Raw genomic sequence first — 576,716 nt, forward strand, 5'->3', positions numbered from 1 at the left:
TGAAGCTTGGGGAGGGAACCCCAAGGAACCCAGAGACACTGAAGGTATTTGAAACCACTACAAGAGCTCTGTTGAGAAGGTCTTACGAACAGCCCTTTTTGACTGAACTCATTTTTGTGACATTGACTAAACTACACCTGGTGAGAAGACCACCTCAAGCCAACTTGGTTTCCAATTTTAATTTTCTGTTGAACCATTATTTTCCTTTTTAAAGATTTCCTTACACATTTTTGTAAAGAGTGAGGGCAATCATAGGTTTAGACACAGACAGACATTACACCATCCCAGGAACCTTAGCAAATAAAGGTTTTAAAATGAGCAACTTTGAGTCTGTGTGTCTCTTGATACCATGCCTGTCTCATATATGGTGACAGGAGTAGGATGCGGCTCAACTGATAAAAGTTGGGGATCCCACAAGATTAGAGAACAATGTACCTTAAAAACGAGTCCACTGACAAACTTAGACCCCAAGAAACCAGACAACATCCTCTTCTCTACCAGCAGGTCCTTTTTCTCTGAATCAGAAGAATCCAAAACCCTAAGGTAGTCCAACTTTGGAATGGGGTCCCCTTCAATCTTCTAACCCCATAAACCCTTCCTCCTGTGAGAATAATAGTGGAGGGAAAGATTTATCTCTTTTGTCCCTGGGATTATATGGTGCCAGGAAGAGACAAAGGGCCTCATTACGACCCTGGCGGTACGGAGTGAACAGCGGCGTAAAAGGTGCCGGCGCCGTTCACTCCGTACCGCAGCATTACGAGTTCCCCTCGCGGGACACGGTAAGCACACCTGGGAAAACCAGGCGTGCTTACCGGGTCCCGCGAGGGGAAGAGGGAGCAAACAACGGGCCATCTCGTAATGGCCCGTTGTTTGCTCCCTCTCCCGTTCCTATTCAGCCCTATGGGGGCTGAAATGGGAATGGGGAAGGACCGGGTCCGGGTCCTTGGAGGGCGGAATTACCGGGCCATCCAAACTCGGAATGGCCCGGTAAGTCCTCATTCCGAGGACCCGGACCCCGACGCGATTTTGGCGGCAGCCATGCCGCCAGTAGCGGCATGGTTACCGCCGAACTCGTAATGAGGGCCAAAGGAATTGTCTCCGTAGACTTACAAGTCAACATTCGTATTGACTGGAACATATATGGCATGCCCCATAGGAAAATAAATGTTGAGGTGTTACCCCTGTTGGCCTGTGGAAATAATTTGAAAGGTGTCTTTTGGAATTTCTCTCCCACTCCGAGAGAGATCAATAGGGGTGAGATAGTAGGAAACCTTGTGTATGAGAATTTACAGATTTCCCTTTTCTCATATAACATCAGGAGGTGAAGTGATGCAAGCCCTGATAAACAACCCAATGGACAAGGGGACCCCGAAACATTTTTTTAGGCTAAAAATACTGAGTCAGGTTATACCACCATGTTGACAGGGAATGACATCTTTGAGGAAACCCAACCCAGTCAATATTTTCAGGCTATGAAACCCAAGGAGGGGAACACTCTTATGTCCCACTTCCCCACAGTAGTCTACCTCTTCCATTAAGATACCACTATTCAATCCCAGTAAGAAAGAGAGAGATATAGAATTACTATTATTTTCCCTAGTACCCGAGGCAATCTCCCCTATAGAAAGGTTACCCATGACAGATCCAAATATCCTATATCATAGCAGCACATCTAAGATTCTCTGGGAGAAAAAGGGATCACTCTGTGGGTCCTCTATTATCTGCCTAGAGAAGTCAAAGTCCCCCTACTCAGAGCAAGGCATAGTCTGTAGAGTTTTGGCTGTGACACGATACTTCCCTGGGACTTAGAAGACCCAAATCCCTCATGGCAGAAGTTGAAATACCCTATAGAAAACCATCCTCCTCAGCACAAAGAACACACATCCTCTTCCTTAGAAACATCTTTCAAGGGCTCATCCAAAAGGGATGTCAGGTGTGGGGATATGGAACCAATCCCGAACATTGTGAGGGTTGATAGGAGCAAGAATTCGAAAGTCTGGAAGGTGAAATGTCATGGGAGATAACCACTGGGGAAATTGAGGAAGAAATAGAGTGACAACATCTCAGAAAAAATGTTTTTGCCACCTGAAATAAGAGGGAAGAAAATCACTTTCTGTGTTTTCCACTGCTTTTTCAGATGGGTTAGAATCCTCCCATATGGAATGTTGTAATTTATGTGGGGCTGCTACCATAGCCTAGAGTTCTATCCCATAAATAAGTAAGACGAGCTAATGGAGACAGAAACCAAGAAGGGAGTAAAAATCTCAGCCCTGTGGATTCCTCCATATTAATCTCCCATTCTCGAAACACCATCCGTAGGATCTCCCACTGACACTGAACCCAATTCTTTAAAGGAAGGGTTGAAACCCTCTTTAGAATATTTTGTTCAGAACAAGAGGAGGTTGTTTCCCATGAATATATTCAAGGGAATAAAGGAACATCTACAGAACACCCCCTTTAAACACCACGTGGGATAGGACAGAAGGGGAAGGGGGTTTGAAACAATCTTCTAGTCAGGAAAATTCCTTACAACCACCCCCTGTGAAACCATCATCAGGTGCTTCTTGGGCCGAAGGCCAGATGTATAGGGGACGGTTTTGTGAGAAACCTAGGGACATTCTCCCATTAAGACCAGAGACTCCTCTATTTAGGTGGCCAGGGGAGGGCCATCGCTCTTGGATCCCAACCCTAATTCTATTAGTGGGACAACTTGAGTTCTTTCTATGGTAGGTTTCCCTTATTTTCCCCATGTTATTCCTATGGGTAATATTTACTGCTCTTAATTGCCTCCTACTTATCTCAGTATTCATTGGAAATGTATTTATTTATTTATTCCATTTGTAGAGCGCGCACAAATCCACAGGCATCAGGGCGCTTTTACCAATTACGTGGGGCCACAGTTGGGCGTAGGCATAGGTACAGATACATACTTACAGATGTGAAAACACATCAACAGGCGTTGCAGTAGTGAACTTACAGGCAAACAGAAATAGCGGTCAAGAGAGGTGTGTGGGTAGGAAGTTTGAGTTAGGTGAACGGCCATGTTTTGCAGGCTTTGAGGAAGACCCAGTATGATTCTTCCACTCTAAGGGCAGATGGGCGAGAGTTCCAGTACTGGGAAGATAGATGCTCCTGCTTTGGCTCGGGTTGGATGAACCTGTAGGAGTGTAAGGTTCTGCTGGGCCTACTGCATTGTACTAAGGTGATTTTCTGGACTCGGTAGGGTGGGGCTGCATTGGAGATGCACTTATGGGTGATTGATAATGTCTTAAATAGGATTCTTTCATTAATGGGTAGCCAGTGAGCAGCTCTTTCGGGTGGCCGAAATGTGCTCTGAACGTGGGATATTGAGGGCCACACGTAAGGCATTATTTTGGATGCTCATTTTTTTATGTTCCATTTGGATGTGCCAGCGAATAGGACATTGCAATAGTCCAGCCTGGTGCTGACCATTGCCCATGCAATCGTTAGACAGTTGTCTATGGATAGGAAGGGCCTAGCAGCATTGAGCATTTTCGTTGAGTAGGCTGTTGCGGAGGAGATGCCACTTACTTGCCATGTTAGGGAAAGAGTGGCATTGAGATAGACTCCCGGTGTTTTCACAGAGGAGGAGACAGGGATCACAGATCCATCAATGTTGAAGGTGGAGTATTGGGAGCCAAGGCATTTTAAAGCTGCTGCCGGACCAATAATGAGAAGCTTGTTCTTCTCATCGTTAAGACAGAGCCCGTGGGTCACCATACATTATTGGATCATAGTGTAAGTGGAGCTGAGGGTAGAGGAATCGTTGTGGTAGGACCCTGAGAGCGGTAGGAGAGTCTGTGTATCGTCAGCATAGTTGGTGTAAACTACACCAAGCGAGTCCAGGTGGTCAAAGAGCGGTTTGTGAGATTGTTATAGAGCGTGGGCGTGATTAAGGAACCTTAATGAACCCCGGAACTGATGGGGGATAGTGCGGCGCAGGCATTATTGGCAGAGACTTTTATCACTCTCCCTTCGAGGAAGGAGGCTATCCAAGCAGCAGCTTCCTGGGACAAGGCAGGGAAGGAGGTGAGATAGTGACATAATATGTTATGGTCGACTAATTTGAATGCCGTGGAAAAATTGAGGAGAAGAAGCAAGGCCAACTTTCCTTTGTCTTTAATGGCATCCTGCTATATTTTGAGGTCCAGGAGAGCAGCCTCGATACCAGGGTGGAAGCCTGATCGGCAGATGCCTAGAATTTAGTAGGTTTCTAGATGGCGTTGAATTTGTAGGCAGGCTGCTCTGTTGAGAATTTTAGGGAGGAACAGGACGGTGGTAATAGGCTGATAGTTATTTGCAATAGTGGGGTCGAGTGTAGGTTTCTTTAATAACGGAAGGACCCAGGCTTCTTTGAGGCAAGAGGGTATCATGCCCATATTGAAGTAGGCATTGATAAGGGCCATGATGAAAGGGGTTAGCTCGAGGGTACAGTCTTTGATCAGAGACACTGGGCAGATATTACCTTTGCATCTGGATGGCTTTAAGCTTTGTATGATGTGCAATGTTTCTTGTGTGGTGACCTTATTGAAACTGAATAGTGGGGCATCGGGAGTGTGAGTGGTGGGTGTGTACGTGGGCAAAGCTTGTTGCTCGAGGCAAGCTTTTTTTCCCCGGAATTTGTCTTTTAGTGTGGCAATTTTGCTCAGAAGGGCGTTCTGAAATGCGTTGCACCAGACAGAGTCCTTAAGGATCGTGGAGACTTGGGGGACTGGAGTTTCCAGTTCTTTGCGGATGGTGAATAATTCCTTTGAGTCTGAACTGGCATTGCCAATCCTTATATTAAGGGAAGATGCCTTGGCGTGTAGAATGGCTTTTTTATATTTACTATTTGTGAGGATAGAGAAAGCACGGTTGGATAATTCTGTAGGGGAATTTTCCCAGCTTGATTCTGCTTTTTTCTGCCGTAAGGGTTGCAAGCTCTTGGGTTTATCAGGTGTTAATGTGGATGGCTGGTTTGGATTTTTTGGCAACTAGGGGGGCAATGGTGTTGATGGCATTGGTAAGGGTGGTGGAGCAGTGTTGCACTAGGAACTCTGGGTCTGTGATCTCAAGACTGACAGGATTGAGGGCATTAAGGAACGGGTGAGGTTTTCCTTGGTGAATTTGCGTGAGCTATGAGCAAAGGTGTAAGGGGTAGAGCTAGTGGAGGGTTTGGTCGGCGGGCCTGCTGGGAGTGAAAAGGTGATGATATGATGGTCATACCATGGGCAAGTTGAGTTGATTTTGATGGTAATGCGACATTGGTGTCAGCCAGCCAGTCTAGCGTGCAACCTTTGTTGTGAGTGGGATCCTGGATGCGTCGCTCAAAGCCAAGAGAAGTGAGGGCAGTGGCTAGTGAGGTGGCCAGTATGTCAAGGGGGAGTTGAGGCCCAAGTTGTTATCCCCTAGAAGGATCACTTGTGAAGTGGGCTTGAGGTTGTAACTTAGAAGGAGGACTTTGAATGTCAGGGCAGCACCTTGTGGCGCGACAGACGAGATGAATATTGATCGTGTTGGTGGGGGAGGTGGTCCATTTGAGTGAGAGGATGTCACAATTATTTTTAAGAGCAGAAGGTACTTGTCTGATGATCTGGTGGTCCTTAGCAATGAGAGTCACGCCAATTACTCTTGAGTTTGGTCTGTCAATTCTATAGATGGTATAGCCTGTGGGGAGGGCGAGAGATAGTGATGGTCCTGATGCTGAGTGTAGCCATGTTTCGGTGATGGCAAAGGCATCTAGGTTGTTCCAAATTAAGAGGTTGCGGATGTCTAAGGCATGTGCAGTCAGATAGCGGGCATTGATTAATGCTAAATTAACGTTGTGATTGTGGGTAGAAGGTGGACTTTGTGCGGGAGAAGTGATATTGCTAGGGCGAGCGGGTCACAAGATGCTAGCATATGGCACAGGCGCATTACTGACAATAGGCATGGAAACAGAACTAGCATTTGGCACGGGTGCATTACTGACAATAGGCATGGAAACAGACCTAGCATTTGGCACAGGCGCATTACTGACAATAGGCATGGAAACAAAGCTAGCATTCGGCATGGGCACATTACTGACAATAAGCATGGAAACAGAACTGGCATTTGGCACAGGGGCATAGCTGACAATAGGCATGGAAACAGAGCTATCATTTTGCACGAGCGCATTGCTGACAATAGGCATGGAATCAAAACTAGCATTTGGTAGTGGAGCAGTATGCAAATTGAACAGTGAAGCAGTGCTAGCATTATGAGTGCCAACAGTACTGACAGTAGGTAAAGGAACATTGCTGACATTAGGCAAGTGAGCATTTCTCTGTTTAGATTTGAGGCTGTTGCTCATGCTCAGTATGCAGGCATGCATGGGACTTAGTGAGCAATCAATCCTGTAAGGCTGACCAGGTCTCTTGAGTAAGAATGCTGGGGAGGTAAGCGTTCCTGATAGTAGGCTACCGGTGGGGGGTGGAATCCTTGTCTTGGTGAGGCTCAAAGTAAGCTTGAAGGTGTCAGTGTTCAGGAGTCTACTGGGGATATGGTAGCCACAGGGTATCCAGGGCGGCGCTGTGAGAGGAGCTTTCTGCGGATGGTGGTTCTAGAGCAGATGCAAGTGTTCCTGAGTGTAGTTGAAATTGATTCCGCACAGTGAGGGAGGGAGGGAGAGGGAGGTATGGCACAAAAGATGTGCATTGCGCATACAGTGGTGTGCCGTTGTCGTGTGCAAGGACAAATGTCAATGGGGGCAGGTGCAGAGCTGGGGCCAAATTGTACGGCATTGGGTAGGAAGAGTGAGGGGGGATAGAATGATTGGGTGGTAGTGCGGAGGGTACGGATAGCCGGAAAAAAAATGCAGGGCTTACTACGTACCGTGAAAAACAGAATATTGCCATTACACGGTCAGGATCGGGACAGGACCAGACAGGGTGTTCCTTGGGCCTTGTGTGTGGGTCTTTGGTGGGGTAGGCTAAGCCTGCCAGCCTCCAGGGAGTCCTGCATCATCAAGGGCTGGTGGCCTATCAGGACAATGCAGAGGCGGGCTGAAGGCAGGGCCAGCAGCTCTTCTGGTCGTCAATGCTGCTGCAGCAGCCATCTTTGAATATAATGGTTTTTCGTTTCTGTTAAGCCCAGCACAAAAGTAACAATTTATAAAACATTTATTGAAGTTTCAATGGGGTTAGAGAAACTCCTACTCTGCCCTATAGCTAAGATGGGAGTAGTCTCGACCATCAAATAATAAATAAAGCAGTCCTAGTAATCAAAATGGCCTATACCAACAAAAACCTATTGCCTGCCCTATATCTTGTACAAAAGTGTGAAAAGGAGAATAGGTATGCAAAGAAAAGTCAATGTTCAAATATACAGAACAAATGTGGCTGAGTCAGCTCTCCTCCCCACGTTGGACAGCACCGAGTAAGGCAGTCCCTGTAGGTGAGATGGCACATTCTGGCTCAGGCTCTTAACACAAAGGCAGTTCAAGGCGTGGATCGAGACCCATCGGGCCTTCCACATTAAAGTCTTACTTTCCAATTTCCAAAACACAGTTCATCAAAAGGTTCACATCGGTCCCCCTCTGTCAGGTCAGATCTCTTAAAGCAAAAGTTCACATCAATCTCCTTCAGTTGGGCTCAGACCTTTCACAGCAAATGTTTACGTCAGTCTCCCTCAGTCAGGCCACAAACCTTTTACAGCAAAAATTCACGTCAGTCTCCCTCAGTCGGGCTCGGACCTCTTAAAGCAAAACAAAACACTTGCAGGGGTTCCCTTCCCCAAGCTTAATTCACCTTTTTTAGGGGTTCCCTTCCCCAAACTTATTACACCTTAGGTCTCCCTCAGTCGGGCTCGGACTGTTTCCTGATGTCAAAGACTTTCAAATGTGCGTGGCTTTTTTCTACAGACCTCCACAGGACCACTTTGACTTTCCAGCATTCAACTCACACTCCTTGTTATTTGCCCCAGTGCTTTATGGTCTAGGTAGTTCACTGTATTGTACACCAAAATTTACAATTCACAGTTTACTTTCCCCTTTTCTCAGGGTCAATTTCAATCACTTTGCTTTTACAGTTCATTCACTTTATCGCTACAAACTTTTCACCTTTCATGGAGACTGTTGAGTGGGCTACTTCCTTTCGCTGGACCACTCCGTTACTCAGTATCACTGACTTTACAGCTATCATTATTTCAAGGTTCATTCGAAGGTCTGCCTTTCTTCGCGTCACATCCACACGCGTGCAGCCTTCAATTGTGCAATATGATGTTGCCACTTCAATCTTTCATTAGCACACACCTGTCTCTGCCGTCGCTTGCCAACTCACCGGCTGTGTGTGTTTCTTTCTTGTCTTTACTGTCTTCCAGTTTACGAGTCAAGGTTAGTACCTCAGACTTGGCCTTGCCTCCCCAACTCTGACATTCATCCGGGAGAGTCGCTGACGTCCTTGAAACACAATACAACATTCTTGTTTGAGACTCGGCCTTCTCCACGTATCTTTTGCTGCCTTTTGGAGGCAACAACCGCCTGCCTGGAACTCCTGGGGTTCTCCACCTGTGGCTCTCATCCCTCGATCCATTGCTCTGCTCCAGTAGGTTCGCATTCACCCTGGAAGTTCTGCTCTTACTCGTGTTCCACCTTGCTCAGAGTGTGTCTCTATGTTCCGCCTTTTATCCATGTGATGAGAGCTAATTGGTATCAGATGTATGCAGTTAGAGTCAAGTGCCTGACCCAATTAGCATGACACGTACAATGTTATGTGTAAGAGTTAGCATTATTACTCTCAGTCGCCCTCTTCCTCTGCCCAGTTTTTGTGTGGAAAAGGGGTGGGGAAGATGGGACACCAGAGAATCCTATCAAATAGGAGGGATCATGGGTACGTGAAAGGGAGGAATACTGCATCTCACCACTGGCTGTCTCACCCCCAGTCTCTGAAGACCCCTCACCCAGGTGATCCTCCCGCACTGGTCCACCCGCAGGGACTGGTTTCAAAGGTGATGGCCTTGCCCTGGCCACCTGAGAGAGAGATCCCCAGGGACTAGCAGGTGAGACACCTTTTGGTTTCTCACACATGGCAGAGGGCAATGATGAAGAAGGCAATCCAGTGCTTGGGGTGGACTGCAGTGCAGAGGAGGGGGATTTAACATGTAGTCAGAGTTTGGATTTGTTTGTTAAAATATTATTAGGGAATCGACAGGGGGCATAGGGGAATCGTCTAGCCTTATTTTTATAGAATTGGATGGCTTGCCCTTTTGGTAGAATATTCCACAGCCTTGCTGTTCTGTTATACAAGTATGGATCTTGTTATTCACTGTATTCTAGATTGGTAGAAGATGAATCGATATTACTATCAATGTCCTGTCTCTGTCTTATTTGTTTTTTCTTCCTTCTGCCCCTGGGGTGCCTGTCTCTTTCCTTCCTCCCTCTTGGGGCATGGATGACGGGATTGGAATTAGGAAAAATGAAACCTGGATTTGGGTGACGGGAATCAATGTATGCCATGAAGGTGTCTGGGATTTCCTCCTCCTCCTTTACCGCCCCATCAGAATACTGTGTCTCTCCCAGGGTATTACCACGAGAACAACCCTGGATCCCCTACCCAGTTATCCTCCCTCGCTCATCCACCCCCAGGGATGGAATCCAAGAGGGATGGTCCTCCCCTGGCCACCTGAATAGTAAAAATAGTTACTTTTGCTGTAATAACGTAGTCCCACAAATATTAGAGCGCACTACCGAATGTTTATCCCCAGTCTTCTTAGGACTCTCAAATTACAGAATTGATTAAACTAGTAGTTCATCCACTCCCCTCTTCCCATTTGTGCCAGATCTTAGCAGCTTTTGACAGACATCCCCGAGCAGTGTAAATACGGAGTTCTGTGAACACACATCTATCTACGTCAGAGACCCATTGTGCAAAGCTGGGGCGGTCCACAGCCCCCCATTTTCTTGCAATGCTACGTTTGATCAGGCCTATTGTAGTGGATAGAAAAGGATTCACACGTCGCCCAAAGCTTTCATCCCCTCAGATACCCAACAATAGTAATTTAGGGTCCATTGGTACTTCCGCTCCTAGGACTTCTGATAGCTTGTTACAGCATGACTGCCAGCAGGTATGGACCTAGGGACATTCCCATAGGATATGAATGACTGTACCTCCTCCCTGTCCACAGTGTAGGCAGTTAGGGCTGGTTGCTCTATTCCAGCGAAACAGCGCAACTCTGGGGTAGTATATTCTGTGAAAAATCTTAAACTGTATCAAGCAAAGTCAGGAGGAGATTGCAATTTCATGTGGGTGCGTCAAGGCCAGTATCCAGTCTTCTGGGTCAATGGGCCCCACATCCCCCTCTCATTTCATCTTGAGGCTAGATAACTCTGAAGATACAAAAACTGTGATTGCTTGATAAAGTGTGGATGTGACCATGGCGACAATGGGTTCCAGGAGAACATTACGTTCTAGTGATGAGCATTGTGGGCATCTGCTGGGCATGGAAGGTGTTTGTTTAGGGCCTGGGTGATCTGCAGAAAGTGGTGATGTTCGGTGTTTGGTAGGCCAAATTTGCATCTCAATTCCAGGAAGGGGATAAGGGACCCATTAGTGAGCATATCCCCTATTTTCCCGATGCCTGCTTCCACCCATTCTGACCACATCAGCAATGTATTCACTTCTGGCAGGTTCCTATTCTTCCATAAGGGCTGTGCCAAAGTCAATTTGCTCTCCAAGCCAATATGTCTATGAGCGTCCTTCCATATATGTGTAGTATGGAGTGCCAGTGTAGGCGGGGGGGCTTTCTACCCTTTGGTACAGATTTGTAATTGGGGTCCTGCCTTGCAGCCCCATGATTTCTGCCCGTATGTGGGGCAGATCCTGGTTCCCGTGATGTGCGTCATTAATAACTGCCATCTGGGATGCCCATTAATATGATTTGATAGGTGGCAGTCCGATTCAGTCCTCCCAGATTGATCGCTGCAGTGTAACCAGAGTGATTTGTGGATGTCCACCTCCCCAGAGAAGGTCCCTAAGGATTTTTTGATCCAATGGAATTCAGGGTGTTTTGTAGAACGTAGAGGAAGTGTGGTAGTGCAAGCATTTTAAAGAGGGCAGCCCTGCCTAGTAGGGAGAGCAAGAGTGCCTTCTTGTGCTGGCCATCTAAAGCAAAGTGCTCTGTAATTGGGTGCAGGTTGTAAGTGAGATATCTAGAGAGGTCCACTTCGACTCTAAAGCCCAGTTAGCGAAAGTGCTTGCGTTCTACCCAGTATGGGCAGTCCAGAGGGATTTCTTGTGTCATCCCCTGGATTGGAAAGAATATGGATTTATCCCAGTTCACTCGGAGGCCCTTGAAGATTCTACAGTCCCTCAACATGTAACACTCAACACTTCTACTGTTATAAACTTCATGTACCTTGTTGTTATAATGTAAAGCGCTTTGGATTAAAGCGCTATATAAACACAATAAATACAAATACAAATATTTGTGTAACTATTGGGGAGGAGCGCAGTGGGTTGCCTAAGTATATTAATAGGTCCTCTGCGTACAGGGAGATCTTGTCTTCCCCACACTCTGGCCAGCAGAAGCCTGTCCACGTCACCTCCTGGCAAAGCCACGCTGCAAGGGGCTCCATCGCGTTTGTGAGAGTAATGGGGATAGGGACAGCCCTGTCGTGTCTCTCTGCCCAGTGGAAATGTTCTGGCTGACCAGCCATTTACCCTGAATTCTGCAAGCGGAGCATCGTACAATAGTTGGACCCAGTCCCAGAAGCTCACACCGAATCCCATTTTCTTCATAATTTCCCAGAGGGCCTCCCAAATCACTGAGTCGAATGCCTTCTCAAAGTCTATAGCTAACAGTGCTAGGGGTTCTCTAATAACAGGGGCACATTCAATCGACATATGTAATCTCTGGATGCTCATGTAGGTTGCAGGGCCATCTTAAGCACTTTTGGGGCCCTGGACACGGACATCTTTGGAGCCCCCCTTCACCAAACCAAAGTAATTAAAGGATCAAGAATAATGGTTGTACCCCCCACCCCCACCCGTTGCGCTCACAACCTATAGGTTGATATGCTGTCTCGTAGCATAATAAGCACGTTTACTCCCTTTAAGTACCCTTACTTTCTTCATTCTTGCTCTAATCAGAATGATAAACAAGTAGCATTTGAAGACCAACATTAGCAGTCTACGAATAGGTTACTGCTCTAGTGCATACAGGATAATTGTCATCAATAACATCCAGGAAGGTGTTTAGCCTGTAGTATTAATGCAGGACCATATGTAAAAGGCACATGTCACCCATAATAGGCAGAAAACTCACATTAGCTGCCTCACAGAATGCAAAAGTGTTCATGCATGAACAGAGGAGACTAATCGGAAGGAAGGAGAACGCTACACATACCGAAGCATGGATAGTGGATGCAGATTAGAAGCTACCAGAAAGGTGTCTTTATCCAGACAGATTGAGATTAGAAGTGGGATATGGTTTTCAAAAAGTGTTGCCATTAGATATCAAAGGAACAAATGCCTGTGGTGTGCGATATAAATATGTTCACGATTAAAGTGGAAGCAACCCTATAGCCAGTGAAACCATGAATGTTTTTTATGAAGATCATACCATGAGAAGGAAATCACTCTGAAAGGCTTAGGGACTGGCAATATAAGATTAAATGAGATGACCATGATCACACATTGGTTAAGGGCTGAAGGGGTGAAGCTGGGATTTGTGCCAACACTACAATTTCTGTATTTGAACACTTTCTTTTCCAGTTCTTACCATTAACTAAAACAATCTCATTTTATAAAAACGGACTTGGAATGTACACAAATCACATTACCAAACATGACCAATTTTAACAAAATATTATAGAAGGGTTCTATGCAAAATTGGAATGGTTCTAGCTTCATTCTCTCCATCAGCAAGGGAAGTATATAAGTACCAGAATACCAATCAATGTGATTTAACAAATGTAATCTGGGTTTGTCTTTTGTATGTTAAAGCTTTAAATACGTCCAAAACAATGGCTAGTGACATTTTAATTTATAAATGTGCATAAAAACCTTTGACTTTTACCAAAAAGCTAACCATTTTTTGTGTCAAACAAGCAGACCTTGAAATATGCTTGCCTAAGGCCTGCAACATCTGGTCCACTCTCTTCTATCTACCACCCCTTGCACTCAAATGGTCTACATAAGAAGAAAGATCAAATAATGGGCTAAACGATGCCAGAAGCATGAAATTAGGCAAACCTCACAGAAGACTGCAAAGTAATGTAAGATACATTAGATGATTTGACCAGGATCACTGTATCGTCTGCTGTCCGCTTTCGTTCCATAGTCTTGAATTTGGATACTTATTCATCTCTTGGACTAACAGTTTATGCCATCTTTCAATTTCTAGACCTTCACCATACGGATGACATGTTAGTTTTTATAGCATTCCCTATCTGGCACAGGTACATTGCTGATACCAGCAGATGTTGTTCTGCAAAACCAAATACATATCCTGGCAGTAAACTTCAGACATAGGAAAAGCTCAGCCAGCCTTGCTGGAATATGATATTCTAATGTTGCATATCAACACATGGGTGCTTCACACACTGAGCTAACTTATGAACCATTGTCACACTCAATTTATCAATATGCATTTCTCTGTTGCCTACTGCACATGATCAACATAATTCCTACAGGAAGGAAAGAATTCTACAGAGTTGTGCCGTAAGGAACACACAAACTATGTATACCACAGTGAACACAGAAAGCAATACATGATAAATTGATCAAGGCAGAATGTACTTGTCAAAACAGAAAGGCAATGGGTTTAAGGACTCAGCAGCCCCCCATAAAATATCCTGATGTGTGCTATTTAAGACTGGTTACCAATGTAATCTTACATCTTCAGATCAGGCAGCCTTTTTGGGGGCCCTGGGCAAGTGCCCCTTTTGCCCTCCCATAAAGACGTTTCTGGTGGGTTGACTTGTCCGGCATGAAGCCACATTGACCCGGGTGGATCAGTGATGGGATTACTGGCTGCAGTCTGTTTGCGAGTACTTTGGTGAGTATTTAGGTTTCACTATTGAGTAATGAGATAGGTCTATAGGATTTACACAGGTCTGAGGGTTTACCTGGTTTGGGAATTACTGCTATACTGGCTTTGTGCAGGTCATTGGGGAGAGTGCCCTTTTCCTTACAGTGGTTAAACATTTTGTGTCTAGTGGCTACTACCATTCCTCCCATTTTTTTTCCACGTCTCAAACCCATTGGGGCCTGGTGTTTTACTCAAGTAGAGCTGGGCTATGGCAGTTGCAACTTCATCTTCCATTATATCGGTGTCTTGTTGCGCTTGTTGAGCTTCCAACAGACTGGGGAGTGTGATATTGTCTAGTATTGTGTTCTGTATTAGCGGGGGTGGGCTTTCATATAGTGTGGCGTAAATATTTGTAAAGGCCTCCTCTATTTCGCGGTCTGTTTCACCATTACATTTAGCCTGTTGCTTATTTCCTTGACATATCTGTGTCCCTCGCCTCTCAAGCCAAGCCAGTATTTTGCCTGCCTTATCCCCTGTTTCGTAGTTGCAGGTGCACATTTCCGAGTGGGCCTGTTTGGCATTGTCCATCGAGATATTGCAGAGTTTTTTCTTAGCCGTCAAGAGGGCCTGGTGTTCCTCGGGCGAGCCTCCTTCGTTTATTAGCTTCTTCCTCCGCCTCCGTTAACTTCTGTTGATGGGCCTTTTTTTACAGAGATCCAGGAGAGCATCTCCCCTTGGAGTACCGCCTTGTAAGCCTCCCACAGTGTATCAGGGTTTTGTGTCCTCATTGAGGGTGAAGTAGTCTGTGGTGCAGTTGTGAATGTGGTCTATAAAATCTGGAAAGCCCATGTAATAGCTGTTTAGACGCCACTAGGGGGTCGGTTTGGTCCTATTCGTTCGGATCTCAATTTCTAGTGGTGAGTGATCGGAGACCCCTCTGGTAAGAAGGTTTGCATTAGCTACCCGATATGTGTCTTGTTTGGGAGGAAGAAGTAATTGAGTCTTGATAGGGAGGCATGGGCCCCCAAGTGAAAGGAGTATCCCCGTTCCAGAAGGTGAAGCTCTCGCCAGACATCACTCAGGCTGAGCGCCGAGGGGAAGGCTGCTAGTTTTGTTGTGGCCTTAGGGTTCCTGCCCTGTAAGTGTGTGCAGTCTAGAATCTTGTTACAACAACAAGAACTTGTGCGTCCTCCCTCCCCATAATGCATCCAGTGATCAAGTGGGTCATCTCATTCCATGTCTTCAACTTTAAATCATTTCCAGTGTTAAACAGTGCTGGGCTATTAAAACCTCTTCCCACTCAAAATTTCTGTTGAGTACGGCGGATGGGAGGGCATCGAGTAGCACAGTGTGATGTGAAGAGTCGCACTTGGTTCAGCAATAAATGCGCCCTCGCAGTCCAATATGGCACCCCCATTCCGGTCTACATTTGTGACAGTTGTTTAAGAATGATATATTTGACATGTATTTTTTCAGGTACATGCGACTGACGCTGCAATGTAGATAAAAGCCTTTCTGTTTGACAGTGATGCCAATGCTTCAAGATGACGCATTACCACAGAATCTCAGTGAAAAGCACGAAGGGTGGCGGGCGAAGGGCGGGTTTATCTAAAAGTGGGCATGTGCACACTGCATTGGTGCCAGTGAAAATCCAGTGGAAAAGCATTTGCGTTGGCGCTAATGAAATTGGACTGGTGATCACACCAAATATGAAATGCAAATTGACACTGTTCTTTCTTGTTGGTAGGTAAATGTATGTTTTGTGTTTGAAGAGGGCTACATTTACCTGTAGGCTGTTTTCAGTTATTTAGGTATAGGGATCCCTGAGTGCAGGCCGGGCCGTGTCGCTGGTGGGGCGCAGCGCACATTGGGTTGGAATGGGGAGATGGGAGGTGTTGCTTTCTGGCTAGAGCGCAATTCTGTTTATAATGCGGGCGGGCATTGGGTCCAATGGAAAACGGGAGAGCTTCACTGACAGTTCATATAGAGGGGGACCAGCCGGGTAAAGAGACCAGTGGAGTAAAGCCAAGCACTCAAGTGTGAAATGTCATAGTGTTGTGAGTATATCACTGGCCCAGCCTTTGATGTCGTTAAGGGATTGCAAGAGTTGTCGTATTGTGGCCCCAAAGCCAACTTGCCCACATAAGAGCTTTGTGTGATCCTGGGAAGATCCCATTATTTCTAAATGCCTCAGTACCCTTATCTGCCAAAGATGGTGAGGTCCTAGAAAGAGGCTTGTAGCTGTTTTAAGCACCAAGTAAACTTGGGGCATTCGCACAGGCGCCGGGCCAGCCCCCACCCTACCTGTCGCTGCTGGTTGTATGCAGTCAGGTTGGTGTTGTAAACCCAGCTGTAATTCATGACATTAAAGACGATGATTTCGACTGTGCGGTTATAAGACTTTGAAAATGACTCTGCCCTGGCCTCGTCCGCTGTGAAAACATCCGGCAGGTACATCTCGTCCAGTGCCAGGGCGGCTGGCATCAGCAGCAGCAGGAGCCCCCATGCCATGCACACCATTTTGGCACTCTGTGGTGGGTTTCTGCAAGGATCTCCCTGCATTACCTCGCCAGAGAGATGCTCTGCAGGCTGCCAGGAGCTTTTAACTGCAGGCCTGGGACAGCCCTGCCCACAAGTGCTGCCTCCCCCGGCAGATAAGGTGGCATCCGCTCGGATGGATTCATCACCGATTGACTGAATGGATAACCCAGTCCATCATTGAACCATCCATGTACAAACCTAGAGGAGACAGGACACGTTTAGCGTCTCTGGTTTCCCTTCCTTTAATGGGGAGGGGCTGAGACAATGACCTTGCTGTGTGTGCAATCCTTCCATTTATGTAGAGAAAAGGGCCACGCAGATACATGCAGATGGAAATAAATAATTTTCCTTATTGATAATATACATAAAAATGTTTGGTAAAGGCACTAGGACCATGACTGCTGCCAGGCCTGGACAGCTAGTGATGGCAAGAGTCCTCCTTCTCCACAAGCCCTGACTTAATGCAGCACACTTGGAGGTGGGGGAGGAGGGATTTAAAGCTGTTTCTGAAATTGCATTTACTAAATGTTGCATGACACCATCCATCATACATAAGTCGCATATGTTGGATGTGTTTGAAAGTGCAGGCCTTTTATCGGAATGAGGTGGAAATTGGCGACGACAAAAGTCAGGTCAGCCAGTCATAGTTGCACTAGTCCAATAGGACGTTCTGCTTGTTCTGAAAGCAAGTAGTAAGCAACTGCATGTTGGACCCTGTGCCGAACCTATTGGTTGAACCTAATGTATAAGGAAGACCTAACTCTATTAATACCAAGAAGTGATGCATGAAAAGATTAATCATAGCTACTAGAATCCCTCTAGGTCACTTCAAATACTTCATTATTTAGCTCTTCAATGCCATTACCAAACAGGACCAACCTGAACCATATGTCAAACAGTAGGAGTCCTAATGCTCCCAAGCACGGGAAGCCATGAAATCAGCGAGATGTACTTGTAGTTATTGCAGAAAGCCTCATGCATTCCATTGACACAGGACAACTTATACCGTACACCACCCAAAAGAGATATTTGTATGGTACAATGTTACTCTAACCCTGCCAGGGGAAACAAACATGTGCATGGCACTCCACTATCCCCCATCCCCTTGTGGGTCTGTGGACCCACCACATGGTCTATGAAATTCACTGACAAATTTCACAAATGTGTTTTCCATGGAAATGGTATCGTCCAACCCTCGGGGGGCAATGGCATGCACTTGACATCCCTGGGGTGAAGATCTACACCCTTTTCAAGTTGTATTTTTAGTGCATTATAAAAACCAAAATGGCATCCTGACAAATCACGTTTTAACCAACCTTTTTGTTTAAATACAAAACCGCTTGAATGGGTTGCCACAATAGGATGCAAAGCATGTGGTTGGTGCAAATCCACCCAGAGGTGTTTCTGTTTGCTATCAGACAAAGCAAAAATCTCCCATGTAGTTGAATGGAACAACATAATTTTAAACCTTGCAACAAAATGTGAAGTGGAACCTTTCACACAGTTTCATCAAACCACACTTAGGTTATTAGCCTACCAAAAAGTGTAAGCTTAGCTACATAGTCACCCATCGCCAACTTACTGTTAGTCACTCCTTTCAGCAACCCTTTGCATACTATCACTTTAAAAATCAATCATCGGTATAACGGAAAAAGTGGAACTGTTGGCCACAGGATCTGATGCAGGAGGGGCGGACTGGCATACAGGAAGCTCTAGAGATTTCCCGGTAGGCCTCTGCACCCTGGGCCTCTTTTGTGTGGGAACCTAATGAATTTTCTAATTTTCTCATAGGAAAAAGGTTGAGCCTGCTGAAAATGTGTAATATAGGACCACTTTGAAAATGATTTCCAGGGCTTTTTTTGGTTCCCAGTCCACCCTGACCTGATGCGCTGTTGGGCAGTTCTGGCTGAAGGCTGTGGGTGCCGCTAAAATACTCATTTTAGCATTTAATGTATTAATCGTTGCTGTCGATTATTTGTTGTTATTGCACAAGTCATGTATATGTTTAATCTCACTTGTGAAACGAACCTCCAGTTCATGGTCTAGACTCTGATTGTACCCATTATGTAAACTGTATAATGTTAATGTTAATGTTAATGTTAATGTTAAAGGTCATTTGTACTGCGCACTATCACCACCGGAGTGGTCCCCTGGCGCTCTGGCGGCTCTGAAAGAGGGGGGGGGGGTTAGTGGGTGGAGGCTGGAAAAGTGCAAGATTGCAGTGATGTGCTGTTGGCAGCCTCAGCCCGGTGGTTCCGTCGGCTGGGCCTGGGGTGTATGCGGCCGGTAGTCGTCGTGTGCTGATGTGCGAGTCTATGTGTGTTTTTGTTTTGTTGTTGCAGTGTAGTGAAGTTCGTGCGGTTTGCTGCGCTATAACCTAAACGATATAAAAGACACTATTCACTCGATCCAGCATCCAACACGTTTTAACTCTTTGCAAGTTTTCCTCCTCTGCTTGCGTTCAATAATTGTCATGATTCCTGCCCCTCATGTCCCCAGCCCTCCAAGATGTCAGGCTGGAGCCAGGCCACGATCACCTACATGGCCCTCAAGGGCCTCTCCATCTCTCCAAAGACCCACTTGGAGTCAGACTTGGTGCTTGTGGCACCAGACTCACTCACTCCCATAGGATAACATTGGGGATTGGACTTGTAGTGCATTGATGGGGACAAGATGGATGCCCCCACATATTTCGGTTCCCAGAACTGCATGTGCCGTCTAGTCTTTTGGGTGTGCTTCAGCCCAGAGACACCTGGGATACCCAGAGACTATTTAAGCCACACCCAGGCTGAGAAACATGCTTTGTGTTTTCTGCACCTGCGGCGTGACACTCACCGTGTTCGGATCGGTCTGCAGTAGGCCTGCATCTTTCTTCTGCGCTCAGCTCCTGCAAGAACAAGAACACCATTAGGAACAGCCTTATCTTGCGGCGCTTCTGCCCATCATTCATCGCTGCTTCTTCTGTTCTGCAGGCATCTTCGGCGGTGTCATTCCCATCCCGGCAGGCCTCTTCCTAAGGAAAAGGGAAAAGAACAGAAAAAAGGCATTAGTAAGCATTCTGCAAATCTTTGCTTATTTTTAAATACTGTACAAGCGTCAAACGCTTACCTGAATCCCAGCCGCTCTGGGGGAACTCTGTCTCCAGAACTTCTCATCCATCTGCAAGAGAGAAAAGACACTCCAGGTTAGCGTGGAAACATCTAGAGCGCTGCATACCGCGCTTACCCACCGCATTTGTTGTTCATAACCGGCATCCACGCTGAAAATGTCGTGGCACCTAAAAGACATCTTACTAAATCTGAATCGACAGGCCAACTGAAAAAAATGTTGCTAGCCATTGGTGAGTGGATGATGAGAAATTGGCTTAAGCTCAATGGAGGAAAAACAAAGGTGCTGGTTGTGGGTACGGCTACTTCTTTATTTTGGACCCCGGAATTCTGGCCCGAGAGTCTTGGCTCTTTTCCTCAGCCGGTCTTTTCGGTGAAAGACCTAGGCTTTAAAATCTCGGCCTCTCTTTATATGGCTGACCATATCTCTTGTATGCCAAAAAGCCCATTTCAAGTTACGGACGCTCTGGCAAGTCCTGTCCTGCATTCCTGTTAAGTTCCACGACCCTATTGTTTCCTCCTTGGTCATTAGCAACATTGACTATTGTAACACCCTCTACTTGGCCCTCCCAAAGCATCTGCTGCGGTGTCTCCAGCTGCTGCAAAATTCAGCTGCCAGAGCTTTTCTTCGCCCCCCTGGGGCGTTGACATGACTCTGTTGTTGCAGCATCTCCATTGGCTCCCTGTGGAACAACATATTGGGTTCAAGGCATTGTGCATAGTACACAAGGCCTTCTACGGTTTAGGTGCTGAATTTCTTCAGAAGACATTTGGGTTGTATATACCTTTCATGTCATTACGTACACAGAATCTGAAGAGCATACAGCCCACGGGGGCCGGATGGGTGGGCGTGCTTTCTCGGTGGTGGCTGCAAAGGCCTGGAACCAGCTTCCTTTCTGTCTGCGCAGTACTGAATCTCATCTATTGTTGCATCGAGCCCTTAAGACTTTTCTGTTTTAGCTTTTTTTTCCTGTGGACTGGACTGACGTCCCTTTAGCCTAGCGCCAAGATGCCTTTGGGCTTATGCTGTGCTTTATACATTTCTTTGAGATAAGATAAGATAAGAATATTAGGATCCCCACTAGATCTCATAAAGAAGTCTGCGTGTATTGCTGTCCTTTAATTTATTCTGTGGAAAAAGGTGCATGGTGTGCCCGCTAGGTGTGTTTCAGTAAGAAGTGCAATATCGGGGAGTGCCTATTGAGGAACTGCGTGACAAGTCGTTGTTTAATTCTGGTCCCCAGGACGTTGACATTCCATGTGAGGAATTTAAGGGATTTCAAGGTGCAGCGTGGGGATTGAGCTTATCAGTGGTTCATGATCAGTAGTAGGTCTACGTGTACAGCGATGTGAATAGATATGTATGTGATTACTGGATGGAAATTAACACAAAGGGAAAAAAACTCTGAACTCCCCTTCCCATCAAACATATGTGTCCATGAAAGAAGCATGCAACAATCTATCCGGATTCCTCCAACCCGTAAACAACCGTGCCTACTGGAAACATGGCAACTACAGGAAACATGATAGGGAAAAGAAAAACTCCCATACCCACCCTGTACTTCCCCCCAACTTGATGACCCTGCAGACCAAAAATCTGCCAGAATCAGGCCAACAACGGTTGACCAACTTTCCCTGCATCCCACCCTGTACTCCTCCCCAACTTGAAGAACCTATCGCCCTAAGACCGCACCAAACGAGTGTGAACGAACCAAGTCAACCATCTTTGGGGTGCCCGCTGTTGCTGTTCGTGTGAGCCTCCATTCCTGATCTATAGCCGCTAGAATTATTTACCCCTGAATGTCTTTGCAATAGTGTAAGCTGGTGCTGTTAGGAGCACCAAGTCCTCCTTTACCCTCTGCCCCCAGTGTGGACTCTAAGGGTGCTGTTTGTTCTGTTGCCTGTGGTTCGGACAGGTTTGGGGAGTGACCCCGGGTCTGGCTCTTGTCCGGGTCGCCCCTTCGGTGGCTGATGTCCAGGTGATGAGAGAACGTTTGTGTCAAGCCATAACCATGCCTCCTTCGGGTTGTTCAAAAGGTGCACTGTTCCCGCGTGGTAGACTTTGAGTTGTGCCAGGAAGAAGAGAGCGTGCTTCATGCTGAGTGAATGCATCTTCCTTTTGACCGATTCAAATGATTGGCATGCTATCTGGACCTCCCTGGTATCATTTGGAAAGAATCCGATCCGGTAGCCATTATACGTGATGGGGCCAGTGGCACACACCATTTCCAGCAGAGCGTCCCAGTAATTCAGAAGTTGTGCTATTATAGTGTGGGGGGTGCCCACGGATGGGGCGACCCACCGGCATCCTGTGTGTCCTTTCCACAGAGGAAAATGTGGAGAGCTTCTTCGGGGCGAAGAGCTCCATTAGCCATTGTTCCAAAAAGAACTCCATGCTGCGCCCCTCTTCCTTTTCCGGCACTCTGAGGATGTGAATGTTATTGCGCCTTGCTCTTCCTTCGCTGTCTTCTGCCCTATTTTCCAGGTGTGCGGGCTTCTGGGTGACTACCATCAGTTGTTTCTCCATTCTCTTAATTGCATCCTCCGAGTTGGAGATGCACTGCTCTGCCTTCCCGACCCTCGAAGCCATGTTCTTCATGTCTTGCTGGAGAAAGGACACTTCTGTTGAGAGGCCATCGATTTTCTCCTCCATAGAGGACCTAGATTCCTCTATGGCTCCCATTATGTCACAAAGGGAGATTTGAGAGTCTTGCAGCTCTCCGTCCATGCCTGCTCTCCTGGTTGCACAAGTTATGGGGAGTTGGGAAGAACCCACTGTATACTGGTCCATCTTACACTGTTGCCCCGTCTTCTTAGCTTCATCTTTGATCATGGTCCTGCAAGGTTGGCCTGCCTTCCTCACTAGACAATGTGGATGTCAATGCCTAGTTGCCTTTGTAATCTTTTCTTAGCCAGTGGCGGTCAAGTTCCAGGCTTTGTCGCTTTGGTCTGGATCACTTGTGGGGAGGGTTTACAGGTTTTAATGCTGTCTCCTGCTCCCTCCTGTTGTGCCTGGCAGGGGTGGACACTGTGGCCCTGGCTGGGGAAGGATGCCCTGTCGTTAGTTGCAGCGCAAGGTCTGTCTTCCTGCTCCTGCGCCTTTTGTGCAGGGCCCGGTGGGCTTGATGTCACCTGCCTCCGTACCTCTCACCTGGGTCTGCCGGGCCGTGAGGCAGACGGGGATCGAAATTGAAATGTCTGTGCACTGTTGGTTTATTGTCCTCCCTCAGCTGGTGGCCAGTGAATTCCCAGGCTGTCCCTTGGATTTGGTGGCTGGCTGGGGTGAACAGGACGTAGCTATGGGGGTGGAAGGGTGCCCCGCCGCTTACTGCAGCGCAGGGGGCTATCCTCCTCCTCCTCTTTCTGTTGCAGACCCAGTGGTCCTGATTTCATGTGCCCCAGCAACTCTCACCTGGGTCTGCTGGGTCCCTCTACCGGTCACTGTCCCTCACTCGAGCTCTATCTCAGGCTGACCTTTGAACTGCGACCATGGTTCTTCTGCCTTGAGGGGAAGGGCACATGGTGTTGGGTCTGCCGATGCTCTCCTGCGCGATCTCTGGCACTGCTCCACTATTATGCGGACCTGCAGCCCACCCACATGGTGGGATGGGAGCGCCTGGTGTCCGGTCGCGGTGTTACTTCGCTCGGTCTCCGGAACTGATTATGCTGTCGGGCCAAATCCTAAAAATGGTGCCGGCTGCCCCACTTTCCCGCCATCGGTCATTTCGCTGCGTTTCTTTATGAATTTTCTTTAAAAAATGCAGCGATCTGCGGCCGCGGTGTTCCGTTGTATGGGATGATGGTTCTGTGTGGAGATGTCACGAGATCGCGAGCAGGCGATCTCACAAGATCTTGGGTCTGGGAGAAGCGCGAGTACCCGCACTCCTGGCAGATCGGCGGCGGAGAGCGGAGTGACCAGACCGCCCCAGTGCTGCTCCTGCACAGAAGAGCCCAGTGACTTCAGGTCTCAAGAAACAAGGCCCCAGCTTCCAGGAGCGTAACTCCAAGGCCTCAGGAGGCCACATGGGTGCCCTGGAAGCTTAGAGCGTGCCATCATTGTGCACACCCTGCCCTCAGTGAAGCAACTAAAGGGCACATATACAGAACTGCGAGTACAGCCACTCTCCACCCATGGACAACAGTCTACTTGGTATGTTGTAACTGCCCAATAAATTCAGTTAGAGGCACCACAGTCGTCCTGTCATCTTTTAGACCACCACATTCTGCTATTTATATTTGCCGGGGAAACAGGATTTAATCTGCAGGATGTCTGCATCTGTCTGTCACCGAGGTATGGACGCTCACGTATGCATCGCTCCACTGCGCAACAGCACTCCTTAACTCGCTCTTAACAAAGGTTGTTTTATAAAATAGATATATACATATAGGGCATAGCCAGCATGAAAATGACGTTTTAAAATGGCAGAATATATTGTGGGCAAAGGTATCAGGAAAATGTGATTTATAGATGTAATTACTGTTGGTGGCCTGGCAATTATAGAATTTTATTTATGTGTTAACCTAAAACAGCTTGCACATTGTGTGCTGTTAACATTTTTACAGAAAGCATTTTAACCCCTGGTTTAAAAAATATTCTCAGGGAGAAGACCGCACCCTCACACAAACCCAAATCCAACTTGGATTGTTCGACTCACTCAAGAAAGTCTTTTTTTTTTTTTTTTAATTTATTTATTTGTTTTTGGTTTTACAAGAAAACCTTTACAAAAGCATAGTGCATTTCCTTAGATAAAATTACTAACGGTTCTCGGAAGCCAGGGAGTAGCTAAAAAATCCTGATGGGCCAATGAGTGACCACCAGGCAGCTCATTAGACTGTGTCATCTTTTGATGCTTTGTTAAAATGGTGAGTTCCTCTGATACTTTTACTATCGCGGCAGTGAGCATAATTTCCTGGCCGGAGATCAGTCTGTTCCAGAATGCATCTTGGATTAAGCTCTCTTCTCTGCTGACGAATCTCCTCAGGAAAGTCACTCTTATGGCCCATGTGCCTTCGCATTCCAATAGCAAGTGTTTCAAGGTTTGGAGGTTCGGAGTTTTGCAGATTTCACAGAATTTTATTGCCTTCTCTCCCTGGTTTCTTTGAGCCAGTATTTCTCCTGTGTGGGCTAAATTCAGACGTAGTCTGAGAAAACTGTTTCTTGTTTCACGATCTGGGAATTTTTCCAGATAGCGTGGCATGGTTCCCAGTTTCCTGTCTACAATCAGGAAATAGTTCAGTGGTTTTAAGTTTCTGACTCTTGTGATTGTGTCGATCCAGTCAGCCATTTTTAGGTTTTTTTTTACTTTCAAAGGGTTTTGTAGCAGGGTTTCTGTTGTTAAATCAAGCTTATGCAGAATCTGTCCGATCTTCTTTTCTAGGCTCGATAGCTGTTTTGATTTTGCTTTCTTTAGATGTTGATTTATGTCGAAAAAGAGGGTGGCCTCACTGGCTGTGATTATATTACGGTATAGTGAGAGGAGTTTCCACTCTGCGTAGCAGCTCAGTGAGGTCAAGCCTAATTCGAACCTCAGACTAGCTGACGCTGTACACATTGGAAGCCTGATGGAGGATTTCCAAATAAGGCCCTCAATTTTGTACCAATCATAGTTCCACAGCAGAGGTTTTGCCTCCAATCCGTAGAGGAGGACAGGAACTACTTTGCCTACATAGAATTTCTTGAGTGGTAACAGTGAAAATTTACAAAATTTTCCATTTAGGTTTTTCATTTGCGCAATGATTTTCGAGGTCTTGTTGTGAATGGATGAATTCGCCTTGTTTACAGTTGGATGGGCTAAGACTTCGTATCCCAGGTATGTTAGCTCATCTACTCTGGGAATTTCCTCATTATCCAAAACCCAGATCCTTGATGTTACCTTTTTCCTTGGATGTTTGAAAACCAGGACCTTAGATTTTAGTGGGTTTATTTTAAGGCCATTTAACTTGGCGTATTCATTGAGTTTAGATAAGAGATGTTGCAGTCCTAATGGTGATCCATCCAAGAGAACGAGATCGTCCGCATAGGCCAGCCAGTGAATTCTTCTGCTGTTGATCCTGGGACAGATCAGCGACGCCGAGGCCAAGAAGTCTCCTATGTCTGAGAGGAAAAGATTGAAAAGCAAAGGTGCACCCAAGCAACCTTGTCGTACCCCTTTTAGAACCTGGATTGCTTCTGAGAGGTTGCCGGCGTCATCCAGCCTCACTCTGATCGTAGTGTTTTTATGTAGTTCAACGAGCATAGCCAGCAGGGGAGCTGGAATTCCCCGTTTGCTCATTTTCTGCCATAGGAGTGATCTGTCCACCATGTCAAATGCCCTGGACAGATCTACCCATGCCCCATACAACGGCGAGCCTTCTTTCTCATTCGAGCTTTCGCTTAACAGGTTCAGTGTAAGGCCATTAAGGCTGGTAGAAAGACCCTTCCTGAAACCTGTTTGGTGCGGGGGGAGAATTTCGTTTGATTCTACCCAAAGGGAAAGTTCCCTCATCAATATTCTCATGAATATTTTGCTGTCTATATCCAAGAGAGCTATGGGTCTATAGCATTTTGGACTTAGCCTGTCACCCCCTTTGAAGAATGGGATCATCACTGCATTCTTCCACGATGGAGGAAAAGTTTTTTCCCTCATTATTCCTTGAAAGAGATAGTATAGCAGTTTTGACCAAAGTTTTGGCTGATTTTTTAACACCTGGTATGTGAGGCCATTCGGCCCTGCGGCTTTCGAGGTAGAGGATGATGTAATTAATTCTTCAATGTCTTCTACGGTAAAATCCAGAGACCAGGTGATGTTGCTGATATTAATGTCTCTTGAGCCTGTTGCTCCGAAGTTCTTGGCCAGGTGTTCAACCCACTTGCATTCCGACACTAAGTTGCAAAGAGCACTGTTTTGGCCAGTTTCAAGTTGATTTAGGACTGCCCAAAAATTTCTGCAGTTATTTGTGCTAAGAAGCGAAAGCATTCTCTCCCCATCCTCTTGTATTTTTAAATGTTTGTGATTCTTAGACCAGTTTCTATAGATTTGTTTGGTTTTTTTGAGTTTTTGAATGCAGCCAACGGGATCTTCTGCTCTGGTCTGTCTTATACTTCGCAGTGTTTGTCGCAGGCATCTTTTCCTTTTGAAGGTTTCCTCGTCGAAGTGGTGGAGATGTGTCTGTTTCCCCACTGTTTGTACTTCGCTTGGTCGGCAGGTGGACCATATGAATTTTCCGAATTTTTCTGGATGACACTTTTCGGCCACTATTGAGGGATGAATGGTTGCTAGCTGATCATTCAAGTTTACCCCCCCATGTTTGTACTTGAGTGCTTTCAATTTCCCTTTAAAGCCCTCCAGTTCCTGTCTAAAGCGTGGGTTTGCTGAACTCTGAATTTCAGGAAAGTAGAGTTCCATCCTCGCATGGTCACTTCCCCCTTCCCAATCTAAGTTGAGATGATGTTGGTGCAGGGAAAGTGAAGAAGAGGTGAAGATATAGTCTATTGTTGATTGCAAACTTCCTTGCCGCCATGTAGGTCCGATTTTGTCCTTACTGCTGCCGTCTATAGGTAGCATGTCCAGATCCCATGATTGGAAGAAGTCCCGCCATTGTTTGCCTTTCTGTGTAGTACTGTATTTAGGTGAGCTATTTTTCCTGTTCCCTACACTGATGAGATCTGTGTTTAGGTCTCCTGCTACAATGATCTGTGCTCCTTTGTGGATCATCTTAACCCTAGAGAAGAGCTCATTTAGAGTTCCTATGAAGTCTCGGAGTTTGGAAATGGCTGGGTTCCAGTAGATATTTACCAAAATGAGATTTGCCTGACAGTCATTCTGTCTTATCTCTGCTTTAGTGGCCTGAATGCCCACTGGATTATTGCATAGCGTGACCACGTTTTTAATGGCGGAATTTTTAGTTGCTATTAGCATTCCTCCTGCTGGTCTACCTTTGGCTTTTTGAGAGGCCCTGAGGTTTTGCACTGTGAAGCCCTCTATCTCGATAGGATTAGCTAACCATGTTTCCTGAAATAATAAGATGTCATTACGTTCTAAGAGGTCGTTTTTGAGTTGCTTTTTCTTCAAAAAGCTTGGGCCTCTGGTGTTCCATGAGACTAATCTAAGGCCTCTCTGACTAAAGACTGTTCTGTTCCTCGCCCAGTTTCTGGAGGATTTGCGAGATGATTTCTGGGAGTTTAGTTATCAGGTCTTCTTTTAAACTGCGGCTGCTTGTTACACTGCTTTGGGGCTCTCCATAAGTTCCGGCAGTGCCCTCAGCAGTGGATGCAGGTTCTTCTGCGGTCTGGTTATGCCACCGGTAACTTCCATACATTCCTTCTTCCTCTGATTCATATACCCAAAGCCCTTCTTTAGCCAGGTCGTCTTTATTATTAATGAGCGCCTGTTGTGCCTTTCTTGAGGTGAGGGCTATCTCCACAAAGAATTTATCCTCCCTGAATGGGAAGGCTAAGTATTCAATATCCTCTGAATCAAAAAGATAGAGATTATAGTTCTTTTGGATTTCCGACAGTAGGACGGATCTGCATAGTGATATCCTTGTACTCTGATTCTCTAGTCTAAGCCACAACCTTGGGATTGTAAAGTTCGATGCCGCTAATTCCTCGTTTCTTGCTATGGGGATTTGTTGTTTTTGTTCGTTTCCCTCTCTTTCTCCGTTTTGAGGATACCTTTCCAGGTTTATAAATTTCCCGGACCCGTTCCAGCAAATTCCTTCGTTGAGTAAGGGGCTTGGTGATGTCACTTCTTTGCTGGCTGGCCCGGGAAGTGTGTTTCTTTCTTGTAATGCAGGAGCTTTTTTATCTGACGGCTTCAGAAAAATAGGGGCCATTTTTCTCAATGCTTGCTTGGGCTCCCCACCGGGTTCCTTTCTTGGTTCTTTATTTAAATTTTGTTTTAAAAATATTGGAGCCATCTTGATGTTTGTAGAAGCCAGTATGCTTTTTTGGTTAACGGGAGCTACAGATAATGGAAATATGAGATCCGTTTGCATCCCAGCGTTTGATGTTTGGACCTTGGTTTTGCTAGGACTCTCTCTGCCCGTTGAGCACGTCTTTTTGCCCTGGGTTGTCTCAGGGGCGCTCTTGCTTGCGAGGGCCTCCTGTGTTTTTGATGATTGTAAAAGGTTAGTAGCTGGAGATGCAGTGACAATGGGATCAGTTGTCTTTTCAGCTGTGGGAGTAGAGAGGTTTTTCAGGAATAAATTTACCACTGCTTTCTTTTTTGCCTTATTTTTCTGGTTTTTGGGTTTCTTCCTTGTTTCCCCTGAAGGTTGGGAAGAGGTGGTCTCTCTTTGTTTTCCCCTTTTGTGACATTTCCTCCTTCTCGTTATCTGTGGGGCCTCGATATTTTGATTTGTACTATCGGTTTTCTTTCCTTCCTCCTCTTGGGTTTTATGAGGGCTGTTGTTAAGAACTTCTATATAGTCAATATCCACATTTGCCAACCTTCTAAATTCTTCCAAGATTGAATTTGAGAGTGGTGTATCATCGAAGGGATCTTTTGACCCTTCTTCGTTTAGAGTCTTGTTCTGTATTTGCAGTTTTTGAATTTCCGAGGGGATTGCCTTTATGAGATTATGAGTGGTTAAGTTATTTTTTGCCCCCTCCTTCAGTAAGCTTTGAATTTGGGCGATGTCTAGCCCCTGTTTGATGCCCTCTGTTTGTGTTTCCTTTAGAGTTGGAATCAGGATACTATTCAAGATATTGTTTAAAGCGACCATAGATGATTCATTTTTCGCAATTTCTTGCGACATTTCCAAGAGATGTCCTGCTTGTATTTGCACCTCTGTTTTCAGTAGTTCGAACACTGAGACCAGAGAGTTTAAAACATAGCTCAGGGCTGCCAATGTGTTTTCTGGTGCCAATGGAGGGCCTTCCGGTGAGATGGCCAAAGGCTCTTCTTGTTGGCTGCGGTTTCTCAGTAAGATTGCCCTGGAACCTTGAGTTTTGTTTGTTGGGGTGGTATTTGCTTCTGAGACCTCCATTGGTGTGCTTGTGGCCTGGGTATTGGATTTATGTGATGGTAGATGCCAGGTAGTGTCAGTAAAGCCCTCTAGGTCATTGGTGCTCTTGTTCCTTTTCCTAGGGAAGTGATCATTAATTCTTGTCTGGATTTTTTCAGTTGTCAGAGTGTACTCTAACCCTCTTTTCCATATTTTTTGAATGTTGAGATTTGGGAACCTTTCCGCTGGAGTTTGTTGTGCATCAGTAAGGGTTTGCGTCTCCTGTGTGTCTACTGAGTCTACTTCAGGGACTGTGGATACCCCCCTCCCTGGCGCGCACTCTGCTTCTATATAGGACCCCTCTTGTACTTCCATGTCTTCTTCGAGAGGCGAGCTGCGCAGTCTCATTGCGGTTGTTATACTTGTTGCTTGCTGGTATAGGTGCGCGGGAAGCGCGCTAGTTAAATACCTGTTTGGGTGCACCTCAGACCGCCAAACAGCCGCACAACAGCCAAAGGGCTTGTCTCCTACGGGCTTAACGCCGCGAGGGTGGATGGCTCGGCGTTTTGTAGGCGAAGAGGTCACGTGATACGTCACGTGACTTGCAGAAGCCCGCCTCCTCCAGGAAGCACAGGCACCAGCAAGAGCCTCCTCACGGCTCGCAATGCTGAGTTCTCACGCAAGAAGCGAAAGCGTTTCTCCTGCTGAGCACAACAGAGTACAAGTGCTGCAGTATTCGCCCCTCGGGCGGATGGCTCGGCGTTTTGTAGGCGAAGAGGTCACGTGATACGTCACGTGACTTGCAGAAGCCCGCCTCCTCCAGGAAGCACAGGCACCAGCAAGAGCCTCCTCACGGCTCGCAATGCTGAGTTCTCACGCAAGAAGCGAAAGCGTTTCTCCTGCTGAGCACAACAGAGTACAAGTGCTGCAGTATTCGCCCCTCGGGCGGATGGCTCGGCGTTTTGTAGGCGAAGAGGTCACGTGATACGTCACGTGACTTGCAGAAGCCCGCCTCCTCCAGGAAGCACAGGCACCAGCAAGAGCCTCCTCACGGCTCGCAATGCTGAGTTCTCACGCAAGAAGCGAAAGCGTTTCTCCTGCTGAGCACAACAGAGTACAAGTGCTGCAGTATTCGCCCCTCGGGCGGATGGCTCGGCGTTTTGTAGGCGAAGAGGTCACGTGATACGTCACGTGACTTGCAGAAGCCCGCCTCCTCCAGGAAGCACAGGCACCAGCAAGAGCCTCCTCACGGCTCGCAATGCTGAGTTCTCACGCAAGAAGCGAAAGCGTTTCTCCTGCTGAGCACAACAGAGTACAAGTGCTGCAGTATTCGCCCCTCGGGCGGATGGCTCGGCGTTTTGTAGGCGAAGAGGTCACATGATACGTCACGTGACTTGCAGAAGCCCGCCTCCTCCAGGAAGCACAGGCACCAGCAAGAGCCTCCTCACGGCTCGCAATGCTGAGTTCTCACGCAAGAAGCGAAAGCTGAGCACAACAGAGTACAAGTGCTGCAGTATTCAAGAAAGTCAATGTGTATGCTCTTCAAATGAAGAAAAAGAACCACCTGGTATGAGTGGGTCCAAAACGTCAGGATTTGGACCACCCCACAGGTCTGAGGAGAGAGGCGGGTATTAGAAGCATAACTGCAGGTCACACATGTGCCCCAGGCCCCGTGCCATACAGAGTATGACACGATGGAGGGCCTGGGGGGTTAGGCACAGGGTGGGGGAGACGAACGGCGGGAAACAAAGAGGGAGGGGCAGCCAAAGCGGTGCCCCCGCCCTCGGCGTTGCCAGGGGAACGCACCAAAAGGTGCGAAGGAAACAGCAGGGGGGGCAGGAAGAAGCCCGGCCCCCAGCAACACATCAAAGGGGACAGGGAGGATAAATACCCCTGTAAAACCCAAGGAGACACAAACAGGTCCGGAGCTCACCTCACTCGGGTAAGCTCCCCGGACCTGGGAAAGGGGGATAAGGAAACGTTTTACCACCCAACCCACCCGGCAAAAGAAGAAGGAACAGGATCAAGAACGCCAAGTACTCTTCATCGGTACATGGTAGAAGAAAAAGTCGTAGGCGGCGGCACGTGTCCAGGAAGGGATGCCACAGGGCAACGAAAACTAGCCTAAGGGAAGGCTCGGCATCCATAACCCCTGGACACGAGGTGCCCAAAAGCGATTGATAAGGATGTTTGGCTGTCATGATTATTGTGTGGCATTATTTTCTGTAGAAAATAAAAAGGCCTACGGCCACAATTTTTCCACAAAGCAAAAATATGGTCTGTACTATCATTTCATTATCACAGGTGACAGGTTTCAGGTACAAGAGCAGGGGGGCAGCCCACACTACTCAGCCTAAAACTCTCGTCAGAACCACCTGGTATGAGTGGGTCTAAAACGTCAGGATTTGGACTACACCACAGGTCTGAGGAGAGAGCCTCGTATAAAAAGTATAACTGCAGTTCACAGGTGAAACGATCAGCAAGAATCCGTAGCATTATGGGACTTGTAGTATTTCTCATTTGCGAGCAGCATCAACAGCAAAGTGACAGGGGACCACTTAACACAGTGGAGCGTGTCACTTGCAGACCGAGAATGGCGCTCATATCTAGAGCAATAACCTAATGAAAGAGTAATTCGACAGAAGTGCGCTGCGACTGCAGGCGAAGCAACTGGAGGATGCTCGCGTTTACAGGGCTATAGTGCATCGGGTACGGCTACAGCAATGGAATGGGGAGAGCGTGGGAAAAGAGTGAGGAAAACTCTGAAGTGCTGTCAGGTGGGATGAGAGTAGTGCCAGGGGTGGGGAGCGATTACACAAGTGGGAGGAATGCTTTACTCCCACTAGAGGGAGAAAAGTCCAGTCCTTGGGAGGAGGCGAGTGCTCCGCTGGGAGGGGATTGCTGTTACTGCAGGACAGGTGCCGGAAGAGCCCGTTGTACAGGTGGGACAGGCGAGGAGGGCGGGTTTCGGAAGGCAGTGTGCAGGCGGCTGTTGCTTGGAGGCGGGGCTGCACAGGCTGTCTGGAAGGCTCTGCACTTCGGCTGCTGCCCGCGGAAGCCCTGCCTGACACCCAGCGCGAAGGAAGCAGCCAGGACCCCGCTTACACCGGAGAGGAGATTGACGCCGAGGCGCAGTGGCTGCCACCGGGCCCAGCCGTGGACGGCGACACGTGGATTTGCCTTGTTAAGGAGCCGGCGGCTCGCACTGTGCGACTGTTTACAAGCGCTGGTGCGGCGCCCTGTGAGCCGGGGAATGGCAAGGGGGACGTTGCCCCCCGTCTCTGGATGAAGGTGCCTGGACTGTGTTCCTGTGTTGTGCTTTCTGGGACTCGAAGGTCACGGTCTACACATCTTGCACGACTGTGGGCTGTGTGTGCTGTGCAGCGGCGCTGCGAGGTTCGCTAAGAGGTGAGTGTCCTGTCCCCAGAGCTCGGCTTCTCCGAGTATTCGAGTGTCTCCTTCCGACCTGTGCACCTGTCCGAGCTCTCTCGAACTCGCTTCACAGGGGGAGCGCCTCCTTTTTAGAACGTGTTTAGATTCGGGGCGTAAAAATGACATTCTGCATGGGAGGTCTGACGCTTCACCTGTCAACCAGGCTATTTGAGGGGAGCGCGTGAGCCTACCCATGTGTCACGCAGAGCTGGGGTGTCACAATGACGGATGTAATTTTCGTTTAGTTTCAAAGCTTCCTGCTGACGTCTATTTCAGTATCTAAATATTGTCTTATTTGCAAAGCGTTAAACTGTTAGGTGTGCCCAAGTAGCTCTGGCTGGTCGCTAGTGTATTGCTTCCCTTAGCCGGGCTGCCTGTGGACTAGCCTAGACCTACCACTGCAGTTATAATTACTCCAAACAGCATTACATAAACAGTAATCTGTCTAGTAAGTTTAGCAATAGGATGCAGGCAGGCCCCGTGTGCCCTAGAGGATTCGGGGCAAAACTAGGTGCACAACTAGACCTAATCTTGCGGGCATCGGGCGACCTTACCCTTCATATGGTGCAGTAGAAGCTACAGAGGAGCTTCTGCATGGGCGCGCGAACATTATTTCTGGTAACTTAAGGGGAGTGGTCTCCCCCTAGGAATGGTTGTGGGGAACTTGTGTCAAGTTAGCAAGTCGTGCAATTTAAGCACATCAGATTGCTGGCAGTGTCCTCAAACTTGAGGCAATTTAAAGAACAAATGCACTATTTATTTTTTTATTTTTTATGGTGCATTCTGACTTGGTAACTGTGTGGATGGCTTTGTCAGGTGCTAGTTCATACTGTACGTCCAGCTTTATTTCACCATAGCCGCATTGGGGTCAAGGTGGCGCTATGGCCTGAGTGTAGTTGAGGTGTCTGTGGTCAGTCTGAAGGAAGACCCTGGACAACCGTCTACAAACTGTGACGCCCCCCCCCCCTGAATTTGTGCCATGGCATCGTGTAACCTGATGCAGCATGACTTGGCCTAACATGACATACCCTAGCATAATGGTAAGGTTAGCTGAGGCCCGGGAGAACCAGGAGCCACTAGTATAAAAGGAAGGCTTTGGAGGATACTGGATGGGCCAGCCGCATCAGAAGGTCGGAGTAGGGGAGTATCCCTACCTCTCTACAAGCTCGCCACTCACCAAATGTCGCACCTGAACGTTTCGCCGCTCACACAGCAGTCCACACACAGGGCACTCATCAGCACATGCATTCAAAGCCGCGGTGATGGCAGCAATGGGCAATACCATACAGCACCAAAGCTGGCGGCAGAATGTTTTACGTGGTCTGGCGAACCAGGAGTCGTTGTCGGACTCGAGGAAATCGCTTCTCTGCCTATTGTTAAGGGGGGGTTTCCCTTCCTATCAACTGAACTAAAGGTGCTCCTCTTTAGTCAAAACAAAAAATAGTCCTCAGTCCAGAACCTATTAACTATCTGGCCCTACCACTTTAGAAAAAACATTACAAATAAGCCACAGCAATCTACCACTGCTCGGGCTTCTTTAGACTAGTCTTACCCTGGTTTCTCTCAGTCTGTCACAGTCTCAATCAGGGCCGGGCTGAGAACCAAAAGTGGCCCTGGACATTTTTTTCAAAGTGGCCCCATATTTCGCCAGCGGAGTGAGCACAGTGCACAAGCCCAATCTTCATATGAGGGGATTGGGAGTATCCCACAAGAAAATGTTGAATAAAATGTGTCAAAATTAGTGCACTTGAAGCTGGATTTAAACATACATGGATTAAAAAGTGATGCTTTAAATAAGTTCATGATCTCTCAAAGTAGATCTTCAATGATATAGGAACCAGGGATGTTCCACATTTACAGATTAGAAAAACGAATGCATCCGGTATTAAAGGTGCCCATACCACATGCATCCCTAATCCGTTTCATCCATTGGTGAGGGGGGACAGCTCAGGGGCAGCGTATTTGTTGCAATAAAAAAGAAATTATAATGATAATCCTATTCCCATGTTGGGAAGGGTACACAGATGAAAGGCATTCTTAAATGTGCATTGGCAGTGCCAACAGTTTTGTCTTTTGTGTAGGCATGGAAAAGACATTCATCAGACACTGCCATAGTGGTATTAACTGGACTGTTGCTGCAGCGAGAGTCCCCGGGCAAATAATAGCAGTGCCTGGTGAATGCCTCATATTGATACACTGGTTTAAACTGATGACTTTGCTAATACTTGTTTTGAACAGAACTTCAGTGAAGGACAGGAATAGTGCTTATACATCGAGTGGCTGAAGGCAGACCTGGTTGACATTGCTATTACACCAGTAGCGCGTTTACTGTTCGAATGAAGACATGAACTCTCAGAAGACTGCTGTGAGAAAAGACTGGCAGGCACTTAAGAGAACAAAGTTTGAAGGCAAGGCTAGCAAAGGAGATCCCAGGAGGATGTGTTTTGGGTGGAGAAGGGCAGAAAGCAGGTGGAAATGCTCATAAGGATTAGCATGGCCATGGGCAGTCAATGGGTAGGTAAATAACCAAACGTGTACATGTTTGGTGTCCCACCTCATATATTTCTCCCTTGCTCCACTCTATTGCAATAGTTTCATTTTATAGGTGGCATTTTATCCAAAACTAACATAGTGAGTCCTGCCAAAGCGCCCGCAGTGTCCTGAGAAAGCGACTCAGCGCCTGTACGTTCAATCATAGTTGTACACTTATCAGTGGATTGTTATGGTGAAAGCTGTATTGAGAGTGTGGGGCCTCATTCAGTACCATACATCCAAAATATCAAAACATGGGGTCGGCATGTAGTCTTGGTACAGATTCACAGTCCATCTGTGGGCCGGAAACAATATATCAGAATGCTGTTTTGAGAGGCTCGCCCCCATTTTGTATGTCAGAAAACGAAATTGCATGCATATATGCAATTCAGACCGTCCATTTTGACAGCCCTTGCTTCCCAATTCAAAGAGTACCATTCATTGCAGGAAAAACACACCACCGATTATCATTGACTAAAGGCAATTCAGTGTGCTAATCATAACTATGCACCAATCCTCTACAGGGTGCTGCTGTGTGATGCAAGCAATCGGTGGCAACCGTCTCTGCAGCAGCCACTCAACTCACTGATCCTCTCTTTGTACCACCAACACTGCAGACAGACCCTATATAGGCTGAAAAAAGCCCTTTATTTCGTAACACTCTGCAGTGCAGCTGATGGCGCAGCGACTGAGAGAACTCTGGATGGGAGGGAGTAAGCCCAAGTAACCCTTTCTACAGCTCCACTTAAGAAACTGGGCTTTGGAATAAAACTGCCTAGTACCATCATCATAGTAGTTTAATCATGGGTGGCAGGCTCCTAAGTTAGAGGGAGTGACTATTCCCATTTTAAAGGCCCTAGTGTCCTATTTCTAACAAATATTCAGGGTCATTCCAACAGAGCCAATGTATGAATTGGCCACCCAGTATGTTTACAGTCACAGTGATCCACCCCTCAACTTAAACGGTGTGAAGGCAATACTTCATCCAACAAAACAAATGTGTCAATCCTTGTTGTGAAAGGATGGCCACCTGGCCTGGTTTAAGTACCAGTAGGTAAACAGTTCAGGCCAGGAGATTTTCGCCTTCTTATTCACTTTATTTGGGTGGTTGTATTGGCAGGCTATTGAACGTGAATTAGTCCAATGAACAAATTTACCTCAGTGCCTGAATATTTATGCACCAGATAATCGCGCTGCGCAATGCAACTGCGTCTAGATGTTAAAATGAGATGATCTTCCAGCAGAGCAAACAAATTGCTTGTGTTCTTTTGGAAGAATTATTCTTTAAATGTCGCTATTCTGCACGCTGCTAAGCTAGTGGAAAAGTATGAGTGGGGTTGATGCCAACCCAGTCATAGTGGACCAAGTAATCTAGGGTCCTACAGTTAATGGAACCAATGAGACATCATACTTTTAGTGACGTCTACAGTAGCCATTTTGAAGGAAGGGCTTGGATGCCCCACCTGACACTGTTTATCCAATCCCCTCACTTTGTTACCATATACAGATATAGCACCTATATTAAAGTTACCTTCCTAGAACCAATAGAATTGCATGCCAAAGTTTTAAGCGTTACATGTCAGTGATGATGATTTTTTAGTATAAATGATGTGTTTTTTATGTAATTGGAGCTAAAGCGAGAAGGAAGATCGAGTGACTGCTAATATTCATAACTCCCCGTTTTTTGTACTTTGCATTAAACGGACTCCCCTTGCCAAACTATCGAGTTGTCATTATTGATTTGATGCGAGAGTATTAATCTGCATCCCCATCCTTCTCGAGGGTGCTGCTACGTATCTTGATGTACTGTTGGGCCACCTGCAGCTCTATGGGCCAGCTGGGGTACTGCTGTACAGTAATTTGTGCATTAGATCATTTATTTTCCTACTTCAAATCCAGTCAAGTGACTTGCTAAACACAATTACGTTTTATTGCGCAATCCCTTAGTTAGCATACAATTTTAGAGATCATATAGTTAAAATTTGAACAAAAATACAAACCCATCCTTAAGTATATTAAAAAATGCTATTCTGATCTGAGGAAGTGACCTTCCTTAGATACCTCAATCCAAAGAAAATTTCTATTTTCTTGGTAATCCCAATTTTATTGTAAAACTAATTACTCTTGTCCTATATTCAAAATCAATAAACTCATCCCTGTGTGTGCATTGAGTTTACAACATGCATAAACATCAGGAACTTTAGATTATTGTACCGTCTCGAATTACTTAATGTGCCAACACGTGTTTCACTCGTGAGGTTATACATTTATTCATGACCTGTGGTGAGCTTCATCAGGGCAATGTCTGTGTAGTTGGTTTCCTAATGTACACAATACAATCCTGTTCTATTAATACATGTGAGAAATCCAACCTGTCAAACGCCCATACATATAACAATTGCCCAAGAACCGAATCGAACATATGTAACTAGGGAAAGAAAAACAAAGCTTATTTTATATATGAACGACTATTCTTGAATAGAACTGGGATTGGATTGAGGTATCTAAGGAAGATCAGTTCCAAAGACCATTTTTGAAAAGACTTAAGGATGTGTGTTCCATTGCATTTTTGTTCCAATTTGAAATATATGATCTCTAAAATTGTATGCTATACTAAGAGGTTGTACAATAAAAGATTTAATTCGGTTTACCAAGACGTGACTAAATTTGAACTAGGAAAAGAAATGATCTATAAAATATGGTGCACAGTTTATTTGATCTTTGTAGAGGAATACTGATTTTGCTATAGTGCATAATAGTTCACTGCAAATGTGTAGGTACTTATATACGTTCAATGTGATTTTTGTTTTTTTGATTTAGTAGTTTGTTTTGCAGAAGTAAATGTCATCAAATGTTTTTTTTTTTTTTTTTAAATGTGTGATTTTGCTGATAATGTATGCTGGGTATCGGGCGCAGCCCTCGTCCTTATCAACCTACATTTATCATTAACCTAAACCCGCCCCCCACATTTTCAGCAAAATCTACTTCGAAGAAAAATGCAGCGAAACATCCCATACCCTTTTATATAGATGATATAAACAGTCGGCTCAGACAGGATTCTAGTTCCACTTTTTTCTACTTTCATATAGCTGCAAGTCACAGATAACACATTTCGATGTAGTTGGTTTTAATCTTCTGTGAATATTTGGGTGCACGCTGCTGGTCTTGTTTGTTTCCTGGATGAGCTAGCCAGGCATGTCATCCTTCCGAGTCTGATCAAATGAGATGCATTGGGTTGGCTCATGCCCTCCTGTCTGAGAATTTGATCCTTTCTTGGTCCCTCAGCAGGCACAAGTGAGAGCAGCAGGTGTTACCCACATGTCCTGGGTGGTGGGAGAGGGTGGAGATGAACATAAGCAATGCATGCTAGATGGCAAGCCTCTGGTCTAGGCTGGATGCCTAAGACGACTGTGCTTAATGCCCCCACTCACAAAATGGTTAGTAGGTGGTGACCCTAGCCCAGGGTTTGTGGAGTAAGACATTGTGCCGGCAGATACCTTGCAAAGTCGAGGCCTGTGGCAGCCTAAGCGACAACGTTTGAGAGAGATTTTATTATGTTGTACACGTCACATGATCACTTGTGGTTTTCATTTTCTTGGCCAAATAAAAGAAGACCCTATTATGCCGAATTATGTACACTGGATCGCATATATTGGCCAAGTGGGCAAGGTTGGCACACGTTTTTCTGATTGCACAATTTGCAAATGTATAGGCTTCAGACTGGGTACAGAGAAGATGCTAGACGTATTCATTGGGCGGCCTAAGGTGGACATCTGCGTGAAGTGGGGGCTTCTGCCATGTAGAGTTCCTGCACGGACTGGTGGTATCAAAGATGATAAAAGTGGGCGGCTTTCACCCTTCTTCCTAGCGTTTGGCAACCACCGTGGCATTTCCTCTTTCAGGCCATAAGGATGAGAGTGATTATGCCAGTTCTGAACTGGCAGCGGTAGATTTTCCGCCAGCTCTCGCGCCCCCTTGTAATGAAGTGTTTCCTCTGCTCAGTTCACGGGTGTCGGGAGAGGGCAGAGGTGGGTGAAGGCCTAGGGCTTTGGCCGATGGATGCACTTGCCTCCTGACCTTAATGTCGATATCAGCACCCCCTCTATATACTTTTGAGTGTTTTTTTTTTTTTTTATGTAAGTTAAGCAGTGTGAGTACCCAGAGACTTTGGGTTGGCAAAGTTCCGTCTGCATCGTCAGTGTTGATGCTAGAAGGTTATGTTCTCAGTAGGTGTGGTGACTGAAGAACAGGCGCTCGAGGCATCAAAGCAAGCCGCCCGCACCATGTTGACTAGGCGCATGTCATGCTACCACCATGTACCCACACATGCCACGTTTGTGTTTGAATTCGTGCACTTCAAATCCCCTCGGAGGAAACATTCTGTACAGTGAAATGCATATTATTGACGCTTAGTAAATGCAAGATAGCGAAGTGGTAAATGCGGATCTATCACACCAAAGCACACCTACTGTGTACCCTTATCTAGTTGTAAAGGTGTGTTGGCCGGGTTCCATATGTTTCTGTATGTTTATTCTCTGACCTTCCCATATTGGACACGTAATCGCTCTTCACTTGGGCAGCCTTCTGGTACACTCTGCAAACAGTCCCCACATTCTTAAGAGTAAATCGATTAGCACATGATCAAGGCTATTTAAAAATGTCTTTCGTTGTGGGCAGATCTTTTCTCTGTTTACGCTGGAAGTGACTGCACTGCCTTTTGCACAGAACAGCCTGTTCGTTTACATGAGGGTTCCTTAGATTTTTATTTTTTTTACCTGCTATCTTCAAGACCACACTAGTTTCTTCCTGCCTCTACGGGAGGACTTGCCAGAGGCAGGCATAGGTCCTTGGGGGTTTCAAAGTGAACACTCAAAAAATGAGCTCGCCTTATGAAGGTAACATTTCTCCAAGATTCTGTATACAGCACCCGACACTTAGTTCGTCGTAACTTTAGTAGGCATGTTTCTAACAAAATGTTACATCTCCCTGGTCCTGCGCATGGGGCGTTTGATTGTCTTTTTTTATTTTTATTTATTTATTTATTTTCTAACTCTGGGTCATTCGGGCTTGGAGTGTTTTCCGGATATTAATAATAATAATTAATAATAATAATTATTGTGATACAGATTGAAAGTAAATTCAAACTTTACACATAATACAAATTACATACATTAACATTAACTCATTAAAAGAAACAAATCAGCAGTTGTCATATACAGAAGAAAATATGTGGTAAAGCAAAATTTTTCTTTAGAATATTTACAACCTAAGAGAAAACAAAATACTCGGATAAAAACAATTGTGTGTAGCTTATAGTCTTTGCCTACACATCAGCACAATCTTAGCAAGCAATAAACCTCTCAACAAAAGACACCCTGCCTCGGAGTAATAATAAAGGTACAAAAGGTATGAAACCCCTGCCTGATCAGAATGTCACAAGCAATATTTAACCCACCTTAATGAGATGTTTCAGATCAAGGAGCCCAGGTCTTTTTCAATCAGCTGCCACACATTATACAATGCAATAAACAAATGCATGTTGCAGGTGTTAGTGCAATACAGCCAGAATGAAGTTTCACAAATGGTTAGTGGATCGTGTACAAATTCCCCAAGATATTTAGAGATTGAACACCCCAGAGTCGAACACTCAGTCAACAAGTGCTTGGCTGTCTCCAAACATTCAGGAGATTTGCACAAGCGACAAACTCGCTCACTGGCAGGGATCTTTTCCCTGGCTCCTATGTTATACAGGGTGGGTAATTGCTGCAGACGGAACAAAATAATGAAACGTCTGAGCCTTTTGGTGGGGCAGAGATACAGATATGCTTGTGGTTGCATAAAATTATACAGTCTATATTTTACAAAATGAAGAGTCTTTAGGCTGCTCGGGTGTGAAAAATTCTCTAACCAGTCCCAGAGGTTCACCTTTTTGCTGAGCACTTTTAGAACATCCTTAGAGACAGTCACCCCTCTGTGCGTCCAGCCTATATCCATGAGAAATTTGGTCATGTCTTTCAGGAAGGGAGAAGTGGTGTGTTTTTTGCTCACTTCTTGATGGATCACAGCCAGTAACGGATTGGAAGCGCTGCCCTTCATTTTAAGATAGAATCCTGCCCTCCTTTTGAGTACCAATGCTTTGAGTGAGGGGAGGCCCAATTCAAACCTAATCATGGCCACTGGGACACTCAGAGGTAATCCCAGTATCCGGTGCCAGAATTTACCTTCCATCACTTGCAGCCAGGCAAGATCGAAAGAGAGAAGAGACTCCAAGGCCGTAGGTGATCATGGGTGCAAACACTTGGATGTATAGGTGTCTAGTCCCCCACAAGGTAAAGCCGCCCTGCTTATTTGTGAACGAAGATATTAATGCTATTACTTGCATCGCCCTGGTTATCAGTCCTTGCCGGCACATGGGATAATCGCCCAACGGCTCAATTTCTACTCCAAGATACCGATAGGAAGGAGCGTAAAGTATAAGGTTATTATGCACCCGCAAATTGACTCGGGATGCTCTTTTCCTAGTGAATCTGAGTAGCTTTGGCTTATCTAGGTTCATAGTCAAGCCATTGTTCTTAGCGTAATCCCATAAAGTGACCGCAGAGCACCTAAATCCAGCTATGGTATTGTCAAATACAACCATATCAGCATATGCTAGGACAGTGCAAGGTGCCTCACCAATTTTTGGGGGGCAGTTGTTCGCCTCGGCAAGTGCTGCAGGGATGTCATATACATAAAGATTGTAAATGAGGGGTGCAGTTACGCATCCCTGCTTTACCCCCCTATTCTGGATCACCTGTCTAGTCATACTGCCTTCCTGATTTAATCTGAGGCACGCAGAGGTATTATGATGCAGCTGTCTTAGTATAAAAGACCAGGCAGGCAGCCCATTGTTTCCAGCTTAATCCATAGCCTTGCTCTAGGGATGGTATCAAAGACAGCCTTGAAGTCGAGATATTGGGCATAAAACAGGGGCTGCCCCTTGCTAAGTGCCCGTGTGCGAAGCATATCCATCACACAAAGATTGTGAGAGGTGGAAAAATCTCGCCAGAAACCACATTGGAATCTGCTAAGTATGTTAGTCTGTTCCACCCACTTCTGCAGCTCACTAAGCAGTAATGCGGCAAAGAGTTTGCCAGTGATGTCAAGCATGGAAAGGAGCCTGTAGTTGTTAGCGTCTATGCGGCTAACTTTTTTAAACACAGGGAAGAGAATAGCTGTTTGCCAGGAGCGGGGAATAGTCCCCTGAGCTAAGATCTTTTTGAAAAGAATAGAAAAGAGGTGTGCCCAAAATGCAGAGTAGTTCTTAATTACTGCATTAGCCAGCCCGTTAGGGCGGGGGGCTCTAGAGGCCTTAAGGGTGACTATTTTGTTATGAATGGCCTCCGCTGAAACGTCAAACGGCGGGGGGAAGGGAGCCTTCACTTGAGATATACTAGGAACCTCCGCCTCTCCAGAGTTACGACCTAATAGAAATTTTATCCATACATCTTCACCAATAGGGTTGGCTAATGGTCCATTTACCTTCCCTCTATTCTCGTTTAGGAGTGACCATATACTACGAGAATTTCTGGAGCAGATGGTATGTACGAGCCTTTGATATCTGTTGTTCCTCTCTGACATTTCTATGCTCTTAATGCAGGCTCTATATCTGTTTTTAGCTTTTCTAACTTTCTCATAGTAGGCGGCTCCCGCTAAGTTCATGTTCTTAAAACCCCGAATCTCAGCTCTTTGTCCTCTCTTGGCCTCCCGGATTCCCTTGTTATAGGGGAGATTTCTTCCCCCCAGTTTTAGCATGTGCCTGATATTGCCAGCATGGAGCTCTCCAAGACCTGAATACCAGTGTGCCCAGAATTCTTGAGCATCTCACGTTCCCTGTTTTCCAAGTTCTCATCTCTGAGTCTGGAGTTTGTCCTTTTGGTGGCCTAGCAAGTGCGTGAACACTGAACCAAATGTTAATGTTAAAGGTCATTTGTACCGCGCACTATCACCACCGGAGTGGTCCCCTGGCGCTCTGGCGGCTCTGAAAGAGGGGGGGGATGGTGGGTTAGTGGGTGGAGGCTGGAAAAGTGCAAGATTGCAGTGATGTGCTGTTGGCAGCCTCAGCCCGGTGGTTCCGTCGGCTGGGCCTGGGGTGTATGCGGCCGATAGTCGTCGTGTGCTGATGTGCGAGTCTGTGTTTTTTTGTTTTGTTGCTGCAGTGTAGTGAAGTTCGTGCGGTTTGCTGCGCTAGAGGTTTGTGGTTGTGTTTGGTTTGGAGTTTGAGAGGTGTATGCAGAGAAGGAAATTGTTAATGGTATTCGTTAGTCATCTCTATCCTGGACTGAAACCGGTTGGGCTCGTGTAATCTTACCTGACGGGATGCTTGTACACCCTGAGCCTCAGGAGGTACGTGCCCGATTTTCCATTCGAGGCCGTTTGAGGAGCTAGCTGTCCCCTCCGCTCGCTCCCTTAATAACTTTGCATGCTCCTCCCCCCCCTCCACATGACTAGCGCCGCTGCTATTGTCCATACACCCGGTTGTGTGGTGATTGGTGGTATCTTGTCTGTTCCACAGCCTCGTGTGACCTAGTTGTGGCTGTGAGGGCGGTGGGGGATGGTAAGGGTTGGCTGGAGTAGTTGTATCCGTTGTATGGACGAAAATGTTAAAATAAATAAGGCACACTACCTTTTTACCAAGCAACATTTTTTGCACACAAGACAGGTTGGTGGCAGTGTACTGTTTTTTTTTAAATTTTCTTCTGGGGTACTACTGTTTCAACATTCTTTTTGAGTTAACATTTTGGTGACCCTAGATTCAAAATGGCTAATCCCCATAGAACAACTCTAGTTTTTCATGCCATCTTGCTTTCTGTATTTATACCCTCCGAAGCTGGAACATTCCAAATAAGATAATACTCTGACCAGGAATCCAAAGCTGAACCCCTGTAAGTGCTTTGTGTGCCTGCAAATGAGTACACCAAAGGCAGAGTTCACCGCACCACTGTGTTTACCGAAACAGGCTCACGTGCCTGCTGAACCCTGAGGTATCTTTCTGCCCCCACACCGCTTCCCACTGATTAGCGACGTGTCAAGGTACTTTTTGCATTGAAAATAGAAAAAGGAGAACCAACCTCAACCTCCTTTTCCCAAATGTCTTTTATTTTCCGAAGTGAGCCCACATCTCTTAAATGCCCTTATCTGGAAGACTCATGCACCCCTTTAGAGGTGACCTAAACATATAATTCAGTCTTAACTAAGTGGGAGAAGGCTTTTATGTCACCAAGTGCACCAAAAGATAAACCTGGATTAAAGGGTCCTCACGAAGCCGTGCTATTGTGCGGATAACATGAGTCTTAAAGACCGGTGCATGGCTGCTTTTCGGTCTAGGCTGTCTGGACATCTGTGTACGTTTCATCCTCCCCTTTAGGTTTCCCATGGATTCTTGCCACATGGTTTTAAATGATGGCCATTATTATGTGAAGGCAGACGTTGGGAAGCTGTGGAGAAGACCTGGCATTGAGAAACCTGTGTGGCATGACTCTGCTGTTGGAGAACAAGGACCAAGAAATCCCAGTCATTTTGGATTTTCACATAGCAACTCCTTTGGCAGCTTTAGTCTCCACCTCGAAGAAAAGAGAGAGAGATCGAGAGAGATCGAGAGAGATCGAGGCGAGCATGTGAAGAGCTCAGCCAGTGAAAAGGAGTGCAGTGTCCATGCACCCTCCTGGCCCCACCTGCTCATCAGTCTCGCCTGCCATCCTGATGACTGTCATCGTGCACTGTCTGGTACCTCTCAAAGATCTTTAGCAATGCCCTTTTCACACTTGATTTTTCCATAAATCTCCACCCAGGCGTCTAAACTAATGCTTGTGCTAAAGTGCCACTTAGGCACCGAACTGTTTAGTCTAAGGACAACTTCTGTCTTGTTTTTTCTTTCTCGGGTGCCATACCTCTCCCATAACACTCTATTCCACTCATGCTTTTGAAATGGCTGCTAAAGTGCCATTTTGGGCATGCCTCAGAGTGGGGATTAACAAAGGACTCCGGACAAAAATGGGTGCCCAAACAAGATCTATTATGGGAAATACACTAGCGTTGGAGTATAGGAGAATCCAAAGTTGAATGTGTCTGTGTATCAGAATGCATTTGTGCAAATAGACGATCCTGAGCTTTTTTTTAATTTACGTAACACAAAAGGATGCTAGTGGCCTAATCACGCCACCTTTTCTTAAATAATCCATGCTGAAGTATAGTGCACATTTGGTTCCCTTTGCTGAACCTGGTTTACACTGACAACTCCGCAACTACCATGTAGTTTGGCAAAATTGTAGTGAGAGAGTTGCATGTACACATTACTGACGAACTACTCCACAGCTTCTAAAATATCCACTCATGGACTTCACTTAGCAGTGAGCACCCATGATCCAAATTATATATTGCTGTACATTCGTAAAAGCCGGATGGCAGATTCCATGATGACAGCTAAACACGATGCAAGATCTGGTTTGATCTGGTGGATGCTGAGGAGATGCAGTTATACTTGCCAAAAACTCACCTGATAACATTGTATTGTCAAACTGGTTTCTATGGACTTCTGAAACTGACAGTTTTCTTTATCCCTCTCTCTAGCTTAGTTACACCCAAAGCAAACTGTTGCTTGCCATCCTAGAAGTTCCATTTGCCCTCTCTTGGGAAGGCCTGACCCCTTCCGAGGAGGACAGGATATACTCCCAGTGAAGTCACACCAAGGTAGCCATTACTGAAGTCTCTTTGATGTACGGCAGACGGGGAAAGTTTAGGATAACACAGGAGAGAAGTTACAACTCAGGGAGGGGTTTCACCTTTGGCTTTCCTAGGAGAAAAAAAGGGACGGACACACACCGACTTCCTGCCGACAAGGCACTCTAAGAGCTCTGGGAGCTCACATCAGAAGACAACAATCTTGTTACAACCGCTTGGTTTGGCCCCCTAAAGAAGGCTTGGAATGGATCAATCCGCAGTGGGAAAACATGTTTATAGAGGGGAGGTGGGAGTCAGACCCTCCCGCTCGTTGGAAAGATCTTTGGACACCAGAAAAGAAGGATTTCACAGAACTTTATTGGTTTAAATCTGCCCAAAACCCTCAGCTATGGTGGTGTAACTAAATATTTCCAAGGAGTCGGACCTCCCCTGAACTCCTGAGGAACATTTGAAGTGACCTGCTGCCTGGACACTGGCACCCAGAACACCGCCCAATGCACATGACATCCCTGTAAGTGCTCTATTCTTGGCTGTGCAGGTCAGAAGGACTTGGAGACCCTGGACAGTGTCCAGGGAACAGCTCTGGCTCTGTTTCTTGCTTTGAACGGCATGTGAACCGACACAACCACTTCAGAGTAATTTTACGAGCCACTATAAAAAGTGCCATTGGCAGCAACTGTCTAAATGCGGGCAAGCAACTTGACTGGCTCGAAGCAGACGTCACCATGCTGCCATGACCAATCTTGGAGCAACTGACTCAATGCTGATTCGACCCATTTGAAGTAATCTTCTGTAACTGTTTGGCCACTGTCTCAAACTGCTGGAAAGCTTTTAGAGTCCCTGCTCTGGGCTGTTGAGCTCCACGAACATGACTGAAATATACCTGTAGCGTTTATGCCCCTCTGACCTGGTTTTAAAAGCTCTAGTAAGATGTAAGACCCAACCCCCACCCTCATTTTTTACTTTTTAAGACCTATCCATGAATTTGATAAGGTGGCTCCCACACCTATACCTAAGCAAACCTTTTAAATGTACTACTAGTAGTGTGTCAATATTTGGTGTGCACCAGTTTGTCACATATGGAATGCGCAGACATGCAACACCCAAATGAAATACAGGGTAAGCACTCTTCAGGACTGGGTGTACCCAAGTAATACATCTGCTACTTCTATATCATCATAGTTCCTTTATTCGACTCTAAAAATCTTTAGGTACAAAACGCACAGTGCATAATACTTCAAAATCAAAATAACACGGCTGTCAAGCTCCCTGTATAAAGGCGCACCTACATGTGATCGTTTAAATACATAACCTCTGAAAAAGATTTAGGCCTAGATTACCGCCTTTGGGCGTCTTTTTAACCAAGCTGATGATTGTATTTAACTACAAAAAACACAACATCCATCTCTGAGGTACCTTTACAAAATTGTATTGCTTCCGATAGGGTGCAGTTCTTATATAATAGGAACAAAGGTTTAAAGTACAGGTTTCTTAGAGACTTCGACCCATCACATGTGTACATGAAATGGGTAACCTCTTCTTTGCTCGCCCCACATAATAGACAGTTTGCACCTGTGGAGTGCTTCCAATGGCTAGTGTAATCACTGACCTTTTCAGTTGCCAATTCTATATTCAGTATAGCGTGCGCTTGAGTAGTTTGGGGTTATCATGTCCAAATCATGTCCAAATATGGTTGATCTTTATAACGGCTATGTTCAGAGTATTGCTATGGATTTATTTAAGAGAATTATGCCTTCTGATTCTGTATACCTGGTATCTTTTGATGAATTTATGTTCACTCTCTGATGTAATCTGATGGTCCTTTGGCTCGCCCTGTTATGGAATTGTATGTCTTCATTGCCCATGCAGCTTGAATTTTCGGTAAACTTTTTTTTAATGGTCCTTGAGCCAGTGCATTGATGGAGGGCACAGTATTTGATCTCTAAATTCCTGACCCCTTTAATGTGTTGAGAAATTCTACATTGTATTCTGTTTTATAAATCGGTTGTGAATGCATTCAGTGGGATAGATGACCAAAGCAGTAATGCAATGGATGCATTTTTATAGCTGTTTTAGAAAACGTGTGCGAGAATTATTTTGTATTCTACATGGCCAATGTTCTATGCATTATAGAGAAGAAAATGCCAAAGGTATGTGGCCGCTCAAAATCTAGCAACCCTCCAATACAGCACGTCATTGTTTGTTTTTTATGTCAACTCAGTTAGGTCAACGTTGTCTATTCCATGCTGGATGTCCTCTGTAAACCTCTTCATGTTTAGTGAGAGTCCCACGATCTTAGTCCATCAATACTATATTTTGGGAAGTTAATCCTAGCATATAATCACAATCCAAAGAGAAAACGCATGGATCATTAAACAATACATATATCCACAAATTAGGTTACACAAATAATAAAACCTCCACTAAATAAATACACCAACATTTCCTATCTCCAATACATATCAAATTTAGACTGTAAAAACAGCAATATATTGATAGTGCAGAAACAGGTCTTGAAAATCGATTCTAACGCCAACATAATTGGTCAGGAAATATCCTATTTCCGACCTATGTCGCTAATAGATTTGCAGATGGCACAATTGCCTTATTAATTGACCACGTAAATTTAAGGCTGGATTAATTAAGTGCATAAACGTACGAAGGGGGGTGGGTTATGAAAATCAAAAATAGTAGTGCTGGGTGACATTACTTTGACAAACTGTAGACCTTTTTAGTAACGTCATCGATTTGTATTTTCTAATTTGACTATAGATTGGGCAAGAAAAATAGTAAATTCATCATTGTTTCTTGAACTTGAAGGCAGAAGAGGCAGCCCCTATTGACTAAAACAATTCATCCTCATTGGCGATCCATTTTGCAGTACTCTTATTAAGGGGCAGACAGTCAGGGTGTACTTTAATTTTTATGTCCTTAATTGGCGAGAACAAAGTACGTAAAATGTTTTGTCTGCTCTGAGTTTTGCTTGTGAGTAGTTGTTATGTTTGTAGTATTTTTATATTTCCTTTTGTATTTTGTAAAGGAGGCAAGTGCTTTGTTCAGAAGTACTGTACATAAAGCACATCACAGTCCTATATAAGAGCTTGTTGGTAAATAAAGTGGTAAGCAATGGAGTTGGAAACAGGAAATGCGGGATATGAATGGATGATGATGTGCTATGTATCTTTTGAAGTGCACAATATCGTTGAGCCGGGAAGGATCTACAGAAGGCAAAGACAGAAATGTAAAATTCAAACGGGGTTTCATTGCAGATATTTATAGGGGTGAGCCAAATGAGTAACTGAAAACCATGTTGAACAGCACCGTGCTTCTCCTTGGGTTCAGTAGATTGTGGTTCAATAAGCCTGCATGCATGCCCCCCAGAGAGTTTACTGAATACAGTGTCTCCCACGCTCCTGGTCCCTGGCACTTCTTTCTGGTCTTCTGATTATTATGGCTGTAATCATCTACTTCTCATCCTCTCAATGTTGCTGGAAATCCCTCCCCTCGCCGCCCGAGCACCCTCACTCCCGAGGGCTTCCTAGATTGTTGTGCACCTGCATGCTGGTCCATGCAAAGGGCCGTTGTTGTGGGGTTTCGCGTGGGCTGCCAAACCCCAGAACTACTGCAAGGGTATCTCTATTCTGGCTCTCTGCTGGACCTCCTGTTGCTACCTCAATGTTCCAGAGTCCTAGCTATATTCCCAGATGCACCGACCTAGTCTTCCTCCTTGAAGATACACAGCTGTCTCATTGGGCTTCTCCATCTCCCCCTATCCTTCTCCCTCTTTCTCTGCTCTATCCTTCTCCCTCTATCTGACCCACTTCAGATGCCTCTCTTTAACATCACCATTGTAGTTCACTACCTATTTCCCTTGTAGTACCAGTTGTACTCCTTTTTATCGTCCTCTTTATAATGCACGTCACCTCCTTGGAAATTGAAATTGCTTCCTTCTATAGCTTTTGTATATCTCCTCTCCAATACTCCTCCCACCCTCCTCACAACTCCTTGGCACCTCCTCTTCAATACTTCTTCCACCTTCCCATCTCTCGCTTGCTGCTTTCTTCTGCCCACCTCATAGTATTCTCCTTCTCTTTCTTGCCCCCACCGAGTGTTCTTCCTCCAATCCTTCATGGTTTCCTCCACATCCTTCTCTTTCGCCAACTCCTCGCATCCAAACTAAAGTTGCAGGGGCTGGGGGTTTTATTGAGCCTCTGTCTCCTCTTCCCCCTGGCTGTGCTTTTCCTAGGTTTGTGCACTTGCAGGTGATGAGGGATTGAGAACTGTGATTGGCTTATTGGGTAACTTTGTATCAGCGCACCTGCGATCGATGCTGCTATATGCGTCCGCAGCGAAAAAAAGCTCTGCAAAGGCCTTTCCACCATAATGCATGGGACATGCGCTGTTGGCGTGCTATGGAGCAGACTGCTAACACGCATTGCTCCAGTGTCTTACTGCTTCAGCCTCTCTGCTTGCCCATACCAACACAGGCACTAGCAATCCTGCAACGAAAGTAAGACTTGACCTTCTCGTAGATCCGAAAGGCTGATCCTGAGAAACCAAAGGACTACAACAGACTTTAGGGAAGTGGACCGATTCCCTCTTTTGGACATCCCTTAGAGACTAGCATAGCCTGGGTACATATCCTATGACAGTTCTCTGTCACAGTGCTGGGACTTGGTGGGGTGTAATGCAGCCTTCGGGCTGAACCTCATGCCATTGATGGTTGCACCCCTGTGACTCCCCTATCAAGCAACCCAGGTGTAAAGCAGGGGACTTAGTCACAACAATCATGTGTGCATTTGCAGTGCACTATTCATAACTGTGGGGATTCAAGGGGTGGGGTGATATGCATCCGGACACCGCTCTTTGGATGGTTCTCAATGCTAATTTTGTGACTGAACAGAGTGGTATCTGTTTATACGGACGTGTTTTTGTTTGGACATTGTGTTGGTCTTCTTGTATTACGCACTTATGTCACAAACCTGATTTGAATATTGAATTAGCTCTATGAGCATCTTGGTTGAGCACCCGGTTTCCTAGAACTGATGTCCTGGGATTTACATTATCTGTTTGATCCTCGCCTCTGTAGCTCACCTCTGAGGAATCGGAGTGTGATGTAGACCAAGCGAGCAGCGGTTCTGGCAACACTGGAGAAGGTTGAGTTGAGAAGGGCCTTTTGCCTGCAAGACGCATGCCATAAAGTAGCAGGAAATCAAGGGCCTGCATGGGGTTCATATCCTGTGCGAAGAGACCAATCTACCATTTCTGGATATGGAGCATTTTGTGGTAATTTGATGACTATTCTCTGAGCCGTAAGTTTAAGGCTGTGTTGTTTATGCCATTTTAACGAAAGACAAACCGATCAAATACGGATGAATTTAACTTCCTGGACCGTCCTAACACCTAACCCACCCCTTGCATGCACAGGTAAGTTATCAAATGTCACACCATCCTTTTGACGTTATTTGGTGAATGAAATGGGCTGTTCATCTCGAGTCTAGAAACGTCTTTGGTTATCTCTACACTGCAGAATGAGGTACCATAATGGGTAAGCATTCATTAAAGCCAGAAGCTCTGGCTTTCTAAAGCTAGAAGGCGAGGTGACTGGTATGTGCCTTTGTGGCCTATATGGCAGCTTTTGATAATGGTAAAGTCTTCAACAGCATGAGACTGGTCGCCCCTTTTCAAGATTGCCCCTGGGCGTTTTAATTGGAGCAATGTGCAAAAGCAAAAAAAAGCTGGAGTGGGACAAGTGGTGCAGGCCTTATCAATAAAATGCACAATGCCAGCTCTGAGGAGGCAAGCCAACAACAAATATGTCACATCCGGACAGCAAATGCAGTGGAAGGGAAGGATGAATGCATGATGCAGCGCTTCTGTCGGTGGCACTTTCTACAAGACAAAGCATCTGACTCCAGGATCAAGCTAGATACTCCTCCAATAGCTCTGCTGAGAGCCAAAGCTCACTAGCCAGTCCCAAAGAGGCCTTTTGGTATTGCTTCTTTGTTACAAAACAAAATGGTTAAATGCTTATGAAAGGCGATGCATATTCATGATGACCTATCAGTGGAGTGATCTATTTGCATTCAGAAGGTTCTGCGATGCGAGCTAGGAAAACAATGCTGCATAACATTTTAGCTCCTATGCACTTGTGCCTCCAGGTTTTCCTCCATCAAATCTATTTTAGAAGCAACATATCTTTTGAATTTAGAGCTCACAATTGGTAACAAGAAAGCAATAAAATCCTTGTTTGATTGCATAGACCTGGTTGTGGTAGCGAGGCTCTGTGTTCTGTGCATAGAAGCCATACGTGGAGTGTGGAAGGGCGAGTGACGTTCAGGCATGGATGGTTGGATGAAATGAAATGATATTTTATTTATATCGCGCTCGTACACAAGTGTTTCAGAGCGCGGCCAGGCAAAAAGGGAGGGGAACAAGGGAGAGAAAAAACAGCGATCTTACAAGGCCCAGTGACATTTAAGAAAGCGCAAGTGCATGGGAAAGGAAAATGGGGGAAAAGTGCGAAGCAGAGGAGAGAAAAACAAATAAATATTAAATGGAATAAATAAGGGCTTTAAACCATTGTAGTGCAGCCAGCAAGTGGCAGGTGAAAGTTAGTCAGAAAGGTAAATCTGATAAGTGCAGATGAAACGTGGGAGGAGGACTGTATGGGTACAGATACAGAACCCTAGTGCAGAGGGTGGCCTGGAGGCAGTGCAGGAGGGTGGCAGGGTGAGCAGATACCTAGGCCCGAAAGAACAGAGGGTGGCCAGGCGCACAATGCCATGAGAAGAAACAGATCATCCGGGGAGAAGGGGGGCAAAGGCAGAGGCAAAGAGGAAGGTCTTGAGAAGTTTCCGGAACCGAAGATGTTTTTCCTCAAGTTTCAAGGTGGCCGGGAGGGTGTTCCAAAGGGAGGCACCCGCCGAAGAGTGGGGATCTACCCCCAGCTCGTTTTTTTGCAAAACCACTAACCCAGAGGGAGTTAGAAGTAGAGGAGCGAAGGGCTTGAGAGGGGAGGTATTTACGGAGGGATAGTTTAAGGTATATTGGACCCAGCCCCAGAAAGCCTTGTGGACAATGCAGAGGGTTTTAAATGTAATCCTTGCATCCACTGGGAGCCAATGAAGGGATTTCAAGGATCTGGTGAAGTGGAGGGTGGATGATTCAGCCGCACGCTCCTGAAGAAATGCAAAGAACAAATACTTGCCACGGTCTCCCAAGTTACTCATTTGAGAGTGATGCCGGGTACAGCATTTTGGAGATTTCTGTGACATTTTGAAGATGAGGCGTCTGCGGGAGGGGACCTCCAAGGCTTGAAAGCGAAAAGGCCATGATGGGTATAGTCCCAAAGCGATTGCGCCTGTAAATTCAGAAAAAGTAAGTAGAAGAAAGCAATCTGCCAGGAAGGTAAATCGCCATTATACTGCGCATGTAAAACATACCGAGTCAAAACTCAGTGGGAGGGGCAACGCGAGCAGCACAAACAGATTAGAGGAAAAAAACCTCTAATCATGTGGGACTATCACCGAAATAAATGACTGACTGATTGCCCAGTGTAAGGAAGGCATGGCATCAAAGTAAGAGACACAAGTGATCACAGTTCAAGGGTGTTTATTAAACTGTAAAATGGGTGAGATTAAATGCCTAATCCAAACCTAAATCTAAGCTGGGAGCAAGCTACAACCCTCAACTAATAATAATAATAATAATACAGTCCTAGCGGAGTCTAGTCAAATAAAAAGGGCCTATACTAAAAAGAAAAACTATTGCCAATCCTTGCCGCTATGCAACAAAAGAGTGTGGGATAACGTTCACAAGAAAAGAAAGAAGTGTTGACAAAATGATAAGTCAGGATTTTATGGCCGGTGTCTCCCTTCCCCATGTTTTTAGCACAGAACAAGGCTGGAATCTCTTACAGTTCCTTTTCTCAGTATCCAGGCCTTCTGTGCCCAAGTCTCTTCTCATGCAAAAGTCTCTTGCTTCATAGGGCCTGATATGCCAAAACATCAAAACGAAAGTTCCTTCTGTTAACCTTTACGTCGGGTGATTACCCTTCACCCTTTGATCCCCCTCAGCCAGGCACTGATCCTTCTCTGTCATCTCAGTCAGGCTCAGGCCAACCACTTGCTGTGGACATCACTCAGTCGGGTTCATTCTTGTCATCACAGTGTTGCTCACTTGGCTTTTTCACAGCTTTTCTCTTGACGTCGCTCAGTTGCGTTTACTATCGCCTGACGATCATAGTCTCCTTATTTGTAATATTCAAAAAGTCTTAATGTCTTTTTTTTAAACAACCCCTTCAGTTAAGTGAGGTCATTTAGGCTTAGAGCTTCCAAAGCACTTGCCATTCTTAAACAGAGACTTCCGGAGGGCGATCTCGACTCGCTGAGTCACTCGCTCTGTTAGTCTAAGGCAAGCACGGGCTTCATAAAATCAAAGTTCGCACGGCGTTCCCCACAGCCGGGTGCAAACGCCGGTTTCACAATGTCAAAACATCTGCAATGTGTCAAAGACTTTCGATTGTACAGGGGATTGGGGTTGACCCTTGTATGACCACCTTATACCGTCCTTCCCTATGGCCTCTTGGTACTTGTAGTTTCCTTACTCACAATGTTGAACACAGTCTCATAGTTCAGAAGAGGGGTACCAGTCAGAGACCTTCGACTGAGCACCCACGTGGCGCTGGACCATTCCATTTCTGGTACCAAGTTTGTTGACAAATACCTCTTGTCTGTTTCTATTGCCACTGCAACCTTAAGCCTAACAAGTCTGGTCGAGTATCGGGTTCTTCCGACTGTGCTAAATTCGTCAGCAGTTCGTTTGCCTCTGGAGTCCAGGACGGTACCACGATGGCAACCACGTCTCCCTGCCCTGGCTATCAGTGCGGGAGGGTAGCATGTACCGCTGGCATCCGCTTCACCATTTGCTAGCTGCGATTTCCCCATCTTATGTTTATTTCATCAAAGGCTTTGCAGGTCTGGGTTGAAAAGGGCAATTCCCTCTGTTACGTCCTTTCAGGTCTCGCCGCTTTTCTCCTCCGTTTGAACTGTCATCCTGGAATGGCTGCATCCTCGTGCGTCTGGCCTTGCTCTGAGTGTGCTCTTTTGCTCCGCCTTTTATCTCTATGGGGAAGGGAAAGGGCAGTCTGGTGTGTCTAGTTGTCGGCAGTTGCCTGACTCTGCCTGACCCTTGTGTTGGGACATGTCAGGTAAATGGCTCAGGTAATAGTCTGTTGTTCACGCTGTGAGAAAGTGTTCATGTTGGAAAAGGGGGGGGGAGTAGAGTTGTGTATCCTATTGTATTGGATGGGGAAAAGGTGTCACAAGGAAGGGGATACCACGTTTCAACCCTCCGGTGTCCCACTTAACTCCCCAAAGACCCCTCATCGAGGTGAGCCTCCCGCACTGGTCCACCCCCAGGAACTGGATCCAATAGCGATGGCCATGTCCTGGCCACCTGGATGACAGATCCCTGGGGACTAGTAAGTGAGACACCTTCAGGTTTCTCACACCAGGCAACCACTGAAGCTCTGCTCACGGAGCAGGTATGCACTAAACAATATGCATGGCACGATCAAGAAAAAACAATCTAAAGCTGAAAATAAACTATCATCGTGAAAATAAAAGGACACATCACAAATTCCACATTAAAGTGAACCAACAAACCATGCAGTCTGTTACAGTACATCCTTCAGAAAATGTGCTGCCAAATCATGGTCACCCTTCTATTCTACTGAGGGAATGGAAGGAATACTGGAACATGTATCTGAAAGCACAGCATGACTGTTTGACCTCGGACAAAAAAAAGTAATTTCTGTTTCATGCTTTGGGCCCCAAATGTTAGCGCAAATATTGTAAATGACTAATTTTGACCGAGGCAGAAGATATGGATGACCATGAAAACCTTCAGGCAGTCGGAGAAATATGAACTCTCCAGAAATGAATATAGCAATAAATAAATTAAATGTTTACTGTAGGTTCCAAAGAGTAGAAGAAGGCCTAGAAGAGGATGGATCTGCCCTGAAAATGCTTGGACTGTCCTGCAGGTTTGGAGCAGGTGCAACCGCTGAAGAATTGACGAGGATCATATAATAATACACACCAATACCTCAACTGTACAAGAAAGGTCATGGGTGTGTGGCGAACCATCTGTACAATCTGCAATGCAAGAGGACATTTTGCAGTAGTGTGCAGAAACTATCGTCTCGGTGGTACAGGAAGGAAGCAGCGCGGAGGAAGGGTGGGTGATGATTGTGAAGAGTCATACAGTGGGAAAGGGAAGAATCAAACGGAGTGGAGATGTCCCAGTTGTGAGATAATAGAACATTGGAAACTAAAGGTGATGGTGGACAGTTGTTCCTCATAATGAGCGAGATCAGAGATTGGTTGTGAATTGGAATAAGCCGGACATAAGGAATTGAGATGGGCCCGAGGGGTCCTCTGTTGGAATAATGGGTTAATATAGCTCAACGCTGGTATTCGGTAAATAGCTGTCTGGAATAAGTCTACATGGCAGAGAAAGGAGTGAATGTTTTAGGGTGGAACAAGGCATGTTTCCCGAAGTATTAAAACCGGGACTGTGGTGTTTGAAGAGGTATGCTCACAGGTTTATATTGAACCCTGAGCCAAACAAATTCCATACAAGTGAAGACCAGTCCGCTTGTGCTCAGACAGTGGGCAAAGGAAGAGTTTGAGAGGTTGATACAATGAGTAATAGCAATAATTGCGTTGGCAGAGTGGATTTAGCCCCATTGTAGTAGCAGTAAAAAAAAAGTAACTTTTAAGATTTGTGAGAACGTGCGAGATTTGAATAAAAACATACAAGTGGACAACTACCAATTAACAGAATTTTGGACATGTTGAAATCGTATGCAAGTAGTGGATCCCCTCACAATGTTAGGGTTGTTCGCACAGTACTTTTTTGAAAGAGTGGAGTTTGTGGCGGGACTCGCTCTCCCCTGCGCACCCTTTTATTTGTTTGTTGGTTGAATAAAACCTGCAGCCATAGTCATAGTTTGCCAAGGAACCAACTCCGAGGTTCCTATTGTCTAGAAGGAGTGTGGGGAGTGACAAAATTTTGGACTGGAGAGGCGCTGGTTGGATTTGATAGTCCAATACCTGTTCGTAGGCAGTTTGCACACAAAAAATGAATGATCCGGGTAGTTGGTGTGTCAAAACACGTGGTTTTAAGGTTTTATTCCTTGTTATAATCAGCACAAGTGAAAAACATCATTGTATGTACATATACTATTCATAGCATGATAACATGTTACACAGCCGACGCGCGTTTCAACCTTAGTCTTTCTCAAGGCCAATTGAGTTATTTGGTGAGCTTCAGGGTATGGTGGGCTGGTCCAACCCATGTGTGGGTGCCAGGAGGCTGTGTTGCCGTTCTGTGGCCGGTTCGGCAAGTACAGTGCTCAGAGTTGCACCGTCGACTATGCAACTCTGAGCACTGTACTCCTGGCACCCACACATGGGTTGGACCAGCCCACCATACCCTGAAGCTCACCAAATAACTCAATTGGCCTTGAGAAAGACTAAGGTTGAAACGCGCGTCGGCTGAGTAACATGTTATCATGCTATGAATAGTATATGTACATACAATGATGTTTTTCACTTGTGCTGATTATAACAAGGAATAAAACCTTAAAACCACGTGTTTTGACACACCAACTACCCGGATCATTCATTTTTTGTGTGCAAACTGCCTACGAACAGGTATTGGACTATCAAATCCAACCAGCGCCTCTCCAGTCCAAAATTTTGTCACTCCCCACACTTGTTCGCACAGTATCATCATATTGCATTAACTGAAGATTGCTGAAACCTCTGAGCATCCGTAACACCTTTTTGGTCTATATAGGTATTGCAGAATGCCATTCAGTCTTGTGCTGCAGTGTTTCAGTGGATTATGTCATGCATTTTGAGGGGCAGTGGTATATCAAGAAGGTATTTCAATATATGGGAAAGGGAAGCAATAACAGGACAACAGATTGCATGCAGTTCTGAATAAGCAAGAGAAAGGATGTTGAGGATTGAAGTGAGTAAATGCACGTTCTGCAGATGGATTAACTGGGTCATGGGGTGATTGGGGAAAGGTGCAGACCCAGAAATGATGGCATGGTGGCTATAAAGAAATGCCCCAGCACCAGCTAATCGGGACAAGGTTAGATCGTTCTGAGGTTGTCATGCATCTAGAGCTTTGTCGGACACTGAATCGAAACACTTGGTAATTGGAAAGGGAGCTATTAGCGTGTTTGGAGGGTAGTCTCTTACAATTAACAAAGATCACAAAACGTTACTAGAGTTGTTGAAGGGATGTGCAGGTGACCATTACGGTTAGCCAGATTGAGTTTGAAACTTTGCGATTTCAGTGCGTCTGTACCAGGAGCTAAGAACAAGGTAGCTGATTGTCTATCACAATTGCCGGTATCACAAACTGAAACAAAAAAGGGAGAAGAAAACGTGATGGCCTTTTTATTGGAAGTCTCAAGGAAGAAGCGGGAAGAACTGGTTAAAGACTGTTAAAACAGATAGTCCACGAGAAAAGGAGGGCCAACAAAGCAGAGATATGTCTGGAGATTATGCGTTTTTGGGAGATAAAGGAGGAGTTATCTGTAGAAGGGACGTGTTGGTGAGAAGACAGAAACTAATACCCCAAGTGTATTGAGAAAAGAGGAACATCGGGGGAACCCTGATCTGGGACCAAACAAAACATTAGAGGTAGGTCATGGTGGCAGCGTGTTGATGTTACTGTAAAGAGACTGGTGAGGGATTGCTGGCCATGCCATAATTCGATAAGAGTTGTAAATAAGCAGAACAAGAGGTCAATGATGCCTGAAGGAGCAGGGAAACAAGTGGTGATAGATGTATTATACTTGAAGATCAGGAATGGGATTTGCATTGGTGATGGCAGATTATTTGTGGGTGTAAGTGAAGTTGTGGGGAATACAAGTGTTTTGGAAGTGATAAAATTAATTGATCAAATATTTAGGAGAGCGGTGTTTCCTGAAATAAGTGCTAATGGTGCAGTTTAGAGGGAGGCAGGCAGATGTATGCTATGGGATCAAGTGGATGTTTTCAGCAAATGACCATCCTGAAACTAACTGGTTGATGGGTTAGAGTTCAGCGAAGGCATGACCGAGAGGTGGTTGAATATGAGAGTTGGCATGTGTGTCACCTTTCAGGTTGATGATTGGCAGGGATCGTAACACAAAGCTTAGTCCTGCTTGGGGGAATTCACGGCAAGGATTTAAGGAGGGGTTGTTATTTGGACAGATCAGATGGCGCATCATGCAGTTACAAGGTAGATATGAGAGGGAGAGTTGGTGAAAATGATCCTTGAGACCTAATACCAGGTGCTTGGGTGAGGATTAGGTAGGGGTGTGCCACATGTTAAGGGAGGTCAAAATGCTCTGTGTCTGACTGAATGATGGATCTGTATGCAATTTCAACAGATTGACTAAGTTCGAGACCTTGCATGGACAGACAGATGTTTAAATGTAATTGATGGAATCCCAGGAAGAACATTTTTCTGTATATTGAGTATTTCCCCCAGTTCCTGTCTGTGTAGGGGACCCTTCCCTTGTGCGAGTTGCTCTACATGGTGGTTTCGACTGCTTTAGGGAGTATCACTAGTGAACCCACTCAGTAGGTTTTCTTTTCTTAATTATGTTTTAGTAAATAGACCCTGAAAATCCATGATCCATTGCACCATTCCATCATAGTGGTGTCTCAATTGTTTTACAAGATCGAGCGTTTTACCCATGTTTTGGTCTTTCTATACAAGTTGTTCCACATTTTCCTTTGCATGGTTTGCGCCTTTTTAATGTGTATTGTACTATTGCAGTATTTATCAATTCTAAATGTTTTTTGATGCATCAAAATCATTTGATATAATTGAAAATGTTCATAACTTTTCTGATTTAATTGAAAATTGTGGAATAACAGTAAAAAGATTGTGTGTACGAAAACAATGATGAAATAATAATGATGGTGCTGAGGAGTGCAAATTCATGAACTCACCTTGTTATCATAGATGTATATTCTGGCGTTGACATTTTTTTAAATGTAATTGATTGAATTCCAGCAGGAGAAGTTATGGGAAGAAGAGTGCGAGAATAAGCAGAAGGGGCGTTGGTCATTAGGAATAATTTTTGTGTGGAATATTTATGTGGGGACATGTCAATGTGTGGTGGGGACATGAGGGTGGCTAATTCAGTTGAGCTTGAGGAAACCTCTTGGTGGTCAAGGAATAAGGTGTTGCGAGTTTAGCACTGCTGGGGGAATTGTGCATGATGATTTTTTGGGGTAAAGTGTTCATGCCAATTTTGGTGGCGACATCGTTTTATGTTCAAAAATTGCTATTTTGCAATTTATAATGGTGAGGGATGTGTGGTAGTGAGGCTCTGTGTTCCATGTATGGAACCCCCCCCCCCCATAAAAAAAAAAAATACTAGATCCTTTTTTCCAGTCCTTTTACTGTCGGGGGGGGGGGGGGGGGGGGGGGGAAAGCCATTCGAGCCTTTTGTTTTCGAAACTTTGACCTAGAACACTTTTGGATGCATTCTGTCATTCACACCATTCCACAAACGAGTTTCAGATCTTAAAGCCCAAATGGCACACTTTGGTCTTGGTGCTTCCTCTCTGGGACTGGGGAAAGGCTGCATTTTCTAGGGCAGTCTGGGTTTAGCCTATTCGGGGCAGTTTGATGCTTATGACCAGCAAGAACACTGGTGCTGATTTCTAGGTTCAAGAGATGTGGCAGGTCCTAGTGAGCCCTTTGTGGCAACAGTTTGTTCGGCTTACAACGCAAAAAGGACTAGTTCCCTTTCATTTAATCATTAACTTTGAATTGTTAACTGTGACTTTTGTGCCTGCAGCTGGGGTAACTATTCTTCCAGGAAACCCTGTTCCATAAAACCCATCTAAAGCATACTGTGAAAAATGATGAATTGACTTACACTCTGGTCCACTTCATTCTGCCCAAGAGCTATGTACCTCAGCCATATAGAAAAACGGGTATTACATTTTAGAACATGGGATTATTGACAAAGTAATTTAGAATAAATCGGTCCCTAAATGGTCAATGGATAAGAGACTTGGCATGCTCCTACCAAAATAACTTCTTCGTGGTGTAATCTGAACCTTGTACTGATGCTAGAAGATAATGTGCTTTTCTCAGTTCTGGCAACAGCAAGCGTCATTATGGAAAATCTGGCAGTCTTCAAAGGGTGAACAAATGTAATACATTGGGCATCTGCAGTCTGACGAAAACATTTGGAAACCCAGTGATTAAGAGGGCCAGCTGTTGCATCTTATGTGGTTTCTACATCTTATGTTGTTTCTTAGAGCTCATCCCATGTAATGCTTATAGAATCTGTGACATCACAGGGCTTGTGACATCATAGCTTCCACTGTTCAGCTGTAGGAGAAGACTTGGACACGAAGAGGTGCAGTTGGAATAAAGACTCTAAAATCACTCTTCTACCTGGGGAGGTTTCTACGCCAGCTTCCACTGCATAGTCTGTCTTTATAAGGGATGGGCATTCCATCTGATCTGCCTCGTAAAATGCTTAGGACCTGACTAGATGCAGACCTGCTTTAACCCGGTACACCTTCCAAACATTGCTGTTTGCTTTCTCTCCTGATCCGGGGTCCGCTGAGCTAGCTTGCTACCTGCCATGCTCTTCAGCAGGACCCAACACCATTGACAGTAGATGTGAGCTATTGAGGAATATTGTGCAGGTAGGGGCACCTCAACGTATATTAGATTGAGATGCAGGCAGAAAGTTATGTTGATTTATACCACGCGTTGTTACTGTTTGCATGTTCTCCAGGCGCTCGCTTGGCTCTGTTATAAAGTGGGTAGGGTAGGTTAGTGAGGGATAGGTTAGAGGTTGTGTTCTTCTGTTGGTGCTTGCAAAACCAGAAGAAACTGGCATCTTGGATTGTGTGCACTGGGGTTTTTGTGTCCAGAGTGGTAACGTCCAGTGTCTGGGTTGTTTGCAGCAGTTTGTTATTTTGGCAGATGTGTGTTGTGTGTGGCGTAGCACTGACCCGTAAGGTCATGTGGTGTCTGCTGGCCCATAAGGGGTATGGGAAGAGAAGTGAGGAGCAGGGGTGGTTTGTAATGTGGTTGCTTTATTGTAGTATCATGGATTGTACTCTCCCTTAATTGACTTGGGACTGCAGTGATTGGTGTGGGAGGGGCTCCTTGTCCGTGTAGGGCTTTGACGTTAATGCGGTTTTTCTTTTATTTTTTTGTTTTTTACTGGGAGCCAGCGTAGGCTTTTCAGGGCTGGTATGAAATGATCTCTTCTGTTCAGTTTCAGTCGTATCCTTGCTACAATCTTTGGGTGACATGCCCATATCAGTCGATGCCTTGTGCTTTTGCACCCCACCTTTTTGCACCCCACCACTGTACCTTCAGAGGGACATATGCCAACCCACGGACGGACTGGTGGGCATGTACCGTTATTCATTTGTACTTTCCAATATTTCAATGTGGGCATTCATTTCCTTTGCTTGATCTACAAACTTCAGACTTAATTTTTAAATTAATTGAGCTACTGAGCAGCCAATTGCTTCCTTTTTGAGATGGAGGGCAAATCTAATATATGCACTTTTTTCTTGAATATAGAATAACGGCTGTGTAGTTATGGTTAAGTTGCTAAACTCATAGGAAGAACACTTTTTTGGCACTTGTAACTTCGCTCCCCCGGATGAATCCTTGCCAAACTTTGCAAAAAAAGTATATGGCCCGCTCTTAATTTCTTTACCAAGTTCGGTGAGGAGGTTGCGTGTAGGGGGGCCAACGTTATAGTGGGGGTCCCACATTTGTTTTTCTCCATAGACTGAATGGGGAAAAACTTTGCGCATGGCTACAGCCCGAACGGCTGGACAGATTTTCACCAAATTTGCAGCAGGAGTGGCGGCTTGGTTCAGAAAGCGTGCTTTTGTGTGTTTGGTGGAAATCTGACCAGCACTTTTGTTGCAAAGGACTGAAATGTACGTCCCAAAAAATGAGCGATATCTGGGTCCACTCTGCGGCCTCATTTCCCTGTGCGCTCTGCGGACTGAAGTCTCATTGGCCAGTGGTATGCCGTGCTATCGGCAGACAGTGGACGCGGCCGGTGGTTGGCTGGAGGAAAGCGTAATGTGCGTCAAAGGTTTTGGGAAACACTGCCATGGTGTATCAGAGGATAGTGCCGCACTGGAAGGGGTTGCAAAACATGGTTTGCAGGCTTGGGTGGGTGAAAGAGGGCGAAGCGAAGAAATTGCCCATGTGTTGTGCTGTTGGCTAGGGCTGCCGATGGTTATGTTGACTTTGTGCGCGTGCATTGTTTTATGGCGGTGGGCTTATGGCGAAATGTTCCCATGCTAGGCTGCCTTGCCTTGTAGTGGTTGTGGGTAAGGCGTAGGCTTTTCAGTGCATGGGCAGAGGCGGCAGGCCTCCCCTTGTACCAAAGAGCCTGGCGCTTGTGCACCAATCCTGCAATGCAATGCTTCCATGCACGCAGCTACTCGCAAATACATTAGTTGCGGATAGCTACACATGCGACTATCATATTTTGGTCCGTGCGGGCAGGCTGCAGTGGGGATGGGGAGTGCATTGGATATACTATGAGGATATTGCCAGTCGGTGTACTATGTTGTGTTGTGCCTGCAAAGTCCCTACTGGCTTGTGTGCCTGGTTAGGGGCCTTGCACCTAACAGTGCGGGCAGTGGTTGGAAGTAGGTGTGAGGAAGTTGTCATGTCTGGGTCTGTTAGTGTACGCACTATTGCCTTCTAGTGGATGTGGAAGGACTAGGCTTTCGAGTACATCAGCGTCGGCCGCAGGCCTCCGCATGTACCCAGGAGACTAGGCCTTGGCCGCAACCTTGCTTCAGGGAGGGGAGGCAGGTACTTGAAGTCGACGTATTATGCTGTGTTGTGCTTGTAAAGGCGTACTGGCTTGTGTGCATGGCTAGGGCCATGCACAAAACAGTGTGGCCCTTGTTTGGAAGTAGGTTGGAGAATGCAGCCTATTGTGAGTCAGTTCGTGTACCCATACGTACCGGTAGTCAGGAATGGTACATGGCCACATGGTAGCATGCACGCCTCCACATTTACCCAGGATCCTAGGGCTTGGCCACAGCTGTGGTTCATGGAGGGCAGGCAGACACTGGCACATGGAAGTTTTTTTTTTTTTCCATCACGTTTTTGCAATATGGACTTTTTAAGAAGGTACTTACATACTTCATTGGCGGGCAGCTGTAGAGGCGACTATATATTTTTTTGTGAGTACAGGCAGACTCCATTGAGGATGGGGCATGCATTGCAGACAACGAGGGTATTTCCAGTCGGTGCACTATGTTGTGTTGTGCCTCCAAAAACCCTAGTGGCTTGTGTGCATGGATGGGGCTCTTGGACCTAAGAGGCGAGTGGTCGGAAGTAGGTTTCAGAATGTTGCCCACTTTGGGTCCGTTCTTATACTAATATCTAAATCCAGCGTACACTGTTGGAAATATGTATGTCTCCTGTGGGTGGTCACAGTTGCAGAATGGTTGTGTAGGAAATTTTGCAGTTGGTACTCCAATAGAGGTAGCGTGAAGTGCATGCGCTTCAATATGGCGTGCATCATTGGCCTTGTTGCCATTCAGGGTCTGAGATGCCACCATTTATGTTTTGTATGGTGTGCCTCTCATCATACGCTGTGCTTTGAGAGTGAAGGAAGATATTGCGACATGACACTGGTTAATCAGTATTACACATGTAAAGTATGGATAATGTGCAGACCAACCCACATGCATTTGCAGCCGATGGCATTATCAACGCTGTTACGTACAGCCAAATACAGGACGGCAGGCCATCTGACTGTTAGCTTTGTTTTGCATACTTGTGGAGATGGCCAACGAGCGCAGTTGGCGCTTCTACTGTGTGAAATGGTAATGTGTGCATCGCTTCGATTACCTATATGTTCCATTACCCATATGTGTGTGTGGTATACACCATAGCAGCAGTCACTGGCGTCACTGACTTTACTTGTGGACAGTAGTTCCTCATGGCGTGCACTCCAGGTATTGTCTTTATGTGTGTGCCAAGCCTAGTGCACTCTGTCATGTGAGCACCCAGCTCCGGAAAGGAACAACATAAACAAAAGTAATAGCAGACGTGCGCACACAGAGCATACGGGTCTAGAACATTCCCTTAGTTTACTAACACCACAGTGAATTGTTGGAAGTGCTTTATTTTGCTTCAGAATGTTAACGACAACGTGTAAGTCGGCTGCATTGACCCCTCTTTTATTTCGCAAACAAAGCTCAGTGACTAATGTCGTCTGTGCACTTCTGTACTTGTGTTCTCGTCTAGCAAAGTGGGAAAAGGAGTACCTATTGGTGCTTGGTGCTCCGTGTGGAACAACAGATTTTCTTTGAAAGGTAGGCAAGGTAGCAGCTGGTGTCTCTGGATGCATTCCAGCATAAAGGTGTGCAGGTTGGTTCGTATTGCAGGAACCGCAAATGGACATACCGGCCCATATTGGTCGGCCCAGATAACGACTGAAAACAAATCGCTTATGGTAATCTTCCAGTGCTTGGTCCACCACCTGTCTATTGGAATGTGTAAGGTGTGGCACGCGCAGTGAGGTGCAAGATATCTGAGAAGAAAGAGGAATAAGAGTAGATGTAAGTAGATAGTACTAGTGGCAGCGTACAGTACAAGACTTTGCGGGAATGATGTCCTGATAGCTGGCTGCCTCATGGACCATGTACTGTGTTGGTGAGTAACGTCACATGTTACTCCACTGTCTTGCTGTCTATTTTGTAGGTGATACTGTGATTGTACGGCTCGACACAAGCAAAATACCTCATCATATCTTCCACCTTTTCCAGTCGGGAGGAGTAGAGGAAAGGCTTGTGCTTGCACACTTTTTTCACATATTCTGATTGGCGCTCCTTTGACTTGCCGCATTTGATAGGTTTCTAGTGCATCGTCTATGGTGTCTTTCGAGTGCAGTGGGTGAATTGTGTGGTGGTCTAAAATATTGGAGGCTGCACTAGGATCTAGATGTTCAAATTGGACCGTTGTTGAGGAGTCCTGAATTATTTTGGTTGTTTCTCTCAGGTTTTCTTGAATGTTTGTTTATTTCCTTGTAGTATTCATTGTTTTCTTTAAGGTATTGCAACGCGTCCCAAGTCCACTAGTTGCTGCCAAACTTTTTTGTCTTTTGTAAGTACACCATTTACCAGGATAATCAAAGTTTCTTGTATTGGCCTTTGCACTCGTCGAGTGTCTACATTTTATTTGAGATCTAATGGTAAATAAACGACTTTTCCACGAATGCCTCTCAGTAATTCGGTGCGAGGCAATTTTGCAGTTTTCGGTTGAAGCCATATTATTGCTTGAAATGGGTGAACTGTTTGGATTGTAATGGTCTCCTACAAATTAAGCTGCTGCAGTGCGTTTGGCAGTGGAAATAGTTCCAAATTATTACTAATCGCCCGTGAAGGCCTTTGGTTATTGTCAAGTTGTCAAGTTTTGCAGTGCAGTATGCGCACATTATGGAGGTGTTCGTAATGTCGTATTTGCTTTCAGCTATAAGGTACAGAGCTAATTGAAACCATTGGGATTCCTCACTGCCTTCTATTTTCTGCATTATATCTATAGTTTTGGTGCTCTTTCTATAGAAAGTTCTACGACAGCACACACATACCTGGTTTGCATTTCAGCAGATGTGCTTTTGAACTTTGGTATTTGTTTTCTGGATGTGTGATATAAAAAGTTGATGGCTTAACTGTTTCAGTACAGTTTTCTGAAAATGCTGGACTTTGTAAGCGCTCTTCAGTTCCTCAATATTTCTTTTAGATGTGCCCTATTTCATCAAGCACTTGTTTGGCTGTACCGTGTAGGAGAATATCATTTAAATGTTAGAGTGCTAAAGCTGGACATTTTGCATAGTACAGTTTGCAAACTAGATTTCTGACTGTTGAATGGTGGGTTGCTAACATTTTGATCTGGTGGAAGGTGCTTTTGCCAGCAGGTCCAGAAATGCAGGCTAAGGAATGTCCTCGTATTCCAGTTTAGTTGCGAACTGGACAAAGTTTGTAGTATTCTTCTTTTTCTTTTGTCGTTGCCATACTGATGGAGGAATTGCTGCAAAGATTTGATGAAATATTAGGGAACGTTCCACATTGATGTGTAAGGCCGTTTGTAGGCGAGGCGTGTTTCTTTGGTGGTATGGAGACTGACCTCTAAGTTTGATGGGGATATTTCTGAAAGCAGTGTTTCCTCTTCCATTATGGTATTGTGTATCTTTTCATACCCCCGTCCACTCGGACGTAAGGCAATTTGGTTTGTTTGTTCTTGTTTGTATGCTTTTTCATTGACGTATGGCTCTGTGTTGGTGGTGTGACTCTACTCACCTGTACAGATGTGGCCAAAGGTCACTATCTTGACATTGCAGTTGTTTCGAAGTAGTGCTTGCAATTTACCAATTAATTTTGTTAGTGGTTTCAATCTGTTTAAAATTACTATAAACAATTTCCATTTCACGCTCATTGCACTGTCTACAAGAGCTTCTAGAATGAGTTTTCTGCGGTAGGGTTTGAGGGTTGAGTGTGATTTCTGCCCTCTATTTATAAGATTGAAGGACTCTGTGGTGGAACATTTTTTGTACATTACTTTTTTAGAATGCTTGCTTGTGCTTACATTACCATTTCTACGTGCTCTCTTAGCAGTAGTGTGCGTTGCACTCTACTTGGTGGTTTTCTTTTCATTCTCACATTTTGATAGATCAACTGCACTGTACTGGTAGATTAATCTGTTTTCCTTAATGACTTAATAACCTTCTCCTTCAACTTTCGGTTCACGTTCAGCTTGCAGTGGATGGCTACTTTCTGTGTTTTAGGTTGCGTGGCTCTTTCTGCGTTGCTTTCTACGGAGTTGCAGTTTGGTAGGCATTGTGTAGTAGCTATTGGCGAAGAAAGGGAAATGTGGGTGTGCAAAATTTGAAATGTATATGTGTGCAATGTGCATGAGTGGGTCAATAGGAGGGTAGGCATTTAACTGGAAGTGTGTCACTGTGCAGTGGTGTTGGGGGGCAGTATTTTACTATGTGGGGATTAGTCTAATTGTGGCGACAAATCTCTACAGGTGCTTAGTGTTTGTTGTCATGAGTAACCATGAAGTACATTCTGGTGGATGGCCGCAGATCTATATGTTACAATACAATAGTGTACTCTTCTAGTAAGGCATACTACAGTATGATGGTATTGTACTTACTTTGTTGCTTGTTGAGAGTAGTTTTATTGCAGGCTGTATTTTAAAGTGCACACTCTAGTGGCTTTCCGGAGAGAGGGTACTGCACTTGTATAAGAAGATGGTAACAACATATGTTAGCTAATGGCATAGTGCTTACATTTCTGCAATACATTCTTGAAAACTATAGGGGGATGTCTTGGCAGGAAGAGGAAGTGTGTGTGTATACATGGAAGGATTCCAATTTGAATGCGCACTTGGGAGCACAGGCATGTTTGTTAAGGGTGTATGTGGGTTATTTGGGAGTATATTGTATGACTTGTTATGAAGCACATGTGTTTATTAGTGTAGGCCTATTTACTTTCAAGATGCAGTACTTTGTATTGTGGAAGGATGAGAAAAAGGTGTGGACATATGTACAGAGTGCAAAGCAGAATGTATTTGTGTGTGCATGTGCTTCTCTGCATATGTATGCTTGCTATGTGAGTGCAGGCATTGCTTTTGGGCTTTGCTTTCCTTATGCATATTCATGAATGTTACTGTTGTAAATGCACATATACATTTTTTTTTAATGCTTAACTATTAATGTTATCTATCACGTGCAGCAGGAAACCGTTGTTATGCTTGCAATGTATGCACTTGGCTCAGTTTGGTGGGAAAGGCTGCATGATCATTTTGTGTGCGATTTTTACAAATTTGATAGGTGCGTTAATCGAGGAAAGCCTTGTAAAATTGGCAGAGCAAAAGAACAGAGTAACCCTTTCCACATACCGATGGCTGTTATGGGGAAATGGCAACTTTGCCACCACCTACCACTGTAGGAGCCATTTAATGGTAGGTGATGGGAGAAACAACAGTACAAATTTTGAGTACTTTATGGCGATTCACTGCTAGGTACCCTGTTGGTACGAAGTTATAAGAGTTGCCACTGTACTGTACAAATATATTAATACCTACTAGGCGTGTTTATGGGTAGCTATGCTGATGTATGTGGGTGCAGAACTCGTAGGTCATTTTACTGTACTTTCCTGTGCAGGTGCTTTAATTTACAGGACATTTGACCTCTGCGTGTTTACGATTGGTATGGACTGTTCAATAGATGCAATAGCGTTACATGCACAATTCTTGGATGTAATTGGTGGATATGTATGTAATCGTTTAACAGTAGCCAATCAGGGAGTACTGGTAAAATAGTACTGGAAAGGGAAAAGGGACTGGCCCTGCTTTCCCGGGGCACAGTCCTCGTGGTAGTTGGCCAAACCGCACATGCTACATGCTGCCCTTCTTAATGTGCTTGTCATGGAAATGGGACTACGGATTATCGATTCCGAAGTATGGATGCTTTTGTGTTCCATGCTATATTTTTCTGTGCCCATGAGAACCTTAGTGCTTCTAGTGTGAGGTTTGTCAGTGGCGTTGATATTTTTTTCCCCCTATTGAAATTAACCATCTGTTGCACTATGTACAATGAACGCTGCAGACACTTGTGTAGTAATGTAAGTCGGAAAAGCAGAGAGCAATCTCTAACCAGGAGCACACAAAAAGGTGTGCCTTTACAGGTTGCTTTAGCAAAATGAGAAAAAAACACTTTTCACAACTTCCACCAAGACTCCCATTTTCTATGACACTTAAAATGTGTTTGTGCAGCCCCCCACACAGGGCAATATGTTTGCAAAAGCCGCAACATTTGGCGGTGTGCACGTGCTACATCCTGGTATTTTAAGGGTGGCTGCAATGGAAATGGGACTGGCAGGAGTTGGGATTGGTCAATGTGATTTTCTGGGTGTGGTGTGTAGCAACGGATTGTGCCTGAACGTGTGTTTGCAAATAGGAGCGGAGATGGGTACGGGTATGGTTGTGCCGTTCAGTAGGTTGACTATATGACTTTTGGGCGACTCCTGGATACATTGGGTACAAGTTTACGCAGAACGCTGTGCAGTGGCAGCACACCTTAGGTTCCATAATGTCACTGTACACTGGTACGGAATACGTGGATGAAGTGGCTCCATGTGGTTCCTCTTTGTGCCAGTTTGGTGACGCTCGCTCAGTCGGACATTATTATTGTTCATTGTGGAGGGAACAGTTTAGGGCATGTTAGCGGCATCTCACTGTAGTTTGCAATGAAGGAGACATTTCGGCAACTCATGGAAATATTTCCAAATTCACACATCATTTTTTCTCGCATTGCCCAGAGACAGATGTGGCTGCATGCTTCCTCATGTGGGCCACAAATGGAGAAAGCGCGGCACAATGTCAACAAGACTGTTTGTGCATTTTTGCGCGATGTTGGCATGTTCTCCTTCCACAATGAAAACATTACATTTCATAGTACCAACATTTTTCGTACAGATGGAGTTTATCTGACTGATGCTGGCAATGAGCTGTTTACGCGTAATATCCAAAATGCAGTGCAGCACTTCCTGCAAGTGTAGCAAGCATTTTCCCTGTGGTAGTTCACCCCTTCCAACGTTGCAAACACAAACCGCACAAAAAGGCTCTTTTCAGAGCCACCACTTTGTTTTGCAAATGAGTACAATGCTTTTGCCGGAGTCCCGCTGCCCATTGTTGCCATCTCTGTATGCGGCGGTCATAGGCTGCGCCACCACCTGCATGCTTCCTTTCAACTTCTCTTTTTCAACGGTGCAAGGTGGCTCTGATAAGAGCCTTTTTGTTCCCCCCTACGCCCTATCTGGTTCTGTAGCATTCTTCCTGTTATAAGACACAAAAGGACAGTGAGCTAAAGACTTGGTAGAGTCTCTCCCAGCGGTTATTCACCCAAGAACAGGTCATTGGGCTGTGTTCGTGCTGGTAGAGAGATTCCCAGACCCCCCTTTGTCTGTTATAAGACACGCCACAAAAATCCAGCAGTGGTAGGGAGATTTGGCAAAGGGTACCAATCACAAGGGTAAGAAATAGTACGCGGAGAGTCGAAGATGTGGGATGCACCTCACATGGGTAGGAGGCACTCTTTGTCATGCTCCCGGACTGAAGCCTCAAAAGCACTTAGAAAATGTTCCCCCATAGATAGTAACGCGTTGCAGTATATGCACAATACAGTGACCTTTTGAAAGGTACAGGTCTGCTGCAGTGCGTATGTCCTCCAAGGCTTCTTGTGGGACGCAGTGTCCCTAGTGGTGGTAGGAGCAGATGCGGAGTATGCTGTAGAGGAAAATAACCTACTGCCTGCTTGGAAGGGGACAACCCTCTGAATAGCATTAGGACGCCTATTCCCTTGCTCAGGACCTTCAGCAGGAGGTGTTTGTGGTGTGGGTGTGGGTGCTCCTGAGTCAGAGGTAGTAGCAGAAGCTCTGGTGGCCATTACTTGAAGAGGTACTTTGCAGGCACAAAATTGGTGACAAAGCAATTTCTGCATGAACCAATGTGGACCGCTGCTCTTCTCTGGAAATCGAAACCGGGATTGCAGCGCATTTGTGGGGTGCACCCTTTTGTAGCAATGTTGTGCAGCACATCTCACCTTTAAAGTGTGCCTACGTGTTCACCTACAGTTCCTACATGTAGAAGGAAGAGTGTAGGATCTCTAAGGGTGCACTGTCACTGTAACCCTCCATACATTGCAGAAAATTGTCCTCTTTCGATGTGCACAGATCTGGCTCGTGTCCGCCAAATAAGGAACCACGTGCAGCATTGTTCCATTACCATGGTGACGCCGCCGTTGTTCTCCATTTGGACGCCTGTCAGTGGGACATACATTGGCCATAATACTTTGTGGCCACATGCATAGCTCTCCTATGGATACTCTTGCCATTCCCGGACTACTTAAATGTACAGCACACATGCATTGAATATTTGCACATAAGCTTGGTGGGAGCACAATACAGTAGGTGGAATGTTTACGTGCAAAGGTACTCGCAGGACGTGGGTGCGCACTTCCACCTACTACAACTACATCACACGTTTCTTCGCATAGCATGACCAGGACTGGTGTTACCAGGCGTCGCAGTACGAGATACGCATGTGTGCAGTTGTGCGACTGAGAAACGTACAGTCCTACAACTATTTACAGGCGGTTCTGTGCATGCAAACATGCAGCCTGTACTGGCGTTCTACGGATGCTTTCATTGTGATTGCGCATAGGGCAGCCCGGTGCGGCTGTCGTAAGATTCCTCCATTTTCCTCACTTGCAATCTTGCCCACTAGTGCTGTACCCTTCACACTTACAATGGCCTTCTTAACACAAAGGAAAAGGCACATATACAATTGGTACACATTAAATTATAAATGTTTATTAGCAGACATTCGTAGCCACTATTCGGTTAGGGAAGGGGGACCAGAAACATATACATATACTGGGGATTTTTCCATTTCAACAAGCTGCTGGTCAGGGGAAGATGGGATTGAGGTCTCATCGAAGCGTCTATCATGACATGCATTTTGCAGGGATGGTGGGCTGGGAAATGGGGAAGGCGGGCATGTGCAAGTTGGGCAGTGACATACTATTTTCCACGTAATGTGGATAATAAGAATCTGTTCCACACTCGGATGGATTGATGAGCTAGTTTTCCGCTGCCACAGTCTCGTTCCCTCCTACATCCACTCCCTTGGTTTACATAGATCCAGTTGGTGTAGGGCCTTCCTGGCAATCATCCTTTTTGCAATTTTGGGGGTATGCCCCTTCCGTGCGGCCTCTACCCACTCCAGTGCCTAGGCCGCCTTCTGAGGATGCGTTTTTTTGGAAAGTTTCAGATGCTTTTGCACTCTGATCAAATGAAGGCATACTGTAAGGATCTTTTCAAAGAAATGTATCCTAAGCCACCTAAACCGCAACCTGCTCTGGTTACTCCTCTGCAGGTCCCGCTGGGGCCACCTCCTCCAGTGGATCCTCTGCCTCCACTTTCACTTGTGCTAAAGGCTCCCGTTGCTCAGTCAAGTCTGCCCACGGGGTCTGAGGTGCCATGTGCTGCGGATCAGGCTTCTGTTCCTGCCGCACTGGATGAAGGTCAAGTGGATCAGGATCGCGATGGTCCGCCCCGCTCTAATGGAGCCTTTCACGACCGGGTAGTGGATATGATGGGGTTGCTAGACATTCCAATACCCGTGCCTGCGGCTCCACAAGAAGGTGTACTTTCTGGAGCCTTTACTCTGTCAATACAGATGTTCACCGGCCTTTTCCTTCAAAAGGATGTCCTGGTTGAAGCCTGAAAGGTCTTGGAGAAAATCCTCATTCCGGGCAGCACCTAAACAAGAAATGTGACGGTCGCTACACACGTCTGAAGACACGTCCTTGACTGCATGTCCACTCCTCTCATCGACGGTGGTGGCAGCAGCTACACTCCGTCAAAGCCGTCCTCTACATCCTCCACTGCGAATACCAAGGTCATCCTGGCAGCTGATAATCTCAAGCTGTGGAAGGAGCTTGCCGAGTTTCAGGAATGTATTCCTCCTGACCAGCTCAATGACTTTGCCATCGGATAAGCCGCCCTTAAAGTTCTGGCACCGGACCGGCTGTTGGCCCATCATGTTGACAATTCCGCTCTGGGCTTTATGGTTGGAGTAGACCTCTCCCGGAAAGTGTGGCTGCATGCTACGAAGTTCTCAAAGGAGGTTCACGAAAAAGTACTTGATCTTACCTTTTTGAAGGTAAGCAACGATTCCACTCCTCTACGGATGAGCAACTCACCAAAACCAAGGGAAGCACGCAAACTGCTAAGTCATTGTTGGTCCTTGCCAAAACCCCAGCTAAGGCAGTTTATACTCGGAGGTCTGGGTCTCAAACAAGGTCCTTCTCTGGTTTTAGAGGGTTCCTGGCCCGCAGTGCGCGCAGGCAGATGCTGCCACTAGGAGCCCTTGCAGCAAAGGCAAGGTGGCTGTTTTTTCTCTGTCAACAGCCTCCTCTTCAGCAACTGGTGGTCTCCCCGCCGATAAACCATCTAAATGATGTTTTCCATCAGTTGCACAAGACTACCCCACCATCTCACCCTCCTCGGTCGCCCTCCCTTAGAACCGAGGTACAGAAACTGCTAGACCTCAGCAGCGGGAGCCTGTTTCCTTGCGGCAGCAAGGGGAGGGCTATTACTCCCGCCTGTTTGCAGTGGCCAAACTCTGGCCTGCGCACTATCCTCAACCTCTCCAATTTCAATTGCTTTCTACCGCAAGAGAAATTCAAGATGATAACGCCCAGCCAGATAAAGTCCTCTCTCTCCGGAAGCGTGATTGACTCAGCGTTGTAGACCTTCAGGATGCAGACATGGACATATTGATCTGGAGCCTGCATCGGAAATATCTGCAGTTCTCCATGGGAACGGAACACTTCCAGTATCGAGTGCTACCGTTTGGTCTCGGCTCTGCGCTGCGTGTCTTTACCAAGATGATGGCGGTCATCGCAGCATTCCTCAGACTGCAGGGAGTTCATGTATATCCATACTTGGACGATTGGCTCCTGTGCAGTCCTTGCCCACAAGCCGCAATGGTAAATCTTCAGTCACTCCTCCACCTCCTGTTCCATCTCGGGCTGTCAGTGAACTGGCGGAAATCATTGATGACAGTTGCTTCAAACCTGATGTTTCTAGGTTTCTGTTGGGATACTGTCCGTACCAGTGTTCCTGTCGGAGGACAGGATTGCAGACCTTTCAACCACGTGTCGGCTCTCCTGCAGTCCTCCCACATGTCAGCCTGGTGGGTCCAGAGAATCCTGGGCCTTATGGCCTCTTGTTTGTTAGCTCTACCTCTTGCACGACTAAAGATGAGGCACACTCAGCTTGCACTTCGGAGCTGCTGGTCTCAGGCTTCGGATACGGATGCCAAGATGATTACAGTTCCATCCTCCATGACAGATCTTCAATGGTGGTCATCCACCAGCAACCTTTCAGTGGGGACCTCCTTCCAGGAGCTCTGCCCACAAGTAAGGTACTTAAGACTCCTCCCTTCTAAGGTGGGGAGCGACACTGCATCACCTTGTGGTGGATGCCTCAGGACAGGCGGTCCCATATCCATCACCTAGAGCTCCTGGCAGTTTTTCTGGGGCTCAAGGCTTTTCAACCCTCTGTCACCTACAGTGTGGTTCGAATTTGCACAGAGAATTCCATAGCGATGTTCTACATCAACAAGCAGGGCGGCACCAGGCCTCTTCCTCTGGTGGACCTAGCTATCCAAATTTGTAATAGGGCTTTCTAACGCAATATTTGGCTTCAGGCAGTGCACATTCTGGGTCACGTCAATGTGGCTGCAGACTCCCTCAACCGCCAATCTGCGGCAAGTTACGAGTGGGAGATGAACACTGATGTTCTCACCAAGATCTTCCAGCAATGGGGTCCTCCAGCGGTGGACCTCTTTGCGACCTCAACAAACAGGATACTTCCTCTTTATGCTTCCAGGGATAGTCTCAGAGTGTCTTCCTTGGGGGACGCTCTCAAGATCCCTTGGGACAACATGAAGGCTTATGCCTTCCCTCCTATGCCGCTGACTCATCGGTTGCTGGAAACTCAGGAGTGCTTCCGACTTCACTTTCCTCCTCATAGCTCTTTGGTGGTCAGCCAGGTTTTGGTTTTTGGAACTGCAACACCTGTCGGTTTTCTCCCCAATCGGGTTGCTGCAGATTCCGGACCACCTGCCACTGAGCAATGAACAGTTGTGGCACCCCTACCCACAATCCTTCAGCCTGACGGCCTGGTACCAGAGTTCAGATCATTCGCACACTTCAATGGCATTTTCAATCCTCATGGAGTCCTGGGCCCTCTTCCTCGTACCACACGCATTCTGGATCCTGAAGGTCCATAAAGGGTTTGTCTTTCATGCACATTGGTTTCTTTGTAACTGTTGAATTGGATGTTGTCAGATTTAGGAAATGTTATAGGGTTGTTGTGAAACATTAGGTTTGAAACTTCCACCTGAACGTTAATCCTGGTTATGAAAGGACATCACATTAGTTTTAGGATCTCCCAAAGTGTATAACTTATTCTATCTAAATGACTTTTCACAGAAGACTCTTTGGTTTTCCCTATGAGAGGGGCTTGTACGATAACTGGCCATCAGATATTCGGGGATCATTGAACATTCATCCTCAAAAGACTCAGCAGGAGATAATGATCTCAAGGACAACCCAAAGAAAGTGTTGTGACCCCCAGCTAGCCATTGTGTGTTCTATGAAGGGATGTAGAGTTGTCAGTCAATTCTGAAAACACTATCCTGGTGCCATGTTATTGGTTCAAATTAAAGTCTGGGGGTTTCTAGTAGCTATCTCCAGTGGTAGAATGCCCTCTGGTGAGGGTGGGATAACCTGAGCTTTTATTTTTAGTAATACAATGTATGCTGCCAATTCTGTTTTTAAACGAGAGATCTGCTGTTAAAATCCCACTTTCAAAATGCTCCTTGTCAAGAACCATAATGCCCACATGTACCTTGCTGTAACCATCCCCTGACATCCCTGCCTGAACACAGCAGCTGGAACTCCGAGTTCCATTACAGAAGTGGCTTTTTAAGTTAATGCACCTATTCCCCTAATTATCAGAAGTGTGTACCCCAGCAGCCTGGTAGCCATAAATATACACTGTATCTATTCATGACATGGTGGCTACTACTGAGATTACAAAACTGTACAGCCACAACCATTAGATGTCCTTTTATTGTCTGCTTGGTGAGCAGTGACTCATTTTTGATAAGAGTATTAGATGTCTTGCCTGGGGGTACCCACAACAACCTTGTTGGGTCCAGCCCAGTAAGCCTTTGTGTGATATCTTTCAACCCATTCACCCGCCCCCCTCCACCCTCTCCAGCGTTGACAGAGGAGGGTTGTCCCATTCTTCCAGCGAACAGAAACCCTCCCCAGAAGCTCTCCTGAGATCTAAGGCAGTACTCTCATTAAAATTGTCACTGCATACCAGCATGCTGATTACTGGAGACAGTTTGATGGAGGTAGACCGAGGAAGGGGGGGCAGAGCCCAGGGGAGAACTTCAGTCTGCAGAGGGGTCTCGCCATCTTGGCATTTGATAGGGCTCTCCAAACTCTGTGCCCCCCCACGCAACCCACCATCCCCCACGCTTCCTTCAGACAAGGCAAATTGGCTATCAGATTAGCAGGCAAAGGACACTTGTTACAGCAGCCAAGATTTTACCCTTAACCAGCTAACTGAGGACCATCTGCTGTCGCATTGTGCCCGTATACGGTCCAAGCCTTCCTCTTATTTGATCTTTGGAACACTCTTGAAGGAGCTTTGTTTAAGAGTACGGTCTGCTCCAATGTCCACTACTGTATAGGTGAAGACGGAGAGCTCCAATGAAAGAGGAAAGCTCTTCTCTCTAACCATCTCAAGAGCCTATTTGGAATGACCAAACAACAGAGACTGGTGCCCAGGTCGCTGTAGGCGACCAAACCGTGAAAGTCAAGTGCTCCCTATAGATCTTCCTGGTTGGGATGGGCAGAAGATGACTAGTTTGCCCCCGAGACCCTGAACTTGGTCTCCAGTACCCAAAGAACCAAGTGAACTTTTGTCTCTCCTTGCATCTCTGAACCGCTTCAATGCCGGTTTGGGCAACTACAACACCATCCATGCTGATGCAACTGGCAAAGTATTCTTTGACCTAGAGGCTTACTGCCTCTGCATCTCCAAGTTTCGATTGACGACAAAACTCCACCGTTTCTGCATCTGAGATCGACGCATTCCGAACTCTGGAGTGCCTGAGTGGTTGTCATCTTATTTGAGCTGCATGCAATCACCACTGCAGTACCACTATGCCAGGTGGAGCCTGTCCAGCCACTCACTGCCAAAGGGAAGTCGCTGCTTCTCCATACCGAGGCCGCTGATTCTTCCAGTGCCGCTGATCTGACGCTGACTCGGTTGCCAGTGTCCTTGACCCTCAAGCTATTGCCACTGCCTAGCTGCACTGCATCGTTGGAGCCAGTCACCACAGCTCCCCGACACAGCCCTGAAAGCACTCGGACTCCTGGTTTAACTCTGAAAAGTCTGGGCCTATGCTGTTAAACCCTGAAAGGCAAGAACCGAACTATGGTTATTTGAAGTGACCCTGTCCCCTGGCGTCTAGTGACTTTTAGTACCTTCTCTATCTTTTTGAAAGACCTATTCAAGTAACTTTGACGTTTTGCTCCTGAGATCGTTGCTTGACCCCTGCATACAAGAGTTTCCTTTTATTTTAAAATCTGCTTACTCTGTTTCCCTCACACGGGTGGGCCATTTCTGTTTTTATTTGTTGTGTGGCTTTTTGCTAGTTTATTTAAAGATCCTATTTTCTTTTACAGAGCCTTTGTTAGACATCCTTTAAGTCTGGTTTTCTGGTACTATTTAGAATGCTTCTATTCCAGCTCGCAGCCATCCTGAAGAGTATAGTCTAAAGTAGAATGTTTTAATCGGGTAACTTCTTTTTCAGGGGAATTTTCCACCCACCCAAAAGCAGGTCCGCACAATTTTTATTTAATTAAGTTCTTTTTATGAAGCTGGGATCTCCAATTTAACAATACTGATTTCCTACAGCCTCCCTCCCCTTTCAGGATAATAAACACACAGGGTTGCAACAAAGTTCTATTTATTAATACAAATAGGAATCAGTAAGTTCATTTAATTATACACTATGCAGGCATCCCTTTCCTATACTACGTGTACACGAATGTGGACTTTTGTACCCCCCCGCCCCCTCACATTTTGTTTACACTGAGCGCACATGCACCATGGATTGAAAAATTTATGAGGGCCCAGGGTAAAGCTTTCATTTGTTAAAAAACAAATTAAATCAGAACCTCCCTGTTTAACTCTCTACTTCCCCTGTATTGAAAATGGCTGTTCTCCCCCCCCCCAATCCCCTTACTCAATGGACACTTCAGAATTTCAAAACCGCATTTTCGAAAACTCAATTGAAACCAGTTACTCGGGGTTCAAAATTGAGGGTAGCTGGGAGCCATTTCACTCCTGCTTGTGGCCTGGTTAGCTTGACACCAACAGCTACCAGGAGCTACATTTCGCTCCCCAGTCCCACTGATGCCGAACAAGCACCACTATTAACTCTGTGCATTCGGGACAATCAATAAACATTAAGCCACATCTATAGGTCATTTAATACATAAGGGGTCATAAACAAAATGCAAACATGTTATTTTGTCCATTATGTTAATGTTAAAGGATATTTGTACCGCGCACTATCACCACTGGAGTGGTTCCCTGGCGCTCTTATGTGCAAGTTAGATTTGCGGAATGCTATGAAATAGCTTTTCAATCCCCAGAGGGAGCTCCTGGTCACTGGTTCATGCTGGATTCCCAGGAGCTGCATTTAGCACCAGCTTATTAACCAATCTTAATTTCGATCCCTGGTTAATTACCGTTGCCGCATGTGAATCACTGACAAATTGAAATTATATATTTGCTAAATTCCTTAAATGGTGTTTCTATTGCATTAATGTGAAGGTGTGGATTTCTCTGTTTCAATGGACAACTAAAAGGTGGGAAAATGCGTGGAAGTTAACCATTTTCCCTTATTGAGTGGATCACCACTAGTAACAGGACTCTGGTTGGTGATGTTACCAAAATATTGACATTGCATTATTTTTGTACACAGTGAGATTCCTTTGTGATGTCATCTTTGATGTCCCGGGTGTTAGTCTTAGCAATGCACGTTGGTGGTGCGAGTTATGCTTGCTTAGCTTACAATAACTAGCAAATTTCAGGGGGTTTTCAGTTTTACTTTGAACCATAACGTCCCTTTAACAAAGTTTTTTTACTGAATTTCATAGATTTTTAATAGAGCAACTTAACCATAACCTCCCTTTATGAAGTTTTTTTACTGAATATACATATTCATAGTGTGAATTTGATGCATGTTTACTAGGATTCCCTTACTTTATATACATGTGACATAGACACACTGAACCCCCAGCTAGTGATTTTGATGTCCGCGGACTGTGTGCGTATGTCCGCGGACGGACGCGGACAACATCAACACTACCCAAAAACTCAGGGGGTATCTTAAATTGTTCTATCATGCCATATAAACACTGAACAAGTTCAAAAAGCAGCACATAAACACATTATATGTAATAATAAATAAGAAGTGGAACCTATATATGTAACGCATCAACCGTCCATTTAAATAGCATATGTACTAAAATGGAATATACCAAAACAAAAAAGATATGCCTCCAACATAATTACCTCACAGAAACTGCACAGCAAGAAGCAACAGCAGACCTACACAACAGTAATGACAAAACGTACCAGAAACTAGTAAGTAAACTTCATTTTTCTTATATATTTCTAAACGTTCTGTATTAGATGCACTAGAAGTGATATTTTTTTTTTACACAGAAATGTCCAGTACTTTGGAATGGCTGTGAAGAAAATTTCCCTCATGAGGAAATGATTTAAGACAGCGATACTAATGGTAGACACTTCTCTATATAAGCCAATTAATAATCATTACCTTGTGTTCTTAACATATATATATATATATATATATATATATATATATATATATATATTTTAACAGACCATACAAACATTGAAAATAATATAGCAAAAGGGACATTCCAAAATACTCTGCAGCACATGGAACAAAAAATGGAAATGCTTATGGAAAGTTTCAATTTTTTAAAACATTTTGTGGTGGACCACATGAAAGAAAAAAATAAGTATCATTGTCCCACATGCACCTTTTCCCCCTCTCCATGTCCCAGTCTATCCCCAAACCCTCACCACCAAGAAAAATGTTATGATGATCCTCAATCCCTTCATCCCCTCCCATCCATCCTCTCCAAACCCCTAATTCTCCTGTATTTGTGTCAGTTTCTGCTTCCCCGTCTCTTTCATAAATTGTATATCTGTATATAATTAAAAAAAATACTGTGTGTTTTAATTCAGTCCTTTGTGTCTTATTTTTTTTTAAAAGGCAGTTAGGGTGTCCACGAACAGCGCAGGTGTTTGGGATGTCTGCAATTAACCAAAATGGGGGTGTCCTAAGGACATTATACCTGTCCGTACTTTCCGCAAGCAAGATGGAACTGTCCTTAGAACACACTTGGCATCCTGAATGTCCGCAATTAACAAAAATGGAGGTATCCTAAGGACACTATACCTGTCCGTACTGTCCACAAGCAAGATGGAACTGTTCTTAGAACACAGTCGGTGTCCGGAATGTCTGCAATTAACCAAAATGGAGGTGTCCTAAGGACACTATACCTGTCCGTAGAACATCTACGGACATGCACACCACGCCCATAAGGCCTAGGAACATCACGCCTGTCCGTATCTGTCCGTCTCATGTGTGTTGCACTTTTAATTAGTTTGAGGACCCGAACACTGTCTGTAGAACATCCGCGCGCATGCGCACTACCGTTCCTATGCATTTGGTGTCCTGCGGACACCCGTCCCATTCGCGGAAGTGTTTGCGACCTCATCATGTGGCCGCACCCACGCTGAGCGTGTGTCCTGATTTGCGGACACTGTCCGGGTCCCCGAACATTTTAAAAGTACTTTTTTGGACAATCCAAAGTATTTTACAGTAAAAATTCACCATTGCACATGTCCCAGACAATGACCCTGGCGTTCTACATACTTTTTGGTTTTGGTAACTAGAGGGACAGCCCTGAGACCGTCAGAGCTATGGGCTAAGGATACTAGGTACAGAAAGGGGGTCTGCTCTGACGTCTGAAATTATGGGGACTACTTATTGACTGCAGTAGGCCTAGATTTATTCTATCATGTCATATACATCCAAGATACTTTTTTGAACTTTTTGAGCCTTTTTGGGGTGTTCGATCTGTCCGCGGACAGTGGGGCTGTCCGCGGAGCGCACACCTGCCCCCCTATAAAAGGCCACACCCCAGAGCTCGTACTCATTGTGCTTCTGGCTACCTGACAGAGCATTGTCTTTTTCGGCTTTTGCTGCTCTTGCTGCTTTCCCATCATCAAACCTGATGGCATCTATGGTTGCTGCTGCTCCAGCTGGTGCTACTTCTGCCTCAGCACCACCCCCACCACCACCACCACCACCACCACCACCTCCACCACCACCAAGGGCCTGGAGGGGGGGACAGGTGTGAGGATGTAGAGGAGGAGGATGAAGAGGATGAGGTAGTGGAAGTCCCTACTGCCAGCACTCGCCGTGAGTCTTGGGTGTGGCGGTTGTTTACCATTCATGGTGGAGTGGCAAAAGCATGTGCAAAGAATGTCACCTGCAACCAGTGCAAAATGGTGCTGAGTCGTGGGAGGCCTGGTTCGTACAGCTTTGGTACGACATCCATGAAGCGACTCCTAAGGTCGTTCCACGGTGGGACTATTCGCAAGGTTGTACCTTGTGATAAACGTAGTAGGTTGACATCCTCTACAACATCCTCTGTTTCTGCTCCTGTCACCACAAGAGACACTCTTGTGGGACAGGGCATCCCTCCAGCTGCCTCACAGGCCCTCCATGATGCTGTTGACCCTTACCTTTCGAGGGTCACAATATTGTGTATGTACTGCAACGCAGTACTATGCAGGGGGAGAGTCTTCGGAGTGCTTTCGAGACTGCGGTCTCGGATCATGAGAAGTTCTCCTACCTACCTAAATAAGGCCCACCCTACATCTTCCTCTCTCCACCTGCCCTTTCTTATCTGTGTGGTTGGTGTCCCTTCCTTACCCTCCTTTCCCCTCCTTTCCTTGTGTGTTGTGTTTAAAAAAACCAAAAAAAATATAAAACAAAAAAAAAACCAAAAAAGGCTCTTTTCAGAGCCGCCTTTCACAGTTTAAAAATAGAAGTGGCAAATAAATGGAGCAGGGCCCTGTGCATTTTTTAGAAGTCCGCGAACAGTTTGCGGACATATACAATTTTGGGGAGCTGCCCTATCAAAACCATTGCATTTTTCTCTGGGAGGAAGTGGTGGCTCTGAAAAGAGCCTTTTGGTGGTGTTTTTTTGTGTTTGAAAAACTTCAAATGGTGAACACCTACTGCAAAATGGATTGCTGTAATTCCAAAAAAGGTTGCAATGCATTTTGTACATTTCTCAGAAAAATCTGATTGCCAGCATAAGTAAGATGGACTCCATCTCTGCGAAAAATGTATGCGCAACGAAACATAATATTTTCATTGTGAAAAGAGGACATGGCAACATCTCTTAAAAAGGCACAAACAGCCTTATTGACATTGCGCCTCGCTTTCTCCATTTGTGGACCAAATGAAGAACGCAGCCACGTTTGTCTCTGCGCAATACGAGAAAATATTAGTTGGGAATTCGGAAACATGTCCATGACCTTCCCAAGTCCTTATTTCATTGCAAATTGCAAAGAAATTCCAGACACATGTCCTAAACTGTTCCCTCGACAATGAATTATAATTATGTCTGGATGATGCTGTGTCTCCAAAGTAGCACAGAGAGGTACCAAGTCCAGCCACTTCATTCCACACACTCCATGCCAATGCACTTCCACACGAGGGAATCAAAGATGTGCAGCTACTCCACAGCGTTCTGCATGCAACTCCAACCAATGTATCCATGAGTCTCCCAAAATCCAGATAATCTGTTTTCTGAAACACACAGCCATAGCTATCTGTTCTTCTCTCAGGAAAAAGACTTTCTGACAAACTCTCTACTTACACAACACCCCAGTAAACTTTATTGACCAATCCATTGCTCTACTCATTCTCATTTGCATGCTTCTCCACCCCAAAATCCCAGTATGTAATACGTGGTGTCCGCGGACTACCGCCATGTCCGAGGACATATCGAAAATCTGAGCGTGGTGAATTTAAATTTAGTGTGCCCCATTTCCCCTTTGAGGCTGGCTCTGAAAGGGGCAGTTTTTTTTGTTTTCTTTGCAGATGCTTGACAGACACCAGTTATTTTGTATTTATTTTGTTTTTTTCTTCTTACTTTACTCCAAAAATCTTCACATAACCTTCTCCAAAGCAACCCTTACATTCCAAAAAAGCATGGCAGTTCCCATAAAAGATAAAGAAATGCCATCTTCTTTAAAATAAACAGCATTACTGTAATCAATATTCTCATTATTACAGAAGAACATACCAGCTCTAAGCATGAAAGCACACTTGCCTTGGTTGATTGCACACCTAGCAATGTTTTGCTGAGGACAAAAACAGAACTATTGCCCTAGGTACTAATCCAGAAAAAATAACTTTGGCATTTGGAAGGATGTTCATTACTGCTTGAACCAAGTGTTCCAAATCTGCCAACAAAGTAGGGACACTGATATAGCCCAAATGGAAAGCACCACAGTGCAAAACTACCACATGGGGACTGTTCGTCCTGCCCATATCTTCACACACTTGTACAATTCCCTGTACATTGCAATCAGTCACAGTGCTCCACACCACCTCCACTTCTTTAACATCAAAAGTGTTTGCAACATGCCTGCATTGAGCATACTGCTGTAAACCATGCACAAACATATCTCCAAGCACCGACACCCTGACTTTCTCCACCTCTGCCATCTTCACTACACACAGCCTCTTTCAACACAAATCCACAACCTCAACACCTGATTGGCTAATCCCTACAGTCCCCTTTCCATGCTGGATTTGATGGAAAACCCCGGATGTGGCACGCCCTGTCCGCAGACAGCCGCGGTGTCCGCAGAGCGCGTAACTCTTAGACAGCCCTTTTTCCCTTTCCACTTCACTCTGTGCCATTCCCTCATTGGATACAGCTAAGCAGTCACACAACCATCCACCAATCGCATCCAAGACCACTACATCTAACTACATCATCAGAGTTCAGCACTTCAAATGTACTGTTGATCACTCTGAGTACAAGTCTCATATCATTGGAAAGCACCTACTACAAAAACTACTGTACAAATCTCCAAGATTTATACTTGCAGCTGCATGCATATCCACATGCATGAATACAAACTACAGGTATGCATATTTTATGCAGAGTACATGTGCAACTCTTATAAATGCGTATAAACAGAGTAACTGCCCCTTAACCTGTATAACCTATAAAATAAATGTACTATTATTTTTCCCATCTGCTATAATCAACAGTCACTTCCAAACCTGTCTGCTATCCAAATTCTTTCTTTTACACACACAAGTATCTAAAAATGTATAATATTAAAAGATGGGGAAATAACAGTATAATTGTAGAAAAACACTTATTAGTGTATTATAAAATTACACACAGCCAGGATAAGTTCATGCTTCTTTATACACTCACACAGATGGACACTATCATTGAAAAGCTCCCAGCTGAAATACCACTGCCTGTACATCACATCCTTCTGCTTTATTACCCACACCTTCACAAACGCATACATTCTATGCTTTTCTATACAGTTTCTGCCATTTACCTTATAAAAATTGCAAAACAAGTATATCATGGTTGCCAGACATTTGGTCGAAAAAAAATTGGTCGACCAGACAAATGGTCGAACCAATTTGATCGAAAACCAAATGGTCAAATTTTTTTATTTTTTTATTTTAACCCTTTTTTTTTTTTTTTGGGGGGATCCCCCCCAGCCCCCTTTTTTTCTCTAAAAACCCCTTTTTATACTAAACGAAAACCCGAAAAATAAATATATAAATTAATTCGACCATTTGGTTTTCGACCAAATTGCGTCGACCAAATTGCAGTCGACCAGTTTTTTTTCGACCAGTTGACTGGACACCGTATATCATTATTTCTTCTATCGCCTAACATGCAATAACACAGCCTTAAGGAACCAAGTGAGTTTCATACACTTAGTATTCTACTCATTTGCAAGGCATGTTGAACTAACATATTGGAAGTAAAATCTAAAGGCTGCACATAGTCAAAGGAAACTGCATGCACAAACTATGTTCAGTTATCAAACAACAATACTACTAAAAAAACATAAAAATCAATGTCTAAATTAACATCAGTGCTATAAACACACAAAATTACTAACTACTTTCTTTTACAATTGCAGTGAAGACCACTCTCCCAAAAAGCAGCAGCATCTAAAGTACAAACAACAACTCAGAAGAAACCTGCTCATTCCAAACAAGAAAAGTAAGTACAATACTACCATAATATTCTTACTGTTACTGAAACACACAGTGGGTTTGATTCATGGAATTTGTGCACCGGAAAATGGGGATTTGTGCACCATTCTGCCCACAAATCCCCATTTGTTAAACCGGAAATTTGCAGGCAGATTGGCACACCAATCCCCATTTTTCGGTGCACAAATTCCATAAATCAGCCCCTAGAATGTTAATATTGCAGAATAAAGAACTGTTTTTAATTCTATACCATTAGATTTAGTATTAGCACTTCTCACCACTAGCTTACTTTCTACTGTCATCTGAACCCCAGTATAGTAACACACAAATACAAGAATAGCCTTCCCAATAAGTTGTAGCTGCCCAATCACACACCACCACATACATCCTTACCATCATACTCAGACACTCGTGCATACAGCACACATACATTGCAGAACAGCCCAACCCATACCTTCTTATTTTTCAACAGATCCCAAAGAATGCCTACCAAAAAGCAAGTCCCTAGAAAGCAACGCAGAAGTAGAGCAAATTAAAATAAGTGTCCAAAATAAGCATCCATCTCTAGCAGAATTTGTACAAAAAGTTCAAACAAAAGATTGAATAAAGTCATTAAGCGAAACAAAACAAGCTTTGAATAAAGTCATTAAGCGAAACAAAACAAGCTTCCAGTACAAAAACGTTGCCACATCTTTCAAAATGTAAAACGAAACAGAAAGTGATTAACAAGAATTCAGCTACCACTACTGCTAACACTGCTACTATAAATCTTGATGTAGTGGCAAGTAACCATACCAAAACAAGTATTTTACAAAAAATGCTGCACCACAAAGTCCTTCAGAACAGGAGAGAAATCATGCACAACCCTGAAAACCTACCGTAGAAAATTAATCTTAGAAGCTCTCATAGACACTGCAATCCTTCTCAAAAGTAAGTTATTTATTTTAGTGTTAAACAGAATGAAACCACTAACAAAACTAACTACTAAATTACAAAAAAGACTTCTCAATAAACGGAATGTCAACAAAAATAACTTGTTAAATATCTTTGGAGGTGAATGGAGTCACTCCACGAGCATAGAACCATATTTCAATGAAGAAGCATACAAACAAAAGCAAACAAACACAATTGACATACATAGCAGTGGACGGGGGTATGAAAAACGTAATACCATTATGGAACAAGAAACGCTGCTCACAAAAATATCCCCAGAAAACTCTGATTTGGTTCAGTCTGATGGAGATCACCTCTCCATCAGACTGAACCAAAACATCTAGTGTACAAATGGCCGTGCACGTCAATGTGTGACAAAAAATCTTTCAAATCTTTACGCCAGTTCCTCGATCAATATGTAAAAGGCAAAGACAAATTCAAAATGAAACATCTACAAAATATGGATACCTGTCCAGTGCGCAAACACACAGGACTACAAGGACATTCATTAGCCTGCATTTCAGGACCTAATTGCAAAAGCACCTTCCATCATATCAAAATGATATCGACACATCATTCACCTATAAGAAATCTAGTCCATAAACTGTACTATGCTAAAAGTCCAGCTTTAGCATTAGACAATTTTAACAATCTTCTACATGGTACAGCCAAAGACCTACTCGAAGAAATAGAGCATATCCAGAGAAAATATTTTGGAAGTGAAAGCCACTTACAAAATGCAATAACTTTACAATAGACTAGGGACAATTCTACAAATGGCAACCTTCTACTACACACATACAAAAAAGAAATACAAAAATGTAAAAGTACATCCGCTGAAGTACCAAACCATGTGTATGTGTGTGTGTTGCCGTAGAACTTTTTTTATAAAAGTAGCACAAAAACTGTAGACATAACCTACAAAATGGAAGACAATGAAGATTCCAAATGGTTTGAATTAGCTCTCTAAGTTATAGCAGAAAACAAATATGAAATAAATGACACCTTAATACTTTGCAGTTACTGCACTGCAAAACTTAACAACCAAACTCCTTCACGTGCTATTACAAATAACTTAGAATTATTCCCACTACCAAAACCCTTGCAACAACTCAATTTATATGAGAGCATCATAATTCAAACGGTGCATCCATTTCAAGCAATAATACGCCTTCATCCAAAAACAGCAAAATTACCTCCCTCTGAATTAGTGAAAGGCATTTGTGGCAAAGTAGTTTATTTACTATTAGATCTGAAAGAAAATTTACACACTCTGGGAGTGCAACTTCCAATAGAGCAATCTTCAATTGTCTTAGTAAATGGTGTACCTACAAAAGACAAAAAAAATGGCAAAAACTCGTAGACTTGCATAAAGTTAGACAAGCCTTGCAATATCTAAAAGAGAACAATGAATACTACAAAGAAATGAATATTGAAGAAAACCTGAGGGAAACGACTGAAATAATTCAAGAGTCACCAGAAACTGGCCAATTTGAACTTCTAGATCCTGCTACAGTATCCAATATTTTAGACCATTATACAATTCATCCATTACACTCTAAAGACACCATAGATGATGCACTAGAAACATACCAAATGTGACAAACCTAAGGATCACCAATCAGCATAAGGGAAAAAAGTATAGAAGCACATGCTTTTCCTCTACTCTTTCCTACTGGGAAAGGAGGAAGGTACGATGATAGACCCACCCAGATAACAGCGTCAGAATACCGCTTGTTACAAATGTATTCTGAAGATCCCAGATTTAGACAAAATGTGGAATACATATGTCACCTATCCTTTGAAATTGAACTAGCAACTCTATGCTGCCGAGTTGCACACACATTGAAATCAAGTACCCATTTTCAAAATCTGTCGGCTACGCAATTACTACAAAAAGTGCAAAAAAAGATTTACAATCAAGCATTACAAATATGTTAGCAAACATGCGTGGTACTAAAGAGTACTGGTTCCGACTTCACGGAGATGTACGTTGTATAAGAAACCTTGGCCCACCCACTTGATTTGTTACATTAAGTTGTCCAGAATATGCATGGGAAAATTTACATGATTTCCTATGCATATCAAATAAAACAAACATAGATATACTAACACCTGGAGAACTTTGCTCTATAGATCCTGTTAATGTTTCAAGATATTTCCATCATCGCTTCATTGCTATGCTACACTTTATTTGTAATAAAACTGTTCCTCCCCTCAGAGAAGTGCAACACTTCTTTGGGAGAAAAGAATACCAAGCCGGAGGAGCACCACATATCCACATGCTTTTATGGATTAAAGATGCTCCTAAATTTGGTCAAGACAGTGATGCCACTGTCTTACAGTTTATCGAAAAATATGTCACTTGTGACATTTCATCAGAAGCAACAAATGGTGATCTTCATGCACAAATTTGTACAATTTCAAAGACACAAATGTGGGAAATACTGTCACAAATACAAAAACGAAGGGAAATACTACACCAAATGCCGCTTTGATTTCCCTAGACCAGTTACAGCAACAGGTCAAGTAAACAACTTCATGTCTTCAGTTAGACATAGTATTAAAGGTAAATCACCTAAGAACACATTTTACATAAAAAGAACAGAAGAAGCAAAATATATCAATGATTACAATGCAATCATTGCCCTCTTATGAAATGCAAACATAGATGTGCAGTACATTGCAGACAATTCCACTGCAGTTGCACAATATGTTACAGCCTACTTAACCAAAGCAAAAAAAACAGAGCTTCAAGACCTCTGGGATAACCTATCATCGGACAAAACCCTGTCTCAGAAATTGTACAGCTTAGGCATAAAAATGCTCTCTCATAGAGTATGTGGCTGCTATGAAGCTGCAGATCGTTTAACCGGTAATGCTTTGTATGGAAAATCTGAAAATATAGTATGGCTAAGTCTTGGTCCTGTTAAATCTAGAAAGAGTTCTCAAATCATACGACGACATAGAAACAATAGCCAAAAAAGATCCCAACATCCAAGACATTTTGAAAAACAATTTACTAGACACATACTACCTAAACAGGAGTACCACTTTGGAAACCATGTGTCTATACCACACAGCCCAAAACTTCAAATGCAAAAATAATATAAAACAAGATGAAAATAAAGGTAGATACAGAGTGACAAATTGTGAAGGCAGCTTGGTGAAATTTACCAAATAAAGCTTAATTAATCATATCAAATTGTCATTAAAAACTCCTCAACATAAAGAACTATATTACATGTCCCTGCTACACCTTTGTAAACCATGGAGAAAAGAAGAAGAGTTACTAGATATCTATGACTCCTATGAAGACGCTTTCAAAGCAAATGAAAGCACTATAACTGATGTAAACTTTACACAGTACAAGACAATGTTGCACAATGAACAGCAACACGAAGAACTATTCCAGGCCCAACTAGATAAAGACACTCCCGACAGTAGTCAACCTTCTATAACAGGAAGCCAAGAACCACTGGGACAGCCACTAATAGCAAATGAGGCAGAATTAGCTATGACAGAAATAGAAAACACCATGTGTCACTATGAAGGATACAGAACACTTAACTGTACTGCAATCAAAACTGAAAGGAGCAGCGTAGCATTTTCCAAGAAGTAACAAAAGAAATTGCACATGGTGTACAACATGAAAATAAAGAATGTACCTGCCAAAATTACAAACCTATACTACTATACATCAGTGGTCAAGCTGGTTCAGGCAATACATTCTTAATCAAAATTGTCAGCAGGTTCTTTCACCAATTAACAAACCACAAACTGTCGGCTGTTGTAACTGCCCCCACAGGTTTAGCTGCCTACAACATAGGCGGTGCCACTTTACACCGATTACTACTCCTTCCAGTAGAACACCAAAACAAATTAGAATATTACAAACTTTCTAAGGAATCTGCAATGGAACTACGCAGAGTGTTAAAACAAATGAAAATGCTACTAATAGATGAAGTGAGCATGGTCTCCAACCTAATGTTGGCTTTGATTCACCTCAGATTACAAGAAGTACTCAAAACAGACTACGAAGAGCTCTTTGGAGGAAAACACATTATTGTTTTCAGAGATCTTCTTCAATTGACACCAGTGAAAGGTGAACCTATTTTTAAAACCTTAGGACACAAACTCTGCCGTAAAACTGTTGGCAGCATAGGAAATGTCAACCTTTGGCAACATTTCCAATAGAGAGAATTAACAGAAAACATGTGCCAGTCTGCAGACCTCACATACGCCAACATTTCTAAAAGTAATGGAGTTGGTGTACTAACTCAAGTAGCACAATCAATATTATAAACCCGGCACATCCATGCACTGTAAGGCCATAACTCATGTGCTACTGATGTCATGGAAAAATTAGCACACTCAAATGTCAATTGTATGTCCTTGATGCCAACTCTTGCAAGCTGTTCAAAATTCAATGACACAATGTTGGAAAAAGAAATGCAACCAATATTGAAATTTGCTCCACAGACAAACTGGACGGACATGGTATGACACTACCCATGTGTCAAAAAGCCACAACAAGACTAAATACCTTAGAAAACTCTATCTCGAACACAGCTGGTTATGAGAAAATATTAAAATTATCTTTAAACTGTAGAGTAATGCTTAAACGTAACCTTGACGTGGAGCAAGGACTAGTTAATGGAGCACTTGGTACAGTTGCTGGCTTTCAAACATACCCACGTGACAACATTTAGTTTGTCAATATTCTCTTTGACAAACTATTAGATGTTAAAAGGATAGGACGCTCAACCGCTCGATTCCTTCTTTACTAAGACATGTATGTACGCAGAGAGCAATTTTCTCTAACTCTAGCATATGCATATCATATCAAAGCATATCCACCTCATCTCTCTGATGCGGCCTCCTCCACAGTGAGCCTTCCCGCGCTCCCCTACGCTGCCACAGTCACCAAAGACTGTCCCACCCCGCCTCCACCGCCGCCGGATCGAGGCGGCCTCACACACCCGTGACTGGCAGTCCTGTCTGCTGCTTCCTGAGGATCTTAAGGCATTGCTTCAGCAGACCCGGCGCGGTGCTGCGCTCCCACAAGGCCTCCTCCCTTCACCACCATCTACCGCGTCTCATCTGGAGGCGCCCTGCGAACTGAGGCAGTCGAGCAGTGGGCTCCTGCAACGCTGCTGCTGTGCCAGACTCACCAAGGTACAGTGTCCGGACGATCCCTCCTCCAACTGCCCCCATCCAGCCCGTCTCACCCAGAGCTTCCCTATGGGCCGAGGCAGCTGGCAGCTTGGGTCCACGAAGAGCGGAGAGCTGCTGCAACGCTCCACTCACCATGGCGGTGTGTCTCCCCAGCAGATAGAGGCCTCCTTCTGGGCTGTACCCACCGGACCGGCACCCAAGCTGTGGACCTCCCCACAGGGACTCATCCCGACGACCCTTCCTCCAACCGCCCCCACCTTCCTCCAGCGCAGGTGGGGGCCCCGCAGACTGAGGCAGCAGTGAGCCTCGCTGCTGCGGCAGCACCCACCGGACCGGCACCTAAGCTGTGGGCCTCCCCACAGGGACTCATCCCGACGACCCCTCCTCCAACCGCCCCCATCCAGCCAGTCTCACCTGGTGCTGCACTATAGGCTGAGGCAGCTGGTAGCTCTCGGTCCACGGAGCCGTGTTGAAGTCAGAGAGGCCTCCTCCCACCACCACCTTCTGGCACAGCACGCACAGTGCGGCCCTGCAGGCTGAGGCAGCAGTGCGCATCACCGCCTCGGCTGCACCCGCTGGACCGGCACCCAAGCTGCAGGCCACCTCCACAAGGACCAGTGAAGCACCCGTCTCTTCAAGACCTCCCGGAGCCGCATCCTTCCATCAATCTCTCCCTGAAGAGTGCCGTAACGCTGCACCTTCCACTGGCAGCGAGACATTCCAGCCTACCCCTCCCCTCCAGCCCTTATCTCTGCTCCCTGTTCAGCCTACTCCTGCAGAAACTGCCTCCTCCAGCGCTCAGCCGCCACAGCCCTCAACACCTGGCACCCGCGTTACCCTGCAGAGGCCATATCAACCACTGATCTGCAGCACCAAACTTCTCCCCCACTGTCACTCTCACCAGGCACCCTGTCTTTACAAGGCCTCCAACCACCACCACCACCATCCGGAACTTCACTCTGCAGAGGCCATGCCTGCCGCTGACACTACAGCACTGGACATCTCTACTGTCATCCTCACCGGGCGCCAAGTCTTGACAAGGCCTCCATCCAATACCACCATCCGGCGCCTCATACTTGGCGCGGCCCTCAGGCTGAGGCAGCTCGATAGTCCACAGCCACTGTTGCGCCTACCGGAGCATCATCCTAACTACGGGCTACCCCCATTGGACCCAGTGATTCACCTGCCCCTACCAGCGCCTCCTACCAGTGCCTACTCGCCACCAGTGACTACTCCAGCGCCCAGTAGTCACAGTCCCCAGCCCCTGACATCTGTGGGGCCCCTGCTGAGGCCGTGCCTACTACTGACACTGCAGCCCCCGGCATCTTCCCCCCCCCCTACCGCCCCCTCCCCCGTGCCGTGCCTCCCTCCTACAACTGATTGCCCTGACCCACTTTCCCTGGCACCTCCTCAGCCTCTGACTGTCCCTACTCAGCCTGCTGTACCCCCCTCCCCTGTAGCCGTACTGCCCTCACACCCCTCTAACTGCACCTGCTCCACCAGCGCTTCAATTCACCTCCTCACTTGGACCGCCTACACTGTCGCAAACCATCTAGCGACCCAACCTACCTACTCTACTGGTTACGAGTGACGGTACCCTGCCACGCTCCCCACCCTCTCTACTGCCTCAACCTCCCCGCCCTCTCACCCACCCCCTACCTACCTGCTCCCTACACTTCCTCCAATCGTCTCTAATCTACCGAGTGACCACCAGCTATCACCCTCATCCTACTCTTGTCATGCACACTTTCTGCCCTTCCCTTCATCGACCACCTTCCCTCACCCTCTCCCTCCTTTTCCTCCCACCCATCCTCATGCCCACCCCCTCTTACCTCCCTACATGCCCACCTCTCCCCCCTCGCATCTCGCTCCAACCTCGTCCCTCTCCCCACTGTCCATCCCTCCAGCATCATGAACATTGCCCTATGGAATGCCCGTTCCATCTGCAATAAAGCCACCGCGGCTCTTGACCTTTTCTTCCGACTCAACCTCCACTTCCTCTGCATCACTGAGACCTGGATCCCCCCTTCAACTCCACTGTTCCTGGCGGTGTCGGCCTCCTCTTTCACCCTAAATGCCTCTCCTCATCTCCCACCATTCCTCTTCCCACCTTCTCCTCCTTCGAATTTCTCTATAAATCCTTTACTCTCCCCCACGCTATCTCCTTCTTAATCATCTACAGACCCCCTGGCCCCCTCTCTTCCTTCTATGATGACCTTGACAATCTTCTCTCCCTCATTTCTCCCTCCCCTACTCCTCTCTCTATCCTTGGCGACTTCAACCTCCCTCTCTCTACCTCATCTCATCCCTCCCCTCTCCTCTCCTTACTCGACTCCTACCTCCACTTCCAACCCCCCCCCACTCACTCCTCTGGCTCCACTCTCGATCTCATCTTCCTCTCATCTCACTCTTCCTCCCCTGTTTCGTCCCTCCCCAACTATCTCTCTGATCACGCCCTTCTCTCCTTCTCCCTTACCCCTCCTTCCTCCTCTCTGTCCTCCCCCACTCCCTCATCCCCCTCCTTCTCACGTCGCAATCTTCGCAATTTCAACCCTTCTCTCTTCCTCGACTCCTGCACCTCCTCTCTCCCCCTCCCTCTCTTCTCTTCCCTCTCCGCCGACAACGCCCTTTCCTCCCTGTCCTCCTCTATATCCTCCAGTCTTGACCAACTCTATCCTCACTTCCTTCTCGCCCTCTTGCAAACCTTCCCAACCCTGGCTCTCCTCTCACCTTCAGTCAATGCGTCGCCTCCTCCGTCGCCTTGAAAGACGCTGGCTCAAATCTCGGTCTCTGGCAAATCAATCCTCATACTTCTCTTATCACTCTCTCTACGACTCCTGCCTTACATCCGCCAATCGCTCCTTCTACTCTAACCTCCTCCACTCACAAGCTTCTCACCCCCGCCGTATCTTCCAGACCCTCTCTCGTCTTCTCTCCCCTCCTACTTCTGACCCTTCAACGAACTCCCCCTCTCTCCCTCTGACTTTGCCAACTTCTTCTCTTCCAAAATTCTCTCTTCGCCAGACCATCCTCACCTCTCCTTCTTTTCCCCCTCCCCTCCCTTCCCACCTATTGCTATTATGCCCACTTTCTCTCCTATCACCCCAGCCTGTGTCTCCCATCTCCTGTCCAAAACTCACCCCACTGCTGCCCCCTCTGATCCTATCCCCACCTCCCTCAACCCCAAAGTCTACCTCCTCCTTATACCCTACCTAACCGCCTTCTTTAACATCTGTCTCTCCTCTGCCTCCTTTCCTTCAGCATTCAAACATGCCACCATCATCCCTATCCTGAAAAAGCCCTCTGCTAACCCTCTTCTCACCTCCAACTTCCGTCCAATCTCCCTTCTCCCCTTCATCTCTAAGCTCCTCGAGCGCTTAGCATACTCTCAACTCTCATCTTTCGCCTCCTCCCACTCCCTCCTCCCCCCTCTCATTCTGGATTCCGCCCTAAACACTCCACTGAGACTGCCCTCACTCACGTACTTAATTCCCTCCTCTCTGCTCACTATGCCAAACAATCCTCACTTCTAATCCTCCTTGACCTCTCTGCTGCTTTCGACAATGTCGACCACCCCTTACTTCTCAGCACTCTGTCCTCCTTTGGCTTCAAAGGCACTGTCCTCTCCTTGCTCTCCTCTTACTTCTCCAATCAATCTTTCACGGTCTCCTGGGGTGGCCGTACCTCAGACAGCCTCCCCCTGAGCTACGGAGTCCCTCAGGGTTCCGTACTTGGACCCTTTCTCTTCTCTCTCTATACCTCCCTTCTCGCCCCTGTCATCTCTTCCGTCGGCCTCTCTCACCACTTCTACGCCGATGACGCCCAACTCTTCCTCTCCTTCTCTTCCTTCACTGCTGACCTCCACCACACTCTTTCTTCCTGCCTCACGGCCATAAAAAACTGAATGTCTTCCCACTTTCCCTCAACAATGACAAGACGGAAGTACTTTTCTTCCCTCCTAACACTACCTCCCCATTCCCCCCCTTTCATCTGCTTTCCCCCTTCCAATCTCCCCATCTCGTCCCACGCCCGCAATCTTGGCCTCCACCTGGACTCCTCTCTTTCCTTTTCTAACCATATCTCCCTAACCTCTCGCGCCTGTCGGCACCACCTGTTCAACATCCGCAAGATCCGCTCTTCCCTCACCTTCCACGCTTCTAAACTCCTAATTTCCTCCCTTATTTTCTCCCGCCTCTTCTACTGCTCCTCTCTTCTTTTTGGTCTCCCCGCCTCTCACCTGACTCCCCTAAAATCCATCTACCACTCCTCCATCCGTACTCTGTCTTCTCGGTCCTCGTGACTCTATCTCTGCCTCTCCCTCTCAACTCGGCTGGCTTCCCTTCCTCTCACAACTGAAATTTCAATTCCTCTGTCTGGTCTACAAATCTCTCCATGACCTCGCCCCCCCCTATCTCTCTTCCCTCCTCTCATTTTACCATCCCTCCCGTTCTCTCCGGTCCGCTGATCTCTACCTTCTCACAGTACCCCCTGCCCCTTGCGCCGCCTCGCGCTTCCGCTCCTTCCAACTCCTGGCCCCCCTCCACTGGAATTCTCTACCTCTCTCCATCCGCTCCTCCTCCACCTACTCATCCTTCCGCTCCTCCCTGAAATCCCTTCTTCTCTACTCCCCTCCCTGACCCTCACCTTACCCCCCTCTCCCCTCCCCAAACCCCTACCCCCTCCATTCACCTCCCCCTCCTCCCACTGACCTCACTGGACACTGCCACCTAGAGGGCAAAAGGCCACCTGGGACTCACCCCCCCCACTCTCCTGCTCCCCCCGTCTCCCACCCTGCTAGCATCGACCCTGATTCTCATACCCTCTACCTTCCCCCTCCCCCCCTCTCCCTCCTCCTCCCCTCCCCTTGAGTAAATTGTTCCATATACTGTACTTCTGGTTTGTTTCACGTTTGTAATAAGCTTCTCAAAATGTTGTATCTTGTTGTTAATCTGTAAAGCACTATATAAATTCAATAAACATAAACATATGCATTCACAAATCACAAGGTCTTACCCTAGATAAAGCATTGATAAATATTGGGAACACAGTCTTTAAAGAAGGCATGAGCTACGTAGCACTATCACGTTTACGTACACTTGATGGTCTATTTCTAATCAACTTTGATGCAGTAAAGTAAATGCTGATATTCCTTGCATTTTAGAATACAATAGGCTACGTTCACTGTACACCCCCATCTAAAAACCTATCCTGTTACACAAAAAGCAAAACATTGTAAAAGAAAACTACTTCAAACAGAAATGCAACAGGATCTCACTGCAAATCCTCCAAAGAGAGTAAAAGAAGCTAATACTTCATCAATTACTACAACCAAAGAAGAATCTACTACTCAAAGTAACTCAGGTACTTCTTCAAAGAAGCAATACACACTTCTGAAGAAATGACTTGGACACAGAACTATCTGGTCCATTAAAATTTTCAAATATAACTGGTGTAAATTGCTACGCAAATGTAGCAATAAATATTCTATTCCAATTATTACAACATTTACCTACACAATACAGACCAATTTTGTTTGCAGATGTTTGTCCTTCATAGAAATGCAAGCAACAATCCTGGCAATGCATACAGTGTTCATGGAATAAGACGAGAATTGGACTACTGTGTTTGAATGGTGAAATTCACTATAAACTCACAAGAAGATCCACAAGAATTTCTAATGAACCTACAAGTACTGGAAAACAAAAACATACCTATAAATGAAATCTTTTAGATTTCATACATGTGGAAACATACATGCACTCTCTGCAACAATGTGGCACATAAACAAATCCCTAATGAAAGCTTTGTGTATGTATCCATACCCAACTGTGAATCCATTCCATTTCAGCAACTTGTACAAAATGCAAACCATGGCAGATTAAGTACTACCTGCAATTCAGATAATCGCGCCACCTTACAAATAAAAACACACAGTAAATACGTAATACTAATGCTTTTACGTTACAATGCAGATGGTACCAAAAACAACTGCAAGCTGACTGGATTCACACATGGTCAAGTATCACTTGGTAAGAAAACCTTCACAACAATAGGTATAATCTACCACGCAGGAGCCACAACCAATGCAGGTCACTACACTGCATATATAAAAAAATTGTGGATGGTTCGAATGTAATGATATTACCATTACTCTAAAGCAGAGATTACCTGCAAATCTTATAAACGCTTATTTAATATTCTTAAAACCAAAATTGAATAACTAATCTGTGCATAAACATTAATAAAACTTCAATCAGAAAACTATATACAGTTAGAATATGCCAACAGGTATCTAACTGCCCAAAAATCTGCAACAACCCAACAGATGGATGAGTTACTTGAAAATATAAATAAAAAACTATAACCAGTTAGAATACGCCAACAGATATCTAACTGCCCCAAGTTTCTGCAACAACCAAACAGATAAATTAATACCAGTAAACTATAAGAAGAAATAAACAGTTAGAATACGCCAACGGGTATCTAACAATCTGCAACAAGCCAACAGATAGAACATTAGCCATAAACAACAAACAAACACTGAAAACAAAGAAAGAAATGTACTGTACCATAACAAAAAAAGTTTTTTTTTTTAATCCAGCATGGATTTTTGTTCCCACAGACCCAATGATTTAAGAAACAAACACAGAAACTGAGGAAATTGCACAGTACACTGGTTTGTAAACTACTAAATATGAGGGTCGAAATAATGCAGAAATGTCTATTATGCAATGCAATAATTCTTTATAAACTACCTAAACTAACATGATCTTTTCTTTTATCACAGAAATTGAAAAAGAATATCTGCTCCAGTTACCCAAGTCATGAAAAAAATCTATCCAATCACAAAAATCAAACAGTAAGTATATTATAATTCAACTCACAAATACGGCTCCATAACACAACCATTGAAGCAAACATCTAACCATAAACCACAATCCAAAATGTTTACTTCCATGGATATGTTATACTGCAGTGCTTGTTACCAAACTCTATAATCTTAATTATATGACGTAGCCAAAACTTCACATACAAACTATACAAATCAAACCGTACACAAACTGTAGATTTGCGGATATTTGATAGATGGTTGATTCTATGGTGTGTTATGCTGCAGTGGTTGTGGCCAGGGCCTAGAGTCATGGGTGCATGGCCTACGGCCTTCGGCCATGCACCCAAGACTCTAGGCCCTGGCCACAACCACCGCAGCATATCACACCCATAGAATCAAACCTTTTAACTATGCTATATGGGCTACTGCATTTTTTTATGTCCGCAGACAGCCACAGTGACCGCGGACATGCCAAACACATCAGGGGCGCCTGGCACCTAAACAAATACAGCATTTGACCTATCTCTTACTCCCCCACCCTCCCCAAGCACTCTTACACACCAACAAACTCCCCAAAGTTGTATTTTTTTCCCCGTTCGTCGCCGCGGATGTCCGCAGATCCAAGATGGCGGGTGCATCAAAACAATACGACGCACCTCATGCTTCATTCCAGCCAATCGGCTAATACGTTGTATGTCCGCGGACATGTCACAGGCCGATTAGCCAATCAATGTCCTGTCCACGGAGCGAACAGGGAAATATATCCGCGGAGCAGACATAGATATCACTAATTTTTTTACACCTACTTTTTGGTCGTTTTAAAAATAACTACTAGTGGGTTGCCACCAAATTTACAAAAGCACGCTTTCGGGACCAAGCCGCTGCTCCTGCTGCAAATTTGGTGCAAATCCGTCCAGCGGGTTGAGCTGTAGGCAGTTTTCTTTTCCCCATTCACTCTAGGGGAAAAAAGACATTTTGGGACCCCCCTTACAACTTTGCCCCCCCTGAACCAATCCTTACCAAACTTTGCAAAAAATTCAGAGTGGGCCATTAACATTTTTTGGAAAGTTTGGTGAGAATTCACCCAGGGAGAGCTAAGTTATAAGCCACCCAAAAAGTGTTCTTCCTATGTGATTAGCAACTTAACCATAACTACACGGCCACTACCGTGGGCCGTGTAATATATCCAGTAACACTTAAGCTTCTGAAATATTCCCTCACTTCTCAGGATGTACAGTCAATTTATATACTCCCACCCCTCTGTATTTGCAAATATCAAGAGTTTAATCTATAACCCTTTAGATTATCAGTACTGTCATGGTTATTTCTCCTTAAAAGTAACTTGCATATGAATTTCTTTTGGCTGTCTCGTAGATGGGTGGGCACCCGCTTAAGGAATGGTTTAATTCTCCCACTCGGTAATAGATGGCTATCAGTTAGCAAGATGGGGTCAGCTTCCCTCCACAGCCTGGTCTCCCACTTTCTGTATTGGGCCCGTCTCCTGTCTTCTCCACTGAAGAACGCCTGGGTCTTTTTAACTTCAGGTGGGCCTCACAGTGCTCTGCTAATAATCCAAAATAGTTCCAAAAGAAAGCAATCTATTGTATTTTCCTTTCTGTTATTAATTATCCTTTCTCTCCTTCTTCCCCTCCATCAGTGAGCCAGTCGGTACATGAGGGAGTGTCCAGAATATATGGGTTTGGACTTTTTATAGATTAAAACCCCTCCCTTTAGAGGTGGGCATAATTTCTCTAATTACATTATTTGGTTGTGTGATTGGACAGTGTTCCAAAAGTGACATCACATTAAGCCATCCCCTTTGGAGTCCTTGGGCAAATTAAGGAAGAGGGCAGTCTAATGGGAGTGACTTCTCAACAGTTTCCCTCCCAATTGATATGATGCCATCTTAGAGATTTACACATTAAACAATTGTATTCCTGGAACAGCATGTTCCTTGCATGTGCTCATACTACTAACCAGTTAATCGATAACTCTCAGCTAAACTAATCGAATGTGATTTTTCATCTCAGCATGACATATGGTGGATGTGTTAAAGTTGTAAATTTTTCCTTCCATCACGTTATACAAAACTATTTCCGTCTCACAATAACTGGCTTGATGGCATGAATGCTAAGATATATAAATACATTTGTCAAGGCCCTAAGGGAGAGTATAGACCCCCTCTTCCGAACCACAGAAGGTGAATGGGATCGACCCTCCCACCGTGGTTTGCACATGTCCTAATGTTAAAAGCACAGGGGATCTGCCCTATGTTAACCTCCACACGCTCTAACTTAGCAACATGTTAAACTCTGCACGTTACTCTATGCAGTCCTTAACCAAGGCCTTTCCAAGAAATTTGCCTTTTCATGATTCCTAAGCAAGCAAATGAATGAACATAAAGCACTGGTAGATCACACATATAGTAGTTGCCGCACGTTAATTAATCACAGGGAAAAATGCAAGTTTCAATGTGGCGCAGGTCTGGGAGCCCCATGGGGCCGCACGGTTGAGATTGTATTTCGCCGTACTGCACCAGAGTGTCTCTGTCGCCTCCGCATGGGCCAGATTCTTATTCCCCTCTCGGGTGCTTGCCGATGCCTAGCCTTGGCTGCCTGGAGTGCAGCGTCTGCCCGTGCCGTGATTCTCAATCCACACCTAACATGGGCGGGCATTGGCTAAAATACACCACTAATAATGCGCAGCTGCTGAGTGCTCGCATAGTCCAGCGAAACCTGAGAAACTTAGTTTTCGGCTACTGAAAGCTGTAATTCCATTCGCTTAGGACCCTAATGTGATGCCTGCAGCCTGCCCCCACCAATTTCTTAACAAAATTACTGGCACGTACAATTTTTGGTGCACGGACGACATCCACATTCGCCTAATTTACGTAATGAACATGTAATCGCTCTTTTGCCTGCTCTCACGGCTGCTAGAGGGAGACCTACATCTGGCCTTTTGGTAGCCGTTAAAACTAGCAGGGGACTAAACATTACGGAGTGGGCGTCACCTAATAACTTCATTCAATTGGTGAAAATCACTTTGCTACCCAAACCTTAGCCCTAATCAATTTGTACCGAAACCCGAAACCCTCTGGGAGTGACTGATGACATTTTCTATAAAGATTTGTCAATAGTAATGGAATTGATAACTTGTGGCCAATCCGTTGATGCTATAATGATGGTAGGAGATCTAAATCTAAATTGCATAAGCCCGAAAACCAAGTGTCAAAAGAGTGAGAGTATGAGATGGATCAATTTTGTGAAAGATCATAATTTGCATATGGTGAATGGGAGCCATTGTGGGTGACATCCCTCCTAAAGTAACGTGGGAGAGAGGAAGCTCTAATTCAATCATTGACTATATCTTTGTTTCGAATAGTCTCTTCCAAAGAGCTGTTCATTTAAAAATTCTACCACAATCACTCAGCGATCATCATATGCTGGTTTTTGTGTGGCAAGCAAATTGTGATCCTACTTTACAAAAGCAATTATGGTCAAAGCAAACTTTAAACGTGAACTCTGCTAGGATACGATTCAAGTGGTCGGAAGCCTCATTAAATGCCCTTAATCATGCCACTATGGGCTTACATTTGACGAAGCGAGATTTCTATATAGATATTCTTCCGTCTTTTGGTTCTAGGGATCCTGGGCAATTTTCCAATGTAGTGAATCACAGACACCAGTATGATCCATCTATACAACAAGTAAAACGTACTTATCGAAAAGAATTAAGAGATACTCCCAAGTTCGTCTCTGACGAACGAGAATGTGTTAGTAGGAAAATAAAATGCCAATATCTTAACTGGAGTAGAGTTAGAAGAGCTTCACTTTACCAGCGAGACAGTGAAACTTTCCTATGCTCGGCTACTAACAAGAACTCTGCTCAAATTTGGTCGCTGCTTAACAGTGTATCGAGTAATTCCCAACTCAACCTCTAATTGTGTAGTGTTTCTGAAACACAATGGCTCAATCATTTTTTGAAACTGTATGCAGACCCCAGGTTCGCTGATTTTACTTATTCTCAATTGTCTAACACATTGGAATCTAGAATTCTCTCCCCTAATCATTGAAGCTCTTATTAAAAAATCCTCATCCTCACGCGCAGCTGGGCCAGATGGTTTAAACAACTTTATGTTCAAACAGCACTCATCCAAATAGGCTGTAATATTAAATGATGTATTTCAGCAAATTATCCTTTCCAAGAAAATTCCCACCTTATGGCAGTCATTGTTACTTGTTCCTATTTTCAAGAAGGGTGATAGGGAATCGCCTGCAAGCTACCGTCCGATAGCATTGCTTGATGCTCCAGGGAAGCTATTTGCCCGGTTAGTATTAAGAGACTTTTCTCGCTGGACTGATAGCTATAAGCAGCGCGATCCATGCCAGACTGGTTTTGTTGCTGGCTTGGATACAAACATTAATTTACTGACTCTTAATGCCCTAAAAGCTCAGGCCCAATCCACAAAACAACCATTTTTTTTGCCTTTGTTGATTTACTCACAGCTTTTGATTCTGTTTTTCGAGTTAAACTAATGGAAAAATGGCTTTTGGCTAATTGTCCCCCAACCTTGTGTGACATTATTTATGCTTTCCATTCGTCCACATCCATAATGGTCAGACTGTCCATGCTCGGTCTGTTGATCTGCTGCGATACCCACTTTTAGAGGGCTAAAACAGGACTGTGTCCTGGCCTCAGCCATTTTTAATTCATGACGTGAGTGAATCCTTTGCGCCGGTATCATCTGATTCACCAAAAATGAATGGCATGGTCATCAAAGCTCTTTGGTATGCAGATGACCTGGTATTGGTTTCTAAAACGCCTGTAGGACTTCAGAGGCTATTGTCTGTGTTACATTCATATCTGACTGTTAATGAGTTAGTAATCAACTTAAATAAAACTCAAGTTGTTGTATATGCTCCAAGACCATCTAGAAGAATGCAATTTGATTGGAAAATTGACAACAGGACAGTAGATGTGGTGCCATCATATCTCTATTTAGGGATTTAATTCGATGGCTCTCCTTCCATTGACTCGCACTCAAGGATATTAGACCATAAAACTGCCATTTCTCAAACCAAAATTATTTTATATAAATTTGGTAAATTTACAATCAGACCTGCTATCTCCTATTGGAGACAAAAAGTACTGCCTACACTATTGTATGGTCTTGAGACGAAGAATATTATCTCCTCGACTGTTCTTCACCGACTGGAGGCCAAATACTGGAGAGGTGTTTTACATCTCCCTCAATGTGTACCTGGTCCTTGGTTAAGATACGAACTGGGCCTTACTTCCTTGAGTGCTGAGTATCATTGGAGGCTATGTGCCTTATTCCGTAAATGTCTGACTTTTGTACGAACTGACAACATACTTACCATTCTATCATTTTATATGTTAACCTCTGGACATTTATTTGTTAAAACCTGGGTATCGTTCATTTATAACATCATGGCTAAAGCGGATTTGACCTTGGAAGTTCTCATTGTTAATCTCACTCGAGCAAAAGAAAAAAACTTTAGACACGACTGGATTAATACGAGAACTGAGTGTCTATCCTATAATGTTTATCAAGCACTAGTTTATGAACACAAAAAACTCAATGTTTTGGCCTCTTATCTAAATCAGTCTCCTTCACCTCAATTAAGAACAACTATCTTACGTCTTCGTTTCAATCTTTTCCCTACACGTGACATTTTGGTCAGAAGAAAACTCTTGCCCTTGATTGAAAATTATTGCTCCTTCTGTCAAAATGTGGCTGTTAAGGAAACTCTTAAACATATTATAGCTGAATGTCCAGCAGTAGAGTTCAGAGAAACAAATATTTTGAGTCGCACATGTCCTATATTAGTGCGATACCTGCTGACACTCTATGGTCTGTGTTGCTTTCAACTAGCTCAACCAGCATTCAGATTGCTATTCATAACTTTTTGGCTGTGCTCAAATTGAATGTGAATTTTGTCTCTTGTTTGTGATCAGAAATATAAGAACTTTCCGGGTATATTAACTATTGGATAATCCATCCAGAATCTCAATCTTGAGTGAATTACTCTTTGTCCTTTTCAAGTGAGTGGTAGTTCGATTGTTCTAATAGTTATTGTATGGAATTCTTTCTTATTTGTTTTTTATCCGTTTTGCAATCTCACAGCTTCTTTCCTTTTATTGTTACAATAAGATATTTTATGTTAAAGTAATCTTACTGTTTGTTTATTATGTGTCATGTTTGTAATTTGGAAAATGTTTATGAATTTGTTAAATATTGAAAAAGTTGATTTTTCAACTACATTCAATAAATAATAAAAAAATATATTGTTTTACATGCAGACAGAACCTTTCACCATGAACATTTTAAACAAATTTGAGTCTCTACAACCTTTCGTTGAATAGTTAATAGAGAAAATGTGATTCCCGATGCAAAATTCTCTGCTTGTTTCACCGTTATGATTGGGATCATTGCTGGTTTTGTAGTACTTTGTGGCCGAGAAATAAGCTTCAACCACTTCTCACTGTACTCTTGCAGAGCAGTAGTCATTTCATCAATCTCTCATACCATGAGTGATTTTACGTTCAGTTGGCAATTTATTCTCACTATCCCTGCTCCATGGTCTGGGCTCCTCAGCTGCTGACCTCTTCAGAAGTAGAACTTCTGGGCACTTTGTTAATGTTACAGACGAGTGTCCCACATTTCCCAATGCTACGACACTTTGTCTTGCCTGGTTGGAAGGCAGTTCAAGCATTGGGTAGGGTAATGCTGGCCCTCCTACAGGATTCCACTATTTATTTTAGGTAAAGTAAGCAAATTGTTCTTTTCTAACGCATTTAATACTTGAGATCAGTTTCTAAGCGCGAAATCGGATTCAAACCAGTGTTATAGATTGTCTTGCTTCCAAGACAAACGTGTTGCCCCTGAGCTATCCCCCCGGTAAAGTATGAGTCTTTCATTTAAAGGGAAATCTGTGTTTGGAGAAATGCAAGCTCTGAACTAATTGACCAACATGTAGAGACAAGAAATTGACAGCATGCCCTGTTTTAGTGGACGGTCTTTGTCCATTCCCATCAGTCTTACTTTATACCATTCCAAAGTCCCGCCCTCCAACATCCGGTTATCAAATAGTTCGTTAAATGTGCTTCCAACTAATGTATTTGACTCAGTTCTGATTTCAAAACCTCGCCAACGTTAAAAAAAAAAAAAAAAAAAAAATCCTGCGTGGGTGTGCTGTTTCTATCAGGTGATATTCTGCAAGGAAGGAATGGCTGTGCCACAGGTTAAATTCCAGACAGCCGGAAACATTCCTTTATCGTTTCATAATTGTGTTTGAAATTACTTGGTTAAAGGCGCCAATTGATTTGATTACTGTTTAACAGAGTTTCAAGCTCAAGTTAGTTCTCTTAGGTAAATAAGACGGGCTGTAGTTATGCTCTGGACCCGCATTAGCTCATATCTAGAGCCTCGTGGGGGTTAGGCAGGTGTTGCACAAAGCCAAAAATAATAATTCACCAAGGGCATTATTGGCTTTTGGATTGTTGCCTCTTTAAATAACTGTCTGGGAACTAGCAAATTGTTGCAGTGCACGTTGCTGGAGTAGGGAGGGGGGTGTGGGTCTGGGTGTGGGTGTGAGTGTGGGTGGGCGGGCGGGGGGTGACCACCCCCCCCCCGTCTTTCCTGTATTAAAAAAAAACTGCATATGTTCCTTTATTATTTCTCCTCTGTTCGATTTTCTTTTCAGTCAAAATGTATATTTTTATATGTACTTTGTGTAAGCAGTTTTCGTTTTGCCTTTTTTAGGCTTCCAAGCCACCTGCATAAGAAACTATTGGTAAAGAAAGATGTGTAAGTGTGGTACCTTTTTCTGGGATTTGTGAAGGATTGGATATGTACCAGTAGTTTGCCCATTGACCGTTTTCATCCGAAGTCTTGTCACATTATGGGTCTACAAAATGGTATTTTTTTCCCTCGTAAAGGCATCTAAAAGGCAATGGGCCAACTGGAGCTTTTGAGCAGCTTTATGTTGTGGGAATGTATAGGGTGCAACGTACACCCAAGGATGGCGTCTTGGTGCCAATTCTCTGGCCTAACGGAGGGATTTTGGTGGAATGCACAAACGTGGAGATGTGTTAAATAGTCCATGATCTGCAGTTGCTTAAAGTTCTGAAGGTAGCCGGTTCCATTTTGGGCTCCTAGAAATAATAACTTTGTAACCAAGTGTGCCTTCAGCCACTTGCTTTCTCCTCGAAAGTACAGCACCCCAGTAGAAAACGCTGAATCAAAATACTTGGCATATCTTGTTTTAATAAAGTTAAGAATAAAAGTTACATGTCCGCTTTGATTTGGGTGATTTGGTTTACGCTTGACACCAACATTTCCATGATCCCAGGTTAGACAACTCCTAGATGTTTAGGGTCTTTACTCTTTAGGCACTACCTGCTTAAGTTGCATCTGAAAGCACCACCCTGGGGCACGCTCGTCCCTTTCAATGAGCTGCTCGTCATTTCTCGCAGTACCATTTTCATCCAGCTCTCCTCTTGCGGTGTTCGAAAGGGTTAAACATTCCAGGCATGATCCCGAATAATCACAAATGTCACTGTTGATGCAAGTCCAGCTGTCTGTATTAGAGACACTTATACATACACAAACCACTGTTTGTGTGGAAAAATGAAGTTGTGTTTTGCGGGTGAACTAGGGGAAATTGGGAAACGTCCCACTGGTGAGATCTTAACGCATGCTGCTAAACTGGCGTGCGCTGCTGGCAACACACATCCCTGAAATGGAAAGAAATTCTCATTAATTTCTAAAATTGCTACTATTACCAAGTCAATAAATAGAACAAAAACCAGCAGTTGTTGCAATTTCCACATTTCTACCTAAACACATGTTAAAAAAATGAATTTTTTCCTTGTAGAACCTAGAATGTCAGATCTCATTTTAAGCACATTTTTCAATTCCACAGCAGATTGGAATTCGACCAGTTAAGTCTAACCATAAACTCCTCAAGGGTTCAAACTCCCCCCACACCCTCTCTTAACTGTCTCCCCTCTAAATCTTTTAATTCCGTCACGTGAAAACACAAACACGTTTTACACATGCTACCATCAACACCACCACATTTAAACTCGTTCTCTGAGCTCATTGCCCAGCCTGCTACATCTTTAGCTCCATCGCACGGCCCCTCCACACCAGCGGCTCTTCTGTTGATGCATACCCCAGTGCTACCAACACAAACCACATCCAGCAACAGCACAGAATTCCGTGCAGCCGGGCTGCCAAAAAGTCCGATGTGTGCTATACGAGTACACTTTACATTATATTATGTAACCAAACAGCATACCATTTTGTTTTCAACTCCGGACATGTTGAAGCATACACGGACGCAGGTCATAATAGCATTTTTCTATTCCATAGGAACTGTTTATTTCTTAGGTTTATAGTCCTAAGTAAATATAAAGGAAAAGGCTAGCATGTGATTAGCACCAGCTAGGTTATAATGCCTAGATTTTGTGCTTTTTTTAGGGGCAAACTCACAAATATAGTAAATTCAAGAAAAGTTTCAATATCAATCTCGCAAGTTTTTAAATGATCCATGATTAGTCGGAATATTGAGACCTGTTAAGTTGACGGAACGTTACTTGATGCAAAGACGTGTCCAGTAGTATAGTTGCAAACAAATCTCTACTACTGCTTCTCGCCAGGAGGCATCATCATGCGTCTCCTCCCTCCAGAGCACATTCCCACGCTCACTAGGGTTCGAATGGCCAACTGCTCTGGTTAAGCCCTGGCAAGCTACCTCAGTGACCCTTAACAATATCGTCCTTGCCCCATGCAACACCCATGGACCACATGCACACGCCCTCTCCTGTTGATCAATGCTCGTTCAGCAGTGGCTCATGCTGCAGAAATCCCTGGCCTCATCTCGTACAGAAATCTTAACGCCCGGTTCATTACTGAAACCTGGTTTACCCCATTCCCCCCCCCCCTTGCCCCCAATGTTTTTGACGTCCTCCTACCCCAAGACTACTGCATCGAACATGCTCACCGGCCAATGGACGCACGTACCGACGCACAGACCTCACAGTACTGGGCTACTGTTAAAAGATGCTTGTCCAAATGCTGGCTACCCACACTCTCTATAGAGCTCTGCTGCTCTCTAGCTAGGTCCACGTTTTAAAAAAAAAAGAATTGACTAAAGTGATCTCAAGTCGCCCATCTGGACGAATTGATAGTCAGAAAGCTAGAAAGATAAAAGGTAAACCGAGGATATGGCCTTTGATGCTCAAAGATGTATGGTAGATTCTGATCTGTGCTTTTTGGGGTGCTGGGTTGAAGGCTACAGTGATCCATCGGCACGAGAGGTGTGGTTGCATTTTTCTAAGATGCAGTGGATGACCTCCATGGCATGGGTGATGCCTGTTTCTGTCCTGTATTCGGCCTGAAAGCCAGATTTTGATCATTGTGGGAGATTGTCGGTGACAATGTGAACTTGTAATTGTTACATTTGCACCCTTTGAAGAATCTTTGAGAAAACTGATGCATGATCGTCCAGCAGTTTCTGATTTCCCCTGGGTTCGTGGTTGATTTTTGAAGGGGAGAATATCGGGTTGTGGGCAAGAATAGAGCCATTGTTCATTCTCGGGGACGAGGCTGATCCTAAGAATCCTCCCCATCTTGTGACATTGAATGTTGTAAAGATGTCCGAGTGCTTCCATTGCGTGTGTTTTGAAAGACGTCCGTTTGAGGATTACTCTTGGTAGGATGTAGGTCATGATTGCTTAGTTCATTTTAATGTCCGACTTTTCTGATATGATAAAAGATTAGTTGATACTTATAGTTGCTGCAATGAAGGGAGGTATTCACGTTTTTGGGGAGGGAGATTAGTTGCTTCAAGGCTTTGAAGAGTGCCTTGCTTGCTTTTGGTATTGTCCGCAATAATGTTTTGAAATCCTACGACCTTTGTGTGGTGGTTTCTTTTCAACAGGAGTTGGAGTTATTTTAGGTACAATTACAATAGGTCTATTGTGTATTCTTTTTTTGTTTGAGCCATCACTTTTTTTTCTTTTCTGCTGGTAGTTCTTTCGCTTTAATTTAGATCATGTGTATAATATGGGGCTGGTGGTTCTCGTTTGGTGTTTCTCCATTTTTAGCCTGTGTCTCAGTATTTGTCTTGTTAAATATGTTAAGAACATTTTGGCCATTGGTACTTGAGTTAAAGTACACTTCTTAATGTGCTTTGGTTTACTCTGGTTTTTGGGTGTGACATGATGTATTTATTAAAGGGATGACAAAGGGCTCAGTCCAGCCAAGAGGCAATGTGTTGTGATGTAAGGTGGGTGAGAAGGTGCTGAAGTGGTCCGGGGTGGTGCCGTTATTGTGTGTTGAACAAAGTTGAGTAGGTCAAGCAGGACCTAGTTCATGTTCTTAGTGATGGTGTTGCCTGGAAGATTGAAGTCGTAGAGGAAGTGGTTTGCATGAGTGAAGGATCTGATTGTGGTCAGTGAATTCCCGTCAAGGTGTTGTTTCGTAAGAGGGTTTTAATGGCTAAAAGGGAAAGTGGTAAGTGAGGACTTCGGAGCTGATGGTTGCTATTCTCTTCAAATTGTGTGGTTCAATGTGGTCGATTGTCTGGCCTCCTTCTGCTCTTGTAGTTTTGTCTTTGCTGTCTGTTGTAGCTACTGGAGTTGAAAATGTTCAGGATGTGCTTGGTGGAGGCGCTCATCCATGCATCTATGATGAAGAGTGCATCCAGGTGGGTGAGTAGGTTTGTTGACTTTTGCGTGGGTGTTGTCAGGCCTAAGTTTCAAGATGTTGCGTATGCATGTATGCAGTTGTTTTAACTTTCTTTTAGAAGGAGCTGTGCCGGCCAATCTGCTTTCCAGCATTGATTTCTTAAAAGGCATTTGTGCACAAATATGCAAGCGCTTATGTGAATGTGGCATGACTAGGTTCAAGGCAAGTTTGCAAAGTACTGGCTAGATTTCAGAACCCAGGCACTCCTTTGAACTGAACGTCAGAAGACCTTTACTGAACATTTGAAGACCATGACGTTTGAACGTCAGACCTTTACTGAACATCTGAAGACCATGACGTTTGAACGTCAGACCTTTACTGAACATCTGAAGACCATGACGTTTGAACGTCAGAAGACCTTTAATGATGATGCAGAGCATAAGGCACCCGTGGCAATCCGGAATGATATGCATTTTAATTTCAGTACTGATTGCTAGCCTTAAACCAAAGCTACAATGATCCCCAAAGCTAAAATGAGCTCAAAGGGACATTTGAGTTCGAGTGGCGTTTGTGCTGGATGACTCTGCGTTCTTACATAATTCCTACTAGAAATAATAGAAGTGCCATTTGTGGTCTGTAATTCTCGCTTGCGCAGCATCTATGGATTTTTGAGCATGGATTTGTTCTGAGACCCTGTTAATAGACCACTTCTGAGAAAAGCCTTCACTGAACATGGTCTGTCGGAGTGGGGAGTGAGAACGTTGTTTTTAGCTTTGAATTATAAGTGGTGCATACTGCGTACCCTTGAGGCAAGAATGTTGGATGTAGAGCGAAGGATGGCACTGCATGGGCAGAATGATGTGTTCTTATGCTACATAGCTTTAGTTCAAAGGCTATACAAAGCTCCACCTCTTAAAGCTACATAGTGCTGGCTCCTGGGAGGTGCTTTAGCACCAAATAGAGTAACGCAAGCATATTGTTATAGATGTATGGGATGTGGGTGGCATGGAACAGAAAGGCTCCAGAACCTGGGAGGTGGGTGGGATAAAACTGTTCAGGGAAACCACGCTCCTCTCCAGTGAGGATGCTCTTTTTGCCATACACGATGGCATCCTGGTCTCTGCCTAGGGATGAGCACTGACCCAATGTCGCCTCCCCACTCCTTCTAAGGCACTGGGATAGGGCCTCATCCACTGGTGAGCAGGGTATTTTTCTATGACCAGGTGCACCCTTCTAATTCCCAACTCCCTAACCTTTCTTATATCTTAATTTTCCCAGTTGCACTTAAATATCTTTTGAAAACTCACTTCTTTTTACATATCCTACCTGTTGCTCTATTGGTGTTTTATAAAATGTGCTTCTGACATCCATGCCATCCCCATGTGTATTAATGCATTTTGCCATATTTTGCATGTTTCAAGCACAATCTTAATTCCCATGTCAACCTCAATGAATGTATTTTGATCATTTTGTCAGGCTATTTTTTTCCCCAAACTTTGTTTTCACTAACCGCCAAACATTGGATTTGTTGTTTATAATGGGCGTTGCTCATTATAGATGCAGGTGTTGACCATTTAATGACTTGGCAGTTGAGTCATTGTGATCATTGTGATTAACTTTATCTACCCGACTATATATCGCTGAGGGGCATTATGGATTAGAAAACACCAAACGCACATTTCCGTTTGGATTGTAATGATGTGTGTTTACTCGGTTCGTTTGACGGAGATTTCAACAAGCTTAGTTTTAGTGTGATTGTTTGTGTTCGCTCTTTGTAGTTATGTTATGTTGTAGGATGGTAAGCAGCAGAATTTGACTGTCCGAAAAGTAATACTGCATTGGATCTTTAATAGATTCACATGCTATGAATATTCCCACCGGACAACAGTGGGAATATTCATAGCATGTGAATCTATGAAAGATACCAATGCTGGAGAACAGGAGTTACAGGTAAGAAACGTTCTCCTTCCTCTTACTGTGTTTAGAGCTTCCATTCATTAGAGTCTGAATCGGAACTTGCTTCATTAAATACTGATAAATGACAGTCTCACGAGCACAGCTGGTTTCTAATTGCTTTCCAGTGTGGTGAATTCCAACTCCGCTGAGTGTTGTGCTTTTGTTTTTAATTGCTCCTAATTGGTTTTTAGTACAGTGACAATTGAGTCTGAATCGTTTGCTGAGGCTGTGCGAGCCAGAGGCTGCAGTCGCTCGCCCTGTGCCTCTCCCCAGGAGGGCAGGCTCATAAGGCAGCCATGAACAGCTGATAACAAGCACAGCTCCAGCACTTCCTCTGTGCCCCTGCACCACTGCTCTAACGCAGGCCATTGAGGAAGTGTTTAGCGCTGCCGAAGCCAATATTCACCTTAGAATGTGAATACAGTGGGATATGAGGAGTGGATTTTTTTAATGTCATTTTAAAAAAGGGCCTCATAACCCACTTAAAGTATGCACTCTTCACAATCATTGGGAAAATAAACCTATAGTGAGTGGTCTTGGCATTTGTTAAAGCAGCGATAGCACATAGTTGACCTTGCGGCCCCCGCGTAGTAACCGGAAGTACCCATGGAACATGGACAAAGGATATGGTCTGCAAGCACCAGTGTTTGAAGTGGGGTAAGAAATTGAGGAGGGGGCATCATTTGGGGGCGTGGCATGCCTGATGGGCGTGGCCTAAAGAAGAGCATGTAAAAAGGCACAGGGGTGGTCTCGTCTACATAACTAAGCGCATATTGCAACACTGCTGGTACAACCAAAACGTGTGGTCCTGGGCAAATCATTTAATTGCACTGTCTTTTATCTGCATCACTTAAAGTCCTGGTGTAGTAAATGGTAACACAAGTGCAATATAATGCTATAGTATACAGCAGTGTAGCCCCACGGCGTACAGTAGCGCCTCCTCCATGTGCGATTATTTTGTGAGTCCCCTCTTGTGAATGCAGAAATTACAAGAACCACAATGCAAAGTTAAGGAATCATAAAATTCAGTAGTTGCTCGTCATTTCATACCTTAAATGGGACAGGTTGCATTTTTTGATACCGGTTTGCTTATAGTTTCTAATCCCTGTCCTCTATTTGAAATGTAGCACATACACCTTTCCAATTGCTCCACATCTCTAGGGTGTATCAATGCCAGCAACATTAACAATCCTCGTGGCTTCTACACTCCTACAGTAACTCAAAGCTCAAGCTCTGCCACATACACATTCCTTGTGTTGTCTAATCTGTGTTTGTGTCTACACTGAGGTATGTACCTTGTTCCTATGGCTGCTGATCTGTGCCCTGTATCTACGCCACAACCCATGTAATCTCCTTGTGGCTACTACTGTTAAAACATGTCCTGTCCCGATGCTAGAATAGAGTACCATCATCCCGGACTGCTAATGCTACCCTTGGGCCATAACCCAAAAGTACTGTCTTCCTAGGTCACTATGTGGTTTGGATGCAGTTTTAGTTTTTTAGCCACAGCTTCACGGAAACTAGTTTGAGATGATGTGACTGGCCTGCACTTCTGTCAGTCACAATTTCCTGACTTAATGACAGCTGGCTCAACTTCCGCTGCGGCTGTGGCGGGACAATGACCCGCCGTGAAGCGGTGGGACTGGGGGTCCCCGGCAGGGCCCTGGCTCAGCCTGGCTCACTCACTTTTTGGAGACTGCCGGGGCTTGGCCCCGGCTGGCCTCTGGCACTGGCCCACTTGAAACACTGGCAAGCACTACAACTCTGCTATTGGCCCCGCAATAGTCACCCACATGGAGTGTTGGAAGGGGATGGTGTGAATCCAAGCCATTCAGGAGACTGAGGCCAGCGCGGTAACTTTACTGTAGACCGTGTTCCTGTCTGCTCTCTTGCACAAGACCTATGGTTTGATCAGTGCCTGCAAAGTCCAAAAATCCATAGCCAGGCACGAGCGGGACGCAGCGGGAGCGATTCTTCCATGTAAAGCACATTTCGTGTAGTTGATTGTTATTTGGTACTTGAATTTGTTTAATGTTCGGTATCCAATATATGCCGCGGAGTCTGCTGCAGAGTCTTTTGGTTGCGGTTGTGAGAAGACTCTACAGTGTTTGCTCCTGTACCTGTGAGGAACTGTGACCTGCTTCTAGTCCTCTTTTTGTTTCAATTGGTGCTTCCTTCAAAACACCCAGAAAGCCGCGGAGCGGCTGCGGAGTCTGCTGCAGAGTTTTTTGGTCTTTAGGCTCTGCAGGCTCCGCGGCGCCCGCCGAACCCTGCCTCCGGGCTCGCTGGAAACCCGTGTAGATTGACTGCCTTTTACTGCTGGATGCAACGCCTTGACTGCCTTCCCGGTGAGACACACTCCCCCCCCCCCCTCGGGGGCAATATCCCCCTCTTCACCCCTCCCTCTCATTCCTATTCTCCTTTCTACCATTCTCTCCCTTCCTCCCTTTCCTCACTCCTCTCTCGCGCTCCCGCGCACTCCCACTTTCCCATCTGCTTAGTTCTACTCTTCGTTCCCCCTTCGTTCTTTCCACCCTTCCTCTACGCTACTCCACCCGGACCCAGACCCTCTCCTTTCGCTCTTCTCTTTTGGCTTTCAACCCTCCGGTGGTTACTTTCTGCTCCGACATCAGCAGAGACAGCCCCCTTTACCCTCCCCATTGTTTGTGCTCCCTGCGGGCCCCTTGGATTCCACTCTTCCCCCTCTCCGCACTGCTCCACCCCAGCAATCTTACCTGCTTATCTCCGACGCCCACAGCCTCGCTGTTCTTCAACGTCCGACTGCCTCCTGATCGACTGCAGAGCGGACGGCGGGCCCGCGGTCGTACCGCTACACCTTAGCAAACTCCACCTGCTTATCTCCTACGCCCACAGCCTCGCTGTTCTCCAACGTCCGACTGCCTCCTGATCGACTGCAGAGCGGACGGCGGGCCCGCGTTCGTACCGCTACACCTTAGCAAACTCCACCTGCTTATCTCCTACGCCCACAGCCTCGCTGTTCTCCAGCATCCGATTGCCTCCTGCTCGACTACAGAGCGGTCGGCGGCCTGCGTTTGCACTGCTTTGGCTCACCGCTCTTGACTGCTGATCCTCGCCGACTACGGCCTCGCCGCCTTGCAACGCTTGTTCGCCACTGTGCTGCCCTGCCTCACCACCTCTGCCTGTCGATCTCCGACGCTCACAGCCTTGCTGTATTCCCGCGTCTGCCTTCCTGCTGAGCAAACGCCTAGCGGACAGCGAGCTCACGCGGCCACCTCACCTCCACGGATCAGGATTCGCCTTTTCACCTAGATTGGCAATCGGCACCTTTTTAAAAATGTTTTAAGAAAAAGAACAAAAAAACAAAAAAAAACAAAAAAAAACATTTTTGGAATAGAAGGAAAGAATCAACGAAAGACGTCTGCCCCTAAAGAACTCACTCGGCCAGTCTCCCATTGTCCCCACATAACACTGAACTTCCAACATCTGCCTCCTTGCTGACTTCTACCCTGAAATAAAAGCCATCTCTAACATCATACTTTCAAATTGAAGAAAGCGGCGGTCAGGGTGAAATACAAACAGGAGACCGAAAGAGTTTACCCCTTGGATCCTGCACCACTGACCATTCCCTATATAAAAGCGAAACCAGTAGAAGATCCTAAAGCTGCATTTTACCGAGCTGAAACAACGAAAATCGACATCTACACGCCAACACCGGCCAGGAGACCGAAAGGGTTTGTCCCTTGGATCCTGAAAACCACAACATCTATACCATACCTTCAATTACTACTACGAGACCGAAAGGAACACATCCTTGGCTCCTGTCGCTGTCCAAGAGACCGAAAGGGTTCGTCCCTTGGATCCTGAACGCTACACCATATGAATTCTACCCTCAACTACTCCCGGGAGACCGAAAGGAATCACATCCTTAGATCCCAACACACTCTGATCCTATCATTGCTCAGAGGACTGAAAGGGCTCACCCCCCTGAACCTGAATTCTACATCAATAAAACCCTATCTGCAAAAACCTTTGGGAGACCGAAAGGACAATTTCCTTGGATCCCAATTGAAAACATAGTGACCCAACAATGATGACGACAACTCGACCCACCAAGCAACATCCTATCCAACGTCCAAAAACAAGACAAACAACCAAACTAGCAACAGCTAGCACTACGGAGCAAGATCTATTACAGCTAACAATGGAACAATCTTTTAACAAAGCAGCAACCCTTAAAGGAAACCAAAAACCTCTGTCATTAAACCCTCAACCCACACAAGAATCTCAGTTCATCACTGAAATCTACGCAGAAAAGGACAACTTTATCCAGGAAATTCCCCAACCTCCGTCTGAGACACAAATTACTGTAGACAGCCAACAACTCAACAGAGCTGCTACCTTTGGAAATCAAAGCACTAGTTCACAATCCGTGCTCTGAATTTCAACAAGACTGCTGCACCCTCGCGCACTTCGCAACCCCGATCTGAAAGACCTGAAAATGAACCATCTGTCAGCCTTAGTAGAAAAGAGAGACCTACAAATCACAATTCCCTTGGTAACAAGACGCATGAACATACACCAAATCTTCCAACCAACCTTGAAGAGCATACAAAAACGGCATCTGAACAAATCCAAGCAAGTGCAACAAACGGCCAATCTTCTGAAACTAGTGTTACATCATACGAAATGAGCACTAAACAAAAAGCAAACGATATCCCCAATCACCCTGTTGGTAAAGACACCGCACAACACCAGTCAACTGAACTCCGAGAAGACACAAATACCCAATACTCAGTACCAATAACATCCCAACAGACGAAGAAAGAAAAAGCAAGACTTGCAAGACTTGCGTGGCTTCATACCCACAACTCTATCAAATCCACACTTTCAGTGGACTCTACAATCCCTAAACCAAGAACCAAAGTGGCAAGATTATCAATGGACATCACAGAAATCGAGTCAATAATGACAACCATAGAAAAAAGAAAAGAAATATTTGGAAACATAACAGAACCAAATCAAATTCAATTACCATCGACACCGTGCATCTTGCACGGCACTCAAAACAAACCGGTGAAAAAAGAACCGCAATCTGATCTCGCTGAAGAAAAACAACTCATACACGCTTCAACTATGACTCAGATGACTCTTATTACACCCCAGATCCCATAACTAAGAACTCAAAATCAAGCAATCCCCAACAAAAGAATGTCAGCGCCACGCAAAACCATGATCCTTCTGAAGAAAACGTAAACCTGAGGATTCCTACAACAATGCTAGATCTGCAAAATATGCTCATCGCAACACTCCCAAGCGATGATCCCTTTCTTGAAATTACACGAAGATATGAAAGACACTATGAAGGATCAAGCAACTCTCCTAGCTTTAATTCATTCAAAACAGATTCACATGGAACACTTTGTTTCAACAGTTGAAACCCGCCTGTCAGTCGAGTCAGACGAAACACATCAATGGCAACAAAGACTGGCTGAAATAGCGAGAGATGACCGGCAAGAAAAAACAAAGCTCACAGCAGAATTACTACAGATGCTTAAAGTACATCACCAGCAACAATTGAACATACCAAACGACCAAGGAACCACAAGCCTCCCTCATTCAAACCCAGCACAATATCCAACGGAAACAAGTGCGTCTGTCAGACAACAGGCACCAAATGAACCAGACAAAACTACCACCACTCAAAAGCCAGAGGCAACCAACTTAAATAAAACAACTAAGAAACCAACAGAAGCCTACCACATCTTTGCAAAGGAAAAAACAATAAATGAGGCAAAACCCACACAGCAAAAAAATACCAAAAAACGACAAACGGGATCGCGAGCATTTCTAAGAACCGTGAACCAGAATACTCAACCTCCACAACCACCAAAGCAAAAAATCACAACCCGTATAATACTACCACCTACCAGTACACAGAGAGATCAAGAGCCCACAATTCAGATACACTCTCGTATCGCAATTGATCCCACCGCAATCATCCATTGACGAAGAACTGCTCAATCTATCCACTCATGACGAACAAGCATTAGAAAACAACCCATACTCCTTTCAACCAATAAACCAGGCGGGTTTTATAATAATTGATGAATACTCTTCAGTTTATGAACAACAGCCAAACAAAAATCAAGACAAAATTACAGATCTCTCATTAGAAGAAATCTCAGACATTTCGATGGAAAATGAGACACTAGAAGAAACGAGAGACGAAACCTATGATCAAATCTCATCGGGCTCGCTTATGAGAACACTGCAAGATTCTACCGAGCATAACCAAATCCTCCCAATATTTGTCAATCCACTACGACAGAATGAAATATGTGAAATCCACATTGAAAATGAAATCAAAAGACTGGAACCAATAATCTTAAATAGAACCAATTTACTTAGTCTCTTTGGCGCAATACCTCACCTGCATAAACTAACAACAAAAGACATCGATCTCATAACCTTCAAAGACGACTCAAATTTTGATAAAATTGCTATAGAGATACCTGATCGTGACAATCAAGACCTCATTCTATCAACGCGAGCCCAATTACAAAAACTTGGTTTCACATGTTGGGCTTCAACATATACAAGACTACCCAATAAACCGAAGAACAAAGAAACCACAAGGAGCGAGAAACAGAACTACTACCAAACAAAATCAGATACGGTAAATCAGTTACCCGAACATAACAGACTTGACAGATGCCTAAGTAACCCGCCACAAACACGTCAATCACGCAGAAATGATCTACCGAGTAGAAGAAACTACGACTCTGACACCTCTTTCACAGACACTGTATCTATGGAAGACTCAATACGAACACGTCAATCTCTCAGAGCCGAACAAGCGATCAGAAGAACCTATGACTCTGAAACTTCGTTCACAGATACTGCATTCACAAACGACTCTACAATGTCCAATTCATAACAATTAATTAAGCTCGGTTTCACATGGTCCCTCTGTTCGTGGAACACTAGAGGGAACCTACACCTTTTTTTACGAACCCATCTACTGAACTTAATCAATACCAAATCATATGCCTTCAGGAAACCTGGCTCAGTGACCCACCAGCATGCAACGGTTTTATCACATTTCTCAATCCGGCTATTGTGCAAAAACAAGGAAGACCTGTATCTGGACTCCTCACCTTAATCAAGATAAACCCCTACAGCACAATAATGACCTCTGAAAACATAAATCCTTGGACCCAACTCACTATACTGACCTGTACAAAGATTGATCAAAACGGAGAAAGTAAAAATAACTCAATACTTTTAATCCTAAACCTCTATTGGAACCCAGCAGCAATAACAACGGATGCTTTCCTAGATGGAGTGTTCCTGTCAATTGACAAAGCTACAACAAAACATCAAACACTGGAAATAATAATCTGCGGCGACTTGAACATCAAGCTGCACAACAAGAATGGTTGCCTGCTAACCCTCTCAGAACTCTCCCCAAAAGCAAGGAGATGGATTAAAGAAATCACGACACGATATCTGACTCTCTTGAACCATGCAACTACCTCTACACCCTACACCCCAACATGGACAAGAGGATCTCATGCAATTATTGATTATATATTTCTATCGGAGAGCCTACAGCAATCAGTCACAAAAGTACAAACGGTACCCACCGACAAAAGCGACCACAATCAACTCACTGTTCACTCTCAACCTTTCACCCAAATAAGTGAACCAGCAATATCACCGGTGCTCGAGCTAAATGGTACAATATCAAGACTAAGGATTCCACAACCAACTCTAGCCACTCTGCCAAAAAAATGCCAAGATGCCAACTTGACAGACCATGAAAACCTCAACTATGAATGGATTTTACTTCCCTTCCGACAAACAATCAAAAACCGTCTTCACAAAGACCACCGTCACACATACAATCAAGAAATTGCTGAAAGGAAAAAAATGTCTAAACTGAACAATACGACGGCTAAAGAAAACCTCATCTGCACAGAGTAGGAACCAGATCAAATCCTTGAAACAGAACCATTCCAATTGGATCAAATCCCCAAAAATCGTCATCCAACAAGCAGACGCAGAAAACATACTCAAACTCCATAAGACTCACAATACCAGAGAGCTCTGGAACTTGCTCAATGACCACCACCAAAAACAACACAAACTTACAGCTAACGTACCACAAGAAACTTGGATAACCCACTTTGCGAACATCTATGCATCACGAAGAACAGACCCTCAGAACACATTGTCTGTAATAGAACCAACATGGAAAGTACATGTAGAATTCGAAGACTTCATGCAACTGATCAAAAATGTGAACACCTCCAGAGCATCGGGCCCTGACGGCCTATCCAATGCTGTCATTAAACAAGACCCAACTGCCTGGGCGAACTTCTTGTGCCACATTACAATTTTGATCAACACACTTCACCGAATACCCAACTCTTGGAGGTCGGCAATAATTGTACCAATTCACAAGCAAGGACCAAGGGAAGATCCTCAAAATTTACGTCCGATTGCCCTCCTCGATCCGTTAGGGAAACTATTTGCAGCAGTACTCTTAAAACAACTAGCCACATGGGCTACAAAAAACAACAAATTCTCAACTAGGCAAACAGGATTCATGGCCAACGTTGGAACAAACCTCAATTTGATATTATTACAACTAATCAAACATGAAGCCATCAATTCTAACACCAAAATATACGCAGCATTCATTGACCTAAAGATGGCCTTTGATGCAATCTCTCGTGAAAAACTATGGGCGAAACTTAGAACATGGAATTGCCCGCCGAATATCCTTGAACCGATCATCCTACTGTACTCAGAAATAACCATAAAAGTAAGATTATCGAAACAAGGAGCCACAACTTCTGCTATACCAACAGCAAATGGACCAAAACAAGGATGCCCTCTGGCAGCAACACTCTACAACCTCTACACTGCTGACATTGAAGAACATCTAACATCCAACAAAACCAACCCTCCAAAAATCAACTCGATACCAGTCCCGGCAATGGCATCTGCAGACAATATTGTTCTGCTAGACAAAACGTCAACTGTCAGCCAAACAACTGACCACTCAAGAAAGGTGGGCCACACTCCTCAGCGGTAATAATAACAAATACATCTATACAATTGTTCTTTTTTTAAGCTCTATACTCGAACTAAACAAAAAAAAAATAAACAAATAAATAAACAACAATAATTGCATTTTAAAGCACTCAGCTTACATACGAACAAAATCTGGGAAATGATGAAAAAGTTTACAAATAAACTATATCATAAAAAAAAAAAAATAGCCAGGCCTTAACATCCAGTGGCACAGTCACCCAAACCTTAAAGGATGATGGAGGAGTGTGCATAACTCCAACAGCAAGGTCCACAGATCCCATTTAGGAAAGGAGCATGTTTACCCCTTGGGGGAGCGGGGGTCATGCCCTTGTACTGCCTAAGATCAAGACGTGTGCCCAAGGGCTTAATGTGCCACAAAAAAGCTTTACACTGCAGGGAAAATGGTCCTAAAATGGCTGCTAGACTATGTCTTGAGTCTTGATGGCACTAATTACTGTCTTGCATTCAGATGCAAATTTGGGACCACTTTATAGGATTTTAAATTGACCTGGACACCAACTATTGGTCTATATTTGGTGTCGATTAGTCTAGCATGTATTTTCTGTTTGTTTGCTATGTGAGAGTGTACATTTCCTAACCGAGTTTGAGTGGCATTTGGTATTTTTGGTCCCTTCGTAAACTCTGTACCTCTCAAGCGCCCTCTCCCCCCACCTCCCTTCCACCTGGCCTTTCTTGATGTCATTTCATGAAAAATTGTATATTCCTTTTTGTGAAACTTATTATGTGCTTTTGTCAAAGGGATAGAACTACATAAACAAAGTAAACATAGCTATGTTTATTATGCATATAATATATATCCATTGAGGATTGGCACCTGCCGTGTGAGCCCCCCCCACACCCCCTCCTCCATCCAAGCTAACTCACAGCAAACTTTTAATGTTTTCTGCGTCTGATTAGCCCACTTTGACTTCTGGCAATTGGAAGGTGGTGTGAGTTGCAGTAGTCCAGACTGGTAAGATCAAGGGTTTGACCAATCATCACAAATGTGGACCTTGGAAGCAGTTTGATGGATTTATATACTTGTGTGAAGGAACAAACAGTGAATGTTTTCTTCCATTAAAAACGTACCGTAAATTCTCCTGGGTCAGCATCCCATAATATAAGCAGAGAATGGTAGACTACTTGATCTGCTGTATTTATTCCTAACCAAGCATTGCATTAAAACCAGACTTTTCTTTTCTTTAAAAAAACACATTATTTTAGATGGTCTTTTTTCGTCTAACACTTCATGGCAACACCGCTATTACAACCTCACTCTCATGTTGTCATTGCTAATATATGAAAGCATAAATGTCATTTGTCTCGCTTTACTAGCTTTCTTGCCAGAACTGATATTGACTTCATCAAACCTTTTATTTAAGCACAGAATGATTTTAATTAACACAACCTTTAGCCAACCTAAATTGTTCAAATACCAATTTTATGCAAGAATAACTTCATTTGGTCAGCTGTTGCTTGATCTTTATTTACTTCGATGTTGAAATCCATGATATTTGGCGATCTTACCCACTTTACATCACATCCGACAAATACATGTCGGTTGTTCCCTTTCTCCTATAGCAACATGGCTAACCCCTCCCAACAGTGCACATTTTCTAAGCATCACTAGTATAGTAACATATCTTGCATGTGATAAAGACAGTGGGCCTCATTACGAGTCCAGCAGTAGCCGTGCTGGAAAAACCGGTAGACTGCCGCCGGACCCATAATACCATTCCGCCTCCGTGATGCCGGAATCACCGGGACATTACAACCCCGGTGACCTGGTAATTCTGAAGGCGAAATTCTGTAAATCCCCATCCCCATGGAGTCCTATTCCGTCTATGACTGAGCCAGTGTGTCCATGTCTGCCTGCAGGTGGATGGTGTTAATTCCAAAAACAAAGGTGGGGACCCCTACATGGGCATCTGGGGTGAGTGCAATATATACTAAACAGAGAGGATGTCCTATGTGCTGAAAAATTCAATAAATGTGTTTCAGAAAGCGCATGCTGAGGACCAGAGAGTGTGTTCTTATTACAAATATATAATTTTATTCTGTTTATTATTTGAAATTATAAGACAACAATTCATTTCCAATCAACATATATTTTTTGTGAACAAGTTTTTTTGTGCAAATAGCGCATTTTTGTGTAGACATTTCTCCTATGTGTATATCACTAACACACCATTCTACCATTCATCTTCACAATATAGTTTGTATAGAGACATTCTAAATAACTCTTACACTAGTAATATTCCTACTTTGACAGTCCACCATTATGTATCTTCGCTTTCTGGAACACATTGAATTTTTCAGCACATAGGGCATCCTCTCTGTTTAGGATGGTGTTAATTCAGCAGGTCAGACCTGGCAGGAGTGACACCTCCCGCCTGCAGGACTCTGAATCAGCCTGTCCGGAAACAATGGTGGTGGCAGTTTTACCCCCACCGTTCTTTCCGAACCGGCAGGGTCGTAATGAGGCCCATTGTTTTATCAGTTTATGTAAGGAGCTGCAGATGTTTCATGTCAACAGAATGTTTACTTGATTTCTTTTTTCTTTTTAAACACTTTAAAGTTTATGAAATGTGATAACAAATAAGCAATCAATACATAAGTAACATATGTAGTACAGCAAAGTAAAACCATAATTCTAAGCAATTAACAAATTAGAAATCATAGTATATATAAGGTGAACAATGAATCTAAATCACTAATAACAATGGTTAAATAATATACAGTTCAATAAACTAATAAAACACAAAACACAAGACATGACAAAACTCATACTCGCAACACAAAACCCCACTAGACAACATCAAGCAAAGTCACAAACACTCTGTCTAAATATTAATCATAAAATTCATTGAATCGTCCCCATTGTTCCATATAAACATCCTCCCTATGTTGCTTACCAAACTTAACCTTTTCAAAATTCGAGAGAATTTGCACATTAACAAGCCATTCTGCCACACATGGCTTCTTCCTGGTTTTCCAGACGCTTAGTATATGCTTGTTGCGACCAACAGGACTTTGTTAATCCAACCTTATGTTGTACAATCAATAGACCTACAATACCTAGGGGATTTTAAAATCACTGCAGATGGAGTTCTCGGAAATATAAGATTCCATATCAAATCAATGCTATCCAATACGTCATTCCAAAAATCCCGCACCCTGGCACAATTCCAAATCAGATGTAACGGGTACCTTTCTCCTTCTGGCATCCCCAGCAATTTTCACTTCCTATCAATCCCAATCTGTGCATCCGAACCGGTGTGCAATAAAGGCGCCCCAATATCTTCTGGTGAATATAAGGTAAATTCAAGTCAACTTTCGCCCTGATAGGAACCTTCCACAGACTCTCCCATTCCTTTATTGAAATAACCCTACCCAGTTCCTCAGACCAAGGAAGTCTCAACTTATCCCATGATTCCGCCAGATGAGCCTCTAATGGGAAAAGTTTAAAAAAAAGTTGGCTTCAACTATTTTACAGCACTGCCTCCAATTCCTTTTTTTGGGATGGGGGCGTGGAATAAGGTAAGCATTCCGTTGCCAGACCTTGCAAATTCTTAAAAATCCTACTAGACCTGTAGAGCAAGTTCCTTAGTTTGCATACTCAAGAGAAATGTACTCTTTGCATGGTGACTGGTGAAATATTTACCAGTGTTTTCTGTAAAAGGGTGCATGTCACTATAAGCACATGCTGCCAGAGAAAGGCCAGCAATGCACAGTAAAACTTGTATTTACCATTTACTATAAACAAAGCTTGCTTGCAGTAAATGTCAAGTTTCAAACATGCTCTACTTGCCAGCAAACTCTAGTACCACACAAATGGTACTCTTTTCATAAAATCTCCTCACCAATGCAAGTTTCCTAGTAGATTTTGCAAGCCCTGCGTTGTGACCCTTCCTGACATTTCTTTGCTGTTCGAACTTCTCCATGCTACACTTTTGGTGCAATGAAATATCTCTTTTAACAGAATCCCTTCTCTGTAAAAACAAAAACTGTCCATCCGTGTTTCTTAAGCAGTTCCTATTGTATGGTGAAAGATTTTAGTCAAAGCAATTACTTAACTTCTTCATAGGTCCAGTTCATGACACTTACTGTCTTTTTAAAGGGTCACACATTTTCCTCATCAACACATCCTCAAACAAAGATGAATACTACTTAGGAAGGAGAGCTGAGGTTAGTGGATGTGCAAAGCATCTTGAGATACCGGCCCAGTAGTGATGTAAAACCTAGATATTTTGTATACTCGAAATTGAGATGTGCATCTCGATGATGACCATTTTAATATGCCCAGTTTCACTGAAACCCCATTTCATAACAAGGCTATCTCATCGGAAATCTGCAAAAAGCATCTTAAAAATAAAATGTAAATGTTCTAACATACGAGAAAGTTTGCTTGGGGCATTAAAAAGAGGCAGGTAAACCACCAATAAACAAGAGCGAAGTAAATTTCAACTTTTGATGAAAACGGAAAAGGACAATCTAAATTCTCATTGAAACACATTACGAATCCTGAGACAGATTTTTGTGCGACATGCACTCCACTTCTTCGAGAGAACATCCTTCCGGCAAAACGAATTCTGGATAATAAGTATTTTTGTACCATTTTTTTATTACAAGACTTGGTAATGCTTCCTTTTGATTATAGCTCAGTTTCTGAAGATGTCAAAGTAGTCACGATCACCACTTTGGTGAAAAGGCTCGCTAAGATTCCAAAAATGAAAAAATAAATCTCGGGCCAATCACTAACTCGAATTTCTTGCTCAAATTCTTGGATAAGGTGGCCACTAGCCAACTATAGGCCCACCTGGATTTGTCCTCCTTGTTTCATTGTAAACAATCCGGTTTTAGAGCCGATCATAGTGCAGAAACGGCCCTAATCGACTTACAAACCAAAATACTTGAGATGGTGGACGAGGGGAAAACTGGTCTCCTGGTCCTCCTTTACCTATCCGCAGCTTTTGATCTGCTGGATCATGACTGCCTGATCTATACCCTCTCTGATCTGGGGAATTGCGCCCCTCAATCCTCTTATAGGATCAAATCTTTCCTTTCTGAATGCCTCTTCTAAATCAGCCCCCATGACCTGTGGTGTCCCACTGGAGGCCTGCATCTCGCCAACACTGTTCAATCTATACGCCAGACCCCTATGCATCTGCTAGAGACCCTTGGGTTCTTTTTACAAACTATGCAGTTGACCCCCAACTGATTTTGGGGATCAGTGGTGATCATAACATCAACTCACAAAATCTGAACTCTATTCACAGGGTTATTGAGCACTGGATGACCGAGCTTTGCTTAAATGGAGCAAAAACTGAACTCCTGCTTTTCAGCCATCCCTTGGCAAAATCCAAACTAGGGAAGGAGTACTTGTGCTTTAGGATCAATGATTGCCCCATCCCTGTAGTGGATAAAGTTTTAAGACCCTGGGGGTTTTCCTTGACTCATCCGTCAGACCAACTATACCTCAAAGAACTGCCATTTTTATCTGAAGCTCCTGAGAAACATTAGACCTGTTTATCTCTGAAGCTAACTGATGTTGATCTTCTGTTGATCTAGCCATCATCCTCTCACGCCTTAATGGTTGCAATACCCTACTGGTGGGGGCCAGTAAAAAATGAATGAATCAATTACAGATCCTTCAGAATGACGCAATGTGTGTCATTAAAAACATACCTAGACGCGGGCACATTTTTTTTTCCAGCAGACAAACACTACATTGGTTTCCATCTCCACCCGGATTAAATTCAAGACAGCCATCCTGGTAAGCAAATGCCTGTATAGCAAGGCACTGGCGTACTTGAAAGCGCGGATCTCATTCTACGAACCCAACCGCAGTCTGCGCTCTGCCAATCTGGGACTGATTAACTCCTTCAAGTTCAAAAGGACCAGGGTCTTAGGGCTTTCCCGGTAATGGCAGCAAAGGTCTGGAACGTACTACCAAGTACCCTACGGCTGGACCAAAATGCTGGGACTTTCTGTACAGCCTTAAAAACTAGACTGTTGACTTGGCCTAATAAGTTTAACTACTCTCTCTAAGATCCCCTCTTTTTCCCATATCCTCTGGCCTTGAACTCTCGAAGGTCTCTGCAGTCTCGTCCCATTAAATATGTATGTGTCTGTGTGTTTTTTGTGCGCCCCGATGCCTATGGGTTAACGGCGCACTTTTTTTTTTTTTTTTTTAGTATGAGGCGATGAAATTGAGGGTAAAAATGGGATGAGGGGAAATTCATTGTTTGTTATATAAAAGCAAGAAATATACATGAAAAAGAAATCCAAACATTTAGTGAGATGGTTGGACCTGAAATGGCCACAAAATGTTTAATTGAGTTGGGCTTGATAACTTTCATTAGTGTTGTAGAGCCAAAAAATCTTGAATGACGACATTTATTAGGCGAACTTCCCATGTGCTATCTAGCTAGCCTAAGAGTTTAAGTTCACGCCCAACTCTCTACTCCAGGGGTCTGCAACTTGTAGCTCTCCAGATGTTTTCGACTGACTCCCATGATCACTCGTTGACTATTCTGGCTATGGCTGAGGAGAGTGCTCTACTCCAAGGTTGAGGTCTGCAACCTTTGGCCAACCAGAGATTTTGGACTAAAATTACCATCAGCCCTGTGAAATTACCAGGAAGTGAGTCATGTTAAAAACAAAAAAAGTCCATTGTCAATGGGTAAGATCATTGTAGTCCAAAATGATACGCAGTCATAATTGTCTGAGAAAAATATCTTTGGGAGGGCGATGTATTTGTTCTGTCCCTTTCCCAAACTATTCTAGGACTGGAGTTTGGCGACAAAATAATACCGGTCCTAGAAAATGTTGGGTTTGATTTTTACTAGAAGAAAAAATATTATTTCAACTGATTTAAAATGATCAAATAACATGGAATCGTCAACATCTTACTCCAAGGACTATTTCTGCGGTGCTTGAAGTGGGGTTTTGGCTTTTGCCCTTAAAGCTACATGACCAGCATGCATTGTTATTGTTTTTATTGAAGCAGTATCTCAATTTCACATAAAAAATGGAATGCAAAAAGAAATGCATTAAAATGGTAATATGCACCATTCAATAACCTCCATGCCTGTGAACATTATTTTATTGCTTGATCTGCTTCTGTACTAATCTTAAGAGATTTGCGTTTTCATTTGCCCACACCAGTATATAACTAAGATATACTCTAAGCAGAGTAAGATGTGTGTACTGAGGAGGTACTACACAATATCATTCTCACTTTGTAGTAGAGTGTACTGTGACTTACAGGGATGCTTTTCTCTTTAACATTTCGCCTGGCTTAATCTTCAAGGTTGGTTGTTGCCCCCCCCCCCTGTGGGAAGAAGCCGGCAGAGGAACAGGCTTTGACTCCCACCTCTGCTAATGCTTTTTGGAATTGAGCTTTTTTGTACATTTATTTTGGTGCTTTCTGCTCTGATGGCTTCAAGTAATAAAAAAGAAGGCTACAGTTGTAGCTTCCAGTATCGTATATGTATAATTGGAGCCGCGGCGGTTCTGTGCACTGCCTTGCTAGTTGGGGATAGTCTTTACATAGCGAGAGACTGACGTTCTGAAACAATCCCTCTAGCCATCAAAAATCGAAGGTTTGGAACTGCTTGACAACCCATCTATTGGCAAGACTCGTAATCACAATGATGTATTTGTGTTGTTATTGTGACCTTTGCTATAGCTGCCGCCTTTCATTGTTTACTCTTCTACCAGTACCTTTTTCAATTTCGGATTTGGGTAGGAGACCCCCGACCCCCACCCCACCCATCCGGATATTAAACGCCTGTGTTTAGCACCTATTGCACCGTGCAAGATGTCAATACTCTGTACCTCTCTTGCTGCGTCACCGACTGGGTAGATTCGGTGTGCTAGGGGAAGGCATCGTGAGTGTAAAGGTTTTGTGCTGTTTGTTTTGTGTTGGACATATCAAAGCATAATGGATAAATAAAGATGACGTAATAAGTTACGCCGCACAGAGTCGCTGGCACTTATTTCCGGTGCATTTCGACTCCCAAAAAATGACGGTATGTAAAAGCAAATGTAAAATAATTTCTAAATACATGCAAGTGTAAATTGCACTTGCAGCACCCATGTGGCCCGGGTAGTCTTTATTTAGGCAGTGTTTCTTGGGCCACCTCATAAATGGCTCTCCCCAGAAAGGCTGACGAGATGACCAAATACTAGAAGAGAATGCCTGGCCCAGAAGAGATGGCAGTTAACTGTGTGTGGAGACTGGTTTGGGAGTCCTGTTTGTGGCTGGGAAGGGAAGTGGGGTGGAGGTGGAGAGGCGTAAAAGTGAGTTTGGGTCGGTTGGGACAGTGGTGAGGGTGGGCGGATGAACCCTCATGGCATGAAAACCCTGCCAGCGTGGGAGCTGGTAAGTGTGATGGGGTCAGCGGATAGGGAGTGGGGCGGAGTGACACAAGGGTGGGTTCGTGGGTGTTTAACTCCTGATGTAATGAAACCCTCCCCTTTGGTGGACGCACTGGGACAGCCGAAAAGCCCACCTTTTTTGGAGGAGCAGCTTTTCCATGCGTTGGGATTCTACAATGGAACTGTGGCCAGGGTTCAGGCCTAAAGGCGCGTGGATGCTTTCAGCCCCGTTAGGAGCCACCTAGTGGTGCAGAAATAACCAGCATCTTGGGAGGATGTACATAACCGTTATTGTAGCTGTATTGGGGCTAAACCATCTTTAAGACATGTACGCTGTATGGCCGATTCAACGCATACAAAACTCGCTCACAGGGCCACTGTAATTAAGGTGAAAGGTAGCAGCGGCTCTCCTTGCCTGTGCCAGGCAGACGGCATCTGAGGTGAAGATGAAACTCAAGACCGCGACATGACGGAACCGGGGGCACAGCAGGTTGATGGGAACAGGCGGCAGTGAGTAGTGTTTAATTCAAACTGCGGAGCTGCATGGGGCATTGGTGTTTAATTACCCTTGAAGTATAATGCGTCAAAAGTTGCCATAGAATCATTTGTTCGTGTTGTCGCCCGCCTGCAGCAGGGTATTCCATGCCTGAGGTAACCTTGGCGCCGTTTCCAAGTTAACCATTTCAAAGGCGCTGCGAGAGCGTTCTGCTGCACAGGGCAAGACCGGTCTCTCCCCGCAAGGTTAACGTAGACGTTTTGACATTCCAGCTTCATTAGCATTGTGTGCACACAGTACGTTGTGAACCAGTTGGAGAAATGCCAGATGGTACGCTGCACAAGGGGGCGTTGTAAACAAAAACATTCTACTAGTACAGAGCGCATCCTTTTTCCAAACTGGAGAGATGTCTTGAATTGGCTGCAAAATGTGCAATTTGTCATTGCTTTACTTCTCTGCATATTCAGTACATTGGGTTTTCAGTGACCAAAATAACCTTGAATGGGGATGTTTTTTTCTGTTGAAACTAACCTCGTGTAAGGAAATTTCACCATCGAGTCCATGTGTTAAATCCCCCGCCCCCCTCTGATGGATTTAGTGAGAAACTGGTGGACAGATTAGCACCCCGGACGATTTTTTAGCCATTTCAAGATTTCAAAATATACTATTTCTATGATATTATTAATCTTTCTATATGGAATGTTGTGTTCTGGTACATGACTATTAAGTGAGGTTATCAGAAAATGATCAATCATAACCAGGAATGTGTTTGAGCTGTGATTGAAAATTAAATATTGTCCATTTCTCGTTATTGTGACTGCATTAACATTTCTTGGAACATTTAATGCTTTAGAATAGCGAGACTAGAGCCATTCTCTTATCTTATTAGGTTAAGGGATTGTTCTGAGCTTTTACTTGGAATTCTCAGGTAAGGTGTTTGCCTCTGTAACAAAAATAAAATAAGAAAATGCATGCCTAAGGAACAGACTTTAAGATCGAGCAATGACCTCCAAGTAGAAACAAGACACTACGAGAAATGGAAATTCGGCGGAAATGCCTTTGCCTGCCTGATAGGCAAATTATGGAACTTGATACAGAAGCAAAAAAGGACGCAAGAACACCTAACATTCGGTTAAAGACTAAAAACCTGACTACTCAACTCACTGAGCTAAACGTAGATGCGCGCCAAAACAAACCATACACCTGCACCAAAGCAAACGCGGGACAATTCAGAATGAAGAACCGACAATAAAACAACTCCACACCCAGACATCACCAGAAGCCAACTAACCACCTTCTCTTTTCCACATCTCCCACGTACTACTAGTGAAAGAACCCCCCAAAAACATGCAAACCACACATCCCTCTCTAATCGTACTACAAACCCAATACCTGAAGACAACCCAGACAGTGGATCCCACCCTTCGGGACACAAGTCACATAACAAGCCCAGTGCACATAAAGCACACCTAGAAAGCTCAAACGCACAGACGTCAGTTTCAGCTGGTTCTGCACGCGTGAACAGATGCTCCCTCTTTCTCTCTTTCTCTCTTTCTCTCTTTCTCTCTTTCTCTCTTTCCTCTCTTTCCTCTCTTTCCTCTCTTTCCTCTCTTTCCTCTCTTTCCTCTCTTTCCTCTCTTTTTCTCTTCTCTCTCTCTCTCCAATCTCTGCCTTTGGAGGGAGGGGACCGTGGTGTGGACAGGCCCTTTAGGTTGAGTTACTGGTGCTAGATTTCTGCCCATCACCGGCAGCCTTTTTGTGCTGTGCTACCACCACAACATGGAGGAGGCCACCTTTTTGTAAGTAGGAAGTTATTCATTTTGGCTTGGTTGTGTGACAAAACCAACCAAGTATTTTTCTGATTTGTTGCTGTTTTTCGATTATAGGTATATTATGGGGCAGCGCATTAAGGTGATGTCTGTTTTACGTAGACTTTCCCCAAAATTCTACTGCTAATAACTTGACTCACTGGACGGTTTTGGATGAAATGTTCCAAAAAATTCTCCTGGACCCCTCTGAGTTGGACGTTCTAGAAATAATTCATTAAAAGGTAATCGCCCAAAAGGAATTGACAATACTTCTGTAGAACATTTAACACTTTGTTTCAAGAGGGAGTATCACTCTTGACCATTTGCAATGCCCACTATATGGGCCCTCTGCTGTTGCAAGCACCTACTATGAAGATTCCTCTGTTTACATCAACAAAACCCTGCCTAAACTCTCCTCCCAGGTGGCCATGGGAGGGCAGATGCTTCCGGATTCCAATTCTTGGGGTGGTGTACTGCGGGAGGATCACCTGGGTAGAGACACGGCCCAGGGTGAGGAGAATCCGTGGAATGAGACAACATATTTTTCCTCTAAGAGGGATACTCTTGCTACCATGCCAGAAGAGGTTATGGCTTATTGTCATTTTACTATCTCTCAGCCTCCTAGCAAAACTGAGATGGTAAATTTCAAGGTTGTAACCCCACAACATGTTATACCAAAATAACTTTCGTATCCCTAAAAACAAACATCCATAAGGTAAAAACCTACAATCCCTCTTCTGAAAATACTAAGGGAATTAAATCTACCCTTAATTCTATAAAAGAAGTAGGAAAACTTAATTTCCTTAAAGAAAACTACATGTCCAGAATCCCATAGGGACTGAGACGAAGAAGAGGGCTGAAGATGCATGTATAAGGGAAGGACAAGCCGACCTGTCTTTGCCAGGGTCAGGCAATTAACAATAAGGGCCTGCACCTGAAATCAATTGCCCCACATTAGAAGCATAAAACACTGCAGCAGGAAGCAAGGGGGAGTGGGGCAGTAGAATCGAGCAGGAGTTGGAAGACTGGCAGTAGTAGCATAAAGAGAAGACCACGAGGCTGGCAGTTCACGAGGAAGTGTGGTCACTTAAGGGACACAGGGGCAAGAGGAAGGCCGATTTCACCGGCAAGTCCTGAGAGAGTCCTGTGTTCACAAATCCTGCTTTGTTGTTGCTGCACTGATACATGCTGAAGTTGAAAGTCTTCCAAGGTACGCCTAGTGGCTGTGACTGCAGAGTCGTGACCGTGCTGAAACCCAGGGCCTGTGTGCAGAAGCAAGCCAAGGGACAGGAGTGAAGGAGACTCCCTGTGGTTCAGGCTGGGACGAAGACATCTGTGTTGCCGAGGGGTAGGGGCCCCAAGAGTTCCTACAGTAGTAGCAGAAGAAGCCGGGAAGTGGAAGCAGCCCACAACCGCAGTGTTCCTGGAGCCGGTGAGTGAAGCTTTGTATGCAGGTTCACTTTGAAAACCTTGCTGATAACTGCTACCAGCTCCCTAATGACCTGTCTAAGAATGGAAGCGAGTAGAAGTTGTTCGAAGAGTCCTGCTAACATTTAAAATGTATTGTGTGCACTTCTAATGCAAGTTGGAGTGCTCGCGTATGAAGAAAAGCTTTCATTTTCCATTGTTGAATTGTTGTCTCGTATCTCCAATGAAGAAGGGGAATGCTTTCCAAAATCACTCAGAAACCTAAAGCTGACTTTCACAAATTGTTACAAGGCATATTACATCACAGAGAGGTCTCATGTGAACAATTGAAGTCCGAAATAACTCTGTGTTAATAAAAGGAAAATAAATTCCTTAAGAAAGTTAAAGATCCTCATTAGAGTGGTCGCGTGTACCTAAATCTGTTTCTCTATTGAAGATTGCTCCTTGTAACACCCAGAACAAGTTTTCTATAAATGTAGAAGTTGTTGAACTGACGAGAAGAACAAGCATTGCTAAAGCCAGTGGGCAAATTCTTCCTATAGTGAATCAGCCCTGTTGAGATCTACCCACCCACATTCTGAGGTTGTTAAAATTGTTAAAGGTCCAGTGTCCTCTGATACAAGTGTGCCATTGTTATCCAAAGCTGGAAGTATGGCAATACAGCTTCAGGGTAGCTACTGGAACCATGAAGGTGTGAATGAAGCGCGGGGGGGGGGAGCTGGGTGCTTGTAAGAAGATTAAGTCAATCTGTAATGCTGAGATTGTTTAAGATGGCAGAGAAGCAGTAAGCAGAGGCAGATTATATTGGTGGCAATAAGACAGACAGATGAGGCAAAGAGGCTGCCCTTTTCTTATAGCCTAGGAAAGAGGAGTGCATTGCCTACATGTGGAGATAGTATTTTCTTTAAAACACCTTACAAATCTAAAGTATCAAGTTGAAGTAGAACTACCAGAACTGTGGTTTTGTATAGTACTGTCAGTGCATCTCACCCTAAAGCTGGTTGAGGTAGTGGCATACTGTGGAAGAAATTAGCCTGTTCCCACGGTAACAATAGTAGAAGGGGGTTGTTAAGAGGGGAAAAAAACCTAAGGAAGCACCCTGACAGTTACGCCAAAGACACAGCAGAGGTCAGAAATACAAAGAAAGTTGTTGAAGCAGAAGTTATTTCTTCATTGAACTTTGCCAAACCAATCCTGGAAGGAGGCTATCCAGGATTAGCATTGGTACTGTTTTTTTGGCTGAAGAACTGTTACCAGTGGATTTGTATATGGTTGTTAGGAAAGATTTCTTAATTGTGGGTAATTTTCCTTCCATGTGGCAACCCCTAAACTTTTTGCTGTTGTTTTCACCATGATCTAGACTTTGCCAGAGAAGTGCAGCCTTCTGCCGCACTCCTCTGGGCTTTCGCTCCATTCTTACGGGGAAACTGACATGCCCTTAAGACAGTCAGTACCGGGAAACGCTGTTTTCCGTAGTTTCTTTATCATGTTGCAGCTTTCGTGCAACATGACACAAGAGGGCACTGTAAGCTAAGTTACTGCTCTCTTGGGTCTCTAGCCTTCTACAGGCCCTAGATACTCTTTTTGGATTGTAACTGATCGGTGCAAGTGAATCACGGACGGGAATGGTGGTAGCGATCGTTTCTTGTGTTTTGAGCTCCTTTTTGCGTTTTAAGCGCGTTTCTCGCGCTTAGCCCAAAATGGTGGCCTGGCTCCCCAAAATGGCCAGACCATGAGGCTCCTTTGTCCTGTCCACTGACCGTCTTGCCCCCTTCACCTTCCCCAGGTCGAGCCGACCCGGGGCCTTCCTTATTTGGGCATGTACTTTCCCGCGAAACACAGATGCTTTCGCGGGCTTCTACAGGCCTTGTGTGTGCCTCTGGGATGTAGGCTGGGATGTCTGGTCCCAATACACATCCTGGGTGCCAGAGAGTCTAGTGTGGTATGAATGCCTGGGTCCACCGTGGTCCGTGATAGGTCCACGTATGGTGTGAGTGTTTTATGAGCGGATCTCCCATTGGGTCCCCTCCGTTTTGGTGCGAAGGGAACCGTGGATAAGAGGGGGCTGGAAACACCACTACCAGGTCGATCTCCTGAGTTCTCACGAACAAAGGAATACAGGAGCCAAGTATCCTGCAACCACGAGGCTGAACCGAGGAATCGCTGGTGACCCGCTGAAGGACTGCTCCTCTGCACTGCTGTCGTTTTGTGAAACCCTTTCTACCTCTGATCGAACCAGAAGGCCTGTACTGGTACTTCGACCCTTGGAATAGCGGGAACAGCTATTCTCGGCATCTTCACCATCTCCTGCACGTAAGCCTTCGGAAGTGTCTCTGGGCCATCCAGCGGACTGACCAGCCTACCCAGGAGTCTTGCTCTGTAACCGCCGCCAGGTTGTGTTGTATTTCGAGTCCTTGTCACTCTCACATGATTCGTACACTTGGCATTCCCAGGTCTGAAGTGAGTAGTGTACATTTGGCTGAGATACACACGGCCGCTCCGTTGCCCTGCTGTGGTAACGAACTGTGCGGGTTCACTTCGTTTGGGACATCTTTAACTCGACTCTGCTGCTGCAGAATCTACACGACAACGAGACTTCCCCCTGCTCCCCTGAACCTGCCAGCACTGAAACTGACGCGGAGAAGCCTGGGTCTGCTTGCATCGGGGACCAGTGAGTAGCATAGCTAGGAACTGGTCGCCCTCCTGCAGGAGCCCATAGCTTTTCCCCGCTGTGTCAAGCAGCACGCCTTTCCGTACTCGCGCTCTGCTTCTGCCTGCAGTGGAGGCTGCGCTTGAGTCGCAGAACTCTGTTCTTCTTCATTTGTTCACCGAACTAAACTGCCTGATTCCCTCGAAGAGACTCCCCTTTTTGCCCGTTGGCACCAGCGTGTGCAGGTACTTTTGAGCACAAGGCTCCACTCTTCGTAGGGCTTGGACTTCCTTTTAGTTAGGTGCCTCTGAAGGCAGACTGGGTCTAATCATTATTTCGCACTGCCTGTTTTCCTCCCCTTCTAGGTGGACTATACATTTCGTGCATCTAACGCTTTAGACTCGTTTGTATTTGTATATATATTGTATTGGTTTGGTATGTGTTGGTTTACTAGAGTTTTATTGTGATTTCTCGCTACGGTCATTATTGCAAAGGCCTTGGAATAAATGTGTGTATATATTTTTAATATAACGCCTGTTTGGAGTAATTTGTAAGTGTCCTTGCTTTGTGTGCTCATTGCGGGCTTTGTCACCCTCACCCCTCTTGAGACCTAGTCTTGACCGCCGCGATCGCTACCCTGATTGGTCTGGCTTGTCCAGAGGTTACCCTGTTCCAAGTAATTAGGTTGGCCTTCTGAACCTCTGCGCCTCCAGGACAGAGTTCAGAAATCCGTCTTAACAATGGTGAACTTGCATTTCATTTGGAACTTTAAAAAACTGGTTCAAAACTATCATTTTCTTTTTGAACATTTGAGATAAATTGACATTGAGCCATCCTGGGGAAGGCATCTACCGAGGACAGGTGACGGTCATCCAAATTACTGGTTGTTGGTTATTCACTCATTTATGTTTATTTTACTTTGAATGTTTGGTTGTTTAGTGTGGGGGGCAGTTGTGTTGATGCTAGGAGTAATCCCCTTAGATTAGGTAGGGCATTCCCTGATAGAGTAGATTTAGTGAGAATTAATTAGCACTTTTCAATTTGAATAAAATGTTTAATTTGGATAAAAAGACAAGTTGTTGTCCACCTCGCATTACTGACCCCTCACACTACCCAGCTCCATTTTGTATGTTTTTATAAAAGTAACTGCTTTTCCAACTCTGATAGAAAAGGGCTCTGCTAAAAAAAAAAGTCCAAATGAAAACCAAGATTTTCTCAAAGTGTGTACTAGCAGTATTTCATAAACTTTTGATAACTACGTGTGGATTCCCGAGTAGCAACAACAGGGCAGTACTGAGGTGTTTGTTAGAGTCACAATTGAACAGAACTGCTTGTGTAGGGAGCATTGTATTCTTGCTAATCGTGGCTCATTTAGAAGCCAGACACAGATCATTTGGTGGTCATAGTGTTGGGTCAACAGAAAGTTTGCAAACATGTTGGAGCCCCTACTGACAACAAGTATGGCAGAATAACCTGCTCTTTGGGATGATTCCTGTTTGGAGGATCTACAACCCCTTTTTAGCTCACTGCACCTTTCAAAGAGGAGTAACATTTGCACAGCAGCCTGGTCCCACCTCATGGGTACCACCCAAAATGCTAGGCATTTCTCTTCTGAACAAGAGTATCATTGGTAACCTCAGACCATTTTTGGGTACTATCGTTGAGGTGTGGCTCGTGGCAGGGGTGTTGCTAGGTCTGGAAAAGATCCAGGGCTATGCTAATGTCGGAACTGTCAGGACTCTAGGCTAGCTAGCCTTTTGGTTGTAATCCCTGAGATTATATCTGGGTCTACAACCCCACATTTTTATTGCAGAAATGTGGGAACCGCTCTCTATCAGGTAGCTGCACTGGGAGGGCTGTAGCAAATGTTATGATTTTATTGTGTATCATGTAATGAACAGTTGATTACTACGACTCATTTGAAATGATCTTGTGGCTGGAGGGAGCCCCCTCTGCAACCATTTGCTCGTGAATTATATGAATTCTACCACAGCCGTTTTATGAGGCAGGCAGCTCCTGGAGACGGGAAGGTGTGGGGGAAATAGTGGGTGCGAAAGTTGGTCCTTTAAAAAAAAAAAAAAAAAAAATTTAATGAGGTGTGCATGAAGCTTCAAGCTGTGTCAAAGACGACACACTGCATTTTTTTTACTTTTCTGTTTGAGTCTTGCAAGATGTAAAAAAATACAGCTACAATAATCTTTTTGCCCAACCTGTTTCGGTAAACAATATGTTAGTTTAGTTTACAACTGCACCAGCGAGAGCTGGACGATTATCTGGTCAACTGCAATTGCAGACTGGGCTCCAATCCGGGCTTCACCGCGTAACCAAAGTGTGTGATACGTGACAAATCCTTCAATCTCACTGTGCCTTACTTTCAAAAATGGAGTCCCTAGAAGTGAGTGAATTTGCAGTGCACGCTAATCCAAAAAAGCTTCACTCGTGGTTTGCTTGACTATACCGCAGCACTAACAAAGCCAAATTTCATCGCTTATGGCTAGCGAAAATGTTTCCCGTGTTGCAACAGCCGCCATGCAAATAAATAAATATTTGATTCAAAATACAGTGGTCATCCTGAGTATCTGGGTTATGGTTGCTGTTATTGATTGTTGAGGAGCTTCGGTTAACAAAAACCTCTTTGCAGTCTTTCGTGGGTGGCGGGACTATTGGCTCCAGTTGCACTTTGAGAACAAAATGATCTAGAGTGTGATTACACAGCAGCAATAAATACTTTTTGCGACAGCAAAATCTGTGGGTGTGCTTTAGACAAACATATGCATGAGAAATGGAAAGTGACTACTTCTTGCAATGTTTGCTGGATCTAGTCATTGCATTTAAGTTGTTTAGTTACGAGTTAATACAAGCAGCTTTTGTTCGTATTGCAAAGATTGTATACTGTCATGCTGGTTCTTAGCCTGGGGTGCACTTCAGTGTATTCCCTGTGTAATCTAGAAAACGCCCAGCATTCTACCCCCTCTAGTTACCAAACGGGCAGAAAGATGATCAGATTGACCTACTTTGGCTCTGTTGTGATTTGTGCTCGGTGCCCCGTTTTGCCATCTTTATTTTCCACTTGATGCTTTGGGTGATTTCCTTCCACGTGTTCTTTTACAGCAGAAGAATTCCCTGTCCCATTCTCCAACCCCCCTTTTTGGGTATTTTTACTCCGCGTACAGTAGCATAGTGCCAGATACTGCAAATATTAGTATCAAATGCTGTATCGCCAGCAATATAAATGTCTGCATTGTCAGTTCTCACCATAACATATGCCTGCATTCTAACCATGTGCCTGTGTTAGTGGGGTGGGGACACCGTCCAGTTATCCCAGATGGTTTGAGGGCCCTTCCACATACTGACGGATAGAGTTTATCGAGAAGAAGGCAGCTTGTTTATCTGTCACAGTAATGTGGCGGCAAGTCTTGAATTTCTCTTGCTGCCTCTTTGTGATTCACCTGCCACGTGCTTGCACTACTGGGTATCGCTGGTGGTGCTCGATTTGCTGCAAACAGTCGTTTTTGGAGGTGGCTTGCAAAGACTCCGTTGCTGAGCCACCCTGGTGACACTTGAGGCCTACTGCTAGGACGTGCACACTGCGGTCCTCGCAGCGTCTCCCAGGGCGAAGGAAACGTAGTCCGCGAGGTGGTGGTCCTGGGCTCTAGGGAACTGTTTCTCACCTTCCTCCTCTGTTCTGGATCCGGCTTTCCACCACTCTTTCTGACCTTGGCCTACTAGTTCATAACTGCCTCCTTCCTGCCCCCACTACACTGTGCAAACGGAACGCATTGGAAATAAATATGGCGCGCCTTTATTGCTGGCTCTTGCACGTCTAAAACATCTATTTTAATAAACACCTTGACTTATAAAAACTTTGAAATGAATACCACTTCTTAACGTTACTCTAACATTGCATATGTAAGGTCGTGTTGCAGCTGTTAAGTGATAAGGCCTGCTGCCCTCGGAACCATTGTGAAACCTTTTAACCAAGCTATGCCCCAGGGTGCTGCTTTCACACCGACTTCTGGTTTCCCCAGAAGGGCAGAATAGGAGGGTGGCTTCGCACTTTTGCCACTCACCTTGGACCTTCACCCCATCTGCCACCTTCTTTCTCCTGCTCCCTCCTCCCCATCCACACCCCTGTGATACCTCCAGGTTGGAATGCCAGCAGTGCGTGGGCCTGTATGCATAGAACTTTACCATGAACCACGTGAGGAAAATTGTTTACTTTAACTCAGGCCATCGGAATTCACCCATCCAGTACAAAACTAGAAATAGTTGCATCCCATGCCATAGATTAGCCACTCAAAATTAACCAGCACACTGGCATGCAGGAAAGGAGGGTGTTAAAATCTGCAACGCGATGCAAGTCATTGGCCAGAGAGGAACAAAGAGGTTTCACCACTTTTTGTGCTAAAATGTAAGGTCTCTGGGCCATGGACCAGAATATTGCATCCCAAACTTGTTGCACCAGCCCACGTCCTGGAAAAATGTCCTCTTTTGTTTGGGCTGGTGCAGGAGGTGGGTGGGACACCTACCTCCCCAACCGACACCAACAGGTCATGCCACAACGTCACCAAAAATAAGGGTGAAGGGACCACTCTCATCTGCCCAATGGCGCTCTCCTTTAGGTGGTTTGGACCCTTACATAGTTTATTGAGGAGTGGCACCCAGCCCCATCGTGCCACCAATGAATCCCCGCAAACACTGTGCAAACAGACCGTATTGGGGCCGCATATATTGCAGACACTTGCGCATCTAAATGGACATCTTAAATGATCACCAAAATGAATAACCCTGCACAGTTAAGTAAGCTTGCATTACATCTGTGGGTGACTAAACCTGCTGGCATCAGGCACGCTGGGACACCTTGAGTAAAATGTATTCAACCAAGCCTTGCACAGGGTGCCGTTTTGACTTGGTAATCTTGTATGCTCCCCGAACACCCATTGGGGAACGATGCCGAGTTCAAGGGCCCACTTTGCCCATCAGCTCTTACTTCTCCGTACCATCCGAGTCGCCTGCCACCCTCCTTCCCTCTCCAGGTACCTACAGACTGCAATGCTAGCAGTGAGTGAGCCTTGCTTCTTGGCTTACCATTTGGACAGTGACCCTGCCCCCCGCCCCTTCTGGGTGGAACATTTATCGGAGCATTTGAATGATCGTGACAAATTAACTCTGGTCCTCAGAAATCGCCCTCCACAGGACACACAGATGTTCTTTTAATTCGACTTCTGTCTGTCACTATAGTGTGCTCTACCACCTTGAAGAATCTCATGTGCTAGATGGAATTACCAATAAAGATCTCAGACCAAATAATCAGACAGACTCAGAAAAGATGGCAAAATACTACTTTATTCTAAATTTAATAAAGCAGGGCAAACTGGCGAACAACTGACTGATGCTCACACACTCGCACACAAACTTGATTATACAGAGGCTATGTAACCCAATATCCTTCATCTATGACATCATCCTACGTGGCATGATTGTTTAAGGGAACTTATGTACCTATGGTATACATAAGGGTTTGTACTTCATTGGCTGCCCCATATCTGTAAGGCACACCTCGAACTCCCTTTTATATACATATAATACTGATTATAGCAGAGAAAATGCAGCGGATTGGTCTATGCAACATTGTATAACACATTGCCCATTAGACCCTCTGATTGGTTGGCATTCTCACCCTCCTTTGGACTTTCGGCTCATTAGCAGCACGTAAGCAAAAACGAAACCCAGGTGCTTCAGTCCCCTCAGATTATTCCCCACTTTCCCAATTAATCCATCATCTCTCATCAGTACGGCCACCAGCCAAAATGTCCTGTCTGTAGTTAACCTTGTAGCCTGCTCTCTGTTCTGGGACATTTGCAGAGAGTGTAAGCACATCACTATCTTCATGCAAAGCCTAATGAATAGAAACAGGGTGGGAGATGCACAACTGAACAATTAGACAAATTAGAGAAAATAGTTATAAGAGTTTTATCAATCAACAAAGGGTTAGGTGCCGACAGAAGAAATCCCCTTGACCATACAGGGTTACAAGAAGAAAAAAAGAAATAAATAAGAACCAGTTGTTGCCAACTGGTGGACCCGACTGCACTCAGTTGGGACAAAAGTCCCTAACAGATTCAATTAGTAAGATCTCGTTTCACAATGAAAATAAATAATGTATCCCCCATTTCACTGGCAAATAATTCAATAGCAAACTGCTATGCATATTACACAGATTTTACATATAATAGTGCATCAAATATAACGTTCGCATGGATAGATGTAACACATCTGGTAAACAGCATAGATGTGTTGTTTAAGTGTAAAGCAATACAAATGGTATTAAACGTAAAGAAATACACACACTTTCCATCAGTTGGTCGAACAAATAATCCTAATAAAGTACTAGTAATTCCCTTATAATCTTAAAGCAGTTTAAACATGAGTGTCCGATGTAAATAATGTCAATCATAGAAGCATCCAAATTGCAGCCGCGTTTCGGAACAAAAGTAAGGCAGTTCAACTGCTGATCTCACAAATTCAATACCATCTGAAAATCGAGAAATATATAAACCCCATTACCCAGGTGAAGATTCAGGCATTCAATTCCATATACACCATTCAGTTAAAATACACCACTGTTAATATATAGCAAACCCAACCTTTTTCGTTGGCAAAATTCCAACACTGGGGTAGAAAATAGACATGGAGAACACTGGTAAACCCATGGAGTCATGAAAAATAAATTGACCCCGTTTGCGCCCCCGCTCCAGGGCATAAACTCGCCCAAAGTTATGTGATCTGTTGTTGTATAAGGGTCATCTGAAAAGTTCTTCTCTTTAAAAAAAAAAAAAACCCTTTCTGCCGAGTCTAAAAGGCAAGAAGTAAATCAATACGTGTCATCTGTACTCACAACCCCAATCCCCCACTATGGGTAACCCTAAGGATCCTACCTGTATCTTGGTTGTTTAATTCGTAAAGCGGACTGCGGGGCAACCAACCAGTGAACCAGGCTAGTGTCCCGCATCTGCATAAGTAGCAAAATTAAAATGCATATGAGCATTTCCTGGTCAGTAGAGGCAGAGTCACGAGACGGCCATGTTGGAGTGGTACCTGTGTAGAGTGAGTAAGCGAGTGCGCTCTGATACTGACTATTTCTGGCCTCCCAAAAGGGATAGCATGATCAATATAGAACTATCCAACTAGGATCAAGTCGTGTATCACGCACATATGTAGTGTCTAGAAAATGCGCAGTCCGAAGAAACATGACAGCAGCATGCATGGAAATCGAGGCACCAGGTGTCTCTTCATCAAGTCCAAGACAAGATATCACTGCTTACATTTATAAGTGTAAGATAGAAAAAAGAACTGGTGTGTAAATTGCAATACGCCAAACCTAACCTCACTGAATGGGTGGCAAATATGCCAACCCATGATGGACAGTTAAAGCTAGTGCAATCAAATGCAAAAGGAATAAAAGGATAACGCAGTGCACTAGCAAGAGGGACCAGTGACTCAAGTAAAGCACTCTCAATTACTGAATGTGTAAATGGCTATCGGTGTCAAATTTAGCATAGAAAAACACTGCTGCGGTCTATAATAGATCACCACAGCTGTGGTCTTTTGAAATTCGAAGTCCAGAAATATGTACCATCCAGAAACCAAAAAAAATCCTGCAGGGTATTTATACCAAGATGAAGTCCATTGATCATGCCACCTAGCTCACACAGATAACTCAACAGTAGAATAAACCACCCTGTATGTGAAACAAGAGCCACTAGCAACACCCTGCATCACTAGTGGCCCATTAAGTTCATTCAGCATTTTACATGAATAATCTAAATCACAATTCATGCCCCTAGTTGTCATTGAGTCCAAACGTTCAATCCTCGCAATCTTCTCATTCTGCCACCTCCCCTCCCTGGTAAGGACGCTAAAATATTACCTCATCTGGGCTATGGTGTGTCAAGCCTCTAAAAAGTGTACTGCCACCGGGGACTTAAGGTTCTTGGTTCTTATGTTTGACTTATTTCTGTCCAGCGTACCTTAACTTTTCTTGTGGTCATGCCTACATAAAAGAGCCCCCAGGGACATTTGAGCACATATATTACAATCGAAGAATCACAGATGCATGAATGTTTCAAATACATTTTTCCCCAGAATATGGGTGTGTAATGGTGTCTCCCTTTATGAGATTATCACAGTGTGACAGTAACAACAAGGCGGTGTTCCACCAAACTTAGTTTTTAGTTTCTTAGGAGTGGACAATCCAGCTTTCACAAGTGAGTTATTGAATGCCCTGTTGTTTCTATATGCAAATGTCGGTGGATTTGGAAAGAGTCTCAAGAGATGGATCTATGGGCAACATTGCCCAATGTTTTTTAATTATTTTCCGAATTTGTGTGCTTTGGGTGGAATAAGTAGTCACATATATCATTCCTGGATCAGATTTAAGTGGCTTCGATGTTGGCAGTGATTCTCTAGGAATTCGAGCAACTCACTCTGCTATACCCTCAATGTGTTGTGGATAGTACTTTTTTAATGAACTTCAGTTGTAAATGCAATGCTTGTCTCTGATACACCTCCGTATTCGAGATGTTCCTAGAGTACCTCACGAATTGGCTCTGGTACACTATCTAGAGTGTGCTTAGGCTGGAAACTCATGGCCAATAACAAACTGTTCCTATTAGTTTCCTTTTGTGTATATCCTAGTATTCATTCTATAGTTACCCTGATAAATGTCCACATCCAAAAATGGATAGTAGATCTACTAAATTCAGTGGTAAATTTAATGTATTTGTTGTCCATCATCTCGAACAATTCCAAGGTACATCCTCTGGTCCTGTCCATATACCAAAGATGTCATCAATGTATCTTACGTACATAGTCAGATGTTGCATCCATCTCAGTGAATTCAGTTCATTCTCCGTTTCAAGATATAGCATGAACGTGTTGGCTTAACTTGATGCCATAGCTGCCCCCATCAAGGTGCCTGACAATCGCAGATAAAGTGTCACCAAATCTGAAAAATGTTTTGAAGTACTAATTTCAAAAGAGATGAGAGAAATATTCTGTCTGCTTTACACCTCTCATTAGATTACAGCCATTCCGTGGCTTCTAATCTGGTTTCATGCACTATACTGGTATATAAAGATGTGACATCCATGGTAAACATGATGTCACGATCTCTAACAAACTGAACCTCATTCAGTTTGTTTAAGAAATCCATGGTGTCTTTAATGGAGGTCAGACTATCTTAAATCAGTAGTTGTATGGCTGTATCAAAGTACTGCACCAGGGGTTCAAGGAGAGTAATCAAGCGACCTGGTGGCTTCTTCAAACCAAACGTATATGGATTTTAGGTAATGGATAATAAACTGGTATCGCAGGATTCGATATTTCAAGAAACCTTCTTGTTCGTTCTGTTATAACTTGTCTATTCTCTGCCTCATCCAGCACTTCCTGAATGAGGGATCTAACTTTTTCAGGTGGATCAAACAAGATCACCATCACCTGGTATGTTTCTCTATCTCCCAATTGTCTGTATACTTCATTAATATAGTCAGTCCTGTCCATAAACACCAGTGCACCCCCTTTATCAGCTAGTTTGAATATAAATTCAGTTTTGTCCAATAAAGACTTCCAAACTTGTCTCTCTCTGGCATTAAAATTCCAATGTTAACTCGATTGTAATCTGTGAGACACCTGAAGGTGTCTCACCCCGTAGTCCCCGGATCTGTCGACCAGGTTGCCAGGACACAGCCCTATTGGATCCAATTCCTGGGGGTGGACCAGTGGGGGAGGATCATCAGGGCGAGGGGTTTTCAGGGAGTGTAAGTTGGACACCGTGGGTTGAGACGCAGTATCCCCTTCCTTGTACAAAGTTTTCCCCATCCTACCCTGTAGAATGTTTAGAAGCTCTACCTGCCCCCTTTTCCAACACAAACACTTTCTTACACTATAACAGACAACGGACTAACCCCAGAGCCGTTTACCTGACATGTCCAACACAAGGGTCAGGCAACAATCATGCATACCTGATGGCCCTTTACCTTCCCCACAGGGATTAAAGGTGGAGCGCAAAGGCACACTTCAAGCAAGGCCGAGCGCACGAGGAGACAGCTACACCGAAACGGCAGTTCAAAGGGAGGAGAAATGCAGCGAGACCTGGAATGATGACGAAGGGGGAATTGCCCTTTCCCTTTTCAACTCGGGCCCGCAAAGCCTCTGAGAAGGAAATCATAAGACCGAGAGTTGCAGCTGGCGTGCGGAGAAACAGATGTCAACTGTGTACCAGGGCTTCCCGCATTGATGGTACAAGCGGGGAGGCGTGCTGGCGACTGTGGCACCAACCTTGACTCCAAAGGCAAGACAAGCCAACGGGTTCAACACAGCTGGTGAGTCGGAGCAAGCTGATAGCGAACCAACATGTGTTGAGCCCAAGGTGTGTTTGAATGTTTGTGAAAGCCCAGAATAGGGCCAGCTGTGAGTGTTGTCAGGCGCCATAGGAGTGCTCAGTCGAACGACTCTCGCTGGACCCTTTGGTTCAGTGTTGAAAACTGCAAGTACCAGAAGGTCCTAGGACGGGGCGGCATGAGATATCGGAGTGGTCCTACAAAGGTCACGCCAAATCCTTCGTACAATCTAAAGTCTCTGACCCATGGCCAAGAAAAAAGCTAGGGGAAGGGAACCCCGCTTTTCTGATAAGATTGTGAACTGTGTAGAAAGGCAAGTGTGAACCCGACAGAGGGATGCCGAAAGAAAGCTAGGAGGAGGGAACTAGCGCTTTCTGATGAACATGAGCAAATCATGAACTGTTAGAAATTCATCAACTGTTTTAAAGAAGGCCGTAGTGAACCCAACGGAGAGAGGCCCACTTTGCAAGGAGGATCCGAGCCCGGCGGATGGAGGTGCTAGGGGTGAAGAGCAATCACCCAGGCGCAATACCACCGAAGGGACCTTTGTTTGTTGTTTTGAACCAGTGAGCCTTCTAAGGCAAGAGACTTTGAGGAAAGTAACTTAGCCCCTGAAGGTGCTGATATCGTTGCACTGGAATTGTGAGCCTTGGGCTGGAGAGGCTTAGGAGTGTGCTGTGCTTAGGAGTACCGCCTTGTCTCATGCTTGAAACGTGGTGAAGGGCGACCAAGCCATACCATCCTGACTTTTTTTAGAACACTTTTTTCTTTTCTGGTGAACATTTTTCCACACTCTTTTTGTAACTTGGTGGTAAGGATTGGCACTAGTTTTTTTTAAATTTATTTTTTAGTATAGGCCCTTTTTATTTGACAAGACACTTCTAGGAATGCCTTATTATTTGATGGTCGTAGCTTGCTTCCATCTTAGCTTTAGGTTTAGATTGGGTGTTTTTCTCACCCACGCATACAGTTTAATAAACACCCTTTAACTGTGATTACTTGTCTGACTTTACTGTTGCCACCATGAGCTCCTTATTAATCTAATCTTAAAGCTAGCCAGCACCAACTTCTCCAAAGAGCTAAGTATTGAATTTTGTATCGGAGGGTAAAATTTACTTTTTGGAGACTCTCGAAACTCGGGTACTTCACTACTTACTCTCCCCTAGTTCTAACGCCTTTAGCCTTAATTTTCTCATTAACCTGAAAAAGTCAATCGTCTCGTGTATTAAGTTAGTGTAGTGTTGCGGCACAAAAGAGCCCTTTCTGGAGCACTTTTCTTTCAGAGGAAGATAACTGATGAGTAGAGATGCTAACTACTAAGTCTTCTTTGTCACTACCGATTTCCGAATAGGATTCTTTTCTTCTGCCCGCTTCTAGTTTGTCCTCTCCTAAAAAAAGAAACTTTTCTACTTGATGTTGCACTAGTAGATGCTCCCACTGAAGCCCATCTTTGATGGGTTAACTGGAGAATTTCCAAACTGGCCTCTACAACAGATTCTAACTTGGTAGTTGAAGCATCCGAGGAGGTAGTATCCGATACTCCTTCCCTATGATCTCTTGGTTTACGTCCTTCCTGTTTATAAGGTCTTTGTCTAATTTGCTGGTAGTATTCCTGCCAGATGTAGGCAATGTCTATAGTCCAGAGTATCTCTTCTAAATTTCTTGATTTTCTTAGCTTCCAATTCCTTTTTGTACTTATGCGATTTAGTGTTGGCATCTTCCAAAACGGGAGCTAGCTGTTCTGCCGAAATACTAGTGTTAAGAGTGCCTTTGATATTATTGATTTTGTCCTCCAATGTGCTTAAACCTTTAGCTAACTCCTCAATCATAAGTAAAATCAAATCTAAAAAACACTTACTCAAAAACTGTTGCCACCGTTTGACAAACTGTGGATTCTCTTTACAAAGAGTCGGTTCAATGAGACCCTAAGTCCCCATGGAATGCGTTGTGCTCCATGGTACTGAGCAAGTGTAGTTGGGCTAAGTTGAGATTAATTTCCTTGTATGGTCCACTCCCAATTGTTTAGTAAGTGCCTCTGGTTTTTCACTGGACACCAATTCCTCATCAGTGTCTTTAATTAAACCTAAAATTCTCTGTGCCTCGTCCTCACGAAACCCCAATGTTTCAGCTCAATTTACAGTGGTAGTCAATTTGTACAAAAGACATATCCAAGCAAGCAAGCAAAACGAAACCCAGGTGCTTGAGTCATGTCTGATTACTCCCCACTTTCCCAATTAATCCATCATCTCTCCTCAGTCCGGCCATAAGCCAAGGTTTCCCATCTGTAGTTGACCTTGTAGTCTGCTCTCTATTCTGGCTCATTTGAGGGTGTCTAAGCACATCCGAAGCCTAATGAATAGCCCTTGTTTTCGACTTCTGAATCGCATGTGAGGTCGCATATTTGTCAATTTTTACATCCCATTCACTGCCATTTGATTTACTTAAACTGGGTGTTTTTGCTCCTCTTGGCCTCTAGAGACTTGCACACACTATCTTGTATAGTCCTTATCCACTGTTAGTTGTCCAATACTTGGCTCTTGCAAATGTTTTCTTCTTCTTTAATCTAAGAGAAATATGTCTTGCATACATGGCTTATCCATCTGCATCCCTTTGTGCCTTGCAATTATTCCTTAAAATAGCACCCTTGATCCCAGGCCAACTTAAACTCCTCTTTATTTTGCATACAACTCTATTTCTCCAGCGTCTCCTGACTCTGCATCCCTGGTCTGTCTCTGAGGTAGCTGGATTGAATAATATGAGCTGACATCCATCTTCCTATCGTGGCAGTCCTTGCCGAGTCATATTTTCCTCTATAGCAAGCATCTATTTGTCTCATCTACCTTGCAATACTGCGTATTTACTTAATGGTCAGCAAGTAACTTAATCTTCTTTGTATATATGATTACTTTATCTTTTCGTACATGTTTCTCTCGTCACTTCAGTCACATCGTTACTCTTAAGTATTTCCATATTGTTTCAGTATGTCCTCTTGTATCTTCTTCATGACATCACTCTGCCCTTGTCAGATTTCACTCAGTGCTCCATGATGTCAAATGTTATGTGCTGACATCCTTCCACTCTTTCAGTACGAGGGTACTTTCGGTATAGTTGCCTGAGTGCATATCATCTTTCTTACACTTGATGCAGTATAGGGGAAATTCATCCACCTACTCCCCTACATTCCCCCATATTTTCCTCTTCAATCTCAATCTTCTCTTCATACTGTCAATGTCCCAAGATGATCCTTATGAGACAAAATCTCAGCAATGCCAACACTAGTATAACTCAAAGTATTTTGAAAGCATTCGCCAGTCAGGTTGGAATCTATGATAATGGAAATGAAAACCAGTCATCCTCCGCTTCATCTTCCATCTTCGTATGCAGGGTCGTCCGCATAGTTATTGCTTCCATCAGGGTTTCATTTTCTCCATCATGGGATGGTTTGAATGTACAGTGAGAAGGCCCGACCTTGGCACACACGCCTCCTTCCATTGCTGTAATTAAATTCAGGGCATACCTGTTCTGAAGAGTCATCAGCCTGGTGGCTCTCAATTCTTCTCTGATTGCATTGAAACCTTTTATTTTTGCATTGATAGTCTGTAACAACTCCCATCTGGTGATCTGCAGCCACTTGGCGTTGACTGAAGTCTGAGGTCCTGCCATGAATATAGATGTCATTATCATTGCTGTCTTGCTAAACAGTTTATGCTCATCTGGAATATCATCATAGGCCTTTATTGATTTTAATGAGAAGTAGTCCCCCCCCCACCCCCTTTTGAGCCGGCGAAGAATGAGCGACCACTTCCTCCTTTGGTGTTCATTCATTTTTGGAAATCCATCAATATTGAGGTCACTTTGCGGAATCGCTAATGCCTGAACATGTATTACTACAATGGAGCATAGTCCTCCCCAATCTTTAGGCAACTGCATGTAAGCTCTGGATCCACAGGTCCAATATGGGTCCATCAGTACGGCAGTGCCTCATTCATTCCTCAGACCTCGATTGTCCGTCCACATCCTTTGTTTTTCCAACCAGAACCAAGCCTTCATTCTTGAAGCATGTTGTTGCATTCTTTAGTTGTATTATAGATTGTGGTCCTGCTTCATTGTCGACCCATAGTATTTGGCCCATGACACTAGGCATCTGTCATTCACTAATTGCACTATGCTTACTGGTTCCTTCTTCAATAAGTGTGCAGGGCAAGATAATGGTCCTTCTTTCCATCCGGTACTAGTGGCAACACACCCATATAGCAATAGCTGCGGTCTCTCCCTGCATCCTGGTTCCCCTGATCTTTCAGTCATATCTGAGCAGTTCATTCTCTTCATCGTGATGATTTTTATTCGTTCTCCAATTTAGAATGGTTATTTTTTAGCTTGTCCACCCCATCCCACTTTTCATCCTCCATTGCTTTTATAAAAATGTCTTCATATGGCAATGTTCCTCTTGATCGCCATCGTAAAGTTGCCCATTTTCCTTCGAATTGCCGTCTGTTGTACACGCTGCTAGATGACTGAGACATTTTGCATCATGTGCAGACATTTCATTTGCAATAAATGTCCTTGCTGCATTCATGACATATGGTATTCATTAGCAGACGTAGCACCTTTCATCTGACATTCTCTCCCCCACCTCCTCCATGTGCTGATACATAAATTATTTTTTAACAAGCCCAATTATCAAGATATGTATTTATAGCTTCGTCACCATCCACATCATCCCTTTTAAATCGCAATAGGTGCCTGATAAGATTATAAAAAATGCTGTCCGTACTTTTATTGGGGACGATAGTAAATGTTTCATTGTCACCCACCATGTCTGTTTTGTTTTTTAGAACATGTCTAAATGCCATAATAATTGGGAGGAAACCAGAAATCGTAATACAGAATATCACCACAATTATTATTCCATGAAAACTTTTTCTTGATAGCAATGAGCCGCTTACATTCTGAAACCTCCTCTTCCTTTGACTCTGAATATCTAACTCTGTAATTCTTTATGAATCACACCTTTTAGATCAAGAACTGCAAGATAATTGCTATAATTATTCTGAATATAATGTGATTGTTAGGGTTGCTGAGAAACTTTACGATATTCACATGTCTTCTTACTAAAGCTGGATAAGACTAGTATATAAATGTGAAAACAGCATAAAAGAATGTGTATTGTTATTACTATGGGTAACATAAGGGTAACATAAGAGATGAATTGTGCTTCTTGTAGGATAACTGGAAGTCTATTTATTCCTTTATCAAATTAGAAAGATATTGTTCCTGAATTGAAGTGTCTCTGTGCTCTTCATTTTCCTTGTCTTTGCTCTTGGCCATTGAACGAGTCTGCATGCGTGCAACTTCTCTTGCTTCACCTTTCGGTAGCTGCAGTAGGGGTGTGGATTTCTTTCTTGTATAGTTTTATGTTGTGCAAATGAAGCAAAGCTCGCCTTACTTTTAATTTAGCAGCTGTGAGGTTAACTTCTTCCACCTCATATGGTGCTTCAAAACAGGGCATACTCAAAGTGCGTACAAAAATTCATTCTGGCACCTGTTCCCCTGGATATAGACTGGATTGCTTCAATAAATCCTTTGAATCAATGGGTTGGCTGTCTTTGTCAATTCTCTTTGACCACTCCCTCAGATTCTTGACCTGTTGAGACATTAAAGAAACACTTGCAGTCATTGTTGTTGGAGCATCATGCATCTTGTCATCTAATGTCTTCGTTACACTATGGGCATCTGTTTTTAACCTAATTAGAGGAGCAAGCGGGGTTCTCATGAAGTGTCTAGTCACCAACTCATGTGGAGTTAGATGGTGATCTGAGCCAGGCTGATTTATTAGAGCATATACGGCAAGGGTTAGGCAATGTAGCCATCCCTTCTTTAAAGTCATTTTTATTTTCGCAATCCTCTCGTTTAACAGTCCATTTTATCTTTCGCAGACTCCATTTGCCTGTGGATGGTAGGCTGAGGAAAACGTATGCTTAATAGTAGAACTATTTGTTCAAACAATTAATTTCCAAAATGTGGTCCATTGTTAGACCGCAGGACCTCCCACACACCCCATTTTGGGAACACCTCATGCACAAGGAACTTGGTGGCACATTTGGCATCGGGGTGCACGCATGGACCTGCCTCGATCCATCTAGAAAAAGGACATGCCACTACCAGCATGTATCTGTAGTCGTTGCATGTCTGAAGCATATCCACATCATCTATATGTAGGTGCTGAAATGGGTCATTGGCTCTAGGGATTGCTTCTCTCACTGTTCGCAAAGTGTGCCCTGCAGTTAATTTCTGGCCCACAATACAATTTACAATAAACTGTGTCACATGCTCCAACATATTTTGGTTTTCGCCAATCCTCTGCAATTGTAGCAGCAAGACTTCCTCCAGTCATATGTGCGGGGCTGTGAAGCTGCTCTACCAGTACCCTCAATAATGATAAAGGCATAACTGGCTGTTCAGTGCTATCCTGCTCCAAATTGCCGCTGTGGGGATAAAGGACAACCCTGTTTCCTCTATAAAATGTGCTCTTCTTGTGGCGCTCGACCTTGTATCTCAATTAACAGCACAATAGACAGCATGTTAAAGCCCCCCTTTACCAACATTTATCGTCTTGCTATCTGTTTATCACTTTAAATTTCAAAATTAGAAATGGTTGGGAAATGGGTTGCCTTTTTGGCTTCTAAATCAGCTGCTTTGTTTCCATGGGAAATTACATCTGCCCTTTTAGAATGCATTGTGCATTTTACGACTTCCAGTGTCAATGGGCGTTCTAATGCTTATCTAATGGGGCTGCATGTTGCCGTCTGCGTGGAGGAAGCCCCTCCTTTTCCAGCACGACAAACCTGCGTTTACAGTAGATGTCACATAGGCAGTGTCAGAGTACACCGTCACTTCCTCATCTTCAAATCAGTGGAGTGCAGTGATAAGCGCCACTAATTCTGCAACCTGTGCTGAGTAATGCAAAGGCAATCTTGTGCTTGCCCACGACCTCAAATTCACCCTCGGTTCAGCTTCACTACCGCTGATCCAGTATGGATTGGTCTATTTATGTAGAACCATCAATAAAGAGTGTTCTATTTATGTAGAACCATCAATAAAGAGAACGCCTCCCCACCCCTCCCTTCCTCCCAAGAGCATTTTCTCTAGCTTGGGGAGTATCATTGTATTCAGTATATGTTGTGCAATCATGTACATAATCATCCTCCCCTACTGGTTCTGATATGAACGTTGCTGTGTTCCCTGTCTTGCATCTAACATTTTGACCGCAGGATTCTCTATAATGACCTTGTTTCCTGATGCTCTTTGTGTTTTTAATGTACTTTTGAGTTTCGCTAAAATCGCAAATAATGCATGCTCTACAAATAGGCTTACTGAATACCCCATTGTTATACAAAGTTTTTTCAACCGCGAATGCAGTAGCAGCTAACGATTGCTCACAGGGTTAATGCCCTTTCATAACTGCATCTAAAATTCAACTATAGTAAACCAGTGGTTTGTCATGTCCCAATGTCGTTTTCTGTGTAGGAACTGCTGTCATAAACTCCCTTTGAATGAGAAAATTAAATACAATTCTTCATGATAATCTGGAATTCCTAACAGGGGCTGTACTAATTGCCCTTTTCAATTCTTCAAATCCTTCAGTCATCTCATCTGTCCATGTTACTTTACTCTTGCCCACCTGTGCTTCTTTGTCTGTTTAAAAGTGGTTGAATATATGTGCTCTAATTAATCGAAAACCCAGTTCCTACAATAGTTACAGAGGCCTAAAAGTGTTGCATTTCTCATTATTTTAGGTTCTGAAGTCTTCATAATTGCTTCTGAGCCCTCAGTTGTCACTTTGCCCCCTTCATGAGAAATCAACTGTACTATGTACAAGACCTCTTCCTGACAGTATTGTAATTTTTCTTTGCCCACCTTACACCCTTTCTCTGAGAATATGGTCATGCGCTTAACTGAATCTTCTGTGCATCTTTCTTCTGTCTTGCTACATACCAAAATGTCCTCGTATTGAATTATTGCACTTTGAAGCTGAACATTACCTATGTCCAGCTGGAGGGCTCTGTTAAAGATTGAAGGGGACTCACAGTACCCCTGGGGCAAACGGCATGTTTCAGGTGAATATTTATTGTACGAAAAGGAAGTCAAATGTTGGGCGTCTTCATGGAGGGGTATTGAAAAGAATGCATTCTTTAAATCTATAACTGTGAAGTATCTGGCCTTAGATAGGATGCTGCACAATATTATTGCAGGATTTGGAACTAAAGGAAACTCTATTTTGACTATGATTAGGGGGCAAAGTTTCTTTGTGAATCTCAACGACTACCTGTTGATCTTTTCACTGGGTACAACGCTGTGTTACATGGTGAATCGGATGGCACTAATACTCCTTGCTTCATTAAAGCAGAAATTTTCTCAAATATACCTTCATCGGCTATGTGGGACATTGCTTTGCTTCTGGCAAAAGAGCTCCTGGTTTAAGTTTGATTTTAACTGCTCCTACTCATTTTAATAGACCAACATCATATGGACTGGTCCATAAAATATTCAGCACTTTTCTCTAAATCTTCCTGGAAAAATTGGTTTCTTTTTTTACTAGTGCCATTACCTGCAGTATTTCTCTCTTCTCTACTTTAATCCAATAAGAGAGACGTCCGAGTACTCCTCCCTAAACAGCTCCTCATCTGTCAACCTGTATCCTTTGCTGAGGACGATCACTGTTCTCCATCATCTTTCCTCATCCGTCCCATGAAGAACCACCCTTTCCTCTCTGACAACTGCAGCTTCTAACTCCAAGGGGATAATCTGCCCTTCTTCATCATCCATGGGGATTTCAGATCGAAACAAAAACTCATCCGGTATTTTTAATGGTGTACCTATCAACCTGGGTAACCATGATAATAAAACAGTTACTCCATACAGAAATACTTCTGGGAACTCCTCAGAATGCCTTCTGGCCTGTGAAGGCTAATATAAGCTCTCTCACATTCATATAATGTATCCCTGGAGTAGAACACCGTATTCCTTCATCAGAAAACGATATTGTCCTGTTAAGTTTCGCCATTAAGTCATGCCCTAATATGTTAACTGGTGTCTGCCTAGAATATAATAATGGCAATGACATGTCGTGCTCTCCTATAGAGATTGGTAGTTTGTCTGTGAAGGGAACTAAGCTCATCGCCCTAGAGAATCCTTGCGCATTCATGGGATATTTTCCCTTATGGACACAGGAACTAGTTGCTCCAGTGTCTACAAGAAATGAAAATGTCTTGCTTCCTATCATCACCTTGACCTTTGGTTCCTCTTGGGGGTCTGGTGTCACAGATAGTACTGAACATATCAGGTTGCTCTGTGGGCTGTCCTGTTGTGGATATAAAGTCATCCCTGTACCTGTGAAAGGATTTGATCCTACCACGCTCGCACTCCCTAATTTGGATGCTTGTATTCATATTCCATTGTGGTACCATGGCCTGTTGTGTTTGCGCTTGCTGAGTTTGTACCTGGTGTTTGCATAGGTACTCGCTGAGGTTGCCCTTATGGTGAATGCATTTGCAGTGGCGTTTGCTGTGTCTGCTGTAATTGTGGCGCATGCGTCAGAGTCTGCATGTGATCTTGGGCATAATACTCCTGTGATTCTGCATTCTATTGCACAACATAGCTCACCCTCCCCCCCTCTTGGAGTTTGCCAATTTCGTTGCATGCCTCCTCTGTTTCTAATTGTTCTAGCTAGGTGTCCTATTCTCCCGCAATCCCAGCATTGTTTTGTGCTTGTCCACCATTTAATCCTCCTCCTTCCCGAGGGTGCTGAAATCCACCTGGTCCTGCTTTAGGCCATTCCCTGTTTCTCTTGGCCAAGAATTGTACCCACCCTGATCCATGGGGTACGCTACGTTATTTTGCTGCGCTGGTGGCATCTGCTGTATCACCACACCCTCATTACTCGTCAAAACTGCTCCCTCTATGGCTAATTATGATAACTTCTTCTGAACTAACTTCGCCGCCTCCTGCTTTCTGCTCTCAGCTTTCTTCTTATTCTTCTCCTGTAACAATTGGCATTGATGCACAATCATCAACTGTATTTCTGTCCATGGCTTCGCTTCCATTCCCATCTGTTTCTTCATCTGTTGTTGCACTGGCTCAGGCAGTCCCTGACACAAAATGTGGTAAAATAATCCCACAGTTCTCTCGTCTCATGGCGCCATTTCTCTTGACTATCTTGATAAAGACAACAGGGTCTTCATCCTCTCCCATGTTCCTAGTCATAATTGTGCCCATATCTGATGAATCTGGATATTGTGCCATTGCCACCCGCCATACATCTGCGCTGTAATTATTAAATGGCACTCCATCATGTGTCATGTTTTGTGCAGTCACACCTGCATATCCTGCTCGCTTCCAAATGTCGTCCTCCTTCTCCCCTAGAATGGCTGCTAACAGGGCTTTTATGTTACCTATGGCTAACGTCATTCCTGATGTCATTCTTTCAAACTCCTAAATCCACTTTCCTGCACCAGAAGTTAAACTCTGTAATTTACATTTAAAATTCTGTATCAATTTGTGGCCTGGAATATATTGTGGCCGTCCTCCCCTTTTCTCTAATAATGATGGGAATTGTGAAAATCCTGGTCCATAATCATACCTGCCTACACTTCTTGTTTTCCAGGCAGGGCTAGTCTCGCCCATTTGTCTCTGTCCTGGTAGTGCCCTTAATCTGCTTGCATAAGACGGGGATCATCCCCTGCACTGCACGATCGTGCTTGTGGTTGCTCAGTGTAGAGTGTCGATTCTGGTTGTGTTACTTTGGGGTCCTATAGATCTGACAAGTTTACCCCTTTCTCTACACTCAATTGTTTTGAAAATCTGCATGTGCTCTCCCTTCGCGCTCTTTCATTTTTTCCCCCTTTTTTCATCTGACATTATGCCCCAACTGGTATGACTATTCTCTTTCTCCACATCAATATCTAATCTGCTAAAAGTCAGCGTTCTGTGCTTGTCTGTTATGACGTCTGCCCTACCTCACGTTTCCCTCGAAAGAGAACCTTGACATTCTCTTATGTTTTATACCCTTCTTTATCCCTCATTTGCCTATATAAGTCCCCAATTATTTTCCTTATTTTTTTCTACTTATTGCTCATCAGCCCATGTTGGCATTCATGGTATCCTTGTAGCTCCCTGCGGGGCTGTTGCGACCCTCTCTTCCTCCAGTCATTCTTGTGCTTCAATCGGCACTAAAATTCTATGACATAGATACTCTATCTTGTCATCTTTTAATCCCCTACTTCTGTTATTCTTCCCTTCTCATCAGCTCCCTCAATTCATCTTCCTCTCGCCTTCTTTGCATCCTACGTACTTTCATTCTTAGTGCTTCTACCTCCTCACGTTTCTTCTTGTCTAATCTCCTTTTCTTTCCTAGTTTCTTCCCTTCGCTTGCTTTCGCTTTCCTTCTCTTCTTTATATGCTCTCTTCTTCTTTTTCTTTCTTTTCCTGCTCTTCTTTCTTCTTTCTCGAAACCCATCAATGCCCTTATCGTCCAGCTTGTAATATTTCTCCTCCCATCCGTTCATTATGTACTATTGTTATTCCCTTAACTTTGTCCTTCATTTCTTTTTCTTTGCTTCTTCCTCCATCTTTCTATCTTGTCTGTCCTTCCTCTTAAGATACTGTTTATTTTCCTCACGTATCAATATTGTTTTGCATTCTCTACTTTTGCTCTTTCACATTGTCCTCACTGTTATAAGCGGGGGGCTTGTATGTCGGATTAACATACCCCGCCAGTGCTTTCAATTCTTTTAAGGGATACATTCCCTTCTCTGTATCTACGCTCTTAATTTTCATGGGGTAAATGGGAGCCGAAGGCTTTACATCCTCCCCTTTATGGTAATTAAGCATCGACTCCTTCTCGGCTGGATCTTCTTGCTACATTTTCCATAACTCTAAAACAGCCAACCTATTCTGTAATTTCTTTCTCTTATATGTAGCATACAAATATGTCACAATACTGTTTTTGACAACAAACACTCCTGAGGCCACAGCATAATTGTCTTCTTGGCCATGCCTCAAACCCACTCTGAATGATATTTCTTTATCTTGGCTGTATATTATGGCAATGTTCTGCATAAGTGTAAAAGAGGAGTGTCTCCCATGATGACAAGTCGATCTCGACTGTCTACACTTACCCGAAATTTTCTTCTTCTCTTTAATTCTATCAAATATACCACACTGATCAATTTGAGCAGGCACCATCAATCGCTGCTTATTATCCAAAAATCCAAATATTTTAACCACTTTTAAAATCTATGCAACACTTTTCTTTTTATTCCTTCGTTTACACTTTCTATCAATGTTTAGTATTTCGTTGTTTTAACTTTGATATTTTAAGAATCTCTTCTTAGTTGCCTTTGATTTTTATCCTCCTAATTGACGTCCATCTATTGATTAAACAATGTTTTACCATAGTTTTATATCTATTCTAAACATAAGCTTTATACTGACCTATTATAACCCCATACACATACTTTTCCCTGCATACGTCTTCCTTTACTACCTTTAGTAAATGTATCTAATCTAATTTTTTATTCCATCTTGGAGTTTGATACACACTGTTCTTTGGCATTGCCTCAGGAATCCTTAACACCCCTATTTGAACTCTGTTTAGTGCGTATCCTTCTGCCCCTTTGAAACCAGGAATCGAGGTAGCTATTTCTCTTCTTTATAGTCTCAAAAAATCCTGTTACTTTACACCTTTTATTTACAACAATATCCCTCCCCCTATTTTCGGCAATGTTCTGCTTGCGGCCATGGCTCAGCTCGAGTCCCTCTGCATCAACTCTTCCTCAACTGACCAGTTTGCCTTCAATCCGCGGGGCACCTGCAGGGACTGGACAGGAATTTCCTCAGAGGGACCTGTCAACCGTATCTTCTTACACAGGTTTTGTTGCATGCTGTTTTCCACAGGAAGCTCCATGGTCTTCTGGCTAATGGCGGAAGCAGCCAAAAGTCTGAAGGTCTGGATCTGGGCCAAGGTCTATTAGACCTGAACCATCCGCACTGCTACCAAAATGTGCTCTACCACCTTGAAGTGTCTCTTGTGCTAGATGGAATTACCAATCAAGATCTCAGACCAAATAACCGGACAGACTCAAAAAATATCGCAAAATACTACTTTATTCTCAATTTAATAAAGCAGGTCAAACTGGTGAACGGACTGATGCTTGCACACACAAACCTGATTATACATAGGTTATATACCCCAATATGCATCATCTAAATGTCATCCAAACTGAAAAATCTATTAAAGGGAATGATTGGTTAAGGAGGGAAAATATGTACTTATGGTATACATGGGGGTTAGTACTTCATTGGTTGCCCCTTACCTGTAAGACATGCCTTGAACTACCTCTAAATACATATAATATGGATTATAGCAGAGAAAATGGCAGTGGATTGGTCTATGCAACATTGTATAGCACGTTGCCACATAGCCCCTGATTGGTTGGCATTCTCACCCAACCTTGGACTTAGGGCTCATTAGCAGCACGTAAGCAAAATGAAACCCAGGTGCATGAGTCACGTAAGATTACTCCCACTTTCTCAATTAATCCGTGAGCTCATCAGTCGGCCATAAGCCAAGGTTTCCCATCTGTAGTTGACCTTGTAGCCTGCTCTCTGTTCTGAGACATTTGAGGGAGTGTAAGCACATCACTATCTTCATCCGAAGCCTAATGAAAAGCCCTTGTTTTCAACTTCTGAATCACGTGCAAGGAGACCGCAAATATGTCACTTTCCACCTCATATTTACTGATATTTGATTTACTTCTACTGAGTGTCCTTGCTCCGAGACTTTCTCATTCCATCTTGTATAGACCTTACCCACTGTTAATTGTCCAATACTTGGCTCTTTGAAATGTTTTCGTCTTTAATCTAAGAGAAATATGGCTTGCCTACATGGCTTATCTGTCTGCCTCCCCTTGTGCCTTGCAATTATTACTTAAAATAGCACCCTTGATCCCAGGCCAACATAAACTCCTCTTTATTTTGCACGCACAGCTATTTCTCCAATGTCACCTGACTCTGCATCCCTGGTCTGTCTCTGAGGTTGATGGATTGAGTCTTAACACAAGCCGTCCTCCATCTTCCTATCATGGCCATCCTTGCCACATATTTTCCTCTATAGCATGCTTTTACGTCTCATCTACCTTGCGTTACTGAGTATTTACACTTAATTGGTCAGCAAGTTACTTCATATTCTTTGTATATGATTACGTTATCATTTTGTACATGTTTCTGTTGTCACTTCAGTCACATTGTTACTCTCGTATTTCCATATCATTTCAGTGTGTCCTTCTGTCTTCATGACATCACCCTGCCCTCATCAGATTTCACTTGGTGCTCCATGATGTCCAATGGTACGTGCTGACATCCTTCCACTCTTTCAGTACGAGGGTACATTCGGTATGTTGCCTCTATGCATATTGTCTCTCATACACTCAATGTGGTATAGGGACAACACATGGGGTCCCACAGAGAGCTCTTCTCCTGATGTTCCAATATGACGGTGGTGGGCGGGGGGCGAGAGCTAGGGCAAACACATCCACCTGCTCCTCTACAATAGTTTCCTTGTAAAACATCCCCCATCCCTATGAAACATTGCCTCCCCCTTCAAGAAGCTGTGGTGAATGCTTCTTAGCTTCCGTTCCTCCGTTATTTCAGCACATGTCCTTGTTGAGCTTCCTGACTGATGCATTGAGGGCCTCCTCCTTCCCCAGATCCCGCAAGTCTCTCTGTGGAATCATCTGCTACTGTGCAATAACAGTATTAGAGAACATCTTTAATAACCTGACCAGATCTGCAAAAAGCAACTCCCTCACCCTTCTCCCCAGTTTGGTCATGTTGTTTTCCCTAGGTGGACAATGGTCCCATCTGGGTTGGGCGCCGGCTCTCGTGCCACAGCTTCGTTGTTACTTTCCTCAACTAATGCAAATGTATTCCATCCAAAAATCGGAGATGTTGATCGGCTATGCCATGCTCTTATAATCTGCTTTGACGACTCGTACGGATGCCACTTCACAAGCATGTCGACACACCAGACCAGGAACATGGTTCAACTCTTCTCTAGGGAGGTGGCGGAGGAGACAAACATTTTACATTTTTACGTTACAGCAGATTTGTGCAATCATAACCTTTTGGAAACCATTACATTTCCACCACCCAATTCTTTTAACCTAAATGTGAACCCTACCCCAACATGTTGCTGCAGTGGCTGTATCTATTCTAATGGAGTGGGCTGAAAAGTCTTTTGCTTAAATGCCCTTCTTTCGCAAAGGCACCTGATAACTTTGTGAAATACAGATTTGCTGCCATATGCATTTGCGTGCATGTCAGCAAGTGTCCACTTTTCAGCTCCTGCAAGAATGATGCAGCCAACTCTGAACTGAAAAGTGCAGCATTCCTGCTTCTGGAGAACATGCAAAGTCCTCTTCCATTTTAGGGCTGCTATTACTAGTTCCTGCAGCCAGGTGAAGTAAGAGTCCACTGGTCCTCCTGGAAATATCATTGTCCCCGACGCTCTAGGATGATGGTGCTGAAAATCATACATCCTAAAACAGGACAAATAATCCACTGCATAATTATGTACACTTGGGTTACATTTTTCTTTAAAGATGATATTCCCCTTCAAGCAGGGCAACAGCACACTCTTCAGCAACCTCAACAGCTTCTTGCATGATGCCCTCTGATTATGTGTTGCTGCTAACATGTCTGAGCAGAGTATCATGTTTGTCCCTACAGTTTCTCAGCCAAGGGGGTGCAGGGTCACTACAATCGGAATTCAAGAAATGGCAAATTCCTCGGTCTTCCCACTCTTTGGATACCTTCCCCCTACAAGAATCATCCTCCAGTATGGCACCAAAGCAAATGTTCCCCGCCACATTAATAGGAAGTCAATGGTGTGGTTTGGTAGCAGGGTCTCTGGCTAGATCGCAAACTCATTGAAGGTATCCAAAATCTCATCCCGCACCATAAAATCTGACAATCTCACGCTGTAGTGTCTCTCTTTTAGCCCTGACATTGCATTGACAGCAGACCTAGAAAAGGCGCTGCATCCGTTATTCATTTATTGAAACTGAACTTCAACAACAGGGCTGATGGATTCTTTGCTGTCGAGCAGTCCCTTATCAATGCCTTGAATGCGTCCATTTTATCTTTAGAGCGCATGCAACAAACGGACAGTTAATCCATCTCAATATCGAGAAATTGCATGCAAGTCGTGGGCAATGTCCTCTTTTTCACCTGCATGTGGCACTCTCAATGTATGCATGACCCACAGGAAAAACATCTGACCACCTCTGACAATCCAGCATGCCCATGTTGCCCATCAAAAAAGAATCGAGGTAATAATATAGTTTGACCCTGCCTGTTTTCACGGCCAGTTCCAGGAACATTCTAAAACATTCAAGAAGAGCAAGAAGCGGAGCAACCCATTGGCATGCACATATCAAAAAGGTTAGATCCTTGTAGATGGAAATCAAGGGCCTAAAATCGTCAGGATGCAGTTGAGGAGGCTAAAGGCTGATTTGATATCTGCATTGGCCATGAGTGACACCCTTGCGCCAACCTTCTCAATTTCAGCTATGTGAAGAGTAGTGTATTTTACTAAGCAATGCGCATTCATTTGCACTGTTCAACAGTGACCCCTTTAGGAAAGATTGTGTATCCGGTGAAAGTGACCCACTTCCTTCTTTGGGAGCACCCCTCGGTGGGGGAGCATGCACAATTCTTTGGCCTACTATCCTCGCTTGTTCATTTGTGATCTTCTTGAGAGCTACACCTGGGTTGGCTAGTACTAAATGTCTGATTCGTGTTCATAATCACCCAGTTTAGCTGCTGCAGGTATCCAAAATCCCATAGTCTGTGATGTAGCCAACCACTCACCGAGTGGAGGTGGTGACTTTTTTTGGAGCATGTAACATCACCTTGGCTGGCAGCAGGTGCGAACCCTCTTCCCCATTCAGCCCGACGCAATTTGGCACCACCAGCACTACTTGTGCACTCCTCCTCGTTATGCTTTTTATGACACTTGAAAATTAGCAGCAGGGGGAGGGTTTTAAATTCAAGTATTCCTGCAGACATTGCATGTTACCTTACTAGTTTGCTTCTGGGCCTAGCAATTTCCTTTGTTCTCCCTGGATTGGGTTAATCCATGCAGGAATGCAGGGATTTTTGTGTACCCCATGTTTCGAGTGCACTTTAGACCACCAGTTGGTCTTTGCCGTTTTAGACCACTGCATTTTGGGTTTACCCGAATCCTTCTGCAAAACCTGATGTCCTAGTTAGACATACCTCTAAACCAAACTCTTTGCACCCCTAGGATTTGATTGTATGCATGTAGAAACACAATTGGGGACCAAGTTCTAGGCATTTTTCAAACAAAACGCTGGTGCACCAAAAACACCTGCATCCAATTCCCTGGTAACACAAGGTAACACGCTTACTATGCATTCTCAATCTGTTTTTTTACATCCTTAAGGGCATACTAATCCAAACCCACATCCACGGACCGAAACACATCCAAAAGTGGCCTTTCCAGATTTTCACCTTTTACTTTACCAGATCATAACAAAATACCAGGGGCAGATAAAACTGGTACAATATTAGTTTACTCCACTACTTTCAATTCACAAGATGAAACCGCTGTTCTCTGCAGGGGATGTCTACAGAGGAGGCTTAGCACGTAGCGCTAACTGAACACTATCTTCTTCACTGAACTTGTCTCATGCCAACCTCCTTCTATATCTTTGCTGCCATCGTACCACTTGGTTATAGCATTCAACAAGCAGTTTAATCTGTGAAAAGAGGGGGGGGGCAGTCGCCCACAAAAGAGACTGTCCATGTTCAGACCACCCTTTAACACAATGGAAACCATTCTGTGCAAATTCCCTCAGTTATCTTTCACGTCATCTACAGACCACCTTGCAGTTGTGGTACCTTCCTAGATGATGATATGGACTTAAACTTGACACTCCAAACTTGCACACAAATGACCTCTTTCTATGAGACTTCAATCGCCATGTGACCCACCCATACCAGTTCATCCCTTCGATCACCAGCTGAATGAATTGACCTAGCTCAACATGTGCTCTTCCCTCACCCAAGAAACAGGAATATACTAGCCCTAATCCTCTCCTCTACCTTTCTCCTAAAATGTGATGACCCAATCATCCTAGACTGGTCTGATAACACAGCCATCATCATCTTCCTAACTCACACCTTGGCAGCCCATGAAGGCAATTATAAATACTATATAGTTGCATGATGATCATTCAAAACCTTCCCAGTGCACACCATTGCACTTTTCCTCTGAGAAGGTCTTCTCCCTGTTGGACTACTTTTACCAAACATTAAAGGAGTTGGCCAACACCTATGTGCCAATCAAGCTAAGCCTGGCGAGGACAAAACCCCCTGACCATTGGTACACACAACAGCTCCACCTTAACAAATACATGATTGGATCATTGGAGAAGAGTGGTGCAAGGTGCACAAACCAAAATACCTCCTAGCCCTCCAGACCCTAATCTCCAACCGAAGGAGCCTCCTGACTGAGGCCAAAGCTACTTATTGCAACTACTCAAACAGGAGCAAAGCCTCCTTTGCAACTGTCAAGCAATATCCGCGACACCAGCACCAACGGTACCATATTTGCAAGAATAATTAGGCTTTCAATGACTTCTTCATCAGCACCATCAGAACACAAAACTGTGTTATCTAGGCAATCAGACCCCCCTCCAGCCCCTACCTGTTGACAATCCACCTGCGATCTGTAGTACCGTGGACTAATTCCTTCTTCCTATCAGTGGAGGACCTTTCTAAAACACTTGCTTTCCTAAAGCACACGGCCTACCCTGATGACATTCGGGTGCACGGCCTCCAACAACTCGTTCCCACCATAACTGCCCTACTTAACATATTCAGATTGTCTCTTAGCAAAAGCATGTTTCCAGACAGACTTAAAACAGGGCTTGGATGCCTCCTCCAGGAAAAAAACAAACGCTTTGGGGATGTGGCAGACTCTGATTGCTAGCCTCTCTCATCGGAAAGATCATTGAGAAGGTGGACACCAATCAGCTACTCGCTAAAATTGAGCAACTATGTCTGCTTCGAGATTATCAATCACGCTTCCGACCAAAATGCAGCACAGACGACCACCATAAAGGTGGTCGTTGACATCTTGCAAATTATAGATAAAGGGGATGCATGCATATATATTAGCCCTCCTTGGCCTCTTGGCGGCATTTAACAGTTCACCATGACACCCAACTGTCCTACCTTACTTGTGGGCTTTGCAGGCACAATCATAAAATGGTTCTATTCATGCCTATCTGGGAGACACCAGCCCGGATAGATTGCTCGTCAGTGGTCGTGAGGCCCCACGTGCCTTGTCTCCCAGGGCTACATCCTCTCTGGTCTTAATAAAAGTATATATGGAACCCCCTCAGTGCCCTCCTAACTGGCTACAGCATCTCAATAAACCATTAAGTGACCACATTCTGCTATACCTAAATGTTGGGGTTCCCCAGGACAACGCCTGACTCTGTGCCGACTTTGCTACCATTCAACCATTGATGTCAAGTGCTCTACCAAGAAACTTTGTCATCCTAGGTGCCACAGCCATGCAGGCTCACTCTCAAAGGTGGCTGAAATGTATGCATTTTGACGGATTTACCAAGCAACACTCCAGTTTAGCGTAATCTCTCATTCTCTCATTCTTTATAAAAAAGCAACCTATAACTTTAACACTAAGGGCCCAAGCAGCCTGGCAACAAATCACCTTCCTTCACATGATCAAACCTTTCTGTTGCCCAAGGACTTCCAAACAGAGATGGGTGTCTCCCTATTAGCAGGGCTCCACGACACACAGCTGGGCTTTCATATTACCTATATAAAAAGGTAAGCCGTACTCCGAATAGGAACTCTGGCATGACAGACAACACCAAAAAAGAGTGGAATCATTTAGGCACTTGACATTAATACTTAAAAAGGTAGATGCATTTTTTAAAAAAACGTTTCCCAATAGGACCATTTTTGTGGTATTTGTCGATCCTCTTAAAACAGCACAACATGCTGCAGCTGCAGCTCATCGGGTCACTCGGTTTGGCCACATCTTCCCCACCTTACATTAGCTGCGCTGCTTTCCCTTACTTGCTTGTAACTTGTTAATTATCACCTATAAGAACTTGACCAGAGCACCACCTTTCCCGGCGGCTAAGGTAAATGCCTACAGCAGATCTCAACAGATGTGCAGTAGGACTATTGCCAGAATCAATCCGAATGGACTGAAAGGAGAACAAGGGCATGGGTATTCTTTGACTATGCTCCGGTTCTATGGAATTCTATCCCCATAGCCCACACTCCACTGGAAAAATCTAGCTGTTTCAGTCACACCTTGACATTAACTAGGTTCTGAGGCTACTCGCCAGCCACGAGGTGACTCTCTCAAAACATAACACTGTACTAATGAGTAAATTGTCATGTGTACACCCACAGTACTGCTTTACTGTCTGCCCTTCAACTCTCTTGGTGGTTAACGTTACTGTAATCTGGTATAGCACTCGGCTGCTTCCGACTCTGTTTGTAGTATATAATAAAAATGTATAAAATGAAGGCTGCATGCCCCCACAATCCCCTCTAGCTCCCAATGTCCCAGGTTGCTCAATAACCTTTCCTTGAGCAACTGTTTGGCAACATCTACCCGGCAACAACTTAAGTTGTCCACCCTGACCCTACTCCGGTCTCACGATCCTTGTCTGCAGCTATAGGAACTCCCTCCCACCGAACACTGCTAAGGTGTGACTTATCTTGTCTCTTGCCCAGCGCTCCCATCCCTTGTTCCCTGCCCCTTCTTGAGAGATAGTGAGGCTGGTGAAACAATCCATGGGGGCTTGACAACGTGTTGGCTTAATCATATTTTATCTAATGTCCACGTTGGTGGTAGCATTTGACTGGACAGTGCCTCCGTTCCCATCTGAAACCCCAATATACTATCTAACAAACCTACTTGGGCCACAAGATAAGGGGGAGCAGGTGGCACCAAACTGACCTTGTTCCCACATCGCAATGCATTTCTTGGCAGAGAATTACAATTTAATATACGTGTATACAAAATTGCTCGTATACTCGCATTGGTCTATATTAGTAACAGGACCGATTACTCCAAACATGATACTTCAAAATCAGTTCCCCTACGCTCCAACTGTACTCTGGCAACACAATGCCGGAGTCGAAATTTCAGGCTTCATATGTGCAGCACAAAACCCAATCTCACTTGTTAACCAATGGGCACCTGTAAAGGCCCCGAGGACCTCTACAATCTCTGGTTAAATGCTCTACCACAGGTCTATACTCCCACACCTCCATACTTTGTCTCCTGCCGCTGATGCAGACAAATGCAGCTTCATCTCCAAATTAGCATCACCTCAAACAATCCCTGCCCTTGGCCGGAACATCACGTCATTGCCTTTACCTTACCCTCACTGAAACAAGCTCCACCCACCCCACCACCACTGCCACCCACCTCTTCACAAGGCTCAAACTAATCTCCAAAGAAACTATCTCCTGCTACTTCACACCGCCTGCTCTCGATAATCGTGCATCAAACGACCCTAAACATCTAACTGAGATCTACACAAGTACCTTTGCCAAAGCCATAGACTCAGTACCCACCCCCCTCCGTCCCAGAAAAACAAAACCTACAGACCACTGCAACCCCTGGTTCACCCCCGAGCTCCAAGAACTTTGCTCTAAGAAAAGACGAGCAGAAGCTCTCTGGAAAAATGAACACCCCAAACCATCACAACCCTCATCACTCTACAAAGACGAAACCTGGTGCACGAACATACTGAACGCTATGCGCACCAAAATCTGCGTACTCCAGAAAAAAATCAAAGCAAAACGAATCAAGACTAGTCCTATCAACCCCTCCCTCCACCTCCCCCCACCACTTCTCACACCACACCTACCTTTTGCTTTAGAGAGGTCACAGAGCTGGAAACAGCCAATATCCTCAAAAGCACTAGTCCCTTTTTATTACAAAATTCATCAATGCCTCATTCATCACGAATCTTGTCCCAGCCAAACTCAAAGAATCCTCCCACTACTGAAAAAATCGTCACTACACCCAGCAGTGCCCAACAACTACCGCCCCATCACCACAGTAACCTTCCTGCTAAAGATCCTAGCCCGAGCAGCTTACAACCAGATCCAACATTACCTAGAATCCAATCGCATCCTAGGGATGCGACAATCAGGTTTCCGCCCCAGCCATGGGACCAAAATCGCACTTCTTGACATTAAGATCCAAATGGACTCCTTCAAGCACAACCGCCAACCAGCACTCCTCCTTCTACTAGACCTGTTGGCTGCGTTCGACCTAGTAGACCACAAAATTCTATGCCATCACCTCACAGCCAACTACTCAAAGGAAGCCTTGCTCTGGATCGCCTCCTTCCTTGAAGGAAGGACCATGAGAGTTTTCTGAGATGGACAGCGCCTCGCCCATCCCAATCCCATGTGATGCTCCCCAAAGATCATTTGTTTCCCCATCCCTTTATAACATATTCACCAAACCCTTATTTGACCTGGACAACCTCGGCATATCCTACACAAATTATGCCGACGTTACCCAAGTCATTCTCCCCCTGACAGGCTCATACGACAGACTCATTAATGCTCAACAGTATACTTGACAAGCCAGTCCTGGATGGCATCTAACTACTTGTGTCTAAACGACGAGAAGACTGAGATCCTACGGGTAGGCTCCCCCGCAGTACTAAAGAAACTCGGGCCACAATTCCCATCCTTACCGAAAGATGGGATCCAGATCCCCGTCTCAAACGCAATAAAAACCCTTGGTGTTTACCAAAACGCATCCCTTTCCCTCAACAACAAGTCAGTGCTATTGCCTCATCAGCAGCCTATACAGCAAAACTAATCAACGCAGCAAGACAATTCCTCAATTCAGATAGCTGCATGACCATTGCCAGAGCAATCACAGGGGCGAGATTGGATTACTGATACGTTCTATTTGCAGGCACATCCCAAAGGACCTTTTAATAAACAAAGTTATGCAGAATAATGCCCTCAGAGCAGCATTGAACATCCTAAAAAAAGACCACATTACAGCCGCCTGAAAAAAGGCTCTCTGGCTTCCGATTAAAGAGAGGATTATCTTCAAGGCTCTTATCACCCACAATTGTTGGAGCAAGTCTGCCCCACCAGTACCTGTCCCAAATAATTGAAAGAACAAAGTCCAACAGACCAATACAATCCCTCTATGCCTACAAACTAGCCATACCAAGAGTGAAAAGAGCCTAAGGAAAGGTGGGGGGGCTTCCCAACAGTCGCAGTTAACCATTGGAACTCCCTCCGAGTAGAACTAAGAGCAGATAACTCATACTGGGCCTTCCGAAAAAGCCTGAAAACCTGGCTCTTTGCCTAAACTATCGCCGACCAGAATGTCACCCTGCATGCACTCCTTGTCCCGAATGGCCTGAACTCCTCTCTCCTAACAATGTCTTTACCCAATGCATTTTTGATATACCCCCTGTTATGAATTAAGCTTGTGCACAAATGTAACTGGTCTGCCACAGCGCCCTGGTGCCTGAGGGTTTGGGCGCTCCACAAATTAAAAAATTAAAATAAATCTCCTGGACCCCTACTTGCTCTCCAAGGATAGTCCATTGCACCTACGGCCTCTCCACACAGACTCTAACAGACGGGCCGGCCCCGAATCCTTCCCTGATTTGGTCATTGCAGTGAACAGCCATCAAAAAGGAGAGAAGGGGTCACTCCCATCTGCCTAATGATATTGTCCTAAGGGTGGGGGTGTGCTTTCCAGGATCTGCTCTTTTCAGCAAAAGGTAGTGTGACATTTGTAAACAATCCAAAGTACCTAAAACTGGTATCAACAGCAATTGTGTGTTCTGGCTCATAAAATAGCTAGGCTTCAACACAGAAATACAAGCGGAATCTCCAGGCAGCATTCAAATCAGCTGCACTATGCAAGGTTGTACTGGTGATATCTTTGGTGATGGTAGAGCAGATGTCAGACTCTCTATAGACTAGAGGCTGGCATGGGTCATGTCTTTGTCAGCTCTGTTGGCATTGTTGACTCTTGTGACATTAATGCTGCCACATGTAAAGGGATTCACTCACCCTCCCTTTCCCTTCACTCTAAGAGGATTGCGTTGTGGCTTCACTTTGGACTTCCTGCACCCTCCTTCTCGCTGTATTTTCACTGCAGTGATGAATCCACTTCCGGGGCACCAGTGGTACAGGGATCAATATTGGTTTCTAAACCATCAATCGGCCCCACACCTCTAATACACCAGAAGGGATCCAAACAGATTGGAAACACAGGTCAATTATAAACCTCCTTGTCCAATGTTAGTAACGTGGATGGAACAGCAGGCTTAACCAGGAAAGGTTGCGGCTCGTTGGTTAGCTGCAACACAGAGAAAATACAATTACCCAATGATAAGTGACTGTCCAGTCAGGGTTGTATACAAATATATCACGACAGTTCTAGCACACTACAAAATACAACCCACCCTGTATATGAATGCAGAGGACAGACCGTTTTAAAGAAGGAAAAGGGATGCACTCTGGATACTGACAGGAGGTTAGTCGGTAAAGTCGCAATAGTTAAAGGATACTTGGTTTCAACACAAAGGGAGCAATGGGTTGTAAAATGTCACTAGGGGACCAGGGGGACAGAACCTCAATGTACCTTATGCATTCTCGAAGTTCTTGGTGCTCCACGGGGGCAAGTTGGTTTCAGAGCGCTTTGCAGCTTCTGCAACAGAGTTCAAGACGGGAGATGGCTGCAGGTATCCGGCAGCAGGCAGTTTGACGAGTGAGGCTGGATGGACCGCTGGCTGGCTGGCATGGCGTCTCGGGGTCAGGATCATTGTCTCGGTGCTCAGCGTCTTAGACGGCTTCAGCGACTGCAGCGTAACGGTCAGCGGTGCAGTCGGTTGCAGCTCGAGGGGCTCGATTGGCTCAAAAAATGTCCTTTAAGGTGGATGTTGGTAGGTGCTTGTTGATGCACTCCTCCTTGCTTCTTCACTGGGCTCATGTCCTTTTAGGCAGATGGCCCAAAGCTGAGGAGAGTATTGCAGGCAGCTGCCTTGGCCTTGGTTTGGTTCAGAGACTGTCCGCACTCCCACTTAGGAAGCTTACTGCAGAGCCTAGCAGGGCGCGCTGTGTGCTGGCTGGGTATCGGTTCTGGAGGGTCCTCTGGATTCAGTATCTCCCTCCCGGAGAGATGTTTAGGGGAGGAGATCTTGATTCCCTCTTGGAGGTCCTGGCCTTCCTTCACTGGCGGAAGCTGTAAGGCAGAGACTGTACCTTTAAGCCTACCTTAATGAACCAGTGCTGGGTCCTCAACAACAGTCTCCTGTAAGCATACGGTGCATTGCAAAAGAACAGGTAAAGGGGTAAAAACATGTAATACTAGGTCCCACCCATCTTCCCGTCTGTTGTGGATCAAAGGGTCTCTCTGGTTAAAGGGGCTCTCTCTTATTCCTGATTAAAGAGGCAGGTCTCCCTTGAAGCTGCAGCGTGACCAGACTTTCTTGTGCCATCAATCCACATACTCGTACTTCTAAATGGGGTCCCCCTTTGGGGATGACTACTGTAACACACACTGTCCAGATATGACCTTTCACTGTGTAAGCGATACTGAGGGCGGGAGCTGGCTTCAGGTTGACCCACTGCATCTGAAAGGTTGTTGGGGTTTCCCATCTCCTTGGTTAGCCTCTGCAGCCAAGCCTTATGTGGGGCTGTTTGAAGTACACCCTTAGTATGTTAATTGCTGCCACCGACAGAGCTAAACAAAAGGACAGGGCAGATCCATCAAGCCTTTGTGAGTTAATTAGGCTGGCCGTGTTAGGAGGAAGGTTTTGCCCTCACTTCTGAGATGACATGGTGTAGTCCTGGTTATATCCCAACTAAATATCAAAGGGGGGTCTGCACATGTAGGCTTTGTCCACCCAGAGTACACAGGTCTATGTATGTCGTGCGGTGAGCATAGTAAAATGTGTGGGGATTAGTGCCACATATTTTACAGAGGTCGATCTACCATCAATCACATAAAATGTAATAAAATCCCAGGTGAATGCACACCCACCGTATGGATGGTCCTATTCCTCACAGCCCCCTTGATGATTTCCTCGTTTTAAAAGGGTTGCTGCACCCTTTGGTCTATTTTGCCCAGGGAGGTTTTTGTATAGCCTCGGATTGGGCTTCTAGCTATCCTAAAACGGTCTTCTTATAGGTTATCTGTGTTTCTTTACCACTAATCTCTTTGGGGGTCTTCTCTTGTTTATCTTTTGGCCCTTGAGGCAGTAGCATTTTGCCTCTTTAGAGGTGGCTTTTAAGAAGGCTTCCTCCACTTCCTTACTGTAGGGTCCTGGCTCCTATGCTCTCGGCATCATGCTACAGGCTCATCCCTCCTCCTGTTGTTGGCTTGACCTCTACAGATTGGGGTCTTAGACCAAGCTTACCCCCTCGAACCTTGCTGGTTTTACTGACCAGGTTCTTTCTCTTGTCCACTTGAGGCTCCTTGGCCAGCGTCCCTTCATGTTTTTACTACCCTCTTCTGGCAACCACCTCCAGCAATCTTGTTATGCACTTCTACCACTTTCAGATAGTCTTCCCCCTTTCCACATGTATGTAACCAGCCTTCTGCTTCCTGGGACCCTTCTCTTCCTTAACTCGCAGTCCAACCTTGTCCCTCTCCTGATGACTTCACACTACCAACTTCTTCCTCCTGATGACTTCTCTCCGCCTCCTCTCCAAACTCTGTCTGTCTCTAATCTCCCTCTCATATTTCCTCACACTTCAACTCACTCCAGGCATCTCCCCAGCTCTACAACCTCTTCTAAACACTCTCCACCAGCTCCTTCTCCAAACACCCACACTGCCTAACTTGAGAGTTTGGGATTATATAGCTTAGTGAGTCCTTCCCTGGGGGGTTCAGGTTCTTGTGAGTGTCTGCACCTGTGGAGGTGAATGACCGTGGGTCTCTTACTATCTGCGCATAAATGGTTTACCTGTGTGTGGTTTGGACTTTTGTTGTTGGGCCAAGCTTTTAAAAGGCTTATGTGCCATTTGGGATTTTTCTTCACTTTCCTGCAGTACCTCAGGCTCTTCATTGTGACCCTATGGTGTAGACATCCTATGAAGGATGTGCATAGGCCCCACGTGTGTTTTACCTGTGGATAAGCAGGTGAAAGCACTTGTGCATGGCCACTGTTTCTCTGCTCAAGTTCTCTGTACTCGCACTGCAGAGAAACTGATGTGGAGTCCGTCTGCAGCAATCATGTAATCAGGGGCCCAGCATGCTCTTCTGATGTCTGTGAAGCCTCGCTGTGGGAATTCTGTAGCAAAATATGATGTGCTCCTGGTGTCTGTGTAAGTGTTGCCTTCAAATACATTAGTCTCATTTCCTAAATGTCTTCCCTTGTTTGCAGGGTATCTCACCATTACTGCGCAGACTGGCACTGCAACTCCGAAAATGCCAAAGCGGGTGCAACAAATTTAGGCAAAATTATAGATGGGGGGCGGGGGGGAGGTGGGGAGGGAGGAATAGGGGTTAGGGTATACAATAAAGTGTGAGTGGTGGGGGGGAGTCTCAGAGTGTTCTCCACCGCCTTTAATTTCACATACATTTCGTTGTAACCAATTTGACATTTTCAGAGTTGCAGTGATAATCTGGTTGCAGTGTTCTGGAGCAGTGTCGATGTACTCCCATATGGCAGGAATACAAAAAAGTGCTCCTTTTCGGGCATGGGAAGAGGCTTCTACTACTGGTTCAATTTTGTTCTCGATTCTCAGTTTCGATCAGTCGGCCTTAACTAGACAGTGCCTTTGTAAAATTGTTTGGCTTACTGGTATATGTGGGGGAAATTGTCTTGGGGAGTAAGATCTGCTCTACCTGAGGACCCTCTGCAGAAGCCCACGAAGGGATGCTGCATGTGACTTTCACCTTCCCTGGGGGCTAAGTGAGGAGGGCTCTGTGATCCTTCCAACACCACCAACCATGTTCATCATCCACTAACAGTGAGGCACCCACCCCACCAGATATTGCCAGAGATCGGCAAGGGACTTCATTGTAACGCCAACCAGAAGAACTTAGTCTTTCTCTGCCTCCCCTCTTGTCCCACTCATGTCAATTCTTCAGCCTTCTCTTAATGATTTACTGGTTATCCTTCCAGTTTCCCAGGAAAATTACCCTGTACTTCACCCACATGTGGTTTCAAAAATTGGAATTAAAGCGTTGATCTATAGAAATAAATGTACAAAGAAATTGCTATAGAGCTAGATGTTTTTCATGCAAAATCGAACCCTTTTTAATTTCCATTGAAATAATGCACAAGGCTGTTGTATGAGCGGCTTTGCTTGTTTATTAGTTTGCTTCATTTAGAGGCCCGTGCAATCTAGCTGGAACGTTTATGGGCCTTGGCATAACTACACAAGGAATTACCAGAGTTCCGCAAGACAGCAGTGCTTAAGGGTTTCTACTAGCGGATTACTCTATCAGCTGCAAACTTTCTCGAACCTAACCCTTTAGTCCGCTTACAATCTCTATAAACCTGTGACGGGAACAGTCTTTCTAAAATGGACCATAGAGTTCTCAGATTATGAACAAGGGCACCTGGAAAATAACCCTATTCTGCCTAGGAGGGCGTCATGGGTAACAAAAATACAAGTGGACGGGTCAGAGTGACAAGCACGCCCTCTTACTATTCATTCACAATTTCCACATAAAAAAAGAGTACCACACCTAAATGTTTGGAATACTTATTTTTGTAATTACTAGCATATAATTGCTAATTGTTTTAGGTATAGTGCTGAACATCATACGTTACAAGGTAAAGCAATATCAATTTGCACAAAAACACAACAGCAAGTGAAAATTCTTGCACATACATCTACATGCATAACATAATACAGTTACTGCTGTCGATACATCGGAAACCGACAGGGGTCATATCACATGAACAAGTGGAGCAAATATACAAAATGTATATCGATACAAAACAGTGAAAGAACATTTGTGACACTGTGGTTTGGAAAAGGTTCGTCTACACCTGTAGTTTGTCCGGTCCGATAGCACAGCGAGTAGAGCACTCGCTTTGACATCTGTGTAGAGCCTGCTGACGGGTTCGAATTCGGCAGGGCCAAACTCAGCCTTTCATCCTTCCGTGGTCGATAAATGAGCACCACACACCGTCCACCTTCCAGAAACATACACTGCCTCACAATAAATTCTGCTAATCTCTTACACTGAAAATGTAGGAAGGAACTACAGGAGACTGTAAGTGCCTGCGTGTGGTCTCCCCTCATAGGGGCCCAGCATGTGGAAGATGACAGAGCTTCTTGGTGCAGGAAAATCAGGGTGAAATGAATCCCATATGGTGAGCCCCATACTTAATGCCTTGTCTCACAGACCAGCAACAGGGAAGTGCATTGAGACACGTGCATCTGTGGGGTTGAAGTTGCAGCCCCACTCCGCTTGTCAGACTGCTCATTACTAGTCTGCAGGAGTATCAAAGGCGAAAGCTGAAGGAGGGAGGTGTTGGAGTTTGGAGTGGCACGAGAACAGGAGGCCAGTATCTGGAGAAAGGAGGAGGATGAGAAGAGCGAAGGAGGTTAAAAAGATTCGAGTATAAAAGCAGAACTATCGGGTGCTGGAGGAAGAGGAGGGTGAGGGGAAAGAACGGACGCATCAAGAGTTGGTGTTGAGAACAAACATATACAAACAGGAGTATGAGAGAGGAGGAACCTGACAAGAGAGGAGAAGAGGAACAACAAGGGTTAGGTAGGTGGAGAGTGAGCAGAGGTGAGAAGGGCATGTTAAGCCCCAAGACAGTTGTTGGGTTATTAAGGGGAGAGGTCGAACACTGCAGCTGACCTCCACGGTTAGGGACGGATGGAGGAGCAAGTGGTGAAGCTTTGAGGGGGGGCATGTGAAGCGCGTAGCGAGTGGAGGAGGCTTTGGCAATAAGGGAAGGCCCCATAGTTACAAGCACAGAGATGGAGAGAGACAGCCAGCCAGCCAGCCAGCCACTGGAAAATGGCATTTTAAATTCCTGTCCGCCTACGGCTCTGGGCCTTTATGAGTAAGCAGCTTGAATTCAGCATTTTTACGCACATCCAGTGAGTGAGTGCAACTCCAGATCTAAGAGCCCAGGAGGAGGTGATATCATTGAAAACAAGGCACCAAAGATGGATCCTAGAAAGCAGGAAGCTCAAGAGAAGAGACCCTTCGCCAAAGACCTTGAGTGACTGAGAGAGGACCCAAGTATCCACACCGTGACATATGGGAGACATAGTTTCAATTCTTAACATTTTCATTTTGTCAGAGTTTTAAAAACTCCATTACACCTTGTTAAACTGTAGAGTATTGTGCCTTTTGTGGGAACCACTGAGCTTTGGGAATGTGCACGCTGGCAAAGCAAGTTAGGAGCCATCGAGAGTGCTGAGTAGCCATTATTTTAATGCCTCCTTTAGTTTTCCTTCTAGGACTGGAAGATAACCAGAGTTGTATCAGCTGTTGTAAGCCAACCCTCTTCCCTCATTCACTTGGATGAGAGGTTATCTCATCCCTGTGTGTCCTGCTTAGGGTGTCAAACATCTGTTAAGAGTGTGTGGCTGACGTTTTAGCTCCTACTGCATACACAAGTGTTGCATTACTGCTTTCTACCAGTTCAGTGTGCATCTTAGGTAGCATTGTCCTATCATCCTCTATCTAATCTAGCTTTATATCCTCCTTCTCCAGTGACTTTTAATTTTACCAGTTCCTTGCTTCCATGTGCTTCATGCTCTGGGTAGTTGTTGTAGAGGATCTGGGAATACAGCTTACTTGCATTCCTTATAGGAAACCCCTCATACTTTTAAATCTAATTTCTGAAAGGCAAACATTCCTGAGGCAGTATAAGTCACATCTTTGACCCGGGAGAGGTTGTGGAAGGTGCCATTATGTGTGCACTCCAACCGTGGGCGTCGTACTTGCTCCAGAATCTAAGATGGAAACCCTTGAGAACCTTGACCTCTTAGCTGAGCAGGCTTCAAAGAGGCAGCACAGCACTGAAAAAAGTACAATAATTCTTGTGTTAATCCTTGGAGCAACTCCATTAGCATGACAGATGTGCTGATCAGTGTGTCTAGGTTCACATGTCTCCTGCCATTGAACATTCTACTTGATTAGGATGTGAAGAGTGGGGGGGGGGGTGATTGGACTGCAATCTGTCAACCAATCTTTTCTGGCAGTTTCCCCCCTGTAGTTTTGAGGTGTTATGTTTTGCCCTCCTCCAAATCACCTACTATGGTCAGCCCATTGAGCGAACAGGAATGTGATAGGTCGGCAAGCTCTTATTGTGTCACAAATAGACCCGTTAAGCAAAACCGAAGCTATGTAGAAGTAATAACTTAGCCTGAGATAGGCTTGGTGTTAGGATTGTCCCTCTTATAGGAAGCCCTAGGGCATCCCTATACAATGTTACCTTCTTGGCAGCATGTAGAACCATATTAATTTCATCATGTAACGTAAATACTAATGGTTTATCTGGCAGAACAGATGAAGGACTTGGACCAGATGACATTGTGTTCAATGAGATTCATTAATATCAAATGAAAGAAATGCCTTGCTATTCCTATTGCTAGAGAGAGATTCCCCTTCTTACAAAGCTTTACTAAGGTGCTTGTCAAAACGATAAATAGTCTTTCACCCAAACCTTCTTCTACCTGACCGTTCCACCAAAAGAAACACAACTTAATTTAAGCAGTATGACCTGCTTCTAGAGTTTCTCCTCGGTCTATGAGACATATTTGTTTGTTCCTTTACTAATTGTCTTCGTCCAAAGAGTTAACAACAACAGAAATTAGATTTCCCAAACATCCACAAAGTTTCAAGTTCCAGAATATATTCAAGTTGGTGTAGGCAAAGGGATAGCTCTTTAATCCCTTTCCTCCATCTGGTTTTGTATCGCTTCCTATGGTTCACTCTTAGCTTGTCAGTGACTTTCTCCTCAACGTATTCTAGTCTTCTCCCTTTGTATTCTTCAGGTTCAACTAGTTCTCCAATCCCACACTCTATTAAATCGCCTGTGGTTGTTGATAAACCCCCTTTTAGATAAACTTCTTGGTTTGGGTAATGCCCATAATCTGTCCGATTCGTTATTATAACTCGGCCTTCTGTCCCTTCACTATTGATCCCTTTTAAGAAAATGTCCTTCTCCTTGGGCATGTGAGCTTGTGACCTAGGGTCGGGCAATCCTTTGCATTTGCTCCCCACTTGTCTCTCTCCCTGTCCACCATGAGCACCCAGTGTACCTTCTCTGACCCGGAGGCACACTTCGGTGAGGCAGTTTCCACTTGCTCAACTTCTCGCCACCCTCCATTTTCTGCCATGTTCAGAATGTCCTAGATTTGTCACCGCTGGTTGTAGCCCATTTCAATCCGAAGCCAAGTTGTAGTGCCTTGCTGTTCCTCAGAGCAGCAAGTGTGTGGTGAGTGCTAATGTGTGGATAAATACTAAGGGTATCGGGTCGGCCTGGTAGTGGGGCTTCCTCCAACTCCCCCCACAATTCTCTGTATTTCATAATACTGCACATGGTTTTGTGCCTGCTCGTGCCCCTCTTCTTGCTTCTCGCTTCCACTCTTGACCATTCCCTTTGCATCAAGTAAATGCTTTGGGTATAACTACTGGTCTTTGGTGCCATATCTTCACGCAATTTTAAATATCTGATCTCGGTTTAACTGATGCAGTCCTCCTTTTCTTTTCTTTTTCTTTTCATTATAACTCATTTTATTCATTTTACAAAACCTATAACAATTTTGAGCACTGTTCATAACTGGCTTGTATATAAACACAAGCAAAGGATAAGTGAATCGGAAATCACATCGCACTACTGGTGTGAAGACTTGAGTGTCTGGCTAACTTTTACGTGGTATTCCCCCATTTGCTCCAAATGGTTTGGAATTTACTAGGCAAGTCCTGTGCATTGTAATGTCTTCCTCCAATGATATCCAGATGTCAACATCTTGACACCCATTTATTATAGCTGGGATTCTCTGCCTTTTCCCCACCACATAGCAGGTTTCGAAATTGAGAGGAGCTGGAAGCTATTTAGCTCCTGCTTCTAGCATAGTAGAGCATGGTTAGCTGTAAACCAAGAGCTACCACGGGCTATTTTTGGCTCCTAAGACTGAGTGCCTTCTTAACATGGAAATGTGACATTAACTTTGAATATTTGAGAATGTTAATAAAGAAGAATTGCAACACATCTAATACCAACTTAAACCCAATGGTTTATACCAAATGTTAAAGGAGCATCTGTGGTAGCTCCTGGTTCCCTTGCGTTAGCACCTGCCTACAGGGTGATGCCGACACCCAGGAGCTGGTTTTAGCTCCTGCTCATCAAATCTGAATTTGGAATCCTGCCATAGCAATGATATGTTTTATTAGAGCAATTGCAGTGGAAAGGAATACTTTCTCATAGTGCTTATAAAGGGTTCCCCAACCCACATTGCCAAGAGCAACAGCTTTGGTTCAAAAGATTTGGCAGCCCCTTGGCTGTTGCCAATCTGTCAAGGGTACGTTCCCCAAAATGACGAATCCGTTAGCATTCCCATAGTGTATGAAAAAAGGTTCCATCTTTGTTTTCACATCGTAGGCATTGTGGATGAGCAGACCGCCCACACCTAAAGAGCAATACGCAAGATTTTGAGTTGTATAAGCCTAAGTCTAGACGAGACTGCAGTGCAGTCGAACCTGGAGTTTTCCAAGTGCTGGATGGGATTACCACAATAGCAGATTTCTCGCCCAAATAACCAGACAGACTCAAAGAATATGCCAAAATAATACTTTTTTATAAGTTCAATAAAGTAGGGAAACCTGGCGAGCATAGCAAATAACAGGTCCCACACTCTCAGAGCATTCTAGTACACAGGGTCGGACTGGCCCTTTCGGTCTTTCGGCCCGTGGCCGAACGACTTTGGGGTCTCCTGGGGCCGGTTTTCCGGCAGCCACCTCTGGGCCGGTTTAAAAAAAAAAAAAAAAAAAAAAAGTCTTTTTTTTTTTTTGCATGTGTGCGCTGCAGACAGTGCGCCGAGCCGTGAGTATTCGCGGCGACGCGGCCCGCGCGCGGCCAAGTCAGATGGGGATGGCCGGGGGGGGGGGGAGGGGGTGGAGAGTGAGTCGCCTCGCCTGCCAGTGCCCTGGTGTGAGTGAGGAGCAGGGCCGGGAGGCGGGAGCCAGCCAGGAGGGGCGAGGGGGGGTGCCACGCGCCGGCGGCGCCGGCTGCTCTGCACAATTATCATAGCAAGGTAACACTAGTAGTCACTAGATGTTACCTTGCTTTGATGATTGCATGTGCATCTGCATGCATGCATCATAATTTATGCATGTGCATAATTCACGGGCCGGTGTCGCGTCAGTGGGCCAGCTGGGCGCCCGCCAGTGCCACTGCAGGGGGCCGGTGCGCCTGCCGTCAGCTCACGACAGTTGTGAATCTGTACTGTGGGAGGGAGGCAGGCTGAACTTAGCAATTGCAAACACGGAACACCGACCAAAGCAATTGTAACACCTGCCTCCCTCCTCCGTCCTCCCCCCTCCGAGACCTCCTGACCCTGGGGGGTGCAGCCTGCCTGCGGGCTCCGCTGAGCTGGGGCCGAGGCGCTGAGCCCGGCACTGTAAACACAGTGACTGACACTTCACATTGATATCACACTTGCTTTCAACTTTGCTGCAGGAAGTAAGTAACACTTCTTTGCAAAGTTGAAAGCAAGTTAGCAGCTGTCTTCAACTTGTGTGCCTGGGGGCTGGGCTGGGCCCCGGGGCTGCCAGCACCGTGGACGAATGCCTGCCCAATTTGCCGCCAAATGCATTCATACATTATGCTGCTGAAGAGGCTGGGCTGCTGCTATATGAGCCCCAGTGCCCCACAACACAAGCACTGAAGCACACACCGTCTGCAGTGGACCTCCTCGACTCTCGAGACCGACGAGCGACGACAGTGCCAGTGCCCACAGCCCACACAGGACAGGAGGACCACAAGGCAGCACTGAGGCGGCCGGCCAGCAGACAGTGGAGTGCCCAGTGCCAGTGCCGGCCACACAGACAGCAGCAGGCAGCCCAGCCAACAGCCAGCCAACTGAGGTAAGGAGTGGACTGTCTTTTCAGGGGCTTTCCCTGCCATGCCATGCCATGTGAGTGTGCCTGGGGTGGGGCGGGGGGGGGGGGGCTGCATGCAGGTCTGCTGTGTGAAGTGATACAAGAATGGATCACCATATGTATCATTAATATCACTGCAGGTACTACTTTAACATTTTTTAATGGATCTTTCCCAATCTTTCCAGTTTTGGAGGGGCATTAGAAACTTTTTGTTTGGAATACTTCACCCAAATCCGAGCAGCCAGCCAAAGGTTTACTGGCAGGAGATTTGGTCGAAGCCAAATCCATTGAATCTTATTAACTGAATTTGGCTGGGATCTTGCAGTTTGAGCTGGCCCGTCCTTTTTGGGGTGGAGCCAAGCCTGATATGATATGATAGGTTATTTATAACGCTCTTAATACCCGAAGGTTTCTAAGCGCGAACCGGGGGAATCGAACTTGTGTTGCTCTGTGCCGTCTTGCTTCCAAGGTGAGCGTGTTGCCCCTGAGCTATCCTCCCGAGACAAAGCCTGGTTGGCACATGTTTTTCCCCCTTTTTAATAGCCTGACAGGCTGCAGAACGGGAGCTGCAGGGTTCTGTAGAGGAATGCGAGTTCTAATGATTCAACAGTTCTGGGTACTAATTATTAAGACTGGGTGCAAATTCCCCCTCTATTCATGTTTACATTTTACAATCTGTCCCCAAGTTCTTTATTTTAGATATACAAAGCTTCTAGAAGTTTCCAGAAAAAAAAACTCTCTCTACCTGCTTTGACATAAAAAGAACCATGTGTAAATCATTAGAACAGAACAAAGCACAACGGCTAACCTATGGCCTGACAGCAACCCTACCTGAGACACAAGTACATTATAATAACTTTTTTTATTTACATAGCGCTTTTACCCAAAGCGCTTTACATAGAACAAATGTTACATACATTTATATTATCCAATAGAAGATGTTACTCAGGAAGAAAGCCCGAGTCGACCTTGCCGGGATTTGAACCTGTGAATCAAACAGATTGCACGAACGAGAGCTCAACCTACTGAGCTATTTTACCAGCTGTATGAATTAGTTGAACAATCCATTTCACAGTCATTTCACGGAAACAAGTATTTCATCTGAGTACATAAAACTCATGTACCGCTGTGCAGTGCATTAAATCTTCAGAAATTCAAATGAGAACAAAAAAAAAGACTTTCAGGCAGCGTTGAGTAAAGCTGTCAACTTTAAACCATGGCCATTTTGCGTCGGCTGCGTTTTTTTCCCCCACTTTCCTGCCAGAATCTCACATAAGTGACATAACCCACGTTTCGCCTCCCATCTCTCTTGAGCAGGGCATCATTCGTCGACAGTAGCCGATTCCTTCACGCAGATTAGGCCGCAAATGGCCGGGTCCGCTCCCTGAGCATTTCGCTTCATTCATCACTGTGGTTTTTTTTTGGGTTGATTTTTGTTTTGTTTTGTTTTAACGCCACTGACACTAGGCACCTGCTGTACTGCCTGCCATGTGAAGTATGGGGCTATACGAATTCCAGAAAAGAGGGAGTGTGGAACACTGGCCATACAAACCAGCAGTGCTGGGATCCATGAATGGAATATTGTCAGGGCAGATGACCTGGTCAAGTCATAATGAATTCATTACTAGCACACTTTACAGGAAACAAATGGAGGGGGGGGGGCCAAGCCCAGAATCGCACCACTTCATTCCTAAATCCTATTTGTCTCAATGACTTGACCCACCCCTTTACCCTTCACGTTGTTTTATTTTAGAAAAGCCCACGCATTTATTTGTTTAAGATGTACAGTACACATACAAGTGCTTGGATGGTGCAGAGACCACAAAAACTAGTATTAGGCGCTACTATGAACAAGAGCGCAGGGTCTGGATGAGCCGGGATTTTAGCCGTTTCCGGAGCGAGGAGGTGAAATGTGTCTAGGTGGTAAAAGCAACCCAGTGGTCTACAGATGGGAACGGTTTCAGTTATGTTTAGGGCAAATGGCTCATTTGTAGGAGAGGGCACGTGTGTGCATTACATGTGGGCGGCGCGCCTTCTGTAATAATGGATCGGTCAGAGTGAGGGGACTACGTTACAAGAATGTACTGCTTTTCGCGTTTCTTCTCTGCTTGACTGCAAAAGGTCAAATTCAGAAAATGTGTAAGCCAGAAAAGGCATTAACCTGCACATAGAGACTTAGGACCGCCTTTTGGTTTTTCCAAATTCGAATGTTAAAGCATCGCAGCAGTATTTCAAAATGAGTGCGTTTTTTTACGACTCTGTGACCTGCCTGTAAACATATGTGGGGAGAGGTGTTAAGGGTAATAATTGAGGTGGGGGCAAGGTGGGGCTCCAGGGGTGTCCCACCTGCATATATTTGCTGAAATATGGCTTAAAAGAACAAAATATTAGATGGATTTGGAGTCGATCAAATCTCCTTGATGAAGTCACATTCTCTCTCTCTCTCTCTCTCTTTTTTTTCTCTATCCCCCCCCCTCTCTCTCTCCTTTTCTCTCTCTCTCTCTATCTCTCTCTCTCTCCATATAATAGGTAGTATAAATAGGGTGACCAGATTTAAAAAGTAACAGACCGGGACAGGGCAACTAACATAAAAGTAGGAATAGCGCTTGAAAGTGGCTGTCAAGGCACTACATTTCAATAGTGGTTGGAGCAGAAGGAGGTTCAAGTGTTATTGGTGGAATAAACATATATTATAATTATTTTATGACAAATTACCACCAGCTTTGAAGCACTACACTTGTGTTTAAGCGCTTTACAAATAATTACAATCACAATCTTAATTTGTAAAATGTCACATTCCTACTGTTTGAGATTGTGCATTCCTGCCTGCCAGCTAAGAAGACCTACTACCAAAAACCGGGAACAATGCAGTGAAAAAAATAATCTTGAGAAAGGGGGACAGAGCAGAGCACCCGATTACGGGACAGTCCCGGCAAAACTCTTAACTATAAAGGAACAACTTTATGGCACTCATTTCCTTGGTGACTTTCCTACTTATTATCATCAGTGTGCCGTCTGCCCTCTGTTCGTTCTGTTGTGATCGTCTGGGGTCACTGTGACAAATGTACACATTTATAAACATTTACATTGCACACACCTGCACCCCCCATAATGACGTCCTAAAGCGATGGAAGTGCGTGCGAGTGATTCTATGCATAGCTTTGAAATCGCCTTCCTTTGCAAGTCAGGGCCAGCGTTTTACACTCATATTTAGTTATAAAATGGCCATATCCCGCCTGTGACCCCTCCACGGCCACCCCACACAAAAATGATGCCCCATCTGATCTCAACTGCATTTCAATGGAATGTGCAAATAAATAGTGTCAATATTTAAAAGCATGAGGACTTCATTACAATGTTGATAGGCTCGGAGCTGTGTGCTGCGGTTTGGGGGGGGGTATGTTTAGTTGCGTCTCGTGCATCTGGTTGCCCGAGTTCACCTTGTATATGTTTGAGAGGGTATATGTGGTGGACGTGCAGTAAGTATCGCGTGTGTGTTACTGGACGTTCATGATTGTGTTGGGTGCACCACATATGTACTGTGCGTGATTATGTGTGAATATATAGTTTATGTTGCTCATGTCTGTATGTGGTTGGTTGGCGCAGTATATATGTGTGTGTGTGTGTGTCTGCCTGTGTATGTCTCTGCAGAGAATGTGTATCTTGGATGTGTCTGTGAGTTGGTCTTTGCTTATGTAGGTGCGACATGCAAACATGTGTTTTGTTAGTGTAACAATCAAGCGAGTAATGTGTATGTGTGTGTTTCGTGTGTATCTATGTTGTGGATGGTATGTCGTGGTGTAGGTGTGCGGAGACGGAGTAAGTGTTCTGAGTATTTGTTTGTGATGCATTATGGAGGCACCTGTGTGTGTGTGTGTGTGTGTGTGTGTGTGTCAAATCTTTGTCTGCTGTATGTGTGCATTTGGTTTGGGTATCTGCTGGTGTGTGTTATCCACCTACGTGCCTTAGTAGGTGCAGCGTGTTTCCATACCAGTATATCAGCGCATATGGGCCAATTTACCAAATTACTGTGAATGCAAGCAGATGTCCAAGGCCAAATGATAATGTTGTGTTATTATATAGCACTTACTTGTAAGAGCTTCATATAGACCAAATATACCTACAAACTCACTCAACCTGTGTTGGTACTCACTCAACCTCAGCAGGATAAAAGGCTGACCTCTCTGGGAGCTGAACCTGCAACCTGCAGAGCACACGCACATTGCAGTAGTGAGCGCTGAACCCACTGAGCTATCTTACCGGCTATAGCTATCAGAAAACTAGCCACTTAAGAAACACAGAGCCACATGCTGCTGACCACAGCCCAGGAGCCCCAATTTTAAATTAGGGGTAGCAAGGGAGACCACAGGGGTAGCAAGGGAGGCTTCAGGGGTCACCAGGCAGAGCCCTGGCAACCCCTACATGACATCCATGCCAGATGTGGTTTGATTTACAAATACCTGTTTCATTACCTTGCGCTATCTATTGCCTGACATATGTGGGAATTTGCTCCTCTACCTGTTACTAAATGGGTGCAGCAACGTTCACAGAGAATGATCAGGAGCCGATTGTGTTTGAGCTAGCTTTACCATAGCTGGGAGCAGGCTGTACCAGTTATGCTGTACGGCCCCTTGGGCATCAGAGCTGGTTGTATTTGTTGGGCAATATGGGCATGAGCGAAATGTAACTGTATCCGTTTTGGAAGCTGGCTGTACCTGTTCATTGGCATGAATAGTTAGGTAAAGAGTATTGCATGCTGCTACATTGCTCTCAAAGCATTTAGGCTTCCTTGATAGAGATGGATTGTGGCCCTGCCCATGGTAAAACATGACTTTTTTTCTGTGGGGAGGGGTTGCAACTGGGGGAAAAGATGAGGGAAAAAGTGTCAGTACTGAAAAGTCAGTTGAGCTGGGAGCAGCCTCGGACTGGCCTGTAGGACAATAGGCCCAGGGCCAACCAAAAACACAAAATGCTGGTGTGGGACCGTTTTTTTGGCCAAAGTGGGACCCTTATTGGCCCATGTGGGCCAGTTTGATGAGTTAATTCACACTGCGACTAGTAGTTTTGACCAGTGTTGCTTGCTGAATAAATATTCTTTAAAATATACAATTTGCATGTCACTTTATCAAAAAGCTCCGCCTGGGTACTATTCAAACAGTATCACAAAAGGAATGAAAAGCCATTTGCAACTGCGGGCCACTTTTTCTTTGGTGCCTGAGACAATTGCATGGCCCAGTCTGACCCCGGATGATAGCTAGCCTTTGTTGCTGACTGTGTGCAGTTCGGAAGCACCCCACAGTGTCTTTGTCGAGGGCATAGGGGCATTGGTATCCCGAAAGGGGTCACTTTTTCTGAGGCAAGGGGTGGGCCACTTTTTTGAGGGGAGTGGTGGGCCACTTTTTTTTTGTTGTCCGGGCCTATTTCTTGTCCCAGTCCGACCCTGCTAGTACACAAAAGGCTTTATGCCTTGATGTACATCAGCTATGACGTCATCCTACGTGGCAAACAGTAAAAACCTATCGGCCAGAGGGATTGGTTAAGGGACCATATATACCTATAGTTCATTTAGGTGTCAGTAACATCATTGGTTATCTTTTATCTGGTAGGCACGCCTTGAACTACGTAAAATGCAGATAACCGCAGAATAGCAGCAGCGGAGTGGCTTCTGCACTGCAACAATATATAGTCCATTACGTAGGCCATCCTGACTGGCTTGGACGTTTGGCTTGCTAGCAGAACGAAACCCAGGTGCGGTGAACAACGTCCGATAACTGCCCACTTGGACATTAGCCTACCATCTCTCATCAGTTGGGCCCTAAGCCAAGGTTGCTTCTTTGTAGTTGACCTTGCTGAGTGTTCTCTTCCTTTGAACCTTAAAGGGATTGAAGGTACATTGCTATCTTCGTCTGGAGCTTTATGAATAGGCCTTGTTTTCTGGTCTTGCACCATGTCTGAGGAGACCATGAGTTTGTCCTTCTAATTCGTGCTATTTGATTCAATTATACTGGGTGCTATTACTCTCCTCGTCCTTTGGAGACTTGGTTGCTCCGTCTTGCATGTGCTTTCTGCATCTTTAATTGTACAATACTTGGCACTTGCTTCTTGCTGCAGCACCCTTGATCTTGAGTCAAACAAATATTCTTTATTCTTGCACAAGTTTGTATTCCAGTGCTTGTCAGCTCTGCAGCCTTGGTCTTTCTCCTGAAGGCTTCTCGCATACTATTATACGAAACCAGCATCCATTTTCTCAACATGGCTTCTTTACCTGTGTTATACTTCCCACGTTTAGCAAGCTTCTATATGTCTCATCTACCTCTATTCCCACTTATCTTCTCAGCATATATGATTTATTTGTATTTGCATGTTCGTTTACTTTGTCACTTCAATCACATCTTCATTCTTTAAGTATTCTTACATTGTTTCAGTGTGTCCTTGTCTCTTCTCTTCATCACTTTACACCTGTCAGACTTTACTTGTAGTTCTTCTATGTCAAGTGGTGTCTGAAGACTGCATTCTATTACGTCAGTTTGAGTACCGTCTTTCATTTCTTTGATGCAGTATTGGGATGATACCGGGCTTCATGCACAGTGCTTTCTTGCTGTTCTTCCAATATGACCGAGGTGAGCTCCATGAGTGATGTGTACAGCTGCTTCTCTACACCAGCACCTCACGTGGGAACATCAGTGCCTCAACCATTCCTCTGGCTCTATGGGCCCTACATTCATTTCCCAGTTAGTCTTGTGTTTGGAAAGGTTGTGGGTTGTAAAAGATGTTAAACCCTGGTATAGTGTAGAGGTGTCCTTCGAGGGAATTTGCTCCACTGAAAATTTAGTCTGGAGAGATGAAACACAGTGGAATCTCCTGAAAGTCCCTTTTCTCCAGCAGATGGTCTGGCATGGATTCACATGCTCATGAATATTCCCTGTCGCCAGGCTGAGACTCATCGGCAAAAGAATAAAAATGTCACTTTAAAACTTTATTTCTCCTCTGGCTCATACTGCCCCCATCCAATGACAGTCTTCTCCCTAAGCCCCACCTCTGGCAGCCATATTCAGATTTGTATCGCACGCTTCAGTGTTGGGAGTCCTCGAGTTGCTCTCCGAGCTATTTATATGTTTATTCCACGTTTTTTCGCTGAAAAGTATGATTTTTGTTCCACCAGAGCCCCTCTGTGCTCTTTCCCCATTCTCAGTGAAGTTTGCACCCCTCAAAGGCGAACATTTGTTGAAGTCTCTGGAAGGCCATTTTGAGCCTACTTCGCGCCCTCTGACGATGACGGAGGAAACAAGGAGGGGAGGATCCTCTTTAGGCCCTGCACCAATTTTGGTCTACGGGATGTCTTTGTGGAGGACAAAAATCTACAATGTCTTTACTGCCTGCACCTGGACCACAAAGAGGTGGAGTGTGAGATATGCCTGTGCTTCTTGAAGAAGACTGCAAAAGACGGGCATAGCAGGCTGGCGGAATGGCTCAATTCGAACAAGGCCTCTGCCCCGTGCTCCGAGCAAGGTAATGCCTTGCCCGGGACTGGCCGGCCCGAAGAGCGGCCTCCCTCTGAGAAGAGATCAAAGTACTTTCAAGTTGCCTTATCCGTGGGTGCTCCAAGATAAGGCCAAGAACCGCAAGTCTGATTCCACCGGGTTCGCCGCGGATGTGGGTCTCAGGTTGGATAGGCCATGATCACTATCGCCGTCGTCCTCTGTAGCCAACCTGCCATCGAGCTCCTCAAAGAGGAAGTCATCCACCCTGGCCAAGTTAGGGGAAAAAATCAGAAAAGATGAGGTCGGAAGAAGAGAAGCAGGCTCAACCAGCGCAGCCAAAGTCCTTGTCGACTGCTGTGATGACCATGCCGACGGTAGGTGCTGATACAATGAGGGTGGCTCCTACGGCCCAAAGGGTATCCCTGACTGCAAGGCGCAACACGGCCGCTAAGGCTGCGGCAAAGGCTGCAAGCATCCCTAGGAAGGAGGTGGGGGGGCAACCAGCCCAGATCCCGTTTCAAAACCCTTGGGGAGGAAAGGAGGAGAGGAGGCCCCAAAACAGCCCTCCAGGCTTGGCGTTCATCAGATGGACATCTCCTCCACGGATGGCGACCAAGAGTCCGTCCATACGGTTGACGAGGACAACGACAGTTGTGAAGTTCCTAACAAACAATTTTTCCCTTTGCAGCCAAGCGACATATCCATGGACATCCTGTCGACTCTCCACACGCTGGTGACGGAGATCCAGCAGAGGTTTCCCCCAGCACCGACACCAGTGGTGCTGCAGGCCCCTGATCAACCTCTGCGTAAGAAGAGAAAGCCTCATCCGATGCTTCTACATCAGCCTCCTCCACCATGTCAGGCCCGAACTCCACCAGCGGACCCGGATACACACATGGACACCAGTACGGACACGGCCACGGGAACCTACAAAGATGAGGACTTTGTCCTGGCAGACTATGAATCGCTGCTCCTGGACTCCCCTTATAGTCTTTCCACTCGACGAGGTGAGATCATTCTGCTCGATCTGCAGGGCCTCCGAGCTGTTCCAGCTGGCGCCAGAGGAAACCAGGAAAGAGGGCTTATTGTTTCATCGACGAGAGTCCAAGAGGAAAACTATGGTGGTGCCCTTTCTGGACAACATTTGGGAGGAAAGCCTAGCCCCCATGAAGGACCCATTCACGGCTCCAACCGAGGAGACAGGTTGGAGAAGAAATATAAGGTGCCGGACTCTGCGCACAAGTGTTTGAGGTAACAACCATCGCCAGACTCTGTAGTGTTGTCTGCCACAAGGAAACTAACCTGGCTTCATCATCATCAGTTCCCCCGGACAGTGAGGGGAAGATGATGGACGCCATGGGGGAAAAGTCATTTACACTGTCATCTGCGATCAAGGCAGCCAATGCTCTGGCTATCTTGGCCCAATACGACCGGGAGCTTTGCTGCAACCTGGGCCTGATCCTGGAACTCCTTGTGATGCTGGAAATGCATCGGAGGGACAGGACCTCCGTATCCTTGTCCTTTACTGGTTTTTATTGTGTGTTCTGTCGTGTTTTCCGCGCAGGAGTTCATGTGGGACTCCTGGCGGTGCAGCTCTCTCTTTTGGTTTGGTGAACGGACCCGTGGGATACCCTTATGGCACCCATGGGTGGGTACAACCCTGTGCCCCTAGTGTATGTTTTTGGGCACCTGTGGGTGGCCCGCAGAGCACGGTATAGGCTGGTGGCAGCTCCATGCTGACTTTGACAGGTGCGCTGAGTATCCTCCATTTTGGGATACCCCGGCCCTGCCATTGGAATCAGTTGATTCCTGATGGAAAACAAGATGGCCCCTGTGGCCTCTTGTTTCTATTACCTATTACCTTGTTTTCCCAAAGTCCTGGGAAGCTCTGACTCTGTCCCTTCCCCCTGACTGGCTGTTGGGTGGAAGTGCCGTATATGGTGGTGTTGTGAAGGCCCGGCCAGACTAGCTGGAGCCTTCCCAGTGACTGTATGTTGTGGGTACCTCCTGTGGGTGGGACCTGGGTGAATGGAATGTGTGACAATATGCACTTCTTGTTGTGGTTGTCTGGTTTCTGGCATGAGAGACAAAGACTGAGACAGCCCTGCCCGAAACTGGCCTGAATGCAGTGTGTAGTGTTGAATGGCTGGGTACTTGTCCCAATCCACATTCCTTGTTGTGAGTGTCTGAGCGGGAGGAGGATGGCCTAAATGCACTGCGTGCCTGATTGGCTGGCTGACTGCATGAATGCCCTTCTGGATGATTGGCTGCTGAGTATGATCCAGCAGTGTGGATGAGAGACAGAATAGTATATCTGGGGACCTCTCACCACTAGAAATTGTTCAGAAGCTGACGTCCACTACAACGAGTAACTGGAGTCACTGAAGCTTAACCTTGAAGCCCTGCTGGAAGAGAAGAATTGCTGTTGCTCTCCTTCACAATCTGAAAGCGGCTGTGTCTCCAAGGACTGACCCGGAGAGGACCTGGTAAGGCGCCCTCTCCCCGAGCTACGAGGGACTATCGTGCACAGCTGCTCTTTGCCAACGCTCCTTGGTAGACAGTCCTTCGACAGGCTGCCGACCGGAGACGGGGACTGCCGCGGAATCCGTAAGAGAAGCACCCGGACTGTCATCCGCCACTGTCGACGACCGCCGTCGCCGACCGGAGCCGCCGTGCTCCCGTTTGCCTAAGAACTTCATTTGATCATCGGACGCTCTCATCTGCACCGTCGCCCGCTTTATCCCACTAGAGAAGGCCCGACTGTCGACGCCCTGAGGAGCATCCGCCGGTGGGTTTCACGCCACCTGAAAGACCACAGAGACACCGACGACTCGACGCCCTTGCTGGGCCACAGTTCTTCATCCTTTCTTTGTGGTCCAGAACTATCGTCACCGAGGTGCCCCGCTCGCCTCTTCCTTGCAGGACGCCAACGCTCTGCCGTCGACGAGCACCGCTAGGAACGAAGCTGCCACTTCACCGTCGTAGTTCAACCTGTTCTCCGTCGGACGTTCGACCCGTGACTCCTGCCTTAAAGGGAGGGCACTCAAGAAGGGCCGTCGATTCCCCGACGCCGAACGCCGAGTTCCTCAATGCCTCTCGACGATTCGTGGCTCCTGCTTTAAAGGGAGTCACTCAAGAAGGATCTTTCGACGCGTCTTCGAAGAACTCTACTCCACCAGGTACATTTGGGGGGGGGGGTAAAACCTTAATAGGAGGAAATAAGACTATTGAACAATATATGGACTGGGCTTATGCTATATATCTTTATTTACAGGTTGCCCAGGTGGGGGGGGGGGGGGATCGCCACACAGAACTGTGCCTAGTGGTAGGGGTCAGAAATCTGCCTATTGTTTCAACCATCATGCGTTCCTTCCTATCTCTATTGCTGGTTTCCTCGTTATTGATCTGTGTGACATTTTAACCGTACAGTTGATGCACTTTAATGAGATTTGATAACATTGGTGGTACCACTTTAGAATTGTATATATTTATCATTGTTGACTTCCGAGTACAAAGTGCGTTATTGTCATCGTGTACATACCTTTGAATATTAATTATATAAAGACTGTGTTTTCAGTAATATAGTATGTGGACATTCCTTTGTGGGGGTTCTGGGACTACACTGTACTTAAGAACCAGCCTGCATCACCTCCTGAGAAGCTAGGCCTTGATTGGTCGCCCATTGCTACCGTATTGAGAATCTTGGCTGGGGTCCTCTGTGCCTCTCCTCTACCATATAGAGAGCGGAAGTACAGGCACCCCCACCAGTATCTTCATACTCCTCCCCAATGACAAGAAGATGGAAGCTCTCACCATCTTTCAGGAAGGGGAGGTGGTGTCCGGTCATGCCATTATGGTGTCAGTGGACATCGCAGACAAGAGTCCGGCAGGGATGGTTGATGGCCACAAACTTTCATCAGGATGTTCTTGCGAAGGTGCTGGACATGCCCTTCAGAGAAAATCAGCCGATTAATCCCTTGCAGCCATGAAGATGGATACAGAGATGCCACGTTCAAACAGCATCGCTCATCTTATTTTTGCTTCTCCAGGGGTAAATCAAGCAGATCATCCAAGGGATTCTCCACATCATTCAGACAACCTCCCTGATCCTCCACGCAGGGAGCCTACAGAGGTCATTCCCAGGCCTACCGTAGCAGCGGTCAGTGTTGCCCACAGGGCAGGGCACTCAAGCAAGCCTGAACTGGCCAAGATGTTGGGTCCCCACTTGTGCACCCTAGTGGGAGTTCAGCCGACGAGGTTTGTTGGCGAGTGGAGGAAGATCACCACCGACAGATGTGTACTGTACGCTCTCACCCAGGAACACACCTTGGAGTTCCAACGCAAGTGCCCACATATTCCACCAGTTCCCCATCAGGAGCTCTGCATCCCTCGGCTCCTGGAAGAGGTGCGAGCCATGTTCTGGAAAGGGGCAATAGAGCGCATTCCCCAACGACTCAGGGACTCTGGAGTTTATTGCAGGTCCTTTCTGGTAAGAAAAAAGACAGGGGTGGGGGTGTGTGTGTGTTGGGGGGGGGGGGGGGCGTGGAGACCCATCCTGGACCTGCGCTGTCTGAACAAGTACATAAAGGCCCAAAACTTCAGTCACGTTGCAGCACATGCTCGGCCAACTCGAAGAAGGGGATTTCTTGACGTTGTTGGACCTAACATCCTAAGTTCCTATGGTTTGTGGTGCAAGGCCAGCACTACCACTTCAGGGCCCTATCTTTCGGCTTGAAATTGCCCCCAAGAGTGTTTACAAAATGCCTGGCCCTGGTGGCGGCCCATTTGCATATGCAGAGCATACACGTAAACCCATACCTGGAGGATTGGCTGATATGCGCCCACTCTTGAGATCTGGCCGTCTGGCACACAGAGACCGCCTGACTTCTGCAGGAGCTGTGATTCTCCATAAACTAGCTGAGGTCCTGCTTGATGCGCTAGACTCGGCACAGTGACTTGCCTGGCGTCACCCTCGGAGGAGAGGCTAGTAGCCATTCAAGGGAAGGTGCAACGACTGTCTGCGATGACTACCATGGTATGGGCCATCAAAGCATTGCTGGGCATGATGTTGTCTTGCATCTACCTCGTCGATCTCTGTTGGTTGCAGATGCGACCCCTACAAGAATTCTTGGATGCACGTTGCATACAGGTGTCCAAGAGTTTTGCAGACAAGATCCCTCTGAACGAGGAGTTCTGGCGGGCGATAGCGGTGGATGGGTGCGCTCTCACATCGCCCAAGGGACTGGATTTAAAACCTCGCCATACAAGGAGACTGTCACCACAGATGCCTCGCTGGAAGATTGAGGGGCTCACAACGTATGTCTACATGCCAGAGGTCTGTGGCTTCCAGAGGAGAAGGATCTGCGACACAGGATCGCTGAGCGTTTTTGCTGTCCTTGGCAAAAGCTGGACTGGCTCACGCTTTCATCAAGGTACAACTGATGGCCATCTCGTGCTACACAAGATCTCAGGGAAGATCCTTGCTGTGGTCCCACAGGCTCGACAAGGAGTTCCTCAAGGGGCTTTTCTTATCTTTCTTGCCGGTGAAGGCTCCTGCCCCGGCATGGTAACTCAGCATGGTCCTGACGAGGCTCATGGGGGCACTTGTCGAACCTAGGCATCAAGCCCCACTCAAGTTTCTCTCATGGGAAACGCCTTTCCTTGTGGCCATCCCCTCAGTCAGATATGTGGGTGAGATCCAGGCTCCATCCTGCAAGCAATCATATCTGACTTTCCACAAATCGAAGGTGGTACTGCGTATACAACCCCTCCGTAATGCTGGAGGTTCCGTCGATATTCCACCTGAACAAACCTTTGGTGTTGCCCTTTTTCTTCCTGAAGCCTTCGTCGCCGGTGGAGAGGGCCTTGCTTTCGCTGGACGTTGCGCATGCCTTGAAGTTCTACGTAACATGCACAAAGAGTTTTCGGAAGACTCCTGAATTGTTTGTGAACTTTGGTCCTCTGAACATTGGGAAGGCCTTGTCCAAGGCTTCCATTTGAAGGTGGCTCCCCAGCTGCATCATCCACAGTCATCGGCTGGCGAACCGGCCTCTCCCGGGCTGTACGAGAGCCTATTCCACCAGGGCGATCGCTGCAATGACAGTGTTTCTTCCTGGTGTGGCCTTGCTTGACATCTGCAGGGATGCGACATGGAGGTGCCCGCATACCTTCACGAAGTTCATACTGCATCAACAGGGATTCCAGGGAGGAGTCCAGAGTCGGCCAGGCAGTGCTACGCAACCTGTTCGCTTGAGGTCAGTTTGTTCCAGGGGTAAGTGTTAATTGCTTCTGTTGAGCCTTACCACCTCCTGTGGTTTTCTAATGTGGTACTGCTGTCTATTCGTTATTCATGAGATGCGAATCCATGCCAGTTCCCATGCCGGAGAATGAACAAGTTACTTACCTGTAACTATTGTTCTCTAGCATGGGTCTGGCATGGATTCACATGCAAACCTTCCTCTGGCCCCTCTGCGGTTCTTCTTGGTCATACTACCACTTTACGTGCTTACCAAATCTGAAGATGGCTGCCAGAGGCTTGGTTTAGGGAGAGGACTGTCATTGGATGGGGCCAGTTTGACCTAGAGGACAGTGATTGGTTTAGAGGAGGAATACAGTTTTAAAGTGAAACTTTTTTCTTTTGCTGAGGATTCCCAGCCTGGCGATGGGGAATATTCATGAGCATGTGAATCCATGCCAGACCCATGCTGGAGAACACTAGTTACAGGTAACTTAAACCATCTTATCTATGTGTGTAGGGTGTGAGTAAGTTGAGCATAAGGGCACAGCTCAGTGTCTGGTAACCCAATGTATATTGTAAATCGAGAAGGGGAATGAGGCTCCCCTCCTTTATAATCTGGTTTAGAGTATGTATATTGCTGCGGACCCATACCCGGAACGGGCCTATCTTTTTGAGTTCGGTAGGTTTGTCACCCCATCCAATACTTCTGGTCACCTCCGTCCACATCTGTAAATGGTCTCTGGTTATGTTGGGACGTTACGTGTCCCATCTCCCCTGCTGACCCCCTGTATAGGACCTGGGGTGGTTTAATCCCCTTCATCCATGCCCTCTCTGCCCTAATATGCGGTAATCTGGGGTCGTCCTGCAACCAGTCATTAACCATCCCTAACTGAGCTGCCCAAAAGTATAGTCTAACATTGGGGACCCTGGTACATCCTTCCCTCACGAAGCACTGCAATGTGGATAGTGCAATTCGAGTTTGCGAAATCCTCCCACCTTGACCCCACCATTAGAAGTTCTCTAAGCGTCGTATTGACTGTTGAATTCCAATTTGGCTTCTGATGCAGTCATTGTGGATAACTTCGCTCTGCTCACTACTTTAACACGTGTAGGTGCTCGGACCCATTTTCCTTGTAGCCCGATCTTGGGCCCACCCCTCCTGCTCCATATTTTCCCCATTCTTCTAAGAGGTATTATAGGACACTAATATTCTCATTGAGCAGCTATTCATCTAGTTTTTTTTATAGTGCCTTAAAGCACTTTTAGGCCATTTGAAAGCACCAAGGGAAAAGGGCGACCTGGAGGAGAGGATGAGCGAAGTTGTAGGAGAATACAGGGAATGTGATTAAAAAACCTCTTTAGACAGTGAGCCTCATCACGAGTTGGGCGATATCCCAAAGGGGATACCGCCGAACTTCATTTGCGTTACTGCCCACCCGTCCGGCAGTATTACTGTCCAGCAGTCCGGCAGTATGCCATGTTTACCCCTGTGCTGGGGGTAAACATGGCATACTCATGATTGGGCAGACCCTTAAATGCAGCGGTAACCCTATTACCACCGCATTTAAGGGCTACCGCCCAGCTCGTGAGGAGGCTCTTCTGAGTATGAAGGTAGATGAGCAGTGAGGTGGGTCCCAAGCATACAGTTCTGTCCATTTTCCCAGGAGCCTGTGGAAGGGTTAACCCTATTTCATGGCACTCTGCCAAAAAGTTTTATTTGCATGGAAAGGCTAGAGCTAATTTCCATAGGCATACAAAGGTTTCTCGCAGGAGAGGTTCAAACGAAGTCACCCTTCCTAGCTAATCAGAGGCAGGGTGCGACACTTTCCTGTCCCCGGGGGCCCAGGCCTCTACTTGGCCGCTCCAGAGTTGATCCATTGGTTGGAGAGATGTTCCCAGAGCTGCTCTGATTGAGTTTGCAAACATTATGGGCACGTGGCGAACATAAGGTGCACAGCTCTCCAACTTTCACACCAGGATTAGACCCCAACACTATAAATTGGGGAAGAAGGACTGCAAATAATGATTAAATTGGCTTCTTGTAACTCACCAGGGGAGGGGGCAGGATTGCCTGTGTGTTACGTTGTACTATAACCTATCAACTCAGCAAAGCACCAATCTCCCGCCGTCCCTGCTGGGTGGGTGGGCTCCTAGTGCAGAGGGTCGCTGGGAATGCACTGATGCACACAAATGGGCTTCTGTACAATATGAAATGGTTAGGGAGCATAGCTCTATTTTTAAAGCAAATTCGATATGTGGATTTTGGGGTGTACCGTGTCAGTAGCTAACTCGGTTGGTAATGTTGATTTGCCATGGGTTTTAAAACCTTTGAAATCCCATTGCGGAGTAGACAAATCTGTGCTAATGAGTGAGTAGGGAGTTGGTAGGCGTGTTTTTGGCTAGCCCGTTCAATTTGAGGCCAAATGCACCCTCCGCTTTCCACTACGTCAATATTGCCAACATAGGGGACAACTCCACAGCACCGGGGAGGAGTACAGCATTTGATGCACCAAATAGGGACTGCCCTAGGAGGAGTCCATTTGAATTTGGTTGTTTGTTTAAGGATTCGGTGCATTGGTGAGCTATGCTTTTTAAATATGCCAGTATTGCGAGTACAGGTAATTAGATGGCAGCAGTGATGGAAAATAATTGTGCTGTGTAAATTAATGAAATCGAGCAATAAAAACATAACACTGCAGTGCTCACTGCCAGCCATTCACTGTGTCGGCCCTGGGATCAGAGCATAGAACCGCAGTGCGATTTGGTGGATGAATTCGGGGTACCTGACTTCACAGACAATACAATTTTAGTTTTAGTTTATTCTTTTATTGTTCAAAGCGCAGACCTAGCTCGCGAGCAGCGTGTGGGTAGCCAGCACTTGGGCTGGCATCTTATAACAGTAGTGCAGTACTGTGATTTATAACAGTAGTGCAGTACTGTCATTTGAGGTCAGTGCTTCGGTATGTGCATCCATTGGAATTAGTCCTTGGTCAGGTGTTGTTGAAAGCCATGTTTTGAGAAATTTGCAAAATTGGAGAATTGTGGGGGCATTCCGAGCAGACACTCAGAAGTTCCAGAGGGTGGGTGCGTGACAAGAGAAGCTTTGTATGAGGATCCTTTTGCGGACGAGTTGTGATTCAAGCCAGTTAGTTGATTTGGCTACGCGAAGAGTGCGTGCCACCCGATATGTGGAGCTTAGCCGCCAGGTACTTTGGTGTGCTACCGTTGACTGCTTTATAGTTGATACATGCAGTCTTGAACAGTATCCTACCTGAAGTGGAAGCAGATGTAGTTCACTTAAGATGGGGGTGATTCAGTCAGATTTCGTGCACCCGTAATAAGACGTGCTGCAGCGTGGTGGACTGTTTTTGGGGAGCCAAGAGAGCTGGGAGCCCAATCAGGAGGGCATTTCCCCCATCAATGTTTCAAGACTAGAAGGGCCTGCACTATGGTATGGAAGTCCTCTGGCGGGATGAAGGGTTTGATTTTGTGATTGGGGGGTGGAGGAGGTGAGGGAGGTGGCTGTTGGGAGTCAGGATGTTCTGGACTTCTTGGCTATGTGTTTCTGTAAGGACAGGCTGCTGTCAATGTTGAAGTTTAAGGATTTTGCTGAGTCTGAAATCCTTATAGGTGCAGACCTTTGAGCCATTGTTGGACAAGTTGTTGGCTAATGAGGATGAATTCAGTCTTGGATGTGTTTAGTTTAAGGTATGCTGTCGCCATCCAGGAATGGATGATGGCTAGTTAATCGCAGAGACGATGGATGTCCTGTACCATATTTACCCTTATATACAACTGTATCGTCTGTGTATTGGTGGATGACTATATTGGGATCTTTGAGGAGAGTGCCCAGAGGCTCCATATAAAGGTTAAAAAGGATTGATGAGACGGTGGAGCCTTGGGGGACTCTGCAGGATACTTGGAGTTTATTAGAATGCAACTAGTTCATCTGGATTGCCTGGTGTCTGCCCTAGAGGTAGGAGTTGAACCAATTCTGGACAGTGCCAGGGAATCCAATCCTCTCAGCAAGGAGGGAGAGGAGGATGCAGTGGTCATCGGTGTTTAATGCAGCTGAGAGGTCAAGGATGAGGAGGAGGCATGAGCCGCCCTTATCCGTTATTTGGAGGGCTTCATTCACCACCTGGATGGTAGCTGCCTCGATGCTACACTTGGGGCGGAACCCTGACTGATTTTGTTTAGGTGGTGAAGATGTTCGATAATCGTGAGTAGTTGTGTAGCGACTTATTTCTTACAAAATGTTTCCAATAAACGGGAGGTTTGTAATGGGCTGGTAGTTGGCCAGTTTGCCTGGATCTAGGGTTGGGTTTTTTCAAAAGAGGTTGTATGAGACCAGTCTTGAGGGTGTCCAGGAATGACCCCTTTGATGATATTGAGGAAGGCAATTGTATATGAATACAATGTGTGAACTGTCTGCCCCCAATACCTCCAACCACTGTTTGCACCCAACCATGCTACATTGTCATCCCCCAACTTTTCATTCTCCTCAACTCTCACCTCACACATAGCTAGTCATCTCATCCTATCACATTGCTGGACATGGCTTTGTGTTCACATCCGGGGAATGTGTGACAACGTACCCAGGAAGGTAGTGAAGGCAGGCTGAGGGATGCTTCTTAAAGGCTGGTTGGGGAGAGAAGATAGGGAAATGTGCAGGTTGGGTAGGGTTTAATGCAGACGTGAATGCCATTGTCCTGGTAAATAGTTCTCCAGGTGATCTCATTTGCACAATTTGGTTGGGATATGTGAGAAGATGTCCTGGGGGTTATTTGGTGAGAGCTAAAATCTTCTCTGTTCCATATGGCCTCCCAGTACAGGACTGCTCCATTCAGGTTGCTGCCCAAGGTCTGCCCTTCCACCTGCAGTGGTGTTCGCTTGGTCCTCCCCTGCATCCTGCCATGTCCTTGACCCTGCTGCTGCCGCCACCCTCTACCCGGTGCAGTCAGGTGACCTGCCACCCCTCATTAGACCCTCTCACTTGTTCGTCCATGACCTGGGCATCCCTATTTAAGGGTGACCCGTTTAAGGGCAGCATTCATTCCTGTTTGCCCCCGTTAGCTCCTGGCAGCTCCCAGCTCCTAATTCACACGTACAGTTTTCTGTTTCTTTCCATTGACATGGCCTCCTCTACTGTTTTGTTGTCTCTCTTTCTTTGCCTCTTTATCCCTGTTCCTTACTCTGCATGCCATAACACCCATCAGTCTCAGCGCTATCGATCTCATCTACCCCAACTATCTATCCCACCCCCAATCATCTCACTCCGAAAATTCTTTGTAATGCCCAGTCTAACTCATCTTACTAACTTTGTACACTCTCCTCGAATAAATGGCAAAGGTGGCGGTACTGGAATTCTGTATTGCTCTTCTTGGTCTCTTGTTCCTCCATTACTGTCCCTTCTTGTTTTCTCCTTTTTTTAATAACGCTTTTCTCAATTCTCTCGTCCCCTCCCTGTCTCTTTTCTCATTCTGTTGACCTCCTTGTCCACAAGAAATTAAGTGAGTGGATCTTGACTTTCTTCTCCCTCCATCTTCTTTCTTCTTGGAGATTTTAAGTCATCTTTCCAGTACCCAGGTCTCTCTTCCACTTCTTCCTCTTTGCCATTCTTTTCGTTTATCACAACTTCCAGCTCCGCCCTCTCATTCTGCTGGTTCCTCTCTGGACTAATTTTCAGCTCCTTTTCCCTGTGATACCCCAAGCATTTCTTATCTAGTCTTCAGATAATGCCCTACTTTTCTCCCCCCCACCCTCTTCAATCCCCCTTCTCTTTCTACTGCTTCGGCCTCCCCTCCTCCTTACGTTACTCTTTAGTGGTGTGTTCTACGCTCTTTTGATTCTTTTCTTTTTTCTCTTTCTCTATGCTTGTCTCCATGGATGACTTTTCCGCTTTATCAACTGACGCTGTTGCTTCTCATCTTGATTCTGCTTTACGTTCTATGCTTGACCATTCCTATCACTCTTGCCTTTTCACTCCTTCCAAGAAACCTCCCCAATCTTGGCTTTCTCCCTCTCTTCTCCACTTCCATTCTTCTCTACGTAAAACCATGCGTCAGTGGAAAAAGTCCAATGCTCCGAGCGACCTCTATACTCTATCGGCTCTACACTGGTAAGACTCCCTCTTACTCGTACCTAAAAAATATTTTTTTCCCTCTTACTCAACTCGCTCATCGCCGTTGTCAACTACTCCACTCTATTTTTTCTCTTTGCCCACCTGACGTGCTTTCTTCTAATTTTTCAGCCACTAATTTTGCTGACTTTACACCTAAAGTCTCATACGTGCACTTTTTTCTTTTTTCTGCCCCCACCTTCATCTCGTCCCCTCGCTCCGTCTCCTTGCTCTACCATTCTTCCTCTCACTTCTCCTCCTTTTATCTTTTTCTCCTACTTGCCCTTCTTATCCTGTTCGGTCTTCTTTCACTCTCCTTGCTGACTCTGAAGCTTCTTCATATTTTTCTGGTGCTCATTCTGCTACTTAACCCTTGATACTATCCCTTCTTGGCTGATTTATTCTTTCGTCAGTTTCTGGTCCCTAATATTGCATCTCTCATTTTTTTCAGATGAGAAAAATCTTCCTTTACTTCTTTTCTTCTGTCTCTTCAAAGCACTGTTCCCTCTTGTCTTTGTGCAGTTTAGGCATGTATGGCTTCCTGTTTCCTCCATCTGAATCCCCCATAAAACAGAGGTCTTCTATTTGCCCCCCCTCCGTCTTCACATCCCACCCTCTGTATATACTTTGCTCATTCTTTTCTTTCCTTCTCTCCCTCTGCTCGTAATCTCAGGGTCATATGCGACTGCTCTCCATCTTTCCCTTCTCATAGGTCTTTCACTGCTCTGAATAATCCTCGGTGTGCCCCTTCTTTCCGTTCTTTTGAGTCAACAAGCTCTTGGTCTGTACTTTAGTCTTCTGTCGGCTTAACTACTTTCCTCTTCCTTGGTCTTCTGTTGAAGTGGATCTCTGGGTGCTGGTGACATCTTTTACATGGAATGCTGTGTGTCAGTGAGTGTAGAGCGCTTGTGTGTGTTATGTTCTGAACGGGGGTTCCAAAAGTTACAGTTGCTGGCACAGAGGGACGTGACGGTGTCTTCCTGGCATATACTTACCAATAAATCTACAAGTAACTTACCTGCTGGTTCGGGTCTTGGCTTATGGTACCACCTTATTTCACTGGCAACGAGGATGGGATCCTGCCGAGGAGGGGGCAGCAGTTAAATCCAGGAACATCGCCCTCCATGTAGCCACGTCCCATGTTGGATACCAGCCGTGTTCAGCCCTGGATTTCCTGGTACGGGAATCCTGTCTCGGCAGGTCGGAAAGTGCTGAGAGCAGGTGTCCAGGGGCGAAGTTGAACAGCACGCATTTCGGTGTGCGAGGGTGAAGGGTAGCGTGAGGAGATACGCCAGCAGGCCGGGTGATGCTGGAAGTTGCGATCCCTGTCTCAGGGTAGTGTCCGGAGCCGCGCGGTTGGTGTCCGGAGTGCTGGAGGAGAGTAAATCTGAGTTTCGTGCTGAGCCCGTGGCCGGTCTGGGAAGGATTGGTCCCCATCAGGCAGCGCAGGAGGACAGAAGCAGTGTACTGGTCGCAAGGGGCCAGTGGCCGGAAGGGGTTCGGCGTAGGAGGCGGCACACTGTGGTGTGCGGACATGGTCAGCGACCATGTGCCCCGCATTGGAGGCGGCTGTTATGGTGACTACTTTGGAGAGGGCGTTGGCTTGGAAGCTGTGCGGCGCTGAGTACTTGATCACAGTGGAAACAGGGCAGTGAGCAGCCAAGTTGTCTCCGTGCAGCCCGCTGGCGTTGTGATGACGTGGTCGGATCATCACTGGGCTGTCCAGCGGGTGCGCTCGTGTGGAGAGGAGGATTCTGGGCGTTTTCTGTGTGCGACACGTCATAGAGGCTACAACGGTGAATCCTGTTACCCGGAAGTGTCGTTTGAGTTTGGCCTGCATAGTGGAAACTGTGAGCTTTAGAGAAAGTTGCCCCAAACTGGGTGCCGTTGCGGCTAGCAGTGGACTAACTGGTGAGGTTAGCAGCCCAACAGAGGAGCATCTGGGCTGCCCAGAAATGGTATTGAGCAGACATACAGACTTTTGTTTGGGGCACATGTACATGGAGAGAAGGTCTGTGTACTCCATTAGTTCGTCTGATGAGAGTTTGTGTTTGAACATCCGCGAGTACTGCAAATTGCGATTTGGAGCCGTGGAGGGGTATTGGATTCTTCTCTGTCAGCAGCGCCCCGGGAGAAGGACCGTTGGTACCTTTTGTGGAATTTTAGTGTGCTGCCGTGTGCGTAAGGCCGGTATGCGTGTGTTGTTCCGTGTACATGTTGTGGCCTGTTCTATGTTTTGCACCGGTATACTAATGTTATGGGCCAGTATGGTGTGTGTTTGTGTTATGGCCTTTTGGGTAGTGATCCAGTGAGTGAGAGTTATGTATGTGCGTGGGCGTGTACGTGTCTTGGCCTGTGTGTGTTGCACGTAAAAATGTTTTTGGTATGTTTACATAATTGATTTTCTTGCAGGTGGGATAATGGACTCGTGGGTTGCAGCTTCTTGTCATTATTGTGTGGTATCTGGGATTTTTAGATTTCGTTCTTGTTGTTATGAATAACACGTTTTCTTTTTTTTCTTTTACAGGTGGGGCCGTATTGGTCCTTGACATGGACTTGTGGGTAGGGTGGACTAATGGGGTTGTTGGCCCGCAAAAGACTCGCTGGCACGTTGGACTTGTGGGTGATGGTCAACGTTGCATATAATTAACTTCCTTCATGGGCACCGATTTCTCGTTCAGTGAAGCCAATTTAATGACATCATCATTGAAGCTATCCTTATATTTTTCTCCGTCTTCTGTGTGAAGGCTGTGGTGAGTCAATGAATCGAGAAATTTCCCTTGGGGCGTGTGAGTCAAGGAATCCTATTTGTGCAGTTGTTTTTGGGGCAAGTTGGTCCCATATTGGGTGTGTTACGTGAAGGGTGTGTTCCGTGGAATTCCGCATTCTGGTTGTTAGATGTTGGTTATGGTAGCCTAGTTTAGGCTAGGGGTCCTAGGCGCGTGTGTGTGTGCGTGCGTGTGCGTGTGCTTGTGTGTGCGTGTGTGTGTGTGTGTGTGTGTACTGCGGTGATGCAGTTGGCTGTGGGCTAGGGATCGCAGGTGGTGAGTGAAGGTGTTACTGCAAAGGCAGACCGACTGGGGCTAGGGGTCGTGTAGTTTTGTGGTGTAGTACTGCAGTGTTACTGTGGTGCAGTTTTAGCAGGGACGAGGGGTCCTGGGCGTAGTGGTGGTGTGGTGCATTTGGCTTGGACTAGGGGTCCTGGAGTGTCGAGCTGGAGTATTGCAGTGTTACTGTGGTGTAGTTTTGGCTGTGGCTAGGGGTCCTGGGTGTGCGATTGATGTACTGTTGTCGGCAGTTGCTAAGGCGTAGGTTCGGTGCTGTTGTAGTTGACCATGGTTTCTGATGGTGTTTGTGTGGTGAGTGTGCTCTGTATGAGTGTGTGCTGTTGTGGACTGGTGTTTGTGTGGTGATATGCTTGTTGTTGCTCTGTTGAGCTGGGATTGTGCCGAGGGGTGGCAGCCCTGGTGCCCTAAGGTGTAGACTAGGGTGGAAGGCTGTTTGGTGCACGGAAGGTTTGGAGGGTTAGTGTTTTGTACTTTTGGGGAACTCTGGGGCATGGCAGGTCCTAGGGTTCAAGGGGCAGCTTGAAACAAGTTGTAGTGTGTAGTTTATTTTTGTTCCTCGAGTGTTTGTCCAGTTCAGGTTTTAGGGGCGGTGTTTGCCCTTATTCTACTTCGGTGGGTTCCTCATTGGTTGTGGCTTTGTACGGACGGAGTGAGTTTGAGTGTATTCTTCGGCACGATTAAAGGGCAAGTTTAGTGATACCATTTTTATTTATTGGCATGTTTAGGGTGCAGATTCTTGGGGTGCCATGTAGGGTTATGGTTGCGGCACCGTGGTTTTGGTGTTATTGGAGGCGCAGTTTCCTTTGGTGTTTTAGGTTGGTTGGCATCCGGTCATTAATAGTATGGTGTGTTTTGGGCTGCGAGCGAGCTCCAGGTGGACGGTGCCTTCTAGGTATGTTAGTAATGTCCATTTGGGGTCTGGTGTGTTGGTGTATTTACGTGCTGGCCACATGTATTTGTGGGGATGATGTTGTGGTTGGAGATATTAAAGTTGTGAGATCCTTCTTGTTTCAGAAATGTAAGGAGGGAGAAATGTTGTAGTGCATCTTTGGGTGCTGGTGACATCACTTACATGGAATGCTGTGATGTCAGTGAGCGTAGAGTGCTTGTGTGTGTTATGTTCTGAATGGGGGTTCCAACAGTTACAGTTGGAAAGTGTAAGCTGGCACAGAGGGACGTGCCGGTGTCTTACTGGCATATACTTCCCAATAAACCTACAAGTAACTTACCTGCTCGTCCGGGTCTTGGTACTGTGGGGTTTTACGCGGGTCCCCGAACCGCGTAATGAGTCACACGGGAGCCGGGGATTAGTGCGACCGCTTTATTCTCCCTTCAACATCCAAAACTGCCCTTTCCTGTCCCGCCCCCTCCCTAGCCCAACGTCCCTTCCCTAGCCGGGAACTAAGACCGCAACGGCGGTCTGCCCACGCAACGATGTGGGCGGGCTACATAGCCCTGACTAACAATCCGACATCTCCCCCCTTTTTAAACAACCACATGTCTCTTTGTACCTTACTCCATTTCTTCTATGAGTCGGTGGGGCTTGAAGCGACTTCTCTGAGGGCGACCTCTGCTGCCCGGTGTGTGCTCATCCGGACCCTGGGGTGATGACCTGTCCTCACCTTCTGAGGACTCACTCTCCTCCACGTAATACCTGTCAAGGGCGATGTCATCTTCGCTGTCAGCTTCTTGATACGAGGTATCCTCCCTGTAGCACCTCTTGGGTTTGAAATACGATATGTTTCTTGTGACGGAGGACTGGTCAGTCCTCTGGGCCGTAATCATTGTACCTTTCTTTTGCGTGACCGTCAGCGGTTCCGGTGCAAACGTGGCGTCCTCCTTGCGCTGTTTAGGTTGCCGCAGCCACACTTGGTCTCCCAGTTCCACGTTCGACTCCTGTGCTTTTCTTTTGTGATCCGCCGTGTCCTTCATTTTGGCTTTGGCGGTGTCATCCTTGTTTCTGGCCTCTAGTTCCAGAGGCGTGGCTTCGGCTGCGCGGGCGTCTTCTGGCAGTCGTGTCTGTACTGGCCTGCGGAACATCAGATCAGCGGGGCAGAGGCCCGTGGTGCTGTGGGGAGTGTGGCGATAGTCCCTGAGAAACTGATACAGTGCTTGTTCAAAAGGTTTGTGGAGGATGGTCGCTATTTGCAGAGTTCTCTTGATGTTGACCATGAACCTCTCAACCATTCCATTGGCCTGAGGCCATCGCGGAGTTATCTTCCGATGGTGGAAGCCCATATACTTCGCAAAGTTTTCGAAGTCTGTGCTCATGAATGGTGCTCCATTATCAGGTTTGATGATCCTGGGTATTCCATATGTGGACAGCATGCGGTCTAGTGCCGGAATAACGCTGGTTGCTGCTGTGCTATCCACAATCTGTGCGTCCGGGAATCGGGAGTGTTCATCTATTAGCACTAGCACATATGTGCCATTTCTTAGGGGTCCAAAGAAGTCCACGCCAGTTCTTCCCATACCTTTTTCGGTAGTGGCGACATGTGGAGTGGGTTTGGGTGCGGAGGCGGTGCTACCTGTGCGCACGTTGTGCATTGCCCTATGATTTCCTCAACCATCGAGTCCAGTTTGGGGAACCACACTTTTTCCCTCAGTAGTCTCTTGGTGGCCACCACTCCCCGGTGACTTTCGTGTGCTACTTGGATCGTTCTGGTGCGTAGCGATTTCGGGAGGAGCACTTTGCACCCTTTGAGTATTACTTGATTGTCGACGATAGACCATGTCCGGGACGAACTTTCCATCAGTTTGACGTCTGCTCGGACCTCTTCCGACTCGTGCTGTGCCTGTTGACGCATGTGCGCCCTTCTGTCCGCTTGTATGCAATGTCGCACGATTCGTAGAGCCGGATCTTGTTCCGAGTGTGCAATGATGTCTGCCCAACCGACTGGTAGTGGTTGTAGGTGATGCACTACGTAATTGAGGTATTCATCAGTGATGGATGGGTGTGGTGTGGCCGGGCCGGTCGGGTGGCGTGATAGATAATCCGCTGGATTGTCTTCTTTTCCAGGCCGGTGCTTGATGACGAATTTGTAGTCCTGCAGTCTTAGGCCCCATCTGGCTATTCTGGGCGGCATCCGTGATTTGGGGTCTCCATATATTGTGATCAGTGCCTGGTGGTCGGTGATGATGGTGAACTCCTTGCCATACACGAACAGATGAAAATATTCGCATGCCCATACCACCGCTAGGCTCTCCTTTTCCGCTTGGGAGTAGGCTTGTTCTGTCGGGGTTAAGCTCCTGCTGGCGTATGCGACCACGTAAATGTTTGCCGGTTCCAGCGGGTCAACTTGCGTTAGTATGGCGCCCAGACCTACGGGGCTGGCGTCCACTATCACCTCGGTGTGCCTTTTGGCGTCATAGTACGCCATGTCCTCTGCTTTGGAAATGGCATCACGTATCGCCTCGAATGCCTTTTGACAGTCCGTGGACCAAGTGTATGGTTGATCCTTGCGCGTTAGGAGGCGCAGCGGGTTACTGATGGTTGCGTAGTCCTTTAGGTATCTGGAGCAGTAGCTGGCCAGTCCTAAGAAAGAGCGAAGTTCCGTCGTGTTCGTTGGGGGTGCGGCTGAGTTGAGTGCCGCCACTTTCTCCGGGTCTGGTCGCATCCCTTTGTCGGAGAATATGTGTCCGAAAAATCGTAGGGAGCCTTTCCCGAACTCGCATTTGGCTTTGTTGAGCGTTAGTCCTGCCTCTTGCAGTGCAGCACACACTCTGTGGAGGGCAGTGTCGTGCTCTTCCTGGGTCTTTCCAAATACGAGGACGTCATCGGAGTAATTTAGGCAGTTGGGCACGTGCCTGATGACTCTGTGTATTTCCTCCTGGAAGATTTCTGCTGCGGAGGATATCCCAAAGCTAAGTCTTTTATATTGAAATAAGCCCAGGTGTGTAACGAATGTCGTGATGTACCTGGATTCGGGCTCGATCTCTATCTGATGATAGCCTTTGGTGAGGTCCAGTTTCGAGAAGACCTGGGCCCCGTGGAGCAGGTGTATCATGTCCGTGATTCTGGGCGCCTGGTGTCTTTCCCTTTCGATGGCCACATTGGCCCTCCTCATGTCGACACACAGGCGTATGGATCCGTCCGGTGACTTCTTGGGGACGGGAACGATGGGGGACACCCATGGAGTGGGTCCTGAGACAGGTTCAATAACGTTGAGTTTGATTAGTTTGTCCAGCTCCTCTTCGACCTGGTGTTGTATATTTATCGGAATGCCCCTGTAGTGCTGGGCGACGGGTGGTATCTTCGGGTTTATGTGCAACTGTACCTTGCGGTGCTTTAGTTTTCCTAGGCCTTTGAATAAGTTGGGGAATGTTTGCTCGATGGCATCCGGTCTGGCAAAGTATTTATGGGCCATTAACTGATACAGGATGTGCACCAAACCCATCTCAACGGCAGTCTTGAAACTGAGAATGCACCCGCTGTTGGCTTCCGTCTTCAGGATGTGTAGCGGGATTTTTGCGGCGTGCGATTTGTGCACGCACCATGCTGATATGGTTCCTTTGCATGGCAGCGGGGTCGTAGCGCCGTAGGGGTATATGTCCACTGACGCCTTTCGGATCTTTGGGGGGCTGGGGAGCGAGTTGTACGCCTGTTCACTTATTATATTAACAGTTGCCCCCGTGTCTATGAGGAATTCTAACGGTGTGTTGTTGACTTGAAGCTGGAGCGTTGGGCTGTGCTGGGTGGCTGTGGCATTGTTGAGAGCCCACACATACCCTTTTTTCCGTTGATCATCCTCTGATGACTGGGATTCACTGCCTGATGGGGATCTCATCTCAATGTACCGGACGAACCGTCTTCTTTGCAATCGCCTCGATCCGTCCGAGGGCCTTCTGTCATCTCTGGTGTAGGCGCTCCTTCGTGGTTTTTCTTCTCTCCTGGGTCCCGGCTGGTCTTCCTCACCTCTGCCTGCTGGTGGGCTATGTCGCGAGCTTCTCCTTCTCTCGTTCTGCTGGGTCCCTGTCCCGGTGGATTTTTGCATACGGCCCTGTAGTGGTCCATTCCGCCACATGCGGCGCACTTTTGTCCAATTGCAGGGCAGTCCCCCGCGTGCGGATACTCGAATCCGCATCTGTAGCACGTGGCGTCCGTTCCTTTCCCGCTCTGTGAGGGGGCCGTGTATAGTTTATTGATGGTCTCAGCAGTCGGTGGCGGGTGTTGAATGGTGACTTTGCCTAGACTGTCGAGTTGCGACTCCACTGCTGCTTCCATCCTGGCAAGTGCAAGGATTTCCTCCAGGGACCTTTGTTTCTGGAGAAGCTGTTTCCTGAATGGCTGTGAGATGCAGCCTGCTATGACTTGAGATCTTAACGCCTCGTCGTTGGAGTACTTATGGAACTCACAGTACTTTAGCTTGATGCGTAGGCGCATCACGAAATTGTCGAGGGATTCTCCTTTCTCCTGTCGCGTAGTGTGAAAGACGTGGCGCTCATAGTCAACGTTTGTATGGGGCGTGAAGTATTCTGATAGCTTCCCGTGTAGTTCCGCGTAAGTGACAGTGTCTACGTTCATCAGTTCGCCTGCGATGTCCCTGACAGCGGGGCCTACTGTCATGAAGAGGGTGTTTTTTAACATCACTTTGTCTATCAGACCTATTGCCCCCGTGTAGAATTTGAAATCCCTGAGCCATATGACCCATCTGAGTCCTAGGTTAGATGTGTCTCTCACATCAAAGGGGCCCGGTAGCGGTAGGTTGTGGGCGGCAGTACCTGAAGTCGGTGCCTGTTGGTTGCCATCGTTCACTGCTCCAGATCCATCTGACGAGGAGGCTACGGGGCTTGCTGGGCCCGACATGTTCGCTGTGACGGTGGTGTCGTGTGGCAATGTGCAGCCTCTTTTCTGGCTCTGGCTTGCCCTCGTGTCCCTCACCGGCTGGTGCGTGACGGTGGTGCCGTGTGGCGATGCGCAGCCTCTTTTCTGGCTCTGGCTTGGCTGGTGCGTGTGCTTGACCTATTGATTTGGGCCTTGGGGCCCACCTCCGGGCCTCCCGCCGATCGCGTGTTGAAGTGGGGGAGGGGGGGCGGGACCCTGGCAGCTTGCCTCCGGGCCCGCGTATGCTCTTGCAGGCGCCGCCGCACCCGCTCCTCCACGGCTCCGAACGCTGCGGCCGCTCGTGTCTGCGGCCTCACAGCAGGTTATGGGAGGTGCGCCGACGCGCCACGCCGCTCGACCGCGGACCTCCGCGGTACTCCTGTGGCGTTGCGCCGATGCGCAGCACCCGCTCTCCTGCGGGTCCCTGGGTTGCGAGTGGGTACGCGTACCCCTCGTCGCCAGCTGTGGGGTTTTACGCGGGTCCCCGAACCGCGTAATGAGTCACACGGGAGCCGGGGATTAGTGCGACCGCTTTATTCTCCCTTCAACATCCAAAACTGCCCTTTCCTGTCCCGCCCCCTCCCTAGCCCAACGTCACTTCCCTAGCCGGGAACTAAGACCGCAACGGCGGTCTGCCCACGCAACGATGTGGGCGGGCTACATAGCCCTGACTAACATACCACCTTATTTCATCTTCCTTCTCATCTAGCCCCTCTTCGATCTGTCTTTTACTCTAACCGCCTATTCCCCATCTTGTTCTATTACCCTCTCCCTCATCTCTCCTTCCCTTCTTTCCTTTGATCTTTAACTTCTTTTCCACGTGTTTTGCTTTGTTTACAAATCCTTGCACGGTCTTGCCCCTCCCTTTTGTTCTCTAGTTTCTTTATATATCCCTAAAAGGTCCCTTCGCTCTTAATCTTTTTCTTCTCTCTAGCCCGAAACTTCCCTGGGCTGCTTCTGACTTTCGGTCGTTTTCGCTTCCGCTCCTAAGTCTTTTGCCCATCACTAAACTCTGCTGTTATATACCCCTTGTCATTTCATTTTGTACCTTGCTTTATTAACTGTCTTTTTGGCGAAAAACACCCGTCATCTAGACCCTTGTCCTTCGAGAGCATCCTGTCACCTGTTACTCGACTAATGTTGCAAGTTTGCAGTATTGCCTTGCTTATCAGCACTGTGCCTCTTCGTATAGCACTCTTGCGGGCCAAGTGTCCCGATAGCTGCTCTATAAATCTACGTGAATAAAGTTCTGGAGTACTAGTCAAGCACACAAACTTAACAAAACTATGCATGTTTAGCTATACTCCACAGACTAGATTTTCACTGCAAAAAAGCAAACCTATTTGTGTTAGTTTTCGCTGAGGACATGTTAGCTATCAATCCATGCAGTGTAAAAAGGAAACTGTGGGGGATGGACTGGATCCAAAGCCAATATGAAAGATCCCTATACAAGCGCAATGGCAAAACCCATTTTGAAGCTCGTGTGTATAACTGGTTACCAAAATACTTGGTGAAATTCCCGAGTAGTTAACATCACACTCGGTTTATGCGCTTTCGTCTCAACGCATATCCAACAAAGGAGGCCGTGAGTGGCTGGAGGGTTAGGGGCAGAAGTAGTCCTGGTCTGATTTGTAGACTGTGCATGGATGGATCATCGATTGAAACGTTGCAGCGTTTGATTCGTATAGGCCCGGCAATAACTGAAGTAAGAACGAAATGGTTGGCTATGCATATCAATGCCTTACCATCATTGTCTGAGAGCCAATGCTGGAATACACTGATTGGGGGTGAAAACCCGACATTAACCATGGCATTATTAAACCTTTTAAAGGAAGTGTTCCTCCTCTTGGATCTAACGGAATTGAGCACTTATGTGTAGCTGAACAGTTTATACATATTGATGTACTTGGATGGCAATTAATGCCTGTCCAATATGAATTTCTCTTTCTTTTCTTTTTTCTCCTTTCCATTTTTGTTGTTGGTTTTACACTTGTTTTTTTTTTTTTTTTTATCCTGCACACCTTTTTCTTTTTTGATTGGACTGTAGGAGATGTTGAAAAATTGTTAGTGGCTATTTTATCCTGGAACGTTGAATTCTCTTATGCTAATGAGCTATGGTTGTGGACTCAGTTGTAAAAGGTTATATTTTAACCTAACACTAATAAATGAATAAAGCGAGTTATCGTTTGAGCATTCTTGGGTTGCAGGGCTCCTCCCACTTTCTTATCCAAGCTTTTCGCTCTGCACCGGTCCTGCAGGTCACCCACTTACATTCTGCCGCGCCCACGATTGTTCTTTTGGCCTGTCGTCACAATACCAGTCAGCTGATGTGTATGTTGCCAACCTACTGCCTTGTTTCTAACATCATCTAACCTCGTTTCTTCCCTGTCACGGTTTCATCTACGGGGAGGGCGTGTTGGGCCATGTTTGCTCCATCGGAAAGGACATGTATAGCCAGCTCTCGAAGGGATGCTGCTTGTTTCTCAACCCCCTTGAAAAGCAAAACCTTAAATCATTTTGTTTTGATATAGACTCCTGTGCACCGTGCTCCCAGTGCATCAGAGCAACGTAGGAAATGCGATGTTTTACATTGGCAATCACTTATTGGACCTTTAGACTATCTGTGACACCAACACATGGCTTAATGAACCTCATGATAATTGTTTCTAGAGTAAAAACAATCCCACAATTGAGGAGCAACGGACACAATTTACTAAAAAATAAATAACAATAAGCATGCACTGGGGGCCTGAGCTTTCAAACACTGTGGTTCGGGCTGTCTGGCTTTTTCAGTTGCTAAGGGTTGGGGCCCAGTGCTGTCCAGGTGGCGCACCAATGCCCAGTACAGATGAGGAGCATTTGGCATATGTGGGGACACAGCCTATAGGCGTTTTGTTAATTGCCCACCCATTGGCTGCCCATGGCCATGCAAATCCCTATAGCCATTCCCACCCAGTTCCTGCCCCTTCCCACCCAAAACACCACCTCATGGGAACTCGTTGAGCTCGCTTTAATCGAGCCTTACCATTAAGCTTTGCACTGGAAGTGCCTACCAGGGTTTTTAAAGCAGTCTTCTGAGAGTGGATGACTTTATGGGAGTTGTAAACCCAATACTGGTGTAATAAAACATGTCTTCACCAGGTCTGCTTTCAGCCATGCGATTTGTGTTAAAAACAAGCGTGGACAAAGCCAGCCGTTTTGGCCTGTGTATTGGGCATTAGCTAGAAATTGCTATTGAATGCCTAGGTACCCTCACCATTTTGCACCTGCTGCCATCAATAGCCAGTTAATACCACTATGGCTGTGCCTGGCAACTGCCTTTCCCATGCTTGCACAAAAGCCCAAACTGTTAAGTCTGCTGTGCCTGTCTGAAATGTAACTTCTTCTGACATCACAGCATGCTGCAATGTCGCCAAGCACTGCTGGGCCGGTCCTAGCTGGCCCTCAGTACCTGCACTTCTTATTTTTGAGTATGTGTGTACCTGCGCATCTCAAAGCCTGAAAGAGAGCAGTGGTACTCTGATAACTAGGTGGCAAGGTGAAAATAAAAGCATTTCATTTCACGTGACGCAATGAAGGATTAAGCTTCTGCAGCCTTTGCTGGGGAAGGCAGCAACCTCTCCTGTCTCCACTCTCTTCCACCCGCAGAGCACATAATGTCTCCTTCAGGTCCTATCGGAGGTATTTTGCAGTATTTTTGGTGAGCTTGTTGGGGTATATCATGCTATAGTGGAGAGCCCTAAAATACAGAACTGCCTTACATTTTTTATACTGGGGTCATACACAGTAAGCCAAGACTGAACTTGGTACACCCTAGATCACAATTTCATCCTCCTGTGGTATTTTATCTACAATACCACTTTGGCAGTAAACCAGAGTGCACTTACCAGGTCATCTGAACATTCATCTATGTAACCAGCCCCTGAGAATGGACCCAATTCACCACAACCAACTTTATGTACTTTATCACAAGCTGTAATATGAGGGTAGCATCGGCAGTAAAAAGCAACTACCCGCTACAGTTACCTGTGTGTGTTCTTACAAGAAACCAGAATACATGAAAAGTAGTCTGAGGCTGAATTACCGTTCTTTGTTTTTATAAATAATTTGAATTATGCAAAATATCAAAAACAAGCCATGCAATGTACAATGTTGTCGCATGACATTTTCTGTGTTCCAGAAATGGAAATGAAATATCCACAAATACAATTTGTGGTTGCTTTCCCAGTGAAAATGAGCTTATCCCCACCATCAGCTTTAACCACCCTTTTTCGTTTTGCAGTTCAAAGGACTGTTATCTAATAACCTTGGACAATAGCATTTGCTTTTTGCAGCTTAAAGAAAGCTCCAGCTATATTTGACACTTTTTACATAGAATAAGTAACACAAGAAAAACACTGCGTTTATAACTGTCACCATACATTTCCTGGCTGTAAATGTTTAAAAATACCCTCATCCAGAGCTTTTGCTTAACACCCACATTTGTTAATTTTATGACAACATTTGACAAACTACACGCTCCTCAATTAACTGAAGCTCACTCAAGAATGCACTTTTCTGTGTGACCCGGACTGCAAAACAGTACTCCCACCCAGCTGCCTGGACAGAAGGAACTCTTTATCTGTTTTTCTTCCCACCCGTCAAAGGAGGATGTCACCCGAGTCTTCCGCGCTAGTCTGTCTAGCTGCGGTTGCAGCACACTTCTCCCTAGTGACGGCGAGTGCTCGAGATCAGAGAGCAAGAGAGACGGTGCACCAGCCAGAGAGCAAAGGTGCCCAAGAGAGAGACGCCCTTCCGACTGCAACTCTTTTTGAACCCTCTGGCTAACATCTCCCATTAATGTATGCTTGCTTGAATAACATGAAATAATGCCTGCCTTTCTCCTGGATGTAATGTGCCAATCAAAACCACCTCCCTTGATCATCCCTCCTCACTAGAATGTTCTATAAAACCTGTGATTAGCCTGGCTTTTAGAAAGCCAGCAAAACGGATGAAGTGTTACAGTTCTCTATGCTGTTTTCCCGTTATGAAAACGAACAATGGGTTTACTTTGAGTGAAAAGGCATTATATTCCGCAGCTGTTTAACTGCAAGAAAACAGCCTTTCATTCTGCACGTTCATTTCCTTCTGTGCTCTCCAAACGCATTGCACAGCCTGTGTTTGCCATTTCATTTAGTATATCAATCTGCATCAAAAGTTATGGACTGATCTGCCTTGAATATTATTGCAGGGATATGTTAATGGTTAGGGGTTAATGGTTAGTAATTGTTCGTCTTTATGATTAGTGCACTCAGTCCATAACAATGGTGTGGTGCAAAATGATATCATGTTATGCATTGCCACACTCCTTTTTAGCTTGTATGTGTTTTGCACATTTGCAATACTGACATGCACTAGATTCAGTTCAAAGCCTCACACCCGAGTCTCTCACTCTTGTTCACAAATGAAATCAGTTTTCATCTTTGTTGAAAACTGACCTGGCTAAAATGTGTAGCCTTCTTTCTTCCTACTGGCCTGCCCTGTAGGAAAAAAGGAGAGACGGACATACAGCTCCTGAGCTCTCTGCACACTAGGCGTTGGAACACTGTTTCGCTAAGTGGGCTTCCCCTGCTACCCGGGTGGGTCCCGCAAGAGTTTTCATACGAAGCATGGATTGATTTGTAAAGCATGGGCAATTACTTTTTAAAAACATGTTTGTTATTAGCATGCCTGTTTTAATACGTAAACGTGCAAGTACATTTGGATTGAACCTGCACACAGCTCCAGTTACCTACCAAATTCCTTATTGGACAATGAAAGTGAGCAGTAATACAACTCCCCTTACTCCTACATCCCGTCCCCTTTCCTCCATACTTGTGGGACATTCCGTCCATCGGAACAAGTCCGGAGCACTTTTAAAGCATCCAAAAATTAATGTTTGTCCTTTTATTTTTATGTGGGGCATCCGCAATTGACCGTAGCCCCGCCTTTCATCGCCCTTCAGTCCTTTTCTCCACGCGGTTGGAGTAGGACGCATTAGCATCTCGGAGAATATTTTTCTTTTTGTTCCCTTGTCCTTCATTTTCCTGCTCCGGTTGCACGGTCATCTTTCTTCTTCTGTCTATCCCGGAGTGTCCGGGATGTGTGTCCTGTTCATCGTGCGAATGTTTTTCGTGAGGGCGGATCCCCACTCTTTGCCTGGAGTGTTTAGGCACGGAAAACCGGTGGGACTCGTGCTTCTACTGTGACTCCCTTTCCGATCAAGCACTCCAGCGTCTGGTTGTTAGGTGGGAGGAGGTTTTCCAGCGGATTCCTTCACCACATTTACAGCAATTCATTGAAGAGATCGGCGAGTTGGTTCCTTTTTAGGGCACCCCAGCCAGGGGACTCCTTCCCGGGGTCTTCGGGGTTCGGGAGGGGTTCAAGTTGGTCTGTTATCAGGGATCTCCCTGAGGTGTCCTGAAATGTATCTAATCGGCACTCTGTGGGTTCCCTCCCTGCCAGGACTGGATCTTCATCCGAGGTCCCCCTTTTGGGGGCTGAAGTTCGGCCCTGTACTTCGGAGCCATTTTCACTGGGGTCATTCCTGAGGTTTCTACATCTGGAACTAAGTGTACCGAGTCTCGGCTCGAGGTTCCTGTTAAGGTGACTAAACGTACCAGGGTTTACCCCGAGGTTCCCCATCTTGGGGCTATATCTAAGACCAGCAAGATTGAGGGGTACATTTTGAGGGCTCTAGTTTCGGGTGTGAATCTACGCCACCCCACACCCAGGCCTGTGATCTAACCGATCGTGCTGGGGGAGCAAAGAAGCCGGTTTAACACCTTAAGTCTTTGAGTACCAGGTCCACTGAGGTTCCCTCATTGGGGGCTAATTTATCAGCAGTCTCTAAGGGGTTGTCGAAACACTCTAGGCCTGCTAGCACTGGCTCTGCCGAGGTTCCTTGTCACAAGGTTAAAATGGAACATAAGTTCTCTGAGGTGACCACAGCCTCACAGGCCCCTGTGACGCAGTTCACCTCCGGCGTTAACAAAATGGTGGTCCAACCCCCGTGGTCCACGGTGGCCATTTTGTCTACCTCGCTCACACCAGCGTTCACAACAGCTGGTACTGAGGGGCCAGTCTTTGGGGCTGAGCAGCCTTTTCCACGTTTTGTGGATAACGAGAACCTGTTCTGCCCTCCAATGGATTGGCGTGCTCGGACTCGGCTGCCGCACACAGTCCCACTTCCTCCTACGTCTGCTCCATTGGTTTACGTAGATCCAGTTAGTGGAGGACCATCTTGACAACCATCCTCTTTGCGATCCTGGGTGTATGCCCCTTCCGAGCGGCCTCTGCCCACTCCAGTGCCTAGACCTTCTTCTGAGGATGCATTTTTTGGCAAGTTTCAGACTCTGATGCATTCTGATCCCATGAAGGTGTACTTTAAGGATTTATTTAAGGAAATCTATCCTAAGCCGCCTGAACCGGCCCATGCTCCGGCAATCCCTCTGCAGGTCCTGGTAGTGCCACCTCCTCCACCACTTCCTAGGGGGCCTCCTCCCCTGCCTCCTCTACCTCCACTCTCTCCTGTGGAAAAGACTCCCATTGTTCAGTCAACCCTGCACTCTGGGCCTGAGGTGCCACGTGCGGCGGATCAGGTTTCTGCTCCTGCCTCAATGGATGAGGATCAAGCAGACCAGGACAGCGACGACCCACGCTGCTCTATTAGAGCCTTTCATGAACGGGTTGTGGATATGATAGCGTTGCTAGACATCCCAATACCCCAGCCTCCAGCTGAAGGGGTACATTCTGGAGCCTTTAGGCTGTCGACTCAGGAGTGCACTGGCCTGTTTCTTCAAAAGGATGTCTTGGCCGAAGCCTGCAAGGTCTGGGAGAAACCTCATTCTGGGCAACAACTGAACAAGAAAATTGACGCTTGCTACAAGCTGCACGCGTCTGAAGACATATCCTTGTCTGCATGTCCGCTCATCGACGGTGGTGGCAGCAGCTACACTTCAGTCAAAGCCGCCCTCTACATCCTCCACTGCAGCGTCTCAGATCCTTTCCAAAGAGGACAAGCTTCTTGACGCCATTGGGGGGGAAAAGGTGCATTTCAAATCGGCTCTTCAGCTGCGTCCGGCAAATACCAAGCTTATGCTAATGTCAAACTGTGGAAGGAGCTCAATGAGTTTCAGGAATGTATTCCTCCTGATAGGCTCGATGACTTTAAGGGTGCTTATCCGATGCCAGAGTTCTGGCGCAGGATCTACTTGAGGTGCAGCCCATCATGTAGACACTTCCGCTCGAGCCTTATGGTTGGAGTAGATTTCTCCCGCCAAGCGTGGCTGCATGCTACAAAGTTTTCAATGAAAGTTCAGGACAAGGTGCTTGATCTCCCCTTCGAAGGTAAAGAACTGTTCCACTCCACCACGGATGAGGAACTCGGAAAGACCAGGGCAAGCACTCACACTGCCAAGTCCTTGTCGGTCCTTGGGAAAACCCCAAAGGCACCTTGTACAGGGGTCAGGGTCTCAAACAAGGTCCTTCTCTCATTTCAGAGGCTTTCAGAACCGCTGTGCACGCTGCGCAGAGGCTCCAGCTGGTGGCCCTCGGTATAAACCTCAAAGGCAAGGTGGGCGATTTTTCTTTTTTCTTTTTTTTTTCCTCTCGGTCAACAGCCTCCTCATCAGCAACAGGTGGTCTCCCTGCCGATTAAAACATCGAAATGATATTTTACATTAGTTGCACAAGACTCTGGTTTGAGGACGATTTTTCGTTTCATCTAGAGGCATGGCAGACAATTGCAGAAGACCGATGGGTTTTGGCATCGCCTGGGCGGGCTTCTGCTTGTCCCTCCCCCTAGCCCATCCTCTCACCCTCAGCAGACTGGATCGTCCTCCCTTAGAGCCGAGGTACAGAAACTTCTAGACCTCAGAGCAGTGGAACCTGTTCCCTTGCAGGAGCAAGGGGAGGCCTATTACTCCCGTCTCTTTACAGTGCCCAACCCCAACCAGGTTAGCCTGTGCACTATCCTCGACCTCTCCAAGTTCAATCTCTTTCTACTTCAAGAGAAATTCAAGATGATTACACCCTGCCAGATAAAGTCCTCTCTCCAGAAGGTCGATTGGCTCAGCATGGTAGACCTTCAGGATGCCTACATGCATATGCTGATTTGGAGCCTGCATCGAAAATATCTGCGGTTCTCTGTGGGAACGGAACACTTCCAGTATTGTGTGCTTCCGTTTGGTCTGTGCTCGGCACTGTGTGTCTTTACAAGATGTCAGTCATCGTAGCATTCCTCAGACTGCATGGGGTTAATGTATATCCATACTTGGACGATTGGCTCCTGTGCAGTCCTTACCCACAGGCCCCTATGGCCAATCTTCAGTCACTCCTTTTCCATCTTGGGCTGTCAGTGAACTGGCGGAAATCGTCTGACGGTTGTTTCTGTTGGGATGCCGCCAGTAGCATTATGTTCCTGACTAAGGACAGGATTGCGGAACTTTTAACCACATGCCAACTCTTCCCGCACTCCCCTGAAAATAATACGCACTCCGCTTGCTATTCCGAGCTGCTGGTCCCAGGCTACAGATCCGGATTCCAAAATGTTTCCAGTTCCATCCTGCGTGATGGCGGATCTTCATTGTTGGTCTTCCACCAGTAACCTTTCAGTGGGGACCACCTTCCAGGAGCCCTGCCCACAAGCAACGGTTACTACAGACTCCTCCCTACTGGCGTGGGGCGCAACACTGCGTCACCTCAAGGTGTACGATTTGTGGACCCCTGAGGACAGGCGGTTCCATATCAATTACCTGGCGCTCCTGGCATTTTTTTGGCGCTGAATGCTTTTCAATCCTCTACCACCAACAGTGGGGTTCGAATTTTCACTGACAATTGTGTAGTGATGTTCTACATCAACAAACAGGGGTGCACCAAATCTCCCCTCCTGGTGGACCTTGCTATCCAAGTTTGGAATTGGGCTTTCCAACACAATGTCTGGCTTCAAGCTGTGCTGAGTTAAGAGTGGGAGATGAACATCAATGTTCTCACCAAGATCTTACAGCAATGGGGTTCTCCAGCGGTGTACCTATTTGTGACATCATCGAAAAGGTACAGCTTCCGGGGATGGGCTCGGAGGGTCTTTCTTGGGGGACGCCCTTGAGATCCTGTGGGACAACATGAAAGCTTACGCTTTTCCTCCATTGCCACTGATTCATCGATCACTCTGGAAACTAAGGAATGCATCGAACTGCACTCTCCTCTTCATAGCTTGTTGGTGGCCAGCTAGGTTCTGGTTTTCAGAGCTTCAGCTCCTGTCTGTGTGCGCACCCATCAGGTTTCTGCAGTTTCCCGACCACCTTCACCAGAGCAATCACCAGTTGTGGCACCCATCCCCACAATCGTTCCGCTTGGCGGCCTGGTGCCTGATTTCGGATCATTAGCGGAGTTCAACCTCTCCAAGGACAACATACGTATAATTCAAGTGGCTCAGTTTTTGTCATTGGTGTCTAGCAAAAGAGCTTGATCCGAGACAGGCTTCTATTGACTGTGTCTTCTTTTGTATCGGACCTTGCAGCTTCTGGCATCCATGGCTTATCATGCAGATCATATTTATCTCTTTTGATCTCTGGCCAGCAGCTATTTTTTTGTTTATGCATGAATTTGTATTTCTAGCCTCTGTCAGCTCTGCAGCTGTGGTCTTGCTCCTTCAAGCTCTTCGCTTACTATCATTGAGTAACGGCGTCCATCTTTTCAACAAGGCTGCTTCGCCCATGTTAAATTTTCTACTGCAGCAAGCTTCTATATGGCTCATCTAACTTGCGTTTCTGCGTACACACACTCACTACTCATCTGGCTACTTATCTTTGTATATATGGTTTATTCTCACTCATATATATGTCTACTTTTGTTTCTTCAGTTACTTCTTCTTTCATTAAGTATTCTTTATATTGTTTGTGCGTCATTGTATCTTGTCCTTATGGCATTAGTTTGATCTTCTTTACAACTGCTCGATATTCAGTGATACCTGCTAGTTTCCTGCTACCACTTCAGTACATTTGATACGGTTGTCTGAGCGCATATCATCTCTCATATACTCGCTGCGTTATTGGGATGATACCTGGTGTCATGCAGTGTCTTCTTGTTCATCCAAAATGGGGGCAAAGTCTATCGATGCGTACACGTCTACTCCTCTAAACTACCTACAACACCATGCTGGTTGGATCTACATGTAAAGTGGCGGCTGGTGAGTTTGAAAGTTGGTGGGGCGTAAATTTTCCAGGGTGAATTTAGTAGCGAGCGCGCGAGCCCCCCTTACCCCCCCCCCCCGCCCCCCAAGGGCGGTGCGGGGGTGTTCTCCCCCTGTGAAAATTCGGGAAAAATGGCCTACATAATGTGCAATTTACTGTCCAAAAAACCCACCGAAATATGAAAAAAAGCATTCGGTTTTACATATTAATGGTGGTACACTATTCATACGTTTGCAAGTGTGATGGTGTATTTTACAGCAGCTTGTATTGAGAATAGCTGGTACTATGGTGTATGCATAAAGAAATTCATTATATAGTCAGTAATGATGGAAACATGTTTGTGGGTGTTGGCAGTAAAGAGCAGGATTAAGTGGGGAAGCTAAGAGGGTTAACAAAGAGGTGATGGGAGTTGAGACGTTTAAGGAGCAGGTAGAGAATTCAGAGGGGGGGGTGAACAGAAAAGGTGGTGCGAGTTGAGAAGATTAACGAGAAAGTGGCAATGCCAGAGGGTGAGAGAAGGCAGGAGGAGGTAGTAAGAACTAAGGGAGTGAAGAAGGAGGGAAGAAATATTTGAGTAATGCAGATGTTGTATTATCAGGAAGCAGGCTGCTGCAGGAGGAGGAGATAACACCAGGACCCAGGAGTTGAAGTTAACGGGGGGGGGGTGAGGGGTTAGAAGGTAGGGTGTAGGTGTAAAGATAGATAGATGGATACAAATACAAATGTGAAAATGCAAATCAATAATTGGCGAAAACAAATCAATTTGCGAATGACATTATCTAATTTGCAAATCAGAATCTCTGATTCGTAGAGAGTCTAATTACAGATTTGTTGATCTTCAGTTCTGACTGAACAGTCTGTTCGACCAATCATAGATGAAGAATTTACTTGGCCCTATCTGAAATCTGGTCAGGCCATCAGAGGATTTTTCCACATCATACAAGAAGGGTTGCTTAAACTCTGTGCGATAAACACTGTGATTAGTTTGCATTTAAAGGACAACACAAAAATAAAAACACAGGCTTGCGTGCTATGCACTGTGTCCATTTGATCTGTCATGTATAACATCTCACTACATCACACCTGGGTGATATCAACGTGATTTTGTTAATAAACGCCATGGAGAATCAGGGTTTGACTTCGGCACATGAAACAGGCACAGCGCCATACAAAACACAAGGGAAGACTCGCAAAAATGACAATGTGTTACTTTTCAAAGCAAACTGTTTGAGAACTATGTAAGGGTGCCTTTTTGTTAATTTATTTGAAAATAGTGTATTTTAGAGCATATTTGGTCAGTGGCACGGGGCAAATCTACCATCTGCACAGTGCAATAACCAATGAAAATGGACCACTTTGGCCCCAAAAAACTGGGCCAGAGTAGAATGTTGTGCCAGCCCTCAGTCATTGCCCTGTAGGCCAGACTCGGACTGCTGTACCGAAAAATGTTTATGTAGGAACGTGGAGTGGCCGTGTTGCTGACCTTGGAGTCAGCATACTCTCTGGCTCTCAGTGGCACTAGTGGTGACTGACTTACTTGTGCCGTTTTATAATTTCGGCATTTTTTGTCAAAAAATGCAGAAAATATAAAACCGCACATTTTGGATGGACGTCTTCTACATGGGCAGCCCGCACTCGTCAGCAGCAGCACCGCACGCCTGCCTTGGGCCTTGAGGCCCTGTGCTAGGCCTGGCCACCAGGCACCGCACCAGCGTGGTGGATGGTGCCAGTGCCACTGTGCTGGGCGGCCAGGCCTCTCCCTCACACTGCCAGGGCTCTGGCTCAGTGGCACTAGTGGTGACTTGTGCCGTTTTATATTTTCGGCGTTTTCTGTGGAAAAATGCCAAAAATATAAAATGGCACATTTTGGATCATGGACTTCAAGGCCCGCACTGGCAGCATCAGCAGCACGCACGCCTGCCTGGGCCTTGCTGTCCGCGTGGGCCAAGGCCTTGGGCCTTGGCCCACCACGGACCGGGGGGTAAAGGCCCAGGCCAGGCGTCCCCCGCCTTGGTGGTAGGCGGGCCCGGGCCCGCTACCACCAAGGCCTGCCGGTCGCCGGCGGAGACTACTACGACTCGAATCACGAGTCGAGCGACTCGTGAGACGCATGCCAGGCGGCCCCCCCCCATTAAGTTCGAGTAACTAGTACGGCACATCAGTCAGCAACACTGAAAGACGTAGGCCCTGGACTTACACGTCTTTCAGTGTTGCTGCTGACTGGGGCTGTGGACTGTCTGTGGTCCGAGGACGACGTCCCCGGGGCCCGCCCGAGCCCAAAACACAAACATCTGCTAGCTGGGCCTGGGACCAGTTACTTACCCGCGGCGCCGGCAACTCGTCGTGGTGGTGGACCAGGGTCCAGGCCATCTCTACTGGGCTGGTGGTGGTCAGTCGTGACTCCTCTGTCGTCGTCCTGAAAGAATGAAGGCCCATGGACTCGGGGAGAGAGTGTGAAGGTGGCGCAGGCGCACCCACACACCCTGCACCAGCACCAGAGATCTGCATAGATACAGTAATGTCATTGGCTGTTTGCCAGCCAATGCAAGGATTGTCATTGGCTGGCAAACAGCCAATGACATTACTGTGTCCATCCATGGACTCCATGCAGGAGAAGGGCCTGGGGAGGGGAATTTCAGTGATGAGACCTGCACTGTTTACGCACATTTTGTGAAAGCAGCGGGCCTGGCCCTTTGTTATTGTTGCCTTGCCACAGCGCCCCCGCCACTGGCGTAACAGGGGCCCCTGCAGCCCCTGCGGTGCGGGGGGCCCCGCGGTGTGGGGAGCCCCGCCAGCACATGTCCTGGTAGGGGGCCCCAGCTAAAAAAAAAAAACTTAAAAAAAATGTTTTTTCTAAAAAAAAAGAAAAAAGTTTATTTTGAAATTCACTCTGCATTCATAAAGAACATTTCTGTAACAGAAATAATTTCTTTATGAAGGCAGAGTGACTACAAAAAGAAACTTTCTTTTTGAAGTCCAAGGGCCCCCGTACCCCATGACATGGAAGACCCTAGGCTGGAGGCCTCAATGTCATGGGTGGGGGGTTGGGGAGCCCTATGCATTCAAAAAGAAATAGTTTGTTTTTGAAGTCACTCAGCCATCATAAAGACATTCTTTTGGTTATGGTTCGGTCCTTAACTGAAATAATTTCTTAATGAAGTTATAGTGACATAAAAAGAAACAATGGGGCTCATTCTGACCATGCCGGTCCGGAAACAACGGTGCTGGTAATCTTACAGGCACTGTTGTTTCCGGACCGGCATATTACAAGTCTGCCTGGTGGGGCTGCCGTGCCCGACAGGTCTGACCCTGCCAGGCACAGCAGCCACTGTAGGCAGACCCGTCACGGAAGCACCGGCACCGTTAACGTTGCTTCCGTGTCCCCATTCCCGTGGAGTCTGGGGATTAACGAAATTACCGACACCTGATTTCCCAGCCGCCGGACTTGAAATATCAGGTGGCACCGGGAAGTCAGGCACTAGTAATTTTTTACGGGTCTGGCGGCAACCCACCGGTAGCACGGGCACGGTTACCGCTGGAACCGTAATGAGCCCCAATTTCTTTTTGAAGTTAATGGGCTCCCCTCAACTCCATGACGTGTGCGTGTGTGAGTCTATGGTGAAAGGGTGCACACTCATATGTATAGGTGGCTGCCTGTGTGAGTGTATGGTGAAAGGGTGCACACTTAAATGTATGGATGACTGGGTGTGTATATGGTGAATGGTGTGTGTGCTTGTGTACAGGGGCACAACAAAACCTTCATTTCGGGGGGCTAACCCTTCAAATGTTGGGAGAGGCACTAACTCCACATGCGGTGGGGAGGGGGAAACTTATTTGTGTGGGCACATCCAAATTATTTACGCATTTTAATGAGACTATTCTAGTGCAGTTTCAATGTTATAAGCAGTTAACTCTCTCCTAGAAGTCTCCTGTTCCCTCTCTACCCTTCCAATCACTCCCCTGGCATGCAAGTACTAAACCCACATCACGATATCAATTGCCTAAACAATGTGGCATTTGAATGCAGGTACTAACAGTGAAATGCTTTACGTTGGTAATTGCTGGTTTCTTGTTAAGAGCAAAAACCAGGTGCCGTTTAACATCTGTGTCCTGTTCAGTCCGGCAACTGCTCTAAAGGTTAGCCAGGTTGAGTCAATATAGCCCAAAATGTCAGGGGGGGTAGTGCTGAAGCCCAGTCAACTCAATGGTGTTGTGCTACTACTTGTGTTTAATGCCTTGCTTACTCCTAGCCCTATTCTTCCTCGTCCCAGTACTTATGCATGAGGCAGTACGTGTGTGTGAGGCACTCTGCCTCATACACAAGTACTGGGAAGAGGTAGAGGTACATGGAGGTAATGCCTGATTTAGCTACCTGCAATCTTCATCACTCCTAGTCCCACTGTTCCTCATCCCAGTACTTACCTATGAGATAAGGAGCCTCATACGTAAGCTCTGGGACAAGGAAGAGGGACGCAGAGGTAATTCTGGGCCAAGGAGCTGATTGTGGAGGTTGGGGTAGTGGGTGGGAAGGAGAGGGGATGTGTAGGGGGGGCGGGATTGTGTGATAAATCATAATGGTTGTCCATGTCCAGGCCAAGCAGGCATGATATGTGGTATTGGTGGTTAAAGCGGCATTTTGATGCAGCCAGTCTAGTCATTCCTCAGTTTGGTATGACTTTCTTTTAACTGGACATTTCTGATAAAGCAGTCCTGCTAACTTTAATTACCTGGCTAGATTGGCATTTGGGTGCTGCCAGTCTAGCCATTTCTTACTGCGGCATTGTATATTTTTCTGGGCATCTGTGATAAAATTATATGATATGATACAAGTCATTTATAATGCGCCTGTACACAAGTGTACACAAGGGAGGGATGATAGAGGGAGGACAAGACAAACAATCTCACTAGGCCTTGTGTCATTGCGAGAACGAGAAGTGCAAGGGGAAATGGAGGGGGGAAGTGCAAGTGAGAGGGGAGGGGAAAACAGGGCAGCAATGCTCTGAGTAAGTGCAGCCAGGGCAGAGCAGCTTTTGGTTGTGCAAGGAGAACAAGGGACTGCAGGGTTACAGTTACAGCCCCTAAGTGCATGGTAGGCCCAGAGGCAGTGCAAGGGTGACCAATCAAGAAATAGTCTGGACTCAGAGAGACAGCCAGTGGGTACAGCAGACAGGTAGGTCAGGAGGGGAGGGAGGGAGGGAGAGAGAGAGAAAGCAGCAGAGAAGAGGAAAGTTTTGAGCTGCATCCGGAACATTAGGTGATCCGGCTCAAGTTTGAGAGGGGCAGGGAGGCCATTCCAGAGGGAGGCACCAGCTGAGGAGAGAGGTCTACCCCCACTCTCTGCCTGGAGAAATGTCTAAGCCTTAGAGAGTTGGAGGTAGCTGAGTGAAGGGCTAGAGAAAGAAAGTATTTTGGAAGAGAGCATTGGATTTAGTGTGGGTCCTGGCCCCAGAAAGCCTGCTGGCCAATGCAAAGGTTCTTGAACTTGATCCTTGCAGCAACCGGGAGCCAGTGGAGAGATTTCAGGGCTGGAGAAATACAATCCCAGGGCTTGAGGCCAAGGGTAAGTCTTGCAGTCTTGTTCTGGATTAGTTGCAGATGACAGAGACTAGAGGAAGGCAGATTCAGAAAGTGGCTGTTGCAGTAGTCCAGCCTAGAGAGAACCAGGACTCTGGAGACAGTGAGCTTCTGGTGGAAAGTGAGAATGGGAAGAGTCCCTTTGAGGAGGAGCAGCTGGTAGTGGGACTTCTTAGTGATGTCCGAGATGTGAAGAGAGAAAGAGAGTGTGGCGTTGAAGATGACACCAAGGTTTTTTGCCTCGCAGGTAGGCAAAGGAAGAGGGCCCAAGGCGGTCTGCTATAGTGAGAGGAAACGCAGAGGCAAGGGTCCCAATGAGAAGGATCTCTGTCTTACTGGCATTAAGGCAGAGATCATTGGAGGCGCACCAATCCTGAATCGTGGATAGACAGTCAGGAATGAGCAAGAGAGGAGAGGAGAGGAGGCTGAGGGGAGTCTGAAGGAAAGCTGAGTCATCCGCATAACACTGAAAGTTAGAGGAGAAGGTAGAGATCAGGGAGGCCAAAGTGGCCAAGTAGAGGTTGAAAAACCAGCGTGAGCCCTGGGGAATGCCACAGGTAGAGAGGTGGCAGAGAGAATGGGACCAAGATGGACCTGGGAGCGGAGGGGCTGTCCAAGTGGAAGGAGGTCAGTCACTCTAGGGTCTGATCCGTGATGCCCAGGTTCTCACAAAGTCGATTGATCAGGATGGCGACATTGGCCCTGTCGAAAGCAGAGGAAAGATGAAGGATGAGAACAGAAGGAATGCTGGAATCAAGGTTAGAGAGCAGTACAGTTGTTAAGGAGAGCAGTTTCCATGCCTCTGGCAGCTCTGAAGCCAGACTGATGGTCATGGAGACAACCAACAGATTCAGTGTGGAGAGTAAGCTGGGAGATGGCAAGCCTTTCCAAGAGTTTACTCAGGAAAGGGGTGATGGAGATTGAGCGATAGTTTGCCGGGCAGGTAGGATCAGCAGACGGCTTCTTGAGGAGTGGGTGCACAAGGGAGTGGGAGAGGGGAACATTGCAGTGGCGAAAGAGTGATTACAGAAATCGGCCAAGGCTGGAGCGAGGGTGTCAATATGGGCTTTGATGGTTCTGGAGGAGCAGCGGAGCACCTGTTTGGACGACACTTTCATAGATCGGACTTGTCTAGAAACCTTGTCAGGTGTTGTCAGAGAGAAAGAGGAAAAAGGAGGAGGAGAGGTAGAGATGGCCAAAATGGGCCGAGAGAGGAAGAGGACATAGAGGACAGGATGTCCTGAGATTTAGTAGAGAAGTGAGAGGCCAGAGCTGTACAGAGGGCCTGGGAGGGAACAGGAGAGTTATAGACCACAACAGGGTTGGCCAGTTCCTTGCAGATTTTAAAGAGTTTGGCCCTGTTGTTAGAGGCCGCGGAGACACACGCTTTAATGTGTGCTCTCTTCTTGATGAGTGTTATTGCTTCGACTGGCATTTTGCTGCAACCAGTCTAGGTATGTCTAAATGTGGCCTGACATGCTTTACTATAATGTTATTACGTGTTTACACTGGTCTACATTGTGCAGCCAGTGGGACATGTTTTCATTGTGGTTTGGCATTCTTAATAGCAATGCATTAATGTTCCTGTGCACTGTTGGTGACTTGCATGTATTGGATTGTGTTACCCTACCAAACAATTGCAAACACTCTGGCTTTATAGCCAATTTATCTCAGAAAGTCAGCTGTATATTGCATTAAAACATATTTATATCTTTCTCCTAGTGCAGTGTGCGGCATATCCTTTCAGCAGCACGTTCATGCGTATTGCGCACGCGTGACAATCTAGGCCGGCCCAGAGTGTGGCGCGACCCGTGATTTGTTGCCGAGTTGGGGGGCCCCCCTCAGCATGGCTCGCAGGGGGGCCCCCACATTTTGTGTTACGCCACTGGCCCCCGCGCTGTTGGCAAAGGCAAAAGCAAGCTAAGAGAAGTTCTCAGATTGAATCTCTTTTAGCTTCCTTTTTCTTTCTCCTTCTTTTTTGGGGGGGCGGCGCCCGGCCGCCCTATAATAGCAGCCGCCACTGTACATGTACAAAACTCTCCCTTTTCAAGTTCCTTCTCCTAGTCTACAAAGCAATATGTGGTCTTGCTCCTCAGTACATATCTGATTACTCAACATCTAATTCTCTTTGCTACTCCTCTGTACTCAACCCCTCTATCCCATGTCCCTCCTGGGCATCTCCCCACTATTTCGCCCTGCTCTACTGGAACCCACTTCCCTCATGATTAAAGCCAGCACGTCTATCTCTTCAAGGCTTAGCTTAAACTTCACTTGCTTGCCAAAGAGGAAACTCAACCCGTCTCTTCCCATCCTTGCTACCAGATCTCACCACTCCCTCCAGTGCTGCGTAATAATGTAGTACTCTTACTATACGTTTGTCTCCCTAGGAGGTTTCAGAAACCCAAATTGAGAAAAAGGCACCTCAGTAACTGAAGACATCAAACTGATGCATGTGTTTTCTCTAGGAAATTGGCTCGTTCAACACTGCAAACCAAAGACGACTTGTTTGTTTTTGGCTTTTAGGTGCCGCTTTAGCACGACCTATAAGCTGAAACTGTTAACATTTGGAGTACAGGTGGGAGGAAGATGGGGATGTGAAGATGAACACACAGTTTGTGGGGGGAGTTGAGGGGGGCTTTTTACCCACCATTTGCTGTGCTATTCCCTATGGTAATTCCCATGCTCTTCTTATCCGGCCACATCTAAAACACTTCAGCTGAGATCTCCTTGAGCTTGCTATGTCGTGTAGCTACTTCAGGTTTTGTGCTGTGATGGGCAAGCAAGTGTTTTCCAAGCAGTCTTTTGAGAGGTAATGGCTTAATTGCAACTGTAAATGTGTTCCTGGTGCAATAAAGTCTTAAACACTTAAATGCCTTCCGACACTTGAGTTCTAAGCACTGTGCCCTCACATATGCTCCTTTCACTGAATTCCTGTAGAAAGCCAAGCATTGGCAAAGCTATCGGTGTTGGGCTATGTATAGGTATTGGCTAGGTATTTTCCAGGCACTGACCTCATGTGTCCAGTTACTTCCCGGTTGTCCAGCTGTTGCCATTTTATGGCAAGGTAGTACCATTATGACAGTGCCCGACCTGACAATGCCTATCCCAAGCCTACTCAAAGGTCAAAACTGATGGCTTTGCCAATGCTTCTTTAGAAAAGTGACTATTTTCTTTGCCCTCTAATAGTTGTGGGACTGAATCGATGTTGTAAATTGATCTTTTATTTCTGAGATTTGAATGTGTGTTGTATTGTAAGTCTTGTATTGTCACTGGCCAGGAGTGCTTGCTGTTAGTATGTTGATGCATGAATGATGAGCAGCTCAGGAGAATGTTGAGTAGGCCTGTGAGTGAATGTTCTATGAGTGTCAGTTGCAGGCCTGAGATGGGTATTCTAGGATGGCCAGCAGGTCTGCTCCTTCTATCGGTTTTGTAAACCACCTATCCCTGATCCTGTCCTGTCTGATGTACCACTGTATATACTCGAGAGAAACTGGTTCATATACATATGTAACTATGTATAATAAAGTTCCACCTGGACTAAACCCATGGCTCCACAGCTGGTCTGTGTTTGAATACTGAGCCCAACTAGATGACAACATGGGGATTTATAACAATGTGTATTTCAAAATTAAATGTTAGACAATGAGAACTGCTAACATTTTCCAACAAAAACATTACCACGTGACACCCATACCTTCACTCCCGAAGAGAGGCGACTGTTATACAGAAAACCCGCCAAACCTGCAAGTTTTCAGTTTTAGTATCATAAATGTTCATCAAGTTCTTCTAGTTTTGCTTCCCCATTACTGTAAGTGTTATGAAGCAAGGCCTGTCTTTCCTATTCCAAACAATTCCTTGTTTTCATTGAGGTGATATTTAAAATGGGTATTGGCCATACAATAAAAATGCTTGAAGTCGCACTCAATATTTCTTTCCCATTAACTGCTGGACTCTGATGAGCCAGAGGTTGGGTGTAGCCAGGTCGACAATTGCATTACAATGAACCTTTGTCTGATAAACAGTTTTAATAGCTTTTTATGTTTACACTAAAGTACATGTCCCTTTTTCTTACACATCTATTCAGAATGCTTCCTTCATTTTTAGTGCTTTGTCCTGGCTCCATCTTTGTTTCATTTTGCATGTTAAGCCTTGTGCAGCCTGGGATGATTTCTGTGTAACTTCTTGTGTTTCCTTGTTTGTTGTCATCGCTGCTGTCGTTTGTCAGAAGGTCGCAGAGCTGTTCCTCTCCTGGTTGAGGAACTGAATTACTTCCTGGTTCGTAATAAATGTCCATCTAGTGACTTCTTGCTAGAAGGGATGATTGCTTGGTCTTCGTCCAGCATCCAGTAGGCCTGTGTGTAATCCGTCGGAAGCACTATCCCAGTTGACTCTAGTTGGCGCACTTATTTGTGGCTTTATCAGTGGCACAAGTGATTGTGGAGCGGATCTGCTCTTTGACCTTCAAGCATACATCATGCATCCTGCATCCTAACTATGCAAGGCTGGGTTAGCTACCCGAGGCAGGAGGCAGCGATAATATATTTAATTTAGTGTCCCTGCCCACCACCCTGCTATTTAAATGGGCAGCCTCACTTCTGTCTATAATGGTCATTTGTTCATGCACAAACTTAGTGTAGTACTTGCTCACGCCTAAACATTTACAACTGCTCCCTATCCTGTGTTCTAGGTGCCATTTTAATTGCCCTAATAAATTCATCAATCGGCCTCTCCCATTTACTGAAATCACAAGACCAAAATGCCCTACTGAGGCGTTTGAAAGCCCAATTTTCTTTTTGCAATGTAATCCCTCTCTTAGTGTTGCAAACACCTTCCTCAAAACACTATTAAATTCACTCCCGGTTTGTCCAAACATCCATAAATTGTCCTCAAATGCCATCACAGTGGGTTATCCCTTAAACATCGTGTGTTTAATCCCCTTAAATCTGCTGATGCCTGTCTAAGCGGCATCCTTTTAAATTTGAACATCCTATCTAGTGTCACAAAGCAGGCATGAAGGCGAAACCAATATGCAAATATTGACGCAAGCATTCCCTCTTCTGTGCAGGCGGTACGTGGTGGTTTCAGGGCCCGGGAAACACGCATGTTGCTGCCGGCGCTGACAGTATGCAGATAGAAATTACACTTTGCATGATCCCCCCGACGGAAGCTGTTCTGATTGGCTATACCGGGTATTCTTGCCTTTAACCGTTTATGGATGACTGTAGTACTTCATTTCCCAGCATTCTGTTTGATGCGCAGCATCCGTGATGCCTTCAGAATGCATGAAGGTCCATAAAAGTTTGCGTGATGGACCTTGATCAGAGTTGTTGCTTTCGGTGGGAACTAGTCACTGTGGGTAGAGCCTGGTTGATGGGCAGGGGCACAGATTTGATTCATTGGTGCCGGGGGAAAAAAAGGGATCAGCAGTGCTATGTGAGGGTTTATTCATATAATTCCACTGCAGTAATGCCGGGGGGCCACTGGGAAAGGGAGGTCCGGGGTCCTATCAGCTTGGCTCGGAGGTAATGTGATGTGCTGACAGCGGCAGTCCGCTTTTAATCCATCTGTCACTCCCAGATCTTTTGTATCCTATAATCCAGGGGATTTCCTATGTATGGGTGATTTGCGGATTTTTACTGTCACCCTTATCATGCCTCTTGACACTGTCATGCTAGGAATGCCAGCTCTGAGCAGTTTGATGAGAGGCATAACTTTGTTATGATGTGTACTAATCGTATGTGATATGAGGGTCTCTTATGTGCCGCAGTGGATATGTGAAGCCCAATGTAGCGTGTGTGGACAGAGGAGATGAATGTTGTGGTATGGTATTATTCGCAGTCCATTATGCAGTCTCAGTGAGTCATATTTAAGTGCAACGTCTGTGTTTGAATATACCAACGTACTCGGGTGGGGGAATTCTATGTGGGTTGCTCTTAGTTCCATGGTCTTGCTGTGGATGATAAAGTGGGTATTTTATAGGACTACGTGTTTCTCGGTTGATATTGGCTAGCACATTCTCTGACCGTTGGAATATAGGGATACATGTGATGAAAGTGGAATTGAAGCCTCGTCCTTATGTAATTAGGACTACAATAGTTATTGTGAGGGATGGAACCTGGCTATCTTGACCATGGGGTGCAACATATGATACTTGAATTGTTCTTTTCTCTGTTGTGCTACTTTAACTTTTCCGGGGATGTGATGTGGGGAAGGTTTCGGGTTTTGCCATGAATTAGACCGACAAGCATACTTGGCTTTATTTCAAATTGAAAGGATGTAGTAATCATAGTGTACATATTTTTGAGGATCATACTTGCCGACCAAAGGGAGGGGGTGGGACAGTCCTTTTCTACGTGAAAGTGGAAGGGAAGTTCTGGAGGGTTGGGTTGTTCAAATCCAAGAAAGCTTTTATATTTTCTGTTTTATTCTTGCTTTTTGTACTAGTTATAGGTTTCAGTTTTTTGTGTTATTTGAATTCATCACAAGAGATGTGAGACGGGATACACTCATGTCTTACACTTATCAGAAGAACTTGAGGGTGGTATCCTGGAATGTAAATGGTGCTAATTGTGCTAACAAGAGGAAAGTGATTTTGGAAAAATTGGAAGAAATGGGGGCAGATGTTGCACTGCTTCAGGAGACTCATTTGCTAGATACAGATATAGATAAATGGAAACGGGGATGGGTCAGCAATGCTGCTCATCCTTCACTTCTAGTTCTAGAGGTGTGTGTATTCTGTTTAAAAAAAATCTGCCAATTACAGAAATGAAATGTGAGAACGATGTTGAGGGCAGGATTGTTTGTGTAACTGCCAAAATACAAGATGTTCTCTACGGTTTCTGCAACATATATGCTCCGAATGTGGGAGATGGGAGATTTTTCATCTCCCTAGCACAGTTTTTACAGAATATGCATGTGAGTAATGTTGTTATGGGGAGGGGGACTTTAATGTTGCTCCGGATCCTGAGTTGGATAAAAGTGGGGGGGGCATTGGACATTGCAAATAACATGAAAACAGTGGCCTTAAAAAAACTTATGCACGAATGGAACCTCTCAGATGTATGGAGATAGCAGAATCCTTCAGCGAAGCAATATACCTTTTTCTCTGCCAGACATAAAATATACTCTTGGATAGACCTTCTTCTGACTTCTGGTTTTTGATCACAATCTCTCAAAGGGGGAGACATTAAAGCAATATTGGTCTCAGATCATGCTCCGATCTCATATGGAATTGCAATTAAACTTTCCTTTTCCGAAGTCAAATACATGGCGGATCAATATTACACTTCTGGATGACAATGATATTGTGGATAAAATAGTGCAAGAGGCAAAGTTCTTTGTAGCTGAAAATTGGAATGGAGAAGTTAAAGTAGAATTTGTGTGGGAAGCCTTCAGGTCCTACATGAGAGGTATGCTGATTGGTTTGTCAAGCAAAAAAAAAAGGAAAGAGATGCTGAAGTGAAGAAACTGAATGAGGAAATTATGGTTCTTGAAAAGGAAAATATGCGAAATTTTTCAGTTAATACTTTGAGTGTTTTGCAACTGAAGGAAGACAAATTAGAGGATCTATATACTACAAAGGCTGAAAGGCTACTTTTTAAAACCAGGAGCAAATACTATGAAAAGGGAGAAAAGTGTGATCGGCTTCTTGCTCATCGCTGGAGAGTCATGGATAATGAAAGGCCTATTAATGCTATAGAAAAACAAGATGGGGTTGTGACTTTTGAACCTGCTGAAATTAATGAAACATTTAAGAGATATTACTGACCGGTTTATAGTGACATTTTCTAATAACATTTTGTCAAAATGGGGGGTTCCCCCCCCAATCCCCTTTTTTTAAACATTTTTTTCTGTTTGAACCCTTTTTTTTTATTTGCGGAACCCAAAAAAAATGTAAATAAAAAAAGAAAACATTCGACATTTTTTTTCGACATTTTTTTTTCGACATTTTGACATTCGACCAAATGTTTTAGACATTTTGACCTGACACCACACTGACCTATATTCTTTGGAAGTCCACTTAACTAAAGAGGAGGTGTGTCAATTCATTGATGATTGTCATTTGAAGAAAATAGGTTCAGAATATTTGAAGTGCATGGAGAATGAGCTAAGTGTGGAAGATCTCAGGACTGCTGCATGTGCATTGAATTCATGGAAATGTCTGGCTCCAGAGGGATTGCCAGCGGAACTTTATAAATTATTTCCGGAAGAGGTTTTTGCGCTTATGCTAGAAATGTTACGCACTTCATAGGGGTGGGTGTCTTCCAGTATCCACAAGGCACGCATCGATCTCGGTTTTCCTGAAGGAAGGGAAACCTCCAGTTAAAACAAGCAGTTATCGGCCTATCCGCTTGCTGAACATTGACAACATTTTTGCAAAAAGCATTGGCCTTGAGGCTTGAGACATCCCTAGTGGATATTATAGATCAAAGCCAGACAGGTTTTGTGAAAGGAAGATATGCGTCAGATAATATGAGGAGGCTTTTGCTGACCCTATTTGAAAGCAGGGAATGTCAGAATGATGTGGTGGTGTCGTTGGATGCGGAAAAAGCATTCAATCGTATTGAATGGGAATATCTTTTGAGTGCTTTGGGAGGATTCGGATTTGGGGAAAACATGATTGGATGGATAAGACTGCTGTACTCACGGCCTACTGCAAGTGTTAGAACAAATGGCATGGTCTCAGACATTTTTGAACTTGAAAGAGGCACGAGACAGGGCTGTCCATTGTCGCCCATCTTGTTTGTTATTGCTATGGAACTCCTGGCTGTGAGAATAAGGGAAGATGTGAGAATTGAAGGTATTCAATATGGTGAGTCCTGTCAGAAGGTTTGGCTGTATGCGGATGATATGTTGCTAGTGGTTCAGAATGTTGAGAACTTCATTCCTGTGCTGATTGAGCAAATTGATGTATTTCACAGAATATCTGGGTACAAGATCAATTGGTCTAAATCGGAAGCACTACCAGCATCCAGTTCATGCTCTATTTTGAAAATGAGGAACTTTGGTTTCAATTGGTGTCCGGTCAAGATGAGATATCTTGGAATTTGGTTGACCAATGATGTTTCTAAAATAATGGATGTCAACCTAACTCATGTGGTTCAATCCTTGGAGTTTGATTTGAAGAGATGGAGTGAACTTCGTTTGAGTCTATGGGGAAGGGTGCATGCAATCAAAATGACAGCAACGCCACGTGTCAACTAGGTGCTCAGTATCATCCCCTTAAAAACTAAAGTGCTTTCTGAAGAAAATTGAGAATCTGATCCAGTCCTTTATATGGGAGAATAAACAACCACGCCTTAAACTATGGAAATTGCAATTGCCCCAGGATTGTGGAGGTTTAGGGGTTCCAGAATTTGAACATTACCACTTGGCGTTTGGAGCCAGACATCTGGCTCCTTTTGTAGAAGATTCGAATGATGTCTGGACGCTGGCAGAGTCAAGTCGTTCATCTCCACTTCCGCCTAGGTCTATGCTGACCACGGTGGATGGATCTGTATATCAATCATTTCCACCAACTGAATTTCTAAGAACATGCTGGAAGGAGCTATGGAAGAAGAGTAAGAGAAGGGTTTGTGATAATGGTTTTATCCCAATCTGGCTGAATCCAGAAATAAAGTTGAATGGAAGGCCGCTATTTTGGTTGAACTGGTTCCTGGGTGGACTACAGTGGCTGGATGATCTTATTGAAGATGGTAAATGGGTCAGTTTTAAGAGACTTGCACGAGTTAAAGACCTAAGAGACTGCACTGTGGGGGAATACAGGAAGTTGAGGAAAATACTGCGGAATGAAGGTGCAGTTGGTGGCAAAGGATGGCAGATTTGGTTACCTGAATATAAAACTGGAGTTGGTATGGCGTCTAAAGTGTATAAAGATTTGGGCCAACATCGTGAGCCAAATAAATAATTGTTGTCAAAGTGGTCTGAGATAATTGGTTCGGAGATGTCTGAGGACAGATGGAGGAATATTTGTAAAAATGTGGCTCTGACATCTATCAATCTGGTAGAGCAAAGCCGCCAAATTAAAATTCTGAACAGGGTTTTTTGGACACCCCAGAGACTTCATGCAAGAGGAATGGTTGATTCTGAGGCATGTTGGAGGTGTAAGCACGCAGTTGGCTCTTTTGAACACATAATCTGGGACTGTTAAGAATTGAGGTCATTTTGGAGGAAGGTCACTGTGAGGATAAATGAAGTACTATTTTTGCAAGAAGATTTTGACTATAATACTGTCATCTTGGCTGAGGACGATATGGTAGAAGAACTTACTTACCCTCAGAGATGTTGGTTTTTCAGGGCTGCAAATTCTGCTAATAGTCATTTTGAGGAAATGGAAATGTGATGAGAGGCCGACATATTCGGAGTGGGTGGAAGATTTAAGACATGTTTCCAAGTTTGAGAAGGTAGTTCTTCACAGAGATAAAAAGATTAACTTGTTTGATCAAATGTGGGGTAGATTTTTGGATGAGTAATACTATTGTCTTTGTTGTTTCCTGTAAATTTACGGTTATGAAGAGGGGTGGTGGTATTTGGAGTTATCGGATGTGATGAATTTGATTGTTTTATTGTTGATGCATCTGATTTAATATTTTGATGTACATAAAATTAATAAATATAATATTAAAAATAAAAAAACAAAGCAGACGCAGGTTGTGAATCTGGATCTAGAACAATTTGTTAATACGCTGCCTTTAAATCCAAAGTCGAGAAGTACTTTGCATTCCCCAATTTGGCAAAAAGATCCTAGAGTTTTGGTAACTGGTGACCGGCCACTCAAATTGATGCATTCAACCCTCTTTAGTCCATGCATAAACTGAGGTTCTCATTCCTCTTTTGAGCCTCCACTATTGCCTATCGTTAGATGGAGAATTCAATAAACTCAATTATGCCTTTTTCACATACGGCCTAAACGTGCCAACAACTTCTTCTGAATGTTGAACTGTACTTCTCGACTCAGCAGCGCAGATCTGCACTTAACTTTTATACAGTGCACACATCTATTCAAACTTCCCAGCTTTTCACCAAACAACATCCTTATAATCCTCCAGTCTAAATTCTGCTTGATCCTTGCTGCGTGGATCTAGAATAATGTCCAATCTCTTCGAAATCTCCCATCCTAGCGCAATGAACTTCTTCCTTGCAACCTATGTACTGTCTTCTGTAAAATGCCCCTTGAGCTATAGACTTGCATGAAACTACCCTATATGGAAAATGCTCTCGCCTTCAAATTGTTCTGGTCTAATCATTGACTCCATCTGCCCAAAGTTTTCATCTGATACGTCCTGGACAGTGCAGTTCATATGGCTGTGTTCATCCAGTCGGGGGCAACTCATCCATGACGGGTAACTGGATGTCGACCCACCCATTTGGAACGAGCTGCCAAGCCATCCCAGTAAAAACACTGAGCGCTGCCTCATCTGCAAAAACCAGCTGAGGGAATGCTCCTGGGCTGGCTTCAACTGTCAAAGGGAAACCGTTTCCCTTTGACAGTTCGTAACACTGTGCGCATATCCAATGGGGTGTACAATGCTGGGGTGCCTTGCTTCCCAAGCCTTGCATGGCCCATTGGGGAGGCAGGCTGGTGTACTGGAGCTCTGAATGTGCGAGGGGATGCTCCTGCACCTCTTCACGCATTCTTAGCTGCAGGGGCGTACTCCAGCGGGTGCCTCAACTCCTGTGCACATATTCAGGAACCAGGAAGGTGCTCCATGGTTCCCGTCACGGGACCAGGAGGAGCGGATTCCAGGCCTGGGCTGCAGTTAAGAAAGAAAAAAAAATGAATGCGTGAGTGACTGCGTGTTTGATGAATGAGTGTATGTTGGAGTGTGCGTGTGAATAGAAGTTTGTTGTGTGAGAGAATAAATGTGCATGGAGGAATGCGTGCGTGAATGAATGCGTATGTTTGAAAAATATGCATCCCCCTCTCCCAGGCCCATAAATCAGAGGCCCGCCCAGCAGCTCGCTGAGCGGCACACACCATGCTGGTGAACGAACCTCCACCTTCACCCTCCAATCATAGTAGGCCTCTGATTAGAGGAGGGGTGCATGTTTTACTGGGAATCGAGGTTAAAGCAAACATGATGCTTTAACAATGATACCCAGGAAAATAAATGCTGCTCCAGAGGCGTAAAGTGTAACGAGACCCCCTGCTGCAATACAGTTCATTCTAGCCACGTAACTACACTTCTCGTGTTTACATGATAAGTGTTAAGTGGCTAGTCTGGACTGCATTGCAGCAGCCAGTCTGATTACATTTTCTGCCTCTGGCATGGCATTTTTTACTGAGCATTTATGATAAAGCGAGCTTAATATTATTACGTGGCATTTTGGTGCAACCGCTCTAGAGAGATCTTATTGTGGCATGGCATTTTTATTGGCGAAGCCAACAGGAATATGTTCTTATGTGCAGGTACTGTCATTTCTTTTGGCAGAGCCAGCTTGGACATGTTTTCTTATAGTATCTTTACTGGCATTATGTACAAAGCAAACCGGAGTATGTTTTTATTTGGGAATAATGGATGTACAGGTGGTGTCGGCATGGAAATATGAGCGCAGCCAGGGAGAAAATGTTTTTTTATACTGGTATTAATTGTGGGGAAAGGCATCATGAGAATGCACTGGGGAAATGCTCCTTTGCACTGTTGGTGACTTCCATCCATTGGATTTTTTTATGCGTTAGCCTATAAAACCGGGGAAAAAGCCAGACAGTGTCTAATGAACGTGTCACAGAATGTGTGCTGTATACCATTTGAACCCATTATTCAAATAGAAAATTCCTGAGGGTACCCCCCTGACCCACTTCTTAATTGACTTGGAAATTGGGGCTACACTGGTCAGCTCACACATTTGTAGCAAATATTTACACCCTTCTAATAAAAAAAAAAAATTCACCAGCTGCCACTGCTCCCTCATACCTTGGCAAAATGCTCATTGGGGAGTGGGGGGTCTGCAGGCAGTGGTCTGGGCCACGCCACTTTGAGGGCCCCCCCCCCCCCATGCAGGAGTCCTCTTTGAGGAGTGGGGGTGCATACAGGGCAGCCTACTTGGCTGAGCCCCGTCTAGGCTTCCCCAGGCTGGAGCTGGAGCTGTTGCAGGCAGTGGCCCGTGCCATGTGCAGGCTCCCCCAGGCGGGAGTATCGCCCCCCCCCCTCCAGGCAGCAGTAAAAACACTCCGAGGATGCCGGCAGCATGTGGCCCATAAAGCAAGGGACTTTGTGGGGGAGGACAGACGGTGGTGAGGGCCCTGGGTGCCGCTCCAGCTCAGCCGTCTGACTCCAGGAGTGGGCTTTACCGCATGCAGGGGAGGCTGTCAGTGCAGCACGGGAAAGGCAGTGTCCCCTGTATTCGGGATCAGTAAGGGACCGGACCCCATCCTCATCGCCAATGTTATGCGCACTGTGGAGGCCGGCCCCACATGGTGTGAGGGTACTCTGGGTGGCAGAGCAGCCTTTTTATAAGCAGCATTCACACGTAACCCAGTACGCACCCCCGTGGTTACCTGCTGAAAGCACAACACACACAGTAGGTGATGAGTGCCTCCCCATTACAACGCTGCAGCAGAGGAAACCAAGAAGAGGGGCGCAGGTATTTAGCAGCTCAGGTAATCCAGGGCTTAATGTCACCGGAGACTGGTAAATACGGGAGTCGGATGTTCAGGAGCAATTGGGCATGAAGGACAGAGGGAAGGCCCTGGCAGAGAGCCCCGGTTCAGCAGAGCATTTAGGAGACTGCTGGGTCTCTCCCCTGGCCCACTTAAAGCCAAGCACGTTGTAAATGGTCATGATCTCATTTTTTTCGTTTAAACCAAGGGTGACGGGTGATGCAACCCTGTAGTCGGACAAATTGACTTAAGTAGCCTCTTGCATGGAGACAAATTGACTGAGCCTGAAACCAAATTATGCAGAAATAATGTGCAACTTCGAAAAAAAACACCCGAGGTTATGAGAATGCATTGTGCTATTAATGCGTGTGACCGCGCCCTGTAAACAATGTGCGCATTCTAGTATCTTGTTAACGCATTCTTCACACACGCAGAGGTTAGCGCTGTTACTGCCCGATATTTCGATCTCCATAGAGTGTTCTCCCTCCTACTAGCCCCTTTTAGTATACAGATCTGGAATTATAAATCTATGCCTTGACCCACTTTGCCAATGAAAATGTGCGATATTGGCTCCCCCTGTCCGTCTCCACTAACTGCGAAACGTAAGCCATTTCAGAGTGCTGCCGTTTCGTCCTCTAAGCAAATCGCCCCTTTCAGACCTGCTTTGGTCACCAGTTGTTTACCATTTGGCCATCATAGACTTGAAAGTATTGCAACGTTGAGGGCCACTTTCCCTCTTTACCTCCAGTCTTCTGTGGCAGGTCTAGGGGCAAGTTTGCACAAAGACCCTCAGCGCAGTTGTCCATCGCAGCTCAAAGGATGCCACATGCAACAGAGATAAATCGCAAGTTATTGGGGTAGTTCCAGGAAGTTCCTCCTGGGCCTTGCATTTAGTATTTTGCAGCGACTACGGAAGCCCCCAGGCCCTGCGTGCACCTTAGCTTGGCTCCCCTGCGCCCGTTTCCTCTCCCTCCGGCCTCCCACCTCCACTGATTGGCTATTCATCTACCTTGGCGTGTGCTTGTCGCCACACCAGCCCCTGATAGCCTCTTTAGCTTCAGGTGAGCTTGGTGGTGCGTGCAGACCCTCCTGGGCCTTGCATTTTGTATTTTACAGCGACCACGGAAGCCCCCAGACCCTGCGTGCACCCTAGATTGGCTCCCCTGCGTCCCTTTCCTCTCCCTCCCACCTTCCCTGATAGGCTAATCACCCTCCTGGTCATAACTGACCTTTACAGGGCAGCCCTCTGCCCGGCAGCCCCTGCAGTTGGGGACCCCGGGGCAAGGGGCGGCTCCGGGAGAGGCGGCTCCAGATAGTGGCTGCGGGTATCAGTGAGGGAAGCCAGTAACCAGCCATCAACCAGCAGCGACAGACAAGGTAGGAGTGGCCAGGGTGGGGAGCAGAGCAATCGCTCTACTCTGGAAGCCCTGCCACACAACAAACATACTTACATTCTGATAGTACTGTGATTATTAGCTTGTGCCCTCTAAGATAGTACTGTGATTATTAGCTTGTGCCCTCTAGGATAGTACTGTGGTTATTGGACTGCACCGCACCCTTGAGTTTACCACTTACTGACTTGAATCATCACATCTAGAAAGCACCACAATAGAACAGTATTGTGATTACAAACTTGTTCCTTTCTAGGATAGTACCAGGATTATTAGCTGGTGCCTCTCTAGGGTAGTACTTAATTAACAGCATTCGCAGCAACCATGCAGATTTGTGGATATTAGTTTAAATCACAGTACTGGCATTATTAACTTGCACCTCTTGAGGATAACGGTGATTATCACCCTGTCCCACTCTGGGATAGTACCCAGGGTCAGACTGGGACAAGAAATAGGCCTGGTCACCCAAAAAAAAGTGCCCCATCCCTTGCCTCATGACCCTTGACCTCTGATGATGACATCACCGGAAGTGATGTCATTTGACCCAGTCACAAAGTGACATCCCGGGAAGCGATGAAACACAACCTTTCACCTCTTGACTAAACAGGAAGTGGCATCAAATAGCATTGTACCTAAGTACACTAAATTACTGTGAATCCAAGCAGACGTCCAAGGCCAAATGATACTGTTATTGTATAGCACTTACGCTTAAGCTCTTTTTTTATAGAACAAATATGCATAGAATATCACCCAACCTGTGTTGGTACTCCTTTATCGACCTAAGAAGGATTAAAGTTTTTTTGAGAGAAACAAAAAAATTGGAAAATTCTTTTTTTTCCAAATTTTTTTTTTCTCCAAACCGGCCCAGCCATGGCCAGAAACCGGGCCCCACTCCCCATGGAACGATTTTGGCTGGGCCGAAAGGCTGAGGAGCCAATCCGACCCTGATAGTACTGTGACTACTAGCCTGCACCACACTGGGATAGCTCTGTGAATATTGGCCTATGTCACACCATTATAGAATTGGCAAGAAGGCCTTTAAACCACCTCTAGAGGGTGCCACATTGGGACCGCGCTATAATTATTAGCCATACCGCGCTGAGATGGTACTTTGATCATTGGCCCTGACATTCTGAGATGGTGCTGTGACCAGTACCCTGCTTCACACACCAGAGATTTCTTTGTTGTTGTAAATCTCTTCCAGGGAGAGCCACATTAGGAACAGCCACTGAAATACCCTAGCAATATAACCCTAGTAGACCTCCCCAACCGGACACCCCAAACTCGAGACAGCGACTGAACTACCCCAGCAGTATCACCCGATGACACCACCCCGAGAGACAGAGCCCAAGCTTGGATCGGACAGTCCCCCACACCCAGTCCAACACCACAAGACAGCCGGATCAAAAGCACAAAGACCAACTCTGTGACAACAAACCGAACCAAAAACGACCCAAAAAAGCGCTAAAAACTCAAAATGCAGCGAAAATGAATTGCGCCAAAGGAAGACAAAGGGCAGAAAGAACAAACCTAACTGAACACCACTGAAGATTCACAACTGCAGAACACACTCCCACAGACAAGAACGATAACAGAACCAGCGCCGAGAGAAGAGAGAATTCCCTACACCTAACTCCATACCTTGCATAGAACCACTCAACGGAACAAACCGACCCAACGTACAAATCAAGAACGACCAACAACCAAACACAGCCATGCATAAGAAGAAGAAGAACAGACAAAGCTAGAGATAACAAGAACATAATCGACGCCCTAACCCCTTACATCACCAAAACAAGAGGACCCTCCGCTCGACAGCCACAACATTTTGAAGAGGAGCCTGATGAAAACAAAAATCCAAGACTGAACCTAGAAGAGCTTTTCGACGATGCAGACACAACTGTACCAACACCTCAACTAGATATCGACTTGGAAGGAAACCTTAACACTAGTCGGAAGACAACGCCGACAATAAAGCACAAACCAAACTATACCCTTTTTAAAATCCACTGAAACCTAACAAACGCAAGATCCATGTCAAAACACTCAACAGAGATCATCGACATCCTATTCATCACAGAAACATGGCTGGATGACAACTACAAAATCACACTCCAAAGCTGCCTCCCCACCAACTTCAAATGCCTTCAATTAAACGGGAAAAATAAAAAAGAAGGCCTCGCAATAGCTTTCAAATAACACCTGAAAGTTAAAATGGACGAACCTCTTAACATCATGAACTGCAAATCCATGGTCATACACCTATTGGCGAATCCAAAAACAAACATTGCATTCATACTGATTTACAGACCACCGACATACAATGCAACCTTCGTCGACAACTTCATAGAAGCCATCACCAACATAGCCATCTAATAATCCTGGGGCACTTCAACATTTGGCTCGAAGAAAAACACGCCAACTCTCAAAAAACACACTCTCAATGCAATCTTCACCAAGAAAAAACTTATCACCACGGCACCACCAATTCAAATACTTTGGAGCAACCATCTCATCATTCCTTTCGTGATCACACTACCAATTCAAGTCTGCATCTAACCCCTCAAGATCCCAACCACCATAAAAAAGAAACTGGAAAACCTTCAAAGCAAGCAACCTAATAGAACAACTGGAGATAACCAAACCTTCAACAGTATAACTGCAGAAGGCAGACCTAGACGAGAAAGTGGAGCAACTCCACAAATCGATTGCGGATACAATCGAAAACATCTCCCCGGAAAAACCATTTACCCCCTCAAGAAAAAGAGCAATGGCAAAACGGTTCACCCCACTACTAAGCGACATGAAAAAGAACAAGAAGAAGCTACAATTGAAATGGAGGAAAGAATACGACCGAGATCAGAAAACTCAGTTCCAGAAACAAATCAGATCATACAAGAAGGAAATGCAAAAGACAAAGAGAAGGCATTATGATGACAGAATCACCAATGCCACCTACACACAAAAAGAAATGTTCAACATCATAAACGAAATGAGAAACCCACCAGGTTCCGACAACCCTCTAAAACCCTCACAGAAATGATGCAACAAAATCAACGACCTCCGACAAATCATACCGAACAGAACAACCAACCCTAACACTCAACCAACTGGACCTGACGAGGAGCCACATCCCAAACTCCTAAACTTCCTGGAAATATCAGTAGAGACATTTGTCAAGCTGGTAAAACACAGCAAGAAAGCAGGATCGCCCATGGACCCCTACCCCCCTGACTTCTACAAATCAATCCTCGCACAAGGAACGACATCCGAATATTACAGAAAACTCTCAAATCTGTCGCTCACAACAGGGACTGTACCATGATCCTTCAAATCAGCATATATTAAGCCACTTCAAAAAACACAAGTGGCGACGTGGAAGAACTCTCCAACTACAGACTGATTTCAAACATTCCCTACCCAGCAAAACTCCTAGAAACATACATATACAAATTAACCCAATAACATGTAGAAAAACCCCACTTGCTAGACCAAGCACAAGTTGATTTCAGACCCGCAAGAGGAACAGAATCAGCATTACTATCCATCTGGGACAACCTAAAAACAAACGCAGACTCCAACACAACCTCGGATTCTGCTCAATCTCTCCGCTGCCTTCGACACAGTAAACCATGACACCCTAATCAAAAGATTGGAAGATATAGGTACAACGGACATGGCACTGTTCTGGATTAAATAATTCCTAGCAGACAGAACAGAAACCGTATGGATAAACCCTTCAAATCTACTCCACAAGTAAACGACTGTGGAGAACCACAAGGATCCTCACTATCACCACTATACTTCAACATCTACCAGACTCCATTAATCAGCATCTTCAAAAAATACAACATCGCATGCTACAACTGCGCAGGCGACATTCAAATCATATACAAAATCGAAGCTACTCAAGCCGATCACTCAACCCTAGTAGAATGTCTATAAAAGAAATGTTTGACTGGATGAACGCCAACAACTTGAATATCAACCCAGGAAAGACTGAAATCCTGATTATATCCAAAAACCAAGAGAACAACACCTACATTCCCTGGCCGACTGAAATGGGAACCACACCCACACCATCTAAGGTAGTAAAAAACTTGTTGGAGTCCTAATGGACAACGCCTTAACCTTAGAACCACAAGTAAACGCAATAATTAAGTAATGCTCTGTCCTCCTTCACACAAGAAGAAGAATCCTACCTTTCCTCTCCATCACCCACAAAACACTGACAATCGTTGCCCTCAAAACAAGAATTGACTACACAAACAGCCTGTACCTCAGGATGCTGGAATACATCCTGAAAAAATTACAAGGCATCCAAAATGCAGCAGCCAGACGCCTCCTCAAAATATCCAGAAGAGACACATCACTCCAGCACTAAAAATGCTATGTTGGCTTCCAATCAAACATTGTATGATGTTCAAAACAATGTGCATAACACACAGGGCAATCGGCAAACAAGGAGCAGAATTCCTACATAAGAAAATAACAATCTACAAGCCAATGATACTCCTCAGATCAAGCAATGAAATCCGCCTGGAACCAAAAACCAAAATCATACGTCAAGAAAAAAACTAGGGGGCTCCTATTTCTCCTACCTAGCCGCAAAACCTGGAATAACCTCCGGAAAGAAACACCAAAGACCACCTAAAATTTAGAAAACTCCTAAAAAAAACAGGCTCTCCAACACCTCTGAACCAAATTGAAACAACTAAAACAATCAGGAAACACAAAAACAGATTGACAGAATATATGATGGCACAGACAACACCCTTGACCGGCTAAGGGAAACTCCTACAAGAACAAGAGAGATGACGCTAGGTGGAATAGAACACAAGCGACAACCCCATGAGGACAGAAATTAGCATACATCCCCAACACTATCAACAACCTTACCCACTCAGAAAGGAAGTAGGGTATGGGCGTAGCTCGCAAGTAAATCAATCCAAAAACTAGGTTACAGCAAAGACAAACTCGGATAAAGGAGATGGCCGAATACAAAGATGGAACACGAAAGTAGCTAACTTAGCATAATGACAGAGAGATGAGACCGCCTTATCACGCTGAAACTTAATCACCAAAAGGAGACCACCTTCTCTAAATCACGAAGGAGACGCAATAGGAATATGCATCTCTCCTAACAACAAGGATACTGACCAACCCCAAAAAAATACTAAAAACTTCACCACACTTCGCACACCTCTCACACTCTAACCAAACACAACCACACCGCCTTAAAGCCGCAGCAACCCGCACGCACTTCACCACACAGCAACAACAACCGCACCACACAGACCCCCAAACAGCACACGACAGACTCGTAACTGAATAATACACCAATATGCTCGGCGAACAGTGTTAACCGACCTGAAGCTGCCAACAGTACTTAACAGCTCCCTTGCTCTTCCCCACATTTTGTCCTACCAACACACCTAACCTACCCCCCCCCCACCTCCCTTTGTTTCAGGTACGACAGGGGACCACTCTGGTGGTGATAGTGCATAGTACAACTATCCTTTAACATTAACAAAGATCCTCAGCGCAGTTGTCCATCGCAGCTCGAAGGATGTCACATGTAACAGAGATAATTTGCACGTTATTGGGGTAGTTCCAGAGGTTTAGCATGCACTGCCCTCTACTGAGATGCACAACAATATTGTCCGTAATAGGTATGTCCTAAAACCCACCTTTCCATTTGGTTGATGCCGATGGAGAGAGTGTATTTCTGTCCTGTTTTATATATTTGTGCCGTTTTCTGTTTTGCCGTCTTAAGCAGGGCTGTTGTAACACTTTATAATATATCCAAGATTCTCAGTCAGTTAAGCGCCTGCTGCTGTATCAGTTTTTGACCCTGTTGGTAACCAACCTGTAGCCAATTAGGCGTTTAAACTGTTGAGCTGCAGTTTGCACACTTTGTTGATGCTAAGATCAATAAAACCCTTGGAACAAACAAACAACTATGGGTTGAAATCCGGATAAAACACTTCGGTATTTGGAATACCAAATCCATTGAAAACATGTAGATACTTCACTTGCATCTTATCACTGCCCAAATTCCATATTATGCAAACTGAATCTTACCCAAATATTTAATTATCCATGTACTGCTCTTTTGTTCACAAAAGCATGTACAATAGATAAGAAATCAGATTTAATAGGAAGCAGTGAGCTTCTTACAATGGGGCTAGTTTGAGGGACATTCGGACCAGGTTGTAGAGAGGAGTAAATGGAACAGAGGCCAGCTGTGCTCTGGATGTGATCATGATGGGTTAAGTGTTAGATTGGAGACAGAAGAAGTGGGGGGACAGAGGCTGGTTAGAGGAGAGGGGAAAAATGTTGGCTAGCAGGCAGATGAGCCATAGGTTAAGAGGGTAACTAGGAGGCGAGGAGGTGGGCTTTCAGTTTGTTTTGAAAAAATCTGTGTGGACTGTTTTTCAGATATCCTGGACATGTAAGTGGAGCAAAAAAGAGAGTGTAAGTGAGAGGAAGCACAGGGAGGGTGAGAAGCCACAACGATAGTTGAAGAGGAAGAACAGAGATAATGAGAAGGCTTGTAGAGTTGGAAAGAGGATAGATACAGTGGTACCTTACTGTGGATAGATTTGTGAACAAGGAGAAAACATTTAAATCTGGCCCTGTTTTGCATAGTCGGCCATCCAGTCGGTGACGGTACGTGGAAGTAGGTGTGAAGTGAGAGAGTTCAGAGTCCTTGTAGTGATGTTAATGATCTTGTTGCAAACAGAGAAAGCATAGTTGGGGAGATCAAAGAGGATTCTGGAACAGTAGTACAGTTTAAAGAAAAGAGTCGCTGAGATGCTTGACAGTGATGAAAGGAAGGAGGTGCCTGATTTTCCTAATATTTAGGAGGTTGAGGCTAGCTGCTGTTCCAGTATTGGAGATGAAAGTAGGGAAGACATGAGAAGGGTCATAGATGATGCCAAGGTTTATAGCTGAAGAAGAGTAGGTGAGAGTGTCAGGTGGGAACTGAATAGGCAGAGGAAGAGATGAGGGAGTTTTTGTGAGGGAGAAGAGCATTGTTTTGGTAGAGTTTAACATTGGAGATTGCAAAGCCAGACAATATTTAATGACAAATACAGTTGTATGTTTTGATAGGAGGAGAATTCAGGAAAATTAGAAGATGGTTTGGGTGTCATCTGCAAACAGCTGGTACGAGAACCCAAAGGAGGAGATTAGTGCCCCAAGAGCAGAGATGTAGTGTAAACAAGAGCGGACCCAAGACTGAGCCTTGTGGAACACCAACAGTTTGAGGCAGGGTTCGAAATTGCTATTTAGTTCCTGGCTATAGCCAGGGGAGCCAGGTTAGCTTGAAAGCAACAGCTACCAGGAGCTACTTTTGACTGCTGTGGCAAGCAGTACCATACAAACCTAGCTATGCAATAGTGCCTGTGTATGTTTGGGAATGTATATGAAAGTAGAATAGGAACACACCTAAGGGACATTTTGAGCATGTTGGATAGTATAAAATGGACAAAAAGTTTGTTTGCATATTGCACAAAGTTAGATATGCTGCACACTGTGTAGGTTTTCCAGAGGTAGCTCCTGCCTATTTGGTTATGCCGAATGCCCAGGAGCGGATTTTTGCTTCTGGTCAACAAATCCCAATGTTCACCCCCTGTGGAGGAGTGAGTTGAGAGGCATGGCTGCTCTAGGAGGCAGAGAATTGGCATTCTAGGATTCAATCCAGGCAAGGGCTCGGTCATGCATCCCAAGAAAGAGTGTTAAGAAGATCAGAGTGATTGACAGTGGCAAAGGCATCAGACAGGTCAAGGAGAATTAAGATGGAGGATCCGTTGGAGTGCTTAGCAGAGGCGATGGAGTTGGAAACATTCATGTGAGCAGTTTGCATGGATTGACTGGAGCAGAGCACCCCTGCTTGTAGGGGGTCTCGAAGGTTGTGGATATCTAAGAAATTGGTAAGACAGTTGAACACAACCCTTTCAAGAACTTTAGAGTAGTGCGAAAGGAGAGACACAGGGCGAAGGTTAGCCGGTAGGTTCGGGTCAGCCCCTTTGCCTTTTTATGAGAGGGATGACTGGCGGATTTGAAAACTGAGGGAAAACAAGTAGAGTCGAAGGACAGGTTGAAGAGTTCAGCGAGGTGAGTCTACTAAAGGGGCAATAGGCTTGATTAGCTGAGGAGCAAGAGGGTCTGATGGGGCACAAGAGGGGTTAGCCTTGATCAGTAGAGTGAGTACTTCATCCGTACTAGTGTGATTAAGCAATGCACTCCGACCAAGGGAAATCTACAAGCACCTCCTCAGCATGAAACCCACTGTGCAGGGTAAGAAATTCTGATTTGTGCAACACCGAAGTGCACATTGGAATGGAGCATCACTCATTACAGCCAGACTTCTTTGCAATGAAAAGCCCTGCTGAGCCCTATTATTTTTTAATTAATCAGATGTGTGCCCAGATTAGATACAAGATGGCCATTTAGAAATGGCCAACCCCACTAAGGTTCTCAAGGCTGCTGGCTTGCCCAAGGCCCGCCTCCTACCACCCACAATTGGCTGGTCCCACCTCATCATCAGGATAGCCCTGGGAGCCAGTAGGCGATTCCGGTCCCTCCAAAGGCCCACTAACAAGGCCCATCATATTACCCCTGTCTGGCCCTGTCTAGCCGTGGCTGCCGCCACGGTCCCCAAGGACCAGATTCTACAAATATTGCCATCAACCGTATTTAGATCGGCAGCAGCCCCGCCTGTGCTGTCTACCCGCTCTACGCCAGATCCAGAGTTTGAAGACCCACATCCTGATAAAGGTAAGCCTCAGAGACATCTGTTCTCTAACTCTGCTACCTCACCCACTTTAATCCAGCGACTCTTGTGTGGCCCTCTAATCACCACTCCCAGACCCAGCACTTTCTTCCCTGCTGGCGGCCCATCCCTGCCCCTCGACTACTCTAGAAAGACTGCCCTCGAAGTATACCGACACCTACAATCGAGCAGATATGCCCGTAAATAAGACTCCCCTTCTCCCACATGCAGCACCCGCACTACACCCCAAAACCTTGTCCCCTTTGCGACATCCCAAAGCCCCTGTGAAAAAGGACACCTTTGCATCCAGCCTGAGGCTCACACAAAAAAGGCCACCACCTGCCGACTACCGCACTGCTGGCCTTGCCCCTCTCAGCCTTCTGTGCCCAAAAAAAGAAATGCCCACCTAAGTCTGAACCTGCATCCTACCTAGCCTGGAAGGCTGCCAATACCTGTCCCCACTTAGTCATGAGACTGCCCAAACACCAGTCTGGACACACCCACTGCCATCAGGATACCCACCCGCTACCCACCATGACCAGAAATGACTTATTGGCTGAATGCATCACTCTCCCACGGCAGACCAAAGTCAAACTTACCACGCCCAACCCCATCATGAGCAACACTAATAGCAATCAGCAACCACTTCCACATACACACAAATAAATCCTCCATCAGTAATAGAAAGACAAACCCTTCCCACCACTACAATGCACGCTTATCAATGCTAGATCTATCCCTACCTAAGCACTTGAGATCAATGACCTCATTCCAGTGCTCAATCTAGATATCCTGGCTGTCACTGAAACTTGGTTACACGTGGCCTCAGGCCCTGCCCTCTCTGTAGCGGTCCCCTCGGGCTTCACCATCTTCCGATGCAACAGATCCAATGCAAGGGGTGGAGGAGTAGCCCTAATAGCGAACGACTCCCTATCCATTAGAGAACTCCACACTACCTTCAATGACAACTGCGAGATCTTCTCTGTCAAATTGACCATCTCGGCCTCCCAACACTATCACTCTTCATACTATCTATCGCCCCCCACCCCACAGTCCCAGCTCCCACGTTTGAAGAAGATATCACACCTTAGGTGCCTTCATTAAGCCCACCTCTAAACCAATTGTCCTTGGAGACTTCAACCTAGGATACAATGACCCGGCCGACTCAATTGCCTCATCAACAGCAACATGCTCAGTGATGTAGGCTTCCAACATTGTGTCAACTCCCCCCACCCATTCCAAAGGTTGTATCCTTGACTGAATCGATTACCTCAATTGTAATATCACAGTTGACTGCAACAAACCATGCCCATGGTCTGACCACCATATACTGCCCTTTACGGCATTCCCCACAAAGGAACGCTGCACCTGCCTCACTCTTCCCACTACATTGGCCTGCAGGTCCAGAAACCTCACGAAGGAACGAATGACACCCCTGCTGTGTGCACTCTTACCCCAACTACCCCATTCTGACGACCATATTGCACTGGCTCACCAATTTTCTGAAACCCTAACCTCTGAAATTGACACCGTGGCCCCAATGACCCACCGGAAATCTAAACTGTCAGCACAGAGAAACTCTTGGTTCACACCAGATCTCGAAGACCTTTGTGCAAAGAAATCACTGGCAGAAGCCAGATGGTGAAAATCACTCACCCATCTCTTGAAGCTAGTGTTCCCCACATCAGCTAGTCACTACAAACAACCCATCTTGGCGTAGTCAACCATGTATAACACTCATCACTAATGCTAAATCCAGCACCAGAGTAATGTTCACCATCCTTGGCGAACTAGAAACCCCATCCCTACCGCCCATCTCCATCAAAGACGAAGAATGGTGTACCAACATACAAAAGACTATGCTTGCCAAAATCGACACTTTTCAAAACAAAATCGACCTAAAGCCAAACCCTGCGTGCTACCCCTAGCCAGCCACCAGCTACCCCCACCAAACTGAACAGTAAGGCCTATGTTCCGCTTCACCAATGTCTCAGAACACAATGTCATGTCTATCCTAAAAGGCTTAATGCCCTCGAAATGCAAAGGGGACATCTGCCCTGCGTCCCTGGTCAAAGACTGTTCTGAGGTCCTGGCACGCCTCATCACATCCTTTATTAATGCCTCCTTCGCCACGAGCACTGTCCCCACTAGCTTCAAGGAAGCATGGTTGCTCCCGCTCATAAAAACAAACGCACTTGATCGCTCATTTCCAACTGACAACCGCCCCATTACTACAGCACCCTTCCAGCTGAAAATTCTTGATTGAGCAGCCTCCCTGCAAATTCAGTACTATCTAGAGGCCAATCACATCCTAGGTATACGTCATAGGTATACGTCAATCAGGATTTCACCCTAGCCACGGAACATAATCGGCCCTATTGAACCTTAAGAACCAACTGGACGAGATCAGGGATGAGGGCGGATGAGGGCAAGCCTGCTTTACTGTTGCTACTTGATCTATTGGCTGCATTTGATCTGCCACCACCTAACCTATTCAGCAGCTTCTCACCAGAAGCCACAAATTGGATCACATCCTTCTTGGGTGAACGATCCATCCAAATATTCACTGAGAATGCCAGTGCCCCACCTGCTCCAATCACCACAAGGATCTTGCGTATCCCCAACACTACAATATATTTAAAAAACCGCTGTTCGACCTTCTAGACGCCATTGTCCTTTCTTGCACAAACTATGCTGATGTTTCACAAATTCTACTCCCAGTCCCCCCCTTGCCCCTGCTCCCCTCGCCTTATCTGGCAACCACCACGAAGACTTATCCTCTCTCAATTCTGTATACACAACTATTCAGGCATGTATGGCCACACACCGTCTTTGCTTCAGCGATGAAAAGACTGAGATCCTTCTGGTGGGTCCCTCATCAGTGCTAAAAAAATCTTGACAATATTTAGCCTTTAACATTGATTGCATTTTAATCCCAGTCTCACCGTCCGTGAAGACACTAGGAGTCTACCTGGACGCTACATTTTTTCTCTCTCTCTCTCTCTCACTCTCTCACTCTCTCACTCTCTCACTCTCTCACTCACTCTCTCACTCTCTCACTCTCTCACTCTCTCACTCTCTCACTCTCTCACTCTCTCACTCTCTCACTCTCTCACTCTCTCACTCTCTCACTCTCTCACTCTCTCACTCTCTCACTCTCTCACTCTCTCACTCTCTCACTCTCTCTCTCTCTCTCTCTCTCTCTCTCTCTCTCTCTCTCTCCAAGTAAATGCCATTGCATCCTCAACCGTATATACCACTAGACTATTAAATGCGGCCAGGCCCTTCTTATCCCCGGGTAGCTGCCTAACTATCGCCAGAGCATCGATTGGCTCAAGTCTTGACTATTGGAATGCGCTCTTCGCAGGCACGTTGGAGCAAAACATTAAAAAATGCAGACTATTCAAAATGATGCACTACGAGCTGCCCTCAACACCCCTAAATGGGATTGTATCACCACAGCCAGGAGAAAGGGCCCACTGGATCTCAATTCTATTTAAATCATTATCAATCACCCACAAGTGCATGTCCAATGAGTCTCTTCCCCCAACCACCAAGCCATTTCTCATAGAAGATAATCAAGGCAAGCTCCTCCAGCCCAAGAGATCAGCCTATGCCCACTGTCTCTCTCAACCCAAATTTAAATGGGTTAAAGCTGGAGGCTCAAGCTTCCCATCCTTCGCCGCTAAACACTGGAATGTGCTCCCAATCCATGCTGCGAGCCGAAACTTCCTACTAGACGATCAGTAAATCTCTAAAAAACCCATTTGTCTGATACCATATAACTTGCAATATGATTCCTTGTTCCACTGTATATGTCCTGCCCTTGTGTGTAATTGGTTATGTATTCAGTGCCTGGATGCCTCTGAGCTTAGTGTGTTTTACAAATGTACAAATAAATAAAATAAAGTGGGCGATGGAGGCAGAGGTTGATGGTAGAGTAGGCAGAGTGTAAAATGTAGCATGGAGTGTGAGGAAGGTCCACAGAGTCTCTCATATTGAAAATGTTTGCAGCAATGTATTCAGCTACGTCATTAAATGTGAGAGTGGAGTTGATAATCATAGACTTGGGAGGAGTCAGTTTAGCGTGCCCTGTAGTCGGCGAGGATGGTTGGATTGAGAGTCGATGAGGGTTTGGTAGCATTCCCTTTTTGCTTTATCTAGAGTGGACTTGTGAGAGTTCACGGCAGAGAGGTACAGTTGTGGGCACTCGTGTGAGTGGGTGTGCCTCTGCACAGCAGCCAATGCATGTCTGTGCGGAGATAGCGTATGAATGGGATGGCCCCTGGTTGAAGATGCCGAGACTTGGGGGGTAAAAGTAAGCAGTGGACAGTGAGAGAAGAATGGCTCCTATAGTAGGGATTAGAAGCTGGAGAAGGCAGTTTTGGAAGAGGCATTGGGTGTAAAGGAGGAGAGTGAACTGTAGGTCAAAGAGAAGCGGGGGAATAGTCAGAAGGTTTACATTTCCTTTTATTAATAGGTGAGGCAAGTGATGAGGAGAGATAAGAGGGTGGAAAGGAGATGGTGGTGAAAACGATTGAGTGATCAGGTATGGATGATGCAACAGCAGTATCAGTGGCTGAGAGGTGGAGATGAATAAGCGGTCCTAAGAGTTACCCCCCTGTGTCTATGTAGATTATGGATAGTGGGTTGGAGAGGGAAGGTTAAAGTCACCTAAGTGAACGAGTGGATGTTTAGTGGAAAGATAATCCAGGAGTTGCCCTAGATCAAAGACTAGTCCAGTGGGACCAGGAGGGTGATGCATCAAAATGATGTGAACCTAGTGAGGCAGAGCAATAGTAGAAGTGGTGAATTCAAAATAGGTAGGCAGGGATGTAGCTTTGGAGATTTGTGTTGCATTGAGGCGGAAAGAGAGCAGGTATCGGACACCTCCTCCTCTGCCAGACAGTATATGAGAATGAATGAAGGATAGTTTGAAGTCGTGTAGGGCCGCCAGAGTGGCAGTGTCAGATGGAGAAATCCAAGTTTCAGTGATGGCAAGGAGGTCTGGGGGAGGAGAGCTAGAGTGAAAGTCGTCGGTAATAATGGAAGTGTTGTTGCATACAGACTGAGCATTTGAGAGTGCAGTGTTCGGTTGATGAGATAAGGAAGTGTAGAGAAGTGGAGTCTCGGAGGACGAGAGGCGAGGTGGATAGGTGTTAGAGGAGGTATGGTTTGCTGGTCAGCTTTGTTGGCAGGAGGTGGAAGAGAGATGGAGTAGTGAGAGTTTTGTGAGTTTTATAATGGGGATGGGAAAGGAGGAAGTTGTAGCGCGATTGGAGAAAGCGTAGGGAAAGGTGAGTAGGAGTAGTGAATGAATTATAGGTGAGTAGCATAGTGTGGAGAGACAGTACAGTAGCTGGGGTACTTGCAGGCGCAACAGGGAGAAAGGCTAAAGCAAAGGCTCATATGCTAAGAGGCTGGTAAACAGCTGGTCTTCACCCTTCACTGCTCTACCCATGGCTTGACGCCCCTAAAGAGTTCAGAAGGGATAACTCACGTCACCTGATCACCCAGTCCATCACTCTCTCTGATTTTGTCCCTAGTGTTGCTGGGATGAGGCGATTTCTTCCTTACCAGAGGAGCCTTCTGTGGCCTTCAGCTGGACGATGGGGTTGTAGTTTGTAAAGTAAATTAATGTAAATGTAGAGCTACTGTGTCGCGTCAGGCATTTGCTCTACAGGTGAAGATGATGCTCTGTGTACCTGGATAAAATGAGTGGAATCTTTTTTACAGACCAATCTCCTTGGGGCTTTAACATGCGATTGCCTTTCTAAACTGCGACCCCCGCCTAAACATTAACACCCTCACGGCCCCTAGCGCCGGCTGAAAATGTCATTGCAGGCGAGGACCCAATTCAACATTGTTTGCCTCCCCTTGCCTTACAGCTGAAATAGTCTCAGGCATCTGTGAGTTGCTTAAATTATATTTCAGTCAAAAAGATATCGCGAGGTGATTTTAAAGTTGCAGATTATGATGTTACTGGCAGTCAGAAGGGAGCTGAAACCCTAAATGTCCACTGAAAAGGTATTAACTCTTTTACAGTAGAGTGCTTATGTCGGGGGAAACTGCATTGAAAAGGCAATGATGGGATAAGAACACATTGCTGGACACTGCATGGGGTAGGTAGCAGGCCTGAGGGCGCCAGCAAAGACAGCCTTTAACGTCCTCACTACGCACTTTTAATGTCCAAATTAAGAGTATGTTTGTGTTCTAAGACTGCCGACATGGATCGGCGTGCCCCTCTGCCCCCAGTCCCCACATCCTTAGACTGTTAGGAAATTCTAGTTCAGTGTTGGAGGGACAGATGAAATCGACCTCTTAAACAGGAAAGGGGGCATTTTGAGCAAGCCTTGATTAAAGTAAATAAAGAAAAAAACGAGTTGCTTAGGATGATGAAAATTGGGCAGATCGAATGATCCCTTTCCAAGCGTAAAATGAGTCTGATCTACAGGAGGGGGACAGGGCAAATGCTTGCCACCTAAAGTCAGTGCTACTAGAACTGGCGATGATGGTGTGCTGCTGTAGCAACCATAACCCGCCGGAAAGAGTTCAACCAGAGAATGTACAATGATGCTGCCTTCGAGGGTTTACTTTCTTTCAACTTTGCAGTGTGTTCAAAGACTGTCTTGCCGGGAATTATGAAGCCTAGTGCATTGAACCCTTTTTTTATTTTGTTTACAAACTATATTCTTCGTGGTTGCAGATGGAGGGCATTGGGTACTTCATGGCATTTTGGTGGGGGCTCAGAATTAACGGGAAGTCTATAGCAATGGTTTCTAATCAGACTGCGATGTAACCAGCATTGGCCAAGACAAGTGTGATTGTCAAGCTTGTGTATGTTGTGTGAATGTCTTTCAGATCTTTAATCTAAAAGATGCTTTGCATGAAAAGGGTAGAGGCATATGTTGGTACCATCAGCGAAGTGAGGGCAAGAGGTAACTGGGCACTCAGTCTAGCCTGTACTTTACTCGAGTTAAGTGTCCACTTCTTCACTGTTGATTGTAGCGGTCCATGTTTCACGCTTTATCGTGCCCCGTGACCTTGGCACAACACTCCTCGTGCCAGTTTCTTTTGTGTGAGCCGCAAGGAGTGATGTGCCAGCTGACATAGAGCTAAATTTAAATATCCAAGCTTTACTATAACCCGCAAACTGATGACAAGGGCCTCACGTAGGGACTTTGCGTGCACACGGTCACACTTAAGGTTGTAGCTTTATTTATCTGTGTGACGTCTTAGTGAATGCAGGGCCACCTTGAATGGTGAGGTGGAGCCTGGAGCGTTGGAGGCTTTGGAGTTCTTCAGAGTGACGGTTGCGACTTGAGTATGACAGGGAACCAGGACAGATGCTTGTGACCTTCTCTCATACCTTCATGAACTATGACTATGTAACTAAGCAAATAAAGCATCTTCTGTTTGTACTTTTTTTTTTTCTTTATTGTGTATGGTTTACAAAAGAAACCTTTACAAAAAACAAGAAAGAAGGATCATACATTACTATTACATTGCATATTAATTTCATTTCGTTACCGATATGATAAAAAAAAGACACATAAAAATCCACATCTCCTTTTTCTATCAATAAGTCACATAGAATTAGTTAAAAAAATTCAGTGCACATTCAAATTTCGACATTAAGGATTCTAGAGTTTGTATACATTCCTGGTGAAGTTGATAGAATATAGAGATAGAATTCATCAAAGAGATTGATCAAATAGAATGGGAATACAAATCAAGACACAGCGAGCCCATCTTTGATTTTAGAAATTGAAAGCGACTGGGACCAAATAACATTCTCTGCCCCCAATAGACCCAGGGTGTTAAATCTACCCAAGTAAATATCTCTAGGACCTTTCAAAGCAGTACATTCTAAGAAAAGATGACGTGTAGATTCAATTACCCCAGGGGTGTGACAGAATCGACATAAAAGGGCCAAATCACTAATCTCCTTCCTTCTATAAAGGACTTCTTTAGTAGGAAGGAGATTCCATCTGAGTTTGAGAAGAAGTGAAAGATAATTGCGGTTTGGAAATTGATTTAAGATAAAAGACAGGCAGCCTCTTTTCTTGTGGTCAAATTGTAGGTCACCGAGAGACGGGTAAGCATGCAATTCTTCCAGCGTATTACTCCAATTGCTAGTAAAAAGACATTCTTTGACTTTGTTGGGATTAGTTAACAGGGTATCTCTGTCAATGCAGAGATCTGATCGTCTTATCGCAGAGGTCACTAAATCTCGAAAGATATAAATTTCGGTCCGGTGAACCCCGCGAGAAGAGCAACTTACCAACATCAAAATAAAGGGTATCCTGTTTCGGAGAGAGCAAAGCGGAGAAAAGGGTCAGGACTCTCCATAAAATTCTAGCTCGCAGAGAGACTAAACCCAATTCGTACCTTATGGCTACTATTGGAACACAATTAGGCAGCTTCATAACTTTTCTCGAATAGATACCCTCAGGAGTGTCCCAGAAGGTCAAAAGAACAAGATAATGCAGTTCCATTCCATATATTAATTTTGGAATCACCTTTCCCTTGAAGAAATCCACTACAGGTTTAAAGGAGAACATGCCGTATTTACTATCCAGCTTAATAGATTGAGAAATGAGCGGAAGTATTTTGTGTCTGAGGGAACGTCTTTGTTCAGTGGCCGAAGGTTGTGCCAAAATGAGGAATCCCAAATAGACAATTTTGTGTGCTCTGATATTTTCACCACCGATTTTCCATACTTTTTTTATTGCCCTCTCTCCTTCTGGAGAAAACCATAGTTCAAGTTTTACTTGGATTAATTTTTAACCCATTAATTGAGGCATATTCTTAAAATTTACAGATCAGCCTCTGTAAGCCGACTTTGGTGTGATCAAAAAGAAGAAAATCGTCGGCGTATGCTAACCATGAGAGCCTAAGATCCCCCAGTTTTGCATTTACCATGCCTGTACTTTCAAGAAATTCCCCAACGTCTGCCAAGTAGAGGATAAAGAGCATAAAGAGACAGGGAGCTGAAGAGCAGTCTAATCTAACCCCAATACGAGTCCTTATCCTTCTTGAGAGCATACCTTTAAGATCGATCCTAATATGGACCCCCGAATTTTCATACATTGCCAAAATCAAAGAAAGTAAACCTGCCGGAATCCCCCATTTAGTTAATTTTTCCCAGAGTCTTGACCTAATTACTAAATCGAAAGCATTTGATAGGTCGATTGAAGCCACATGGAGAGAGCCACCATATTATCCCCAGGTTGAACTTTGAAGGGCAGTTAGAATAAATCCATTAAGATTGGTAGTGTGTCCAACCCTAAAGCCTATTTGTTGTTTTGGGAGAATATTATTATACTTAATCCAAACATTAAGGTGCGAGAGGAGCATATCAGCGAAAAAAAGCAGTCCGCATCAATGAGAGAGATTGGTCTGTAGTTCTTGACCATTGTCCATAGACCTCTCTTAAAGATGGAGACTATATGGGCGGTCTGCCAGCTAAAACGGACGTTACCAGAGTTAACTACATCTTGGTATAGGAGACAAAGGAGTTTAGCCCAAATTTCAGGTTCTGCTTTAAATGTATTGTTCGTTAAACCATTAGGGCCAAGGGCCCTAGATTTTTTGGCTTTAACAATGAGGCCTAATATTTGTCTCATAGTCAATATCAGGCTTCCAAGAAACATTAAGAGCATACTCCCTCTTTTTGCCGGTGACTGGGCCCGCTCCGCCCATATCAAAGAATTCAGTATAATGCGCGACCCATATGGCCTCAGGAATAGCATTCAACTGGTTGGCCACTGCCACTTCATCCTGGCCAGAAAAGATAGCCCAAAAGGCCCTAAAATCTCTTTTGACAAGGATTTTAAGCATAGACTCCGCATCCCTTTGTAGCAGACTAGATTTTCTGGATTTACAGTAATTTTTATATTTTTGACGGAGAGCTCTAATTTTTTATTTTGTTATTCCATTCAATATCAAGAAGATGGACCTCTCTAATTTGTTTTCGAGTATGGGCCTTTTCACCGGCCAACTCTTGATCGAACCTATGGGTATGGGATTTCTTAGGAATACCCTTCCTTAATGAACCAGAGATGCTGCTGTGCAGAGCATTGAGAAAGCTATCAATGTATAAAGTATTGAATACTGCATGTTTCCAGGAAAGAGAAGTGTGATTGAAAGAGTAAATCAATTTATCATTAAGTAGATTAATATTGTCAGGAGTCCAGCGTACCGCTGTCCCTTGTCCCACAGTTTTAAAATGACATGGTCCCCCTGCGGATTGAGGCTTCATAGGAAAGGGAGAAAAAAATGTGACCAGCAGAGAACCGTGGTCACTCCATGGGTTAAAGGAGACCTTGACCTCAGAAGAAAGAAGGGACAAAGAATGATCTACAAAGACATAGTCGATGGTAGATGATGAAAGGCCTCTGTGCCAAGTAGGGCAGAGTGGAAGAGCAGCATCAAAAGACCCGTTAAGGCACGTTAGGCCTACCGAGTCCAAAGCGAGATTCCAAAGTCTACCCCAAACATGTTTCTTGCCTTGCTGATTGTCATCCTCTAAAGCCAAACCCATGTCGTCATAGTTGGCCTCAGACGAAATGGAACAGTCGGAGTTAAAATCACCAGCCAAGATCAATTTCCCACAGGGATGTAGGGATCTACATGAAAGTACCATATCCGTTAAGCCTTCCAAAAAAGGCTCGAGGGCGACCATGCCTTTGTGCCAGTATACATTAATCAAGAGGAGATTAACCAATTGGTCAAGAGAGGAAGTCTCCATGACTAATACACCAAATGGTGTATCCTCGAGAACCCTATTCCTGAAACCCAAAGAAGCCCTGAATCCGATAAGAAGGCCCCCAGAGGCCCTCCCTCCTAAACTAGGTTTAGCATTTTGGGAGTGAATATCAAATCCATCGACAACGGGAGGAGAGAGTAACCAGGTTTCCTGTGTAAAGAAAAAAAAAAAAAAAAGCAATCTGAGGCAGTAATCATAAGTGCAGTCTGAGTTCGTGAACAAATGAGAATTTCCCCTGGAATTCCAGGAATGAAAAATAAAATCATTCAGGGCCTTAATGTTATCAGGAGTACCAGGGCACTTAAGAGAGTACTCATTTCCATAAACCTGAAGTGACCTGGGCCCAGTTTCTAGCATTGCCATTAAATCTGGGCGTAAATTGCCTCAGTTGAGGTTGTGAGGCTCTTTCCGGGTAAAAATCCATAGTGAGGTTTCCCCTATAGTCTTCACCCACATCATTTTCTCCAGAATGCTGATTGGGTTGTAGCAAATTTGCTTCAAAACCAAGCTGCAATAAACCTTCCCTTTGACCCATTATTAGTTCCAATTCCACTCTAGATTTCAGAATATTACTCATGTCTACACGTCCTTGAGTAGGAAAGTAAATCCTTTCCATGTCATAACTAGAGATAAGTGAAAGTGAAGGAAGTTGGTGGAAGATTTTTAAAATATTTCCACGATTCAGACAGATAGGGGTGTCTTGACCCCATAGACTAATAAGCTGCAAAGTTTCAATAGAATCTTTAACCTCGGTAGATTGAGTTAAAGAGTCAGTAATACTTTTTGTATATTGACTCAAAGAGTCAGCTTCCAGATCAGAGCCCCTAGCGCCCCTTAATATAGTCCTATTTTGGGTAACATGGGGACCCGCAGGGAATCTTTCATACAGAGTGGGAGAGTTCCCAATTTGGGTAAGTTCAGGCTCAGTGGCGAGACCTACAGAGCCACTTAAGGGCTTTGAGTGAGCGGAGTTGAAAAGGTTGGGCACATAGAGACCATCCACTGGTCTAAATCCCATAACACGCTCTCCCATTATAGACTCTGTGCTGGTCAAATGACCATCGGGCTGACAGGATGGATGGCCCTCTGTGAGGGGAAGAGTTGTAGTGGGAGCCCTAACCTGAGATAAGCCTGAAGTCAAATTACAGTCCACCCCAGTAAGTGAGTTTGAGTTCACAAGCTCCTAAAATAGTTGTTTCACCATGTCAAGATTGACAAGATTCACCGTTAGCGGGATAGAAGTGGGCTCAGAATGGATGGGGTTTATACCAGTTTGAGAAATAACTGTAATAGTTGAGGGTTCTACAGTCAGATCAAGAGGCAAGGGGTTACCTGTGATTTGTGTATTTAAGGTAACTGGAGCAATGTTATTTGGAGGCTGCGGATGAGTTAAACTTATCTTAGGATGACATATATCAAGAGTTTCCTCCCCCTGAATTATATTGCCCACCTCCTCACGGGGAATTGTATCCTTTGGGTTAGAGTTCCCTGGCAAAGTCTCGAGCTGACTGGAAGTAGCCGGAATAGTGGAAACAGAGGTTGAACGTACGACGACAACAGCCGCATTAGAGATAGCGGTATCGGTTATCACTGATTCCCCCAGAGTCTTAACCCCCTTCGGGGGGGAAGGAGTTGTAACACCCAAAGGAGCACATGCCTTGAACAGATTTTTAAAGAATTTGTTGGAGAAAGAATACATTTTTTTCGAATTCTTCTGATTTTTTTATTTGTTGGATATATTTTTTGTTACCTATATGAGCAGAGCCCTTTAAGGATACCATTTCCTTAGTGAGATCGATACAGTCAAGGGGCTTCTCCCAAGGAGGAGCTGATATAGAGGCAGAAAGGGGGACAGCAGTGTCCCCATTGAGTGATTCAACCGCTTCCGATGTGATAGGTTTGCCATAGAGTCCCTGGGAAGTGGAACTAGGGAGCTTGGGATTCAACCTCTCTTGGACTTTTTCCACCAAAGGATTAGGAATCACTTTAATGGGAGTGACACAAAATTTAGCATCAGGAGGATACACTAAAACGCCCTCAGGGTTTGAGGGGGGGATCGAAGAAAGTTGATCACCAGAACCTCTGTCCAGGCAAAGAGGGACAGTATTGACTTGGAGCATATTAAGAACGTCCCCCGGAGTACTATCTTTCTCCACAATGGGGACTCTATTGACCAGAAGCCCTTCCATATAGGATTGACTGGGAGGAATAGGGTCTGGGCACTGTTTTGTTAATGAGGGGTTATCCTCTTTAATAATTTTAACCAACACCTCGAATCTATCTAGGCCTTCTAGCCTAGTATAGATTTCAGAGAGGAGGAGAGATTGAGATCTAACCTCTGACCAAATGTTATCGTACAACCGAACTAAAAACCATATTGAGAGCAGATAAAGTAGGTTGAGTTAATTTTATTCTGTCGTCTGCCTCTTTAAGGGTATGGTGCATGCACGACTCACTTACATGGTCCTTTTGTAGATCTGGGAGAAGACCCCTTTCTCTTAGCCAATTTTGCTTCTCTGTGTACTCATCAATAAAATGTGTGAGTTCTGAGGGGGAACCCAAATAGGAGGCATCACAAGTTTGCTGAGTTACACTATTAGCATTAATAGCATTAGATCCCAAGTGGCTCTCAGCTATTGCCTTGTCTGAAAATGCTATAATGCTAATATCATCGTTATCAGCAAGATCTTCCATCTCCAATTTCTTTGCTACATTCGCCAGATGCGTATGGTCCAAGGAGGCCACTGTAGAAACTAAATGTGGGGGTTTGATGAGAGTACTAGTGGCAGTCCTTTGTCCAAAGAAATTGGAGATTTTTCCCCTTGAATAGGTTTGCCCTGTGTACCCATTCTAGGTTTTGGTTTGGGTGTGTGAAGTAAAGATTTTGTAAGTGGAGTTTTGAATACAATGGGTTTCTCCGTCGAAGTAGGAGCAGTAGTTACAGAGATAGCAGAAAGATTGACATGAATAGAGGAAGTGTAGTTAGCCTCCCTATCAGAGGAGGGTACCTCCGGTATTGTTAGGAAAACCCCTAGAAGTCTTTGGAAACACTGGAAGATTCACCATCCTCGGCGCACCCAGTGGAATTCAAGATGGCGCCTGTTGGATCACATTTCCAATACCTAACAGTGCAGGTCTAGTTCTCGTACTCAGCTTTCCGCGTGATCACTCCTACTTATACTCTGAATCACTAACACACTCTGCGTTGCTACTCTTTCACGTGTATGCATTGCTCCCTAACCCTTGGTTCTGTACTCTCCAGCAGTCCTTTCACCCGCATCCATTTCCCTTTCCTTAGCTCGGCTTTTGCCGTTCTAGCTGCTCGCAGCACCTTATTCTCCGCTCGGCTTTTGCCAAACTCTGGCCGTTTGCTGCTTCTCATCCACACGGCTTGCCGTGTTAGCTGCTCCTAGCCCCTCTCGGCATCTTATTCTCCGCTTCGGCTTCTGCCACTCCTGTGCTCACAGCTTCTGTTTTCCATTTCTCTTTCTGCTCCTTTCTTCCTTCAGCTATCAGCTTACCCTCGGCTCCTCTCCTCTTGCAGTCACTTTGTTTGTTTCTTTCTCCTCTCCTTCCTCTGGAGTCTCGTCTCTCGAGAGTCAGTTCACTTCTCCCGGTATTATTGGGTTCCTCCTCAGAAACTTACCTTGGATTACTCGTCCTCAGCATCCAGTCTTCAATCGAACAGCAAGCTTACTATTCTACTCTTCATTGAATCCTGCGGACTACTATTCACAATCGGAACCTGTCTGATTCTGGGTTTTCTTCCCCGCGAGGGTTTCCCAGGGGGTGGCCCCCTGGGTGCACAGAGTACTACTCGCGGTCTCTGGACTCCCGGGGGGACGTCTCTATCCTCTACAAACATCCTGATAAAACCCGAAGATTCGTGAGTACTATTCCTGGCATAAGAAAAGGCGGGGTGTTGAAAGAGATTGTAAGAGATAGCAACGCCTAAAAAAAAAAAAAAAATAGAAATCATGGAGCAACAGATACAGCAACTCGTAGCAGCTGTACATAATCTCAATACTGAAATGCAAACCCTGCGCAGTGAAAACACCATGCTTCGCCAAATAGTACACTCAAGAATTGAACTGCCTCCAGGACCCCTCCCTATGGGGAAATATGACGGCAATCCTAAGAAGCTAAAAGAATTTATCGACTCTTGTACGGTACAATTTACATTGAAACCGGCCTTTTTTCCTAACGACCGATCCAAGGTCAGCTTCATGATATCCAACCTTTCTGGGAGTGCTCTGGCTTGGGCTACACCCCTGGTGATCACTAATAATCAACACTTAGACTCTTTAGCCGGGTTCTCCCATAGCCTACAGGCCATGTTTGGACGCAGAGAATTAGTGGTCTCTGCACAAGAAAACCTCTTAGACCTGAAACGAGGAACAATGGAAATTCTGGCGTACATCACACAGTTCAAGCAATTGGCACATGAAACGGCATGGGCAGATGACGCCCTCATTACTATTTTTAGGAGAAACGTAAACGAAGACTTGAAGGACGAACTGTCTCGAGTACCTCGCCCACATAACCTCGCAGAGATGATTACACTCGTTCTACAGATGGATTACCGAATCCAAGAAAGGAATTTAGAAAGGAAGAAGGGAAAAGCCAAAGGACCTCCTCCGACTGTAAGAAGCGAATTTGCCAAGAACCCACGAACCCATGAGGAAGAACCTATGCAAATAGGAATCACCAGAGGTCCTCTTACCTCAGAAGAGAGAAACAGAAGACGCTCTCTGGGTCTCTGTATGTACTGTGGTTCGGACAAGCATGTTTTGAAGGACTGTAACCTAGTCCCTCCCCACCGTTCGGGAAACGCCTTCACCCGTTCATAAAGGGAACCATGAACGGGCATGGAACTCCGAGTTCCCTCAACGGAGTGGCTAATTCAACTCAAATGGTGGTTCTACCGGTAACATTCCGATTCAATGACGTTTCCCTCGAAAACGTTCCAGCTCTTGTAGATTGCGGGGCAGCGGGTCTTTTTATGGATACCGATTGGGCTTACAAGAACAAGAGACCCCATATGGCTAAAGAACTACCTGTCCCAGTCGAAGGAGTAGATGGAGAATCCTTATCCTCTGGACCCATACGAGCCAATACTTCCGTCCTCTCAATGAGGATATCTTCCCATGAAGAGGAGGTGATCTTTGATCTCATTAAGGCAGCTCACTACCCGGTAATCCTGGGAATACCTTGGTTGGCTAAACACAATCCCTATATCAATTGGAAGGCTGGAACCATGTTTCTGGGATCAGAATACTGTATCTCCACATGTCAACACAACGGTGCAACAGGTATACACACCTCCAATTCCCCTGTAATCTCTCAAAACTCTAATGCAGTGGTGCTAAATCTGAATTTGTTACCGGAATGTTACCACAAGTACTGTAAAGTATTCTCTAACGAGGAATTCAAGGAACTGCCTCCGCACCGGAGAGAAGATTGCAGTATAGATCTCATGCCAGACGCACAGATCCCATTCGGAAGGATGTACACCCTTTCTAATCCCGAAAAGGAAGCCCTGAAGGAATACCTTCAGACAAATCTACGCAACGGACTTATCACGGAATCAAAAAGTCCTGCTGGAGCGTCCTTGTTTTTCATACCGAAAAAAGACTGCAAGGAGCTGAGACCGTGCATCGATTATAGAGGTTTAAATAGGGTCACCTACAAGGATCGATATCCCTTGCCTTTGATTCAAGATATTTTAGAAGCGGTAAGGGTTGCCTCCATTTTCACCAAACTGGACCTGAGAGGCGCTTATCATTTAATTCGGATCAAAAACGGAGACGAATGGAAGACAGCATTCCGCACCCCTTTTGGGCATTATGAATATCACGTTATGCCTTTCGGCCTGGCCAATGCTCCATCAGTTTTCCAAAGATTCGTTGACCACTTGTTTTCAGATTTATTACTTCATTCACTGATAGTATATCTTGACGATATATTTGTCTTTTCTACCTATCTACAGGAGCACATATCTCATGTTTCAGAGGTGCTACATCGCCTACAAGACAATCACCTTTTCGCCAAATTAGAGAAATGCTCGTTTCATCAAGAAAAGATTCCTTATTTGGGATTTATTCTTTCCAAAGAAGGGGCTTCCATGGACCCCAACAAGGTACAAGCCATTTTGCATTGGAAGGCTCCACAAGGAGTCAAAGAAATCCAGAGGTTTGTTGGCTTTGCGAATTTCTACCGGAAATTTATACCCAACTTCTCCAAAGTCATCAAACCATTGACTACACTCCTACAGAAAGGAAGGAAATACGTGTGGTCTACGGAAACACAACAAGCCTTCGACGATCTTAAGTCTGCCTTTTCATCCGCTCCCATCCTTAGATTGCCAGACCAAACCAAACCATTCCTACTAGAGACTGATGCTTCTCATTCAGCTATAGGAGCGGTCTTGAAACAGACTTCTCTTAGCGGCAAAGAGCATCCCATTGCCTATATGTCGAAAACCTTGGCTTCCTCGGAACAAAACTACACGGTTCTGGAAAAGGAATTGCTCGCCATTAAGAAAGCATGCCAAGAATGGAGACATCTTCTGGTAGGAGCAAGACATCCCGTAACTATCAGAACCGACCACCGGAACCTTAAAGTCCTTCAGAATTTCGAGTGCCAAAACAGCCGCCAAGCCCGATGGGCCTATTTCTTCTCTTCTTTTGATTTTAAGATCACCCACATTCCAGGCACCTGTAACCAAATGGCTGATGCCTTGTCTCGCAGTCTACAAACAGAAGACAATTCAGTAAAGGAGAAGATATTTCCGCAAACTACCTTTGTTTTTGTAGTCTCTTCATTTCTCCAAGATGTCTGCAGTCAAATGAAAAACATAACAGATAGTGATATCCAGAAATACCAGCTTCAGGAAGAACATGGTCTATATTACTTTTGCACTAATCTGTTTGTACCTACAGAAAACCTAAGACAGCAAGTATTACACATGTGCCACGATCACAGAGTAGCAGGTCACAGAGGAATAGCCAACACTCAAGAACTGATCAGCCGTCATTTTTGGTGGCCCACCTTATCTGCAGACGTTAAAGACTACGTTTCTTCGTGTGTCATCTGTCTGCAAGAAAAGACACCAAGGAGGCTCCCAGTAGGAAAGCTGGTCCAACCCGCTCTACCCGACCAACCGTGGGAAAAAATCTCTACAGATTTTATTGTAGACTTACCATCTTCAAATAATAATACCACGATAATGGTGACAGTGGATTCAATGACCAAGATGGCACACTTTATTCCCATGAAAAAACTCCCAACAGCAGCTCAGATGGCCTCCTGTTTCTTACGGACAATATTCCGATTGCATGGACTCCCCAAAAACATCATTTCCGATAGGGGACCACAATATATATCGACATTCTGGAAAAATCTATGCCAATCCTTAGGAATACAAAGAGATCTGACCTCTGGATATCATCCACAATCTAATGGTCAGACAGAGAGGCTGAATCAGTCTTTAGAACAATACCTTAGATGCTTCATTTCGGCTACCCAAGACAACTGGGACGAATTCCTTCCCTATGCGGAAATAGCATACAACAATTCTCAACACTCTGCTACCAAGATGTCTCCCTTCTACTGTACCTACGGATATCATCCTGTAATAATCCCTACCACTCCTCCCAGAATTACCAACTCTCCTGCAGTAGAAGAATTGGTGGCCAACATTCAGTCTGGACATGCCCTAGCCCGTACAGCTCTCAAGGAAACACAAGAAAAGACTAAGAAACAAGCTGACAAGCGAAGATCCCAAGAACCCACTTACCATCAAGGGGATTTGGTATGGTTGTCCTCCCGATACCTCCCAAAGAGACTGATACCTACTAAACTGTCCCCCAAATTCTTTGGTCCATTTACAGTTTCCGGAGCAGTAGGGAAGGTGGCATATCGCATTCAGCTACCTCCTTCTTGGTCTAGGATACATAATGTATTCCATGTTTCTCAGTTAAAGGCCAATGTTTCAGACAGGTTCCAAAGGCAAGATAGAAACAAACCATTGCCTATTGACTCCTCTGAAGGACAAGAATATGAAGTATCAGCCATAGCGGACTCCAGATACCATCGGGGAGTTCTTCAATATCTCCTAGATTGGAAAGGTTATGGACCTTCTGACAGGACTTGGGAACCAGCTTCTGCAGTTCATGCGCCTACACTGGTGCGCCGATTCCACAGGGCTCAACCGTGGAAACCCGGACCATCCACCCCGCGGGAGGGGCATACTGTTAGGAAAACCCCTAGAAGTCTTTGGAAACACTGGAAGATTCACCATCCTCGGCGCACCCAGTGGAATTCAAGATGGCGCCTGTTGGATCACATTTCCAATACCTAACAGTGCAGGTCTAGTTCTCGTACTCAGCTTTCCGCGTGATCACTCCTACTTATACTCTGAATCACTAACACACTCTGCGTTGCTACTCTTTCACGTGTATGCATTGCTCCCTAACCCTTGGTTCTGTACTCTCCAGCAGTCCTTTCACCCGCATCCATTTCCCTTTCCTTAGCTCGGCTTTTGCCGTTCTAGCTGCTCGCAGCACCTTATTCTCCGCTCGGCTTCTGCCAAACTCTGGCCGTTTGCTGCTTCTCATCCACACGGCTTGCCGTGTTAGCTGCTCCTAGCCCCTCTCGGCATCTTATTCTCCGCTTCGGCTTCTGCCACTCCTGTGCTCACAGCTTCTGTTTTCCATTTCTCTTTCTGCTCCTTTCTTCCTTCAGCTATCAGCTTACCCTCGGCTCCTCTCCTCTTGCAGTCACTTTGTTTCTTTCTCCTCTCCTTCCTCTGGAGTCTCGTCTCTCGAGAGTCAGTTCACTTCTCCCGGTATTATTGGGTTCCTCCTCAGAAACTTACCTTGGATTACTCGTCCTCAGCATCCAGTCTTCAATCGAACAGCAAGCTTACTATTCTACTCTTCATTGAATCCTGCGGACTACTATTCACAATCGGAACCTGTCTGATTCTGGGTTTTCTTCCCCGCGAGGGTTTCCCAGGGGGTGGCCCCCTGGGTGCACAGAGTACTACTCGCGGTCTCTGGACTCCCGGGGGGACGTCTCTATCCTCTACAAACATCCTGATAAAACCCGAAGATTCGTGAGTACTATTCCTGGCATAAGAAAAGGCGGGGTGTTGAAAGAGATTGTAAGAGGTATGAGCTTAACAGAAGGACCAACATGGTTCATAGAGCCCTCTAGAGGGGGTGGGGGTTGTAGATCAATCACCATCTTTGGTAAAGGGAGGGGCAACCTAGGTTGTAATTGGGCGGGGTTTGGGTGTGTAGTGTTCACCGTACTATTATTCGGGCGATCAGTACCCTCCCTTGCCCTAGATCGGGAACCAGCTTCCTCCAAATTCAGAGCTATAGTAGTTGCTAGTCGTTCTTCCTGTGCATTTATGGAGATATCTTGTTTTACCAAAGAAGATGCAACTATTATTGATTGGGGTACGTGGGATAATACCCATCAAATTGAGTAGAGCAGACCTATCTTGTGAGTGGATTTGGGCATGGGCCACACTTTTTAGTAGAGGACAGTCCAAGGAGTTCTCTACTAATGGGTGTTGTGTCTTACCCAAAGGGGTAGGAATAGGGTTCGTAGAGATGGTAGAGTCTAGGAGAGCAAAAGAAGCCTCCATAGTGGCCTGGCTCCTAAGTCCCTTCCGTGACATCCAAACAATGAGAGATAAATATCATAGAGAAGAGAGTGCTCAGGTACTTAAAGCAGTGAAGCAGCAAACAGTTAAAAAATGCACTGAGTGAGGGGAGTGGCTAGGAAAACACGAAACACTACCCCAAGAACAAGTTAAAAATAAAACACAGATTAATATAGATCCTTTGCTAAAATCAAGGAGATAGATAAGAAGTATATCAAAAGTACTCCCTTAGAATGTTGTGTTAAAAGTCATAAGCTGGATAATAGTTCCAGGAAAACAGGAGACAACTAAAGATGCACTCAGTATCATGGTAAGGAACGCCCGACAGCTTAAGGAGCTGCCAGAGTCCGACTCTCCCCCCTTACCCTAAATACTGGTTAGAGTTCAATCAAGTGGAGTGGCAGCTCATAGCCGCAGTCTGGATTACTCACAGGTCCGTTGCACAGGTCACAGCCGAACAGTAAAACAGCAGCTCCAGCCCTTACTGCCTCCAGGGCTTAACGCCGCAAGGGTGGCTGTGTGCTGGTTAAGAACCTCCTTGCGAGGTCAAGTGCAGCAGTCATGTGATCAGGAGGTCCGCCTTCCGTCATCGTAGCAGCTGAAGCAGCAAGAGCAGGTGGCTCGCAGTGCTGCCTTAAACGTGTGCAAATTCGTAATCCAGCAGTGTAGAACACAGAGAGACCAGCACTTTTAAAATGCAGCTTCTGTTTGTGCTTACAGGAACCAGGCTGACCCAGGTTCCATGTCATCTCTGATCTAAGCACATCTTGCAGGAGGCAAGATACTACATTTTGGCGACGAGGTAGCCTTGAACCCGGAGGAAGGTGGGAGAATGAAGGAGAAGTGAAGGAGAGAAAGCCTGATGCCAAGTACCAGCTTTGTGAAGTGCTGTTTTGGTGAACTGGTGAGGAAAAGTGAAGTTTGGTGCCAATGAAGGAGATGGCTGTGGCATCGGAGGCATCAGACAGGCTATGGAAGAAGCCTGAAGCCTATCCATGGGGCAGGAGTAGTATTGGGCCCTGGTGAAAGGTTGGGGGCCGAGTGGCAGAAGAAAGTTGCCACTAGTGAGCAGCCCGGTGTATAACGGAGGATCCGAGCGCTGTTGCGCTCCTGATGAGCAAGGGCTTCTGGGACCTGCAGTCTGTGGGGAACTTTCTGGAGTCAAGTCAAGGTACTATAAAAAAAAAATCTAATGGGGCGTTTTTGGAGGGTCCCTGGGGGCCGTGGGTGGCGCGCGCCCAGGCGAGTCCCCCTGCGTTCCAGCCGTGCCGTGGGGCTGGAACGCACAGAATGCTGCCCTTCGCCATTATGTGGGCTCCGGAGCTGTGCAGTTACAAGTGAAGGCCCACATAAGGCCCTAATGTCGCATCAGCGTGATGTTGTTTCAGGAAGTGTTGTGGAACTTTCGTTGTTCGTGTCCCATTGTATATGCAAGCCGCATCGTTCCCAGATGTGGAGTTCCATATGAGAGGGTTTTTTTTGTTTTTTTTTTACACACAGCGGGGTCACCGGAGATGTCGGCAAAGCAGAGACATCGGGAGTTTAAAAAAGGAACTGGAACAATGTGATGTGGACAAAAAGCAGCAGCGAGCTGCCTAGAGAACTGTGAAGCTGCCTGGTACTGTCGTAGCGGCATACATTTTGCCAATGTCTTCGCCAGAAGTTTGTTCTGGCGAAGACATTGGCATTAGAGATTTGGTAACAGCGTGCAATGCGGCCGCTCGTTTATGAAGTGGAGGTGCACAGTCTGAGTAAGTTATGTGCAAATGTTTAGGAATTTAATTTCTGGCATTGTGATATTATGGGAAATGTTATGGATACATGAAGAAATCATTTCAAATCCGCTAGTACATGGGATTATCAGTGCATTTTGACGAATATTATGAACTTTGATGCTTAACGTGCAGGGTTGTGCAGAATGAATAAGGTTCACAGAGATTCATTTTTTAAACGAATCTATGAGGATGAAAATACAATTTGGTATCCATGAGCTTTGGTGTGCAGTGTGTGACGTAGGCTAAAAGGTGGGAGAAATGAATTTTAAAAGGAATTGCATTTGTTTTAATAATGTAAAATAATTAAGTTTTCGTCAAGGAGTATAATTATGATAATGGTTTTTAAAAGTTGAAATGTCCACAGAGTTCTTTTAAATAATGTGAAATTGCACAGGGATGTTTAAATATGGGGAGTGCCTCAATTAAGAGTTAATTAGAAATCACTTAGGATGTTCATGGTGATTTCACGTGCGCCCCAGCATGGTGACTAATCACCACCATGGCTGGTGATGCAACACATCCTTATGTTAGGAAATGCATGTTTTAATGCACATTTGTGTGTAGTGAAGATGTGTTGTGGACAGTGAGTTGGAGTCTGTGAGCGCAAGTGTTGAGTGTATGTGACGCAAGGGTGCGCACACGAGGTAGTATGTGGTGTAGTGGTTTGTGTATGTGAGGGGTAGCACGTGTGTGTGTGTGTGTAGCAGTTGTGTGCACGTGAATGGTAGCATGTGTGTGTAGCGGTTGTGTACATGTGAGCTGCAGCACGTTTGTGGTTGTGTACGTGTGAGAGTTAGCACGTACACGTGTCTGGAGTGGCATGCATTGTTTGGTGGGGAGGCTTCCATACGCTGGCCAGGTGTGTTTGCAGTAGTATTGAAAAACCTTTGTAGGAATCCCACATGTTTTTTATTTATTTGTTGGGCACTTTTAGGAGTGCTCCTGTGATTTTGCCCTTTGAGTAGGGTAGTTGTGTAGGTTGGATACGGAGTGCTCCAGTGAGTATAACCCCTTGAGTAGGGTAGTTGCTTAGACACCAGGGCAAGGGGCCCCTGTTGTAGTTTGGAGATTGTTTTAATGCTGGTTGTGCGTGTGAATTTTGGGGCAAGGCGCCCTTATTGTAGTAGTTAGTGCGTTGTAGGTGACCGCACATGTTCTCTAGTGTTGAGGTTGGTGTCTTTTAGGAGTAAGGTAAGTTCAGACTCCTAGTGGTTGTTCTGTGATGCCAGGCGGTGCAGTGTAGAGTGAAGTATTGTAGTTTAGCACGCCAGTTGATTTTGGTTGATAATTTGTTTTGGAGTGGCACACAGATTTTAGGCCAGTGTTGTGAGTGTGGTTTCTTTTTGGGTAAAGGTGTGGTTGTCGAAGACCAGTTGAACCACACACTGGCAGGTGTTACTGATGATTAATCTATGTTTAAAGAATCTAATTTGGTCATTTTTGGAAAGTTTAGGACTGCACTACAAACATTTTCCATATTTTGTGTGCGTCTGAACTGTTGCAAATTTTGAGTTTTGCATTGCACTACAGTTTACATTCTTGTGGTGTTTATTTTGACGGTTTTGCATAGTTCTCCCTGTGCATAGCTCACACACCACACCCTTCCTTTTGTGGTTGTGTTTTGTGATTTTTGTTATCTTTGTGTTTTGCTATATTTTCCATCCTTTTTCACGTTTTCTTTGGGGAGTAGGGATGAGGCATGTTTTGTTTGTGGGTTGAGGCATGGTTGTTGGGTACATGATCGTTTCTTTGGAATTTTTAGTTGGCATGTTTGGGACGTTTTTTTGGGCCATTGAAGTAGTCACAGCTGTGGGGCTACAATGTTTTGGCAAGTGTTTACCCCAGTAGAGGGTCGTAGTTTGTGATCAGGTGTGGCAGACCTGTGGCCGGGGGTGGCAGTCCTGGCGGAAGGAGTTTAGTCTGTGAAGGTTTTAGTGTGTAGTTTGGTTTCATTGTCCTGTTGTGGGAAGGTACGTGATTGGTGGTGGCAGCACTGAGACCCCGGCGTGGCAGGCCGGGATAGAAGGAATTATGGTTCTTATGATTGTTGGTCCTAGGATGATAGTGGGTGTGATCTGTTACTGTTTGTTTTTAAGGAGGGAGATGTGTTGTAGCTTGATTTATCTCTGTGATGTTTGAGTGAATGCAGGACCTTATGGAATGGTGACGTGGAGCCTGGAGTGTTGGAGGCTTGGGAGTTCCACAGAGTGAAGGTTGCGACTTGGAATATGGCAGGGAACCAGGACAGATGCTTGTGACCTTCTCTCCTACCTTCATGAACTATGCCTATGTAACTAAGCAAATAACGCATCTTCTGTTTGTACTTACCTGAGTCAGCCTGGTTCCTGCTCCATATCATCTCTGATCCAGGCGTATCTTGCAGGAGGCAAGATACTACAGGTACCTCCCTCTGGAAGGTTTTTCATGGTTCAAGCATCGTTATGACGATCAGAATAGCAAAGCAGCTATCTGCGCATTGGCCTTTTGCCTTGCATCCATGAAGCACTTCAACAAGAACATGTTCTACGCCTTACTGCAGATTTCCATCAGCCAACATTTCCAATCACGAGATGCACATTTGGACTGCCAGTACTACATTTCAGGAGAGTTTACATGTGTTCTCTGTGGCAGGAGGAGAAGGCGGTGGTGGGCCTTCACGCTCAGCTCGTCGCCTGTTGTGTAACCTGCTGGAGACCATGAGGAGTGATGTCATTAGTAGTCAGAACTGGTGGAAACCAGGTGAATTATGAGGCATGTATTGCCTGTTTTAAGTCCAGTACATTCTGCAGTATAAGTAGCATATCTTTATAAAAAGGTGGAGCACGTGGTTAATTAACACATACTATACTGCTGTGCCATCACAACACAAGCAATCTATGCGTACACATCACATTTCTATGCATCACTACATCATCTGATCAGTCATTCATGCGTTACACATGGTGTACTGCAGTTCCATAGACCGCATTCCAGCACACTTCATATTCTCTTCAAATGAGCCCATTTGTCATTCACACTGGCATTGTCCATTGAATTGGTACCACCAATCCATCAGCGTCATTCGCTCTTGATGACACCAAAGGGAATTTGGTTCCTACCAGTTTCCAAACTGGCAATTCCTGCCTCTCCGTTCACCCAGTAAGCAGTAGGAGTAAGGTGTTCACTACAGTGAGTAACTGTCCTTTTTTTTAATGCAGTACTTTTAATGGAACAATACCTATTTCTCAGCACCTTATGTTCTGACAAAGCAGTATCGCCCAGTTGCTTAATGCACCTGCTGCAGATAACTGTTTAACTTGCAGGGACCAGGATTCACGCTTTTGGAAATAGCTGAGTGGGTCATTGCACTTGCTGGAGAGGAGTTTGCAGTTGGGATAAAACGGGAGGGGTGGGGTGTTTGCCTGATGTAAATTGGGAAGGGTTCAATGCTTCGATTGCTCATTTCAAATACCTCGGCATTCAGATGACTAAATCTAGGGAGGAGTTCCTCAAGCTCAACTGGGACCCTCTGGTAGCTAGATTTTTTGATGGATTTGAAGAGGTGGGCACACTTACCTCTGATGTTGATGGGGTAGTGTGGCTCTCCTCAAAATGATAGCTCTTACTAATGTATATATATACTGCAGGCTCCAGCGTATGAGATCCCACCAGAAGAGTGGGTAAGAGTGGCAGAAGTTAGATAAAATAGAGGGATGAGGAGACTATTGTGGGGGCTACATATATTTTACAGGGGTGCATCATTTCCTAGGATGGCGTTAGACATGCTTATAAATATAAATTGGGGGGGGGCTTGGCCTCCTAGACGTCCGGAAGTATTTCTGGGCAGTGCAAATGGCGGTGGCAAATAATTGGTTGTATCTGGATGAAGGGGATTCCTCTGTACAGTTGGAAAGATCAAGAATGGGAATATTAATACTACATCCGGTACTTTTTGTGCAAGTTTTATCCGAGCGGATTCCCTCCAGCAGGAAAGGTGATAATTAAAGTCTGGCGGAACTTGCTTGGTAAGCAAGGACTGAGGGTTGGGGACAGTGGCAGGGGACCAACCCCTATGGAGGAAACCAGCTGCTTGCAGAGCTGCATCGTAGAACAGGAAGGCAGAAAAAGGTGTGGATTAGGGTGCAGATATGGTCCACGAAGGGGCTATTGCTCCATTTGCGGATCTATGGGTTAAGTTTGGTCGTGATCAAGCTATGTTCTATCAATATCTACAGTTTAGGCATGCATTATGTAGGCAACTGGGGGGTTGAAATCCCACAAGAGACACCTATGTTGAGCAAAGTAGCCAGGGCCAAATTTACAGATGTAGATGTGCAAAACAAGGTGGGTTCTGAGAGTCCCTCTACCAGCACGAACACAGCCCATTGACCTGTTCTTGGGTGGATGGCCCCCGGGAGAGTCTCAACCAAGTCTTTAGCTCTCTGTCCCTTTCACAGAGGAGAAATATCCCTGCATATCAGTCTTTGTCCTGCCCAGGGGCAGTCCAGCACCAAACGCTAGGCAATCCTCCTCTGAACAAGAGTCTGAGGATGCTGTTGCTACTCCTGTTCAGAGGAGAATTGCCTAGCATTTCGGTGCTGAACTGGCCCGAGGCAGGCAAATAGTGATATGCAGGGATAATTCGCCTCTGTGAAAGGAACAGGGAGCTAAAGACTTGGTTGAGATTCGCCCGGGAGCCATCCACCCAAGAACAGATCAATGGGCCGTGTTTGTGCTGGTATAGGGACTCCCAGAAACCCCCTTGTTTTGCAAATCTATATGTGGATCACTGGGGTCTCGGCCAAAAAGCTTAATAAGCTTTGTGGAAGATGGATAAGGGACTTGGGTCCGATGGAGGGTTGGGAATGGGACCAGGCCTTGGGTTCGGCTCAGCAGATGCCCATCAAAGTTAAAAACCAGATGATACCATACAAAACGGCACAGAAGGGTCCATTATACCCCCAGCGGTTTCATAGAATGAGGAGAAGAGAGGATGCTTCATGACCTAAATGCAAAGGCGAAAGGGCAACTTGTTTTCATATGGTATGGCAGTGTAACTATATACAACAGTATTGGGGGCAGGGGTGCTGCAGAGGATGGCATTATTGGTAGAAGAGGCAATAGAGGCGGACCCAAAGGTCTGGAGATACAGAGCTTGCGTTGTGGGACCACACGTTTGTGGTTCTAGCATTTGCCCCTGCCAAGAGGGGCAGTGTGGATGAGAGGAGAAACCTTCCTTCCTGGAATGGGAGCGGAGCACGAATAGCAGTGTGGAAATGGAAAAACTGGCATACAATAACAGAGGGTGTTTGGGGCGGCGTGATGGGATTTGGTGGAAATGGATAAGATGGGAATGGAGCGAGTGACGTTTGGGGAGCATCTACTGGTAGGTTAAGGACGGTGTAGTTGTGGTGTCCTGGGCAAGGTAGGGGATGGAGAGTGGTGGGGGAGGGCATGGTGGAGAGGCAAGTGGAGTTGGAATTGCCGTAAAATGTGGACTAAGACAGGGCTGTCCTTTGTTTCATAACATGTTTAAAAGCAATACAATTATTAGTTTAAAAATCCATCCTCTAGAATCGTGAGAGTTCAACACTTATCCAAGTGCATGTGTATCGTGGTTTCTATAACGCTATTTTGTCAAACTCCATTAAAATGTTCGTACTCCCTCCCCCCAAACACAAGTTTGTGATCACGTTTTTTTTTTATTTTTTCATTTTCCTGTGGTAAATGGATCGAAAACTCGAACCACTAATATTGTGTGTGTGTGGGGGGTTTAAACGCTGTCACCTATTCCCTCCGCCTCTGCTGTCCCTCGTTATCTACTGCTTTATTTACCTTGGCCAGCTCCACCCTGTGCCCGTCCCTGCTGCCTGGTCCCTTGTCTCCCCCTCCTGTCTCCCTCTCCTCTTTCCGCAGGTGGCTCCTGCCCTGTGTATCGTGTTTACCTTCGCTCACTCCGGCTTCTCTTGACAGATGAACAGCACGGCGGCCAATGTGTCGGCCGCTGGCCCGACCGAAGGAAGGACCTCCCTCGCCAGCCTGGCCGTGGCTGTCCTACGCAGCACACTGGCGCCTCTCACCACCAGCAGCAGCAGCTCGCTGCCGCCCGAGGTGGGCGCCATGCCCCCGCCGCTGACCTCTGCCCGCAACGCGAGTGACGGCCAGCAAATCTTCCTGACCACCTCCGCCGCTCAAGGCATCTCCGGAGTCTTCGTGTGGTCGGCATTAATTCTGACTTGCCATCAGGTAAGCAGCACCCTGGGTCATACAATATGCAAATAGCACTGTGGTGTCGGAGCTGACGGTAAACCCATGGGGATTCGGGATTGAGAGGTCGAGATGAGGGCGAAGGAGTGTAAGGCCATTGGATAGGGTTGTGTTATTTGCAGAGGTTCCAGATTCCCTGTCTGGTGATACACAGGTGACCACTTCTATGTGATCCACGCTACATGTTTTAAGCCCCCTGCCTGCTCTCTTGTTACTTCATATTTTTTTTATTTTTAAATTCGCCTTTTCTGACACGAGCCGGAAGCGGGGGACTATGAAACTCCGTGTCTCTACTGCTGCACACTCCCCATGTCTGTCGTCATTGCACTCGGGCGACGTCGCGAGCTGTTACCCGCCAGGTGGAAAGTGGCTCTTGCAATCGAACTTTGTCCCTCAGCCTGCTGATTAGTTACTCATGTGCTGCTGTCCCTTTCGTCTCCCTCCCTCCAATGCCTGAGCTGATCGGATGCATGAGTCACTGTGCGTGACATTAACAGCCACATTGCATGCTGGACACCCACCCTCCGTTGCGTGAATCTCGCACCAATGCGATGGGCCTTGTATACCAGTAGGTGCCCTGAGGTAAATCCTTTAAATGCTTAAAAAAAACATTTAATAATATTTCCTACATAACAAATAGAAGTTTGTAAACTTGAGTACGCACCACATGAGTACGGTTAACTGAAATCGTTAGTCATAACCGTGTAACTCCTCCCAGAATGCCAAACTTATCTTAAGTGGCCCATGTAACCTTCCCACGAGCCACGCTTCATCCACAGCACAAGAGGACTACGAGATCGCCTACATTATTTAAACCAAGTCAGACACATTTCTAAGAATGCATCTTCCCAGCCTCTTCCTCGTTCTCAAAGCTATGGGCTGAATCCGGCTGATCGCACCTCTGTGGCCATGGCCGTTCTGGAATGGCGAGATGTCCCTGTTGTGTTTTCTTTGCAATACGTTCTTGGATGTCCAGCCACCAATCCTTCCGTTGTTTGCAAGTAACAAGCATGTCGGAAAGGTCTGCATGGGGTTCAATGCACTCTAACATGTATCATGGATGAGGCGGAGTGAGGGCAATTTATTTTGAGACTAATATGTGGAGAGCAAGATTTTGGTAATGATTATTCAGTGTATGCATATTTGGACTTGCAAGCATCGATAGCATGTTTTCCCATGCCTTAATTGCCAGTTATATATCTAGCTCCTGCTCTCTTGTGATTACCATATGCACACATGCCCTTACTAACACTTTTTTGTTGGTTTTTCTTGCATAGATCTACCTGCACTTGAAAAATTACACCATCCCCAATGAGCAGCGATACATTATCCGAATCCTATTCATCGTTCCCATCTACTCCTTTGACTCTTGGCTGAGCCTCTTACTCATTGGCAACAACCAGTATTATGTGTATTTCGATTCTGTGCGAGACTGCTACGAAGGTAAGTCCCACCGGATTTACCAACATACATGATATGATATCCTATTTGATATGATGATATGATAGTTTATTTATATAGCGCCTATACACAATGTGTTTCAAAGCGCTTCAAGGCAAGGGAGGGAACAAGGGAAAATACAATGACATTCTTACAGGCCATGAACAGTAAGGATGTGAAATTAACTATCATACTCGGCCTGACAACATTTCAGTTAGTGCAAGAGCTAAGACATAGATAAGGAAGGAAGGAAGGGGGGGGGGAGAGTGGGAAGGAAATGGCAAGAGACAGGCGTCTACCGTACTAGGTCTGACGACATTTCTGGTAGAGCCAGAGAAAAGGGAGGGGAGGAACAAAACAAGCGACTATCGTACTAAGCCTGACAACGTTTCAGATAGTGCTGGAGGTGGGGTGGGTGGACCGTAAGGGGATGGGGGGAGCAACAGACGAGGTTGCTATCATACTAGGTCCAGGGACAATTCTGATAGAGTAAGTGCATAGAAGAAAGTAAGGGGAGGAGAGAACAGAGAGTAAGCAGTCAAAAAGAGTGGAGAAGCAAGAGGGGAGAGTGAATACAATAGCAGAAGTCAGTAGTAAGACATAATGTTGCAAGCCAGGATACAAGATGAAGATGGGAACAGCATGATTCAGGGTCACCATGAGTACAAGATGCAAAGGAAGTCCAGCATGAGAGTTGAGAAAGGGTAACACACCGTGAATCAATGAAGTCCATAAAAGTAAAATCCAGCATTGGCCACAAGACGGTGATGGTGAAAACAGAATGTAGCAGGACAGACTCCTCTGTGCGGGAAGGGGGGTGGCACAAGGGAATACGGGGGACCAGAGAGGGTGGGGAACATAAAAAGCATGCCGTGCTCTAAGGCAAAGTTACTAAAGATGCCACGCCGGGTTATCATAAATGATAGCCAAGCGCAACATTCACATGTCCTATGCCAGAGACCAGCAAGTGACTCCCTTGTTGTGACTGAGCCATTTCCGCACACATGTTTGTTTCAGTGGTTAACTCTGTAGAAACCGGCATAGTGGGCTTTGCAAGGACTGGCTATAGCTGCCGGCTTGGGACATCAGCATCGTGTTTAGGTAGGCCACCTTTTACTTCAACAAACTGCACATACATGTAGGAGAGGGAACCAACACAGGCGTGTGCGTGGTAATTGCCTTTTTGTGTAGTATAAATCTAGCTAGAGCACACTAGAGCACTGTACATAGTCAGTGTCTCAAGGGGATTGGGTAATTTTAACAATTGGGGCTGAGCCAGGGAGGGCAGAATAGAAGGGAATCCTTCAAATTTGCAAAAGCAACCAAGTGAAGTATTGGAGTGGCGAGTAGGTGTGCAGGCTTGGGCCATCGGTGGAAACGCCCTCATCTTTGGTGGATAACTTGTAGAGATTTCTGAGGGGAGTACTTTGAGCTAGCAATTTTTATTTACCAATCTGAGCCCAGCAGAATGCAAGGGTATATTGTGGGAATCTAAATCCATGGGAAAGAGTTGTTTACCATTTAGAGCAGAAAACAGAGTTCAGAGGCGTTTATTGATCGATTTTACATTGATCGATACATCCCTCAATGCAGTGACGCACACATACCCCCAAAGATTCATTTCAGTAGGTTTCAAGAACTAAAACTGCACATGGCATCATCTTTAGGCGGGGATGAAAATTAGGGAAAGAGCTGAGACTATTCCAAAACAGCAACCGGAACATCATGAGGACACATTGCCACTGAAAGCAACTGGCAGATGGTTTCGTGATTAATTGCTCGAAAGCAGCAGTCAAAATCATTTGGCATTAGTGTCTTGTTAAGCATTTTGATCAGATTTCACAGGATCGATCAAAGAGTGTTTATCTGTAGACCAGAGGGTATTGAGGTTTAACAATGGTTGGCAATGTGAGGATTCTAGGTAGGAGGGTTCTTCCAGTTGGAGTATATGCAGTTTTAGTTTTAACATTATTGAGAGTAGGGCTGCTCTGTTCCAATGGTCAACCATCTGTTATAGAGAAACCCATACAGTGCACTTGGGGTGTGTAGGGGTGAGGGGCAGATGGAGGGTGGAAGAAGGCTTGGCTAGGAAGGTAAGTCGAAGTTACTGAGGCTTTTCTATCCTTTGGCCAATACAGTGTGCATGGAATGATGGTAGTCGGCAAACTCGGCTAACCAGGTGAGTCACAGGGGTACCAATGATTGGAGTTGTGGGCATTCTGTCTGCAAATCATAAGTATCAGCTGCTTGGATACAATTTGCTTAGTTAAACATTGCAACTCCTTGAGTTCATGAGCCCATGAAATTAAAGATCTGAACTAAAAAAAAAAGTGGCGTCCTTCTAAAATGGAGCTAGATGGCCCTGCAGAGAGCCAGTTAGATGGATGGGCCAATTGGAGACCCCTCTCTTGATCATTGCAGGTTGAATGCTGTACTGGAAGTGAAAGCGAGGACTTGGTTAGTGTATAAAAGGAGTACATGGGTGGGAGCTGCGGTGTAGTCCATTAACGTTATTGGAGAATTAGCTGTGTCTAAAGTGAGGGATGAACGGCTTTCAGATCTCAAGTAATCTCTACTGGTGTGTGAGTGTAGATGCAGTGATGAAGGCAGAGCGGTCAGACCTCCATTAAGGATAGAATTGCGATTGAGCGTAAAGAGGGTGGAGAGAATAGTGTGTTCTGTGTTGTCCATTTGGGTAGGCGCAGGAAAGTGTAGGCTTGCTGTTCTAAGATGAGCAGTTGGTGGACAAACAATGGTGGATTAAGGAGACAATAGTGAGTTAATAAAAACAGAGCAAGGAGAAGATGAGAAAGATTCTGGTGTCCTCACTGGGCAGCTGTTATACAAACAGAGTATTCACCACACAGAGTTGGTGTACAAGCATTATGGAAGTGTGGTAATGACAGACTTGGAGTACCAGTACTGGGGAGAAGGCATATTGCCAGGTGCATGCTGTATAAAACTATGCAGAGGTTGACAGAAGGAAGAGGGACAAGAGTAGTCGCAGATAAACCCTTTTTTAAAAGGGCCATTTTTTGTTTGCCAGCTTGTTAAATGATCTTCTGCACGAAAAACCGCCTGCTTAGGTATTTTCTTAACCCTTTAACAATCCTTCCCAGCAACCAAAGCAATCAGCTGATGGTGGTTACACCACATTTGTGACTTTCAAGGAGTGCATCAAATGTGGCAGGAGTTTGAAAATTGGACTGGAAGATTTGCATTTGTGGTTTAAAGATGCAACAAAGTTACAGACATAAGAGAGTGGCCAGTGTAGTGGGTAGTGGGTGATTCGGTTGTTGTTAGTTTCTTTGAAACTCATTATCTAGTGGGGGTTTTCCCCTCACTCATGTCTGTTTTTGACAGTCTTTGCGGTTCTGATTTGAAATGCGATCACGCTGAGCTATAATATATTTCTATTTGTACAAACATATGGGTCACCCTATACTTTCACTCTGATTGGCTTCCATTCAGCTGAGCGCTTTGCTAATTTTGGGCTGCTCTAGGCTCATCTGAGCTGTTTATATTTTATTTAAGTTTGGAATGAATAGTATTTATTAATGTGTTGAGTTTGGCATTGCTAGTTTCTCACTAATCCTTGAAAGTCTTTTCCAGGTCACAGTAATGTGCATGCATCTCTGGAGGATTGATATGATGAACTGCACATGCTCCCTGCCTAAATTAGGAGTGCTCGGATGCTGCAACTTCATTATGTTCTTAGCACCCACTCTCCCACCCCCACCTCGGTGCCCTGGTGAATAAGTGCAGGAAGGGACCCTGGTTGAGCAATCGCCTCAGTGTGGTCTGTCAAACTGCTGTGCGTATTGTCCAACAATCTGTGGCCTGAAGATGTTGAGATATGCTTATTTAGAACGCTCATTTATATTATTTATTTGGTATGAATATGATGTAAAATAACCATGTTGCTGCAGCCAAAGTCTTTACATTGATCATTCCTAAGATGTACAATCGAGATGTATGTACGCCGTGATACCCAAGGGTTTTGGGCGTGTAATCAAATAATAAATAAATATGCACGCTATAGTCAGGCTGCCCTGAGGGACTGGCACATGTTGAGGGGGTTAGCGGAGGTAGGTAGAATGAGGAGTGGGAAGCCACTATTGTATGGACAGTGTGTGTTAAGCAGCACTTTAGTGGCAATCGGATGGTTTGGCTCTTAATGTAAGAAACGCGGGCACGCCTCTTCTTTGTGAAGGGGTTGTCGCATTGGCTGGTTGATGCAGGAGGAGTGATTGGTGATTGGTGGGATTTGAACACTTTGAGGAGACCGACTATAAAAAAACTTTTTTCTCATGAAAAAACTAAGGGCGAGAGGTTACCCGAAAAAATGTATTAAAAAGGCAGCAAAACGGGCCTTTAACAATAATAGAGGCACTTTTGGAAGAGTAAAAAAAAAACCACACGAGATAAAATCGTTTGTGTTAATACTTTCACAAACAGAACGCCTTGCAAAATGCAACATCATTCAAAAACACTGGAAGATTTTCAAAACCACCACTTCCAACCTACCACCTCCTATAAGAAAAACTAAATCAATAGGCAACTGCGTTAGCAGCAGCAAACGGAAAATCAAAACACTGACGTTTGAAAACATTACCACACTGTGTGCAATGGCTCCCATTAAGGGACACCATCCGTGCAGTAATTGTGGAGTCTGTAAAATGACGTCTAAAACCAAAGAAATTGATATCGGTAACAATAGAAAATGGGAACAGATTGCAACACTGACCATGTAATCTACATGATTAAATGCCCCTGTGGACAGATATATATAGGCCAGACCTGTAGAAAGGTGAGAACTTGAATAATAGAACACAGGAGTTGTCTCAAGAATAAAATCAAACAAGTGCCAAAGGTCAAGCACTTTATGGAAATAAATCATGGCCATGAATTATTTAATTGGACAGTCTTATTAACCGTGAAAGGACGGAATGAAAACATCAGAAAGTATAAACACTTTCAAAAGGAACAAGAACTTATTTATCAAACAAAAAGTGACACCCACGCCTTAAATTAAGCCATTGAATGTCATAAAATAAGTAAACTAATATAAACACATAGCTGTGCTCAATATATGGAAGTAAGACATTGACATATAGTATTGGCATCTGGATAGCTACATTATAAGGATATACTCTTGGGGACATACACAAGGTCCTATTGACCGCCGAGGCATATCAAGTTTAGTTATACCACATTAGACTCTTTCCCTGTAGAACGTTTATATACTTAGCCAAATTATGCGTAATCTTGGTTTATAAACACCTGAATCACATGGATAAAATTGTGGATATAACATGATTTTACTGAACCCGGCCCGAGAGTATGTATGCTCACTCTGGGTGTACACACCCTACAGACACAGTCCCCACTGTCACATTTAGTTGGGATATGACCAGAGTACACAATGCATCTCCAGAAGGGGGAAGGACAAACCTTCCCCCTGCCATGGCCAGCCTAATGAACTAACAAAGGATCCATGGTGCCGCCCTGTCCTTTTGTCGGGCCCTGTAGCTGGTGGCAGAAATTTGCATACTAATCAAAGTAATCCAAACAGGCCTGGCTACAGAGGCTAACAAAGCCTGGAAACACCAATAACATTGTATGTGCAACTGTCAACCTGATGCCAGCTTCCGCCCTCAATATCGATTGACAGTGAAATGTCTTGTCTGGGACTGCATGTTTACAGTAGTAATCCCTGCAGGGGGACCCCATTCAGAAGGTACGAGTATGTGGTTTGACAGAGCTTGAAAATCTGGTCTTGCGGCAGCTTCAAGGGAGACCTGCCACTTTAATCAGGAACCAAAGAGAGCTCCAGGAACCAGAGGGACCCTTTCGTCCACAGCGGACTGGAAGATGGGTGGGACTTAGAATTACATGTGTTCATCCCTCTACCTTTTCTGTTGCAAAGCACTCTGGTTATGACCTCACGAGTACAGGAGGTTGTTGGTGGGGGCCCAGAATTGGTTACTTAAGGTAGGCTTAGCACACAGTAATCCCTGTGGTTCATTTGGCTTTAAAAAGTGGCCAAGCCCCTCTTTTTGCAGATCTGAAGAGTTCACCAGAAGCAGAAAGAAGAGCTCACCATTGGACCCTGGCTGACGGTACAGTATGCCTTACATCTTCCACCAGTGAAGGAAGGCCAGGACCTCCGGGAAGCAAGATCTCTCCCCTAAATATCTCCCAGGGAACAGCGGGAGATACTGAATCCAGTGGACCCTCCAGCAGTTCCAGAACCGGTACCCAGCCAGCACACAGCATGCCCTGTACCAAGAACACCCACAGCACAAGGTACATTTTGGTTCTGTCTTCCTGGTCCTTCTCCGAAGGTCCCTAGAGGAATTTTAAAACTCAATGCTCCCTTTATGCCGAAGCCAAGTGTCCTTGAACTGTTGCGATTATTTACTATACCGGCTACCCTCCAGTCAGTATCTATAGTGCATCCCCTTTCCTTCTTTGAAACTGTCTGCCCTCTGCATTCATTTACAGAGTGGGTTGTATTTCGTAGTGTTGCTAGAACGGTCTGTTGTGATAATAATAAAGTAGATTTTTTATACAACCTTTTCTGGACAGTCCCTTTGATCATTGGGTAATAATTGTATTTTCGCTGTGTTGTAACTAACCAGCGATCCACGACCTTTATGAGCTAAGCCTGCCCTTCCGTCCACGTTACCAAAATTGGACAAGGAGTTTTAAAATTTTCATGTGTTTCCAATCTGTTGGGATCCCTTCTGGTGTACTATAGGTGTGGATCTGATTGATGTTTTAGAAACCGATATCCATCCGTTGACCACTGGTGCCCCGGAAGTTAATTCGTCAAACCGACGTGTAGCCGGATGCTGACTGAGACGCCAAGAACCGGGAGAGAGTCCGAGGCCGGTCCAGGATGTGAGGACCGCATGGCCACCTGGCGGGTTAAGACTTGGGGCACCACAAAGACCTGGGAAGCACAAAAGTGCGAGACTGTGCTGTCCCAGAAGGAAGGAGGACCACTTAGCCGCCGCAAAGGAGGGTAAGCTCCAGGACGGTGCCAGAGCCCCGCAAACGAGCCCAGCTGCCTCAAGGGAGCTGACAACTGCGCAAATCAAGCCTTAAGGTACGTGGGTAGCCGCTGAAAGCGCAAGGAGGTGGTGGTGGCCCAAGTCAGAAGGTCGGGGAAAGAAGGGTCTGGGACCCTAAAGTACTGAGGGAGAAAAGCAAAGAAGTACATGGAATAATACTAAGGCTTGGCAGGCGAGTGAACCAACCCCATGGAAAGGAAAACTAAGACTGGAATTGCAAGTCTGGGATCTGCACCCAGTCAAAGAACTGGAACTTGGACAATTCATACAGTGCTTGGCAGGTTATAGTACCAAGCCTATATGACCCACTACAGCTTGGGAAGCCTCCAAGCTAATCTTCTTCAGTGCAGTAACTTGTGCAAGTGAACCAGGTCTACCCAGCCGGGTCAGGGGACCACTACAGCTTGGGGAGTGCATCCAGGCTTTTCTTCAGAGCGAGGAAGCCAAAGCTGCCAACCAGGGTCTAGGACTCCAACTAACTGCAATGTACGCCTGAAGAACGATCGGGGAAGGGAGACATTCCCCCAACCTTCCAGAAGTGGCTGAAACCACTTTGTGAAAGTCTAATGAAGACAAGAACTACCTTTTGTCCACGAGGAGGGAGTCCTCCATTTGGACCAAGTAGACATCTCTTTGGATTTAGTTAGCGTAGTGTGTAAGAGACAGAGTTAGAATTTTGACATGGGACATTGAGACTTTTACTTTGGACATTTTGACACTAGTTATTTCAGTTGAGGCCGTGAAACCCCTCTTAGAGTTAGGGTGAGAGAGGGTTTTCTTTTCCTTTTTTTTATTTGAATATCAGTTTATATCAAACACTGACCACTCTTCTGAGTCTTACTTCTGCACCCTTGCAACAGTCATTAAAAAAAAATGCATTTCCCTTCTTGGCTGTCTACAGAAGATGCTTGTGTAAACTGTGAAAGGAATTACATCATCACAAAATAAACAGTTCAATAACTGCAAAGTTTTTATTTTTGTGCATTCATGGGTGTCGCTTGTTGGGCAGGACCCAAGTAACTAAGAGTAGCCCAAAAGTATAGTATGCATGTATGTAATCACTGTGAGGGGAGATTGGGATGTGTCGTCTTGTACTTTCAAATGTTCCTTTTGGGCCTTCCCCCATCTTTAGCCTGCTGACTCCAGCAAGGAACTGAAACACAAAAGGAGTGATTACATCAGTTAGCACCCTGCTCACTGATGAAGTGCTACTGAATACAAACCTTCACGATGCAAACGCCATGCTTTCTACATGCGGTACTGAGAGGAGATGAGACACTTAAAAAATGTCTTCATTTATATATGGCCTTTTCTTTGTTTTTCGGGTGGGGTATGTGTGTGGTGTTTTGGGGCATGGTAAAAGACGCCAGCTAAAAATGTATATGGAATGCGTAGTCCTCTATAATTCTCTGATGATCCCATAAGGGAGGGAAAATGCCGATTTTCAGATCTTTAATTGGCATGTGCATGCTTATTTTACTACTTAGCTTCATTTGGTCCAATGTTTCTAAATTGTAAACTCGTATCTCATTGCACAAATATCACTCTTTTTTTTTTAACCCCCTAATTTTGGGAAGAATGCTTCTTCTGGCACAAACTGGGGAATTCTGGTAACACATTTCTTTTGTAAAACTCAGTCCTTTGGATGGCCACATTTTTTAGTAACATCTGTCGCTTTTACCCAATTTAAAGGGACTCATTTTTGCAACATGAGACAGTTGGAGGGCAGGAATTGTAACCTATGTTTAGATATTACAAGCACATCTATGCTGCGGCCACATTTTCCACTGAACCATCTTACTTGCTTCATAACCTTAGCCTGCAGGCTGAATACAGTTAATTGCTGCAGGCACACTACACCAGAGCTATTTTACTCAGTGTTTGCTATTACTTGGGATCTCTGCAGCAGTTATATTAATCCACCTAATTATATTACTTTGATGGGTATTGGTGGATTGGAACCTGTAATTTTCAGATTACTCACACAGGTCATCAGCAAAGCAATACGCCCCTAAAGAAAATGGTTCCATGTCATTTTATCGCAGAATGTTTTTTCGCAGGGTTTTTTACAGCAAATTTTGTAACAAAAAAAACATCAGATTTTTTATTATTTTTGGGGGGGGTCTCCCGCAAACCCCCATTCCCTTTCATTTTTTATCTATTCCCAAACACCCACATACAATATATCATTTTCTAACCCCCCCAAAAAATGGGATGTTTTTTTGTCAAAAAATAAGCAGTAAAAAAAACCCACAAAAAACCATCCCGCGATTAAAGGACGTTGTACCAAGAAAATAACATTGTCCAATAGCGATTTTGTAAACTATTGTTCCAGTTCAATGGTTTTCAACTGCAAAATAGAAAAATAGCGAGAGACCAGAGACCTCTCATTGCACAGTAAAAATATTGAAAGTTTTGCTTCAGCTCACCACTCCCCAGCAGACCACCAGATTAAAGTGGATTACTGAGATATGTTCGAGGGAGAAAGAAACACATTCTTTTTTTTCGAAATAAATTTTTGCCTCCCACGGCCATTTTGGACCACCCGCCGTCCCTTACTTACCTTGTGGTGGCACACAGCGAAGTGTGCTGCTGCCTCTGCAATCCCCCTGCAATACCGGTTCCCTTCACGCACATGGAAGGGATCTGGCGCTGCAGGGTCCATTTTTAAATTTGATTTATTTTGCTTGTCCCTGCTTTCCTTTTTATGGAATGGGGGGCACCCCCCCCCCGCAACCACCGCTCCTTTTAATCAACATTTTCGATTTTTTTTTTCTGTGACATTTTTGGCGTCTTCTACCTTTTTCTGGGGGTTTTTGTGCATTTGTACGGATTCCAATTAAAGTCTCTGTCCAGCACATGAGGGCTGATACTTTGCACTTCCACAGCCAATCAAAAAGTGACAGCAGCATTTAATGATCCTTTTAAAGGATTAACTTGACATGCCTGAATGTGTCCAGGCACAGTCAAAGCAGTACTTAATGTATTTTGTAGGTGAAACTGGTTAACTGAAAGTTTTCGGCTGAAGCCAAGTATCTTGTTTTCAGCTGGGTTTCTGCTGAATATTTATCGAAAGCCGAATTTTGGTGCACCCCTAACTTGTATAGCGCCTGCTTCCATTAGTATGGCCTTGCAGCGCTGCGAGGTTGACACCCTTCAGAAGACCCAAGTCTCTGATTAAAAGTATTGAAAGGAGTGGTGAAATGCATGTGGGAGTTTATAGCCAGAGCAAAGGTAGCAGCAGCCCATATCACAAATGTGTGAGGATGGGTTCTGTGTCAAATTGTCAAAGAGTCAAGTTATCTGAACAGCTGGATGCAATTTTGCTTGGGACTCAGCTGTATTCTATGGGTCGTAGTGCTTGGGGGTTGATGGTGAAGTGTTTAGGGCAAGGTATAGTCAAATAGCATGCATCTTAAAGGTGTGCAGCTATGTGAACAGCTGGACGCATTTTTCAGCGACTCTGATGTATTCTGTGGGACGCAGCGCACAAAGGTCTGGTTTTGGACTGAAGCAGATTAATCTTAGTCATGCAGTGCATATCGTATAGGCATGGGAAGGAGTGATATGTTACACCTGAACTGACTCTTCTTGTTCATCTGATTTCTTCATGAGGGAGGGAGGGACTGAGGGACTGAGGGAGGGAGGAAGGGTGGGAGGTGGTTAGTGCTTGAGTTGGGCGATCCGGACAAAGTGTGCGAGGGTGCAGAGGGGAAGAGTCAGGTTTTGAATGCCTTCCTGGAGGCGAGGTGTTACTCTATGCGGTAGATGGTGGGTGCTTGGATGGAGGAGGACACCCCCCTACCCCCATGCGGGTGGATTTTGTCACTAGAATCAGTGCTGAGCCTGATCTGATGTTTCAGTTAGGCCTGTAGCGTTGAACTTAATGCTGCAGGTATTCTGGTCCTTTGTTGTAAAAGGCTCGATGGGTGATGTACATTGCCTGGAAGGAGGATTGCTGTCCCATCGCAAGCCAGTGAAGGACACAGAGGGCTGGCGAGATTTGTTCTGTGAGGCCAAGGAGGAGCCTCGTGGTAGTGTTTTGTACTTGTTGGAGATTTCTTAGCTGTGATGCAGGGACACCTAGATATAGGGCGTTAGCATAGACTAGGCGTGAAGGGATGATGGCAACGATCACAGAGACTGTGTGAGAATGTCAGGTAAGGAAAAAGGTGGGGGAAGATGCATATGTGAAGGTAGCAGCATTTTACTACAGAGTTTCTATGATGTGATGGGGTCAAATCCAGGTCCATAATGCAGCAGAGATTTTTTTTTTTACTGTGTTGGAGGTGGGCCTAGTTAGAGTGGGTCGAGGGAAGAGAGCCGTCTACCCACATAGCATGATCTCTGGTTTTGCATGGATTGAGTAGGAGGTTCTGGGCTGTCATCCAGCGTTCAATCTCTGAAGCAGGTTGTGAGATCGGGGGAGGTAGACGTATTTGGGATTTTGAAGATGATTTGGGTGTTGTCTGCGTAATTGTAGCATGATGGACTGTAGAATTGAATGAGTGTGGGTAGTGGGCTCAGGTAGAGATTAAAGAGGAGTGGGGAGAGGGAAGCGCCCTGCGGCACTCCCTGGGTGGCTGGGTGGAGAGCCGAGTATAAGGGAGGCATGTGTACTATTTGGGATCTGTTGGAGAGGAAGGAGGATATCCATTACAAAGCTGAATCCCTGATGCCAGGGTGTGTAGTCTCTTTGTGAGAATTGCATGGTCAATGGTGTTGAACGCTGCTGAGATGTTGAGTAGGATTAGGGTGGAGCACCTTCTGAATCAGAGTGTCTTTTAAGATCGTCCCAGATGGTGACTAGGTAGATTCAGTTCCTCAAAAAGATCTGAAGCCAGATTGGGCAGAGTTAAGGATCTTGTTTGATTCAGAGAAGAGGCATAGTTTTGAGTAGGCCGCTCAGTCATCTAATTTAGCTATATGGCAGTTGTTTGAGATGAGTATGTAGTTGGTCATGACAAGATGGTCGAGCAAGGTATTTTTGATGAGGCTTGATGTAGGAGGTCTTACCTTCTGCTGGGAAGGCACAGAAGTGAGTGATGAGTTGAAGATGGATGTTGCGAGGTTGCCTGGACAGGTGGCTGTCAAGACTTTTTAGCAGTGAGGGGGGGTTCACAGGGGATCCCGAGGCCTGGCTGAGTGATGGTAGCTTGAGGAATTCTGGGCGGGAGAGTGGTGAGCAGGTAGCGAGAAGTTGGTGGGGGGGGGAAATGGAGTGCGTTTCTGATGTCGTGGGTGGGGGACGGTTCGATTTTGGAGAGGATGGAATTGTCCCTCCTGGGCTATGTTGTGCAAGTGCTCTAAGAGGGAGTCACAGAGGATTGGTGTGGCTGGGAGTGTTGGTGGTGCAAGCACGGACGTTGAATTCAGAGATGAACTTCAAGAGTTTTTTTCTATGGGTGTTGGGCTCTGGAGATTCCTTGTCCAATGCTAGTTTTATCTGGCTTTGCACATTTCTGCATGATAAATCTTGAGCTGGGATGCGCAGGCCATTCTGCTGGATGACGGGCCTGCGCACCATCTACGATCCAGGATATAGTTCATGGTTTCCAGTGTTGAGGGCTAGGGTGAACCATCTGGGTGAATTGCTTTGTCTGTTAGAGAAAGATCTGATAAGGGTGTGGGAGCCGAGTGCTTCTGAAAGCAAGTGCTCAAAGTTGGAGATGGTGATTTGACCCGAATAGAGGAGGGTTGCAGTCAGGGAGATTAGTAGGGTCTCTGCCACGTCATGAGTCACTTTGATTTGCTTCTAGAGGTGGGATTGGTTTAGTGCCCTGTAGGGGCCAGTGGGTCAACAGAGCAGAGGGTGACGTGGATGGCATAATGGTCAGACCAGACAGGTGGGCATGGTGATAGTGTGGTGAGAATGGCTGGTGAACCGAAGATTGTGTCTAGTGTGTTCTCAGCAGAGTGGTGGGATTAGCTAGCTGTGTTGGAGGCAGGGTCTCCAGGTCTGTCCAGTAGGGCGAGGGTCATTGGGTTTTGTGGCATGTCGAACCAGATGTTGAAATCCTTGAACACTGCGAGGTGGCGGGGGAGACAATGATGGCAGCTATGGGGTCACTTAGGGAGTCTGAAAAGCATCTTTTGTGTCCCAGGGGTTGTTAGATGAGCAAGAAGCTGTGAGTAGAAGAGGATGAGAGCAGGAATTTTAGCAAGAGAGATTTGCAATCTGTGTTGTGGGTTTGTCAGAGTGCTAGGTGGATAGGAAGGCTTTGTGAAAGATGGCAATGCCACCTGCTCTGCTGGGCCTGTTTTGCACAATATTTGTAACCCTGGGGGAAGGCTTCATGTGCATTCGGCTCGAAGTCTTGGGAAAACCAGGTTTCGGTGATGTCTGGGCATTCTGAGGAGATGAGGTCTAATACATTGTGACGATTTTTTACAACTGATCTACCATTGATGTGAATGCAGTTCAGACAGTTCAGTTGTTTGAGGTTGGAGGGGTTAGATTCTGGATGGGTGCTGGGGAGGAGAAGGGGTGACCACCAAGGGATGGGGTTGGCTTTATGTGGAGGTGGGAGAAGGAGCTGGTAGATGCAGTGATGGAGGCTGTGAAGGGGATGGAGGGCTGGAAGGAGATGTTGGGTGGTTGGCTTGTGTGGCAGAGGGGGTAAGGTGGGGTTCAGTGCAGGGTCTGAGGTATGTGTGTAGGTAGGTGTGTGTGTGTGTGTTTGTGTGGGTGTTTTCATATGTAGAGGGAAGCAGATGGTTTCCGTTGGAGGCCCTACGCGTTACTGGTGCTTGTATGGTGGAAGACCTCTCGATGGTAGTGTGGCTACAAGGGATGGGAGTGTATGCGGGGTAGGGCGTGGACTAGGGGGTTGGGTTGACATGGGTTAATGGAGGTGGACTCTGAAGTGTTGGAGGGGGACCAGGTGGTCGGAAGGTCTACGAGATGGGGTTGGATTTCCAGTTGTGGGGGGGGGGGAGAGTCAGGTGACAGTCTCCTAGAGGTGCATTGGGTGGAATACATGGTGTGTTGACCTTTGGGGTATTTAGCAGGTTAAGGAGCAATTTCACTGGGTGTGTGGGGGGAGCCATGGGTTTGTTGAGTTATTTCAAGTGGGTGGTAGGTAGGTTTTCTGCTTGATAGGCGTGGCACAGGAGGTGGGGTATCAATTATTTAGGTATTTGAGGGAGTTGCGGTGCGGGTAAGGGTTGAGGGGGTCAGGGAGTGCAGGGTTGACACAGGATAGTACGTAAGGGGCTTATAGATGCAAAGTGGGGATATGAATGGTGTGGTTATGGTGCTGATGGTCAGGTGAAGCGAGTTGAGGTGTAGGTGAAGTGGTCAAAAGTGGGGTAGGCCTTGTGGGGAGAGAGCTGGAAAGACAACCTATGTAGGGTATGATGGATGATCGAAGGGGTGCTCAGAGGAGAGTTCAGTGGGAAGGGGGGGGTTGGGCGTTTCTCAGGAGTGCTGGGTTAGGGGGGGTTGCAATCTGTAAAGAGGGTGTCTGACCGGTGAATAGGTACCTTGCTTGTACGCAAATCAAAACCTCTAATTTTGGAGCAGTTGGTCGTAGTGAGAGGTTGTGAGTGTGGAGGTGCTAACTTAATGGGAGGGCGGGAGTAACTTATTCGAGGTCTTGAAAGTCAAGGCAGCTTTACCTGGTTCTGGATTGGTGCTGCAGGATCCCGGGCTTTGCAGTGCCTCCAAGAGACGAAATGAGATTGTGGCAAAATATCAATGAGGAGCGATCCAACGTGGCAGACTTGCATTGGTAATATTCTAGAAGGCAAAATGGAAGTGTGGCAGAATGTCTCAGTGGCGAGATTCGAAGTAGCGAACCCGCAGGAGGCAAAATGCAGGTGTGGCAAAATATAAAAGTGGTGCGATTCAAAGTAACAAACCTAAATTGTGAACACTATGGTAAACAAAATGAAAATGTGGCAAAATACCGCAGTGGCCAGATGCATAGTGGCAAACTTATATTTGGCACACTCTGGGAAGCAGAATAAAAGTGTAACAAAATACAGCAGAACAGTAGCAACATTCACAGGTGCATACCTACATTTGGAGCACTGAGAAGCAAAAGTAGCAAAACGCAACAGTTGCGAGGTTCACATTGGCAAACCTATATTTTGGAATCCTCTGGGAAGCAAATGCAAGTATGGCAAAATACAGCAGTGGCGAGATTCAAAGTAGGCGTTCTTTACCTGGATGTAGCTGCTGGTGAGAGCATGGCATCTGGCATGACTGTGGTGGCAGGCGAACGTGGAGGGAAAGCGCCCTAAGGAAGGCACCCTTACCCTGTACCCTTCGCCGGCTGCCCGGGCAAGGCTGCCCTGTGTGTTGCTCTTAAGTGGGCTATATTCTTGAGTCATAAAACCCAGAGGGCCAACTAATGGTATGCATGGGGCAGGTTGTGGGTGGCAGGGAGGAGGGCTGTGGGGAATGGAGACTGGGCTCCAAAAGCAGTGCAGATTGTATTCCAAGTATCCTGGGTGTCAGTGGGGAAAACGGATGGAGGGTGGCGGAGAGAGGACCATGGGGCATCCCACTTACAGTGCAGCAGGGTTGGCGAGTCCTCGTTGCAAGCCACTGGGAAATGGGATTCTTGTGATTCTTTCTCTTATGGATAACGCCTGGAAAGGGTGGTGGACCGTGTTGTGGTGGATAATATTTCGGCAGTTTCTAGGCCTTACTAGAGGACAAGGTTTATTTACTGGGGCATTTGTAGACCGGACATGATGCCCCTAAAAATAAATGTTAATGTTGAGTTTGAGGGGGAAGGTAGTGAAGTAAGCGTGCATTGCATGTAGAATGGTAGCCCAGGAACATGGAAGGCAGTGGGTTGTGACGAGTTACTGTGCAGTATTCGTTTGTGAGACTAGTGGCACTGGAGGGTGGATTGTGATGTGGAGGGTGGGGGTACCAGGGGCGCGGGGGGGCGGAGTAAGAGTTGAGGATTTTGGGGATGTATGATTTTCCACAGGCAGAAATGGACAACGTTGGGGGTGTCGTTTGGAGGTTTACAGTTTAAGGTAGTCTACGAAAGGGTAAGGTGTTACTTTTTGTTGTGGTGAGGAAGTCTGTGGAAGCGCATGGTGGTGGGTAGGGCAGGCATTTGAGATTTGGGCGTGTTTGCGAGACCTAGAACATATGTTGGGGAGCTGGTGGGCATGGTGGAAAACTGTAGAAAAAGGTGAGAGAAGGACAGCTGAGTTATGGGTGGAGCAAATGCACATAAGAAGGGTTTGGCTACCTCACCGCAGTGCAGCCCAACTGCAAAGTTCATTGCATGCTGCGTGCATGTCTTGCCAAGCTTCAGCTTTTCATTGAAACAGGAAGACCCCTCATCGGCACAGGAAGACCCTTTTGTTAGGACCTCTACCCCGACTGCCACTGATTTGCCTTAGGTGGGTGACTGAGTACAAGTGAGTAAGGACATTGAATTGAACAACGAAGGTCCTGAAAATGGGTTCAGGTACCCTTAGGAAGTGGCATTGCGTGCCTCACTTTGTTTTATATTCTATAAGGTTAAAAACAACTGAATAAACAATGTAGGGGAACGTGCAACACCCATAAAACATAACATTAGCGTAAATAAACACGGCCATTCAAAGCGATGAGGTTGCAGTAAAAATAGACAGACCATATGTGCTGTTTACGATGTGATCAATAAAAAAATGTAAAAAATATACAGCATTTAGTAAATGCTGCATGATTGGGATGAGGAATGGTGGCGGAGCGATGCAGTGGCCCATGTAGGAGTATAGCTTGCACTCCTCACCTCTACTTTCTGTTCCAGCCTGAAGAGGATGCAATGGCGGCTTCGTTAGCCTGCTGGTGAGTGGAGAAAGCAGGCCAAAGGCCAGCATGTGTGGCCTTCTCATTGGAAGTGGTCAGCACACTCCTTTTTAATCCCCACTGTGGTAATGGGTTATGGGAAAAAATGGGGCAAGAAGAAAGCATTGGTACGCAAGAGAGGTGATTTAGAGTTTGCCCTATCCTTTGTCGATTATGCTGTTACTTCTACCTTCTCCTTGTGTGGGGGACTGACGCTCACTACTGGACTGCTTCTCCACCACCCCATGCCATCACCATCCTCATCATGGATATCCTTGCTGGAAATCCCTCGATACCCCAAGGCCAGATAAAATGATGTGTGTCTGCTCCTTTCTGTCAGAGAAACCAGCTTCATTGGTTCTGTGTCTATAGGCCATGCACAAAAGGTTGCACCCGAGATTACAGCACAAAAGGTTGCAATGCCGCATGTGCGACCTTTAATGTGCTGCCCTCTCCCCTTCTCTTCCAAATCCCTGGCTGCTACGCGCCACCCTCAGTCCCCTTACCCCCTCCCTGCCTCTTCCCCCCACATACCTTGTGAGAGCTCGAGTTCCCAGCTGCTGAGTTCCTGGTTCCTTTGGTGCTCTGCAGACCATGTACCCAGAGGTCCAGGTCACAGCATGTGTTTGTGCACAACCTTTTGTGACCCGGGCTTCCGGATACGCGCTCTGCAGACTGCAAGCAGCTTTATCACTACGTTGCATCACACTGCTTCTGACATAGGAAGCCGAGAAGGTGTGAGGTGTGCTCATTCTTCCCTTCCATCACCCACTAGTTGTGAAATTAAGTGTATTCAGATATTGCAATGAGAGGGATGCGTATTGTGATGATCCTGGCTCTCCTTAGTCTCTAGATCACCTAGTCTGCTGGAACTAGTCCAGGGGCCTGCAACCTGTGACTCCAGAGGTTTTGGTCCAGACCCTATTGACAATGCTGGCTATAAATGATGGGAGTTGTAGTCCAAAACATCTTGAAAGCCAAAGGTTACTGGTCTGTGCTAGTGAGTCCTCACCAGAGATCCTGGCATGCATCCAAAGAGTGGTGGCGGAAGGGATGCATAGGTTTGGCTGGGCGTCTCAGTCTAACTCTACTTAAGGGAAGGTGAGAGTAAGCTCTACAACTGAAATGGTTAAGATCACTTTTAAAATAAAAGCATGAATGTAAATACTGTATGCAAACCTTGAAAAGCAAACTACAATACACATTAAACATTCATAGCTTGAAATGTAGTGGTCCTCGTTCCAAGAAAGGAAGCGGGTCGGGGCGCACATTCAGAAGCATACAGTCTACTAAACATCTATGATCGGGGAGAAGTTAGTTGAAGCAGTAGATGTTGCACAATACTGCGGGCAATAGAAAGTTATAGCTGAAGTAAGCCCAGAACTTCATTGCTTCCATCACGATTCCAATGGCAATGAACACAAGCGGTTGATCAAGCAGAAAGTCCTGGATTACAGCGAGGGAATCAAAGGTTGTAGTCAAGAACATAGGAGGTTTGATGTGCAGTGATGGGTGCCTACCTTACATTTCCATTGATCAACGGCCTTGGGCAAGACTGCCTTGTACCCTACTGGGGTTGGTCAAGCAGTGAAACACATGTCTCAAGAGCTTACGTTTTGTAACTCCTTTACTCGTACAACCCAGGATGGGTTGGGATCAATGCAGAACTGTCCCTAGGGATATCCCTGCAAACAATCCTGGTTCTATAAAGATCTGAGAGTTGGAATAAATGAAACCCAGTGATTCACCCGAGATCTTCTCCTCCATCTGAGATTGTTTCTGTCCTCGTCTCCGGGATACCCTATTCTAAAGAATTTAAGGCTCAAAACAGGTGGCTAACAAAAACAATGAAACCTAATCTTTAGCAGTCCTTACCCTTCTGGCTACAATATTCTAACAACATAATTTACAATGATTAGCTAAAACAAATAGTCCAAAAACTACTCTTCAGACGTCCATCCTTTCACTTATGTAGTAAATGGAACAGTTGCTTCATACAATGTTCTCATAAGGCTACTCAGTCTGCGTCTTTGTCATCTCTACTTTAAGCAGGATTCTCCCCCCATTTCTAGGTGCTCTCTTGAAGTTGAGACTTGGGTTTTGCCCAATTCTATTGGTTTTTAGAGAGCATTTTCCAGCTGTTGGTTCTCATACTTTTCCATGCTTCTTTCAGCAGCCCTCAGGTTATATGTTAGGACTCACTCCAGGTCCTGGCATTTCTGAGTCGGCACAATCACGTCCTCTCTCACAGACATGCGTCTCTGTTCCTCAATGGTTCACCTTTGGGACTTGAGTGTTGTCTTTGTGGAACTAAGGACCCAGGGTAAGTCTTTCCTTAGACCTTGGTTTCCAGGCATCTACTAGGGCTGCCCCTAGACATGGATTTTAGGATTCACTCGACCCTGCTCCTGGTCTTTGCCTTTGAGTTGGTCTTATACCTAACCCTGCTCTCGTGATTCATGATGGGTATTTCTGTGCATCTTGTATTTCTTCTATTCAATTGTAGGTCTTGCACTAATCCATGGCTCGGTATTCATGCTAGGCCTTTTTATTCTGCCTCCTCTTCACACCTGTCTCTAGGTCTTCGACCAGACCTGGTTTCAATAGTGATGGGTATTTCTCCCCCTTAATCTTTATCCTTGTCAGGTAGTCAATATTTGAATGCCCCTCCTGCTACTGCGAGTCAGTTTAGTTTCCTGGGTGTCGCTGGTGGAAGTCCTAGGATCTTGGCTCTCCTGTTTCCACAAGGTCAAGAGGTGTGACTCTCAACTTCCAAGTCATTTTCTTCATCAGCTTATGCTCTGCAGTAGTCTCGTCTAAAAGGAAGCTTGTGGTTTTCCTCAGAATCTTCTCATACAGTTAATCCACTTCAGACAAGGGAGTAGGGACGGGCATGTCTGCCCCCTCATGATCCTCCCTTACTGTGTCCTTCCAGCCATTTTTATACTCCCTCAAATGAGGCTGGTTTTCCTCCCTTTGTTCCCATTTGTTATCTTTTTCCAGTTTGAGTCAGGGAAGCAGATCGGTTATTTCTTGTGTAACCTCATCTTGCCCCAAACCCCCTTGCAGATTATGTACTCATTTGATGTGTCCGATAGGAGTTCAAGAGCAGTCTAGTGGTCTATCTCATCCTGGAACTCTTAAAGTTGCAAATTCAGTATATATCTGGTCTCACCAGCCCCAGCATCGTCCCACATGTGATTGTCATGTTATCTTGCAATCCTGTTTCCCAGCTTTTGCCCAGGTACATTTTGTTGAGTAAGTGAAGTACCCTGAATGCCATGGATTTGCGGTTCTGACCATCTACTCCCAAATTCAGTGTGTTCAGGGGGAGCATCCAGACATCACGGATTTACAGATACTTATCCCTCGATTGTGGAGTGAGTTCCATAAATGCCAGTCAATTTTTACCGAACACTCAACGTTTTGGGTACCTGGTTATCATGTGATGACCAGCGGGGACTCTAGGACCTGTCATTTTTGAAGTCCTCTTATAATCTCATTGTGGTCACTGGACTATTACCACATCCCCTGCGGAGCAGCGGACCTTTGGGATTCTCCCTCCTCCACCATTGGATAGGCCCATCTGCTAGCAGCTGGACCAACTCCAGTCTCACCCCTGTCCTGATCTCCCCGTTACTCCTACAAGTAAGTATGGGTGGGTTCTGTGAACTTGACACAGATGTTGCTACCCTTACAAGACACAGCAATAGCATGCTTGTGCTTCAAAATTCATAGAAAATCGTTGAACACTTTGCATAAAATACCTTGTTTATTTGGGGCCCTAACTATTGCAAGGCCTCTCACCAGCTTAATGAATCTGTTTTGCAATTGATTGCACACCCTGTATCTGCCACCCGGTGAAGATTGCAATGAACTCTGGCACATCAATGAATATTCGAGATTTTTGTTTATTATGACGTTATCACATATGTCCAGGTGCTTCTCAATTTCTCAAGCTTTTAAGACTGATTAAACAAATTTGACAAATTGAGAGGGAGACTTCCCTTGTGGGGCTAGGGAGGTGACTCTTCCCCCTCCACGCACACCCCACCATGGAGACCAGGGCTTCCGTTCTGATGAGGAACTCCCTTTCCACCTCAACACATTCTCCTCCAACAACAAGCCTGCTGAAAGAAAGCAGGAATAATCTTTGTACATTTCCTACTGTGATGTCCTATCTAAAGAGATGTACCTGCCTGGTACTGAGACAAAGAAACCCAAGCAAATCATAAAGAATGTGATTCAGAAACCAAAGAAGGACTTCCACAAGACGCTGGGCAAGCCCCCAAGCAGCATCTTAAGTGCGGGAGTAGAGCAAGCTAAGGAGAGAGACACACCCATGAGTTTTAAACCAGCTTTGAGATGGATGCTGGAAAACTTGAGAGAACGCTCCTTACCAAGAAGAGGAGAAGCTGGGAGAAACAAGTGGCTGAGCCGCACTGTTCGAAGGACAGACCAGAGAGAGTTAATCAGCCAGAAGGTAGTCTCAAGATGCACACGCAAACTAGAAGTGATGGCCGAGACTGGGAGAGGGAGAAAAACCCTCTCCGAGCTGATTATCGTTTTACAATACTCACATCGGAGCGTGTCAGAGAGAGAAGAAGCCAGGAGCAAGAAGCCGGGAGCGAGAGAAGCACAGAAAAGTGGTGGCCGAGACTGGAATAGAGAGGGGAAACCCCTCTCGTAGCTGCTGCCACCTACCAAGAAGCACACCAAAGTGTCAGGGGAGCCGATCACACACTCTCCTGACCAGAAATAGAGAAGCAAAGGAGAATGCCGATCTGGTGACGTGGCCCCAACACAAGGAAGGTAACTGGGAGAGTGGGAGACCGGGGGAGAGAGGCAATGATAACAATAATAATAATAATCACCACAGTCTTAAGAACGAAACTAACGATTGGAGTGATAATACTAATCACAGTAAAGAATATTTACTAAGCTCTTCATACTTGTCTGAGTAACGTACAAAGTGATATGAAGAGTGAGACTTAGTACTGGACTCATCCTACTCATCGCAGTGATTTACAAAGCTCAGAAAAGAGGGAAGAGTCTTTTCTAGGCATATCCTACAGGTCCCAGTGAAAAGCCAAATGAAAAGAGGACCAAGACTGGTACTGAGGAGAAGATTGTTTATGAGCCACAAAGTACAAGTTTGAAGTCAGACGGAGAGACTTTTTAATTCCTGCAAGAAGGACAGCGTGAGAGGACCCCAAGATATCTGATCTTCCATACAGAAGTGGAGCCAAGGAGCGTGGAAAATTACCATAGGCGACTGAACTAACTGTTGAAAGAACTCTGACGATTCAATATTGATAGACACTTGCTGATGAAGCCCACCAGGAGAAAGGAGTCCTTCTCCTGGACTTTAGTTGTTTAACATTAGTGGTAGGGTCTGCACAGCTTAATTTTGGACGGAGGACATATTGATTTGGACTGACAGGCCCTCTAGTTAATTGTTTTAGGTAGGGAATTGCATATCTTAGGGGAAAGTTAGGTATTACTTTATTATTTTGAATAAACACATATTGAAAATGCTAATTTGTAGTCTGTCTCCTCCTTCTGACCCGCTAAACCAACCTCTTCTCCTATTCGAGGAAAAATAGGGGCTCACCAGTCTGATAGACCTGCATTAGCCACCTTTCCCCTTTCAGTAGGTGTATGCTTTATCAGTCCCATAGGTTTCAGTCAGCCTCTTCTTTCCTTCCAGGAAATATTTACTTTACTGGTCTCTGAGGCTTACGTCTGCCTTCTCAGCTGCTCCTCCACCCCCCAGACACAGGCTTTCAGGCTCTATCAGTCTCACTTGTTTCTTGAGCCTATTTGTATGCTTACGGGGACAGTCTTCAGTCTCCAGGTTTCCTTTTTAGGTTATTCACAAACTCCTTTCCAAGAATGAGCCTTGGTAGTGCCAATGGCACTCTGTGGCTTCTCTTCAGGCGTGCAGGATGATTTAGTGGGTTTACCCACCAACCGCCAGACCGACTTGAAGAGAGGGTGCGAGGGATGCCCATCCTCACCCCCATGAATGTGACGTGCCGAAGAGCCAGGAATGCTCGAAGTCACTTGTCTTTTGGACAAATCCCAAATGCATCACCGGCTGGCAAGTATGCAGAAGGTTATCCTCTCACAGCCATTCCAACCATATCCAGTGCATACCCTTACAGATCCAGAGAACCCAATGGAGATTGTGGATCCCGAACACTATAATGGACTGCATCGATGAAATGCAGAGAAAACACTGAGCTGATATCACTAGTGACACCACAGTGTAGCATCGTTAGACATGAAGCACACTGGCAGCCCTTCACCGCACTACACAGACACATTTGCATACACGAAGAACATGCTTACACAGTTCTGTAGATAAAGGACAGACACAGCTTTTATTATTTTTCAAAGCTGTGTCTGTCAAAGCTTTTATTATTTTTCTCATTGGCTAAATCCAGCTACGCAAGGCAACAAGAGATCCTAAGCAAGCTTGCAGATGCTTATGGCAATTATCTCTATGGGACTACAGGAGTATATATTGAGCCTGGTAGGACCACATATGACTAACCAATAGGAAACGTAGCACAGCAGAAGCATGTAGAAATCCTCTCATAAGTCTAAGGAAAATTACGGAAGGCCTCAAACCACAGAACACCAGACAAAAGGAGCAGGCTCAGGCTGCACCAAGCTCACAGCCAGGTAGGAGATAAAAAGTCGCATTCCAAGATCCAGACAAGGGACCAGCTGCAGAAAAATTCAATAAATCCTCATAAATGTAGACTCAAAGAGTTCAATTTTGTGGTCTATAACCATATGGTGCAGCCGAACTAGACAATGGGCATTCACCCGTGGTGGGAAGACGAGCCGTTCTCAGCAACCCAGATGAGAAGTGAAAAAGTTTTGCAACGTGGAAATGCACTCTCAAAGGCAAAGATGGTCTACTACCAGATACAATTCAGACACCCAGTCATTCCACATCACCTTGAAGAGGTGCACAGAGGGCTGAAAACCGAACTGGGTCCCAGGCCTGGGGAGACCAGATCTAGCCAATCCAGAGACAGAAATCCTGGGGTGGATGGCAGAGGGCAAGGGCCAATGGTAAGTCCACAACCATGTAATAATTGTTTGGGCACGGGGCAGGATAGCCACATGACATGCGAGGGCCAGTACAATAACTTCTATACGGGATAGATCTAGTTGATACCACTCTAAGCACCCAATCGAAAGTGGAGATAGGTTTTTGGGTGGAGGGCCCAGGTGATATCATTTGTGTACAAAACTGGGGAGCGCGCCTTGGGAAGTGGAGATTTTGAAAGAATTGAGATTGTCCTGTATGATACCTGTTGGTTTTTTGTAATAAACTACAGTTGAATTTGTCCTTGGCTGAGTCCTCTGTTATCCTGGGGTTAGGGTTGTTGGGCCCTCCAGGGAGCGAACCCCAGGCCTCTATTCTGCATTAACAGACTGACAACTTGTCAAAGCCAGGGGAGTCAACCCCGGTCACTGAATGTGGAGAGCAATCACTTGACAGCCTGAAATAGGTTGTTGAATGTTTCTGCAGCCCTGGAGCTGTTCCAGGTGAGGAAGCAATGAAAGGCTGATGTGTTGGATGAGCGTGTTGAGGATAATGGTAGGGTGGCTATGCAAGGTGGGAGGGAGATGGGGGCCAGGGAGGGGAATGATGGATGGGTGGGTGGGTGGTTGGATGCCCATTAATAAGCATGACCAGGAATGGCACGGGTTAGGAGATTGTAGAGGAGGATGGAGTATGTGGGTGGAGCCTCTGTATGGAGAAGTGGTGAGAGGGGTACACCGAGCAGCTGAGGGAACCCCTCTGGCTGACTTTTGAATTGTCAAAGGGAAAGGTGGTTTTCCTTGGACGTGACATACCCCTGTGTGCATGTCCAATAGGCCATTGCACGTTCCACTGAGCAGGCCTCTGATTTGAGGATGCTGGCCCAAAGGGTGCATTTTATACTGGGCATCATTGTTAGTGCAAACATTAAATTGTTTTCTTTAACAATGGTGCCCAGTAAAAAGTCATGCCAGGGGTGTAAAGCGTAACCAGACTGGCTGCAGCAATGCAGTCCAATCAAGCCACGTAACAACACATACTTTTTTTGCATGATAAGTGTTACATGGCTAGACTGGACAGCATTGCTACTTTGATCTGGTTACGTTGTCTGCCTCTGGCATTTGTTGTTGCACATTTATGATAAAGCAAGCATGATGAGTATTACGTGACTAGACTGGCCTTTTTCCGCAGCTAGTCTAGCCATTTCTTACTGTGGCATGGCATTTTTACTGGGCATCTTTGATGAAGCAAACATAGGTGTTATTATGTGTCGGACATGTTTTCTTATTATGGCATGGTATTTTTAATGGGAAAGCCAACAGCGGTTTGTTGTGTGCAGGATCTGGCATATATTGTCAGAGCCAGTTCGGACATTTTTTCTTATAGTATCATTACTGGCATTATGCCCAAAGCAAACACACTGATGTTCTTAGATGTGAATTATGGCATGTCTAGTTGCAGCCAGCATGGAAATCTATGTGCACAACCAGCGTGAAAATGTTATTTATGCTGCCATATATTGTGGGGAAAGACATCATGAAAATGCATGTGCTCCTGTGCACTGTTGGTGACTTCCATCCATTGTTTTTTATTCATGTGTTACTAATACTGATTGCAAACTGTCTGGCTTCTTACCCATTTTTTCAGTCTGCTGTATAATGCACCCATTTAACCCATTATTAAAAAAAAATGTTTTGGGGCGGCGGTAGGGTGAGGGGAGGAGTACCCCCTGTTGCCCGCTTGGTTAGTTTGAGCTCCCTCTCTATGCTTGGCCCCTCATGCATATTTGAGGCAAATCTGTACACCCCTGCAATTTTAAAAAATCACCTGCCATCACTGATGAATATTGTTGGGTTGGTGGTGGTTGGAGCGTGCAAGTGATTTTGGACAGTGTTTACTTTTTTACTTCCTTAACTGACATTTTTGTGGGAAACTGGTTACCTGTTGGGGGTCAAGGGGAACAACAGGCTACATGACCTGTCCTCCAGGGAGTATAGAACTCTTAATTTTCTATAATTGCATTTCCTTCAATCACAGAGCTGTGTATAGATCTTGATTTGAATCTCCATTGCATGAGGCCTATCTAAAAAGCCGAATCTGCTCCTCTGTCAAGTGTAAGATCAATTCTTCATAGGACGAGTTCCTGGATAACTGGCGGGGCGCAGCGTGTTCTTGATTGGGCTCTTATCTCTGCTGTTTTAAGCCCAATCTGCATGAAATGATCTAGACAATACATTTAAGGAGAACTCTATTTTATTGACTACTTAGTTCCGAGAAGCCTTGTTAGAAAATTGTTTAATGGAAAATTAAGTGTTACAATGTCGCTTGCCTCACGGCCCCAACCGCCATTGAAGGTGGCTACAACGCGGGAGATACGCCACCTGCTGCCTCAGCAGAAGGATAAGACTCTTCAGTTTGCTCTCACTGCCCCTCAGTCCTTGCAAAGAAGCTTTCGTGCAGGGCTGAGGAAGAGATGTAGCTCAGTGCCAACCCTGAGGACGCTACCTTTTGAAAAGATATAAATATATCTCTTGAGGGACTCCAAGAAAGGATGGGCACATTAAAGTAGATGAGGCGCTACTCTCTCCTGGCTCCAGAGTAGAGTACGATCACCCAGAGACACACACTCTGTGCGCTTCAGTACGCACTGACAATCCACAACTTTGCCACTGCTCTCTTCGCCAAACAAAAATCAGCATGCAGCAAGGGGAGCCGCCGGGGAAAGACGAGCTAGAAAGCAAACCATGTGTTGCCCATTAGAGTAAGCACTGAATTGAGAATTGGCAATTGGTGAATTAGTGATGCTATGGATTCTGCCTGCAGAATTCAAAAAGCGCAACTAGAGAAAGCGTTAACTTGTAAAGGAAAGGGAAACTCAGACCGCACTACTTGATGCATAGAAAACACAACTAAAAGCCCAGCACCAAAAAATAAAGGGGGAATAGTTGTGGATAGTAGTTGACACAGGGTTTTGAGAAAAGGTAATCTAATTTAGAATGAAAAGTGGGGGCATTCTAGCTACCCCTATGGGCTTTGGGTGGGACCCCCAAAATTGATGTACAATGTAAAGTGTAGAAGTTGTATTCCCGGCCGGTGGAACTGGAAACCCTTGGAGCTCAACCACCAAGACCTTATCAAAGGTCTTTTGCACTGGAGACCAACCAGAAAGCGAGGGAAGTGGTGGTAGTGGAACCGAAGTTTGAATTGGAGGAAATATTGACTTGCCTTATCTTTTATTTTATACAGATCTCGTGATGTCGTCGAGTTTCTTATTTATTTTTTCCAGCTCCCCTTTCCCTGGGAGGAGTTGGGAGTGCAACATGATAATGTAAGCTGCTGTAAGTGTGTGGGGCCAGCAGCTCCTGCGGAACCCCTCCCTCCAGCAGAACTCCTCCAGCTGGGATATGAGACAGAAGCATACAAACGTATAGATTGGTGTCAGTCAAAAGAAAACCGTCAAAACCTCACTTGGGCGAACAGCCATTTCTTTGAGAGTCTTCGTGGTCTTGACTACTTCCTCAGGCAGAGATGAAATGGATCATTTTGAAAAACATTTAAATAGCCCCTTGAGGGATTTCTCATTTCCTTGGCTGTGCCCGCCTGTGTACCCAGTTGCTTTCTTGTTCAGAGAGGCATGTAGTACAGGTGATCAACCTCCCGCACGTGGCAGCCTTTAAGGGTTGAGCGCTTCACTGTGCCGCGCGAGGCACTGGTTCCTGGTATGAGCGGAATGTCCAGAGCTCGCCATCCACAGACAGTCGTTATTGCGGGGATGCACTTGAAAGCCCCCTGCAAATACTCTAGCCAGCATGGCCAATTACCAGGCGTCCAAAGGTGCTTCTCATATAAGTAGTGGAAATGGAAAAAATGTGGTGGGGATCCCACAACGGCTGGGCTGGGGTGGGGTCAGGTTAGAGGGGGCGTGGTCTAGAGGGGGCGGGGTTGGTAGTGGCCATCTGATCAAATGAATACTTAAAAAAAAAAAAAACGAATTGGTGTAATGTACAATGCTCGCTACATGTACAACGGATTCCTTTCAGTTGTACATTTAGCGATCATTGTACATTACACACCAGTGCCAAAGCCGGCGGTAAACGGCAATGCTGCCGTCGCGGGCGTTTATTTTTTCTTTTCCTTTTAAGTATTACAGTGCGGTTCATGGGCTTGGGCGGCTGACCTGGCCGGATCCCGAGATCCGGCTACACATCTGGTGCCCGATCTCGGATCCTCCGCGAGCCGGCCCAATGACCAGCACTTGCTCATATAGCAAACGGGAGTCTGCATTAGAATGCCCGCACACGCAATACACTCCCCTGGTCCCGTTTTGAGCAGGGGAGGGCGCAATGGGCAAAAGTAATTACGGACTCCACTGCATGTCGGAATTCGTTTTAAACACGCCTTTCTTTTACCTGCATCATGCTCGCTCTCGGATATAATAATTAAAAAAAAATAAATAAATAAATAAATGCCTCCCAGCACGTGCAGTAAATCTAACTTTTTCTACCGCTAAAGTCATAATCGGGGCACACATCTTTAGAAAAAGCTAAACTATCACCTTGTGCAGGTGACCTCTAACCCCATGCAGTCTGCCAAAAATGTCTTTAAATACTGCAGAATTTGCACGGGATTCAGCTGTCCTCTGACAGAGTCCCCGTGGAGTGGCGTGCCTCTGCTCGGTCCCTGTGCACCCCCTTGCCATCCTTGCTGGACATTCCAAGCAGATGCCTCCCTCTCTAAATCGGCACTATAGCGCGTTTCTCCTGCATTCGTGACCGCTCTTCCTCTAAATATTGCTTGTTTCATGTGTACAGCTTGGTAGTATGTGTCTAGCTCCTATGTTCCTCGCGTCGCACTGCTTCTTGGCGATCGTATACATGGTTCGATCCGTATTCCCCACAGAACATGCTACACTGCCTCAAATGCAATGCAGTAGACGCCGACACTATACATATGCTCTGCAACTGCCCTTGGATTAGCAGGGCCCTGGCCAGAAAATGGTATATGGGGCCCACTTATTTGCATAAATAGTGACCTCAGTGATATTACAGATGAGATCATAGAATGAGCCTTTAATATGCAAAGGCAACACTGGTAGTTGTAGTAAAAACACTTTGCCATGAGAAAAACAGGAGCCAAACTGTGAAGTACAGTATATGAATTGTCAGTGTTATTATTGACCTATGTGGCAATATCAGGAGTGAGGCTTTTTTTGACGTATCAGACAGTGCAGGTTGAACACCTTGTATAGGCTTCTAATTTAGGCAGATCAAGCATAGTGAGATGAAAGGATTTGCCCGGGGGCACACGCTTTGGTTAGGTGGAGAAGCCGAGATTTTAGACCAATCTGCAATCCGTGCTTCTCAACACATCTCTTCCCAGGTGTAATTGGTAGAAACATTGTTTTCAAAAGCCTTTTTGGAAACTTTTCTTTGAAAACACCATCTGACTGTGGAAGCCATTGCAAAAATGATTGTTTTGTAAGTGAAGTTAACTGCTGCTTTTGCAGCAGTTTCACAATTGTTTTCATTTTTATTGTGAATATATTTGGCCATACTGTCCAAACTAGCAATATGTTTTTATTTCAGAAGCTACAGCTAACTAATATTGTGGCTGACAAAAGAAATCAACTCTAACTTCCGATGGTGTCCTGTCATGTCAGGGCAGAGATTGGCCCTGGGGCAGCCAGGGAAGGTTGTGTCTACTCCAGGATTGCCTTATAGTGCAATAGAGCCTATTTACCTGGGAGGTCTTGAGGCAGTGAAGTAAGCGATTTTGCAGGTCTTCAAATGTTAATTAAATTATCAGGGCTCAAGTCCTATAAAAAAAATGGTGGGGTGGGGGCTCAATGATATATGCATAGGTGTTGAGTACATGGTGGCAGCAGGTGCAGTTGAACCCGGTCTAAATCACTGGTTCTGTGGAAGGGTTTTGGTCTCCTCTCCTGCTGGGCTCAGGCTTGCTGACATGTAAGCATGCATCTGCCAAAATTAGCAATCCACCAGTCTGTTGGCAGCAATGTCAAATTCACCAACTGTCGTGTTGCCAAACTACAAAGCAGCTGCTGAGGCATCAGTCGGCTCAGTTGAGTTACAGGTTTGCACTATTCTGCATGGAGCATTATGCACCGGGGGTTCTGATCAGTAGAACTCACTTTCAGAGTCAGATCTGCCCACATAATTTTACGCTAAACCTTTTTAAAAAGCTTAGGCTTTTCCGCCCTCACAGATGCATGTTTCAATTGTTGTCTCTCAATGGCACCTCCATTCCTTTCATTTTGGCTATCTCTTGCCAGACTTTGTTTATTCCAGGTTTTCCACTCTACTTGATCGCCTTTAAGTCACAGAGATGGTTCCCTGTGTATTACTTTCAGCCATAATATTCAAATGCAGAGGTAAAAGAATTTACTGAAAGCCAATTTCAGGCTATTTCTTAGTCACTTCAAATGTGTCCAATTCATTCTGGGGTCTTAAACTGCTTAGATTGTGTTGCACTTGTAATCCTCAACTTTTTTTCCAACCACTTTATAATGCTACCCATGATCATTTTGAAAAATACAAGCTCCAAAACGGATTCTTCGGCTGTTGCGTACTCAATGGCATTTCATCTCAATGACAGTTTCCTTTTGATCCCTGTCCCATAATCAATGTCAAAAACTGGTTACTTATCATCTGGCATCTTGTCTCGGGAGGATAGCTCACCAGCAACGTGCTTGCCTTGGAAGCAGGACGACACGCAGCAACACAGGTTCCAACCCAGGATCTGCGCTTAGAATCCACTGAGTATGAAACCAGTTATAAATAACCTATCATATCATAAATCTTCTGTGTGGCATGGATTTGAATTTGTTTTAAATAATTAGGGAAGTGCGTCGTGCCTTTTGACGGGCACTTCATTATATGAAGGTTTGGGGCATTGGGGAGAAGACGGGGGACCAAGGCTAAATACCAAGTCTCAATCCAGTTTCAGTCCAAAATATTGTGCGTAATGGAGATGTTGGGCACCAATGCTGAACCCTGTGGTTTATTTAGCACGATGGCCTCTGTCCGGCCGTGTAAGGGAGGTTTTCAGGCCAACAGATGAGTCGCATCAAGTTTGTTTTAATTGCATCAAAGGCTTGAAGGGGTGGTCTTCGTTTCTCTAAAGAATTTCCAGTGGTTTTGCCATAGCCTCAAAACAGGACTAACTTGGATCCTACTGTGCCCAGATCCCTACTGTCGTAGGGCCTCAGGCTGAATATAAAAGGACAAATGTAGGCTCTGGATGCTGAACTCGCCTTGTGCAGACCACCAGGTGATATTGTGTCAGTTTGCTTAGAAGCTAGAGGTCAATTGGCCATACCTCCCTGGGTCATGCATGCCACATTGTCGTTGCTTCACATGGGTCATTGGCAGGGATTTCAGTGATGGTGTTATATGGTCCTGCCTTTTTAACTGTGGTCCAAATTGAGGTGTCAAGTTTAACAAAGTAATTTCTTCATTTCTGTACAGCCTGAGCTATCGATGCCTTGTTGCTGTTCTCCAGGCGAGAGCGCACTAGGTCCTGGACCAGTTCTAGTAACAAGCCAAGCCATGTGTATGACTTAATTTGCATGTATGGGAGAAGAGGTCTGCTCATTGTCATGATGTTCACTTGTACAAATGAGACTGCCCGACCGGAGATGAGTCAATTGAATGTTAGGTGATAGTCTTTTTTTGCTGAACATAGTCTACAGTAAAATCTCTGTCCTTCACCGTTGGGGAAACAATGGTGCTAGATAAGATGTTTCAGATAACACACTGTGTTCCAAGTGGCACAGGGCCAGGTAACAGAGCTACAAGTCTGGTTACCAAGCACACTGGGCTCCTGTTCAATTTACAGGCACTCTACCTGCCGGGATACTGTTATCTGAGCTTCTAAACCTTGTTCCCTGGCATTTTCTCACCCAGAATGTTACCAATAGTCATAACTGGTGTTTGCTAAGTGTGCTGGATAACCTCCTCTACTGTATTTTGGACCAGCAAGACATACACTACCAGGCCTTATCCCTGTGTATCCAGTATTGTTCAATAAGGGTAAGTACAGGGTACCGAAGGAGACCGGGCAGAGCGTGGAGCAACTCTCCATAATATTTCTCTGGTGTAGAGACAGGAAGTGGCTAATCGGAAAGAATGATGCAATCCGTGAGAAGATTGCCACAACATTATTTTACATTCTGTTTTGGAGGAAGTTGAAATCATCACTACGATAGGCCTACTGAGCAGTCATTCATTACAATCCAAAGGCTGGTCTTTGCCCAGAACTCCCATAAACTCCTCTGCCTGCTTTACTAAAAACACACAAGACATCATCCAAAGTTGTTTTTTGTCATCGTTTTTCTTGCTTATAAACCAACGGTTTTCTTAATCTGCATCCTCCCCTTTTAGTTCTACTGTATGATGGGTGGTTCTGTGAATTTCGCTACCACTAACCTCAGACTCTAGTATGTAGCCGACTCTTGTTCCTTCTAGCCTTCTAGAATGATAAAAGGTAGGCACCGGAATATTATACTCTGCACAGCAATCCCTTTTCGCTAGTCGGTCAAATGCATCCGCAAATGAGTGGCCACACAGATGTCTCATGGTGGATGGCTGCTTATTTTTTTTAGGCTAATGTTGTTCATATTTAGACGAGCATGGCAAATGTGGTCCATCTGTATTATTGCTGCGGTTCAGGGTGTGGACTGCGATCTGCCTCTCCTAACAGCTGGCAGCCAGAGTCTGAATGAAGTTGCTCTCTTTTGCTGCAGCAAGCAGAAGACTGATGAGAGACTATATACACGAGATCTGTTTCAGCAGCTGCCCCTTCTTTGAAGCATTCGTCCATGACTATACAGTTTCCCTTGCAGAACTGGAAGTGGTAGCTGTGGCATTGGGCCAGACCTACATTTAGTGATATAGGTTGGTTCCACTGAATTTACATCCAAGAAATCCCTTGTTATTGGGAATAACGAGCGACAGGAGGGTCCCACTTTTGTATTAGTGGTTCACCTCCCAACAGAGAGTGATTTGAAGGGTTCTTGCCAGTATGAATGGTTAATCCAGTCTGACCTGTAAATCTTGGCTGATGGGAAGCTTGACCATGGAGGTCTCTGCAATGAGGCTGGGGTCACTTTTGGCAATGGACCCAATACTGGACTCGCCTAAAGTATTGGTCAGGATACTTGGGTATATATTTAAAAGGCTTACATAAAAAGGGGGGTTTTGGGGATATCCTTGCCATAGTTAGCCATTGTGATGAGACTGCACATTTTTGGAATGTAAAACACTTGACGTGTACGCTGTTGACACACGGATTGAGTTCAAGCTGCCAACTACACCATGCTCATGCAGTGACATCACTAAGTGTGAGATCTCCATCCGGGAATGGACAATTCGTAATCACGTGTGGGTGAATGCCGCAAAAACGGGTCACGAGCATCCCCGCCCCTCTGCGTTACCTCCCTCCCACCGGTCTCCAATTCCAAACACCTAGCGATCTCTTCTTACTGCAAACTCCCGCTCAGCAGGCAGATCTGGGGTCTTTTCAAAGCCTGCCATGGTCACCTTCACATGCTTAATGCTGGATTCTCCCATTCTTGAACATGCGCCGCAAAGTAAAAGTTACTAAGGATATGGTATTTGCTGGCTCAGACTATTACTTGTTCTTGTGCCTCGCCAAACACCTAATCCACATTCTCCAACTGATACAAAACCAAGCAGCCAAGCTCATCCTAAAAAAGAAAATGTTACCACATTTTTTCACATCAGTTTTCGCACCACTTGTGGCAACTATTCCTGAAAAGGTGGTTTTGCCTAGCGTGTAGGATGATTTTGTATGCTCCATACAGAGTATTGTCACTTGGAATTGTCACCCAGGCCTTTTCTGCATATTATATTGTGAAAGATCGCTCCAGCTGAACAACTTCGAAACCTACGGTACCTATACCTCTCACCACCTTTGTGGACACAAGCCGCAAGCACGACCAAACATCCATGCACCGTAGAATGCAGCTATGGCTATGCTCATCCGGTCTAGCAGCGCATATAGCAGTCCACACTGAAACACCTGACATACCTCAACACCTCTGCCACTAGCATACAGCGACTACCAACTAAGATAAATTCGGTACAGCTGGCCACACATTAACCCTCTCAACAGTAGAACTCTATCGCAAACCACCAACAGCACCCATCCACATGCCTGACCTTTTTGGGCTGCTTAGTCGAGCCTCGCCAGCCATCTAAGGCCTAGTCCGGCGAAAAGCACACATGCATCTCCTAATCTAAAACTCTTAGATCTTACAACACATTGACTACTGTCACTGAGGGCGTTGCAACCACAAAGCGCGTTGAGGTCATATAAATGGGAAAAGAGAGCTATATAAATAACCAAATACAACACAATACAATACATCACGCCAGCTCTGAACGCTCTGCACTGGCTTGCTCTAGAAAAAAAGAATTTCATTTAAATCCTTGTGCATCAGCCACAAGGCATATCCAGGGTACCGCGCTGCCATTATGAGGATATATTGCCACCCAAACATTAAAACCCTCAATACTCAGCAATCTGTCAACTACTACTTTCAGGAAGAAGCAGCTTGGCCAACGCTAGATTTAGTGCAGGAGACCCGTGCCAATGGAAACTCCTCCGAACCGAAATATTCAACATGAAGGAAGCCCTCAAATTCAAAACTCCTTTATTAGAGCAATGTTCACACGAGAATGATTTCCATCAGGGCAAATAGATACTACCTTCTGCTTCCATTTGGCTCTCGCGCAGCTTGAGACAACAGCTTGCACTGAGCTACAGGCACCCTGCCTGCCACCCACAGCTTTCCTGGCCTGCAGCATGTTGGCTTTGCCTGACCCTCTGTTGCGCTTCTCTACGTGCACCTATCCGTGCACTCCGCACTTGCTTGCCCTACTTGCTAGCTTTTTCTCAACCCCCTTCCTCTGCACTTGCACTGATCTGAATGTACCAAGACTTGTGATTTATCAGTTCATAATAATCCCTCCTCGGTCTAGCCTTTCACCCTCACTCCTCCGCTCTCTTGGGGTGCCACAAAGTAACTGTTTAGCGGTTGTCGTTGTTCAATAAGAAATCAATTATGGCAGCTTTTGCCAGTTGCGTCAAAGGTTGGCACGGATATCGGTTTCACCCCGAAACGAGTGCACGGAGTACAGTGCTCCTCATGAGACCTTGTAACTGATATCGGTTGTATTGCCCACTGCAAGATGTTACTACTAATATGGACGGTCCTTTTTCAACTTTCAAATGACATCAATGCTGATGTGGCATAGGCACTGTGAATAAAAAGTATTTGAAAAGAATAAACCTGACCGCTTCACATAAACCCTCATCCCTTCCCAGGAATGATCATTCATTTAAATATTCACCATATGTGTCCCAGCATTAATTTATGTTATGTTTTTAATGCTTCAGTATCAAATTCCGCCTTAGATTTTCCCTGAAAACGGTCTTGTTTTGTCCAACGTGGTTGGCCACATTTTTTTCTTTAATGCGCCATTATCTACCGTGGTTTAATAAAGGGAAGACCCAGTATCGAGCTTACTGTAGTAGTCCCCTGCTCGTGTGCTAGGATCTCGCAGCCAACACAAGGGTCAGCGGGATCTCGCTGGAAGCAAAGGACACCACAACAAGCAGGCAAACCAAAAAATGAATAAAACGATCCAAAGTGGACTTCCAGGTTCTCGTTCCACTTCAGATAGATAATGGCTCTGTGGGTTACCCCTTCTTTGTATAACACTGTGCACAGGTCGAGCCAGTGTTAAAAATAATCCGGAAGAAATGTGTTGCCTTAAATGGGGGGGTGGAGGGGGTGGAGGCCTGCTCAACAGAGAGCACAGCAGCCCTCCTGGCCCCCATCACCCCTCAAACCTCCTGTATTGCCAGGCTGGCAAAAAGTTGACCTGCACATCTCACAGGCCCTTTTTCCATATTCTGTTTATGGCCTGTTTTAATATGGTTCTTCATGTCAGGTTCTGCCAACTTCTAAGCATTGTGTGCACCACTTTAATGTTTCTCGATTTTGTCAACTTTACAGGGGTGATGGGTGGAATCTGCCCAGTCGGGATTCAAACAGGTATTCTTTAGACTGAACGCTGATCTTTTGGGCAAGGGTTTAAATGGCTGAGGTAACTTGTGGTGGTACCAACTGCATGGTTTCAGACCCCAACTGTGCCTGGCTATGTGTACCTAAAATCCAATTATTACACTACAGAGGCTGAGTGGTCAGAAATACCCCTCCACTGTTTCTTTTTACCTGTGTCCCTAGTGATCAATTGTGCCTTGGAGCAGATACAACCGGGTCGCCAGCTGTAGGATGGGGACCATTATTGTATTTTTAATGTATTTATAGTATTTGTATTAATTTGAAGAACACACGTGACCATTTCTATGGGAAATTACTTGCAATTGCACATTTACAGATGGTGGAGGCATTCCCATGAACAGTACCTGTACAATAGCACATAGAGGAGAACAAGTGGGGAGCCATTTTGAGGGTATAAAATCAATAGATATCGAATGAGAGCCGCTGTGAGATGTAAATGGCCATCTTACCCAGTAGAACCCTAAACCAATGAATTCATGGAAATGGTGATACAAAACCATAATAAGAAAAAACTTGGTGAGATTTTACTCAAGACACAAGAAGGAGCCCCACGGACAACTACACTCAGGGAACAATGGAGCAGAGACACTGGGTCCGAGATAGATGAATATAAATGGCAGAAAATGTGCACTTTAATTAGAGAGGTATCGCTTATGCACGACTACGGTTTATACAATTTAAGGTCCTAAATAGGATTCATTACAGCCCCAAGCACATTACTAGATTCAACCCACAGAACACGCTACACTGCCCAAAATGCAATGCAGTAGACACCGACACTATACATATGTTCTGCATCTGCCCCCTCATTAGTCTTTTGGCAGAATGTTGCACAAACTCTACACAAAATAATAGACATCCCCCCCCCACACCTCAACCGCTGAAGTACCTTTTAGGAGAGATTGGCAAGGTGGACATCAAGAACCACAGGCTATTCAACATAGGCTGCATAATAGCGAAAAAATGCATATTTAAGTGGAAGGCAAAAGAAGCACCAACGTTGAAGCAATGGTTTATTGAAATGTCACATGTGAATGAAAATGAGGAGGGATATGTGCAAACTGTGGTAGCAACGTCGAGACCAAAAGATGTATAGGGTCCATACCGCATGTTTTTGGAAAAAAATACCTAAAATAGTAACTAGTAGGAAATATGAAATGGGACTAATGGACAAGATGGATAATGTGCAAGTTAACATAATATATGTATGTTTATAACGAAACGCACACACTGATGCGTCGCAATGGGAAATATACAATTGACTGTACCTTCTGTATACTGGTGCCATTTGTTAGTTTTTTTTTTTAAAATACAAAAATGGATATACGAAAACCGGTGACTTACGAAGCTAACATTAACTGAAGGGGCAGGTGCTTCGAAATAAGGATTACTAATTACATGACCTAAATTATTTTTTTTTAAAAACAACTTAAATTTGTATTGCCATTTAAACACAGTATCCACAATAAAGTCCTTCGAACACCTCATAGCTGAATATCCCCCTTCCTGCCCTCCCCTTATCAGCGTGTTCGGACAACATTGAAGAATAATAGCATGAAGTCTCAGGGGTGGTGATACATGGATCAAAAAACAATCGTTTGACTTAGCACAGAATTGGATTTGGATTGGCTCCCTTATCTGGGCAGGGTGTAATGATAACCTGTTGCTTTCTCTTTCCCCATTGGTTAGGCTTGGTCACCCTCCATCCTAGCCATCAGAGGACCCCATTCCTCCAGGAAGGATCCCAAGTAGTCGTTAACAATGTCAGTTAGTTTCTCCGTTAACATGATATTACACAGTTTCCGTTCCCACTCCTGTTTCGTGGGTGCTTCCCCTGCCCTCCACTTTTGCGCTATCACCTGCCTCCCAGCTCTCTGCATGGCCTCACATACCCTAGACCACCTGTACTCTTCCCGATCTCTGACCAGGGTCCCCAACAACATCTGGAGTGGGGCCATGCTCAGCTGTAACTCCGAGTATTCCTTAATCCAGCTAAGGAGTTCCTGCCAAAAGACACAAATTTTAGGGCAGTGCCACCACATGTGGGAGAGAGAACCCACCCGGCCACAACCCCTGGGACAGATGGGTGAGGCCTCCGGACACATTTCTGAGATCTTCAATGGGACCCTGTGCTACCCTTGCAGCATCTTGTATTTGTGTTCCATGTTGGAGGTGAATAGGTTGCCGTGGGAAGTAACCCGAAAAATCCTCCTAGCTCAGTCCTCTTTCGTAATTGGCACCCCTGCAAGCTCCACCCAATACCTTTTAAATGTGTACCTCCCCACAGGGTAGAGACCAAAAATGTATATATGCTCGAAAGAGAACCCTTTCAGGAGAAAGAGCCATCCAACCATCTCTCAAACTGGGTGAGATCCCAGGACACCTGGGCAAGCCCCTTAGAATCGGTGAATATCCCTTTTAACCTTAAGTACTCAAAGATCGTGATCCTGTCCTGCATCAGGCCCTCCTGCACCGCCTCATAGTTCCTAAATTGACCCTCCTCAAACAACTTGCCCACCCTATCAAGACCCCCATCTGACCATTGTTGGGTGCACCGCATCCCAGACCCGAATCCAACGCCATGGGTGAAGGCCAGGACGAGAGAGCTCTATTAACTCTATCCCTCCAAAGGTCCCACAGAATACCCAACGTGGGGAACTCCCTTGTCGCACCTGGAATTTGCCTGAAGGGGGCCCACCGATAATTTCTCACTTTCAACGGGTGCACTACTAGGTCTTGCAAGAAGGTCCAATACGTTTGCGGGTCCTCCCTCAAGTGTTCCAACAATACCCTTTACTGAGGAGCCTTACAGTATAAGTACGGGTATGGGAAGCCAAAGCCTCCCCTGGTCGCAAGGGAGCATGAGGGTGGACCACTTCACTCGCAGCCACTTGTCCGGTCATACAAATTTTGAGAGCACCCCAATCAGCTCACTGAAGAAGGCTGCAGGGATCCTCATTGGGAGGGCGGAGAATAGTTGGAGAAAGTACGTCCGTACCAGGAAAGAATGAGTATCTCCTACCTTCTGAGGTCCTCTTTGAGCTTTACCAAAATTGGGTCGAGGTTGGTGTTAAGACGGAATTCTGAACTCTGACCTGGTGGGCAGAGGTTCAGAAGGCCAGCCTAGCTTGTGGAACAGGGTAACCTTCTGGACAAGCCAGACCAATCAAGGTAGCATTGGCGGTGGTCAAGACTATTGCTCAGGAGGGGTGAGGGTGACTGAAAGACCTCAGTGAGCACACAGAGTAAAGGACACTTCCAAATCACTCCCAGTCAGGTGTGTGTGTGTGTGTGTGTGTGTGTGTGTGTGTGTATGTGTGTGTGTATATATATATATATATATATATATATATATTACAAATACATTTATTCAAGGCCTTTGAGGTTCAACACACAGTAATAATCACAGTAACACTTCTAAGCCAACACCAACCTACTAAAATACATATATACTAGACCAAAGGGGCCTAAAGGGTTAATGCACAAAATTGATCCACAACCTAAAAAGGGAAGGAAGCAGGTAGTGCAAATAGTCTTTAGGCAGTTCTGCATCGAACACAATCCTAACTGAAAGGCAGTCCAATCCCTAAAATGAGAAGCCTAGTGCTCAAATGTACTTGCGATGCTGGCGCACACGGTAGTGCAGATGGGCGAAACAGGGTCTTTTGTAGGGGCTGTATCAGCTCAGGAAGGTGGGTGAGGTGATGCAGAATAGGTTCCCACTATTCCTGGAGGGTCTCCCCTTGAGGGCAGAGCAGGTTCCAAGAGTTGGGAATAGTTTGCTAGTTCGCACCAGCAGCGGAAAGGAGAGTGGCCCTCAGGGGCCACTCGTGCGTAAAAATGGATGGATGCGCTAGTTGCCACCGGTAAGGGTTGCAATTACTCACTGACACCCGGCGCACTCCGGACCAAAGGGCACAGAGGGGCACAGCTGCAGTGCACTTGCAAAGTTCGTCACCACAGCTGGGCAACACGGTAACCGCGTATACTCCGGTTCGGGCACTCTCTCTTTAATCCAGACCTGGGAACGCCAAGTTGTACAGAGCCTGCGATGTACCAAGTTTCAAGTGCCTCCTCGAAACGGCGGCGGTATCAGAGCAAAGGTGCTGCGCAAGCTGGTTGGCCCAGGGACACTTCCGAGAAGGCTTACTTGCAGGGTTTGATGAAGGTGCCGAGAATAGCTGGTCCCACTATTCCAATGGGTCAAAGTGTCTTCACAGACCTTCTAGGACAAACAGATGCAGAGGGGTCCAGTGGGACAACAGAGGGCTCAGGGTGCCAAACCTTCCAGCGGGTCACCAGCGGTTCCTCAACACCGCTTCTTACTTTTAGGATTCTTGGATCCAATCCTTCGTTCATTGAGAACTCCAGAGATCGACATGGTATGGATGTTTGGAGCCTTCAGTCACCCAAAATCTATTTTGCACCAAAACAAAGAAGACGCAATGGGAGATCTGGTCACATACAGGCATACCATATGTGGACCAATCGTGGACCACAGTGATCTCAGGCATTCACAGCACACCAGACTCTGTGGCACCAAGGATGTGTATTGGAACTAGACAGTCCAGCCCACATCCTGGAAGCACACACACAAGGAATGCAGAAGCCCGCGAAAGCTTGGCGTTTCGCGGGAGAATGCATGCCCAAATAAGGACTGACCCGGGTCGGCTCGACCTGGGGAAGGTGAAGGGGCAAGATGGCCAAAGGACAGGACAAAGAACCTTGTGGCACGGCCATTTTGGAGCCAGGCCACCTATTCGTGCCAAACGTGGTAACTGCAGTTTACCTGGCTGTAAAGGGTTAAAAATGCATCAAAAGATAAGCTGCCACCAACCCTGTCCAAGGCACACCTGCACTTCTCCTGAAAAATCCTTTGGGATTCTAGGGCCTTCAGAAATGACAGGAAGACCCAAGTGTACTATACTGGAAGGTACACTGTGCACTTGTAACATGTTGCAGGAAAGTTACAACATTGACACGGATTAAGGGAAACAAAGTCTCCCAGTACTGACCGTCTTTAAGGGCATGACAGTTTCCCCATTGAGCGAAAAGCCCAGGGGAGTGCAGCAGCAGGAGGCTGTGCTCCTCTGGCAAAGTCCGGCTATGGTGTTTAACATCAGCAAAATGTTGGGGGGTACACAGCTGGAGGGAAAATTACACATGAAATGGAAATCTTTCCTAACATTTGGCTTTGACGATCCTGCTCAGATCTCTCAGCAAGACAACTCCTAAATGCTTTGTGACTGTTCGACCCTCATCCCAAAGTATCGAGTTTGGGTGATCTGGCTGGTGCATTGTGGACCCCTGGGCATAATGTTGGATTTGTCTACATTATTTTCAGGCCTTAGAGGCGTCTATAACACTCAATGTGTTCCAAGAGTTTGGGACATGAGTCCACCTCTGTAAGATATCCCAGGATGTCATTCGCAAACCGGGACAGCTTGAACTCCACCTCACCACTCTGGATGCACTTGATCTCCTGGTTTGCTCTAATCACGACAGCAAGCGGCTCCATTGTGAGTGCATACAACAGTGGTGACAGTGGGCAACCCTGTCTTGTACCTTGCGTCAGACGGAAGGAAACAGATAAGATGTTATTGACCCGTACTTGTGCCGTGGGCAGTATATACAAAGCATCTACCATTTTCAGAAAAAAACGCAACTGAGGCCCAGCCTCCCTAGCGTCACCTTCATAAAAAGCCACTCCACCCTGTCAAAGGCCTTTTCCGAGTCAAACGAGACTAGGCAAGCATCGCTCCCCTGAGTTTGAGCCTGACGAATCCGGGTTGACGGTCTTTAGAATATATCTGGACTCTCGTATGAAGCCCACTTGATCCCCATGAATTTTTGCTCGGATTTTTGCATCGTTATTTAACAGTGAGATTGGGCAGTAAGAGGCACATCTCGTCTGGTCCCTGCCCTCCTTGTGTATTGTGATTAACATGGCCACAAGCATCAAGCTTGGCAAGGGGCACCCCGGCAGCACCTTGTTTAACACTCTGGCCAGATAAGGGGCCAACATGGACCTGAATCTTTTGTAAAATAGAACAGAGAACCCATCGCTCCCAGGCGCAGTGCATGGCTTCATCCCCTTGATTGTCTACACAATCTCCTCCTCAGAGATGGGTCCCCCCAAACATTCAAACTGCCCCTGCGGTATGCCAGGTAGGGACAGGGGGTCCAGGAATGTGGCTCATCCTTGCCTATAAATTCAGATGAGTATAGTTTTTCATAGTACTTGGCAAATTCCTTCCCTATTCCCACCGGATCATGCACGTCCCTGTCCCCTCTCCCCTAATGGCCCCCATCGCCTTTTTTTTCCTTTCCTCCCGTAGCTTCCATGACAGTATTTTGCCCGCTTTTTCTCCTCGCTCGTGGAATTTATGTTTTAGGTATATTAGCTGCTTTTCCGTGTCCAGAACCAGGATAGCCTCAAGGTTTGCTTTGTAAAGCCGCAATTTAGCTGCCAAGCACGGCGTGAGGTAGGTACTCCCTGGTCCTCACGGCTGCAGTTCCTGGATCTTCACCCTTGGCTCCTCTTCCTGTGCCGTACTTTCTTTCTTTTCATGGGTTCTTATCCTGATGAGGTCCCCCCGCAAAGTGGCCTTAAAGCCTTCCTAGAGAGTCTGCACCCCCAACTCCGCATTGTCATTAAAGGCAAAGTATTCTGTGATTTCCATCAAAAATGACTGAGAGATTTCCCTATTCTTCAGTAGAAAGTAATTGCAGTGCCACCCTCCAGAGGCCCTCTCTCTAAGGTCACTCCCCACCACAATCTTGACCATACCATGATCTGACCATGGGACCGGTATGACGCAGGAGTCCCAGGCGTGGGCCTCCACCTCTATCTAATCGATTCTAGAGTAGGAGTTGTGGACCGATGAGAAAAGAGTAAAGGGTCTGTTACCCACCCTTCCCTCCACCAGGGCATCCATAAGCCCCATTTCCCGGTTGGTTTTCCTAAACCTCCTGGAGGTCGATTTGCCTGGGTTGTCACCGATCCCCTCACCCCTTCTCTGGTGATCTCTAACTGGGTCCAAGACCATGTTAAAGTCCCCCCACCAGCCCTCCACAAAAAGCCTCTGTTTTTATTTTACATCCTCCCAAAAATCGTTGGGAGTGTAGAGCGAACACACTGTTATCCTCTCACTGGATCCCTTAATGAACAGGAACCGTCCCCCGCCTGCCTGGGTCCCTCTGTACCACATCCACCACCAGTCCCAACCTGGCTGAAAGTACAATTGCCCCCCTCCCTTTTTCTCCGCACCGAGGCCACAGAAACCTCCCCACCCCGGCCCTAGTGCGTCTCTTGTACCATCAGGAGATGCAGTTTGGCTTGCCGGAACTCCCAGATGATCACTGATCCCTTAGCAGGTGAGTTGAGCCTATCACCAGCTCACATCTCGGTCATGACACTGTCCCTCCCTGAGAAGATCTGAACCATACCGCTGAACAACTTGAGCGCAGTGAAGGACTTATCGCCCAACCCCTAAACAAACCACCAAACTTGCCCTCCCCCTATGGCTTGGCATGTGCCATTCCAAACTCCCCCGCCCCCCCAATCCTCCCCCTGGCATCCTGTCCTGGCCATGCCCATACCACCGTCCAGGATAGGATCACCACGAAGGTCCTGTGAAAACAGGACACACTTAAAAAAAACTCCTGTCTTTTTGAGCCTCCCCCCACCCCCCCCATCAAAACAGAACCTCAAAAACACCTCTTCATCCCTGGCATTCAGTGGAAGCACTCGCCCCCGAAAACAAGTCAAGGGCCAGAAGGACCCTTTGGTGGGGTATTACGCTTTTTGTATTTCGGGGGGCCCCGCCATCTTGCGTCTATTTCTGGCACCTGCGGACTGAGCCAGTGATCCAGCAGTCTCTCCTGAACCTGATGCCCAGAGCCCCCCATGAGTTCGTCAGACACTCGAGTGATGTCACCCTGTATTGCCAGCCGATAATTTTGGCCGTCGTATTCAAAGGTGAGTGAGAAAGTGAATTGCCAGCGTTATTGCACCTCTTTATCAGCCACTTGGTAAGTGGAATGCACATTCTTCTCCTTGTAAGGGGAGTCGACTGATCCTGAAAAATGGTGACCTGGGATTCACCATAGTTGGTTGTGCCCATCTTCTTATCACGCTCTAGGATCATAGTCCTCTGTTCAAAATAGTGGAAGCATGCCAGCACCAAGCGGGGCTCCCTGGAACCAACCCCTGCTGGATGGGTCCGATCAATAGTAGGTTCATCCAAGGTGTCTCCAAAAAGCGTGCAGAGTACCTCCCGGATGACTCTTATGATGTCTCTCTCTGTTTCCCCCTCCTTTTCTGGGAAGCCAAAGAACCAAGGGTTAATGTGGTGTTCCCTGTTCTCTATGTTGTCCAGTGTGAGTGTGGTCTCTGCCTCCCTCCTCTCCAGATCTGCCAGCCTCACCCCCGCCTGCCTCTCCAGAGTGTCCACTGAGGTCTGATTGGTTTCCAGCCCTGGGATCTGATCTTCCACTGAGAGCGGTCTCTGGTCCATTTTGTCTAACCTCTGATCAAGGGCTGACCTGATGCCCCTGATCTCCTCCATACGTCAGACTTTGGCTGCCGGGTCACCTTCCATACTGGCCCCCGAGGGGGCAAGGCCCACTATAGCCTGCTCCCTGCCTGCAAATTGAAACCTCTGCAAGGAGTCTCTCCAGCTCATTGGCTGAGGGGGGACAACGGGATGACAAAAGCTGGGCAGTTGCTCAGGTGCCTCCAGCTGAGTCTCTCCTCCTCCTCGGTGGGCTTGGATTGTCCTGTGGCCGGCCTCTCTCCCCTTCTGATGTTCCACAGTCAGCTGGGAGGGGACCCCCAACTATGGTCAGGTCCGACCTCCTGTCTCTCACTCCAAGTCCTTCATGGGGGTGGCCACCAGGACAGGCAGTGATCTCCCACTCGCAAGGGAGTGGGGGGCACGCCCCCCCCAAGCACAATCCGCCACAACTACTACTCTGTACTCACCTGGTGCTTCTGGCAACCGCCTCCCCGCACTTCAGGGGGTGGCCTCTCTCTCCCCCACCTGGTGGGTCTACTCCCCTTACGTCCTTTTGCCGGGGGCTCCCCTGCTTCTTCTCTCTCTGTAATGGGACTTCTCTGTTTGAGCACGGGACCCTCCTCTGCCTTTGTAGTGGGGCCGTGTGCGCTCCCAGAGCCTGCTCGCGTGTCTCTGGTTGGGGATCAAGTTAGACTTATGGGACCACCCATAGGCTTCCTCTTCCTGCAGTCTAAAGGTGTCAATCATTCCTCTTTTCCGGCGTCCTGAGGGCGGGGTGATGGCTGCACTCCCTGAGGGGCTGGGAACACGAAACTTGCACCAACCCCCTGCCTCTAGCCCTCCTTTCGGCCTTCTATTGGTATGGCCCTTTCAGCTATCCAGTATTTCAAGGCAGATAATTCTCCAGGGACTGTAGTTATGGGCCTTACAGTTAGTGTGGCTGTTCTAATCACTCACCCCAGGGAGGGTGTCTCCTTACCCTTGTGTGTTCTCACTGCATGTTGCCCCCCCCGGAACCACGACCTCTGGGATTTCCAGCTCTGTGGCACTCATTGCACCCTTTTTGTTCCAGGGGCTGGTCCTACATTGGCGCTCTGGTGCCTGCGCATTGATACAGCGGCCTCCCTGGCTGAGTTTCTCCACACACCCCCTGCTGTGGTGTGCTTGCGGCAGGGAGGCCATGTCCCAAAATGCGTAACCATTGCAGCCGTTCACTGTCTTGGAGCTGAGGCCCTCAGGGTTGCGTGGTCTGCACTTGTACGGGCCTCGAGTAAGCGGTCCTTCATCACTGCCACAGGCCGGGTTCTCTGCCTCTACTGCTGCTGCTCTCCACATGGCTAACTCTGCCGCCCATCCACTGATTGGCTCTAAACCTTGAGCGAGTGCGCCCGCCCCGGACCATCCTCTCACGGGGGAACCGCTAGTTCAGCCTTTGCTCAGTGCCCCTTTACCAGTGGAGTAACTTTGCGGGAAATGTGGGGGAGGGGCATGACATCTAAAGGAAAGCTGCCCCTGCCAAATGAATGGGGACAAAATGGTGTGCCACGAAAGTTGGAGGGGACAAACACCCTTGTCCTCCCCCCTCCCCCCCTAAAATTACACCCATGCCCTTTACGTCCCTCTGACCTGGAGCATGAGGAATATATAGCTTTCCTTGATGCGCCCCCCCCTGGTGGCCTCCCAAAATGACATTATTAAGCATCACTAGAGGCAGTGGTGGGTTCAGGCAGGGAGGACGGGGGAAGAGTGCTTGGAAAGCTCCCTCTTTAGCAAGTAAGTGACATTTAAGTCGAGCTTTGAAGAGATCCACAGTTGGGCTGGCTTTGATTGTTATGGGCAGTGGGTTCTAGTTGGGGGAGGCGAGTAGGAAGAGGGCAGAAGCGAGAGGAGGCAAAGGTGAAAGGTATGGCTGGGTGAAGTTAACTGCGGAGATGGATCGAAAGAAATGAGATGGTGAGTAAACTGAGATGTAATCAGGCATGTACTGAGGAGCAAGGCCATTGATGGCTTTGTAAATTTGGAGAAAAAGCTTTGGGAGGGGGGCCTTTGTGGCTATAGATCAAACAAGCATGTTGTGGGTAGGCAGCAGAGTGTTGGCAGCAAAGTTCAGGATTTTGTCTAGAAAGATGGAGTAGTGAGTAAGGCCAAGAAGCTGGCTTGAGCAGCAGGTATGTTGGCTGAAAACGAAATTGGAGATTATAGTTTTTGTAATGTGGTTAGTAAAAAGGACACATTTTCAGAATGTTAAGGGTAATACGAGCAGCAAAGGCAATGAGAGTGATGAATAGTTGCAGTAGTAGGTTGCTATCAAAGAGAACCCCAAGATTGCAAACCTTGGGTGGAGGGTACAAGGTCAGGCGGGAAGGAGAGGGCAGGGGATTGTACGGGTAACACTGGAAGCCAGGAGAAAGAGGTCTTCCATTTTTAATGAGTTCAGCATGAGGCAGCGTAGATTTCCTGCCTGTTTTCACAGTGTTAGGTCATTGGGCTAATTACAAGCGAATATAAGTTGGCATTCATGAAGACCCGATGTTCTTTTGTTTTTGAAAAAGAATCTGGTCTGGTCATCTTTTTAAGAAAGCAGTCCAACTTCTGTAAAAATAGACAAAGCAAAAATAATTCTTCAAATGAAAACCACTAGTTGATTTACTTGGCTTGCTGTATCTTTTGTGTTTTTGTGGGTATGCAACTTTTACTTCCATAATTCATAGCACTAAAATGCATTAATGTAGCAAACCATTATTAGGTGCAGGTTATCGCACTAAAGAAATGCACGAGTCCCGACGTCTAGGCTCCCCTCGTATTGCATTCATGTGATTGTAGTGGTAGGTTTAATATTGGCAAAACAAAACTACACATAATCAACAAGAGTCAGAATGGACTGCGCTAAAATGACAGAATTTGCCTAACATCACATCCCTTAACCAGGACAATTAAAGATGAAACTGAAGAATGTGCTTCGTGAAACGCACAGGTTTGCAAACTGCAACCAGAAAATCTGGGCTCACATGCAGATGTACCCATTTACTGGGATATTGGGGAAATCGTACTGCTTACATTACATTTGTTTTCTATGGCTGCCAAAATTGTGATCCCCTACAAGTTAGTCTGTGATATGTACCTAAAACGTAGTTGATACGTGGTTTAATAGCCTACAGTTGTTACAATTTTAAAATGGTTTTATATGTAGTAAGTATATAGAGCACGTCATAGGCTGAATTGCCCACAAGCTTGATCATTGCTCGCCATATCGTTCCTCGTGACCCATGGTTCTCTTCTCGCCTGACAGCACAATTAAATGGAGTACCACAATATTTGATTGGTTGGGGGGGGGGGTCTTGCCTGGGCCTGGGTTGGGTAATGGGTCTGTCGGCGGGATGTGTTTTACTTTTAGCCACTCTCCCCTAGCCATGGGGTGATCCTTCTTCTACCCAGTGACTGTGGGTGTGCACATGGGCCTTGGTCATGGGGATGCTTTCCTAGACCTGAGGCTTGCTGCATGTTGCACAATACTTTAGATTAACCCCTCCCTCCCCACCATGTGACCTGTGGGTATATCCTCTTATGCCAGCTGGGTGACTACTAATAGCTCTCCTAGGGCTTAATGCCACTTGTAGCTCCATTTGCAGCTTCGCTGCCCTGCCACACACACACACCCCTGCAGACAGAGCATAAGCCAATTCAGTATTAATAATGGTATCAGCCTGAGACTGTTTAAATGCTTTTTTTTATTATTATTTTTTATTGTGTATGGTTACAAAATAACCTTTCACAAACTGGAAAAAACAAAAATTCAACCAATAAATAAAACCAACAACATAAGCAATTTGTTTCCATACAAATAGATCAAAAAGTGATCAGCCAATTTTACAAAACCTTAAAATGTTTTTTAAAAAAGGATGCAGGGAGAAAGAAAGAAAAACTTCCACAAACAGTTGTCAACAATTTTGGCTCCTTTCCGTCCCCCACTCTATTCACACTATAAACCCTCCTGGTCTTTCTACGGGAAGATTGTGATTATCACCAAACCCCCAGAGGGGAATTTGCCAGAGCTTACAGCTCTAACTTACAGTACTCCAGCATCTGAATCACTGCTATCGTTTTCTGTTGGGATTGACACTCTATCAAAGTTTCCCTTAAGTGGTCATGTGCCCAGTACGTTGATTCGGAGACAAATCTCCTGAAGGACTGTTGTCTGGACCCTCTCGTGCCTTCACACTCCATCAGATGTTTGATGGATTGATTTTCCGGTTTAGAACATGTCTGACGCAAATGCTTTCCTAGCTCATTCAAGTTCCAAACTTGTGGCCTTCAGTGTGCCCACAGCTTGCTGCAGCAGGTGCATCAAAAAACGGAGGTATCTTACACCTTGAATTCATATCACCTAGTCCGTGGATTTACTTATTTAACATAAAGTGAACAATAAAGGTTGGGAAAGGAAGGATCATTCGAGCTTATGATCTTGGAATGTTGAAAGGTGAGGCCGTTTGGGTTGGAAGTCACAAGAACCATGAATAGAGTTTCAGTGACGGATATTGAATTTGACTTTCAGACTGTAATATAGGGGGAAGATGTATCTTCTTAGAAGATTTGAGGTACCCACAGAGGTGGTCGTATTTTAGAGCGGCTGTTTCAGCAAAAAAGATCATCCTGAGGGACTGGAAAAATGTCACTGTCCCGTGCAGGTCTGCTTAGATTGATGATTTATGCAGAATGTTTCTATTGGAGAGGGTCATTTTGAGGAAAAAGAAGAAACAACCTGTATTAATGAAGGAATTTGGGGGAGTTTCTTGGAGTTGGTATACCTAATGGACTGGTGCTTGGTCGGCCCTGCCAATGTTTGTGTAAACTTTTGTGTATCACTGTGATATAGTAAAACCAATAAAAATGTGAATACAAAAAAAACAATAAAGGTTGGTACACGAGACATGTAGTCCTGCAGTGAAAGGGGAATGCAATAACGAAGGCATGGTTTTGTATCGCCCAATTTCTGTCATTTGGGCAGCCTCGTGAGGCCACATGCTTTGAACTAATCCTAGCCAGGCAGTGCTTTGCACAGCATGCCTGGGGTGGTTGCATGGGCTGCGAAGAAGTTCTGACTGGAGTGTTCCACTAGTGCTGTATAAAATGACACTTGTGTCACGTTGGTGGCAGGATGAAGACTGGTTTGCAATCGGCAGGTGCCCTTCTGCAAGAGTGCCGATCGGCTAAAACCAATGCAGTATAGAAGGTTGCCCTTAGCAACACCGGTGTTTGATGCATGCAAAACTATCCGCCCATAACATTTTAATTTGGCGGCAAAGTAGTGTGTTTCGAAAAAAGGCCCCTAGCAGTGCGCCGACCCAAGGCACCTGCTGTCGCTCTGTGACTTGCGGCTGAATGTACAGTCTCTCTGGAGTACATGTAAAACGTGCCTGCTCGTAGATTTCGCTGGGGTCCCGGAATTGTGATGCCGCCTGGGCAGTGCTCCAGCATCATCTGAATGTGCTTCATGTCTGTTTCATTGGATGAGGACACGCCGGAGCGTCTAGCTTTCAACACTTAGCACCCAAAAACTGGAACGCACTCCCCACCGCTTTAAGGAACGGAAATTCTTACCATGCCATCCGCAAATTACTCAAAACCACATTGTTTAACTAACCTCTCCTCTCCACCCCACCTATCCTACTGTATTACCAGAACTGTATGTAAATTAGCACAACTGTATGCAAATATGCAATTATGTTCTGCATTGTATCTATATATAACACCATGTTTGCCTGTAACAAGTAAGATTGCTTTCAGCACCACGATGCCCCTGGGCAGATGTGCGCTATACAAATTCAAATAAATAAAATAGTGGGCGGGCTGCCTGCCATGAAGCAGATGTCCCCGTAAAATATAGTGTGCTCATGATGAACACGTGGGTGGCGTCTCGCCGCAGGGAGGTGCCATGGCCCCAGCATCTGCGCTCACCTGGAGTGCGGATGTGTGTACAGCAAGCATGTTCCTCTCCCCGAAAGGCAGCGAAGCAGGTCTGTCCTGCTGTCAAGGAGTGTGTGTGGCATTGCACAGGGTGGCGTCTCGCCGCAGGGAGGTGCCATGGCCCCAGCATCTGCGCTCACCTGAGTGCGGATGTGTGTACAGCAAGCATGTTCCTCTCCCCGAAAGGCAGCGAAGCAGGTCTGTCCTGCTGTCAAGGAGTGTGTGTGGCATTGCACAGGGTGGCGTCTCGCCGCAGGGAGGTGCCATGGCCCCAGCATCTGCGCTCACCTGGAGTGCGGATGTGTGTACAGCAAGCATGTTCCTCTCCCCGAAAGGCAGCGAAGCAGGTCTGTCCTGCTGTCAAGGAGTGTGTGTGGCATTGCACATTGCCACAGTACACTTTAGATTTTCCACAGCGTTAGACCTTTTCTGTTTGCACAATTATATAAGGAGTTTCTTAAGAAACGGATAACTTGTCCCCAGCCCCGCCCTGTTTATCTGCTTTTCAGGGCCAAGATCTGCGCTGCCGATAGTCCCGTGTGTCCAATAAGAGAAAGGGCTCAGCCAGTGGAGGAGTCATTGGTTCAGGTGCGCTTCTCCTTTGCTCTGGTTCAGAGACTGCCTAGTTCAAGCAGGGACCCTCGTGGTAGGACTGGTGCAAGGATTTTCGTCGGATTAGGTCATGGAAAGTAACTCGTTCATGGTCTATGGTCAGTCAGAAACCAGCTTTTCTGATTGCTGGGCAAAACGAAGCTCTGATTGGCAACCCTGCTCTGCTGTAGAACTAGAATTGCCACCCTTTTCCAAGTCAGAAAACCAGGCCCTGTTCTTGTAAAGGAGAACCCGCCTCCTTCTGCAAACCATGAAAGGTGTTGCACTTACAATGCCACCTGCCCTCCACCTTTGTCCACTCCGTTAGTCTCTTGCTCCCTCTTTCTCACTTCAGACCTGGCACACCTGGTCTACATTTACTCTGCTCTGTATTCACTTCCTGAATGTGACTGTACTGTTGCCCAACCATCTGTTCCCTTTTTCCTCCCTCACAATCTCTTTATTTCTCCCCTTTTCTTTCATGTTGTCTCTCTCAGCTGCCTTAAATCTATGACTTGCAAATTGCTAGCTGCACTACCACTGTTTGTTGCGTTTATTATTTATTTATTGTTAGTTATCTGTTTCTCCTCTGCTTCGCACTTTCCACTTCTCCCCCTTGCATGCACTTTCCCTCCCCCTCTCCCATGCACTTGCACGTTCTCAATGTTACTAGGCCTAGTAAGATCGCTGTTTTGTTCTCCACTGTTCCTCTCCCTTGTCGCGCTCTGAAACACTTGTGTACGAGCGCGATAGAAATAAAATATCAATATCATCTTGCCTCCTCCTTCACTTTTTTTGCCCCTTGCTTATCGTGTCTCATAAATTATAATCTTTCCATCTTCCACTTTGGTTCCTTGCAATTTCTCATTTCCTTTACTTTTGTATTTCTTTCCCTCTTCACTTTTTTCTGAACCCTCTTAATCTTTTCTTAACTGCTCTCTCTCGCTCCTTCGTTCCCACTCTTTCTCCCCTCTAATTCCCACTTTCTCTTGCTGCTGCCATTTTGACAATGTCCCCATCTTTGTGGTTCCTCTCCATGCTGTTCCCGTACTTCCTCGGGTATTGAACCTTCATTTCGCAGCCGAAAATGTCTAATTTGTGACTGCGCATTTCTACGCAATTATATGTGGGGCGGGGGTGGGTTAGAGTAATAATGTATTGGGAGCATGAGGGTACTGCAGGCAGGGACGTCATTTCACCAAAATGCCAGGGGTAGCGGGATTGACATCACATGACCCTTAACCTCCGATGATAGCACATGAAGTGATGTAATTTGACCCCACCCCAAAGTGACATCACAGGAAGGGATGGAACACAACCTTTTACCCCTTGAGTCTTTTTTTTCGTTTTATTTTTAGGGGTAGCAAAGGAGACCTCAGGGGTCGCAAGGGAGACCCCTGGCATCCCCTAAATGACATCCCTGACTGCAGGGGGTCCTCACCGCTCCCCCCAAACCCCCATATAGTTACGTGCAAATGTTCCAAAAGAAAGCTAGTTTCGTCTTCCAGTATTTTTTTTGCAAGATAATCGCATAGATCCCTTGCTCGTAAATGCCTAGCTGTGTCCCACCATGCTTATGTTCTTTTTTACTCCTTTTGGGTCTCATTACTACACTTCTCTGTACTTTGTTTTCGGGAAGCATTTGTATCTAATAGAGCTAATTTATTTAACAAGTAACCCAGGATGGCTTTAAAAAAAAAACGGACTGTGCATAGCTGAAATTCAGTAGACTTGAACCAACAATAAAAATACAGATTAAGCGGCCAATTTATTGTATCCTAACTGAATCAGCCTTTTTTTTTTTTTACCAAAGTCTGTGGTCAGAACTCCAGATAAGATTTTGAAGCAGGATTATTTTACTCCCTTTGTTTAATAGTTGGGAGTGAAATGACTTTTAAAGGTGTACAATCAAGTAATTCCTATTCTCAATGTGTGTCTTTTTTAGGTAAGTGAAATATGTTTTTATGAAGGTGTTCTGGTTTAAAAAGATTTTTTTTGGACAAGTTGGTACGCAACACCAATTGTAATTTCGTACAGCAATACATACATTTCGGTTGACAGAAAATACATAAAATATAAATGTATCACATGTCATCAATATTAAACATCCCTACAATAAAGACCATAATCCATGGCCCTTCATGACTATCCGTGGACTCCGTAGTCCCCTCTCTAGGTCATGCATTAATAAAAAACCTGGATTGCATGTGCACACCATCGCACAAGACAGCCCTTCTACCCTTTTTACTGTTAGGTTGGTAGCACTCCCTCATTGCCTGCTTTGAAACAGTCACACATATATCCACATATCAGTTAAAAAAAAACTCTACATATAACCCTATCAACATATTAAAATCCCACACGCCGACTGTCAATTAAAAATGTTCTACAAATCTTTTGCATATGCATTACACTTGCCTATCCCACAAAATTGTACACACTGCTGCTATAAATGCACATATGCATTGTGCAGTGAAAGAAGTGCATGAACGGATAGAGTAGGGGTGACCAAGTGCTCATACAAGCCCAGAAGGAAAGTGCCAAGACATGCCAAACTGGGAGGCCACTAGCTAGCTGCTGGGGCAGAGGAGTCCCAAAGGTGTGGCACACATCTGCCAAACGGTAGACCTGCAAGGGCAGTGCTGGGTGGGAGTTAGGGGTGTACTGGTGTTGACTAGATCTAGGGCCTGGAACCTGTGAGGTTAAGGAGGGACCAGGCCACCAGTCTCAGTGGTATGGGTTAGCAGGGAAGGGATTAAGTAAAATGGGAACACAAAAGCAGAGTTTTCAGAAGTTTCAAGGACTTTGGGAAGTCCAGCTCAAGTATACGAGAAGCAGGAAGGCTGTTCCAAAGACAGGCACTGGCCGAAGACAGACACACGCCTCCCGCTCTCTGTTTCAAAAAGCGTTTGACATGGAGTATTGGACTTACAGCAGCAGTGGGCTCTAGCAGGACAGTATTTAAGGGAACAAACTTGGATATATTGTAGTCCTTGCAATTAGCAGGAGCCAATGTATACATTTTAGGACTGCAGCGATACGATCCCTGGGCTTGAGGCCAAGGATAAGTCTTGCAGCCCTATTCTAGATTAGCCGAAGGGGGCCTAGACATCAAAGGGGGCGTTTAAGGAAGTGGCTGTGGCAGTGGCAGTAATCCAGCCTACACAGGACCAGGGCTGTACAGACATTCAGCTTCTGGGGGAAGGTTGGGAACGGTACAATGCATGTAAGTAGGGGTTATATGTGAAAAGTTTGCTTTTTGTAGGTCGCCCACAAAAATACTTTTTTTCCGGCTGGTGTGGGCAGCCTACAAAAAGCAAAAACCCACATTGCCTCGCCCCCCTCCTGCACACTCCCCCCACAGATTTGTTCAAAAGTGGAGTTTCCCCCCAGACTCCCCTCCCTCAGGTCCCTCCACACTCCCCAAAAAGAAACACACAAACATGCAACACACACACACACGTGTACACACAACACACACACTTATCCTTTCTCTGTTGCGGCCGCTTCTGAGTCCTGGCAGCCTGTCGGCCCCTGCGGGCACTGGTGTGCGGCAGGGGCATGACAGTTTGCTTTAGAAAGACTGCTCCATGCGGTCATGGAGCGGACTTTCTAAAGCAACTTTTCAGTGAAAAGATCTTTTGATAAAGATCTTTTCACTGGGAACGGTAAGGAGGTCAAGCTGAAAGCATGGGCTTCTTTAAAAGTTCTAAAAGGTAAGGAGTAAAAGAGAGGGAGAGGACTTAAAAAGGTGTTTTGACCTAACAGGATGGTGAGAGTAGAGGACCCAAAGACAGCGACAGACGGTAGGAGAAGAACAGGGCACAGGGGTCACAGTAAGAAAGATCTCAGTCCAACTGCCATTGAGACACAGATTGCTAGCAGAACACAATGCCTTGATGGCGGTCTGACAATTACAGGTAAAAAACAAGGACAACAAATGAGTTCAGGGAAGTTAAAGGAAACCTGTGTCATTAACATAACACTTGAAATGAGATAAGGACGACGACATCCGGTGAGCCAGAGGGACAAAATAGATATGGAAGGATAAAACCCTGGGGTGCTCTGCAGGTGTACACAGTGAGGTGGTGGAGAACAAACAGCCCAGTTGCAGCTGGTAATGGTTGTGAGGAAAACAAATCAACCAGTCCAGTGTCCGGTCCATGAAGCTAATGGCATCTCGAAATCATTTAATGAGTATACACTTGTTGACTGTGTGAAAGGTGGAAGAGACATAAAGGAGCACTGTCCTCAATTGTACTACAATCATAAATCCTATATAGACTTTATTTATATCATTCCACCATATTACAAATGCTGTATACTCCCACTACATTACCTATAATTACTATACACATTGTATATTAACTATAATTACTGTACACATTATTGTGGCCAGTAGCCACAACCACCGCAATAGTATCAGACGTACAATACACCTTCAAATAACAAAACTCGCCCTGAACCCTGTGCAATCCAAATGACGTCTGCGGACACCAATATTGACCGCGGACTCAGCAGCATTTGCAAACCCTTTTATTACCTATAAAAATAGCTCCATGTCATCTTTATTCCACTCCCCTACCCTTTCCATGCCCTCTTTCAGCCATCAAATAACTCAAAATGAGTTTTCCAAACTGTTCGTTCACGACACACTCAGCGGACTACCGCGGTGGCCGCCGACTGGGTGGCACCTGCACCCAGTTTTTTCACCTACTGCTGTAATTTCTTTAAATGTACTGTATGGTGTACGATTTGAAGTACAATTTGAAGTACATACAAAAAGGAGTACAACAATAAATAGTATGTAAAGATTAATTTCCTTTGGCATATCATCTGTTAGAGTGGAATAAAGTCATACTTTATAAAGAATACATGAGTAATATAAATCCAATTACATGCCCAAAAGTAAATCTCAATGTCGGAGCTTCATTACTTTGGTATGTTATTATACAGTATTAATCATTTTTAGAATACTGTGACTAATCCCATGCCATTGTCACTAGTCATGAAGGGGAAGACATCCAAGATAGAAGATGAAGGGATTGGGGAATACCTAGTTCTATCTACCATGTATGTACTGCGACGAGGGAGAGACCAACTGACCCGCTAGGAGTTCTCAGGATCAGTACCAGGATGGAGAAGAGGTGCAGAACTATATAGAGCACCCCTATGAAACATAATGAGCGGTATAGTGGTTGCTGGTTTCTTATTGGAACAGTAGTTGAAATAGAGGAGGGAAACCAGAGGAGGGAAACAAGGAATTGTCATCAGCATTCCCTGGAGGATCAAGGAGCAGGACTGCTGTGCTGAAATGGAAAGGGTTGTGGACCAGTCTGCTTGGCAGAGCAAGGGGTGAACCTTTGCATGCCGGCAAAGTGCTGAAGACTGGGGGAAGCCCAGGAAAATCCCTCGAGAATCCCTCACTGAAGGACTTGACAAATGGTCAAGTCTTCCCTGGAGGAATTGGCAGAGAAACAGCTGCAGAAGGAGGGCATACTGAGGCTGCAGAGGTGCTCCTAAGCACCAAATAGTTGGAGCATCCGGCTATAGGGAGATGCAGCAGTCCTGGCGGGCAAAGCTAGGGGACTGCACAGTCGAAAGGAGACCTGCTCGCTGTGAGGGACCACAAGCTGCAGAGCTGCCACAGCACACCATAGAAGGGGAGAAGACTACAAAAGTAGAAAGGCCGACCACAGACTACCGGGAGAGACCCTAAAGGTACAGGAGAGTCTGGGACGGTTGGTAGGAGCAGAAGGGAGCAATGGAATACCCTGGCCCAGCTAAACCGGGAAAGAAGAGAAACCAGGGTTTGGGACCCACAGCATGCTAAGCTTGAGAAGAGTCCAGGGAAAGGGCAGTGTCTTCCCTGGTAATGTGAAGAAAGGCAAGGGGAAAGGAGACAACAATGCTAGCGCTGAGAGCTTTTATATGGTAACAAGCGGAGAGAAGGGAACTATTCTCCGAGCTCACTCAGGAAGTGGAAACAAGGGAAAGAACATATTTTCCTTCGAACTTGTGAACACTGTGTGCGAAGTAGAGGGATACTCTCTTGACCCCCTGTGGAACCTTGTTTATTTTTTCACCATTTGGAACTTTGTTTTGCAACCTGAAAGAAGCTTGGCGAGAACTGGCAAAGATGACATCCCCTTTGCACCTTATATTTGGTTGATGTGTGAGGGTGAGAGTTAGGGTTTTGACACAATGGTGGACAATGTTTTATTTTGACATCCTGACAGACACCTTTGAGATGTATGTTGAGGCAGGAAAACCCTTCTTAGCGTTAGGGCTGGTGAGGTCTTTCCCCAACCCCAATTTTCCTTTGAATAAATGTTTATAGCAATAAGAACGCCACCTGTGTGTCCACCTCTCAATACTGCACCCTGACAATACCTATGCTTAGAATTCTTATATCGCAATACATAAGTGTATGTACTGTAAGTGTATTTCATGTAGAAAACAATACGCTTATATATTTTTTTAATAAGGAGCTTAATAGAAAATGTAAATATGTACATTTGGCATTTTCATGACTATTAGGATTTAACATGTTTCTATTTCTTCTAATTATATGCATATACAGTAGTAAATAAATGATATCTTACAAATATCTACAGTACATTTTGCCACAATCGGGTCCATTCTGTGGAATGGACTCTTTTAATTGCTTGCTATTAAAAACAAAATTAAAGATTTCTAATATATTGCATATTTATATTTCAAATATCATCCATTGATAAATACTACAAATACATACTCCACAAGTACTCCTCTCGTACACGTGTACCAGTCTATTGTTCTATGTCATGTTCTCTCTCTGACAGTACTTGGACGAGGAAAAGTAAGCTTGTTATACGGAACTGAAGAAAACTTTATGGGCAAAGCTAATAGCGGATGAAAGCCAAAAGGGAAAGTGCTTATTTGAATGCAAAAGCACCTTATGGGAAGAGCACAAGTGTGAAAGAATGCAATAGAATGATGAGGGATGGCAACAACCACCACAAAGTGAACTTTATAAATGGACCTGGTAATTCTAAAGGCTAGTGAGAAGTGTGTGACACGTTGTGGCAAAGCTAAGAGGCTAAACGGGAGAAGCCAGGAGTGTGTGAAACTGCACACTGGGCCAAAAGGCAGAGAAAGTAAATTAAGTGGATGTGAATCTTTACTAGGTACCCACCGCACTATAATACTCTTAAAACCAGTATCTTTTTGTAATCCATAATACTTTTCAACTAGTATTTCAAATTAAGATTCATTTTTACTTTCAATTTGATCTTCAGATCATCTTGTAATGGCACGGCTCTGCTTGTACCACTGATGTTACCATATTGGTGGATCTATTTTTGTTTGAGTTGGAGAGTATTTTTTATCTTTTATTTTTGGGATTATTTTTCTGTTTTTGGTGAGTTAAAATGGCTGGTACATGGCTGCTTTCTCTGTAGGGTTGTGCGGAAAGCCAGAAAGAAGGACTTGGGCTAGAGGGTATGTTTGACTGTAGTTTTATTTAAATTAAAACAAACAACTTGCTGACCCTACTTCTAAAAGGGAATTCCCTTCTTAACCAAACTAAGGTGCTAATCTATAGTCCAAAATAACAATAATACCCGGTCCAAACCGATCTACAAAGTTGGCCCTTCTACTTAGCAAATAAGTAAAAGAAATGGAGTACTCCTCTCCGGTAAGTCAGCATGTATACACTGATGGCACAATGAGAGGCAGAGGGCCAGTCTTACGTTGCCCCACCGCCACCCATTATTATGCACTACATTGGTTGTGGAGCAGAAAGTGAGACTGTAAGACTTTCTTGTTCTGAGATCTACAGAGCCCCACATGTGATGGTGCCTTGGTCCTTCGGGTTACACTGCGAGCAGCACTCATGAACCTCTGCCTCCCAAAGAACCAAGCTTCCATACTGTGTGGCTCGCAGATGCCTGCGATGGAGAGTCCTTGGCCAGCTTGATCAGTGCCCTCTCCACTTTCCCCCATGGGAATTATCTTGCTTATGGTGTAAGAGTCTTATAGTGAGCAGAGCTTGCTGCACCCACCCTGTTCAGGTACAAGGCCGCACCAATCACTCTGCTGCTTGCTTTCTTAATGACGTAGGATAATACAACTAATGGCCGATGAGGTAATCACTAGGGCGAATTGACCAGAGATCCGAACTTTCCTATTTACATAACCCACCTGAGGGTCAACCAAGTGGCTACAAGTTGCTGCAAGGACAGTTTTAGTGCTCAACTGAACACTTAAATAAACGAGTGCTAAATAAACAAACTTTTGCTTTTACTTGCCTTTCTTTTTGTCTCTACTCCTTCTTAGACCCTGTAAAAATCTTATTGATTATACACAAGCAATAATATATATATATATATATATATATATATATATATATATATATACCTAGCAGTAGTATACTGTGGTTGAAGAAATGAGTGTCTGCTGTATGCAGAGATTGCATTGAAGGTGCAGCACGAGACGTGTTCTGCTAAGAAGGAAGAACTTGCACATGGGCTAGGGAAAGGATACTACTGAGGTGATTTAAGCAGTAGTGGGCAGGCTGCAGCGCTCCAGATGTTCTGGCTTGCATCTCGCATCACCCCAATACAGTCTAGTGGTGAGGTATCATGGGATTTGTAGGCCAAAACACCTAGTGAGCAACAACTTGCCCACCACTGGGTTAAAGCCATTTTTTTGGCTGCTCCAATTGGGTTTTTAGCTACCCACTACATGATATGATAGGTTATTTATAACGCGCTTAATACCCAGAGGTTTCTAAGCATGGACCTGGGGATCGAACCTGTGTTGCTCCGTGTCATCTTGCTTCCAAGGCAAGCACGTTGCCCCTCTGCTATCCTCCCGAGACAATGTGCACCATAGCCAGGGGCAGATCACCAGCCCCTGGTGAACATCTGCAAGATCTCTGAAATGTGATATTTTGTTGTGAATCGAGCAGGGTTGACTGGGCATGCCCCCCTTTACATATGGGGCGAAGAAGTTAAAATCGTGTCTGAGAATCCTGTCGATCATGGTGTTCTATGTCGGTGAATCTGTGATCAATGCGCACCTGAAAATGTCTCAAACAGAAATTCCGAATGCAAAAATGCAGTGATCACATAGATATCACATCCCTTTTGTAATGACACAATCCCGGCCTTGCGACTATGGGGGACACCTCCGCAAACCCTGATCCCCTTGTGCGGTAAAACAGGGATTCAGCATTTTCATTTATTGTGAATGCTCAGTAAACGTATCTAAAATTTTATTTTTTTCTGTATTATGTGCTGTTTACATGTAGGTGAGGCAGAGGCGTTGCTAGGGGGGTGGGGCTCACGGGGCTATAGACCCGGGTCTTTTGATTGTAGCCCCGGATAGAAGCTCAGGGGCTACAACCAAAAGGTTATAGCTAGCCTGGAATCCCACCCGTCCCGACATCAGCGTAGCCCCAGATCTTTTCCAGACCTAGCAACACCCCTGAGGTGAGGTACAATGTTGGACCGTTGCTTACTTGAAGTAGTCCTGATTTGTTTGGAGTGAATGGGTAGTAAGGCAGTGCTTGCAATACAGAGCAAGGTAGTGAGGTGCATGCAGGGAACAGAAAACATTGGTTGAGGGTCTTCCTAGACTTGAATCTTGAGGCAGAAAGTAGCGGGTGCTACGATTGGTTGGAAAAAGCAGTGATTCTTAGTCAAGATAGAAAAAGGTTGCTGGTGGGAGGTAGGTTGGGGCAGAAGGAAATGTCTTTCAGTTTTAAAACGTGGTGCGACCCGAGATGTTAGTGCTGTGAAAGAACCAAAAGCAATGTGGTGTGATGGATCCAAAACTGTGAAATAATTTCGATTCACGCTTGCTTCTAACACCTCAACCTTTGTCTTTGTTCATCCGCAGCATTTGTAATTTATAGTTTCCTCAGCCTTTGCTTCGAGTTCCTGGGTGGAGAAAGCGCCATCATGTCGGAAATCCGAGGGAAGCCGATCAGGTGAGGGTGTGCCTCCAGACCTTTGCTCATTCTCCACTTCCATCGCCTGGTGGGAGTTTGCGTTCTCGATGGATCCCAAAAGCTGACTGTTTCCCTGTTTATTGTCTTACAGGTCGAGCTGCTTTTACGGCACCTGCTGCCTGCAGGGGATGTCCTACTCGATTGGTTTCCTCCGGTTTTGCAAGCAGGTAGGACATTAATTTCTAAGTTGGAAGCAACGCTGGCTAATGGGCCGGCTCTCGTCAGATCCGAGATATGGCATAAGATCTCTAGCCGGATCTCGGGATCCAGCCTGCCTCTGCCGCAGCCCTGGCAAACACCCAAAGCCCTGTCAGATTTTTAGGTTTGCCTCCATCCCTCAGGGAAGGGCAAGGGTGCACTGAAAAACGTTTTTCAATGTTGGTTGACTGTCAATTAGTGAACAGAGGGAAAATGAGAAAAGTTTTGTTGCCCCTGTTAGGCAGAATTTTATATGCAGTACCCTTTGGGAACACTACACACAATTAAGACTACAAGTGACGGTACATTTTCACCTTTGGTACAAGCCTGTACTACACAGTTATAGTGGTAGCATTAGCGGAGCAGCCAGGCCTATCTCAAGAGTAAGTGAGCAGTACAAATAGTTACACAAAGGACAGCAATTACTATGATTCAGGCAAACGCTGACTCAAGGTTTCTAAATGAAAATATATATTTATTTACTCAACAGTTGTATAACATTTCACTATTCTAAGCAAGTTAAAAATCACAATCATAAATACACCACACCACTTCCCTTAAATTCCAGACAAGTTAAGCTCACAAAATGAAGTGGGAGCAAAATGGCACTCCAGCAATTTAAAAGGGAGAGAAAGACAAAGTTATTAGAAATTAGGCATAACCAACAGGTAAGTACTGAGGGCAATTGAACAAGGGAGTCTACAGTGAGGAGATCAGATAGAAAAGGCTTAGGGCCAAAGTCAGTGGGTCGAAAGTCTTTTGCTCAAGATCACACAGTTAGGGTAGTTGGCGGTAAAGTTCGTGGTACAGATTCCGGACGAGGTTGGTTGGTAGAAAAGTTAGTTCAAAGAGAAGAAAAGGACAAGCCCTCGGATTGGAGAAAGATATGAAACACTTTCACCGCGGCTGAGCGAAACGCACAACCGGATTTGCACAGTACCTTAAAATGGGAGGGCTGTAGCTGAGGCAGACGTTCCTGGTAGTTCCTGCAGGCTCACGGTTCCTGAAGCGACTGTCGGACTGATCAGAAGTAGGAAGACTGGAGAGTCCTGCACTACCCAGGGAAGAAACCGGCAGCAGCGTCAAACAACGAATAAAAGGTGCGCTCCTTAAAACCCAAGCAGGGTCCGACCTTCCTGGCTATCCGGCCCACTGTAGCCCTGTACAGCGAATTCAACCAGAGGAGGGGTCCTGGCTTGTAGTTTGGGTGAACTGGTTGGTCCCACCAGCTCAAGGGAAGAAGTTTTCTGGAGGATCTTCTCTGTCGTCAGATTCGGAGATTTGGACCTGCAGAAGGGCTTCACCGGGCGGTTCAGTCGTGGTAGGGGGTCCTCTTCTTCCAGTTCCTCATTGGTTCTTTCGTTCCAGTGGCGACTCTTTCCAGTCCCAGAGACCTGCTTTTTATGCAGTTTTCCACCATTAATACAGCCTGGCTGTTAATCACACAGCAGGGTGGCTGGCCTGGCAAGGCCAGTCCCCTTAGCCAATCAGACAAGAGTGTGACTTGGGTTACCAAGGGAACCCATGGCAGGGGTCCGAAGATACCTCCCTCACATCCTGCCCACCTAGACTATCAGGCACTTTAAGGAGGGCTTCTGTGCAGAAGCCTGCGAAAAGAAAGTGAACAAAGGAGTCATCCCCGGTTTGGCACACAGAGTAATACACGAGAAAGTCTTTAACAAAAAGAAATGGAGCCGGGACCAAAATAAAATGTATTTGGTAAAGCGGGTTTATGTTCGAGGCTAATATAATAGCCTGGAACAGTGCCACGTTTATATAATATAATCACGGTAGGAAAGTTAGGGTAGATACTACTGCCACCAGCCAAGTTTTAATGCTAAGGGAGCGAAACAAGGCTCCAAGAGGTATAGACAAAAAGGGATAAGAGTTAACCCCTTTCCAATACTCCATGTAAGATGGGGTGTACTGGGTCTGTGGTTTAAAGTGACTATATAAAGTTAATCGCAACTTAACCTTTTCTGGGGGACAGGAGTAGGCCCCAGAAAAATGTAGTCAGTGGGAAGTCTCAAAGACAACCCTGTGTCACTGCACTGAAGGTGCTGTGTAACACACACAAAAGTGGTGCACAGGGAGTATGTGAGGCTCCAGTGCCCAAGAACACACAAACAGTAAAAAATACACCCAGCTAAACACATGTAAGATTGAGAAAAAGGCTCACACTCTTACTAAGTGAAAGAAAGAAATCCTAGAAATCCAGCAAAGCTGCTGCGGGACTCTTTAGGTAAGGGGAATCAGCCAAGGGGAATCAGCCATTTAATTTTTTATTTTTTCTCCCTCTCTCCTCTCTCTCCTCTCTCTCCTCTCTCTCCCCTCCCCCCCACCCCCGCGCGTTGCTCTTCACCTATAGCAAACAGTGGGCGCTTTGCCTCCTGCCCAGGCCACCAATATGCAAACTTTATACTTTATTTTGCATGACAGTGGCTGGAGGCAAAGCGCCCTTTGATGCTGGCCTGCAGTTCTGGGACCTGCACCAGCTCCCTCGTTGTGGGGGGGGGGGGACACAGGGCTCCTACCGGTACTATCTGTGGAGGGGAATTGGAAAAGTGAGGAAAGGCCAACAATATCTGAATGGTTGGATGATCTAAAACTTGTGTATAGATTTGGAAAGATAATCCTTTACAGAGACAAGAAAATGAATTTATTTGATCAAATCAGGAGCAGATTTTTAGATTTATAATATAATTGAATGAGTCAGTAATCTTCCTTTTTCTGTTTGAGATTTTGAGTAACTGGATTGTGATGAACCTAGGTGTACATTCAGTTTTAGTGATGTCTATGGATTTATGTTGTAATGTTTATAAAATTAATAAACATGTACATTAAAAGAAAAAAGAAAACCCAGAAGGGCTGGGAAATTGGGTCACCTGTGTCAGTGAGTGTTTATGAAAGGCAAGCAGTGCTGAAGGAGGGGTTAAAATGATATGCTTGTCAAACTGCTTAATTGCAAAAAAAATAACTGTTCTGCTGACAGCAGTTCTTAGGAAATTAAACTGTGGGCTCCTGGGTGCCAACTTTTGATTTTCACTGCAGGAGCCGAAATACTCCTGCCCTGAATATACGAAAGCGACCATCCCAACCCATGCCCTGGCCAAACACATTTTATAGCACCGGTCACTCAACCTGCTGAGCTACCCTGCTATTCTACTGTAGAGCTGTTTATGGATCCCTTAATGTAATAAAAATCACTGCGTTATCAACAGTATTTTGGGTGCAGCACTGCCATGGAAGTGATTTAAATCGGAACTGATGTACAGTGCGGAGTTAAAAAAGAAGCAGCATGACAGATCATATCGCACCCTTTTTAAACTATTACTTTGAACATTTCCTTTCAGTGAGTTCAACAGCAGGCTCCGCCTCCTCGAAACTCTGCTCATCCTCCAAACCCCGCCCCCACAACATCCCTTGTGGGATCCTCCTTCATATTTTTTCCGTTTTGACCACTGGTTGGAAGCGCACTGCCTGGCTAGGTTCTTGCTCTGCGCCATGGTGCAAGATTGGGCTGTCCATGATATATCAAAATATCACAAAACACTGCCGGACTTGTTTTAGAGTAAACCCACCATACTTGCTTAATGTACACAACCATACCAATATGTGTACCGTACCATTAGTTATTGTACATCGCCGCATTGAGTGTTTATGGTAAGTTTATCGAACGGCCAGGAATTCTGCCCCACCCTCTTCTCGTCACCCTAAGACACAGCAACAGGAAATAAGTGAATGAGTGTAGAAACCAGAAGACGCATCACGTGGTGTCACGAGAGAGGGGCGTTAAGCGGAGCCCTCGCTCCCTCCCGGGAAGGTGACGGCATGAAATGGATATCGTATGACTCCTAGCAAGGATGCCCAGCCAAGTCTGTCGTCGGCCTCGCTGATCACCGCAGGCTTGAGTGAACGCAATGCCGCGATTTCTTGGCTGCATTTTGAGATGGGGCATGGCCGCTTTTTTTCTGAGCTCCGCCCGTTTCTCCTGGGCCTGCCTTTCGAAAGGCTTGTGGAACAGGCATTGCTTTATAGATGTTGCAGCTCTGTCCCCACTGAATGACATGCTAGTGAACTGTTTCTGTATTCTGGTGAACTTCTAAAGCCTTCCCGCCTACGGACGTGTTTGCAGTGACAGCTATGTCATGTGCTCTTCCAATCAACAGGAACAAAATTGCATAGTATTTTGTCGCATTTCACCAGGAAGTCCTCCTTGTGAGCCAGGGTAGGAATTGGGCTGGAACACGATGGAGCTGTGGTCCGGGAAAAATGGTCTTGCTGGAGTGCTGTTCCGTGAAGGCTCTCCCCAGGTTGCGGAAGCGCTCTGCCCCTCACTGCCGCAAGTCTTCTGAATGCTGTGTGTTTGGAATCTCAATGCGCAACTTCACAAACTGCATCTGAAAGTCATCCTTTTCTAACCAGGACAGCCCAAGCTTAAATAATGAAACGGTCCAAAACTGTTTACATGTCTCCGGCTTTGCACACTTTTTACTGGCATGGTGACTATTGTGACAGATGAAATGGGCATCATACCAAGTGGGCACTTCATGCTCAGAAGGAATGCACATTTCAGTTACCATCAGACATGCATGTTTGATAAATTGGTGGCCGTTCTTACATTCCCAAAATGCACTTTGTTTTTATGCAAAACCGCCAACATCATGTATTCAGAGCACCCATATTAATGGACACCTTGCTCAGCCCCTCAGTCCCACCCACACCACTGACCATACACCCCTACAACCTGCTACCACCCACCCAGCGCCCCAGTTCGGGGGAGTGGGCAGCTCCATTTCCAGCGCTGTTGTGAACATTCTGCCTGAAAATGTAGAGTTACTTCCAAGTAAGCTTGAAGATAGAGGGCTCTGGACACAGGCACTAGCATCTACGTGCCATGAATAAACCTTGTATCCTGACTTGGAACTGCCTTAAAAATGTCACCTACAGGATCGGACTGGGGCATAAAATTGTCTCGGGCTCCAATAAAAGTGCTTTGAGATCCCTATACAGGTGGCAGGCTACTAACGGAAGAAGCCTACACAAGAACTTCGAGCAAACAAAACAATAGCATAGTGATCCACAGTTCCCACAAGCCCCAACACCTCTTCACCCTCCAATGAAAGTGGCCTGCAGTTGTAAATGGCAATTGATTCCTTTTGTGACAGACTATTTGAATGGTTCCCAGAGGGGACATTTTTGATAAACTGTGATGCACATGGTTCAATTTAAGAAATATTTCTTCAGCAGCACTGGTCAAAACTACTAGCCGTATAGTGAAGTAAGTTCTCAAACTGGCCGGCATTGGCCCAAAACGTGTCCCACTTTGATAAAAAGACAAACAGGCCCACACTAGCCTTGTGCGTTTTTTGATTCGGGTGTTGCTCTGTTGCCCTATAGGCCAGTCTGAGCCTGGTCACCTATAACCCTTCTATATCCCTACATATAACTGAGGATTCTGTAACTAGTTTCTCACATACTTCAGAAATCCCGCAAACCGACCAAAGATTATGCGTAAGGTCTGTTAAAAAGCTCCATCGTTCTAGGCAGGACTAATGCAGTAGAGCTGACAATGATTTGTGTTTTTGAACAGTCATGCCCAGTACTAGGAGTCGTGCTAAAGACAGCGACTTACTAGGGTTTTGTCCCCTCTCCTTCCTTCAGAGAGCTGTGCGCTCCACACAGTGCCCTCTCATGCAGGGTAGGAAATGGGTCGCAACACAACTGATCAGCGCTCCAGCAAAGTTTGTCTTGCCAGAGCGCTGCTCCATCCCGAGGCCCAGGAAGTTTCCTGGGTTGTACTCGCCCACGAGCAGCCAGCGCGTCAGAAGACGTTGCACAGGAGAATGAACGTGCTCGCAGTATAGAAACGGACAATGCCTCCCTCACATGCCGCTCAGAAGCTGTCGAATTTGTTATGTATGCCGTTGAAATTTACAAACATTTGTTTCGGGTGAGTATTGCGACAAATGAAAACCCAGATCCCAACTTCCATTACTCACTCAATTGGTTTGTTGCTGAACCACTACCACAGACTTTTTTCAAATAAAAATTGTGGGCATTCTTTTGTTCCCAAATGCTCTTTGCTTTCATGCAAATCTCCAGGCTTGGGTTCCATGAAGAGATGAGGTGTTTTCATGGCCTGGCCAGGGCCATGCCCCTTGGCCCCACCTACCTCCACACAAGGAGTAGGGTGTTCCCAGAGTAACTTGTTTCCATGTCCAGCACCTCTCTTATGGGAATGGAAATGGCTGAAGCAGTGCTGCACTGTGTATTATTGCACACCTCCACTACAGTTGGAAGCCATGGCTTCTGCTTTGTATTCTGTGAGGGGTCAGCAATGCGAGGCTGACAACTTTTTGATGATTGTTCAAAACATGCCAGGAAGAATTTCTATCAAAATCCATTACCATCACTAGATTGCTCTGCCTAAACTAAACAAAACTAAAGGGAAGCACTATAAGACAAGATGCCTGGCCCTCAAACTAAACATCAAATACAAAAGAAAACGTATGGCAATTCAAGTAACACCAACAATGATATTCACAGTTTCTTGATAACCTTTTAGCAACCTGGGTGAACTCCCTTCCCCAGGATTCAAGATGTATTCAGTTTCAATGTTCATCTAAAGAAATAAGGAAATCCACATAGGTAGCAAAGTCTCAATTTAGTTCTTAAAGGTTCAATGTCAATGTAAAGGTTTGTTAAGCAAAGTTTCCACAGCAACAAAACTCTCCTTCTTGGTGAACAAAAGTGTATCCACTTCTTCAGAATAGCATCAATGGATTTCCCAGCCACAATGCTTTGCCACCACTTCTGGTTATCCAAGAAGACTTTGTACAGTTCAAAAGAAATGCAACTTCTAGAAATGTTAGTGGAACACCAGTTTTGGTTAACAGTTATGTCTCCTTTCAAGATTAGGATGCACAATCGGTATATTTGTCAGGATGACTTCACAGTGCAGCTGCTTCTACTTCAAAAACTTCATTTCTACTAGAGTTTACCATGACGACATTCTCCTGGTATGCAGTCTTTATATCGAATATTTTATAAAGAATGAACATATATCGAATATTTTATATCGAAAAAACTATAGAGAATGCATTTAGAGGTGGGATAAAGGGTTAAATATTTTTGGGAAATGGTTGGTGTGGGTTTCTGTAGTGCATTCTCTATAAAACCTTTCGTTACCCATTCTCCTTTGACTCAGCATTCCACTCCAACTTGTACCACTGACTTTCTGCATCAACTGACAAACATAGCTTCTGTATTATGTGATTCAAGACATATTTTTACAAGATTCACTTTAAGGCGCTGCAACACCCTCAAATAGGGAAGGCATTCTTCCTCTGAAAATCTATCTTCAAAAGGGGCAATCTCTTGTCTGTCTGCAACCATGACAAATTCAGTATTTTGTCATTTATAACAGTTTTCAGTTAGAACAAGGTTCACTTTCTGACACTTCAACGACTTCAAATAGAAAAGGCACTCTTCCTCTAAGCAGAGGGGAAGCCTCTTTGTCTTTCATGTCTGTATATCACATCGACAACCTAAGATTGCCTTTAGGCCCCACTTCTCTCATTCTCCAATGGTCATTTGGCAATATAGGTTGTATCAACTTCAACAATCTGTATTAGCAGCAAGGTTTCCCTTCCCCAACTTTGCCTTCACCTCTTTGCCAACTGTTAGCCAAATAATTACCCAGAAGCCCTGTTGCCACTCTCTTGGCTTCAGGTAATGCTTGCACATTTGTAACTTGGGCAATGTTCAACTTCTATTGGGCTCACAGTAATTATTAGACCGTTTTCTGGCCTTGAGAAAGGCTGCTTTCAATGTTAATAAGGGAATACTCTTGGATTGGGCAATGTTTACGCTCTCTCCAACTGCAGATACAATGTTTAAACATTCAAATTCGTTTGTGAACAATGGGTGTTTGTGTGAATAAAGGGATAAAGTTCACTCATCACTTGGAAAATGAAATTAGGCACACGCAACCATCTCATCTCAAGTTTTACAAGGTTTACATGTTGAACAAGGAGTCTAAATAAAGTTTGTTGTGCTTAATGGGAGACACACAAACACTTCATACGTTTAAGGGTTTAACAATAGCTTTCAGCAGCGTTTGCTTTCACACAAGTAAAAGATATTTCTGATCACATGCGAGAGCCACTTTCTATTGTCCCCTTATTAGGAACTCAATAAACAACTTCAACTCGCTTCTGCTTCTATTCAAGTGAACATTAAGCAGGCTGCTGTTTCCGGCAGTGCTCGTGCAAGGAACCGGAACACCAGGTTTGACTCACCGGATTCTGTGATCCTCTTTCCACGTGTTGCACAACTTCTACTGCTTCTGCCTCACTTGGGACCCACACCCTTCCTCGCTAAAGTTGTTTCTGGGCTTGCCACTTTATAAAAGAGCCCCTTTCGGGAGCCCCTCTCGCTCTGGAGACCCACGACTTGACAACAGCTACCTTGGTCTCCGACATGTTTCCTTCAATGGCAACCACTGCAATCAGGCTCACATGGGGAAAGGCATCTTTCCTGCACTCCTTCCACTATGCAACCTTTACCTCTCAGAGTTTGGGGGAACAGGACCTTCTTGGAACAAGCAGGTGAAATCTGTTGCATCCATGTTCCTGCGTCCCTCTGGTTCACAGACTTCTACTTGGTTTGCCAACATCGTGCAGCCTTCATTCTGCCTCTGCTACTACTGCACACACTCCATTCACAGTTCCAGCTCCTTCTGCATCCGAGGGATCCTTTTATGCCTCCCAGGTGCCTTCAGGTGCGAGGTGTTATGCTGTAGTAGTAGTCAAGCAATTAAGCCTAACTCTTCAGTCCTCTTCCTCGTCCCAATACTTATGCGATTAGAACAAAGTCCGCTCTTTTAAGCAATTTTTTGATTTTAAGGATAGATTTATTTCCCTTAGTATCATTAAAAGATGAACCTGTTAAATTTGTTGTTACAGAGCAAGACCGTTTACTTAAGGCAATATTTCTAGATTCCTTTACATGCTGCTTTTAAGAGTAAGGAGGATTTTTATCCCGAAATATCTTTTTAGTGGTCTTTCTGTTATCAAGGCTTGTTCAGTTTGTATGGCATTTGTTCCCAGAGCCACAGATCATATGTGGTTCAAATACATTATGACAATAAGCTGTTTCGGCAATCTTAAGAGGTTTTCCCTTTCAAAGGACCAATACCACAGGATCTCCTCACCACCCTGGGCCTTTTCACCTCCCAGGTGATCTTCCCACAGTACACCACCCCCAAAGTCCGGATCGGGAAGGGTCTGTCTTTTCCTAGCCACCCGGGGGGAGACTTTAGGCAGGGTCACCATCTGTTGCTTGAGACATTAAAGCCAATACCCTTCCAGGCCTGGACCCTTGATTCAGGTAGGTTAGAATCCTACAGCAAGCATCCCAGAACAAATGGGGCACCATAGCCATATCTCTAAACCTTTTCTGCCCATCCCAAGACCATGTGAACACAGAAGATTTTCCTTTTGGCAAATGAGATCCCATTGAATTGTATTGGGGGTGAGAAAAGGGGGGGGTGTAGGGGCTTTGCGGGTGATTGAAAACTTTCCATGGTGGGTGACCAGTACTTGAAATGGAAAGGACCTGTGGGATTCCACCAGCGCTGGGGGGCTTGGTAGATTTTCATCAGCACCCCCCCCACTCCATAAATAAACGTTTCGTTTTTAGGATGTTAATGAATTATTATTAACACTTGGAAAATAACCCAAGAAAGGAGAGTGTTTCCTGCAATGTTGCAAATTAAGTATAAAACGTGCACACTTTTTAAACCTGTACTTTAAATATTTTCTGCAGAGTACAATTCTAACAAGTATATTGACAAGTATCCTGACCAGGCCATATATATGGATAATTGCCTAAGGATGTCTGTGATTGATGACTGCGCATGCATCCAGACATCCTTGCCCTAATTGTGGCTTCTCACCCCCTGGTCTATTTATTTATCAATGCTCAGATCCCAATGATGTGACTGATCTGCAAAGAAAAGCAAGCGTTTGTGGCAAGTCGGGTAAAGTTGCAGTCACTGCAGAACACTCTTGACAGCTCCATTGATTTTCTCTGGATTGGCGCTCTGCTGACTGGCTTGCCTGGAAGTCTTTCATGAAGCTACATAACTTGCACCCTAGTGTGTTGGCAGCAAGTTGGGTGAAGTTGCAGTCTCTTAAATTCTGAAGAATTACAGGGGCTGGGAATTGGGGCTGCCAGTGTCTTCCTCAGAGGATTGATAGTCTTTCAGTAAAACGGAGTCTGCCGCTGTACTTTGACTAGATCTTTTGTATGCCGCGTATACGCTTTAGCGCAAACAGCTGCAAGCTATTTTTCATTTTTTGATATGCTCCCTAAGAACGGAAGTACAGCTTAAAGTGCAACAAACTAGGTGTCAAGCCGGTGAAACAATCGCCACAGACCCGCTCAGCTAGGAAGCAGCATGCCCTCACAGGCCCCAAAGACTGTCTGCTCAACCATCCAATTTACATATTGGTTCCAAGATCACCAATTCTTTCAGAGCACAGGGGTCGGGTGCTGAGCGGGACCAGAGACTGCGCTTGACCCTGGAGCATCAATTGTAATGGCCAACGTACCTTCCGAAATAGACAACTCTTTGTTGAATTTGTGTTTTATCCCTCCAAGCTGAGGTGCAACAGGTACTGACTACAGTTGGTTTAAAAGACGACACAGAGGTTCAAGAAGGTAAGAACAAACCGCCTACAAACCAATGTCTTTCTACCTGACCCCACCGAACGGGCTTAATTGAAGACTTGATTGTTTCGGGTTCATAGCAAAGCATATCTTTGGGACCCCAGGAAAGACCCCTGAATATTAGCAATGTGGAAGAAAGTGACTTGACGAGTTTGGATAACGAAGTGACCACTTTGCACTGAAGATTTTATTGAAACTTATCCAACAATTCACAAACACTCTCTCCTGCTGAATGAGTTACTAAGCCAAGATTATTGATGCTAGTGTAACTAGCAGTGCACCCAAGGAGAAAGATTGTGGCTACCAAAAAGCGGGAAAATAAGCTTTGATACTGCCACTCGAGGAGGAGGCGATACAGCCCAGGGACTCTCCTTTTGGAGTCCACTTTAGTTGAGAATCTAGACTAGGAGGCCAAACGAGCCAAATTATGATTCTGTCCTATTGAGGGAAGCCAGGTGAAAAAGGGCAAAGAAAAAAACGGAAAACCAGCCGGGGGCTCTGATCAAGAGGCCGTCATCAACCAGCCCAGAACCTCCGATTGTATTGAGGAACGAGCAAAAGTATTCCCCTCCCCCAATCTCTGCCCCTTCAAAGAAAGCCCACAAGAAAGCGGCAAGAAAAGCAAGAAGATCAAATAATAGACTGGCAATTGGACTTCTTGGCTTTTGAACCGTGGTGACAAAATTAAATCCGTATAATCGAGAACCCCCTCAGGATGCTGGTAGGAAAAGTGTCAATGAATACGCAGTCAGTATTGACGCTGGCCACAGAGAGTGACCTATCGGCCTCTATTTCTGGTGCAGCTTTTGTGGCACCTGCCACCCTAGGGGCAGAGGTAGTCCATGGTTCGACCAAAGCCTAAACAGTAGTTCATTCTGTATGTCTACCGCTGACCACATTTACAGTAACTCTCCTTTTTGAGAACGGCAATGTGCCCATAAATAGGAGTGCTCTATTGACTTAATGAAGTCATTTACCCGCTTTGCGCATTTTACAAAGCAGAGACTTTGAACACTTCGAGAAACTGGGAGACTACGATGCAATATACACGAAAGTTCACTGTTGGGCCTCTGAGGGGGCAGCTTAGGTGCGGAGTTATGCTCCCTCGTTGTTGAAGTGGGGCTTTGGCATAGATCAGTCAAACTAAGCCCAAAACAGAAAACCGTGTTTGGAATTATGGCCTACTGTCCCTATTGGATGGGTCTAGCATAATATTCGCCACTTACCTGCTTCGTAGCATTGACAAGTGGATTGGTGGAAAAGCACAGACTGAGTCGGTTCCAGACAGGTTTCCAAACGGGTCTCTTATCTACTCATAACATTTTTATAGGTAACTTATTGATCTGTCGGGCCAGTTGTAAAATCCACCCTGCCTCTATACATTCTCTTTGACTTTGCCACAGCATTTGATACTATACACGATGCTAAGCTGTGGGTAAAGCTAGGGAAAGTGAACATGCCAAATATTTAATGTATGGGTGCCTGTTACGATCCGCGCAGCACCATCCAACTCGCAGCGCAGCACCGCCCACCTCCCAGCGTCGCGCAACACCGCCCACCTCCCAGCGCCGCGCAACACCGCCCACCTCCCAGAGACATCTTGCCTGCGGCGGTGGCCTTGGCCGGGCGCTCCCCTTCAGAGGCCATGGTGCCGGGCTCCCCGGAAGAGAGATCTTGGGAGCCCGCGTCTCATGTTCATGCCCCCCTGTTAGTGTCTCGATTCCACCGGGAGCACCCGTCTTGCCCACGTGGACGTGGGCCTTTGGGTGGGGGTTCTGTTACGATCCGCACAGCACCATCCAACTCCCAGCACAGCGCAGCACCGCCCACCGCCCACCTCCCAGCGTGTGAGAGTGTGAATGCCGCCTTCGTTGTGGAATCGGGAAAGGCTAGGGGGCGGCATAAAAAATGGAGTTTACATTGATTAATAAATGTACGGAATTTACTGGGGTCTCCATGAAACTTTTCAGGGGGGGCCAAGGGAAACGGTGTGGGAACATAGACCGGGGTAGGAGTCGGAGCAGGGGCTGGTGGGCTCATCTGGGGAATGCTATCCCCAAATTCCGGATCAGGAGGGAGTGCATGACGTTCGCTTTGTATGGTGTCAAGCCGCTGATGAATAGCGGCCGTAGCGGCAGACATGTCGGCTCTGAGAACCGTAATAGCCTGTACCAGAGCAGCTACCTGGTCCCCGGCGGTGGCATCCATAGCCAAGGCAGAGATGGCTTCTCAGTCTGTCACAACGAACCTCTGCGATGCCTATGGGTACCTCTGTCCCCAAGCACCAGCGAAGGAGAGAATAACTCCCCCGCCAGTTACTGAGGCCACCGGCGATAAAAGGGTCGGGAACACGGGCACCAGGTGCTGCAAAGGAAAAGCAGGTGAGTGTAAATACAAGGCAATACATTTCGGAATAATCAATACTCTAGGTAAAGGAGAGGGACCTACCGAACCGGGAGGACAACCAGGCCGGGAAGACAGCCGGGGAAGTTGGTGTTCAGGACCCCACCCTTAGGGGCTGGACGTGATGCTGAGCTGAAGTCCAAACCAAACACCCTTGAGCCAGGGAGTTTCAGAAGCAGGTCCAAGAAATGTCCAGAGCAAAAAGGGGTCCAAGATCCGAGGGAGATAATTCTTGAAAGTTCCAAAAGCCAAGTCCGAAATCCGTAAGAAGCAGGTCCAATGATGCAAGCCAGGAAGTCCCAAATTCCGTTTAGACAGTAGTTCAGGCAACCAAATCCAAGGAGCAGGCAAAAGCAGTCCAGATAAATCAGAAGCCAGAGTTCAAAAAGCAGGAGGTTCAAGATCCAAGAAAACACAACGCCACTCGAAATTGCTGAGAACAGCTGAGAAGCGCGGAGACTCAGCTTCCGTGTTCTTTTGAACCGATGATCGGGTCACGTGATCGCTTCTTCACTGGGTCACGTGAGCGACGGAGCGTATCACGTGACCCTCGCAGCCGGGGAGCAGCAACATGATTGGATGAGCGGGCCGCTCCTACAGCAACACGTGGGCGTTGCCTATGTGACCAGGACGCCGGGGTGGTGAGGCTCAACCCACCCCAGCGCCATCGCGGCCACAGTCTCCAAGCTGTCGTGCGCCGCCTCCCTCTTCCGGGGAGCCCGGCACCATGGCCTCTGAAGGGGAGCGCCCGGCCAAGGCCACCGCCGCAGGCAAGATGTCTCTGGGAGGTGGGCGGTGTTGCGCGGCGCTGGGAGGTGAGCGGTGTTGCGCGACGCTGGGAGGTGGGCGGTGCTGCGCTGCGCTGGGAGTTGGATGGTGCTGCGCGGATCATAACAGTGCCAATAACTGCATCAGAATGTCGGCCAGTTTAGATTGAGCAGTGTTTAATCTGTTCCTTGCCGACGTTGGAGAGTCATTGGGAGGAGCGTGTAATTTTCCACCAATATTCGGAGGTGCTAAATTCCTTACCTTGCTTACGCCGATGATTTGCCTATTTTCGATAGAACATCTGTGGGGATTTGCGGAAGCGCAACCTCAATGCCTGAGTATGCAAAATCCAATGATTTGCATGTTAACAAATTATAAAATTTGGTAAAGCCAAAGAGAATCACATGAACATCCTAACTCCGGACGGTAATATGAACAAGGTATACAGTTTGAGAAACCTGGAGGTGTCCTCACATTTACTCCCCTAGGATCATTTGCTCAGGTGGCCAAATAAGGGCTGTCGCTTTTGGATCCCAACCCTGAGGGCGGACAGTGAGGGAGGATCATCTGAGTAGGGGGTCCTGGGGCAGTGGGAAGAGGGGAGTATTTAGGAGCAAGGAATGTTATTCCTCCTTTCCTGACGATGATCCATCCTACCCCTCAACGCCCTTAGCCTTTGTAGAATACTGGAACTGTACCGTACCCCTTGACAAAATATAAAGTACTGCAAAGAGGAAGAGGCATCTTCGAGTGAGGATGATTACCTGGGTGAAAAACCCCTTATTGTACTGGGAGGACGAAGCCTGCAGTCTTCACGGGTCAGACATGTCCCAGTGATTGGCTTGATGGAAGTCAGGCAAGCCAATTAGGAATGAAACACCTGAAAACCCTTAACTAGGATCAAGTTTATGTAAGTGCAGACAGATGCGCTGTGGAAGAGCGAGCAAGGGTGAGAGCGCAAGGAGCAGCAGGAAGTTGCGTCACAGAGAGAGCATAGTATCAAGCTGCCGGAGGTCTGCGTCAGAGAATCCGCAGTGTGGTGAGGGAGCTGTGGCTCCAGGGAGACGGACAGAAGTACTGCAGAGAACCGTGTTTGCGAGCGCTCCATGGGCTGCAAACTGAAGACTGCTCATTACCCTGGCTGGGAGTGCCAGCCCAGGATTGTCAAAGGGGCAGGTGGAGAAGCCCTGTCTTCGTGAAGGAAAACCAGAACCTCTGCAATCGAAACGCTGGTGAGTTTGAGTGAAACCCAGCGTGTGTCCAACTACAGAGATACATTGTAACTGTGTGATTGCGTAGGGCAGGCTTGCAAGGATTGAGAAGCATGAAGCTGGATGGGAGTGCCTGGCCGGTAATCGAAATGAATGGAACAGTGTAACAGAGGCTACGACTCCCAGAGCCATGGAGTAGAAAGAAGCCTGCTGCGGGGAGTTTGCGAAGTGGGAGCCAAATATAAAATGCAGATGTAGAAAGCAATGAGAAGTCTGAAGTGGGCTTGAAGGCATTTTAAGGCAAGTTGGGTCTAAGATGGAAGGGCCCAGAGAAGAGAACAAAATACAACCACGGAAGTGAGAACGAACTGCCAGGAGAAGGAATAGGCTAGGGGCAGGATATTGGGTGACTCGTTGCGTGACCTGTGATGGGTGGACTGTGTGGTCTGGGACTGCGCCAAGACCAGGGAACCCTAATATAGCAGGACGCGCCCTGAAGCCTAATATGATGCAAGTCAAAAGAGCCACTGGTTGCGTGTACTGTGTGGTCCGGAACTGCGCCAAGACCTGGAGGAGCTACAATCAAGGTGCTGACAGGTGAGGAAACCTGTGAAGAGTGTAAAATTGGAACTGTTCTGAGTTTAGGGAAGGGAGCCTCAAACCCTTGCTAACTTTTTTTGTTGAACTGAACTTGCAGTTTGGGTAAGGGAACCCTGAACACCTTTTGAACTTTGTTAGGGAGAATTCTCAAGAATGTGCTAATTCCCCTTACCTTTTGAGACCCCCAGCAACTTTGCTGGATTTCTAGGATTTTATTTTTTTACCTGGGAAGAGTGTGAGCCTTTTTTCCCACTCTTCCATGTATTTTGATGTGTGTTTTACTTTTGTGTTCTTTGGTTATGGAGTTTTAAGACAACTCCATAGGCATCATCTTTTTCTGTGTCACACAGCACCTTCAGTGCAGTGGCACAGGGATGTGTTTCAGACTTCTACTGACTACTGTCTCCCAGAGCATGTAAAGTTAAATTGACTTTACTAGTCTCTTTAAATTTACAGACCCAGCACACCCTATTTTCCTATAGAGTGCTGGAGGGGTTGCCTAGCATCCCCTGAGTCAAAACACGCATGGAACAGTCAAATGTTACCCTTTCCTACTTTAAATGGCTGGTGGCAGTGGTTTAGATCAAACTACCATGATTTTTCCCGACCGCGAACAACAGTAGCTAAAAATCGGGTCAGCCATGTTTTCCAATATGGCTCCCCAGACCTATCTGTAAAAGCAGACTCCGGTCAACTTTTTTCACCATTTCTTTTAGGAAAGGTCCTTCTTCTGTTTGTCTCTGTGCGTCAAACCAGGTTTGGTCCCTTTGTTCGTTGGCCTTTGGCGGGCTTCATTGCTAAAGCCCTCCTCTGGCGCCTGAGTGTCTGGGGTGGACAGGATGTGAGAGAGGTGCCCGAAACTCTCTGTGCTTAGTCTCCTAGGAGACCTAAATGCACTCTGGCATGATTGGCCGGCTGGCTGTCAAGCAAAGACAGCCACCCTGCTGTGTGAGTGACAGCCAGGTTGGAATGAATGGGGGAAAAACTGTTTAAAAGCAGGTCTCTGGGACTTGAAAAGCAGAGTCGACCACTGGAACGAAAGAACCGAAGACGAGCTGAAGGAAGAGGACTGCTGCAACTCCTGGATGACGAATGAAGCCCTGCTGCAGGTCCAAATTGCCTGAAACTCCATTGACAGAGAAGCCCTTCAAGGTTAACTTCTTCCCTTTGGTTTGGTTTGGTGGAAACAACCAACTCGCAAGCCACCTGGACACCGTCCCCATCCTGGTTGAATTTTCTTCAGAGTGCTGTTGAAAACCGGATAGCCAGGGGGAAGGAAACCATCTCGTAGACTTTAAGGCGCACACACCTTAAACCAATGTTTTGCCAAGCTTGTGGCCTCATCCCTGGGCAGTGCTGGAACCTCCCTATTTTCTCATTGTCCCCACGAATGAAGCTCAGGAACAGCGAGATCTGCTCGAACTACCAGGAACAACTTCCTCAGCTACAGCTCTTCTTCACTTTAAAGGTACTGTGCAAATGCGGTCCAAAAATCCTTACGGCCATTGCAAAAGTTCTTGGAACTTTCCCAACTTCGAAGGCTTGTCCTTCCCTAAACATTTGTCTAACTTTTCGCCTTGCCAAATTCTTCTAAACTCTGTGGCAAAGACTTAACCGTTTACTACCAGAACTGTGCTATCCTATACATAGACTCTGAACCATTGACTTTGGTACAGGCCTATGAACTGAATTGCTGGTTTTAGTTCACTGAAACCCTTTGCCCTGCATAGGAAGTATTTGTGCTACTGATTCGTATAACCTTGTCTTTTTACCCCTTTTAAAAGTATCTGAAGTGCCATTTTGCTCCCACTTCAGGGGAGCTGAACTAGTTCAGTAACTTATTGGTCGTGTATTTGTGGTGTATTAAGTATATGATATTGAGCTGCTCTTGCTAGTGTAATGTTTTCAAACTGACTGTGTAAATAAATGTTTATTCTTTTACCAAGAAACCTTGAGTATAGTGTTTGTTTGAAACACTGTATTTGTTGGCCTTATGTGTAACTTGTTCTACTGCTCACTCAACTCATGAGAGAAGTCTGGCTGCTCAGTCACTGCTACCACATAACTGTGTAGTACAGGCTTGTACCAAAGGTGAAATTGTACTGACACTTGTAGTCTTAATTCCATGTAGTGTTCCCCAAGGGTACTGCATGTGATTCTGCCTAACAAACTTTAACGCTAAACTGAACTGTATTGCGCCCCCATAGAGTGAACCAGCAGAAGGTGTAAGTCCTTTGAAAAGAACACATTTGTATGAACTAAACCATGGGAGCTTCCTATTGCTCCAGACTTCATTGACCACTTTAAAGTTGAACTATCCTGTCACTATTAGTTTACTCTTAGTTGTGAGGGCAAGCATAGGTTTAGACAGATGTGTTTTGTTTTGGACATTCTGACTTTGACAAGGGCTCTATAGGCATTTGTCCCAACATACTATTTGAATAAATATTGTTTCGAACTGTCTCATCTGTGTATTTCTTGATACCATGCCTGTCTCACAACAGTTAACGCTATCTAGGCTACGATTTAGTAAACAAATGTAAGGAAGTGCCATTATTTAAAAGGCGCTATTCTAAAGCTGTGTCCCATTATGCTTTATTTAATGTTTTGTTACCAGCAGTCCCGGCTTTAATTTGATTGGTATTGTTACCTTATGCCGGCAAAAGCTTGTATCTGGCATCACTTATGCATTAGAATGCTCTTATAATGTCTAGACTGTGGTGAAAATTAACAGGGGTAACCTTTACTTAAAATTCATGTGCGCCGAGGAAAACCTGGTTCTCGCCACTCTCCGGGACAAATTGACTAATGGACCCTGTCTGGTCGTGTTGGATTTTAAAATGACCAACAAGAGATTTTACGAGAAAATAGCATGGTTCCCGGATTGGGAGGAGAGTTTGGCAATGCTGTTGGGTACCTTCAAAAAGAGCTCATTGGCCTGGGACTGGTCCCAAAACCATGATCATGTGGGTAAGCTTTCCTCTCTGCGATTACGTTAAACTGTACTTCCCATACAGAAGGCCACAGAAATACGTTTCTCAATTTCCCAGTCCTGCAATGAGACGGGCCTTTATGCGGTTGAGATGAAATAAACTACCACTTATGACAGTTAAGGGCTCTTGGCTGACATTACCGATGGAAGAGTGGTATTGCTGCCTTTGCGTCGACTATGCTGTTACGGAGACTGTAAGACGCGCACACACCGCGTCTGAAGTGATGCATAAGTATTATCTTAGAAACTATAGGTACCTCGTGGAATGATTTCAGGCGATCCAGAATGAACTCTTTTGGCTTAATGGCATATCAGGTTGCAGTGTGGCACGGGCAATCACACTGGTTTATGTCTGGCATGCCTTTGAGCGCATACTTACAAAAGTGGAATAGTTGGAGTTAAGTTTGAGTTTATATGCTGTATGAAATGTGACTAAGGTTGAATTTGGTGAAGTTTTTTACATTTGAGCCTGATGACGAATATTTTGTTTTATTAATTGTTAGGAATTGCTATGTTTTGTTTATTCCTTACTTTTAATGTTTGTATAATTTTACTGCTGTTTTATGTGAAAAGTTCTATAGAACTGAAACAATAATAAAACAATTAAAAAATGTGTGACGGATATTGCAGCCATTTTATTCTCGCAACCAAATCCTGAGTCTGTATGAATGGATATATATATCGGTCATTGCTAAAACAAGTTGATGTTGGGGTTAGTGCTGTGAACAAATGAAATGAGCACCAAGCTCAGTGTGCATTATGTACTTATAGATTTAAGCATAGGACCCTTTAATCAGACGTATTTATCAATTGTGAAGATCTGTGGTAATTTCTCAAAATGCTCTTTGTTTTTTGCAAAACAGTGGGTACCCTAGTTGCTGTGATTTGTCCTATCCCCCTTTCCCATTGGACTATTTCAAAAGCATAAACAAAACAGGGTTGTTTTCTCTGGCTGTGCTTCTGTCGGCAACGGCTGAGGTCGCTCTAGCATAAGGGGAGCAAACTATGTGTTTAAGGCAGGAGAAGGAGAGCTGCAGTGGACAGGGTGCATGCTGTCTTCAGGAACCAAATTTAAGAACGTCCTTTTTGGATTACTGCAATAAGTCTCATTCTCTTCTTGATTTGTTTCAACAACTTAATCTTAATTTTCTGCCTTAATGAAACTTGGAATCCTCCCACCCACACAACTACTCCTGCCTCCCTTTTTTCTTCTACTTCTAAATTCTTTCATACTACTCATCCTAGTGGCCATGGCAGGGGGAGGATAGACATCTTTTTCACTCTTCCTGGTTACACCAGGCTCCACCCGACTCGTTTCCTCTTTTGAGTACCATTTCCCTTCTTTCTCCAAGCCTTGTTCTATTTCTTTCCTAATTATCTATCACCGACCTTGGCCGCTTCTCCCTTTTCTTGCCGATCTTTATATTCTCTCTACTATTCTGCCTTCTTCCCCTCCTTCTACTTGGTGACTTTAATCTGCGCCTTGATTCAGTCTTCCTCTGCCTTTCCTCCTCTTCTGGATTCCTATCATCTCTTTGATCTCGACTGTCCCCAGTCTTATTATTCGGGATCCTCTCTAGATCCCTTTTCTTCTATCCCCTGTAATGCTTCAGTCGCTTCTCAGCCTGTCACCGTTCTGATCACTTTCTTCTCTCCTTTACCTTTTTTATTACTTTCCCTCTCCCTCCAACTCCTTTTTATGCCATGACCGTTGTTCCTTTGATTATTTATACTTTTTGTCCTCCCAATTTCTCCCCACTCATTCTGTTATCTATTTCCGCACTTCCTTCCAATCTGCTCTTACATCTACCTTGGACTCTCGCTATCCTGCTCATCCCTTCAGCTCCTCACGTAAACCTCCACGTCCTTGGCTTACGCCTTCTTTTCCTGCTCTCTGCTCTTTTCTTGCTCTCTGCTCTTTTCTTTGGAAACCTGAGAGCCGTTGGAAAAAGTCTCCATCTCTTCTTGGCCTTGAATTTCTTTCAACTGCTCGTTCTTCTTATGATTCCCTTCTTGCTAGCAAAAAGCAATACTTCTCTTCCTTCACCCTAGCGGTCTCATAACCCACATCATCTTTACCAGCTTCTCAATAACCTTTCTCGCCGCTTGCTTGAACCCTTCTCACTCTCTTCACTTTCTGCTACTGATCTTGCTGACTAATTTACTACTGAAGTTTCTAACCTTCGTGCCTCTTTTCCGTCTCATCTCTCCACCCTGCTTTTTCCTGCTCTTCCTCCCCTTCCTGTTTCTTCTCTGCTTTTTCCCTTCTTACTGATTGTGATACTGCCCATTTCCTTGTTCGTGCCCATCCTAATGCATCACCTTCTGATCCGATCTCTTCTACATTGATTCTTTTTTTATCTTACTACTCTTAACAGCCTCTCTTTCTACTTCTGTCTTTCCTGACTCTTTCAAACATGTTACTGTTATTCCTATTCTAAAAAAAAACCTCACTTGATCCAAATCTTCCTGCTAATTTTTGGCTGATTTCTCTGCTACCTTTCCTTTCTAAAAGCCTGGAGCGTATTGTCTATTCTCAAACCTCGTCTCATCTTCATTCTCTTCTTCTTCCACTCTGGATTTAGGCCTGCTCATTCTACAGAAACTACTCTTGCATGTTTTTGATTTTCTGCTTTCTGCACCACACAATAGACTTTCCCTTATTTTGTTTCTGCTCGATCTTTCAGTGGCTTTTGATGCTGTTGAACATCCTACTCTGTCTACTCTTTCTTCCCTGGTTATTGGTTTTCCCCTTGCCTGGTCTAAATCCTATCTTTCTGATCGCTCTTACTCTGTATCCTCGGCTCGCCAGCTCTCTCCTCCATACACACAATTGTCTATGGGGTACAACAAGGCTCTGTCCTTGGCCCACTCTTGGTCTCACTATACACTGTTCCTCTTTCCTCTTTATTTCTTTTAACCTCTTGTCACTGCTATGCTGATGACTCTAATCTTTTTCTCTTTTCTCTGAGTTTTCAGATTCTCTCTTCACTCTCAAGTCTCTGCCTGTCTCTCTTCCATTCAGTCCTGGATGGCCTCTCACTTCCTTAATCTTAACCCATCTGAAACGAAAGTCCTCTTTTCCCTCCTTCCTCCCCCTGTCCCCCCCACTTCTCTTCTGCTCCCACCCCTTCTCAGCTCACTTTCCCTTCAACTGCCGGCAATATTGGAATATACACTATACCTGTCTCCATAGAGCAGAAACATATCTCCTCCGCGGGCTTTACGAAGGTGACATTTTCTACAAGCTTATGACAGAATTCCATGAGTTTCCTTGCCACAAATACTGTTTTCTCCGCCTTGGAGAGCTGCCGGAAAATGTGTTTTCTTTATCAGAAGTTGTATGGTCTACAATTACAAGTACTCAAGCATACAAGTACTCAAGCAATTTGTTTCTAGGGCATTTGCAAATAATTAGTAAGATACCCGCATTGGTTGAGGTATACTAGGTATGGAATCAGTTGATTGACTGGCATGAAGCATGTTCATTTCAATATGTGTACCAGTTTAGATTAAAATGGAAGCAAATCGATGTTTCTGTCCTTGCTTTGAAAATGTCGCTATGCTGTATATAATTTGATTCTTCGAGTATCCAAATGTGTTGGTGGAAAGAGCAGATAAATGCATTTGTGAAGGTAGGGGACTTTGTCTCTAATTAGATCACGTCTCATTACACTCGAGACCCACCGGTGCTTCCTGTATTTTTCTGTTTTTTTGCCTTCAAACATTAGGCAAATGAGCAAATATGTTATAAATTCTGGGACTTAAAGCAATGAGGATGATGGAGGCAAGACTGTCCACTCCAATCCCATCTTTCCCACAAAAGCTGTACAATTGGATTGCTCCTTGTTAACCCACATCCTGAAGTCTTCACACTAGTAATGTCCTCTGCATGCTTTAAAAGGTACACTGTCCCATTTGGGAGGACTATATGATTTTCGTAATTGTTTGGGCCTAAGAGTGGTTACATCCGTCAAAGGCTAGAGGTGTATACAGTCGTATGGTACACTGATGATTCAAACAGTACCATTGAAACCTGCATATAATTTGCTTATTGCAGGAAAAGTAGGACTTGAAAGAGCGTAGGTGGGTAAGGAAGATTTGTAGAGGGGGCATAATGTCAATTTCGGATGCTGGTATGTTTTCAATTGAAACGGGGAAATGGAGGGCATCACCCATGTTATACATAGATTGCTGCATAACCTGGCACTTGCATTACAGGGGGATCACAACTACTCTAATGTAGAGTGTGCCGCAAGGTATGCTTTGGTTTGGGAGCAGGTCACTAGGTAAGGGTTGGAGTGATGGTCTATGTGCGCAAATCGTGTGATTCTGTCATTTCTCTCCAGGGGTATCTTTTGCTTGTGAGGCTGGGGGTGGGAGGTGAGCCCGCTACGCAGAGGCGTTGCTGGGGGCAGAGGGGGTTAAGCGGGCTATACCCCCTGGTCTTTTGGTTTGAGCCCTGGATAGAATCTCAGGAGCTACAACCAAAAGGCTAGCTAGCCCCCAGTCTCGACAGTTCAGACATTAGCCTAGCCCAGGGTCTTTTCCAGACCGAGCAACAAATACCCTCAGTAGGGGTAGTTGGTACAGGTATGAATAAATGCAAAGGAGTAATTATTAATGTGATGGAAATGCAGAAAAAGGACTTCCACAAGCTAGTGGGGAAGCCCTAGAGTAGCGTCATAAAAGTGAAAGGAACTGGAGAGAGAGGGTGACCGTGGAGTTTCAAACCAGCCGGTGGTCTGGTTCTAGAGAACACGGGGAAAGAGTGCAATGTGGGGAAGAGCAGAAGAGGACTGGGGCACGAGGTGCCTTGTACAACGGGTAGACTACAGAGGGCCAGTGGAGTGGAATCGATTCCCAGAAGGGACGCCCAGAGGAGAAGTGGTGTCCTAGCTGGAGAGGAAGAGGAAACCACAACCAGATCAGATACCGCTTGGGAAATGAGGTGATGTCCCCGGAGGGATGCCCTAAGAAAAAGTGGTGGCCGAGCTGGGGAGAGAAGAAATCCCAGCAGGAGCAGATCTATTACTTGCACGAAAGTACATGGGATTGTGTGGAGAGAAGGAAACCAATCGAGAGACCCAAACATCCTGACAAGCTGTGCATATGAGCAGGAAGGTGCTGACCCAGTGACGCAGCCCCAGCAGAGTAAAGGTAATTGGGAGAGCAGGAGACGAGGGGAACAAGATAAATGTAATGTATGGCACAGTCATGATTGTTACCGAAAGAACAACGAACAGAACGATTGGCACATCCGACTGATCCCAGTGAGAGGAATAAAAGTTGAGTGGCACAATTATATTTGCATAAGTAACCAAGACGTATATAATGATTTAAACACTCATCCTACTCATCCCAGTAATACAGCAAGGGACCAAGAGAGTGAGAATTATTACTGGGTTCATCGTACACACCCCAGTGAGAGAACAAGTGAACATGAGATTGAGAATCGTTACTTAGAGTATCATACTTATCCCTGTGAAAGGCCAAATAACCAGAGGAAGACTGAGAACTGGGACATAAGGAGATTGGTCCTAATTTTCAGAAGATAAGTTTGATATTGTAGAAAGGGAAACTTTCAAATATATTGGAGAAAGCCAACGTGAATAAAACGAAAAGGCAAGGAATGCTGAAAAAGAGGATCTTGCCAAACCAAGAGAAGGGGAAGCCAGGGAGTTTTGGTAAAAGTTCCCAAAGTGAACTGAATGAATAAATGCAACCGATAGGCAAGAATGATCTGAAGATTATATATTAAGGTTGAGGAAACGACTCCAGGAGAAGGGCTTTAGTTTTGTTGTAGTGGTATAGTCAGCATAGCTTAGTTTTGGACTGAGGCCAAACTTTCTTTTTGGACTTCAGACAACAAGCACCCAAGTTAGTTTTGTTAGGCAGGGAACCCGTAAACTAGGGATAGTGAGAACTTTTTTTCTTATTTCAATGAAGAGATGGTTGAAAATGGCATGTGGTGGTTCCTCCTTCTGATCTGATCCACCCCATCACCTGGTATTAGGGTGACCTTGAATATCCCATACACAATTAGAGCATAGCAGATCACCGTAGAGCACATGACCCACTACTGGGACATTAACATGATCCTGTAACTATTGGCTGCATAAAGGTTGTTTTTTTGGTACATTAACCGTTAAAAAACAGCAATTGTGGTTGCATTTGTTAGCACAGCAGATGTGTATACGTTTGCAACTACCTTGAATAGGTTGGCAGCAATACTAATGCCCTTTTATTTTTATGGGTCGGCAGTTGGGATGGCGTATTCACCTGCACAAGTAAGTGATAAGCCATAGATCTGCTGGTTGATCAATTTTGAGAATATCGCCCCAAGTGGGATGGGTATGTCCAGACACAGTCCCAAGCCTGCTCTGCCTAGAAGATCCACTGTACACATCAATGATTATGTCCAAGGAGGCTGAAACCTGTCTTGGGCGGCTTCTGGTCTCGTGCAGAAGGGATTCCACGTAGCTATTCGGGCTGGATGGCCTCTTTTGGGGTTTGACTAAGCCTGATTTGCGTATTCTTTTCTCCTTCTGTAAACGCACTGCGGGCCAAAAAACAATCACCTGGGGGTTGCCCAGGGCAGCTGCCAGAGGATAAAATTCATTTTTAACCTTCCAATCACCAATGCTCTATTTTGAAATGTGCATTACCACCTTTGTCATAAATGTACTTCACAATAAAGTGAATAGACTTGGTAGCAAGAAAGTGCGGTGCCCAGAAGGGATACACGGTGGAAGGAAGGGAGTCAACCTCTCCAGGGGAGCCATAGCCTGCCTCAAAAGAGCTTTTTTTTTCACATAATAGACCACAGGAGCAGAGCGCCTTTCCCCAAGTATGAATACTGCTTCTGTTCATAGGATTTTGTCTCCCAGTATCCTGTATCTGCCCATGGGAGTCTCCTGGCTTTTTTTATTTCGTGAAACAAAGCTGTTTTGAGGTATGTCTCTTCTGTAGATGACCCTCTTCCGCCCACCGTGTTCTTGATATATGGCTAACGACCACTCACTTTATTGTGATTTATGCTGTATTTTCTTATCCCAAGTTTCAAGTAGCGTTTTGCAAATGTATGTATGCTATTGTATGAATTTGTTTGCAGTGTTGGCTCCCACACACTGACCGGTTTGCTATTGCATCTGGTCGGTATCTATTTTGAACTATGAAATGTACAGTAGAAGTGCTTCCTTCATATATACTAGTTTCTCCCAAAGCATCTTTCATCTAGTCCATTATCACAAATTATTTAAGTGATGCCTGGGAGCTGAGTAAAATTTATCTGACAAGTGTGCATGTTTACCTTTTCCTTTAGGCAACATTGCAGTTCTGCATTGTAAAACCAATCATGGCGGTTGTTACCATTGTGCTGCAAGCCTTCAACAAATACCACGACGGGGATTTCAAGTAAGAACCTACATATAACAGACTGCATGGAAGAGAGGAGTGTGGTTGTGAATATTGTTTCTTTGGGAGAAAAGATAGTATTGAGGACCCAGACCAGCCATGGTTGGAGGGGATTTGTTTGGTGGGAATTGGCGTCCTGTGCACTAGTAGAAGCAACCACGCCCTTGAAGAAAGTTGTAGAAGCACTCTTTGCATGCACGAAAGTCAATTTAATGGGTACTTTTGAAATGTACGCTACTCTAAAGAAATGAAGTACCAGGACTTTGTGGCGATTCATTCACGCCTTCAAATTCACTACTTTCACTTGAACCTGATGTTCTAGGTGTGATCTCTACTACCCAAAACATTGTATTATATTTAAATGTACATCAAAGATCCCAGGCACTATGTATTGCAGTTAGGGAGATTTTTCTTCAGCCTTCTGGGAGTGTCAGGTGGGCTGGTGAAGGGGGTAGGGGGGTAAAACATCTAACCTAAAGGAAAGACAGGGATTCCAAAGTGAAAGATGGACCAAACTCTCTGAAAGATAGCAATGGCAGAGCCGTCAGGCTTCACGCAAGGGAGGAAGTAGGCTGGCGCTGGGGTTCAGTTGGTAATAATGGTTAGCCCCAGAGAATACATCACACTGGTGTATGGAAACATAAATGCGCTATTCTAAAATTGCACAGAGTAATTAGAAGTTTAAATGAGTACCGTGGATTAAACAGAACCCATAGCAAAGACACAGTGCATGTATAAAACCAGTAAAGGGTCATAGGTACACCCACTCCTAAGCTAAATCTATGCCCCACAACTGTTGGGAATTTGGGAGGTACATACAAGGCTAAGGGAGAAAATGGGGGCCCTAGAAAGGGAGGATGTACAGTTAGACAGTCACTATCAGGACCCACAAAGACCAATACATGAATAGTCCTAGTACACCCCACAATCTCTAGCAGGTAGTAAAATTATTACTGCACATGTAGACCAAATACTAGGTACAGGACCTAGTGGCAGTGAAAAAGGGGTTAACACTTTCCCAGAAATGACTGGAGAGACGCTCAAAAAGTCAGAATCCTCTTAGATTTACAGTACTAGACCAGTATGGTCTCATTGGAGCCCCTGAAGAGGAGTGCTACGATGTACCCACTGCTACAAGCAGTATTCTACTATAATTCTATAGCTGGTGTGATTTAATACAACTAAATTCAAGCTAGTCTCTTATGGAAAACTCATCCACGGGAAGGATCCAATATGCAGAACTGTGGTTATAAGTTAGTCGAGTATGTATCTGTTTTGCCCTACATGTGTGGAAAAGTAGGCAACCAAGCCCGGGGACACCAGTGAAGACCTCCTTGAAGAGCCCCAGTCTGAGGTTTGCGTACCAGAGGACCATGAAAGGAAGGAAGAAGAGTATGTTTCGGACCAATTTAAGTCCATAGTGAACTGTAGTGAAGGAGGCCTGCAACGCCTCACCACAGCAGGACCCACAGGACCCGTTAGGGGAAGAGGGAGGGGCAATTGTGGGAAGGATCCAAAGAAATACCCAGGGGAAAGTACTTGCGGTGCCAGATTCTGAGGACCTTTCTCAGGTATAGAAACATAACCTGGTCAGTACAAAGCTTCTTTTACTTGGTGAGAGACAGGATCTGATGAACAGGGACATGCACACTGGACCAGCAACAACCCAGGTGAAGAATAATCTGCCTTCCCAAAAGAGTGACCCAACAGCCAGGAGCTGAAGCTATGGCAAGGGAGACACCAGGAAGGCTTAAGATCTCGACGAAGTGGATAAGTGCTGCTCAAAAGGTAAAACTGTCTAGCCAGCCAGCAGAAAACTCTAACATGGCGGGGCAACAGTGGAGGCAACCCAAGACATCCCAGACGAAGAGCAGAGGTGGGGTGGTGGTGTACCAGCACCATTCTGGACCGATCTACACACGGTTCTGTATATCGGAGAGAAATATTTTGATGTGGTAAGCAAGGGATGCTATTGTATATACAGTCATGGTTGAATGGAGGTACGTCAGAAGAGCCATCATTGTGTTGATATTTAATGCAAATCCTCAATGTTACTGTGGCACTACAGAACCACTGCGCCTGTACATGTCACTCTGCATGATGCACCCTCTGCTCTATGAGAGTTGGTCCATTTTCACATGGACAAATCATCCCTTACGCAAGGTTGCATATGCATCACAATTAACTCTATACAGTAGCTTTCGTTCTCTCTCAAAAGAAGGCTGCAAGGGAAATATGTCATTTTTGGCTCATGCACATGCTGACAAGAGGTAAAACGTTTGCAATCAATCGGGTCAGACAAAAGCTTGTTCCTGTTTAAGAGTGCCACCAAACTGTCCCCCCAATATGTGTCCATTGATGTTCCCAGACTGTTTTGTTTATGGTCCAGACCGAGCGTGGAGTATGCTGGCCATTATAAATGCTCAATGTTCTTCATTCCTCAGTGTTCAGAGTGGTTACCTCTACATCACCATCATCTACAACTTCTCCGTCAGTTTGGCTCTCTACGCTCTCTTCTTGTTCTACTTTGCAACCAAGGACCTTCTACGCCCGTTTGAGCCTGTTCTCAAGTTCCTCACTATCAAAGCAGTAATTTTCCTCTCCTTCTGGCAAGGTAAGTCCTAGTAACATTGCACCTGATGCTAGGTGCAGGGATACACTGAATGCATGCGGTGCGTAGGCTGGGGGCATCTGTGCTACATTAAAGACGTCTGATTTGCATAGGTTTTACTGGAGCAATGTCAAACGGTCAATTCCAGAGCCTTTGCTCCATTGGCAAGGCATAAGTGCAGCATGTTTGATATTCCGGTCTGAACCCAATAGTCTGATCCAAAGAAGGCCACTGATACACAGCCGTACCTAGAACATGAAATCTCAGGTGGGTATTACAGTAAGCCATTAGTTTTGGCATTTGTATATGCCATATCCAAATATTTGTTAGGAACTACCATCAAATGTGTATGTGATGTGTGAGGGTTCATGTGCATTGTGTATATTGTGGGTGCCTGTATAGTGTGAGCAAGGGTCTGCGTGTATGACCGTCTGGACTGGGTGTATGCATGCATTGCGGGTGTATGGGCATGGCATGTGGACTGGGTGCATATATGAATTGTGAGGACTTATGAGCACAGTGTGTGGGCATGTGAGTGCAGTATGTGGGCATTTTCGGCATATTGTATGGCCCGATTGTGCGTGCATATTAGTGCAGTGTGTGGGCCTTCAGACATGGTATATGGCATATAGAAGCTTTATGAGCGCAAGGTAAGAGGGCCTCCGAGCCAGTAGCAGCCAAAATCCAATTTAAGAAATCAAGTCTTAGGTTTGTAGTAGAAAGACGCAAGAGAAGAACAAAGCCCCAGATCAAGTGCGAGTCCCAAAGGAAAGGCCCAAAACCAATAAATAATGGCCACCCTTATGAGAAACTGTAATTAAGAGACCGGAAGAGGCCTGAGATTGGGGGAGTGAAGTTACCCCAGGAGAGTAAAGGTTGATCATTTTAAGTGGATGCTACCAGAGACAGCAGAAAACCCATAGAAAGCATTGAAAATGACGTGTTTGCTTAACGCTAACCAATTGAATTTAATAGTGACAAGTGATCTGATGAAACACTGGTGGAAAAAAGTCACAAGAAGTGTTTCATCAACTGCAAATTACATCCTCCCTGTTATTTTTGCAGGCGGAAAAAAGTGGTTGTTTGGTGGTGGACAAAGGGGTGTAAGAGTTGCAGATCCCTCCCCGAGTTGGATCTAACCTAAACATTGCATAGGAGTCACTATTGTACTACCCAGGGGGCAGGAGGGGGTTGGTGTATTTCCGGAAGTTGGTAGGTTTTTGGGGGGGGGGTTCTTAAAACGAATACAGTGGAAGGTGGCGTGAGGATTGTCCATTGTATGTGTAAGTGGGCCAGAGGGATAGTGCTGGTTTTTGGGCTCCGTTTGAGGGACAGTATCCGCATCACTTTAGAGATTTTCCCTGCAAGATGATAATTTTGAAACAGTCCTTTTCGCATTCTGATGATTATTGCAGGACCAGATTTCACGGACAATATAAGTTATTTTTTGCATAAGAAGAATGTTTTTTTTTACCCGTAATCTTGCAACGATATTTGTTTGTAATTGTGTTTTTCCACCAATGTAATTGCATAGAACTAATTCTAATGGGCTAAATAGAAATGTAAGATAAATTACGGATACAAACACCAATAGGACTGCTGTATTTGGTTACATCTCAAGACGTTGAAGGTGGGAAGAAGGAAGATTGAGATTGTCCCGGGAGGATAGCTCAGCGGCAACGTGTTCTTCTTGGAAGCAAGACGACACAAAGCAACACAGGTTCGATCCCCGGGTCCGCGCTTAGAAACCTCTGGGTATTTAAGCACGTTATAAATACGTAACTAAGACAACAAAAAAAGAATTCCTGTAACAACGCCTCTTTGCCTGCGGGCTGTGTGAGCGCTTTAAAAATGCAAATAAATACAATAAATATAAACGAGTTAGGATTGAATTTAAACCTAAGAGCTACAGACCTGGGCAGAGTGCAAAAAGGTAAGCAGCGATTTGATGCAAAAGACACGGTACCTGCAAGAAGCGGATACCTGAGCAAGCAAAGGAAAATAAAAGCAGATCATTGCACAAGGTTGTGACTGGAACCAAGAGAATGGGACAGAAATCAAAGCACCAAAAATTAGCATGTATGCTGAAATCCCTACCCTCTGTCTTGCCCGAGTTGAGCTAAAGGGAATTGCAAGGCAGTCAAAAAGATAGAGTAAACAAGCAAGTTGAAAACTGAAGTGATGTAACACCCAGGTCCCAATCAAGACAGACGATAAATTGGTGTTGTTGGCCTAGGTTTAAAAAGTCACATTTAAAAGTGGCAATGAGAAAAGCAGGATAGTTGAACATAGATTAAACAAAAGAGGGGACAGAAAAGAACCCCGACATTCAGGAAGGAGGCTGAAAAGAAGAGAAAGGGGGCTTAATAGACAAACTTGGAGCTACCTGAAAGAAAAGACGCAAGTCAGAAACTAGCTGTACCAGCAATTTCCTGGGAACGCAGCCTGCTCCAGAAGAGATCAAAAGTTGTAGAAAAATGGAGTGAATAAAGACCAGTGATGCCTCTAAATCAGATCCAATCCTCCTTTCATCAAGGATGGCAAATAAATCAGACTACGTCCCATGGTCTGGACAAAAGACAGTTTGACAAGAGTAGGTAAGTTCCTGGCACTCAACAAAAGTTTTATGTTGAACTTCAACAACGCACTCCAATAGTTTACCAGAAAAGGGAAGCGAGGCAGGATGGAAATGTGATGGGATGTGAGGATCAAAAGTGTTTTCAAAAGGGGAGAACTAATCAAGAATCTATCTACGCCAGTAGAAACGGAAGCATTGATCTTGGTGAGAAGAGCCTCACAAAAGGTGTTAGTGCAGGATTGGAACATTTTAGAAGGACACTGGTCCAATGGTCACTCAGATTTAGGTTTAGGGGAAAAGCCCACGAGTGTTATAATCTAGAAAAGAAAAAGACTAAAACTGGAGGAGGGGGATGCCGGGAAAGAGGAGGCTGGTCCAGAGGCCATAGCTAATAAAGTGCTGAGGCATTGGTTTTTCACACAGATGACGAGTAGGATTGACGAGAAAGGGGACAGCAGGCAGAAGCGGGTGTTCCCTCAGAATTGCAGACACTTACCGACCGCTGCGAGTTGTTAGCCCTTTCCATGCAAGAGGCACTACCATAACAATAGTTTTATACCTCTAGCAAACAAAACATTGAAAAACGAGTGCCGTTGCATTTGCAACAAAGCCATAACACGCAGGGTGGAAGAATGTGAAATGGCAGAATGACACTACTGTAAAAACTCATGCTAGTGGAGTTATTGAAAGTTCTCATAGGAAGGGCATAAAACATGCATACTAATCTATTCGGGAATGTTGTGGAGCGTGTTGTATTTTGTTGGCTGTGTTGTACCTGGTTGAGTTAGTGGTCGAGTTGGTTGCATCATTTCTCGCTCCACAGCAGTGGTCGAAGTGGCCAGGAGCGGGTGAGCGTGGTGCTCCTCTACTTTAAAAAAAGTAAAAATTGTTTTACTGTTCCTATACTTTTATTTTAAAAAGAAACCGTTCTGGTTTGCTTTGATTTTAAAATAAGTGTAAGAAGAAGTTGAAACTTGCACTTCAGTGCAATGCACTGAACATTCTCTTAAAGAGCTGGTGTATTTGGGGGTTCGGATTGCGTGTGGGAGGGGGCGTGCCAATGGGGTTTTTTTGGTTCGCGTGGGCAGGCCAGCAGGGCACATAGTTCCACTACTTCTTTTCGTACACTTCGACCACTGCTCTGCAGATGGGCCATCTCAAACTGTTGTTGGCGAGGAGTAGAAATATGAGGTCATTTTAATCTCTCTCCCAAAACTGCAAGGATGGCTACCATTCAAGGCCCAAGAGACGTCCCCATATATGTTCCATCGTGCCACCAGCTTTGCCATCCATGCATACGAGGTAGCCATGCCGCAAAGTATTGCCATCCATGTGCCGGATAGTGGCATGCCACACACACATTGCCATTGGTGTCTCCCGATAGTGCCATGTTACAATTCCACCATCACCTATGTGTATTGCTATGATATGCAGCACTAGAATACACAGGACATTCTAATAGTGTGCAGAGTACACCTACTGTCATAGCATACAGTATTTTCATCAGTACACAGGCTTTTGTCACAAGTGAGTGTCCTTCACCCTTCCCAACGTAGTGACTACTCAGTAACCGGATACTGAGCCCGAAGTCACTGCGTGGCCAAGTGTAAGGTTCCCTGCCGCTCCCATGCCTCTCTACTCTTCCATTGATTTAAGAGGGATAAGAAATCGAGAGGTGGGAAGGGGTCCTTAACAATGCTCAGAACAATATTTGGGAGTGTGGCTTAAAATCACAAGTAGCAAACAAAACTTTAAAAGGTGTATGGCCTGTGTAACTAAAGGAATGGCCTAAGAGGCGCAGTTGAGTTTTTTTTAGTACCAGGAATACAATAAATATATTCTACAAAGTGTTTGAAGTAAAATTAAACGGCAATAAAAAAGTGTCTTAACTAAAAATACTCAAATATAGAAACGAAATGCGATCAAAATCGGGACACACTGATTATAAACACTCGGTTCTTTTGCAGGAAATCCATGTTTTTTATTTTATTAAATAATTATAATACCTTTAATATATTATGTTGTGAAATTCAAACCATCTGATCGCTATTATATTTTTCCCTTCAAAGTATTAGAAACATATACTCGAACTCTAAATATCTGAAAATTATCTATGATTCTAAACATGGATGATGGTGCCATCTACTGGTCAAGAGCATTATTGTCTTCCTAAATCTTTTAGTTTACTTTTAGGGGTGGAATTCTAGGTGGGGAGCCCTGTGGGCATCCCGGTCTAGAGCACCGGCCCACTTAGTCCTGCCCGCCCCAATCGTTTCTGCATCACTGAGAAAACCATTGCCTTCCAAAGAAAGCTTGGTTCCACCCAACGTAATTTGATAGAAAATGTTCAATTTTAAATCTAATGTTATCATGCATTCAAGTCAAACCTGAAAGGTCTCCTATAAATAAGGACTTTGGAAAAAACTGTCAAATTCCATATAAATACATTTTTAGACCAGTGATGCGAACCGTGTGATTGTGTGGGCCTGATGAACCCCATGGATCTGTTATCCCATTTAATAAACTCGTGGCACTATTTCACACAGTGGTCACCTCTGCCATTCCATAGTAAAAAGTGTTTATGGGCAAATGAGTCTTTGGGTGTGGGTATGCAGTGCAGAGTTTTGCCTCTACATTAACACAGAATGGGACCTAGTGGTGAATTTGGCCCGTATTGCCCTGGATTTGGAATACTTCAACAACTCTCTAGAGATTTTGAATCTGAGAAAACCAAAAAGCCCACAGTCGGATTTTCACAGCATACTGAGACTAGCTAGCTCAAAAGAGCTCTTCAAGGGGATTGGGTCCTCCGACGTATTCCATATCTGACAGGTAATCACCACAGCTGTGCTGCTTCGGAAAATTTCCTGCGTCGATGACGTCGATAGGCTCTCCTCGAGGGCCTCCGTCGAGCCGATGTCACCCGATGTTATAAGTAGGACGCACGATGCCCGTAGCCTCATTTCCGTTTTTTCCACAAACGTGTTCGCATCCGAGATCTCGGCGCGCCTCGGTTCTTCTGAGTTCTGTTCTTTCGGTTCTTCGAACCTGTTCGTTGTGAAGATTTCCATGATGTCTTCGTCTTCTTCCACCCCGCGGCCGGGTCGGGACTGCGGGTCCAAGATGTCTTAGACGGATTCGCACGACGCCTGCCTCTGGTGCCTCGGTGAGGACCACGACACGGATGACTGTGTAGACTGCCAGTCGCTTACGTCGAAGGCCTTGCAGCAGCATAAGAAGAAGCTTTCTGTAGGCAAGGTGGCCAAGCCTTGGAAATCGAGATCCACTGGGCTTTCGAATGACGATTTGAGGGGCGACTCTCCGCATCATCGGCATAAGTCTGGGGGGTCTCGGTCCAGGAGTAGGTCTCGCCATTCCTCTGCCTCTTCGAGACACTCACGGAAGCGCCGGCATTGGTCGCCTTCCCCGTCCTCGTCCGAGGACTCTGCCCGTCGGCGGGTAGCTTGCCCCAACAAGCATTCCACTCCTGCGGAATGGGATTCATTTCGGCAGGAGATGATGCCGATTTTTCAGTCGCAGGCCTCTGGTCTGTCCGTGCCGTCGAAAGACGCCGGCCGTGACCGTGCTAGAGATGCCACTCGCACGCCTTCGGGCTCGAGCAGTCGTCGTGATCACCGGGCACCTTCGAGGTTCCGGTCGGACAAGGATGGTCGCTCTAGACATGCCCGTTCCAGGTCCCGGTCCTCGACGCCCTAGAGACTGTCGAAGCCTGTGAGGTCTTCGAAGAAGACATCAACGCCATCAGCGCTCAGGCTGTCGAAGGACATGCTCGGGGCTCCGCCCTCGAGGACTGTGTCGAAGCCGTCGGCGCCACGCTCTGTCAATTCCATTGATGCCCTTGATGCCTTTCAAGGCTGCTTTGTCGGAGGTACCCCGTGGCACGGTGGAACCCCCTAGAAAGGCTCTGGCCAAGGCTAAGAATATCTTTGCCCCTTTTTCTGTGACCTCATTCCAGCCTCTGGATTATATTTCGGAGGTGGATGAAGGGTCTGAGGAAGGTATGGTTCCTGAGGAGGTACCTGATGAGATTTTGTCTGGTCATAGCCAGATTGAAGACCTGTGTCAGTCGTTGCATGACGCCAGTGGTCTGGACACCTCTCCGGTGGTGGAGTTCTGTAGACCTGAGACAAGGGTGGCAGCAGCTTGGACTGCTCCGGAGAGTCTCCCGGCAGTGAGCAAGTCTTTGCCGTGAAAATGCCGCCCAGCCAGTAGCGACCCCTGCTACTTCACCACCCACCCCACTCCGGAGAGTTTGGTGGTGCAGGGGCTATGGCCCCAGCAAAGCAGCCGTCGTACCCTACCATTCCTCCGGATAGGGACGAGAAGCGTTTTGATGGCTGGGCGAAGTAAGTGTTCTCTTCAGGGGGTATGGCTTTACAGGCAGCCAACTCCGTGTGTGCCTTGTCACGTTTCACACACACTCTGTGGAACTGTATTTTGTTAGCAGCTGAAAATATTTCCAAAGAGGAGGAACGGGATAATTTTCTTACTATTGTGCGGGATGGCAAGGATACCATGTGTGAGTCCGTTCAGTCGGGTCTGGACATGGCAGATTGTGTCAGCCGGTCCATGCCGGCGAGCACCGTAATACGCAGGTTTGTGTGGTTGTGGAAGTTGGGGTTTGCTCCGGATGTGCAAGCCCGGCTCCTCAACATGCCTTTTGATGGTGAACATCTTTTTGGCAGCAAGGCTGGCGAGAGCCTTGAGAGGTTGCAGACCTCCAAAGCTGCAGCAAAGTCGTTGAGCGCTGCAGTTCGCCAACCTCTGCCTTTTCGTCCTAGGGGACAACAATGGAGAGGAGGTTCCTTTCGATATTACTCATCCTGTGTTAAATCGAGAGGAGCTGCAAGTCAAAGGGGCCACCGTAGGGGTGCCAGAGGTGGAAAAACAGGGTACTTGAGGTGCCAAAGCCGCTGGGGCAGTTGCCTCTTTGCCCTCAGGCACTGCACAGCCGCTTCAGCTCAGTCATGAGGCCATGTCCCATGGTTCACTGGTTCCGGGAAAGCTGGCGCAGGAATTTGTAAAGTGGCGTGTCATTACTTCAGATGTGTGGGTTCTGGAGATCATAGCCCAGGGCTACTGTCTTCCTTTCCGGCAGAGGCCTCACAACCATCCACCAGGGAATCTCTCTTTGAAGAGTCCAGATCCGCACCTTGCGCAGGAAATACAATCCCTGCTGGAGAAAGGCGCCATAGAACTGGTGCCTGTAGCGGAGAGGAACAAGGGATGGTATTCCCCTTATTTTTCTATTTCGAAGAAAGACAGAGGATTGAGACCCATCATGGACTTGTGCAATTTGAACAAGCTCCTTAGGAAGGATAAGTTCAAGATGGTTACTCTTTCTCAAGTCCTCCAGACCCTTCAACTTCAGGACTGGTTGGTGTCTCTCGACCTCAAGGATGCTTACTTTCATGTGCCGATCCATCCCAAGCACAAGAAGTACCTGAGGTTCGCGGTTGGCGACTCACACTTTCAGTTTCGGGTCCTGTCGTTCGGATTGACCTTCGCCCAGAGGGTTTTCACCAAGCTCATGGTGGTGGTGGCAGCGTATCTCAGGAAAGGGGGGATTCACGTCCACCCTTACCTGGACGATTGGTTGATCAGGGTGCACTCTCCCGAGCAAGTCCTGGATCATCTGTCCGTCACCTGCCACTCCCTTCACAAGCTGGGCTTCTCCCTCAACTTAAAGAAGTCCCACTTGACGTCAACTCAGCGGCTCCAGTACATCAGAGCAGTGCTCGATACGTCCCTGAGGCAGTGTTTTCCTCCCCAGGTGAGGGCTCATCACATTCAGCAGATGGTGCACAAGTTTCAGCATGCCCAGAGTCTCCCGGCGTTCGAGTTCTTGAGGTTGCTCGGCATGATGGGATCCTGCATCTTCTGGTGCCAGAGGACAGGTTGCGGATGAGATCTCTGCAAAGGGCTCTCAAGATGCAGTGGTCACAGGCCTCTGGCAGGATGTCAGACCCCGTTTAGGTGCCGCCCTCGCTAGCCCAGGACCTTCTATGGTGGGCCGTCGATGGCGATCTGATGCGGGGGGCTCCATTTTGGCTGCCCTGGCTGGAGGTGACGATTGTGACGAATGCATCCCTCACGGGATGGGGAGCTCATGCCAACGAGTTGACAGCGGTCGTTGGTCTCTGTCGGAGTCCAGACTCCATATCAATCTGTTGGAGCTGAGGGCCGTCAGACTTGCCCTGAAGGCTTTTCTGCCGACTGTGCGAAGAAAGAATGTCCTGATTCTGACGGACAAAACAGTGGCCATGCACTACCTCAACAAAAAGGGGGGCAGGGTCACTTCCTCTGTGCAGGGAGGCGATGCAGCACTGGTTCTGGGCCATCCAGCAGGAAATTTTGATCTCGGCAGTTCAATCGGCTGGAGATGAAAACGAGACGGCGGATGCTCTGAGCAGGCAGAGCGCGATCTCTCACGAGTGGGAGCTGGCTCAGGAGATTCTCCTGGAGATCTTCGCCCTTTGGGGGACCCCTCAAGTGGATCTCTTTGCCTCCAGTGTCAACCGGAAGTGCGAAAGGTTCTGCTCGCGGGAATTTCCTCCAAGAGGAGCCTTAGGAGACATGTTTGTGGTGGAGTGGTCCTTCACACTGCTGTACGCATTTCCTCCAGCCCCTGTCATCCCGCAAGTGCTGCAGAGGTTCGGTTCCTGGATGATCCTCATTGCTCCGGCATGGGCTCGGAGAACGTGGTACCCGGACCTTCTAGACTTGTCCATCTGCCCTCCACGTCGTCTTCCCTACTGAGATGATCTGCTCTCACGGGAGGGAGGTCAGGTTCTCCATCCGGAGGTCAGATCCCTCAACCTTCACACTTGGCTTCTGAAAGGTTGCGGTATAAGGATTGGGACCTCCCTGAAGATGTAATGGAGGTGTTGCTTTCGGCCAGACGGCCTGCAACCAAGTCCCTGTACTGGTGCCGTTGGAGAATGTTCTGCGACTGATACAGGGTTAAGAATGTGGATCCTTTTTCATGTGACATTCCTGTGGTTCTGTCTTTTTTGCTTTCGTTAGCCCAGAAGGGCCTGCAAGTGGGTACCATTAAAGGTTACCTGGCGGTGCTGTCCATATTTAAGCGCTCGTCGGAGGAGTGTTCTTATTTCAGAATTCCTTTAATTTCTCAGTTTCTCAAAGGGCTCACTAATGTGTTTCCGCCATCACCTTTCCAGGTGCCTGGTTGGGATTTGAACCTTGTTCTAAAATTCCTAATGGATGCTCCATTTGAGCCTTTACATTCTTGTCCTCTGAGACTGTTAACCCTTAAAACTGTATTTTTAGCTGCGGGCACTTCCGCTCGCAGAGTGAGTTGCAGGCACTTACAGTTAAGCCACCTTCACAGTGTTTCATAAGGACAGGGTTGTCCTTAGAGTTAATCCTTCCTTTCTTCCGAAAGTTGTCTCGGAATTTCCTTTAAGCCAGGTCATTCTTCCAGCATTTTATCCTCCTCCACATCCTGGTAAGGACCAGGAGAGGCTCCATAGGTTGTATCCTAGGAGAGCTTTAAGTTTCTACATTTCATGCATGTCCCGTGTCTGAGTGGACGATCAGCTCTTTATAGGTTACGCTGGAAGGCGTTTGGGACAAGCTGTTACTAAGCAGACTTTGTCTAGGTGGATTACCTTGGCAATTTCTGAATGTTACCGCTTGGCGGGTAAGGACCCACCAGTTGGCTTTCGGGCCCATTCTACTATGGGTATGACTGCCTCTACTGCCCTGCAGAGGGGCCTTCCTATTCGAAACATCTGTGAAGCAGCCACTTGGGCTTCGGTCCATACTTTTGTACGACACTACTCCCTAGATTCCATCCATGGGCAGGATCTGGCCTTTGGCAAGGCGGTACTTTATTCTGCAATTTGATTAGACATTCTAAATTTCTATATTCTAAAATCTTTTTCCCTCCTCAATACGTTGGTACTGCTTTGGGAGTCTGTCATAGATATGAAATACGTTGGAGGACCCAATCCCCTCGAAGAACAAGTTACTTCCTTACCTGGTAATATTCTTTCGATGGGATGGTCCGACGACGTATTCCATATCGCTCCCGCCCTACCTGCCCCGCTACAGAATTTATTGGGCGATTGCAGCTTACGTTTCCACAAGGCTTTCTGTGGTCATACTGGCAATAGATTGGTGCCACACGTTCTGGGAAAAAACAACTGTGGCTACGGGCGTCGTGCTTCCTACTTATAACATCCGATGACGTCGGCTCGACGGAGGCCCTCGAGGACAGCGTATCGAAGTCATCGACGCAGGACATAGACGCCGAAAATTTTCTGAAGCAGCACAGCTGTGGTGATTACCTGTCATAGATATGGAATACGTTGTCGGACCATCCCAGCGAAAGAACGTTACCAGGTAAGAGAGTAACTTGTTCTTCTCCAGCTTGTCATTTTTTGGTTTTGTTTTACTTTGTATTTAAGCACATTAAGGTGCAATTAAGATCAGATCTTTGCAGACCCAGCAGCTAGTGGATAACTTGCAGTGACAAAGTGTCCCTTAAGAGGTGCTAATGGTGGGTTCATGGAAATGGGAGGGATGCATACAGCTGCATGCTGAATGACGCAACGACTACCATTTTAGGCTTACATTCATCTGCATGCATGAAATTGCAAGCTTCTGTTCAGGATGGGGGAAAATAAAGGTAAAATGATACGTTTTTCTCAACTAAATTGTCAGGTTGGTTAATTTCTACCTGTGAATGTTCCAATTCCTCTCTAAGACGCAGTGTTTTGTTATTTTGGTATTGTGTTATCTGTTTACACATTAAACGTTACTCAAATTCAAAATGTACATTCCAATCCAAAATATATAAAAACATAATTAAAACATGTTATAGACATTTCTGTTATTTGATAATACATCAGATACAAAATCATCCGATCTATCATTTGGCCAACACTAACATCAGTCCTTATTTAATCATTATTATCTCTATTAAAAACTGCAGAAGAGCGATTATCAAAGCAACAGAGTTTGTAGTATATAATCTCTCCCATAAACCCAGAGTTAAAATAAATTCTGTTGAATGTATAAAACAACCAAAAAACTATATTTTGATATTCTGTCCTCCATAAGGTTCCTGCAATTCAGAACTGCATGGCTAAGTGTCTCTCACGCACATGAACTAAACCTACAAATAGATGAAACGTCTGCTTAGTTTTTGCTCCGAATAGATGTTGGTTCATTTGTTTCTAATAAATTGAGTCTAAAGCGCATATAATTAATTCTTAGTCGCAGAAGGAAAACGCAGTAGGTTAAGCTGCCATGACTCTGACCTGCTTGTGTACTAATCTCAGGTCACCATGTTTATAATATTTGCCAATTGTTGTGCATGTATCACACCAGTCTAATTGGTAAAGCTTCCTCTCGTATGCCTGCATATTCGTAGAATCATCCGGTGGCAACAGACCCCAGTTGCCCACATATGTGAACATAACTATTCTTCAAACCACTGACACAGGCGGCGAAACCTGCAAATATGTAGAAGGGTCTAGAAATTTCACACAAAGTAATTATCTCTTCCATAGTAGCCTGGTATTCAATACCAGCCCCAATTTATGACACAACATCACCATCTGAAGACACACAGGGAGAGTTTCCAGATCAACCTTTCAGGGTGGGTCATGTCAATATTGAGTAATCACTTATACATTTCTAGGCCATATATCAAGGCCGGTACTACCTTGCCTTTGTAAGACTTGTGTATCGTTCTATGCTGAATCTTCCATACTGATTCAGGAAAGGTTTCATTTGATGGCTTTGCTGTAATGGTTTTTTCCTAATCGTGTGAATTATTTTGGTCTTTTTTCATTGACTACTAAGCTATGCTCAGTTGCAAACTTCAAAAAAACATGGATCATCCTTGGCAGATCAACCCTCAAGCAATCGAACAATTGTCATCTGTATAAGAAATCCGCGCAAGTTTAGCTCCAAATAATTTAGGAGAAATCAACAAAGCCTTGGTCAAAGACTCCCCCCAGTTCCGACAAGCATACGCTGAATAAAACGGGGGCTAGCATACACCCCTGTATAAAGCCTGTGTAATTGTTTACTGTCACAGAGAGTGCCCCATTTAAATTAAGCCTAATGCGCAAATTGGTGTTTGAATACAACTTTATCAAAGTCTTTAGATGGGTGAACGTAGGGGTTTCCATGATTTTAGTTTAAACCATAGAATGCCCTGGTTAACTGTGTCAAGCGCAAGAGAGAGATCTACACTTGCCACAAACATATCTGACACTCCTTTTGTTCCAGCCAAATGTTGAAATTAATCCATAATCACAGTAGTCCGGATTGGCCCTACCACCACCTGAATCTCATTTGGAAAGGTTTTAGGATCCCTGTCCCTTCCACCAAGGATCTTAATCCTTGCAATACTAGAGGGGCAAAGATCTTGGCTTCATAGTTTAGGGTATCCTTAAATTTACTTTTTATAGACTGCAATGATGTGTGCCAGGAATTTGTTGGAATTCAATTTTATTAGTAAAGAAAGTACACAAAAGCACTGCCCAGACCTCCGTGACCTGGTGCCCGAGATGTTTTATCACTCTTAATCATGTACAACACATCATCTCTCTCAAATGAGATGCCGCATGATTCCATGTTTGTATTAACTATCACGTCTAATTCTGGAGAGGCAAGTAGTGTGTTTAAAATATATGATCCAAGCTGATTCTAGCATCGGATTTGCCCGGGTCTCCAGCTAGAAATGTTCTTGATGTTTTGTTAGCCTGCCACTCAAGTGACTTAGTTTCACTTTTTTTTTGTACCTTTGTTTTAATGTCCTTATACTTTAACCTACATCTTGTCCTGCTTTAGTCAAACGTTTATAATTTCTAATGTGGATTACCAGCTATTTTTTTATTTGGCTGAATATGTAATTGAACCCACGAGAACGGGTCGCCTTGTAAGGCTTTGGATGAGCACAGACATCAATACATTTTTGTCGGCAAACCGGAATAGATGTTGCATATAGTAGTTACTAGTTGCAATGCTATAGTTACTAGAGCGACATTTTTGCCAGGATGTAGTCATTACATTTTGTTATAGTACCTGTGGTGCTGGAAATGCCTTATGGAGGGACAGGGCCTTCTGTCCTTGTCCTGCCACTTCTCTGTGTGGGTTTTCTCTGTTTTCTGCCAGTGAGGTCCAGCTGGACCTCTGGCAGTGCAGCTCTTCCTTTTATCTTTTGGTGACCACTACCCATGGGATACTCTTATGGCACCCATGGGTGGAGGTACACCCTTGCACCCCTTGTGTTTTTGGGCACCTGTGTGTTGCCCACAGAGCAAGGCCCAGCCATAAGAATCAATGGATTCCTACTCACAAGCAAGATGGCCACTGTGGCCTCTTCATTTCTATTGCTTTTTACCTTGTTTCCCAAAGTCCTGGCAGCCCTGACTATTGAAAGCAAGCGTCCCCAAACAGCACGATCCTCCCCGCAATGAGAGACAATGAAGGACTCTCCCAAAATGGGAATAAGGCCAAGACAGAGTGCGGGTGAGCGTAAATGGGAGTTTATCGATCAGAATTGGGCATGCAAAGAACTCTGCAAACTCCGAGAGCGCTCTGTCTGACAATAGCAAAGACAGGCGTATATATTTACAAAAAACGTCATCAAAACCTACATACTATAGGGGGCACAAGTTCATTGGGATTGGGTGGCGACGACTAACTATAGGTGCTGCTGCGGTGTGGTTGGTCTTGGCTGGAGGACGTCACTGGTCACCCTCGTGGGTTGGGCTGGGCCTGGCAGGTCGGCTTGAGTTCATCCGGGCGGTGTTGGTGTGCTGAGGCGGCCTGTGGCAGAGATGAATGCCTTCCCTGACTTACTTGCCCTCTGCCATGCACCCCGCAGTCATTCAGTCATTTACAGTTCTATTCTCTTTAGTAAATCTTTCAATAGGTTAATGCAACACAGGAGGAATGCACCTTGTGAGGGGTCTGGAGATAATATATCGAGGCCTGGTTACTTGTGATCTGTTGACCGGGACCGTAGGTCGCGGGTCTAAGCTTCGGGGACTGGGGCGGGTGGTACAGGTCTTTCTGTCTTGTTAGAAGTGGTTATAGATGTTTCGCTGTGTGTCGTCAAAGTGTTGGGTGTCCTGATTGCACAGGGCCATAAGTCTGAGACAGTCCGGTGGGTTGTGGGGTTTACAAGGGGGCGCTTGAGTCTAAACTAAGGTTTACTGCTACGCTGTAAATAATGCAGGTGGCTGGCCGCCGCCTTGGGTGCTGCAGTGGGGTTACAAGTCTTTGAAGCGGCTCCAGTCAGGTCGGGGGAGGCGTGATAGCACAGAGCGGGGCTCTGTTCTTATGTCTTGGCAGCCTTCTGAGGGAGGGAGGGGGATACATCGAGACCTTGTACGCTTTCACAAAGGTATCTCCCTCGTGTGTTGCCAAATATAGGTAAAGACATCGCGAACATTTGAATACTTTCTATAATACTTATTTAAAATCACTTCAAAACATGCATTTAACCTTGGCTGGGTGCGTTTCCATTATACCCAGTCCGAGCACCATTTTTGTACATTATATTCTAGCAGCTACAGTGTTTTAGTTACATGCATATACATTTGCAGTAAATGAGGTAGTGGTTAGATCAGTGGAGTACATAGAAAACGATCCGCCCCTGTACGTGACGGTGGTAGCATATGAGGGGCTCAGACATTCACACATGATAAGTGCACTCTTGCGCATTCTTGACATGAGTTCATAGTATAGTTGCATCCGCTTTCTCGCGTACTCTAGCAGCATTAGTTTTAGTTATGGCGCGAAACCATGTGAGGTAGGCTGCCCAGTGATACACGCAACAAACAGATCCCTGGAGCGTCCCTTTATCATTAGCATCCACCTGTAATAGTGCGGGCTCGCTATAGCTTATATCATGGGAGCATACTCTCTCATTTTAAAACATTCTACAGGCGTGTATATTTTGTGGAAGAAAGAAATAATGCAAGAGGACTTGACATTCATATATACATATATATGTAAAGACTGTCTGCCATCAGAGGACCATTTTTGCTGTTCATTTCATCGTTCAGGCCTGCTGGCTGGGTCATGCTGATAGTGATGGTACACAGCGGGAGGTGAACTGTTACAATGTTAGCGTATTGCGCTAGCTCATGTCCGTCTTGTTCGTGGGAACGTGCTCGCAGCGGATCTGCCAGGGTGCTGCGGCAACAGGGATGTTCTCCAAGGTTGGGGGCCGCGCTACAGTGCGCTGAGCTCACACCATCTTTACCGGGCAGAGAATGGTTTTTGGGCCTAACTAAATTTGTGTTGTAATCAATACATGTGGGCATTCGATACATGTGGGCAATGTCTCCAGTGGGTGAGCCCTCCACCACCTGGGCCCGGGTGGCATGAGGGAACGCCCAATGGGCCATAGCCCTCACCTGGGGAAGAAACGCAGGTGAGAGGGGTCTCCTGGACCAGTCCTCCCCTACATTTCCCCCCTTTCGTTACTAAAGTAACGAATTCTTTAACTCCTCTATCCTCCTACACTCTGCTTCGTCCATCACCGCCTCATCCCATGCAGGAGTTCCTTTGATAGGCATCCATGCTCTGCACACCCCCCTTAAACTCTCACCTCTCCTGGCGTATTCATCTGGAGTACACGTAAGATATATGCACCCACCATCTCCTTCCAAATCTACCCACACTTCCTCATACCATTCTAGTATGCGGGGCTCTTTGATGGTGGTGTGCCAAAGCTCATCTACAATATCCTTGTCATGGTACATGGGCACCAGTTGGTACCTTGGTGTGTTGTCTACCCCTGTTTGTACTTGTGCTTCTTGCACCGTTTTTATTGTACCGTGTGAGTTGCCCATTGTCACCATCATCATTGCACCATTTGGTCCTGCGTTAGCACAGACTCGAAGACCCACCTGGCATAGGCAGAAAATCAATAGGAGGAACACCACAGCTGGCATCAAAAATTTCATCGTTGTTCCAAGCCATGAGGGGACCCAGGAGAAGAGGTTATCGAACCATGTACTATCTTCTGCTCCGCCTTCCATCTTCATTTTTTCTCCTAGGTTGTGGACTGCTTCGATCACATGGGACAGGGAGCCGTTTTCTGCGTCTTCAGAAGGTACGAAAGTGCAGCAGGCACTTCCTATTTTTCGGCAAACACCGCCATCCATCGCCGTCAACAGGTCCAGGACATACCTGTTTTGCATGGTCATCAGTCGCAAGGCTCTTAGTTCGACCTTTATTATGTTAAAACCTTCTTCAGTGTCGTTCGCCAGCTGAATTAATTCCCAGCGTGTTATCTGGAGCCATTTTGCGTTAGCCCTTGCTTGGACACTTGATACGAGCGAGGCAAAGAATGTTTCTGCTGAGCTGAATAATCGATATTTGTCTGGGATCTGGGCCAATAGTTCTGATGATGCCTTCGATATATAGTTTGATGCTCGTCTGTTGCGGGTCAGCACCTCTTCCTTGCTTCCAGAAGACAGGACATACATTCGTGGTTCTGCAGTTGGTCGGCCCACACTCTGTTGTGTGCGTTCCTGTGTCCTTTTGCTTCCATCGATGTGGCTTTCTGGTATGACCATTAGAGCTGAGTGCAGAGTGGCCATTGAGCAGCTGCCACTCCACGACGGGGGGAGGTGTAGGTATGCCTGGTTTCCACATACCCAATACGTGTCCATAAGGGCCGCAGTCCCTTTTCTTAGGTCTGGAATAGTGAGGGTTTTGTTGCACTTCTTGTTCATTCCCATGGACGTTCTCCCCTCTCCTTTGAAACATAGTTCATAGTCTATTTCATTCTGCAACTTGAAAGGCTTTTCGATGGGCGTGACCCAGGTTAGTTTTGAAATGTGTTCTCTCCATACGGGTGTGCATGTTTCTTCTATCCATTGCAATTTCTCCGGTGCCACACCCCTCAGTGCTTCAGCTTTGCATATTACTTCTTCATTCTTCCACTTGTTATCAGAAAAAAGTGTCCCTTCGATTGCAAAAAATGGTTCTTTCAGACATACAACCCCTGACGGTTTTGGGTAGCACGTTTTCTCGTTCTGCAGCATTTGAAAAGTCACTTCATGTGCCTGGAAGGTGTTCTTAATTCTGCACAACGTGAGATGAAGGAGACATTGGGCATCTATAATCGGCAACTCTTTGGGTAACAGTACTTTGGGTGTACCTGATGCGTGAGGGATGAGGGAGCAAACATAACAGCTCTCGTTTGTTGTTTGTTTAGCTGTGGCACTCATATCTGCATACCACTTATTTGTTTGGTGGGGGTGTCGTGGGTCTTCCATCTTATCTAGGCCTAGCCCATAGTACTCATCATACTTCCTCCTCCCTGCTTCCCTCTTCCGTCTATTGTTCTTATTCCTCGTATTCTTCCCGATTCCCTGGGCACGAGACAAACTAGACCCCCCTTTCTCATTCCCGCCCCCCTTCACCCAGTCATCATATAATATTTCATGTGTTTCTCTCATTCTTTGATTCTCTATGGCCGTGGGGGCAGGTTGGCTGGTGGGGGTATTATACAACCAGGATATGGCAGAGGGATTTCGGTCGTTTAAACTGTGAGCATTGTAATTAGACATCTCAGGTGGGGACAGTGTGTTGTTTTGTCTTTCACTTTTTGGCCCTCCATCGTGTGAGATGACAACATTGGGTGACGTAGTATAGTAGCCCCACACAAGTTTAGTTCCATCCCATATCAAAAAATCACCTTCCCTTGTAGTTGCGTTGACACTTGCAGTTGTATTGGTCCCAATGGTTGTGTTGCTCCCTCCCCCCTCGTTCATCTCGATAGAGATGAACGCTATGAACCAGTATGTAACCAGACCAAATAATAATGTAAAAAAAAATATAATGCACGCAGATAATCCACATTCATACGAATATATACATTTCACAGTTAACCATTCTCTAATTCTAGTAAATGTATCCGTTGCAGGCCGCCCGTTAGATGCCATGGAAGCTCCTGTTTTAAGATATAAAAGTGCATTGAGTGCATACATGTAAACATTTTTGTTGGCACCATCAGTGCCAATATACATGTGACGGGGAATGGAAGCGGGTGGGGATACGGGGAGGGGTATTCACAGACAAGGGTGTATACACGCTCATAGTTTGGCATTTCATTTAATATATGTATATGATATATTCATACTCAACAAGATCAAAGTTAAAACAAAATTTTCCCCCCTTTTTTTTTTTTTTTTTTTTTTTTTTTGACATCTTTATCAGTTGTGCATTTCTTCAAATTCAGTACCAGCACATACACGCAAGTTCATATTCAGTCATTCTGCTCAGTTGCAGCGTTTGCTGTTGTCTGTGCCTCCCCATCTACCTCCTCTTGTACGTAGCTATATGCCTTCCGTACATCGGTCAAGTGCACCCAGTACCTCAACCCTTTGACCTTTACCGCCGTAGGCGTGCAAAATATTACTTCATATGGGCCATGGAATCGTGGTGCATTCCACCGACGCACAAAACTTCTGACATATATCCAGTCGCCTGGCATCAGCTGTAGTTGTTGCTCTGGCTCCGTGACAGCGCCTGTTACATTTCCCTCTTCTCTAGTGAAGGGTGGGGACAATTGCTTTGCTATCACGCGCGCTGCCCTTGTCAGTTTCTTTAAATAGTCTGTGAACTCATCTCCCAATATCGCGGTGCTTCTGTGAGCGTCTGAATGTTCGCGCAGTGGTGAATGTGCTGTGTTCATCCGTCTCCCAGTCACGATCTCGTGCGGGGACAAATGGTGGTCTTTGCTTGGCTGGTTTCGCAACTCAAATAGCGCAAGCGGTAGGCAGTAAATCCAATTCTTTTTTAATGAGAAGCATAGTTTTGATAACCTGCCCTTCAACAGTCCGTTCATCTTTTCCACTACGCCATTACTTTGAGGATGATAAATTGAGCATAATTTATGTTTTATTCCCAGCAATGTAGTCACTTCCTTAAAAAGCTCATTCACAAAATGAGTGCCATTGTCTGAGCGGATCACGTCACAAATTCCCCAGCGCGGGAATACTTCCCTTACTAGGAACTTGGCGGCGCTCTTGGCATCGGGTCGCGCGCAAGTTCCTGCTTCCACCCACCTTGAAAATGGGCACACGACCACAATCATGTACCGTGCACCATTACACCTTTCCCCCATGTCTGCGTAATCTATGTGTAGTTCCTTGAATGGGCCAATGGGTCTAGGGATTGTTCCCCGGAGAGTGCGTAAGGTCATCCCTGAATTGTATATTTGGCATGTTGTACATTCCATTGCCAATCAAGACACATGCTCCTGAAGACAGGGCACGAACCATTCTTCCTGTATTTCTGCTGCGATGTGTTGTTTGGTGTTACGTGCAGGGAAATGTAGCTGTTGAAATGCAATCTCTAGCAGCTGAATTGGCATTACCACCTTCCCCGAGTTATTTTGCCTCCACAGCAGGTCTGTTCCTGACTTGCTGCACCCTCGCTTTGTCCACAATAGTTTTTCCTCTGCACTGGCTCCTTCCTGTAATTCTATTATTTGTGGTATGGGCATGATATTATATCCCTCTGGGGGCTCGTCGTTTGTTTTGTCCTTAAGCATGTACTCACCTGTGTCATTTTTCTGAAAATAGGAAGCCTCCTTGGCGGCCGCGTCCGCTGCCGCGTTCCCTAGAGACACAACATCTGTGTTGGACGTATGTGCTTGGCACTTTACTATTGCTACTGCAGTGGGGTTTTGCAGGGACTCAATTAACTCTTAACAATTCTGCATGCTGTACAGGTGTTCAATCTGCCCTCCTAAAGCCCCTCCGCCCCCATCTTGCTAGTCCTCCATGTACTGTCGTTGTCATGTAAGCTGAGTCTGTGTATATCGTCACTGCACAACCCTTTGCCGCATGTAGTGCTTCTATGAGTGCAATCAGTTCTGCTGCCTGCGCGGAGTAATGTGATGGGAGACGATATTGTACCAGTGTTTCATACTCACCGTCTTCTAACCTCACCACTGCCATGCCAACGTGTTTTTCTCCCGTGTCCGCGTCAATTGATGCGGACCCATCCACAAAGTACACTTCCCCTTCGCTTAGAGCGTTCTCACACACCACTGTCTCCTCCCCGCTTCCTCCTGTGTAGGTTGCGCAATCATGGTTCTGCATGTCTTCGAGCGTGCACGCTTCTGTAATGAATGTGGCGGGGTTCACTGTCTTGCATCTCACTATATGGATGTTGGCACTGGACAGTATAACCTCGTAGGCGGTCGCCCGCTGTGTGGTCAGTGTGCTTTTTGATCTCTCGAGTATTGCAAATAATGAATGTTCCACAAACAATGTCACAGGGCAACCCATTACTATTGTGGCACTTTTCTCAATCGCGAACGCGGCTGCAGCGAGTGATTGCTCGCACGCGAAATGGCCCTGCATCACGGCATCTAAAGTGCCACTATAGTAAGCCAATGGCTTGTGTCCTAAAGATGTTTTTTGTGTCAGCACTGCTGTCATCAGTGTTTCCTTGCAGTGTGAGAATAGGTAAAACTCGCGTCCATAATCAGGGTTTGCGAGTACTGGGGCGCTTGAAATCAACTCTTTTAGAGTTTGGAAGGAGGAACTCATCTCTTCTGTCCATTCCATCTTCCTGTTCTCCTGTTGGGCCACCTTTAATGCTTGTAATAAGGGCCTGGTGTATGCCGCATAATCTAATATCCATGCTCGGCAATAATTGCACATTCCCAAAAATTTCTGCATGTCTTTTACTGTTGTGGGTTCTTGTGCTGATCTTATGGCTTCTACCCTGTCTGGTATTATTCTTTTCCCATCTCTTGAAATCAGCTGCCCTAGGTACAGGACCTCTGTCAGACAGTACTGTAGCTTTCCTTTGTCCACTTTGTACCCCTTGTTGGCCAGCAAGGTCAACAATGTTACGGAATCTGTTCTGCATGTCTCTTCGTTTCGTGCGCAGACTAGTAAATCGTCTACGTACTGAATAATGGTGCTTTCAACTGATAGGTTTCCTAGGTCTTCATGTAATACACGATTGAAGATGCTCGGGCTCTCGCAGTAACCCTGTGGTAATCTGCAATGCTCGTACCTTTTACCCCCCAGTGTGAAAGCGGTAAGGTATCTACTCTCTTCAGCCAGGGGTATAGAGAAAAATGCGTTTTTCAAATCCACTACTGTGAAATGTGATGCCTCTTTCGGGATGCTGCATAGTATTGATGCGGGGTTCGGGACTAGAGGGAACTCCTTCTGAATTACATCATTGAGGGGGCGTAGGTCTTGTATCATCCTCCACGACCCCCCTTTTGCTTTTTTGATCGGATAAATGCAAGTGTTACATGGGGAGTTTGAAGGCACTATTATCCCTTGTGCTAGTAGGGCATTTATTGTCTCTTTTATCCCTTCTTCAGCTTCACGAGACAGAGGATACTGTTTAACTCGTGGTAAAATTGCTCCTTGCTTTAGCTTTATTACCACAGGCTGTACCCCATGCAACAGTCCCACATCATGGGGGCCTGTTGTCCATAAGTTGTTTGGTACGAGCCTCATGTCGTCATCAAAAAACGACGGTGGTGCTCCTACCACTGTCATCAATTGGACGGGAGTCTCCCTGGCTTGTATTAAAATATCACAGGGCATCGCTATTTCCATCACTATTTCACCATCACCTTCTGAGTCTGAAAAAAGATCCTCATCTGTCACTTCTCGCAGGGCGATGTTGGCGTTTGTGCATAGCACTGTGCGCCACTCACACCCTTCCTCGTCCACTCCAATCACAGCTATTCTTTTTACTGACACTTGCACAGCGTGCAAATCTAACGATACCACTGATCCTGGTGCTGTGTTGGGGCATACTATGGGCCGGAAGAGGAACTCCGCCGGGATCCTCCAATCCATGCTTCTCAGCTCGGGAATAATGAGGGCCAGAGTCTTCAGCCCTTTGATAAACATTTCCTCATTTTGTGGCAGTCCTCGTATTTCCTGCGTGGTTGTGTAGGCTTGTACTACCAACATTGCACGCAAGGGGCATATCCCGGGTGTGGAACACACTATCCCTCTCTCGGTAAATGATATGGTCATGTTGAGTTTACTCAGGAGATCCCTCCCTAGCAAGTTAATTGGGGAATGTTCGTAATACAATAAGGGTGCTTTCACAGTCTTACCCCCCACTGTTACATCCAAAGCTTCTGTATAAGGAACTTCAACTACAGCCCCAGAGAACCCCTGCGTCTCTAACTTCCTGTTAGATAACGGGAATCGGCCCTCTCTGATACATGATTTCTCCGCTCCCGAATCAACCATGAATATAAACTGCTTGTCTCCTATCTGCGCCCCTACCAATGGTTCCTCTGCTGCATTGTAGGTGGTGGATAGAACTGGACACGCAAGTGTTCTCTGTGGGCTGTCCTATGCGGGGTATCTCGTCGCCCCTCCCTCAGTAAAGACATTTCCGGAAACTATCGACATGCCGCTGTAAGGTGCTGGCGCGGGGGCCCCGTTTGCTGTTGTCGCGAAAGGGTTACCTGGCGTGTATTGCATACTGTCATTGTTTTGGGGGTGGTTCTGTGTCCTATACTGGTGTCCTTGTTGCTGGCCCGTGGTACCCTGGCCAGGGTTCCTTAGCTGCTGTTGTCCCATTGGGAGACCGTATGGGCTTCCCGGGTGTGGATGACCATAAGCCTCCCCCTCCTGGAACCCATTGTTTTGTCTACTTCTGCACTCCCTGGAGTAATGTCCCCATCTTCCACAGTTCCAGCAACTCCCTTGGGGGCCCCTGGGACCCTGCCATCCATTTCCTCCCATGCCCCCATACCCCTGTCCGCCTCCTCTTCGGCCCCTGTACCCACCTCGTCCCCCTCGAGGGGTCCACTCTTGCCACTGCGGGCTTCCACCTTGCTCCTGCTCAGTCCACTGCCGCTGTGCTGGTCCTGCCCAATTAGTTGCCACCCTTCCTTGGAGTGCTATCAGCCCCTCCTCCTCCTCATCTCCCTCCCTACTGTGTGGGAGCGCGGCTACTGCTGCTGCAACCTTCACTAACTTTGACTGTACTAACTTCGCCTCGTCTGCCAATCTTTTCTGCGCCACCTCCTTCTCCTTTTCCTTGATTCTTTTACAATGGTGTACTATTATGCTCTGAATTTCTGGCCATCCCTTTGCTTCAATACCTGCTATCTTGTCAAGCGCCTTCTGCACTTCCTTTGGGAGCCCTCTCTTTATAATGAAATAAAATAAAGATGTCGATTGGTACCAGGGCGTGCCCGTCTCTGCTCTCCACATCTCTTGGACCCGAAAAATATAATCCATAGCCTCTTCCCCGTCATTCATTGTACACTGCATCACTGACTGCAAGTCCGGTGTGTCTGGGAATGTTTCGCGTAAGGCATCCCACACCCTGGCATGCACCGTGTTAAATGATGCCCCATCATGGCGGTCACAGTCTAACGTTACTCCCGGGAAACCGGCCTTAACCCATACCCTTTCAGCCTGATCGCCTACTGCTGATACGAGTAGACTTTTTACATCTCCTATGGCTAGGGTTACCCCGGCAGTATGTTTCTCAAAGGCATATATCCACTTACTTGCCCCTCCTGACAACGGGGGCAATAGCTTTAATAAATTGGCTTTATCCATCTGTGCCCATGGGATATAGTTAGGCCTCCCTCCTCCCCTGTGTATCAACGGGAGCTGTAGCCTTCCTTTTGTCGTTCCGTCCGGACCCGTTTGAGCTGTTGATGTCCCCAGTGATGCCATTTTTCCCACTCTGTTCCTTAGTCGGCCCATCCACTCATCATCCAGGGTTCTCAGCGAACACGTACCTTCCTCTCCCTCGCTTCCCCCTCCTATTGCCATACTCAACCTGTCGCTTTCTTCTACCTCGTCCCTTATATCACACAGCAACTCCTCTCTAATTCCCCCCGCCTTTCCTCACTTGCACCATCTCCCTCTCCGGGCCCTACTTCTATTATTCGCGTTGGTTCTTCCTCAATTCTGAACAAAATCTCGCCCTTTTTCCACCCCTCTTCAGGCTTTCTATTTTCACCTAGCGCTCTGGACGTACGCCCTGATCTAGTTGCATCTAGTGCTGTCCGTTCGCATATGTCTTTTATCCTCGAGAGCTCATCCTTTGCTATCGTCAGTCTTGATTCTAAATCATCTGTGAGCTTCTCTATATCTACCCTTTGTGCGCCTGCCTGGGCTCGCTCCCTCGTGCTCTCGTATGGCGGAGGTGCCGTGGGCCGGAGGGGTGTAGTATCTCTCGGGGGAGGTATGTAAGTGGGATCACTGTACCCCTCTGCGGGCACAGGCTTCTTTATAATCGGGTACAGACTTATTACCTCTACTGGTGGCGCTACACTTGAGCCTTCTTTGACATCTCTTTGTATTAGCAGTGGATTGTCTGTGGTGGACGGGAGATCAGTATTTAGTACTGGTGTCTTAGGCGGTGGTATCTCTTCAAACAACCTCCAAAGATCTAATATTTCCCTCCTATTTTGCAGCTGCTTTCCTTTGTATTTTAGATAAATGCATGTGGCCACTGTATCCAGGACACTTTTATCAAACGACCCTCCCTCGGGCCAAATCTGTGGTAACCCCTCCCCCTTTAGCTCGGTCACCCATTGGTCGTGGTATTTTTTAATCCGCTCCACGTATCCCGGGAGATTCTTACAAATATGCGATAAGGGTGTTTCAGCCCCCATCTCTGTGCCCTCCTAGTGCTAATGTGCCTAGTGTGTTTGCAACTACAATGTAAATGTAGTATCAATATTATTCTTTATATTTTACTTCACATTCAATGTTGGGTCCCTTTGGGCTCTCCCCCTTCCTGTCTGCACAATACAAAACTGGCCGTACACAATATCTATTATGTTCTTTTTGAGGGGCACATACAAGAGCAACCCATCCTTTGGTTTGACAATATCAGACTGGAAATCAAAAAGGTACTCACTCACTCCACTATATTGGCGTTTTCTGAAGAGAGAAAAAACTTTTATCCGACCACACTTATCATGACCATTTAACTATTATGCACTTATAATCGCTCACACATTCACAGCACCAAATCTCTTCTAGCACATACGAGGTGCACACACCTCTCGGCACCAATCACCATTCAAGCTGCCCTCCCTTTTCTCCCTAGCCGGCTCTTTGTTTCTCTTATTGTCTCCCCAAGTCTGTGCTAATCACAGTTCTTTATTCTCCCCCCTACCCTTAAGAAAAGGAAAAAAGTAATAGCGGTCACTAATATACTCTGTGTCCCCTTTTGCTGAACACTTATTTTATACTCCACTTCTTCATATATTCCCAGTACTAGTTAAGATAGCACTATGCGGCGCCGCCTTCCACCCCCTTTCGGAGCTAGGTTCCCGTCACTTTTATCTCTTATTCACCTCTTAATCCTAATGGCCATATGCAAAGAAAAAGCAAGGAAAATTTAAGATGATCTTTAGTAGATCTGCGTACCCCCTCTTCGTTTCCTGTCCTACACTTCACTCCCCGCTCCCCTTAAGATCGCTCGCACTCAGTACTCACGTGCCCGTCTTGAACCGATACTCTCCGAAACTGGGTCCGTCCAGGCAGTGTCGCCGTCAGCTCAACAGTCAGCCCCGGCTCCGGCGAGCGGTACTCAAAGGGGATTTTTCAACCGGGATCCCGTACACCCTCTCTATTGAGTGCGCACTTCTTAGTGTACCGGTCGCCGTTGGCGGGCAGCCTCCCGGAGCCGGCTCACCGCGCGTATCCCTTTTCGACCGGAGATTCTCGTGCCAAACGGGGACGGTTAGAAGGAGTTTAGGAAGAAATAAAAATCACGCTATCGGGGTCACCACTGAAAGCAAGCGTCCCCAAACAGCACGATCCTCCCCGCAATGAGAGACAATGAAGGACTCTCCCAAAATGGGAATAAGGCCAAGACAGAGTGCGGGTGAGCGTAAATGGGAGTTTATCGATCAGAATTGGGCATGCAAAGAACTCTGCAAACTCCGAGAGCGCTCTGTCTGACAATAGCAAAGACAGGCGTATATATTTACAAAAAACGTCATCAAAACCTACATACTAGAGGGGGCACAAGTTCATTGGGATTGGGTGGCGACGACTAACTATAGGTGCTGCTGCGGTGTGGTTGGTCTTGGCTGGAGGACGTCACTGGTCACCCTCGTGGGTTGGGCTGGGCCTGGCAGGTCGGCTTGAGTTCATCCGGGCGGTGTTGGTGTGCTGAGGCGGCCTGTGGCAGAGATGAATGCCTTCCCTGACTTACTTGCCCTCTGCCATGCACCCCGCAGTCATTCAGTCATTTACAGTTCTATTCTCTTTAGTAAATCTTTCAATAGGTTAATGCAACACAGGAGGAATGCACCTTGTGAGGGGTCTGGAGATAATATATCGAGGCCTGGTTACTTGTGATCTGTTGACCGGGACCGTAGGTCGCGGGGCTAAGCTTCGGGGACTGGGGCGGGTGGTACAGGTCTTTCTGTCTTGTTAGAAGTGGTTATAGATGTTTCGCTGTGTGTCGTCAAAGTGTTGGGTGTCCTGATTGCACAGGGCCATAAGTCTGAGACAGTCCGGTGGGTTGTGGGGTTTACAAGGGGGCGCTTGAGTCTAAACTAAGGTTTACTGCTACGCTGTAAATAATGCAGGTGGCTGGCCGCGGCCTTGGGTGCTGCAGTGGGGTTACAAGTCTTTGAAGCAGCTCCAGTCAGGTCGGGGGAGGCGTGATAGCACAGAGCGGGGCTCTGTTCTTATGTCTTGGCAGCCTTCTGAGGGAGGGAGGGGGATACATCGAGACCTTGTACGCTTTCACAAAGGTATCTCCCTCGTGTGTTGCCAAATATAGGTAAAGACATCGCGAACATTTGAATACTTTCTATAATACTTATTTAAAATCACTTCAAAACATGCATTTAACCTTGGCTGGGTGCGTTTCCATTATACCCAGTCCGAGCACCATTTTTGTACATTATATTCTAGCAGCTACAGTGTTTTAGTTACATGCATATACATTTGCAGTAAATGAGGTAGTGGTTAGATCAGTGGAGTACATAGAAAACGATCCGCCCCTGTACGTGACGGTGGTAGCATATGAGGGGCTCAGACATTCACACATGATAAGTGCACTCTTGCGCATTCTTGACATGAGTTCATAGTATAGTTGCATCCGCTTTCTCGCGTACTCTAGCAGCATTAGTTTTAGTTATGGCGCGAAACCATGTGAGGCAGGCTGCCCAGTGATACACGCAACGAACAGATCCCTGGAGCGTCCCTTTATCATTAGCATCCACCTGTAATAGTGCAGGCTCGCTATAGCTTATATCATGGGAGCATACTCTCTCATTTTAATACATTCTACAGGCGTGTATATTTTGTGGAAGAAAGAAATAATGCAAGAGGACTTGACATTCATATATACATATATATGTAAAGACTGTCTGCCATCAGAGGACCATTTTTGCTGTTCATTTCATCGTTCAGGCCTGCTGGCTGGGTCATGCTGATAGTGATGGTACACAGCGGGAGGTGAACTGTTACAATGTTAGCGTATTGCGCTAGCTCATGTCCGTCTTGTTCGTGGGAACGTGCTCGCAGCGGATCTGCCAGGGTGCTGCGGCAACAGGGATGTTCTCCAAGGGTGGGGGCCGCGCTACAGTGCGCTGAGCTCACACCATCTTTACCGGGCAGAGAATGGTTTTTGGGCCTAACTAAATTTGTGTTGTAATCAATACATGTGGGCATTCGATACATGTGGGCAATGTCTCCAGTGGGTGAGCCCTCCACCACCTGGGCCCGGGTGGCATGAGGGAACGCCCAATGGGCCATAGCCCTCACCTGGGGAAGAAACGCAGGCGAGAGGGGTCTCCTGGACCAGTCCTCCCCTACACTATGTCCCTTCCTCCTGAGTGGCTGTTGGGTGGAAACGCCATATATGGATTTGGGGCTGCCTCCTGTCAGACTGACTGGAGCCTTCCTAGCTGTTGTGGGTACACCCTAGGGGTGAGACCTGTGTGAATGGAGTCTGAAGTGTACTCCCATTCTCTCTTGTGGGTGTCTGGTTTCTCTGTGTGGGACAAAATTACTGAGACAGCCCTGCAGTGTAGTGTGCTGAAAGGCTGGGTACTTGCCACAATCCCCATTCTTTAAGAGTGTCTGGATGGAGTGGATTGCCTAAATGACTATGACCCTGATTGGCTGCCTGCCTGCATGAATGCCCTTCTCTTTGATTACCTGACTGAGCCTGGCTCAGATAGAGTGAAGGGGAACAGATGTGTATATCTGGGCACCTCCCACTTACCAATTTGTTCAGAAGCTGAAGTCGAAGCTGAAGCAAAAAGCTGTTCTTTGAGGCCCAGCTGGAGAAGTCTGCTGCTGAAATTTCTTGAAGTAATCTGAAAGCTTTCGTGTCTCCCAAGGATTGATCCAGAGAGGACCTGCAAAGGAGACCTCTCCCCGAGCTACGAGGGACCATCGTGCAAAACTGGTGCTCTTCATCAAAGTATCCTGGAAGCCAGTCCTGTTTGCCTACCGTCCAGAGAAGGGGTCTTTGAAGTCCAGAAGAGGATTGCTGGAGATCTTGAGCCAGAGAAGTCCATTGTTGTTGCCCTAGGTCCAGAGGATCGTTTTGTGACTGCTGGAAGCCGTTGCTGCCTACTGCCCAGAAGAGGGGGTACCCTGGCATAGTGCTACTGTAACGTGGAGCTGCAAAAGTTCCAAACTGCCTAAGAACATTTCAAAGGACATCCTTGCCATCATCCCAGACACTTTTTCCTGCCGGAGAGAGTCCAGAGTCGCTGTAAGCAGAGGAAGGTCCATTGGTGTGTTTCCTGCCACCAGAAACTAAGACATCCCGAGGGTCCAGACTTTGTGAAGGTCCGGCATCCACTCCAGTGGTTGAGTCCAGGTTGCCAGAAGCCATCCAGAGGTTTGTGTTGCGGCTTCAGCACCGAATAATTGAAAGTCAGAAAGTCAGAAAACGGTGAGATTCTGAAACCAGACGCCAAAAGTGACCTATGCACCCATCGCCGCCAGAAGTCCTCGAAGGGTCCCAGGGGTGTTACTTTCATCTGCCAAGCCTTTAAGGAGCCCACAGCAAGTTTCATCTTCACAGGACTTCTACAGTCGGAGAAATCATTGACAAAAGGAAAGCACCATGAAGAGCCATACTGCTGCACTTCAGGAAGACTTTGGTTCCTTTTTTTTTCTTGGACTCAGCATCCCAATGGATCCATCCTTGGAGGGAATCGCTGAGTAAAGCTGAGAAACTCAGCCACTTCGCCTTCCAAGGCACCAAAGGTACTGTGATGAGGAAGAGCATCTTCTAGCCTCAGGAGTCTTGCAGGGGTCCCAGATTTGTATTGTATCCTGCTCTCCTGTGGCCTCTCGTGTACTTTGAGGTGGCATTACCTTTTAAAAGAAAGCACAAAGTTATTGAACATTATTGGACTGGGCTGTAGGAGACAACATAAGTTACTCCCTAACTTTTCCTTTACAGGGCAGAGTGGGGTGAAGTGGGGGGGGGGGGGTTCTCATTCTGAATGACCTGTCCTCTGCCACTGTGCATAACTAACCTGCTTTCTTCCCTAATCTATGCTGTCATACCTCCCTTAAGAATTCACCTGCCCATTTAAAACTGTATTTCTGCATTTCTTACTGAATTCAAGTGTTGTGTAGTACCACATGGATTGTATATATATTTACAGTTTTACAAAGTGTTATTATTTGTGTATATATTCCTGAACCCTTATTTTATATAAAGAAGCTGTGTCATCACCTATCGTAGTGTGTGGACATTCCTTTTGGGGGGCTTTGGGGAAACACTCTACTTAAGAACCTGCCTGCATCACCTCCTGAAAGCTTAAGCCTGATTGCTCGTCCATTGCTACCCAATTGAAAGCCTTGCTGTTGTGTTCTGTGCCTTTAATCTACAATATAGAGAGCAGAAGTACAGATACACCCTCCCCCCTCCAGTCTTTGCAGTACCTGAGTACCAGGTAATCTTATTTCTCCGATTTTTAAATTTGCATACCTGTCATCTCCCTAACACCTTGATCATGTATCCAATCCTTAAAGGCATATAGGATTTTATGATAATTTCCAATATTCTCCACTATATCTAACAAAGTACATTGATGATATATTTTCTCTGAAGTATATATAAAACCAAGACTGGACCTGTGTTCCTTTTAGTCCAGGTAACCTCTCCTTCTAAGTCCCGCATAAAGTTTTCATCAAGCCGATGCATGTTCCAATTATTCAAGTGTACTTGACTAGCATCTCCCCCGGCAAAGAGCTGGAACTGGTATTTAGAAATTATGGAAGAGGGTCTAACAGGCGGCACTGAGTCCCATAAACAATTCAAATTAAAATCCCCCATAAGTTTATCTCCAGATGTCTACCGCTCTACATTTAAACAAAAACCCTTCCAGATCTAAGAATTTGTCCAAAGTCCTATCTGATACGGTCCAATAAATATTGATGATTAAGATATGGCTCCTTCCAATTTTCATAGACTTTTCCAAAGCCAATAAACACAAAATGATGTTTGAAAAGATGCAGGCCTCTCGCAGTTAGTAATCCAACAGTCGCTCTCAGCCGCTGGACTACTTGTTGCTTGTTGAGGGACAGTAAAATATCCACCCAGGGTAAAATGTACCATTGAAAATGTTTCCCATAGGCAAATAATCACACAATCTTCATAGATGTTTTTGATCTCTGTACCTCCCAGAAAATGTTTGTGACCACGGGTGTTCAGGAGAGTGTTGTACACCTGCTGCCAATATTCAAAACTTGGCCTGAGGGGCTGCTTACTAGAGACCCCTTTATTAATCCTCCCGGGTAACCTAGCCCAGTCTAAGGAGTTTCTATCTAAAGCTACCAATTAAACTTTACAAGCTCCTTCACTCCCTTGTTTGCAAGTAATACGTTTTTGCTCTATCAAGGGGGAAGCTGAGGGACACAAGTTTGTTTCATTATGGTAGCTATCTGGACCACAAATCACAAACCCCTGCTGTCTCAGGTCATTGACTGCCGTTAATACAAAAAGATGAACAATATTAGAAGGAATGTCCAATTCCACTACATCTAATCGCACAGATATGTCTTTTGTAGAAGCTTGATTTAAAGTTAATGTGTCTTCACTACAGAACACACTTCCTTACTAAAATAAGCCTGGATTCTGGAAGCCTCTGTTGATCCTGATTAGGTGTAGATGGGGTCTGAGAATTCAATGCCACCACATAACTAACTCTGCGGGGTTAATTGCTTGCTGACCATCTGTCTATCAAGCTTCATTTATCATGTTTGTCCTGCCCATACTTCTATTCTCCTCCTGGGCCCTACACAGTACTGAAAGTATTCAATCGGGATGAAGACGACTCTACTCTCTGGCCAGTTTGCGTACTAATGTCCATATTTTTAACAGTCTCCAAGTCAGTATTTGTCACCAAATCCATCCTTAGTGCCTTACCTTTCCTCTTCCTTTTCCTCTTATTCTTGATAACTTGAAACTCCTCAGCGGTTTTTATTTCCCTTATTATCTCTAGCATTTCTTTACTCCCTTTATCTCTAAAGATGGAATAAAGCTGGAGACTCATATTGCCTTTCTCCTTTGTCTACAGAGAACGTAACAATGTACGGGATGAATTCTTGCATAATTTGTTTCCATAGTTTTAGATTTTTTTTCCAAAAAGTTTTTATTGACATTTTCATTGTTACAACAATCTTTAAGCTCCCCCCAACAATTCCTCCCAATCCCCCTTCCCATTTCAGTGCAGTCTTCTCTTTTACATTACATGAAAGCACCTTAATCCCCTTTTCCAATTGACTTCTCTCTCTCTCATCTGCTTTGCCTTCCTCGCCACTTGCAGGGGATGGTCCTCATACCAGCCCCAGGAGTTGTGCCTTCCTTGGACACCAGGCCCGCTTGTGGTCCTTCATAAGAAATTGCAAGACCAAGCCCCAATCTGTCAGGAATTTCGCATGACTCCCCATCCCCCTGATCTCGTAGGTAACTTTTTCCATTACGACAAAGTTCCACATTTTGCCCACCCACTCATGATCAGTCGCTGGTTCTCTTCCATTTATGCGCCACCGCTAGAGCGCTCGCAATCACCAGAATGACGTAGACCGTCCACTGGGCTTTCTTGGCCAGGTTTTCCAGCCCCAATATGAACATACCCACCTTAGGCTTTTTCTCCAACCCCAGAATGCCCTTGACGGCTTCCTGGATCATGTCCCAGAATTTCCCTATTGCAGGGCAGCCCACCAAATGTGCATCCAGGTTCCTTCCTCCCCAAAACCCCTCCAACATATCCCTGAGGTCTTCGGGTACATTTTCTTCAGTCTGCTGGGGGTGAGGTGCTACTGAAACATCAGTTTCAACCATATTTTTTTGGATGTGCAGCGAGTGTGCCAGCCTAAGGATGTTCGTCCATAGGGAGGGCCAGTGCTCTTGCTTGATCCCCTGCCCTGCTTCCCTCTCCCAATTCGCCATGAACTTTCTTGCCCCTTCTTCCTCCCCCTCTCTGATCAGCCTGTATAGGTCCCGTACTAGATGTATGTCCCCTGACCTGGTTGTCTCGTATCTTTCAAACGGGGTTAGTGATCACGTCGCTGCAATCTTATTTCCAAAACTTAATGCCCAATGCGTCATCTGGGCATATTGGAATCTTGTCTCTTCCCCCACTCCAAAGTCGCTTTTACAGTTGATGAATGATTTTTATCTCCCCTCCCCCCCACCTCGAATAGATCCCGTAGTTTGTTGCACCCCCCTTCCTGCCATTTCTCGAACCACCTCCCATCCCGCCCCGGAGTGTATTGTGGGTTCCTAAATATACGAATGAGCGGCGAAGGAAATGTGGTTATTTTAGAATATTTTATAACCTCATCCCACGTGTCTCCCATCAGGGCTTCTAGTGTGCTGCAGTACATGTTATGGGGTCTGTCATCTCTGGGTAGCCATAGGGCTTCCGCTATGTTAGGGTTCACAACCGCTTTATCCATCTCTCTCCACCAGTTCGCCTTATCTCTCGACAAGTCCCTTATCTAGGATGCCCAATAATATGCAATGAGATCTAAACTTCCCAAGCCCCCTTTAGACCTGGGCAATTGCATCAATTTGCGAGGGATTCTCGGTTTCTTTCGAGCCCAAATGAACGATTGAATGTGTTTCTGTAGTGCCCTAAAGTATGATTTCAGTATCTTAATGGGCAGAGCTATGAACGCATAAAGCAGCTTCTGCTGTACTGTCATATTTATGGCATTTATCTAGCCCAACCAGGATTTTGATAAAGGGCACCATCTATTCAGTGTCTTTTTATGGATTCAAGAAGGGGGGGTAGTTGGCCTCAAATAGTTGTTCCACAGTTTTGGTGAGGAATATCCCCAAGTATTACAGTTTGTTCTTAGCCCACGTGTGCTGTGATCTGGCCCTTACCTCCCCTTTCCCCTCACCTGTCAGCTGCAGACCTAAAACCTCTGATTTGCTCATTTATTTTCAACCCCGCCTCCTGCCCGAATTTAGTAAGTTCCCTGTCTGCCGCCTCCAGTGACTTCCCCCGCATTGGTTAACGTCAGCAGCATGTTGTCTGCAAATGCTGCAACCTTGTTCTTCCCCCCCCTCCCCCGAAAGGAACCCCCTCAATTTCAAAATTGGACCTGATCCTGCTTTGGACGGGTTCTAAGTATATGGCGTGCAAGAGAGGGGATAGGGGGCACCCTTGCTTTGTGTCCTTAGTGACCATAACCGAGTCTGTCAGTTCGCCATTAATTAGTAGCCTCAGGGACAGCGTTTTGTAATTAGCCGCTTTCTTTGAAATAAAGGGTTCCTCCATTCCCATCTTGCTTAGTGTACTCAACAGAAATTGCCATTCAACTCCATTGAACGCTTTTTCAGTGTCCAAGGTCATTATCACTGCTGTCGTCCGACTTTATTTACCTTCTCTATGATGTGTGCTACCCTCCTAGTATTATCGTGGGTCTGTCTTCCCTTAATGAAGCCTGATTGGTCGGGGTCGATCAGCCTAGGAAGGAGCGAGTCCAATTGGGACGCCAAGATCTTTGTGTATAACGTGGCATCCGTGTTGATGAGAGCAATTGGTCTATAAGAGCTGCACTGGGTCTGGTCCTTCCTTTAGGCAAGAGAATCACTTTTGCCTCTTCCATTGACAGTGTTATTCCCCCGTCCCTCCCAAATCTGTTAAATAGTGCTGCAGGGCCAGTATCTCTGCGTGGGCTTTATAAAATTCAGTTGTGAAGCCGCCGGGCCTGGGGCTTTCAGTGGGGGGGGAGCACTATAGCCCTTGTCACCTCATCTCTAGATATCTCTTTCTCCAATATCTCCCCCTCTTGTCATTATCTTTGGTAGCTGGCAGCTCTCTAGGTACCCTCCGATACAGTCCCATCTGAATTTTCTGACATATACACCTTCCCGTAGAACTCATGAATTCCCTCTTGATGGAAGCGATATCTGACCTTTCTTCCCCCTTAGCTGTCCTTATTTTTAGGATGGTCCTCTTTTTACTCCCCCCGCCCCTTGAGCAACCTAGCCAATAGTCTATCCACTTTATTGCCCCTTGCATAGTATTTCTGTTTAAGATGTACTAGCGCCCTTTCTGCTCTTCGTGTTGTTAGCGTGTCCAAATGGCCTCTCACTGCCATGTATTCCTTCAGCACTCTCCTCTTGCCCTGAAGTCTGCTCCCAGTCATGTTCCTGGAGTCCTCCCCCAGCAGCCTGTTGCTATTGACCGATCCTCCTCCAGCGTCTGTGCGCCCTGGCCGCTTCGTTTGTGATCCGTCTATGCACCTTCTCCTTGGCCCAACGCCTCCAGGGCCCTCCCTATGTCTTTCAGGCCACGGCGCGACCTCTCCACCGGGGTGGCCTTGTTCACTTGCTCGCCTACTCCCTGGCCCGAATGTAGTGCGGCCACATCTGCCCCGCAACTCTCTCGCCTGCCCCTCTCTTTTTCACAGCTCGCCACACGCCACGGTTCCTAGCACTCGTGAACCCCGGTTTCGTTGCCGGGGGACTGCCTCGGCCTGCGCTTCTCATAGGATGCCAAATCACACTTGGGGAGGGAGATTTAGCACGAATGTATTCAATATTACGGCGGTGTGGGCTGGGAAGCACCTTGTCACTGTGTTCCCAGAACGGCGCCCATCTTGGAATCCCCAGTTTTAGATTTTTAGATTCTTTTTTTCAAACCTTCCTTGGTTGGGTGCAATCGACTGGGAGTCTAGAATTACAATCACTGTTTCTTTTGGAGAGGAGGACAAGTTAATTTGTAATTCTTCAGCTCTCTCACAGGGTTGCACACTCAACCTAGCAAATTCTTGAATAACTGTGGCCAACTGTGGGGTATCAGAAGCCATACTGAAATCAAAGCAATTTAATTCTTGCCTAGGAGTTTGCGGCACCTCTATGGGTTGTGATGACTTGTCTAAAGATTGTTCTCTCAAACGTGCGGCACATTCATCCAACTTAATATCCAGCCCCACAAAATGCATTGTATGTTATTTTACTTAGTCTTTTAACAACTCAAATACCTTTACCAAAGAGTTGAGTATGAAGTTTAGCGCTGCCAATGATTGGGCAGTTATCTGTTGTGGCGCAGAGTGGGTTTCAACAAATATACTTGAAGAGTCAGATGAAGACACAGACGAGTCTATAGGTGGCAATGACCCGTTTGGACATAAAGTTCTAAAGTTCACTGGTGTCATCGAAAGGGGCACAAACGAGGTAACATCTTCTGATAGCACTACATTGTCAACCTGCTGAGCCGGATGGCTGTTGGCACAGTCTGTTATGTTTCCATTCCCAACAGGCGTTGCTGGCCTTAGCGGCGGGCGATATGCCCATAAACGAGTTTGCAACGGTATTAGGTCCCCACAATAACACTCGTCAGACGAAAATAAATCGGTTATATTTGTTGTATGTTGGTAGAAGTAATCGTCTAGTCTGTGTGGGCACTGGGATATGGGTCCAGGTAACGCGAGAGTGGTCGTCCATTCTACTAACCCCCAATCTCTTGCTTTGCCAACAACGTTGACCCATCAAGTAGTAGGCACACTCTGTGGAACTGAGGTCGTGGAACAGCTGTTTCCGACACTACTTAATGCTAGTATATTTAACACTCTTTAAAATAAAAATAAAATAAAGTCAAGCCCGTCATGTAGCTTCCTTGACTCCACCCAATTCTCCTCCCCTTTCGCTCCCCTTATTCTCCCTATTGGAGTCTCGGATTCATTTGTTTCTATGGCCAGCACTGCCAGGCTCCCCTTGTAGGAATCTGCAAAGGCGAAATTTTATTTTTAGGCTCAGTAACGAGAGAGGGGTAAGATTGAGAGGAAGAAATTGGTAACGAGTTGGAGATCTACTGGTCACTTAAGTGTATTGCTCGATATGCAGGTAGTCTCGCACTAAACGCCTAGTAAATGCATGCTGTTGAAGCAAGAGAGGCACACGTGCCTGGAGTGCATGGTCTTAACGTCAGGCAACAGCACTGTGCGTTTTCTATAGTCTGGCCTCTACGTGTTCCCCTTTGGATAATCCGCGCCATATGCTGTGCACTGCTGCTAGGCACTGCACGTTGGTGGTTCACTTCCGAAACAGAATGCAAGTTTCTGAGTCGATGCGAGGGGCCACCTGTGTTACTTTGCTTTTTCTGCTTCACACCCCGACCCTGTGGCTGGAATATAACACGCCAAAATTGCTCCCTCCACCCCAGCTACCCCCTTACCTCATATTACCCTCCACAATGTGCATAGTACTCCATTGCTTCCTACCTCGGCTTGCGTTATAGAACACGAAATGCCAAATACAGCACAAGTAGTGGAGGTTGGTCTTGGTGCCTTGGTAGATTTGGGGTCCCTTGCTTCTTTTGTAATTGAACAGGGATTCACCAGTTTCCATTGGGTTGGAAAGTGAGTCACTGTGGGCCGCTGCTAAGGCATTATGGAGATGGACAGAATGCAGTGATGTTTTGGAGCCAGTTGATGGAGAATGCCGTTTTTCAGGAGTAATGGCATGGTCGGCTGGTATGCAGCCAAAAGATAACCTCAAAACATCCCCTAATTCATTAAGAAATAATGTATTCTGCTGTCCATGTAAAACCCATATGTTCTAGATCCATTAAGGTTTTAGACGAGCAACATGTCAGCTGCGTGTAGGGTAGGATACGTTGTTAAAATAAGCTGTAACAGTACTGGTGACGTGTGCTTTTTACTTGATTCTTGCTTTGGAAATAGACTGGGCTTCAGCACTTGAAAAGGGCAAAAATATTCTAGAATGTGTACCTTGCAATTTCTCATCGAAATTGGGGAGATGCCTGTTTTAACCAAATGCAATACCTGAGAGAACATTTCGAAGAGGAAATAGAAGTTGAGGTAATGTTGGTTGTGGTTGGGTACCACTGAAAACTGAATCATGTGAAAAACATAAGTTTATTTGCAGTAAGCTGAAACCCAGGGCACAGAAAACTGCGTATATGGTTGTCCTCCCATAGCCTTGCATGGGGTACATATTCAGACAATGTGGCTCATCGAAGAGATCCAGAGTATTGTATTTGGCACATTCTCAAAATTGGGAGAACCCGAATGATGAGATGTTTAGGAAGTGAGAGAAAATCCAATATGACACACAAGCTTCAACAGAAGTTATTTTGAGCATAGCAAGTAGTTTGGCGTGCACAGACTAGTAATTATTTAAACCTATTATCGAAGTCCTTCATCATTTTATCATACTTGCCAACATTCTGTGACCAAAAAGATGTAGAATTGTTCTCAAGTTTCAAAAATAATACTTAGCATAACAAGTACATCACAGGAAATTACACAACATACATTGTTGCCACCACTGGAGCATTCCAAAATGCACAACCCATCAAACAGCACAACATGGAAAGATGCTCAAATGTATAATTGTGAGTGGTAAGTTAACACCGTATTCAATTACCTAACTTCTCAGAAATAATCACACAGAGCTGGCCGGCAGCATTTGCCACTGCTCGTAGCAGCATCCCAGGCAGTACATATTTATTCCTGCAGTGCAGGTTGAACACCGAACAACATGGAGACTGATACCCTCCTCAGTCTGATATTCAGATGGTGTGTGATGGTGATACACTCTGCCATTTGTCTTCACTGGTGGTTAACCTAAGGTCTTTCCTGGCAAGAGTGCAGGGCAGAGTCATGTAGCTGTCAGGTCAGTGGATTGATCTGAGCCCATCACTCAAATGTATCACTTACCCGCCCACCGGACAGATTAACTGCCTTAGAGTCACATAAATGATCTGCCCCTGTAAAAAACAGTGGGGTCTGTCACCCAAATCTGTAGGCGGTAGGACTGCTTAAAAGGCCGTAGCCTACTGCCTAAATCAGTAGGGTTGGCAAGTATGCTTTATTACACGCTTCACTCCAGTAACTGTGATGTATCTATCAACCGTCTGTAGTGTGGTATCGGTAGCCCCTATTTCTCACAGCACCAGTGAAATTTAAGTTGTTAGCCAACTAATTTGTGCTGTAGCCACTAGCCAGGCACACTCTACAAGCTCACATGTCATTGTTATTTACTGACTCCTTCTCTGGCCCTATTGACTCTTCCTTATTTTCTGTGTGTGCTTATCCATGCAGGGATGCTGCTGGCCATCCTTGAGAGGTGTGGCGTGATACCTGAAGTCCAGATAATCAATGGAAACCTTGTTGGTGCTGGGACGGTGGCGGCTGGATACCAGAACTTCATCATATGCATTGAGATGTTGTTTGCTGCCATTACTTTGCGTTATGCCTTCACGTGCCAGGTGTACAGGGAGAAAAAGGAGAATGCACCAAGTAAGTTCGCATTCACTACATCGGGAAAATGTTGATGCTCGTGGAGGGCGGGGACGTATCATAATGTGCTGGACTAAGCATGCTATCTGCCCGTGAATCTGTACGATACTCGTACATTTGCCACAGAGAACTGGGGCAGAGTGTTTAATCCCCTTCCACCCCGTAAGCGGCTTAGTGCCGCAAATACCCCTGTAACCCCACCTAGATTGAATTTTCATAAGGGAAGAGATTGTGGAATCCGTAGGGATTCATGTGTATTCCCTCTGCCATGGCGTACGGCATTTCTGATTGTTTTGGGGACTGGGTGTGCTTAAGGCATGCAAATAAACCAGGAACCACCCTGCCTTAAGAACACCCCCTCCCTAAAACAATCAACTTTGCACAGAGATGACCCCTTATACACACGTGTTTATGCTAGTGATTCACTCCTTAAAGTGATCCCCTATGTATCTCTCATGGGGCCATGGCAGATGGGGCCAGATTTGGAAAGTCTATTGTCCTGTAACGACCCCTCTAATCTTTTAGAATCTTTCAGGCTGTTAACTGCCCCGTCTTACTAAACACCACAGACTTTTATCAGGAGAAAGTTTGATCCTACCTTTCCTCAATCCTAATGTTTCCCTCCGGATAGAATATCTGCAACTTTAGTCTGGGTGTCGCATGGAAACCTGAGTCTGAGGATGGCGCGGGTGACTGGCGACTGCGCTGACTTTGTCACCTACTGTATTCTTGAGTGTGTATATAAGGTTTCAATACAAGGAACCCGAGATCTGAGCGCATTCTTCTCCAGCAGAAATAACTGCATAGCCAGCTGATCTGTTTACATTCTCTTTTTTTTGGAAAAGGCTACTTACTATATGTCACTCCCGGCACATAAAAGCCTGGAAGGGACAGTGGTACCCAAGGAGGAGATATTACTGTGACCCTTGGCTGGGAACTATCGAAAAGTAGAGTGCGGCTCAAGGAGCCACATAGACTTAAATTAGCTTTTAAAGCGCTTTTTTTGATGACTCACAAATCTAACGTTGTTAATTCATGCATATATTAGGACATCGCAGCAAAAACAATATACATGAGGCAATGGCTAAAATAAAAAAAGGTTTGTCTGGTAGGTTTCTTGTCCGAGTAAGGTTTGATATCAACTAGGCACCTACGCCGAAAATATTGAAAACCTCCCACACCATAATCACCCTAGACACAAGTGGCAAAGGCTTTGGCGGCATGCTAATTCAGATAAAAGAAGGCCAAGAGGCGCCATTCAGTTTGCTTCCTGCGCCTTTCGTGGACTGGAACTACTCTGCAGTAAATGGAGAAGCCCCAGCACTACATAAGTGTTGAAGACATTTTAAGACCTTGATCTGGGGCCTTCTGGTGACTGTCAGAATGGACGATAAAGCATTAATTCACTTGTTTGGTACAAAGGACATCTCCACTTTGTCTCGAAGAATTTGCTGATTTGATGGTAGAAATTGTGACATACATTGCCAAGGTGACCTATGTACTGAGTGAAATAAGATCAACCCAACAATGCACCACGTGAAGATCCCTAGGATTCCATGGTAGCAGCCATCCTCCTATGCATCAGAAAATTGGAGGGGATGGAAGCAGTAATAATTACTGTGACGTCAGTAAGTTAAACTCTGGTCCCAAGGAAGGATGAGAGGCCATGAAGCAAGACTTCCCAGGGAATGCCCAAGCCTTCTCTGAGATCAGACTGTCGCTTCTGCATCATGATGTAAGATCGGCTTATGCCTCAAATATGCCTACGGTCAAAAGTCATGGTGTTGGCAAACAAATGACACCTCGTAAGAAGGATGACCAAGCAGCGGATCCAACAGAAGTGCTGCTGGCCAGGCATGTTGAAGGGTGTTGATCTGGTGTGTGACTGCCAATCGTGCAAGTGGAGTGGCAAATCAAAGAAACCATCCACTCTTCCCTTGCAAGCAGTCTAAATTACCAATGCTGTGTGCATGAAAGTATCCCTGGACATCGTAGGCCCTTTTGAAACCCTGGAGTAGGTGAAAGTCCACATACTTGTTATAATGAATTATAAAGTAATTACATTTCTCACAACAATCTTAGATTAGATAGGCATTCCTGAATAGATGGTATCAGAAAATGGCATACCATTTTCTCTTAAGATGTGGAGACATTTTTATAGATCACTATCTGCAGTCGCTGCACAGCACTGTAGCATCTGGCAAAGTAAGGGTCTGGTTGAGGGGAGCGCATGAACCGCTTCATGAAAAGATCTATTCAGTTAGCATTTGGTATTTCCTTATGAAGGAGATGAATCATGTGGCAGGTTCTGAATGTACACACTCATGCCACATACTTGCACTGGGGCAGTGGGGCGGGGGGTGGGGGAGACTGAACCTTTCTTACTATTGAGGGGAGGAATCTAGCAGTTGCCTCAACCCCTCGTGGATAACCAGTTGAAGTCCGTATGAAGGAAGTCCTTGACTGAGTAAACTGCAGAACTCGTGCAAAAGATGCTTTGATCAGAAGGAAATTACAATCGACCCCACTGGAGGTAGGGGACTGGGTTGAGGGGAAAGGACATGGACTGGGTTGACGGGAAAGGACATGTCATGTGCTGAAGGGCCACGCACAACCATGCAGTAGGTATAGAGCAATTATGGCCTGAAATCCCCATTAGCAAGACATTTGGCCAACAGTTTAAACAAGTGAGATCAGGCATACGTTCTGTCAGACTAAGGTGACGTGGATATAACCGCTCATTTTTTTTAAAGAATTCTTCCAACTGTTGAGACTGAGCCTGCTTGACAATTTCTGGCAGGTTCCGGCACTGGCAGTAAGACTTTTGTGGCTATGTATTTGTCGTCCATTTTCTGTTCATTACATATATGCATAGATTGTGTATCTCGATAGCCCTGTGCCCCCTCACAGTACAGTCTTACAAACCTGTGTTTGGGTCCAAGCAGGGCGCAAAGCATGAGGGTTATGGTTTCTGACCAATGTATACTTCCAGGCCTGGCTACTCATGGCCATATCACCCCTTGTTCTCCTGGTGTTTGTCATAGAATGCCATCAACACTACACATATCCATCTAGTTTAGTATCTGCTCATAGTTCATGAAAGGACAAGTCACACTCCTACATAGTACCACCAACCCCCTGTTGCTCAACACTACCAACACTTTTACCTCCAGGTTGTTTCCAATTATATTCCCGACTTCCTAGTTCTTTCACGTACTAGGTTCGAGTTGGGTTGATCATAAAAAAGGCTATCTTTTTTTTTTCTTTGCTTTCTCAGAGCGGACTTAATCGGCCTACAAATAGGCATTGAACCCCTTTTCAGCAGGGTATTTAAGCCTCGGAGTTTCACTCCCTTCTCACCCACCACACTTCTTCCTTGTCATCCACTGTTTGTCCCACTCACCCGAACTCTGCCTCCTTGGGTTACCCAGTCCTGCTGTGTACCCATCCCTGACTCTTTAAATTAAGTTAATCTCCTACCCGGCCCCATGCCCGAACAGTTTACCCACTCACCTGCTTGCACCTTCTGTGCCCTCCTCTTCTGTGTTGGTGGGCTTCTGTGAGCCGCATTTCCTATGTGGCCTCTTTGGTTGGCAGTACAGGAAACGTCCACAGACCTTTTAAATGTACTTTTTATTAAATATTACATATCCAATGCCCTCACAAGGTCCACCTTTTCCCCTGCTGGGGAGCCTAGGGAGACCGCCTGGGCCAGGGATTCAATGTAACACTTATTTGCCCATCAGTCACTGAACCCTGGGAGAGATCTGGGTAGGGGTTAGGGGTGAGATGTGTGTACTCGGAGTGGTGAATGTTGAAAGCCCTTTAGTTAGGCTTCGTTAGTATGTATTGGAGGCAAAAACATCCCAATGTATTTGTAGTTCCAAATACATCCAGAAAGCACCAAGAGGATTCATGAAGCTACATAACCTTCAATCCTATGCAGTAATTTTTTTCCTTTATCTCTGGGTTCCTCATCACCATTGTACCTCCCGTTGCACCTCCTGTTGCACAAGATGGACAAGGCCACATCCTACTGTCCCCGCTGGCTGTGGTTAAGATCTCGCTCTGGAGCATTCTGAGCGCATGAGGGGTTTTAATTGCCAGTGGTCTTCCTAGTTAAGTGTTTGGGAACATTTCACAAAAATTATTAAAGAACTCAGATTTGCGGAATTCAGGTTACTCTACTGCTGAAAGCCGGCATTCATTTACATTGTTACTTTAACACCATATGATTTTCTGCTCCCTCGCCCCAGTGAGTATATTGTTTGTTTTTCATAGCTTTGTATTTGCGCAACCAAGCCTGAACGCAGTAAACCTGATGGGGCCTAGAAGCTTCTTCGGTGCAGATGATCTCGATGGGTGCTTGATTGCCATTGAATACGTTTCTGTATCTCGCTTTGACTGCAGCCTCACTTAATTCTCCTGGCGAGAGATTGGAGATTGAGCTGGATCCAACTGTTTTTTACCTAGAAACAATTTTTGCACCAGGCCTGGGGCAAGGGTTACTTTGCTAGAAATTCTTCTAGCTGTTCATTTCCACAATAAGGCGACCAATTTGCATTTCATCCCCGCTTTTCTTTATTTATTAGAATTTCCATGTTGCCATCTACAATCTTCACAGGACAATACCTGCAGCAAAATAGATGTCCATCATGGAGTGTTGTATTTGAGTTTTTGTGTGATTTATTAGTTACTAGCAATGTGCAAATGTGACCAGTGTATCCCAAGTCTTCAGCTGTTTTGAGTCACCAATTACTGTGTTTTCTTGTGAACCAATAGAGCAATTGAACAAAAGAAAGCGGACTTGCATACATCATTTAACCCAGTGTAGGAGTCTTCCCAAAATTGCTAGCGATATCCCTGCCTTGTTGTCCTGCTTTTTCTCCACAAACCTGGCCCATCCTCCCATCTTGCCGACGTATTCACTAGGAAATGATTGGGAAGTCACTCCCTAGCCCATAGGATGTATTGTACTCCGTTCTCCAGATAATATTTACTTCCCAAAAGTTGGGAGTAAGATGATTAATTAGGGATATTATAAGCGTTGTCATTTTTTAACTGAAATGTTTGTGTAATAATTATTTCTTTGCACATAAATATTCATGAACATTTTTTTTTTAAAAAACAGGTTTACTTCATCTTATCAGGTAGTTATAATGGTAGTTTCTTCCTGTGATGCAACATGCACAATGTATCCAAGCATATCCATGGAGCTGTGAGGGTGAAAGCAGGGGCCCCAGATTCTACATGTCTTTTTCTTATTTTTTGTTGAGAGTATTTTTACTCCCTGTTTTTATTTTTTTGGGAGTATTTGCCTATTTTTAGGGAGTAAACGTGGCAGATACACCCCTTATCTGCAGTGCTGATTGTACTATACTTTTATCCCCTTTTCTACAGGATTGGATATTTCATGGATTTACATCGTCATGCTGGGAACCCTCAGTAACACTGATGCAGCTTTACATTTTTAAACTGTCACTTTAGTGCTCTAGTACTCATTGTGGGTCATACTGCATGGTACGTCAGAAGCAGGAGTTGCACACAAAGGTGGCATTTTGGCTAAAGACGTTTATTTTAAATAACAAAAACAACACTTAACTTTCCCTGGCTCTAAAGGGAAATCCATACCTAAAGTACAGATAATTGGGTGCTCATCGTCAGGGTGAATGTCCAACCAAAATAAGTAATCTGTCCCAAAAATCCTTTTCTGTCCCTACCACTAAACGAAAGAAATAACTAAGAAAGAAAGGTCAGGATGATGACTCCCTCCTGCTGAGATAGTGCACCACAAACATGGAACAATTAACTAGAAAATGGTGCAATTGAAGAGCCTGGAGAATGACTCCATCTCCTGGTTGATCAAGTTTCAGCTGTGATGAGTCCCTAATACTGTTGGTAATTCATTCTTCTGGTCTTGAACTTCCTTTCAGGCTTGACTCTGTGTTCTGTTGCTTTAGTGTCTGATTTAACAACCAGGAGAATGACTCCATTCTCCTAGTACAACGTAGTCGCTCTTGAAGATCAAACAATATTTTTCAAGCTCCTTTCAAACTCCTTTTAGGGTGAACTTAAACTCCTCCTTTTCCTGGTTTCTCCCTCAATGAGGAGGCTTAGTTACTCTGCCTTTTTGAAATTGAATGTCTCTCAAACAAGCACTGAGATTCAGAGGGTCATTAGGACTAGACAGACCAGTCTTTATGTGATCTTCTTTCTGACTTAGTGGTGATTCTTAAGGTAGGGAGGCCAATCTGATTGCTTCTTATGTCTTTCTCTCTTATAACACACTCACGGTGAAGGGAATCGCTCCCAGTGTATTTGATATGTTTCTATTATCCCAGTCTCTCTGAGGAGGGAGATCACTACCATAGCTTCTCACATTGGCTTTACATTCACCGCCCCCACTGATACAAGAGAGATCCTTCTTATTCTTATTCACACAAAGCGCTTTGTTGGTAGTTGGAGATGAGGGCGATTACTCCTGTGGTTTACCAGACTTAGAATATTTCTGTATTTATCACTGAGACAAGGGACATTACCCGCCCCCGGACGCTCTCCCCTTTTCGTAGCTTTGGCTTGACTACTGGGACGAGGGAGATGGCTTTGGATGCTGCTCTTGGGTGGATCTACTCCTTTATTGCATCTCTAGTTTTCCCCGTTACCTGCGTTTGTAGCGGGACATGTCACCAGTTCCTCCAGGGACAGTGGATCACCATTCCAGTCTCCTTTCCTGATTTCCTCGCTCTCGCATCCCGTGGCGACTCCACAGGCCGCTCTGCAGTTCACCAGTGCGGCGCCGTTCTTGGACCAGCTAGTCCACCTCCACAAGGTTGTGCTCTAGCACCTTGAAGCGTCTCTTGTGCTAGATGGAATTACCAATGAAAGATCTCAGACCCAATAACAGAATCAAAGTAATACTTTATTCTTATTTTAATAAAGCAGGGTACACTGACAAACATAGGCTGTCGCGCACACACACACGCGCACACGCCCCCACACACACGCCCCCACAAACACACACACGCCCCCACACACACGCCCCCACACACACACACACGCCCCCAAAAACACGCCCCCCCACACACACACATGCCCCCACACACGCCCCCCCGCACACACACGCCCCCACACACACACGCCCCCACACACACACGCCCCCACACACACACGCCCCCACACACACGCCCCCACACACACACACACACACCCCCACACACACACACACCCCCACACACACACACACGCCCCCACACACACGCCCCCACACACACACCCACACACACACACACACCCCCCCCACACACACACCCCCCCCACACACACGCCCCCCCCACACACACACGCCCCCACACACACACGCCCCCACACACACACACACACACACACACACACACACACACACACCCCCCCCCCCCCACATACCCACCTCATGACTCTTCACGCTGGTCTGTTTCTGAGGTAATGAGAATGAATCTTCACACGAGCCGGCGTCCATTTTCCAATCATGGCTGTCCTTGCCACGTTATATATTCCTCTATAGCAAGCTTCTATTTGTCTCATCTACCATACATTGCTGCGTATTTACACATATTCCACAATTTACTTCATCTTCTTTTTGCATACATGATTACTTTACACTTTCAAACATGTTTCTCTTGTCGCTTCAGTTACATCATCATACTTAACGATTCTTAGATCATTTCAGCATATTTTCGTATATCTTCTTCATGACATCACTCTGCTTTTCTCAGAGGCCACTCAGCATTCCATAATATCCATTGGTGCTTGAAGACATCCGTCCACTCTCTCAACGTGTGGATACATTCGATATGGTTTGAGAGATGGTATGCACTCAGCTAACACTCAATGCGGTAAAGGGACAAAACAGAGGGTCTCACATGCAACTCTTCTCCTGCTGTTCCAATATGTTCCTCTACAAGGTCACACAACTGTTTCCAACTTCAGTCTTCCTGGTAAGCCCTCACTCAGTCGGGCTGCAGGTGACTTCCTCGGTTTACCCCTGGCGTCCTCCGCGGTACTCGTCAGCTTCCTCAGCGTTCATTCTTCTCGCCAATTTCTGATCTGCCGGGCATTCAAGCTGCACACCTGGTGCTTTTCATTTAGGTAGTCCTTCATCTCTTTTTATACAAATAGGCTGGGTCGTCCCCAGCATAAGGTCACATTCCTTTCCCCTGTTTCCTTTGGCCCATCTTTATTCTTCCTAGTGGCCTCCTTGGGCCTCATTACGTGTATGGCTGTCCCGAAACAAGGGTTTCCGGAACGCCAAACTGTGAATCTGCCGGCAGGGGACCTGCTTGGGAGTTCAGGCCCCTACCAGCAGTGTTTTCACTGAAGCACTGTTGGCAATGTTGGGGGACTCCACGGAAATGGGGATTTACCATTTCCGCTGCCTGCTATGATATCCCGGTGGCACCCGGAAGTCAGGCGGTGGAAACTGTTATAGGGTTGCCTGTAACCCACCACTTACTGGTGGGTTTTGCCGGCAACCCCGTAATGAGGGCCCTTGTCTCAGTACTTAGTGGGTGAACACTCCATATGCTTCCTCAAGTGCTTTTTCTCATTTCAATATCGCCAGGAACGACTTGTAAGCACCCTGGATTTTTATTGATTTTACTGTGCTCAACCTCGAATACATATAGGTTGAATAATTAAAGTACATAACAGTAGTGCTTTCATATGAGCTGATAAATTGAGGTCTTGAAGTTTCAGGGATGCAAGAGTAAGGGGGTTCCTGAACAGAATGGAAGTTCCTGACCCCAGAAGAGGAGTATCTCCCTGTGAGGTCCTCCTGCTTCTTATCATCCCTAAGGGGATTATTGGGTAGCAGCCTCACCTCTCTAGCCTTCCAGGTAAGGGCTATCCTCTGGGGAGAAGTGGCAAGTTCTCGTGTATCGTCACACTGACCACAGCCAATTGGGAGGTCCCCTTAGCACCCCACCCCTGGTGGCCATCTTCAGATTTTCTTACTTTACTTTAAGTGCTGGGAGTCCTCGATAAATCTCTCTTCAGATATTCGATTTTGCCTATTTTTTAATATTTTTTGACATACTGTTATATGGTTTGGTGCTGCATCGCTTCCTGCCGGCTGGTGTGAACGTTTGGCCCATTCCATCACCACTGGGGTTGCTGCATTTTTTTCCATCCCATTTTGAGGCCTTCAGGAGTCCGTGGACATAATGGCACATGGAAATGAAAAGCCTGTTTAAGGCCTTCTCGACTTGTCTTAAGTACGTGTATATCGATGGTACAAAGAACACCTTCATCAGCAACTTCATCATGAAAGCACTCTTCAGAGAAGCGATTTCCATCCATCACTGTTGTGCCTCTGTCTACGCCATCCTCATCAACGGCTCATGGTCAGTCCAAGTCCTCTTCGTTGACGACTGCAACACCTGTCATCTCGTCGATTACTCCATTGACCACCTTGTCTATAGTCAAATTGTTGAAGACCGAATTACAGTGTGCGTCTAAACACACTACGCCAGCTACCTCATCATCTCGACACCAAGCGCATCTTCTTCGTCCACAATGCCTGCTCAGAGGCCCTTGGTTTCCTCTTTTCCAAAGGGAGTTTCTGTGGACAGGGATGTCCTGTCAGCATTGTTTTGCCTCCCAAGGCTACTCATACTCGGCAACTGTTTTCACTGGCTCCATGTGCACTGCCTGCAGTCGCCTGTCTGACCATAGCTCCTCCTGAACACCTGTTACAGCAGGGTGTTGAATCTGATATGGAGGCACTGAGGAAGTATTATCCAACGACGAAGATGCTGTGCCTTCCCTTGCAGACATGCCGCCACCGGCTGTGCCGAAGCAAGGTCCTGCTCAACCTTCTCCAGTTTCACCTGTCCCAGTGGGCATGCTTTCTGGGCTCTCAACACACACACGCCCACACCTCCCCGGCTCTTGTAGCTCCTATGCCCTTGGGATCAAGGGACGTGTCTATGGACATCCTGTCCGGTCTACAGACACTGGTTTCGGACCTCCAGCAATGGCTCCCAGCTCCACCATTGCCTTCTCCAGCACAGCCCTGTGTTTCCTGCAAAGAAAGGGTTGGCTCCTCCACCACCCCCCGGACCTCCTCCTGGCACTCGGTTTTGCCACCAGTTGCCCTCACAGATATGGACAACGATGACTATCCAACAGATGGTTTTCCACACACTCGTGCTACAGATGAGTTTGAGGATCTGGTTACAGGTGATGGTGAGCCAGCAGATCTACCTACAAGACATTCCGCTCATTTCATGCCCTCATGTCGCGAGCGTCAAAGCTTTTTGATCTCCTTCCCCCGGAGCAGAAGGACTAATCCTATATATCAGAGGTGGGAATCTGTCAGAAATTCGATGATGGCCATTCCAGTGCTAGAAGACATTTGGGAGGACAGCTTCTAGTAATGGTAAATCCCTTCTCAGCACTATCCAAGGAGGACCACTTTGAGAAGAAGTACAAGATCCCAGATTCTGCACCCAAATGCCTATGCACACAACCGTGCCCGGACACAGTTATCTTAGCCAACTTCCGAAAGTGCTCAGCCAATCCTTCATCCCCTTGTATTGTACCTCGAGACAATGAAGGCAAATGACTATACGCGTTTGGAAAGAGGGCCCTCTCTACAGCCACTACCACCATCAAAGTGATAATTCACTAGCAATCCTCTACCACAACAACCGCAAGCTGGGATTCAATCTGGGCCCGATCCTGGATTTTTTTCCGGACAATAAACTAGATGAGGCACTCGCTGCTGCATGAGGCGGAAGCTGCATCAGATCATGCCGTCAGTATTGCTGTCGGCATCTCGGATACGGGATTCCGCCTAGTGGGTAACGGTGCAGTGTTACGACGTCGATGTTGGCTTGAAGCCACCAACTTCCAGCTGGAACCTAACTCGGGGAGCCCCTTTTCACCCTCCTGCACACCTGGTAACCGTTACGATGGATGCCTCCCTTGCCGGTTGGGGTGCTCACACAAGAGAATTCCACGCCAAAGGCCTGTGGTTACCCAGAGAAAAAGCCCTACACATCAGTGTCCTAAAGCTGAGGGCAGTGTTCTAGGCCCTGAAGCCCTTTAAGCCACATTTGCAGAACCGTGTGGTGCATATCTTCATGGACAACACCACCATATTTTATATTCGCAAGGAAGGCAGGACTCGTTCTCCGATTCTGTCTGCAGTGGCACAGGCACTGTGGATGTGGGCACTGGCACACATGTTCCTACTTTCAGGAATCCACATAACTATAGGAGATTCACTCCACAGTTACCCCAGGTCCTGGGAAAAATAGGAACTTCACTGAGGCAGAATTTTCCACCTCTTCTCCACGTGTGGGTCATCCGGTAATCAATCTGTTCACCACAGCGATCAACAGGAAGTGTACCAGCGAGCAGGTTTCCGCAAGAGGAAAGCCTGGGGGGACGCATTTTCGTTTCCATGCGACAGACTGTTTATGCTTTTCCCCAATCCCTCTGCTTCCTTGGGTTCTCAGTGCACTCAAAAAGAGCTGCTGCACGAGGATCCTGGTAGCCCCGGCTTGGCCGTGCCGAAGTTGGTACTTAGACTTGCTTCACCTGTTGGTGGCTCCCTGCTTCTCCAGCATTAGATCTTTCCTAGATTCACATGCTGTGAATATTCCCTGTCAGGCTGGGAATCCTCGGTAACAGAGCAGTTTTAACTTCAACTGAAAACTTCAGTCACTTTTGTGCTGTATCATAGTAATTTTTGGTCATAATGCTCACAGCCAATAGGAAAACCTCCCTCAACTCTTCACCTGTCGGCCATCTTCAGATTTTTTTACCGCATGTTACTTTAGGGAGTCCTCCAAAAGGATCTCTTCAACATTTCTACAAATACATTTGAAATTTGACATCTTTTCCTTGAAAAATATATTTTTTTGACGTCTACTCGAAGACTGGCTTTGGTGGTGACAGTGCTACCTCCGTGGGCCGTTCCCACCACCGGTAATCTTCGAAGAAGCTTTGTCTGTGCATTTGGGCCTACCTGATGGCAGAACCCACAAGGAAGAGCATGTTCAAGGCCTGTGCCTGCTGTGGACTGAAGAATGTCAGCATTGATGATCACCACGACTGCCTCCAATGCTTTCATCCTCACCATGTCATCCAGGACTGCGAAATCTGTCAGTCGTTCTCCAACAAGACGTTAACGGATCGTCACCGTCATCTCAGGTGGCTCGAGGACGCCGGCGACGCCTCAGACTCCCTTTTGGTACGGAGTCATGCCTTGTTACGACAGTGCTGGATGGCCCAGCGAACCACCTCCAGTAAGATGTCTGGGTCGCATGAAGTCCAGGCCGCCAGCAAGAAGACTCATAAAGACACCTCCGATGACGAGCCCAGATCCTCGCACAAGGACCGATCTGCACCAAAGGTCAGTGCCCATGGGGTGTCGACAGAGGAGGAGAGCCAAAGCCCTTTCCATGTTCTGTCTGGTGGCCACTCTTTGCTTTCAAGGTGCAAAACAGGTTTGTCGAAATCGACGAGGCAATTGTCGTCGATGACCAAGCCTCACTCCAGATAATCTACCCCAAGGCCATCGATGCCGTCCAAGGCCACCCCGTCAATGAAGCTGTCAACGGCCAGGACTACCTCATCATCGACGAAACAGTCAACGACCATGACCACAAGGATCTTGTCAATGACATCTACGTCCACTGCTGTGATACCTTAGTCGACGGGCAAAAGTGGTTTCTTCCATATTATTGTTAACACTGCCATTGTCACTGGCATCTTCGACACTCACACCAGCACAGTGTCTGCATTAACGGCCCGTCCACGGGGATCATTCCCTAACCCTGGGGTGGCCTTGCTGCTGTGTGGTATTGTGGTGTCAAAGACAAATCTATCCCAATTGGATGTGGAGGAAGCAGAGGAGGATACCATCAGGTCACCGCCAGTGTTGCCAGCACACAGGACATCACCTCCCAGAAGCTCACCGCAGGGTGAGGCAAGCCTGAGCAGGCTACCACCTTTACCGCCTCTGCATTCAGGTCAAGCCATCAATCTACCAGAGCCATCGCTGCCTCCACAAAGGGACATGTCATTGGAAATTTTATCTACTCTTACCACTCTGGTAGCAACCTTGCAACAACGGCTGCCTGCTCCAGACCCAGTTACTTAAACTATCAGGTGACCTAGCACAGACCTTCCAAGGAAATCCTTGTCTCCCAGAAGGGTGTAAGCACCAGCCAGTACCGCAGAGGCTGTCTAATACTGGGACAGATCCCGATGACAGGGGGGGGGTGTACACACACGCACACACGCTCACTCGCTCTCTCTCACTCTTGATGGCGAACCAGATGATGTTCCACTGAGGGACTCACCCCCTGATGAAGTAGGGGCCTTCCATGCGCTCTTGTCCTAGGCAGCCACAATGTTCGGCCTTGCGCCAGAAGAGCAACGAAAGGAGACTGAGATGGACCAGCGCAGAGGTCAGCTCAGAAAATCGGTCATGTCTATCCCTATGTTGGAAGATGTTTGGGAGGATGGCCTGATTCCCGCTTGGCGCATTCCGCAACGGCTCTGTCTAAAAAACACCGGTTTGACAAAAAGTACAGAGCCCTATTGAGCGCTGACGCCTGCTTCTGCACCCAACCCACACCAGACTCTGTTGTCTCGGCAGCTGCCAGAAAAAGGTTGGCTAACCCATTGTCATCCTGCTCTGTTCACCCAAGGAAAGCAAATGTCTTGACGCCTTCGGTAAGATGATCATTATCACTGCAGCCACGACTATCGGGCGGCTAATGCAATGGCCATACTCGGACGTTACTATCGTGAGCTGTGGTACAACGTGGGTCCCTTGCTGGAGTTCCTGAAGCAAGAGGCCATGGACATCTTCAATGAAGGCGAGTTGGCATCAGACCATGCCATCACGGTCTCTGTGGACATCGCTGACACTGGCTTTCGCCATCTTGGGAATGGAGCGGTCCTACATAGGCAGGGTTGGCTCAAGGCCACAGATTTTCGACCTGATGTCCAGTCTGTAGTTGTGGATATTCCCTTTGATGGGTCTGTGCTTTTTGGGAAGGTGGTGGATGAGGCCTTAGTCCATAAAAACGGACACAGAAATGGCTCGCTCCTTGGGCACACTACAGCAAAGGCACAAGTTCTTTCGTTCAAGAAAAGGGTGCTATGGCAGGACTTCAAGGGATAACCGCACCACATGCCAGTCTTCCTCCTCCTCCTACAAGGGGATCTGTACAGGAAAGGTCATAGTCCTGCAGGGGTTTGAAGCGATGCCGTGACTCCTCTCAATCTATGGGCAATTCCGGTTAACAGGCATGACCAGCCCGGGGCCAGGTCCTCCCACTTCATCACCCCTGTGTGAGGACGACTGGCAAGGTTAGTTGAAGAAAATGGACACACATCACGACCAAATGGGTGCTATCCCTCCTCCAGCAGGGCCACTCGCTGGATTTTGTGGACTATCCACAGGACATTCCTCCTGCACACAAACCAGAGAAGTTGCAACACCTCTTGCTTCAAGAAGTGCAAGCTCTGCAGCAGAAGGGCGCAGTGGAGAAGGTTCCCAAAGATGAGCTGGGCACAGCAGTATACTCCTGCTACCTCCTAGTGAGGAAGAGGTCACTGCACCTCCTATTGAGGAAGAAGTCACTGCACATCAAGTCAGGGGGTTGGAGGCCCATATTAGAGCTGAGAGTGCTCAACAAGTTCCTAAAGGTGCAAACGTTCTGCATGGTCACGCTACAGCAGGTGTTTTCCCAACTACAACGAGGAGATTTCTTGGTGTCCCTCATCCTCGGACGCCTATTTTCACATCCCTATTCGCCACACTAGCACTACATATGCTTCATGGTGGCAGGAGTACAATATCAGTCCAGGGCCCTTCCATTCGGCCTGCGGTCTGCTCAGCAGATGTTCACCAAATGGCTTGTGCCAGTGGTGGCTCACCTGCGGCGGAAGGCGGTTCACATCTGCCTGCATCTAGACGACTGGTTAGTAAGAGCCCCCTCTTATCCGCTGGCAGAAATCAACACTGCCACCACCAGCCTCTGTCTACGGCAACTATAAATCCGTTCTGGGGATGTTGTCATCATCCATCCCATTGATCACCCACTGTCGGTTACACATATGACCGGTGCAGGAATTCCTGGATACCCGCCGGATCCAAGCCTCAGGGGTCCTGGGACGACCATTTTGCTATAACACTGGTTTTCAAACTGAGCCTTTGCTGGTGGTCAGTGAGGGAACATCTGGTGCAGGGCGCCCCCTTCGGGTTGCTGGACCATCATGCCACCATCACAATGGATGCTTCACTGGAGGCCTGGGACGCCCACTGTCAAGACTGACGCACCAGGGGAGGAAAAAGAGCCAGCACATACCTGCAATTTTGTTGGGCCCTGAAGTCTTTTCTTCCCCTTCTGAGGGGAAAAGTGGTATGGATTTACACAACATCAATGTTTTATGTCCGCAAGCAAAGCGGAACAAGTTCTCGACAGCTTTCCAGTGGAATCCCTGTGGAATTGGTCTCTACAGCAGAGAATGTATTTCATTCCCCTTCATCTTCCAGGGATTCAGAACACTCTTGTCAGGCTGCTTCAGCAGGGAGTTACACTCTTGCCACGAGTGGGAACTACACAACGACCAGCTTCACTTGTTGCAAACGAGGGGCACCCCAGAGAACGACCTCTTTGCCACCCACGACAACATTCACTGCAAGACCTTTGTGTAACGCTCACCTGGTTCCCACGGGGGCGCTGGTCTAGTCTGGATTGCTGTGGCCTCTTCTAGCGTGATGCGCAGGACCCAGAACACCGATTGGACAGGACCTCCAAATCGTGCTTGCCTGGCCCGTAGGAATATCCTTCTGCAGATGAGAAAGGGGATTAACAGTCTGCAGAATAGTGTGCTGGCTGCCCCCTTTCCCCCTTCGTTCCTCTCTAACTTCCTCCAAACCCCGGTTTAAGCTCACCTTTTGGTTTGGAAGGATGAACTCTCCATCCTGCTTCTGGTGCAGGGGCGCACGTTCGTCCAGTTACTTCACTGGTTTTCAGAATGGCGCTGGCAAAATCCACTTGACTTTCCTGAGCGATGCGCCGTAAGTATGAAAGTTCAAAGTTCAAGTGAGGCCCCCTTTATGTTGTCTTTCTAACCAGTGATCTGTCCTTTATTTCAGGTGCAGAATGAAGGCGATGCGTCGAGGGGTTAAACTGCCGAGGTGAGTAGTGATGAGGGCGATCCCTCTAAATGTCCTTATCATTCCCCAGAAATGTCTCTTGTCCTTTCCCCATAGGGGCCGGGGTACGGTACCTGCCAACGGGGCGGCGCCGACCCGAAATGTGGAAGAAAAGCCGATAAGTATTATGGCTGTTAATCAGGCTTTCCTTCTGTGTTCCTTCTGCTCACCTTTTGTTTCTTCCTCTCTCCCCTAGGTGCAGAGATGTGGCGTCCGATGCTGACAGCCGCGATGGAGCCGGGAGATGTCTTGAGGACAGGTGAGTGAAGCGTGGGGCTGCAGCGAGCAACGCAATGCTTTTAAATGGAAGTCTTTCTTCAGGGATGCTGGCGAGAAGACTCCGGATGCAGGTAAGAAGTTTGAAATAGTCCTTGGTTTTCCCCTTTCTCTTCTCTTCCTTCCTTGCAGGTCTTCCAGGTTCGAGGCGGGCGTGGCTGGAGTCCAGGAGCAGGAGCAGACACGGTGAGCGTTAAGCTGCAGGAAGCAGAACAACGCGAAGCATGAGCTGCTGTCTGGGCGTGGCTTAAATAGCCTCCAAAGAAGTCCCAGTTATGTATCCTTCCCCAACTAGGTATGTATCCTTCCCTGGCCACGCCCGAGTGAAAAAATAGTCCCTATGAAAAAATAGTCCCTTTCAGGTCTCAGGGAGGCCTGAAGCGTGCAGCATGGTCTGCATCAGGTAAGTGCACAAAACACCTCCCTTTATGAGCCTGGCGCCTATGGCGCCAGGACCGATGTCCAACATGAGCCTGGCGCCAAAGGCGCCAGGACTGAGTCCAAAGAGCCCCTATAAGGGGCCACTGGGCTTTTACCCGAGGGCATGATGCCTGCTTCCGGGGGTGCTGGGCCTGGCCTGGTGCTCCGGGGGTAGGCATCATGACACTTTGCCAGTCGCTTCCCCCATCCGGAGACCTTGGGGATGCCTTTGCGTTTCCATGGGAAGGGAAGTTTCTTTATGCATTTCCCCCAATTCCTCTGGTGCCTCGAGTCCCACACACCTTCAGACAGTATCAGTGAAAACTGATATTAGTGGCCCCTGCATGGCAGAGATGGTTTTGGTACTCAGACCTCCTTTCCTTCTCATCAGCAACACTGATCAAGCTGCGCCCACAGCATTCGCTCCTGTCCAGGAATCTGGGAGCGGTACTGCATCACGACCCGGCTCTCTCAATCCAACGGCCTGGCTCCTGGGTTCCTAGAGTTCTGGGCTCTGTCCCTTCCGCAAGATTGCCAGGCGATCCTGTCCAGGGCTAGAGCTCTATCCACCTTGAAATGCTTCAAGAGCAAGTGTAAACATTTTCAAGTATGGTGCAAGAACCAACAACTGCGACCTCAGACCATCTGACCGGAGGATCTGTTGCCATATCTGTTGTCCCTGGTTTAGTCTGGTTTTAATGCATTTTTCCATTAAGGTGCCCCCCTAGCTGTGATCTCCAGGTACAACCGCACTGCAGGGGTGCCATCCCTGTGGTCTCACCCGCTGGTGTTTGCGTAGGCTGTTCTGGTCTTTTCCACCCATCCGTCGCCCCCAGCTCCAGCATGGGAGCTCAATGCGCTACTCGCAAGACTCATGAAGCCACCGTTTGAGCCCTTGCACCCAGCATCTAATAAACATCTTTCATGGAAAATTGCATTATTGGTAGACCTAACTTCGGCCAGGCGAGTGGGGGAAATCCAGGTGTTTTCCGTAAAACAGCCCTATTTGACTTTTCACAAGGTCAACTCTGTTCTACGTACCAACCCAACAATTGTGCCGAAGGTGCCATCTGCTTTCCATCTAAATAAGCATGTGATTCTGCCTGTATTCTTTGGCACACCGTCTCCAGTGGAGCAAACACTGCACACGTTGGATGTGGTACTTGTGGCGCGTGTTAAGTCGATCCTTAAAACGGATCAACCATCTGGGTCTGGAAAGGCTCTCTCAAAGCCCTCGATTTGCAAGATGGATTACTGCCATCAGCAAGCCGGCACACTGCTTCCCGGCAAGTCCCAAGCTCACTCTACCAGAGCAGTAGCTTCAACCACTGCTTTCCTCTCAGGAAAACTGCTGCCTGACATCTGCCGTGCAGCCACCTGGAGATCGGTGCATACGTTCACAATGTTCTACTGTGTCAACAGACATTTTGCAGAAGAGTCTCTAGACAAGTCGGTTCTGCGGAACCTTTTTGTGTGGGAGCTTACCTCCACCCATGGGTATTTTTGTAATACTTCTTTATAATCTATTCACAACTTGTGAAATCTATGAAAGACCCAGTGCTGGAGAATGAACATGATCCTTACCTTTAACTCTGGTTCTCCAGCATTGGTTATCTTTCATAGATTCACATGCAACCCTCCCACCTACCCCACATGGCTCGTCTTTTGGCCCTTGCTGCCACTCTTGTGGGCTGCCAAATATAAAGATGGCTGACAGGGGAGGAGTTAAGGGCGGTCTTCTTATTGGCTGTGAGCAGTATGACCCAAAATAACTGATGGAGCACAAAAGTGACTGAAAGTTTTCAGTTTAAGTTTAAACTGCTCTGTTACCAAGGATTCCCAGCCTGATGACTGGGAATATTCACAGCTTGTGAATCTATGAAAGATACCAATGTCAGAGAACCAGAGTTTCAGGTAAGTGACTTACTCCATCAGGTTGCCCCGTTCCACGCATATACCTCTCTTCAGAGACGGTGGGTCCATCCTACACCACGAACTAGCGTCCCTCACCTTCATGGCTTGGCTCCTGCAGCCCTAGAATTCAGAAACATGCCGCTACCTCCAGACTGCAGAAATCTTGGCAAGGGCCAGAGCGCCATCTACATTGTCCTGCAACAGACGCAAGTGGAAGCGATTTACAATGTGGTTTGCAACTCCAAACCTAGACCGGTTCCACATTCAGGCTCCAGACGTCTTGCCATACCTCCTGTCATTTGCACTTGTGGGTTTAGCACTCCCTTCTATCAAGGTGCATTTAGCAGCCACCTCAAGCTACTCGTGTGCCTCAGGTCTGCCTTCCCTCTGGCCACAAAGGTGGAAGAATTCCTCAGAGGACTGTTTCTCACGTTTCTCCCCGTCGGAGAACCTGCTCCAGCTTTGGAACTCAATGTGGTCCTGTAAAAGCTAACTGGCCCTCCTTTCGAGCCTCTGCACAGTTTCTCCTTGAAGTTTCTCTCCTGGAAGACCGCATTCCTAGTTGACATTATTTCAGCCAAATGAGTGGCAGAACTACAAGCCCTCTCCTGCAAGCCTCCTTACTTGACTTTCCATCAGTCTAGGGTAGTCCTTCATACAAACCTACTTTCCACCTTAACGAACCCTTGATTCTGCCATTATTCTTTGTCTCTCCTTCGTCTCCAGTGGAGCGATCAGTGCATTCCCTTGATGTCACCTGAACTCTCAAATTCTATGTGACTCGCACTTAGGAATTGTGTGTTGCCTTCGGACCTGTTGGCAAGGCAAATGCCCTTTCAAAGTCTCCTATTGCGAGTTGGCTGTGAGTGTTCATTTCCCACTGTGCATGCCCAACAGGCCCCTTCCAGCAAGACTGAGAGCCCGCTCGAGAGCATGGCTTCTACTACAGCGTTCCGGTCCAGTATCCCCCCCCCGCTCGACATCTGCAGGGCAGCGATATGGAGGTCTGTCCATACCTTCACAAAGTTTTACTGCATCAATAGGGATCCCAGAGAGGAGTCCCTAGTAGGCCAAGCAGTGCTTCACAACCTGTTTGTATGAGGTGAGTATTCCGTTGGTGAGTTGGTTACTTTGGTTGAGCTTTACCTACACACTTTTTGGTTGTGTATATATACTGCTGTGTAATCATATTCAAGAGCATGTGAATCCATAAAACATCCAATGTTGAAGAAGGAACAAGTTACCAGTGCTGGAGAATAGGAGTTCTAGGTATCTTTCAATGATTGTGTCATTCTCCAGCATTGGATCTTTCATGGATTCACATGCTGTGAATATTCCCTGTCAGGCTGGGAACCTCGGTCATTTTAACTTAGCGTTTTCCTATGGAAAACTTCGACACATCAGTGTCACATCAACATACTTTTTGGGTGCTTTAGGTCCCACCAGTAGGACGTAGGGTATAAATAGCTCCGCCCTACGGCTTCCCTTCAGATTTCAACCATCTCCAAAGTGTTGGGATCACCTCGTGTTCGTTGAGTGTTTTGCACGTGCTTGTACTACAGTGTTTTGCGATGTCTTCTGGTCTGAAGAAGTCTCTTTTCCGGCCCTGTGCGACTTGTGGGCTCAAAGTGTATGAGGGGGACGGGCATATGGACTGCATCTATTGCCTTGACCCTCCTCACTCTGCTGACTCTTGCAAGATTTGTAGAGGTTTCTCGCAGAAGACACTTAAGGACCGCAATCAGCGGTTGGTTTGTTGGCTTAATGATGGCACCTACGGCGCTTCCGAGGTGGGGTGGGTGAGGAGCTTGTCCTCTGAGCGGCCTGTACAGGTGGTGGATCATCGCCGGGTGGCGTCGGCTGAGCCTCTGGCAAAGAAATCTCAGCCGGCTCCTGGGTCAGAGTGAAAGAGTGGTGGAGCCTCTTCGAGTAAGCACCTTTCAAAGGGGGCTGCTTCGTCCAAACATGGTCGGTCGGACCATTCCCGGGGGTCTGGAGGTAGGCCTGAGAAGTTGAGCTCCGGCAAAGGGGCGTCTCAGGAAAAGGCCAAGAAAGACTTGTCGTTGAAGCGCTTCTCTTCAGGGGATCATCACAGGTTGTCCTCGAAGCACTGGTCCAGCGTGGCTAAGCACACTGGTTCACCTGGGAAATCTGCACTGCAGGTGGCGGTGCCAACGAAGTCTTGTCGACGGGAGTTCTGTCGTCGACAGTGCCTCTGCCATCTACGGTACCGGCGTCAACGGTTGTGTCATTGGCTCCGGCGACGACAGGGTTTGATAAAGCCCTGATGCTGTTCTTGTCGTCGAGGATGGATTCTAAAGATTTGGTGCCAGCAAGTGGCGCGTGGCAGGCTTCCGCCTTTGACTCGCTGATGCCGGAGGCCATTTTACATCAAGAGGCAGCAACTTTTTCGGTGTCCTCGGAGGTGGACGACGACATGGAGCAGGTGTTGCAACCATCGGCTTTGGGGCTGCAGTGTGATGGACCTTCGACGTTGGGGGACGTGGGGACTGGTCCAGCTAGTTACCCACTGGTGAACCGGCAGGCTACGTTGTCACTCCAGGTTCTGTCCACATTGCAATCCTTGTTGGGCCAGCTGGATTCGAGTTTACCCCCTCTGCCTGTGGTTTCGGTGGGTCCTGTCGTGGATGCGGCTGGTGTTCCTCCACGTTAGTTGGCTACGGCAGGGTGCAGGGTTGCAGGGCCCCCTGCCGGTGAGTGAAGATCGTCCTTGTTCCTACCCTTAGGAGGGTGAGCTGCTGGAGTCCGAGTCGGACAGTGTACCTTGTGAGTCCATGTCTACTGGCTCTTCATCGCCGACGAGGGACGCGGCGTGGGATTCAGACGGGGAGGTGGAAAAGCCTCATAGTCCAGCACAACCATCCTCTCCCGATGATGTGGGGGCGTTCCACGCCATGATGGCTAAGGCATATGTGGACTTTGGTTTGACTCCTGAGCCTAAGGAGTGCTTCATGTTCAACCACATGGGCAAGAGACGGAAAGCTGTATTCTCTGTGCCTATGCTGGACCACATGTGGCAGGAGGGCCTGCGCACAATGCGACATCCCTTCTCAGAACCGGCTGTCAAAGGGAGGCTGGAGAATAAGTTTAAAGCCCCAGACTCTACTCTGAAGTGCTCAGTGTCGCAACCCACTGCTGAGTTGGTGGTGTCGGCAGTGGCCAGTCGTAAAGCATGGAGTCAGCACAAGTGTGTTACCCCTCCGGATAGTGACGGCAGGAGACAGGATGCCTTCGGGAAGAAGGTTTTGACTGTTGGGGCGACGTCGGTGAAAGCGGCCAACTCCCTGGCGATCATGGCGCGTTATGATCATGAAATGTGATGTTGGCTGGCACCTATTTTGGAACATCTGCCAGAGGAGCACCGCAAGTCTGCCATGCTTTTGGTGCGTGAGGGGGAGGAAGCTTCCAATCACAGTATTAATATAGCCGTGGACCTAGCGGAGTCTGGCTTTAAGAAGATTAACAATGGTGTTATACTGCATCGCCAAGCCTGGCTTAAGTGCACAGACTTTCGCCCTGAAGGTTCTGGACATGCCTTGTGAAGGGGAGCAGTTGTTTGGAGAGAACATTGATGAGGCCCTCAAAGGTATGAAGGAGGACACTGAGACTGCTAAGTCGTTGGGAGCTTTGCAGAGTGGGCGCTCTTTTCGTTCCTTTTGTCCGTTCCGAGGGGCTTTGGGAAATGCCCGGGTTTACTTCCACCGGGGACCGAGGTCACGGTCGATCTGGGTATTACTCCCAGGGGTATAGGACTTTCAGGCCTCGAGGAAAAGAGGTGCACAGTCCGCCTTCTCGAAAGGGAGACAGGCTAAACCACAACAATGACTGTCTTCAGGAAAACCCGCTGGGCGGCAGGGTGGCACTGCACAAGGAGGAGTGGTACAAGATTACGTCGGACTGTTGGGTGTTGGACACGGTCCGTCTGGGCCATTCACCGGAGTTCAAGTGTTCCCCGGTTTCCATTCCTCCAGTGTATACCGTGCAACCTCATCTTCACATCCTATGGCAGGAGGTTGTACTTATGCTGTGGAAAGGGGCTATAGAATTGGTTCCGGTGGCCGAGAAAGGTCAGGGAGTTTATTCCCGCTATTTTGTTGTGAAGAAACCCAACAACAAGTGGCGGCCTATTCTCAATCTTCAGGCGTTGAAGACTTTGCAACGCCTGAAGTTCAAGATGCTCACTCTTCAGGAAGTCATTCGGTCAGTGCAGCCAGACGAGTTTCTGGCATCGTTGGACTTACAGGACGCATACTTCCACATTCCCATGCATCGACGGCACAGCAAGTTCCTGCGGTTTGTCGTAGAAGATCATTACCAATTTCGGGTACTCCCATTTGGTTTAAAGTAGTCTCCCAGGACGTTTACAAAATGTTTGGCGGCGTGGCTTCGACGGGAGGGCCATCACGTATACCCTTACCTGGACGACTGGCTGGTGCGGGGTTCATCGCCAGGGGAAGCGCAGGAAAGTCTTGCCGCTACCATGCAGCTGTTGCAACGGCTGGGCTTTGCCGCAAACTTCGAGAAGTCTTTTCTGTTGCCAGGGACTTGGTGTTTCTGGGGGCAGAGTTTCAGACTTGTCTGGGACTTGTGAAGTCTTCGGGCGAGAGAGTGTTGAAGCTCCGGCAAAGGCCGGCAGAGTGGAAGATTGGTGCAAGGGTGTCGGTTCGGACCTACATGTCACTGTTGGGGGCCATGGCGTCATGCATTCCGCTGGTGCCGCACTGTTGTCCATACATGTGGCCAGTGCAGGAGTTCCTCACAGACTGGTGGGCTCTGAGTCGGGGCTCGTGGTCCGACAAGGTGGTGATCAACGACAGTCTGGTAGATGCTCTTCGCTGGTGGCAGTGCTCAGAAAATCTGGTTTGGGACATGCCGTTGCTGGAACTGGAGTGCCAATTCACAATTGTGGCGGATGCCTCTCAGACAGGATGGGGGGCGCATCTCGGCAGCTCACAGGTTCAAGGCCTGTGGTCTCAGGTGGAGTCTCGGTTCCACATAAATGTTCTCGAGTTGAGAGCAGTACATTGGGCCCTGAAATCGTTTCTGCCGCGCATACGCGACTCGGTGGTGAGGGTGTTGACAGAAAATACCACTACAATATTTTATCTCTGCAAGCAGCGGGGCACTCATTCCAGGCAGCTGTCGAAAAAAGCACAGGATCTTTGGCATTGGGCTCTGTCGCACGACATTGACTTTGTGGCGATTCATCTGCCGGGAGTGTTGAATGTGTAGGCGGACGCGCTCAGCAGGGATGTCGGCCATCTCCACGAATGGCAGCTAAAGGAGCAACAGGTGTCCATGATCTTCCAGAAATGGGGCCATCCTCCGTTGGCTGTCTTAGCAACGAGGGAGAATAAACAGTGCAGGGAGTTCGCCAGCAGGTGGGCTCACCCCGAGTCTCTAGGGGATGCGTTCTCGTTCCTGTGGACAGGTTGGTTTGCTTATGCATTTCCTATGTTTCTGCTCATTTGACGGACCCTTCAGTGGATTCGGAGATACCCATGTCGTGTGATTCAGGTGGCACCGTTCGGGGCCAGGCAGCCGTGGTTCTCGGATCTCCTTCATCTGTCCGTAGCGGAGCCAATTCGGTTGAAAGCGACGCCGGACCTTCTGTCTAAGGACAAGGGTGCTGTGTGGCACCACAGTCCGGGATCTCTAAGCCTGACGGCTTGGCTCCTGACTTCTCAGAGTTTGGCCTGCTAAGGCTGTCCAGTGACTGTCGGCGAATTTTGGAGGCAGCAAGAGCACCGTGCATGAATGTCTCCTATGCATGCAAATGGGAAAGGTGTTGTGTAAGGGCGAGCCGGGTTTGACCCTTTGAACATTTCACCTGAGCAAGTTCTTCCCTATCTGTTGCTGTTGGCAAAAGGGGTCTGGCGCCATCGTCCATAAAGATTCACTTGGCAGCGATTTCGAGATTTACTCGGAGGCGACATGCGGCTCCTCTGTTTAGTGATTGTCTGATCAAACATTTCTTGAAGGGATTGTTCCGTACTTTTCCTCCAGTCAAGAAATTTCCTCCAGTGTGGTGCCTTAATGTGGTTCTGTCCAGTCTGATGAGACCACCGTTTGAACCGATGTCGTCAACTTCTTTGCAGTTTTTGTCCTGGAAGGTGGCTTTTCTGGTGTCCATTACTTTAGCCAGGAGGATGTCTGAGTTGCAGGCGTTGGTTGTGGACACTCCATACTTGCGGTTTTTGAAGGACAAGGTGGTATTGGCTACTAATCGGCACTTTATCCCAAAAATGTCGATGGCATTTCATAAACTCTCTTCTATTTTGTTGCCCTTGTTTTTTGCCACGCCTGCAGAACGGGCTTTGCATTTGCTGGATGTGAGGAGAGCGTTGAAGTTTTATTTGAATCATACTCAAGATTTCAGACACTCTAGACAGCTGTTGGTGGCTTATGGGCTGTCCGTCAAAGGAAGGGCAGTCTCCAGACAAGCACTTTATCGTTGGGTGTCCTCTGCCATTTCGTTCTGCCACACTAAAGCTGGAATGCCTTTGGGAAAGACTCTGAGGGCACTTTCGACGAGATCTACGGCTTCGTCGGCGGCATTATGGTCTGGGATTCCGCTGGCGGACATTTGCCAGGCGGCCTCCTGGGCGGAGCCGCATACGTTTTAACCAGCATTACTGTCTGGAGCAGCAGCATGGTGAGGATGTACAGGTGGGACGGGCAGTCCTGCAATGCCTGTTTCAATAAGGTAAGCCCTCCAGCTTCGGCGTATTTGTTTGAACTTGATCACTGGATGGGTTTCTTTGTCTCATGTATGTGATTGTTTCTGTATTGGTTTGCCTTTACACTCCGCCATGCATGCTTGGTACTGCTATGTAATCTAGTCACAGCATGTGAATCCATGAAAGATCCAATGTGGGAGAAGGGAGTAGTTTCTTACCTGTAACTCCATTTCTCCAGCGTTCGGATCTTTCATTGATTCACATGCGCCCGCCGGCCGCCCCTGCAGGCAAACCTGGTTCGGGTTTCCTCTACTTTGGAGGTTAAAATCTGAAGGGAAGCCGAGGGGGCGGGGCTATTTGTATCCTACATCCTATTGGTGGGGCCTAAAGCACCCAAAAAGGACGTTGATGGGACACTGAAGTGTTGAAGTTGTCCATAGGAAAACGCTAAGTTAAAATGACTGAGGTTCCCAGCCTGACGGGGAATATTCACAGCATGTGAATCCATGAAAGATACCAACGCTGGAGAAATGGAGTTACAGGTAAGAAACTACTCCTGTCTGCCACATTTCGTGCACTGCCAAATCTGAAGACTGCCACTAGGGGTGAAGCTAAGCGGACCTGTCAAATTGGCTGTGGGCAGTAGGACCCAACATTACTATAATGGAGCACTAAAGTGCCAAGTAGTTCAAAAATGTTAAAGGAAAACTGCTTTAAAGGAATAGTTTGTTCAGAAATATTATTGGCCAAAAAGATGGCCAATAATAAAACAAATATGTAAAATATATATTTTTTTAAGTGTCTATGTAAAGTTTCGAGCAAATGAAGCTCAAACTTTTAAATTGCAAGCACTAGGGGCATCCATTTTGTGAAATGGATGCCACCTGTGCTTGCGTTTGCGGCACTAATGAAGCAAAAGCCAGCCAACTGTAGTAAACAAAAGCTACCACTAGGTGGCTTTTGCTTCATTGGTGCCGGACGCGGAGGACGGGGACCAGAGACTACAGGCAGGAAAGCTGCAGCTGCATCTCGGTAAGTGCTATTTTAAAAAAAAAAATCAGCACTAGCTGCATTTTTTTTCTAAGTTTTCCAGGCTGAAGGAGCCTAAAACCGCAGCTTTTAAAACGTTGTATTTATGTTTGCGGTAGCTTCAGCTTGGAGCCCCAGGGGCTCCAAGCTGAAGCTACCTCAAACATAAATACAACGTTGTTGTGTTTCAAAAAGGCTTCGGTTTTTCTTTCTAAGTTTCTCAGGCTCCTCCGAGCAATCACAAATACAACAACGTTGTTATTCTGACAGCGGCAGCTTTCGCATGGAGTCTCCTGGACTCCCCCAACCCTGAAGGAGTCCAGGAGAGTCCCAGCGAAAGCTGCCGCATTCAGAATAACAAAGTTTTTGGATTTGTAAATACTGCAGCATTTACAAATCCAAAAACATAGCATTTCTCACTGTGGCAGCTTTCGCTTAGTCTCCTGCATTCCCTCGGGGTTGGGGGAGGTCCAGGAGACACCACGCGAAAGCTTCCGCAGTGAGAAGCACTACAGCATTTCTAAACACCCGCGTTGTGTTTCTGCCTTCAGCGGCTTTCGCTTTGGAGTTCTCGGGCTCCCCCTCGGGGAGCCCCGAGAGCCCCAAAGCGAAAGCCGCTGTAGGCAGAAACACCGCGGCATGGAAACACAACCACATTGTGTTTCTGCCTGCCTTGGCTTTCACTTTGGGTCTCCGGTGCTGCCCCGGAGGAGCACCGGAGACCCAACGTGATAGCCATGGCAGGCCCAAACAACGTGGTTGTGTTTCAAAAACGCTTTGGATTTTCTTTCTAAGCTCCAAAGCGAAAGCTGCTGTAGGCAGAAACACTGCGGCATGTAAACACAACCGTGTTGTGTTTCTGCCTGGCTTGGCTAGGACGTCAACCTGAGAATTAATCGTCTATTAAAATGTGTGTTCTCATCCTGAAGGGAAAGTAGCATCCTTGGCGGTTCAGAAGGAGGAGACAGACTATTTGAGGACATTTCAAGGATGGCTTTCTTAAAGAATAAGTGTAATTCTTAACTTTCCCTAACTCTATGGGATGTTCCCTACTCATCAACTAATTAAGATGAATGTCCGTAACAAGTGTCCCCAGTCCTAACTGACCCTACCTCTATTGTAACAACTAAAGGACAGGAGAATGGCTCCCTTTTCCTGCTGCTTGCTTTTTCCAAATTTCTTATTCTTGACTCTTCTTAATATGATATTTTGAAATCCCTTGAGACTTCTTTAATCCATTCATAAAACTCCTTCAAGACTTTGAGATTGTTCATTCTCAAAGGTAGGTTTCCTGAACCTTGAACAACTTTTGCACTTGATTCACCCTTTTGTTTTCTCTCTTCCCTTGGCTCATATAAGGAGGTTCTCCCCTTTTCCTAGGGTAGTTATATCCAGTCTTTACAATCTCTTTAAATCCTCTTCTTTCCTTCTCCATTCATAGTCTTTTCTCTTTTCATATTCGCTGTCTCTTCACGATATCCCACTTTGCCCTTCTGCTCAGGTGGTGTTCTCTCTTTTCAAACTTTCTATTGTATTTGTGTTTTTCTCATTAAAGACTCGGCTTTTCCCCACATGCGTTTTGTTTCTTAAACTCAGTGTACCCTTCAATGTTTACTGTCTTCATGTTTCTATTATCGCCACCATTCAATTTTCTCCCTCTCTCATGAATATGACTGGGACGGGTATGAACCGTCTCATAAGAATTACCCTTAGGGATCTCCCGTTCCGTTGTTCCCGTTACCTGGGCTTGCCTGGGATAATGTCACAGAGGGCCTTCATCAATTTGGTGTTCGTTGCTTTCCTCATTTTCGTGCCTTCTTGTTTCCATCCAGCGTTCCGAGCTCTCTATTTTCTCTCTGTACAGACTGAAAGCTCTGCAGGTAACCAGATAGTAGGCGGTCACTGCTGCCTACCGGTCTCAGTGTACTTCTGGGGACCCCACGGGATCGCCATGGTCATGCCACCACCCTCAATCCCTCTCTTCTGCATTCTCGAATGACGCTCTGCGTCCTGTGCTCTATTGGCTTCCCAGCAGCATCGCCGTCTCTGGAGTCCCTTCCCCTCTCGGGTGTTGTGTTGGGTGTTGCATTTCCTTTTCTTTGTCCACTAGTAACAAGCCTTCTAGCTCCTTTGTCCACCCACCTTTACTGCCCTTTGGCTATTTTTGTCATTTTAGTTCTCCTCTTAGGCACTTTTCCCCTCTTTCCAAAACACTGCTGTTTCCTTGTGACCATAGCGTTGTCCCTTCTGTGTACTGTCACCACTGCATGTACTGTCCGTATCCCCCTTTGTGACATTACTTTATGCTCCTCTTCTTGTTTCTCAACTTCAACAAGCCTTCATTGTGATTTTCTAAATGTCTTTGTCTTTCTTTCCTGAACCAGTTTTTTCATTTCCACATCTTCATCTGTTATACGTCATACCCTTGACCCTCAGAGTATCGCCCCAGTGTGCAACATCCACACAGTTGTTGCTTCAAGGGTACAGCACCATGACTGAATATATATTCCCTTCCCCACTCCGCCCACTATGCAATTGCTTGCTTTAGACTTCTTTGTGTGCCGCTTTCTTCCCAGGTGAGACAATTCCTCATGTACCTCCCCATCATTCCCTCTCCATGCCAGCTCTATTTTCTTCCCTCTCCTATTGCTTCTCCATAGTCTGCCTTTCTTCTCCTCCCTAGCCTCTTACTCGTCCCTCTCAATCTCCTTCCTCACTTTCTAAGTCCTCTTCCTCCCTCCCTTCCATGTTTTTGATCTCCTCCTTCAGCCACCTATCCTATTCCTCCCAGGGCTCTTTATTCACTCTGTCTCTTGCCCAGTTTCCCATTCTTTTCCAGCTGCCATGTCTTCTCCTGCTATTTTTCCATTAAACATCCTAGTTTCATTTCACACTTGAGCGCCAAGCCTTTTTTTAAATTCCATAATTCTTTAGTTTGTCCTGAATCGATCCACCCTCCCTTAGTCCACTCTGCTACTGATGGTATTGTCATCCTCGATCATCGACCCTTGATGGTAAGAGGTTGCCCATACATTTAGGAAACATTGTTTTACTCCCCAAGAACCAGGATTCTCCTATGGCAAGTACAATACTTTTCAATGTTTCATCTGAGATGCTGCTGATTGTTTATTTTGCATGCATGCAGGGGTACTAGGAAACAAGCTATTTTGGTCACAAAAGATTGTACACAATGTAATATAGCCGATAAACGGGAGTTGGTGAGCCTCTTCTAATGAGGAGCGTTTGAGTGGCATGATGGGGTTTCAGAAGGGGGATATTGGACAGATACTGGGAATAATATGGTGGACAAACGTGTGACAAGTAAGTGTCAGCGAGTAGGCAGTCTACCCAGTTAAGCATGAGCTGTGACCTCATACTATTCAGTGCTAGTGTGGTGGGGAAATGGGAAGGAAGAGTCCAGTTAACGGTGAGGGAAGGTGTAAGTAGTAAGGTGGGAGAGGCGAGTCAAAAGTAGAGCTAAGAAGCGAGGAGGCGGTGGTGTTCTTGCAATGTCTGCTCCTCCTATATATCCCCTGGAGTGGACAGTCTTCTCGCACACATGTGCTCGGCTGTCCTCACCACATATGGAACCATGTTGTGAGGGTGATATCTTCCCTCCACAAATCATCAAAGATACTGTAAGAGAACTTACACCATTTATTACTAAACTAATAAGTGCCTCATTCCGCACCTGCAATGTCCCACTAACCTTAAGGATGCCTGGGTGCTACCACTTCTGAAGAAAGCCTCACTGGACCCATCCATTCCAACTAACTATAGGCCTATCACAACCACTGTTTTTACTCAAAATCATTGACAAAGCAGCATATCTTCAAATCCAGCGATACCTGGTAATTAATAACCTCTGGGACTAAGACAATCGGGCTTCAGACCACTCCACAGGGCTGAAACGCCCTTAATAGACCTGAATATGCAAATTGACCTACTGAAAGATAACAGGCAATGTGCCTTACTACTACTACTTCTAGATCTTTCGGCTGCTTTGGATTTGGTAGACCACAGAGTGCTCTGCAAACATCTCTCCACCGCTGCCAACTTCTCCCAAGAAGCCACCAATTGGATCCAATCCTTTCTCAATAACAGGTCTATGAGAGTCTTTTCCCCATCAGTTACGGCCAACCCTTCTCCCATTAACTGCAGCGTACCACAAGGCTTGTGTGTCTCACCGACCATGTATGATGTATTCACCAAGCCCCTGCTCAATGACTTGGACTATCTGGGTGTCACATACACTAATTATGCAGACGACACACAGATACTTCTACCCCTTTCAGGTGATTACGAGTCAGAACTGGCCTTGGTGAATAGAATATACTCAGTCATTCAGGCCTGGATGGCTGCCTTGGCCTATGCCTGAATGATGACAAAACCGAGATCCTAATCCTAGGAACACCGGTTAACCTCAACAAACTGGGCACCCGCTATACCTCCTTCAATATTGATGGTATCATTATCAATGTTTCCAAGGAAACTAAAACCTTAGGATTCTACCTGGACTCAACATTAAGCCTGGACAAGTAAAGGCCACGGCCTCAGCTACAGCCTACACATGCAAGCTAATACATGCATGCAAACACTTTCAGTCCACCAATAGCTGCATCATTTTAGCAAGAGCCCCAATGTTATCCAAACTGGATTATTGTAACGCCTCCTATGCAGGAGCCAACAAAAATATTGTGAACAAACTACAGACACTGCAAAATAATGCACTGAGAACTGCATTAAACACCCCATTGAGACAACCTAGCTCAGAGGTCAGAAGAAACAGCAAATGGCTCTCCATTAAGGATAAGATCCAGCTGAAAATAGTCTCCATCACTCATAAATGCCTAAATAATGCTGCCCCGCAATACCTAAGGGAAGAAATCGCCAAAAAAAACCCCATGCCTTACAAGCTCAGCAAACTCACATTGTATAACAATGCCTAGATCCAATCTGAAAAAGGCTGGCGGAGCTAGCTTTCCTGTGCAAGCGGCCCACTTTTGGAATTCTCCCCCCATTCATCTGCGAACTGACCAGTCCTTCCAATGCTTCAGGAAAAAAACAAAAACTAGGTAGTGTCGAGTGACATCTGACCACCTTTGCCTGCCTCCCTAGGCCTCCCTAACCAGATTCCGGATAGTATTGTACCAGATCTAGATGCATGCCATTCATGAGTGTCCTTCTGCACGGATTGTAAATGCCTTGCTCTGTACATATATCACATGTATATTAATAGATGCATCCCTGATGGTCTGTTAAAGTACGTATATTATGAGATGCACTCTATTCTGTCTGAAAATTCTCCCATGTAAATTCATATCTGTGTATATGTAGCCTTTGCACTTACTTGTATTCTCATATCTGTGTATATGCAACCTTATGTAAGTCCTTAACGCGCCCTGATACCGGAGGGTTTGGTGTGCTTAACAAATCAATAAAACAAACAAACTGTTGGCTGCTCTCCACTTGGACTCTTCTGGTCTCTGCCCCTGCACTGTGCACTAGTGTTTTTGGTTCAAAATTCCCTAATCCCACTGTGTGCCGCTGAGCAATGGACCATGTTGGGGTACTGCAGGTCACCCAATGGCAGCTTTGTACACAGTTAGTCATTGAACTGTGTGAGAAACCTGAGGCTATTCTCTCCAGCAGACCTCGAGAATCCCTTATTCAGGTGGCCAAGAATGGGCTGACCCTCTCTTATCCCAACCCTGAAGGCAGACTAAAGGAAAAAGATCACCAAGGTAGGGGAGCATGGGGTTCTGCTCAGGAGAATGACCAAAGGGAGATGCAGTATGTTACCGGGCAAGAAGAGGAGGGTGAGATCTCTAAGACCTTTGTGTGCTGTGCCACATCTGCCCCCCATCCTCCCATTGACTCTTACCCAAACCCACCGACCCCTTTGTATATAACCAATCCCCTAGGATCGCAAACCCAGTCACATTCAGAAACGGTCTCTCTCAAAATCGATATCGTCCTGTTTTCTACCCGACTACTCCTAATCATTCTTCTCCACGTACCTCTATAATTGATTCCCTAACACCCAATCTACCTTGATAAAACATTACAGTTCCCACAATTCCCTCAGTTCATATCACGATCCCAGCTATTCCCTTTGCCTCACAAACCCTCCGACTCATTTCAAAACCCCTCCAAAACCCACCCATCCAAGATCACCGAAAACTCCTCTAAAACGAGGGTTGTTATTCCATATAGCACAGTTTCCCCATCCTATCCCATAGGACAATCTGACACTTCAGCCCCTCCCCTTTTTTACATGAACACTGTTTTACCCAATGAAAGACAACAGACTTGTAATAACTGTTTACCTGACATGTCCCAACACAAGGGTCAGGCAGAGTCAGGCAATTGACCAGAATCACACACCTGACAGCCCTTTCCTTGACCCAGAGGGATAAAAGGTGGAGCATGACTGCACACTAACAGCAAGGCAAACTGCACGACGTGAGAGCTAACTCAGCCCGGCAGTTCAAGAGGAGGCGAAAGACAGCGCAAATCTAGAGCAAACCAAGGGGAGAAGTGACTTTGCCCTTAACGACAGAGACCCGTGAAGCCTCGAGAGAAGGAATCTTAAGACCATGAAAAATAGTCAGCGTGTGTTGCACCAGATGTCAACGTTGCCCAGGCGCCTCCTCCGCTGACAGCCAAGCCGGGGAGAGGCGCATGGCCCAGTGGTACTGGTCTTGACTATACAGACAAGAAAGCAAAGCATGTCATCAAAGCCAGTGAGTCGAGGGGAAAGCTGATAAAGAAACCGAACTGTGATGAACGAATGTAGCAAGCAGCTAATTGAACTTTGAGTAAACAAAGGAACTATTGAGAAAGTGTGGGGGAAAGGCTGCAACAGAGGTGTCTGGCATCACATGGGTGCTCACGCAGAAATCTCTGGGCGATTTCCCGAAGGTAGAGGCTACCATAACCAGAAGGCATTGGGAAGAGGCGAAGACTAGTCAAAGTGGTCATACAGGAGTCTTGTCAAATCCTCCATACAGTCACAAGTCTTTGACCGGCAGATGAATGAGAAACTAAGGAAACCGAATCCTGCATGATATGAAAAGTACATGAACATTGTGTTGGCAATAGTGAAGCCAGTGGAGGGGTGTCCACAGTGAGCTGGTTTGCAACAATTGGTAAAGTGAACCTGAAGGAGGGAAACTGGTAATCAAAAGGGGTCCGAACCCGAAGGAGGGAGATCCAGGGGTGGAAAGTCACCACCCAAAGTTCACTAAAAGAATTGGCAAGAGTGAACCTGGCAGAGGGATGCTAACGAAAAGGGGTGAGACCTGAAGTCCCTATGAACATTGTGTTGACGGGCGTGAACCAAATTGATGGCGATTCACACTGCATTGTTTGAAAGGAAATATTGCAAGACAAGTGGAAATTAAGTGTACCCCTTGTCATTTCGGGTCCGAACCTTGCCGAGAGAGAGTAATCACCCTAACTATCATATGAAAATAACTTTAATTGAATTGTCGAATGACTGTGAGGGGTCTGCGCCCGGAAGAGGCACCCCAAAGCCATACGAGGAACAGAACTTTTGTGTTGGTTTATACTGAAAACTTTCAGGTCCTAGAGGGCAAGAGACCTTTTATGGAAAAGAGACTTTAACCATCGAAGAACCCGATAGCTGATACAGAGCTGTTTGCTTGTCCTGAGAAAGCTCAAGCGTGTGCTTTGCTCTAAGGTCCTACCTTGTCCCGTGTGGAAAACGTGGGGAAGGGACACCTCTGGCAATCACATCCTGACATATTTGTGAACACTTCTTTCTTTATTGAACCCTTATCCCACACTAATTAGTTGTAAGGAATTGGCAATAGGTTTTTCTTAACATAGGCCCTTTTATTTTGACACAACGCCACAAGGACTGGCTTATTGTTTGTTTGGTCAACGTTTGCCCCCATATTAAATTTAGTTTTTCCACCCTGCATTTACAGTTTAATAAACACTCTTGAACTGTGATCGCCTGTTTGTCTTTACTGTTGCCACCGTGAGTTCCTTACAACCGGCCATTCCAAAAGCGTGTATTAACACAACAGCTTCAGCAACATCCCACTCTCCTAAAGGAAGAAGGCAACAGCATCCAGCCGTTTGGGAGCTCTCTTCTATCCACAAGCTCCCACGGCCAGTGGGTCAGTCATGTTGAATACTGCTTGGCTTTGACTATATAGCCAAATATGAGACATTCCCTCTTCCCCTATGCCTGACCCATCACTTTCTTCATCTCTTTCCCCCTCAGACCATTTTTTTTTACAGAGAAGGTTCTTCTCTTATGGTCCTCCATTCAATCTGCATCTAGTCCATTTCTATTCCTTCATCTGTCGCCCCCCATTCTCTTCCTTGTATTTGTATTTATTTTATTTGTATAGCGCAGACCAGGCGCGGAGGCTACCAGGCAGATTTCTTAAGGCAATGGTTACATAAGTTGCATACAATGATAATATATCAAACAATAAGTATGGCATAGAGATAGACATAGGTAGGTAGTACAACGATACATGGTTTGTCAAGTAGTACATCCCTACATAGGTTATTGCAACACGTTTTCAGAGTGTAGCTTAGGCATTGGAAGAGGCAAGCCAACGTTTGGCTCTATGTTTGAAAAGGTTGAGGGAGGGGAGGTTTCTGATAGTCAAGGGGACAGCATTCCACAGTTTTGCTGCCAGGACTGGGAAGCTAGAACCACCAGCTGTTTGGAGCTTGTATCTAGGTATCCGTAGGCTATGGTTGAGGGTAGATCTAAGTGAGCGAACTGGAGTGTACAGCGTGAATCGTGAGGAGAGATAAGTGGGGGCCAGGTTGTTCATGCATTTGTAGGTAAGGGCAAGTGATTTTAGTGAGATCCTTTGGGTGACTGACAACCAATGAAGGTTCTTCCTGGTATCCGAAATGTGTGCGGATCTGGGGATATTGAGGGCTGCCCTGATGGCGTTATTTTGTATGATTTGGAGCTTGTCTAGGTTACCCTGATTAGTGCCCTGGTACAATGCATTGCAATAGTCTAGTTTGGACATGACCAGGGTCCTAGCAAGGGTAGTACAGTTGTGCGAGGAGAGGAAAGGGCGACATGCTGTGATCAGCTTCCAGGTATAGGCGGCGGCCGCCGCAACTGCATTAGTTTGCCTGTGAAGGGAGAGGGTGGAGTCGAGGTAAATTCCAAGCGTTTTTGTGTCTTTGGAGACTTTTATTATATTTCCATCGATGTTAAAGGAACTGAACATAGGGTTCAGCTTGTTTAGTCTTTGCTGAGTACCTAGGATGAGGAGCTCTGTCTTGTCGTCATTGAGACAGAGCTCATGTTGGGCCATCCATGTTTGAATGACATGGTAAACGTCGTTCAAGGCTTTTAAGTCTAATGTGTAATCACCCGTGATGGGGATGAGTATCTGGGTGTCATCCGCATAGTTTGTGTAGGTGACACCCAGATAGTCGAGAACATCAAATAAAGGTTTAGTAAATACATTTTAAAGGGTCGGTGATACACACGATCCTTGGTGGACTCCGCAAGGGACTGGTGCAGGGTCAGCCGCGGAAGTGGGCGAAAATACCCTCATCTGTCTGTTATCCAGGAAGGATTGAATCCAGTTTGTGGCCATGTCGGAGAAGTGAGCTGCAGTTTTCAGGTGGTGACAGAGGATTTGGTGATTAACCAGATAAGTCTAATAGTAGTAACAGGGCTAGTTTACCTTTGTCTTTGAGATCCTCAATTTGGGTCTTGAGATCGAGGAGAGCTGTCTCCGTACCGTGCTTCGGTCTAAAGCCGGATTGTCTCGTGCCTAGAAGGTTGTTTGATTCCAGATAGTTCTGTATCTGAAGATATGCTGCTCTATCTAGGATCTTTAGCAGAAATGGGACCGTTGTGATAGGCCTATAATTGGTTGGAACCTCCGAGTCTAAGGTGGGTTTTTTTAGGAGAGGGATAACCCAAGCATCCTTTAGGTTATTGGGGACCACTCCCGATTGAAAGGAGGCGTTGATGAAAGAGGTGGTAAAAGGAGCGAGGTCGTGAGCAGACTCCTTAATGATCGGGGCTGGACAGGTGTCCCCTTGGCAGTTTGAGGGTTTTAAGTTGCAGATGATTTTTTCAACCTCCAGAACGGTGAGTGGTGTAAAGCTGAATGGCACAAGGGAGTCGGGGGTTGTTAATTTAGGTGGCCTGGTATTACTAAATGTAGGGGTGTGGAGGGTATTTTGTTTGGCGTTGATTTTGGATTGCAAGGTGGATATTTTGTTGAGAAGGGCATTTTGTATATTGTTGCACCAGGTGCTGTCCTTGGTGCACGTGTCCGAGGCAGGTGAGGGAGATTCTAGCTCTTTGAGGATTTTGAATAATTCTCTAGTGTTCGATTCTGCCTGGGATATTCGTGAGTTGTATGTCTCCTTTTTGGCTTGTAATATGGCCTCCTTGTAGTTAAGAGAGGTGATTAGAAGGGAGGCTTTATTGGCAGCATTGGGGTGGCTTTTCCAAAGGGCTTCAGCCTTGCGCTTTTCTTTGCGTAGCACGTTGAGCTGCGGGGTGAACCAGGTGTTCAGGTGGGACTGTTGTTTGGCTTTACGGATTTTTAGTGGAGCTAGGCTCTCAATGGCATTGGTCATTAGGCTGTTATAAGTGTCTACTAGGACAGTGGGGTCCCTGTCCTTCTGCTGTGCAGCAAGAGTGTTCAGGCAAGGGAGGATAAGAGGAAACAGTTTCTCCCTGGTGATATCTTTTTTATTTCTGGTAGGTATAGCGGGGGCTATGGTAGGTATGGGCTGGGGGTTGGTGGCTTGCAGGAGGAAGGTAATAACATGATGGTCCGACCATGCGCATGCATCATTAGAAGTGACATTGGTGTTACAGTTAAGGTCGGCTAGCCAGTCGAGTGTTCTTCCTTTGATGTGTGTAGGATCGCGAATACGCTGCTGGAAACCTAGGTTGGAGAGGGTGGTGTCTACTTCCGTGGCCATGTGGTCCTTGGGATCTGAGAGACCTAGGTTGAGGTCTCCTAGTAGCAGTATCTGAGAGTTGGGCTTGGTGTTAGTCGACAATCTGGATGCAACATCATCTGTGAATGAGCCCAATGGGCCTGGAGGTCTGTATATAAGGAGGAGTGTAGCTGTATTGGAAGGAGAGAGCGATAGTTTCACTGAGAGAGATTCTGCAGAACTAAGTTGTATGTGGGGAGCAGCTCTCATAGTGATTTTGTTGCTATGAATAAAGGCGGCGACTCCTCCTTTCGACAAGTTGGAATGGCGGTCGTTTCTGATGATGGTATAACCCTTGGGTAGGGATAGAGCAAGGAGTGGGCCAGAGGCGTCATCTAACCAGGTTTTGGTAATAGCTAGGAAGTCAAGGTTCTGGACCGTGATGAGGTCAGCGATGTCAAGGGCGTGCGCCGTGAGGGATCTAGCATTGATAAGGGCTCCCTTGAGTGCTGCGATGGGTAGGGTGAATGGTGGAGGACTAGGCGTTATGTTAGAGTTAGGCAGTGGAAGGGCAGAGCGATTGCGCAAAATACAAGGTGGTCTGGGCAGTCTATTTCTAAGTCTGCTATTCCTTTGTTGTAAAGTGCATGGGATGTTTGGAGTGGGTTTGGTAGCAAAGTGCTTGAGCCAGAGGGCTGGGTCATTGAGGTAAGGGTTTGATAGGGGCTCAGGATGGTAGAGCATGGTTGATGGGCGAATAGTTAAGGTCTTAGTGTTACTTGCGCGGTAGCTGGCAGCAGTGCAGGCTGATAGTCCTAGGAAGACTATGAATATAAGGTCAATGCTGGCCCAGGTTCTTAGCTGCATGTCGCAGCTTGTATTACCCAGGGGACTGAGGATATAATTATATGGGTTCAGGACAAAGGGTATAAAGGAGTAGAGGTGGCGCGACTAGGCAGCCAGCAGCAGTGTAACTCAGGTCAGTAGGCACAGTACAGGGACATCTAGGTTCAAAATGGTACAATTAGGCAGCTAACGGCAGTGCAAATCAGGTCAGTAGGCACATTACAGGGACATCTAGATTCAAAAAGGCACAATTAGGCAGCTAACGGCAGTGCAAATCAGATCAGTAGGCACAGTACAGGGACATATAGATTCAAAATGGCACAATTAGGCAGCTAACAGCAGTGCAAATCAGGTCAGTAGGCACATTACAGGGACATCTAGATTCAAAAAGGCACAATTAGGCAGCTAACAGCAGTGCAAATCAGGTCAGTAGGCACATTACAGGTACATCTAGATTCAAAAAGGCACAATTAGGCAGCTGACGGCAGTGCAACACAGTTCACTAGGCACAGTAAACAGGCATCTAGATACAAAATGGCATTAGACAGGCATTTCAGGATATACTGGTAAAATAGGGGGATGTAAGGATGGTCTAGAGGAGAGGGGCGTGTTCAGCCGTAGGTGTAAAGGATGTGGTCCATGGTAGTTGTAGCTGCGGGTAAGTGGCCAAGGCGTCCCGTGACGGTGAGTCGGGAGGTGAAATGCGGGGTATCCGGGTGGCACGTTATAGGCATGGACAGCCGTGCGGGATGGCAACGTTAATTGGACAGGAAATTAAGCACTTCTAGTCAGCAGATGGTGTTATGCGTGTGGCAGCGCTGGCTTACCTGGAGCAGAACGGGCAGAGTTCCTGGCCCCTGGCTCCAAACAGGCACACAACAGGCCTTAGTATGGCCTTCGTTGATGCCGGAGCGAAGAAAAGTGAAAGTGCGGCCTCGTTGTGGAGCCGCGATGCGCCCGGAATTGCGGAGTCAGGCACTCCGTGGAGACAAGGTCAGGCAGGCCTTGCTCCGTATGCCCGCACTCCTGGAGCTGGATTCTGGCTTCGGGGGGGGGTGCGAGGGGCTCCTGCCCTCTACCCTTGCTGCAGGCAGGTGGAATGGGGGTCATGGACCCAAGACAGGCCTTAGTATGGCCTTTGTTGTGGCCGGCGTTTCCGCCTGCCGGCAGATGCCGGAGCGAAGAAAAGTGAAAGTGCGGCCTCGTTGTGGCGCCGCGATGCGCCCGGAATTCCAGCAATACTTCTATTATTGCCTGCACCCACCCTACAGCATCTCTGTTTGACCGTATTGCCACCTCTCTTAATTCTTCACGTTTTTCCCTCCCTTCTCAAACTACTATATTTAACCTCTCTCCTTTTCATGTTTCGCTTCTTCTTTTAAACATACATTGGTTTTCCCTATCCTTTAAAAAAAAAATGTAAAAGTATCTTGATTCTTCGCCTACAGTACATATTTTGTCCTATTCCTCTTCTGACCTAGCTCTCTCAAATTTTTGAATTTTGTATTCATTCATTATTTCGTATTTATTTGTCAATTACATAGCGCCTTACGCCAAGCTGCTATATAATGGGTCATCTATGCCAAATTCTCCACCTATCTTGATCATAGCCCTTTGCTTTCCCCTGTCAATTTGGGTTTGATCCTCTCTGTTCTATGTAAAATTGTTCCCCTTTGTGATTATAACTCCTTGCTCTCAGTCTGCCAGGCTAAACAAACCGGTCTTGATTCTACTAGATCTCTATGCAGCTTTTGACACTGTTTATCACCATCTACTCTTTTCTGCTATGACTTTTTGGTCCAGTTCCTAAATTGTTTCAGTCTTACCTTTTCAGATCGCTCATTTTCGATCACTTGTGCCGGCAAATCATTTTCCACCTTTTGCACTGCAATATGGTGTCCATCAAGAATCCGACCGGATCATGGCCCTCTCCTCACTCTATACCTCTTAACTTGCTGATATTGTCAATTCCTTTAGTCTTTCTTGCGACTTTTATGTTGACAATTTTCAGATTTATTTTGTTCCTTACTCTGACTCTATCCATCCTAAGTTTACTGCTTTATTACTTGCTATTCAATCTCAGATGCATTCCCGTTTCTCTCCTCTCAGTTCTTCTAAAACTTAAATGCCATACTTAACTCTTCTACCACTCCACCCCCACAATCCCACTCCTCCATTTCATTTCACCTTTCTCTAATTCCGGCATCTCTACACGTTTGCCAGCTCGGAGTTACCTTTCACTTAACTTTACACCCGTATCTCCGACCATGCGTGTTCCTTCAACTTTCGCTATATAATATTTGAAAGCCTGCCCCATTCGCACCTTCCGAGCTGCCAAAATCCTGATCACAACCTTAGTTTTTTCACGTCTTGACGTCTGCACTACTCTTCCAATTTGTCTCCCTGCCCTCTGACTTGCTCCCCTATGTTCCATTTTCACTTCTTCTATCATTACCCTGTTTCTTTTTCTGGCACTCTTCTTCATTTTGTATGCATTGCCTATAAATGTTGACATGATCTTGCCCCTCCTTATCTTGCCTCTCTAGTGTCCTCCTATGTCCCTGGTCAATCACTACGTTCTCAATCTTTTTCTTTTAACTCTTGCAAAAGCACCATGTGCGCAATCTTGTTTCAACTTCTTGTCTCCCAAGCACTGTAAAACCCTGCCCTTTAACATTCGTTCTTCTCTTACTTTGTCTATTTTCTGTCCTGCTCTTAAAGCGCCTTTTACTTGCTTTATAGAGGTTAATTCTCCTTCCTTTTAGTTTTTGGCTTTTTTGTGATTTTGTGCGGTTTTATTCTTGTATAGCACTTTGGCAAAAGCACAAATACGAATCTGTGAGTTTTTTTTAAATCAGATTTATTTATTTGTGCATTAACTCCAAGGACAAAGGTCACACACTTCAGAAAAACACAAATGTTGTCCTCTGTGACATTCTGCCTTTTGTCCAAGAGTCGTCAACTCTTCAGAGTCAATGACTCAAATTTTTAAAAATAAAACCAGTTTAGCCCCCCCGTTCCTCAGCACTTCGTTTAACTTAACTCATGTGGCATAACGTTAGTCCATGGTCTCCAGTACAGATCCACCCCCAAGGCATTATCTTTATTCTTGATCCATTACTCCCAGCATTCACAGTATTGAAATGTTTCTCAACAAGGGTGGTCTATGGAAGTGATGTTCTCCATCTTTGACATGTTCATAAAAAGGAATCCACATTTTTGAAAAACTTCTCGTTCACTAAGGCACACACTTTCTCCATCACAATCACTGCCCCAGATCTTGACCCACCACAACGCCACTAACAGGCCATCCACGGTTTTCCATCTGTGGACAAAAGTCATTCTTGCCGCTGTCAGTAAATGTGTGAAGAGAAAAGGCCAGGCCCTGGTGGCGGCATATATACCTTCCGCTACAGCCCCCAAAATCAGTTCTGCCTTGGCTGCACCACGTGAGATCCAATGTCTGATTTGGATATATTGAAACTGCTCTCGTTCCTCCAAATGAAATTTTGTTGTACAATCCTCGAGCTGAAGGGGAGCTCTCCCCTGATAAAAAATCAGCTAGTGTTCATGTGGATCGTACACCCCAGCCATCCCAGAAACTATCACTCCTCCCTCGGATAAAATCAGTGGTGTATCCCTGTAAGGAAGGCATGGTATCAACATTAAGACAGACACGATTGACCACAGTTCAAGGGTATTTATTGAACTTCAAAATGGGTTTGAAAAAGGCCTATCTAACCCTAAATCTAAAGATGGGAGCAAGCTACGACCATCAAATAACGCAGTCCAAGTGGTGTCATGTCAAAATAAAAGGTCCTATACTAATAAACCTATTGCCAATCCTTACCTTACAAATAGTGTTGGAAACAATGTTATGTAAAAGAAAGAAGTGTTCAAGAAATTATATGTCACGATATTCAGGCCCTTGGCCTCCCTTCCTCATGTTTTCAGCACAGGATAAGGCGGCACACTCGAGCTTGGCAGAGTCTCTGGCTTCTTCAGCACGAGGGTGCAGTTCAAACATTAGAATCAGGGCCTTCCTTGCCTTTCAAAGTCTCTTATTTCAGAGGGCATGATGCGACGAACCAATAATACGTTCCTTTCCTCTTAGGATTTCACACATACTCAATTTCTCAGGTGATTCACTATTCACCTCAGATCCCCCTTAGCCAGGCTCAGATCCTCCTTAACACAATGCTCGTAGAATTTCCATGTATCCAATTCCTCGGGTGATTTACGGTTCACCCCAGATCCCCCTCAACCAGGCTTAGATCCTATTCAACACAATGTTCAATCGGTCTCCCTCTGCCGGGCTCGGACCAATTTTAATTCACTTTAACACAAAGTTGCTTTAACCCAAGCTTTCAATTGATCTCCCTCGTTTGGGCTCGGACCAACTTTATCTACTTTGTCATCAACTTTCAACATCGAAGACTTTTGAGTGTGCACAAGATTTAGCTTGACCCGTTGCAGGACCACTTAGATTCACAATCTTTTGCCACTCTTTCGCTTTTGCCACCTCTTGAGTTGGATAACTTACTGAGACCTTTGAATGAGCATACATGCGGTGCTGGACCACTCTGTCAAAGGTATTGCATTTTGGGTTCAAAGTTTAATCACTCATCTGTAGTTCAATTTTACTCGCGTTGGTTGTCACATGCGTTTCATACACTGTTTGCGTCAGCGCTCACCATATAATGTTGCCCCTTGCAACTTTGGCTTCAACACAAGCCGGTCTGGTATAGACCATGCCAACTCACCGCTGTGTTGATTTCACTGGTGCTGTTGTGGGAGACAAGGACAGTACCACGCCAGCAGGCGATTCTCCCCGCCTCGACTATCGGCGCAGGAGGTCCCTGGGTACATCCGACACACAATGCAGGATTCTTCCCTCCTTGCAATCCTCTTCGGTTTTGCCGTCTTTCGCCTTGTATCAAACTGCCATCTTGGAACTGCTGCTTCCTCGTGTGCTTTGCCTTGCTCAGAATGTGCTTGCGTGCTCCGCCTTTTATCCGTGTGGGGCAGTGTAATGGAAGAATGGAAGTCGGGTGTGTGTGTAATTGCCTGCCCCTGCCTAACCATTGTATTGGGACATGTCAGGTATACAGCTTGGGTGTTAGTCTGTTTTGTCTCACAGTTGGCTCTCTGAGAAAGTGTTTGTGTGGGAAAAGGGGGGGTGGAGTTTCTAAGTATCCTGTCTGGTAGGATGGGGTAAAGGTTTTACAGGGAAGGGGATACCATGTTTCGGCTTCCGGTGTCCCACTTCCACTCCCCGAGGACCCCTCACCCAGGTGATCCTCTGCACTGGTCCACCCCAAGGAACTGGATCCAAAAGCGATGCTCACAACCCCCACAAAGCCACCTCTCTGCTCCGTGTAGCCTTTGCCTTTCTCCCATTACCTTCGTTCTCCCCTGAGGGGTCTGCCCACTCACCCTCTGGGATCTGATTGCTGGGACGTGCCTCTGACACTCTAGGAGCTGGCCACATGGGGAGCCGCTCCACAGCTCCTTTCCAGCCTGGAGCTGTGCACTTCGACTCCTGCGTTTCAGGAGAGGAGCATCAGTGGCAAGCCCAGGGCTGCTCAACACAGACTGGGACCATCGAGCATACAGTCAGGGCAGCTGCTACTCATTCAGCCTACTGTGAGGCTCCATATGGGGTAGGTCGTCTCTTCCCTAGTCCGTTGGCCATCTTACTGCCAGCCGCTGCAAACTTCAGGCAGTTCGACCACGGTCTGAAGCAGTCGACTGGGTTCAGAACTTTAACTGACACTGCACAATGGGCTCCCACACCCACTGACGAGGCCCTGTGCCGCCTCATATCACATCTTGGTGGGGGGGGGGGGGATCGAGAGAACGAGGAGCAGATGTGGGACTCCTGGCTCACAAAGAGTCATCCGTTAGCCTTCTTGGCCGGCCATTCCCCCTGGGTGTTTTTAAACAGAATATTTTGGAAAATGAGCATCTGGCTGTGGAGAACGCAATGGTATGCAGGAATCTGTAAAGCACAAGGAAACAAAGGGCTGCATTACAAGTTTGACGGTGCAGTAAAGAAGTGTCATTTATTCTGTTACCACCACTTTTTTGAGGTGTTAACGGAGTTACCACCGTTTCTACTGCACTGAGTTTGGTGTTTATTGAATGGAGGATTTACCTCCAGGATTTACTCCACTTTAACATTAAAAATGTACGGAATTACCGCAGCAAAATTACTGCTCACTGTAATTCTGCCAAAATCCCCCCTTTCCACACTCCTAAACCATGGTAAACCTACAGGACCGAGCGGGCATAGTGGAAAATGAGTTTGGCGGTAATTCAGCAGATTTACCACTGTATAACTGCCAAACTCTTAATGAGGCAGAAAGTGCCAATATTACTTTTAATAAATGAAGTGTTAAAAAAATAATCAAGCCATTTAAAGCTTTTTATTAAGAGAAGATTCCCGTTGACTATTGAAATCTAACAGAAGAAAAAAGGGGCTTCTGTTTGGGCTAGTTACTTCGTTTTTGTATAACCAAAGTAAAATGACAGATGAAAGAAATTGGATTGTGTAAAAGCATTTTGATGCAGATTCCCTTTACTAGTAAATTATGATACTCGTGTGAAGAATGCCAATACTCTGAAGGGCAGGTTTTATAATTCTGAAATAAATGGGTTTCTTTTTTTGAAACTATGAGCTCAGATTAGACGACTATTGCCATACAGGCAGTGGCCTCAATAGTGTATATATTAATTTGTGTGCAACTTTCCTCGATAACAGACAGGGACGTCATTTCACCAAAATGCCATGGGTAGCGGAAGTGACATAAGGTGATCCTTGACCTCTGATGACATCACGGGAAGGGATGTCATTTGAGCCCACCCCGAAGTGGTACACAACCTTTCACCCGTTGACAAAACAGAAAGTGGCATCACATAGCATTGTACCCTACGAAAAATATGGTTACGATATTACTATAATGTGATGCACATTTCATACAAGAATGGATGGCCAAATGTATTGTTAAGATCAGTGTGTATAGGCCCATATTACCAAATTACTGTGAATGCAAGCAGACTTCCATCACCAAATGATAATGTTGTGTTATTATATAGCACTTACACTTAAGCGCTTTATATAGAAAAAATATACACCCAATATCACCCAACCTGTGTTGGTACTCATTTATCGACACCAGAAGGATGAAAGGCTGAGTTGACAGCTAAGAACAGACTAAATCAGTGACTCACCCCCTGAAGTGTGCCTGAAATAAACCTTTAATGAGTCTAGCAATTATTGTATAGAATTCCAGAAGACACATTATTTGGTATTCCTATTCTTTCTTATTTAGGGTCAGTGCTGAAAGTGTTAGACTTGTGGCACTCCTGTTCTTATTGTTGTTCTTTTTTTTAAGGGGCATGAACAAGAAAGCCAGCCACTCCAGAAGTAAAGAGCCACATTGTGCAGGCCACAGCCCAGGAGCTTGCATTACAAAAAAACAAATTTAAAAAAAGTAACCTTTTTTTTTTGCTTTATGTTTTTTAGAGGTCGCAAGGGAGACCTCTGGCGACCCCTAAATGACGTCCCTGGTAACAGAGACCGCATGCTTCTAATAAGGTGGTGCAGCTAGTGGCACTGGGCCGTTGCAGATCTCAAATGTCCCGCTCTTGAGTTGTGGCCAAACCTCAGGGTATGCAGCAATGGATAAATACCACATAATTCAATTTTAGCAGGTTGTCCTGTTCAATAGCGTCTGTTACATTTCAACTGGGCGACGCCGGCTGCGGTTGGAACTCCACTGCTGGCAGTGGTACGCCATCGTCTGCTCAATAATGGCTGCAGCACACATGCACATGCTTTCTGCAAGTAGGCCCGAGCTCCAGTGCACGTTTTGTTTCTGCATGCTTGTTCTGGTGTCAGTGCGTGGCATGCCTGGATTACAAGGTGAAGTTGAGGCGTACATGCAGCGACGAGCATCTGTGCAGAATTGCTGGGCTGTGTGGGTACACGTGTGCTCACGAATTGAGAGCAACATGAGATCGGAGCAACACGACTTTGGTGGTAGTAGTTTGTACTAATGGTGGCAGCCTTGCCAGTTGCCTGCAATGGCACGGTTAAGGTCCCAGTGTGACTGTTCATTGCCATCCCTCAGTCCACGTTCACTCTTAGTTAAGGACACTTAAATAGCCCTGCTATTGTTCAGTTCCCAACAAAGGGAATGCTAGTAAAATCACTGAGATGGCAACCGCCTTGACTATGTTTTTCCTTCTTTTACCAGTCACCACGCCACCAATGCAGAGCATCTCCAGCGGGCTGAAGGAGACCATGAATCCTCATGATATTGTCCAGGATGCCATTCACAACTTTTCACCAACCTACCAGCAGTACACCCAACAGTCCATGCAAGACTCTGGGGCAGCGGCACCAGGAGCGAACGGGCACGCGTCTTCAAGCACCAGCAGTGGGCACACTGGCAAGCGGAAGAAACAGAATGAGAAAATGATGCTAATTGTGTCGGACGATGAGCTGTAGGAATGAAAGAACGGGACGTAAAAGGGCCGCTGGGCTGTGGTTCCAGAAATTGATCCATAATTTCAGCCAGTCTCCTCCCTATCTGGAACCAATTCCAAATGGGTTGTCTTTTGGAGACCAATCCGTTTGTATTCCATGACTGGATTCAATGGTTGTGCTCAAAGTTTGCAAGAGCAACCAACAAGTCCACTACGTGCACTGGTGAAATGCAAACTGTTACTCGCGAATCCAGAAACGTGTGTGGCCATCTACAAAGGAGACAATGAATTTGCTATGAAACACTGGCTGCCCTCTTCAAAAGGACAATGGACCTACTGCAGGTGGTACACCCCCATCCAACCGTAGGCATTTATACCAGCGCTTGCCCTCCAAGCGTCATGATGTTTCCGTTGCATAATTGCCGTTTTTGCCATTGTAACTTTATTGGGTTCATTATTTCCTCAAACAATCTCTGTAAAGAAGCCACCTCACTGGTTGTGTTCTCATCATTCATTTTAGCTAGGCTGTGCATGGTTCCATCGGAGAGTGCCAGGAACATCCCTCAAACGGGTGATCTCATTACTGGCTTTTGGGATTGGAGAACCTACGGTGACGACAATGAGCACTGCTAGCCCCTCTGCTTCTATTTCCCCACAGTGAGCTGGTGACGCACATGGAAGGTCAATGGCAATGCTGGACTTAGGATATGTGTTGGATAGTCCTCCCGACATCCTAGAGTGCAGCCACTGTCATTACTTGCATAGCAACTTCAAAAGCAAATAAGCAGTATTGTTCTGGAAGATCTGATAAAGGTGGGGCGACTTAATGCATGCCAGAAGGGCAGAACCCCAAAACAGATGTTAATTGGGGTTGTTAAACCTTTTCTTTATTGGCGATCGGGAGGGGGATTGAGGGCGGAGCTCTTAAGACCAGCTCTTATTAAGACCCACTGGTATGAGGAGAACTGTTTTGCACTATGTCTGTGCGGAAAATTGTGGTTTACTTATAATTAAAGTTGAGCTCAGACAACCAATGATCACCATTGGACGCCAAAGCCTGTGCCAGGGAATTCCCAAGTAGCTGGCAGAGGCACCTGGATTCGGCAGTAGGAGATTGGGGCATTCAATTCTGTGGTTGATATAATAAAATGGTTTTGTGCGCCAGTTTTACATGCAAGTGTCATGGCAGCCTTTTGCACGAAAATGTCATGACGCATCACATACGTGTACACAACCCTAGATCTGGGTGGTCCTTCACAGCACAAAAACATGCACCCTGAGCAATACGGATTTTAAAAGGTTTGTACTTTCCGCAAATGACTGACTAGGTTTTTTTTTTTGTTTTACATTAAAACAACTAATGACGATCTCTTAAATACTGAGCTCAGCAAGTAACATCTCTGGAAGTTTGCTTATCTTTCAGAAATTTTAGGAAAATATTTGCCAATTTAAAATACCACATTTGCAGAAAATGTTCAAATGTTGCCAACATGTATTTTTTGTTTCCCAGCTTTGAGTGGAAGGTCGTTCTAGAATGTTTAGATTCGCTACGCTCTGTCCTTCCTCCCTTGTTCCAGCTTTTGTTTTTAATTGATTATCTTACCAGTGAATTAGTGTCTAGAGAAGGGTTGCCCAACTCCTCCAGGCCTGGAGGGCTGGATCCATGTCGGATTTTCAGGATGCCCCCTCATTAAGAATCATGAGATACATTTGCATACAATGATTCTAAATATATGGAACCAGTTGTTCATGAATATTAATGAGACATATCCTGAATACCCATCCGATTTCCAGCCCTTGAAGCCTGGAATTGGACAACCCTCTAGTGGCACTTCTCATTGGGAGTATGTTTGATGTGCTTTAGTTTAAAGGCAGGATCTATCCAGTTAAATCATGTAAATAACCACTTAATCTAGAAATTGTTTTCGGCAGTTACCGTGGATTCTGTGGCATCTGGTTTCTTTACTACGTGTATCGTTCCATACCACTACAAAGGTGCAAGTGACCCAACTGCAATGCACTTGTGTACCTTGAAGAGAAAACGAACATGGGTGCATTTCATAGCAGAACTTTCATATGAAATGTGTTCCTGTATGGACTAACTGGTCACCAATCCTCCACAACTACTGCTTCACTGTAACGTCACTGGTTCACTAACCCTACCCATATCGTTTTCTCACTCTCACTAATCGCACCAGAATAGATTCCTCACTGTGACTTCACTGTCTCACTAGTCCAGGTGTCTGCAACCTTTGGCTCTCCAGATGATTTGGACTTCAACTCCCATCAGGCCTCGGCAGCATAGTTAACGGTGAGGAGCCATCGTAGGTGTAACCAACAACATTTTGATCACTGCAGGATGAACACCCATGCAATAATCGTACTAGAATCATTGCATTTGCTTCACCTTACAGGTTCCGTACATGCCAAAATGATCCAATCACAAGCCTGTTCCTGGTTTTAACTTTGGATTCTGGGATGTGTAGTCCTGGATTTATAATGGGGAGCCCCATCACACGTCAGATTATGCCAAGTTAAAACCAGGACTGGACTGGCGTCTCCCGAATGGATTGAACGTTAGCATGTATGTCGTTCACTAATCCTGCCGTGATTGTTGCTCTTCTGTGACTGCGCTGAGATCGGTGTGCCATCCCACGTTATTGACTCCCTGGTACTTTTGCAATCCTTGACTGTTGTACCAAAACAATCTGCCTCTCTACAGCTAGTTTAAATTTGCCAAAAAGAAACCTGGTTTCACTTCTTAAGAATAGGAAATGCTTAAGAACCAACACATGAAGACTTTAAAAAGATGATTGAACCATCACATATGAATGCAGCGATGTAAATGTGTGTGTACTGGGCAGCTTTCTGCTAGTGTGCTCTGCTTACACTGTGTGTCACGTTTTCGAACGTACCGGAGTGCTGTATTGTCAAGCATATATATCCGGTGTAATTATGGATCTCTGTATAATCTGCAATTTTAATTATTTTATAAATTATAAATTGTTTTCTACTATCTGTTCTCCGACATCTGGTGTGCAGTTCCTTTTAGATTATGTAAAACGTGTATTCTCCTGATGACCGTACCTGGTGACCCTCTCAAGAAGAGTGGATAGCGTCTTGTGTGCTTGCTTTGCAGCCTTCTGCGCCTTATCTGAAGTGCTTACTTGGACCAATGTTTGGAGGTGCGTCATAGTAATGTATTAAGTCACTCATTCTGACTGTGCCCTCTTTCCTTTACTTTATGATCTGCTGAAAGGGTTATAGGCCTTCAAAGCCTCTACAGCACACCTACATATAAACGGGGACTCGGTCATCGGGAGGTTTAAAAGGCATGTATTTTCAAATGGTCAGTATGTTCATACACCACCCCACAAAGGACAGTCGTGGTCGAGTTTGGGAAGTTGGAGATTGGAGAGGACAGTCTTGGTGTGCGTTTGTCTTAAGTCCATTTATGATGAAGAGGCGTTTGGTGGTGTAGTGTGGCAATCATTTAAAAACAACACATAAAATTGCTTAGGCCCCGTTTTCTTTTATTTTCTTTGGTCTTTCCTCCCAACCAGAAACCCATTCCTTGAACCCAATCTCCATCTTCTAGTCTATGGAATGTCTCTACCTCCTTTCAATAAAAAGAAAACCTACTGCCGAGGCTGCATTTCCCTGGAAAATGGCTCTGTGAAAAAAAAGTTGGTTAAAAGGGCTTGTGGTGGTTTTCCTTAAAAAATAACGGACGATATGGATGCTGTGCACAACAAATACTGCCACAATTGTCCATATATGGTTTTTAAAGCAACCATAAATGTGCCACGGTCCTAAAACTATAACTTGGGCATTGCCATTGCAGGCCCGTAAGTCAACAGATGAGTCCTCCTGTGACCCTGCCAATCTGTGCGTTTGAAGATGATTCCAAGATATATGCTCCTGGTAGCCGCAGCCGAAATATTCTTTTTTTCTATTTTTGGGCATGTTGCATCCCTCAAGGGTATTTCCTCACCATCCCAGAGGTGGGGCATCCCTAGGAAGTGTGATCTATGCTGCTTTGTTGTCATTTCTACGGTGGGGGGTGATCTATGCTGCTTTGTTGTCATTTCTACGGCGGGGGGGGGGGGGTGATTGTTTGATGGATATGCAGGGTGGGGGGAGGGGGGGGGGTCAGAACACTTAGTGTTTTAGATGGCGGACCTCAGAATTACTCTGAGCACACCCCAAAGATTCTATCCTTCAGAACCTGAATGTAATCAGAATTTGTTGTGATTGGGGAGTTGGGGTAGGCATAAGAAAACATATTAGTCCAGATACTGCGGAGTGTTTTTTCTGAGTGCAGTGAATATAGAAGCTGGTTACACACAGCATACAGAAGAGTCGTGGTCGTGCACCTTAACAAAAGGCAAAGCCATCCTCGAGACTTCTTGGTCTCTCGTGAATCAGAAGACTTTGGCTTCAAGCTAATTACCCATTTTTGTCATTTGTATTTGTTTTCAATTTATAGCGCGCCTTTGCCAAGGCAGTGTACATAGGGTACAAAAGCAGTACAACAAATCAGGCAATGATAAACAGTTTCATAACAGAAGATCTAAGGAGATTTAAAATAAAATAAAAGATCTAAGGAGATGATGGAGAAGAAAGAAGATATGCTTTTAAGCGGGCGCAGGATATGTCAAGGAAGAGGGATGCACAGATATCGGGTGAGAGCATTCCAAGACTTTGGGGCGAGAAGAGAGAACTAAAACTTGAAGATGCACAGGGGGGGGGTTTAGGTGTGATGAGAAGCAGCGCTGGCAATGGGCTGGCTCTTGCCAGGTCCGAGATCTGGCATTGGATGTCTCAGCCCTGACCAGGCTTCTACAGAACCTCTACTTCCCTGTGGGAAGCTGTGGGCTTGGTGACCAAATCTGCACTGTCCTCATTTCCCCAGCTGTCACCTGCACGTTTCCTGCTTCTATTTGCTCATCCCGTGTTTGTTCTTCTGGCCAGAAAGGGACACCACGGAATCAATGGGCTATGACTATTACTGGGGCGGGGAGCCATCCCTGTTGAAAGCAGGCTTTCTACATGCTGGGCACACTATTCTTTTCAAATGTGCCTTTTACAGTTTCATAGAAAACATAAATTTCCAAACTACAAAATGCTGCTTAAATTTGCATTCACTAGTTAACTAGTTTTCTTTGAAATGTTCTTTTTGGTCAAACTACAACACCAATACTCTGTAATGTGTGTGCCCCTTGCTTTGTGTTTTAATCACAGGTTATATTTATAAAGATGTAATATGCTTGTCAAACTGGTTAATCACAAATAAATGCTTCTGTTGTGCTGACAGTTATTAGGAAATTAAACTGTGTGTTCATGGGTGCCAACTTTTGATTTTCACTACAGGCGCAGAAATACCACCCACCTCTGCCCTAAATATAAGGATCCCATCCCCAGCCCAACCCATCCGCTGGCCAAACACATTTTATACTTTTATAGCACTTGTTTCATAAGGAATTGCAGAAAGTCACACGATGAACAGTTTTGAATATATAACGTCAGCGACGGTCTGTCAACCTGATGCACTACCCTGGTAGCCTTCTACTGCAGAGTCTATGGATCCCTTAATGTACTTAATATCACTGCATTACCAACATTACTTTGGATGCACCGCTGCCATAGAAGTGATTTTAAAGTGGAATTGATGTATAGTGTGGAGTTTGGAAAGAAGCAGCATGAAAGAAATTGCATCATTTTTATATTATGTTGAACATTTCCTTTGAGCAGAGTCCAACTGCTAGCTCTGGTGCCTCAGAACTCCGCCCTTTCAGAACTCCACCCGCAATTTGTGGGATCCCCCTTTACATTTTTACTTTTCCACCACTGGTGAGAAGATGAAGGTGTTGCGCGAAGGGAGTGTGAAGAAGAATAAGGTGCAATAAGAGAAGTGAGTTGGAGAGGAGCAAGGCCATAGTAGCACTTGGAAGACTATAGAAAGAAAATGAAAGCAGAGGCAAGAGTTGTAAGAAAGGAGGGAGGCATAGCTAAGATATGACCTAATCGAAGATCGAGGAGGAAGGAGAAGGTGGATAGCGGAGTTAAATACAGAACAGAGAGGCGTGAGCTGTAAGGAGGGTAGACCAAGGAGTAAAGGAGAACAGTAATCAAGTTGGGACATGGGGGGACTAGAGGAAGTAATAAGTTTAACAGCATGAAAGGAAAGGTAGGGGGTGAATTTTACATTCATTAAATAGAAGAAAATGACCGGCCCGGGCAGTCCGACATATGTGAGGCAAAGGATGTTGATGAGTCAAAAATGACCCCAAATTGCGGGCAGAATACAAAAAGGGTAGAAGAGAGGGCGGGGCAGATACCAGGAGGAGGTCGGAGGAGGGAGGTGGTCGAAGCGGGGGAAAATAAAGGATTTCTGTTTTTGATGAATTGAAATGAAGAAAGTGGGAGTGCATCCAAGATTGAACAGTAGACGGGCAGAATGAGACAAATGTCAAGGAAGAAAAAAAATCATCTGCATAGAAATGGGAGGAAAGATTTGATGATGGAGAATAGTGGAATCGTGTATATAGAGAAGAGTAAATGGCCCAGCACCATATCTTTTTTAATTAACATATTTATTAGCATTATATACATATTAAAAGAAATACAAAACAATAATAGCAATACAACAAATCATCACATTCGAACCCTCAACTCCCACCACCCTCACCAAAAGTGAAACAATTTCATCAAAGGTATTCAAACGGAATCAATTAAGAGACATCAATCACACAATTCTAAAAATCTACCCCACATTTGATCAAACAAGTTCATCTTCTTATCTCTTTGAAGAATTATCGTCTCAAATCTGGAAAACATGTTTCAAATCCTCCATTCATTCTGAGAATGCTGGCCTCTCTACACTTTTCCATTTCCTCAAAATGACTTTCTTTGCAGAGTTCGCAGCCCTGAAAAACCAACACCTCTGTGGGTAAGTAAGTTCTTCCACCATGTCGTCCTCACCCAAGATAACAGTAGTATAATCGAACTCTTCTTGTAAAATCAGGATCTCATTAATCTTTATGTAGACATTCCTCCAGAAGGATCTCAGTTCGTAACAGTCCCAAATCATGTGCTCAAAAGAACCCACATCATGTTTACATCTCCAACATGCATCCAAATCAACCATACCCCTTGCATGAAGTCTTTGGGGCGTCCAAAAACCTCTATTTAGAATTTTAATTTGACGGCTTTGCTCTCCCAGATCTAAAGATGTCAGAACTACATTTTTGCATATATTTCTCCATCTGTCCTCAGACATCTCTGATCCAAGTATACCCAACCATTTCGATAATAAATCCTTATTTGGTTCACGGTTTTGGCCCAGATTATTATACACTTTAGACGCCATACCACCTTCAGATTTATATTCAGATAGCCAGGAGTGCAAACCTTTACCTCCATCTGCAGATACCTTCTGTAGGACTCTCTTCAACTTCCTATACTCTCCCAAAGTGCACTCCCTGAGGTCTTTAATTTGTGCAAGTCATTTAAAACTGATCCATTTTCCATCTTCAATAAGATCTTCCAGCCACTGCACCCCACCCAGCAACCAGTTTGACCAAAAAAAGCGTTTTTCCGTTCAACTTTATTCCCGGATTCAACCAGATTGAGATAAAACTATTGTCACAAACCACTCTTTTACTCTTCTTCCAAAGATCTTTCCAGCAAGATCTTATAAAAGCCGTTGGTGGAAAGGATTTATATCCAAACCCATCCACCGTAGACGGAATTGCTCTCGGTGATAGTGGGGATGATCGACTTGACTCAGCTAAAGTCCAGACATCAGTTGAGTTTTCTATGAAAGGAACCAAATATCTAGCTCCAAACGCCAAGTGATAGTTTTCAAAGTCTGGAACCCCTAGACCACCACAATCTTGGGATAGTTGTAATTTCCAAAGTTTAAGGCGCAGCTGTTTATTCTCCAATATATAAAGGACTGGATCAGATTCTCAATTTTCTTCAGAAAAACGTTCTTTATTTGTAAAGGGCCTACTGAGCACGTAATTGATACGTGGTGTAGTTGTCATTTTTATTGCATGTACTCTTCCCCCATAGACTTAGGTGAAGTTCACTCCATCTTTTCAAATCCAACTCCAAGGACTGTACTACATGAGTCAGGTTGACATCCATCATTTTAGACACATCACTAGTCAACCAAATACCAATATAACGCATCTTGTCCGGACACCAATTGAAAGCAAAGTTCCTCATTCTCATTATAGAGCATGCACTGTATGCCGGTAGAGCTTCGGATTTTGTCCAATTAATCTTGTACCCAGATATTCTGTGAAACCTGTCAATTTGCTCAATTAACACAGGAATTGATTTTTCAGCATTTCGAACCACTAGCAGCATATCATCTGCATATAGCCAGACCTTCTGACAAGCTTCACCATATTGAATGCCTTCAATTATTTCATCTACTCTTATTTTCACAGCAAGAAGTTCCATAACAATAACAGACAAAATGGGTGACAATGGACAACCTTGTCTTGTCCCTCTCTCAAGTTCAAACGTGCCAGAGGACAAACCATTTGTGTTTACACTTGCAGTAGGGCATGAATATAACAGTCTCATCCATCCTATCATATTTTTCCCGAATCCTTCTAGTGCACTCAGGAGATATTTCCACTCAATCCGATCAAATGCTTTTTCCGCATCCAATGACAACACCATCACCACATAATTCTGAGGTTCTCTGCTTTCAAATAGTGTCAACAAAAGTCTCCTCATATTGTCTGATGCGTGTCTACCTTTTACAAAACCCGTCTGGCTATGGTCTATAATATCCGTCAGAGAAGACACAATTCTCATTGCCAATGCTTTTGCAAAAATGTTGTTGTCAATGTTCAGTAGGCTGATTGGTCGATAGCTACTCATTTTAACAGGAATTTTACCTTCCTTTAAGAAAACAGAAATCGATGCATGTCTTGTGGACATCGGAAGACAACCATCAATCGGAGATGTGCGCAACATTTCCAACATAAGAGCATATATCTTGAGACACCCCATATTGGAGATGTTGGGGAGGGGAGGTGTGCCCGGCAAAGAACTTATTAAGGAAGGATTTAAAACTTGAGGGTCTGGTTGGCTTAATATATATGGAAAGACTTTGAAGGCCATTCATTGAAGAGTAAGGGGCAAGCATGTAAATGGTAGATACCTTTATGTAGCCTCACAAAAGAATTAACAAAAAGGCAGGCTGATTAATGAAAACTGAAAAAGGACAACAGAAATAGTTTCTTTTCTTTCTCTCATGGCCATGTTTGAAAGGAAAAATGTTGTGACAGAAATATGAGTGAGAAATTTCCAAATGGCGTTTGACAGATGCAGGAGGGGGAAGAGACGAGAACAAAGCACCACACTGTATGGGGGTGGGCAAAAAAAAAGCATGCAGCACTCCATGGAAAAGAATGGAGTGGCAAGTAAAATAAAAATAGCAATGATCAAAAGTAACTTTGAAAACCTTGGTGAAACAAGAAGAAAAACAATGTCTTTGGAAAACTACAAGAGGATACAAAAATTGTTTTCAGAAACAAACTACACCAATCTTATTCAAGTACAACATGACACGTATAGAGGAGACCTAACAATAGTATTGAGTAAAGAAAAATATATGGCAGGTAAATTTGCACTAGCAGAAAAATAAATGGCTTGGAATGTGATGGAGCCATTTGAGAAATGGCCGAAATGAGGGAAAAGAGGTTTGTTAAAGGAAATGAAGGAAGAGAATTAGTGGTATGACATTATATAGGAATTGCTGAAGTTTGTAGGTGGAGCAGCAAAACTAGATGCTGCATGAGATAAATTAGAGGAAACATATGTTCATTTATTCCCGATGTGGTCACCAGTAACTTTTGACAGGTGTTTCACTGTAGGGTCCTGTGGCTGCCAGGATTTGCCATGTGTTTGTCCCAGCATTGGCCAATAAAGGTAACAGCAAGAGGCTGATTCTGACCCTATTCGTGTCAAAGCGCTCTGAGTGGTTGAGTTTATCACATTGGTAGCAGGATATCCTTAGTACTTTTTGTATATTCATGCCAACATGAGAGTTGTTCTTCGAAAGTGCTTTTTCAAAGATTCGCTAATAATTCCAATGGCTGTGACAGAGTAATCGTGAAATCCATTATTCATTTCTGAACAAAATGGTGTGCAAGTTTTAATTTAAGCGGACTTGGTGTTTTGCAGAAGGTGGTTCTTCTGACATGCACAATCCCTTAACTGTGTCAAAATGTAAAGTTTCCAAGGCTGCGAAATTCCTTTCAATTATTCAGAGGACTAAGTCGCCGGGGACATGAGTGTAATTTGCTCACTTTAAGTTTGTAATAAAATAATTTTCACCGTTTTGGCTAGAATATATATTTTTTCCAGAGGTTTGGTAATTTACTATATCGGGCTACGTTGCAATCCAGACCAATACTTTTAACGACATCCTCTTGCCTGTGGAGTTCTCTTCCTAGGTGCATACGTTTACTAAGTGATCTTTCGAAGGGATTGTGTCCTCCGACGTATTGCACATCTTTGACAGTAATTACCACAGCTGTGCTCCCTCGGAAAAAAATGTTGGCGTAGGCGTCCTGCGTCAATGACGTTGATACGCTGTCCCTTGAGGGCCTCCGTTGAGGTTCGACGTCACTGGATGTTATATATAGGATGCATGGCGCCCGTAACCTCGGTTCCGTTTTTTCCGTGAACGTGTTCGCTTCGGAATCTCGGCACGTTTGATTCTTCTACTTCGTTGTGAAAGTTTGAGATCCTGTTTTAGTCTTCTTCTACCCCGAAGTCGGGCTTCAAAAAGTGTCGGGACTGCGGTTCCAAAATGTCCATCACAGACCCGCACGACGTCTGCCTCTGGTGCCTCAGCGAAAGCCACGCCACCGACGACTGCAATGACTGCCAGACCCTGACTTCGAAGGCCTTGCGGGAGCGGAAGAAGAAGTTAACGGTAGGTAGGGTTTCTAAAACCCGTAAGCCGAAATCTGCTGGACTTTTAACCTGACGACTCGAGGGCCGACTCTCCACGTAGGCGTAAGTCCAGGGGGGTCTCAGTCTCGGAGTGGTTCCCACCATTCCTCTGCCTCTTCTAGGCTTTCTCGGAAGCGCCGTCACCAGTTGCCTTCCCCGTCCTCGTCAGAGGAATCCGCCAGATGGCGGGTAGCTTGTCCCACCAAGCATTAATCGCCGGCGGAATGGGAGGCATTTCGCAAGGAGATGATGGCGATTTTCGAATCCGGAATTCCGCCCGCGCCTTCAATATAAGCCGGCAAGGAACGAGCTAGAGCCACCACTCGCACGCCTTCGGGCTCGGGCGGTCGGCGCAATCATCGGGGCCGTCGAGGTCCCGATCGGACAAGGTGGATGGCATAGCCGTGCCAGGTCCAGTTCCTCGATCCCGTCGAGACCGTCGGAGCCTGTGAGGCCTTCTAAGAAGGCATTGACGCCGTCGGCGCCATGTCTGTCGAGGGACTCTCTCGAGGCTCCGGCTACGAGGAAGTCGTCGACGCCATCGGTGCCGAGGCCATCGAAGGACACGCTCGGGGCTCTGGCCTCGAAGCTGTTGTGGAGGTCGTCAGCACCTCGGTCGACGTTGATGCCAATTCCATCAGCGCCCTCAACACCTTTTGAGGAAAATTTACCGGAGGTGCCCCGGTGGGCTGTGGAAACTCTGAGGAAGGCCCTCAGTAAGTCAGTGAGGCCTGTCTTTCAGCCTTCCCTGGTCATCCCCCCCCCCCAGGCTTGATTTATTCCAGCCTTTGGACTACATTTCAGAGGTTGAAGAGGGGTCAGATGAGGAGGGGGTGGTGCCTCCTGAGGTTCCTGATGACCTGTTGTCTGGTCACAGCCAAATGGAAGACCTGCGTCAGTCCTTACATGACGCCAGTGGTCTGGACACCTCTCTGGAGGTTGAGTTTGGCAGGCCTGAGCCTGGTACACATGCCGAGTCCTCGTACAAGCGTCTCATGTCGAGGGTGACTGAGTACTTGGGGTGGTCTGCTCCACCTGTGGATTTTCTGCAGGATGATCTGATGGATATCCTGGACCAAGGTCCACCCACTGACCCGGTGTTGCTGTTTCATATGGCCTTACAAAGTAGGGTGGCGGCGGCTTGGACTGCTCCGGAGAGTCTCCCGGCAGTGAATAAGTCGCTTCCGAAGAAATACCGTCCAGCCAGTGGTGACCCCTGCTACTTGTCTACGCACCCCACTCCGGAGAGTTTGGTGGTGCAGGTGGCTACGGCCCCAGCAAAGCAGGCTGCGTACCCTACCATCCCTCCTGATGGGGATGACAAGCGCTTTGATGGTTGGGCAAAGAAAGTATTTTCATCTGGGGGTATGGCTTAAAAGGCAGCCAACTCCATTTGTGCGTTGGCAAGATTCACTCACACTCTGTGAAATTGTGCATCTTTGGCGGCTGAACATATTCCCGAAGGGGAGGAACGGGATGCCATGTGTGAATCTGTTCAGTCGGGTCTGGACGTGGCAGACTGTGTCAGCCGGTCCATGGCGGTGAACACCGCAATGCTCAGGTTTGCGTGGTTGCAGAAGTCGGGGTTTGCTCCTGATGTACAGTCCCGGCTTCTCAACATGCCCTTTGATGGTGTCCATCTTTTTGGCAGCAAGGCTGTCGAGAGCCTTGAGAGGTTGCAGACTTCCAAAGCTGCAGCGAAGTCTTTGAGCGCTGCAGTACGTCAACCTCCACCTTTTTGTCCCAGGGGACAGCAATGGAGGGGAGGTTCCTTTCGATACTATTATTCCTTTGGTAAATCAAGGGGAGCTGCCAGTCAAAGGGGTCAACATAGGAGTACCAGAGGTGGAAAACAAGGTACTCAAGGTGCCAAAGCCGCTCGGGCACTTGTCTCTTTGCCCTCAGGCACTGCCGCAGCCGCGTCAGCTCAGTCATGAGGCCATGTCCCATGGTTCGCCGGTTTGGGGGGGGGGGGGAGACTGGCGTGCTTTTACTTCAGATGTGTGGGTTCTGGAGATCATAGCCCATGGCTACTGTCTTCCTTTCTGGCAGAGGCCTCACGACAATCTACCGGGGAAGCTCTCTTTGAAGCGTCTGGATCTGCTCCTTGTGCAGGAAATCCTATCCCTGCCTCCCTGCTGGAGAAAGGCGCCATGGAACTGGTGCCTGTAGCGGAGAGGAACAAGGGATGGTATTCCCCATATTTTTTGATCCCGAAAAAAGACAGAGGATTGAGACCCATCATGGACTTGCATGGTTTGAACAAGCTCCTCAGGATGGACAAGTTCAAGATGGTTACTCTTTCTCAAGTCCTCCAGGCCCTTCAACTTCAGGATTGGTTGGTGTCTCTCGACCTCAAGGAAGCTTACTTTCATGTGCCGATTCATCCCAAGCACAGGAAGTACCTGAGGTTCGCGGTTGCGACTCGCATCTTCAATTTCGGGTCCTGCCGTTCGGATTAACCTCCACCCCGAGGGTCTTCACCAAGCTGATGGTGGTGGTGGCAGCGCATCTCAGGAAAGGGGGGATTCACGTCTACCCCTATCTGGACGATTGGTTGATCAGGGCGCGCTCTCCCGAGCAAGTACTGGATCATCTGTACGTCACCTGCCACTCCCTTCACAAGCTGGGCTTCTCCCTCAACTTGAAGTCTCATGTGACTACCCAGCGGCTCCAGTACATCGGAGCAGTGCTCGACACATCCCTGGGGTTGCGTTCACCTCCCCAGATGAGGGCTCATCACATTATGCAGATGGTGGACAAATTTCAATGTGCCCAGAGTCTCCCGGCGTTCGAGTTCTTGAGGTTGCTCGGCCTCATGGCATCCTGCATTCTCCTAGTGCCAGCGGCCAGGCTGCGGATGAGATCTCTGCAGTGGGCTCTCAAGACGCAGTGTTCTCAGGTCTCCATCAGGATGTCGGATCCCGTTCAGATTCCACCCTCAGTCGCACAGGATCTTCTGTGGTGGGCCGTCAAAGGCAATCTGATGAAGGGTGCTCCATTTTAGCAACCGTGGCCGGAGATCACTATCATGACGGACGCATCCCTCACAGGTTGGGGAGCTCATGCCAACGAGTTGACGGCCAGCAGCCGTTCGTCTCTGTCAGAGTCCAGACTCCACATCCCTCTTTTAGAGTTGCGGGCTGTCAGGCTAGCCCTGAAGGCTTTTCTGCCGTCCGTGTGGGGGAAGAATGTCCAGATTATGACGGACAATACAGTGGCCATGTACTACCTCAACAAAAAAGGGGGGGCAAGGTCACTCCCGTTGTGCAGAGAGGCGATGCAGCTCTGGTTCTGGGCCATTCAGCAGGAAATTTCGATCTCGGCAGTTCATCTGGCCGGAGACGAAAACGCGGCGGCGGACGCTCAGAGCACGGTCTCTCACAAGTGGGAGCTGGCTCAGGAAGTCCTCTTGGAGATCTTCGCCCTTTGGGGAACCCCGCAAGTGGATCTCTTCACCACCAGTGTCAACTGGAAGTGCGAAAGATTCTGCTCGCGGGAATTTCCTCCAAGAGGAGCCTTAGCGGATGCGTTTGTAGTGGAGTGGTCCTTCCCACTGCTGTACACGTTTCCTCCAGTCCTCGTCATTCCGCAGGTGTTACGGAGGTTTGGTTCCCGGATGATCCGCATTGCTCCGGCATGGGTGAGGAGAGTGTGGTACCCAGACCTTCTCGACATATCCATCTGCCCTCAACGCCGTCTTCCCTACCGAGACAATCTCCTCTCACGGGAGGGGGGTTGGGTTCTCCATCCAGAGGTCAAGTCCCTCAGCCTTCACGCTTGGTATCCAAAAGGTTGAGGTATAAGGATTGGGACATCCCCGAAGACGTTGTGGAGGTGTTGATTTCCGCCAGAAGGGCAGCAACGAAATCTCTGTACCGTTGCCGTTAGAGAAAGTTCTGCGACTGGTGCAGGGTACAGAATGTGGATCCTTTCCAATGTTCCATTCCTTTGGTTTTGTCATTTTTGCTTTCCTTAACCCACAAGGGCCTGCAAGTAGGTACCATTAAGGGTTCCCTGGCGGTGCTGTCTATATTTAAGTGCTCGTCTGAGGAAAGTTCTTATTTTAAGATCCCTTTAATCTCTCCATTTCTAAAAGGGCTAACTAATCTGTTTCTGCCGTCGCCTTTCCAGGTGCCGGGATGGGATTTGAACTTGGTATTAAAGTTCCTAATGGGAGCTCCGTTTGAGCCCTTACATTCTTGTCCATTGCGACTGTTGTCTTTTAAAACTGTATTTTTAGTTGCGGTTACTTCCGCACACAGAGTGAGTGAGTTGCAGGCACTTTCCACCAAACCACCCTTCACTGTGTTCCTTAAGGACAGGGGTGTCCTTAGGGTTCGTCCTTCTTTTCTTCCGAAGGTTGTGTCAGAATTTCATTTGAGCCAGAAGGTAATTCTTCGGGCGTTTTATCCTCCTCCGCATCCTGGTAAGGAAGAGGAGAGGCTCCATAGGTTGGATCCTAGGAGAGCTTTAAGTTTCTATCTCTCATGGATGTCCCGGGTCAAAGTGGACGATCAGCTCTTTGCTGGATACGCTGGAAGGTTTTTGGGTCAAGTTGTTTCCAAGCAGACCTTGTCCAGATTGATCATTTTGACGATCTCTGAATGTTACTGTTTGGAGGGCAAGGATCCTCCAGTTGGCTTACGGGTTCTTTCTACTAGGGTCGTGGATGCCTCCACTGATCTACAGAGGGGTGTTCCCATTCGTAATATTTGTGAAGCAGCCACATGGGCCTCTGTCAATACTTTTGTGAAACACTATTCCCTGGACTCCGTTCGTGGGCAAGATTTGGCCTTTGGTAAGGCAGTCCTCTATTCTGCAATTTGATTGGGCATTCTAAATTGATGCAATTGTAAATTCTTTTCCCACCTCCATACTTTGGTACTGCTTTGGGAGTCTGTCAAAGATGTGCAATACGTCGGAGGACACAATCCCTTCGATGAACAAGTTACTTATCTTACCTGGTGACGTTCTTTCGATGGGATGTTCCTCCGATGTATTCCACATCATACCCTCCCTACCTGCCCCGCTACAGAATTTCTTATGCGATTGCAGCTTACGTTTCCGCAAGGCTTTCTGTAGTCATACTGGCAGGATATTGGTGCCATACGTACTGGGAAAAAACTACAACTGGGGCTGCCGGCGCCGTGCATCCTATATATATAACATCCGGTGACTTCGACGGAGGCCCTCCAGGGACAGCGTATCGACGTCATTGACGCCTACGCCGAAAAAGTTTTCCAAAGCTGCACAGCTGTGGTAATTACTGTCAAAGATGTGAAATACGTCAGAGGAACATCCCATTGAAAGAAAGTTACCAGGTAAGATAAGTAACTTGTTCTTCGACTTTTCTAAAGGGTTTAAGAACATTGCAATTTGATGCATAGAGATAGGTTGGTACCAAGTTAAAACCCTTCAAACGATCTGAATCCAACATTTTCCGGTGTTAGTTTCTTTCTCTATAGACCTTGCCTTTATACCAGAAATGATAATTTGTTGTATAAAAAGCAAATAAATTGAAAATAGCCTGGTGTGCCCAAGAGATCAAGTCAAACCAAAAACCACTGTGTCCAAGTATTCCAATGGGGTCCAGGCAAGCAAATTATTATAAGTCTGCAACTTCCATTTTGCTACATGTATTAATGCTGTCATTGTCTGTACAGTATGCAATCTGTGTTCTGAAAAGTAAAAACATCCCAAATGATTTCAAATCGGCAAGCTGCCCCCGTAAAATGCTGGCAAAACATTTCCCCTAAGCACATGAAATCTCTTGGCACCAAAGTGGTTTTGCAGGCTTGAGAATTAGATCATTCTTGTTGTGCCTAAATAGACCTGTTTGCTGGCCATGTCTCCTAGGCGAGGTTCAGGAAAAAGGAACAGAATTCTGCACTGCACCCATGACCAGTAGCTGCAGCCTCCGGAAGGACTGAAGTTGCCCAGTGAAGGGACCATGAATCGGCATGACTACTGTGGAGCCAGGATCCTTTAATAATACTCACTTGGCCTTCAGGAAAAGTGACTCGGGGCCTGGAAGCTTCACCAAACTGGGCTGGCTACAATGAGCCCAGCGGTTGCCTCCTCCCTTCAAAGGGCTTTACTACCAAAGACTGATGGCCTGTGCAGCTCCTTGGGGTCGACAGCCCCTGCAGCATCTGCCATTCCTAATGCCCCTTTTTCTTTCTGTCTCTTGAGGTATGTTCATGGGTTGGTCGGTTACCAGAGTCTGTGACACCTGTGTAAACCCAGTGGTCCCTATGTTGGTCATCCCAGCTCCTGAGTGTTGCTCCGATGAGTCAGGGTTTCTGGTTCACTCCGTGTTGTGGGCTTTTTCTCTCATTTGCCCTTACATGCCATCTTCAATGACACTCGGAGCCATATATCTTGTGAACCTTCTTTATTCATTTTCAAACCCCAACTGTCCCATCCCTCCCCGTGTCCCTGCCCTTCTGCTCTCTTCCCACCCTGGTGTGTTTCTTCTCTTAAAGGGGCTGCGTCCCTTTATTCAGTTACAACACCTCCTCCGTGCTTAACATGAAAGCCGGGGTCACATTTGTTCGATGAGTCCCACCGGTCTCCTCACTGTCCTGTGTGGTCTGCCTGGAGACACTCTGGTTTCACCAATCGCTTCGACGGGGAGCTTGCGTTTTCTTCGGACTCTGAGTCCTCGGTGATCATTTCTGGTGTCTCTTGATCGTCGAGATACAGTCTCTTGAAGAATTATGCATTCCGAGTTATCTCCCCTGGTTCTCCTGTCGCGGTTATCATGGGTCCTTTTACAGCTGTAATGATCCAAGTCTCCGGGTCATAGCGGGTGTCAGTTTTCCTCCTCTGGTCTGCCGCACTAGGACTACCTGCCCTACTTCGAGCTGGGGTTCTTTTGCATTCCTCTTTTTGTCAGCCCATTCTTTGGCTTTCCTTTTCTTTTTGGCATCTCGTTCCCTTATGGCTGCATATTCTTCTGGTGTGTAGTCTTCCCATTGTGGGATGCATGTTCGGGGTCTGTATCTCACCATTAGTTCTGCCAGTGTTTTCCCCATTGCGTCATGCAGTGTGTTTCTATAGCTCCTGAGCATGCCGCAGATAGCTTGTGAGTGTGGTACTTGCTCGGCTAGGGCTTTCTGTCTGGTTAGTTTTATAGTGGCCATGAACCGTTCCACCATTCCGTTGGCTTCGGGCCAGAGTGGATTAACGTTTTGATGATGGAAGCCAAGATGGTCTGCAAATTTGGCAAACTCGCGTCCCTGGAACGGAGAACCGTTGTCCGTTTTGATGATGTTGGGGATGCCCCATTCACTAAAGAGCTCATCTACGATGGGCACTGTCTCACTGAACGACATTGACAGTGTTCGTTTGACAAATGGGAATCTTGAGTATTCGTCGATGGTCACGAGTAAGTATCCTCCTTCCTCTAGAGGCCCATAGAAATCCATTGCAACCTTTTGCCATGGTCTCTCTGGGAGTACTGTCGGCTGCATGGGGCTCTGTAGTAAGCCGGGCGGGAAATTACCACTCTTGACCCAAATTGAGTGAAATTAAATTAATTTTATTGAAGTTAAACTTTAATAACTCTTTGGCTTTCCCTGAGGCACGCTGTGTAGTTCACGCTCCTTCCTGGGTGTCTACTGTATCAGTTCCCTTATAGTTCTGGGTGAAGCAGCCTCTTATGGGCTTTGCAGTCTCTTTATAAAATTCCTCTTGCCACAGGATAATGGCTTAGCTGGCTGTTTGCGTTATAGTTGGGAGTCTGACTATGTGGAATCAACTTCCTGTTATGTTTCATGGACAGATCTCTTTCTGCCTTGGAGGATCGTTTCGCGCTATCAATTTGACTCGTGTCACCAGTTCAATTTCAGTCGTAGCATTAATGTCTCTTTTAAGTTTGCCCCAGCTGTCGTACTCACGCAAACGCTCTCTCTCCCTTTCTTTCTTCTCACCTCTTGGGTACGTGAGTCCACGCCGCCTCGGAGGGCCTGCTGTCTGTGTACCGTTGTCGAAGAGGGCTGCGCCGGATAGGCTGCCCAGGTCCTTCCGCCCTCCCTTCTTCTGAACAGCTGACGGTACGGCTGTCAGTGGGTGGCCCCGCCTTCTCCTCCTGTAGCGGGCCACGTCGCGTCACCTGGAGCCAACTGACTCTGCCTGGCTCCGCTCGGCTCCTCCCTTCCAACAGTGGGGACAGCGAGGAGGACGGCCGCTACACAACTTCTCCGGGAGGCACCTGGACGAAGTCAGCTGGCAACTCACAGCTTCTGCGGCGATGTATAACGTTGCACGCTCTCTCTTTGATCTTCTTATGGGAAAGCCAATTTCAACTTAGATAAAAGTCTCTGAACCCTCGCAGTTCATTTATTCTTCCAAACTTTTGAACGTTGCTCAACAGGAGCGCTCTGTTTCGTTTTGACAGTCTTTGCTAATAAGCCCATTCAAACACGGCCTCATCTTCTTGAGGGCTCCCCTCTTCTTAGTCTTCCAACGTCTGTTTTTTCCCCAAAACGAAAAGAAAACATAATGACAAGTCAAAAACCAGTATTAAAGAAAAGTACCTCTTAAGGCACTTCATCACTTCATTCCATCGCTTCCTATTGGGTCAAATGACACGTCTTTCAGACCGAGATCCACAGAGTCCCTCCCCTCCTGACATGTTGACATCATAATTACATTTAGCCATCACTGCTTATTGAACCATTGTCTAATTGACTCTGAATAGGGCTCTGAGCTGGCTCTTCTATTCCCACTTTGTCATAGGCTCGGAGATGATTTCTTCGCTGCTAGCTGGCAGGGTCTGCAGTGTGCCAACATTTCTTCCACAATAATGTCCATGTAGGGGAACCACGTGTGGCTCCTTAGGATCTTTTTCGTGTTGTCAATCCCTCTGTGGCCCTCGTGTGCTAGCGCTACAAGTGTTTTCCGTAGGTCTTTCGGGGCTACTAGCCTGTTCCCTCGTAGCAGTATTCCTTAGTCAGTGGCCGCTAGTTCCGAGTGTATCTTTGCTAGGTGGTTTGAGTGTTTGTCCGTCCCCCTCCCCTCAGTTTCTTCTTTCTTGCACCTCCTTCCACTTGTTTGTGCGGGTGAGATGTATGGCGGTCCTTATTGTGGGGTCGGCTTTGCTCCTGGCTGCGAAGACTGCTGACGAGATAGTCGGTGGCATGGCATTGGAGGGCAGGTATGAGATGTATTCTTCCACCTCGTGAACTAGGGAGTCGTCACTTCCTGCTAATGTGTGTCTCGACAGGTAGTCAGCCGGGTTGGCTTCTCCTCCTGGTTTTTGGATTATTTTGTAGTCATATTCTTGTAGTCTTATCCCCCAGCGTTCTATTTGGGGGGGCATTTTTGTTTTGGGGTTCCCAAATAGCGAGAGTAGTGCCTGGTGGTCCGTGACAAAGGTAAACCTTCGGCCAATTATGAAATGGTGGGACTTTTCACAGGCCCTTACGGCCGCAAGGCTTCTTCGTTCTGCCTGTGAGTAAGCCTTCTCGGTGTGAGACAGGCTGGCATAGGCCACTACTGCATGTCGCGTGTTGTCCTTGGTGTCGACTTGGGCTAGGATCGCTCCTATGCTGACTGGGCTGGCGTCTACTGTGATAATTGTGTGCCACTCAGGGTGGAAGTATGCCAGCTGACGATGGTTGGCGAGGCTTTCTTTGATGGTCATAAAAGCAGCCTGGCACTGTGGGTCACAGTTGAAGAGTGTGTCCTTTTTGAGGAGGGCAGGGAGTGGGTCAGTGGTCGTGGCATAGTTTTGGAGGTAGCGTGCGCAGTATCCTGCCATCCCTAGGAATGATCATAGCTCTGCTGTTGTCGTGGGGGCTTGGAGGTCGGTGATCGCTTTTATCTTGTCCAGGTCAGCCTTTATGCCCTTGTCCGAAAATATGTTCCCAAAGAATCTGAGGCTGGTTTTGTTGATGTCGCATTTAGGGCTGTTCAGAGTTAGGCCAGCTTCTTGAAGTATCTTGCAAACTGCCACAAGTGCCTTGTCATGTTGTTCTTGGCATTTCCCGAAGATCAGGATGTCATCACTTTAGTTTAAGGCGTTTACTTCAGCTGATTTTAGGCGTCTGATTGTCTCTTGGAATATTTCTGCGGCAGACGATATGCCAAAGTTGAGGCGTTGATATCTGAATAGACCTTCATGCGTTGCAAAAGTGCTGATTGGCCTGGAAGCTGGGTCTATGATGAGCTGGTGGTAGCCCTGATTGAGGTCTAATTTTGAAAAGTGTGTTGCTAGGTTCAGTCTGATGAGCATGTCCTCCAGGCTTGGTCCGGGATGCCTCTCCCTTTGGATGGCGGTGTTGGGGATGCGCATATCGACGCATATGCGTAATCGTCCGTTGTCTTTAGGCACTATGATGATGGGCGATACCCATGGTGTTGGTCCTTCCGCTGTTTCGATGATTTCATTGAGGAGTAAGAGTTGGAGTTCTTTCGATACTTGGCCTTGGAGGTGAAAGCCCAATTTGCGGGGGTGTTGTGGCACTGGTGTGACTGTGGGGTCAATGTGCAGTTGAATGACAGTCTTTAAGCATTCCAACCCCTTCAAATAGTTTGGGGAATTGGGTTTTGAGGGCCTCTTTGGTGAGAGGACGGCAGGTTATGGCCATAACGTCACCGCTAACTGATGGGTGTCCTTTGATGATCTCAGTCTGTTCGTATTGCAGGTCAATGAGTGCCAGGGCCCTGGCAGTTCTATAGCTGAGAAGGCAGCGTCCTGTGGAGGGACTCCGTATGATGTGTATTATGGTGGTTGTTGTAAGGTTTCTGTGAGTAAGATCACATTTAAACTGTCCTTTGGATGTCATGAGTAGTGCGGCTCCCCACTGGAAGATGTGGGTGCTTGATTGTCACAGGGGGTAGAGGGCTGCTATCTCCTGGTATAGTTCCTCGTTCATGATGTTCACCGTCGCTTCCGTGTCGACAACAAATTTGTTCCTGGTGTTCCCCATTTGTATTGTGACCTTGGGGGCGGGTGTGTCTTCACTGTCGGCACTGAGGAGCCGGATATATTCTCTGTCATATCCATCTTGGAGTTACTGGGGTTGATGTATCTCTTCTTGAATGTACCTCGGTGGGGAGTTGTTGTATGGGTCGTAGTCCAGGGGGGATTATTGGGTGTGGGTTTCTTTCTTGTGGTGGCAGGCGTTCCCTTGTGGAAGATCTCTCCGGGGTGGCCATTTGCATTTGGTCATAGTGGTGGAAGTCATACAGCTTGCGAACCTTCCTGTCGGGTTCAATTTGTAGACTTTCTAATGCTCTCACGGTGTTTGGGCGTTGGTGGGTGCTTGCGGGGTATGTCAGTCCCTTTTCTCTGGGTTGTTGGTCGGGTTGGTCTTTGTGTGCTTCCGGAAGGTGATTGGTATTCTGTGGGCAGCTCGGGCCCACTCTCTACACATGCTTTGAAAGTAGTTTTCCTGGCCACATCGCATGCATCGTTGCCCGATAGCGGGGCATGGCCCTCTTTGTGGGTACTCGAATCCACTTGTCGGTCGCTTTGTGCCCGCTGCATAGTCGTTCTGGTATCGGGTGTATGGCGTGATGGCCGCGATGACGTCCCCTTTTTTTTGGGTTTTCTATGGCTGTGGCTTGGACATCTATTCTTTCGTACACCCTGGCCAAGTCTAGCACTTTGAGGGATAAGGGTTTCTTCAGAAAGTGTTTTCTGAACATGGATGAGATACATCCTTCTATTATGCGCAGTCTGATGGCTTCATCGTCATTGAAGTTGGCGAAGTCGCATTTTGTTATTTTCCTTTGTAGGCGAATAATTAATTCCCCTATGGATTCGTGGGGAAGCTGGTTCACTGATTGAAGGTATAGCGTTCATAGTCGCGATTTTGTGTTATAACCAGTTTTCCGTTGATGGCTTCAAGGAGACGTGAATAGGTGGCGCGCTCTTGTAGGGGAATTGTACGTATTATGTTCTTAATTTCTCTTCCTGCTACGTTTGTGAAGATGCTGATCTTGTTGGGAGGGTCTTGGGTGCCAACGGCACCTACGAAATCTTTGAATTCCTCGACCCATTCCTCCCATTGCTGACCCTGGTCATGATGCGGGTTGAGGGTGAATGGGCTTGGTCTTCCCATGAGGCTGGCATGTGAGGTGAGGTGAGGCTGGCGGCGGCAGGTGAGGGAGATCCTGCATCTGCTGCTGCTTGTACTTGGTCGGTCATGGTTGCACCCTAGGTGGTCTGTTGCGGGATCTGGTGGCTCTATGGTAATTGGGGCTGTTACCGGTATTCAAATGGGGCTCCAACTTTTGCTTGTCCCATTGTGAGGTGCTTCTATGTTGCACGTTCAAATGTTTGTGGTCCTGCACAATTTGGCGGTGGTAGATTGAGTCCCGGGCCTTGTAGTGGGAGAAGGCTTGTGTGCCCCTTCTGCTTTGCCGGTGTGCCTGCCCCTGTCTTGTGTTCTCGTATTTCTTAGTCACGTTGGGAAGTGTGTCTTATTATTGGAATGTTCTGGCATGGCAAAGTCATTCCATCACCATTTCTTTCATAGCGTGACACTGTGAGGCGTGATGATGCGCTCTGGCATGTTAGTGTTGTCCTCTTTCCTTGCTTAGTGGTGAGATAGAGTGGATCTTGCTGTTATTTTTGTATTGTTTTTTTTTGATGCATGCGTCTGAAGAGCGTAATACGCGCTGGCGTTTGTGGGGTTTCCGCTGTGTCTTGCGGCGTTACTTGTCCTTGGCAGGGCCACGGAGTCTGTACCTGGTACTGTGCTTGTGTTTGCTGCTGCTTTCCCTCGTTGGCGCTCCTTACTTGCGGTTGGCCCTGCGATCCGGTGGCAGTCCTCTGCGGTTGCCGGACTTGTAGTCCAGCGTCGGTCTCGCTCCTGCTGCTGGGCTCACAGCCTCGCGACGTCCTGTTCCTACTGCTGGGTTCACGGTCTGACGGCAACTTCTCCTCTTGCTGCTGGGCTTGTGGCCTGGCGACGTCCTGCTCCTGCTGTTGGGCTCACGGTCTGACGGCAACCTCTCCTCTTGCTGCTGGGCTTGTGGTCCGGCGACGGCTTGCTGCTGCTGCAGGGTCTTCGTTCCTGCGGCTTCACTTCACACTGTTGGGCTTGGCGCTGCGGGTGGCAGGACCTCCCTGCTGCGGTCAGGTGACCGCATCACTACCTTGGAACCAGGGTTACCGAAAGCTTCGTTTTCCTGCTGGCTTCTCAGAATCGTGGCCCTTCTCTGCTCTGCAGGGTCCAATGACCCACCTCTGCCACAGGCAGCATTGCCTGCTCCTTGTGGCCATTTCTGCTGGGCACACAGCCTGTCCTGCTGGGTGCACCTCACCCTTCCATACTGCTATACGACGTGCGGTCTCGTCGGCTTCGTCGCCATTTGTTGTGGGCTATTTCTCTCATTCGCCCTTACATGCTATCTTCAATGACACTCGGAGCCATATATCTCGTCAACCTTCTTTATTCATTTTCAAACCCCAACTGTCCATCCATCCCTGTGTCCCTCCCCTTCCGCTCTCTTCCCGCCCTGGTGTGTTTCTTCCCTTAAAGGGGCTGCGTCCCTTCATTCAGTTACAACACTCTGTTCTCTTCTGTGTGCTTGTGAATGTTTCCCCTCTGCCTAGGGCATTCATTTTGATTTGTGTTGTCAAGCAGCCTAAATTCTGATTTGCCCATATGTTAGTGCCTATTTGTTCGCTTATGTCTGTTTTCATGATCAATTTTAAAGACTTCTGAAAGTGAGTGTGAGTTGATTTAACCTCCACAATCGGTGTCATTAATGCCCACGCCCTATCGAACTTTTTTTAGTGAACAATGCTAGGGTGTATCCTTGGCTACCAAAGTTGTCTGAACCGTAATGTCGTAATAAATAACTGATTTTAAATTGTTTTGGGTTGGCATTTGTGGTGGTGTTTGACGCCCCGAGAACGGTGTCAGTTAAGCAAAGTTAGTGCTTTATAGTTTGGACGGTTTTTTGTTTGCTAGCAACGGGGTTGGTATTTTTCGTGATATTATGTTGGTGTTTGGAGTTGTTATACTGGTGTTCTGCAATAGCAGCAATTGCTGCGCTTTTTTTATTGACCCCTGTAGTGAAACCCATTGTGGTTAAAGGTGCATGTGGAGGGACTGAGCCAACCAGGGTGTTTAACTGGAGCGGAAGAGGATAAACAGAAAGAATATAGGAGACTGACACAGGAGCAGTGCGTTTATTGATCTAAACTAACAAAAACGGAGTTTGTAGAGATGTCCTAATGTGCCCTAACTCTGAGGGGGTTTCCTGCCTCAGCAAAACGAACTAGTCTGTGTCATATTTTCCAAAGTAAAGTTCTGTCCTGTTTCCAAATCATAACCTGACCATCACACGCTAATCTCAATATAAAGTAATAAGGGAGTTGTCTCTCAGCTGGCCACTCGCACTCCTTTTCAAAGTTCCAACATAAAGTTCCACAAAAAAGGCGCAAAAAACGAACAGGATATCCCCCTTACAGCTCCCCACCCCCATCAGAGTCTCTTTAGGTTTCTTCCAGTTCACACTCTGAAGGGGTATATTTCTTCCCCTGGCCTTTCTTGGGCCTCTACAATTCTATGTGCCAAAGTGCATAAATCTTCTCTTGGGTCTTTTCAAACTTTCACTGTAAAAAATAAAGGGCTATGATTCTTCTTTGTTGCTTCCCACTTCGTGGTAGACCTGCTTCACTCACCTGCCAAGTACTACCTGTCTTTCTTCCAACCACTGTGCAAGGGCGAGCAGGATTGCTGGAAAATACATGAATTTCCCATTTGCCTATTTCCTCTTGTTGCTTCATGTGGTATTTGGGCTTCACTCTTCTCTCGAGAGTGAATGGCCATTTCTTTTAATGTTAGTGACTCCTTGAAGTGGCTCCACACGCGGTCCTCTGGGTCTATGTCAGCCCAGCATGTCGGTTGCCACCTCTCCCAGACAAATACACCTTGTGTCGTTTTGCTGGTTTCTCCACCGGATTTCCACCCGGTTCCTTGAATACAGCACCTGTGGCACTCCGTTTGACTTCCTTGATCCCACGACGACCACCATGGTCCCGGCCAGATCAGAAACGCTTTCTGCATACTCCCACCGGCCTCTGATCCTGCAGTCGGCCTGCTCGGGACTGTGGGACCTGGGAGGCTCTACTGTGCTTTGGTAAATCCGCGGCAGCAGCACCCCCCAGCAAAGCCCTTTTTGGGATCACCTCTTGCATTCCTGCACTGGTCTTCCTCCGTCCTCTGAGGTCGTGGGCTGGTCTGGAACCTCTTGTTTTGCTCTCTTCGCTTTTTCTGTTTCTATCTTCCACGGCTCCTTCGGCTCTTTCTGCGGTCTGCTTCTCTTCAGTCTACTCTATTGAATTAATCCTTCTGTTTTTGTTTGTTACTAAACAACATCTACAGCTTTACTTATGGTTCTCATGTTGGCTCCTTGCATCCCCATAGGGCTGTCTCGTCTCAGTTGGATTACACTTCGTCTCCATAGGATCGCCTCTGTTCTTCTTCGTTTCAGTATTATTTCAACATATAAATGGTTCTCCTTTACATACATGAGTTTATGTGCAATGTGCGTAGGTGGAGGAGAGGTAGCTGTGGGAATTATATAAGAATGTCCTGTTTTGACCACATGGGGATTGTTCTCTCCCTTAAGAGAAAGGACAATGCTCTTGGGTTTGTCACACTGCGTATATATGTTTGGAATGGCTGCTGAACATGTTCTCATGCTGTACAGAATGGCTATGCCTACAGTCTTCTCTTGCTGGACCTCCTGAAAGTTGGATAGTCTGCCTTGCATCACGTTCTTGGCTGCCTTGCCCTCCTTTGCGACTGGTTCTTTTGCAAGGTACGAAGGTACTATAGCCATGGCTAATGGAGTTTACAGAATTCAGAATGGGAAATTCCATCAGGTTATTGGCTCAATGAAGAAACAAATGCCCCATTTTATTGCATTCTCCAAGACCCCTACACAGCTTGTAGGAGTGAAGAGCCATCAATGCCGTTGCGGGATTCGCTAATGTGATAGGTGCCATTTATTGTAGTTACCCAATGTAGCATGAGCAAATATTCAAGAAACAGTAAATCTACTTACTACATTAAAGTGCCGAGGACAGCTCAAGGGATTTTATCACCTGCTGAAATGCCACCTTTCCCGGATCGGCACATTACTCCTATTATGAGGCATAGCATCTTTCCTGATGTGATTACCTTGCTGCAACACAAGATACATTGGCTTCTAGGTAAGTGCAGCTGCATAGTGATTGAATCAGCACCTGTGAGGAATCCGACCATCCACATGGTGGGTGTGCATGCGCCTGTTTTGAAAAAAATGTTTTTCATGAAATTATGGGCTAACCCCCACACATTTTCCCATGCTCACCACACAACCTACACATAGACCCATGTAGTCTGGGTGGACACATCGTACAGGCGCAGTCCACCCTCTCCTATTTTGTTGGGATATGACAGCCAGGAGTATGCTGTGTCATCTCAGAAGGAGGAGGGTCACACCTTCCCCCTGCCATGGCCAGCCTAATTAACAAAGGCTACATCGATCCGCCATGTCCTTTTGTTGAGCCCTGTAGGTGGTGGCAGTATTTGCATACTAATCTGAGTTTAATTCAAACAGACCCACATAGGGCCTGGCTGCAGAGGCTAACAAAGGAAACTGGGGAAACCCCAACACCCTTTCACATGCACTGTGTCAACCTGATGCCAGCTTCCTTCCTCATTATCGATTGACTGTGAAATGTCATGTCTGGGACTGTTTGTTTACAGTAATCATCCCTGCAGGGAGACCTCATTCAGAAGGTATGAGTATGTGCATTGACACAGCCAGAACGTCTGGTCTCGCTGCAGCTTCAAGGGAGACCTGCCACTTTAATCGGGAACCACAGAGAGCTCCATTAACCAGAGGGACCTTTGGATCCACAATAGGATGGGTGGGACTTAGAATTGCATGTTTTCACCCTTTACCTTTTCTGTTGCAACGAACTCTGGTTATGACGTCAAGCATACAGGAGATTGTTGGTGGGGACCCAGGATTGGTTCTTAAGGTTGGCTTAGCATACGCCAATCCCTGTGGCTTTAAAACAGGGCAGAGCCCCACTTTTGGCAGATCATCTGAAGACTTCACCAGAATTAGAAGGAGAACTCTTCAGTGGACCCTGGCTGAAGATACAGTCTGCCTTACATCTTCCCCCAGTGAAGGAAGACCAGGACCTCCAAGTGGGAAGCAAGATCCCTCCCCTAAACATCTCCCAAGGAACAGAGGGAGAGGCAGAATCTAGAGGACCTTCCAGCAGCTCCAGAACTGGTACCCAGCCAGCACACAGCATGCCCTGCTAGGCTCTGCAGCAAGCTTCCTAGGTGGGAAGTGCCAGAGAGTCCCTGAACCAAACCAAGGACAAGGCAGATGCCTGCAACACTCTCCTCAGCTTTGGGGCATCCACCTTACAGGACGACATGAGCCCAGTAAAAAAGCTAGGAGGAGTGCATCGAAAAGCATCTACCGACATCCGCCTTAAAGGATATTTTCCAGGCAGTCGAGCTGCAACCGACTGCACTGCTAACTGTTATGCTGCAGTCGCTAAAACCGTCTGAGGCTCCTCGACAAGTGCGTAAGAACTGCCGACCAGCACAGAGACGATTCCTGACCTCTAGCTACCGTGTAGGCCAGCCTGCAGTGGTCTATCCAGCTTTGCGTGCCGAGCTGCCTGCGGCCTGATGCCCGCAGCTGTCTCCCATCTTGAACTCTGTTGCAGAAGCTGCAAAGCGCCCTGAAATCGACTCAACTCTGAGCACCAAGAACAAAAAGCAGCAGAAGGTACATTGTAGCTTGGTCGCCCTGGCCCTTCTCCGAAGGCCACTAGTGACATTTTACGACCCATTGCTCCCTTTGTGTTGAAACCAAGTATCCTTGAACTATTGCAGACTACCATCCTGTCAATATCCAGAGTGCATCCCTTTTCCTTCTTTGAAATGGTCTGTCCCCTGCGTTCCTTTATAGGGTGGGTTGGATTTTGTAATGTGCTAGAACTGTTGTGATCAAAATAAAGTAGATATGTGTATACAACCTTGACTGGACAGTCCCTTTTATCATTGGCTATTAATTGTATTTTCGCTGTGTTGCAACTAACCAGCGATCCACGACCTTGCAGGGATAAGCCTGCGTTCCATCCATGTTACCGAAATTGGACAAGGAGGTTTATAATTTGCCTGTTTACAATCTGTTTGGATTCCTTCTGGTGTACTAGAGGCAGAGCCGGCCTTGGGGGGAGGAGGGGCGAGCCGGGCGACCGCCTGTGGCGCCACTCCCCCAAGGGCGCCTTTTTCCCCTGCCACACCAGCTCGGGGGGAGTCTTTCAAGGGCTCCCCCGAGCTGGCATTGTAGGATAAGGCGCAGCAGGCAGCCTTTTACTGTAAAAGGTGCCCGTGGCGGTGGATGCATTTAAATGCGCCCCTCTGCTGTGGACACTTTTCACAAGAAAAGGCGCCATTAGCCCCCCACCACGCCAGCTCTGGTGAGTCTTTGAAGCGCTCCCCCGAGGTGGCAGAAGGTGTGGCAGGCGCCTCATTGTCATTGAATGAACCCGCTATGGCGGGCTCATTCAATGACAATGGGGTGCTAACGGCACCGATTTAACCTCCTCCCTGCAGGGAGGAGGTTAAAAAAAAAAAAAAGTTGCCCATCCTGGAGGGGGCTTCAGTTCGCCCAGGGCGCTGCTGCCCTTAAGGCCGGCCCTGACTAGAGGTGTGGGGTGATGATTTCGAAACCGATATTCATCCCTGGACCACTGGTGCCCCGGAAGTAGATTCTTCACAGCGCCTTCTATTGCTTATTGGGTCTTCATCTGCGCTGCTACTTTGTTCCCCCGATGCGAGTGTGCAACTTTACGAACGTCTAGTTTGTAAACCTGAATTTGTGCGTATTTAGACCTATTAACATTCAACATATTTGCATATCTATATGGCATACAGGCACGTGTAAATGGGTACGTGTGTATGCAAACATGTTCATGTATCCACACATCATTGCGTGTGTGTACATGTACACATTTATATGCTTGTAGATGTATACATGAATGTGAACATAAGTCAAAGTGTGTACATGTGAACGGGCGGATGCACACTTGTTTCTGCACAGAAACAGATGTCATCTGATTGGTCGCGTGTGTGTATACGTATAGTAACCCCAGTACTGCAATGGTCACATACCAGCAGCTACATCTTCATGTCTGCATGCATCCCATCTGTCCACGTGAATGTAAAAACTCTTACGTGCATGCGTTGTGTACAATCGGTATATAGACCTAAACTTCTATGTAGCACTGCACTGAAGACTGTGTATGGTCAGAGTTTAGCAGCGATTTGTGAAATTGAACTTGTTGCTCTCTATGTAAGGCACAACTTTGATGCCCATCCTGAGTCATGCTGATGCTCCAGAAGAAGCGAGTAACAATGGGAACAAAAAAAGACAAATGCCATACAGAGAATTTTTCAGGTGCTGATAAGCAGGTTCCAGAGTCTCCTTATAAGTGCAGGAGATCTAATGTACTCACTGGAGTGGATGTGCAGTATCGTTTCAGTATGTTGCATGCTGCCTAACGTTGCCACTGCGCAGCATACCCCTGCTTGAAAAACTTTTATGCAGATGACCATTTGCTGAATCAAGTGGGTCACAGAATGCCTAACGAGATAAAGCGGCACAACTTGCACAGTGACATTGGGCCTCATTACGACCCTGGCGGAAAGTGACTGACCGGACCGCCACAGCGTAACTAGCGTTTCCGCCATTGCACGAAGGAGCAAAGTGCGGCCCATTCCGACCCATCGGGCACGAGCACCACGGCATGGCGGAAGTGCAAAGTCCGCGATGGCGGAAATGACCCCAAAACGGCCCACACCGCCGCCGTACGGCGCCCTAGGAGCAATACCGCCACCCATCACAGCGGACACCGCAGTGTGCGCCTACCGGAAAGTACGGTGACCGGAAATATACGGAAACGGAAGTAAAAACATGGGCCCGGAACGGGAAACATCCCGCCGTACACCTATAAAACCACAAAATCCACACAACCACTATAAACACTACCCTGAGACACACCCCAACCCGTCATCCACCCTAGCGAAACCAAGAAAAATGGGAAAAGTAGCGAAGAAAGCGTGCGACCGCAAGCGGCAGGTCCACTTCTCCCGTGAGGAACTCACCGTGCTAACAGAGACCCTCCAGGAGAATGCCGCCGCCGTCTTCTCCACGCAAATGACCAGGACGGCACTTGCGAACAAGAAGGCCATATGGGCTCTGGTGGCACAGCGGGTAAGTGCGGTGGGGACCGCACCCCGCACCTCACAGCAATGCCGTAAGCGATGGGACGACCTGCGGATACGCGTCCGCAGCATACTCTCTGCCAACCGCAACATTGCCACAGCCACCGGGGGCGGTCCTGAATCACCCATCAAGTTGACCCCCTGGGAAGAAATCTGTGCCTCCACCATCGGAATGGAGAGCATAGAGGGAGTCGGAGGGATGGAGAAAGGAGTGCAGACATCCGAAGATTCAGGTAGGTGGCCCAAACAAAACAATGCCAAATCCACAATGTCCAATCATGTGAAGTACCATGCGTCCACATAGTGCAACAGAAACACATGTCCAGGAGAACGTCCACACACATCGGCCTGATAGCGCACGTTAAAACCCACAATAAATACATAAATAATTAAAAACCCCTAAAACACGCACTACACGTGCAGCAGGCACACCCTAACTGCAGGCTGCCAAACAACTGCACCCTCACTCCACACACAAATGAAAGCACCTCCAAGGCCCCGACCCAAATCACCCTCAGGTACCACCCCAATGCATGTGATACAATGCCATTCCAATTCCCACAGACCCATCAATAACCCTCGCCCTCCTTTACTCCACCACAGGGTCCGATCCAAACGACGAGCTCCAGGACACCCCTACCAGCACACCTGCAAAGAGGGCCAAGACCAACGGCCAAAGACCCTCCACCTCAGCTGCACGCATCAAGACACGGCAGCAGCACAAATCAGGTGGCAGCACAGAGGAGGGAACATCAACAGGCACCCCAGCAGCCAGCATGCCCACACCACCACCACCACAGGTCCCCCCAACGGATGCCACAGAAGGCACTGGCTCCGGTGGCAGCAGCACCATAGGTGACACCCCATTGATGGCAGCATGCTCCGACACAGAAGACGGGGATGTCGAAGTCAGATCCATCCGTGACCTGTCCCAATCCCCCTGTCTGTCCCATCCCGTACAACATGAGGATACCACGCAGGGGCACCCACAAGACGACGACCGGCCATCCCCCACAAGCCCTGTGGCAAGGCAACATGAGGACAACAGCCCCTCTGTGACACCCCCGCAAATGGCCATGGCCCAGCAGAGGCAACAGTCCCTCGACCAGTTAATCGTGCAACAGCAGCAACTGGCCACGCTCCTCAAGGACCATGCCGATGAATGTGGGGGCACTAAGGCAGACATAGAAACATCAACTGAGACACTTAGGGCAGAAATGGAGAGAAGTACAGAGACACTAAGGGCACAAATGGAGAGTAGCACCGAGAGCCTGAGAGTCCAAATGGAGAGAAGCACCGAGAGCCTGAGGGGGGAACTGCATGCGACGTCCAAAGACGTATGTGCCGAACTTGCCGCAGTGCGCCGTGTGCTCACTGAGCTCTCACAAACCCTTAGGGACATGCATGGACGTGAGCAGGCAGAGACATCATCCGTTGCAAGTTCCGTCCAGGGCAGCCCCCAACGTAGATCTGGGAGGAACCTGCGCTCCACAGGCAGGGGTGCCCCTGATACCCGCAGAGGGGGCTTGCAATAGCGACTGCCCACTGACAATGAGCATCATTGGACACTGGTGTTCGGGGTGGAGGTAGGAGGGTGGAGGGGGTGTGTTGGGCTCACTTGGGTGGCGGGTCGATAGGGTGTTTAACATGATATCACATATGCCATAAACAATGCACGATCAACCAATGAGATGTGTGGACATTGATCTTTGTGTACTAGGCCATCATAGGCGTACAGTCCATATTGTGCATGTCCCAGACACACACAGTGCCACGAGTCCCGTGTCCATGTATCAGCCACCAGGCGTGAGTGCTAGAAGCATACATCAATGAGATGCTGACGAATTTCACGGGCCTCCTGTGCCTCGCCGACTCCTTGAGGTGCTGCCACATCCCCACCCTCATCCTGACCATCTTCAGGTGCATGCAGTTCTGCGTCAGGGGGCATGGGCACATTTCTAAGTACGCACATGTTGTGGAGCATGACACATGCCATGACCATCTTTGCAACCTTCTCATGGCGGTACAGGAGTGCCCCGCCAGACCTGCTGAGGCAGCGGAAACGAGCCTTCAGTAGGCCGAATGCCTGTTCTATGACTACACGGGTACGTGAGTGGGCATGGTTGTAGTCCTCCTCATGCTGGTCCTGTGGGTTCCGGACTGGTGTGAGGAGCCATCTCTTCAGTGGATATCCAGCATCACCTGTATGTGGACGAGAAACGTATGATGTGGAATGCCATTACTACGTACGCACACACCCCCCCCCTTCCTGCCAGGTCATTGCCGAATCACATACCCCACATCATCATGCATGAAATGTGACTCACCGAGTAGCCATGATCTGTTCCCTGCGTGTCGCTCCATGTAGCGTGGTATTGTAGAGTTCCTCAGGACCATAGAATCATGGGTTGATCCAGGGAATCGGGCACAACAATGTGTAATGATCCTGTTGGAGTCACACACCATTTGTACATTCAGAGAATGAAATTGTTTTCGGTTGCGGTACTGGGCCTCCATGGCATGTGGGACGACCAATTCCACATGGGTGCAGTCGATGGCACCAATGCAACCCGGTATGCCGGCAAGTGCATGGAATCCCACTTTTGTGTTGGTAATTTCCTGCTCCGAGCGTGGTAGGGAGATGTAGTCGTCTGCGTGCTGCAGGAGGGCATCGAGCACTTGCAATAGTGTCCGTGAGAACAGTGGCTGAGAAATGCCATGCAACTGTCCGACTGTGTGCTGGTAGGTGCCTGTGGCCAGGAAGTGGAGTACAGACACCACCTTCAGTAGGGGTGGGATGGCGGTTGGGCTATCTATCATGCTGACAAGGTCAGCCTGTGTCATGGCCACAATGGCGGCTATGGTGTCCCGGTCCAGACGGTAGAGGGTGTGGATCTGCTCATCAGTGAGGTTGAACGGATGTGCTCGGAGGCGTGGGATTGCGGGCTGCCTGCGTGGTGGTAGTGGCTGTGCTGGCGGCCCTTGCTGGCCCTGCCTTGGCCTCCTCCTCCTCCTGCGTCTCCTCCGTGCGGCCGGTTGTAGTTGGTGTTCGTCTTCTTCTTGGAGTTGGAGTACTTGCAGTGCTATCAGGTCCCCCATGGCCAACATCGCGAGTCCTGCCGGTAGCATTTCGGTGTGGTTGTGGGAGGAGACTGGGTGTGCAATTTATGTGTTTTCAGGCTGTATGGCCTCCACCTGTGGTGATTCATTCCACCTGTGCAAACTGCTCTCCCCTTTGGCCGAGCACGTCCCGCGCACAACGCTGCAATTCGGGGAATGGCATCTTGCTATTGCAATCATGTATTTGTACCCGATGGCCGTGTAACATTGGTTGACATGTTCATTCTGCTGTGGTACCATTGTTTCACATACTATCTGTGCAGTCGCGAACAGACTTGTGAAGGGTCAGTGGAACGTGGTACTCGGGTAACGGTGGGCCCTCATGCATCACTGTACCGAGTTGCACCGACGGGCGGGGCGTCCCATTTGTGGGTGAAGGCAGTTGCCATTTTCACACACAGCCGCACTAGATGGTTTGATTTGTGATTTCAAGCGGCCACAGATGCCTTTTCGACGTGATGTTGCAAATGAGGAATTCGAAGGCCGGCGCTTTCGGTTATCAGCTAGCGGCGAGGAGATGCCCACAGGTCTGACTGCAAATATAACGTTCTATTGTTCAATGTCCTTGGGACAGGGGCCATGGCGAGGATGCAATGATTGACATGAATAGTTTGGGATGCGCAATAGCGAAGTGGGCGATGAGGCCGGACGTTCCCAAATACATGTTACTTCACTACACTGGAATTACGGGCTGGGGCACAGTGGATTTTGCAGGCTGCATGACGCACAAACTCAATGGATATTTCTAATGTCATGTGAGTAAATATTCAGGCGTTTTCATACCGGGATGAGGGAATGATGAATGGATGCATGGGCAGGTGATTTGATACAGAGTTTGCCATGTACAGGGCTTCTTGGGATCTATCCGCCTCCCCTACGCTATGTGATGCAGGGCTGCCATAGTGGGACCATCGTCTATATGGCCTTGTTGAGCCCTCCCTGTCTCGACGCGCCCTCAGACACTTGTGTCCATGCACGTTTACATTCCCATCTGATGGATTCTGTTTTCACAGACGCATGCACAGGTACACTCGTTTGTGATGGTGTTTGCACCTCGATATAGATGGTTATGAGTCGCAAGTGGTTTTGGGGTGGTGATGATCCTTTGGAGTGGGCTAGCATGCATATGGCTGTGGATTTAGTGTGATCATTGAAGTGAGTTGTTCGAATGTAGTTCTGATGGCCATTCTGTTCTTTTTCTTTTCTTATGGTTGACAGGTATCTCCTCCCCTTTTGCCACTGCCATCTGTATGCCACTCCTGCCGATGGGTTTTACTCCCGACACCTGCTGCTTCGTGTTAATCAGTGGAGCAGCATTACGATCTTATGGGACGATCGCCAATGGGCCACATGCCCTTACGCAGTACTGGTGGCTCGGAGCAACATTTCGGCCTTTCAGCTGGACTAGTGCCTCCCCATTGGGACGGCCCTGCGGTTCTGTGCGCTTCCATGTTGCCTTTTCGTACGTGAATGTGGCTCTGTGTACCATGAGGGAACAGGGCGTCACACAAGTAGTGGCTGGTCATTTCTTGCGGATGCAGCCCACAATGGTGAAGAGTGTTTTGGAGTTCATGGCCTGATGGCTGTATGGGCTTGGTGATTTTGATGTGCATTAAATTTCTATTCTGATTTGGCCCGTGTAGCGTTCTTCTTTGCAAGTGATGTGGCATATGCCTATTTGGGGAGCGGTGTATTGTGAGGAGATCTGCATTGGGTTCCAGCTTCGGAGTTTAGTTGCGTGGTACTGTACTGGACGCGTTTGCCTACGAAGCCTGTGAGGTCAGGGATGGGGGCTGCCAATATGACTGTTTGAATGTTGTCATGCTCAGGGGCGGGGGATTGGGTTTTGTGTAACAGATGCCGGTCAGCCAGGTGGACTGGTGGAATGATGTGATTCTCGGAATATTGCTGGTCACAGGTGCCTGTGTTTGCGTGCGTTTCTTGGTGGGGGACTGTGGTCATGTCCATTGGGATGGCTTCTGTATTCGTGCCATCTGTGCCCTGCAGCTCCCATTGGCCCCTGTTGTGTTTCTTTTGTTCGTTGGCATGCATGGGTGTCTTGTGCATTTCACTGGTTGCATTGTGACTTCATTGCACCTACGGGGAGTTGTACTTTGTGGGCAGGGAGCGGTGTACAGGCACTCAGTGGGGCCGTTTACGGTTGATTCGCGATGCCGTACTTCTCACCATGGCGGTATGGTACATTCCGCCATGCTTGATGGCGTTAGGTACATGTCCGCTAGGGTCGGAATTGGCGTACCCTTGCGCCATGGTGGTTTTTGCGGTTTGGCATGGCGCGCGCGCGCGCGTACTTGGTGCAGTTAGCGTTGGCGTTCACTACGGTGTCGCTAATGGCTTCGTACTTTGCGGTGACGGGTCATAATCGCACCGAGCGCTATTCGATGGCGGTCTTGCATTTCCGCCATCGTTTTTCGATTCCCGCCAGGGTCGTAATGAGGCCCATTGTCCTGAATTTAAAGAGACTGGTTTGTTGGGAAGTGGTAATGAGGTTTAGTGTAAAGAAATAGATGCTTGGCAGTGGCGGTTTGTCCATAATGAAAGAGGGGGAGCTGACCCTCAGTACCCTTGCTTAGAATGGAGGAGCTGAGCCAGCTCAGTGAAAGCACTGTGCCCTCCCTCCGCTGCTTTCTGCAGTGTGGGAGCGCTTCAAGGCTGGCTCAAACTGTCAAAGGAAAACATAGTTTCCCTTTGACAGTTTGTTCTTCATCACGCATGTCCAATGGACCATGCAAGGCTGGGGGCTGTTTGTTTCCCCAGCCTTGTACGGCCCATTGGGGATGTAGACTGGGCAATTACATCTCTGCATGTGCATTGGGGGTGCTCCCGCTTCTCCCCGCACATCCAGACTGCCTGAGGTGCCAGGTGTGGCGAGTTGGGAGTGCTCTGACTCCTGTGGGCATGTGGAGGAACCAGGAAGCGCTGTATGGGTCCTGTGGTGCATGAGCTGGAGGGCTTCTCTATTTCATGGGAGACCCATGAGGAGCAGAGTCCGGACTGAGGCTGAAGGTAAGAGCTTGAAGAATGTATTATAAATATGCGTATGCATGTGTGAATGAATGAATGAATGAGTGCTGGTTGCAGGGGACGAGGGTAAATACGATGGAACTATGGGATGGGCATCTGATAACTCGAGCATAAGTGCTACGTGGCTAGTCTAACATTTTGGTGCAGCCAGTTTAGACATGTTTTAATATTGTGGCATGGCATTTCTAATGGCGAAGCCAACAAGAGTATGTTCTTGCATGGGAATACTGCCATATAGTCGCAGAACCAGCTTGGACATTTTTCTTATAGTATCATAACTGGCATTATGCGCAGAGCAAACCATAGTATGTTCTTATAAGGGAATACTGGCATATATTGGTGCTGCCAGCATGGAAATGTATGGCCACCGCCAGAGTGTACATTTTTTTATGCTGGCATATATTGTGGGGCAAGGCATCATGTTGGGAAAGGCTCCTGTGCAATGTTGCTGACTTGCATCTCTTAGATGATCATCAGTTGCTCTACATAACCAATTCCATAGGTCTGAGATATTTGTGGGACATATTTACGCCCACCCATAATTACGAACTTTACCAGCCACTGCTGGTGCTGGCATAGGAAGTCATGGTTATTTTTTTCATGTGAGAAGTTATTGTACAAGTGTGTTGCAGAAGGGTGCACACACAGTGCTATGTTCGTTCTGAATAAAAATACCAATAAAAGTATGCAGTTAATTTATGGACAAACTACGGACTCACTTCTGCAAGTGAAGCATTTTAATTTGCGCATCTGTGCAATAAAGTTCATCATTTGAATATTGCATATTTGCAACAAGGGACACGTTTTTGCACAGCCATCAAACATTTTCAAACCGTGCAACAGATTTAATAAAAACGTACTCCGGTTAATGCTGCTGATCAGATTATTCCGAATACAAAATAACAAGTTAACCGCAAGAATAAACTAGTATTATGGCACAGTTTAAAACAAATTGCATATCTTCTAACAACTAGTAACACAGACCACATTAAACTGACCATTATCGAATTGTTTCCTTTGTGGGCGCACAGGAATAGGCAGGCGTGAATGACTAGTAGTGAGCCACGAGACAAAGCACCATTGTCCTCAATAATGATTGACATCAATGTCTTCCGCTGGTGTACTTTGGGATATGTGCTGGCTTATTAAATGCACACGCATCTATATGCACTTGGTGATGTTGTCAATGGTATCTTTCAACTTGCTGTTCATGTAGCATTGCTCTTTCAGGTGGGCCAAGTCGCTGTTTGCTTTGCTAGTCAATCTGCACTGTTTACTAGTTTATGCTAGGACGAAATATTATCTTCATAGAGGGTTATCTGAATGTTCTTGATGGCTGTTGTGCGTTTGAGGGTCAATCTGTTTAATGTCAGCAAGAAGTCGCATGTATATTTCAGCGGCTGCTCTGTCACCTTAAGTGTATGGGTGACGCATGCGGCAAGGCCAACAATAGAGGGACAACACACGTCATTCTGGGAGGCATTTGGTTGCTATGACAAATCTGGAGAATTTTTCCCGAGGGCGAGGTGGGAAAACCCCCTTTGAGGCTAGGTAGGTGAGCCCATTAAGCAAAACCCTACCTAGGGGTTTGGGAAAGCAGCACCTCACTGGGAGTGACTCCCCAGGGGACATGGACTCCCGCTCTCCTATGGAACTCACTGTAAAGAAACCTATATCTGCCTACATGGGAATTCCCCAAAATGTTTAATTTAACCATGGGACTCAAAGCAAGTCTCTGAACATTTGGCTCAAGGCAATGCTGGTTGCTACGAGGACTTGACATTTGATCATATCCAACACAGGTCACTGGACAAAAATAAGAGCCTTATTGGCCTTGAATGGAGAAGGAATACGCGGAGGCGAGCCTCCAATGTGTGTACGTCAGTTGGAAGCGGATCTGCGCTTCATAGCACAGCCGGCTATGGCGCAGGTCTCGAGAAGAGAAGGTGAGAGACGCTACCGAGCAAGTGAAAAGCAGTTCAATCGCAGAGATATCAGATCCCAGCTGGAGGCATGAGATGTGTGCCCAGAGCCCAAAAAATTATGCTGAATCCAGATAGCGAGGGAGGAACAAGTCCTCCACTGGCTGCACTGAAATCGATAAGCAAAGAGATGTCAAAATGAGTGAGGTACTACACTCCGGAGAGCGACACCGCAAACAAGTTGAAAGCCGCCTCACCAGAGCAAGCCCCATGTCCAAGAAGGTACACGAGTTGCTTGTGGTGGAAGGGGGGGGGGCAGAGAAGCCAGAGAGCGCAAGGGAAAAACAGGAAGAATAGCCCCAATCTCAGATCACATGCAGAAAGGCAGCGAGGAAGAGAAAGAATACCTCAAGCATAGGTATTGTGCAAGGACAGGAGACCCAGGTATAATAAGTCAAACGGTGTACAAACATTATACAATATCAAGGGGAGAGTATCTGATAAGGGATTACCAACACCCCCGGGCAATAATTTAGACTAAAAAAAAACAGAGCTGCCAGCACGAGAAGGGCTCAAAGAGATAAATATAGAAGGAATGAGGTCTGAAGACCCAAGTATTATAACTAGCCATATGGTGTACAGGCACTATCCCAAGGAACGACAATCTGATAAAGGGTTGCCAACAACCCGTAGGAATAAGGAAGATTATAAAACTGAGAGTCACCAGCACCAGAAGAGTACAAGAAGATACAAATTGAACGAATTATGTTTAAGACCAGTATAAATTCAATGCAATATACCTGGCACTATCTACACCTGTTTGCACTTTGAGAACCCACCCACCCACCTTTCAGTACAGAGTCTCGGCTGTGCCAAAACAAAGAGGGGGGGCAATGCGTCATTCCCCCCTCTTATATCTCTGCACCACAGACCCTGCTCACCTATGGACTTTCATCACTGAACGGCAGCGCCCAATAATGTCAACATGCCCTGGCTTGTTGCTGGGGCTTTCTGGCATGGTTGACACAGGCAGCAAGGCCAAGAAGAGAGGGACAGCACACATCAGTTTGCAAGGCATTTGGCTGCATTTGTATAATGCAAATGCACAGTACTGAATGCATGGCATCATAAAATACTCCATCTTTTTATTTTATTTATTTAGATAGCTCCAACGCAACCAGACTGGTAGGCATAAGGGTGCTAAACACTAAATGTTTAGTCGACACATGTAACAAAAACTACAGAAGAAATACAAAGAAAGGCGATCAAAAACAGAGAGGTTCAATCACTAGAAGAAACCTCAAGTAAAAAGAAATGTTTTCAGTCTCTGCTTAAAAGTTTCTAGAGAGTCAATGCATCTCCGATTAGGGGGCAACAATTCCACGATTTGGGTGCAGCACCAAGAAATGTTTCTCTGCTCACCAGAGTCAATTTAGTCCTAGGGACAAGCAACCAGTTATAATAATTAGATCTCGGGATCCTCTGATTGGGTCTCCTAGCTAGGCTTTGAAGAGGGAGACCCAAACGTGGCCCTCGTTACACCCATCCCACTCACAGCCTGACGACGGAGAAACGAGAGAAGTATATCGCTTCTGGGCCCTTTCTCCCCATCATTGATGCATCAAAGGTGTGAGAAGCGCTACTCAGACAACCATTCAGACCATGCCTGTGTTGTGGAAATGCAGACTTTGCATGGAAAAGAGGAGCGCACGTATCAATTGCGGGAATAGCTCACTAAAAGGGTAAGAGGACTCAATGATGGTTAAATCATTTTAGGTGCTAGACTTGTCCTAAAGAATTTACATTTAAGTAGATGGCATTTAAATGATATAGATAGGTTACAGGTAAGTAGGGGTTAACATTAGATCGAGGTACTGTTATCAGGCCTCAGTGTGAATGCTACTTTAGTAGAAATCGACTTGCACGTTTTAATTTGCTTAGCAGCCACAGGGGCTGAAAGCACATTGCAAGAGTACATGTTCCCAGGATTATACGAGAGGGAAGGAATTAACAATGTATGATACTTTTGACATCACACAACCGTGGTGATGGATGCAGGGGAAAGGCAGTGAACAGAACCTTATTTAATAATTCGGCATCTTAGTTATGAAACTGGCTGCCTGGCAGTTTCAAAGCACCCATGACAGTTTCAAATTGCCCTCTAGCACAACTTAACCTGCCAAGCAGTTTGAGATGTTCTTAAGATGCAACATTAGAATGGTAACTTGTCTTTAGTTCAAGGCTCTGCCAGTGTCATGATCAGTAGTATCTTCATGAGAAGCGGATGGGGATGATCGGCGGCAGACGAATAAAGATACGCTGGTCCTCCAAAATGTTTCAATGCCTTGGCTTCATGATCTGGGAATTAGGGGTTGGACTGTGATGTCACGGTGGGGGTCTAGGGTGGTGTGGTAAGATTTTCGGGACCCAATCATCGCAGGCTAATGTATGTACCGATATAGGGGAATTACATGTTTGCCCAATGATTTTCATTCAAGGATGGACCAAATGTGTCACTGTGCTTTGTTGTTAGTTTAGATAATTATAAGAGTTTTAGACTTGGGGGTGTTTCTTTGACGGCACCTTTTCATGCAGTTATGCTCTGTGTTACGTTTGAATATTGCTGTCCCAGCTGCGTCTAGGGCCCTGAACAAAACTGAGTTACTTCTTGCCTGGTGTACACTTCTTATTGGATTACTTTTATATTTTTTATTGGTGAGTTCAAAGGCAACCCGCAGTACAATTTTGGTGGCCCATATGTACTCAAGCTTTCCCGACCGGATGTGGGAATTCCAGCTGTGCCTCTGGAAGGGTGCAGGATGGTGTTTCCAGACCAGTACTTAGAGCTGAACACCAAGGAGGCATCGCAGACGCAGAGTTCGGAAAGGTCTCCGCTGGTCTAAACGCCCCTTGCGCTTGGAAATGGGTGCTAGCCTTTAAAGGGAGACTCGAGGTCGAGGGGGCTCGAGGATTTCCAAAGAATGACACGTGAGTGTACCCGTGCATGAACGCCCAGGACGGAGGGATTATTTTTAGGTTGTGTAGCAGGCACCCTCAAGAGGTGGTGGGCGATTGGGCGTAGTAGTCGTAGATTTTAGGTGTATTTATCCCATCGGCTGGTGGCACATCTGCATTAGAGCAGAGGGTTGCGTAGTAAGTGCCGGACCTTGTTAGAGAGGAGTTGCGCATAGTGCCGGCAATTGGTATAATTGTGTAATTTTTATATTCTTTTGGGTTAAATGGTTTAAACGAGAGAAGAAAAAAGGGGAATAATCATATACGCTAGTGTTTGTGCGAGTAGTAGCAGTTTATCGCGATAAGGTGGAAGTTGTTGCAGTTTTCTGTTTATTGTGGCTGTGGAAATTATGGAAGGGCCAGAGCCGAACTAACATGTTAATATCGAAAGAGCTGTGTAGCGTGTGCAGGGGGTGCAGTCGAATGAAGGGAGGAGCACCCACACTCTCGGTATACTAACACAGGGCATTGTTGTTAAGGTAGTGGACTTGTGGAGAGGGCCATTCGTGCACTAATCAAAACTAACTAGACAAGCCTGTGGAGAGGGCCATTGCATGTGAGAGTGGAACGGGAGGTGTGAGAGGGCGGGGCCTGTGGAGAAGGCCAGTGTGAATGAAATGCGGTGAACGAGTTAAGCGGTAAGTATAAGATTGAGTGAGTGGAACTGAATGAATAAGTTTAAGAGTTTAGGGTTTAAATAAGAAGGGGTAAGAAGAAAAGGGGGCAGGAAGAGTACTTTAACAATCAGGAGAGGGTGTGATAATGTCGTCCCAATGGATGGCCGCACCCCTTGATCCCATGTGCAAAACATTGCCCCAATTTCGCAATAAAATCTAAAAACACCACTTTCAGTGGGTGGATGACAGTGGGAAAGTGTTTTCAGGAATGGCCCAGACAGTGAACATTTCAAAAGGATATAATCGACAGTATGTATTCATATTGACTAGCTACATATAAAGGTGCAAAGCTTAAAGAGGTAGGATATGTTAGGTCTTTGGAAGCTTTAAAATTAAATTAAAGGTGAGAATAAGAAAGGGGAAGGAGGGGGATCTGCACCCTCACTACGGGTTATCCTTTGTTGAAAACAGCAACAGGATATACAAACCCCCAGCGGGAGCCTCCAGATAGGGAAAAGGCAAAGAAAACCAAGATGGGGCAGGAATCTCGTCCAAGAGAAAAACCAGTGAAAGGGAGTAAAAAATATTTAACAGACCTCAAAGAAAGCACGCAGCGACTGGATACAATGTTTAGGGAGGCGAAAAAAAGTAATGGAAAGGGAAAAAAAAGAAAAGAAACAAACAAAAGGGGTAGAGAAGGAGGGATGGACTGTGGGACGCAAATAATTTGAAATTGACAGGTGGGCACAGGACCTGGAAGAGGACGAGCAAGAGACAACAGAGGGTGGCAAGGCTGCATCAGATTGGGACTACAGTAGGGATGCTGAATTCGACCCTTGTGACTTAACTCATGGGGACAACATTTGTAGGAAGCACGATATGTGGGGGTGAAATTGAGCTCTAACATAATTGAAGGGGCACCTTTTAATAATTACTGAGCGCACGTCTGGAAGGCTCTGAGGGAGCTGTACCCAGAAACGTCGGATATGGCCTCAATATTGGCACGGAAAATGAAGCCAGACGAGGACCCTGCAGAATACATACGATTAATCCAAGAGATGTGACCCAAGAGAATAAACAATCATGGGAGGACAAAATACTTTTATTCTATGACATCTTAGTAAGGGGATTCCCCACAGACGTGCAGGCTTCCCTAGAAACGTTGGTCAGGATAGAAGCAAAAGGATGGCCCAAGATACAAGTGACTATTGTACATTATTACAAAAGGAAGCAGGAAAAGGACAAAGAGGCAGTACACAACGCAGTAAAAGCAGGAAATAAACCAGTGCACATAAAACTACCATAGAAGGGGCAATACTTGCGGGACCTGTCAGTGTTTAGCCCACCCAACAGAGGGGACTTTCAGTGACTACACTAGTACAACAGGAGGGATATACCGAGACACCATATAACCCACAGTGGAGGGGGATAACAGATACAACAGCAGCCTGGATTTATGAATACCCAACAGTCTGGGTTTGCACACAGAGGAGGGGCAAACATGTACACTGGGCAATATCAGATATTATCCATGGGGGAAGATGGTTTGGATATAGGGGAACAGTTTGGAGGATTTGGAGGTCAGGGCTTTGCAGGAATTATGGTCACTTTGCTCAAACATACCCATTCCTTCAACAAGCAGAACAGCAACGAGGGGTGCAACCACAGCAGCAGTACGTACAGACATACACACCACCTCAGGCACAAATAGTGCCGAAACAGCAAATGCAAGTGCAGCCAGTGCCACCACAAGTCTCACCAACACAGGGACAAGCACCAGAATAAGTGGGCATGGTAGCTGGATCACAGAGTACCGCAAGTATACTACATGCACCACTGCGCACACAGACACACAAAGATACAGAATATTGGGACAGAATGAGGTTCCCCAGTTTACTGGGGTCATAGTAGTGGGTGGAAATCCTTTCACATCCTCGAATTACACATTTTCTCAATAGGGTTGCCCATCGGAAGCACGAGTGTGTCCTGTCCTAACAGTAACTGGAGACCCGGAAGAGAATCCCGAGGCAGCCATTCAAATAGGGTGGAGGGACTTCTCCTTTCAAATAAATACGGGAGCAACTAGATCCTGTATAAAAGAAGGGGGGTTCCCATTATCCAACAAGAAAATAGACATGCAAGGCTTTTTGGGGACTATCCAAGCATTTCCTCTAACAAAGGATTTACCACTGACAATAGGGACGCAGCACATTGTAGCGCCACTTTTATATTCAAAAGTCACACCCATTAACATCAGAGAAAGTGATGGCGTGCAGCACTCCTGGAATGTACCTGACTAGGGTGGCAGTACTGATGCAGGCATAATACGCACACAGCACACTGAGGGATACCCACACACGCAAGTGTTTTTGTTTTATATTCAGCCCACGATGCCCCTCAACTATCACACCAGACATACACACGCTGCTATACCTGGAAGAAGTGGTAGTGAGAAAATACATTTTTATATTGATTGCCACAGATGATAACATTGATCACCACTCCATGTTGTGCATAGATCCCCCACTAACACTGACTGGAGTTACAGTTGTTTGCTACAAAAGATGAGGAGGAGGGAGAGGTGGTTTTCGAATTATACATACCATGCCCAGTTCAAATAAAAGAGCAATACCACAGATGACACAATTAGTGAAGAGGGAAAGTATATGCAGGAAGATTTGGAGAAAGTGCCAAAGAAGTTATGACCTACAGGACCCCCATGATGTGGGAATACGGAAAAGTACGGGGGCAGTTTGCCTCAAAATAAGAGGGCACACTACGGCCACGAGTGCCGCAATACCCCTTGTCACGAGTAGGAGATGAGGGGGTATATGTGAGACTGCATGACCTATGGCAGAAAGTTATCATACAGGAATCCACATAACCATGCAACACGGCCATGTATCTGATTAAGAAATCAAAGGGAGGGGCGTGGCATTTCATACAGGATCTCTGGCCCTCTTAAACACGCGATCGAAGCAGAATTTCCACTGGTGCCAAATCCAGCAACAATTTTCTGCAGCATCCCAGCAGCGGCACGCTACTTCACAGTAGTGGATTTCAAAAATGCTTTCTTCTCTATTGCCCTGCACCCAGACTCGGGGTATCTTACCACGTTTACGTATCGCATGACCAGATTTGAACACACAAGAATGCCTTGTGGGTACTGTGAGGGACCCAGCATATTTAACAGAGTAAAATAAATGGATTTGAGTAACATACAGGTAACGAGTACACTAATTCAATATGTGGCGGATATTTTAGTGTGCAGCACAACAGAAGATGAGTACAGGCAGGATTCAATAACACTATTAATATTACAAAAGGGACAGAGAAAAATTGCAGTATTGTCAAACAGAAGTGGTTTACTTGGGGCAGATTGTATCAGCTGATGGGATTAAAATAACACCAGAAAGGATTGAAGCAATACATAAAATGCCCCAACCAACAAGAGTGAATGAAATGCAACAGTTTATGGTTGTATGCAATTATTGTAGCGCATGGGTTTTTGATTATTCTACCTACGCTAGACCCCTGCTTCAAGCACTTAAGGAAGCACAGAAAAACGAGAGTAAGATAAAACGACAGCTGAAATGATCGAGAATTTTTCTGAACTCAATAATGAATTGGCATATGCACCAGTGTTGGCGACACCCAATTACAAAGATAAGTTTCATTTGTTCTCTCATCAGACGGTAAAGAAATGACTGCCGTACTGACACACAAGAAGGGTCAGGGATACAAACCACTGGCTTATTACAGTGGGACATTGGACGCAGTAATGAAGGACACTTTTCTTGTGAGCAGGCACTTGCTGCCGCTGCATTTGAAAAAGCATCCACAATAATAATGGGATGTCCAGTCGTTTTGTACGTGGAACATGCGTTGCTTGCAATATTAGAAAGGTCCAAATCAACTTTGACAACTCAGAGAGCATCAGGGCATGAAATCCTATTGACAAATCCTGCTATCAAAATTGTCAGATGCAGGACAGTTAACCCAGCAAAATTCATTGCAGGACCAATAGTGGAACAAGACTATACACATGATAGTGTGGCATGCATGGACAGAAATGAAAGCAATCTTATGGTAAAGGAGGAAGTTATTGAAGGTGGGGACCTGATTTTCATTGATGGTTCATCAAGTATTGACCCACATTCAGGCAAGAGACATACTGGTTCAGCAGTAGTAGGGCACAAAACTAGAATACATGAGGAAGGGGAGATTGAGGTTTTTTCCCAAACACGGCTGCCCGTACAATACTCTGCACGAGCAGTATAGTTAGTGGCATTAATCGGGGCACTAAACATGTCCGAAGGACACGTAGTAAATATATTCACTAATTCTGTGTATGTAACATCTACAGTACACACAGGATTAGCAAGATGGGAGGGGAGAGGGTTCTAGAGAAATGACGGCACATCGGTGCAGCATGCAGCACTATTAAGTAAATTGTTGAAAATGCTGCCACTCCCAGTAGAATTGGCAATAATAAAGTGCAAAGCCCACACTGGAGGACAATATTTTATATCACAGGGTAACGAAAGGGCAGACAGGGCAGTAAAAGAAGCAGCCTATTTGCCAGAGGGATCACATGTGCTGTTCCCTGTCGAGAAGGAAGAAGTGTCACTGATAGCATTGATGAAAGCAGACAAAGAACAAACTGTACTACCAGATAGCTTCAACAGGACAACAATAGTACAGATAATAGAATTACAGGGAGAGGCACCAGAGGGTGAAAAAGATGCTCCCTGTCACCAACAGATTTGATCTGGTGATGCTCCCTATCACCAACAGATTTGATCTGGTGACAAGACAGCACCGGCAAGGTGGTAATGCCAAACAAGTTATTGAACATGGCTCAGGAACAGCTTCACTAGCATGCCCATGCCTCAAAAGAGCATGTGGCAGCTGGGGTAAGTGAGGATTGGTTTGTGCCAACTTTATCTGAATATGTGGCTGAATTTGTAAATAAGTGTATGACATGCCAGAAATTCTCAATTGGGCACACTTTCAAAGTTTTGCAACAGAGTTTCCTGCGTCCGGGGGGGGCCCTTCTGGCACTTGCATATAGACTGTCGATATGCAAAACAGATGTACCTCTTCCAGGTATATGCTTGTGGTGGTTTGTCCATTTTCACGTTGACTTGAGGCTGGTCCCTGTGCCCGTAATGATACCCCCTCAGCAAATAAATTCTTAATAAGGGAAGTGTTTTCAAGGTGGGGGATCCCAGATGAAATTCACTCTGATACTGGTCAACATTTTTCAAATGATTCCATTGGGGAAATAACTGCACTTTTAGGAATTCGGCACAAACTATGTACCATTTACCGCACTCCAGTCAACAGTGTGGCAGAGAGAATGAATGGCTTACTAAAAAACAGCTTAGTAAAGCGAACATCTTTGATTGGCAAGTCCTGGCACTATTGTTTGCATCTTGCTCTTTGCTTTGAGTAATTCGCCTGGAGGAGATAGTCATCTTACTCCACACAAAATTGTTACTGGTCGGAGGATGCATGCACCTACATCTCTGGCAGGTACAATTTCTGATGCTAACTCTTCTGCTAACATCTTGGGAAAAGAGTTCCGTATTTACGTCGCTGAACTCACCAAATCCCTTAAATGTATATCGCAACAGAGCAACACAAGGACATGAACTGAGCAGAGGGATTAACAAATAAGCGTCTTTCCACAAGCAGCACTTCTTTACCCTGGCGACAGAGTACTTATCAAAAACCACATTTGGAAGTGGAAGGAAAAAAGCTTCACTGTGCCACACCAACAGCAGTCAAGGTCATCTATCGCCAGGGATAGGACCACATCAGCAACGCACTCAGGGACAAGAGAACCTGCTCTTCGGGAGAAGAGGGACAGAGCGCAACGTGATGGGAAGTATAATACAACTTTCATTCACTTTCTTTTCAGCTATAAGACTTTACAGAAGATCAACAAATGGAGATTAAGGTGGAATTTTTAAGGACAAGGTTTTTATAAACAAACAGCGAAACATTTCTATATTTTGGATTATTTTTGACAGTATGCATTAGTATTGGAATAATATGATGTTTTTTGTTTAAAGAGAAAAATGTGCGTCTTTAAATAAGTGTGAAGAGAAACAAAAGAAGTGTTTTTTAAATGAGGAGGAAGTTGATCATGATACTGAAAAAGGGAAAGAACTAACATCTGGACATTTGTGGAATGATGATATGTTGCGGTTGGGAAGAGAAAGAGCAAACGGTATATGTTATGTTGACCCACTAATCCCACACGTGATAAGAGCGCCCAAGCTTTTTCTTCCCCAAGCTGTATCAAATGAGGAAGCAAGATGCTTAATGCACCCTCCCTCCACAAAACTAAGTGTCTTTTTGTAAGGGAACAAGTGTGGCTGTCCAGTGGGTGGATGAAGGAAAGGACGTTTATCCTGATAACTATGTGCAACTCGATCGCATGGCCCAAAAGAGTGAAACGAAAAAGCTGATAATAGAATATATAACTGAAGGGCCTAAAAGGAGGAACAAATGGTTAAAGAGCACAAACGACTGCAGCGTGTGAGTTAGGAAGGACATAGCATTCCCTGGTGTCACACAAGACCATTGATGAGAATGAAGGGAGCAGTGTGGTACGGTGGCCAATGGTAGGGTGGAATAATGCAATGTTGTGCTGAGGGTTTAGTGGGGTTCGCACAAAATGTGGTCTTTAAGGTGAGTAACAGTTGCAAGGCAGTTTGAGGAAAACACATACATGCATTAACTTGGTTAAGTAAAAACAAAGAGGTGATGGCTGGAAGGTTTAGACTGAATCTTAACCACTGGCATTGCTCGGGGCAACCCTCCAGACCATCGTTCTTCGCCTGCCAAGCCATTACAGAAGGGGAAAGACCATATGCAAATCAGGCTTGGATCCACCCCAAAAGGGGCAGTCCAGCCCGAACTGCTAGGTCGCATCCCTTTTGCACGAGACCACAAGCATCCCCAAACATGTTTCGCCCTTGTTGGGGCTCATCAGTGAGGTGTAGCTTGGGTCTCTAGGCCCAGCAGGCACGGGACCCACGTCTGGGCATACCCGTCCCACTCGGGGTGACAAAGCAAAAACAAAGAGGTGATGGCTGGAAGGTTTAGACTGAATCTTAACCACTGACATTGCTCGGGGCAACCATCCAGACCTAGCAGTTCGGGCTGGGCTGCTACCTTCAGTGGCGGCAGCTGCTGACTGATTTGCACATGGCTGGTCCCCTTTTGCAATGGCGCAGATGGGCTGAAAAACGGTGGTGTGGAAGGTTGCCCAGAGCAATTGCCAGTGGTTTAGATTCATTTGAAACCTTCCACCCATCACTTTTGTGGTCAGTTTGTTTCTCCTTGTGAGAGAGGTTATGCCCAGACGTGGGTCCCTTGCTCGCTGCGCCATAGGGAACCAGGCTGCACCTCACTGAGGAGGTCCAACAAGGCCGAAACATGTCTGTGGTTTCTTGGTTTTCTGTGCAGAGGGGACCTGGCCTAGCAGTTTGGGCTGGGCTGCTACCTTCAGTGGCGGCAGCTGATGACTGATTTGCACATGGCTGGTCCCCTTTTGCAATGGCGCAGACGGGCTAAAAAACGGTGGTGTGGAAGGTTGCCCAGAGCAATTGCCAGTGGTTTAGATTCATTCGAAACCTTCCACCCATCACTTTTGTGGTCAGTTAACCTGGTTAAGTGAAATGTATCAACCAGTATACATAGTTAGCTTTACACAGTTTGATTTGATTTGTTTATTTATAGAGCGCCTTAAACCAAGGCGCTGTACAATGGAACAACTCCTACAGTGAACAACAATAAACATTGGGAGCAAAATTACATATTGAATCATTCGACAATAAAACAGTGCAAAAAGCAATTAACTGAGGGGGAGGGTAGGTGGAGAGGGAGTAGGATTGGTGAGGGGGAACAGAGAAGGATAGAACAAGTGAAGAATAGAAGGGTGGGAGAATGAAAAGGGAGTGGGGAGAGAGGAGTTGGAAGAGGGAGAGAGCGGGGAGGAAGAGAGAACAGGCAGGTCTTCAAGGAGGAGAGTGGAGGAGAAGGGATTTAAGGGACGTGCAAAATGAGGGAAGGTTCGTGGAAGAGCGGATTGAGAGAGGGAGTGAGTTCCAGTGAAGAGGAGCAAGGAGTTGGAAGAAGCGGAACCGGGAGGAAGCACAAGGGGAAGGAGGTACAGCGAGGAGGAAATGGTCAGCAGAACGAAGAGAGCGTGAGGGGGAGTAAAAGGTGAGAAGGGAGGAGAGATAAGGAGGAGCGAGACCATGTAAGGATTTGAAAACAAGGCAGAGAAAGCAGAATTTTAACTAAGTGGCAAGGTAGCCAACGAAGATGAGAGAGCGAGGAGGAGATGGAATCACGGGAGGTAAGGAGAGAAAGAGTATGAACAGCAGAGTGGTAAATGGATTTAAGTGGGGCAAGCTGGGATGCAGGAAGTCCAAAGAATAAGGGGGAGCAGTAGAATAGTCGGGAAAAGATGAGAGAGGAGATAAGGAGTTTGGTCGCATGGAATGTGAGGGAGGGATGGATTTTGCGAATGTTGTATAGGTGGTAATGGCAGGAGCGAGAGGTAAGTGAGATGTGTTGTGAAAAGGAGAGAGAGGAGTCAAATATGACGCCTAGATTACGAGCATGGGAGGAGATAGGGAGGTTGGATGGAGGAAAGTGGATGAATGGAGGAGGAGAGGGAGGAGGAAGTGAGTTAGAAGGGAAGAAAAGGACTTCAGTTTTATCAGTGTTAAAAGAGAGGAAGCGGGAGGACATCCAGTTCTTGATAGCTGTGAGACCGGAGGAGAGTTTGAGATGGAGGTCAGGTGTGAAGGAGCAGAAAGAGAGAAAGAGTTGAGTATCATCAGCGTAAAAGTGATGGGAGATATCAAAGGAGGAGATAACAGGGGCGATGAGTGAGGTATAAAGAGAGAAGAGGAAAGGACCAAGTACACAAAGTTCCCTTTGTGTTTCAGGTCCAGTGGGTCCATCCATGTGGGCACTAAGAATGGCTGTGTGAAGGTAATGAGGACTGCGGCACTGGTGCAGTGGTCAGCAACAATAATGGACATATGGTGGGCCTGTGGATCGAAGGCCTACGCCCAGGTCTCTCCTATTGGGGGGGTCTTTGTGCACTTGTCACACTGCACAGTCCTGCTCTGGTGGTGCCCTGAGGCTGCAACAACATTATGGGGCTTTCATTGAGAGAAGAATCAATTGAGTTACAAAAGAAATTGTTGGAGCATTACAAGGAAGAAGCAAAACCTAGTAGGAGGAAACGTAGCAATAACTAATGGTCAGAAAACAGTGCAGAAAGCCTGGTGGCAATTCCAGCAGAGTATCGTTATTCTCGAAAGCAACCACTTTCTTCATTTCCCTATTGTTACCACGAGTGCAGACAGCAGCCAATGCTAAGTGGTTGCAGATGACGCGGTTATAGTTGCTGTGATTGGCCAACTCCACAGCAAAAGGCCTGAATGCAGTAAAGTAAGAACTGGGGGCTCTGTGTCTGCTGGCACTTCAAAATCGCTATGTTTTGTATTTACCTACTGCCATGGAGGGAGGGGTGTGTTCGAAAATTGGCAGCAGTTGCTGCACAGTATCACCTGATGGAGATGCACCAAATGGAACTTTGCAAGCTGCTAGTAATGAAATTCAGACACTCCATGAGAAGATGTCAAATGAGGCAAATTAAGTGCAAACGAACACTTGGCTGGACACCCTTTTTGTCTGGGTGCCTACTTGGCCAAATGTCCAAAGTGACTGTCCATGTGTTGGTCTTCATGCTCGTCACCTTCTGCATTGGCAAAAATATTTTGAGACTTTATACCAACAAACGAAGAGGAAGATTGATGCTGCCCCTGAGTGTTGATAGGGTTATAAATAATAAAAAGAAATTGTCTCACGATTGCTTTTGGATCTAATCTCGTCTTTTGAGGTGAAACAGACCATAGCCAGTGACCACAACCCTCTAATTGCATCGTGGCAAAGTATCAACGATCCAGTGACCACGTTGATCTATCAGCCTGAGCTAAACTCGCAAGGAAACGGACTACGCCTCTCTGCGAAAGACATCAAAGACTTATCGAACAAGTACAACAAGGCCAAATCAAGTGAACTGGAGTTTGTGACTGATTAAGGCCCTCTGTTAACAATATACAAGAAACCTGGCCAAACGAGATCCCTTTCGACATCTGTGAAACTCTCGTACGACACATTACTAGTGGAAAAACGACGTGTATACCGCAAAGCCATTAGAGCCTCAACCAAGCTTGACACAAATCAAGCGAAAGGTGCCAAAGCGAAAGCAAAATCCATCTACCGCTCTTGGCTAAAATCCCATCGAAGAAGTCAATACCAACAGGACTCCGAAGCAATATTGAGATCGATCTGTATAAAAAACTCAAAAGAATTTTGGTCATTGTTAAACTCCAAGCAAACCTCTAGGAGCTCAAGCATCCAAAATGTGATTGGCGAAGAAACCTGGGAAAAGTATATAAAGGATACATTTAGACTACCCGGGGACCAGAACCTCGCTAAACTAGAGAGCCAAGATTCTCCGTGGGTTAAACTCAACGACCAGGAAGAAATTCTCGATCTAATAAGCAAGCTGAAAAATTCAAGGGCACCAGGACCCGGACCCGAAGGTATCACAAACATCAACCTAAAGTCGCATCCGGAAGCCTGGTTGACCTTTATCAGCCAAGTTTTTCTAAGATGCTCAAAATCAAAATCAATACCTGCTTCCTGGACAACAGCTACGATCGTGCCAATATACAAGAAGGGCATTATCAACGACCCGGACAATTACCGACCTATAGCCCTGCTTGACCCTATAGGAAAGTTATTTGGATCCCTGCTATTGAAAAGGTTCCAAAACTAGGCTCAGGAAGCTCCGTGCAATGATCCATTACAATCTGGATTAAAAATAAAACTGGGAACTGTAGCCAACATCTTTTTAATAAGCATCCTGAAAACTAAAGTGCTCGTAGGAGGACCGCGGCTACACCTGGCCTTCATTGATTTCACCCAAGCATTCGACAGAGTCGACAGGACCCTCCTATGGAGTAAATTGAAAAACCGGACCTGCCCAGAAGCCATACTAAACCCCATCAAACTGCTCCACACGAACACATCAGTACGAGTTAGACTGAACTGTCAAGGATCACTATCCAACTCTATCATGATCCAAAGGGGAGTTAAGCAGGGGTGTCCTCTGGCCCCCGCCCTCTTTTTGGCTTATCGTGGCGATTTCCAAACATCAGACATTTCTGTGAGATCATTCCCTCCACGGGTGGGGAAACACACAATCAGCAGATTACTTTTACGCGGACGATCTCATCCTGATTGATCAAACACCGTTAGATTACAACGCCAACTTGAAAACCTACACGAATACGTAACAGCCAACAACCTGGAAGTAAACAAAGGTAAAACAAAATTAATGACCTTGGCGAAAACAACAAAGAAAACTGAAAAACTAAAATGGTTTTTCAAATCGGCAGAGATCGAAACAGTCCCAAACTTCAAGTACCTAGGGATTATACTGGATAATACAAAAAAAGAAACATCCATGCAAGAGCACCTAAGAACTAAAACCAGGAAACTAGCCACTCAAGGAAAAGCAATCGATCAAAAACTAGGTCGCTTTTCAACGATCCCAGCGATCGACTTCTATAAAATGAAGGTGGTTCCTGCCTTAACCTACGGCACAGAAGCGATGATATTGCTCCCGCGTGAAATCTGGCCCAAACTCGAGGCTTACTAGTGGCGAACAGTTCTCGGGCTGCCGGCTTCTACACCAGTAGCTTCTATTCACAGAGAACTGAGTCTTTTGTCGTTACAAGGGATCCTGAACTGCAATTCCTTAAGACTTTACAGGAAAATCCTACTCCCTGAAAGCCCACTGTTATACATAATCATCAAAACAGAATTAGCAGTTGAATCAAACAAACTCGTACGAACCTGGAAGTCGTATGTCTCCTCGCTCCTGAAGGATATCGAGTGCGATAAAGACTATTTGATTCAAAATCCGGCAAAAGCTTCAGAAAATAAGCTAGCGCAACATCTGCCCCCAAATACCAAGAAATTAAACGAACTGCAGGGATACCTCAAACAATTTCCTAACAGAAAAGCAAGAAATTACCTTTTAAGAGCGAGACTAAACCTGCTACCTACAAACGAAATTAAAACCATTAGGGGCCTGTCCAACTCTTCATATTGTAGATTATGTCGCAAGATAAACAAAAAAGAGACAGTTCGCCATCTGCTTCTGGGCTGCCCTGAAACAAAACAACTCAGGACGGCTTACATGCGGCATTTTTCTTCGGACCCCACTTTGGAAAGTGAATCTTGTTGGTGGTCAAGAATGATCAGCGGAGATAAACCAACTTGGCTTTTGGCCACATCTCAACTTGTGCAGCAAATCATGGCTAAACTGGACACCTTGGCACCTTCTGAATCGATCTCTGCAGACCGAGATTCCTCGCCGACTCTTCTACTACCCGAGACTCTAGGCGACTCGACACCTTGACCTTCCACTGCAAGTTCAAATTGGCCTCAAAAGGCTGAAAACCCCAGCTGTTCCACTTCTTTTGTTCTTTCGTTCAAATGAAGTTTGCTTCAAAGGCAAAACGAGAAACGGATTTTGAAAAGTTCTTTGTAAAAATCAATGTTCTTTTTGATTCATACAAATAAATAAAAACAAATAATAAAAAAGAAAAGGGTACTAATGAACTAATTGGGGAAAATGCAGAGGATGATATTGATGGTTGGGTCACAACAGAGCCTGGGGATTTAGAAAACTACAAGGGATATTGGATTTCATGTCTTAAGGAGGCACAGCGGTGTATATGGGTGGAGGACTAGTTGGAAAGAATCTGGGGGTGACATGACGAGATTAAAAAAGATTTGGATTCATAACAATAGAATAGCATAAGAGGGACTGGGAAAAAGTTAATTAGCTATTGATAAATCAATAAAAGAGGGAATTTAGTGGAAATGCAAACTTTTTGCGGCTAAGATGCCTGCACATATCAATTGCAGGAATAGCTCACTAAAAGGGGAGGGGGACTCATGTATGGTCAAATAGTTTGTTTCTATACTTGAGTGTCCTAAACAATTGAAGTTTAAGTAGATGGTATTCAAATGATAAAGATAGGTTACAGGTAAGTATGTAGGGTTTAACATTAGATCGAGGTACTGTAAACGGGCCTCACAGCGTGCATACCGCTTTAGTAGAAATAAACTTGTACATTTTGATTTGCTTAGCAACCACAGGGACTGAAAGCACATTGCAAGAGTACACGTTCCCAGGATCATATGGGAGGGAAGGAATTACCAAATTTTGATACTTTCGAGGACACAGATCTGAGCTCACGGGTGCAGGGGAAAGGCAGTGAACATAACCTCATTTAATAATTCGGCATAATAGTTATGAAACTTGCCTCCTGGCAATTTCAAAGCACCCATGACAGTTTCAAATTGCCCTTTAGCACAACTTAGCCTGGCAAGCAGTTTGAGATGTTCTTAAGGTGCACCATGAGAATGGTAACTTGTCTTTGGTTCCAGGCTCTGCCAGTGTCATGATCGGTAGTATCTTCATGAGAAGGGGATGGAGATGATCGGCAGCAGATTAATAAAGATGCGCTGGTCCTCCCAAATGTTTCAATGCCTTGGCTTCATGATGGGGGAATTGGCAGTTTGACTGTGATGTCACAGTGGGGGTCTAGGGTGGTGGTGTAAGATTTTTGGGACCCAATCATCTCAGGCTAATGTATGTCCCGATATAAGGGAATTACATGTTTTCCCAATGATTTTCATTCAAAGGATGGACCAAATGTGTCAATGTGCTTTGATGGTAATTGTTTAGATGATTATAAAAGTTCTGTATCCAGGGGTGTTTCTTTGACAGCACCTTTTCATGCAGTTCTGTTCCGCATTCTGTTTCAATATTGATGTCCCAGCTGTGTCTGGGGCCCTGAATAAAACCATGTTACTTCTTGCCTGGTGTACACTCATGTTTGGATTACTTTTGTATGTTTTATTTGCGAGTTCAAAGGCAACCTAGAGTACACCCGGATTACAGTATTCAAGAGATACAGATGTCATCAATTGAACAGGTTGACTAACTGCAACCTCGAAAAATGCAGATGATGTAGCGACTGACCTCATGACATAGATACATGAAGCACATAGACATACCTGCACAGAGTTACGCAGACATTTAGCTTTGTTGCTGATGGACACAAAGCAAATGCTTGTGACTCACACAGAGGACTGACACACTTGTACCTTTTTGCTACTCGGAAACTGCAAGCCGCATAAGAATATATATTGCTTGCTGACGTTTAACTGCAACTAACCTGGACGGCCATGTGAATAAAGATGGAAGCCAAAGGTACATTGGAGTGAATGGGAGAACCAGGACAAACTTAAGAACACAGAGTAAAGCTGACAGGTCGATCCTGCAGAAGCATGCAGACCAGGCTTCAAGCGAGGACACAGTGCACAGCCTCACCAAGGACATGCAGGGAAGGAAAGTTTCAGGTTAACAGAAAAGATAAGACACCTGCAGTGACAACAAGCCGAAAATTCTCATTATTGCTAGCAAGAGAAATCAATTTTGTGGTCCCTACACGAGTGATCTGAACTTACAAGACGGAGCCTATTCATTCAAAAAAGATTAAGATGGCCGTTCCCTTCAAACCAAAGGTAGAAGGATACAAAAGGTAATCCAGTTACAAAGCCAAATGTTGTGTCCCAAGGACTAGGAGAACGGAGATGGTAACTTATTGGGAACATGCGGCATTTCGGGGTCACTCTGACTACCTTAAATAGTAGCATTTGGCCTGGTAACTGTCCAAAGCTGAGAAGACCCTTTGTGTCCAATCCCTAACCACCTTCCAAGCTAAGCTTACACTATGTTGCATTTGCCAGTCCCCTTTTGTTGACCTTTAACTTTGTATTTGTAACACATAGAGGAGGTCTCAAGAGGAGCCACTATATATGGCTTACCCAATGATCATACTTATGTTATAGAATACATATATGGTTCACTTCACTAACCAATCCCTTCCCCTGTTAGGTTTTTGGGATGTAACTTCACTTTTGTGACGTTGCAGGTCAACAAAACCGAACGATGGGCACCTGGATAGTGAAAGCACTTGAAGAATTTTGTATTCATGTTGTGTTCCCTGCATTGCTAATAAAGACAGCAAAATAAGTCCTGGGCTGGGTCTTCTGTTCTTGGCGCAGGGCATTTCCCTAGCCCAGTTCCACTTGCAAGTAAACTGATATAGTTAACTTGCTGCTATTATTCTATTACAAGTGGTAGCAGAGGGCGGTGGCTAAGACCTCTTGGTAATTAAGACCGTCTTTTTCCCGCTGCGTGCCCGAAAGGATGCATTGCGACCCGTGAGGACTGGACTAAAAACCACACGTGGACACTGCGAAGATCATTAGGAACCACCTTGGATAAATTCCTGCCTGCTCCCTGTGGGACGCCAAGCAGACCAGATGGCAGAGTGGAAGATTGTGGGAGAGACGGTGCCTGAGGGGCTAATCTCAGTAATCTCAACCATATTACAAATATTGGGGAGGGGAAATTGTTATTCATCATTTGTTTTTGTGTTTTGGTGAAGGGTCCCTGTTTTTCAGTTGCGTTAGCTAGGTTACATACGAAAAAAGAGACTATAAAAAGTAAACCTGTTCTCTAGGCATCAGCTTAGTTTGTGGATGAGAAAATAAAATAAAAAGGCAACCTGTTCTCTGGGCAGTTAGCTTGGTATATGGATGATTTACGTATGGATCCCTGTGTCTAGGTGCTAGCGTAGCTTGGTTAGGTCACGGAAGGTGGTTCCTTAGTTTATCTCATTGAGATGTATTCCTATGTGCAGCGGTATAGAAGATGGACCAGATGATTTTGGTATTCCCTGTGATTTCAGAGGCAGGAAGACAGCTGTGTGTTATGTCAATTGTGTTGCGTCTTGGGGATTTCGTGATAATTGGCAGTGTATTCAAAGTATTGGGGTTTCCCCATAAGACTGGCATTACGCATAAGGTTGTTGAATAAGACACGGTGCATTTATGTGTGAGCGAAGGCTCGTAGTAGGGCACAGGTGGTGGTAGGAGAAAGCGGGAAGAAGAGAGCGACAGGAAGTGTTGACAAACAGAAGATGATGGATCATAACTTGATGAAGTGATGTTTAGATTATCAAAGAGTCATGTAATTTTGGCTGGCCTCGAAGAGATTGTGGTTTGGCCTTTAAGGGTATAGAATATAGTGTGGGCGGTGTGCAGAACACTCTATTGGTGACGGCGATGAGCCAGAAAGGCTGGTGGTATGGGTTGAGGATTCTCACTGTTTTGTGGAATTTAATTGAGAAGCAACGATAATTGTGAAATATACAAATTGACATATTGCAACAGCAATATACACCAACCTTGTTTATGCACCACCCATGTATAGCAGCGAGGAAACGCTTAGCAGCGCAAAACAGGCAAACAAGAGAATAGAGATTAGAAACGACAAACTCAAGGAGTGCAGCGACCTGCAAGTGAAACTGAGGGGAGACGACGAAGGGATATTGGGACGTAGTGAGGATAAAGAATTGGCATTCCCACCAAACGAGTGGGTAGGGGGACAGATATTGGATAAATTAGACGAAAGGATTGCAGACTAGCATAGAAGTATGGAGGAGGAGGATCAGAAACGCAAGGGGACAGAAGAGGAGGATAGACAATTGGCAGTGATAATGAAGGAAGTTGAAAGTATAAAGAAGGAGGAACAGGAGTGGTTAAAACTGGAAAAGTCGGAGGAAACTGAAAGGGAGGAAAGAGAAGAAAATGCAGAAGGCGATAGAGGAAAAAGCGATGAGAAAAGCAGAGGAGAAAAGAGAGGCAAGTGAAGAGAGAAGAGAAAATTGGAAGTTGAAAGACTTGTTAAAGAGTGTACGCAGAGAGGAAGAAGAGAGGGATATGAGGCCGGAACGGGAAAGATACAGAAGTAGAGAGAGAAGCCTCAGGGAGATAGCAGACCTCATGGCTGGACTGACATGTCTAAATGACGATGAGGAAGAGGGGCTACAAAGGAGAATAGGGATACTGTATAGGAGCAGTAGGGATAGTGCCTCTACCCCCAAAGACAAGCAGGAGTATAGTGAGGTCTCCATTGAGGGGAGGGGGCAATTTTCGGACATGGTAACGTGGACACAACAGGGGAAACGCATGTTAAAGAGACTTGATTTTGAAGATGGAGAAGAAGACAGCAACGACAATATCAGAACTATGGGACCAGATGAGGACCTTGGGGAGAGTGATGATGAATTGAGGAGGCCTTGCCGCCACACCTAGGAGATGAGCCCCAAAAGAGAGGCACTGTGGGGAGGAGGAGAAGATATTGAGAAAATGAAGAACCTGAATGACGCCTTGAGCGACCCAAAGATAGAGCACACAGCGCAGACAAATTTACTTCATATGCGCAGAGGCTAAGAGCCTTACCAGGACAGAGAAGAGAGAGTATGATGAGAGCATTCACAGCTACCAAACACATAGGGAGACATGACCGGGGAGTACAATTGACACAGTTTCCGTTGTTGGAAAAGGGCAGCAGACGACCACAATATATATCATGGCAACAGATGGACAAAGATGATCTGAGATTGCAAGTTGCCCTCGTTGACTGTAGGAGCAGGGAAATGGATATATAAGTTAGAAAGGTTGACAGCAGGTATGAGACTTGCAGTGGGGGACGTGAAGAGCTTACTCTCAGCCATTCTTGGGGAGGTAATGGATGATGTATGGAAACAGGCTGGGTATCCCTGATTGATGGCACAGCACACGATAGCACACCGTTTAATAATTGCAGAGCAGCCATATGGCAGGCTCTCTGGGTACAGTACCCAGACGCATCTGACATAACCACAATTATGGTATGCACAAAGCCTGAGGACAAAGACCCACTTCAATATATTCAGGAGATACAAGAGCAATGGCATCTCAAGACGAGAGAGCAATGGGATAAAACTGTGGGGTTATTCTTTCACATATTAAGCCAAGGGCTACCAGAGCAGGTACAGAAGCAACCGAAGAAATTAGTGGTGATGGAAGTGAAACCATGGTCAGGATTTCAGCTAACCATAGTACATTATTGCTGACTAATGTAGGAGAACACAAGAAAGAAGTATGAGGAAAGGAAGCAAAATTAGTGCAGAAGAAGCTGTCAAAGTATAAAATGGAAGGGGCACTGTTGACGAACGGAGAAGGAGTAGTTACTGAGAACACGTAAAACCGACAACAGGTGGCAGGGTGAAGGTTCGCTGGAAGAGGAGACGCCAATTATTGGTTATGAGGAAGGGGAGGAGTGCCCCGGGAAAGAGTTCTTGGGCACCCAATGCAGCAGTGTGGAGACACGCTTAACGGAGGACAACAGAGACCCATGACGGGTCCACCTAAATGCATAACGTGTTGTAGAGTACGTCAAATATCGCATCTATGCAGAAGCAGTGGTGGAGTACAGCAGAATGGGGGGATGACATATCAGCCAGCATATCAGACGGAACAGACTGACTATTATGGCCAAGATCACACGCAGACATATGCGCCACAATGGGTGCCAACACAAGGTACACTGTTACAGTTGCAACAACCCATGGTATACACACTGCAGACATGAGTATACACAGTCCCCACATACCAGCACAGCAAGCGCTAGCATAGCAGAACATTGTAGCCATGAGACACACTGACTCTACAATGCAGACTCCATACGGAAACTAGGGGGAGTGACCGTGGTGGGGGATAATCCCTTTACAGGCATGACTCTATAACCACAATAGGACAGCCCACAGACAGATCTGATGTGTTCAATCCTATCTGTTAGACTCAGCCGAGGAACCACATGTAGGTGTGACCATAGGTGAAAAGACATTCTCGTTTCTTGCAGATAAGGGGCGATCAGATCCTGTAATAGGGAAGGGAGATACCAGATGTCAGGCATTACCATGAATGCGCAGGGATTCTATGGGGCTATAGACTTGGTTCCGTTTACTGACAAGCTTCCGATTTCCATAGGGGAACATGACCTGGTCCTGCCTTTGTTATACTTCAGACACCAGTCAACATAATGGGTAGGGACATGATGAGCCACCTGAATATGACCATTTAATTCACCGAGCAGGGGATACTATGCTCGACCCCAGGAATTCACTACATGAATGTCAGAGAACTCGTTCAGGCATACGGCAGGCAGGCTGTTCAGCGGGGGTGCCAGTGAATCCAGTATGGAGTGGAAGTACTACTGGAATAGCTTCCAGCAATACAGGGCAAACTGCTGTGTTTACCCAATTATTTTTATTCAGACCAGAGATCCAGAGAGGGGAAGGTATTCCCACTAGAAGTGGAGATGGTTATAGTGAGGGACGAGAGAGTGCTACTGCATGGGAGTGATGACACAGGATGGGAATGCAGAAGAGTAAACTCAGTAAGAGAAGGGCACAGATGACTGACTTGAGACAAAGAGCTGTCCAAGACAACCATTCACACCATGAGACAGTGTTCTTCATGAGCATTACTATTGGGTGAGAATTCATTATAGTGAAATACCACAGAGAATGGCTTTACTGAAAAAGCCACCATCGCCATTTCTTCAAAATGACTTGGTGCAAGTACCAAGTATCTTACGGACCAACAGCCCATATGACATCGGCCTGCTAAAGGGAGTAGAAGGGGATTTCTTACCAAGGGAAAAACAATATCCTTTGTCCTGGGAGGCAGATGAAGGCATTTATCAGACCATTTCCACGGTAGTGCAGCAGGGGATTTTGATACCTTCAGAATTGCATTGTGACACGGCTGTGTTCCCGGTGAAGAAGGAGACGGGGGGGATCGTGGTGTTTTATTCAGGAGTCATGCCCTTTGAGACATATTGTTGAAGCAGAATTCCTGTTAGTTCCCAACCCAGCGACAATACTATGTAGCATTCAGCCGGAAGCTACCCATTTCACAGTTATAGACTTGAAGAATGCTTTCTTCTCTATACCACTTCATGAGGAGTCACAGGATTTGAAATTGTTTCTATATAGAGTGGAAACACACAAGGCTACCTCAGGGGTACTGCAAATCACCATCCATATGTAATAGGGTCCTCCAAATGGACCTGGGGAACATACATCTGGACAGCACAGTTATTTAGTACATAGACGATATCTTGGTTTGCAGCAGATCCAAAGAGCAGTGTTGAAAAGACTCAGTACAGTTGCTGACAGTGTTAGCAGAGGAGGGTTACACGGTGGATAAGGCAAAGTTGCAATATTGCCAAAGCGAGGTGTTGTATATTGGGCAGTTACTATCACAGGAAGGTAACCACAGAAAGAGTGGAGGCGATCTTTAGAATGCCACTGCAACGGTCGGCAAGGGAGATGCAGCAATTCTTAAGTGTCTGCAATTATTGCAGGGCCTGGATGTTCAATTATAGAATGTACACAAGACCCCTTTTAAGCGGGCTGTCAGAGGCCCAGAGGTGGAGGGGGAGGTGTTAACCCAACATGGACACAGCAGATGACTGAAGCATTTCAGGAACTGAAAGGGGCGATATGCACGGACCCAGTGTTGGGGATCCCCTACTATTTGTTTTCCCACTCCATGAAGTAGTGATGACGGCGGTGCTCACACAAAAAAATTACCTTAGGGCACAAACCAATGGCTTATTATAGTGGACATTTAGACCCAGTAATGAAAGGGCACTATTCTTGCAAACAAGCATTGCCTGCTGCTGCATTTGCAGTGGGGAAATCTGCGAGTATCACAATGGGGTGTAGTACCAGACTTTGTGGAGCATGTCCTTTTTGCTATCCTTGAAAAGCCCAAGAACACATTGACCACGCAGAGAGCATTTGAATACAAGATGATCATCGCAAATCCGGCAATACAAATAGTGAGATGCACAATTGTGAACCAAGCATTAAAGGTGGGAGACTATGTACACGGATACAGAACATTGAAATTACTACAGCAGGAGACAATGCCCTCAAGAGGGGGGGGGACTCTTCCTTGACGCATCTTGAACAAAAGACCAGACGACAGGAAAAAAACATACTGGGATGGCAGTAGTAAAAATAAAACCAAGCGGGGCAATTCTAGGAGCAAGCGTGACACTGCCTTCACATTTTTCCGTCCAAGCGGCAGAACTAGTGGCTCTTATAATGCAATTAGAAGTGCATGAGGATGAGGAAATCTCTGTATATTTCGACTCTGCTTATGTGATGTCCACAGTACATGGTGGACTGTCGCGGTGGAAGATGAGGGGCTATCGACATACTGACATTGCACCAGTGCAACATGTGCCTCCATCAGCCAGGTTCATATACACACTACAGCTCCTATTCGTCATAGCGGTCATAAAGTACTGGGCACACATGAGTGGGAAGACATGATCTCCCAAGGCAACAAAGCTGCAGACACAGAAGTGAAGCGAGCAGCACATTTTACAGAAAGAAATGAGTTTGACATCCCATCTAACACACTCATATGTGTGCGTAACATGATATTGAAAGAAGAGTATAGTTCATTGCCCATTGCCCAAATAGTAGAGTTTCAGGGGTGAGCACCCCCAGAAGAAAAGGAGTTCTGGGTGAAGAGAGGATGTTCAATATCCCCTACCGATGGATTGTTGCGACAGGAGAGCACAGGAAAGCCAGTGATTCCTGTGACATTGCTGCAGATTGTTCTCACACAACTGCATTTTCCCACTCACCTAAGTAAGGATGTTCTTGCTGCAGATATTGAGGAAGATTGGTTCTGTCCCAGTCTGACGGACTGTATTACCACCTTAATGGATAATTGCATAGTATATAAAAAGTACAATGCGGGTCACACACTGGCCGTAGTACGAGGAGCAATACCACGCCTTAATGGGCCTTTCCAACATCTCCATATAGATTATGTGGATATGATCCAAGTTTGCCAAGGATACCGTTGCATATTAGTAGTGGTATGCCATCTTTCTGGCTGGATCGAAGCTGATCCATGCTCACACCAGATGCCCTGAGTTAGGCAAAAGTCTTTGTCAGAGAGGTGCTCCCACGATGGGGGGGGGGGGGTGCGAGGGCCTAAGTTAAGACGACAGTCTCACTTTGTGAACGAAACCTTCGAGCACATCAAAGACCTGCTGGGAATTAAGCATATGTTTTCCTGCACTTATCATCCGCAAGTGATTGGGATTTATGAACGCCTCAATGGCTTTCTGAAGGAGAAAATAGCTAAAATAGAGGCAACATTAAAGAAGGGAAGGCCACATTACCTGCCCTTAGACTTGTTCAAATTGCACAAGCAGCCTGGATCCGACCACCATTTAACACCTCATGAGGTGGTGACAGGACGACACATGCAACTCCCGCTTGTTCCTCCCATTAGAGCGCTAACAGATGCCCAGAGTACTGCCCCAGTCCTAGACAATGAAATGCACGAATACATCGCTTCAATGGATGCTTCTTTTATCTCTCGACAGCCTCAACCCCAGCAGGGGGGTGTCGAAGATAATGCACCAGTAACAGACTCTGAACTGCTCAAGCAACCACCTCTTTATCCTGGGCACCAGGTGTAATCACGCAATTTTATTCGGTCCTGGTACAAGCCCAGGTTTGACGGCCCCTATTCTGTAGAACAAGCAACCGACTGTTAAGCTCATCTGGTCTCTGCGGAAGCATTGGGGCACGGTTGCAGCCCTCCCTGAACTTGAATCACCCCCTTCAGGCCTCTCCCTCAGTAGAAAAGCTGTGAGCGGTGGTACGTGGTGATACTGCTCCTGTGAATTCTGGAAGATCAGCTCTCCGTCCTGCTACTTCTGGCAGGGGCACATCGAATGGGATCTAGTTCCTTCACTGAGCCCTGATAAGGATTAGTCCAGTCCAGCTGCGACTATGCTTCTCCTTATGATTGGTAAGTCTTTCTTGAGCTCTTGTGATGCTGTTCGTTCTGTTTAATGTCTTTATATGTTGCTCCTATTTATGCCCGCAATAATGTCTCTCTTCTGTTTTCTTCCCTTAGATGGAAATGCGGCCTCAATACAGCTGTGAGACGCGAGACGCGGCCGGATGGAAGATGGTTGCTACTACAATGTTCGACAGCAGGTAAGTGATGGTTTAAGGAAAAGCGCGAAGTATGGTGAAGCGCAACCTTAAACTGACGGTTTTTTTCGATGTCTGACCTTGTCTTCTGTTTTTCCTTGCAGGCGCTGCTGTCGACGATGGAGTGTGTCGTGCTGCGGTGCCACGATGAAGATTTCTGCGTTCCGGAAAGTGTAAAGATGAATACTTGGTTTGCCAAAGAGATGTACAGGTAAGAACAGCTTCCGCCAGTTAGTAAGTATGCTGGCAGGAAGCAGGATGTCTAGGAAGCAGGATCTTCAAAGGTAAGTCTGACCTCAGGCGACAGTGAGCATTACGCTGCTTGCAAGTGCAGAACAACGCAAAGCGTCCAGCTTGAGGATCGGGGCAGCTTATATAGCTCAGATTGTGGGCATGCCCATTAGGGCCGGCCTACCAGCCACATCCTGCCACTCCTAGAGAGTGAGCACATGCAAAGGCAATCCATTAGCAGCCACACCCAAGAATACACTTGGGGCTGCTTAATGGATGGAATGTTCAAGGTTAATGCATCCTGCTTAATGGATGGAATGTTCAAGGTTAATGCATCTGAAGTGCTATGTCCATAATAAATGCTTGTTGGTGTTAATTGGATGTTCTTGTTTACTTTTGTTTGAGTCAGGCGCCAAAGGTGCCAGGACAGTGTCCACCCAGGTCTCCTGTACATGCGACCTTGGCATGCCTGTGTCCCTGACTTCATGACCATGACACTGACAAGGCAGTAAAGCTTGTGGGGAAGTAGTCCTGGAATTACCTTGGAGAAGTCCAGCCCTGCAGAGGTGAGACCTCTTCTGTCCAACTCGTAGATGATCTGATGCAAGAAGAACAAGGAGAAGAAACACCTCAACAAATGCAGACACAGTTAGTGACTAGAGATAGACAAGAACTAAATGAAAAGTTAGACTAGGCACACTGACCTTCCTCACACGAGGTACTCCTCGTGAAAGTATGGACTATGTTTGGCTAATGATTCTACACCTGCACTTTTCTAAACTTCCAGCCACATTTTATGCTTTTCTTCTTTATGTGGCACACACTTATCCCATATTAACTCGCGGAGAGACACCTGTCATTGCATTGCTCAATAGTGCCTAGGTGCGACTTGTCTAGAAGTGATTGTTTTTTGCTGCACTTGCACAGTAGTACCGCAGGAGAGCTTGACTAACACAAAAAAATAGTAATGATGCATTTCAAGGACTTTTTCAAGTGGTCTTATGAACTCTAGGGACAATATAAAAGACATTCTGCATTACAGAAAATGGAAGCTGTAGCAAGATCTATTGTGTTGATATTTTTTTCCTGTTGTCTCTACCTCTTTACCCTCTGCACTATAAAAGGTTGTATTGTCACATGCACATACTTTGTTGCCGGTTAACACAACCCGTAGTCCTGCTCTTACTGAAGCCATATCTGGGTAAGTAACCAACGCTGCCTAAGAAGTAAAAAGACTCGGCGAAGCGTACATATAGACTTTAAACATGTAATTTCATACCTAGCTGATTTTGTCCACGTATCTAACAATGTGTGGGATCCGCACATGACCAAAGTGGGGAGAGAGAGACAACGAAGGAGAGCTGCTATGTGTGCTCTCTCACCCCCTTTGCCATGAGTACCTCCAGAACATTCATAGCAACAGAAATGCCCACAGCCAGAACACAATGCCTCATGCATCTGTCGCTCTGCACAACAAGAGGCCGCTTCCAAGACATATGGGCCACTCTAAGATGGATGTCGCAGAAGACGCTCCCATATGAAGATAGCTATATCAAGACTCGAGAAAAGATAGATGACTATTGGAGCACTGACAAGACAATACAGTTTGTTACTGATGGCCCCAAACAAAGGAGAAGCCATCATAGTGACGCAGAAGGAGGTGCAATGCCGAAATACAGGACAAAGAGAGATAGGAGGAATGCCAGGATGCTGGGAAAGACCCCAGTTGCTAGTGTATGGACAAATATTCACAGGACAAGGATTAAAGAAAGGAATGGTAGGGTGCAAAGCACACACACTCCTGACTGTTCCAGTAGAAGTGGTGCAAAAGGAAAATGAACATTGCCTCAAGGAGTGGGCAGCAAGTGCAAAACTGCTCACCTGGGTTGAGTAATGAAGCATGTCCCATGCCATCGTACCTTTCGAGCGCTTCCTTGCGTTTCCAGAATGATGGTCCAGTGAAGGTTGTAGAGAACAAATGATGCAAACAAATATCGAAGATACCAGGCATGAAGGTTGGTGTTACGCTCACCTGGACCCCACAGGGGTGTCGATCTGACCCGGACAGCTGCGGTCTCCGTCAACGTGATGTGTAGTGCAGAGATGACTGTCTGGACTGGCCCGCCTAGTCTTGTCTGCTGGACCCGAAGAAGTATTATCCTGCAAGTGGAGACAGGGATTAGCCACCTGTGGGTTTTAGTGATGGCCTCCCAACTGTTCTCGCTCTCCCCCACTAATCACCTCCGTTATCCCCTTAGTAACCTCACCTTATGTTTGTAAAAGATGAGCGCTCCATCCTGCGTGTCTTGCAGGGGCGCGTAGATACCAGTCACTTCACTTGTTTGAAGGCGTTGGGAGAGACCCGGTAAGCATTGACTCTGAAGTCCCAGGCGGGATTGGTAAGTATCAAGTTCAAAGAGTTCAATGTGCCCAATGTTCACTCTTGTCCCCTTCCTTCCTTAAGTTGCAACTGAGTTCGTGAGAAGAAGGTCTCGTAGCTGCTGCTGGCGTTCAGGTAAGACTCTGTGTTACCCAACGCTGTCTGGTAACTATTGCATGCGTTAACGTGTTGTTTTTCTCCCTCTTTACAGATGCGGCATATGAAGATATGGAGAATAATACCGCTGGTGGTAAATGAGGTAGGTCTATGTTGGCAAGAGGTATTTGTTGATTCCCTTGGCTCACCTTGTTATTCTTGTGCCCCTAGGTGCCGGAGTTCGGCGAAGAAATGATGGAGACAGTGCCGGATCGAAAGATGCTGTGAGAAATGGCGAGTATGGCGCCGTGCTGGAGCTGGTGAAGTGACGCGTGCAGGACTGATGTACTTTCCAGGTCGGGAGATGAAATGGATCCGGAATCAGGTGAGGAATTTGAAATAAGTTTGTTTTCTAACCTTGTCCTTTTCTTCCTCTTTATTCTAGGAGCTCCGGATTCGAGGCGGGCGAGGCAGAAGACTGGATGCTGGCTGCAGGCACGCCGGCGTGGCAGAAGACTGGATGCTGGCTGCAGGCATGGTGAGAGTCACGCTGTTGGATGCAGAATAACACAAAGCATGTGCTGCTGTTCGGGCGTGGCTTAAATAGCCTCCAAAGTAGTCCCAGGAAAGAAGTTCCCCAGGACCACACCCGAGTAAAAAATAGTCCCTGTAGTAAAATAGTCCCATCCAGGCCTCACGTTGGCTTGGATTTATTTGCAGCATGGTCTGCATGAGGTAAGTAATGTCTATGAGCCTGGCGCCTATGGCGCCAGGACTGATTTTTATTATGAGCCTGGTGCCTACGGCGCCAGGACTGAACCCAGACAGCCCCTAGCTGGGGCTGCTGGGGTTTTGGTAAATGTCTGGATGCCTGCTCCCCGGGCTGATGGGCTTGATCCGGATGCCCGGGGGTAGGCATTATGACGGCTGGTACCGCAGTGCTAATGGATCACTACTGACCCTGCGGGTCCAAGGCATTCATGCAGCTACCACCAAACTGGGGAAGGATATGCTCTCTAGTTCAGCTGAACACACCAGCATTAGTAGTGCCTCAAAAGATATACAAATAGATGGATTTCCTAAAAATGAACACACACCAAAGGAAGAAGAGATCTGTAGAGCTGACAAGAGTAAAGAGAAGAAACTGTATCGCCAAAAATTAAAGACTCACTAGGCGCTATACCACCTGAACACAGTTTATTCAGCAATACAGAGATGTACTTTGCGTCTGTCATTCCAGGAGTTCAGGCTAATGTGAATGCCAAGTGGCTCCAGATTACCAGATGGGAACTGTTGCAGACGATAACTGCAACAGTTAAGGGGTTTAATGCTATTAATGAAGAGTTGAGAGCTTTCTGATTGATGATCTTACAGAACAGATACATCCTATTTCTTCTCACAGCTATGAAAGGAGGTGTTTGCACCAACATCGGGCCTTCCTGCTGTACGTATGTGCCTTCAAACAATGGAGGGATTGGGACACTAAAAGAGGTCATCATACAATTATCAGACCTACATGCTAAAATGGAAGCAGTGACAAACCCAATTAAGAGAAGACAAAAGTTGGCTGACATCTTCTCCTAGATGCCGTCATGGATGGCTAGTGGACTGAAGTACTGATAGCTCTAGTGCTAATATTATTAGCCTTCTGCGTTATCAGAGTAGCTATAGCGCAGTCCAAGAAAACTACAGAAAATACAATAGGGATGAAAATATTACTGGACATAGACTAAAACAGATGGAGAGACAGACTCTTGGCATGTTGCAATCACATTTGACGCAGTGCCCTCTGTTGCAGCCAGTTACATTGATCTCCTTTTCCCCCAGTTCCACAAAACTATTGGGGAAGATTGGTGTGGTGTAAACCCGACAGAGATTGCTGCTATATGACATGGAGCTTAGAAGAGCACGTGAAGTACCATGGACATCTGGGAGGAGTGTCAAAGGTATGGATTCCAAGACTGCACATAAATAGAGAAGGTAGCCTAGGAAGTGTGGTCAACTTGTTGACCATAGGGGGATTGAAGAGGGAGACCCAAACGTGCCCTGTTTCACCCGTCCCACTCAGAGAAACGAGAGATGTACATATCCCTTCTGGGCCCTTCCTCCCTATCCTCGATGTATTGCAGGTGTGGGAAGTGCTACTCACTCAGACAACCACTCAGACTATACCTGGATGACAGTACTGCAGAGATATGGTTGTCATCAATTGACCATCAGACCTACATGCTAAAATGGAGGCAGTGACAAACCCAATTAAGAGAAGACGAAGGTTGGCGGACATCTTTTCCTTGATACAGTCATGGATGGCTAGTCGACTAAAGTGCTGCAAATATTTGTCTCGGGAGGATAGCTCAGGGGCAACGTGCTCGCCTTGGAAGCAAGACAACATGGAGACACAGAGGTTCAATCTGCGGGTCTGCGCTTAGAAACCTCTGGATATGCAGCGCATTATAAATAACCAATTATAATTTTTTTTAAATAAAATATTTAAAAATAACTTGTTGGCAGAGGCCACCAGGGAGCGCAGGCAAAATGGCTGCATGATTGCTGAACTGCGTCCCCCGCCCTGGAGAAATGGAGGAGATACTGTGATCAGCAACACTTGCTCCCCGCAAGACCGACCCCCTGAACGGGGAACCTGCATTGTCTTGAACGGACTTCCATGCGGGACGCCTTACAGCCCTGGCCCGGTGGGTTGGGTCTGCTTCTTGTTGCCACAAGCCTTGCTGGCCCTGTGGAACCTTCTGTAGACTGCCTGCGAGAGGGGCCAGACCACGGTGGCTGGTGCTGGTGTTGGGTGCGGGCCCGGCCCCGGGCCCGTGCCGGGGCTGTGTGCCGATCCTGCACCTCCAGAGAGAGAAGATTAAGAAATCACCCGCCCGCCTGGTGGACGTGGCGGACGGGCTGTGTGTGTGCCCTGTCCCTCTCTGGAGGGTCTGGGTCTGAGGCAAGGCTGCCGGTGGAGGGCTGAGACCAGCATAGTCTCCGGCGGGTGGGGACCATTGGCAGGCATCGCCCCCACTCCAGCAGGGGTGAAGAAGAGAAGGTGCCCACCCACCAGGAGGACACAGCGGGCAGACTGTAGGCACCCTTGCTTGCCCCGTACTAGCAGGGGTAAAGAGGAGGAGCCCACCCGCCAGGATACTGCGGCGGGTGGGTTGCAGGCACCTTTGCTTTCCCAGCGGCGTCGCTAAGAGGTGCCATTGGAGGTGGGCACTGACTCCACTGAGGGAACGTCTGGACGGACTGTAGAGGAGACGACCCCCTGTGGGGCCCGGAATGCTGGGCTTGTGTCTTTGATCGTCCATGTCCTCACGAGCGAGAGGTGAAGGCGGCATCCCCAGACAAGGAGCCCACCGTGGGGATCCACAGAAGCCATCAGGAGCTCTCGATGTCCTGGAGCTGCGCTGACACAGCCCACTGACCAAGGAGGCACTGGTGTCAAGAGGTACAAGGGGCCCTAGTGAAAGGTGTGTGGCTCCCTGTACCCCCTGATACTCCAACTGCCTGGGCAGGCAAACAAGGAAGAGAAGGACCATTGTTGGGGTGGAGCGGTGAGTCAGCCCTCTGAAGGCAGCCCCCTTGCGTTGCACTATACCCAGTGGGCAGCTGGCGCAGGTCCACACCGTGACTCACCCTGGTGTAGTGAGGGGGTACAGAGAGAGGGGCACCACCTGAGGAATGCTGGACTGGGATCGGGGGAGATGGAGGCCACCACATTGAAAGATTCCAGTTAGGTCCCCAGCACCACATATCAGTGGTGCTGGAGTATCATCGACCCTGAGCATAATAAGATACTCCATATCTTCCCAAAGGGACCCTTCTGCGTGGGGGTAGCCAAGGACAGAGCTGAGCCTGCGGTCTGTTCCGACCACCCTTTTGGGGTGTCACAGGCAGTGACAAAGGATTTCTATTAGCTGGCGGGATAACTTGATGTGCTTTCGCTACAAAGGTAAAGAAACGATGGCAAGGGCAAATAGGGACGCGGGACCCGCTTCAGCCCCGGGGGAATTGGGCTCCATTTAAATGGACATTCAAACCGTTCTGCAAGAGATCAGAGGGATGAGGATGGACATGGGGGCAAAACTGGCAGACCTCTCAGCCAAGGTGATCACCCTGGAAGACCGGATGGACGGAGTGGAGGCCAATCAGGCCTCCAACGGACTATTAGAGACACAAATGGAGGTGCACTTCATGGAGATGGAGAGGCACGAGGAGGAGCTGTGCCTCAAGGTCGATGACATTGAGAAGCGGGAGAGGCGGAACAACCTCTGGTTTTTCGGGCTGCAGCAGGTTGAGGGCGAGACCATAGCGGCTCTGGAGCAAAAGATTCAAGAAATAATAGGGATGTCCTCGGCTCCAAGGAAGGAGAAAGGGTCACTATTTACAGGGTACACTGAACCGGAGGGGGGGCCTTGTGGCCCGCGCTCAGTCCTGGCTCGCATGCATTATTACGGGGACAAGGCAAGGATCCTTGAAAAAGCGAAGCGCATGAAGGAGGTAGACTATGGCGGTTTCAGGGTGGCCATTTTTCAAGATCTGTCAGCCCACACACTATTGAGGCGAAAGAAGTGTTGGGCCCTTACTAGGTAGCTCCAGGAGAAGGGGGTTAGGTACCGCTGGGGCTACCCCTTTGCCCTGGTGTTCGAATGGGAGGGCGAGTGACACCACCTGGTGGAGGAGGAGAATAATATGCAGCGGATCACAGAGGATCTGGTGAGCCATCGAGACCATGGAGAACACGGACCGGACCCTAACCGGACCCCTCGGGCCAAGACTCGGTGCGAGGAAAACGCAGAACGAAGCGAGTTCGGAAGTTCAAAAGGCTTATCATCCCCCGTCTCGAAATGAAGACACCTGAGAAGGGGATGATCTTCCTACGCTAGCCCCCCTAGTTGCGGGGGGGATATCTGGGAGGCCCTCTCAGTGGCTTCTTTACAGTCGGAGGAACGGAGGGGAATTCCCCAGTGGTGAACAATGGGATGGTCTGGTTTTGCACCTTGACAGTGAGTTTGTGGAGGGGGGTCAGAGGTATCAGGGGAGGCTTACAGGGGGGCAGGTGGGATCCAGGAGTTGGGGGAGTTGGTTGATGTTTAGTTAAGAGTTGGGGGGGGGGGGGTTCAACCCCCCGGATAGACACAGGATAGAGGGAAGGAGTGGGACTGTCTAATATAGTATCCAGGGCAGGGGCTACGTCCCTGGTGGTTCAACAGATGTGCCCAACATGACGTGGACACAGGATCGAACGCCTCAGTTTTGGGCTGGGGAGGGAGGAGGAGGGTCCCTATGGAGGGGGAGGGCAGGGAGGGAGATCAGGAAGGGCAAAGCGGGGGTAAGGAACCCTACGCAGCGAAGTACTCATGAAATGGAGGTCAGGTACAACACTAGACATATAAGGAGTGACCAAAGAAGGAGAGTGACAGGGTATGGTGGAGCTGGCAGTAGGGTTGCTGAACATGAAGGGACTGAACTCCCAGAACAAGAGATCATTAACTAGCAATATGTTCCGGAAGAAGCAGGTGGTGGTCCTCTTCTTGCAGGAGACCCACTACAAGCAGGGGGCAGAATCGCCAATAAGGGGCAAGGAGATAGGCAGGTGTCTCTGGGCCTCCCAGAAGAACTCCAAGAAGGAAGGGGTGGGTATTCTGTTTGGTAAATCCCTTAGACTGACGGGCACCTAGGTTAAGAGGGGATTTGGGGGTAGGTTCCAAGGGGGAAAAGGGACCCACGAGGGGACACGGATCACTCTAGCCACTCTTTACCCTCCCAACCCGGGGAAGGTAGGGTTCCTGCACCAGATCTTCAAAATGATGGACGAATTGGCGGAGCGCCCAACACTCTTAAGGGGGGTTCAATCTGGTGGTTGACCCCACGTTAGATTGGTGGTCAGCTAAAGGGACGGGCACTAAAGTGGCGACTAAAGATCATTTGGCCTTCCGGAACTTTCTGCGTGACCATTTTTGGGTGGACGTCTGGCAGAAACAGTGGCCAGGCCCGGGAGGCTATACCCTTTTCTCCCCCCACATCAGACCTACATGATTGATCTCCTTCTGATCACGAGAGAATGGAAGGACGAAGTGGGGACACCTAGGGTCGAAGTGATCACGTGGTCGGACCATGAGCTGGCAGCTCCCCAAGCCTCCATGGTGCTTCAGATGGAGGTGCAACAACACCCTTTCTAGGGACCAGGTGTTTAGGAACTTCCTGGGGATGGAGCTACATGCCTACTTTAAAATCAAGGACAATGGCGCGACGGGAATGGCGACGGTCTGGGAGGTGGCCAAGGCTACTCCTAGGGGTTGCTCATTGCTGAGGGGTCTTGTAGGAAGAGGGAAAGGGGGCTGATTGAGAGTGGACTCCGGGATGAGCTGAAAATGCTAAGGTCCCAATTGACTCTACCGGACGCAGACAAAGAGAAGCTCCTGGGCGAAAGGCGGGATAGGAGATGAGTCAGCTGGTATACCTAGTCATGTGACTTTTGTTCAATGCGGCCCAAATAACGATTTAAAACCTGGTCGCCATTTTATGGTGTACTAGCTGGGGTAACCAGCGTTGCCCGTTCCTGGTCGAGTGCTGTCTCGTGTAGAGGAGGATGTTGCTCTTGTCATGTCAGCAAGTCTTACTTCAGTTTGCTCTGGTTTTATGCAAAGCAGCCCTTAATATTCAATGGTTCTATGTGGCCCCTTTCCCTTGCTCATATTAGTATATCGAAACAGGGCCATCACTGTTGAAAGCAGGCGTTCTTGCTGGGCAGACTATTGTTTTCCAAATGTGCATTTTACACTTTCATAGAAAAGTAATTTCCAAACTCTTACATGTTCTCGTCAGATTACCACACCAATACTCTGTAATTTGTGTGCCCCTTGCTTTGTGTTTTATAACAGGTTATGTTTATAAAGATGTTATATGCTTGTCAAACTGGTTAATCATAAATAAAAGCTTCTGTTGTGCTGACAGTTATTAGGAAATTAAACTGGGCTCAAGGTGCCAACTTTTGATTTTCACTACAGGGACAGAAATGCACCCCACCTCTGCCCTAAATACAAGAATCCCATCCCCAGCCCAACCCATCAACCAGCCCAACCCATCCCCTGGCCAAACACATTTTATAATTTTATAGCACTTGTTTTTTTTTTAATAAGGAATTGCAAAAAGTCACATGATTGACAATATGTTTTGAATATAGAACATCTCTGCAACGGTCTCTCAACCTACTGAGCTACCCTGGTATCCTTCTACTGCAGAGCAGGTCTATGGATCCCTTAATGTACTAAAAATCACTGCATTACCAACATTTGAGTGCACCACTGCCATAGAAGTGGTTTAAAGTGAAATTGATGTACAGTGTGGAGTTTGGAAAGAAGCAGCCTGAAAGAAATTGCTTCATTTTTAAACATTTCCTTTAAGCGAAGTCCAACTGCTAGTGCCACGTCCTCAGAACTCCGCCCACACGGAACTCCACCCCCACCCAGGCACTTGTGGGATCCCCTTTACATTTTTTCAATATCCACCACTGACGCCAAGCACAGCAGTTATTTATTTCTTGTTGTGCCCCTGCTAAGTCATGCACCTTGGTATTGCAAGAAGAATTGCAACAGGTGTTAATGGAGGGAACCTATAATGCAGACATGCAGATCCAGCGATTCACTGGTGCAGTTAGGAAGGTCAGATTGTGTGAACTGTGCAGAAAAATTATGACGGTACACAAACACACTGTTACAATACCTGGTTTGTGATCAATAATCTAAGGGCCAAAGGATTCCCCGAGATTTACGCATCCCACTACGACATACGTTATTTGAAGAGAGGAAGGAGTTTGTTAGAAAATGGAAATCCATTTTGAATAAGGGCCTTCATCTAAGGGTCTCTGCCCCCTATCTGGGGCTCATGTCGCCCCTCTACAATACAGAGCACTTGCTCTGGGGGCCTGCTGCCACAAGGACCTGCAATGAAGATTCCAACCCAGGCCTTCCAAGATGGCGGCCGGGATTTCTTGGTGTAGCTGTGGCTCTCCACCTGCCTTCCCAGCTGCTGTCCGATTGGGCCACCTTCCCTGCAAAAACCCTGAATGGCCTGGGAGCCGGCTTGCGAACGCCAGCCCCCATCAAAGGGCCTTCCGCTAAAGGTCTCTGCCCCCCCTGTCTAGCCCTGTCCAGGTATGGGAGGGATGCGCCGCAACCTCTGCTCGGATTACCATCTTGATGCCCCAACTGTCCCGCATCTACTGGTAAGCATGCAACCCCCTGTACTTGGCCTGCCTCACCCTCTCACTGCCACCTCGCACTTCCATGTCTCCTACTATACACCAGGATCAAATCAACTTTAAGGACAGTCTTCAGAACCTTTCTCAAGGTCGCCACCACACCTCCAATTGCAACGCTGACGTCTTTCTTTCGCATGCTGATCTCTCATTGCTCTGTACTTTTGGCTCCTCATCCTTGCGAGAATGTTATCAAATACTTGCCCTTATGCCGAGTGCTCTCCAGCACCCCTTTGTTAATGTAAACACACTGTTAATACTATTTTGTTTCCTATGTTAAAAGCTTCATGTGCCGCTATCCTGGCCATCCCGTAATGTCTCTGCCCTAAATCCGCTGCCTCCACATGTGAGACATAACCTTGCCGCCTTATAAGCCTGAACGAGCACCTCGCCATATACGCTCTTTCTGAGTTTACAAACTTAAGGTCTCATAGAACTCCCTCTCGCCTTAGTAAGCTGCCATGAGGCACAATGTGCCATACTACTTGCCTGGACACCAACCCTGTTTCCTTTACTGTAGCACACCTTTTCCCCTCTGCCCATCGATCGATAGCCTCTTCTCAACTACTACCAATAACACCACCATGATATGCACGCCTACAGTGCCTTGTCTGAAAAATTCGAATTTATGTGTTCATACATCTGTGCAACCGTCTTGTTTTTTTTGCTTAGGGTGGCTCTAGAGTTCCCTTCATGTGGGTGAAACACAAGGTGAGGCTTTGCCAGTCTATGTAATCGTACCTTTTGGCTCATATGCTGCCTGATGGAGCCGCCTATAACGTAAGGTGAAGCTTTGCCAGTCTATGTAATCGTACCTTTTTGGCTCATATGCTGCCTGATGGAGCCCCCTGTACCATGAGGTGAGGCTTTGCCAGTCTATGTAATCGGACCTATTTGAATCATATACTGCCTGATGGTGCCCACTGTAACATAAGGTGAAGCTTTGCCAGTCTATGTAATCGTACCTTTTTGGCTCATATGCTGCCTGATGGAGCCCCCTGTAACATGAGGTGAGGCTTTGACAGTCTATGTAATTGTATCTATTTGACTCATATGCTGCCTGATGGACCCCTCTGTAACATGAGGTGAGGCTTTGACAGTCTGTGTAAACACATCATTTTCTGTCTGCAACCATATGCTTATTCTTGCACTTCACCAATGTACCTTGCACTTTCTGCATCTAGGGCCTAGATACCCGTGTGCTTTGTGCGCTGAAATAAATGCTAAAATAAAGTATAAACTCCAAAGTAAATGAAAGTTGAAAGATTTTTGTGTAAACCTAGAACCCAGTGACCACAGGGAAAGTGACGGAGAGGACTCAGGCTATATAGAACTTAGGAACAAGAGCACCCCGTTGCCACCATTAGCCTATTCATCAATTGACATTTTTCACAAAGAGGTTTTGAAAGACATCATCAAAATCTCATACAGGAAAACTATGTTTCAAAATCTCAACCAAGGAGAGATGGGTGGGGAATCAGATCTTTATATGAGGATGAGGAGATTGCAATACGTCCTGCTGATAAAGGGGGTTCCCTTGTGATTGTGAATACATTTGACCAAGAGGAAGAATGTGAACATCAACATTAGTGAAAGACAGATACATACATACCTTTAGAGAAAGATCCTGTCTTGAGATTAAGCAGAATCTGAAGATCGTTTTGGATCATGCAGAAGAAATATCACAAAAAAGACTTTCTGAGCAAGACATACACTAGAACACCTTATTTCTAGTTTCTGCCCAGGATTCACAAATCCCTATTAAAACCACCAGGAAGACCAAGTGTGGGAGCAACAGAAGGTGTGCACCAACCATTAGGGATATATATTGGCCACATATTACAACCACTAATCCAAAAGCAGAGCACATATATAAAGGACACTACTCACTTCTTAAGGATTTTAGAATCTATTGATGTGAAGAGTCTATACATGTCAATACCACATATGATGGGTGTAGATGCTGTAGAATGGTTGTTACTCCAAGCGGAACACGTAGGTTCAGCCCGAGAATTCATTATAACGTTTTTGAATTCATTTTTGTTGGGGTAGATCGATTTTATCTTGCTAGAAATGAGAGATTCGTGTTGCGTGCACCATATTAATGTTAAGAATGGATGTGATATTGTAACAATGTTGCAGTTTTGCATGTATCTAGAATAGTTAATTAAGGTTTGTTAAAGATTACTTTTAGTGTTTCACTTGTGTTTAGTATGATATATTTAGATATGCATACATGTAGCAACATAATGAAGATTATGTGAATTTAATATGGGAGAACATTGTGCAACATAGCACAACAGGATTTAAAGCACAGGGATTTAAAGCACAGAGCTTCAGACAAAGTCGAAAAAGGCTCTTGAATGGGAAACCCTTTATGAAGGGTTACAGAAGTTTTGAATACACCTAAGCTGAGGCCTGGGTTTATGAAATATATTTCGAGCTTGTTCGGAAGACTGGCTGGCTAAGGGGAAAGGTATCAATTAGCAGAGTGACAGCTGCAACTACATGGGAGCAGCTATTAGGAACTGAAATAGAATGCAGAGCGATGGGCCCAGAATGTTTAGCTTGGAAATTGTTTGAGTGGCTGAAGAAGCAATTACCACCTGGCAGTGTCAATCTGGGTTTAGTGGCTAAAATTGTAAAAGGGTGACTGGAAGCGAAGATGACCGCAGGTCTGTGAGAAGGTCAAATAAATTTGCAAAGAAAAGAGTATAATGGGAGGAGGCCAGATGGAATGAAATGGTGATCGCATAATGAAAGGGCGCGAGAGGACACCAACAATTGGTATCCAGGGTGTCAGGAGTCTTTGGAGAAACAAAGAGATAGTGCCCGATTGAAGGAGCCATTTGTTAGCTCTCTATAGCCTCATAAAATGTTCATACATAAACTATGCATGTCAGATTTAGCATTGCAGGTCTGTGACTAAGTGGAAACTGTACTAACACTGTATTGTATGCCCATGTTAGGACTGTGTTTTACAGGAAGGAACCCAAGAAGAGGTTTGGGCTTGTATTTGCAATGTCATGAAATTGTGTGTCTAAGAGGCTGGTGCCATATTGAAGGCAGCCAATGAGATTGTGGGGACTAGATTTCCTTGTACAGGGCTAAACTATTTGTATTTGGATGATGACTTTGTAAGGGAACATGAGGGAACTGTGGGAGTGTGTTAGCTGATTGCAAATGTGTATACATACTGTATCTGTTCTGTGGTTCAAGGAGACTCCGGTTATTTCAATCTCCAAGGAGTTGTCTACCGTCTCTCCCAGCAGCCGTTGTGAAATAAACTTAGTTTAATGACAATGTGCATTCAATTCTTGAGAGGTGGGATCCGAGGTCAGCCCTTACATTTTCCAAAACTCATATTTTGAACCCACCCAGCAGTGACGGGCACCTGCCAGCAGGCCCCGACTCATGTCCCCCAGGACCCCCACCCACCCAGCAGGTCAGCCCTTACATTTTCCAAAACTCATATTTTGAATATAATAAGTTCTATCTTCAAATATCTGGCACTTCCATGGGAGCAGCAATAAGTTAACAGATTTATGTTTAAATTTGAGAATGATTGTCACCAACCATCCAGTTTGGCATAAATACATTGGGGGTAATTCTCACTACCCTGCACCCCTGGTCATGTTCCACACGCAGCCCATCCACCATGGGCAGGCCCCCCAGCCAGCCCACATGTCACCTTACATTAGTGATCACCAACTCATGTCCCCCAGCACCCCCACCCACCCAGCAGTGATGGGCACCTGCCAGCAGGCCCCGACTCATGTCCCCCAGGACCCCCACCCACCCAGCATTGACGGGCACCTGCCAGCAGGCCCCGACTCATGTCCCCCAGCACCCCCACCCACCCAGCAGTGACGGGCACCTGCCAGCAGGCCCCAACTCATGTCCCCCAGGACCTCCACCCACCCAGCAGGTCAGCCCTTACATTTTCCAAAACTCATATTTTGAATATAATAAGTTCTATCTTCAAATATCTGGCACTTCCATGGGAGCAGCAATAAGTTAACAGATTTATGTTTAAATTTGAGAACGATTGTCACCAACCATCCAGTTTGGCATAAATACATTGGGGGTAATTCATAGAATTCAGCGAACAAGTGGCGCACGTGGCTGGCGCACAGTGTGCGCGTGCGACAGTCTGCGCCAGCCGCATGAGACAAAATCCATTTCCGCGCACAGCGTATTCATGGATTTCAACATCCATTACCAGCCGTGGCGCAGAGTGGCGCAGCGACCCTGCAGCAGAGCCAATTACGCCCCCAACCCCTCCCCGTGCACCATGCACAGCGCACAAATCCCGTACATGGTGCACAGGCCAGTGGACCAGCATACAGCCCCCCCAACCACAAAAATGCCTGTAAAACTCCCCGCGTACCCCTCCGAATACATGTACACCGCTGTGTGGGGAGTTTCACACGCGATTGGCCCTGTGCAAGTGGGGTTCGTGTATTACTGGGGTTCGAGGGGAGTTTCACACGCGATTGGCCCTGTGCAAGCGGGGTACGTGTATTACTGGGGTTCGGGGGAATTTCACACGCGATTTCGCTGTCAGAGCGGGGTACGTGTATCCAGTGGGGTGTGCGGGGAGTCCCACACGTGAATTGGCAGTGTGGGTCCTCCCAGGTGTGCCCTCTACCCCCTCCATGGCCCCTGCTGGCAGCCCACACCACAGGGGACTACCCTGCACCCCTGGTCATGTTCCACACGCAGCCCATCCACCATGGGCAGGCCCCCCAGCCAGCCCACATGTCACCTTACATTAATGATCACCAACTCATGTGTCCCAGCACCCCCACCCACCCAGCAGTGACGGGCACCTGCCAGCAGGCCCCGACTCATGTCCACCAGGACCCCCACCCACCCAGCAGTGACGGGCACCTGCCAGCAGGCCCCGACTCATGTCCCCCAGGACCCCCACCCACCCAGCATTGACGAGCACCTGCCAGCAGGCCCGACTCATGTCCCCCAGCACCTCCACCCACCCAGCAGTGACGGGCACCTGCCAGCAGGCCCCAACTCATGTCCCCCAGGACCCCCACCCACCCAGCATTGACGGGCACCTGCCAGCAGGCCCCGACTCATGTCCCCCAGCACCCCCACCCACCCAGCAGTGACGGGCACCTGCCAGCAGGCCTTGACTCATGTCCCCCAGGACCCCCACCCACCCAGCAGTGAGGCTCAGGCCCGGACTCATGTCCCCCCAACACGTCATCATGATCCACAATCATGTGCCTCATGGCCTCCCAAATCCTACCGCACGCCACCCCTGTGCAAAGACCCAACCAAGTATCCCATCCACCCCACATTGAAATGCCCATTACATGATACAATCCAAATGGCAAGAATGTAAATCAACACATGTCTGTCACAAACCCACAATGGGTGCTGGTGATTGTGAAAACCTACACCGTGATATGCATGACACCAATGAGAGAATACAACACATCAAAGTAATAAAACAAAATGTATTGTACAGAAAAATAATGTAATCCAATGAAAACATGAAAAAAATGAAAGATGAAATGCAGCATGTCCAAAACACAAACAGAAAATCATGAAGTCTGAATCCAAATCAATCGAAATGAAAATGTGTCCAAAGTCTCCAGCCAACAAATCAATGCCGGTGCTTACCGAATCCGAGGAGCTTAGTGGCTCAGATTAAGAGGTGGAAGGATCCACTTCTTTAGGATGCAGTCGTCATCTTGTTAACGGTAAGCACCAGCATCCGCCCTACATAGTATTCATAACTTTTCTCTGCTAGTTCTTTGCTGACCACGTACATCCTGACACGTTCTTTGTCTGTTTCACTCCTACAGACCACATAGGACCCGCCACTCGTAAAGACACTCCTGTCCTGATAAAGGCCTACACCATTAGAGCTCACCTAGCTCCACGCAAAATGGGCGAAACACTGTCGTGTTGACATGTATTATATGTTGTTCAACTCTTGATTGTGCCTACACTCTATGGGCCCCCCACCTGTTTATGATTCCACTGAATTCTCTAAGGTTCCTTCCCAAGGAACCTATAGAGAATGACCAAACTGTACAAGTAGATGTCTCAAATATTGACTACTTGATCATTCGTACTTAGGTACTACACTTTGTATGCCCTCAAATGTGAATGTCCTATGTTTTTCTAAAAATACCAGTGTATTACTACACCACTGCACTTCAAAATAAAACCCTTTTGTGCAGAATAACAGTTTCATGAGGATTCTGTGACCACCCACACAAGGGGTCACCCACTCAGGGTGTAGCAGTGGTTACTCTTCAGCAGAGATTGACCTGACCTTGCTCATTCGTTTTTTGATATTATTGTACCAACCTGGGCAGAGCAAGGCAGTAACCAGGTACCCTTCAGAATACTAGTTTATAGTACAGCCCACAGCTGTGGGTTTTTGTTGCACTCCCCTGGAAACCCAGGGTTCCACCTAAGAGACTATCCAGTCTACAAACTCTGTCTCAACAACATCAGGATGGATAAAGTGAACATTGTGTCATACACAGACGATTACTTCAAGAAACTCCTGGGCACCACATCCACCCTGAGTAATGAAGACGGCATCCTCACACAGGGTGTGGCCAAGGACGAACTTGAAAACATTAACCAGAAAAAGAAGAAACTCATACGGACCGAAATGCATGGCAAGTTTATGCTGGAGTACCTCAAGGCTGGCATTATCCCGGAAGGACTGCAGGTAAAGAATATCCCAAGGGTATTCACGGACTATCCTAAGTTCACTAAAGATTTTAGCGGGTCGGAAACAAATGCAGCCACGATTGGGTAATCCTTGTCATAGACACAGCAGACGAAGAATGCAAAAAACAAGGAGCAGAACTTCTAGAAATAGAGAGGAAATTCCAAGACGATGCCACAATACAAGACGCAAAGGCCAAGCTAGAAAAACTAGAAGCCGAGGTCGAGAAATTCAAAACAATAACCATTGAGAGAAAAGCCCACAATTTCAAGAAGGACCGCCAAAATTACGCAGAAGAAAAGACATATCCTTACCTGCGTGATAACTACTATACTGAACTACAGCAACAAGGAAACTACAACACAAGAAACAGACGAGTAACCTTCTCAGGCACCTCGTCAAGCAGCAGTGGTAGTGCATCGGGAGGTTCAGGCAACCAACAACAACAACCTTTTTTTCCCAGGGGCATGCAACAAGGGAGACCCAGAAGAAGACCACCAGCCCAGGGACAGCAAATGAGGACCAGGCAGTGGTACCAAAACCAACCACAACAGAGAGGATACCAATCTTCAACCTATCCGACCCTATAATTTCCGCCGCCGAACAAAACCTGTTGGAAAAAGGCTTGTCCTTTGTACTGGCAGCAAAAGCTCATGCTTTTAACACTGAAGTCGAACTGAAACGCTTTTTCCGGAACATTCGCCTGAAATACTTCTTCGAGGTTTACCTACCAGAACACTCAAACACTATCATGGAACGACCCGAAAGAGGTACAGACAACACCACAGGCCTCAAAATGAAATCAACATTTGTGCCTCCTCCCCACACTATCCCTTGTGAATTCGAAGCATATGAGAAAATGGTCACCAAAGCTGTCCAGAAGGGACTCACACAGCACAACTTCTACGCAGACAACCTACAAACAGATGAAAGAACAGCGTTACGTTCCCTTAAAGACAACCATGACATCACCATCAAACCCGCGGATAAAGGCGGTGGCATTGTCATCCAAAACACCAAGGACTACGACCTGGAATGCCTGCGCCTACTGAGTGACATCAACGCCTACCGCCCTTTACAACTTGGATCTGCGAAGATGAGCATCTTTTCCTCAATAAAGTTCACCCGCGAATCCCGGTGTTCTACATACTGCCAAAGATACACAAAAACTTACAAAAACCTCCTGGAAGACCGATCGTATCGGCTTGTGACTCAATTTTCGAACCCCTATCAGTCTACATGGACTTCTTCTTGAAACCTTTTGTGAACCAAATGAATTCCTACCTCAAAGACAGCACGGACACCACCCTCATGCTGGGGACCATCAACATGGAACAAGACTACATCTTAGCCACCCTAGATGTAGAGGCCCTCTACACTTCAATCTCACAACAAGAGGCATTAGAGGTATTGAAACTCTTTCTGGATAAAAGAAATGACACCGAAACCGTCCCTACAGGCTTCATACTAGAATGTGTGAGACTTGCAATGACCAAAAATGTCTTTCTATTCAAAGGCCAATTGTACAAGCAAATCAAAGGGGTCAGCATGGGGGCCACCTTTGCACTAGACATTGCCAACTTGTACATGGCACATTAAGAAACTGAAAACGTCATGGCAGACCCTAATCCCTACAGAAACAACATCAAGCTGTGGAAAAGTTACATCGACGATGTGCTCCTCATCTGGCAGGGGAACCAACAAGACCTAACTGCATTCCAGGAATGGCTCAATCTATGCAATCCTCACATCAACTTCACAATGCACTGGGACTTCCACGGGATTGACTTCCTAGACCTCCACATCTACAGGTCAGGAGACCATCTACACACAGAACTATTTCGGAAACCTACAGACCGGAACACCTTACTACACTTTGGAAGCTATCACCCTCAAGGTCTGAAATATAAACTGCCCTACGGACAGTTCTTGAGAATTAGGAGGAATCTCTCCAAAAAGTGCCCCTTTTTGCCTTCAAGAAAAACCGCAACATCAAAGAGTCACTTGTCCATACGTTTCTTGAAACTCCAAAACAACCCAATACTCTATGGAACTTACCACCTGTCCAAGGACACTACTGATGTGGCAAATACATGACCTGCCAGTTCACAGAGACAACCAAAGTATTCACACACAAAGAGATCTCGTGGACCTTGCAGGATCACACAAACTGTAATACCAAAAAAGTTATTTACACCATTGAATGCCCATGTGGACTTCTATACGTTGGGAAAACCATGAGAGCTGTGAAGACCCGAATTGGTGAGCACCGGTCTTGTATAAAAAACAAGGTACCGGACAAACCACTAGTGGAACACTATGTTAAAAAGAACCACACCAACATGGATATAAAGTGGTGTGTCTTACAGAAAGTGAACATCACGCGTAGAGGTGGAGACATTGACAAAACCCTGACCAGACTAGAACAGAAATGGGTCCACAAACTATGAACTGTCAAAGAAGGTTTGAACATAACTGTAGAGTGGAAGCATTTCCTGTAAAATATGGCGACAGTTTGTATGTCCTATGACAGAACACCCGTCTACAGCAATGTGCTTTATACAATATGGCTGCAGATGCTCTCTGAGAAACCACATCAACCTTGCATCTGGCCAGACTTTCATACAGATCCTTTCCATTTTCTAAAAACAAGAATTTGCACTGTGTAACAATTTGTTTTTTGATTTTCTGTCAAATCTTTATTTAAAGTAATTACATCTGTAAATTGATATGAACCATTGATGTCATATACCTGTCATGAACAACATGTGGGAATGAAGTAACACAGGCCTGATTCTATACTACATGACAGCTGACACCCAATGGGATTGACAGTGGCTGACATCATCATCATGCGCCACACCTTGCATGACTTGCATTTTGGCCCAACTGACTGCATCAACTCCAAACAGGCATTTAGGTAGTCACCCCACCACAGGGTCCCTGTTCTTTAACATGGCCCTGGCCTGCACTTAACACACTTGCATCCTCGACATCTGAGACGTCACACTGCTGCTTCAACGATCTTAGCAGCAGAATGCACTGACAATAGGTAAGCTTTACTGCACGCGGCTTCATGCACAGAAACTGGTAGGCCTACCCTCACTGTAAGGAATCTCTAAACAGCATGACTCTGCACATTTAAACACCCATAGCCCTTCATGCCACCTACACCATAGGCTGCATGACACGTGTTGTGGCACTGTAATCCAGAACTTGCACAGCCCACATAGATCACGGTCCACCCTTCCCACAGGACTGATGAGAAGGGGCACTCTTTTTAATCACATTGGCCCTCATTACGACCCTGGCGGAAATCGAAAAACGATGGCGGAAATGCAAGACCGCCATCGAATAGCGCTCGGTGCGATTATGACCCGTCACCGCAAAGTATGAAGCCATTAGCGACACCGTAGTGAACGCCAACGCTAACTGCACCAAGTACGCGCGCGCGCGCGCCATGCCAAACCGCAAAAACCACCATGGTGCAAGGGTACGCCAATTCCGACCCTAGCGGACATGTACCTAACGCCATCAAGCATGGCGGAATGTACCATACCGCCATGGTGAGAAGTACGGCATCGCGAATCTACCGTAAACGGCCCCACTGAGTGCCTGTACACCGCTCCCTGCCCACAAAGTACAACTCCCCGTAGGTGCAATGAAGTCACAATGCAACCAGTGAAATGCACAAGACACCCATGCATGCCAACGAACAAAAGAAACACAACAGGGGCCAATGGGAGCTGCAGGGCACAGATGGCACGAATACAGAAGCCATCCCAATGGACATGACCACAGTCCCCCACCAAGAAACGCACGCAAACACAGGCACCTGTGACCAGCAACATTCCGAAAATCACATCATTCCACCAGTCCACCTGGCTGACCGACATCTGTTACACAAAACCCAATCCCCCGCCCCTGAGCATGACAACATTCAAACAGTCATATTGGCAGCCCCCATCCCTGACCTCACGGGCTTCGTAGGCAAACGCGTCCAGTACAGTACCACGCAACTAAACTCCGAAGCTGGAACCCAATGCAGATCTCCTCACAATACACCGCTCCCCAAATAGGCATATGCCACATCACTTGCAAAGAAGAACGCTACACGGGCCAAATCAGAATAGAAATTTAATGCCCAACAAAATCACCAAGCCCATACAGCCATTAGGCCATGAACTCCAAAACACATTTCACCATTGTGGGCTGCATCCGCAAGAAATGACCAGCCACTACTTGTGTGACGCCCTGTTCCCTCATGGTACACAGAGCCACATTCACGTACGAAAAGGCAACATGGAAGCGCACAGAACCGCAGGGCCGTCCCAATGGGGAGGCACTAGTCCAGCTGAAAGGCCGAAATGTTGCTCCGAGCCACCAGTACTGCGTAAGGGCATGTGGCCCATTGGCGATCGTCCCATAAGATCGTAATGCTGCTCCACTGATTAACACGAAGCAGCAGGTGTCGGGAGTAAAACCCATCGGCAGGAGTGGCATACAGATGGCAGTGGCAAAAGGGGAGGAGATACCTGTCAACCATAAGAAAAGAAAAAGAACAGAATGGCCATCAGAACTACATTCGAACAACTCACTTCAATGATCACACTAAATCCACAGCCATATGCATGCTAGCCCACTCCAAAGGATCATCACCACCCCAAAACCACTTGCGACTCATAACTATCTATATCGAGGTGTAAACACCATCACACACGAGTGTACCTGTGCATGCGTCTGTGAAAACAGAATCCATCAGATGGGAATGGTAACCTGCATGGACACAAGTGTCTGAGGGCACGTCGAGACAGGGAGGGCTCAACAAGGCCAGATAGACGATGGTCCCACTATGGCAGCCCTGCATCACATAGCGCAGGGGAGGCGGATAGATCCCAAGAAGCCCTGTACATGGCAAACTCTGTATCAAATCACCTGCCCATGCATCCATTCATCATTCCCTCATCCCGGTATGAAAACGCCTGAATATTTACTCACATGACATTAGAAATATCCATTGAGTCTGTGCGTCATGCAGCCTGCAAAATCCACTGTGCCCCAGCCCGTAATTCCAGTGTAGTGAAGCAACATGTATTTGGGAACGTCCGGACTCATCGGCCACTTCGCTATTGCGCATCCCAAACTATTCATGTCAATCATTGCATCCTCACCATGGCCCCTGTCCCAAGGACATTGAACAATAGAACGTTATATTTGCAGTCAGACCTGTGGGCATCTCCTCGCCGCTAGCTGATAACCGAAAGCGCCGGCCTTCGAATTCCTCATTTGCAACATCACGTCGAAGAGGCATCTGTGGCCGCTTGAAATCACAAATCAAACCATCTAGTGCGGCTGTGTGTGAAAATGGCAACTGCCTACACCCACAAATGGGACGCCCCGCCCGTCGGTGCAACTCGGTACAGTGATGCATGAGGGCCCACCGTTACCCGAGTACCACGTTCCACTGACCCTTCACAAGTCTGTCCGCGACTGCACTGATAGTATGTGAAACAATGGGACCACAGCAGAATGAACATGTCAACCAATGTTACACGGCCATCGGGTACAAATACATGATTGCAATAGCAAGATGCCATTCCCCGAATTGCAGCGTTGTGCGCGGGACGTGCTCGGCCAAAGGGGAGAGCAGTCTGCACAGGTGGAATGAATCACCACAGGTGGAGGCCATACAGCCTGAAAACACATAAATTGCACACCCAGTCTCCTCCCACACCCACACCGAAATGCTACCGGCAGGACTCGCGATGTTGGCCCTGGGGGACCTGATAGCACTGCAAGTACTCCAACTCCAAGAAGAAGACGAACACCAACTACAACCGGCCGCACGGAGGAGACGCAGGAGGAGGAGGAGGCCAAGGCAGGGCCAGCAAGGGCCGCCAGCACAGCCACTACCACCACGCAGGCAGCCCGCAATCCCACACCTCCGAGCACATCCGTTCAACCTCACTGATGAGCAGATCCACACCCTCTACCGTCTGGACCGGGACACCATAGCCGCCATTGTGGACATGACACAGGCTGACCTTGTCAGCATGATAGATAGCCCAACCGCCATCCCACCCCTACTGAAGGTGGTGTCTGTACTCCACTTCCTGGCCACAGGCACCTACCAGCACACAGTCGGACAGTTGCATGGCATTTCTCAGCCACTGTTCTCACGGACACTATTGCAAGTGCTCGATTCCCTCCTGCAGCACGCAGACGACTACATCTCCCTACCACGCTCGGAGCAGGAAATTACCAACACAAAAGTGGGATTCCATGCACTTGCCGGCATACCGGGTTGCATTGGTGCCATCGACTGCACCCATGTGGAATTGGTCGTCCCACATGCCATGGAGGCCCAGTACCGCAACCGAAAACAATTTCATTCTCTGAATGTACAAATGGTGTGTGACTCCAACAGGATCATTACACATTGTTGTGCCCGATTCCCTGGATCAACCCATGATTCTATGGTCCTGAGGAACTCTAGAATACCACGCTACATGGAGCGACACGCAGGGAACAGATCATGGCTACTCGGTGAGTCACATTTCATGCACGATGATGTGGGGTATGTGATTCGGCAATGACCTGGCAGGAAGGGGGGGGGGTGTGTGCGTACGTAGCAATGGCATTCCACATCATACGTTTCTCGTCCACATACAGGTGATGCTGGATATCCACTGAAGAGATGGCTCCTCACACCAGTCCGGAACCCACGGGACCAGCATGAGGAGGACTACAACCATGCCTACTCACGTACCCGTGTAGTCATAGAACAGGCATTCGGCCTACTGAAGGCTCGTTTCCGCTGCCTCAGCAGGTCTGGCGGGGCACTCCTGTACCGCCATGAGAAGGTTGCAAAGATGGTGATGGCATGTGTCATGCTGCACAACATGTGCGTACGTAGAAATGTGCCCATGCCCCCTGACGCAGAACTGCATGCACCTGAAGATGGTCAGGATGAGGGTGGGGATGTGGCAGCACCTCAAGGAGTCGGCGAGGCACAGGAGGCCCGTGAAATTCGTCAGCATCTCATTGATGTATGCTTCTAGCACTCACGCCTGGTGGCTGATACATGGACACGGGACTCGTGGCACTGTGTGTGTCTGGGACATGCACAATATGGACTGTACGCCTATGATGGCCTAGTACACAAAGATCATTGTCCACACATCTCATTGGTTGGTCGTGCATTGTTTATGGCATATGTGATATCATGTTGAACACCCTATCGACCCGCCACCCAAGTGAGCCCAACACACCCCCTCCACCCTCCTACCTCCCCCCGAACACCAGTGTCCAAAGATGCTCATTGTCAGTGGGCAGTCGCTATTGCAAGCCCCCTCTGCGGGTATCAGGGGCACCCCTGCCTGTGGAGCGCAGGTTCCTCCCAGATCTACGTTGGGGGCTGCCCTGGACGGAACTTGCAACGGATGATGTCTCTGCCTGCTCACGTCCATGCATGTCCCTAAGGGTTTGTGAGAGCTCAGTGAGCACACGGCGCACTGCGGCAAGTTCGGCACATACGTCTTTGGACGTCGCATGCAGTTCCCCCCTCAGGCTCTCGGTGCTTCTCTCCATTTGGACTCTCAGGCTCTCGGTGCTACTCTCCATTTGGACTCTCAGGCTCTCGGTGCTACTCTCCATTTGGACTCTCAGGCTCTCGGTGCTACTCTCCATTTGTGCCCTAAGTGTCTCAGTTGATGTTTCTATGTCTGCCTTAGTGCCCCCACATTCATCGGCATGGTCCTTGAGGAGCGTGGCCAGTTGCTGCTGTTGCACGATTAACTGGTCGAGGGACTGTTGCCTCTGCTGGGCCATGGCCATTTGCGGGGGTGTCACAGAGGGGCTGTTGTCCTCATGTTGCCTTGCCACAGGGCTTGTGGGGGATGGCCGGTCGTCGTCTTGTGGGTGCCCCTGCGTGGTATCCTCATGTTGTACGGGATCGGACAGACAGGGGGATTGGGAGAGGTCATGGATGGATCTGACTTCGACATCCCCGTCTTCTGTGTCGGAGCATGCTGCCATCAATGGGGTGTCCCCTATGGTGCTGCTGCCACCGGAGCCAGTGCCTTCTGTGGCATCCGTTGGGGGGACCTGTGGTGGTGGTGGTGTGGGCATGCTGGCTGCTGGGGTGCCTGTTGATGTTCCCTCCTCTGTGCTGCCACCTGATTTGTGCTGCTGCCGTGTCTTGATGCGTGCAGCTGAGGTGGAGGGTCTTTGGCCGTTGGTCTTGGCCCTCTTTGCAGGTGTGCTGGTAGGGGTGTCCTGGAGCTCGTCGTTTGGATCGGACCCTGTGGTGGAGTAAAGGAGGGCGAGGGTTATTGATGGGTCTGTGGGAATTGGAATGGCATTGTATCACATGCATTGGGGTGGTACCTGAGGGTGATTTGGGTCGGGGCCTTGGAGGTGGTTTCATTTGTGTGTGGAGTGAGGGTGCAGTTGTGTGGCAGCCTGCAGTTAGGGTGTGCCTGCTGCACGTGTAGTGTGTGTATTAGGGGTTTTTAATTATTTATGTATTTATTGTGGGTTTTAACGTGCGCTATCAGGCCGATGTGTGTGGACGTTCTCCTGGACATGTGTTTCTGTTGCACTATGTGGACGCATGGTACTTCACATGATTGGACATTGTGGATTTGGCATTGTTTTGTTAGGGCCACCTACCTGAATCTTCGGATGTCTGCACTCCTTTCTCCATCCCTCCGACTCCCTCTATGCTCTCCATTCCGATGGTGGAGGCACAGATTTCTTCCCAGGGGGTCAACTTGATGGGTGATTCAGGACCTCCCCCGGTGGCTGTGGCAATGTTGCGGTTGGCAGAGAGTATGCTGCGGACGCGTATCCGCAGGTCGTCCCATCGCTTACGGCATTGCTGTGAGGTGCGGGTTGCGGTCCCCACCGCACTTACCCGCTGTGCCACCAGAGCCCATATGGCCTTCTTGTTCGCAAGTGCCGTCCTGGTCATTTGCGTGGAGAAGACGGCGGCGGCGGCATTCTCCTGGAGGGTCTCTGTTAGCACGGTGAGTTCCTCACGGGAGAAGTGGACCTGCCGCTTGCGGTCGCACGCTTTCTTCGCTACTTTTCCCATTTTTCTTGGTTTCGCTAGGGTGGATGACGGGTTGGGGTGTGTCTCAGGGTAGTGTTTATAGTGGTTGTGTGGATTTCGTGGTTTTATGGGTGTACGGCGGGATGTTTCCCGTTCCGGGCCCATGTTTTAACTTCCGTTTCCGTATATTTCCGGTCACCGTACTTTCCGGTAGGCGCACACTGCGGTGTCCGCTGAGATGGGTGGCGGTATTGCACCTAGGGCGCCGTACGGCGGCGGTGTGGGCCGTTTTGGGGTCATTTCCGCCATCGCGGACTTTGCACTTCCGCCATGCCGTGGTGCTCGTGCCCGATGGGTCGGAATGGGCCGCACTTTGCTCCTTCGTGCAATGGCGGAAACGCTAGTTACGCTGTGGCGGTCCGGTCAGTCACTTTCCGCCAGGGTCGTAATGAGGGCCATTGTATTAAATATAGATTTGCACTAAGTTTTCCGTGCACTTGATAAATGGCATTTTGTTATTCCACAGAGGCCCTTTTTATCCCATTTAAGCGCACTCCACGTTTAGTGGGACCACCACTAGGTCTACTCTCACCAAATCTGCTAAGACCTACACCACCACCTCCCTAGTCACACACTAACTATGGGCTAGAGAGGAACCACACCCCTGGGGCGCCATTTAGTAATCCTACTTCCTCATCCCCTTACAGACGTGACCGCGCCTGTTGACAAGATGACGACTGCATCCTAAAGAAGTGGATCCTTCCACCTCTTAATCTGAGCCATTAAGCTCCTTGGATTCGGTAAGCACCGCCATCCGCCCTACATAGTATTCATAAGTTTTCTCTGCTAGATCTTTGCTGACCACGTACATCCTGACACGTTCTTTGTCTGTTTCACTTCTACAGACCACATAGGACCCTCCACTCGTAAAGACACTCCTGTCCTGATGAAGGCCTACACCATTAGAGCTCACCTAGCTACACGCAAAATGGCCAAAACACTGTCGTGTTGACATGTATTATATGTTGTTGTTCAACTCTTGATTGTGCCCACACTCTATGGGCCCCCCACCTGTTTATGATTCCACTGAATTCTCTAAGCTTCCTTCCCAAGGAACCTATAGAGAATGACCAAACTGTACAAGTAGATGTCTCAAATATTGACTACTTGATCATTCGTACTTAGGTACTACACTTTGTATGTCCTCAAATGTGAATGTCCTATGTTTTTTGAAAAATAACAGTGTATTACTACACCACTGCACTTCAAAATAAAACCCTTTTGTGCAGAAGAACAGTTTCATGAGAATTCTGTGACCACCCACACAAGGGGTCACCCACTCAGGGTGTAGCAGTGGTTACTCTTCAGCAGAGATTGACCTGACCTTGCTCATTCGTTTTTTGATATTATTGTACCAACCTGGGCAGAGCAAGGCAGTAACCAGGTACCCTTCAGAATACTACATCTGCCATTTAGCCTTCTACATGTCAGTCTCACATGCATCCATGTTGCATCACAGTTGCACACTTGTCAAATACACACACGTGCACATGTACACAGTGCAGAGACATGCAGCTGGAACCACCATCCATGTGTGACACCACAACCATGCCAACGTACATACACAGTAATTCAAACATGTGTGCTCCCACACTTGCATTTGGCCTGCATGCTTACCAACACATACACCATCCATGTGTCTCACACATGAGAGGACACACGTGTCAGCCTCACGCCCCTGTACATACACATCAATACATGGCCCTACAAAAATACATGTGCAACCTGCACACTACTGGCACACCACAACACGCACAGCGTCCAATCAGTATGCATGTACACTTACCGCTCGACTCCAGACGGGTCTGCCTCTCAAGGACCTGGACATGGAGCGCTGGGCGTGTGCGTTCCAGGACCCTCATTTGGTGGTCCAACAGGTGGCCCCGGCTCCCCTTGGCATCCGCTGCCTTCAAGAGGCGCTGGGCCTTGTCGAGGGTCCTGGACCTGAAGTCCTCCCAGTGCTTCCGGACATGTTTGATGTCACGGACTGCCACCCCCTCCTCGTTGATGGCAGTCACGATGTCCATCCAGATCCTGGTCCGTCCTTCATTGTCAGCGCGTGAACTTCCAGAGAGGGCATCATACTGCCCCAGGACTTGCTCCACCAGGACACCAACCTCCCTGGCACTGAAGCTGGTGGCCCTCTGCCTGTCTGGCTGGGGGTTGCCAGTGGTGTCAGATGGTGTTGTGCCCGACATGGCAACCCCAGAGGCAGGTGTGGGTGGGCAACTGGGTCCTGGGGCTGGGCTGTGGAGCGATGGTATTCCAGTCGGGAATCTTCAGTTCCAGCAGGGGTGGTCACAGCAACTGCACCCCTGGCTGATGTGCAGGCAGAAATTGCAGGGCACGTGGGCAGCAGGGAGTCCGGCAGCAGCAGATGGCAGGTGGGAGCGTGCTCGGGGTTCTGGGGGGCAGGAAAATGGCCTCCAGGGTAGGAGCATGGTCTTCCGTGTGTATTCACGTGGCCAGCTTGATACGGAGTGATTTGGCACGTGAAAAAATTGCATGTCAGAGTGTCATTTGAGGAAAGGCCCTTTGACGCGATGCCCACGGGCGTTTCCCTCGTAACGTGGGCATAGTGGATCAGCGCGCGCGTGAAAAAACTGCACGTCCGCGTGTGAATGCGTGTAATGCGAGGAAAGGGCCTACTCGCGTAAGTGACACGATGCGTGCAGGCGTTTCCCTCAGCACGGGTTAAAGGTGAGCGGGGCCAGCAGTTCGCTGTACGTGCCTTTCATGGAGACCGACGTGTATTGCTACTTCATGTTGCTTCACGCGCCATCACAACTTCACAGCGGATCAAGGACGTATCTGTCATGATGCCTACCCCCGGGCATCTGGACCAAGCCCATCCGCCCCGGAAGCAGGCATCCAGACATTTAGTAAAACCTCAGAAGCCCCGGCTAGGGGCTATCTGGGTTCAGTCCTGGCGCCTTAGATGCCAGGCTCATAGTAGAAATCAGTCCTGGCGCCTAAGGCGCCAGGCTCATAGTCATCACTTACCTCAGGCAGACCCTGCTGCACTTGCATCCAGGCCAACGTGAGACCTGGAAGGGACTATTTTTCTACAAGGACTATTTTTTTACTCGGGTGTGGTTCTAGGGACTTCTTACCTGGGACTACTTTTTAGGCTATTTAAATCATGCCCGATCTACAACACACGCTTCGCGTTATTCTGCATTCTGCAGCGTAACGCTCACCGTGCCTGCGAACCTGCATCCAGTCTTCTGCCACGCCCGCCTCGCATCCGGACCTCCTAGAAGAAAGGGGAAACTAGGAGAATAGGTTAGGTTACGGACATTAATCTAATTCCTTACCTGATTCAGGATCTTGCACCATTCTGAGCCTGAAGGGACATTACTTCGACACCCTTCGCTTTGCAGCTGCTGCGCCGCCCCATTCTCACCAGTCCACAGCATCTTCGACTCGGCGCTGCCTCCATCATTTTCTTCGGCGATCCTCAATAACTGGGGGAAAAAGACAAAGGAATAGCGAGGTGAGCCTAGAGAGACTACAAAGACAATCATTTTACCACAAGGCTTACCTGATTTACCACCGGAGGCATTATCCTTCAATACGCCGCATCTTCTTACGCCGCATCTATGAAGGAAGGACAAAACAACAAGTAAACTCATGCAACTTTACCGGATAGTGTTGGGTAATACAGACTCTTACCTGAACGCCACCAAGAACCACCAGACAGTATTTGTTGCCGCAAAATCACCAAAGGGTACAAGAGTGAGCATTGGACATATTGAACTCTTTAAACTTGGTAAACTCCGGAGTCAATAATCTTCCAGAACTCCAATACCCCAAACCAGTGAAGTAACTGGTATCTACGTGCCCCTGCAAGCCACGCAGGATGGAGAGCTCATCCATTAAAAACATAAGGTGAGGACACTAAGTGGGAATATCGGAGGTGGCCAGCGGGGAGAGCGGGAGCAGTGGGGAAGGGTCTGCACTCAAATCCACGGGACTAAATCCCTTTCTCCATCTACAGGAGAATATTCCTACAAGTCAAGCACATGAGACTAGGCAGGTCTGTCAAGACAGCCATCTTTGCCCTACGCTTCACGTTGGTGGAGGCCGCTGCTGTCCGGGTTCGATCGACGCCCCTGTGGGAACCAGGTGAGCGTAACAGTATCTCTTCTTTTGGCGGGGGTATTGGCTACGTGTGTTTTTCATTATCACGCATATCAGACGGTGAGTCGCGCACGCTATTTTTCCCACTGCGGGTGCCCCTGTGTATCGCACCCGTTTTTGAGGTCATAGTAGCCTGCGTGTCCCACGCGTATGCGTTTTTCGTGTTACTGGGTGCCACTGCGTACTGCGGGAGGTTGATTCCACGCACGTAGGCTGCAGGGTTGCGTGCACGGTTTTACTGCAGTTTTGGGGTGCCTAAGCATTGCGTGACCCGTCACTACATGACCGGGGTCACATACAGCCTTGCAGGTGCAGGGGGCAGTTAACATCTTGCATCCCACCCCCTTCACCCCAATTGCTCAGGACAATTGTGGTGTACACCTCCCATTGGCACTCCTCCATCTGTGCCGGCACTACTCCATCTGTGCCTTGGTTGGGAGGCCACCAAAGATGAGGGGCGCCTCAGCTGGGTGTCTTCCTCGTGGCGGGCATGGTCAGGGACATGGCCGGGGTGACCAGGGAGTAGGGGGACTCCAGGGTGTCCAGAGTGGCCGCAGAGGGGGAAGAGGCAGGGGTGCGCCACTTGAACACGATGTTGTGCCATGTGTTGGTGCAGTCATGCCACCACCCCCTGTGGTTCCGGGAGATGCAGCTTCTGCATCTGGCACTGGTCTCCGTGTGACCCGGCAGTCTGTTTCATCGACTGCCACGGGCTCAAGGCTAGTGGTAGCTGCAGGTGCAGCTGTGGACACCACCACCCAGGCTCAGGGTCTGCTAGCGCAGGCTGTGTTGGCACTTGAAGAGCCCTTGGAAAATTTCCAACAGGCCAGGAGGGAAACCGTAGGTGCACGCAGGGCTGCCCTGACCAAGACGCATGTCCCTGGGGCAGTAATGTCATCTGCTGCCCCAACAGCCAGGTGTTGGCAAGTACAGGGGCAGATGCAGCCAACAACACCCCGGTTGTGAGTCTGCCAACCAGGACAGTCTCGGTCAATGACGCTGCCACAGCGGATGTTGCTGCGCAGGGTCCATTAGAGGGCACCCAGCTGCCACTGATGCAAGTCAGGCCTTTGGTCGTCCCTCCACTTGCCACTCTCTTGGCTCAATCCACCGGTGCCACTGGCCATAGTGATCAGGGCGGCATTTGCCAGCCAGGGTCTGCGCCACAATCCAAGAGGAGGAAGGTTGCACCTGGAGCACAGGCTGGGACCCCACACACAGCCACGACCTCCAGCATGTCGAGGAAGAAGCCTTTCTGCAACCAGGAACTGGACTACCTCGTGGACTACGTGCTGGGCCACAGCCGTGACATGCTAGTGGGTCCTAATTGTCAGACTACGGCTGCCCACTGTGATACCCACTGGAAGCAAGTTGCGGAACATGTGAGTGCATTCGAACATGAGGTGCGCACTGCGCAAGAGTGCAAAAAGCGTTGGAATGACCTCAAACGCAGCACTAAGGCTAAGCGTGCCTCAAATTACAACTTGACTCTGGTGACTGACAGTGGGCCTTCACCTGAGGAGGAAGACCTCACTCCGCATGAGTCACTCGTTGCGGAGTTCATACCATCTGAATCGGTCGAAGGAGTGGGAGAGATGCCGGACTTTGATGCCCAGTCCAGTGAGTGTTGCTGCGTGTTTGTTGTGGACATGTGTGTTTTACTTGTGTGATGTGTTGTGCATGACTGCCACTACATGTTACATGGTTCTGATGTGCAAGTAATGCAATGCTTCCCTGATGCATGTCTGCTCTGCTGGATGGTGGACATGTGGAGCGGACGGGGACTGTCCGCATCACCATTATTGCACCCTACTCACATGCTGGTCACCAGGATGCCCCTCATGTCCATGTTCCAGCTCACTGGCCCTTCTGCATGTAGCGTGGGGTGACCTTCCTCTCAGCCCAGGGACTATGTCATAGCATGACTGACGTGCATGTGTCCTCTGCCTGCATGCAGGTACTCCATGTAGGCATGCTCCCTTGCCCCTCCACCCCCCGCTGCACCCCAATTCCACCTTAGCACTGATATGCTTCAATTTTGCCGTTGAGTACTTCCCTGTTCATGCGTCCTGTGTACATGCTAACTTCCAGCAGCCAATCTGCCAGACATATGCTGTGTGGTACATCCTTTGTACTTGATGAAGGGTGTCTCACTTGGACTGTGCAGAGGTCAGATGCCCCGCAGGGACATGAGTGCCTATTCATGCTCCATGTGTATTCCACTCATGCCCCTATGTGTCCTTGACTGGATGATCATTGTAGTAGGAGTCCAGGGGGACCTACATTGCATGGCATTTCATCAGCCTTCCCATGTTGTCACGCTCACCTGATTCCCACGGAGGCGCAGGTCTGGCTTCGAGTGCTGATGCTTCTTCAATGGTGAAGCGCAGGACTCTGATGATGGACAGGAAGGGCCCCTCTACTCTGGCTTTTCTGGCTCGCAGGAATATTCCCCTGTGCGTGAAAAGGGAGTATTACCTACTGACGGAATAATGCTCAAGCCTCCCACTCCCTTCCAACCCTCCACGATTCCCTTCCACGATTCCCCGTGAAGTCTCACCTTAGGGTCTGGAAGGATGAGTTCTCCATCCTGCTTCTGATGCAGAGGCGCGTTGAAACCCAGTTACTTCACTGGATTGAGGTTTGATGGGAGTTCAAAATAAGCTTGACTATTCAGGTGAGGCGCTGTAAGAGTTCTGTTGCAAGTTCAAAATTTCAAGCTTAATAATAATGTTCATTGTCTTATTGCTGCAAGCGCTAATGCTTATGTCTTTTTCCCCTTAGGGGCCGGGGTTCGGAATGCCGGAGCTATGGCGCCGACCCGAAGTGTAAGTTCTGGATGAGCGTTCAGGTAATGTCTTTGCATTCGCTCATTCAATGTCTTTGTCTTTTTTCCCCATAGGGGCCGGGGTCCGGAATGCCAGGAAGCGGCAGGACCCGAAATGAAATGGGAATGACCCCACAGGTAAGTCTTAGAAGGAAACTGAGCTTTTCCTATTTCCCTTCCTTCTCTCACCTTGTTTTCTTGTCTTTTCTCTCTAGGCTCTGGGAAGTGGGTGCGGATCTGGATGATCGCTGCTGAAGATGGAGGCGCCCAGGAAAGGTTAGTGAAATGCAGCGCTGCAGCGATCGAAGCGAAATGCTTTTAAAATGATGTCTTCCCTTTCAGGATCGTCGGTGTGATGTCTCCGTGATGCAGCTTTAGCAGGTAAGGTCTTCTTTCTCGCCAATTCTCTCTTATCTCCCTTTGCAGGCGACCCAGGATGCTGACAGGCGTGGCTGAAGTCCAGATGCAGGAGCTGACACGGTGAGCGTCCAGCTGCGAGGAGCAGAACAACACGAAGCGTGAGTTGCTGATCGGGCGTGGTTTAAATAGCTTTGGAAGAAGTTCCAGGCATGTATCCTTCCACCGATCAGGTATGTATCCTTCCCCGACCACACCCAGGTGGAAAGTAGTCGCACAGGTAAAGTAGTTCCATTCAGGCCTCAAGAGGGCCTGGATGTAGCAGCATGGTCTGCATCAGGTAAGTGCACATTAAAACACTTGAACACATGTCTAGCTTTATGAGCCTGGCGCCTAAGACGCCAGGACAGGGGTCCAACATGAGCCTGGCGCCTAAGGCGCCAGGACTGTGTCTAAAGGGCCCCAGCTTGGGCCCGCTGGCACTTCCCTGGGGGGGGGGGGGGGATGATGCCTGCCTCTGGGGTTGCTAGGTCGGACCTTGCTCCTTGGAGGTAGGCATCATGACAGTACCCCCCCCCCTCAAGGCCCCTCCCAAGGTTGTTCCCTCCGGGGGTTTTGGCTTGTTCGGAAATCTCCGGTGGAACGTTTGTATTAATCGAGGTGCGTGAACATGGTTACTAGGCTCCCACGATCTCTCCTGAGGTCCATATCCCTTCCAGTCAACAAGATAGAAGAGTTTTGACTTTAACACCTTGGAGTCTAAAATGTCCTTAACTTCGAATTCTAATTCCCCTTCAATTTGAACTGGGTCCGGAGGCTTGGACAGTCGGGTCCCTGGTTGTACTGGCTTCAAAAGTGATGCATGAAAAACTGGATGAATACGCATGTTAGACGGTAAATCCAGTTTAAAGGCCACAGGATTGATTATAGCCTTGATGGGATAAGGTCCTATGAATCTGGGATTGAAGGTTCGTGGGCCCTTGAGGGGTAAATGTTTAGTTGCTAGCCATACCTGGTCTCCTACTTGGTAAGGAGGAGTTTTACTTCGGTGCAAATCAGCGTTTTCTTTATACTTTTTCTTGGCTTGCTGCAAATGAGTTGCAGCTTCTTTGAAGGCTCGGGTTATTGTGGAATGCAGATGATTTACTGCAGGCATTTCCAGGGTCAGAGGTGGATCTAGGTCAGAGGTCTGAGGATGGTGACCATACAAAGTATAAAAAGGAGTTTGTCCGGTTCCAGAATGCACTGAATTGTTGTATGCATATTCTGCGATCCAAAGGATGTCTTTCCAATTTAACTCGGATTGGTGTAACATGCACCGAAGATATTGCTCGAGAGTCTGATTGGTTCTCTCGGTTTGTCCGTCCGTCTGGGGGTGGTGGCTGGTGGATAACTGCACATCTATTTGAGCTAGTTGGCAACACTCCTTCCAAAAATGGGAGATAAATTGACTTCCACGATCCGAGACTAATATGGAAGGAAAACCATGTATGCGAACTATATTCTCCAGAAATTCCTTGGCCAAGGTGGAAGCTGAAGGCAAACCTTTTAAAGGGATGAAGTGGGCCGTTTTGGAGAATAGATCCACAATAACAAGGATAGTGTTGTAACCAGCACAAGGAGGCAGGTCAGTTATAAAGTCCATTGACAAGGTGTGTCATGGTGCCGGTGGAATATCCAAGGGTTGAAGTAGGCCGGCTGGCCTTTTCTTTTGACCCTTGTTTTGGGCGCAAATTCCGCAAGACAATACAAAAGACTTTGTCTTTTCTCCAAGATGCACCCTTGGATGAAACAGACAGGTCACGTGGGACTCGGCGTCACACTCTTCGACAATTTAATTGCCCTCCGTGAGGTGTGTCTGGTTGATCCAGGAGTAATTTATTAAAACATTTTATCAAAATATATATGTGTCGCACAAATTCTCAGCACAAAAATGCACTTTATATTTCTTTCTTTACAAGTGCATGAACCCTTCTCTTGTGCGAGAGTATATAACAACTTTATAATAGGAAACTTGAGTTCTCTGAGATTAATTCAAACAATTTATGTTTAAAAGTGCATAAGTCCACTTGTGTCACTCTAAATAGGGTGACATCTGTATATCTGGTCGACCGGTTTCAATGATGTCTTGCGTGTATCATATTCTTCAGGACCCATTATTGCTTCTTTCGACCCAATCAGCAAACCCCGTAGAGGCGAGATTGCGACATATCCTATGGAAAATGGGAGAATGTCAAAAATGACTTCTCTCATATGTGGGAAAAAGGATACAGCATTTCTTAATGACTCTTATTGGTGGAATAAAGTAATTTTACTTTCCAAAATGCTCAACTAGTCAATTTGTGACACTAAAAAGAGACTATCTTCACCCTGCCCCATCACCAATGAGTGCACGATGTTGTTTCTAAACAGATAAACTCATACCTGTCCAATTATTTTTGTGTGCAAAGAAACGGCACATTCGGTTTCTGTAGTGTTGCCACTTTCAGATAGTGGAGTTGGAAAGCCTGAAATGGTGCTTTATCTGCAACATAATAACAGTCATGTTGCATTGACTGTGTCTATACTCCCCCATTATCACATCACCATATCCCCAGAAGATATATATTTTTCTTTTCCCCACAGTTATAGAACTAACGTTTATTTACCTTTCTACTCATAGGTATCCCTTCGATGAGGAGAGCTTGTTATGGTCTCGCAACTTTGTTCATTACGCTTTCGAAGGGGGTCCTGCAAAAAGGCGGGAGGATTGTAAACCATTAATCAAAAAACGAAACGAAAAAACGATCTGATCTGCCCCCCCATTGCGAATATTTATCTATACTGGATAGCAGAGACCCGGTGATTGGTGCAGTCACCAAAAAATGGCCCGCTTATTTTCTGCTCCTAGTGATTGAGCCCCCATAGAGCCCCATCATAGGTACTTATTGAGCCCAACTACTCATGTCAGGTGCAATAGTGCAATGTAGCAATAGCCCCAAGAGCCCATGTAAATTTCATCAGTATGGGAGCATGCGTACAATCTGAGTAGCCAGTCCCGCAGGTTCTTACTTGTTGGATTCTCATTTCTTTGGCACGCTTTCTTCCGTCGCGTTATTTCATTATTTCGTGATCGTCGCGGATAGCGTTCCTTGCGGTGAACGCTAATAGACTGATCCGCGTCTGCCATCGGCGCGAGCACGGGAGGATGGTCTTACTAGCAGCCAATAGGGGACCGCGACATGGTCACGTGTTCCGTCGGCCATTTTAGGTCAGGAAACCAGAAACGTATACCGCGGCCATATTAGAATGGTAAAACACATATGGGGAAACCAATTCTTGCTGCACTCAAAAGCCCTTATGTGTTCCCTGCACACAATATTCGAAATGTGTGAGAGCCCATTTTGAACATGATTGAACTTCATGGGAGAAATATGCGAAGCACCCGAGATGGAAGTGGGGCAGGGCGGAGGGGGAAGAGAAGGGGTGGGGGGGGTGGGGGGGCCATGGAGGAGGAAAAAAAGGGGGGGAAAAATGAATAAATTAATAAAAATATATATATTTTTTAGAAAGGGGACAATTGGGGCGGAGAGCAAAAGGGAGAGGTGGAAATCGCTCATTTTGTAGGACAAAAACGGGGGGAAAAAAGGGGGGAAAGGGAAAACGGGGTGGATGAAGCTGTGATGTTTCATCTACTTCATCAGGGCCAGTGTATTCCACTGAATTTCCTCATTGAGCCCATGTCTGACTGTATCCAGACGAAAAATCCACTGTTGTTCTTTCTTTAAGAGTATATCATGGAAATTGCCCCCTCTGCGAGGTGGCCATATTTTCTCCAGAATTGTCCATATGAAATCATTCTCTGTATGGTGTTTTGCATTGAAATGGACCACAAGTGGTGCAGTGATTTTTTTGGTCCTTAGACAGGACTTATGTTCAATGAGACGTGTTTTGTTTGGGCGAGTTGTCATCCCAATATATTTTAAATTGCATGGACAAGTAATTAAGTAGATGACACCTCGGCTATTGCAATTAGTTAGATGCCTCTGCATCCATGGTGTCTTCCACCCTATATCCACGGATACACTTCTTGTTGTTTGTTTGCACATACTGCACATCCCACATGGGGTGTGTCCCACCGCGGTGGGTGCATTCCAAAGAGTGTTAGTATGTTCACCACGCTTCGGGTCTAACAAAGTATGGACTAGACTGTCCCGAATGTTCCTTCTTCGTTTATTCGCGAACGTGGGTACTGGCAATTCCAATTTGCCGGTGTTTAGAATAGGCCACAGTCTCTTGATTTCTCTTTTCAGAGTATTGAAGATTGGTGAATAGCTTAGGACTGCTACAATAGACGTCCCTTGGGCAGGTTTCCCGTGTTGTTGCAAGGTAGTAGTCCGTGGTATGTTTCTTGCCCGTTTCCGGGTATCTCTGACAATTTTCTTGGGATATCCTCTTCGAAGCAGTTGTGATTTTAATTCTCCTGATTGTTGTTGATAATCGGCAACTTTCGTACATGTTCTCCTATACCGTAAGAATTGCCCAAAAGGCAGATTATCCCGTAAGGCTCGCGGATGATAGCTTCCGTAGTTTAGTAATGCATTACGGTCCGTAGATTTTTTATAGACCTTTGAGACTAAACCACCGTCTTCTGCTGATATTTGGAGATCCAAGAAGTGTGTTTCCATTTTGCTGCTGTGCAAGGTAAATTTCAAGAAGGGGTTTTGTTCATTAATCCATTGATGGAACTCCTGTGATCTCGTCTCATCTCCCTCAAAGATGATAAAGATATTGTCAATGTACCTCCGCCACACCTTGATGTTATTCAGAAATGGATTGGTGGCGGGGTAGATCATTTCTTTCTCAAAATGTTCTACATAGAGATTCGCCAAACTAGGGGCGAATGTAGCTCCCATTGCTGTTCCGGAGATTTGTTGATAGAATTGTTCGTTACACAGAAAGACATTTTTGGTCAATGCTATTTCTGTAAGGGCTGTAATGAATTCGACGTGACCCCTCCTGAGATTATCTTTGTGTAGAAGATGTCGTCTAACCATATCGGTCATCTCCAATTGAGGTATACTCGTATACAAGGATTCTACATCCATGGTTACCAGCCACTGATTAGTGCTGTCAAAGGTCAAGTTGTCAAAAAGGACAAGCATTGCCGTAGAGTCCTTTACAATGAGGTCATCTTCGGTATATCATCCCGTAGGAACCAGTCCACATATTGGGACAAAGGTTCTAGGATTGATAATATTCCTGATACAATAGGTCTCCCGGGAATCGGTAACACACCCTTGTGGACCTTAGGTAAGGCATAAAATGCGGGGATTCTTGGGTGTGGCTGTGTGAGAAAAGCGGCTTCTTTGCTGGTCACTAATTCTTCTACTAAAGCTTCTTCTATCAGGGGAGCAATCAGGTTGCAGATGGCTTGCGTAGGGTCTCCTGGCAATTTGCGGTAACTTCTGCTATCTTTCAGGAGATTATCAACCATGATCTCATAGTCTTCCTGGTTCATAATCACCGTTCCTCCACCCTTGTCAGCTGGTTTTATTATGATAGCGTCATTCTTAGCCAAGTCGTTTAATGATAGCAATTGTTCCTTAGTGCAATTGTTATTGATGAAAGGCAAACTTTGTTCTAATGCTTCTAATCTTTTCATTAGAGCTTGCTCAAAAGTTATTGACTCGGGTGTGTTATTATGTGACGGTGGAATAAACTTAGACGGAGGCCGAAGTCCGGAATCTTCCGTCAATTGTAGATCTTCGTGATCTGAAAAAAACTGTTTCAGCCGAATTTTCCGCATAAGCTGTGTAAGTTCTATGCGGGTCTGGAACGGGTCATACCTAGCCGTTGGAATAAAAGATAGACCTTTCTGTAGTATTTGTTCTTCAGCAGCAGTTAATTGGTGTCGTGAGAAGTTCATAATTAAAGAGGTGCTGGCTGTGGGAAGTTCTGCCCCCTGTTGCTCCGCGTCACTCTCGGTGAAAACATCTGCCACCTGGGCCTGCCTCTGTTGCCCCCGCGTGGGCCTAAAAAATGGGGTGCTTGTTGTTGTGGTTGTATAAAACCCCCTCCTTGATTTCCTTGAAATCCCTGTGGGTTGAAATGTACCTGTTGTCTTTGGCGACCTTGTCCTCCATTATCCTGTCAATGGGAATCGTTGTTACTGGACCCATTGCTGGAATTGTTGGAAGAGGCATAACTATTATATCTCTGATTCCTATACCCACCTAGTGGGTTAGCTAGATAGGCATTCCCTCTTGCTAGTTTGGCCTCCGGTGTGTAATATTCCTCAGTTGTGTAGGGATATATTTTTGCATGTTCAAATGCTGAAAGGTCTTTTTTCAGTTTAAGGATTTTCCTTGTCGTATTGATTTCTTTGAATTCTTTAAGAGAGGCATCTAATGCAGCCAGCTTAGACTTAAAGGACTCAATGTCAACTTGATCTTTGATTGCGGAAAGTTTAGTTTCCAGATCTTTTACTAAATTATCTGCGATGGATTTTGCAGTATTAATTATCAAGATAAGCCAATCACGTGTACATTTATTTGCAATAAATGACCAGTCCTTGCGGAACTGGAGATGTTCCAAAAAGATCCGTGGTTCAATCCTGATAATAAGGCCATTTGGGGCTGCATGCGCCCGAAGGTACTCGGTCATCAGTGCCCCATGTAGTTCGGCCCTTATTATCTTTTTCCTCAGGATCTCAACCTCGTTCCATTCATCTGAGTCTGTATTTCTCAGTCCTGGTACATTCAACCCCAGGAGAGATGGATTGGCTAATATCCCTTCAACCAGGTCTTCTGCATAGGCGAGATAGTTCATATCAGCCATCCTTGAATGTTCAGATGGTGTTGAGAAATATTGAAGAATTATCACTCTCACGGGACGGGTATGGGTGAAAAAAAGGCTCTAGGTTCTTTAAGAACAAATATTTAACAGGACTGAGAACCAGCTCGTCCTGTATTTACTTGTATGATTCTAATCCCAGCAATGGAACCATTGCACGAAGAACAGCTAACACACAGGGATTTTCCTCAATTCCACATTACCTCAAGAGGCGGGTATGTGTCCTTTCTGTTACCAGAGGGGTACTATAACACACAAAACAGACTAAGGAACAAAAAAACTTCACCAGAGCTATTTATTATGTTGTGCGATTAATGCAACCCTAACTCCTTCCCTGCAGGGAGTACACTATGCTACCCCTGCTTGATGTTTCTAACCCTCAAAAAACGCTAATATGCCGACTGCCGGCAAGACATACATGGGGACTATTCATACCCTATGTTACAAAAAATGAGAAAACATATTCACAATGAACTACCACAATACATTTTATACATCTAAATTTCATTAGTCCAAACAATTAAAACCAAGACAGTTACGGGAAAAACCATTTCCCGGCTGCACCCTTGGATGAAACAGACAGGTCACGTGGGACTCGGCGTCACACTCTTCGACAATTTAATTGCCCTCCGTGAGGTGTGTCTGGTTGATCCAGGAGTAATTTATTAAAACATTTTATCAAAATATATATGTGTCGCACAAATTCTCAGCACAAAAATGCACTTTATATTCGACTCATTTCTTTCTTTACAAGTGCATGAACCCTTCTCTTGTGCGAGAGTATATAACAACTTTATAATAGGAAACTTGAGTTCTCTGAGATTAATTCAAACAATTTATGTTTAAAAGTACATAAATCCACTTGTGTCACTCTAAATAGGGTGACATCTGTATATCTGGTCGACCGGTTTCAATGATGTCTTGCGTGTATCATATTCTTCAGGACCCATTATTGCTTCTTTCGACCCAATCAGCAAACCCTGTAGAGGCGAGATTGCGACATATCCTATGGAAAATGGGAGAATGTCAAAAATGACTTCTCTCATATGTGGGAAAAAGGATACAGCATTTCTTAATGACTCTTATTGGTGGAATAAAGTAATTTTACTTTCCAAAATGCTCAACTATTCAATTTGTGACACTAAAAAGAGACTATCTTCACCCTGCCCCATCACCAATGAGTGCACGATGTTGTTTCTAAACAGATAAACTCATACCTGTCCAATCATTTTTGTGTGCAAAGAAACAGCACATTCGGTTTCTGTAGTGTTGCCACTTTCAGATAGTGGAGTTGGAAAGCCTGAAATGGTGCTTTATCTGCAACATAAGAACAGTCATGTTGCATTGACTGTGTCTATACTCCCCCATTATCACATCACCATATCCCCAGAAGATATATATTTTTCTTTTCCCCACAGTTATAGAACTAACGTTTATTTACCTTTCTACTCATAGGTATCCCTTCGATGAGGAGAGCTTGTTATGGTCTCGCAACTTTGTTCATTACGCTTTTGAAGGGGTTCCTGCAAAAAGGCCATAACTGTCTTGGTTTTAATTGTTTGGACTAATGAAATTTAGATGTATAAAATGTATTGTGGTAGTTCATTGTGAATATGTTTTCTCATTTTTTGTAACATAGGGTATGAATAGTCCCCATGTATGTCTTGCCGGCAGTCGGCATATTAGCGTTTTTTGAGGGTTAGAAACATCAAGCAGGGGTAGCATAGTGTACTCCCTGCAGGGAAAGAGTTAGGGTTGCATTAATCGCACAACATAATAAATAGCTCTGGTGAAGTTTTTTTGTTCCTTAGTCTGTTTTGTGTGTTATAGTACCCCTCTGGTAACAGAAAGGACACATACCCGCCTCTTGAGGTAATGTGGAATTGAGGAAAATCCCTGTGTGTTAGCTGTTCTTCGTGCAATGGTTCCATTGCTGGGATTAGAATCATACAAGTAAATACAGGACGAGCTGGTTCTCAGTCCTGTTAAATATTTGTTCTTAAAGAACCTAGAGCCTTTTTTTCACCCATACCCGTCCCGTGAGAGTGATAATTCTTCAATATTTCTCAACACCATCTGAACATTCAAGGATGGCTGATATGAACTATCTCGCCTATGCAGAAGACCTGGTTGAAGGGATATTAGCCAATCCATCTCTCCTGGGGTTGAATGTACCAGGACTGAGAAATACAGACTCAGATGAATGGAACGAGGTTGAGATCCTGAGGAAAAAGATAATAAGGGCCGAACTACATGGGGCACTGATGACCGAGTACCTTCGGGCGCATGCAGCCCCAAATGGCCTTATTATCAGGATTGAACCACGGATCTTTTTGGAACATCTCCAGTTCCGCAAGGACTGGTCATTTATTGCAAATAAATGTACACGTGATTGGCTTATCTTGATAATTAATACTGCAAAATCCATCGCAGATAATTTAGTAAAAGATCTGGAAACTAAACTTTCCGCAATCAAAGATCAAGTTGACATTGAGTCCTTTAAGTCTAAGCTGGCTGCATTAGATGCCTCTCTTAAAGAATTCAAAGAAATCAATACGACAAGGAAAATCCTTAAACTGAAAAAAGACCTTTCAGCATTTGAACATGCAAAAATATATCCCTACACAACTGAGGAATATTACACACCGGAGGCCAAACTAGCAAGACGGAATGCCTATCTAGCTAACCCACTAGGTGGGTATAGGAACCAGAGGTATAATAGTTCTGCCTCTTCCAACAATTCCAGCAATGGGTCCAGTAACAACGGTTCCCAGGGACAGGATAATAGAGGACAAGGTCGCCAAAGACAACAGGTACATTTCAACCCACAGGGATTTCAGGGAAATCAAGGGGGGGGGGGTTTATGCAACCACAACAACAAGCACCCCATTTTTTAGGCCCACGCGGGGGCAACAGAGGCAGGCCCAGGTGGCAGATGTTTTCACCGAGAGTGACGCGGAGCAACAGGGGGCAAAACTTCCCACAGCCAGCACCTCTTTAATTATGAACTTCTCACGACACCAATTAACTGCTGCTGAAGAACAAATACTACAGAAAGGTCTATCTTTTATTCCAACGGCTAGGTATGACCCGTTCCAGACCCGCATAGAACTTACACAGCTTATGCGGAAAATTCGGCTGAAACAGTTTTTTTCAGATCATGAAGATCTACAATTGACGGAAGATACCGGACTTCGGCCTCCGTCTAAGTTTATTCCACCGTCACATAATAACACACCCGAGTCAATAACTTTTGAGCAAGCTCTAATGAAAAGATTAGAAGCATTAGAACAAAGTTTGCCTTTCATCAATAACAATTGCACTAAGGAACAATTGCTAGCATTAAACGACTTGGCTAAGAATGACGCTATCATAATAAAACCAGCTGACAAGGGTGGAGAAACGGTGATTATGAACCAGGAAGACTATGAGATCATGGTTGATAATCTCCTGAAAGATAGCAGAAGTTACCGCAAATTGCCAGGAGACCCTACGCAAGCCATCTGCAACCTAATTGCTCCCCTGATAAAAGAAGCTTTAGTAGAAGAATTAGTGACCAGCAAAGAAGCCGCTTTTCTCACACAGCCACACCCAAGAATCCCCGCATTTTATGCCTTACCTAAGGTCCACAAGGGTGTGTTACCGATTCCCGGGAGACCTATTGTATCAGGAATATTATCAATCCTAGAACCTTTGTCCCAATATGTGGACTGGTTCCTACGGGATGATATACCGAAGATGACCTCATATGTAAAGGACTCTACGGCAATGCTTGTCCTTATTGACAACTTGACCTTTGACAGCACTAATCAGTGGCTGGTAACCATGGATGTAGAATCCTTGTATACGAGTATACCTCAATTGGAGACGACCGATATGGTTAGACGACATCTTCTACACAAAGATAATCTCAGGAGGGGTCACGTCGAATTCATTACAGCCCTTACAGAAATAGCATTGCCCAAAAATTTCTTTCTGTGTAACGAACAATTCTATCAACAAATCTCCGGAACAGCAATGGGAGCTACATTCGCCCCTAGTTTGGCGAATCTCTATGTAGACCATTTTGAGAAAGAAATTATCTACCCCGCCACCAATTCATTTCTGAATAACATCAAGGTGTGGCGGAGGTACATTGACGATATCTTTATCATCTTTGAGGGAGATGAGACGAGATTACAGGAGTTCCATCAATGGATTAATGAACAAAACCTCTTCTTGAAATTTACCTTGGACAGCAGCAAAATGGAAACACACTTCTTGGATCTCCAAATATCAGCAGAAGACGGTGGTTTAGTCTCAAAGGTCTATAAAAAATCTACGGACCGTAATGCATTACTAAACTACGGAAGCTATCATCCGCGAGCCTTACGGGATAATCTGCCTTTTGGGCAATTCTTACGGTATAGGAGAACATGTACGAAAGTTGCCGATTATCAACAACAATCAGGAGAATTAAAATCACAACTGCTTCGAAGAGGATATCCCAAGAAAATTGTCAGAGATACCCGGAAACGGGCAAGAAACATACCACGGACTACTACCTTGCAACAACACAGGAAACCTGCCCAAGGGGACGTCTATTGTAGCAGTCCTAAGCTATTCACCAATCTTCAATACTCTGAAAAGAGAAATCAAGAGACTGTGGCCTATTCTAAACACCGGCAAATTGGAATTGCCAGTACCCACGTTCGCGATTAAACGAAGAAGGAACATTCGGGATAGTCTAGTCCATACTTTGTTAGACCCAAAGCGTGGTGAAAATACTAACACTCTTTGGAATGCACCCACCGCGGTGGGACACACCCCATGTGGGATGTGCAGTATGTGCAAACAAACAACAAGAAGTGTATCCGTGGATATAGGGTGGAAGACACCATGGATGCAGAGGCATCTAACTAATTGCAATAGCCGAGGTGTCATCTACTTAATTACTTGTCCATGCAATTTAAAATATATTGGGATGACAACTCGCCCAATCAAAACACGTCTCATTGAACATAAGTCCTGTCTAAGGACCAAAAAAATCACTGCACCACTTGTGGTCCATTTCAATGCAAAACACCATACAGAGAATGATTTCATATGGACAATTCTGGAGAAAATATGGCCACCTCGCAGAGGGGGCAATTTCCATGATATACTCTTAAAGAAAGAACAACAGTGGATTTTTCGTCCGGATACAGTCAGACATGGGCTCAATGAGGAAATTCAGTGGAATACACTGGCCCTGATGAAGTAGATGAAACATCACAGCTTCATCCACCCCGTTTTCCCTTTCCCCCACTTTTTTCCCCCCGTTTTTGTCCTACAAAATGAGCGATTTCCACCTCTCCCTTTTGCTCTCCGCCCCAATTGTCCCCTTTCTAAAAAATATATATATTTTTATTAATTTATTCATTTTTTCTCCCCCCCTTTTTTTCCTCCTCCATGGCCCCCCCACCCCCCCACCCCTTCTCTTCCCCCCTCCGCCCTGCCCCACTTCCATCTCGGGTGCTTCGCATATTTCTCCCATGAAGTTCAATCATGTTCAAAATGGGCTCTCACACATTTCGAATATTGTGTGCAGGGAACACATAAGGGCTTTTGAGTGCAGCAAGAATTGGTTTCCCCATATGTGTTTTACCATTCTAATATGGCCGCGGTATACGTTTCTGGTTTCCTGACCTAAAATGGCAGACGGAACACGTGACCATGTCGCGGTCCCCTATTGGCTGCTAGTAAGACCATCCTCCCGTGCTCGCGCCGATGGCAGACGCGGATCAGTCTATTAGCGTTCACCACGAGGAACGCTATCCGCGACGATCACGAAATAATGAAATAACGCGACGGAAGAAAGCGTGCCAAAGAAATGAGAATCCAACAAGTAAGAACCTGCGGGACTGGCTACTCAGATTGTACGCATGCTCCCATACTGATGAAATTTACATGGGCTCTTGGGGCTATTGCTACATTGCACTATTGCACCTGACATGAGTAGTTGGGCTCAATAAGTACCTATGATGGGGCTCTATGGGGGCTCAATCACTAGGAGCAGAAAATAAGCGGGCCATTTTTTGGTGACTGCACCAATCACCGGGTCTCTGCTATCCAGTATAGATAAATATTCGCAATGGGGGGGGCAGATCAGATCGTTTTTTCGTTTCGTTTTTTGATTAATGGTTTACAATCCTCCCGCCTTTTTGCAGGACCCACTTCGAAAGCGTAATGAACAAAGTTGCGAGACCATAACAAGCTCATCGAAGGGATACCTATGAGTAGAAAGGTAAATAAACGTTAGTTCTATAACTGTGGGGAAAAGAAAAATATATATCTTCTGGGGATATGGTGATGTGATAATGGGGGAGTATAGACACAGTCAATGCAACATGACTGTTCTTATGTTGCAGATAAAGCACCATTTCAGGCTTTCCAACTCCACTATCTGAAAGTGGCAACACTACAGAAACCGAATGTGCTGTTTCTTTGCACACAAAAATAATTGGACAGGTATGAGTTTATCTGTTTAGAAACAACATCATGCACTCATTGGTGATGGGGCAGGGTGAAGATAGTCTCTTTTTAGTGTCACAAATTGACTAGTTGAGCATTTTGGAAAGTAAAATTACTTTATTCCACCAATAAGAGTCATTAAGAAATGCTGTATCCTTTTTCCCACATATGAGAGAAGTCATTTTTGACATTCTCCCATTTTCCATAGGATATGTCGCAATCTCGCCTCTACGGGGTTTGCTGATTGGGTCGAAAGAAGCAATAATGGGTCCTGAAGAATATGATACACGCAAGACATCATTGAAACCGGTCGACCAGATATACAGATGTCACCCTATTTAGAGTGACACAAGTGGACTTATGCACTTTTAAACATAAATTGTTTGAATTAATCTCAGAGAACTCAAGTTTCCTATTATAATAATAATTAGGCTTTTATATAGCGCTACAAACCCTCAGGTATCTGAGCGCTGCTTATTATTACCCACGGTGTGTGGTGCTCATTTATCGACCTCGGAAGGATGAAACGCTGAGTTTGGCGCTGCCGGGATTCGAACCTGCGTTAACAGGCTCTGCACGGGTGTCAAAGCGGGCGCTCTACTCGCTGTGCCACTTGACCGGCTGTTATATAAAGTTGTTATATACTCTTGCACAAGAGAAGGGTTCATGCACTTGTAAAGAAAGAAATGAGTCGAATATAAAGTGCATTTTTGTGCTGAGAATTTGTGCGACACATATATATTTTGATAAAATGTTTTAATAAATTACTCCTGGATCAACCAGACACACCTCACGGAGGGCAATTAAATTGTCGAAGAGTGTGACGCCGAGTCCCACGTGACCTGTCTGTTTCATCCAAGGGTGCAGCCGGGAAATGGTTTTTCCCGTAACTGTCTTGGTTTTAATTGTTTGGACTAATGAAATTTAGATGTATAAAATGTATTGTGGTAGTTCATTGTGAATATGTTTTCTCATTTTTTGTAACATAGGGTATGAATAGTCCCCATGTATGTCTTGCCGGCAGTCGGCATATTAGCGTTTTTTGAGGGTTAGAAACATCAAGCAGGGGTAGCATAGTGTACTCCCTGCAGGGAAAGAGTTAGGGTTGCATTAATCGCACAACATAATAAATAGCTCTGGTGAAGTTTTTTTGTTCCTTAGTCTGTTTTGTGTGTTATAGTACCCCTCTGGTAACAGAAAGGACACATACCCGCCTCTTGAGGTAATGTGGAATTGAGGAAAATCCCTGTGTGTTAGCTTTTCTCCAAGATGGCCACCAAAAGTGGCGTTTGATTTTTTCCTCCGTTTTAGCGATACCAGGGTGTCCTTCCATTAATGATTCATGATGATGGGCAATAACAAGTTCTTGCAATTCTTTACTTGGCAGAAACAACCGCTCCTGGAAGTAGGGTAAATCATCCTTAACGGTGTAATGAGGACCCTTTTGACTCCATTCCAGTAAGGCTGAAGAGTCTAGAAGTTGTTTTACTTGCGTTTGGATGTCCTCAATAGTTTGCAATGAAGTTAGGCCTAAGATTCTTTGTTCAGGTATGATTGGCACAGGTTCTAAACTCGAATTGGGTTCTTACATGCCAATCTGGGATAAGGCGTCCGCTTTACCATTCTTGCAGCCAGGGGGATAGGTAATTACGAAATCAAATTCCGTAAAGAATAGAGCCCATCGGAGTTGTCGTGAAGATTGAGCTTTGGCCGTCTTTAAATATTGTAAATTTCTGTGGTCCGTAATTACGGTGATGGTGTGTCTTGCCCCGAGAAGGTAGTGACGCCAAGCCTTGAAAGCAGATTTAATAGCCAGTAACTCCTTGTCGGTAATTGCGTAGTTGATTTCAGGAGGAGAACATTTCCTGGACCAAAAGGCCACAGGGTGTAGTTGGTTAGTTTCTGGGTCTCTTTGCGACAGGACAGCTCCCATGGCCGAACTGGATGCGTCGGTTTCCACAATGTAAGGGAGATCTGGGTGCGGGTGCTTCAATACAGGTGCAGAGGTGAATTTGGTTTTCAGGTCGTGAAAGGCTTGTTCGGCCTTAAGAGTCCATTCAAAGCGTTTGTTTTTCTTTAGGAGAGCTGTGATGGGTTGGACTGTTCTGGAAAATTCCGGAATGAATCTTCGATAGAAATTGGCGAAGCTGAGCATGCTCTGAACTCCCTTCACCGAGCTAGGAGATGGCCATTTGAGGATGGCGTCCACCTTTCGCGAGTCCATTCGGACTCCTTAAGGTGTCAGGATGAATCCGAGAAACTCAACTTCTGTGGTATGAAAAACGCATTTTTCGAGCTTTGCAAATAGTCTGTGCTGGCGCAATTTCTCAAGAACTGCCCTAACATGTTTTCTGTGATCGGATTCTGAAGAAGAGTACACCAGGATGTCGTCAATATAAATAATGACACAGACATCGATAAGTTCCCGAAGAACATCATTCATAAAGTACTGAAAGGCTGCAGGTGCATTGCACAAACCGAAGGGCATCACCTGATATTCGAAGAGCCCAAATTTGGTGCGGAATGCAGTCTTCCATTCGTCGCCTTCTTTTATACGCATCAGGTGATAAGCTCCTCGGAGATCTAACTTGGTGTACACACAGGCGTCTTTCACCTGGTCGATAAGCTCAGGGATCAGGGGCAGAGGATAACGATTCTTAATCGTTATTTGATTTAGGGCGCGATAGTCTATACATGTTCTAAGGTCGCCCTCTTTTTTCGGCACGAAGAACAGAGCTGAGGAGACAGGAGACTTGGACGGGCGAATAAAACCATTGGCTATGTACTGATCTAAATACTGACGCAAATGCAGGTTCTCAGGTTCGGTAAGAGCATAAATCCTACTACAAGGTAGTTGAGCATTGGGTACCAGATCGATTTGGCAATCATAAGACCGATGGGGAGGTAACGTGTTAGCCTGTTCCTTCTGAAAAACGTCTTGGAATTCTTGGTATTCTGACGGTAGCTGTACAGGGGTGGAAGTTGCTGAGGCTAGACCCATAACTGGATTTCTTGGATAACAAGTTGGTTCACAATCAGGAAAACTTATCTTCTTTGTTCGCCAGTCGATTCTGGGATTATGTGTTTCTAACCAAGGAATTCCAAGAATTACTTGAAATTGTGGGGCCTTGATCACATCAAACACGATTGCTTCCCGATGTCCATCCTGACCCACCAGTGTCATTTCAACAGTGGAATGCGTTACAGGCCCTGAGGCTATTTCGGTTCCATTTACTGTAGTAATGACATCTTGGGTTACTTTCGGGCGGAGAGGGAGCTTAATCCTGGAAGCCAATTCACGGTCTATGTAGTTTCCAATAGCTCCACTGTCGATGTATGCTTTTACAGCATGCAACTGCTGAGGCTGTTTTGGGTCCACAAGCACCATTGGCATGACAAAATGCGAGGTCAAAGGGTTTGTTTTCAAGCTCGGCAAGCGGACCCCTACGCTTGTCGGGCTAGGTCGTTTCCCGAATTAGGTGTCAATAAATCGTTATCAGTGGCTCCAACCACCTTCTTAGGTGGTTTTACCGGACAATTTCGAAGAAAGTGACCGGAAGTCCCGCAATACAGACAAAGTTGCATTTGCCGCCTTCTCTCTCGTTCCTTCTGCGTTAATGGTCCTTTAACACCGCCGATTTGCATAGGTTCGGATACGTCGGTACTCTTGGAGTTAGCGTGGGTTTTGATCGGTACTCGGGTTTCGTACTTGAACCGATCTGCTTTTCTATTTTGAAGTCTGTGATCAAGTTGAACCACCAAGTCTATGTAGTCTGCGCAGACCTGGGGTGGATCTACTATCTGAGCTAGAACATCCTTAAGCTCTCCGCGCAGGCCTTGATGAAACAATGTGATCCTATTGTTTTCTGGCCATCCAGTTTCCACAACCAGTCTATTAAAGGTGGCAACGTAGGACAGGAGATCCTGATTACCTTGTCGTAAGGACAGCAGTTCGTTATCAAGGGCCTGTCCTTGAGAGTGTCGAGCAAACAATCTTTCCATGCTGGCCTGGAAGCCCTGAAAATTCTGGAGAATGGGATCATCCTGATTTACCAATGGAATAGACCAATCGGCAGCACTGCCACTGAGGTAGGATAGTATAAAGGCTACCTTGGTCTGGTCGTTAGGGAAGGACCCGGGTCTGCATAGAAAGTGTAAACGACATTGGTTCATAAAGACGGCATATTTCTTGGGATCCCCCGCAAAACGTTCAGGCGGGGCCAAAGGCATGTGTCCAGGTAGATTGATTTGTACCGGGTTATTCAAACCCATTGATGTGGAAGTACCTCCGGAATTAGGTAAAGGAGTGTGCCCTGCCTGGGCCTGCAATAACCTTTTGGCCAGGTCATCAGTTCTTTCCTTGGATAGGATCAGTTCTCTTTTGAGAGCGTTAGTCTCCTGGCGGGCTGAGTGCACTTCTGCCCGTAATTCCCCCAAAAGCTGGGCCAGCTGATCTGTCTCGGAAGTCTCCATAGCGCCCGGGTGGGAAATTGTGGGTAGGCTTCGCGTTCTGTCACGCTCACCTGATTCCCACGGAGGCGCAGGTCTGGCTTCGAGTGCTGATGCTTCTTCAATGGTGAAGCGCAGGACTCTGATGATGGACAGGAAGGGCCCCTCTACTCTGGCTTTTCTGGCTCGCAGGAATATTCCCCTGTGCGTGAAAAGGGAGTATTACCTACTGACGGAATAATGCTCAAGCCTCCCAGTCCCTTCCAACCCTCCACGATTCCCTTCCACGATTCCCCGTGAAGTCTCACCTTAGGGTCTGGAAGGATGAGTTCTCCATCCTGCTTCTGATGCAGGGGCGCGTTGAAACCCAGTTACTTCACTGGATTGAGGTTTGATGGGAGTTCAAAATAAGCTTGACTATTCAGGTGAGGCGCTGTAAGAGTTCTGTTGCAAGTTCAAAAGTTCAAGCTTAATAATAATGTTCATTGTCTTATTGCTGCAAGCGCTAATGCTTATGTCTTTTTCCCCTTAGGGGCCGGGGTTCGGAATGCCGGAGATATGGCGCCGACCCGAAGTGTAAGTTCTGGATGAGCGTTCAGGTAATGTCTTTGCATTCGCTCATTCAATGTCTTTGTCTTTTTTCCCCATAGGGGCCGGGGTCCGGAATGCCAGGAAGCGGCAGGACCCGAAATGAAATGGGAATGACCCAACAGGTAAGTCTTAGAAGGA

General features: G+C 46.2%; 1 protein-coding gene across 2 annotated transcripts; it reads left to right on the forward strand.

The window, feature by feature from the left end:
- Positions 1–32,365: 32,365 nt before the first annotated feature.
- TMEM184A (transmembrane protein 184A) lies at positions 32,366–458,467 on the forward strand. Of its 2 annotated transcripts, none has more exons than XM_069647636.1 (9): positions 32,366–32,969; positions 279,968–280,240; positions 281,539–281,704; positions 342,741–342,831; positions 342,944–343,019; positions 369,086–369,177; positions 371,622–371,791; positions 410,954–411,151; positions 457,744–458,467. In XM_069647636.1, the coding sequence occupies exons 2-9, from the start codon at positions 279,968–279,970 to the stop codon at positions 457,995–457,997; spliced, it is 1,320 nt and encodes a 439-aa protein (XP_069503737.1). In that variant the 5' UTR covers positions 32,366–32,969; the 3' UTR covers positions 457,998–458,467. The 2 variants fall into 2 exon arrangements, with proteins under 2 accessions (XP_069503737.1, XP_069503738.1); XM_069647637.1 differs by lacking the exon at positions 32,366–32,969 and adding an exon at positions 273,903–273,991 and having other exon boundaries at positions 457,744–458,133.
- The last annotated feature ends 118,249 nt before the right edge of the window (positions 458,468–576,716 follow it).

The sequence above is a fragment of the Ambystoma mexicanum genome, chromosome 2q, assembly GCF_040938575.1.
Source record: "Ambystoma mexicanum isolate Mex_15411 chromosome 2q, UKY_AmexF1_1, whole genome shotgun sequence".
Lineage (NCBI taxonomy): Eukaryota > Metazoa > Chordata > Amphibia > Caudata > Ambystomatidae > Ambystoma > Ambystoma mexicanum.

Bases quoted from the DNA above. Each gene is read 5' to 3' on its own strand.
- TMEM184A (XM_069647636.1), top strand. From the start codon at position 279,968: ATGAACAGCACGGCGGCCAATGTGTCGGCCGCTGGCCCGACCGAAGGA. The intron at 280,241-281,538 runs GTAAGCAGCACC...TTTCTTGCATAG, and splicing joins TAATTCTGACTTGCCATCAG to ATCTACCTGCACTTGAAAAA. The intron at 342,832-342,943 runs GTGAGGGTGTGC...ATTGTCTTACAG, and splicing joins ATCCGAGGGAAGCCGATCAG to GTCGAGCTGCTTTTACGGCA.